Source organism: Saccopteryx bilineata, chromosome 4 (assembly GCF_036850765.1).
Source record: "Saccopteryx bilineata isolate mSacBil1 chromosome 4, mSacBil1_pri_phased_curated, whole genome shotgun sequence".
NCBI classification, from domain to species: domain Eukaryota; kingdom Metazoa; phylum Chordata; class Mammalia; order Chiroptera; family Emballonuridae; genus Saccopteryx; species Saccopteryx bilineata.
Window position 1 is genome coordinate 180,021,006 of NC_089493.1, and position 576,716 is coordinate 180,597,721.

At 43.8% G+C, this 576,716-nt stretch overlaps 3 protein-coding genes across 7 annotated transcripts; 1 reads left to right on the plus strand and 2 right to left on the minus strand.

The window, feature by feature from the left end:
• Window positions 1-27,930: 27,930 nt before the first annotated feature.
• SGCD (sarcoglycan delta) lies at window positions 27,931-409,352 on the plus strand. 4 transcript variants are annotated; one of them, XR_010731067.1, is made up of 9 exons: window positions 27,931-28,454; window positions 48,697-48,885; window positions 199,028-199,129; window positions 255,490-255,577; window positions 261,460-261,579; window positions 314,603-314,675; window positions 404,609-404,732; window positions 406,425-406,732; window positions 406,771-406,780. XR_010731067.1 is itself a non-coding variant. In XM_066273104.1 (8 exons), exons 1-8 carry the CDS (start codon window positions 28,149-28,151, stop codon window positions 406,596-406,598), a joined length of 1,176 nt encoding a protein of 391 aa, XP_066129201.1. In that variant the 5' UTR covers window positions 27,931-28,148; the 3' UTR covers window positions 406,599-409,352. The 4 variants fall into 4 exon arrangements, 3 of the variants coding, with proteins under 3 accessions (XP_066129201.1, XP_066129202.1, XP_066129203.1); XM_066273104.1 differs by having other exon boundaries at window positions 406,425-409,352; XM_066273106.1 differs by lacking the exon at window positions 27,931-28,454 and adding an exon at window positions 29,700-29,720 and having other exon boundaries at window positions 406,425-409,352.
• Window positions 409,353-488,407: 79,055 nt separating this feature from the next.
• On the minus strand, window positions 488,408-489,256 carry LOC136335609 (coiled-coil domain-containing protein 121-like). Its single transcript, XM_066276792.1, has one exon. It carries the CDS (start codon window positions 489,254-489,256, stop codon window positions 488,408-488,410), a length of 849 nt encoding a protein of 282 aa, XP_066132889.1.
• Window positions 489,257-507,510: 18,254 nt separating this feature from the next.
• On the minus strand, window positions 507,511-556,709 carry LOC136333649 (T-cell immunoglobulin and mucin domain-containing protein 4-like). Of its 2 annotated transcripts, XM_066273110.1 has the most exons (10): window positions 556,614-556,709; window positions 552,950-553,291; window positions 546,639-546,854; window positions 544,545-544,607; window positions 542,669-542,722; window positions 521,302-521,345; window positions 519,763-519,856; window positions 518,442-518,481; window positions 516,997-517,120; window positions 507,511-507,700 (listed from the first exon to the last, which is right to left on the minus strand). In XM_066273110.1, the coding sequence occupies exons 1-9, from the start codon at window positions 556,669-556,671 to the stop codon at window positions 517,036-517,038; spliced, it is 996 nt and encodes a 331-aa protein (XP_066129207.1). In that variant the 5' UTR covers window positions 556,672-556,709; the 3' UTR covers window positions 507,511-507,700; window positions 516,997-517,035. The 2 variants fall into 2 exon arrangements, with proteins under 2 accessions (XP_066129207.1, XP_066129206.1); XM_066273109.1 differs by lacking the exon at window positions 507,511-507,700 and having other exon boundaries at window positions 515,018-517,120.
• Between the last annotated feature and the right edge of the window lie 20,007 nt (window positions 556,710-576,716).

The window sequence follows — 576,716 nt, forward strand, 5'->3', positions numbered from 1 at the left end:
CTCAAGCTGGTGAGCCTTGCTCAAACCACATGAGCCCCTGTCAGGCTGGTGACCTCAGGGTTTCGAACCTGGATCCTCTGCACCCCAGTTTGATGCTCTATCCACTGTGCCACTGCCTGGTTAGGCTATTTTATTATTACTATTATTTTTACTCATGGTTTTTCATGGCAGTAAAACCACAGAGCAGTGTAATATGGTTAACTTTTTGAAAGTTAACAGTGAAATAGACGCAACATTCTACTCCAGTGTTCCCTTCTAGCGTCCAGTTACTTGCTTTTGATGTTTCCCTTGCATTTGGACAAATGACTTGATATGGTAGAGACTGAGTTGCCATTTGAAAGACTACAGAAACTTTCTGTCCTTTGTATAAATGAGACCAGTGGTTTTCAAACCCCAAACAGTGGTGATTTTTCCTTCGAGGGAGCATTTGGTAGTGGGTGGAGGCCAGGGATGCTGCTCACTCTATGACACCCAGGGCAGCCCCCAAAACAAAGTTCCAAATGGCCCTAGTGCCAAGGCTGAGAAAACCAGAACTGGAAGGGTGTTTCCTGACTTGGGGTTCTGCATGTAGCTAGAGTGGATGTATCCTGTATCAGCGATTCTAGTCTGTTATCAGTAGTTAGGAAACATAAAGGGTCCTAAATTCTTTTAAATATTCAGAAACCTGCAACATTGTCCAGAGTTTTCAATTCTGCAGCCTTTACTATATAGGGTGGGGCAAAAGTAGGTTTATAGTGGTTCCTATGGAAAATAGTACTATAATTAATTAATAAATAATAATATAAGAAAAAACTGTGGGCCCTGGCCGGTTGGCTCAGCGGTAGAGCGTCGGCCTGGCGTGCGGGGGACCCAGGTTCGTTTCCGGGCCGGGGCACATAGGGGAGGTGCCCATTTGCTTCTCCGCACCCCCCCCTCCTTCCTCTCTGTCTTTCTCTTCCCCTCCCGAAGCCGCAGCCGAGGCTCCATTGGAGCAAAGATGGCCCCAGGCGCTGGGGATGGCTCCTTGGCCTCTGTCCCAGGCGCTGGAGTGGCTCTGGTTGCGGAGCAAGGCCCCGGAGGGGCGGAGCGTCGCCCCCTGGTGGGCAGAGCGTCACCCCTGGTGGGCGTGCCGGATGGATCCTGGTCGGGCACATGCGGGAGTCTGTCTGGCTGTCTCTCCCTGTTTCCAGCTTCAGAAAAATTAAAAAAAAAAAAAAAAAAAAAAAAAGAATAAACTGTGTTTCACATAGTCACACCTGTAAACCTTTTTTTTGCCCAACTCTATATAAATATAAACTACATGTGGGAAATCAAGTATAGAGCTGTAGACTCTATTAATGAAAATGTAAATACTTAACTAATAGCTTCTATTTCAAATTTAGATTATATTGTTAGCAAATCCAATGCTTAGAGCATATATGCAACAGATGTTTCTTCCAAGTTCCTCCCAAATTAGATCTCTATACTCTTTTCATACTTGTTAACATGACATCATAAGAAATACTTCCCCAGAATAACTCAATGATTAAATGCACAAAATATATAAATAGACAGTTTATAAAAGAAGAAATGCATAAAACTAACAAACATGAAAAATTTATTCAGGAGCTTCAATAATAGATGCAGAAATCACTCAGTTTTTGCATATCAAATTTACCTATATTTTTAAAGGATGTGTCTTTTTTTATTATTATTCATTTTAGAGAAGAGAGACAGAAATAGAGAGAGGGAAGTGGGGGAGGAGCAGGAAGCATCAACTCCCATATGTGCCTTGACCGGGCAAGCCCGGGATTTGAGCCGGTGACCTCAGCGTTCCAGGTCAGTGCTTGAACTACTGTGCCACCACAGGTCAGGCTTACCTACATTTCTATAAAACAAAAAAAAATATCAGGAGCAGGGAAGGATGCTGTGGGCGGTGCTTGCTTCTCAGAACCACCAGAATTCTTCCCTCTATTGTTCTGAGAACAGTAGTTGTGAAAAGTGTTGGAAAAGTACAGGTACCCTCAGGTTTTCTTCATGAAGAAAGGCTCTCTCATGCTAGTTCAAAATCATCTTATTATTTGGAAAACGGAGACAAAAGTGATGAGAGCAAAGAGGGGACACTTGTATTACTTCCCCTGCAGATGGGAATCTCCAAGAAGCAACAAAGAGGAGGATATGGCTATGCATTCAGGCAAAAATGGTGGCCCCAGATATGACTAAGTCATGATGGGCATCGCGGGAATAATTCGCACAGGAACCCACTCCTCTGTGACGTGGTTGCAGCCTAAGTTATGCACGAACGAGCACTATTGTATAGCGTACACAGTAAGGATTTATTTCTCTTAAAAAATTCTTCTAGTGCTGGAGCATTCTCAATTGCATCATCTAGTCTTTTCTTCTTCCCAGATATTATGAAACGCCACACTGACCAGTGTATACCAACTTCAGTAGCATGCGTTGTTGTTTCTATTTTAATGAGGATGAGAAAAATCCACATTGGCCAACAACTGGCAACAGCATTGTGCCCTCAGTTTGTGATTCTGAGAACTGCTCATCCAACAGATTGCTTTTCCCACAGCACTGTATTAATAGGCATCCAATGCCATTATCACTGGAAACCCGGAGAGCGTGTTTGATTTGGGAATAAGAACGCATGCATAACAATGCACAATTAGCATTGGAAACTTTGAACGCATTCATTTGGAGGTTCAAGCTGGAAAGGTTCAAGCCAGGCAGTTTCAGAAATTCTTCCTGTGCTGCTGAGATTTCTGAATATTTTATATTTCAGAAAACCTCATAATGGCATTTTTGTTTCCCGGGTTTCCAGTTGACATTTATTCAATCTAATGGGAAGCCAGATTTGGGGAAACGTTCCTTATCTCTGGGTCCTCAATTACGTAGGGCAGAGAAGAAACAGTTTTAATGCTCCATTGGATATTTACAGTTGGATGATATTTTTCTTGTTCGGGGGCTGAATATGCCCTGGTGTGCTGTTTTAAAAATCAATCACAGATATATTTACATAGTTAGTACAAGCATAGGCAATCCACAGAGGGGGCACATTTTGCTGTTGGGAAAAACCAATTAAGAATACAATTCCAACCAGTAGCATTATGGACCCAATCTGCTCCACCTCCCCCCTTTTTATTCTTTTTGCAGAGAAATTTTACAGTGACTGTTTCCCTGCTGCACTATTAATTGGAATCAAGCGTCATGATTGCAGCAAACCCATAGAGCGAGGTTGTTTAATTAGTAGGCAGTTCCCACAATTAAAGACATAGGTCTTAGTGAAAACTCAATACAGTGTTACAAAGTGAAATTTTAGCCAGTTCACATCGAACATTCAGCAGAATTTTTTTGAGTACATACAGAAGCGAGTACATCTGGAAACGAGGTGTTGCTTATAGAAATACAAATGCAGGGAAGAAGGAGGAGCTGACATATTGGTTATTTTGGAGAGTACTACATTTAGAAATATAAGTGGTCCTGGCTGGATAGCTCGGTTGGTTAGAGCATTGTTCTAAAGCACAGGGTTTGCCAGTTTGATCCCCTGTCAGGACACATCCAGGAACAGCTCAACGTCCCCCCCCCCCACTCTCTCTCACTGAAATCAATAAATTTAAATAAAAAACCTTTCAAAAGAAATATAAATGTTGAGTCCTAAGTCCAGCACACTGATTTAGGGGATGGGCTTATTTTTTAATTTAGTATTCAATTACAATTGACGTTCAATGGTATATTAATTTCGGGTATACCACATAGTGGTCAGACAGTTCTACAATTTACAAAGTGATCTTCTGATGATTCTAGTACCCGCCTAGCACCACACTTAATTATTACCATTATTGACGACATTCCTTACGCTGTGCTTTACATCCTGTGACTATTTTGTGACTGGCAATTTGTACTTCACCCCTTACCCTTTTCACCCAGCCCCCCATCCCCTCTCATCTGGCAACTTCAGTTTGTTATCTATGAGTCTGTTTCTGTTTTGTTTGTTTATTTTCTTTACATTTCATAGATAGGTAAAGTCACATGTTATTGGTCTTTCTCTGTCTGATTCATTTCAGATAGCATAATACCCTCTAGGTCCATCTGTGTTGTTGCAAATGGTAAGATGTCATTCTTTTTTATGGCTGAGCAGAAGTCCACTGAATATACATACCACTTCTCCTTTATCTGTGTATTCATGACACTTGGACTGCTTCTATATCTTAGCTATTGTAAATATTGCTTCAGTGGACATGGGGTGCATGTATGTTTTTTTTTGAATTAGTGTTTTGGATTTTTTTGGATACCGTATTTGCCCATATATAAGACATACCTTTTTCCAAAAAATTTGGGGTCTAAAAACTGGGTGTGTCTTATACAGTGGTTGTAGATTTTTCTACTTGGATTTCCCACTTTTTCATGCTTGTTTTTGCGCTTATTGTTGAAGACAGTGATTCATCATCAGACATAGGTGAGGACAAGCTAATGGATGGGAGTTGTTTTTTTTTTTAAGTTTCTGGTATGGTTAATTAACTTTGAAGGGCAAAGATATATTTTTTATTTTTTTAAATGTTACTCAGTTTTTTTAGAGAGGGAAAGGAGACAGAGAAAAGGGGGAGGAGCAGAAAGTATCAACTGTCATATGTGCCTTGATTAGTCAAGCCCAGGGTTTCAAACCGGTGACCTCAGCATTCCCAGATCAATGCTCTATCCACTGAGCTACCACAGGTCAGGCCTGGATGGGAGTGTTGACAGTGATGAGGAGTTGTATGAATTTTATGATGAATAAAACTTGAGTTCAATAACTTTCTGTAATTCTTTTTTCAATATTCTGGCCCTGAAATTAAAGTGCGTCTTATATATGGGAGTGTCTTATATATGGGAAAGTACGGTATATACCTAGAAATGGAATTGCTGGGTCATAAGGTAGTTCTACTTTTAATTTTTTGAAGGACCTTCAGACTGTTTTCCATAGTGGCTGCACCAATTTGCAATCCCACCAACAACCCCATATCCTCACTCACATTTGTTCTTTGTTAATTTATGGATAATAGCCATTCTGACAGGTGTGAGGTGATATCTCATTGTGGTTTTAATTTGCATTTCTCTGATGATTACTGACGTTGAGCATCTTTATATTTATTGGGTGTCTGCTCAGGTCCTCTGCCCATTTATTAATTAGATTATTTTTTGGTATTGAGTTATATGAGTTCTTTATTAATTTTGGGTATTAACCCTTTATCGGATGTATCAGTGGGTGAATATCTTCTTCAATATCTCCTAGAATGATATGTGTGTCTTCTAATTTAAATCTTGAGGTTAGTTCTAGCTTTAGGCACGGCTAGATCCAAAATAAAAGATCAAATGATGTGATCCACACTTTTGATTTCCCCATCCCCTGCTTCATTGCTTCCTTCCACCAGAGATTCTCTCGCTATGGTAACGCTCAGAGATCCTAGCTTGCATCATCAAAAAACTAGCAATTTCAGCAGATAAAGCTTCTGTTTTCCTGGATTTCTCATGTCAACCCCACATGAGTCTTGTTAGTACAGTTGGTGTCATATCCCCAATATGAGCCAATCTTTAAGGAAGGGAATACGCTGGGTGACGGGGCCTGGGTCATGTGACCATTTCTGGCACCAAGGGGAAGAGTCAGCCCCAGTCAAACCAATTAAATTGGAAACATGGTAGTGCTGGGTCCACAAGAAAAAAGAAGGACTCTCCTATAAGAGGATCACAGAATGAGTGTTTGGAAGGCAAAAGCATCCCATACGCTTTGACTTTCCTGTCATGATTTTGCTTTCTGAATAACACAAAATAGAACTGTTACAGTGTTTGTGCTGTCTGTATAGGGGAAGGGCTGTTTATGTACTTATAAAACATCATATTCCCCATAGTCCCTGGGGTATGGTAGGGACTCAGGCTTTTACTGAATGAGCAAATGAAAGAATGCAGGGCTTAGATACATGATTGTGGCTGCCCTGGTTCAATAATATTTCCTACATTGTATGAGGAGAATTTCCTATATTATACAAGGATTGCTAGTACAAGGAGAATTGTAAACCAGCTGTGTGTATTTAAGTGCCTCAATAGAATGAGCGAAGAAAAGTGACTCAATTAATTGTAATATGGTTGAGTACTATTAGCTACTTAATTGAATAATTACTGGTTTGGGCCAAGGCATGTTTTTATCCTTTACTGTGATTCTCTGTATCTCCTTTATATGCATTCTTTAAACATTTCCTTCTTTTCAAGAGGGAGATAAGTATATTTTGTATCTGTCCACTCTGAGACACTCATTGTATCATTGTTTATTAATGATTAGAAATACTTTTAACAAAAGTATATTATTCTACTGGTTATTATCTTAAGTAAGAAAAACATGCTATTTTGGAGGATTTCTATACATGGTATTATTGTCTAAAAATCTTAGCCCATGTACTGTATTTTAGAGATTATTCTGGGTGGTTAAATTAATGTTGCTAGAAAGATTAAAAGGAGCACTTTCCATTATGCCCAGTATGCACAGACTCTGCATTCTTATATTCTTTAAATTATTCCCTGGAGAAATCTGTATATAGCAGGGACATTTTACTAATTAGAAGCAAATTCACGCATGTTGGTCATAGGGAAGGAAGTTAGTGATTGGCCATGAGTTTGTAGCCCATTAAAGAGAAGGTGATGAGTACTGCTCCTGAGGAAAGAGCCACACAAGCATATTCTTCATAAGTGGTATTTGGAAACTGAAAAACTAAGTCTTATTTATTGGCCCAAAATTGAGCTGTACTCAGGTTCAGCATTATGAACAGATCAGTCCCAGCCAGAAGCTTATCTGTACTTCTGCTGCCCTTTTCTTTAATATTTGTTGATACCTTCCTGTTCTGTCATCCATTCTTCCTAGTGGGTTTTTTTCCCTCTTCAGCATTTACTGTGAGACAGAAATTGTATCAAGCCTTTTAGTACATTATGTTCCATTGCTGTGATATCAGCTAATCTTATGAAGTTCTTTCCCAGTGTTGATTATTAGTGACAATTGCTCAGTGCATTTTTTCTTAGAAATAACTTATCCATTTTAACACTGGTTTATTGTCCTAACGCAGTGATTCTCAAACTCTAGAGTGCACCAGAATCATGTGGAAGGCTTGTTAAAACATTGTTGGGTCCTTTCCCAGGGTTTCTGATCTAGTAGGTTCTGGTTCTGGGTAAGTATCATATTTGGATCTCTAACACACTCTCAAGTGATACTGTTGATAAGAGAACAACCCTTTGAGAAATACAGCTCAACCTCAAAGAAGCACCGAAACTCTGTTTGGTATTGTGAGGAAAGAGACTTAGGGCACTGATTGCTAATTTAACTATTGTGAGCTTTGGTTCCTGAATTGCTAGTCTGTGTGTAAGCTTGCGTAACTTTTTAAGACATCTTGCAAGGATGACAGTCAAAAAAGGATGTGAAATACTTTTGAGCTGATAGTATTTCAGCCCTAATAATTAAGCAGTTACAGTGCTGACCGGACCCTTCTGTGGGTATCTGCTGAGGAGGGAGAGTTAAACAGATTGGTCCTCTCCCTTTCATTTACTTATTCAACAAATGTGTGTTGATCACTCAATAGGTGCTAGTTGAGAGAGACAGCAGTGGAGAAAACAATAGAAATCCATGCTTTTGTGGAATTTACATTCTAGATAAAAACTACAAGAAAGAGAGTAAACACAGCACATGCTAAGATAAAAAGTGAAATGAAAAATAACAGAGGAGGTGTGGCCATAGGTATCTGAGAAAAGAAATTTTAATCTAGATTTAGTACTTGGGCTTTAAAAACAATTGTAACAGCAGTTTTTAAAACTTTGCTGTGCAAAATAATCTTTTGAAGAGTTTGATCAAAATACAAATTTCAGCCTTGGCTGGTTCACTCAGCAGTAGAGCGTCACGATGCACACAGGGGAAGCATCCATCTGCTTCTACGCCCTTCCCCCTCTCCTTCCTCTTTGTCTCTCTCTTTCCCTCCCATAACCAAAGTTCCATTAGAGCAAAGTTGGCCCGGGCACTGAGGATGGCTCCATGGCCTCTGCCTCAGGCACTAGAATGGCTCCGATTGCAATGGAGCAACGCCCCAGATGGGCAGAGCATCACCCCCTGGTGGGCTTGCTGGGTGGACCCTGGTCAAGTGCATGCAGGAGTCTGTCTGTCTGCCTCCCCACTTCTCACTTCAGAAAAATACAAAATAAAATACAAATTCCCACAGGGTCTGGGCTAGAGACTGGGAGTTCCCTATGGTACTGTAAGGTGGTTCTAATGCGAAGGGACTTTGGAATCTCAATAAGAGACAGTGAATTAGAGGGTCATAAGGTTTAGATGCATTGATTGCTAGACAGAGTTAACAAGAAGTGTGGGAAGGGGCTGAAAAACATAAACAAGGAGACAAGTGAAGATTAAACCTTTACGGGGAAAAAAGTTAAGAAAAGCTGAGGCTAACCAGCAGGGTGGTACGATCCAAGGGACCCATGTGTGTATTTGGGTTCTGTCTCTTTCTTACCATCTAGGTGGCCTTGGACATTTTACTTAACTTCTTGGACCAACAAAGAGTGACTGTGAGTGTGTGTGTGTATGTGTGTGCGCATGCATGCATGTGCGCGCATTTATTCTCTTTGTTGGAATTGTTTTAAAGGTTAAAGATTATATATGCCAAGCTCCAAACACTGTATCTGGACCATATGTGATGGTGGCGGGGGTGGTCTTGATTTGCAGTCATAAGGAGTTCAGTTAGAATAAATTCTCAAAACACTACATGAGGATTCAGAGAACTTACAAGCATAGAAGCTATACAAGGTAGATCTTGACACTCAGTTGCGTGCCTTAGAACATCTTTTGAATGTAGGCATAGGGCAGGAAGTTGTCATGACAGGGCACAGTTTGGAAACAGTTCCTGGGGAAGAACTTCCGGGAGCTTTGGAGCCACTGAATTCTCTTTCCCGATGTTTTATGAGGAGTTGTCAAAGACCTAAGGAAACCAATAGTTCTGAGTCCATTACTTCGCACATAAGATATCTCACACAGTGGAACTAAAAGTTTTTACGTGGTTCCATTTGTACCATTAGGTTTACTTTCTGTTCCTAACTGGGTCGCAGGATGGTAAGGAAACATGTCTTTGCCCGCCTTAAATTAACTTTATTTGGCAGCCTCCCTGGTTCCCTTGTTGCCTATCCTAAGTGTTCGTTTTTTATGGTAAGTGTTATGTGGTACCCTGCAGAGCATTGTCAAGTTCAGTGTTTGTTCAAAGGAGTACCAGTGAGGCTTCTTATTCCTGAGACTCACTGCAATCTCCAACACAGTATAAACCAGGATGGTCATCTTGATGAGTCAGTGATTTCATGGGGCTGAAAATCAAAAGAAGTGCTCTCAGCTCTTTCACACAGATGAATAAAAGTTGCATTTGGATTAGAAAATAAACACGTCTTTAGCCTTCTTTTTTTTTTCTCTGACATTTTTCAGATATCTAGTATTTGCTCTGGGATGTTTGTTTCATAATTTGATTCTGACTATAAGAATGTCACTCCCTGATGAAATGTTAGATATAGAAACTGACTCTTGAATCCCTCTTTCTGATCTTAGACCATATTTCCTTTGTGTAATGTGTCCTTTTTTTTTTCCTGTAGAGAAAGTCTTGCAGATAATTTTGTGTATGTGTGTCTCCATGGCCACCTCACACAGGATTGGACACATTATTGATGTTGGGTAATTGCCCGATTAGACTGCATGAATTAAAGAGTTACAGCTCTTGTTAGCTCACCTTATTTCCTTTGCAGTGGAACTTCCAGAGTATGTTCTATAGAACATTAGTCCTTTAGAATGATCATAGAATGATCTTTAGAATGAAAGAGTCTGTGATCATACAAGCAAAGGCAATGCTGTGTGTGCTGGTCCACTCTTGGGGATTTACATACATCTCCTGAAGTCCATGTTGGCATCACCTGGGGGAGGGGGCATTGTCCTCTTCCTTCCAGCAAGTTTATCATCCTGTGGCTACAAATGGATTTAAAGTGTCAGTACCAGGTTACCGGTGACTAAGGGCATGGTTGACAAAAGAGCCTAGATCTTCCAACTCTGATTCAAGGCTGGTTTTTGTTTTGTTTTCCCCAGCTTTATTGATGTATCATTGAGAATGAGTATTGTTTCTCTTTAGGGTGTACAGCATGATGGTGTGATATGCATTTACCCAGGCTTTTGTCTGGGATGCCCAGTATTTTAGACAGGTGAAGGAAGTTAGCATTTGTTGCATGCCAGTACATACTAAAGGCACTCATGTAAGTTAGTTTTATGGTAGGAAAGACTCTAAGATGTTAAAATTCTATACACATTTTTCAGGTGTCAGACACTGGAGTGAAAAAGAGTTTGCTTGTCCAAAAGCAGTCATTTAGTACATGCAGGGCCAGAGTTTCCAGATATAAACAGAGCCAGCTCTTTCCCTTCGACCTCATCAACATTTTTCAGCACTGTGACCTTGAACAAGCCACTCCTCACTGATACACTGTACTTAGACGATAATCCTAAACTACCACACAGAGATAATGCAAAACTCGAGTGAAACGTGTACGTGAATGCATTTTATAAATTACAAAGTGCTATTAAATTACATTACTCCATTATTCATATGAAATATTAAATTGTGACACTACGCCACTTGAATTTCATATTAATAGGAATGAGGAGCAGCTTAGCATAGCAATTAAGGACACAGTCTTTGTCATTAGGAGGCCCGAGTTCATCCTATCTTTATCACTTATCCACTTTGTGATTTTTTGGCAGTTACTAAACTTCTCTGTGCCTCAGTTTCCTCATTTATAAAATAGACATAATTCCAGCACCTAACTCATAGAGTTGTCCTAAAGATTACATTATACATGATAAAAAAAAAACAAAACACTTAATACACAGCCAGGTGAAGAATTAAATCCTAAAAAATTATTTGGAATTATCAATATTTTATTCATCTACATCTAGATTAGTGGTTTTCAACCATTTCACACTTAGGGAGCAGTGACATAGGAGAATTACTTCCGGGACTGCCAAGGCAGAGATCATCCTGAGCATAAGCAAATTCAAATAAAATTCGTGGTCTATACGACCTACAAGAGAAGTTTCTAAGCTCCCATTTCCCATAGACACTGATTAGGGGACACTCTTTTATTGTCCCTTTATTGCCTAACTCACTCTAAGCTAAGCTTGATTTCTTTTTTGTTAAATTGAGGTATAATTGACATATAATGCTATATTCGTTTCAACATAATGACTTGATATTCGTGTACTGTATATTCTGATAGTCTCACCACGGTGAGTTTAGTTAACATTGGTCATCATACATAGTTACAGAATTTTCTTTACAAAGCTTGACAAGCTTAATTTCTTTTCCAAGCCCCTGATGGCTCCTCTCTGCCAACCCAGAGCTGTTTTTCATATTTCTGACTTCCTTTTTCCTCTTGTCTCTTCAAAGCTATGTGTCTCAGATCAACATGTAGCTAAATTTGCCCTTGGTGGCCGGGGCATAATTTTCCTCTTCTCCTCCTTTCCCTTCTTCAATTTCCCTCTTTTTCTCTTTCCTGAAAATTAATTGACGGAGTTCAAAACCATTTAGCGAATAATGGTTAATTATTGATGTGCAATTCTTGAAGCATCTGATGGGAAAAATCCATTGCTTTTATCATGGAAGCTGTAAAGGCATTGCTCTTAAATTTTAAAAGACCCAAATTTAAAAGAGAATTTTAAAATGGAACATAGTTTATACTTGACTTCTCATACTTTTTCTTCCTCATTTCTTTATCCCTCCCTTTTCTCTCAAAGTAGGCTTCAACATTTTCCAGAGTTTTTACCAACAATAACAAAAATTGTTTACTAATTCTAGAATACATAAATCTATAGTAATAAGAAAACTAACTTGTTTTCATTATAAGGACTGATGAGGAAGTACAAGGATGGCATATTAGTTGTTGTTTTTTGTTTGTTTGTTTTATTTTTTATTATTCAGTGAGAGGAGGGGAGGCAGAGAGACAGACTGCTGCATGTGCCCAACCAGGATCCATCCCACAAGCCCACTAGAGGGCAGTGCTCTGCCCATCTGGGGCATTGCTCCATTACTCAGCAACAGAGCTCTTCTTAGCACCTGAGGTGGAAGCCATGGAGCTATCCTCAGCACCCAGGGCCAACTCACTCTAATTGAGCCATGGCTGCAGGAATGAAGGGAAGAGAGGGAAGGGGAGGGAGGGAAGGAGGAGGGAGGGAGGGAAGGAGGAAGAGAGGGAGAGAGGGAGAGAGGGAGAGAGGGAAAGAGGAAGGAAGGGAGGGAGGGAGAGAGAGAGAGAGAGAGAGAGAGAGAGAGAGGGAAGTGAGGGGGGAAGGGTGGAGAAGCAGATGGGTGCTTCTCCTATGAGCCCTGACTGGGAATTGAACCTGGGACATCCACACACCAGGTCAATGCCTACTACTGAGCTAACCAGCCAGGGCCATATTTGTTTTGATTTGCTAAATCTGCTTCCCTTCCAAATTAGATTTTTAAAAAAAGCTCCAGTCAAGATAGTAGTCTTTGGTTGAATTCATCACTACTGGAAGAAGAGGCATATCAACTTAGTCACAGTCCACTCATTTGTCAGTCATCCTAAGATCTTGGCTAGAGGAAGATTTTAGCCTTTGCGTTGAATATCAGCCGCAACAAACAAAGCCCATGAATGAGAAGGAGAAGGGGACTTCTGGTAAGGATTGTTCCCGTGCATTCCTAGTATCTCTGTCTCTCTGAGCATCAGTTCCAAGCCCCGAAATGTTCAGGTAGTGCAGAGCGTGGCAGCCTATTCCCCCTTAGGTCAACTCTAGCCCAGTACCTAATTTTATAAGGCTCATGACCTAAGAATGTTTTTTTTATGTTTTTAAATAAGCAAAAGGAAAATCACATTTTGTGACATACAAAAGAAAATATATGAAATGGAAACGGCGTCTGTAAAAAGACTTGCTGGGACACGCCCATTCGCTTATGTAGTATCTGAGGCTTTCATGCTGTAAGCACAGAGCTGGGATGGTACAACACCAACTGTGTAGCCCACAAAGCCTAATATTTACAGTCTGGCCCTTTATGGAAGAAGAGTGCCAACCCCCGAGATTGTACTAATCACACAGGGTTTCTGTGAGATGGAGAGAGAGCTGTAATTAAATCACCTGGCACACAGTGGGCTCTCAGGAAATGTTGGCTGCTAGGATTATATGTAAATACTATGGTGATAAAAAGAATACATGCTTCTTCTCCAATCCTAGTTACAAAACATAATGTCCTATCAGGTCAAGATTCCTAAAATAAATCTGAGTAACTAAGAATGGCCATAAGAAATCAGATTTGACAGAGAGAAGCTATTTATCTTAAGGTCCGAAGGATGTTGTTATTTAAATGGCTTGTACAGTTGGTTCATAACACGTCAGGGTACTGGGAGCATAGTCTGGTCTGTTAGGGTAGTAACCACCTCCATTTAGTAAATCCCAGGGACAGATTTTCCTTTGCGAAATGTGAATTCCACATGCAAATTTATCTTTTCTTTGCTATTGCAACTCATTATAAAGTTTGCTCATGCTGTTTGATTTGACTTCTTCAAAAATGTCCAGTAGAAATGTTGCATAGGCCATAACATCCTGATATTTTTTCCCCTTAAGCATTTAGACATCAGTTCTAACATCGTCTTTTCATATGTCCTCGACATCTTAGTTAACAGTGCCTGAAACTCTTCAGATACGTATTACAATCATGTAATCATTGAATTGGTGATGGGCTGTCTCAAGATCCCCATAACTAAGTGCAACCAAGGGTTAGTTCTTAGGGGGTGGGAAAATCAGGTTAGTTCAAAACAGAAAATTAAACATAAACAAAGGCTAAGTCTAGAGGAAGGTCACTGATGGTGAGGAATTTATTCCAGGTAAACTTCAAGGATGTGGTATTCAAGGTGTTAACTAATGTAGCAGTTAAAAGGGGTTCTGTCTTCTAAAACTTAGTTGATGAAGACCATGCCACAGAATCAACTTTACATGGAAGTTTTACTTGTCAGTAAGAACTTGAGGTAGAACACAGTGTAAATTAACATTTTAAGATTAAACTTGAATAAAAACCATTAACTATGTGTATAGCCAGTATCCACGGCTGCCGTCAAAGTCACGTGGCCAATGCAGGTTCAGGTTTGATTCAGACAGACGGTGAGTTATCAACAGAGGCAAAAACTGGTGATCCATTTTTCTTTAATCCTAGCTCACACTGGCAGGTGAGAGTGTACACACGGCGGGAAACACTTGCCTTTCCATTCAGGGCTCCCAAAACCACTGACTCATTCGAATTTTCCTAGAATCAAAGGCTAACACTTCACCAGTCTTATTCACTTCTGATCCCCATCTCCTTCTCCTCCACAAACTGGCTTCTCCTTCCCCTAATCTACCATTTTGGCTGTCTCCTCCATGTGGCTTCCCTTCCCTGCCTCCATGGGTTCTTCTTAGAACGTAATCACTCTCCTCTCGAAACAATGTGATCTCTCCCCAAATGGTCTCCTAGCTCCTCCTTTTAAAACCTTTTGGTGCGAAAGTCCTCCTCCAAACATATTAGCATAACCATGCCCCTTCCAAGCAAGAAGGCCAATTAATGTTATCACCTAGGCCCATGATGGTGAACCTTTTTATAAAAACTGCCCACTTTTGCAGTGCTGGTCAACCTGGTCCCTCCCACCCACTAGTGGGCGTTCCAGCTTTCATGGTGGGCCAATTGCGGTGCCATTTGGTTGCTCCACTACCACCTACCATGAAAGCTGGAACGCCCACTAGTGGGTGGGAGGGACCAAGTTGACCAGCACTACAAAAGTGGGCGGGTTTTTATAAAAAGGTTCACCATCACGGACATAGGCGATGGCCATCGATGTGGGCAGTGCCATCTTTAACAGTAATGGTGAGAAAAAATAACTTTTTCTGCCCAAAACTATGTTATCAATATTGTTTTGTATGAAACTCTCCAACCCACCAGTACTCTTCTCTACCATTTCACCTTTCTGAGAACAGGTTCGAGTCCTCCCTCTTTTCCTTCCCTTCACAATGATCAAAGTGTGCACTCCAATCTGACAGTGTGGTGACCCTGGTGACAACTGATGAAAAGGACAGACATAGGGCATGTCCTCAAGAGCTGACAATCTAGTTGAACCTTTGGACAACTAAGTGAATAATAACAATAAAGAATGGCAAATATTGTGATAGGGGAAATTGAAGAAATTTTGTGGACCACGTAAGTGAGGACTTAGGAGACAGCTAAGTACAGAGAGAGGAGAAGAAAGTGAAGGCTCCCACAAGAAGAGACCTGTAAGCAGTTTCCTGGATGTCGTGCAGGAGGTACAAGGTCCCTGTGATCCATGATAGGATGTTCACACTGTGTCCTAAGAGAAAGAAGACTCTCTGAACTGTTGATTTTAAGAGTGAGACTAACAAAGTCTAAATATTAAAGAATGCATGTCAAAGGGCTGAATGGACACTGAGACAAAAACCAATGGCCAGACTCAGATGAGTGACAGTGGAGGTCTGGCTCCAACTGGTACTAAGGGAGGCTCTACTGACGAATGGGTATCATTCAGTAAGTAAACTAGGATGACATAGTTCTGCCTTATATAGTAATAAAAATGAACTTAAGCCTGCTAAATCATGATGAAGTGAAAGTGTAATAATACAGTCACTGGGAAATTAGCAAAAATTATGGTAGACAGGTTCGCTTTAAAAGTAGTCTTTTGCTACCAAAGCATATATATGTTCTAAATAAATTTATTTTTTTTTAATTTTTCCATTAATTAGAGAGGGAGGAAAGAATGGAGAGAGATAGAGGCTGGGAGAAGCATCAACTCGTTGTTTCATTTAGTTCCATTTAGTTGTGCAGTCATTGGTTGCTTCTTGTATGTGCCCTGAATGAGGATCAAACCCATGACTTTGGTGTGTCAGGATGATGCTCTGTCCACTGAGCAACCAGCTAGGGCAGGGGTCCCCAAACTTTTTACACAGGGGGCCAGTTCACTGTCCCTCAGACCATTGGAGGGCCGGACTATAAAAAAACTATGAACAAATCCCTATGCACACTGCACATATCTTATTTTAAAGTAAAAAAACAAAACGGAAACAAATACAATATTTAAAATAAAGAACAAGTAAATTTAAATCAACCAACTGACCAGTATTTCAATGGTAACTATGCTCCTCTCACTGACCATCAATGAAAGAGGTGCCCCTTCTGGAAGTGCAGCGGGGGGCCGGATAAATGGCCTCAGGGGGCCGCATGCAGCCCGCAGGCCATAGTTTGGGGACCCCTGATCTAGGGCTTGTTCTAAATGTACTTAAATACCAAGTAATGGGGTGGCTCAAAGAATTCTCCTGTATAATTTATTAATATCTGCTAATATTTGAGTACTTACTGTGTAAGCGCACAGTAAGCACTCAATTGATGTTAGTTATTGCTGTGTATGTTAGAGCCACTTGTACTAAGATTGTTTTGTTAAATCCTTGTACAGTCATGTGAAATGGCTGCTCTTATTCCCACTTCATACACGAGAACTCAGGGATTAGAGAGTTTAAGTGGTGTAGCATCATTTCCTGGCTAAAAGGTAACAGCATCAGGATAAGAATCCAGGTCTACCAAATTCCATCCCGGGGCAAAGAAGGTCTAACTCCTGCAAATCCCAAACACGGTGGCAAGTAGAAAAGCTTTCCCTCATTAACTTTTACATATCTGGATATAAAGAATACTTTCAAGTTCATTGCATTAAAAAGTAAAAGGCTATAATTTCATAATCAAGTAAAGTACTTACACGAGTTCTTGAAATTCTAATAAAAAATCTGTCCAGAACCCCAAATACATTTATTCAACACGTGGAAATGTTTCTATTTTGACTTAAATTCCTAAAAGGTGGAGGAGATTTTATTATACTAATCATGTCACTACAAACTGAAATTTTACTTCACCCTTTACACTGAACTATTGCTGTAGCTCATCTAAAAATAGAACCTTGAAGAGTTTCTTTAAAATAAAACATTGATGTATGATAATATCTTAGTAGGAGAGAATTAAATGAAATGGCTCAGTGCCCATGATCTCTTATAAATTTGTTAAATGAAGTGGTTAAAGAATTGACCCATTTCTCTAGCTATAAACCCTTGCCAATTCATTATTCTACATCCTAGGTCTGGAAAATAATAAATATTACAGTGATTATTCATGAGCAAGTCTCTTTCTGTGGAGTCATCACAATATGTCTTTCAAAAGTTCAGTCTTAGAAAGCTGATTCTATCTGTTCAGCAAGAGCAATCTCCTCTTGCAATGGTAGACTCACCCCAACCAACCCCACGAGATTGATGTCTATATTAGCAACATCAATTTTTAAACTTGCAGTTAAAAATAAGTGTTGCATGGATAGAGATAGATACATCTTCTCTCCCTCTAGGAAACTCTGCATAAGAAGAGGGAACATAGTAAGAAAGATAATTAACATACTTGAAATTAAAAAAAAAAGTCTTATCCAGAAATGACTCCTGAATTGCCATTAAGATATTACCCTAAGTCAGCCCAACAGAGGTAGTCTTGTCAATGGTCCAAAAGGACATTCCAAATCCTCCCAACAAAGACCATAAATGCCTCAAGGTTAAGGACCCCATCAGTCTTAGCTCTAACATCTCTCCAGTGCCTGACATGGAACAACCGCTGATTAAATAGAAGTGTAGATTTCTTTGGATAAGACTCTATCCACATCACTGCAAAAGTGAACTCTACTTTTTCCATTTGGTGGCTCTCCATTCTTCTATGCATCCATGGATGACCTTTGGAAAGCCACATTCTTTCATTAAAAATGCCAACATAGTGAATATGCTGGTTAGGTAGTGAATCTATCTTTTGATATGGATTTTGCGATTTCTGTCCTCATCCATTTGGTGTTTATGCTTTTTCCTGCTTCCTGCTCTTAGAAGTGAAGAAGGCATGTCACTGCAGCCACTAAGTGCATTTTATATGAAGTTTATTTCTGTGACGAACCTATTACATCAGGACTACACGCTTTTTGCTAAGGTAGGCTAGTAATGCAGTTCAGCCACGTTGGTTCAATCTGTTGCTTCTAATAGTTTCAGCTAATGACGAAACATGAGGCTCAGGATACTAAAAGACTATTGAAATTGATCAAGTTGGGGGGGGCTTGAGGAAAAGATGCCCTTCACCTAGCCCTTCAGCCCCCCACCCCAGTCTGGCCACTCTCAGTCTGTTCTCTGTATCTGTAAGTCTGTTTCTATCTCGTTAGCTTATTTTGTTCATTGGATTCCACATATATGTGAAATCTCATATTTGTCTTTCTCTGACTGGCTTATTTAACTTAGCATAATATTCTCCAGGTTGGAAAAGATAAGATTTCCTGTAGGAAAATATAAGGTTTTCTTTCTTTCTTTCTTTCTTTCTTTCTTTCTTTCTTTCTTTCTTTCTTTCTTTCTTTCTTTCTTTCTTTCTTTTTTTTTATGACTGAGTAGCATCCCATTGTGTAAATGTGCCACAGCTTTTTTATCCGCTCATCTACTGATAGGCACCTGGGCTGCTTCCAGAACTTGGCTATTGTAAATAATGCTGAAATAAACACTGATTCCCAATCAGTGTTTCAGGTTTCTTCGGCTATATTCCCAGAAGTGGAATCACTGGATCAAAAGGCATTTTCATTTTTAATATTTTAAGGAAACTCCATACTGTTTTCCAAAGTGGTTGCACCAATCTGCATTCCCACCAACAATGCAGGAGGGTTCCTTTTTCTCCATGTCCTCGCAGGCACTTGTTTGTTGATTTATTTATGATAGCCATTCTGACAGGTATGAAGTGACATCTCATTGTGGTTTTAACTTGCATTTCTCTGATGATTAGTGAATTTGAATGGCTTTTCATATGTCTGTTGGCATTTTTGGAGAAGTGTCTATTCAAGTCCTTTGCCCATTTTTTTATTGAGTTATTTGTCTTTTCAGTGTTGAGTAATATAAGTTCTGTATATATTTTTTGAAATTAACCCCTTATCAGATGTACCATTTTCTTAATTGTTTTCTGTTTTGTAATTGTTATGTTCTTTTCTGTCTTTTCTGATCTGTTGATATTTCAGGTAATGGTATCCTATGGTTTCTTTTTCTTTATCTTTTGTGTACTAGCAGAGGTTTTTTTTTTTTTCTGTTGTTATCACAAACCTTATATAAAATATAACAGTCTATTTTAAGCTGATACCTACTTAACTTTTATTGTATTCAAAATCACTTTCCACTTTTACTAAACTCCCCCATTTTATGCTTTTAATGTCACTTTATACTTTTGATGCTACTTTATACTTTGCATTATCCGTTATTTGTTGACAAATCCTGTAGCTGTAGTTATTTTTGACATTTGTCCTTTCGTTTTGAAACTAGAGTGAACAGGGATTTACATGCCACGATTACAATATTAGAATGTTCTGAATTTGAGTCTCTATTTCTCTTTACCCATGATTTTCTTTTTATACTTTTGTATTTTACATTGTTACTTAGCATCCTTTGTTGAAACTTGAAGCATTCTATCACTCCTTGTACGGCTGGTCTAGTGATGATAAACTCCTTCAGCTTCTGTTCATATGGCAGTGTTAGAATATTTCTTATTACTAGCAGTTTTTATTAGTAAACACTTAACATTTATTAAGCAACTATTATGCTTTAGACAGTATGCTAGTTGAGGATTTGCTCGACTATGTTTCTATCATATATATATATATGAATTACTTCTAAAGGTCAAATCATTTGAAATGTATATAGTACTACATTTTCTCTTTTTGGTAGCTTTTGGTATCCTTGGTGTATGATTGCTGGGTGTGGGTCCTGAATTTGGAGGTTTGGCTGTTGGTCTCAAGCAGCACTCCTCACTCAGGAAGCTTAAGTTATGTAAGAATCCCTGCATCCAACAGCTGTATTTCGGACCAGTGAGCACTAAGTGGTGCTTTTGCTTTCAAATACAGGTTTCATTTATTGCTGCCTAACATGGAGTCCCTATCATGGAATCCAATCCATTTTTATTATTCAATAAATTTTATTTCCAAACAAAAATGTATTGTTTCAAGAGTTACTTTCAGCAAGCTGCAAGACAATAAGAAAATATGGCTCAGAAAGAATTTTAAAAGAAGTGATCAATGTTTTCTGCTGAAAAGAAAAGAAGGCATGTAACGATCTGTGTAACTATACCAGCATTTTTTACACCATTTGCTTGACTTTTAAAGATAAATGTGCAATGTGTTTTATTACTACTCACATTATCCAGTGTGTTAATAATTCCTTCTCAAAGTAATGACAACTTGAGAATCCTTCATTGTGCACCATGCATATATTTGAATTTCCAAAACAGAAAATGACTTCAGTTTAGACATTTTGTCTGGCCAGTGGAGAAATTCTCAAAACTGTGGGGCATTGATCTGTCACTGAGCCAGACTTCCTGGTCCAGATTTCCTCCACAAATGCAGGCTCTTCAAAGTCAACTAGATTATTTTGCCCTTGGCCATTGAAAGTAGGATTAGATTTGCTCTGTCTGTTTTGAAGAGCCAAAGCAGGGTGAGTGTCACTTCCCACCAGGTATTACTTGTGAAGTGAATCCTTCAATGAAAGGCTGGCATAATGTTACTGTTCTAATTATTTGTCATTAGTTTAACTCTAATTCAACTGACTTTGGCATAGATATAGTACATATTTTTTCTGTTATTTGATTAAAGACAGGGTGGAGCAGAAGTAGATTTATAGCTCTGCATATGTGAAACACAGTTTAATCTTGTATTATTATTAATTATTATATTATTTTCTATATGAGCAATGTAAACTTACTTTGGCCCCGTCCTGTATTGCCTCATACTATTTCTCAGGGAACCTTTCCTGGGAAAAATTACAAGTATTGTATGTCTTGGTTGTCCTGGCATCCATAGTTCACATGGGAGTTGTGTCTCCTACAGCTTTTTCTCAGGTCCCTTAATCAGCCTCGCCAGCCCATCTGCTACACATGGAGCTGATTCGGTGTCTTTAGTCTCCGAGATTGTCATATGAGCCAAATATGGCCAACATGAGGACCTTATCCCTCTGATCATAAAGATCTACTAAGAAATAAGCATGTAGCTTAAAGTGGGCTACCCAAAGTCCTTCCTGGAAAAGATCTTTTATTTTCCCTGTGAAAGGGAGCTTGGGACCGCCTGTAGTTGTTTTGCTACCTATGGAGAGGGATTAATTGAGAATGAATCCAAGAGAAAGCAAGAGAAAAAGAGGGAGATCGAGCCTTGGTTGTATTTTAACTGCTACTGACCATCCCACCTTAAAATCTACCACTTGCAGATTGAGTTAGATGACTTAGAACCCCAGGATCCTGCCCTTCCCTTTCCTTAGGCTAATTTGAGTTCTGATTGCTGTAAGCAATAGGGTCCTGACAAATGCCTCTTTTGAAGTTTGTGCCATAAATATGTTTACCTCTGTAGGACCCACAGTGTTATCTCAACTTGGTCTGCCCTGCCGAGTCAGTGGCCCAGCAAACATTCTTCACAAGAACCAGAGCTATCCTACACTGGACCTCAGGTCTTTGGGACTTTGCCAAGCCCCTGTCTTGGATATTTCACAAAGTCTTTTAGATAAACACGTGGGTGGCATATTAGTTTTTGAGAATATTTATATCTTATAAGAGAACTCATTATCCTAAGTACAATCCACTATTTTGACATGGAAGAAAGATTGCATGAACTCAAAATAAAGAAAGTGAGGTTCTCTGCATGTTCTTGTTCTTGGTTTAAAAAAATACTGCATTCCCTTACTTTAAAATATCTATTGTTGCTTCCTATGGAGTGGTCATGGCGCCAGGTTACGATACTACAGCAGGCATGCCTTGTTTCTGCTCTCAAAGAAAATATTCATTTTCTTTTCCTTTTTTGTATTTTTATGAAGGGAGAATCAGGGAGGTAGAGAGACAGACTCCTGCATGCGCCCAGCTGGGGTCTACCTGGCATGCTCACGAGGGGGCGATCCATCTAGGGCGTTGCTCCATTGCAACCAGAGCCATTCTAGCACCTGAGGCAGAGGCCATGGAGCCATCCTCAGTGCCCAGGCCAACTTTGCTCCAATGGAGCCTTGGCTGTGGGAGAAGAAGAGAGAGAGGGGGAGGAAAGAAGAGGGGGAAGGGTAAAGAAGCAGATGGGCACTTCTCGTGTGTGCCCTGGCTGGGAATTGAACCCAGGACTTCCACACGCTGGGCCAATGCTCTTCCGCTGAGCTAGCTGGCCAGGGCACAGAAAATACTCATTTTCTATCAGGCAAGATGGATATGAATTAAATAAAACTACAATTATATAATCAGAGTTATGATAAGTACTAGTTTAGTGTGACCAGGCAGTGGTGCAGTGGATAGAGTGTTGGACTGGGACCCAAAGGACCCAGGTTTGAAACCCCGAGGTTACCGGCTTGAGCATCGGTTCATCCAGCTTGAGTGTAGGGTTGCTGACTTGAGTGTGGGATCATAGACATGACCCTGTGGTTGCTGACTTGAGTCCAAAGGTTGCTAGCTTGAAGCCCAAGGTTTCTAGCTTGAACAAGGGGTCAGTGACTGGGCTATAGCCCCCGCAGTCAAGGCACATATCAGAAAGCAGTCAATGACCAACTAAGATGCTGCAACAAAGGTGTTCCTCTCTCTATCTCTATCTCTGTCTCTCATTAAAAAAAAAATTAGCACTAGACTTTGGGCTTGTATAACAGGACTGTTGGTTCTGGAGGTTCGGGGATAACTGAGTGTCATGTGAAGTGATAATGGGTTATATAAATCTACAGGTTGACTAGGAGTTACCTGGGTGAAAGCATGAGAGTGGGTGTAACCTCCAGAAAAGAGAAAAATCTTTCCCAAAGATGAGGATGGCCTTTCTGAAATTCTCAAGGGGAAAGACACATGCTTTCTTTGAAGAACTGGACAACAGGGTTGTGGCAGCAGATGAGACTGAAGCGATAGATAGCCAAGGGGCCAGATCCAACCAGGGCTCTCAAGTCACAGTGAGGGTGGCGTCCTTCCTGCTCAGGCGATAGGAAGCCATGGAAGTGTTTTAGTTCATGGAGTGACATAATTAGGTTTATGTTTTAAAAGTTTAGTTATCATGGTGACTTAGCGATTCTTAAGCCTGGCACCTATTAGAATCACTGGGCCGCCTGACCTGTGGTGGCGCAGTGGATACAGCGTCGACCTGGAAATGCTGAGGTCGCCGGTTCGAAACCCTGAGCTTGCCCGGTCAAGGCACATATGGGAGTTGATGCTTCCAGCTCCTCCCCCGTCTCTCTCTCCTCTCTCTGTCTCTCTCTCTCCTCTCTAAAATGAATAAATAAAAAAAAAAAAAAAAAAAGAATCACTGGGCCAGTGGGGGCTCAAGACAAAATCTTGTTATCTGGTTACTATTTCAGTCTAATCCAGTCCTAATCTCTGGCGTGGGCCCTCGGCTCTGATCAGCTTTAACCCTCCTTCCAGATTCTAACCTAAAGCTGGGCTTGAGAGTCAGAGATGTAAACCATGTAGGCCGTGTAGCTTAATAAGATCACTTGTGACACAGGAGCTCCCAACTGGCTTCTCAGTGGGACTCCAGGGGACTGCTCCCAAACTAATATTATCACGGATTGCATTAGTAGAAGTATGTTTCCTAAATGAGAGAGCGAGTTGGTCTTCTGCCTCCCTGGATTAGACCCAGCACATCTGAAAAGTTGGCTCCTGTTATTACCAAATTTTATAAGGAAATTAGCTAACCTGCAACATTTCTGGAAGAAAGCTAACCAGGTGATAAAATAAGCTAAAACATAGTAAGGAGAAATGACCCAATAGTACCATATATATTTAAACTGTAAGTCAAAATAATTCTTCAAAGGGATGATTTAGGACCCCTGGTTTTAAGTGAGTCAACAGCTGTTATTTATTCAAATGGTAACTTTGAGGGTCAACTACATACCAGTCCTAGACGCTGGAAGTTTGGCAGGGGAGGGTGCCGACAGAAAGCCTTATCCTCATGGAGCTTGTGTACTGGTTTAGAAGGCTGTTTTCTCATTCATGTGACACTAAGATCAGCATTTTCAACCCAACTTTATGATTAGCCGCCAATCAATCTGTATGTGTTGTAGGGAGATATATTTCAGTGATTAATATTAGAACATTAAAAATAGAAATCTCTAGCCCTGGCCGGTTGGCTCAGCGGCAGAGCGTCGGCCTGGCGTGCAGAAGTCTCAGGTTCGATTCTCGGCCAGGGCACACAGGAGAAGTGCCCATTTGCTTCTCCACCCCTTCCCCTCTCCTTCCTCTCTGTCTCTCTCTTCCCCTCCCGCAGCCAAGACTCCATTGAAGCAGAGATGGCCCGGGTGTTGGGGATGGCTCCTTGGCCTCTGCCCCAGGCGCTAGAGTGGCTCTGGTCTCAACAGAGCAATGCCCCGGAGGGGCAGAGCATCACCCCCTGGTGGACAGAGCGTCGCCCCCTGGTGGGCGTGCCGGGTGGATCCCGTTCGGGCGCATGCGGGAGTCTGACTGTCTCTCCCCGTTTCCAGCTTCAGAAAAATACAAAAATAAATAAATAAATAAATAAATAAATAAATAAATAAATAGAAATCTCTAAAAAGCAAAGAAGTTACTATGGGAGAATTTCAGTAGGTGTGGCCATCACAGAGGATGTTCAGAATCCAGTGGCAAGGATGAAAACTGTAATGGGAAGGAGATTAATGAGCGAGCTAGCCCAGTGATCCCTAGAGTCCTTTACAAAACTGAACACAAAGTATTACAGTATTAAATAGTAGCAGTGTTTATGTGGTTTGAGTATTTGCTGTACACTATGTATGTTGTTAAGTGCTTTATTATGCAATATCTCACATAAGGCTTATAACACTCATTACAGTGATAAGGAAAATGAAACAGTATCAAGCCATAATTTTTTCTTTTTTTTCTTTTTTTTGTAGATGAGAAGAGGGCAGATAGTAACGCAGACTCTCACATGCAACCCAAGTGAGATCCACCCAGCAACCCTATCTGGGACTGATGCTTGAGTACCGAGCTATTTTTAGCACCTGAGGCTGATGCACTTGGACCATCCAAGCTACCCTCAGCGCCCAAGGCCACACTTGAACCAATCAAGGCACTGACTGTGGAAGGGAAAGAGGGAGAGAGGGGGAGAGGAATGGGAAGAGAAGGAGATGGTAACTTATCATGTGTGCCCTGACCAGTAATTGAACCTGGAACATCCATACATCAGGCAACACTCTATCCACTGAACCACTGGTCAGGGCCAAGCCATAACTTTTTTGAAGTTAAAATTATTACTCCTACAAATATAAAGTGAAAATATGTGAAAAATTTGATTTGACACATCAATTGATGAGGCAATCAGTATGATGGTAAGACTGGCTCCAAAGCTCCTTGTTTGAGATGCACTAATAAAGGAATATTAGCACAGGATTGCTGGATTAGATACCATGCTGGTTAATATTTTATAGTGGGATACACCAGCACATGTAGGATTATTTTGTTTCTACTGGAGAGAAATAATTTCTGTCTTTGACAGAAGTCTCCAAGGTAACATGTAACTTTACTCAATTTTGGATCTTTAGTAAACATTGACTTGAACAAAGCACATTTCCCTTAAGTAATTCTTAAAATGGCATGTCAAACAATTACCACATTTGCCTTAGAAAGAACATGATACAACCTTGCAGAGTTATTTTCAAGTTTCGGATAACTTTTCTTAACATTAGAAGAGTGAAGTGACTTTTCAGGATTTCCCAGCTAGTAGAGCTGAAGCCAGGTCTCAGGCTGGGCCTCTAACACTCACAGGAAGTGAGCCACAAGTACTGGGGAGATACTGGGCTGCATCATGTCACCATTGGCCTGCTTTGTATACATCTGAGCTTGGTTTTTTTTTTTTGTTTTTTTTTTTTAGTTTTATGTTTATTTCTTTAATTGATCACTAGGACATTTGTAAACTATTCAAAATTAACTATTCCTCCTCTTTTGTTTCCCCAAAAGTAGCTGGACACACCAAACATGCTTAATAACTAGTGAGAGGTTCTTTAACCAGCTGCTTTCATCAACTCCAAGGCAAAGGCTCTGGGACCCCATATAGCATTACGATATGTTGGAATTTGTAGCAGTTATTTTCTCAACTTATCGGATTTTATAACGTTGTTAATTTAGGAGGTTGCAGTTACCAAACATGAGAATTGCCATTGTTAATGGTCTCCTACTTTTAGAATGGTAACCTTGAGCTCTTAAGGTTTGGGAGAGAATCCAGTTCTCCGTAAATGGCACTATGTTTCACCTCTTGGACCTGACATCAGGCTTGGTGTCACTCTTTTCCTTCCCTGTGAGTTAATCCTGAGGAACGACTTCAGTTTTATGTTTAGGAAATAAATGAAAAGCATAGCTGTATGGTTGGCTTAATGTTCCACTAAGGCATTAGGACTCTTGCCTGTATTTAAGGTGAAAGGCTTCTGTTATGTTGAGGTGGCAGAAAACTAGCCCATCAAATAATTTATTCAAGGAGCTCAAACTAGATGTAAGAGTACAGTTCAGCTTTTAGGTAAGAGAAAGGGTCTGCTGCATTAACAGGACTCTAAACTGAAATTTACTAACAGGCACTGTAATAAACACTTTACATAGATTATCTCACCACATCCTCAACAGTTCCCTGAGTCAGATCCTATTTTACAGATGAGGATACTGACATCCAGAAGGTTTAGCAAGCTGACTGGGATTCACAGGCAGAGCTAAAATTAGACCCAGGCCAACTAATCCCATGCCTGCTCTTGGGAAGGTTACATGATTTGGGAGATTACCTGTCCCAAATGCTGCTGGGATAAAGGAAGCATGTAGAAAATCTCATTTTCTAGCCTCCAGTCTGGCATTAGGTGTCTTTGCAACTCTGGATGAGTCGTCTAATCTGTCTGGGCCTCCGTTTCCCTCTGTAACAAGAAGGGTAGAAACAATTTAGATTGCTTGGTCTCTGGGGTTCCTTCCAGCCCTCAAGTTCTCTGATTCTATAATTGCATCCTGACCTTAGAGGTACACATGGTCCCTTCCCACACATACATACACACACTGCTCCACAAGGCAAAAGTCTAATCCTGCTGCAAGTGCCCATTGCAATTGGATTCAAAACTCAAGACCCCAGCAAATCTTATTATCCGCAACAGCCCCTGGGGAGCAGATACCACGTTTACAATCCGGCAAGCCAGTTCCTTAAAACAAGTTGTTAATGGGGTGTGATTTTAAGAAGTAAAATATTAATACTGGAAGGGGGGAAAAAAAACTCAAAATAGATGAGGCTCTCTCTTTAAATCATCTTTTTTTCTACAGTGTTACCTTGACAACTTAGCTTTGGCTCTTCAGACACCGGGTTTTCAGTTATGGGAGAAGAAAGAAGAGGGGTGTCCTCTTCGTATCTTTCGAGATGTCCTCTTGTTTTGAGGGAAAAGGAAACGTCACATGTACACCACAGAACTCAGCAGTGTGCACATAGGACATCTTGATGGCTGTCACCCAGAAAGCCTCACAGGTGCACAGAATTAGGACACATTCTGATTAAAGGGACATTCTTTTCTCCATTCTGTTTTCCTAATCCCATAACACACATCGCAACAGCCTGTAAAACGTTACGTTTGGGGACCAGCACAGTTACAGAGCAGAGAGCAACCAAAGTGCCCCCCCCCACACCCAATCTCATTATTTTTAGTTGCAGCAGCTGTGGGTGCACACATCAGGACGAAGGCACAGTTCAGTCTGGAGATGCTAAAAATATTGTTCCCCCTCCAGCCATTGAAATTTCGAGTGCAGACGGAGGCAGAGCAGGTAGGGAGACCAAATTAGAATTCACCTCTCTCAGCTGTTAATAGGCTTGTTATCAGGACTGGTAAGAGCTGGGGGGCCAGCAGGGGTCAGCCGGGGATGTGACCAGCAGGAGCAAGTTATAAAGGGGCCAGTTTGTTGAGCAGAAGAAAGAGACGACTTATCTCCGGCATCTAGCACCACGGAGCAGAGCCCGTGCGGAGAATGGCCGAGAAATCCAAATTGGTTCTAGAAGCGGTTTCCTTTGTGGCTGCGAATGGGAGCCCAGCAGACGCCATGGGCGCTGTTGTAGGGGAGCGAGTCGGTGCTTAGCACATGTGTTTCCCATTGATAGCTGGAGACAGCCCAGTAGCTCCGGGTTGGCCTGACAAAGCCGTATTGAAGTACAGACAGAGTACGGTTTCAAAGCAGTCAGAAAAAGAACGGGAATGCTGTTCAGGAAATTCTTCAGGCATGGGCAGGGACTTGGCTGCCGTCGCACAGTTGGAAAATCTGACTGGGGCAGCTTCTGAACACGGGCTGGGCCTGCTCGCCCTCGGGGCCGCCTCCCTCCCAGCCTCTCGGCACACTCCGGGACTGACGGCGACTTTCGTCAGCTGCTTTGTGAAACAGACAAGAGAGGTAGGGGACCGCGGCGTCCTTGCGTTTGCACGCTTATCTTCATTCTCTGAGCCTGCTGTTTGTTTGCACGCACTCGGAGTTTGCAGGGCGTGTGTGCGTGCGTGCATGTGTGCGTGTGTGCGTGTGTGTATGTAAGCAAGCTAGAACTCCATCACTTAAACATTTGGTGTGGACCTGGAATCTCTTCTTTCCCCCACCGCCTTGGCGAGCTGACTTTTCAGCAGGACAGAGCCACTTCTGAGAGCTAGGACGGAGCCGGCAGCACGATGTGAAAAAAGAAAACTGTGAATTTGTGCATTGTCACCTCTCCCGGCCCCAACCTTCTGGAACGTTTTTTATGTGGGGAAAGACAGTTCATTGGCAGGAAAGATAGTTGTAAATGAAACTGTCTGTGTTACTTACTCTGCTTCGTGAGAGTTTTGAGAGGAACGTTTTTTGTTTTTTTTTAAAGCAGAAAATGGCTCTCACTTCAGGAGGGAATTAAGAGTTTGAAGTTTCTGTTTTGGAGTTCACTTTCAGAGTGTAGGAGCAGATGTGTGTGTGTGTGTGTGTGTGTGTGTGTGTGTGTGTCTGAGTGTGTGAGTTTCTGGCATCTTTAATGATTGTATGAGGTTGTGATGGTCCTAAAGGAGCCTAGTGATAAATATAGTTGCCCAGAAATATGTTGGATCAATGTTTGTAATTCTGTTTCTATAAAAATCTTTAATTTTACAGAGTTGAAAATGTAACTGGCAGTTTTATGCTCAATAACTACTTCTCTATTTTATGAACTAACTATAAATGACTAAAGAGTAACAGAAAACAGTCACTCAATATCATTGTTAAAAGTTAGAGACATAATGGTGTGTGAATTTTATTTTATTGATCAACTGGTTTTATTTTATACCTTACTGAAGAATGGCATGTTTTTTAAAAAAATCAAATTTTAGATAATCTTTCTCACACAAATCAGCTATAATGTAATACAGATTTATACTCCCCCTAAGACAGCTATACCTTATTCTATGCTTAGCAGTTATAAAATATACACAAAATAATGCAGTGGCATTTAAGAAACTGGTTCAGCTCAGAAAGAGGTGCATTAGATCTCGCTACAACTTTGTGATTCCTGGCAGAGCAAGCAGTGGTAACTGCAATGCTGTTTTCCGAAGGGGATTTGGCTAAGAGTCTGGCTGGGAAAACAGATGAATGAATGGGTTTTTGGATACTTCTTGAACAGCAGAAGAGTAGTAACTGGACCTCTTAGGGCGGACCTCTGAAAAACAGGTGTGTGTTTACTTCAGTTCTAAACTCTCTCAACAAGTAGCTAATAGAAAGTCAGATGAGTGGATAAGTGGAAAATGGAGGGCTGGAGTTTGATATATCTATATATATCTTTCTCTGTGCACCTAGGATGAGTGGAAAGACCCTGTGTCCTGGGGATGAATTTGGTTTTCTGCCAGCCATTTTATTTTCTCTATAGTTTTGCACTTGGGGGAGGGAATGGGGCAGCAGGGTTTCTAAAGCTAAGGATGGCACATACCATTGTTTTCCTCATCAATCTCATCTCTGCGTTGGGTTGGGATGGGGGGGATGCGGAGGGCTTGCCAACTCCAGGACGCGGGATAAGAAAGGAAGGCAGATGGAAGTCAGGACAGACAGTTGACTACACTGTGTTTTTCCCAAGTGCCTCCTGAGTGAGCAAAATGCCAAGACAGATTAAAAAGCGACGTGGGCCGTCGCCAAGCCCACTGCCAGTGGAAAGGGGGCCTCCAGTGAGCTTTAGTATCATACTCGCCTAAATGTAGTGCGTGTCAAGCATGGAGCAGAACAGGCGTGAAATACTAGCAACCCCAGGTTGCAGGGTGACGAGCAGCAATGCCTAAAACTTGGAAGCAACTCCAGACTTTCCCCATTAAGAAGTATAGGAGGGGGGTAAAAAAGCAGGCTCCCTTGACATGTGACAGGAAAGAAGTGGAGCAGAGGCTAGAGAAGCAATCCAGGGCAGAGGTGCAGGGCGCGGGGTGCGGCCACCCTGTGGGCTGGGCAGCGAGGGCGCAGGGCGGAGGTCTGTGCGCAGGCACGCACACGTTCCAGAAGCAGCCAGAAGCAGCCCGCACTGATTTGTTTGACTTGAAGTGTGTGGGTAAACCCTGGCCTCGCTCAAGAAAACTGTTTTACCCTCTTCGCTGTAGGAGACACCGTGGTCAGTCTACCCCGCTGTGCCGTCTGCTGGTAATCAGAAAGCACATTTTGTAAGATTGGCATCGTCCCAGGGTTCAGATTTCCTAAGCAAGGAGGAGACCGGCTCAGGACTTATTTTTAACCCGTGTTTGTTCCATGCAGTGCTATTCCTGCCGGCGTGTTGAGTGAAGGGAGCAGCTGGAGCTGGGTGAAGGGTGGCAGTGAGCAAAGCTTGCTCCAGGCCCTGCCCACAGACGCTCGAGTATTAAGACAAACTTCTGAAAGGAAATGTAAGAGGTCGTATGTGCCTTATTTTAATGAGTTTCTTTCATTTCAAATTTTATTTTAAAAAACACCTCCAAGGGCATGCACCACAATCGTTGGTGAAAGCATTTAGTATTTGTTTCATAATATAAAGCAGTCCCTGGAATCATGAATTTTACCCTCTGGAAGGGATTTGGCTATCCCTTAGTTCAGAATTTCTTGAGTTTGAATAATATAGTCACCCCTTTTTAACAGGAGAGGCAAAAAAGATCTATTCCTCCACTGTTGATTGAATTATTGTATTATAGTATTACTCACTTTTTACTTTTTCTTATTGAATTTATTGGAGTGACGTTGGCTGATATATAATTATACATGTTCCAGGTGTACAACTCTGCAATTCATCATCTGTGTATTGTACTGTGCGCTCTCCATCCAAGTCAAGTCTGTTCCTCACACTTACCCCTGCTTCATCCTCTTCTACCCCCCCCCACCCCCTTCTCCTCTGGTGTTCACCATGCTATTGTCTGTATCTATGTGGGGTTTTACTTTTATTTTTCGCTTAATCCTTTCACCTTTTTCAGTTAGCCCCCTAACCCCTTTCCCTTCTGACAGCTGTTAGTCTGTTCTCTGTATCCATGAGTCTGTTTCTATTTTGTTAGTTTATTTTATTCATCAGATTACACATGTAGGTGAAATCAGATGCTTTTTGTCTTTCTCTACCTGGCTTATCTCACTTAACATAATGCTCTCTAGGTCCATCCATGCTGTCACAAAGGTTAAGATTTCCCTTTTTCAAGGCCAAGTAGTATTCCATTGTTTAAATGTATCAGGTTTTTTATCTGCTCATCTACTCATAGGCACTTGGTCTGCTTCCAGATCTTGGCTATTGTAAATAATGCTGTGATGAACACAGAGGCACGTATATTCTTTTGATTCAGTGTTTTGGGTTTCTTTAGATATATTTCCAGAAGTGAAACCCCTGGATCATAAAGCAGTTCCATTTTTAATTTTTTGAGGAATCTCTATACTATTTTCTGCAGTGGCTGCACCAGTCTGCATTCTCACCAACAGTGCAGGAGAGTTCCCTTTTCTCCACAACTTCTCCGACACTTGTTGTTTGTTGACTTATTGGTGAGCGCCATTCTGACGGGTGTGAGGTGATATGTCATTGTGGCTTTCTTTTTTTTTTTCTCTCTCTCTTTTTTTTCTTTTTTCTAAAGCTGGAAACAGGGAGAGACAGTCAGACAGACTCCCGCATGCGCCCGACCGGGATCCACCCGGCACGCCCACCAGGGGCGAGGCTCTGCCCACCAGGGGGCGATGCTCTGCCCATCCTGGGTGTCGCCATGTTGCGACCAGAGCCACTCTAGCGCCTGAGGCAGAGGCCAAGGAGCCATCCCCAGCGCCCGGGCCATCTTTGCTCCAATGGAGCCTTGGCTGCGGGAGGGGAAGAGAGAGACAGAGAGGAAAGCACGGCGGAGGGGTGGAGAAGCAAATGGGCGCTTCTCCTGTGTGCCCTGGCCGGGAATTGAACCCCGGTCCTCCGCACACTAGGCCAACGCTCTACCGCTGAGCCAACCGGCCAGGGCCATTGTGGCTTTCACTTGCATTTCTCTGATGATTGGTGAAGTTGAGCATCTTCTCATATGTGTGTGTCCCCTTTGGAGAAATGTCTGTTCAGGTCATTTTACCACTTTTAATTGGATTTTTTAAACTTTTTTCGGGTTGGGGGGAGGTGTTGAGTTATATGAGTTCTTTATACATTTTGGATATTAACCCCTGAGCATGTGTAATGGTGAATACGTTCTCCCATTCAGTGGGGTTGTCCTTCCAGTTCCTTGATGGTTTCTTTTACTGTGAAAAAACTCTTTCGTTTGAGGTTGTCCTATTTGTTAATTTTTTTCTTTTGTTTTTCTTGCCCAAGTAGGTATGTCAGAAAAGATACTACAATGAGGAATGTCTGAGACTTTACTGTCTATGTTTTGTTCTAGCATTTTTATACAATTGTGCAATACCTAGTCTTAGAACATTTCCGTCATCTCAAACACCTTCCCCGTGCCCATTGAGTCAGTTCTTGTTCATACTCTCAGCCCCGGTCACTGACCTATTTTGTCTCCATAGCTGTACCTATTCTGGAAATTTTATGAATGAGACATTATACGGCCCCGGAATGTGGTTTATCTTTGTGAGGATTCTAAGTGCTCATAAAAACAATATGTTTCTGTCATTTTCAAGAAGGTGAAATTGAGACCAGAAAAGATACGTTACCCGTCCAAGACACACAGGTGTCTGAAACACAGTGCTCCTTGCTCCTTGACTCTGAGTCTGCTGTGGACTGCCTGTCACCTGTGTTCACTCAGTCATAGCTGAAGCCATGTTAGAGAAAGTTACATGGTCATGGATTCCTACTGTCAGAAGGACCCTCAGGAATTTCCCGGTCCCATGGTTTCTCAAAACCTCCTGAATCGAGATTTCTGAGATTAGAGTTGAAGCTAGCCAGACACTGGTCCGCAGAACTGATTTTGTTGAACACTGTCACGGTGAAATCATCATTCGCTGCAGGGATGTCATTTATAGCATTGCTAACAGATGCCAGCCAGATGTGATGACGGAGACCCTCCCTGCACAATGAGGCAACGTGGGCCATTGTTTTCTCAAATCAAACCTCCTCAGATTGGGCCATATTTGCGTCTCTACTTTCTTTATAACCTATAGCCATTGTCATAGTCTCTTAAGCCACCTGTGAGGGTGGCAGTGGTGCCTGGTGCAGAAGTGAGATGAAGAGAAGGGAGTAAAAGTCGAGGTGGTCAGAAATACTGGGTTTGGTCCTGACTCCATTGAAAGCCAGGTCTTAATTTTCCCATCCGTGAAATGGGATCAGATGCCTCGAATGTATTTTCTGTTTCTCACTGTGCATGATTTTTGTATTCCTACAGCTCTTCCATTTCTTTATGTATATCTTGGTCTTCCTCCCCCAAGGCTGGGCATCTTGACATATTTGATCTGCCCTCCTCTTTCCTGCACCATTCTCCTTTCCTCTTCCCTGAACACATTCCAGTGAACCTTCTCCTGAGAAAAATGTAGTTCTCTGAACTCAATTCCAGTCATCTGACAAGTACATGGCTCGTGAGTAAGACACCAGACATCTATTAACCTAAAGGGAAGAGGGCGATTGTAAGGGAGAAAACAGAGCAAGGGAGAAGAATGGGATAATCTTGCGGCAGCAGGAGAATGATTATTCTGTGAATGGAGCCCGGGCTCTGAGACAGATAGGCTGGATCCATGATCCTGGCTGGGTGACCCTGGACAAGTTACCTCACCTCCACATGCCACAGTTGTTTAGTCTTGAAAATGGACATGATAATATGCAACCCACAGCGTGTTGTGAGATGGTGCATATGATGCACTTAAGCACGGTGTCTTGGGCACAGGAAAAACTTAAGTATTTTAGGTTTCTATGCTTAAATATTAACTGAGAAGGCACGGGGCACACTGGCAAAGAATGAAATAGGCAGAGGAGCTGGAATGAAGGTTGAGACAGCTGGGTTGAGACAGTCCGCAGAGGAGAGTGTTTTCCGTGGAGTCATCCAGGTGGCCTTGTCTTTCTGGCTGGCCCGGATCATTCTGCAGCCTCCGGTGTCCTCTGTCTCTCACCTTTGCTGCTGCCCAGAAAGGTGAACCTCTTCATGATTGCTTCAAATTCCTGCTGGCGAGTGTGACCCACCTTCAATAAAGGAAGGCATGGAAGCGGCAGCCCCTGGCCTGCCCATCACACAGGTCTGCAGGGACTGGGGGAGGAACGTGTTGCCACGGTTCACCAAGTGTATCAATCCTGGGGGATTGGTCCGCTTGGAAATCTCTGCTGCTGGTTGTCCTAATGGAGCTGTGGGTGTGTGGGTGGACATGGCTGCGATGGCTTTATCCTTCTTTTTAACTGATAATGCAATCCATGGCGTCTATTAAGGCAGGCACCATTTCCTGATAAAGACTCTATTGCCAAGGATTAGAAACGCGTTCCTTGTTCAAACTGCTATTCCTGGCCGGGGTGATAGGATCAGACTGTCCTGTGAGCACCCTGACTTGCTAATAATTCTTCACTGAATTCCTGGAAACCCTGCAATTTCTTGCTGGGGAGGAAGCCAGCAGCCACTGACACTGTTCTCAGTGAGCTCAGGTACATGAATGTCAGGGTTAGCGCCTCTCTCCAAGCGAAGCCCTCAGCACCACCCTGCTTTCCTGACTCTGACTGGGCTTGCAGCCCTCGGCATGGCACATTCCAGGGGAGCAGACTGGTCAAAGCCTGGAGACAGCCAGGAAGCAACCCCTCAGTGTATCCCTGTCCTTCCTCGTCTTACCTTCCGTCATCTCTCTTGTCCTATACTCTCTTCTAGCTCTTTCCTTCTTATGTTTTTATTCTGTTCTACCTTCCTGTTGCCAGTTTTCCTCACTGTTGTTCGTTTAGTTGTGTTTACTCAAGTCACGGCTTGTCTCGGTGGTCAGGAGGGTTGGTCATTGGCCAGAGTCCGGGCTGCATAACTTTTGCCGTGCAATGCCAAACATTAACGCCTAAGATTGGCCATCATCATCAAAGGTGTGTGGCCTCACTCCTGTCCTTCAGGAAACTTCCCCGGTGTTTCACAGGCCAAGGATGCCAACAGCCGGTCACACACTGGCAATCCATGGACTGGCCTACAGACGCATACGTTGGTCCATAACGTATTTTTCTTCAATTGACTTAATTACAAAGTATTTCAACTTACTGAGGCATTATGTACAAATCTAGAAGATCTAGAAGACACGGAAGCTGGGCATCCTTGGTCTGACTGCTCACGGCACAGCAGTTGGGGGCACATGGCAGCTCCTGCTCCTCTGAAAGGGTGTGTGTCCATGTCCCTGACCCCCACCTTCCTTACGTGTAGGTGTTGACATTAGTGACTCTCATTTGGGTTTCTCGTCTGAACCGCAGAATGGAGGAAATGATCTGAGTGCCCACGTTCTCAGTTCTTTCAGGGGTGGTGCATGTGGTACCATGTAGATGCAGAAGAGGGAAGATAGGGTGTTCTGATCTGATTCGCTCAGGAGACACTGTTGAGATAAGCTAAGTGTCTATCTGGAGAAAACGCAGCAGGACTGCGTGGAGGCCAAGAGCACAGGTGTCCAACTTAGACACTTCTAGAAATCCTCGCATCATACAGTTGTACGTAGGATTCAACATGCAAATGGGGTAGAATCCAGAATAGTCACCGCCTCTGGGGGTGGGGGTTGTTTAGGTTAGGACATGAGGGGGTTTTCTAGGGTCATGGAAATGTCCCTCGTCTTGATTGAGCATCGTTTACACCGAGGTACAGATTTGTAGTTCTGGAGCTGGATAGTTAATATCTGCGTGTTTCCTGGACATAAGTTATACCTCCATAGACCTACACACGTGCGTACACACATACCTACTTACATATGTGAAGGCATACAAGGTGCTTAGCGAACTGCATAACTTTTAGGTGTTATTATCATTCTTGTTTCCAGACACTTTAAAAAAGATTTTTTAAAAATGTCTAAAAATACGATGAGCATTTCCTTTCAGATGGCAGATGTCTTTGCAAGTATTTGAGAGCTTAGAGAAGAGCAAAAAATCCTTACCTAACACCGTGGTCAAGGGAGAAGATACTGGATCAATGCTAATTTTATACAACGATTGAATCACTATACAAGGATGTCTCTAATTTGTTGTAGCTGTTTTTCATGATGTTGTAAAAGCTGCTACAGTTTAGAGACATATTGAAGAGGGTTTATTTCCTGGAGAAGAAAGTCACTCTATACTTGGAGTGACTTGCACCCTGGCTGGAATTCTGTAGTTGCTCAATGAGCATTTGATGAATCAACTGAAAATGAATATCCATGTTGAGAAATTCTCGCTAAAAAAAATTACAGATTTTGGCCCTGGCCGGTTGGCTCAGTGGTAGAGCGTTGGCCTGGTGTGCAGAAGTCCCGGGTTCGATTCACGGCCAGGGCACACAGGAGAAGCGCCCATCTGCTTCTCCACCCCTCCCTCTCTCCTTCCTCTCTGTCCTCTCTCTTCCCCTCCCTCAGCCGAGGCTCCATTGGAGCAAAGATGGCCCGGGCGCTGGGGATGGCTCCTTGGCCTCTGCCCCAGGCGCTGGAGTGGCTCTGGTCACGACAGAGCGACGCCCCAGAGGGGCAGAGCATCGCCCGCCCCCTGGTGGGCAGAGCGTCGCCCCCTGGTGGGCGTGCCGGGTGGATCCCAGTCGGGCACAAGCGGGAGTCTGTCTGACTGTCTCTCCCCATTTCCAGCTTCAGAAATATACAAAAAAAAAAAAAAAATACAGATTTTTAAATTAGTAATCATACTGTTCTGGCCAAGTATACATGTATATCTATATCTGGAAGGGTTTAACACAAGAATTGAGAGAACAGATATTTCAGCCAGGCACTCTGGATTCCGATTCTTTTTTTTTTTTTTTTTAATTTTTTCCGAAGTAAGAAGTTGCAGGGGAGGGGGGCAGACAGAGTCTCGCATACGCCGACAGGGATCAACCCGGCATGTCCACCAGGGGGCGATGCTCAGCCCCTCTGGGGCATTGCTTCGCTGCAACTAGAGCCATTCTAGCACCTGAGGCGGAAGCCATGGAGCCATCTCCAGCACCAGGGGCAACTTTGCTCCAGTGGAGCCCTGGCTGAGGGAAGGCAAGAGAGAGAAAGAAGAGGGGGAAGGGTGGAGAAGCAGATGGGTGCTTCTCATGTGTGCCCTGGCCAAGAATCGAACCTGGAACTTCTACATGCCAGGCCAAGGCTCTGGGTTCCAATTCTTGAACAAACTGTGTGAGTTTGGGTAGGTTACTTAACCTCTCTGTTTCTCAGTTGCCTCCCCTGTAAAATGAGGGTAATGATAATAGCCTACCACATAGTTACATGTGTGCGAAGAGTAAAAAGTTTCAATAAAACATTTAGAACAGTGTCTGGCCCAGGTAACCACTGCCCAAGCGTTTGTCACCAGTTTTGTGTACTTTCTTTGTGTTAGGAAACAGGGTTTTGCTGTGATTTGCCATTGGGTATTGTTCAAAAGGCACAGGTATGGTGATTGATGAAAATGATGTCTAATAGGCCTTTCAGTTGAAAAGACTACAGCCTGGAATTTGTGAAAAACATACTGGTTTTTAGTTTAGCTGACTCTGGTCTTGTCACTGCTTTACTCTGTGACCTTGATGGAGTCTTTTCACCTTCCTGAACCTGGTTGTCTCAACTGTTCAACAGTGATGTGAACTTTGTATGGTCCGTTCTTCCTTCAAGCTTTGGGTCTTGTTCTCTGATTCTAAGTGGTTGAGTCATGCTTATTATTATTTTATTACCTAGCTTGGTCATGAGCTGCGGTGGCTTGACCTGTGATTGTCATTATCTTGTTCTGCACAGAATCATCCATGGGGATTTAAGAAGCCCAGACCTTACACAACACAGGGTAGCTGGTTAGTTGAAAAGGATCTGTCGCTTCTGGTTTAAAAGCTGGCCGTACATGAGGCCATGGTGGGTAGATGCAGTGTCCTTTGCATGTGAAAATGACACTAATAAATTTGCGGTCAGGTGTTTGAAGTTACATTTCCTGTTCAAGGGTGTTCAGCACACATATTCTTTTCTAGTCCTCAACTTGCAACATCAAGGGCTATGTTTAGAATGATCTCTGAGTTTTACACACAGCCGAGTCTTCAACAACTCTCAGTTCCTTCAAGTCTTTGCTCAGACATTACCATTCCATAAGGTCAGTCTTATTCATGCTTTTAAAGTGTGCACCTGCTCTGCTCCCAATCCACAGAACTACGTATCCCCCTTTTCTGTCTCTTTCTCTACCTCCCTTTTCGTTTCTGGTCTTTGCCCCATAGCACTCATTCTCTGTGATGTAAGTTTCAAATACAGATTTCATTTCCTTGACCTCTCTCACCACTGCCTCCTACAGGTACTGTGAGATTGGGGGTCACTGTGTTTTTGTTCATTGATATATCCCAAATGTCCAGAATAGAGCCATAGGAGAACTGGAAGGACACATGGATTTGTTAGGTGGTGGCAGGGTTTATGCATTCCACACTACACACCTGCATGATAATTCTAAACACCCCATGTCTTATTCAGGGAAAGCCAAGCTTTGCCTCATTCTGTGTGTAATGAAAAGAAAATTGAGCCTGTTGTTTGGGTCCAAACCCTAAACAACTTATTGGTTTGGAGTCCTTCAGAATATTCTTTAATTCCTTAGGACCTCAGTATCTTAATTTACGAGATAATTTTAATAATATTGATCTCCTAAGATGTTTTCAGAAATGTGTGAGCTCGTATGTCTGATGATGCCCAGTACAAATATGTAGGTGTGTTTTGAAACTCTATTTCTATCTAAAACTACTTCAATGGGAACTTCACACATCTAAATCTCTAGAACAGTAAGAATTACTGTTCATAATTGTACTGAAATATCTTCTAGTTCATCACAGAGAAATACTTTACATTCAGACGTAGAGGACATTGCACTTTGGAAGAGAACTTGAATAATAACAGTCATAAAAACAATATATAATATATATTCAGTCACATGCACAAACACACATACTTTGATCTAGCAATTCGGTCTCTCGGGGCTTCTCTGAGAGGTATATTTGGACACATGTGAAAGATGCAAGTTCCATTCATGTGGCTTTAAATAATACTCGTGCTGGAGACGTGACATTTCATCTCTGAGTCCAGTCGTCCCCCTGAATTCCACACGCATTTGGAAGAGGCCATGTGACTCCACCCCCACGGATTCCTCCCTGTGTTTCAACATCAACAGGACGGGACTGAGCTCTCTCTCTCCCCTCCGCACACCCCATTTGCCTCCTGCCCCGCAAGCCTGCTGTTCTCCTAATGGACCCCGTCCTGATGAATGGCACCATCGTTCACCTGGCTGCTCACGCCAGAACCTTGGCATTCCCCTTGACTCCTGTCCTTTTCCTGCACGCACTCTGTGTTTCAGACAGCAGTAAATCCTGTTAGCTCGACCATTCAAATACTCCAAACACAGCCACTGGGCACCTTCCCCCGATGTCTAGCCTGGTCTTGGCTGTGTGCTCCGGCCGGCAGTAGTGCTCACAGGCCCCTGGTCCCCTGCTTGCATTCTTGTCCCCTGAAGTCTGTTCCTGAGAGAGAAGCTGGAGTGATCCTGAAGGAAAATCCGATTATTTCACTCCTATGCCTTGTTCCCTGAAAGTTACTCTTACAATCGGTATCTTGCCTAAGCTTTTTACTGTGGCTTATAAGACTGACTATACAACCTCTCTGCCTGTGCTTCCAAACTTACTTGCACACACTCTGCCCTTGCTCACTCTGATCTAGCCACACTGTCCTGTAAACGTGCAAAGTGAGCCCCCACCTCAGGGCCTTTGCACTTGCTGGAACTGTTTCTTCTGACTGGAGTGCTCTCCTCGGGGGTCCTCATGGTTTACTCTCTTGTTTGTTCATGCCCCCCCTCACATCTCTCTGCTACCGAGGCCCTTCCCTGATGGTGCTGTAGGTAGGAGCCTCCCAGTCATTGTCCCTTTTTCTGCCTTTACTTTTGTCTTCATAAAACTTACTCCTAAGAATAAGTATGAAAAGTTACATATCTGCTTGTTTATCTGTTTATCATAGTCTCCAGTTAAATATAAGGTCCAAGAGTTGAGGCTCAGTATTTTCACTGCTGAATACCTCGTGTCAGCACATGGTAATATCTGATAAATACTGGATTTATTTGTTTGAATAAACATTGGTAACAGAAAATTACTGGAAATAACATCAGTAGTCATCACTGAGGAATTGGTTAGGTTAAATATCGTGTATCTCTACAATTTCAAACTAATTTAAAAATGTTTTTATGTAACTGTCACTAAACTACGGTATTAAGTAGACCAAGTTAGAGTTGGACAATAAAAGAACATAAAATATGTCCTTGTTTGTGTAAAAAAAAAAGAGAAAGTTAAAACGTGTGTATACATTGAATGTATATATTGAATAAAGCCTGTGCATGTAGTTCACATCTCTGTAAGGAAGAGAAAGAAGCTGGGAATAGTTGCCTATAAGCAGGAAGGCTGAAAGTGTGAATGCAAAAGAAATGTTCTTAACTGTATGTTCTTTGGTCCTTTTAAATACTTGTCTAATTTTTTTCAGCAAAAATTGTTTGACACTTACGTATCATAATTGGTAGAAAGCTAAAATACGGATTACCCAATGTTTAAATCCAAGTACTTGTTTAGATAGAATATGTCATTTCTGGATTATTTCACATAAATAGGCAGTTCTACTTCTGTCTGAATTTTATGAGGAAAAAAAATTGGTTATTATATCAAAAACTAAAAGTGATGACTTTGTTACAGTCGTACAAATGGTGCCAAGCACCAGCAATCCAAGACTAATGCCTCACGCGGATGGCTGAGCAAAAACAACCCTTGAAAGCAAATAGTTTTCATTCAAAGCCCTCAAAATTAACACGGCTAGCAGAAGGCTTATGGACGTGCCAAGATAATCCCAAATGACTCAGATTCAACAACAAACTCTAGAAACCCAACGAGCCTGGGAGGGCACTTGTGCCTCCTATTTATGTGAACTGGTTACAATCATAGAAGGTGATGTAATTCATGTTCACTTTTAAATGCACTGGAAATTTTAACCTACAGCGTCGTCATCGTCAACACACCCTAGCTCACTTGATGGCTCTCACATGCCCATACTAAATAAGGTCATGTAGTTGTTCGCCTGGCTGTGTTGATTCTTTACTCCTTACTTTAACCTATAAGGTTCAGTATCATTGTTTCTCAGCCTTTCTCTACAAGCTCGTCCCCTGCCCTTCCCTGTGTGCTCATACAGAACCAACCCCTGCCGGCCTTCCTGCCCGACCTGAGCATGTGTGGAAGACCAAGTGCTTGCTGTGTCTGTCCTCTGCCGGAACACCTGTTCCACCTCTAGGCCTCACCTTAATTGTCACTTGGTCAGAATGGCCTTCTGTGTCCAGAGCTGGTCATGGAACCATCTTTCTTTCCTTCCTGATGCCTAACTTCAGTTCTCATGGTTTCCTCCATTTACGTATTTCTTGTTCATCTCTCCCATCGAACCCTGGCTTGATGACGGCAGAACTATTGGCGTTCATCCACATGAAGGCCTATACATGTCCAGTTCTGCTGGGAACCTGGCACGTGGGAGATGTCAAAAGTATTTTGAAAAAAAATACTGTTGAAAAAATAGATTGGAAATTTCCTGGAAGGCCAGGTCTGTGCTTTGCCGTGTTTCTTTCCCCACGATATGTAAGTGTGCCTAGAATGACACTCATTGGCGCTCCCATGAACTTCCTTATGGAGCAAGACTGTGAAGGCTGGTGGGCAGAGGAACCCGACAAGCATTAGCAAGACGTCTGTCAGTGCTTCTGTGTCCTCAGCTCTACCCCATTAGAAGAGCAGACCGTGGCCCCAAAGAAAAAGCATCTGGAAACGTGAGGGCATCGATGTGTCTTTAGAAGTTTACTGATTGTTTTTTAATCATCCCTCAAAACATAATGCGCTCTTGCACAGCAGGTTGGTAACACAGGTACTGTAGCTGTTTTCCAGGTAGCTCTTATTTGGGAGGAATTAAAGAAAAACATTTCTTCTCCTGAAGACAATCACTCTCTCATTTCAAACCCTGTCATAGGTTTTGACCATCTTTCCGAAAACTTCTGAACTTTGTGCTGTGGTCTCAAAAGTCTGGTGTCATCTGACCCCAGGCAGCTTTCTTGACTCATCTCATGTCTACCCCTTCTTTATCCGTGACAGCCAACCAGGCAGACCTTGTCCGCATTGGGGACTTTGCTTTCTTTCCTCTGCATGGGACACGTTTTGACCTCAGCCTTTCCCTCGCTGCTTTTGTTTTCTTAGCCTCCTAGTGTCAGCTGACATGTTCCATCCTCAGCGAGTTCTCTCTTGATGAGTCTAGAAAACACCTCCCATCCTGTGATGCTCTCTCTGATGTTACAGACATATGTCCTGGAGGCCCTGCACGGAGTGTTCATTCTTTGTCTGTTTACTCTTTATTCTCCACTGCCCAGGCTGTGTGCATCCTAAAGGCAAGGCAATCCTTCTTACCTGTGGCATCTTGAGACCCTTTGCATAGTCTTGCATAGTGGAATTTTCCCAGTAATCAATAATGAATTGATGAGGGAGTAGAGAAACGAAGGGCGTTTCTAGACAGGTCCAATTAGAGATGGAAACTAGAGTTAAAGTGGGTAAGTTGAGTTTCACTCTCGTAGAAGCATCAAATGTAAGCATAGCCCTGCCCATCGCCTCTGAGATGAAAGAGGGGCGCCGCTCATTCTCAATGCAAACTCGGAAGAAAGAAGCCGAGGAGAGAGTTTGGAAAGACAGACGGTAATCACAGACCTTGAAAGGAAACTCCGGCCTGCCATGTCATTAATGCCACGGGGCAGAATTTCCAGGTGGAAGGGGGAAGTTGGCAAGGTCCAGAGCTTCAGAAAGCCCCAGGGAAATTAAGAAAAGCACATGGAATTTTGATCGGAGACATCACCCAGTGATTTCTGAAAGGGCCATTTCAGTGGACGGCTGAGACTCTGAAATTCCCAGAGTTTGCTGAGAATCTTGGGAACCCTGGGCATCCGGGAGAGTAAAATTAGGCAAGAGGCAGGGAGAGAACAGAGGTGTAAGCTAAGACTTTTGCTAATGGCAGAGAAGAGCTATTCACGTTGAAAAACCAACACACCAAAAGCTGCAAAAAGCATAATGTTCAATACATTACTGATGGTGGAGATGGAAACGAAAGCTCCAGGTTAGGAAGGCGGCAAAAATGTGAAAGCCAGCAAAGCTATGTTAAGGGATACAGGTCAGAGATGGGGAGGCAGTGAGAGACAGCACAGGAGAGGCAGAAAGGGGCCGGCATCCTTCTCTGTGTTGGATCTCAGTTCATGTTCTTGAAACATGGTGTCTGGGCCATTACTATCTCAGTCAGTGTTGCTGCTTGTTAAATGTACAGCTTTCTGGGATGCCCCCAGGCTTATTACATTATTATATTTTGATGTGGTGCCTGGGAATCTGCATTTAATCAATAGCCTGCAGTGCTGCTTATGCCTTCAGAGGTCTGTAAACCACTTGCTGTGAGCATAGATAACTGTGCCTCCCACCAATCTCAGCCAAGAGGTGATGGATGGTGTTCCACTGAGGTTCAGGTGTCCGCTTGGGGTCCTTCTGGGAGGGACTAGCGGAGGGTCCATGTTCTATGAGACCTGAAGCTTAAACAATATGTGGGACTCTTTTAAAGGGAAAAAATAAATAACTGAATAGTTAGAAGTATGAACTTCAGTTAAACACATGAATATGCATTTAGAATGAGAAAGATTAAATTATTAATTTTAGAAGATGGCATATCATAAAATCCAGAAAAATGATATTAATAATTAACTGTCTGACATACTTTTCCTACAGTTTTGGGTGCTTAGTCTCATCATCTGACAGCTACTTGGCACTGTCACTTCCTGTATAGACAATAAAAGAATAATTGTCTCCTATGGTACTTTCAATAAAACTTAGTTTTTTTTGTTTGTTGGTCTTTACTACAGATGTTTGTGATGTGTGAAGCATGCAATTCTATGTACAAAATACAGACTCATGGTGCATATAATCTGCAAAGACAGTTCTATTTTCTGATTCCCGTAAAAAAGGAAAACCCAGTAGTGCATTTATAATTATATACGCAGAATTGAGTATATCCTTGACTAGAGAGGAATTCTGTTTTGAGTGGGCGTCCATGAGAATGGAATCTGACATTTGAAAGTTTTTATATCTGATGATAGATGGAAATGTCCAGCTAGCTTCTGTCTTCTCTACCAGCCACCTCTTCCTGGTGCTGGCTGTTATAGATGTTTATATTGCAGTGTGTCCTTTGGTCCAGAACCTTTAGGACACTTCACTTGGTGAGTTGGCACCACGAGTGGAACAGTTCCTGAAAGCCATTTTTGCACCAGACAGCTAGCAATAAAGTACCTCTGCAGGGATGTGTCTGCAAACCATATAAATATATTAATATATATATCTCTGTACCCAAACTGTGGCAACCCCCAATTTAACTTGCTGTTAGCTGGACCTCTAAAATGCATGTCATTCCTCCAAAACCACTCAACCTAAAGGGAAGCTGAAAAAGACAGGGTCTTAGCTAGTTGCAATAAAAACATCTTTCTTAAGTCAATTTTATTATAACAATGTATGATGCTGGACATGCATGACTGTGGCCCCTTCCAGGGCCAGCGAAGGGGCCTGGGCAAGGGAGGACCTGAAACTTCCACTTCATTCCCTGGACAGCAAACTGCTTTTGGGAAGAATCAAAGAGAAACACAGATTGCAGATTGTCTTTCCTCTTAAATTTTTATCATTTCAACATGTTTCGATTCTTTTTTAACTAGAAAAATTAATGTACTCAGCAAATCTAAATTTTTCCTTTCCAGGCAGGGTTACTGAAAACAGATGTCTCCATTGCATTGTTTGGCTGACAAGGCTTCCTTCTGCAGTCATTCATAGAAAATTGCTCATTCCCCTGTCTGTTAATCTATTGATGGACCATTGATCTATTATTTTAAAATATATACTTTTTATTTATTTTTTAAGTGAGAGGAAGGAAGATAGTGAGACAGACTCCCACATGCACCCCAACTGGGATCCACCCAGCCATCCCTCTCTGGGACTGATGGTCAAATCAACCAAGCTGTTTTTAGTGCCTGAGGCTGACACTCCAAGAAGCCATCCTCAGCACCTGGAGCCATGCTCAAACCAATTGAGCCACTGGCTGCAGAAGAAAAAGAGGAAGAGAAAGGAGAGAGGGAGGGGGAGAGAAACAGATGGTTGCTTATCCTGTGGGCCCTGACCAGAATTGAACCTGGCGTGTCCATATGCCAGGCCAACACTCTATCTACTGAGCCAACCAACCAGGGCCATTGATTGATCTACTGATCTATCTTTTTTCTTTAATTAGAGAGTTGCAGCTTGGGGTATGTTGTTTCATTTAGCTACTGAAAGTAGACGGGGTATGGTGGAGATGGAGGAGCCCTCACGACATACTGAGAAGGGTACTAGCCAGGCATCAGAGGATCTGAGTTCTGGTCTCTGCTCAGATTCTGATTTGCTGTATGACTAGAAAGGGAGCTCCTTTCCCTTCTGGACTTCAAGCAAGTTAGCTCGTCAGTAAACGTGTTGGGCAAAATCTGTGGTTTCTGGGGGCCCAGGTGTCCTTCAAAGGCTCCTCAATGCTGGCCCATCCCTTGTTCTGGCTTTAAGCAGAGGGCCTCTGCTTTCTTGCTCTTTTATATACTAGATTAGAATTGGTTTCAAGATTTTTGTCCTGACATGATGTACTGTGATTTAAAAAAAAAAAATAATGAAGGCCATTAAAAAAATAAATAAATAAAATCCCTAATGCTTGAAATGACCTGAGCAGCTTTTCAACAGTTCTAATTTCATTCCAGAGCTCAGAGTTTGAATTTGTACTTGTTCAAAGTTTCTTTCGAATTCCGCTGCATTGAGAGAGATATTAGTCTACACCAGTGATTGCAACCTTGTTCACACTTTCGGGTCATCTGGGGAGCATTTAAAAATGCTGACGCCTGGGTCCTGCCCTTGTGACTTAATTACCCGAGGATAGATGTTTTGAATAGCTCCACAGGTGCCTATGATGGGCATCAGGATTGAGAACCTCTAGTGGATAATCACTGATTTCTGGCAAGTTCTAACAATCTGTATGAAAAAAATTGCAAGTGTGATATTCAACTTCCCAGTCTCTTATAGATATTTACTAACACGGCATTTCTGTTCTGTAGGTAAATTGTGGAACTCTTCCATTGGAGAATTATAAATGTCAGAGGGAAGGCAGTTGGTGTAACAGCCTATCTCTAGCTTCTGTACACTAATGTGTTAAGAATTCCTTGCCGTTCATCATACCTACAAGAATCAAGGACTACTATTCCTGTCCTTACCCTGCCACATACTCTGTAGCCACATGGGTCAACTTCTATAGCCTTAAATCTGGTCATCCATGCAATTACTGTAGTTGATTGGAATTAAAGAGCATTTTAGACATGATTTTAAGATCCTGTGATTATTTGCTTAATTTACAGAATATGATTGGATAGAAAATCAAGACCTAATTTCCTTCAGATTTATAAGGCATGTTCCCCCCATCTATTTGGTCTTTGTAAAAAGGCCAGGGAGCGATGGCTTAGTTTTTAGCAAAGCATCTTTGTTTGTAGTTGTCAGTCATTTCCTATTTTGAATAATACATGTTGGTATCTCTGTGTTTAATTGTAAAATTTGGTTTGGTTTTATAATTTTATGGAAGTGATAAGATTACTTAGATTTGTGTTGGCACCTCATTAGTAGTGCTGATATAAAGATAATTTGTGTCAACAGTGGGGATTTAGGAAAGCGTACTTATTTTAAAAGGAATTGACATATTATTTACTGTGGACAAATATTTTCTGACTTCCCTCACTCCACTATAATCACTGTTTAACTAGCTCATTCTTCCCATTAGCCTGCAAGCCCCTGGAAGGCATGTTTGTACCTTACTTGACTTAGAGCCTTTTTAATCATTATTAAATAAATGAGTTGATTGATGTCACTTAGAATAGTCTGACCCATAAGGACTAACTTTTTAAGGGTAGTGAGTTCTCTGTCAAGGGGAGCATGTAAGCACAGGTTGTCATTTGTTGAAGATTCCTGGGTCAAGTGAAACTTCATCTATGTGCCCATCAGTACCCGCTTTGAACTTTGGGGTGGAAGGAAGATCAAAATCGTTACTTTTGCCACTCACTTTCTGGCAATGAAGAATAATTGCATTTGAGGTCATTCCTCCCCCCCAAAAAAATTCCCTGCATAGTGTAATCATACCCCCACAGTGAACTGCTGGGGTTATTTTATTTTCTCAGAAGAATTCCAAATTCTACCCTCAGGACTTTGATAGCTCTTGAATGTCTCCTCACAAAAAACTTGGATTCTCAGAGACATTTGGAAAACAGCTTCCTGGGGGTCCCTCCCCTCCTGATATGTGTGTACGTGGATGTCTACACACACATCATGAGAGATGGCTACATAAACTGGGAGGGCTAAAGCAGGCATCCAGAGGGGCCGCTTCTATCCAGAGGGAGCAGATTTTCAGAGTGGCCAGGAAGGTGGAAAACATTCAGACAGCAGCCAGCCATATCTCTTCCGCTGGTTCTTTTCCTTTCTTCTTCCTCCTCCTCCTCCTCCTCCTCCTCCTCCTCCTCCTCCTCCTCCTCCTCCTCCTCTTCTTCTTCTTTCTTTTTTCTTCTTTCTTCTTTCTTCTTCTTTCTCCTTCCTCCTTTTTCTTTCTCCTTCTTCCTCCTTCCTCCTCCTCCTCCTTCTCCTCCTCTTCTTCCTTTCTTCTTTCTTTCTTTCTTCCTCCTCCTCCTCCTCCTCCTCTTCTTCTTCTTTTTTCTTCTTTCTTCTTTCTTCTTCTTTCTCTTCCTCCTTTTTCTTTCTCCTTCCTCCTTCTTCCTCCTCCTCCTTCTCCTCCTCTTCTTCCTTTCTTCTTTCTTTCTTTCTTTCTTTCTTTCTTTCTTTCTTTCTTTCTTTCTTTCTTTCTTCTTCCTCCTCCTCCTCCTCTTCTTCTTCTTCTTCTTCCTCTTCCTCTTCCTCTTCTTCTCTTCTTCCTCCTCCTCTTCCTCTTCTTCTCTTCTTCCTCTTTTTCTTCCTCTTCATCCTCTTCTTTCCCCCTCACTCAGCAGTTTCACGTGAGTGCTTCTCTCTCGCCCGGTCTGTTTCAGATGCCTCAGGAACAGTACACGCACCAGCGGAACACCATGCCCAGCTCCGAGGGGCCCCAGGTGTACAAAGTGGGGATTTATGGCTGGCGGAAACGATGCCTGTATTTCTTCGTCCTGCTCCTGATGATTTTAATACTGGTGAACTTGGCCATGACCATCTGGATTCTCAAAGTCATGAACTTCACGATTGTAAGTAAAATCACACAAGTTCCTTTAGCTCTCTTCAGGGGCAAGGGGAAGAGTGAGGGAAGGAGGGATGTAGAAAAGCGGTGGTTGTAGGATTCAGAATACCGTGCAACCTGGTGTTTTGGTTAAGAAATTTTTTTTTTCTGTTCAAATTACATGTGAGGATGGGCTTCCATGTAACCTCAATTCCACAGAGGCTGGCTACCCAATTGAGACGGATTTCCTCCTTTATGACCTCGCATGTGCCTTCCGTCCATTCCAGTAACTGAGTCCTGTGTCCTGTCGTTCATAAGAACGTTGACTAAATAATGCAATTTTATTCTGAGGTGTTCTCTCCCCCACCCCCACCCCCACCGGAGATTTCCTAGCAACTCTAGCAAGATAAGCAATTTAAGTTATTAGTGAAGGCACAGAGGGCATGAATCTGAGGCTCTTAGCATAATTTCCTTTCGTGTGATTCAAAAGTAATTCATTAGATTGGCAAAAAAATAAAATTAAAAAAAATCTCGTTTGATAAAGAAAAGTGACCATAACACAATTGACTGTATGGTTTTCATGTGACAATTCCAAATAGGATCGTGGATACTTGCCCCTTCTGAATTATAAAGTTCATTTTTATCCTTAACATTGTGGGTGGTGACAGTTCCAGGCCTGGGCCGTGTCGTCTGCTGAAGCTGCCCTTTCTTTTCCCTGTCTGACAGCCCTCTCCTGCTGCTCCTGTAACTCCTCTTACATACCTGTGATCATACTTTTCGCTCCAGGGAATAATGTTCACATGTGTTTCCGGGCGGACTGAACTTCAGCAAGAGCAAGGGCTGCATCTTTTCTCCGTGTGCCTTCATTCATCACGAATGGGAGGGGCTGTTGGTGCTTAATTGGGACTTCCTGAGGACTCTGTCAGCCAGGGGTCCCCAAACTTTTTACACAGGGGGCCAGTTCACTGTTCCTCATACCATTGGAGGGCCAGACTATAAAAAAACTATGGGCAAATCCCTATGCACACTGCACATATCTTATTTTAAAGTAAAAAAACAAAACAGGAACAAATACAATATTTAAAATAAAGAACAAGTAAATTTAAATCAACAAACTGACCAGTATTTCAATGGGAACTATGGGCCTGCTTTTGGCTAATGAGATGGTCAATGTGCTCCTCTCACTGACCACCAATGAAAGAGGTACCCCTTCTGGAAGTGTGGCGGGGGGCCAGATAAATGGCCTCAGGGGGCCGCATGTGGCCCATGGGTCCGTAGTTTGGGGACCCCTGCTGTAAGCCAAGGTTAGAGACCTTGCTTCAGGCATCAGAGTGGCTCACTTCTTAATGCTTGTCATTAAAGCTAGGAAACTCATTTTTAGAATTACCTTAATTTTACAGATTTTTTTTTTTTTCTTGAGGAGAAAAATATAGTTCAATTCTTTGGCGAATATAGTCTTTGGTATTGCAGTTTTAAGTTTGGAAGAGGCTATACAGGCCAGTCTCCGTGGGCTTGGACGGATTCAAGGTGATATGCTCTAGACTATTGGAGCACATCAACTTCTGTTTCTGAATTAGACTCAGTGCACACTTAACTGAACTCAGAATTTCTTTACGGAAAAAGAGAATTCAGAGAATGTGGAAAGCAGGTGAGAGAGATGTGGACAGATGCTTGCTCAAATGGTGGTCTAGGTGCTTGCTAGGACATTTTCTCAGACTTCAGGGATCTAAAGGGTGTCCTGGGTACATTTGGTCTTAAGTCCAAGTTTCCACAGTTGCCGCGTGTTGATTACGTGTTCTCTGCTGGCTTTATTCAGTGTGTTATAAATTTGTAAATGAAAAAGCTTATTTATTGCAGTATTAAATAAAGGAAGACTGAGGGCGGGGTGGTAGAATAGAGAAACAAGATTTAAAAGACATTTAAAAGATGGAACTGACACATCCAACCACCTACTGGTTGGAGGTGGGAGTTGAGGCATTGGAAGCCATTCTGGGATACACCCAGGTTCTAGCTAGTGAGACAGTTGGACCATGGAGCCCAAAAAGCAACATAGAATTCCTTACCTTTCCACTGGAACCAAGTGGAACCTCCCATGTCCTCTAAACCCCCTATTTGAGGCTATTTTTATTATTTTTACCTAGCTTGGCATGACATTAATTTATAGAATCCGAAATATTTAGGAGTGAGTGTGATGAATATGAACTCAAACATTGATACCTGTGGTGTTATGTGAATGGGGCTTCTAGAGTGTATTTAGTCTGGCAAGCCTAATAATGAGAGGTATATGTAAATGCGTATTGAGTGACAATTCATTTTGAGTACGTGTAAGCTTAGGGAGCAATATGACATTAAAGTAATAATCTACATGAAATAGGCTATTTCCCATCATTAACTAAATCGATTGCCAAAGTTGAGAGTTCTTACGGCTTTACCAAACCAAGTACTTACTGGGGTGAGAATAATGCTGTTATTAACCATAATTGGTGCTTTATTACAGTTACGCCTTTGAGCAAATAGAGCTGAAGTGTCAGAAAATTGGTCTTTCTCTGCAAGTTCCTAGCATATTTTCCCATCAATCACAGTGTAAAACATGATCTTTTAGAATTCTAATTCTATCCCACAAATAATAATTTACCAAGAGTGAGATTTTGAAAATGAATGAGAGATTAACCAGCGTCATCTTGGAGACTGCGGGGTTGAAAAAGCACAGGAAAGCCCCGGGATGACAGTGAGGCATCTTCCGTAGGGATTTGAAATCATTGCCAATAGGAAAGAGGGATTACTTTGTATACCTGGAATATGCAATAGTTGGGATTGGGGAAAGCTCACACTATCATCAAACCCTCTGAGTAATAACGGGCCAAGTGGCTGATGTCATCCGAAAGTGCTTTTGAGGACTTGGCAGTTTATCCAAGATTGGACATCTGGAATTTACTGTTGTCATGCTTTTCTTCTGTGCCGTCCCCAAGGAATATGTTGGAGGCGTCCTTCCAACCTAACAGTCTGGACAAGCATCCAACCAAGCCTGCTTTGTTCCAAATGTAAATCAAAAGAAAAATGAGTTTGTTCTCCTTTGCTCTTGCAGGATATTCTGGCCCTCATCACTAGGTAGGACAAGGTCACACTTTCCTCCTCACTTTTCCCCTAAGTGGAAGACTGTGTGGTTTACTTACACTGTAAACACCTGTATGTTGACCTATTCTAGTTTATTACACACTGTACTGCACAAAGGGACTAATGTTTACTCCGTGTCTGTTCTGTCCTGATCCCTGTGCTTGGCGTTCAGAATATCTCATTTAATTTTCAAAACAACCCTGCAAATTCAGGGTTACGATCTCCATTTTAGTAAAAGAAAACCCAACGCTCAGAGAAGTGGCGTGACTTCCTGAAAGACACACAGCTGGTATAGAAATGCATGCGTTGGCCTCGGTGTTATTGAAGACTGTAAGCTATCTTCCTGTTGAACGCTGTGGGTTTTGTCTTTGGGGCTTTGCTTTGACCAGGTGAGATCTCACTCTGTAAAGGGCTTCCGCTTCTGCCAATGTATTCTAGCAGCCCAGTTAAAGAACTTGACTTCAATACTTGAGTATTGATCATCTATGTCATCATTTAGCGCAAGTGGTTAAGTGGCAAAACTTAAAAGGCATGGGAATGATCATTTAGCCCAGTGTGTGTGAAATCGTTCATTGTTACCTGAAATAGGAGCCGGAGGAGTCGCCTTATCAGACAGCCTCGTTTTGACGATGATTGAACCAAAGTAGATGGCAAAGTTGCCTGACTGGGCTTCTGCACCCCAACCACGCCAGGATCTTCCCAGGAGACAGGGATTGTGTTCTCTTCACTTTGTAGCCCCAACCTAGTGCCTGATATACAGTTGGCTTTCATTGGTGTTTGTTAATTGCCAGTTGTCTCTGTGCAGACCCCATACACGAGACAACAGATGTGAAGTATCTGGTCAATGCCCGGCACTGGTAGCTCCTCCATGAAGTAGAGCTATCTATATCTGTGTTTAATAGATTGCCTAACTTCTAGTTCTCTTTCCTTCAACAACACAAAATCCAAACCATTGCATTTATGATTACATAGGAAATGAATGTCCACTTATTTAATAAAAACTTCTACAGAACTTGATAATTTCCCCACATTTCTCATTAAAAACCCTATGAGGCAGGCACTACTGTTACCCACATTTTACAGATGGGGGAACGGCGGGTCCAAGAAATGCAGTCACTTACACGAGGTCACGCCGCCTGTGAGGGGTAAGGCTGGAATCTGGTCACAGGGACAGTATTTTGCCCATTTCCCAAGTGCTATTTTCATGAAGACAAATTGGATCTGTTCAGTTCCATGTCTAAAACATGATTTATTGACCCTACAGTTACATAACGATCCACTGAAGATCCGAAGAAGGCATTCTAATACTTGTAAATTGGACACATTGTAAGATAGTTAAAGCCAGAGAGAGTGCCCAGGGTGCTCCATAACTCAGGACACCTGCTGCATCACCTGTTTGGGGAAGGCTCAGGAATTGTGACCAAGTCCCACTAACTCGAGTAGAGGGGCGAGGGCACACATGCTATGGAAGGGACTGGGGTCTCAGGGGAGCAGGAGGGCACGGAAGCGTGGGTGGCCTCATTGCAATGGGCCCTAGAGCATGTCAGGAACCAAGGCCCCTCTGTGATGTCCACCCTCTGGCTTTCCTGGGCCACCTGGCATGCCTCTTGCCTTAGAACTTGCTCTTCTGTTCTCAGGCCAGGTCCCCTATACGTTTGCTGTGCTACTGATTAGTTCCCTGTGTTTATTCGAGTTTTCTTCTTCCTTTCAACCTCGGCATGCCTCTGTCTGCCTTTGACCATTCCTGTGTAGCAGCCTTCCCGTTGCAGCTCTCGCCTCTGCCAGTCCCAGCCTCCTGTGGCCCAGGGGAAAGCCCAGAGGGCGAGCTGCAGAGGCCCAGCGGGCTTCCCGCATCATACCGAAGCTTGCTTGGCTGCCCACAGACCAGGGAGATGCCCCATCCACGGTGTCCCGGGAGGACGGAGCCCTGCAGTTCTCAGAGCCCTGCTCTGCGTGTGGCCCGGCCAGGCCTCCCCCCCCACCCCATGAGAGAGGTCAGAGCTCACGTGCGAAGGCTATCCACACGTGGTTTCCTGTGAACACTCTCCTTTTTAAACTCTTCTCACATATTCTCCAAAACCCCACCCCCACCCGAATTTAGCTGAGATTTTGTGTCTTGCTATACCTGGTGCCATGCTGGGGGCGGAGGGGTGGCATGCAGTATTGCAGTGACTACTTTCTAGCTGTTTCTCCTCATGGGCCGTGAGCTCCAGAAGACAGGAGCCTTATACTAGTCATCTTTGAATCCACAGCTTTATTGGATGGCTTATTAGCCATAGTAGACACTTGGAATGTTTATTGAATAAGCGAATGACAAAAAAAAAAAAATGAATAGGCAGTCATTTTAAATTAAAATGTATAAAGATAGGTTAATAGAGCTTCATATTGCTCTTAAAATGGAGTCCTAGTGGATTTATTAAGAATAACAGGTCGTAAATGAGATGAGTGCTTGAATTTGATTATGAAAAGGTATTTCTAATACAGACACTCCCTCCTGTGTGTCAACTACCTGCTCCATTTTAATTACACACAAAGAGAAAGGTGATGGTGGAGGGTGACAGAGAATAGAAGCAGGGGACATCATCCTCGTTAATATAGATCTGCTGAGCAAACGGGAGGAAATGATGTCCTTGGCTTTGGTTACCCTTTTCGCTTAACGCAGGTAATGGGCACACCGCCTGTGCGAGTCGCACCCACGTCCGCACAGAGGTCGGCTTCCCTGGGGAACTTGAAAAGGTTCCCCATGTTGAGACCATCATTCATCCAGCCCCCAGTGCTGTGACTCCTGTGGCCACTTCTCATCCATGAGTTCATATTCATCAACCTGAAAAATTACCATGGTGTTATTTTTTTTTTTTTTAAGGTGGCATGAAGATTGCAGAAAAACCAAAGGTAGAAAATTGATTCTGTTCCGTGAGCGGTCCTGGGATACTGTTCTGCAGGGTCCTGTTTGGTTGGAAGTTGGTTGTGTTTTTCTATGCCTTCGCATTAATGCAAATCATTAAGGATGACTTTGGGCATTGTAATTGCTGCAAAATGCTATCGGCCAAGCGAGCTGCAGATTTATGCCATTTCTTGGGCAACAGCTACCTGGGCTTGGTAGCTTCCATTCAGCCAGTCTTTCTTAAGCACTATTTGTGCAGTTCACAGTGTTTTTTGTGTGGACTCTAAAGATTATAATAAAGAAAATCGTATATTTTAATAGATCATAATTACTAGGAAGAAAAAAAAAACCACTATGCAATTGTAATGCATTCAAAAAATGACAAGTGTTTTCAGGTAGTATGAAGAAGAAATCAGCTCAAGTTAGAAGACCCTGGAGGATTTCTTATGTCGAGTCTGAAAGGAGGGATAAGGCCTCTCAAGTGGTGTTTAAAGCGGAGAAGGCAGCCGATTGCAGCCTGAGACGGGTGCCTAACACTCGGTGCGGGGCCTCAGGCACTGTGGTTCCAGTGCTGGGAGCCCAGGCTCTGGAGAGAGAGGGAGGGGTAGGGAGGAGGGGAAGGGAGAGGGCACTGGTGAAGTCAAACAGGATGCAAATTAGACTCTGGTGAGGTCACCCTGGGAAGCTTGAGATCCAATTATAAACAAATTACTGTGCAACTCCAGCCTGGTATTCGGATCATATTTGTGACCTTTGCCACTATTATCATTTTCATACACTCAAAATTCATTTTTTTATGCATCTAGAATTGAGGAGAAAAAAATGTCGGTACATCTCCCCAGAAATACTGCTGTCTTCATGCCTCACACATAGCCGCTCACACATGGAGCTTTGAGGTCGCATCAGCCGTGCGGCTGTGAACTCTGACCAGCTCTCAGCAGCTGGGAGCCATGACTCTGTCTCCAGGATCTGTTCCCTTTTACCGAGGCGTTAAGCAATCCTAGGAGAGCTATTCCAAGTCCCAAAGGCCATGTCACAATGAGGGCCAGTCCTTCCACAGCACGCATGGGGGGTGGCTCAGGGTGTAGAAAGAAACTGATAAATAGAAGGAGGGAGGTTTTAGGTCAGTTGGGTGGTTTGAGAGACAGTAGTTAGGATTTCTAAGTCAAGGTTGCCTGGTAAATACTTTGCCTAGAACTGTGCTGTCTGATATGGAATTAAAATTAAATAACAAAGGCCCTGGCCGGTTGGCTCAGCGGTAGAGCGTTGGCCTGGAGTGCAGGGGACCCGGGTTCGATTCCCGGCCAGGGCACATAGGAGAAGCGCCCATTTGCTTCTCCACCCCCACCCCCTCTTTCCTCTCTGTCTCTCTCTTCCCCTCCCGCAGCCAAGGCTCCATTGGAGCAAAGATGGCCTGGGTGCTGGGGATGGCTCCTTGGCCTCTGCCCCAGGCGCTAGGGTGGCTCTGGTCGCGGCAGAGCAACGCCCCGGAGGGGCAGAGCATCGCCCCCTGGTGGGCAGAGCGTCGCCCCCGGTGGGCGTGCCGGGTGGATCCCAGTCGGGCGCATGCGGGAGTCTGTCTGACTGTCTCTCCCATTTCCAGCTTCAGAAAAATACAAAATAAATAAATAAATAAATAAATAAATAAATAAATAAAATAAAATAACAAAAATGCAGTGGCTCAGTCACTCCAGCCCCTTCAAACATTCAACAGCTACCTGGGCTTGGTAGCTGCCATCATCAGTGGAGCAGGTGTGAGCCACTGCCGGCTCAGAGTCTACCAGCCGATCTCTGCAACAGGGCCCAGGAGGCATACTTCGACCTTGAACAGAAAAGTTCTTCCTTCTTCACCATCTAACAATTTTTTGCCCTTTCTTTCTGCACCCTAAACAGGTTTTTTTGTTTTTTTGTTTGTTTTTTGTTGTTGTTGTTTTTTCTTAAAGATGTGGAGCCATGGGATTAAGGTAGGGAAGCCAACCAACAAAATAACTCAATTTAACAGGAAGAGGAGAAGAGAAGTTTCTTGCAACCTGATGAGCAGATGGCCCAGAATTCCCGTGTCAGATTGGGAAAGATGTTTCGTCTTCCCTGCGAGGAGCAAGGTGGAGGCTTGTTGGGTGGAGGGCTGCATTGACGGGAAGAGCAGGGGCCATTTCGGAACCTTATTCCCCCAGTATGTAAAAGGTGCAGTTTGGAACCAGTGGTATATAAGGTCTTCCGCGGCTCAGATGGTTTCTGTGTCTAATTGCTGTATCCTTCCACACTCTTTGACTCAGAATGAAAGTGACCGAATGGCTTTTTCCTCAGCAGGTATGTTTGTTTGCTCACATCATACTTAGTTACACAAAGATTCAGGACGCTAAATGCCAGGACGTACATCGCATGTGCCTTTTTTAATTTTTAATTTTAATCTATTCAATTATTTAGTGAATACTTGGTCTCATTATCTATTGCTACACAACAAACCACCCCAAAATCTTAGTGGCTTATTAGAACAGCAGTAAGTTATCTTGCTCAGAAATCCCCGGTTTGGACAGAGCTCGGTGGGCATGGCTCCTCTGAGCTCCCTGACGTCTGTCTGTATGGCCCTTGAGCTGAGAAGGTTGGAGCTGCTCCAACAGCTGGGGCTGGAATCCCCTGGGGGCGTGTTCTACGTGCATATGTAGGAGGTTGATGCTGGCTGTGAGCTGAAACCCCCGCAAGCCAGACACCTCCACATGTCTCCTCGGGGGCTCATTCGGGCTTCCTGTCCACATCATAGCTGGGTCCCTGAACGGGTTCCACTTCAACGGGACCAGCGCATCACACACTTCCGGCCCAGACGCCCAAGTCAGGTGGCCTCACTTCCGCTTCACTCTGTTGGTCAAGGCAGACACAAACTCCTGTCTGGATTCACAGGGATGGCACGAAGACCCCACCTGTACAAGGGAACATTGCCAGGTTCTAGAAAAGGATGTAGGAGGAAGCCTTATAGTGGGTTGAATGGTACTCCCCCCCCCCCCCAAAAAAAAAGAGAAGGCCTTGGCTTCATCCCTGGAACCGGTGACTGTCGCCATATATGGCCTGGCCTAAATTAAGGATCTTGAGGTGGGGAGATCATCCTGGAATCCAGCCGGGCCCTCACTCCAGTGACAACTGTCTTTATGAGTCAGGCAGAGGAGGATCTGACACAGAACAGAGCACAGTATGACCCGAGAGGCAGAGGCCGGAGAAGTGCGGCCACAGGAATGCCGCAGCTGCTGGAACGCGGAAAAACCCGGGAACGGATTCTCCTCTAGGGCCTCCAGAGGAAGTGTGACCCTGCGGACACCTTAATTCAGACCTCTGGCTTCCAGAACCATGGAAGAATACATTTCTGTTGATTTAAGCCACCAGTTTTGTGGTAATTTGTTATGGAAGCCACAGGGAACTAATGCAGGGATAGTGTTGCAGGAATCTTTGGAGACTACAGTCTACCACAGCAGTGCCAGCAGCTGCTGTTAACCGTACGAATGCCACCGCGCTGGGTCCCTTACCTGGGTTCCCTCACCTACTCCTCACAGTGACACTGTAAGCTGGGTACTCGTCTCTCCCCTTTATCCATGAGGAGGCTAAACACAGAGAACCGCTTAACTTACCCACTTCTCCAACTAGTTAGTAAAAGATCAGTATATAGATCCAGACATGTCTAACTTGAAAGTTGATGCTTTCAGCTTGCTACAGAAATGCTTGCTGTCTAAAAATAAAACATCCGTCACAACCAGTAATGTATTTATCGCATAACATTCAATGGCAGTGATCGTCAGGGTGTAGCTGGAAATCATAAGGAATGGGCGTTTTAACACTACTTTAGTATTGGTGAACCCTCATAAGAGGTTTAACCAAATGAATATTTTAAGGAGACATACTAATAATATAACTGGCCCCTGTGTTATAGGAAGTCATGATTTGGTTGCCTTTTGAATTACTCTTTTGCCTTCACCAAGCCATGGTGAGAGGTCTCCTTGTTGCTTTGATAGATGAGTTAATGAATAGTAAGAAGTTCCTAGGTAGGAGCATAGCCCTTCCAGTCATGGAGATACTACAGTGCTTGTGCAGATGAAATTAGGAGTTTGGGTCAGCTTTGAATTATCAGCCACCTGTATTAAGTGGAGACCTTACCATCTCTTAAAACTTGGTTTTCTAATCGATACTTTGTAAGTAAGTAAGTATTTGAAGACAAAGAATGAGTCAAGAAAGAACTTAAGGTCAGTGTAAGCCTTTTGCAGTAGGAACAATACCGTGGAATACTGAGTCATTGAATTCCCACTTATCACGCACCCAGCGTGACCAGACACTGTGATGGAGCCCTGGGGTGTGACTCCCTCCTCAAAATGTAACAGTAAAAATTTCCTTGAAAATGTTGTCCCCGTGTTGACATAATCATCATGTTATTGCAACAGCTATTTTTAGATGCCTACTATATTCCAAGAAACATAATAAAATAAAACAGAACTCTATTGCATCCTCATGACCTCCTTATACTTGTAAAGCTCTTTGCACCTTAGAAAGTTTGTTCATTATCTGTTGTGTTAAGTGATTGTTTACAAACATCCCAATGGGAGAGATGAGACATGGCAAGGATCATTCAATTTCACCCCTCCGATTGAAGGAGCAGCTGAGGCTTGGTGATCTGTGTAAGGTCTCATGCCTAATAACTACTCCAGTCAACCCCCAAACCTTAGAATAAAGAATAAACAATGAGCAGTAGACCTGGGCAACCATTGCACTTCACAGACTCAAGCCAGTCAGGATGCCAGTGTTTATCAAATATACGATAGAAGACTCAGCACATTCTTGTCCCTTACCTGGTCATCAAATTTGGGTAGGTCGATATCAGGGAATTTTGAGCCTTAACACACAAGACTGTAATTGGCCATGTTAAGCAAGCATGTTTTCTCTCTCTCTGACACATCTCATATTTCCAAGATAAAAAAAGGAATCACTTGCCCTGAAACCCAGAGATAGAGAAAAATGATCATTTGGGTCACTCAGTCCGTCACTGGGTTAAACCATTGTCATGCCATACATAGGTGGATGCTCTTTTAGAGGTGAATGCTTTATAATCCACCTAAGAAACTTCTGATGTTCTCAACTGAAACCTGCATTTCATTTCTTGGTAAGAACAGTTTCATGAGAGCGGGATACTTTGTGCCTGTTTATTCACTGGTGGAAAGCCTTCTGCTTCTTGCTGACTTTTGTGGTTTCCTTTGAAAGATAATGTCCTGGTCCCAATTAGGAAAAATGGTTCCTATATAAAATTCTCAACTCTTCAACTCTTTTGCTACTGTGTTTACTATCTGGTGACAGTCTAGTAAGTGAAGTGCAGTCATTTTCTCAACAAATGTTTGTTGAGCTCTTCCTGGGAGCCCAGCACTGTCTGTAGCGGGTGGTGGAGGTATGATAGGGAAAAGAAATAAGTTCCGTCCCTTCCTCAGGGAGCTTGCTGTGGAGTAGGGGAGACAGAGTAATCATACGATGGAGCAGATAAACGTAAGAATGCCGCTATGACGCGCGGGTGCTATTAAGAAAGTATGAAGGGGTGATCTGGAACAATCAAAGAGGGGGCTTTCAAGACGAGGTGATTGCATAATACCGGAAGTGAAACCAAACAAAGGAAGACAGAGGGAAAAGAGATGATGGCGATCTAGTAACATTGTATGTGGATTCCTAGGAAGTCTGACAGTCCTTTTCCTGGGGGTGCAGTTAGATGTTCTGGAGGGTGAGGGTGGGAAAGGCCAGTAGACGCTGATACTCCCTTGTTGTCACATTCTACTGATCATTTTGCTAGGAGAACATACTTATGTAATACTTCTGGGACTCGAAAAAATTAAAAATAAAAGAGGTAAAAGAGAGAGGAAGGGTGAGTAGAAAAGAAGTAAGGATGTGTCATGATAGTTGCTTTCTTTAAGGACCACTTGGTGACATGGTGTTGAATGAGGGACTCCACATCTAAGGATAAATGCAAATCACAATTCCTCACACTTAATACAAATACTTTCTGCATTAGAAAAAGGAAGTTCGTTTATAATGTCTTTTTCATTCTTCGTTGGTATAAAATAGTATTTGGCCACTTTCAGGTACATTAACTGCAGGATTTGCAAATAGATTATTGCCATTAGTAGGAAAGCGTGCGTTGAGAGCTATTCTGTGCTAGGCATGGTACTGAGCACTTAATTTTGAGTCTTTTATTCAGTGCCTCTAACAGCCCAAAAAGGTGGGTCCTGTAACTACCCCCTTTCCCCAGTGAGGAAATGGAGGCTCAGAAGAGAGGTCAGGTCACTTTCCCAGGGTTGCAGTAGGTGACAGAGCTGGGGTGAGAAGCCTGTATGAACTCAGAACTCCTAACAACTCTGCCGTCATGTTCCCATGATACTCTGCAGGCTGAAATGTCACTGTCTTCACCCGTCAGAGTCGCTGATCCTCGTGCTTGTGATGTTACTGAGGGTGGTTCCAGCAGTTCACAGCAGGGCACGGGAGGAATGCTGAGGGTCTGTAGTATCCCTAAGATGCACCGATTTCCAGAACTTTCTAAACACTGCATGTTAGGATGACTACTTTTCCATCCCAGCTGGTGGTAGGCCTCCCACAGAATTTATCGAGAAATTGTCTCTGTGTTTTATAATGGACCTTACTGGTTCTCTTTCAGATGAGACGAATCACTTATTGAACTGAGAGAGGTTAAGAGGCCTCGCAGCCAGCAGCCTTAATTATCTTGGAGCAGGTCCCCTCAGTCAGACTGCCCAGCTTCCTGTCTCACTTTCTGCCTCGCCCCCATTGTCCAGAGTGGTTCTGCAGCCCTGGTTCAGCTGATGCTTTGGAAGGATCCTGATGTGTGATAAAATGTGGTGTTAGAGAGGGTAAGGTTGTTTAATGGGCTCTGTAGATAATAGACCTGGGTTCAAACCTCAGCTCTGCCACTGATGAGCCAGGTGACATTGGCAAAGTAGCTTAACCTCTTTGAACCTTGTTTACTCATTTGTGGTAAAGGGTTTCGTAATACCCGCTGTGCTGAGTCGTGATGAGGATTGGAGATAGCCAGAAAGTAGGGCAGGGTAGACCCCTAGTCAATGCTTCTGATTGTTACTGTCAACTTGAACACTTGGGAGAGTTACCTGAAATAGAAGAGAAGATGCATCAGTTGCTGAAATTCAGCGCAGAGTCATAAGCTCACTGTTAAAGGAATGACTCACGGAGTCTTAAAAGCACATGTCATGTGGGTGTGGCTGAAGAATCATCATTGCTCTTAGAATTACAGTTACTCTGGTATTTTATATGTACACATTGTTGCTGATTCAACTTAGAGCAGTGTGAAACAGAGGGAGCTACCTACAACCATTCCAGCGAGTGAGACAGCCAATAAAGAGGCAAACTACTAAATAAACAAAATAATTGTTTATTGTGTCCGGCCCCCTGAAGGACCTCGATGTGACAATGCCTTGCGTTAGACACTGATCAGCATGTGGGTCTCCGGAGAGGTGAGTTTTTGTAGAAGTCAGAAGAATGAGGTAGAGACAACTCGGCAAAGAGCTGAGGGAGAGCCCAGGCAGAAGGGGAGTCAAGTTCGAAGGACCTGATGGGGGAAAAGCGTGGAGTGGACGGTCTTGGTGGAGCTGGGAGAAGACGGACTTGTCCTTCAGTCTTCACCGTAGGAAGGCACACCGTCCCTAAGAGGAAACGCAGGAATGACACACCGGCACTCGGGGCCCTGCTGTGCATCATGTCACATATGAGAGCCTACTGGACCTTGAATGGCTCGTTTCTGATCTGTGTGACGTGACACATACATAGGTTGTGAGGAAGTCTTGACCTCTTGGAAGCCCTGTGCCTGGTCTGTGCAAGGTCAGTATTTCTATTTGAATCACAAGGAATAGTGATTGTCCAAATGTCCTAGAGATAGTGGCGATGACAGTGGCTATGGCGTGATGGCTGCTAACCTCAGGGCTGACCTCTGCGATAGCACCGTTGTAGAGGGCTCTCAGTAATGAAGACATCGGAGGGCAGTTTACACTCCATGTGGTTTTTCATGAGTCCACAGCAACCTTCAAGTATTGTGAATGGGCTTCGCAATCTAATTATATCGATCTATTAATTGCAATTTCTGACTTAATTAAGGGCTATTTTTGAGAAAAGAAAGGACAGTATAACCTCAAAATGTGGCTTTACATCTTGGATATTTGACTATAATTTCTGTCTTTGCAGCCTTCCGAAATTGTTTATTTCTTCAGATGTTTCCTAAAAGCTACGATTTTACCTCTTTCCTTTTAGTGAGTGAGCAGAGGTTTCTCCTAAAAGCTTATACTGCTTAGTTTTCTAGACTAAATTAAGCTTAGTCAAAAATCTGAGTCTTTGCTGTGTTTATAAAATTTATGCAAACATGATTAATTTTGGTTAATTATGTAACTTTTTTATGTAAGCGTAACCTCTTCTCTGATGACCTCTAAACGTCAGGTTTCAGGTTACCAACATTTCTAGCCTTCCCTGGTAATGTGAAATCAAGCTGCGTAATTCCAAAAGTATTACTCTTTCCTTTGATTTATGACTTTTATTATGGAAGCCAGTGATTACCTTGGCAACCCTTGTTTCATGTTTTGAAAATGTGATGAAAAAGTAGACAAGAATAGCATTGCTTTTGTTTTGATGGAAGCCAACAAAGAGAAACAGAAATATGATTTTGATATGTTCTCCTAAGCCCACTACGTCTCATAAAGTTACCGAGACTTTTTTAGTCTATTTGAATGACAGTTCAAATTACATTGATCAGCTAAGTGTCAAAAAAGAATAGCTATTATTTTTTTTTAATCTCCTGGTATTTCCAGGATTTCTCTTCCTGAGAAGAATGATGACTACCATACACTGAGCCTGCTTGTCTTGCTGCAGAAGCTGTGCCCTCTGCAGCGGTCTTTAGAACGCCATATTTAATCCTAAGGAATTCTTCTCCAACAACAAACCCTCTCACTTGATTGGCAATTAAACTTCATTATTAGTTCCTTCATCACGTCCCTAATAAGTCTTGCATATAAAATGAGGATGGTGAAATCCTCCCTTTGTTTCTCTTCCTCGTTCGTTTTCTGGAAGAGGGCGGGTGTCGTGGTCGGTCCCCTTTCTGGGGACCCAGAAGCTTCTTTGCCAGGAACACCTGGCAAAATTTACGACATGTCCCACTGATCTGAATGGTGTTGCGTACCCATCCACATGACCAGGGAGTGAGATTATGAACTCTGACTTGGGCCTCAGTCACAAGTGCTACCCTGGTGCCCAGAACCTAAGGGCGATATGGGGGCAATGGGAGCAGAATAGAAATGAGGGTCATTCTGAGTGAAGGGATGGGGACGGTGGGAAGGCAGTCACAGGTGCATCTCACACAGCTGGAGGGACCACATTTACTGGGATTGTGACAGCCAAAGCCTGGGAAACTTCTTGACTTCACCAGTGACTTCTGCTTCAAGCTGGTCAGTGTTTGTGCAATTTGAATCTGCACCGTGCTCCTCCTGGCTGCGTTGCTCCAGGGTTCATTAACAACCAGCATCACAGAACCAATTCAAAAGGAACAGGATGCCAGTGCCTATCTTATTAGCTTCAGGGCTACACTTTTTTAAATGCATAATGAAATCCGTGGAATGTTTACAAAGAATCTAGCACTTTGCAAAACTGGCTTCAGGGGGCTGGGAGCTGTGCATGACTTATATTTGGAAAGAAAAATGTCTAGCTGTTTGCTTGAATTGAAAAACCATTGGTCCGTCTCTACACTGCAGTTTAGCCATAAGCAGTTGCAAAAGAGAGAGAGAGAGCGAAATCCAGTCGGTGTGTGACTTTCAAAGAATCTGTAGAGGTTCAGTGCCTTTTTAGTGTTGTGCACAGGCTGTAGGAAGGTTGTTCCCCCCTGTGTGTGTGCAGCCTTGCCACCTTTGTGGGTTCTGCTCATCTCAGAGGATAAGAAATGGGGACTGGGTGTTGCTAGTGACAGGACAGTGCTTCAAGAGTACTGAGAGCCGCTCCTCCTTTTTCCTGAGCGTTGCCAGAGCAAAAGTACACGCAGACTAGGTAGTTTTTCTGAAGAGCTATCATTACCATTTTCTCTCCAGGACCAAGTAGGGCCTTATCATTATTAAAGGCAGGGCACTGGAGTAATGGGGTGGGCTCTGTCCCAAACTCTGGGGCCTGGGGCACAACACTCATCCCTTCTGGGCATCGTGGTTTCCTTGATAAAATGGAGCCTTTCAAAGGCATGAATAACCAAGTTCTATCTCAGATAGCTTTTGTCTTGAAGGTTGGAAACATCTGGAATGGAAAGATACAGAACAGGGACTTTTGGTTTTCAAATGACATCTTAGCTTCTCTTAACTGTCTTCTGAACTAAGATAAAACAAAGAATGAGGAATTATTTTGTTATCAAAAACTAGAAATAGCAATCAGTCTTGAACCAAACTCTTAAGAACTTTCATAGACCTTCAAGGTTTATGAAACTGCATGAAAAGACACCATTAAAGCCAGGATGCCGTGGGAAATAGGGAATTCCCCCCTCACCAGAAGTTCCTTAGGAGGTATGTTATCTTTGGACCCGTATCTGTGCCCTTGATACAAAATCCGGTGTCACGGTGTCAGTAGTAACCAGGAAGAGAAACATCTCTACTTGTTTCTTTGTGGGTACTGTTTTTGAGTCAATTGGCTTTTTAATTCACACATGAATATGTAAACAGACATATGCATAATATATATACATACACACTTACACATATGCACACATATATGCACAAATACACATTTATATACTACATATACACAAGTACATGTATGCACACACATATATATACAGAAATACACACATGTACACATGCAAACATGCACTCATTTACATGCATATGTTTACACACTAGTGAGAGGTTCCCCTCCCCAAAATACAACAGCCAAATAGAGAATAGAACCAATTTTGTGTCTTGGGAGATGCAGACCCTGTGAATGCAAGAGAAGGCACAAGCAGACATGCGTAGTCATGCCAACTGAAAGACGTTGTCCTTCATAAATTTCTCCTGTTCAGAGTGTGAGGGATGAAAGCCTGCCTGACACTCACTCCTGAAGACCCGTGTGGCTGCGGGTATGGGAGGGACATTCAGGCAGTGCCCACGGGGCAGAGTGTGCCCCCAAGAGCAGCAGGGGCTTGCCGAGGCAGAAACATTTTAAGGAACTAAAAAGGCAGTAATAGAATTAGAACCAACTTTGCTATCAGCAAAGAAGTCATAGTGAGAAAAAGTAAATCAACTAAGTGAAGAATTAAGATGCAGTGCTCTTCCAAAATGAATAAGGAAGAAGGGATGATGCAGAGCACTGTGGTGGGTAGAGAATGAGTTATAGAAATTTCCAGGAACTAGAGAAATTCCTCAGGAAGAGACAAGAATGGAGACTAGCACTTCAAAGACTGAATCGAACATTTTTCTGAGCTGAACATGTGTATTAAAAGGTTTCATGGAGAGCCAGATAAAGTCAGTGAGAGCCACACCCAGATACTTCCAGATAAAATATATGGTTCCACATAAAAACAGAAACATCATACAAGAGAACAAAAGTCATGCTGATCAAAAGAGTCCTTTTAGGAGGAAAGCAGTAAACAATGAAATATCGAGACAATTCTGGAGGGGAAAATGCATCCCAAGAATGTTGTAGTCAGAGAAATTGTTTACCTTATCAGACAGAAACTAAGATGCTTGCTTATGTATTCCAAGCCTCACAAGACATACTGTCTGACTCCCGTTTGCTTCAGCCAAATGAAGACTAAATACAAATTCAGAACCCCAAAACGAGAAGGTTGTGATGGAAAATGACTTGTGGGTAAGCTTTGGAACCAATGACAGATGAAAGATTTCTTAGTGTTTTCTGAAAATTATGAAGTGCAATTATAAACATGTAAGAAAGAAGATGTAATCTGTAAAACATTCAAAAACCTGGTACCCAAGATGCCAGACTGCATCCATAAAGACCAAAAAGGGGTTGACAGGGGATTCAGAGTGCAGGGAGGGAAGCGTGAAGGTATAAATTTGTGCAAAAGCCTGTGTATTCTGTAGAAGCAACTTAACAACTACGATTCTGTCTTCACTTTGATAGTAAGTGAAATGTGAACTAAGGAATTAAGAAACAAACAAACAAAAAAAACCCTATAAGAGTGTATTTCCTTTCATCCTGGGGGCGGGGAGGAGGAAATTGTAATTATAGCAACAAACAGAAAGCATTAAACAGACAAGCAAGAAGGATATTCAGATTAATTTAAAAGACTCAATCTAATTATTTGCTTATTCTAACAGGGAAGCAGCCCTGTAGCCTCATCGCATAGCTGAAGATGCAGAACATCCTTTAGTCATAGATCTTCAAGGAAGAAGAGATATTAAGACATTCCTCACTGCTCCCCCATAAATATGCAGGTCCCCTGGTGTGTGTGTGTGGGGGGGGGCGGTTGCTATGCTGTAGCCCTGGTGACAGGTCCTAACCACAGCCAGGCAGGGAGTCCGGCTGTGGTGGAGCCACCCCTGCGATGGTGTCCGGTGTTTTCCTCTCTGCTATGGTCACTGTTGTAAACGAAATAGTTTCTGGCGGTGCCGTCTGGGCTTGGTGACGCAGCCGGAGCCTTGTGCCAGGGATAAATAGCCTGACTTCTGTGAGCCGAGTTTGACCCTCAGAAATGATGGGAATCTGTGCCCTTATGTGGAAACCATTGTTCATAATTCTTTGGCACTTTAAACACTTTTTTTTTTCTTAAGTGAGGAGCTACTCAACTGAAGCAGTCAGACACATTCTGCCTGTGGCAGACCAGAATCGGGCGTTTCTCTTCCATCTCTTCAGCACAGGGGTCGGGAACCTATGGCTCGTGAGCCAGATGTGGCTCTTGTGATGGCTGCATCTGGCTCACAGACAAATTTTTAATTAAAAAAATAATAACGTTAAAAATATAAAACATTCTCATGTATTACAATCCATTCATTTCCTACCACTCATGTTCATGGTTGCGGGTGGCTGGAGCCAATCACAGCTGTCCTCTGGGACAACACCAAATTTTTATTGGATAATGTGTAATGTTCATGGGTTGTTGTATGGCTCTCACGGAATTACATTTTAAAATATGTGGCGTTCATGGCTCTCTCAGCCAAAAAGATTCCTGACCCCTGCTTTAGCATGTATAGTCTGTCCTGTTTGCTTTAGTACATGATTATATTATTTTATCTTACGATATAAAAATCTTTTCTAAAGGAAATCTCTATCCCAGAAAGCAAGAAGACAGGTTTCTTTGTTACAGTCAATTTCTCATTCTTAGAGCCTCTGGAGCTTTGTTTTTTAAATGGCAGTAATGCTTTGCCTGCCTGCAGGCAGAGGGGTAGACCAGATGACTACCTGTGATTGCTGCCAGCTTTAAAATTTTTAAGTGTTTGTGGATAATTGTGTGTATAAGAGAAGGTCTAGGTTTAACAAAATAGGTAACAGAGTATGAGGATCAGGAGAAATGCTATAAATGGATGATTTATTTACCCAGCCTAAGGCTCAAAACTGAGTTGTGAACATAGTTGATACTCCCTGGAGATTTGGGTTTATGGTGGTGTTATTTCCTCATGTCACCTAAGGATATAGGAGTAAGTTAAAGAAGAAGTTGGGAGCTTTGGATTAGGAGTCAAGATCCCATTGGCCTAAGACAATCCACTTAGAGTTCTCTGGGTTAAATTTTTATTTCTGAAATGAAAGGTTTGGATTTGATAGAGGACTATAAACTGGTAGTTGGCCAAAACTGGCTAGCAGAGTATGTTATTGGGCCTTCAGGCTGTTGACAATTTTTGTTGCAGTTGTCAATATGGCAAGCCTTTAGAGGAGGTACATGTGTCCCTCATTTTACCACAGTCTTCATCACTCCTTATTGCCTAACCCCCATCTGTGCCACTAACTTATGTTTACCTTTTTAGCCTTCAGAAGCACTTAATAGTAATCTAAAATAAGGGAGAGAGGATTCTATTTTCAGTTTCTAACATTAGCTTTTCTACTTTGCCATCTCTGGACTGTTGGTATACAAACGTATTTTTAAAAAGACTTCAGAGGTTAACAACTATTTAACTAATTAGAATGAATTGATGTAGAAAAAAAAAAAAAAGAAGTCAACCTAGGAAGACACACCAGAGAAATTTCAAACAGGTCTTAAAGTGGAAACGGAAAAGCAGAATCAGTCATTAGCTGGGTCTGAACACCAAAATGGTCCTAATGGCCCCGTCATACGAGCTATTACAGGTTGTCTAAGTTGGTTAAATTCTTCTCTGCTTTAAATTGTTAATGATTCAGCATTTCACGGCTTGAGTCGGGTGCTTAGAGAGGACGCCTTGTCCGAAGGTCACTCTCCAGAAGTCAGCATCCAAGGATTCGATGGCAGATTCTGTTCAATGATCTTGGAAGAATAATTACTTATTGGAACCAGGACTTTGGAGGCACAGCTCTATAAGAAGAGAGCCCTGGTTAGCAATGCCAAAAAAAAAAAAGGCAAAGAAGCTGGTGGAACCAGGAGTTTAGGGGTGGGAGGGGGGCTATGGGGTTGAGTATAACTCTTTGTCAGAGGAATGCGTGTGGCTAATGAAGAAGGTGGAACATTCCTTGGATGCCAAAGACAGTGAGAGCTTCCTGCTTCTTACCTCATTCCAACCTCACAAGAGGCCCAGGAGAAAACATTAGTATCACCAGGTAACAGATGAGGAAACTGAGGCTTGGAGAGCTGAGGTAACCTGCCTAAGTAAGAGGGATTTCCGAGTGAGCACAGCATGTAACCATTCTGTACACATCAGTGCTTGATGAATAATGTGTGCATTTCATTCATTCATTATGATGTTATGTGGCTGAAAGTCAGTTTCCAAGGAAATAAATGTTGACATGAGAACTCTTCTGTCACCTGATAGGATTGTCAGTATGAAATCTGTAAAGCTGAAGCATATGTATTTTCAAGACAGAGTGCAGTGAATGCATGACACTTTTTTTTTTTGTATTTTTTTTCTAAAGCTGGAAACGGGGATAGACAGTCAGACTCCCACATGCGTCCGACCGGGATCCACCCGGCACGCCCACCAGGGGGCGATGCTCTGCCCCTCCAGGGCATCGCTCTGTCGTGACCAGAGCCACTCTAGCGCCTGGGGCAGAGGCCAAGGAGCCATCCCCAGCGCCCGGGCCATCCTCACTCCAATGGAGCCTCGCTGCGGGAGGGGAAGAGAGAGACAGAGAGGAAGGAGAGGGGGAGGGATGGAGAAGCAGATGGGCGCCTCTCCTGTGTGCCCTGGCCGGGAATTGAACCCGGGACTTCTGCACGCCAGGCCGACGCTCTACCACTGAGCCAACCGGCCAGGGCCGCATGACACTTTTAAAAAAATGTTTTTAAGAGAGATCACTTTATTTTTTTTATTTTTTATTTTTTTAAATTTTTTATTTATTCATTTTAGAGAGGAAAGGGAAAGACAGAGAGAGAGAGAGAGGAGAGAGACAGAGAGAGAGAGAAGGGGGGAGGAGCTGGAAGCATCAACTCCCATATGTGCCTTGACCAGGCAAGCCCAGGGTTTCGAACCGGCAACCTCAGCATTTCCAGGTCGACGCTTTATCCACTGCGCCACCACAGGTCAGGCAAGAGAGATCACTTTATAACAGTATTAGAAACCAAAAAAATTTTAAAAAAAGGAGGAAGGGGTGATTTTGTGAAGCAACAGAACAGGAGTGATGAGAAAGTGGAACATTAATGTAGTCAGCAAAGCAGTATGCATTTAAAAATAATGGAACTCTAATTCCTAAGATTCTGTGGGAGGCCAGTGGAGGATTTATTGTATCTTTTTCCCCATGTGCTAACCAGCAAGAGGATGATTCCTATACTGAAGGGGGGGGGGGGGGGAAACCAATGATTTTTTAAAGATATGCAGTTGCCAGCTTAGGTTTCTATTTTTACCCTACTCTAGTCCCCGAGCATGTTTTTCCCTTATTTAGGAAACCTACAACTACAAATATGTTCAATTCATTTTCTTACCTTTCTGCTAAATACGGAGAACAATGCCGAGACTGCCATGCCTGGAGATTATTTTAAGCAGGATTGAGAGCAAGTCAAACAGGCCATCCTCTGCTGTCAGCTTCATACCAGCCCAGGGTGGTGGTGGTGGTTGTTTACGTGCCCTGGAAGATGTTTATTTTTAGGAATAATTGTTGTAAATTGAATGATAAAATCATCTTAGAGATTATTTCTACTGAGACCAATAGTCTTAGGACAGATGTAGGGAATACTGCTAATTCTTTCATGATTACTTGTCAGGAGTGAAACACAAGGAGAAAGCTGTAAATTAAGAACATGGGACACTTGAAAGCGTGTCGACACAATAAATTAAAAATTAAAATAAAAAATTATAAAGAACATGAATGCCATGAGCTAAGGTTTCTTCTCTGAGGCCAGGTATGAACGGAGTGAGAGCCGCAGACGGGAGAGAAGATGACAAAGACCTGAGTGGCAGGTGTGTGACCTCCCTGATGTGGGAATTGCTCCTTTAGAAAAGTAGGGAAATGAGTCCGGGTTCACAGTTAATTTTCATTTGCAGACTACTGTGTGTGAGTGTGTGTTTTGTTTGTGTGTGTATAGGCAACAATGTATACATTATCAACCCACAAATGATTCCTTGAAGGCAATCATTTTACTCAGTTTACTCAGAAGAAAATGCATGTTTTGAGGGAACCAGCTCTTTTAGCTAGTTACTTAAAATAATGGTCGGCAAACTCATTAGTCAACAGAGCCAAATATCAACAGTACAACGATTGAAATTTCTTTTGAGAGCCACATTTTTTAAACTTAAACTATATAGGTAGGTACATCGTTATTAACTTAATTAGGGTGCTCCTAAGCAGGCCTTTGCTAAACACTCAAGGGGCCAAAAAGCCTCACGTGGCTCGCGAGCCATGGTCTGTTGACCAAGGCCTTAGAACTATGGGACTTAACTTTGCCTCCTATGGATTAAATGTTTTGAGGCTTTTAAACCCATGTTCAGCATTTCGTCAGGGTAACAGATACCTTCAGTTTACTACCCCTTGGACATTCTGGTTTACTTTGTTCATTCTAAATGCATCTCTTCTGAATTAAAAGAGGTTTAAATGGGAGCATTTCCATATTCTATTGTCTTTCTAGATTTAAATTATATGTCACTCTTTTGCTATTGTGTTTTGGCCTCAGATGTCCTAATAAAGGTGGTATTTTATAAAAGGTAGAGAAATGTAGTGATTTGCATTTTCTTTTGTACCCTCCCAAAGGGATGGAATAGAAATTCTTGATCATTAGAGGTCTTTTGTGTCTAAATGCACAATAAACAGTCAGTCATAATTTAGCTGTCCAGATATTAGAATAGGTTTCATTTATGTTGATGTTAGCAATCCTGTCCTTTGGATAATTTTCTGAAGAAGAGTATTATTTCTTCTAACAAATATCTGTAAGGGAAGACACTTGCCAATTCAATTATATTTACAGCTTTTTATTTATTCTTTAACTTTCAATAATTTTGCAGGACTTTTAAAGAAAATATGATCTTATTATTTTTATATCTGTCCTCAGTCAATGCTAATTTTAGTATCTCTTCTGCTATTGATTTAGTAGGAATTACCTTTAATCACTTAAAAGTAAGTAATGCATTAAGACCGCCTAAGGCAAGCCTATATTTGGAAAATTCACTTCATTTAGGAATTAATTTAACAAGAGCCTATTACACATTTTACTTTGGAAATTCACCAGGTTTCTCTCCACCTCTGTGAAAGCATTTGTTATCCAGAAGAAATTAGGCCTAACTTTAGAGAATGCCACAGCGAGCAAAACTTAAATTTCCAGAAATTGCCATGACTCTGACTATAAACAATAATGTTTAATTTCCACAAAATTCCAGCACCGGATGAAATTGAATGGATAGCAGTTGTAATAGGAATACTACCTGCTTTGGATATATTAAAGCCATTTACATAGTAAAATGAGGCACAAAAGGGTAGGGTAGGGGGTAAGGGGTGGCTATTGTTAACTCAGCCCAAAAGGTGTTGTCATCCTTCCATGGATAGTTCCTTTGGGTTTATGTTAGTTTTTGTTATATGTGCAGCTGTCAAAAGTAGCATGTGGCCCTGGCCGGTTGGCTCAGTGGTAGAGCATCAGCCTGGCTTGCAGGAGTCCTGGGTTTGATTCCCGGCCAGGGCACACAGGAGAAGTGCCCATCTGCTTCTCCACCCCTCCCCCTCTCCTTCCTCTCTGTCTCTCTCTTCCCCTCCCACAGCCAAGGCTCCATTGGAGCAAAGTTGGCTCGAGCACTGAGGATGGCTCTATGGCCTCTGCCCCAGGCGCTAGAGTGGCTCTGGTTGCAACAGAGCAACGCCCCAGATGGACAGAGCATCACCCCCTGGTGGGCATGCCGGGTGGATCCCAGTCAGGCGCATGCGGGAGTCTGTCTGACTGCCTCCCCGTTTCCAACTTCAGAAAAAAAAAAAAAAAGTAGCATGTGCCCCTGTGTTCATCATGGACAGGTACATTTGGCCAAACGAGTCTGCCTGTGTTGCATTGGTGACATGAGTTAAGGTTTCTTCTCTGAGGCCAGGTATAAACGGAATGAGAGACAGAGCCGGGAGAGAAGATGATAAAGACCTGATGTCAGGTGTGTGACCTCCCTGATGTCTCTTTCAGGATATTTTGCTGAGAAGGCAACTAGAGAAACTGAATAGAAGCTGCAGGAGGAGGTGTGGGATCTGGGGGTATTTTGTTTTCATTTGAGATAGGCAGTAACTATGACCACATGGAGAGAGAGAGATGATGCAAGAGAAAGTGGTAACAAATACCAGAGGAGGGAAGTGTTCAAAATGCAAAAGCACAGTCATCATCCTCAGTGTTCAGATCGTGCATTTGACAACCTAGCCTGCAGTGCAGTTTTGAGTCAAAGGGGCTTCCTCACCCGAGACTGCATCACAGATGTCTGTGGAACATGTCCACCCATGGCCAGCTGGGGAGCAGTCCCTGGTATTGGGGCAGGGGGTCTTCAGAGCTGTGAAGAAAGTAACAAGTGACCAACTGCAGCACAAAACAGAAATATTCGGTAGGGTGATTGCTGCCGGTCAGCTCGGCTTGGTGGCAGAATAGCAATAGTTTTCCTGATAAGCAGCTATTGAAGTTTTCATCCTTCTCCTCCACAAAGCACAGAAACCTAGCCTGTTGATTATGACCCTTACTTTTCAGTAAATGGCTGATTTATTGATGGGGGGAAGAGACTTTTTTGAATGTTGCCAAAAACAAAGCCAAAAAAAAAAAAAAAAAAGGTCTGACTTGTTTCTTAAAACAGACATCTCCTTTATGAATAAATAAAAATTAAAATAAAGAATTATAAAGGGAGAACATGACACTCTCTTTGCCCACCGGGCAGGGATAGCGCACCACCGCTGCCGAGGCCAAGAGCCGCTGGAAGTCAAGGCTCACAGGCTCTCTTGCTCCTGCCATTCGGCCCGAGAAGGGCAACTTGAAATGCTTGGGGCATGTTTGAAATGAAACATAACCAATATGCATGTTGGACTCCCTGCAGGGCATCCCTCTTCACACTCATTTTTTTGGAAATGTGTGAGCGTGAATGTATGCATAAAAAAACCAAATTTGTGGAAAATTTGCAAGAGCAGGGAGGAACTTCAAAAGGTGTTTAATCAAAATTAAATAATTATTTACATTTCACCTTATTTGAATATCATCACCCCTTCCTCCCCCTCTCTTCTTTCTCTTCCTCTTAATTTCTCCCCCTTCTCTTTTTTTCTTCTCCCTCTCATTCTCTTCACCTTCCCTATATATGCTTTATTTAAAAAATAATTTGAGAGTAAGTTAGAGATATCATGCCTTTTGGCTTTTTAATGCTTTGGTATACATTTCCTAAGAAAAAGGCTATTCTCTTTAAGTATAGTAAAGTAAACATTTAAACACTTAAATTTGCTATAATTTTATTATCTAATCCACAGACCATACTCAGACTTCATCCATTGTCTCAGTAATATTCTTCATATGTTTAAGCACTTCTTAAAGATTTAGTAATGCCCCCTAGTCTGGGATGGTATTAAAGCCACTGAGAAACTTTGAGAGATAGCAGATGGTCAGTCTGTATAATATTAATTTCAAGACTTGTGGCATGCTCCTGACCAGGTGGTGGCGCAATGGATAGAGCGTCGAACACGGAGGATCCAGGTTCAAGACCTCAAGGTCGCCAGCTTGAGCGCAGGCTCATCTGGTTTGAGCAAGGCTCACCAGCTTGAGCCCAAGGTCGCTGGCTCAAGCAAGGGGTCACTTGGTCTGCTGTAGCTCCCAGGTCAAGGCATATGTGAGAAAGCAATCAATGAACAACTAAGGTGCTGCAACAAAGAATTGATGCTTCTCATCTCTCTCACTACCTGTCTGTCCCTCTCTTTGACTCTCTCTCTCTCACTGTCACACACACACACACACAAAAAGAGACTCGTGGCATGCTATGTCAGTGATCTCCAAAGTGCATTTCATAAAAATATTCGTTACAGGAAATGCTATGGATATTAAAGATTTTTTTCATTCAGAATAGGGAAAAACTTAAACAATATTCATTCCACACCCATTTCATTCACTCCTTGGGGATTTATAGCATGCATTGGCTTACAAAAGGCTCTGAGTACTTACATATTTATACTATGAGGAGACCTCATGATTTGTTTAACGCAGAATTGTTCTAACTTAGAGACCACAGACCATCCAACTACCTACAAAGTTCAGTTTGGAAAATGCTTTTTCTGTATTCTCACAGTATCAATTTCACTTTAAAAATACCTTCCTCTTTTCATTTCTTTTTTAAATTGTGAGCTAGTCAAACTTCTTTTTGAATACCAAAAGTGATTATAATGTTTAATAAAAAGAATAAGTTCTATGTTTAAAAATCCTTGATGTCCCCTGTTTATGCAGTGATCATTATTCAATCCATGACTTCATGGAAGGGCCTTAGACATGAGACAAAACTGAGAACCTGTGCGGATATATCAGTGGTTTAGAAAAACAGTTTGTTTCTAACTCACCCAGAATCCAGGGGTGGGCTTTTTCCATTTCAGTCATTCAAGAACTTGGGCTCTCAGAGGTTTTGTCATGTTTGCTGCAGTTTCTCCCCAAATCAATTTGGGTGTCATTACCCACCTATCGAAAGAGGAGCAAGAAAGTACAAAGACGTGTAGGGACATCTGTAGGGGACCAGCCTCATCATGTACACCCACTCCCATTGACAAGGAATCAGCCACAGGACCACAGGTGGGGAAGAGGGCTGAATAGTGTTGTTTATGTCTGGGCAGCTACGTTTAAGTGGTCAATTCAAAATATGAAAGGTGAACATAAATCTTTGATGAATGACCAGCTGTCTCTAGCAATCTGTAGTTGTGCATATATAATTTACAGGTTTGATTCTGTCATTTTGTGTTCCAGTTATCTTATTCGATTGTTGCATGGCCACCGGTGAGGTCCTTGTGGTACTTGTGCCTTTTTTTTATAGATGAAGTAACTGGGTCCCAACTTAAGTGGCTGTAGTCGCATTAAATAGCTTCTGTCAAACTTGTGTGTGTTTTTTTTTGAGGGGGAGGGGAGGGTTCCAATCAGATTTTTTTTCTTTTTGTATTTTTATCCCAAATTAAACTTTTTAAGAAAAGCTAATACTTTTAGGAAAGGGGTTTATTTGTTATTTCTATATTCTCTGATTTACTAAGGAATTGCCGTGAAAGGTGCCCCAAGGTCCTCTTGGTTGAAATAGTTTAATAAAAATATAAGTTTACTTTTTAAATATGTAAATAATTTTCATTTTTTGATGGACAATGGTGAAAGTAGGAAATGTGTGGCCTTTGAATCTCCAGTTACAATTTGGTCACATATTGGCTGGGTAACAGATGAGAACTAAAACTGACCAGCATTGAAAAATAATGGCAAAAAGATAAAAAGGTAGATTTCCCCTCTCCAACAGCTTCTTAGAACGTACGCATGCCTTTAAAGCACTGGAATAGAAAATAAAACATTATAGAAGGAAATAATTATATGTAAAATCCCAGCTTACCACATTAAAAAATGAATCAGTGTTGGAAGAATAATGAACTTAATACTTACTGTTTAATTAAATTTTAAACTAATTAGTCTAATTAATTAACCTGATGAGCATCTGGATATTGCCAGCATTACTCTGAATCTTCGGCATATGGTTTTGAAATTTAGAGAGAGTAATCCAATGAGGCTTAACTGCAAAATAAATTTGATACATCGTGAAATGGTGCTTGATTCCTTGTTACATCATGAAACATCGCGATTCTTGCAGAGAGCCCCTCTGTCCTGCCCTGGAGGCTGACCTGTTCAGTGTTTGCACAACGCACTGGGTTTTCTCATTAGAGCGTGCATCCCCGTTATAAAGTAACGATTTATTATGATTTATGTGGCATCTGTCTGTCTACTCTAAATGGTGGTAAGCTCTATGGAAGTAAGGGTTGTTTCCATCTTGGTCACTGCTGAATTCCCAGTCTAGCACACAGAAGGCATTCAGCAGACAATGGAATACATTGATGATTTCCAACCTTTTTCATCTCATGGCACACATCAACTACAAAAACTATATTTTTTGCAGATATGACAAAAGAAAAGTTATAATTATGATTGATTGAGAGAAATACTAATAGTAATTACCTACCCTTTTTGCTCCAATGTGACTTTTTAAAAAATCAGGTGCCTATACTTTTATTTAAGGATTCCTGATACCAAGAATTAACCAATCAGATTCAAACTTATTATGTGATGTGATCAATCAGATACAACTTTATAATACAATCTGATCTATATATTTATGATTCAAGACAGGGCATTTATACCAGCTAGCTATTGTTGTGTTGGCTGTTGTCATTTTTTTTTTTTTTTTTTGCTTGACAATCTCAAGGAAAAGAAGTCAGTGCCCCTGACTAACTAGTCAAATATTGCATGTTTTAAAAAGTATAGTGGCGTACCAGTTGAGAATCACTGGGCTTCATGAATAGGTCTTCTCACCAGCCGTACACTTTGGGATGGGGATGGTGTGTATCGGTGTGTTCTTGCATTTAAGCCAAGTAACGTGTAGGCCTGAGCACCCCGTTCTTTACTGATAAGTGTCTTTTAGGTACCCCCATTGGTTATAAAAAAATTTTAATTATAATGATTCATCAATTTCACCTCTGGGTATATATCCAAAAAAGTACAAGCAGGGACTCAAACAGATATTTGTACGCCACTGTTTGTGGCAGCGTTACTCACAATAGCCAAAAGGTGGAAGCAGCCCAAGTAACCATCCACAGAGAAACAGAGTAATGAAATGTTGCGTGTGTGCTTGTGTGTGTGTGTATGTGTGTGTGTGTGTATATATATATATATATATACACACACACACACACACACACGCGTGTATATGGTGGAGTATTACCCTTAAGTAAGAAAATTCTGACATGCGCTATAACATGAATGAACCTTGAAGACATTATATGAAGGCAAACACGTATGATTCTACTTAAATGAGATACATAGAATGGTCATATTTAAGAAGGAAAATGTAATAGTGGTGGCTGGGAAAGGAATGGGGAGTTAATGTTTTGTGGGAACAAAATTCTAGTTTTGCAAGATGAGAGGAGTCCCAGAGATGGATGGTGGCCATGATTGTACAACACTTAAAAAAGGTGAAGATGGTAAATTTCTTGTTATGTATATTTTATCACATTTTAAGATTTTTTTTCCAGTTTTTTGTCCAGCATTATTTAAATTGAACCTCAGGTCCTCTCTAACCTCATTACCATCAATAAGCTTCTAGCATGTAGAAAGTCTGATATAAACCTACTTTTGTTTCAAAAAAAAAAAAAAAAAGAGACACTTCTTCCTTTCTTTCTCCATCATTTTACATAAACAAACGAATCAATCCCTTCGTATTTTTCCATCTTTGTCACCGGCTTCCTGCGAGCTCTTGGATAACCAGTTTATTTTCTCCTCACCTTAGTTCCTCACATGTAAAAAAGAAATATAATCCATTCACTGCACCACCCAGGGGATAAAATAAGATGGGGTATGTGGGAAAACTTTATAAACCAAAGTTCCGTCCAGGTGATAAAATGATTTTAACATTTATATCATAGATAAACATGATAAACTACAGATAGGTCTAAAGAATAAAATAAAATCACCTATGATCCCACCAGTCCTGATACTGCTGTTTTATGATTCATTCATTTTTTTTCATTCAGGAAGTCCCTGAGAGTGTACTTTGTGCTAAAATATTTGCATCTCCTTTCATTCCACCCACTTCACTGCCCAGAAATCCATACATTGATTATTTTATTCAGTTACTCTATTAGTAATTAATTATGAAGAGTATTTGTAATATGTCAAGTATTATTCTATTTTCTGAAGAGAGGGGAAAGACCCCAAATCTGTTCTAAACAATTAGTTTGCATTCTAATGTGGAATCTGACATTAAGCAAGATAGAAACAAAGGCATAGTAGTTTAGATATTGGTAATTGCTAAAAAAGAAAAGTAAATCATAAATAGAGGTTGGAAACTGTCACTGGAGGAAAGGGGTTAAAAGTTTAGGTAGTCCAGGAAAAACCTTATTCAGGTGACTGTGAGTAAAGACCTGTAAGAAACAGAGGACTTGTGCATGCGGATGCCTGGACAAACAACATTCCGTCAGAGGAATCAGCATGTGCAAAGGCCCTGAGGTGAAGAGTAGATCGCATACTGAATAACCAGTAAGAGTGTCCTGTGTGGCTGAAGAAGTATGATCACAGATAGAAATATAGGGATGAGATTAGAGAGTTAGCCAGGGCTAAATCTTGGAAATCAAAACAAGTGCTCAGTGTTTTTCTGGGTGACAAAGGAAGTCGCTTCTTAAGCAGAGGAGGAATGACCAGATTATTTTTATTTATAAGCATGCCTGAGGCCACTGTGATGAGAATGAACTGCAGAAGCGGAGGAAAGAAAGAGGGATGAAGTAGGAGGCTGTTAGTAGCCCAGGCGTAAGATGACAGTATGGGAGCCTGGGTGATGCAAAGCAGGGAGAGAGACTGGTTCTTCAGGTAGAGTTGGCAGGATTTTTTGCAGGGTGGTATGCTGGTTATGAGAAAAAAGAACAATCCAGAATTACACCATTATTTTTTTTTTAACTTTTAGGTTTCTTCAGAATAGTTGAAAACATTCTTTTAGCCTGAAAAAAAATATATAAGGCCAAATCTGAGTGTGAATGACAACAGAATCATTGTCAGAGCGTGTTTTAGACTTACTGTATGTGGTCAACATTAGTTTCCTGTGTTTGAACAAAAGCGAAGGGATCTAAAGTTTGGGCTCTCCTAGGTCTAGAGCCCCTTCCAGGCGCCACATTTGTGGCCATGTGGTTGCTAAAGCTATTGGTTGTTGGGTTGTGAGCTCTTCCCTTTAATTTTCCATTTTCAGTGAAAATCACCATGACAAACCTCTGCTTTAGACGAATTTTCCAGGGTCCTGTGGGCTCATCTGTGTTCCCCCGGCTCTCAGAGTTTCTACAGCAATAAAGAAGTTAATGCAAGCCATATTCTGAATGTCTGCTTCTCATGTATATAACCACTACGAAACACACATAAAAACTGAACTTCCAGCCTTATAAATCACAATGCTTCCCTAGAAATCATTTGGTAAAATGTTCCCTGGAAGGAAGGAAGGAAGGAAGGAATACCTGAAAATCACACTCCTCTACCTCTGGTCCGTTCTCCCTGGCCAGCCCCTCCTGCTGTCAGCTGGAAGAAGAAGATGGTGTTAAAATTTGTAAAATAAAAATAAATACAGAATGGTGCAAAAGTAGGTTTCCATTTAACATCAAGGTGGTTAACTCTTTCACAGACCAACAGGAAACTTCTGGAGGACTGGCCCCAGTCTGCAGACCTGCGGTTAAAAAACCACTGGCTTAGAGGTTAAGGTGGATGTGGTTTATATACCACTTCAGTTTTTTCTTAACCATGAAGTATTTAAAAATCTCTAAACTCCTCTGAACTTCAGTGTCCTCAGCTGTAAAATGGCATTGGCAACCCTAATCTCCTAAAACCTTTGTGTGAAGCGAAGGAATTGATTATCATGAAGGAAACATATCATGCCAAGCCTGGAATTGTTGATAGACAGGTTGTGGGTTTTGTTTCAGTCTTACGTTTTGAGGAAGTTCCTGAGGGCAAAACACAGAGAAGTGAAGCAGGAGGCTTCTCTGGAGTCATCGCTTGAGCACGAGCGTTGGGATCACTGGATTTTGAGGTATCGTTTTAGTAGTGTAGCTAACAGAATACATTGAGAGTAAATAATGAAACCCTCCAGTCTCTCTCCCACCTCTTTCATGACATTGGGTGAGAAATAATGGCAGTGGAGAAATCACAGACACAAAAATCTCAGGATGATGAGCTGGAGGTATTCAAAGAAGCCCGGCAGGTGGGTGGGCAGGCGGTTGGAGGCCAAGGTAATCCAGCTTGTGAATTGCCTGCCTAGAGGTTCTGAGGGTCCCGCAGAAAAGCAGTGAGGATTATCAAGTGAGAAAACGGTGCTGCACAAAGCAGAGCGGGCTTGAGCACTCATCCTCATTAAGTGGCACTGAAAAACAAACACACCCAGCAGGGGAGAAGGGAAACATGAGACACCTGATCAAGTTGGAGCATCACTTTGCACTCTTTGGAAAAGGAAAATCAAATTGGTCTTCAGCTTTTGCACAGAATGCAAATCTCTATCTCTATCCAGGCTTGGTGGTTTGGGGAGCTGGACACAGCAGGAGTGTGGCAAAAATATAATTCACTCATGAGCATTAGGTTTCAATAGGAGTGTTTTACATTGCTCAGACAGTTACATGCCTTCTTTTTTTTTACAAGGACAGAGAGAGAGTCAGAGAGAGGGATAGATAGGGACAGTCAGACAGGAACGGAGAGAGATGAGAAGCATCAATCATTAGTTTTTCGTTGTGACACCTTAGTTGTTCATTGATTGCTTTCTCATATGTGCCTTGACTATGCGGCTACAGCAGAGCGAGTGACCCCTTGTTTGAGCCAGTGACCTTGGGTTCAAGCTGGTGAGCTTTGCTCAAACCAGATGAGCCCACGCTTAAGCTGGTGACCTCGGGGCCTCGAACCTGGGCCCTCTGCATCCCAGTCCGATGCTCTATCCACTACGCCACCACCTAGTCAGGCAGTTACATGCCTTCTTAAAAACATGCATGTATATTTATGATTGCAATGTGTTTTTACCACGTGCTGCTCTTAGCCACAATGAGTGAAGTCCTCACTGTCTGTGTTAAAAGGCACACCTGAGTGTAGAAGTCATAGAATCGCAGCATTTTAGAGATGAGGGGTATCGGCGAAGGGCTTGGTGCCAAACAGCCAGGAAGTGCAGTTAGCAGTTTGATTGTGTCTCTAGAGTCAGTCTGTTCAGGAGTGGATCCCAGCTCCACCATTTAAGCCTCTTTGACCTTGGCTATGTAGCTTAAATCCTCCACACCTCAATTTTCTCTTCCATAAAGTGGGGTAATAACAATGCATTCCCTCCTCGGATTGTTAGGGAGACACTGTATCATAATCTGTGTGAAGCACACAGTAAGTGCGCAATGTATGCTTTTCATTATCATAAACATCGTTTGTACAGTGTCCGCTTGAGCTCTCACAGCTTGTTAAGGTGTGCATCGTTTTTATCCTTACTGTAGAGCTGCTAGACAGAAGGCTCAGGAGCATTAAATCCCGTAAGTAATAAGAGTGGGGGCAGGAATCAAACCCAGATGTGTCTCATGCCAAAGCCTGTTCCCTTCGGCCACACAGTGCTCTTCTCCAGGTGTTAAATCAGGGTGGCTTAGGGAGTCATCGGGCGTACATCCATGCCCTTCTCTCTCCTCCACTTCCCTCCGCCACAAGACACTGGGGAACGGGCTTTGCAGGCTTTGAAAACTTGCAGGAGCTCAAGTCTACCTATCAAGGTGTATTGTTGTAAAACAACGTACCTTAATTGCACGGGTTATGTAGAGACACCAAGGCAGGATACAGAAGAATTTTTAAGAGGAGATTTATTAATAAGCCAGCTGCATATGACTTACACGGGGTATAGCTTAACCAAATCATGTAGCCTTGAATATAGCTCTGAGGCTAGTTACATACACTTAATCACATACAGGTTGGGGGGAAAAGAGGGGGCTTACATGATGTCAGAGGATAAGCGTTTGTAAATTGCCCATTAGCGAGAAAGAAAGGGGAGAGGAAAGGGCTACTTAAATCTTTCTTCCCTCTCCTGGCATTCTTGGCAAGCTGTTTACCTTCTTCCTCATAGGTGTGGGGGAGAGAGGGGTCCAAGTCTTTTTCCTCCTTCCATTCAAAACCTAGTACAAAAACCTCTCTATTTACAATATAATAGCCCTTCCTAAGTATAAATGCGATCAGCCATCTTGAGCTGGTGTAAATCACACACAAGTATAAAAATCATATTTATGAAATCTCTCTGAATGCTTGGCCTAAATCATAAAATGCCTTTTAAGCCTCTTAGTAAAAGGGGGTTGCTTATCTCAGTACATAGTATGTCCTTGTAAGCCAGGAAGCTCCCACATTCTTCTCCCTTCATTTTCCACAGAAAGGAAGGGGCAAGAAGCCTGACTCTTCCTTCTAAAATATTAATATTAACTTTTGCAATTCTTCGGTACCCTACCACATACAAACCGCAGAACCAAGAAGATGCTGAGGACCAGATTGAGTTGAGATACGGAAAGATCATTTCTGAGTCACGATGCACTTGCCCATCAAGGCAAAATTTTACGAAGTGTTTCCATCTCGATGACAGGAGATGCCAACAGGTTGTTACTCAGAACTGAAATGTAGCCTGACCAGGTGGTGGTGCAGTGGATAGAGTGTCGGACTGGGATGCGGAAGGACCCAGGTTCGAGACCCCGAGGTCGCCAGCTTGAGCGCAGGCTCATCTGGTTTGAGCAAAAGGCTCACCGGCTTGGACCCAGGGTCGCTGGCTCGAGCAAGGGGTTACTCGGTCTGCTGAAGGCCCACGGTCAGGGCACATATGAGAGGGCAATCGATGAGCAACTAAGGTGTTGCAACGAAAAACTGATGATTGATGCTTCTCATCTCTTTCTGTTCCTGTCTGTCTGTCCCTGTCTATCCCTCTCTCTGACTCTCACTCTGTCTCTGAAATAAATAAAAATTAAAAAAAAAAATAACTGAAACCTAAATGTTGTGGTTGTCAAGAGCCGCAATGGGAGTTTAAAACAAAAAAAGGTAATGAAAACGAAGAGCACTCAGGGTGACTTACAGTAATAGGAGGAGGGACTGGGGGGAGTGGAGTAGATACTTCCAGTACCCAAAGGGACCATGCTCTTCCTTACCTCCAAGCCTTTGACTGTGTGATCTGTTTTCTGGTAACACTCTTCTGCTTGACTCTTTACTTCCTTTGCTCCTGTTCTTACACTAGCTGTTAACATAGAAGTCCCTTCTTCCAGGAAGCCTTCCTTGACTTCTTCAAGCTAAGTTTGCTGTCCCTCATGAATGCTTCTGTATCATCGTAGAGGTTTCCCGTCACAGCCTTTCTCACGCTAGAGTGTAATTGCTCAGTGACTTGGTTCTTTGCCCCAGGATAGGAATTCTATGAGAATAAAAACCTTGTCTATCTTGTTTATGAAGCTTCTCTTGTGTGCTGTGAACTGTTCTAGGCAATGAACGTAGAAGAGTAAATGTTTGTTTCATAACTGCACAAATAGATTTTTTTTTTAAAGTTACATGCCAAAAAACAATAAAGTCTACAGAGTTTTATTTATAGAGAAGAACACCAGCAAGGATCCTTAATAAAAGCAATTTTTAAAAAGTCACATCCTCACATTTGTCTAAGTTTTCTGTTTACTATTATGGTCAGTGACATTAGATGCACTTTGGGGAAGATTCTAAGAGTGGTAGATTGTAGGATAAAGTTCTCTAATGTAAAACTACAAAGACAAGCTGTGCCAGTGTATGTGCCAACTCTGTCACTTCAGCCCTTGGGTAACTAGAGAAGGGCCCTGCCTGGACAAGTCGGGCTGGAATAGACAAACGTCTAGGTATTGAAAACCAGTGACACAGAGGTGAAGCTGGGCTTGTCAGAGGTGGGAGGAAGAGCCAGGGGCTGGATGCTGGCAGAGGAGGAGCAGGTCAGGGCCTCAGGGAGAGAAAACACACTGTGAGCCAGGTCAGCAGAGTGCCCTCTGGTGCGTGGTCGGGGGATACGGGAATCCCTCCAGAAATGTTGGCTCTGCAAGTCCTGGGAGCCCACTCCGTGGTCTGGGTAACCAGGGATCTCTCCTCAGATAGCGACTTGCAGTGGAAAAAGCACTAACCCAGGAATGTGGCGACTGTTCTGATTCCAACGTGGCTCGTTTCCTGTCTCGTGACCCTTGGCAAGCCGCCTCTCCTTTCCAGATCTGTTTTCTTTACCTGTAAGATAAAGGGATTGGGCCGTTCAATAAATTTAAGGTGTTGGAATCTCTCTAGGCAACAGGCAGTGGGATTCTATGGTAGCTTCTGGGTCAGGAGGAGGCTTTGAAGCAGGAACTCCCTGCATATCTATCTCTGCCTGCTTACTGACTCAAGTCAGTCTGAAGTACGGGGAGCGCAGAGGCTAGGAGCAGGAGGAATAGAGCCAAAGAAGGGGGTGGGTGAGGTGGGACCATGAGGGCTTTATCACAAGGATGCTACATCTTGGAGTCAAAATTAAAACCAGTGAAAGCGAAAGTTACTTTAAATTGAGCCATCATAATTGCTGTTTCCTTTTGACAATATATTTGGACCAAGCTCTGGAAAGGGGTTCAGAAAAGTGTGTAGGAATATCTGAGAGAGAGAGAAAGGGCCCGCTTGGGGTCATCTGACAACAGCCTCCTCCAGGGGAGGCCAGATCTTAATTGGTCTGCAAAGACAAAAGGCCTTTGACTAATAGAATAGAGATAGAGGTGGACCGGGTCTTCCAGGTTGAGAGAACACCTGGAGCAAACAGTCAGAGCTGTATGTGCACAAAATGATGGATTTCCATGCATTGTTGAACTTAAAAATTATAGATACTTCCATTTGGTGACTACTTGACAATTGCCAGGCACCGTGTTAAGTGGTTTCGATGTGTAATCTGATACAGTTGTCCAAACTTCCCCGCCAGTGTTTCCCATCTCTGCCTTCATTGCCTGAATGAGGAAAAAAAAAAAAAGAAATTTAGGGAGTAAGTGGTTTTCCCAAGAGCCCACAGCTATTTAGTCAGAGAGTGAACTCCAAATCCTTAAATGCAGAAGACCTTCTGGTAGGTAATAGTAACTAAAATGTTTCTTATTCTATTAGACATAAAACTGGTCACCAAACTTTCTGACCTGCGTTAGAGATACTGTCGTTACTTGGCTAGCCTCAGTTGATACACTCGTGAGTATTCCTACAGCAGGACCCTGGGTGTGAGCCTACCTCCCGTTTTCCTCTTGTCCGTGCTCAGTAATAAATGGTCTTCCTGTGGAAGCGCACGAGCCTCCTGCGTTTGGGGGACGTGACAGCTCCAAATGGCGTTGTTTATAGGAGAGCGTGCCGTGGAAGTGTAATCAGGGTGTGGCGACATGTCAAGGTTGTGGAAGCTCAGGTTCCATTTCTGTGTGCCTTGTTAAACACTGGGTACAGAAAACAACTGCTGTCTCTATTGGATGACACCCTGCCAGATGATTAATGTGCTTCCAGCTAAAGTAATTGGGAGGGGTGGCACTTCAGGGAATGCTAAACATATTTTTAATTGCTATATAAATATGTCATTTCCTTGCTAATTCAAGTTATGCATGGGAGGTTATATAATACCAGAGGGCCTCCAGGTATGATGTATTGTACCTATAAGCTGAGTTGAAGGACTAACAGGGCCCAACTGAAGATAAAATATTCCTTGCTAGCTCTGTCTTAACAGATGAAGAATTAATGTTGAAGCATGACATTGCTTTATGAAAAAGCAGAATTACTGTTCGGCATCGAGAATGATCTCTAAATAAGTTTCCGAGGTGTTGAAATGAAAATGCACTTTCAATAAGAAATGAGTGCCCCCAAACAATCCCCCCCAAATGTTTCTTATTTTGGAGACTGTCCATGCTGAAGTAGAAATGAATATTGTCTTTGGCATGACTACACAAGGCAGTGGAGGACAGCTTCCCATCACCCATTCACTCTGCAGCCTGACACTGACCTCATCAATTCCTGGGTCACTCTGAAAGCACCAATCCCTTTAACTCCAATTCTTGAGCTCAGCCCTTTCCATTCTAACTCTTCCTCTTAAGAGAGAGAAGAAGAAGGGAGAGAGATTCTACAACTTAATAGGTATGAACTTGTGCCAAGTCATCTTTTCGGGATCAGTGCATATCGATGGGTTGTCTAGCCAGGAGAGCTATGCAAGCTGGATTTCATATTTGGAGTCTACAAAGAAGTCCCTATTGAAATTTGGGAGTGAATTTACTTTTTTTTTTTTTTTTTTTGCTTGCTTGACAGCATCGCCAATCTGTGACTCTGAATGACTATCAGAAACAATTGTGTGATAGAAGGGCGAGGTGGCTCTTGAGAAATTCAAGATGTGAATACAAGAACTGTTCGCTCTTTAGAAAAGCCCCCTCTCATTTCCTCGCACACCTCTGTTTTTGCTACTGACCCTGGTTCATTAACAAAAAGACAGTTGGTGGATTAAATATGGAAGGCAGATCGGTTCAATGACCAGGCAAGGAAATGGCAGCCTTTGGCAAACGCAGGAGCCTGATATGGACAGCAATCAAATTGCTATCCAATATGCCCAATCACTGATCATTGTTTTATTTGCAAGGTCCTGGGGGTAGCCTTTAATCTAAAGCTGAATGAAATCAGAAATCAATTAATGACTGATTGCTGTTTCTCTTACAAATTGATTTTGGATTTGGCAGCCTGAAGACCCTGTTGTGCCAGAATCCACACATGGACTACATTAGAATACAGCTAGGAGTTTGGCTCGGTTCATTAGGTTGGTTCCTCCAAGTTCTTCAGAAAAGCTCTGCTTTTTCTTAACAAAATAAGTATAACTTCTAAATTTTCTTTACTCTTATGATTTTAGTAATCTATAATTTTTAGCAACTGGGAAGAAATGGTGAGAATTCATGTGTACTTTAAATAACATCTTACACTTCTGGAAGTGAAAAACCTCATACAGATGTGATGTTGAAACAGAAAATCTCGAAACCAGAAGGTCCCCATGCTAGCCTTGCAAAAATCAATCATTCGTACAATATACAAAAATCTCAGCACACATGCATACCTGCTGTTGATGTGACTTTGTCATGGGCATGGGAGAAGGGGAGGGGGGAGAGGTAAGTGCCTCTTCTAGACCACACCTGTTTACAACACCTGTGTGTTTCTTCCCACTGCTCTCCCATGAATGCACACACGCAAATGCTCAAATGTTTGAAGAGGCACCGGTTTCTCAATTTCCCTCCCCAGGTCTCTGAAGATAAGCTTCCCTGTGTCTTTTTCCCTTTTGCCATCTGTCAGCTACCTCCTCTAGGCAGGCAAGGAGAGGCTTAGCCATTCTTCCATCTGCAAGACACATCTCCATTTGAAATGATGCCCTGAAGGGCTTGCCCAAAGGTGAGTAGCTGGCAGGAATTCCTGATCCTTCTTCGTTGAGTAGGAGGGATGTTCATATGTCCGCAAACTAGGCTGATTTTCATCTTACCTGGAGACTGGATGCCTACCTCAGAGATCTCCTAGGAAGAGTCAAACTCTTGTTATGACAACTGGGAATAACTCCAGAAGAATAAAGTCCCAGGGACATTTCTGGACATTATTTTTGTCACCTGAGTACAGCCTAATGATTAAGACCAGAGACTGTGGAGCCAGACTACCATTACTTTCTAACTGTGACCTTGAGCTAGTTATTTAATTTCCTCGTGCCTCAGTTTCCTTATGGTAATAGCAGTCCATACATTAGAGCAGAGGTCCCCAAACTTTTTACACAGGGGGCCAGTTCACTGTCTCTCAGACTGTTGGAGGGCCGCCACATACAGTGCTCCTCTCACTGACCACCAATGAAAGAGGTGCCCCTTCTGGAAGTGAGGCAGGGGACGGATAAATAGCCTCAGGGGGCCACATGCAGCCCATGGGCCATAGTTTGGGGACGCCTGCATTACAGGGTTACTGTATGACTAAATTAACTAAACAATGTCTGGCAGATAATAGTACTATATATATGCTTGATACTAGTACCATTTTTTTGAAATTTCACAAGGCAAAAAAAAAAATCCAAGTTTAATGTGTTCTTCTTTGTTAATATCTTAAGTTGTAGATGAGAATAAGGTAGTGTTTTATGCAGTGCTTCTGTAGTTGGCTAAGTTATATACTGTGTTGGCTTCAATTCATGGTTAACATCCAGTGCTTTGTGTAAACTGTCAGAAAACGTGTGGCAGTTGGCCCCCATGGGCCACCTTGGTGTTTCAGCACACACATGCTAAGCGTATTGTCAGGATTTCTCACAAGCCAGCGACATTAGGTCACCTGAATAAAGACTTGCGTTTTCACGGTTTCTGTTTCAAACCCTTTGTCACTTGATGTCTCTGTCTTACAGCCTGACCCTTATGATGTCACTATAAAAGTGACAGAGTGGCAACAAGACACTCACATATTTACTCCGTCTGCGCCCTCAACAAACATTTATTTGAAGTCCTGTCACCAGATCTCTAGTGGCGAGGAAGATGGGCTCTTCCACCTTGCAGAGCCTGTGCTCTGGCAGGACAGGTAGGCACGGAGCACAGGTGATAAAAGGGGCGCATGTCATAGAGAAGCGCACGACAGGGGCGGAGGAGACCTGCCTGAATAAATGACATATAATCTAAGCCGTGTCTTGGCTATGTTATTGATGTAAACCCTTGTGTGTTACGAGAGTTGATTTTCACAACATTCCTTAAGCTATGTGCAAACAAGCTGTGGTTCACTGAGATAGCGCCTACTGGCTCGTGAGAGCCAATGGCTAAGTTTTCGGGAAGTCTGCCAGTTGAGTCAGTTGCTCAACATAGTTAATTGTGAAAATTGTGGTTTTTTTTTCTTTTATCAAGGTACAGTTAAATCAATTAAGATAAAGGTAACAACTACTCAAAGGTCATAACTTGTTAATTTTTATTATAGTTTATGGTTATTTATGATCTTGAGGTTATTTAGACTGTGGCATCTGGATGGTAGAAATAATGAGACATAATGGTGTGGCCTATGTGTTGTTTTCCAACTCTGTGGTCCATAAGTCACGCTGATAGTTGATAATTTGAAATTGGTGGGGGTATTTACACCACAGCAATGTACAGATGCTATAAGTCAGCAGGGTTGTTTTTGTTTTGTGTGTTTCCTGGAAATCCTGTTTTTAATTATCCATTAGCCCAGCACTGTTTACTCTAATGCTTGACATCTAGAGCATTCCTCTGCCTCCCTCGTCCGGCTGGCTGTTATAAAGATGGTGTGCATTGACTTAAAAGGAGGAAAAACTAAGAGCCTAGTGAGTTCAATTCTTATACCAACTTTGCTGCTGGTGAGTTTTTCATCCTGGGCATGTCACTTAATAAATGTCAGTTCTTGGCACTCCAAAAAAGAGATGGATAAGATCTGATTCCTGCCCTCAAAGAGGCTACATACCAAGCTGTGCAAGACAGACATATCTAATTAATTACTGTCCATTTTGATCTAGTGGTGCTTTAGGGGTAGGACGTGGGGATAGCAGGTATTGGACACTTGGGAGGAGTTCATTGGGAAGGCGGTAGGTGAAGCAGGGCCCGAGCAGAACGCCCTGGCTCCCAGGAGGCGAGGTATGATGTCGTCTGCCTGGGTTGAGGATGGGGAACTTCTGGGGGTGGCAGTAGAGAGCGAAACAAGATTACAAATTAGGATCAGATTGTGATCCTAATAGTAGTGGGTGCCAACCAAGTTTTTAAATGGAAGGCAAAACTACAAGTTGGGTAACAGTGTCTTCTGCATTTTGAACATATTATCTCCAATAGCTGCAGAAGGGTTGACTTGAATGGATCAGTGCACTAGAAAACAACTGGAAGACCAATCTGAGAATTACCAGGATGTAGAAGAGAGGTTATGGGTAGACCAGAAGTAGATAAGTTATAGTTGGCCATGGCTTTATTCATCCACAAAATGGACAAATACGATTTCCTCTGACGAGGGCCACACTAGGACTTAGAGCAGGGGTCCCCAAACCTTTTACACAGGGGGCCAGTTCACTGTCCCTCAGACCGTTGGAGGGCCACCACATACAGTGCTCCTCTCACTGACCACCAATGAAAGAGGTGCCCCTTTCGGAAGTGCGGCAGGGGGCCAGATAAATGGCCTCAGGGGGCCGCATGTGGCCCGCGGGCCGTAGTTTGGGGACGCCTGACTTAGAGATTCTGCATCTTTGCTTTTGTGGTCTCCTTCCTTCACAAAAATGCATTAACATTAAATGTTACAACTGTGTGGGTATAAAAACCAAAATGCTAATAGTACATATAAATTATTTTCTTCAGTGTAAAAGTTTGTTTCTTTTCCTTCTGATTAAAAAAAAAAGTTAAACATTTCTGTGGGCTCCTAAAAAGTATTGTGGGCCCCTGGCTTTGTACTTACCATATTGAATGGAAAAGCCAGCTCTGCCTCTGCCCCATTCATAAAGTTGATGAACAAATGATGGAACAGTTAGGATAAGCTCTTAGAAGATCCAACACTATGTAAACTTAGTCTTTAGAATTCTTCTTGAATAGAACAGTTGTGAGGAATTACACTGTGGTGATTACTTCCCTTGTTAATGGGCTCGTATTAGTGGGTTGAAAAATCACAACACTGGCTTTTAAGAGGTATGTCTATTCTTTATTCGTGATGACACCATATGTGTGAGTGTGCAGGTGATGTCAAGGGTAGGTGTGTGTGCACTGGTTTGGAAAGACAACCAAATGGGAGTGAGCAAAGGGCATTTAGTCAGAGCTTGTTTGAGCAGTAGCCACCCATCACTACCATCACTGGTGTTTGGGCTGAGACACAAAGTCAGGCAGAAGAGTGGGAAAGCTTTATAGTAGAACAGGGGAGCGCTCCAGGTAAACCCTGAACAGAGACTATTGGCTCAGGGAAGTTGTAGGCAGGCCAACAAGTGAAGCATGTGTGTGATTGGCTAAGGAGATTATTTGGTTTGCTCTGGTTTGTTCTAAGTTAGAATCAGGATATCATTAGAGAGGCTGTCAGTTAATAATCAAGTCCTGGCCATTTAAGACTGATCATTACAGAGGCTATTGTTCAGCCTCCGGGATTGTCACTGGAGATAGCAATTCTGACTTGCCACAAATCAGACAAAGCCAGCTGGCTTTCTGATTTGGGGGGGGGGGTGTTTTAAATAAGGGTCAGGTTTCCTGAGCAGGATTATGGGTCAGAGTTGCATTTTCATATGGTCTGGCATTGTCTTCCCGTTTATATATTCACCATTTCATTATGTACCAAGCCCTGGGCCCCAGCGCCTCCCTGACCCTCTTACTCACCCTGTAAGGAAGGCACTCAGAGAGGAGCGGGATTATGGAGAGGTCAGGTGAGCTGTTAACAGGAGGCAGAGATTCACGTGCACGTGTATTTGTCTCCAAAGCCAGTGTGTTTACAATTTGTCTCCAAAGTCAGTGTGTTTACAGATAGGTCCCTCACGTGCAGAATTGGGAGATTAAGATAATGTCTACAGTCTCTTCTAGGTCAAATTTCTCAATTCAAATGTTGGTGACAGGAGCCTCTCTCCTCCATCATAACCTTAGTCCATCCACCAGAGCAATCATTTCCTGCCAGCCAATGACAGCATGAGTTTCCTTTAGATGTATCCAGAGGGCTCGAGCATGTTCGGATTTTCTTACCTAGAATTTGGGCAACTCAGGAGAACTCAGGCCAACCTGCCTAGCCAGCTGAGCCCTTGCCAGGAAGCAGGAGCCCTAGAGGAGCTCAGCTTCCACACTTTCCCTCCCACAGCAAGCAAGCCATTGTCCCCAGACTGATTTAATTTTATGCACAGAGAAAGCTTCAGCGTGGGGTGGACGAAGAGAATGCTCTGTCATGTCATTCAGTCATGGCTGCGATTTCTCAGCTTCTCCCCAGTGCTGTAGAAATGATTTAATTCCTTGGGAAAGAAGCCAAGAAAATCATGAAAATAGCAAAAAATGAAATAATTTTTTTTTTTTTGACTATGATCATAGAGCTCGTAAACTTGTTATGGGCATGATCGGGGAGCTGCCAGGTTGCCTCTCCTTAGCAGCAAAATATTCTGTTTATGTGTGTAATTTTGTGTGCACTTTTATTATTACAGCGCAGAGGATGTCTGGCTCCGGGCTTTGGTCGGAAGGGCGTTGGAGAGAAACTCAGGGGAAACATTTCATGTCCTTTTTCGGCTTCTCCGCTGAGGCATGCTGAGACTTCGCCAACAGTATTGATGGGTGGCTGCGTGTTGAGTGTTCCTGGGTGTGGAGCGTGGTGGAGTCCTTGCCGGCGTGGCACTTGTTGACCTCTGGATGGTATTGTGGAAGCTTTTCCAAGAGGCAGGCATGTGTGAGAGATGCAAAAAGAGTGTGTTCCCACAATAATAATGATGGCTTCCATTGACAGATATCTTAGTGTGTTGCCAGGCCCTCTGCTACATGCCGGGTGTGCATGATTTCGTTTAACCTCTGCGGCAACCCTAGCGCTAGGTTACTATTGTGATTTCTACTTTTAGGTAATTGAGGTTTAGAAAGGTTAAGCAACCTGTCAGTGGCTGCAGGTAATAAGAGATAAGGCTAGGACTCAGCCCAAATGCTGTTGATTCTTAAGCTTAAGCACTAACCATGAAGCTCTACTGCCTCTCCAAAACAAAAAATGTTAGGTTCATATAAAGGAAAAAAAGGCTTTAGTGATCGTTTTGTCTGAGGCTTTCAAACTGGACTGTAGGAGCCTGGGGTGGGGGTGGGGTGCCCTACAGGTAAAAGTGTTGATCAGATTCCCACACTTCCATCAACCAGAGCAGCTTGGTGTGTGGATTGTAGATACACTATTTGGACTCCCTGTGCTTTACAGAGATGATTCCATTAGAGGGTGAGGAAAGACTGAAGTTTCAAAGAAGAGAAAGTTTGCTAGTTTATTGTCTTGGTTTTAGAGCAGGAGTCGGCAAACTTGTTCTGTGAAGGGCCAGATAAAACATTCAGGCAAGGGAGATGTTGAGGGGAATACGGGGGAGGGGAGATGCTTTCGGGGCAACACTAGAATCTATGTAAACACAATAAATTAAAATCAATTTAAAAACAAACAAACAAAAAAAACAACATTCAGGCTCAGAAGCCCACACACACGGTCTTAGCTGCACATTCTTTTCTGTTCTGTTTTGTTTTATGAACTTTTAAAAAATATAAAAAGCATTCTTAACTCACCAGCTGTGTAAAAACAGGCCACAAACTTGATCTGGCCTGCAGGCTATAGTTTGCTGAACTCGATTTTGGAAGATAAAGCCAAGGTTTAGAGAGGGAAAGTGATTTGCCTGAGGTCACACAGCCAGGTTGGGAACTCAGGTTGTCTGGAATAACTTTGTGTGTCCTGTTAACCAGACCGAGAAGGTACATGTCCACTATGTGTGTGGCTCACCAGACACAGTGTTTGGGAGAGTCACACATGTAGAATGAGGCCCCTGCTTCTCCTAGAAGCTTGGAGTCTGTAGAGAGGCAAGACTCAAACAAGAGCCTGACCAGGCAGTGGCGCAGTGGATAGAGCATTGGACTGGGATGCGGAAGACCCAGGTTCGAGACCCCGAGGTCGCCAGCTTGAGCGTGAGCTTATCTGGCTTGAGCAAATAAAGCTCACCAGCTTGGACCCAAGGTCGCTGGCTTGAGCAAAGGGTCACTCTGTCTGCTGAGGGCCCGCGGTCAAGGCACATATGAGAAAGCAATCAATGAACAACTAAGGTGTCGCAACGAGAAACTGATGATTGATGCTTCTTCTCATCTCTCTCCATTCCTGTCTGTATGTCCCTATCTACCCCTCTCTCTGACTCTCTCTGTGCCCCTATAAAAAAACAAACAAACAAACAACAGACTCAAACAAGAGATAGGTGAACCAGCCATCCAGAACCCTCCCCAAAGCAGTACCCAAGTCATTGCCGGGAAAGTGGCCGACATTTCGCATGCTGGGTTCCAGCGAATCAGGGCAACGTAGTTTCTGACAGCTCCTAACCGAAGACAGGAACACCACTGATGCGGTTCTGGGCAAAGAAGTCTGTTATTCTCCTCCTCTCCTGCTCCTGCCTTTTGAGAAATGCGTTTGGGTTTTCTCCAGGCCATTTTAACCGTTTTTTTTTAAATCAGGAAAATTTGAGAGCTGGCCCTACTGGTTAGGTAATTATCTCCCCAAAGCCAATGGGCATTCTTTCTAGTACTTAGGCATGGGAGTCCTTAGTTCAGTGTGCGGCCCTGTCGTCTGGACACTTGACAGTATTAAGTGACAGGGTTGTGGGCCCTCTTATTCACATGCAAGGGCTAATCGGATTAATGTCACCGTCCAGGCTGATTCTGAGAGAAAGTGCAGCTAAGTGTGACTCGCAGGGCAGAGACGCGGAGCAGCTGGAATGGAGATGTGACGTGGGGAGCCAGCCTCCCTGAGGGCTCCTTGCGGAGCCGATTGAGAACCCAGAAGGCCCATCACAGGCAGTGTTCCAACACGAACTGCTTGGACATCTGATGGACAACTGAGTGAAATGGTCTGTTTGCTTGCATCTTACTCTGCTCTTGTACAGCTAGGGTTGACAGCAGGGGGGCGGGTCAGAGGGGATCCTAGGTGACCATCTTCTTCCTTCAGAGTCAGTGTGGTGGGGCCCGCTGGCTGCTGACTAACATGATAGGTGGTGGGGTGTTGCCGGTGGGGGGCTGCACACTCAGGAACTACAGTGCCCAGACTCCCTTGCATCTGCTTGTGATCATGTGACTAGTTCTCACTCGTGGTGTGTAGAGACACTACCTACTATCTTCGTGCCTGGCCCATAACATCACCCTACCCGTATATCCCCCATGGTCTTTTCTTCTTCTGTAGGACTGGAAAGAGAACCCCCAGGGTGACTCGGAACAGCGTATACTGACAGTGTTAGGGAACAGCGTATACTGACAGTGTTAGGGAACAGCGTATACTGACAGTGTTTGGGAACAGCCTATACTGACAGTGTTAGGGAACAGCGTATACTGACAGTGTTTGGGAACAGCGTAGACTGACAGTGTTGGGGAACAGCGTGTACTGACAGTGTTGGGGAACAGCGTGTACTGACAGTGTTGGGGAACAGCGTGTACTGACAGTGTTGGGGAACAGCGTGTACTGACAGTGTTGGGGAACAGCGTATACTGACAGTGTTAGGCCCCTGCTGTCTGGCTCTTATTGTTAAACCTCTTTGGGTGCGCTATCGAATCTAGGCGCCGGCAACCACATCTGCTATTTAGATTAAGAGTAAAACTCCAACTCCTCAGTTGCCCTGGCCACATTTCAAGTGCTCGGTAGCTACACGCGGCAACAGTGGCTGTCAGATCAGACAACATAGATGAAGAACTTTCCGATTATTGCAGAAAGTTCTGTTGGATAGTTCTCTTCCATTGTATTTGAGCTTTTCTGTATTTTGACATTTACTGTTTTGACCATCAGCCTGCTCTTACTACTACTACCTAGGTGGAAACAAGATTGACCACTGATTCCAGGGAGGTCAGTGGAGGCCACATGAAAAGGGGGTGTGGAGGCAGACTGCTGCTTTATATAGACAGGTTTCATTACTACAGGCCTCCTTCTACCAGAAATAGGGCGGTACAGAGGTCCTCAGACTTTGGTAAACCTCACGCTCACCTTAAGGGCTGTTAACACACAGGTCACTGGACTCCAGCCCCAGAATTTCTGATTGAGGAAGCCCCCCACCGGCAACTTGAATTTTTTGAACAGATTCCTAAGTCATGCTGACAGGACAGGTCCAGTGACCACACCCACTTGGCAAACCAGCACAGAGATGCATTTCGGACTCTCAGAGAGAAGATACCGTTTTCATCATTTCCTGAAAGTGTTCACTGAAGGTCTTTCTAAAGCCAGAGTTCTGCCTGACTTTCGGATAGGCTGACCTAGTTCACACTCAAGTGCTGAATTATAAATTAGTGCCTCCACACTGTGGAAGGGACATCTGGGCAGAGAACCATTTGAAGCACAAATAATGCGTTGCTGCTGGTAGAATTTAGAACCTCTTTCCAAAATAATGACAGAATTCTGCAGTAGAGTATCAAAAAAACAACCAACCAACCAACCTACTCTGCCTGATTATAAACCAGGGTTGATCACAACCTGTATCGCCTAGGAGAGAACTATTTATAACTCGAATCACTGACATTATTATTGTTTAAAATAACTCCGATGCTTTATAGCTACAGCTGTTCTAGTTTAAACACACATCACTTGGCCCTGAGGACACGCAGCTTTTTTGCCTCTCGGACTCTCCTGTGGTTTGAAATGTGTTATTCATAAGTCTGCTACATTCCAAGTATCTGAGAGAACAGATGTGGACCTAAAGGAATAATCAACTCTCGTTGATACGGCTTCCAAAGGAAATATATTTATACGTATTTATGTTTCGATATTTTGGTGCATTGGAATGAGAGACTGCATTTTGGGTCTTTGGGTTTAAGATATGGGAGGAGCAACAGAGGCCCTCGGAGAACCTAGTGTTGTCTTGCACTTATTGTGTTTTTAATCCTGAAACTCAGCGCTTCCTAATCTCCTAGACACTCGAAGTGATATACAAAAGATCAAAGACGTGTTTCTTGTCCTCATGGAGCTGATAATTTGGGAAACAAGACACACTCATGGAGTAATTAGAGCAGAAGTTTCCAAACTTATTTGAACAGCAATTTAAGCCAGTAGGCAAACAACAGTTCAGGTTTCCAGAGTCTGTCCTAGACCCGTTAATGAGGTATCAAGAGAATGATATCTTAGAATATGTATTTTTTTTAACAAGTTTCCTTAGTCGAAGCCGATGACCAGGTGAAACTGGACTCCCCTGGATATGTTTAAAATTCTTGAATTATAAAAGATGCTCTATTGTGATACCCTCTTGAAACTATGTACTTTTAATAAGTTCCTTAGTTGAAGCTGATGACCAGGCAAGACTGGAATCCATTGGAAATCTTTAAAATTATTGACGATTAAAAGATGCTCTACTATACACTGTTGTGGTAAGTTCTTCTTAGCCCAGATGACTTATTCTATGTTTGTTCAAGAATGTAGAGTCTGTACTGCCCAGTCTTATTCTTTTATTGGTTGATAGGGCTAAAAAGTTGGAAAGTTAAGCAGAGTTCTTATTAGCCCAGATACTGAGAGCTGCCTTAGTCTAAAGAGGGCCGTCTACTAACAGAGCTGAGACATAGACTTTGTTGTCAAAAAGCAAGGCCCTGTGACAAAGAAAGACCCAGTCACGGACACTGTACAAGAGTGGGCCAGGGTTGATTCCACTTATTTAACAAACCGTTATCTAGAACTTCCTCTGTGCCAGGCATTGTGCAAGGCACTGGGGACATTGGTTATAAGCAAATCATGTGGCCACTGCCTTCATAGGCCTACAGTCTAGTGGAGAGTCACAGAAAGAGTATGGAGTCATTTTTTTTAAGTGAGAGGAGGGGAGATTGTGAGACCGACTCCCACATGCACCCTGGCTGGGATCCACCTGGCAACCCCATCCAGGGCCGATGCTTGAGTACTGAGCAGTTTTTAGCACCTGAGGCTGATGCTCAGACCAGCTAAGCTATCCTCAGCGCCTGGGGCCACACTTAAACCAATTGAGCCACTGGCTGTGAGAGGGGAAGAAGGAGAGAAGGGGGAGAGAGTGGGGGAGAGAAGCAGATGGTCACTTCTCTTGTGTGTCCTGACCGGGGATCGAACCTGGGACGTCCATACAACAGGCCAACGCTCTATCCACTGAGCCACCAGCCAGGACTCTTCTTCTCTCCTTTAAATAATGTGTTACAATATACGTAACATAAAATTTTACTATTTTGACCATTTCCAAGTATACCATTCACATTGTTGTGCAACCATTGTTACCACCCACTTCCAAAACTTTATCAGCATCTGAAACTGAAGCTCTGTACCTATTAAATAACAACTCCCTATTCCCCCTCCTCTGGCCCCTGATAACCTCCATTCTGCTCTCTGTCTCTATAAATCTGACTACTCCAGGAGCTTTTTGTGTGTGGCTTATCTCACTTAGCATAATGTCTTCAAGGTTCATCCAGGTGGTAGTATGTCGGAATTTCTTTTGTTATGTTATAGGCTGGCGAATACTCCACTGTGTGTATAGTCCACATATTGCTCATCCAGCCACCTCCCAGTGGGCACTTGGCTCATCTCCACCTTTTTGGCTCTTGCACGAGGTTGCTGTGAACATGTGTGTACAGATACCTGTCTGAGCCCTGTTTTCCATTCTTCTGGGCATGACCCTCGACATGGAATTGCTGGATCACAGGGTAGTTCTATATTTAATTGTTTGAGGAAATTTGCCCCTCTTTTCCCTAATTCATTGCCAGTGTCCCTAGGGAAGAACTGTCACAGCGCTATATTTCAGCTTTCAGAATAAGAAATTGAGACAAGAGTTTTTAAGCCCGGGGTCAAGTGGCCTCTAATGTGTCCCTGCAAATCACAGTTCATCCCTGGTACAGTTTCTGGTGTGGCCCAGAGGAGAAGCTGCTGGTTTTAGAGAACTTGAACTCGGTTCAGGTTGAGCAGAAAGCCTGGGGCGTAGGCTCGGGGGAGGTCTCAGCTCAGCTCTGCTCCGTCCTGTGCAGCAGCCGCAGGCAGGACACTTAACCTCCACAATCCCCCCGTATTTCCTGACTCACCCGAGATGATTGTGATGACCTCCCTTCGGAGCTAAAGTGGGAAGTAACACACGACGATAGACTCCGGGATATTTGCAAAGCCCTTTGTTGGGTGTTCCCTCAGCTGCAAAAGACACGGGTTTTCTTGCTCCTGCGTGGTTGCGTTCAGATCTAGAACTGTGGTCCCCAAGTGCATCGTTCTCAGATGAATTCCTTACTGCTTCCCAGACATTGATTTAGTCCTCAGTGTTCATCTACAGTCCTTGCACATAAACTGCTCGTCTCCGGATGACTTTTTCTCCACATCTTCAGAGAGCAGGTAGAAACGCACTTCGAGGAGAAAGGCTTAAGGTTTTTTGCCATCTCTTACTTCCCCAGAATATTCAGAATGAAAGCACAAATAGTACTGAGAACGCTTTCTCTATTCCTTCCAGCTTGTGTGTGTGTGTGTGTGTGTGTGTGTGTTCATGTGCAGAGTTGCTGCCTTTGACTGTGTCTCTCTTCTCCCCAGGCCATCTTTGATGCAGAACTTGGCATCCCCCCCACAGAGCATTAGAAGGGCATGTGGATTCCACCGAGAATTTCAGAGGGGAGCCAGGGCAAGGAGCATCTCCTGTAGCAGAGACCTTGACATTTTCATCAGCTGAGTCTTCCCTGCTAAGTCAGTTCATTTCCTCCAAATCGCACTGGGGTTTCCCTCCTCCTCTGCCTTTCTCCCCTGGTGCTGCCAGGATCTCTTTTCTCATTTCCTCCCTCCAGCATTCCATCTCTTTAATCTCAAAGCCCCCCTCGGCCTGACTCCCCACAGCATACAGAGCAAATCAATTGTCCCAGCTTCTCCATCTGCAGCCTCCCTAACAGGCAGCCCTCAGCTCTTCTACTTATGGAAAAAGTGGGGGGGGGGGGCTTTTACAACAGCTAAGATGATTAGAGCCTCACCCTCTGATACGCCTGCCTTATATAATTTTCACCATCTCGGTGGAGGAAGAACTTGTAAATGTATCGTCCCTGCGATTGTGTCCTCTTCTGTTATAGGACTTAAGGGAAATTGCTGATGTAATTCAGGTTGCTAACCAGCTGGGGTTGAGTTCCTCAAAAGGGAGATTATCTGGATGGGCCTGTCCTAATCACACGGGCCCTTTAAGTCAGGTGTCAAGGTCAGAGACTCGGGAAGGCAGAGATTGGAAGCAGGAAAGGCATACGGAGGGGATGACAGGGCAAGGGCAGAGGTAGCTTTGGGGCCTAAGAGGAGAACCTAGTCCCCCAGTTGCAAAGGGCTGAATTCTGCCCGCAACAACTCGAGCTTAAAAAGAAATGGATCCGAGTGCCAGGAAGGGACGCAGCCCAGGTGAGACTTTGATTTCCCCCTGGGCGGTGAACCCAGTAGCTGTACCTGGATGTCGGACCTGCCGAAACTGTGAGCTAGCAGATGGGTATTGATCGAAGCCCCTAAACTCATGGTCTGACAGCCCGTCACGTGGCAGCAGTGAGGAGTACGTGCACTTTATTCTGGGCTTGCTTTCCTGTCATGGTGCAGGTCACCATCGTCCTGCTCTTTGGAAAGGATGGTGCTAGTGGAGGCTCAGTTTTTCTATTTTTAATAAAAACGGACTCACTTTGAAAACACAGAGTATTTACAAATCCGGGCCAGCTCTCTCCTGCCATGTATGTTCTGCTTGGGAAGTTTAGTGCACAATGACGTCACCAAGGCTGGGAACCACGGGCTGAAAATGGCCTGGCCTCCCTTCAGTCCTCCAAAGTCGACCTCTCTAGGAAGCTCCCAGGATCTGTGTCTTCACATGGGTTTCTATGTATTTCCTGCCCCGAGAAATCCCCTCCGAGCAGTGAGTTCTTCAGACCTGTAGCTGAGTAGTGCTCTCATCCTGTTGTCCAGGCGGTTTTGAATCCTGCAGCCTTGCGCGTGTTCCTCGCTCTCTGTCTTGTCGCCCCGCGGGAGGCCGGGCGGCAGGGCCGGTTTGTCTGGCTTTGCTGTCCCCCACCGACAGTCCAGTGTCTGGTGCACAGCGGGGGCTCCCATAGACTTACGAATTTATTGATTTTACAAGTCAAGGACCAACACTCCTCACTAAAGTCCATCGAAGCACCTTTTGATTCTTTACTCATTCTTGTGTTTAGATATCCGACTTCATCTTTGCTTTAAAAAATGAAAGGAAGGAGGGAGGGAGGGAGGAAGGAAGGAAGGAAGGAAGGAAGGAAGGAAGGAAGGAAGGAAGGAAGGCAAGGAAGGAAACCTCTGGGTATACATTCCTCTTTGAGAGAGAGAAATAATTTGAGCAGCAACTGGTTTGTGGCATTAAAGATCGAAGGACTGTGATAGTTCAGACCAAGGTCGGCTTGTTAGGAGTTCTTTGTAAGGTCAGAAAATCACCTGGGCATCAGACTCCTTGGAGACAGTAGAGAGAGTGGCTGTGCCCTTCCTTGCGGCATCCTGTTAGAATTCCTGGCCGGTAGCACAGACGCCCTTCAGTGGCTTCTCACTAAGCGCACATGGAAACAACCAACATCCGGTGGCACCCGGGGCCCCTTCAGTCTAGGCCAGCAGTTCTCAACCTGTGGGTTGTGACCCCGGCGGGGTGAAACGACCAAAACACAAGGGTTGCCTAAAGCCATCAGAAAATGCATATTTGTGGGTCGCGACCCACAGGTTGAGAACCGCTGGTCTAGGCCCTGCTGCTCCCCCTGTGCCCGCTTCTGACCTAGCTGTGTACCTGCTCGCAGGCCCTTCGTATACTTGTCTCCCACAGTGCTCGTCCCCCTGTGCCCGCTTCTGACCTAGCCGTGTACCTGCTCGCAGGCCCTTTGCATACCTGTCTCCCACAGTGCTCGTCCCCCTGTGCCCGCTTCTGACCTAGCCGTGTACCTGCTCGCAGGCCCTTCGTATACTTGTCTCCCACAGTGCTCGTCCCCCTGTGCCCGCTTCTGACCTAGCCGTGTACCTGCTCACAGGCCCTTCGTATACTTGTCTCCCACAGTGCTCGTCCCCCTGTGCCCGCTTCTGACCTAGCCATGTACCTGCTTGCAGGCCCCTTGTATACTTGTCTCGCACAGTGCTCGTCCCCCTGTGCCCGCTTCTGACCTAGCCGTGTACCTGCTCGCAGGCCCTTTGCATACTTGTCTCCCACAGTGCTCGTCCCCCTGTGCCCGCTTCTGACCTAGCCGTGTACCTGCACGCAGGCCCTTGTATACTTGTCTCCCACAGTGCTCGTCCCCCTGTGCCCGCTTCTGACCTAGCCGTGTACCTGCTCGCAGGCCCTTGTATACTTGTCTCCCACAGTGCTCCCAGAAGCCCGGTGAGGTGGATGTTATCCCTGTTTTCGCAGAGGATGAAGCCAGGGCTTGAGAAGGAATGTGATCTGCCCGAGTTTTTCTAGCTGCGAAGCCAGGACTCGAGCTTGGGACTGTTTTAATCCGAAGTCCGGGCTCATGATGCCCGTGCTGTGCTGCTGCCCGGCCCACTCCTGCTGCGTGGGCTCTGGGGGCTCCCATTCCTCCCTGTCACCCCTCGTTCATGCTGCCTCCCTCGCTGGCCTGTGCCCCTCCGTGAGGCAAGGGCCGTGTCCCTTCATCCTCACGCGTCTCCCCAACACGTCATAAAATGCTCGACATGCCTGAGCTTTAATAAATGAGCAATAAAATAAAACCAGCAAAAGGAAACAAGGATCAAAGGAAAGAAACGTCGATGGGGAATTCTGCTCTACTCAGAGTTAAATTTCCTCGGGAAAGGCCAGTGGTGGCTCCTTTCCAAGGGCCCCGACCTCAGCGTTTGTTACACTGAAGGGAAAAGGAGAATGTCAAGGGGAAGAAAGGGGATGGGGGAAAGTCAGGAGAAAGGAGAGCAAGTTTGTTTCTTCCTCGTCATATGGTTTGATTGTATCAGCGACGTTTCACTCCACTTGTTTAAGGAAGGATGGATGAAGACGGCTGTGTGCCATGTTCAGAGGGATGGTGTTCACAGGCTCCATGCCCAAAGCTCATTTCTCCACCGTCCCACCTTCCAGCATCCTAGCTCACACACGGGGAGGAGGAGGAGTTTGCCTCGAAGCCGGGGATGATGGCATTAAATACTGGGTTTGGGAACTATAAATGTCCACCGCAGGAACGATAGTGCAGGGAAGGTGAGCTGTGCAAGGTAATAGGTGCACACTCACTTTATATGTCCATTGAATAGGTCGTGTGAGATTATAAAATCATACCACAGCCTAATAAAAGTTCATCACTGGCCCCTTAATCCTTCTATCCAGTCATCTTTAAGTATGATGCTGCTCAATGACTAAAGCATTTTTACAAGAGGTAAGAGGCACCCACTGGAAAGAAAAGCATGTAGCCACCCCTACCCTCTCTGCACTTATACGCACGGGACTTACAATGGCAGCAGCCACCCCTACCCTCTCTGCACTTGTACGCACGGGACTTACAATGGCAGCAGCCACCCCTACCCTCTCTGCACTTGTACGCACGGGACTTACAATGGCAGCAGCCACCCCTACCCTCTCTGCACTTGTACGCACGGGACTTACAATGGCAGCAGCCACCCCTACCCTCTCTGCACTTGTACACACGGGACTTACAATGGCAGCAGCCTTGGGAGCTTCGGTTGACGTCACCTGCTTCCCGGGCAGGAATCCTCGCTGGTTTTCCTTTGCTCGGTGCCTGTGCTCTGTGCCAGCTTCCTCCTGGTTCCCCTTCTTCATCTGTTGTCACCTTCTCTTGACATCCTCAGAGCACTGCTCGGTCTTTATTTAGTCTTTCTCTCCTTCGTTTTCATTCCAAGGGAAGCTGTACCCTTCGTCTCCAAAACCAAGACTTCTCTGTCTAGGGAAGAAGTCCGGCGTGAAAATCCAGAGCTCCGAGGTCAGGTTCGCGACTTGCAGAGTAAACAGAGAATCAGTATGCCCTGTCTCCACTGCCTCATTACCATATTGATTTACACCTTTAACCCATTGCAAACTCCATTCTTCCTCTTGCTGTCTTCCAAAATCACTCTACTGGGGGCAACCAGTGGCCTAATATCCATATCCAAGAGCCTTTGTTTCTTCTTCTCTTGATGCCTCTGTAGTATTTTATACTGCAGTGGTCAAATTCTTATCTTTTGAAACAACTTGAAGCATTGTTCTTCCTGTTCTAAGGGCCTCCTTTCTATTTTTGTTAAAGCTGACACACTTCTGGTCCCCCAAGACTCAGACCAGAGCAGAGATTTTAAGTCACCCTCACTTTTATTTGCTCACTCCCAACCAGTCACCAGGCCCTGTCGAGTCCTCATTTGTGGTGTTTTCTTGGCCTCTCCCACCTCTTTCCCTCCCATTCTGCAGACAGATTAGTTGTGCTGACTTTATACCCAGCCTCTTAATAGTTCTGTGGCTTTTGATAAACTATTGCACTTGTCTAAGTTTTGGTTTCCTCATCTGTAATTGGAACAATAATAAGAATAGTTTCTACCTCCAAGAGTTATTGTGAAGATTAAATAAAATGATAGTCCTGTCCATGTACTAAATAGTCAATACATATTAGCCCTGAAACCTCAGGTTAGGTGGTTGTTTGCTTGTTTTTTGCCTTTTTAACTAGAATAAGAAGTAGTCCTTGTAAGGTATTTTTCCCCGCCGAGAAAGAAGGAAGGGGCTGGAGCCATGAAGTGTGGAATAATAAAAGGCTTTATTGAGTACAGAGCGCACATCCCGCCCGACAAGGTTCCCTGGCCCCGAGGAAAGATGGAGGCCAGGGAAGTCGCAAGGAGTGACCCATGTGGGAGATATTTAAAGGGTCCCTAGGGTAGTTGAGCTAATATGACGTGGTGAAATCTCACTGGCTGACAGAGGTATTGCTTTTTTCCAAAGGACTCCTGGGAAGTTTCTTTTGGCGCGCTTGGTTGTGGGCGGTTCTAGCTAAATTCCTGGGTTTGGGATACCCACGTGACCTTCCCCCATTAGCCACCGACCTTACAGTCGTCTTTTTTTTTTCTTCTTCTTGACATTGTTAAACCTTCCTCCAGCTAATACTCTTGGCCCCATTCACAAATATTAGATCAGGTTTCCTATTGTGCAGTTGTGAAGGTTTAGAAAGCAACCTGTTATGACACATGAATAGGCTTTAGAGTTGGCAGACCTTAGCTGGACTCTTTATTCGGCTGCTTATTAGGTGGGTAACTTTGGTCTGCCTGCTAAGCCTCTCCAAGTTTCAGTTGCCTCCATTTAAAGATCACACTAGGGCTGGAATAGGAATTAAAAATACCAAGCTCCTAGCATAGTGCCCAGTACAGAATTCACACTCAGTAAAGGGCTACCATTGCCAGGCCGCCCCCTGCTCTACTTAACCCAGCAAATGAACTTCCTGAAGACTTCGATGGGCAGTCAGCCTCACCCCCAGGGTGGCTTCACCTCCTTCCCGCTGCCTCTACTGCCTTACTCCTGTGGAGGGGCCTCGTTCTTCTCAGCCTCTGTTCTGCTTTTTCCCAACTCCTCCTCTCTGGAGCCCATTTTCTCTTTCTCCCTTTTTACCAAACCCTCCTGTTCTCCTAGGACCAGATCGAATCTCACTACAAAATGAAAACAGAGGGATGTGAAGATTTTTGCTGATCGAAGATCTTACTATGTCAGTTAGTAACTGGAGCCCTGTCACATTTAGTGTATGAACACATCAAATCAGCAGATGATTTTACAGCCTTTGACATTATTTTTGAATGGTATTGTGTATGTGTGCATAGTTTTTTTGTTGTTGTTGTTTTGTTTTGTTTTTATGATAGAGAGAGAAACAGATAGGGACAGATAGGAAGGGAGAGAGATGAGAAACATCAATTCTTTGTTGCAGCTCCTTAGTTGTTCATTGATTGCTTTCCCATATGTGCCTTGCCTGGGGGGCTACAGCAGAGAAAGTAACCCCTTGCTCAAGGCAGCAACCATGGGCTCAAGCCAGTGACCTTGGGCTTCAAGCCAGCAACCTTTGGGTTCAAAGCAGCAACCGTGGGGTCATGTTTATGATCCCATGCTCAAGCCAGCAACCCCGTGCTCAAGCTGGTGAGCCCGTGCTCAAGCCAATGACCTTGGAGTTTTGAGCTTGGGTCCTTGTGTCCCAGTCTGATGCTCCATTCACTGCTTTACCACCTGGTCAGGCATTTTTTTTTTCTTAATGGCATTTTCTTTGCTGCCTGTGTTGTTTCTTCTTTTTCTTTTTCAATTGCTTTTACAAAGAGGGGAGGGAGCAGGGAATGAGAAGCAGTTGCTTCACTGCAGTTGCTCTAGCTGTTCATTGGTTGCTTGTCCTATATGCCTTGACCGGGCAAACCCAGGGTTTCAAACCATCGACCTCAGCGTTCCAGGTGTGCACTCTATCCACTCCGCCAGCACAGGCCATGCAGCTGCCTGGGTTTGTTTGTTTTTATAATGTTGAGACAGAATGGGCGTTGAGTAGTTATACAGTAAGAATGCAAACTCTTCTTGGTGACTTTATAGGCTGAGTTTATAGAATTCTGATCCTTAGGTCACATTCTTTATTTCTTGGCCCCTGCCCAGAACCTTTTTCTCCAAGTGGTTCCATCTGCTTTTAAGAAACTTGCTCATGAGTCATTTCCTTCCCCACCCACCTTATAAACTGCAGAGGCAGAAGGGTAGCCCCTCTGGGGTAAGTAGAAGTAAGGGTCATGTGGTACACCAGAGAGCTGAAGTAGACAGAGTTGTCAAAGCCTAGTTCAGATTATTCTCCTCTGGGGCATGTTGAGAAATTAAGCAAGTACACCTCTGTTCAGTGGAAAGAACAAGGTGCTTTGGGGCCAGACATGACTGGGCTCCGATCCTGGCTTCGCTTGGGTTGTGCTCGGAGACCTGTGGCAAGTCAGTTAACCTTCCTGAACCTTCTTTTCTCAACCCACAGAGTGGGAGTTATGGTGTTTGCCTGCCAGGGCTATTGCAGTATTAAAGAGAACGGTCTATATGACCAGACTGTGAGCCCCTGGCACAGTGCCTGGCACAGAGCAGAACTTGATTGCTGTTATTCTTTTGTCACAGAAGGGTTTGGATACATTTCAAAGAGGACACTGCAGCCATTATTGATGCATATGCCAAAAAAACATGCGAATAGCTTCTCATCCACACTCGGGTCTGTTGTAAAAATCCTTTTTTAAAGTTGATTATTTGTTCTTCTTGCTTAACAGGAGGAAAGTTTGATAAAATACACCTGTGAGTTAGGGCTGGTTTGTTTTTTTTTCTTTCTTTCTTTTTTTTTTTTTTATGGTGTTGTTATTTCCTACCTGACAGCCAGGAAGAAAAGTCTGAAAATTACCTTTCTCCCTTTCCTTTGAATTTTCAAGATGTGATCAATTTTTATGTTCCTTAAAGAGAGGAATTCAATAAGGTAGTCTGAAATTTAGCTAATATTTCTTAGCCGTGTGTGCAAGGGTAGACCTAGATGGAATGTTTATTTCACCTTTGTGTTTTATGTGACTTAGGAAGATGGAATGCTGAAAAGTTGGACTGGGTGATGGTCAGTAGCTTGCAACTTGGGAACATCTCACCTAGGTGAAACACGACCCCTGTGGAAGCCTTGAGTGCCCTCCTCATTGTCACTCAAAACTGGAATGACCCTTAGTTGACCAAACTTACAAGAATTTCTTAAGCATGAAATTAGTCTGGTTGTATAAAAGTACTTTAAAAACCTGTGGCTCTCCATGAATACATACAATATAATAGCCATTTTTTTTTCTACCCATGTTTAGAAACACGTGGAAAGTAACAATACTGAAATAGCAACACAGGACAGAAATAAAAAAAAAAAAACACTGCAAGTTGTTTCACGAGCCAGTGTGACTCATAATTGTGCAGGTCTCGAGTGGGAATGGTGGAGCATTAGAAAATAAACACAGAAAGAAAAAGGATGGGATCAGGGGGTCTCATTGCCAAGCTGATGGTTTGCAAGAGCCAGCCTGCACCCCCAAACCACTTTATTTATAGTGCAGAGAGAAAGCCATTTGTAAAACAAAGAAATCTCTTATACAAAGTCACATTTCTGAGGCAAACCAGGAATTCTCCCAAGTACAGAACACCCCCCCACACCCACCACCACCATGCATAGCATCTTAACTTCACAAAACAAAGAGTAAAAAGAAAACTGCCTTCAGTCTCTGCAAGGGACATGGGAGATGGGACCAGTAGAAACACTCAACTTCACAGCCGACATGGAGGTGTTGTAGGGAAGAGCACATAAATTGACTTTACCAACTTAAACAATCAGAGGCTGTGGGGAAGAGCTTAGCCTTTGGCTTAACCCTTAAACTGCAAGGACTCTGTCAGTTTACAGCCTGTTTCCCACAAGTTGTGATAAACCCTGTTAACTAAAACCAGTAGGTGCTGAGTTGGAAAACAAAGGGTCGAGGGAAGCCTCTCTTTGAATGAGATGGTCAAGGAAGACTGCTTGAAAGGAATGAGGAATGGCATTTAAGTAGAGACCCAAGAGATGCAAAGGAGGTAGAGGGACCCATGTGTAACACAGGGACACAGTCCAGGGCGGACCAAACCTAACGTATTACTTTAGACCCAACAAGGCAGAGAGAGCATCTGAGAGAGGGGTGGAGGTAGAGGGTGCTTTCTTGTAGTTGGAACCTTGAACTTCTGACAGCAGCTGCTCAGTCACATTACTAACATTTACCTCATTCTTTTTTTTTTGTATTTTTCTGAAGCTGGAAACTGGGAGAGACAGTCAGACAGACTCTCGCATGCGCCCAACCGGGATCCACCCGGCACGCCCACCAGGGGGCGATGCTCTGCCCCTCCGGGGCGTCGCTCTGTTGCGACCAGAGCCACTCTAGCACCTGGGGCAGAGGCCAAGGAGCCATCCCCAGCGCCTGAGCCATCTTTGCTCCAATGGAGCCTCGCTGCGGGAGGGGAAGAGAGAGACAGAGAGGAAGGAGGGGGTGTGTGGAGAAGCAGATGGGCGCTTCTCCTGTGTGCCCTGGCCAGGAATCGAACCCGGGACTTCCGCACACCAGGCCGACGCTCTACCACTGAGCCAACTGGCCAGGGCCATTTACCTCATTCTTTAGACCTTCTCAGCATGTAGACAAACTGTCTGAGCTGGCTGGGACATTTAGATGGATTTCTTATAGGTTAGACTCCTAGCTCTGAAGCCAGAAAACCAAACCGGGGAGAGGAAGCCTTTGTAAGAGAAGCGAGTACCTTAGCAAAGGACTTAGGACAGAAATAGAGGACACAGGGCTTAGGCTTCAGAGACGGGCGTCACGTGGGCTGTTCTCTTTCCAATGGTCCTGAGTGGGAGGTAAAATCAATGCATTCAAATTAAGGTGATGCAGAATTTCTGAGCTTTCCTAAAGGCTGAGTTTCAAACTCTACTTTGCGACCCATTTCCTTAGTAAGATTATAAAGCTATGTCCCGACAGTCCCTTTATCTACTCCTAGGATTTTCTGGGAGAATATCTAAAATATTTAGAATAATATTCAGTATTAATCTTTTCCCAAACACTCAAGGAAATAGTTCCACAGATAATTTACCACCGTCTCCTAAAGCAAGATTCTTAAGGAGTCCTACCAGGTGCCACTTTGAAATGCTGTGTAGATTCCCTGTTTCTTGAACTTTATAAACTCCGCCTATAAAAATAACTAAAAATGTCCACCATAAGGTATAGTTAAATTATAAAAAGTCTAGAAATTTCAATGATAAATATGCTTTTAAAGAATGAGGTAGAGCAGATAAAATGAACATATAGGATATTCATGTAATATGGAGAGGAAATAAAGGTTATTCAGGAGTTGCCATACTTTTTCAGCTAATAAATATATATACTTTAGGGTTTGCTAGGCACACGGTTTCTGTCACAACTCCTATATCTCTCCTGTTTTAGTGTGAAGGCAGCCATAGACAATACATAAATAAATGAATATGGCTGTAGTTTAATACAATGTTTGTTTACAAAAACAGGCAGTGGCCCCACAGGCTGTAGTTTGGAGACCCTGTTATAAACTGTGTAGAGTTAAAATAATTTCTTAATATGCAACACTTAAATATTTGGAAAGATGTATACCAAATTGTTTAATGTTGATTAGATTGTAGGGATGGAATAATGGGGGTTTTTTACTCACATTTGATATGCTAAAATAAACGGTGATTGTCTTATAATCAGCAATAACAGTGAAGATACTTCCATTTGGAAGAAAAAAAATCAGACTTTGAACTAATTCTGGGAGTCTCAGTGCAAATAAAAATGTTTAACAGTTTTTACTAGTGGGTGGTATTTTATTCTTTAGACCAGTGGTAGTCAACCTGGTCCCTACCGCCCACTAGTGGGCGTTCTAGCTTTCATGGTGGGCAGTAGCAGAGCAACCAAAGTATAAATAAAAAGATAGATTTAACTATAGTAAGTTGTTTTATAAAGATTTATTCTGCCAAACTTAGCGAAAATCCGATATAAAGTACTTGGTAAGTAATTATTATTATATGCTTTAACTTGCTGTAACTTTGCTTTATAAATTTTATAAAGTAAAGTTACTTCCCTACTTTCTAAATCACCATTACTGTGGAACCAGTGGGTGTTTAGAAAATTTTACTACTAACAGAGATACAAAAGTGGGTGGTAGGTATAAAAAGATTGACTCCCCCTGCTTTAGAGGAAGCATTCAGAAGTATTGAATCAAACTAATTAAATCTACATAAGGACGGAGTGTAATTACCCTCCATCAGGAGCAAGTTTTGAGGTAGGAGGAATAAAGGAAACACTATATATTAAACAAAGCAGCAGAAAATAGGACTATCAACACCCACAACAGAGATCTTCGAGGATCATTTACAACATAATGGTGGGATCTTGATAACATTATACAGAGTGAAATAAGTAAATCAGAAAAAAACAAGAACTGCAGGATTCCATACATTGGTGGGACATAAAAACGAGACTAAGAGACATGGACAAGAGTGTGGTGGTTATGGTGGGGGGGAGGGAAGGAGAGAGAGGAGGAGGGAGAGGGGGAGGGACACAAAGAAAACTAGATAGTAGGTGACGGAGGACAATCTGACTTTGGGTGATGGGTATGCAACATAATTGAATGACAAGATAACCTGGACATGTATTCTTTGAATATATGTACCCTGATTTATTGATGTCACCCCATTAAAATTAATAAAAATTTATATATATAAAAAAAGCTTCTACACAGCAAAAGAAACAGTCAACAAAATTAAAGGATACCCTACAGAATGGGAAAAAAAAAGAGCAAGTTTTCAGTCCTGAAGAATATCTAGATATAATGTGAATGTCAGCGTTAGTTATACTCTGATCTTGTTGTAAAGTACTATACCCCAGATTCTTCAAAGTACCGTACCCCACTTCCTTGGGTTTACGTAGAGACACCAAGTCCAGATGAGTTTTGAAGGGTTTTATTAAAGGAGGAGATTTATTAAATATGCCGGCCACATACAGCTGACACGGGCATTTGTAGACCCAAATCGAGTGTGCCAAATACATTTCAGGGAGGCTGGTTATATACCTTTGATCACACACAGGTTAGGGGAAGCATGACATCATGACTCAATTATTAGCAAGCTTACAACATTTGTTTTGGGGATACACAAAAACATTACAACTTTCATGGTAATACAATCAAAGGCATTTACAAATCTTTTAGTGTCTTTCTCCCCTCCTTTGCTTAGAGGTATTTTACTCTCAGGATTCCAGGAAGGGAGGTATTTAAATTCTGTCTCTTATTGAAAGGTGAAAGAAGTTTCTCAGTTAACCTTTATTCTATAGTTAGAACTAAATGACCCATTGTCCTTGCAAGCCAGAAACTTCTACGTTCTTCTCCCTCCCCTCCTCAAAGGAAAGACAGGACAGAAAGCCTGACCTTTTCTTCTAAAAAATATCAATATTAATTTTGCAACTTTTTGGTACCTTACTACAATCTCACCTACTAGAACAGGGGTCTCAAACTCAACTCAGCATGTGGGCCGCAAAGCAAGATCACAGCCGTTCGGTGGGCCGCACTAGGTCTACAAAAGGCAACTGTTACGCAACACTTTTCTCACTGCAGTTGAAAACAAAAAAAAATCAGTACAACAAGCACAATCGTACATGCAGTTTACTCAGTGTCACAAAACGACCAGAAACTGTAGTTCGCATCACAACTGCTGTTAACTAAGCTAATATCTAGCTAGGATGCTAGAGAAATGAAAAATACAAGTAGGCCCCTAGGCTTACTTAATTTTATCCAAAATATTTTGAACTTCGTGGATTAGTCTGCAGGCCGCACAAAATTGTTCGGCGGGCCGCGAGTTTGAGACCCCCGTACTAGAAGGAGGCAAACCCTGATGTAGATGCTTAGGGAAGGCCAATTTTAATATATACTGATCTCTCAGGACCGTAACTTGTCTGGTATTTCTCTGCGACATGAATTATGCGTTATCAGAGCGTGGCCTTCTTCTGCATGGTATTGTCCTGGGTTAGAAGGTGTCCTTTGTTTTTTGTTTCTCTTATAGGACATTCATAAATACAACCGCAAGGAGAAAGCAGATTGTCTAAAAGTGGATTGGCATGGTCATCTCTGTTGCCTGATGACTGTGTTGAATACGGGATTTGAGTACTAGATCTGTGGTTGGAAAGGACCAACTCTGTACATCTCGGTGATCCTGAGGTTCTCTGATTTCACGAGTCAGTTGCTGATCAGACTGAGTACTTTATTTCCATCCTTGACTGGTCTTGAGCTGAAAAGCATAGACATAATTAGCATTTGACATTGCTTGTCTAGGTTCAGTTGATGGATCAAGAAAATTAATGTGTAGGCCAGGCTGAGCTTGTTTTACTGAAAATGAAAGCAGAAACTCAACTTTTAGGTATTGAATGGTCTGCCCTCTGCTTGACTCCATAATTCAAGCCAAACCTTTTCCCCCACCTAGTAATGTTCTGTAACAGTGAAACAAAACTATAGTTTCTAATTTACTACTAACAATTAGGGAAAAGTCTCCTGGAAACTTCCAACTAAAGTAGGCTTTGTATGTTCAAATATAGAGTCATGAGTTGGCAAATATATATTTAGAGACTATATGTCTAATGGTTCATCAAGTTGCTAGAAAAAAATCATTGTATCTTCACAACTATAATGAACTCTCCTATATACATCACTGGGCCTGTAACTTTTTTCCTCCTCTTAACTACTCTGGAGAAATATTAGGTGGGAAAGAATGTACCTTAGCATCTAAATTTGTTCACTCACTTATCCCTACACTTAATAAGGGTCCCACAATATGACAAGTCCTGCACTGTGTGCTGGGAATACAGGTGTCTCTGACTTGTGTGATCCTGGGCACATTCCTTCATGTCTCTGGTCTCCCTTGCCCTGTTCATCTTACAAGGACGTCATTTAAAGGAAGTGCTTAGCCTCAGGCAGATGCTGGGAATCCATATTGTGAAGTTGCTTTCCAAAAGCGTTAAGCCAATCTGCAATGCTCTCTGCAGTCTTAGACAGAGCTCACTCATGACGTTACCATCACACCAACCACGGCTGTGGGGCTCTATTAACATTTTAATCACTGAAGTGAGTAAAAAATAGCACCCGCTTGTTTTATTTTTTAGTATTTGTGAATTTGAAGAATGCACAGTTTGGGCTCTAAGTCAAATGCAATTTCAATTCCGTCTCATGTTCTTAGACTTTGTTTGCTAAGAAAATTACTTTGTAGTGACAGGAAGTAGAAGAAAGGGCAGGAGAGAACAAGGGTTAAAAAAAAAACATCTCATGTTAGGGAAGAACACTATTGGAGAAAACAGTCTCTATGTCACATTGTAGCAATACTTGATATGTCTCCATTGAATTCCTGCATCTCATTCCCTAAGGAAAACCCATTTCTCCATCCTATAGAACGGGTATCCTTACAGAAATCCTAGCCGAGCCGGATTAAGTTTCTTCTGAGGACTTTCTTCCCGCCCTGTGGAGGGCAGCCTTCTCACTTTGTCCTCACCTAAAGGGGAAGGGCCAGAGAGCTCTGGTGTTTCTTTTACTCTCCTGTAAGCATACCCGGTTTATAGGATCAGCCTCCATTTCCAAATGCCCTATGTTTACTTCCATCCCTGTTTCACTTTTGGATATTATCCCAAGCCAGAGGGCTGTAGCATACCTCTCTACTCATTAGTAAATGATCGTGAGCACTTCAGAATGCAAAACCCTCTATTATAAATACATTGGGTTGATGATAACAAGCAAACCTCACAGGGAACTGGGGAAAGCCAATGAACTGTTTGAAGTGTGTTTAATATTTGCAAGCAGTTTTCAGACAATGCCTTGGGTGTTGTTTTTGTGTGCTTGGGCTGCCAAAGCAAAATTACCCACTCATTGGGTAACTTAACCAACAGAGATTTACTTGCTCATAATTCTGGAGGCTGGAAATCCAAGATCAAGGCCGAGCGGGATTTAGTTTCTTGTGAGGACTCTCTTCCCACCCTGTCGATGGCAGCCTTTTCTCACTTTGTCCTCACATGAAGGGGGAGGGAGGGTCAGAGAGCGCTGGTATTTCTTTTACTTTCTGTAAGGATACCCATTTTATAGGATCAGAGATCCATGATGTGCCTTCTTTTAATCTTTCGACTCCTTAAACGCCTATCTCTAGTACAGACACACAGGGTGCGGGGGGTGTGTGTGGGGGGGATAGAAGTTCAGCATATGGATTTGGGAGAGATCTAATTCACTTCATAGCAATGCATCCTCTGATGTTGAACTCTTGCTGGTCTAGAGCTCCGCTGTCAATTTCACAATGTGCTTTCTTGCCCTAACCTTTTGTCATAGTTGTCCCACAAGCATTAGAAGCGCTGCTAATTTTCTCCCCCCCCCCCCCGAAGAGCATGGAATGGAAGGAAAAATTCAAGACAGAGATTGAGTGACTTCTCCCTATTGAGTGACTTCTCCCTATTTGACTTGTCAATGTAAAAGGCAGGTATGTGGGCCAAACAAGATTGTAGACACGCAGATTTTGGAAATCACCCAGATCAAACCTACACCCATGTTTTCGGATGGAGGAACTGAGATTCAAAAAAGATGAAAAGTGTTGCCATAAGTCATTCTGATAATCCGTCATCACTGTGATTTGCGCTCCATGTGGTAATGAATGTGATTGTATTTGCAAATGAAACATCGCATGGAAATGAGTTCCGACTTCATGGGATAAGTCAGTACCAGTTAGGATACTTGTCGTGGCAAAAATAAAACAAAACCAGCAATTTGACTCCGGTCCTTATCAGAAGAGTATTGGGTGTTCACAGAATCAGTGAGAGTGGTAGGGTAGGTTTGGTGACTGGACAGGGGTTTATGTGACCTCAGCAGCCACAGAGTGGGAAGTTCCCCCCAAGGTCATGTACTACAGGACACCACCGCTGCTGGAGACCTAGCCTCTGCCACCATCAGCTGGACTGAATGAAAAGAGTCCTTTGTCTTTCCAGGAAATCACAGCATCTCAGAGTGCCAGGAAGGAGGTTTCCAGCCATGCTGTTGTAGACTGTGCACGGCCACCTTTCCTGCTAGGACTGACACTACAGGATCTGGCCCCGACGTCTTTTATGAGGGAATGTGGGCCCTATCTCCACATATATATATATACATAATAAACAGGGGACCCTCCAAAATAGAAAGTGTTTTAAGTGCAGATTATGAGAGAAAAAGAAAGAAAGCGCCCTGGCCGGTTGGCTCAGCGGTAGAGCGTTGGCCTGGCATGCGGGGGACCCGGGTTCGATTTCCGGACAGGGCACATAGGAGAAGCGCCCATTTGCTTCTCCACACCCCCACCCCCTCCTTCCTCTCTGTCTCTCTCTTCCCCTCCCGCAGCCAAGGCTCCATTGGAGCAAAGATGGCCCGGGCGCTGGGGATGGCTCCTTGGCCTCTGCCCCAGGCGCTAGAGTGGCTCTGGTCGCGGCAGAGCGATGCCCCGGAGGGGCAGAGCATCGCCCCCTGGTGGGCAGAGCGTAGCCCCTGGTGGGCATGCCGGGTGGATCCCGGTCGGGCGCATGCGGGAGTCTGTCTGACTGTCTCTCTCCGTTTCCAGCTTCAGAAAGAAAAAAGAAAAAAAAAAAAAGAAAGAAAGCAAAAACGATTACCTGCTACGTACAGTCTCCAACCCAAGAGCTTCTGCCGTTGAAAATGGTTTGTGCTGAGGTGGAGTCCAGTTTCCGCTCTCCCTGGGCCCCTTGGGTCTGCTGCGGTCATAGAGCGCATTTGGCATTGCCATCTATTTTCCCATTCTGCCTCCATGCAGAATGAAACCTAGTGCTGAATTCTCTCCTTTCATATATGCTGATTTCAGCTCTCTGTGCTCATTGTGGTTCCAGAGATGCATAGCACCTTGGGCGTTTCCGTAAACTTTGTCATCCTACTTCGTTAGTTGACTACAATCAGGAGGCATATCTCAGTGCAGTCTCGGGAGTGTTTTTCCAGCCACCTACAGAATTCAAGCATATTCACCATCCAGGACCTACCTTCCTAGAAATGATATACCCATCTGAGTATCTGACCACGTGCGTTCACTTCTTCTCTTGTGGATTTGACTATAAGAGAAGTAAGAGTCTCAATTACTTGCCCTTTAAACAGCAAGAGATATGTTTTTTTAATTAAAAGAATGAGAGCATATCGCCAGCAATATTATAATTTCAGATTGTGGGTCTGCAGAGAATGCGCAGTTTCGTTCCTTTTGCTGGGTCGCCCATGGCCATCATCTGTCCCCCAGAGCGTAGCCACACACACAGGAGGTTCAGGAACTGGTGAGAAAACATGTGGATCTTTATTTAGTCCCTGACACCAGCACCTCCATCTCTTTATTACTTTAGGGTCAGATATATGAGCTTTGTGAAACAGGAATACTGCTACTCAGAATGGCATCTGGCTACTATTTACGCAGAAGTCTAAGAATGTGGTAACAATTGTCCTTCTAAGTAGCTGGCAAGCACTAAGGGCTGGATGGGGCAGGGTCAGCCACCAGCCAGTCCTGGAGAAGCAAGGAGAGATCAGGACTGGTGGCCATCATTTGCAACATACATTCATTTCATAAGAGGACAGGACAAAACAGAGGACGGTCATGATCCATGCTGTTGACCTTTTACTGAAGCAGTTTTTAAACATCCTTCTGGAGGAATACCTAAATCCATTTCTGTGAGTACGCAAGAGTAATCTTCCCACTTCTGTAAATGATAGTTGCCAAGGCGAGTGTGCATCACTAAGCAATGAGAATAAACTTCTATATTAACACAGTGGGCCATCTCTCTCTATCCTTGCCCAGGGTAACTCCATACCAGTAGAGAGCAGAACTCGGAGTACTATTTAGATGGCAGCACTCCTGTGGCATGGCTTCACCCATGTCTCCCATCTCAGTCTGTCCCCTCCCGAACATTTAAATACAGCCCCTTGACCCTGAAGTATCCTGCTTTAGCTTTCTCTCCCTCTCCCCATGGTAACATTGCAAAAGTATTAACTTTGACTTTGCTCTCAACTTTACCATCCCTTTTATGTTGTTTTCTTAACTTCCTTCTCCTATTTCAGTTTGAGTCGAGAGTACAAATGGACCTATCATTATGGTTTGAATACAGTCTGATTAAAAGTGTCCACTGCATCCCTACCATGTGATTTTGCATAAGGAAATGTTTAGTATGTCGTAAATGCAAGGGAAGCTATTTTCAGAGGAGAGCACGTAACAGAGAAGCGACGCATGAGGGAATTGTCAGATGAATTTTGTTCTTCAGCATTTTCACTAAACTCCCACCGTTAAGAACTCAGAGAATATTGGAGAATGCTCTGTAATATACCAAATAACTCAACATTACTAATTTTGTGCGCATTTCACAGGGCTGTGGCTTTCTTGGCCTGATATTTTTCTGTAGTTTACCTAAAAATCCATCTCAGCTGAAACCAGATTCTAATTTTGGTTTCTACCTTGCCAAGAAATGTGCTCTGCCTCTTCTCACCACATTCAGGCTTTTGTGGAGGAGGTAAGAGATCAGCGCGCTGTTTCCATCATGGCTTTTTTGAAAAAAAAAAAAAGACATTTCTTTGCTGTGTAATTGCCAAGACAATTAGCTGCAAGCTACAGTAACTGTCTCTTTAGAAGCAAAACCTCCTTCCCAAGCTTAAGAATTATGTTGCTCCTCAGTAGTGTTGACAAGATGAAGAGCCGTTTCGGCTGTTACGGTTCTGAAATGGCCATCTTTTGGTGATCCATGCTTCAAAGTGGTTATGACTCAGTTCTAGTCAACCGACATTTATGGCTTTTTAGAATTTAGACTGAGGCTTTCAATTCAGCTCCATCAGGTGCCTGTAAACAAGCATCTGTTATGTTGAAGTTTCCAGACGTCTTTCTTTCAAACCTGTTATTTCCCCTAAATCACATGCTTAGTTCAGTAGAGCCTGAAAAAAAAGAAGAAAAAAAAGACACACACGCACAAAAAAAAAAAAAAAAAAAAAGGCTCTTGAGGACTCCAAATGGTCCCAATGGGATGCATTACAAAAAACTGTTGTAAAAAGACACAAAGAAAGTACAGGGAGGTATTTCGAATGGAAGTGGCCTAATGTCTCACTTGCCTTCTACACTGTTACTAATGAAGAGGGTAATGACGCAGGCTAGGTTACCTGGTGTGCTCAGGGAATCGCTCCTTTCGGCCCATGAAAGCATCATCGTAAACAGGTTGTAGGACTTCTGGAGGTTGGGCAGAAAGGGCCGCACTTGACCGCATGGGTTTGTATCCTGACCTTGGATCTGTCAACTCTGTGCCCTTGGTTGACTTGCTGATTTCATATTAGCATTGCTTTTGTTGTTGTTGTGTTTCCCTCTGTAAATTGGGGATAATGCTGCTGCTCAATTAAGACAGTTTTCCATCTGTAGTTACTGACTCTCTACTATGTGCCGACACTGCAGGAATCGTTGGGGATTCGGGTGAAAACACAAAACAAAACAAAAGTCAGGCCATATCTTGGCCCTTGTGAAGCGTATACTCTAACCAGTTGATATTATTGTATCCCTGGGGTCTCCTGAGGCCAATGGCCAGTTGAGATGGAAGTTGAATAAACGTAAACCTCTTTTTCCATGCTTATGGAGGAGTTCAGAATCTCTTAGTAGCTTCAGGAATTTTGGAGGGAAGAGACTTTGTTTTTTCCAATCCTGGCTCCGAATTCTTGCTTTTGCTCTATTTGTTTCATTCATAGATCTTCTCACAAATAAACCCACCCCGTCCCTGTTCTGTATATGGACACATTTCAAACCATCAGTCCCAAGATTTTACCAACTCAAGGCTATGGGTGGAGTAAACTGTTATGTGTCATTTAGGAGAACAGAAGTAGCTTGCATCACAAATTTTTGAAAAGTTAAATATCCATCTCTTCTTATGAGAGACTTTTTGGCGGTAGCCCCACCAGAAATTTCTGTCTGGCTTTGTTTCTCTGCAGTCTGCCTTAGTCTGTGCTGCTAAGCCCGTTTCTCCCTCAGTGCTAGGACTTGAGGCCTTACTTGCCAACCCACAGCCGTCTCCTTAGCATTTACTACAGCTATGCATCTCACTTAGGAATTCTGGTCCTTGTCATTAAAGTAATGTTTCATTGTTTGTTTGTTTGTTTGTTTTTTTGAGAGTGAGGCATGGGGGGGGCGACATTGAACTGTTTCTGTATGTGCTCTGACCAGGGAATTGAACCAGCAACCTCCGTGCTCCAGGACGACGCTCCAACCAACCGAGCTCTTCTTCCAGCCAGGGCTTAATTTTTATTGATTTTCAGAGAGACAGATAGAGGAAGGGAGGGAGGGGGGAGGGGAAGGGAAGCATCCATTTGTTGCTCCACTCAGTCGTACATTCCTTGGCATCTTCCCGTGTGTGCCCCGACTGGGCAGTGAACCTGCGATCTTGTCATTGGGGACGATGTCTTAACAGACTGAGCTAACTGACCAGAGCCCCCTTCCCCATATTTTTGCTCCTGGGGTCTGGTACGCCACACTGTTGAGTTACCTGTTTTATACCACAAGAGATGATAGCTTTCTTCACAACAGCCAATGACCGTCACAAACACAGGTCAGTGGGACTGTCCCTGCAACAGGAGTGACTCAGCCGCACATGTCATTTTATAGTCCCATAGCGCCGTCCTCTTACTTGTACCATAATAACCTCTTCAGTTTACAGGTAGTAGAAAGGGCATCTTTTGAGAGGGAGAGAGTGGGTGACCACACGGGCAGGCTGGTCACATCTCAATGGCCATAGGGTGTGAATTGCTAAAGTGGCCCTTAAGTAAATGAGAGCCTTTTGTGGTCCTTGAGTTTCTCGGCCGTGGCCTGAAGAGACCCCTTGCAGAATCGCAGGTGCTATTCCTACAGCCTGGGAAATTGCTTCACTCACTCTTCTTAGTTGCCTTTGGAAAGTTTTCTGGTTCAGCTCTGATTTCAGGATAAATCCTAATACCTCATAAGTGAGCCTTTACCAGGCCCAGCAGTTGGGATAAATGTGAACTGACAGCGTGTGCCCTCCGGAAATTACAGAGATAACCACAGCCTCATATTACGCTGGGCCAGGGAGTCTGCAAAGTGCTTTTGGAAGCATATACCTGCATATACCTTCCACCCTCCAGCTCAGAGTGTTTTATCGGCACGTCAGCAATGTGATTTCTGATGAAGGTCAGAGAGTTAAACTCATCACCCAGGAGCTGAGGTTGATAGTTCGTATCTTGATCTTATCGCTCGGCCTCTATTTTCCCCTTCCAATTGCTTTCCTAGGACTTTGAACTGCTCACTTGGGGGAATGATTTGCTGTGAGCAGGAGCCTAGGAATAAAATAAAAACCAAGCTGTGTAAGGCAGACACAAAAGGTCTGAAACAATATCACAGTTCGATCCCCAGACGTGGAATCCGACTCATCCGTTTTGGGCAGAACGATGGGACCCAAAAACAAAGCCACTGCTTTCTGCTTCTGTCATGGGTTCTCCTTTCTTAGGCATCAAAGCAAAGCCTGGTTTTGAGTAAGTGTCTGTCAAGCAGATTCTTGTTTGCTTTTCCCGCCTTCCATTCAAATATAACCGATGACAGCAGCCTCACAGCAGCCTTTTTAAAGAAATCAACACTTGCAACAGAGAGGGAGTCGTTGAAAATGAACGGTTCAGCTAGATCTGTGATATGCAATAGCAAGATAACCAGTAACGTTCTCATATCTCCACATTCAGCCCTGGCCGCTGGCTCAGTGGATAGAGTGTCAGCTCAACCCGCTGTATGAACCTCCCAGATTCATCCCAGGTCAGGACACACAGGAGAAGTGACTATCTGCTTATTTTCCTGTCCCTTTCCTCCTCCTGTCCCTTTTACCCTCCCACAGCCAGTGGTTTGATTCGTCCGAGTGTGGCCCCGGATGCTGAGGATAGCTTGGTTCGTCTGAGCATTGACTCTAGGTGCTAAAAGTAGCTCAGCTGATTCAAGCAATGGCCCAAGACAGGGGTTGCCAGGTGAATCCTGGTTGGGACACATGCGGGAGCCTGTCTCATTATCTCCCACTTAAAAAAAAAATCTCCAAATTTATGCATATCATAGTATATAATTTCATCAGTTTTCTTGTTTATGAAACAGTATGTCAACAGCAGATTACTGACACTTTGGGCCGGGGAATTCTTTGTCATAGGGACTGTCCTGTGTCTTGCAGGATGTCAGTCGCCTCCTGAATTGAGGCCAGGAGCACACCCCCAGCCCAACTATGATAACCAAAACTATCTTCAGACATTGCCAGATGTCCCCAGGTGACAAATCCCGCCATCATCCCCATTAGAATGTTTGAGGTCAAGTGAGGTGAATAGGTCCTTCTGGAGGCTGCTGGGAAGGTGAACGGAGATGTGTGTAAGGTGCGAGCTAGACACCTGCACGCTGTGGCTGCCAGGAGGCTGGCAGCGCCGAGTTACCCTTTGATCTATTCAGACACCAGGCTCACATTGCAGGATTAGTCTTAACAGCAGCACATGAGTCCATTTCACAAGGGTCCTTAGAAGCACTTGAACCAGGAAGTATTAAATTGGCACAGAGTACAAGTCTATTAAGAGCCTCGGGCACCTTGGATGTAAAGCTGTACCTAGACTGTTAGATCGGTTTTTGGGGTTTGTGTTTTTTTTAATGTCACAGTTTAAACATGAGAATTTTATCTCTGTCTTTCTGGAATGGTGCCTGGCACTTAGTCTATGCTAAGAACTGTTAAGGGGAGGAAAAGACAGCTTTTCAAAATTAGCCTCAAGACCCCAGTGGTCGCACGGGCCCAGGCTACATCTCCGCATCCTTATATTAACTTCTTAGGTCTGCTCCCAGCTTGGGTCACGGCTTGATTGTGACGCCTAGAAGCTGGCACATTGCTTTACTGCTCTGTGTCTCAGTGTCCTTGTCTATAGGATGGGGGCATCACCAGCACACGCCTCCTAGAAATGTGGCAAGGAGGAAAGAGAGTAATATATGTATGAAATGTAGGTATATGGCGCCTGATGCTCAATTAATGTGGTCGTCATTATTGTTGTCTTTGTGGTTAAAGGTGAAATAGATGTAGGTTGGATCCCAAGTGCAGAAAGTCGAGTTCGTTGACTTCTGGTCCCGGCACATTTCTTATTACGACTTTGCACTCGGTTCCCCTCTCCCGTTTGTAGGTATTTGCTGCCTTTCATTCTCCTCCCCACATCCACCACTATGCCCCCCATCATAAAAACAAACAAACAAACAAAAAACAACATGTCTAATATAGCCTAGTGTAGTTAGGATCTTTGCTTTCATAGGTATTCTTGCAAAATTTACTTTGTTCTGTGCGCACTTACTTTAATTTGCATAAGCGATATTGTGCCGTATGTGACTTTTTCTTCTTCTTTATCACTCGGCCTGTCACTGCTTGCTCCTGTGCTGCTCTGCAGGTGCCTGGTGGTGGATGATACAATCAACACAGTTTACCTCTGGATGCGCCCAGTGATAACACCCCAATGGCCTCCACATTTCCATGATAACTCAGTCAATAAATATCCTCGTACATAAACCCTTAGGATGTGTGAGGATCCCTTTGAGACATGTACTGTTCACACATGTCTGTCCCACAGAAGCTGAAATAGGAAAGCATTCGAGATTGTTCAGTCTTGCTCCATGGATATCACTGTTGCCTGCAGTTTCATTCAGAGCAGTAACATTGACATAGGAAGGGGACATGGTGATAAAAATATGTCTATTTATTGCATGTTTTTCATATACTACACACTATACTAGATAAGTGGTAGGGTCCCCAAGATAGCCCTTGGGTTCGGTAATCCTCTAGGAGAATCACAGGTCTCAGCGCATTGTCACACGCCCAGCTCTGTTCTATTTCAGCAAAAGAATGCTGAGCACAGTGTGCAAAGGGGAAGGGGTGACATTCACAGGAAACGGGAGTGGGCGTCCAGGCTTCTCTCAGTGCAGTCAAACCAAACGCACTTCATTCTTCCAGCAATGCGCTGGGACCCCTGTCTAGTGTTGCCAAATGGGGACACTCATTAGAGGTTCAGTATCTAGGGCCTTTCCTGGGGGGCTGGTCAGCCAGGCAGCCTGTGCCTGGGCGGTACCAGAATTCCAGAAGGAGAGCAGATGTTCAGCTTAAACCATGTTTATACAAACAGGTAAGGAATAGTGCGCCATTCTTATGAGTCCCTCCTGGTACTGCTCGGGATCCTCCCCGAATCCAGGTCCCTGGATGCCAGCCAGGGGCCGACCTTATAAGCAGTCCTCTCAAAGGACAGCAGTCAGGACTGCCTGTTAACTCTTTCCTGCATGATAATATTTTTATTGTCTAGGTACACACAGCGTCAGGGAAGCAAATGATGATGTCCCCTCTCTACAATTAGGAGACTGAAGCTTAGGGAAGTTAGGTAATTTGCTCCAGGTCTCAGAGCTCAAAAGAGGATGAGCCAGGAGAGACCCTAAGCATCCTAGAAGGTAGTCTCTTCTTTAAAGAGCCTTGAAAAATTGACATTCTCTCTGCCATTAATTTAGGCTTACCCCCCAGTAAGTAGACACACCATATTTGATCATTGTCTTTTCTTTGCTGAAAATAAGCTGTTATTTCCGTATTTTGCAAGCAGTTTCTGGAAATATCTTGAGTAATTAAATTCACAGAAGTAGAAGGTGTCGCCTTGGCTGCTTTGCTGAACAAGTGACATATTTTCTTAAACTGCTTAGATGATGGGTGAGTTGAAGCACAGAAAGCGAAAGCTAAGGTTTTTATGACACCTAATATCAAGTTGGGTTAATTCCTACATTGCCGTCAGTTTAGAAAATACATGGCGTCTCTTTTGTGACGTTTCCTATGGTTGAGAAAGCAGACCTGTTGGCAGCGTGCTAAATTATTCTGCATGCGCTGTTCACACTGTTACAGATGTGGAAGTTGCCAGATGCCACCTAACTAGTAAGTGGTAGACCAGGGGTTTGAACCAAGCAGGTGCCAGGGCCATGGCTTATCCATGTACTTGACCACCATCCCCAGAAAACACTCTGCTAAAGGGTGACCCAAGGTGAACCAGGCTGTGGAAACAGATCACCGGGAACCGAACAGGAGAACAGAGGGTCAAGTTGGTGGGCCGAGTTGAGCACTGGCTGGGCGAGCTGGCAAGCTCTCTTCTCTTTGAGCCTCACTCAGTGCACTTGTTTCAGAAATGAGGCGGACGATTCCTGCCCTATTCACTGTTCAGTATTGTTGTGGAGGTCATATAGGTTAGGAAATGGAAAAGTATGTTTGGTAATTAAATGGGGCTTATATGAGATATTACTCCTTTAGTTGCATGTGTCTTTCAACCAAAAAAAAAAAAAAAAAGTCTTTTATCAGGGCATAGGACTGGCAACACCAGAAGTAGCTCTGTCAACGTGGGCAACTGGACGGAAAGACCAAGACAATCCCATGCAGGTTGGTTCCCCAAACAGCTCTCCGGCTGTTTTCCTGCTTGTAAGCCCCCTTCTCACCACGGTCTCCCCTGGTGGTTATGAACTGGCTGCACTGACCTTGCTACCTCCAAGTGTCACACACTTCAGGACAATGTACAGGGGTGACTTTCTCCATAGCTCCAACTGAGAGTCCCAGAATTCAGTCTCGTTGCCGGTGATGGGACTCCATTGGGTAACACGCTGGGCTGTAAACCAATCACTGCTACCGGGAGGTGCCCAGTGCTTACTGGCTAACCCCAGGTCACATGCCACCCTTGTAGCTGAGAGTGGAACCAATAACAACACAACCACTTAGAAAGGCAACGTGGGCCTCCAAGTGGCTGACGCCAGCCAGACGAAGGATGATCACATTGCTAATGGAAACCCAGGGGCATCTTCTCAATGCTGTATGAGCACAAGTAATCTTATTAAAGCATCGTCAATTTAAGGAAGCAAGGTGTTCTGCCGCCTGGCTGGTGTGTAATGGTCAAAGCTGAGGTGTACTTTACTGAACCTCGCCTTTGTCTGGAGGGACGGCTCCCCACGGCCTCGCCCATTTATTGATCATATAGACAGGAGTGTAACTCAGGAATGCAGGGGGGACACCCTCCTTCTCCAGTCCCATTGAGAGCTTTATCTTTCAGCCCTTGTCACACTGTCCCACTTAGGGAAGGGTAACCATATAAGGTTATTAATTACGAAGATAGCGTTTAATTAGTTTTGGTTTCAAATCAAGATATCTGCTGCAAACCTGGCCAGCAATGCTGACGGATGCTAATAAATGAAACCCTGTGATTAGAACATCTGTCACTGTCAAGCAGGGTTGATTCAGGGTGGGGATCGGCTCGTCACTGGGAGCGTGATGATGGTCACAGAAAGCCGAATTAGCCAAACTTAATGTTCCCCTAATCATTAGGTGCTGGCGCTGACAGTGATCGGTTGCAAACATGCACCGATGAACAGTAATGAAGTTGCTACCAGATCAGTTCAGCATAGGCTTTTTTTTTTTTCAGGCTAATTAACTAAACAAAAATGTTAATTTAATCAAAGAAGCATGTATTCATTAAAGGTGTGTAAGTGAGCCGGAGGAGAAAATTGGCTCAGTCGTGGAGGAGGTAAAATTGTAACCTCCAAGCAAGCCATTGCGACTTCACGACATCCTCCCCCAATTTACTGTCTCTTAGAAAACGATCTGGTTACACTTAAGCAGGTCACGTGGTCTTTTCTGCTTCAGATCTGATTATTTGTAAAGGAGAGATCATCTGCAGAGCAATGTTGAATAAAAGCGAAAACTTACCTCATTTTTCTCCCCAGAGGATTAATTAATTCCTCTGGAAATGTTTCTTTTACTTTGTTGCATGGCCTGCCAGAGCAGAAACAGCTCTCAGGAATTATCTAACGCAGGCTATTCTATTTACAAGAAGAAAAATGAGGCACAGAGAGGCTGTATCACTTGCTCAAGGCCACACAGCTTAGTTCATTTTAATTTGTGCCTTAGACACACAACTCCCTGAGTAGTCAATGGAGTATATACCCTGTGAAGTAAGTATAGGAACAGTCATTTCCCACGTGGGTCACTAAGCTAATGACATCCTCAGTCTTACTTTTTTTTTTTTTTTTTTTTTTGGTGAGAAATTTATCTGAAAAGATTATGATCTAGCCGTAATTGTAGTTGTGAAGAAAATGGAAGGTCTGTACGATGGACGAATGCAGTTTCTTTCTTCCATGAGATGACAGGTGTGAAACTGCTGGGGGGCGGGGGGACTAGTAGAGACCAGCTCTTGCTACGTCAAGTACTGACATTACTTTCTGTGGAGGGGCAGGTATTCCTCTGCGAGTTTTGTATCCTGTTACCAGCATGTGTCACCAGAGTTTGGTGCTGACATCCATGGGCTACTAAACACATAACAAATTAATGTATTCCTTCATCCACCCATTTATTAATCCCACAGATACTCCTGAAGAGGACTTTGAAGTGGGAAACATTGTTTAATTTTGGCTTTTGCAGAATCCTGTCAGGGTTGGGAGGGGGACTTGACTCCCAAAGTCAACCTAAGCTGTTTTCTGTCCAAAATGCCTTTCACCCACTTCTTGAGCTGCTCAAGTTCTTCTCACCTTTCACTGTCTGCCTGAGTATTCTTTCCTCTGAGTAGCCATCCCTGGCTCCCACACTACAGAGGGATGCCACCTGTGTGCCCACCCAGCACCATCATCCTACAGTTTATCATGGCGCCGGTCACTGGGTTTTACTTAGCCTTCTTGATAACCTGCCTCTCTCACTTTTTCTCAAAATGTGGTCCAGATGCCATCAACATCAAAATCACACGGTTGGTAAAATTTTAAATTTGTTAGCTGTTTCCAGACTTCAATAGAGGGGAAGACATACACAGTGGATTGTCTAAGTTTCTTAGGTGATTTTTATATGCTAGGTCTGGAAACATTCTCTTCTCAGCTCCTTGAAGAATGGACAAGCACATGAAGTCCTCACTCTGCATTCATGGAATCAATGCATACGTGACTAAATGAATTCTGATCATCAGAAATAAGTATTGAAGTCACGTAGCAAGAACATTCCTAAAGATGTTGACTTCTAGCTCTGCTGTTGTTGGATCCTGTTTCTCATCTCTGAGGCAGGAATTTAGTTTAAAAAAGAATATTGGAAGTTAAAAGGGCTCTTGAAGATCCTTCAATCCACTGTTGGGGCTGAGATGACACGGTGGCAGGAGACTTGCCAAAGATCTGTTGGGGACCAAAATATAAACGGGGTGTTTTTACAATCTGGATATCCAGGGGACAGAGGTGCTGGGCCTAGCCCCTCACCTCACCTACCCAGTTCACAAAGAGCTATACCTGATTCTCGCTTGTCCCACCCCTGTTCTCCGGAAGAGGCTGGAAGCTAGTTTCTTATTGGTGTAAAGTTAGATCTAAATGGTATGGTGGAGGTTGTCTTTGAATTGTCTTGGAAACAGTTGAATTGCTAATGGACCACGTTTTTTTTCCTTGAATAAAGACAGATGTGCTTCTGGGGGCCGCCATCGCATCAGCTTAGAAAGAGTAGTGACTGTTCGCCGTGCGGTCCTCCCGAACCCATCTGTATGTATATATCTTTAATTCTCTGTCTATCACTTATTTAATTCCATACCTTTTCCCGTTCGAGGACCCTGTAATAGACTCGTCGTGCTGAACCACGACAAAGGTCACAGAACTCATTCATGGCAGAGACGGAATCAAAACCCTGCTTTCACACGAGCACGTCGCCTTTCTGTGTGACTGCTCCCACCGCCGCCGTTCACCCAGAGAGGAGAAAAGCTCCTCTCGCTGTAGGACCTCTTTAAGAAAAAGTCCAAACTCTCTCCCATTTTATAAAGAATTAGAAAAGAATCCAATTTTTGATAGTACACAGATGCCTGCAGTCCACCCTTCCTAGAGACCCCTCCCTTCTATCTAAGCAACTCGGCCAAGCCTCACTCACGGAGAGGTTCTTATCAAAATGCCAGTGTGTGGATGATTTCAGGTTGTCGCACACAGTCACGAAGTCCGGCCTCATGAATTCAGGACACCTCGTGGCATGAAGGACCCTCGCTGCCATTTAGTAGACTGTCTTTCATCTCTTAGTCACCCACATTCAGTCCTCACAGTTTTTTTAAAAAAGGAATTTATTGGCCTGACCTGTGGTGGCGCAGTAGATAAAGCTTTGACCTGGAAATGCTGAGGTCGCCAGTTCGAAACCCTGGGCTTGCCTGGTCAAGGCACATATGGGAGTTGATGCTTCCTGCTCCTCCCCCCTTCTCTCTCTCTGTCTCTCTCTCCTTTCCCTCTCTCTCTCCTTTCTAAAATGAATAAATTTTTAAAAATAAATAAATAAAAAAATAAAAAAGGAATTTATCCTGAATAGTGATGTACATGGACTCTTGGGTTTGACATGCCACTTACTGTCTAATGCGTATTTGAAAATATCATTTTAAATGCCATTCTTGTACCATGCAAGTTGTCTTATATGTAATCAGTGGTATCTACATCATGGTGTGGGTTACAACTTCCTCCTCCTCATTTTAGCTGGATTCTGTAATCTTCCCATTATACGTGGAACAGGGTGTTTATGGTCCAACTGGAATGAAAATGACAATCCTATCCTAGTGTTCTCTTAAGTCCTCTATAATATTGTCTCTGGTAAGGCACAGTGGGGAGTCCTCTATATTAATAGCATGTCTAAAGCTGTTTAGATATTTTTAAGGAATGAAGAGGGCACAAAGGTTAAGGGAGAAATGAAAATTTCTCTGTATGTCTGGAAAAATGTTATAGCGTATAGAGACTTTCATTGCTGTGATTAAAACAATGAAAACCTTGTTGCATTAGCAACTGAATCTGACATCATTTTCCAAGAAAACAGTCCTGGTAACAGATGGCAATGGTTGATATTTATCTAGCAACAAAGGAGAATCCCAGTTGGATTCCTTTTGTTTAAATCTGGACCAGAGAGGGAGATGCCATTTCTGGGAAAATGAAGAGGAGATAGATAGTGAATGTCACTCTTTGGAAATATACATGTCTTTTTTTTTTTTTTTAACTTTTGGAATGATAAGCAAGTTAAGTTTTGGAATCACTACTGTGGAGCTGATACAGGGGGTGTTTGAGTGAGCACAGAAATGGTTCCCAGCTGTGCATTTCTGGGTTTGAAGCAGAGAAGCTAGGAGAATCCTGGCAGCCCAGAGGAATGACTTCAGAGGGATCAAAGGCTGGATTGGCAACCTCGAAATGGCACCACAGTCGGCTGGGAGTTTAAGGACCTTCATAGGAGGGGGCTTTAAATTAGGGAGAGCGTATCTGTCAGATTTTGGGACAGCGGGAAATCGTGCGTTTTTGGAAACCCATAAGTGAGTTAATGTAGTGTTCAGGACAAGCTGTGAATTGGCCTCTCCAAGGAGCTTCGCTGCGATAACCTGCTGTAGGAATTACCGCGGCCTTCCCGGCCGTTCCCACCATATGCTCCTGCTCCGCGGGCTGGCAGGCCGGGCAGGCCCGGCGCTCACTGTGGCCTAAGGACTGAGCACTCTGCGCTGTGGACTCTGGCTCCGTTTCCTGCGTGCTTTCAGGTGGGCGGTTTGCAGCAAGGGAGTGAAGGCTGCGGGGAGTTGAGCAAAGACGGATCATTTTCAAAAGATTGTGTCCATGTGCTGCAGCACAAAGACCAGAGCTAAAGAGAGCTGCTGCTGTTTCCAGATGGTAGAGCAGAATGTTCACCTCTCCCGGGAAGCTTTCTCTGGCGCCTCCAGCTCACACTGTACCCTCCCCGCTTTGTGTAATACTGAGATACCTGTCATCTGCACTCCAGCGTCAGGCCATTAGTCATTTTGGCCATCTCTCTTCCTTTCTCTATCCCATTCCTTACAAGGAACCCTAACCGAGGGGTGTCCCGTCTTCTACATTGTTAAAAGTCTTCTCGACCCGTTTTAGCTCCTAGTCTAATGACGACAGCCAGAGAGGCGAATGATAACGATAGTAGCTGCAGTAGTGATTATGGTTATAACACGGCTCATACCTACAGTTATTGAATGCATTGGAAGTAGTGCATGTTAAGTTCTCCAGGAACTGATGCCCTGTTTCATCTTCAACAACCCTAACGGTACTTTTATTCCCTTCATTTGAAAGGCATTGGAGACAAGAAGTGTTAAGTTGCTCGAAGTCAGAGACAAGACTCAAGTCCAGGCCATCTGTGTCCAGTGCCCCCGCTTCTAACCGTCTAACCGTTGAGGTGTCTGTCCTCAGGCAGTGGAAATAAGCATTGGCAGCTAACCTTGACAGAGAAGTTACACTGCCCCAGGCAATGTTCCAAGTACCTTAGGGCAGTGGTCCCCAACCTTTTTTGGGCCACGGACCAGTTTAATGTCAAAAAATATTTTCACGGACCGGCCTTTAGGGTGGGACGGATGAATGCACAAAATAAAATTATGCTACCAGCATAAAAACTGTGGTATTTTTAAATATAATTGTCAAATTTACGAGACAAGCATCAAGAGTGAGTCTTAGATGGGTGTAACAGAGGGAATCTGGTCAGTTTTTAAACATAAAACATCGTTCAGACTTAAATATAAATAAAACGGAAATAATGTAAGTTATTTATTCTTTCTCTGCGGACCGGTACCAAATGGCCCACGGACTGGTATCGATCCACAGCCTGGGGGTTGGGGACCACTGCCTTAGGGTATAATCTCACTTAAGGCAGTGACCCAATGAGGGGGAGGGGTGCTCTTTCCCACGCCCTTGTCCATTTGAGGAAACCTGGGATCAGAGAGATTACTGACCACTTAATGTCATGCAGCGGGGGAGCCTGTTCTCTCAGCCCCTGTCACCACCTTGTCTTCAGGACATACTTGATATATACCTGGGTGGTAAACACATATTAGTTACTTGATGATTTCTCCTTGAGGGAACTTACCGATTTCTCAAGACAACTTAATGTTCCTGGTTTCCTTTATTTCTCCAGGGTAGTGTTTCTCAACCCTTGGCGGATGATTTTTTCATAGTCATCCCTACCATACACACACATACCAGGAAATTAATACCACAACAAGGATACGATGTTTATGTTTATGTATTATATGGACACCTTTGCTTTATGCATGAAAAGAAGAAATTTCACCTACCAAGAAGTGATTTTCATTCTGTTGGCAGTGATATTGCCCTAATGGGAATCATGGGTGGGTCTTTCTAGGCACCCATTTGTAAGTTGTTTGGCATGAGCTCTGAGAAAGCAATGCAGAATAAAATTCTGATTAAACCAAGAGCTCCTGTGTGGGATGCTACTCTCAGCGAGCTAGCAATCCTCCCTGTTTGCACCTATTGGCACCTTGCTTGATTCTATCAGATGGCTCTGAAAACAACAGGAATGAATGAGATTTGCCTGCTGGGCCTCCCACTCAATCTTCTGAGGCCCAGAACACATAGGAGGTCCGTATTACAGGTGGTCAGCTGCTCTTCTTATTAAGGTAAAATTCACATAATTAAAAATTAGCCCGTTTAAAATGAACAGTTCATTGGCATTTGAAACAATCAAAATGTTGTGCAACTTCCGTCTCTGTCTGGTTTCAAACTGCCTTCATCACCCCAAAAGGAAAGCTGTACCCAATGAGCGGTCACCCGCATTCCCCCAACCCTTGGAAACACTGATCTGCATCTGTCTCTGTGGACTTACCTCTTCTAAATACGTGCTATAAATGGACTCATGCCGTAGGTAGCCTTTTGTGTCTGGCTTTTACCCAGCCATGCTGTTTTATCCATGTTGTAGCACGGATCAGTACTTCCTTTATGTGGCTGGATAGTATTATTTCTTGTGGCTAATGCCACATTTCATCTATTAATCAGTTGATGGACATATGTGTTGTTTCCACTTTTTGGCTTTTAGAAATAATGCTGTTATGAATGGTTTGTTTACAAATTTTTGTGTGGCCATATGTTTTCAGTTCTCTTGAGTAAAGAGTGGAATTGCTAAATCATATGGCCATTCCAGGTTTAACATTTTGTGGAACTGCCAAATTCTTCTCTGCAGGGACTGGACCACTTTGAATTCCCACCAGCCATATAAGCAGTCAGAATTTTTCCACATCTTCACATACACTTAGCATTTATTATTATTATCACCATCATCATCATCCTACTAGGTATGAAGTGATTTCTCACTGTGGTTTTAATTTCCATTTACCTGACCACTAATGATGTTGAACAACATTTCATGTGCCTGTTGGCCATTGGATAGTCTTCTTTGGAAAAATGTCTATACAAATCCTCACCACCATCACTCTCCTTTTTAAAAAATTAGTTTGTCTTTTTATTATGATGAGTTCTTTATATTTTCTGGGTTATATATTAGACCCTTTTCAGATATATAATTTGCATAAAGTATCTCCCATTCTGTGAGTTGCCTTGTTGTACTTTCTTGATCGTGCACGCTGATGCACAGTGACTTTGAATTTGGGTGAAATCCAAATCATTGCTTCCTCTGTGGTGGTGGCTTGTACTTTTGGTATTATGTCTAAGATGCATTGGCATTTAAAGCAGCTTCTTTCAGTTACTAAACCCTTCGCCTAAAGCATTACAACTGTTACCTTGTGATTTCAGGCCCTGTAGTAGGATGGGTTGAGACTGGTTTGGACGAGAAGCCACTCTGAGGATGTGGAAGGTGGACCCTTGACAAGTAGAGCACACTGGTCTAGGGTATGGCTCTGAATGCAAATAGGCCTGTATTTAAATCCACTACTTATTTGCTAGCTGTCAGTCTTTGAACAAGTTACTGAATCTTTCTTAGTTTTCTTATCCTGTAAAGGGAGGAGGCTAATTCTCCTTCACGAGGACATTTTATGACTGGCTTAATCCAGTGTGTGCTAAATAGTGCATGCTTGATAAATGTTATTATTAGCTGTATTAGTAATAATTATTGCTTGATTCTTCACTAGTCACTGCATATGGTACAAATGATCATTTTACCATTCGGTGGTTCTGTATTATCTATGCAACAGTTCCTCCCTTAGTGTGAGTAACTGAGAGATGATTGCACAGATAAACCTCCTGCATTTGCAGTCAGAATTTGCCATTGCCACGCAGCTCACAGCTCAGTTGTGTCTTTCCCCATGGGTTTAAAAATGAAAGGCCTGCTGCTCACCTGTGTAAGTGCAAGGGAAGTTCACTGTAGGAGCGTGAATGGAATTCAGCCAAGGTGATTTCGTGATCTCAGCTCCCTGCAGGGTTAGTATTAGGATGTCATCATCGGGCCTTGGGGTTAATTCCATGCACTCCCTGAGAGCAGCAAATGGGTCAATTGCTGATAGTCCCTCAAGTTTGAAATGGCTGATTTGGATGGAAAGAAGGATTTGTGACTCTGCTCTGTCATGACAGCTGACCATGAAATTAATTCTTTTTTCTCCAAGGAGGGAGGGTGGCAGGTTGTGTTTGAGAGCAGGAAGCTTCTAAATCTGGCACTCCCCATTGGCCCGAATAAGGGTGCACTTCCTTGGGTGGCAGGAGCAGTTTCACAGGATTCGGTAGAAGGAAGCATTAGGTTTAGCTCTGAATGTGGCAGCAGGGCGGTTTGGGGGTGGGGCAGGGAAGGACTGAGTGTAATTCTACTATGAAATTGTGAGTGTTTGTGCCTATTGTCTGAGCTAAGGAAAGGCATACAGACCGGTTGAGTGTGCTCTGTGGGTGAAGAAGCTCAGTTAAGAAGTCGGGACTCTACCAATACCCGTAACCCCAGGAGTCAGGCTAGTACCGAAGAAAGCATTGAATGGAATCAGGATCTCCCGTTCCAACATCAGTGGTACCATTTGCCACCTCGGGACATTTCAGTCGCCTCCTTGTCTCTGGAAGTCAGTTGTATTGACTGTTGTGGGAAGATTGAAGTGAAAACGTATGTTGGTGGTTGTTAAATTATTTTATTTTTTCAGTAGCAGTGAATGTATACCACAGGATAAAATTCAAATGTACAAGAGTATATTTCAACCCTGGCTGGGTAGCTCAGTTAGAGTGTCATCCCATATGCCAAGGTTGTGGGTTCGATCCCCGGTCAGAGCAAATACAGAAATCAACCAATAAAACATAAATAAGTTGAATGACAAATTGAGCTGGCATTCACGTGCTATGTGTCATCAGAAGAGTCAGAAAACTTTTCTGGGAGTCAGTTCCTCAGCTATGAAAGTGAGGAGACGACTTGAGGCGCAGTGGCACCAAGATATCACCCCTGTGTCAGCAGTGGTGTGGTACACTGGACCGGGGCCCAGTGACAAAGGATGCCATCGTAGATCATCTCCTCCATGGGCAAGGGAGGGGGGACGCGGTGTCACCCTTCACTTGCATTTGCTGACCCCGAGTGACATGATGTTTCTAGTTCTTCTAGCTTCAGAATTCTTCTGCCTTTATATAAGGTCTACTGGAAAGTTCTGTCCGTTTCTATCACAACAAGTTTCGACACATAAGCAACATGTTTATTTGGCGCATGTGTGCCTCTCTATTTTTATCACTTAATGTATAAATACTGACGTAGCAAATTAACTAAAACAAAGTTGATTCACATTAGTCTTATGTGTGAAGCGATAGTGTACCCATGGCTACTGATAAAGTTCATTTACGCCACTGTAACTTTTACGAATTTCAACAAGGAAGAAATGCTACAGAAGCATGTCTGTCGCATCCACCATATTCCCCAGACTTAGCACCCTCCGACTATCACTTGTTTTTGTCCTTACAAAATTTTTTGAAGGGCAAAAAATTCAAAAATGAAGAAGATATCAAACAAGCACTGGTTCAGTTTTTCGCATCAAAAGATAAAACATTTTTCAAAAATGGGATATACAAATTGCCCTCACACTGGCAAGAAATCATTAATAATAATGGCAATTATATTATTTAATAAAGTTTATTGACAGTAAGAAAAATTTGTATTTTGTTTTATTCCAAAAACGGACAGAACTTTCCGGTAGACCTTAATATAAGAATCTCGGTGAATTGAGATTTTCTGCATTCTAAAGATTAGCCCGAGCAAAACAGATACTCGCTCATTTTGGATTTCGCACCAGGTTTTCAAAACAGTGTGTGTGTGTGTGTGTGTGTGTGTGTGTGTGTGTGTGTGTGTATCCTTCCAACTGTCAACTAATCATCATTAAAGGTAGGACTGTCATTGTCAGACCGTGGACAGCCCCTCCAGAGCCTGGGAACCCTGCTCAGAATAACATTTCTATCCATCGGGGTAGACAGGCCTCCTCTGCTGAAATGCTTAGCTTAGGAGCTGGCGAGGCTTCCCAGCGTGTCCTGTCTCAGGTGACAGCCTGCACGGTGAAAGCTGGGCCCCCGGCAAGGCCAGGTGAAGACGCACAACTAGTTCTACGGGCTGCCAGGCTTCCTTCCTTCCAACAGATTGCGAGGAAAAGGTTAACTGTCCTGAGACTCTCTGCGCCTCCCCCTCCTCCGCTCCCACGCCAGAGCCCCCTGCCACCCAAACAAATGCTTCTGTTAGAGGAGGAAACGGGTGCTCCCCTTCGGCCTCATAAATCGCTTTTTGTTTCTGCAGAGCTTGGGGCTAATGTCATTACGGTATATAATGAACGAAGAACATTCGCGCAAAAATGCATCTATCCCCTGTAATTACATCAGCGTTTTTAAGCTTAAAAAAGGGTTACAGAAAGACCTCATTTCGCATCTATAACTAAGGGTGCTCCATGTGTTTATGTAAGAGGATAATAAAGACATAAATGGGATAGATGGGGCTAAGTAGTTTTACAGATGGTGGTTGCATATTAAAGATGAAATTGCTGTCTATAAATAAAACCACTTTTACAGTAACTAGGTTCCTGCTTTATCTTAATTTAGGTGTAATTGAGAGCATTAGCGTTCTTCGTAATAGCCCAATGGATGCTCCTGCAGACTGTAAACAGGGCTCCATGGAATGCTGGCTGATGTATTTCCTTTGCCCCCAGAGAGGTCCAGGCTTACAAGGTTACCCTAGAATGTCTGCTGGCTTCTAGGCCTTCTCGTTGGCTTCTTGGGTCCAGAGCATTTTAGAAAGATCTTGTGGGGCTCCACGCAGAGGTGGCCGACACCTCAGTTTTCACTGTGATGTGTGTATGCATGTGTGGGGATGAGACACTGATGTGTTCTGATCTCCAGGAGTGGTGGTTTCTTTTCTGTTTTTTATCAGTAACACTGTCTTTGGCCCAAACGGCAGATGAATAATTGATCTTGACTTTCCATCTTTCTGCTAAAGGGAAAACCATAAAGTCAGAAATTTATTTTGAAGTGTATTTAGTTGAGTTGAGGATGAGAAAGAAAAAAACTGTAAAATACAAACTGTCACCTGTCAGGTGGGAAGGGAGAAGAAGAAATATAACTTCCCACCTTCACTGTGCTGGCACTTCCTTTGGGCTGGTGTCCCCGGCTGACAATGAGACAACATAGCAGCATGATGGGAAGTGTGGTCTAAGGAGCTAGACTGCTGGGTCTAAATTCTCTCTCTGTTGTCTGCTGCTTCTATGATCTTGGATGAGTCCCTTCATCGCTCTGTGCTTCGGTTTCCTTCTCTGCAAACTGGCATCGTCACTGTATGGATCACATGGGATTGCCGTAAGTATTAAATGGGTTTATCCACATAAAACTGTGGGTACGGCCCTCCCATTGATTGGTAGCTTGGTAATGCCATATATTTGTGCACGTGTTCACACACTTTTTGCCATCATGTGCTCTTGAGATAGTTTTATTCACTAATTCCTTAAGGGGGAGTGGCCTATGTACTGTGTACCATCTAGTATGCTAGTTGCTACGGAAGGAAAAATGTAAAAATATAGTCTTCAATCTCTAGTCCTTATGCAAATATAAGTCATTCTAGTTCAGTATTCTCAGTGCCTGGCATATGGTGGGCGCTCAAAAAGAGACTTACTAAATGGAAGAATTGAGTCCATCAGGACCCTGAGCTCCACCTCCAATGACCCAGAAAACATGGGCATAGAAGATGTTGTCCCAAAGCAAAAATGGTCTAATGGTCTCACTTTTGTCAAAAGAAGGTAGAATAGGTGTAAGGAAGCAAAAATCAGTTTCCTGTGCAGATGCAGGAAATATTAGAGATGTTTGGGGAATGGAGCAATAAGAAAAGTCACAAAGGCAGTTGCAGTGGGGTGGGGGCAGGGAAACTCATAGAAGTGAAAGTTTGGACGGACCATAAATTGTGGGGAGCAGTTTCATGGCGGAAGATGACTAGGGCACTGCAGTTATTATAATAAAGTGAAAAAGGAGGAAAGCCCAGACCTTTTGCCTGCATCAGGATTGTAGAGGAAAACAAATCTTATTCAGAAGCCCCTTTTGTTTCCTGGTGTTGCAATGTCTTTTGTGATTTCCCCCAACAGGCTTCCTTTCCTAATTAAATTTATCCTAGGCAACCATTCAGAAACACAGTCTGTGGTGGAAAGGGGCAGATGGCCAGGGTTTTGCCTCCCTTCCCTGGTCCAAGGAGCTGGCTCCAGGACAAAGCTGGCTGCGTAGGAATCATTGTTGTGCAGATTAGCCCCTGGTAAAAATCCCGGGAACAGGTTGCCTGTGTGAGGGTGAGGGGGTGCGGGAAGGAATATGAATGTCAGGCCCCTCCCACCAGAGCCCAGCTATGGAATCATGGGAGTTTTGAGCTGGAAAAGATATAGGAGACATCCAGAAGACTGTCACTCGAACTCCTTTATTTTATAGATGGGGAAACTGAGGCCCAGGTAACAGTGAACACATATCTGAAGGCCATGCATCCAATCATGGCAGATGTAGGAGTCTAGCCCTGGTTTCCACAGCAAGTCAGAGACCATATGTGCTGTGCCCGGAACACAAGAGGGGTACTGAAAAGATAGAGAGGGAACTCAAGCTGGAATAAAGTTAACTTTTTAAAAAGTCAAAGAATTTTGCAACGTTTTATTGGGAATCCCATAGAATTATATATAGAAAAATATGTTAGTGAAGTGAATTTATATTACTTCAACCCACCATCAAATCTTTTCCTTACCATGTAAGATGGGGAAACAGGCTTTGGGGTGTATTGTCCCCACTGTAGATAGAATCCTATAAAATCTCCAGTATCTGACCATTGTGGACCTACTGACACGGACATTTCTGTAACATTCAATCTGCTGCAACGTAACAAAGAAACGAGTACTTATTTGATCTTCTAAGACAGGAATCAGGAACCTATGGCTCACGAGCCAGATGTGGCTCTTTTGATGGCTGCGTCTGGCTCGCAGACAAATCTTTACTAAAAAATAATAATAACGTTAAAGATATAAAACATTCTCATGTATTACAATCCATTCATTTCCTACCGCTCATGTTCATGGTTGTGGGTGGCTGGAGCCAATCACAGCTGTCCTCTGGGACAATATCAAATTTTTATTGGATAATGAGTAACATACACGGGTCGTTGTATGGCTCTCACGGAATTACATTTTAAAATATGTGGCGTTCATGGCTCTCTCAGCCAAAAAGGTTCCCGACCCCTGTTCTAAGAACTCAGCAGCGTGGCTGGGAATAAGTCATGTTTCCTGAACTCCCGATCCAAATTCTCTAGGCCTGCTGTGGTCACGTTGCCTTAATCACAGTTTATCTTTCTTGTAATCTTGGCATGCCCCTTAGAATACACACACCCGAGCGGGAAACCTAGGTGTTAAAAAAAAAAAAAGTAATCAGGCCTGACCTGTGGTGGCGCAGTGGATAAAGCGTCGACCTGGAAATGCTGAGGTCGCCGGTTCGAAACCCTGGGCTTGCCTGGTCAAGGCACATATGGGAGTTGATGCTTCCAGCTCCTCCCCTCCTTCTCTCTCTCTGTCTCTCCTCTCTCTCTCTCTCTCTGTCTCCCCCTCTCCTCTCTAAAATGAATAAATAAAAAAAATTAAAAAAAAGAAAAAAAAAAAGTAATCATATTTTAAAACTTTTGAAGAATAATCACTACTTGTTACTGAATACTTATCATGTGTCAGTTGCCATGCTAAATGCTTTCACATTAGTGCCCTTGTTAGATGTAGATATTATTATTTTTAAAGACTATTTGTTCAGAGTCATTTAAGGCTTTCACAGCAAAAATTCAGGAGGAAGTGCAGATTTTTCCATTAACTCCCTGCACCCCCCCCCCACGCATAGCCTCCCCGACTATTAGCATCCTCCACCATGATGATATGTTGGTTAGAGCTGATGAACCTGCATGGATACATCATAGTCACCCAAAGTCAATAGTGTACATGAGGGTCCACTCTTGTGCATTCTGTGGGTTTGGACAAATGCATCCACTGACCTGTAGCCATCATTGCGGTGTCCTACAAAGTATTTCCACTGCCCTAAAAATCCCCTGGGTCCTCTTTTTCACCCCTCCCCTCTTCCCACCCCCAGTCCCTGGCAACCACTGACATCTTTAGTGTCTTCATAGTTTTGCCTTTTCCAAAGTGTCAGAGAGATTGGAATCAGACAGTCTCTAGCATTTGCAGCACGGCTTCTCTCCCTTAGTAATATGCGGGCAAGGTTCCTCCATGCCTGTGTATGGTTGGATAGTTCGTTTCTTTTTAGCACTGAATAATAATATTCCGCTGTCTGAATGGACCACAGTATATTTATCCATTCACCTACTAAAGGACATCTTGGTTGCTTCCAACTTTTGACAATTAAGAATAAAGCTATTGTAGACGTCCATGAGCAGGTTTGTTGGTGTGGACCTCAGGTTGCAACTTACTTGGGTAAATACTATGAAGCACCATTGCTGGGTCATACCGTAAGGGTGTGTTTAGTTTTGTAAGAAACCACCAAGCTCTTTCGTAAGTGGGTGTACTGTTCTGCATTCCCTCCATCAGCGAATGGGAGCTCCTGTTTCTCCAGGCCCCTCCGGCGCTCGGTGGTGTCCGTGTTCTCTGGCTTCGGGCCACTCCAGTAGGTGTGCATCGGCATCTCACTGTTGTTTTAATTGCATTCCACTGATGTCGTTTGATGTCTAGCATCTTTTCCTATGCTAATTCGCCATCTGTATATCTTCTTTGGTGAAGTGTCTGTTAAAGTCTTGGGCCCATTTTTTAATCAGGTTGTTTGTTTTCTTAGACTCTGTTTTTAATCTCTGTTTTACAAGAGAGGAAAAAGGGAAAGGCAGTGAGATTTAGAAATTTTGTTCAAGTTCAAACCAGTTTTCAAAGCCAGGAGATAGAAGCCAAACCCAGGTCTGTTCAAATCAAAGTCTGTACTGTGGACATCCACTCTGTCTTCCCTTTGTAAAAGCCCACCTGACTGCATCTTCATCACGGGTCCTCTTTCTCTGAAGTCCCCCAGGGACTGGACCGCAGAACTTCCTGCAGTACAACTGTCGTTGAGTGGCTCCAACTGTTCCAACGCGCGTCCTCATTTCGCACCCACGAGGGCCTCCCTGCACGTTTCCAGCCCCATGTGTCCACTCGGCTCTGTGCTGTGCTTGCACGAGACATCAATTTCCGTGTGACCACCTGCCTGAGTTTGCACAAAGTAAAATGAGATCACACTAATTAGAGCGCTCTATTGGAGATGAATTATATTGATTACTCACCCAGAGCCTGACGATGGAAAGCGGTTATTTAATTTCTTTCTTAGTGTGGTCTACGGTGCGGCACCGAACAGCAGCAAGCTCTCCGTGGGACGCCGTTGGCAATCCCATCTTTCCGCACGGTACAGCAGCGTGAGCTGGAAAGACATGCTTAAAATAGCCTCGCGCTGCCTGGAAATGAGTTTTCAGGACATTTCTGCATTGACACAAACTCAGTCTTAGCTGTTGCCCCTTCTGCGGACAGGCGCCGGCCCATGGTGATGTCCACGGGTCAGGGCAGCCTCCTCCACAGCCGTGCTCGAGGCGTGCAGGAAGGTCTCAAGTCCCCACCTTGTTTTTCTGCGAGGACCTCATGAGAGCCGTCAGACCAGCGGTTGTCCCCTTCTCGATGACCACCCGTGCTTCCTGATAGTGTGTCCGACGGATGAGTGCAGTGGTGGTGAGCAGACTGGACTCGAACAAGGGCTCTGGGGTCGGAAGAGTTTATTCATCTAAATGGAGCTGCTTTCTTTGTTCTCAATTTCTGATTCAAATTTTCAGGTTATTTGGGTCATGTTTATTTCACCCTACACCATAAGCTTCATAAGGGAAGGACTGAGTCTGAACCTCCTCACCATTGAGTCTCCAGTGACTAGTATAACACCGGCACATTCAGTATATAGTTGCAAATGGAAGTGAGGGAGGAAGGGAGGAAAGAAGGAAGGAGAGTTAGGCAAGGGAAGTAGAAGGAGGTAGCCTGAGAATCCGCTAGGAAGAGGAAAATAAGATCAAGAGAAAAATAAACATGACTAACGTCAGACTTTCTGTAAAGACGGCCCTGCTCTAAACTCTGTGTACAAGGTGGGGTTGCTTACATTTGGTGAGATGGGTGGTTAGATATATTTTTCGGTTCGGAAAGCCTGACAGGTTGTGTTGTGCCAATAGGAGGGGAGGGGGGAGGGGGAGAAGGGGGCGAGAGCCCCTGGAGCGGGCCCTGCGGGCACCTCCTTTCACGCCCTGCACATGTGGTAGCCGCTCGGAGGAGCCCCAGTTACAGTGCCGCTACTCGTCACTGTCTGTCCTTCTGTCTTCCTCCTCCCCAAACCCTGCCGTGGGCGGCAGTTCAGATTGCCATTCTTCCTGGAGCTCAGGTTGGCCCCTTTCCCGGCAGCTTGGCTGCTGTGATTGCCCTAAACAACCCATTTTTCACACCCACACTGTCAGTGGGATCCCAGGTGCAGCACCAGGAAATGCGGGCAGGTGTTTAGACTGCCGGGCTCTTACACACTGTACGTTGCACACTAGGAAGGGACGCTGAATAAGAACAGGACCGGTTATTCAGAGAGTTCTTAAACCTGCATTAAAACGTCATCCAGCACTCACGCCACTTTTCCTGAAAATGCAAATAAGTCAGGTAATCAGGGTAATATACAGAAGCCAGACATGCACTCAAAGATGACGTGGATGAACTGTGAATCCTCTTTAGTAGAATCCGTGTGTTCCAGATTAAGAGATTAGAAAAGCCAGTATTCTGGGCCCTTGCCGGTTGGCTCAGCGGTAGAGCACTGGCCCAGCGTTTGGAGGTCACGGGTTCAATTCCCGACCAGGGCACACAGGAGAAGCGCCCATCTGCTTCTCCACCCCTCCCCCTCTCCTTCCTCTCTGTCTGTCTCTTCCCCTCCCGTAGCCAAGGGTCCATTGGAGCAAAGTTGGCCCAGGCACTGAGGATGGCTCCATGGCCTCCGCCTCAGGCGCTAGAGTGGCTCCGCTTGCAGCAGAGCAACACCCCAGAGGGGCAGAGCATCGCCCCTTGGTGGGCATGCAGGTGGATCCTGGTCAGGCACGTGTGGGAGTCTTTCTGTCTACCTGCCCTCCCCTTCTCACTTCGGGGGGGGGGGGAGCCAGTATTCTGGTTGTTTTCTATTACTATTTGAGGGGATAAGGGAATCTCATTGCTCACAAAGGCATTTGTTTTCAAATCGTATTATTTTAATGTTGTAGAGAGGTTCAATTACCCTTTAAAGTTAATTAAGAGAAGTATAGCTGGAACTGAAATGAATGGTAGAAACAAATTAATGTTATCTATTTAGGAGTTAGAGGGAAACTTCTTTTCATATTACTAAGGTAATACAGACGTAGAAAAGTTTGAAAGACAGATGAGCAAAAACTGTATAGATAAAAAATTACTCAGAATTTTATTATTCCTGAAATTAACCTTTTATTTACCATCTTCCCAGAGACAGACAGACAAATTGATATAAACTATTTTCTTTTCCTTCCTTCCATTTTTTTCATTATTTATTTTTATTTTTTTGAGTGTGACCATCCTATTTCCCTATAGCTTTTTTTTTTTTTTTTTTTAGCTAAAAATTGATGGGTTTGGTGAGTCGTAGATCAGTTTCATGCCATAGATGGTTTGGGTCTAGACTCAGTGAGGCATTTGACAAAGCTTCTTATTACACACTTGTGGACAAGATAGAGAAATATGGTCTGGATGTCAGGACAATTAGGTGAGTTCACAGCTTGCTGAACAGTTGTACCCAGAGGGCTTTGATTAATGCATCGATGTCAGCCAGCAGGGAGGTCCCAGTAGTGTTCATACAAGTATGTTTAGCAGATATTATGTTCAGAGACTACCTGGGAATACACCTTATTAAGGAATTTTTTTTTTTTAAGAACTGCTGATCTGTTCACTCTGAATACCAAAACCTTGACAGCAGTTTTCAATCAAAGTTCATTAACCAATGACAGAGTAGTCTTTCCAAGAATAGAATCGTGAGATTGGAGTTGGTGGGATTGAAACCACTGTGGACATAATCACAGACACAAGTGCTGTGATTTGATACAAAATTTAAAGGGCTTTTATATATCTATAACTAAGGATGCTACCAGAAAGATGAAGGAACTGAAAAATGAGCTGAATCCTTATTGAGGTGAACTACCAAGTTAACTAAATAGTTAACCTGACAGTGAACTAGAAGAAAGTCAAGCTATAACAGGGGGCACGAGGTTGATTTACATCCCATTTTATCTGCACAGAGAAACCGTTGACACTTTCAGCTAGGTGTGGCTAATGGGAATGTCCCTACCTGGTTCCATGGTGGGTAATGAAACAGTTGACCTTTACTGAGCTTTTAATCTGTACCAGGCACCGCTACAGGCTTTCTATGATTTAGCTCATTTATTCCTCCTGCAACCCCATGGTATAGTTCCTCTGGACTTAGAGATAGGAGAAGTAAGGCAGAGAGAGGTTGCTTATCTTGTCAGAGGTCACACAGCTGGTCCAAGATACGCCAGGGATTTGAGTCCAGGCAGTGTGACTTCAGAGCCTGTGCTGGTCACTATGTATAGTTACGGCGCTCCCTGTACTCCCGACTCTGTCTGACCCACTATTCTTCCTGTGGGTTTCCATCGCCGGAGTCCAGTCTCGTGATCATCCGAGTTCCAGTCTTTGCTTCTTTGTATCATAGTTTGTCATCCTTTAGGCAGAAAGTTTACAGTCCCTGAATTTCTTCAGAAGTCCTGCTCTCGGCTCAGCCTCTCATCAAGTTTTTCTAAAGTTTTCTTCTTACCCAGTGCTGGCTCTTTGCATAATACAGGTTGCAGCTCTGAGCACTTCTCTCTCTCTGACCGCGTTCTCTACTCGCCTCTGTCAGTTTCTCAGATCCTGCTGCCACAGGTCACGTGCTTTTCAGACCACTAGCTTTTTCGCAGGAAGTTCCTTCTTTGGGTTATATATGGTCAAAAATTCCCTAATCTGAAGCAACTAAATATTCCACGATACTTCCTAGGTGACCCTGCTTACTAGCTTTTCCAATAGACCCACGTTTTTAAGAAAACATTCCAAATCAACAAAAGCCAACAGGGCCGTTGGCTTTTCATGTTTAACATTCATTTCTAAAACTAGCAGAAGACATAGAAATTATTCCAAATAAATTTCTGGGTGCTGCCAAGTTAAGACATGACACTGAATGACAATCAGGATTCAAATGAGCTCCGACTTGCTGAACTGCCGGTTCATAACAGCAGGGTAAAAGTAACGCAAAGAAATGTGAAATTTTGTGTTTGTGCTGACTCTGAAATAGTTGTAAAAGAATGGGATGGAGGAGACACTAATTAACAGCAATTTATGTGAAAAAGATTAAAGATATACTGGTTTAACCATAAGTTAGTCAGAACCAGATCAGTCCTAAGCTACGTTAAGTAGAATTGTTTTTACTTAATGACTGTGAACATTCATCTTTTTATTGCTACTAAGTACTAGTTGGAGCTTTTGACTCAGTTTTGAATGTTGCTTTCTAAAAGTCTCATTGCCCAATTAAAAGTATGACCTGGAGAAATCCAACGGGATTGCATGATTTTAGAGACCCTGGCACATGAAGGAAGGCTGAAGGAACTACGTCTCGATCATGAAGGGAAAAACAACATCAGAGGAGAAATAAGATCGTCTAACACTTGAAGCCCCGTCACCCAGAAGAGGAAATCGGTAGACTCCCGCTTCGTGGAGAGAACATATGGGAACCACATTACAGCGTCCAGTTATAGAACTCGCTGTTTTTGCAAAGTAGTGAGCACCCCATCAGATAAATTGTTCAGAGACTGGAAAATTGGATATTATGGGTGCTATAAAAGAAAATGGTGTTCTTGAACATAAATGTTGACAGTAACTCTGTTCACGGTAGCTGAAAATCGGAAACAATCTAAATGTCCATCAGTAGTTGGGTAGATTAACAAGTGGTTCTCAACCAGAGGTGGTTTTCCTCTCCAGGGGGTCTTTGGCGGTGTCTGGAGAAGTTCTTTTGTCTGTCACAACAGGGAAACGAAGTGCTTTTGGCATCCGCTGGTTTGAGAGTAGGGGTACTGCTAACCATCTGACAGTGCAGAGACCCCAATGGCAGTAGTGCCGAAGAGGGAAAGCCTTGGACAGACAAACCGGTACATCCATTCAGGGGCGCTCCTCAGCAATACAAAGTGATGACCTACTGATTCGTGCCACAGCGTGGAGGAATCTCGGAACCATCACACTGTGTGAAAGGAGACAGGGACAAAAGAATACATGCTGCCCTATTCCATCTGCACAACATTCTAGAAAATGGAAACTAATCTGTAGTGACCGGAAGCATATCAGTGGTTGCCTGAGACCCAGGGTGATGGGAGGGAATGGTTTGCAAAGGGTCACAAACAATGTGTTGGGGATGGAGGGTCCTGTGTGTTGATTGTGGTGGTGCTTTCACAGGTATGTTAGCTGTCAAAATTCATTGCATTGCATATTTTTAAAATGCACTGGACTGTGTATAAATCATACCACAATAAATTTGGTTTTTAAAATAGGAGATATTACATTGGAAGGAACTGCGTTCAAGATCTTCTACTTTGCTTCCCAGCTCCAAGATGCTGTTATTTTGTTCCTTAGGCCCATTGTGTTGCCAATCTAGTGGATGGTATTAAAGCTTGTTGTATTACTCTAGGTCCAATCAAGTTATAGAGACCACCCGGGGAGTTTGAGGTAGAATTATTAAATTCTGATGAAAGAGTAACTCGAAGACATATGGACATGCTATGTGGTACACTAGGGCTGAGGGAGACCACCCAAGGAGGCCAGACTAGGAAGGGGACCCTCTCCCCAAGGTTGTGGTTCTGACCTTCTTAGAGGGGTACAGTTCAGGCCACTAACTAGCAGAGAGGGTTACTTGGTGGTCCAGATCAGCACTGGTCTGCAGTCCCTGGCCCAGAAGCAGGCAGCCTTCTGGGACGCAAACAGGGTGCAGTCGATGAGCAGATAGTGGGGTGAGTGTGTAGAGGGAGCATGTTGGGCGCAGGGTCCAAGGAAGCCATGCAGGGACCTGCAGAGGGAGTGAGGGCTGTGACAACACCGGGGACCTTTCTGGTGACCAGAAAGCTGGGTGTGGGCCACAGAGAGGGTCAGGCTCTGGGAGGGCAGGAAACCTGGGGCATATGGTGGCCCTGTCAAGAGAGCTGCTGATAGGCTATTGTCAGGCTGGGCAGGGGCTGCCAGGCACTGGGGGCTCTGGGCCATTGGCTGGGTCAGAACTCCACCGGAAGTCCTCCCAGCCACAGTGCCAGGCCCCCGTGCAGGTGGCAGAAAGAGCTAGAGATCCTCCTCCGGCCGTACCCCTCCAGGAGAAAGCTCAGTGTCCACTCACCGTAAGGAAGGGTGCCTAAAGGAAGTCCGCTGTTATTAAGAAGCCTGTATCAAAGGCTGAATAAGGAGCCGAGAGACAATTCATTGATACTTGATACACTTATTGTTATGGGTTCCATTGGCCCTCCCCCCCCAAAAAAAAGCTATGTTGAAGTTCTGACTCCCAGTACCTGTGCTGGAGCCTTGTTTGGGAAAGGGCCGTTGTGGGACATAATGGAATTCAGATGAGGTCATTAGGGTGAGCCCTACTCCACTGTGACTGGTGTTCCCATAAGAAGCATACATGCCGTATGAAGGCAGACATACAGGAGGGACACCATGGGACAACAGTAGCAGAGACTGGACTGATTAACATGCAGACCAAGAAGTGCCGAGGGTTGGGGTCCCCCGCCAGAGGCACGGAGGGCTTCTACCAGCATCTCAGAGGGGCTGGCCCTGCTGACACTTTGGATTTCTGGGCTCTAGAACTGTGAAAATAATCTTCTGTTGTTCGGAACCCCCGGGTCTGTGCTAGTTGGTTATGGCAGCCCAGGACACCAGGAGGTGCTGCTGTCACGTTGTCGCAGATGGCAGGAGTGGCTTTGGAACTGGGTAATGGGTCGAGGTGGGAAGAGTCCTGAGACACTTGATAGGACAAGCATAGGTTACTTTGAAGAAATTTCTGTTGGAAACATAGCTGTTAGAGGTGATTTGGGGTAGGGCTCAGGAAGAAGAGAGGGCCATAGAGAACTTCGTGTTGTCTTATACGAATAGGACCTGCGTCGTCATGAGCAGAATTCTACCAGCCATAGGAACGTTCATGGGCTTCTGGTGGGGCACAGAAAGAAGGGACAGGATACTGGACATCGGAGGAGAGATGCCCCTTGTTAAAAAGCGGGAAGGAACATGGTTGAACTATAGGTTCTGTTGGGAGGAAAGTAGAGCTTAAAAGCGACGAACTTGAATATTTCGGTGAAAAGCCATCTCCAGACAGCACGGGAGGAGCAGCCAGGTTCCTCTGTGCTGCGTGTGATAAGGTGCAGAAGGAACGAAACTGAGGAAAGAGTCGTTCAGAAGAAGATCACTGCTGGGATGACTGGAAGCCGGAGAGGTGAGAGCGGGTTCCTCCCTGGAGGTTTCGGAGGGAACTCGGTCCTGCTCACACTGTGATGTTGGCCTTGAAGCCGCCACCACTGGGAGACTGGACCCATCTGTCATTCTCAAAGCTCCCAGTTTGCAGTTGCTTTCACAGGGCAGCCCGAGGAAACAAATATACTTGGCAAGCTTTATTCATTAACTCGGAATTTGAATCGAAACACATTTAGTAATGACATTTGCTTTGTTGGTTCGGATATAGTCAAAATTTTGGTTTATGTCTCATAACAAAAAAATTACATGAATGCCAAAGTAATTTGGTCTCAGCGCAGATGTCCTTATTGGAGGCGCTGCCCGAGGATGTGTTTGCTGTGCCTGGGTTTTCACGTTGCTCGGTTATCTGCATTTTACGGGAACACAGACCGAAATCACATTTGTTCTGCTTCCTTATTTGCTTTCCCATGTGTGTGAAAAATCTGTGTTTAACTATTATACCCCAGTCAGAAGCTGAATTTATTCAAAATAGTGCGGATTATAGTGTGAGCGCCTTCTATTTCCATAAGAATACAAGTGGATTTGAAAATAGCCTTTTTTTTTTTTTAACCTGCTTTGTTTCTTCAAGTTGGATCCTGTGGTTATCTGTACCTTTGGTCCCCAAAATATATTCTGACTAATATACAAGGAGGCTGCAGATATTCTGAGATGTTCACTAAGGTACCAAATTTATACCAAATATGTGTAAAAAAATGTTTATATAAATATGTATAAACAAATATAGACAGGGCGGGGCAAAAGAAGGTTTACAGTTGTACTTGACACACAGAGTGTATTCTTGTGTTAGTATTTATTAATTATTGTATAATTTTCCATACAAACACTTGTGAACTGGCTTTGCCCCACCCTGTATTGTGTATATTATTCCTTAATATCAAGGGCAATGCTGATTTAACCTCCGGGACATGAGTGTCCCATGGTCGAGCCTTTGTAAAGTGGTTTATCCTGTGACTGGCACAGAGTATGCTCTTCATAAATCTTAATTTCTTCCTTTTCTGCAAAACTGGAAACCATTTAGGGAGATGTCCATTTTAGCAGGAGATTACTAGAGGCTGAAGATAGTGGGATGTTTTTAAAGACAGTGAACCTGAATAATGAAGAAAAAAGTAATTTTTTTAACATATTGAGATTATCTTATTTTTCCTTCAAATGAAAGCATATAATGGTGAGAAAACTCTTGACTGGATGCCATACTCAAGAAAAAAACTCAACCGTATCCAAACCCCTGGATGAAATACTTTCTTTTTCCCTTTCTTTCTCTCTTTCTTTCTCTCTCCTGTCTTCCTGTGCTCCCAGCGGCCCCTTATAAGCATGTAATTGTGTGCACATTACGTGACTCACACTGTTCTGAATGCTTTGACATGTAGACATAGGTTCTCTGCACCCAAGTGTTTATTTTTTTTAGAAGAAAGCTTACAGACCAGGGGGTGGGGGGCATTTCTATTCTGTTTGACCATTCCAATCATTCTAATTCCAGAAAATCATGCTTCTCAAACTTGAGTGTACATGAGAATCCCTTAGGGGACTTGTTTTAAAATACAATCTCTTAATTAAGAAACACTGGACTGAGAGTCAAAAGATGTGGCAGCGATTTCTTCTTTTGTCTGTGTGTCCTTGGAGGAACTGCTTTGCTTCTCTGACCCTTTGCTTCTCTGACCCAGGAGTGCTCTAGCTGTGCTCTAGCTCAGTGGCCCATTTTATGTAGAAAGAAGCTAAGAGCCCTTTGTATATCTATAAAGATCATCGATTTTCCACTTCTTCTTTCAGCAGTGTCTATTCTAACACACTGTTGGTAAATATTAATTAGCCCTTTGGTAAGTACTTGGTAATTTAAAGTAGATACAGTGCATTCAATCAATACTCGATCATTGTGTTGAAAAATTTAAAAGGCCAGTGAACACCTTGACAATCTTTTTAAAGGGAGGCAGTCTTTAAGGATTAACCATACAGATTTGGAAAGGCCTAGCTTCAATTAGACATCGTCCATTTCCCTACTTCTGCCTCCCTGTGCCAGTTACCAAGGATTTTCTGTATTCCCTGGAGGTTTGAAGTCAAGCAAGAGAGAAGTACTGGCTTGCAAAGTTCTCAGCTCCTTTATAGGGAAACCTCAGATATCCCCGTACCCCAGACTACTGAAATGTGTTCCTTTATTGCATATGGCAGCATTACAATGAGACCAAAGGCACCACTAATGGATTGATATCATCAGTAAAGCCTCTTGTTTGACTGAGGTCTTTCCTTACAAACCCAAGGTGAAGGTCATTTAGAACAGTGATGGAAGGCAGTTAATTTCCTGTTGATAAATACAGACTATGAACTGCAGTATCGATTGCTGCATTCCAAGGAGGGGGACAACTGCTCTCAACCGGGGGCGACTCAGGACGGTGTAATTTGTAAGGACAGAGAGTCCAGTGTTGCTGCGTATGTCAAGTGAACAATGATTTATTTGACCAAAACCACATTAGGTCTAGGAGTCTGAAACAGATGAAGCGTAATCCTTGCCTTTAAAAAATTTTAGGTATCAAATCAAGACCTACAAATATGAAAAGATTTAGAAAGTAGTATCATGACTGTGGATATGCTAAACACTTCCGGAGTTCAAAGAAGGGAACGAGCCAGTTGATCAGTCATTGCAATAGAATTCATGAATAAGTGAGATTTGATGGGAACTCTGAGGAGCAGGAAAGGTAAGGGGAGTCTGAACAGGGTGTGTGGGGACAGTGTTGTTGGGATGATAGCTGTTCTGAGCATCACATCTGGGTATAAGCCCCTGCATTCCAGAACCTGAGATGACCGACCTCAGGGATTGCTCAATCTGAGACAGTATAACCCCAGATTTCTAAATTATGAAGTCTGTCATAATAGCATTTCCTGTGGCACACTAGGATAATAAAAGATAGTTTATTAAAAGGATATACAAGCTAGTTGTAAAATACTAGGATGAATAAACAGTCACACTCTTAGAGCAGGCTTCTTGGAACCTTGGACAGACTACTACATGTTGTCACTTTCTAAAAGGTTAATAGAGCCCTGGCCGGTTGGCTCAACGGTAGAGCGTCAGCCTGGCGTGTGGGGGACCCTGGTTCGATTCCCGGCCAGGGCACATAGGAGAAGCACCCATTTGCTTCTCCACCCCCCTCCTTCCTCTCTGTCTCTCTCTTCCCCTCCCGCAGCCAAGGCTCCATTGGAGCAAAGATGGCCCGGGTGCTGGGGATGGCTCCTTGGCCTCTGCCCCAGGCACTAGAGTAGCTCTGGTCACGGCAGAGTGACGCCCCCTGGTGGACAGAGCCTCGCCCCTGGTGGGCGTGCCGGGTGGATCCCGGTCGGGCGCATGCAGGAGTCTGTCTGACTCTCTCTCCCCGTTTCCAGCTTCAGAAAAAATAAATAAATAAATAAATAAATAAATAAATAAAATAAAAGGTTAATAGAGTATATAGCATTTCCCAAGGTAATCTGGGCCAATAATTTTAGTTAGACACATATACTGATAGCGCAGATAGATAGGTAGATAGATATTTTATTTCTCCAGTGTATCATATAGAGAAAGTGTTTCCAGGGTTTACTTTGGGATGTGCTCAATAAAAGGTTTTATTTTTCTAGGCTTTTACCCAATCCACAAATATCTTCCAATGTGAGATTTCAACTATGTCCAGATTATTCATTCTAATGATAACTCTTCCCCTTCATAATGTCAATTTTAAGATGCCTGTGAAAACATCAGAATATGTGGCTTAAGATATGCATTGCTCAAAACATTGTTTTCTAAAGGTAAATATATATATATATATATATATATATATATATATATATATATGTATAATCTTTAGACAATTTGATGCCTCTGGTTTTTCTCCCAACAAATGTCAAAATAAATACCCTATTCTCATGGTTTATAACAAGGTAGGGTCACCAGAAATTGTGGAAGAAAAAATAAATGAGGAGAAATGTCTATTACTATTAAATGAGAGTAAACTTTAATTTGACAGCAATTGGCTAAAATAAGACAATTGTAATTCTTGACTTAAGACAACTATGGTAAAATTCAATTTTCTTAAGAAGAAAAGCCTCTATCCTACAAATTACTTTTCATATGTAAGATATTGCTAGGAGATTCATATTTGCCATGAATTTTTGCTCCTTTTTCTTGTTTTTTTCAACTGTCTGTTTCAAGGAAAGATAGGGACTCTACTCAGCAGTTATTTTTCACGTCCTCATTTCAAATAATTAAATCTCAAGTCACCTTTATTATAATATGCTCAAAGAGCGATAAAGCTTTGGGTTCCACTTAAGAGGAATGGAGCTTGGAGTAAGACTCCCACGTTACCTCATTTGAATTTCTTCTTTTAAAAATATCCTTATGATTGACCAGGTAAGTGCACTCCTTATTTCTTTCCTTCTAGACAAATCAATTTGCATTGTCCTTAGAGCTCCATATTAAATCAAGAAAGTTTGAGTCCTAATTGTACCTGGAGACCTGGAGCTTCCCACTTATTTAGTTCTTACAAATATTACATATTCAGGCCACGGTTAGAACTTTGGGTGAAGTCAGAAATATGTGAACAGTTGCATGGAGTAAAATAGCATCATGCATGAATTTTTTATAGTCCAGTTCAGCTATCTAATGCCAACACAGAGGATAGGTCAGGGGGTGATCAGATATTCTGGGTTCTTCCTGCTGTTCAAATGAGACCCAGGCCTTTGTAGTCTCATGGGTCAGGACACCACCGCCAAAATGCAAGCAGAAATTTATAAAAAGCTAATTCTGAACTTTTATATTTTGAAGAGTCCAGCACCTGGCTTTAAAGGGCAGTTTAAGAAAATTTCAGCATCAACTTAGACGGTATATGCATATATATTTTATTTTCACCTTTTCCACTCACTTCTGCTGCCTATTTCTTAAAATGTCACTCTTCTCAAATTTCTAGGATTACATAACTATAACTAAAGGCAATCAAAGAGATTATTTGTTTAACCATCTTTATTTACTGCTGAGAAAATCAGGACCCAAAGAAAGGAGATGATTTAGCACATAAAAGCGAGGAAATTAATTTGGGGAGGATAGAATTTTTGTCTTCGTAATTCTAATGTAGTGTCTTTTTCTTTGTGTTTAGAAATAGGATACCAAGCTTGTAAGAATTTCGTATAAAGGCAGATTCAGTGGACTTTGAGTGGGAAGAGACATGACAACAGGGCCAGTTATGAGGAATGTATTCTCTTACAAATAAAATACAAGCCTTTAGAATATAGACGAGTTTTGTTTTGTTTTGTTTTTCACAGTAAAGTTCCCAAAGGAAAGAAGGCTCTCATATAATTTTTTGGCTTATGAGCGTATTCAGAATTGTGAAGAATAGACCATTATGATTAAAAAAGAATTTATGTTAGTTCTATTTTTAATCACTGAATTTGTTGTTTTTGAGAAAAGTTAGCCCTGAAGCAAGCCCATCTGTCCCTTTTTTCAAATGTTTTCTTATAATTGGAAAGATTCTAATGACAATTTGGAAGAAAGTGACCAACCCTGGGAAACATCAGAGTAAAATGTATATTCATAGCAGCAAAGAAAAGATGTAGACTTTTTCCAAAAAGTATTCTTCAGCGAGCAGAATTACAATTCTTGGTTCTCAAGCGAATGAGAACTTTGTAATTAGGTTCTATGGCAATTAGTCTTCAAGGCACTTTTTTTTCTTTTACCTGAACTCTATATTTGGATGAATTTGCATAGAGATGGTATGGTTTGTGTTGCTGTCAGTGTGGTGTTTATTAGAAAGAACAATGAGGAAGAAATGAGATTTTTGTTTTCTTTATCCCAAAAGCATATGACCTTGAATGAGTCACTAAATTTTCTGTGTTTCTCTTACATCACTCAAAAAGAGGATAATAAAATGGCCTAGATGATGATGATGATGATGATGATGGTGATTCATGGAGGAGTGGACAGATGAATGAGTGTGTGGGTGGGTGAATAGATGAGTGGATGGATGGATGGATGGATGGATGGATGGATGGATGGATGGATGGGTGGATGGGTGGGTGGGTGGGTGGATGGGTGGATGGGTGGACAGGTGGATAGGTGAATGGATGGATGATGCATGGATGGATGGATATATATTTTAGCTCCATTTACTATGTGTCAGGTACTGTACTAGACATTTTATATGCACCGTCTTACTTAAAACCCCAACAATATATGAAATAACTACAACTATGATATTCGTTTTACAGATGAGGAAACAGACTCAGAAAAGTTCTATGGTTTGCCCCCAGATCGTACCACTAGTAAGTGAAGGAGCCAGATTTGAGTATGTGCTCCTAACTGCCGTGTTATGTATGAAAAAGCATTTTGAGAACAGACATGCGGAAATGCAGGAAGTTTTTTATTTGTAGCATTTTTAAATACTCTTCTCGAAATCAGAGCAGTGGCAAGAAAAGGTACTTGATTTACCAGATACATATTTTTTAGAAACTAACTGGAAATCATGCTTCAACTTTCTCCTTTATCTCTCTTTCCCCTTGAGCAGATATGGCTTGTACAATATACCCATGAGTGTCCCATATAATGTTTGTCAAGTAACGTAATGACATTTAGGAGTGGGCAGAGGGTAGCAGAAGTATTTTGGCCCCCAAATCATTGAAAGGCTTTTGTATAGCTATTGATTTTTGAAAGTCAAAATTCCATCAATTCTCTGGCTCTACCGTGAATTACAGCATTTTTCTGCCGTTGAACTGAAATGCAATGTAGGATAAGGTCATTCTGCACTTTGTATGTTTGTTGAGCTGTGTTTGAAGTCGCCAGTGTCTTAGCTGCACCTGAAGGCTAAACCAAAAGTTCCTGGATGCTCACCCACAGTGCTGTGCCCGCGAAGGGGTGTGTTTACCAGAGGGTGTCAGGGTTACTCTCTCTAGGATCCCCTCCAGGAAATGACCCACCTACCTCTTAGTAGGTCAGTGCTTCAGGTGTGTCCTTAGTGCTTCTCATACTGTCATGTGTGTATCAGTCTCTTGAGAGCCAATGACAATGCAGATTCAGATTCAGCAGGTCTGGAGTGGAGCCAAGTAATGCTGCTACTGCTGGTCTACCCATTGAATTGAGGAAAGAATTAATGTAGCATGTCAACATAGGGAAAAGAAAACATTTGGGGAGCTTGCTACAATTCTTCGTCATAAGGTTCATAGGAACACTGTGAAATTAGAAAAATGTATATTTAGGCATCCCCTTAAATGCAAACATACAACACATTGTCCTCTTTCTCTTCATAACTGATATACCATCTAAATCATGAAGTGTTCAATCTGTTCTCCCCCAGAGGACTCTGTGAGCCTCTGTCTCTTCACCTTTCCCACCTGACCCCTTATCTCTAAGACTTCTCCCTTTGTTTTCCCTCTCTAACCCTCATCAAAAGCCAACTGGCCTGCTTCGCACTCTCACAACCATACCCAAAAGCTGATGCCAATCTAATCAGTTGAAAAACCTGATGCCAAACCAAATGATTCAGGGAAGCTGGATGCAGGGAGATGCTGGAGCAGAGGAGACCCCTAGAAGCCTCGAGATGAAGCCACAGAGATGTTAGTTACAAGTTGCAGCAGCGATCGGACTCTATGAACAGTTGCTATCTCTACTGGGTAGATGGTCCCTTGTGCCTGCTACTCTAGACTATCAGGCTTCTGTGCCACCCAAGATTGGCTTTTAGTCTCAGAAGTCCTCAGCTGGAATGTGGTTGTTAGACAAAGGAAGTAATATGCTTGTTCCTTCCCCTCTGGGACAGTATCTTCCAAATCTCTCATTTCTGTGCAGCCTCCCAGCTCTGTCTCCAGCCATTATTGTCCTAGGTGCATTGTAGATAACCCCAGAAGGCAGCTTAAATTGTTTTCCAATACAGTATATGCTGAGAGTGAAAAATGCCAAGTCATATATACTGCTCACAAAAAATAGAGGATATTTCAAAATGAATATGAAGCAATTAAAAGAAGAGGTATTTGATTTTTTTTTTTTTTTCAGGGACAGAGAGAGAGTCAGAGAGAGGGATAGATAGGGACAGATAGACAGGAACGGAGAGAGATGAGAAGCATCAATCATCAGTTTTTTGTTGCGACACTTTTAGGTGTTCATTGATTGCTTTCTCATATGTGCCTTGACCACGGGCCTTCAGCAGACCGAGTAACCCCTTGCTTGAGCCAGCGACCTTGGGTTCAAGCTGGTGAGCTTTGCTCAAACCAGATGAGCCCGCACTCAAGCTGGCGACCTCGGGGTCTCAAACCTGGGTCCTCCGCATCCCAGTCTGATGCTCTATCCACTGCGCCACTGTCTGGTCAGGCTGATTTTTCTTTTCTTCATTGTGCGTTGTAACACCTTAATTGTTCATTGATTGCTTTCTCTTATGTGCCTTGACTGCGGGCCTTCACCAGACCGAGTAACCCCTTGCTGGAGCCAGTGACCTTGGGTTCAAGCTGGTGAGCTTTTTGCTCAAACCAGATGAGCCCACGCTCTAGCTGGTGACCTCGGGGTCTCGAACCTGGGTCCTCGGAATCCCAGTCCGATGCTCTATCCACTGCGCCACCGCCTGGTCAGGCAGGCTGATTTTTTTTTAATTAAACAAGAACATCAGGAAAGGAAACAAGTCAAAGAAAGTTGTTCTATTATGCAAATGAGATGCAAAACCAACTTTTCATTGGTGAAAATGCACTATACATAAAAGGCTGAAAGTACTAAAGTCTCTGCATGTCCTCTGATCTCCTAATTTTTGTGAGTGGTATATTTTACTGATTGATGGCACTATAAAAATTCAGTGTTTCCTTAATTGGGGAACTGTAGGGGAGGACTCGGTGACGAGAAGTAATGTCCTCTGGACTCTTGGTAAAGACTCTAGGGAGGAAAAGCATTCTAAGAAATGAGTGTGTTTAACCCTTGTCCACAACTATTTATTTTCAAAACACTTCACAAACACTAATTAAACTGACTACTAGCTTTAAGAATAATGAGGAGCAAGAGGCACTCAATTAGCCTGAGTGCTTTAATGGAAAAGGTTTTCTCTCCTATTTCTGGTGGCTCTTGAGTCATCTGCCTAACTCTCCCCAGAGTCAGTTCAGGACAGTGCAAAGTGGAGAGAGTTTGTGCTTGGGGCAGGCCAGAGGCAACTCTGAGCTCCTGCTCGCTGTGCGCACCAGCTTGCAGGCAGGACTCCAGGTGTCCCCACACTCGGTCTCCCCTCCCTGTAACGGGGCTTTGGAGAAGCACCAGAAATTCCATGATGATACAGGCAGGGCTGGCTTCTTTAGGCACAGTGGACACAGTGCCCACAATGCATTTGGAGCACCCCAAAAAATCCATTTAATTTCTTTTAAAATGAGATGGAAAAAGAGCTTTAACGTCAAAGAGAATGTTTTACATATATGTTGATATATTTATCTTTATACCAATGTAGTCATAAAATAGAATTTTGAATGATCTGTTGTGGAGAAAGAGGCCACAAAAGCAAAATACCTGGGGCCATTCAAAAGGCACAGTGGGCCCCAGAGTATGTAAATCACTCAGGACAGTGACTGGTGCATCTGACAAGCTTTTCCGGAAAGCCTGTTGGGGGTTGCAGGTGTTTTGTGGACAGGGCCAGATTGTAAGCATTTCAGCCTTTGCTGGCCGGACCGTCTCTGTCATGCTGTAACTACTCAATTCTGCTGTCGGTAGCTTCAAACAGAATAGATAAAATGTAGACCAGTGGGCATGGCTGTGTTCCAATAAAACTTTATTGACAACAAGAGGCAGCAGACTGGAGTTGGCCACAGACCTTGGTTTGCTGACACCTGACTTTAAACTAATACTTTTATTATTGATACTATTGAGAAGAATTGTCCTTTTATTTTTTTTTCAGTTATCTAGGAAACATCCCCGGGCACATACAAGCGTGGGGGGAAAGATACGTGATATACTTTGGGGGATTCAGAATAGCCGAATGAGAGGACCCCACTCAGGTCTCAGTTATTCAGGTGCATCTAACTAGAACAAGCCACTGCAGGCGTTCTTCACTGTACTGAGGAAGGAAGTCAAGCACGAGATAACAAAGTGGTGTGGTCACACCCCGATGTTCCCAGAGACCGCCTGGTGTGGAAAAATAAGACGCGCGGATGCAGACAGTCTCTGTTAAGGAGCAGCGCGGTATTCTACAAAGGCAGAAACGAAACTGTACCTGACCGTTTACCTCCTTACGCTTGGTGGCCCTCCTGTGAGAAGGTTTCGCTCTGTGATTCCTTTGGCCTACGAGGCAGTTGCTAAAAGAGAGAGATTTCATAATTACGTAGGAGGGAGAGGAAGTTCTTCCCAAAGATTAAGCTTATTAATAATGAACAAGCCTGAGCTGATTACAGAGAACTCCGAGCCCCTGCGGAGGTGAGCATGAGTCTGTGCATGGAACGACGGACTTGGCCGGGGGCCGGGGAGCCCCTGTTCATCTGAAGCCGGAACTACGGTTCTCATCAGTTCTGGCCTAGGAACAAACAGCTAAATTTATTGACGGTGTACATAACATAGCGGTAGCTGCAAGAAATAGCAGGAAAGGAAAAGTCCAGAGCCTTTAGGAGTAAAGTCAGACTTACAGCCAGGTCTGTTACTTGCATCCTTTACCATGTGACACAGGCTAAGTCTCTGTTTTGTGGCTATACATAGGGTTAAGAAAACCTTTTTATGCATCATGTGTGGCAAGGCAAGGGTTATATGAGAGGCCTTTACATATAAAGGCTTTATATCATTGATTAGCGTGAAGCAAGAGCTCAATGAGTGGTTGCATTTTAATTCCTTTTAGAGACGGCAATGATTACTGCCGGGAAAATAACGAAGAAGGAGAACCTAGAAAGCCTTGGTGTGGGCTGTGTGTAACTGCACCTTTTTCTGATCTTGAGTTACCACATCTGAAAACTCGGTAAAAGTAGGTGTGAATAGAATATACCTCACGAAGCTGTTGGGAATGTTCAGTATAGTCGTGCACATAAAGCCTGGCATAGTCCCTGGAATAGTGAAAAATGTAGTGTTTTCAAGGCTTCTGACCTTTCTTGTCCTCCTTCTCATCATTGCTTAGTGTGAAGCTTGGGTTTTTGGGATCCCCTAAGAGACATAGGTGGACTAAAGGGCTCATGAATTCTCTTAAAACTGTATATACCAGAGCTTTAGATTTTTTTTTGTCCATATGTGCACTTTTCCTGGAGTAAAGGTGCATAACTTTCATCTGACTTGTGGTGGCGCAGTGGATTAAGCATCGACCTGGAACCCTGAGGTTGCCAATTTGAAACCCTGGGCTTGCCTGGTCAAGGCACATATAGGAGTTGATGCTTCCTGCTCCTTCCCCCCTTCTCTCTCTCTCTCTCTCTCTCTTTCTATATCTTCTTTCTCCTCTCTATATCTTCTTTCTCCTCTCTAAAATGAATCAAGTCTTTAAAAATATATTTTTTAAAAAGGTGCATAACTTTCATCCAATTCTCAGAAGGATCCACAACCCAAAAGGCTTTACAAAGTATGTCATTAGACAAACAGTCCACATGCTTTGAGAGCATCTGTCGTAGCCTGTATTGTAACTGCTTCTGATGATACTCCAAGCTATCGAGAACTCGGTCCCTTAAACTAGTAACCATATTTAAGGAGATACCCAAGGATGTATAGTAACATAGTTGCATGAGATTTCCAGATATTAACAACCAATTTTCATGTAAAAGGATTAAATTAATCTAAAGGTATGACTTTCAGTACTTTGGAAAATAGATACAAGTGAAACAACTCACTCCTTGATGCGTCTGGGAAATGATTACCATTCTAATAACTAAAATGAAATAGCTAATATATAGTTACCATTTTCTAGGTGCTTTTCTAAAGGCTAATTTGTATGTGCTATGCCTCTTAGTTCTCACCACAACCCCAGGATGCTTCACAATTATTCCTGGTTTCTGGATTGAGTTCATTATTTCATGGGTTGGCATCGAGTGACATCCATTTGATGGGGACTGGAAGCTGCAAAAAACAGAAATGATTTCAAGGAGAGATAATGTGAGGGCCAGAGCTGTCAAAATACACACTCTGAGAACTGCAGACATGGCAGGTCAAGCAGAAGACTGTGATGCTGCTAGTTCTGGAGTGTCCCAAGTGTATGCTGGCCTAATTCATTCATATAGCATGGTGGTCCTAGAGAGAAGCACATTTTCTGAAGTAATCAGCTTCTACCTGGGAATTACCTATAAATTACATACAATACATCAAAGTCAGTCCAGGGAGCTGAGAGTCAGGGAAAGAAGTTGGCTTATATGGGAATTAAACTCTGGAGATGAACACACTCTCTCCAAAGTTAAGTTCACTTATTTCTTGAGCACCTTGTTAGAAAGAGAGAATATGAAAATGTATGGCCCCGGTTGGTTGTCTCAGTGGTAGAGCATCGGCCTGGTGTGTGGAAGTCCCGGGTTCAATTCCTAATCAGGGCACACCGGTGAGGTGACCATCTGCTTCTCCACCCCCTCCCCCTTCTCTCTCTCTCTCTCTCTCTCTCTCTCTCTCTCTCTCGCTTTCTCTCTCCTTTCTCTCTCTCCCTCTTTTCTCCTCCTGCAGCCATGGCTTGATTGGTTCAAGTGCATTGGCCCTAGGCACCTAGGTTGGCTCCATGTTGTAGCCTCTGCCCCAGGTCCTAAAAATAGCTTGGTTAAGAGTGTGAGCCACAGATGGGGGAGCGGGAGTGCCAGCTGTATGTTCACCATTAGTTTCTCAGCTCACTTCTGGGATATTATCTGAGAAGAATATTAAAAGAATTAGTCCATAGACTGTGCTTCTAATTAACTATGAATGAGTACTCTACAATTCTTGGAGCAGCTGATGTTTTGAAATGTTTCTCTATTATTTCTTTCACTCTGAACTTTCTCAAAAAGACATGTTTGCCAAGTGACACATTTGTACCCTATCAAAATATTTCAACATGGAACGACACAGAGTATCTCAAAAGCAATCATAATAAGAATTAATTTGATTTAAATTGTTCATCTGTAATAATGTTAAATGTTGCATTAAAGTTTCTTGGTTGTAAGCAACAGTTTACCTTAATAAAACGTTCAGAAGAATATTAGGTAACACACTAAATTAAAGAAAAAGCTTAACAACTACAGTCTACAGAAATACAGGAGCTATATTATCACTGGGGAGCTCAATCAAAAACAATGTATTATCAGATACTGAAACTGAAGAATTTAGATCCTCAAATTTAAATTCCTAAAATAGGGAATTAATTGGGTGAAATTAACTGGGTGACTTTAAACCCATTACTAAGGGATGAGTGTCAGTATTCTAGACAAACACAACAAGACCTGCATAGAATAGGGGAGAAAGTATTCTTTAGAAGAAAAGTTTTTAAATGCATAATTAAATTGAGAGGTATACCATAGTATAGACTGGGAAATTCAATATTATCATAATGCCATTTCTTTATGTTTCCTCAAATTGATCTATAGTTTTAATGGAGCCCCAAATATGTAAGCAAATAAGAATAGCCGAAGTAATCTTGAAAAAGAAAAAGGTTGAAGAGCTTATACTACCAAATTTAGTATGATGCTAAGAATCAAGACAGTATGAGATTGACAGATGAACTGACAAATTGAATGACAGAACAGAAAAGAATGTCCAGAAATTGACTCAGCATATGTAGTCAACACATATATAGTCGATCAACTTTTGACAAGCACTCCAAGGCAATTTGAGGAAAAGTTTCTTTTATAAATGGTGCTGAAAAAAATTTTTTTTTCAAAAGGACTTCAGCCTACTAGCTCACACTACTCAACAAAATTCATTTGAAATGATCACACACTAAAACTTTAAAACTAAAACTATTACACTGCTAGGAGAAAATATATAAGATGATCATTGTGAGTTTGGGAAAGACAAAGATGTCTTAGGACATAGAAGCGCTGAACATAAAAGAATAAATGATTAATTGGAGTTCATCAAAATAAAAAATTTTACCTAAAAGATACTATTATTAAAATGAAAGGGTCAAGCAAGAAACTTAAAGGAAATATTTATAATATCTATATCTGACAAAGGACTTATAGTAATCACATATAAAAAATTGCTACAATGAACAATGAAATAAAGTGGGCAGAACTTAAACACGGCACTAAAGAAGATTCATGAGTGGCCAATAAGCACATGAAAAGGCCCTCACAGACATTAAGGATTTCCAAATTAAAACACCAGTGAGATAGTGTTCCATACATACTGGATAAAGTTAGAAGATTGACCATAGCAAATGATAAGTGCAACACACTGGTTAATCACTGGGCTACATGAGTGTAAATTCCTCAGACACCAGTTTTCGATGGTGGCAGGATGTTTCTGGTATGATGCTGTTAATAAACTTCAAACACATTCTAGGAAGGGACCCTAAAGCCTGTTCGTTTTGCAGACTTGGAAACAGGCCCAGAGAACAACAGGGACTTTCCCGGAGCCGGGCAGCTAGCGGGAGCTGCGTGGCACTTGGAACTCGCATCTCCTGACTCCTGAGCTAGTCTAGTTCTCCCTGTCGAACCCCGGCTTTATCAGGATGGGAACATGCAGTGGTTCTCAGAGGAGGCTGATGTTGTCCTTTCAGGGACATTTGGCAATGTCGGAAGATATTTTTGGTCATCACAAGTGGGGAGGCAGGTGGCAACCATTGACAGGTACAGACCAGCATTGCTGTTAGATACCCTGCAGTGCACAGGACAGCCCCCCCCCAATAAGGGACAGTCAAGCCCAAATGTCAGCAGTGCCAGGTGGACAAACCGTGGGACAGTCATCGTGGAATTCAGCCAGGCCCAGATACTCTTCCAAACTTACAGCCTTGTGTGAGCACCATGTGTCTGGAGCTCCCTCAGACACGCTGCAGGCTACACTGAAGGCTTTTGCACACTCGCCCCGGCTCCGAACCTCAGGCCCGGCTGCGGGCGCCCCATTCCTGGAGGCAGCTTGGGCGGACCCCTTAGCACATCCAGGGCAGCTGGTGTTGATTCTCTGCCAGCGGCAGGCCAGGGAGCCCTGCGCATGGGCCGCCCCAGCCCTGCCGACAGCTCTCCTTGGTGACGCTCCAGCTGGTCACAGAAAGAGCAGCCAGCTGGGTGGGAAACGCAGCAGATTTGATCTGAGTCCTGACTGAAGCACAAACCACTTTAGAGACGCGCCCTCTCTCATGTGGCCTGTCTTCACTGCGCTGTTAGGGTGATATTACCATGATGCTCATATGCATTGTGTCTCAGCGGCCCCACAATTTAGCTGTGTGATCTCAGGGACTTAATCAATGGCTATCGACCGTAGTTTCCCTGACTCCAAAATGGTGATGGTCACGCCAGTACGATAGGGTTGGTATAAAGAAAAGAGCTAACGTAGGTAAAGAGAGATGGCAATGTAGTGATTGGCATGCAGCGAGTGCTCAGTGGTAGCGCTTAGCTATTATTTTCCTGCACCATTAACTTATGAAAGATGCCAGGCTCTACCAGCCTCTGACGATACAGTAAGCACCACCCCTTTCTTTTTATGCCATTCTGCTCTAATTGCTGCAAGTTAGCCTCTCTTCAGAGGATCCCCATCCGTTATTTTAACCATCCCCAAAGGGGTCCCTCCTTTCTCCCAACAAATCTGTCTTCCAGCTGCAGGCGCATGACCCCCGACTCTGGTCCCTGTCGCCTGAGCTGGCCTTCCGGGCCCTGCTGTGTCACGGAGAGCCTCCAGAATGGTGAAGCTCACGGAAGGGTTCAGGCCGTGGGTTCTCCGAGACTGGGGGTATTAGAGGAGGTCAGAGCACATCGCCCACACAGAAAAAAGTATTTCTTGCCACTCTGTGCCTTCCGTCTCACGGGCCATGCAGCAGCCCATCTCTGATTTAGAAACCTGTGCTGACGAGTTCTGTCGGCTTATTCCTTTTGCCTGGCTCCCCAGAGAGACTACCATCCATCCATTCATCCATCTATCCATCCAAAACAGGGGAGGTGACAAGGGACTCCATGCTTCCCATTGTCTTCCAGCCCCTCCCTCCAGCCGGCCCTTGCAGCAGGTCTCACTGTGCCGCGGCGCACACTCCCGAACATTGCGCAGCTGCGCACACTCCTGGGGGGCCCAGCACAAGTGTGTGTTTCTTCGGCAGGTCCAGGTGCCCGACTAAGCATGTTCTGATGATGAGGGGGCCTGTTAGGATCCTAGAGGGTTGGGGCGGGCCCCAGGTAGAGAAGCAGTGGAGCTGGGGGAGGCAGCGGCCAAACCTGAGAAAGGCAGAAAGAAGGAGGGAAAGACGTGCAGGAGAGGCAGCACAGATTTTTATTCCTTTTGAATAGACTGCATGAGGGCTTGAAGACTAAGTTCCCATGGCTGCAGAGTGGGAAGTCAGAGAGAGGGCAGTCCATCTGCCTTGGTGCGATTCGCCCCGGCCGAAGGTGACAGTCAGCTGTTGCCTCTTTCTCATCACCGAAGCCCCCAGCAGGCTTGGCTAGCCCGGTTCTGCATGTCACTTACCAGCCAGCCAAGCCAGGAACTCGGCACCTTCAGCGTGGTCCCTTCTACGCTGCTAATTGAATGTGGGGGGTGAGAGGGCGACATGGGGGTCTGCCGGGGCCTCAGCCCTGTCTCTGGGCCCCTTTCAGTTCCAGTTCGGGGGCTTGCATTCCAGCCCACCACAGAAAGTGAGTTGTGAGTTAATCTTTGAAGCATTAGTAAAATCCCCAATGTTGGTGACAAAGAAATTGTTCTGGATACAAATTGGGTGTGCAGAGGTGGGAGCAGCCACAGTAGGGACAGAATTAATTTGACAGGAAAGCTGAGGAAGGGAGTGGATTAGAGGAGATTTAAAGAGGAAGAAAAAAAACCAAACAAACAAAAACCCCTCAGTCATCATTTTTCACCCCTAACACCCAGAAAGACTAAATTCTGGTGTAATCTTTACATTCAGACATGGCCATAAGCAGACTTAAAGTTTAAAACTTTTGAAGGGAGGCATTTGAAATTAATTTTGAGATCCGGGCATAGAAGCGACCATATCTGAAACTGGAGAAAAGAAATTGCCCCTGAGAAAATAGGACGCAGGGTGATGCTTCTGTGGCTAAGAGCTGCATCCGGAAGGACCGGGGCGTGGTGGATGCTAATCCCAGACTTCTCTGCGGGACCAGCACAGGGGGAAACGGTCACCCAGGGAGGCACCCGTCCAGGCTGCTGTCCTTGTAAAGATGACTCTTGGAATCTCTAAATCCTTTCCTCTTAAAAATACGCCTCTAGACCAGCTGATGTCGCCAATCTAAGTAACACATTTGTCCCAAAATAGATCTTAGCACTGTGATCTCATCAGGTGGTTTTTTGTTTGTTTGTTTTTGTTTTTTGAGAAAGATATTTTATGGGCCTGCAAGAAGCTTTGTTGGAATTCAGTTTCCTAGAATTGCGAGCTACAGCAGTTTTTCACGAGTGTTAATGCAGTGAACTTAAATAGTAGAAGAAAAAGAAAGAAAAAAAAAAGAAAAAGAAAAGAAACCCATACAATTGTCAGTGCTAAATGAACTGAGAAGTAGTTTGAAAGTACATTTCAGACTCAATTCCTTCTGTACTCTGTTTTTACTTTTAAGGAAGCCTTTGGTATTACTGAGCCCCATTGAGTAGAATGGAACCCACATGATACGGCATTTGTGTAATATGTATATGTTTTCATATAATACTGTGGTGGAACCGGTACATTTAGCAAGTGAGACTCGTAAGGCGCATGCATTCAGACAACAAGGTTATTCTCCCTGACACAATATATAACCCATCAGCACCCACTCAGTACACCCCATGTTGCTCCTGCGCTTGGATGAATGGACCGCAAGCATGGCTTTTCTGGTCACGCTCAGACAATGGAGTGTCTTCGAGTCTTCGGTACACTTAGCGTCACAGAAACAATCTCATTTCAGTAATTCCAGGGAGAAGAGGAAAAGGCAGAGAAGTCTTCCCTGGCTGGATCACTCGTGCCAGTGTTCTCTGCACTTGATCTCTGTTAAGGGGACTTTCTCTCCTGGGGATTTCATTGGGCTCTCCCACTAACTGTTGCCATGGGACTGATAGGACCTCTTCCTGGCTGATTGCCATGATTTTTAAGAGTATATTTGTATACTTTTTGTCTATATGACATCTATTTATCGCAGGCCCAATATAAGTATATTTTCTTTATTCCTTTTATTTTCAGTTACTATTTACGTTCAGTATTATTCTGTATTAGTGTCAGATGTATATCATAATGGTTAGAAAATCATGCCATCTACAAGGTGCTTTCCCCTCACCCCCGATATTTCCAGTACCCACCAAGCCCCACATACAGTTATTATGATATTAGTGACTATATTCTCTGGACTACAGTTGACATCTCTGTGACTATTCTGTAACTACCAATTTGACTTCTCAATTCCATCCCTAGCTCTCCAATCCCCTTCCCTCTGTGAACTCTGAGCCTGTTTTCTGTATCTAGGAGTCTGTTTCTATTTTGCTTGTTTGACTAGTTTGTTCTTTAGATTCTACATATAAGTGAAGTCATATGGCATTTGTCTTTCTCTGACTTGTTTCACTTAGCATAATACCCTCTAGGTCAGGGGTTGGGAACATATGGCTCCTGAGGCAGATGTGGCTCTTTTGATGGCTGCATCTGGCTCATAGACAAATCTTTAATAAAAAAAATATTAAAAATATAAAACATTCTCATATATTACAATCCATTCATTTCCTACCACTCATGTTCATGGTTGCGGGTGGCTGGAGCCAATCACAGCTGTCCTCCAGGACAACACCAAATTTTTATTAGATAATGCGTAATGTACATGGGTCATTGTGAGGTCAGGAAGTAAACTTCCCTCCTTTTAATCAAGTAGTCAGCTAGCTAATTGCAGAAACCCTTTTGACTAAGAAGATGGCTAAAAGAAAAAAAAAGATGAGGAGTATCGTACTTTTCAGCAGGAATGGACAGAGGAATTCACCTTTGTGGAGAGAGCAGGTTCTGCAGTGTGTCTAATATGCAATGATACAATTGCATCAATGAAACAGTCAAATATATAGTGACACTTTGACACACGCCATACTACATTTGCATTGAAATATCCAGCGGGGGCAGCAGGAAGAAAGCATGTCAAGAGCTACTGTGCAGAGTGCAAGCTAGTCAGCAGCAACTCCGTGTTTGGACCCAACAAGGTGACTGGAATTCAGCTAGCTTTGCTGGTGCTTTAGCAATTGTGAGAAATGGAAAGCCATTCACAGATGGGGAGTATGCCAAAACATTCATGCTTAATGTTCCCAATGAATTTTTTGACGACTTTTCGGATAAAGACAAGATCATCAAATGAATAAGACAAGACATGCTTCTGTCAGCAAGAACTGTTCACAATCGTACCATCATGATGGCAAATCAAATTAAGACAACACAAGTGAAGGACATAAATGCAGCACCATTCTTTTTTCTCACTTTGGATGAGTCAACAGACGTAAGCCATTTATCCCAGTTCAGCGTGATTGCAAGGTATGCTGTCGGTGACACACTATGTGAGGAAAGTCTTGCTGTTTTTCCTATGAAAGAGACAATAAGAGGGGAGGATTTATTTAAGTCTTTCACTGAGTTCACTAAAGAAAAAAATTTACTGATGGATAAACTTATTTCAGTGTGTACTGATGGTGCTCTGTGCATGGTGGGGAAAAACAGGATTCGTAGTGCTTCTTTATGAACATGAAAAGAGACCCATCCTAAGTTTTCACTGCATCCTACATCAGGAGGCGCTTTGTGCTCAGATGTGTGGCTAGCCTCTTGGTGAGGTGATGTCACTGGTCATTTGGGTGGTCAGCTTTATTGTTGCTCAAGCTTTAAATGATTGCCAGTTTAAAACACTGCTGGATGAAGTTGGGAATAGTTATCCTGGTCTGATTCTACACAACAATGTGCATTCGTTGTCAAGAAGGAAGGTGCTCAGCCGTTTTGCGGCTTGTTTGAGCAAAATCGAGACTTTTCTTGAAATGAAAAACATTGAGCATCCTGAGTTAGCTAACACTGAGTGGCTCCTGAAGTTCTACTATCTTGTGGACATGACTGAACATCTGAACCAGCTCAATGTGAAAATGCAAGGCGTTGGAAATACAGTCTTATCCCTTCAACAAGCAGTGTTTGCATTTGAAAACAAGCTGGAACTCTTCATCGCCGACATTGAAACAGGTCGTATACTACACTTTGAAAAACTGGGAAAGTTTAAAGATGCATGCACAGCAAGTGACCCTGCTCAACATCTTGATCTCCAGCAGCTAGCGGGCTTCACATCTAATCTCCTGCAGTCATTCAAAGCGCGCTTTGGAGAATTTCGTGAGTGCACTCATCTTTTTAAGTTCATCACCCATCCACACAAGTGTGCCCTGGACAGCGCTGACCTGAGTTACATCCTCGGTGTCTCCATTAAGAGATTTTGAGCTACAAGCTGCTGACCTGAAGGCCTCAGACATGTGGGTGAGTAAGTTCAAGTCCCTGAATGAAGATTTGGAAAGACTTGCATGACAGCAAGCAGAGTTGGCGAGCAAACACAAGTGGGGAGAAATGAAAAAACTTCAACCCGAGGACCAGCTGATTGTCAAAACTTGGAACGCGCTTCCCGTGACATACCACACACTGCAGCATGTGAATATTGCTGTACTGACAATATTTGGCTCTACGTATGCATGTGAGCAGTCTTTCTCACATCTAAAGAATGTTAAGACCAACCTACGATTACGTTTAATGGATGGAAGTCTCAACACCTGCATGAAGCTTAACCTCACCACATATCAACCAGACTACAAAGCCATCAGCAAAACCATGCAGCACCAGAAGTCACATTAATGGTAAGAAGTACTTTATTCATCATTGGTTAGCAACAGCATAACAACATTATTAAAAAGAATTCAGACTTATTGTACTTTAAAAGTGTTGGTCTTACATAAAATGCACACATTTACTTGTATTTAGTGTTAAACATATTGAATGGCTTTCACGGAATTACATTTTAAAATATGTGGTGTTCATGGCTCACTCAGCTAAAAAGATTCCCGACCCCTGCTCTAGGTTTATCCAGGCTGTTGCAAAAGGTAAGATTTCGTTTTTTAAGGCCACATAGTGTTCTACTGAGCAAACGTACCATGATTTTGTTACCCACTCATCCTCTGATGGGCTTGAGTTGCTTCCATATCTTGGCTATCATAAATAATGCTCAGTGAACATAAGGTGCATATATTCTTTTGAATTAGTCGTTTGGGTTTCTTTTTTTTTTTCCTCTTTTTTTTTAATAGTGAGAGAAACACACAGATAGGAACAGCCATACAGGAAGAGAGATGAGAAGCATCAGTTCTTTGTTGCAATTCCTTAGTTGTTCATTGATTGCTTTCTCATATGTGCCTTGACTTGGGGGCTACAGCAGAGCAAGTGACCGCTTGCTCAAGCCAGCAACCTTGGTCTTCAAACCAGTGACTATGGGGTCAGGTCTGTGATCCCATAGTCAAGCCAGTGACCCCATGCTCAAGCTGGTGAGCCCATTCTCAAGCCAGTGACCTTAGGGTTTTGAACCTGGGTCCTCTGCATCTCAGTCTGACACTATCCACTGTGCCACCATCTGGCCAGGCAGTATTTTGGGTTTTTTTGGATACATTCTAAAAGTGGAATTACTGGGTCATAAGGCAGTTCCATTTTTAAATTTTTAAGGAACCTCTACAGTGTTTTCCTCAGTGGCTGTACCAATCTGCAGTCCCCTCACTAATGCTTGAAGGTTACTTTTCTTCACATTCTCATTGACGCTGATTATTTTTTGTATTCTTTATGCTCTGGAATTTGGGAGCATTACAGACCCAGAGAAAGCCTGACCCTTTTAGGACTAGCTAATTTTTAAAGATAATAACAACTTGCCTGCTACATCTTTCATATGCAAATCAATCTATCCCAGGTCTGTGGTCCCAACTGTCTCCTTCTCTTAACTTTCACATACCAAACCAACTTTCCCTCCCACCCCACCCCTCACCCCCAGCCATAATCATCACAGTGCCACTTGACCAGACAACTAAAGACCGCCCTACAGCCTAAAGTCCACCAGAATTATTCAAACTAGCCAGTCCTAAACTGTTTATTCTGCCTTACCTTGCCTTTCCTTGGGAAAATTCAATAAAGCCTGTGATCTAGGCTGCCCCCTTCTGCCTACTTCTGCCTGGCCAAACCCAGTACTTCTCCATGTGGCTCTGCATGGAGCGGTGTGCCCCTTCTTCTCTCAGAAAAAGTAAGTGATCATTTCTTCTTACAATGGCATTGCCCTCTCCACATCGCTCAGTCATCTCCATAAATTAAAAACCCCTTGGTGCAAATTTTAGAACCCGTGTTTCACAGTTTGAAAAGCTTTTCTTGGAAAGTGTCTCTGATTACATGGTAACCGGCCTCAGACTCTCCCAGCCAACAATGTAAAAACACTTAAGAGCAACCAAAAAAATATGAAATATCCCAGGCATGGACGCTTCATCTAAATTTTGTTTTAATGAACTGAACTAATAGTAATGGAGTTAAAATGGGCAGTAAAAATTTACCTTTAAATCACTTATCTTCTATGTCATTAGGTGCATAATGCAGCATTTCTCAAAGTATGTTCTCCAGAGTACTCCTCCCATAGACAGTGAACAGGAAATAGGGGAAAATAATATTTTGTTCAAATACTCTTGGAATGTCTGGATCAAAATGCCACCACCATGTACAGGATAATAAAGGATAGGAACAAAGCGGGGAATGCAAGGAGAACACTTGAAGAGGCAGCGTGGATTCATGGGGACTTAAGACGGGAGACCAGAGTTCAAGTGCAAATGTTGCCCTGTACTAGCTCTGCAGACTTTTTTTTTTTTTTTTGTATTTTTCTGAAGCTGGAAACGGGGAGGCAGTCAGACAGACTCCCACATGCGCCTGACCGGGATCCACCCAGCACGCCCACCAGGGGGCGATGCTCTGCCCATCCAGGGTGTCGCTCTGTCACAACCAGAGCCACTCTAGCGCTTGAGGCAGAGGCCAAGGAGCCATCCCCAGCGCCCGGGCCATCTTTTGCTCCAATGGAGCCTCGGCTGCGGGAGGGGAAGAGAGAGACAGAGAGGAAGGAGAAGGGGAGGGGTGGAGAAGCAGATGGGCGCCTCTCCTGTGTGCCCTGGCCGGGAATCGAACCCGGGACTTCCGCACACCAGGCCGGCGCTCTACCACCAAGCCAACCGGCCAGGGCCTAGCTCTGCAGACTTTGAGTGTTGTGCTGTACTTCTCATTATTACCTCATTTGTCACATGGAGAAAACAGTTCCAACTTCACAGTTGTGCCTACTCTACAACCTGTCAACTTTCTTTATTTTCCTTATTTATCAGTCTTTCATCACTGAATGTATCCTCAGTGAGGTAGATGAGAAGCCTCAATCAGGAATTTGAGTGGGCTCCCTTCCCCCAGCGGGTTGACAGCCTTGTCCTGAGACAATGATGGTGCTCACAGGTGATGTCAGCCCCCTCCCGGCGAGGTCCTTTGGGGTTAGGTAGAACTCTGATCCCAGCCAACCTTGCTCAGCCTCAGGAATCTTTGTGGACACTCCCAAGACCACTGAGTTAACGTTCAGTCTCAACAGGAATCTGTGTAGCCATTGTCATTGGGAACTCTGTCCCCTGAGGTGCCTTGTTCGGGCCACAAAGGGGAGCCATGGTCCTGCTCATCTCCCTGGTCACTCTTCACTTCTAAGGTTGAGGCCATAGAGCCACCATCCAGTATCCTGTCTGGTAATCCAGTCAGATCTTTCTGTTGTCTGAGCCTAATCCACCCACTCAAGTGTTTCATTTGATCTTCTCAATGTGGAGAGAAAATAATAAAGTTTTAAAATTAAAGAACTTTGCCTGACCTGTGGTGGCGCAGTGGATAAAGCATCAACCTGGAAATGCTGAGGTCACCGGTTTGAAACCCTGGGCTTGCCTGGTCAAGGCACATATGGGAGTTGAGGCTTCCAGCTCCTCCCCCTTCTCTCTCTCTCTCTTTCTCCTCTCTAAAAATAAATAAATAAAAATAAAAATTTTTAAATTAAAGAACTTTTCCCTGGCCAGTTGGCTCAGTGATAGAGCGTCGGCCCAGTGTGTGGATGTCCCAGGGTCGATTCCCGGCCAGAACACACAAAAGAAGCACCATTCTTCCCCTCTCCTTTCTCTCTATCTCTCCCTTCCCCTCCCACAGCCAAGGCTCCATTGGAGCAAAGTTGCTTGGGTGCTGAGGACGGTTCCATGGCCTCTGCTTCAGGTGCTAGAATGGCTCCGGTTGCAATGGAGCAATGGCCCAGATAGGCACAGTATCACCCCCTAGTGGGCATGCCAGGTGGATCCCGGTCGGGTACATGCGGGAGTCTGTCTCTCTGCCTCCCTGCTTCTCACTTCAGAAAAATAATAAATAAATAAATAAATAAATAAATAAATAAATAAATAAAATTAAGAAACTTTTACATTAAAAAAAAACTGATTTCAATGTTTTTGTCAAAATGTATGACTGGCGCTGAGCACTCATGCCCCTGTCAGGGTCTGCCCTCTCCCAGTCTCTACTTGATGTCCACTTCATTCATTCACGTCACCGACTCGCCCTCAGTGGGCTTTACAGCACTGAGATCTGAGGAGGGTCCACTCCTTTTGCTCCACCCACTGTGGTGTCTCACCCCTACTCACCACTACAAGAGCGCCCCTGGCTCCCTTTCCACCCCAATACGACAGCACAGGCACAGAGAAGGACAATCGAGGCCGTCAGGAAACGGTTGTCCCTGGCTTCTCTGACTTCATTCCTCTCTTTGTACAGTTGTGCTCTTTTAGAGAAAGTGGAGGTGCAGTTGATACAGGCCACCTGCTCGTAGGTCACTAACTAACATGGCAAGTTCCAGAATCTGGCCCTGGCCGGTTGGCTCAGCGGTAGAGCGTCGGCCTAGTGTGCGGAGGACCCGGGTTCGATTCCCGGCCAGGGCACACAGGAGAAGCGCCCATTTGCTTCTCCACCCCTCTGCCGCGCTTTCCTCTCTGTCTGTCTCTTCCCCTCCCGCAGCCAAGGCTCCATTGGAGCAAAGATGGCCCGGGCGCTGGGGATGGCTCTGTGGCCTCTGCCTCAGGCGCTGGAGTGGCTCTGGTCGCAACATGGCGACGCCCAGGATGGGCAGAGCATCGCCCCCTGGTGGGCAGAGCATCCCCCCATGGTGGGTGTGCCGGGTGGATCCCGGTTGGGCGCATGCGGGAGTCTGTCTGACTGTCTCTCCCTGTTTCCAGCTTCAGAAAAATGAAGAAAAAAAAAATTAAAAAAAAAAAAAAGGTTCCAGAATCTGGTCTCCTGTCAGTCTCACCACCTTCCATGATAGAAGTAACCTGCTTTGACCCAAACTTATGAAGTTGCTATAACTTAGAACCAAAGCATATACCACTAGAGGGGTGTCTTGACAAGTATGGGGTCCCAGGAGGAACCCCTACAGGTAGAAGGGCCAACCCTCCAGTGGCCTTGCCTCACACTTCTCTTCCTTCAATGGGATGGCTGAAGCCACAGCCAAACAAGGTGCTGTCACAAATACTTTAGGCCATGTGCAGGCAGGTACATCGATGAGTGTGCTTCCTTGGGCCTGAGGGATGTCTGATGGTCATTATTTTGGACTTAACTATAGAGTGCTTTCAACTGTCCCTTCCAGTCTTGCCTGGATTAGAGGGAATGTATTTATTTGGCTTTTCTATGGTGATTTTACTCGTGATAACAAAATGGCAGTCACTGCTCCAGCCATCATATTTGCACAACAGAGCATATCCAGAGCATAACAGAGCTTCTCTTCTTCTCTCTACCTTGACTATAATCCTTGGGCTTCACTCTGATTGGAGCAACTGATTTCTCTTGCTCAGTCTGAGTCAGTCGCTGTGCAAGGGGAATCAGATTACCCCAAAGACTGAGTTAATCACAGTCTTCCCTTGGAGTGGGAAGAGGAATCACGTCTACCCCAATTTCATGGCTGCTGCTACCCACACAGGGTAGATGGGCATTTACAGTAACCATTCTAACAGCTTATTTAGTTAACCAGGTTTGGGGGGCAGTGGGGCTGAAGGGGTCAATATTTCCTGACATTGTTCTCTCCCAGGAATAGTGTTGCATACTTTATAATGTTGGTTACGTTACCCACCTTGCAAGTTCCACTACTGAAAACCAGTGGTGCTTTTTAGAAAATTCTGAAAGCTAAATCTCAGGAGGTTAAAGAACTTGCTCAGGTTTTAAGAGGCCCAGGAGTTTTTAGCACTTAGATTTTATTGCCTTCAAAAGCCATACCTACAGAACACTGTATATAGAAAAGGTCACAGCATTCCCTGAGAATTGGATGAGAGGGACAGCACAAAGTAACAGAAAGAGAACTCGGGGAGCTATTCCAACCCACCCACTGACAGTTTCCCGTGAGCATGGTTTGAACGCGTCTCTGACTCTCTCAGGCATTGGTTTTGTCACGTGACAAACCAAGAATGTAATAATAGGGTGGATTCTGAAATGTCGGGGAGAAGATCAGGGTAAAGAATATGGTCTCAAAGCATAGGGGTGTTCCATAGCAAAAGTAAGGGTTTTCCTCTTCCCTAGAGTATTTGTGTTTGAAGTTCCACCGTGGACGTTAGATTAGATCCCTCCTTTCCCATTTCTGCGCCTGGCCGCCTCCGTCTGACTGTTGAGGTTTCATGAGATATTGAATCGGGGACATTGGGGTAGCTGCTGGGACTGAAATAGAAATCTTCGAGCCGCCACCAAACCCAAGGGTTCAAGTGTGCCGTGAGTGGAGGAGATTGTGCGGGTCACCGTGACCTGAATGATGAGAGTGATTCAGGGTCTTGCTGAAAGTTTTCAAAAGTAAAATTCTGTGGAAAAAACGTGACAAATGGTAGACAAAGCTTAAATCTCGCACTGTTCATCTGATAGTCAGAGGCCACATGGAAAGCTGTGGAGATCTCAAAATGCAGCTCGTCCAAGTCAAGCTGTGCTATAAATGCAGAATACATTTCCTTTCCTTTTAATAGCTACCATGGGCCTTTTGTTTTCTCTGTTTATCTACTTACCCATCAATGCAGCCGACAAAAGTGTATTAAGTTGTCCACTCTAGGTCAGGCCACGAGCAGTTCATCCAGTGCCTTGATCCCCGTATGAAACTGTAGCTTGGGGAATTAATTACATATGATGTAGGTGTGTTTCGTATGTTGGGTAAAAAATCGAATATATTTTAGCTGTTATAGAGCAAATGACATCACCTCTAGCGTGTTTTTTCCTAGATGGTAGGTGCCCTTGGTTTCCATTGTACCATTTTTCTTTTTTGCTAGAAGGTCCATTTGGTTTGATTAGAATGAAAAGGAAAATTTTAAAGCATCTCTGTGACCCATATACCCAGACAGTTGGATTCGCTGTTTATAATAGCGTAAAAATAATTTCATTAGATCAACGGGTCTTCATTTTAACCAGCTCTGTGGTTCTGGAAAAGTAACCTCTCTAATATGCGTTTAATTGCCAATAAAATTAGAGAATTGTGGTTAATGATCACTAAGGGTTTTTCTGGCTCTAAAATAAGTTCAGGATGATTGACGGAATGTTGCTATTTTTGTATATCTGGGCATTCTTCTTGATGACTGAAATTTCTTGAATTCTACAAACAACCCTGGAGTAAGGTAAGGGCCCTGTTTGAATTCATTGCTGGACATTTTGTATTGTCCTATTCCATGGTCACTTTCAAAAAGGTCTGACTGATGTGGACATCATTCAGTACTAACAGAAAGGTCAGTGGGAAGAACACTGGGCGGGAAGTCAGGAGACATAATTCATGGCTTCAGTCCGGCCACTAGCTATGTGTGTGACTGTCGGCAAGTCACCCCAGAGCCTTGAGTCCCAATTTTTTTTCTGTTAAACGGCAAGGTTGGATTACCTGGTCTCCAAGGTTTCTTCTTGCTCTAAAATTCTTTAGTTTTATATCTAGATATGCAGTCAGTTAATTCTGGTCTCTTCTGTCTTCATGGACCAGAACCATGGACAATAAGTTGTCAGCATCAGTAGACCTATTACATTTCCTACAATCACTATGGATTTCACAGAATGTAAGAAGTAAGGGTGACTAGAGAGAATGCCTTTTTATTAACTGAGGTCTCCAGTGCCCAGACTTACCTAGGAATGAATTCACGGTCATTTTTGACCTGACCACACAATGGTAAACCAGTTACATAAGCTTGTTTCTTTCCACTCAGACAAGATGTCCCCTGCCGTTCCCATGTGGCCTTGGGCCGGCCATACCCTTAGGTACAGGCATTCCCATCTCTCCGGAGGGCCTTGTATCTGTTGCCATGTAACACTGGCTTCATGGCTCACGTACGAACTCCAGTTTATGGTAACTTGATTAATCCTAACAGTTTTATTGATTTTTTTTGACTAGTGATTCAGCTTGGATTTATGTACTAGGGCTCATTCTAGATAGTTTTCAGGATGCCTGGTTTGGGAGCCTTCGGGTGCTGGTCTGTTACCATATCTGGCGTTTTGTCTTAATTCCCAGCTCTCTGAGTCAGAGCTGTACATCTCTACTAAGTCATCCTATTTACGCCATCCATTTCATCCATCCACTTTTCTACCATTCAGCGAGAATTTATTATGTCTTCTTTAAGTCAGGCATAAAGAAAAATGAAATAAAATATGATTACTACTCCAGGAGTTCACCCACTCTTGGACAAGTTTATAGATCAAGGCAGAGCCTCGTCTAAATCTATCACCAATTGACACTCTGATAGAAGAGCTAATTAACAATAAACATGATAAAAGCAATAACTAATTGTGAATTTTGAGGTTTATCAAGTTGTTTTTCAAAGTATTTTACTTTCTTTGGAAACCTTAATAGTGTTAGATGTGACTATTTCAATTTATTGATAAGAAAAAAAATGACCTGGCTTTAGAGATTTGTCAAAAATAACACATTTATTTTTAAAAACGTATTATGGACCTCCTACTATCTGTCAGGTGTTATTCCAGCAATCAGCAAAGCAATGTTCCTCTCTCCATGGAGTCAGGTTCTTGTGAGGGTACCAACCATCCTCCAGTAAGTAAGAATGGGATGTGTGATATTAGCAATGCACCAGCAGAGAGGAGAAAGGAGCGCTGTCTTAGTAGTGGTGTGGTCAGAGAAGGTTTCACGGAGGAGATAATATTCAAGCTGAATTAAGTGTTGAGGCCAGCTGTGCAGAGAGCTTGGGGAAGAGCATCCCAGCGAGAGGAAACAGCAAGTACAAAGGCCCGGAGGCTGGACCTGTTCCATGTGTCCGGGGGACCAGTGTGGCTGGGGTTCCGTTCTTCCTTTGAGCCCCCAAGATCATGGACTTGGCTGAGTCAGAAATTTCCCTTTTCTTATTATGCACATGCTTGATATTTAACGGGAGTCGGCCTGTGACATTTTTAGCAGACAACAAATCTTCGGACGTCTGACTGTGAGGAAAGGCGTTCACCCTGAGATGGAAGAGACAGAACTGATACAAACTGCAGCGAACACAGTATGTCATCCTGACTGCTTAATGACTCCTGCTACACACATGGTTTTACACGTGTCACCTCTTTTTTTTTTGTCTTTGTTCACGGACAACCAGAAAGAGCAGGAAGTGCAGGAGTTCCACGACTTCCTTTGTGGGCGGAGTCAACCTCAGGGGAAGTTATGGTTCCTTCTTTCTTTCTGTGTCCCCTAACCCCTCTCCTGAGAGCAGAGTTCAGTTACTAGCCTGGTACCTTATACCTGCTGGGCGGGGGGGGGGGGGGGGGGGGGGGGGGGACGACAGTAGTTGTCATGACCTTTAAAATGAAAGTTTCCTTCCTGTTGATCCATTTAATCTGAGATGCACTCTTCTCTACTTTCCAGGCCTGCCAGTTTGTTTAAAATATCTGGTTTTAATGTGACTTCCATTTTTTAAAAAATAATTGATACAGCAAGCCCATGTCTAGATATTGAATTTCAATAAAACCCTGCTACTCATTATAGTTGCTCTTATTCAAGTTTTCAAAGTTGGCATCATCCAGGAGACTAGAGATGCCTTTGAGGCATCTCTACTAATATTCTCAACATGGGGACCAAGCTTAGAATCAGTCTCATCGCCCTGGAATGGGGGTCGGGAACCTATGGCTTGCGAGCCAGATGTGGCTCTTTTGATGGCTCAATCTAGATAGTTTTGGCTTGCAGATAAATCTTTAATAAAAATAATAATAATGTTAAAAATATAAAACATTCTCAGGTATTATAATCCATTCATTTCCTACTGCTCATGTTCATGATTGCGGGTGGCTGGAGCCAATCACAGCTGTCCTCCGGGACAACACCAAATTTTTATTGGATAATGCATAATGTACACAGGTCGTTGTATGGCTCTCATGGAATTACATTTTAAAATGTGTGGCGTTCATGGCTCTCTGAGCCAGAAAGGTTCCCGACCCCTGCCCTGGAACCTCGATTTCAGAGCTAAATCCAGGTAAAGTAGGGAGTAACGCGAGGCCGGTTAGCGTGCCTTTCTCGGCCAGGATGTGATGGGTCCCAGGATTTGAAGTTTAAATCTACAGTAACAGGAAGAAACTCTGTGAGTGCTCCCACTAGTCTGAAATTAGTACCCCAGAAACCAGGTCTTTCCAATATACAGAAACTAACTGAAGTGCATCCCACACATCAGGCCTGGGCCTCAGGGAAGTAACTGTGGGCCTCAGCCTGGGTCCACTAAAGAACTCGTTCTGTAGTACCTGACGTTATTATATAGAAAAGGAAACCCTGAAATAATCCTAGCCTCAAGAATCTCTACCTTTAAAAGAAGCCCCCCTCCAAAAAAAGACAAGAGTATGTGAAGGCCAAATCTCTTCCTACTTATAACTGAGAGAAAGGAAATAACATGGATAAAGCGCCCACAGCTTGCCACTGTCTTTGCTTGGTGACAGACATGTTAAATACGCCCATCCACCTAGGTTGGTTGGTTGTATTTTACAGAAGAGGAGACTGAAGTGCAAAATATTAAATGAGCTGCCCGAAGTCACACAGGGAATAAAGAACAGGCCTGGCCCATGAGAATGGGACTTTTTGATACTAAAGCTGCTATTTCACTGCTCTGTTTAAAAAAAAAAAAAAAAAAAAAGTTTTAAACCAAAAAGTATTGCGTTATTCCCTAAGCTAATATCCTCAGTGTATAATTACTTGTTAAACCGTGCATTTATTCAAGCTACTCCTGCCTCCCCACCCCTTACTCAGCCACTCTGAGATGGTCTTTTTTGCGTTTCCCAGACCTGGTCTCAGTGTCACACGTGTATTGGCTGCAGTGACGCGCAGCTCCTTCATATGGTTGCCCGTTCCAAGGCGCTGTGTGAAGAGAAAGGGGGCTTAGATGATGAAGGATGATTGGCGACCGTTGCCAACACGCTGTGGGCGGAATAAATAGCACACGGCCGTTTATGCTTTTACCAGGGCCTGGTCACTTCCAGGGGTCATCGCGGTTAAATTAGATTTTAATTCTGAAATACTGTTGCTGGAAGTGTGCCCATGGCCCAATTCATATCTCCCGAATAATAGGATTTGAGCCCAAATTGAAAGTGCTCGTCCAGTAAATGAGGACGATGTGCCTTATAACCTTTGGGGACAAGGTTGTGTGTGTGTGTATGTGTGTGTGTATGTGTGTGTGTGTGTGTGTTTTGTTTTAAATGTGAAGAGTTTTACAAGTATTAAAGGTTGTTGCCATGATGCGTATGTCCGACATTCCTGAAAAGCAGAGGTGCTGCTCAGTGAACGTTTTCTCGTTAACTTGAGGTCTCGTTGGCCACACCTTGTAAGCGAAACCCGAGGGATTCATTCTTTCTTGTCCTTTGATGCATCTCTTTGAGTCCAAGAGATGGAGCTTCTTGTTTGTTAACCTCTCTGACACACGTGTGTTGTAGAGAATGTAGGAAAAAGTGAATTACAGCGAGAGCCATTAATCAAATCAAAGCAAATCTCTCAAGCCCCTTCCGTGAGCGTGTGGTATACACACCTCGCAAGAAGCAGCACCCTACTGCCAACTTCTAGTCGCCCTCTTACCAAATTGCCCAACATGTCCACAGGTATCAAGCAGTTAATTTCTCAGTAGCTATGGGAGCCCTGTTTCCAGCAAGGTCACGATTATCCGCATAGCTCATTCTTACATGACTGACCTCACTGTAAACGTAAAGCTGGCATCCTATTCTGGCAAAGATCCAAGGAAAAGTTCTAACTTAATGCCTGAGAGCCCCTGATACTGTCACATAATGGGGTTTCCCTCTCATGGGAAGCAGGAGCATCAGTGGTGCCCACTGTTCCCAAACAAAGGCAAAGAAAGTCTCATGTTCTTTCCAAGAGAATCATTGGTTCACACCTTGAAGGAGCTAGTAGTGGATTTGGAGATTATGTAACATGGGTGAATCCTTTATAAAGGTTTCTTATAACTCAAAGCCATGCTCACTTGCTTTTTGATATACTTTCCTTTCTGTAAACCGGATGTGGGATAAACTTCTCTACCATTGCAGTAGTCAGTCTCCCCCAGAGAAACAAGACCAAGAATGTGTGCGCACGTGTGCATGTATATCAAGAGATTTATTATAAGGAATTGGCTCACAATTATGGAGGCTGACGAGTCTCAAGGTCTGGAGTCAGGAACTCAGGATAGCTGATGATATAGTTCTCACATGAGTTCTAAGGCTTGAGAACCAAGAGCATTGATGTTTAAGTTCTAGTCCAAAGGCCAGGAGGCCGGAGTACCAGAAAGAGCCAATGTTTACATTCAAATTAGGAAAAATTCTCCCGTACTCAAGAGAGTGTCAGCCTTTTTGTACTAGTCAGACCTTCAACTGATTGGATAAGGCCCACCCACTTTGGAGAGGGCAGTCTGCTTTACTGGGTCTCCCAGTTCAAATGCTAATGTCATCCAGACATGCTCTCACCAACACACCCAGACTCATGTTTGTCCAAATGTCTGGTCCCTGCATGGCCCAGTCACATTGACACATAAAACTACCATCACAATTACTATCCCCGCAAAAGTTTAAAAATGGTTGTGATTCAATTTGGTTCACTATGCATTCTTTTTCTCCTATACTGTCTATTCTTCTTGCCCAGAGAATTACCCCGGTTCTGGGTCTCTTAAACTGTCGATACTGATAAAGAGTCCCTTCTTACAGGATGGCTAAAGAGGTATAGGAAATACCTGGCATAATCATTAAATGTGAATAAAAAGTAAATGGAATCCCCTTAATTAGTTTCATTCTCTTAATATTTGGTGATTTGATTCTATGCAGCTAAAATCACTAAAGTACAATCTTGTCCCGAGAGGAAGGCGGCCTCAATTTTGGCAAACCCTGAAACTGCCCTTCCCCTTTCCTTCCCTGCTGAGCTGTTAGCTTTAAGGTCCTGGGTAAGTTCTAATCCCTTCACGTTCTCTTAGAAACTGTCCGGGACAAATGGAGTGGCAGACTTCTTCGGTTTCTTTATACCTGTCCCTTATCTTCCTCCTTCTCCATCCTCTTGACATTGGCAGCTCCGTTATTGACCCTCTTTCTCCTTCATCTGCCACAGCCTCTCCAAGCCCATCAAATCAAATAAGTGCCAAATAGCGTGTAGCAGAGTGTGACGGCCACAGAGGAGAGAAGGTAATCGGAAAAGGAAGGAAGGAGGTGATGGATGTGGGGGATGGGGCGATGGATGGTCCCGTATAGGGTGCTGTTGTGCGAGGCGCCCTGCTAAGCACATCAAATGGGCACGTGCACACACATACACTCTTCCTCCTCCTCAGAGAAGGACACCATGATCCCCATTTATAAATATAAAATGTTCAAGGAAGGTCCGATGACTAGTACGTGATGAGATCTGGACCCCAAAATGGGTCTTTTTGATTTCACAGCTCATGGTCTTGACCACTGTGCTCTGCATATTTGGCGAGGCCGAGGAAGGGGGGGAACACATTCCAAGAAATTATTTAAGTTGAACAAAGTTGTAGATTCTAGTATCACCAAGATCTTCGCCTAGAAAATTAACCTGGGAATCAATTCTAAAGTTGTCAATTCATCCAAGTCAAGTATTATTCAGTATGTTCATGGAAGTCTTGCTAGAATCTATCTAAAGTAAAATGTAAACCAGTTCCCATCATTCCCGTCCTGAGCATAGTCCTGGCATTGATCACATGCAGAGTAAAAACCAGACTCTGCCGCCGCGTCTTCTGCACGGGCTCTATTGATCTGGCCCCTTCTGTCATCCACTGCTGCTCTCTGCCTAATGTGTGGATATGGTGACTTCGCCGTAGTCACAGTGGTCTTCTCAGTGTCCCTCAGATGTGCTAGATCCATTCCCCTCTCCCCCCAGATCTTCCCATGGCTGACACACCTTTCGGAGGGTTCCGCTCAGAGACATCTTGGACCTCCTGTCCAAAGTATGCCCGACCCTGCCCCTCCCTCTCTCCCCCTCTCTCCCTTCCTTCCCTGGCACTGTCTCATTCTCCTTCACGGTGCTGCAGAGCTCTGGCTGTGTAATGCTTCGTAAAAAAGAAAAAAAGACTATGCCGACCTTTGCTCACTGAGCAGATGGGATTCTCCGAGGGTTTCCTGGTCCCCTGTGTTTTGAGAATGCATGCACGTGAACACACGGGAAGAATATTAAGCCTCAGAGGTCCAAGCCAGGAAAGCAGCAATAGAACCTCACCTGTGGGCAACTACTACTTCTCGTTAGTTTAAGGTTAAAGGCAATTGTGGAAACTGGCAGCACACCTGTAGGGCTGAGCTACCTCTGATGCCAGGCTTTGGCAAGCCAGCAAGGACATCAGAACTTGAACAGAGTGGCCAACTTAATAGGTAAGACGGCTCCAGTGCAGGGAGTCCACGTCCTAGCCTTCCTGTTTCCGAATTTATCCCTCGAAACGCTTTTCAAAGGCATCAGAAAGGCACTGGGCCCTTTGAAGCCATAGCTTGAAGACTCATAAAAGACACTGTCGCACACCACTGACTTTTCCTAATAAAAACAGAAGACAGGTAGCTGCCTCGGGGTATAATCCCTGGAGAAAGAATCCGTTTCAGGTGAGATTTTCACAGCGTGCATGTTTAATCTCACTCAGGCCAGAGTGCTTGGTCACCAGGCTTTACCCTGGGGGGAAGCGCCCGCCCAGCAGCAGGACAACCACTGTAGGGATTTAATCTGAGCATTCACCACAGGCCTTATCGTCCTGCCCTTATTTTCTTTTGTGTCGGCTTCAGATGAATGAGTCCCCAGCTTTACCAACAATAGCTCGGGATTCCTGGGCTGGCATTTTTCACCTGGGACAGGGGAAATGCAACTGGCTGCCGTGCTTTGTAACGCAGCTCCTGTTTCCTTCCCTTCCAGCAATCGATCAAGTCCCCGCTGACATCTCTTTTTAAAGGTGGCTTACAGGTTCCTATTGCAGGGCAATGTGCTACCATTGGTTTTGATGCCCAAACCTTCCCCAAATTCAGGTGTGCATTTGGAGTGGCTTTTAAAGGTTATTTTTGTTTGTTGTTTTGTTTTGGGCAGAACTGCCTCATAGCAGCACTCCTGAGTTGTGGGCACCGGGTCCCACAGACAGCTGTCATTTGTTGTTGCCCAGGGAATGTGTCATTCCTGCGCATCATAGAATAGGACTTTTTTTAAGTAGAAAAAACCTTAATGTTGATACCACTCAACCGTCATTATGAGGTGAGAGAGGAAACAGATGCAGAGCAGCAAGACTGGTCCAGGTTTGCCCAGGAGCCAGCCGGAGGGTCGAGGCTGGCACACGAGAGCCATCCTTTTCCCATGATGCCATGGGGCGTGCTTACATTGCCTCGCATGTACTCTTTAAGGATAATCTTTCATTGAAGCCTAGAGGTGTATACAGCCTTCCCCATGTTGATTGGGCTGTTTCTCCAAACGGCCAGCAAGCACAGCTCTGCTCTGGCTAAGTGGTGCCCAGGGAGCGCTGACGTTTCATGCAGACCTGACTCCCTTCGCAAGCTGCACACATGGTTCTCTGTGGCTGACAGCCGACTTTTCATCCAGTCAATCAAAATTTACTGTCTGTCTACTCTGTGTCAGGGATGATGATAGGTGATTGGGATAAAAAAGACATGGGAGATACTGCCCTTGCCTGTGAGGGGCTTTCAATCTAGATAGAGGGGGAGAAAAAAAAATGGGAGAGCATAGTCAAGCATGCCCTGGCTATTACAGTGTCTGCTCCAGATTGATGAATGCTCACATTTCACAGGCCACAGCGTATCTCATGGCCAAAATCTTCATAAGCAAGTGGGAAATACAATCCTCCTTGTCCCCAAAGAGAGAGAGAGAAGCGAAGTGATGGAAATGTTGGCTGCTCTGTCATCCTGCAGGCTGGCTTCACTGTTAAACCTCCAGGCACAGGGAGCGCCGATAAGAGCTAAATCTTTCTTGTCTGAAGTCATTGAGAATTCTGTTGTTGTTACTAGGGGATGTAACCTATCCTCTTTTCACTGATACACATGGATTATCTGATAACTTGCTCATTTTAGAAGATATAATTATTTTTGATTATTTAAGGAAAAATGAGATGTGGAAAGGGCACCAACAAGTTAACTGGTGGAGCCAACATTTAACCCAGGCAGTCTGATTTCAGAACTCATGTTCTTGGCCAGTATACCAAAACACTGTGTGTGCTTGCGCACATGCTTATGTGTGTGTGTGTGTGTGTGTGTGTGTGTGTGTGTGTCTGTTTTCATGTTTCAGTACCTAAGGAAAGGTAGTTAGTTTCAAAGGCCTGAGAAGAATCAAGGAAGGCTTCCCAAAGAAACTGATAGGTGAGCCCTACAGGACAAGGAGGAATAAAGCAGTTGGATAGAGCATTAGGCTTATTGCCTGTGTGTGGGGGGGGGGGGGGGAGGAATCCCACCTCTTTGGCTGATTGGCTCACCCCTCAGGGAAGGTATAAGGCAAGGAATGCTCATCTATATATTACTGCTGGCAACCAGGAAATGCAGCATGCTTCCAATACCATGGTCTTGGATCTATAAATCATTAAAAGCAACTTTATGAGCTGTTATAAAATGTAAGTGGGAAATCACAATGCTGACCCACTGAGACATCAAGCAATTGGACAATTATATAGGTCTTATACCACCTCTCTCCCTCCCTCTCTCCTCTCTCTCTCTTTCTCTCTCTCTCTCTCACACACACACAGTTCTAACCAATCTATGAGCTTTAGCATTATGGTAACTGGGAAGTAACAAGGAAAAGAAAGAAATGTGTTAAATTGGCATCAGTGGTAAATAAAGAAACGATAAATGAAGTTGAGATTCTGTAGTGAGTGACACAAAGGATCAGAAGCTATGACCCAGACAGTGAGGACTGTCACCTCTCTTGCTGTTGTGATAATCATCTAGGCACAGTGGCCCCATATTTAATGCTTCCTGGAAAAGCAGATCACTAGGTACCTTCATAGAATGTCCCACAATTTAAATTATCTTGGTTATAAAACACTTCCTGCATTTCATTGAGCTTCTTCTTCCTTCACCCTACTCCTCCTTCCTGGGGCTTGGTCCAAATAGGAACAGAACACTTGCTAGCGTGTTCCTTTAGTAACGCCACATCGAGTTTAGACAGGCAATAGAGTTGTCTGTTGCTGATACCAGTGGAAATGTGGTTCTTGTACAGTGTCGCATAAAAAGCATTTTATAGGACCCGCATTTGGAGAAGCTTAGGCTGTTGAAGTAAAGATTTATTCAGGGTTGAAGTAGAGGATTGCTCACAGGCTTTCAGTGTCTCATATCCATCTGTCCCACCAAGAAAAAAGTCCAGTCTTGTCTTCATCAGGCCCAGTGTAAAGACCAAAATCCACATATTCTGAACCATGGTTTAGTCCACATCAAAGCTCAGTTCAGTCCAGGCGCTGCTCAAAGCCTGTGCTGGGGAGACCGACCAGGTGCTAGGCCACGCCACATGGGCACAAACAGAGCTAGCATGTGTCTCAACAGGAAGGCAGAGAGCAGGGAAGAAAGGGCCAGATCTCTGTTTATATTTCTGGGCCAGGAAGGACTAACTTTACTTTAAGACAACCAGTCAGTTTCTTTAAAATTTTGTGAGCTTATGATGATTCCTCCCACTAACCAATCAGATCCTTTTTCTAGGCTAGACTGACAAATTGTATCTTGGTTATTTTAAATAATGCTGTGTGAACACGGGGGCGCATATATCTTTTTGATTTAGGGTTTTCTTTTTCTTTGGATAGATACCCAGAAATGGAATTGCTGAATCGTGATGGTTTTGTTTTTAATGTTTTGGACACCCTCCAAACTGTTTCCCAGTTACTTTTCCATCAACAGTATACAGCTCCTTTCCTAGGCATTCTTGACAACACTCATTGTTTCTTGTCTTTTTTGATAATAGTCATTCTGACAGGTGTGAGGTGATGTCTCACTGTGGTTTTGATTTGTTTTTCTTAGTGATCTTAGCATCTTTTCATGTGCCTGTTGGCCATGTGTATGTCTTCTTTGGGGAAAAAAGTCTATTCTGATTCTGTGCCCATTATTCAGTTAAATTGTTTTTGTTATTGAATTGTATGAGTTCTTTATATATATTTTGGATATTAACTCTTTATCAGAGATACGATTTACAAATATCTTCTCCCATTCAATAGGTTGTATTTTCATTTTGTTGATGGTTTCCTTCACTGGGAAGAAGCCTTTTAGTTGGATGTAGTCCCATTTGTTCATTCTTGCTTTTGTTGCCCTTGCCTTTGGAGTTGCATCCACGAAAACTGTGCTGATACCAATATCACGGAACCTGCCGCCTACGTTTTATTCTAGGAATTTTGTGGTTTCAGGTCTTACATTCATGTCTTCCGTCCATTTGTGTATTGTGTATGATGTGCTCCAGGTTCCATTCTTTGACATGTAGCTTTCCAGGGTTTCCAGTACCAGTTACTGACAAGACTGTCCTGTCCCCATTGTACATTCTTTGATCTTTTGCTATAAATTAACTGACCATATATCTTTGTGGCTCAATTCACTATAGCAGAAGTGACCATTTATATTGAAAGAAGGCAAGTCAGTACAATCTCAAGATCTTTAACACTCTGATATAGTAGGTCTCAACTTTTTTTAAATTATGCTCCTGAGAGCATTTTTAGATTTTTTAAAAATCATAATTGTTCCACCCAATGAAATTTTAATACTGTAGTCCTACTGTGTACATACTTTATGCATAAGCCTATTTGTGCTTTATACATAAAAAGAGCACAGTTTTCTTTTCCCACATTCCCCCAGTCACCATTGTGTGCCCGCGGGGGGCTGTATCACACTAGTTGAGAATGCATGCTCTAATATATTGGCATCTACCCGGGGAACAGGCCTAGGTTTTATTATTTTTGTAATCCCACAATACCTGTCAAAGTGCAGCCACTGACATTGAAGCAATTCTGTCACCAAGCATTTGCTGAGTGCATAGTAGGAGCTGAGCAGTTCTCTAGGAACTGAAACTATAACAAACAAAAACCCTATCCCTCATGAAGCTTACCTTCTAAAACAATCTGTGTATCAATAAAATCGTTTCACTCTTTAATCAAAGGTATGTAATGCCTGCCATTAAAACTGCTCCAGCCAGAGAGTGTCTGGAGACTGCTCGGTAAAATAGGACTTGGCTTTATGTCAAGCTTGAAAACGTGCTGACGGAATTAAAAACCTGTTTCATGCTGATGTGGCAGGAAAATAGGACAAAGGAAGAAACAATACTTCCTTTAAATCAGCGTAATACTATCCCCAACCCCAGCCCATGGGGCCCAGCCGGACATCCACAGCACTCTGGGTTATCAGGATGGCCCTATGTTTTGCTAGCACCAGAGGGAAGGCTCCTGGGGACACCGTCACTGTCTTTCATTGGCAGTGGCTAAGAGACCTATGGCCCCACCCACCTGGTCCCTGTAGGTCTGGAAAAGAGACCTCTCTGCCACTGCTGGGGAAGGGACACTTTGGAGAGTCTGGAGTCCGTTTCCTTCCAGGTCCTCACGCCTCCTCAGGGACACTGCTGAGACAGTGGTCTCTAGAACACCTGGGAGTCACAGATCTCTTTTCCACCCCCACCACCTCAGTTGGCAAATGTCTCCTCTTCCTCTTCTTGCCTCCCTTCCCAGCTCACCTGACATGAGCCGTTCAATGAGAGTTACCTTTTATGGCAGGTAAAGAACCTCCACCACTTTCGGGCTGCTTCCGCTCCTCTGCTCCCAGAGTATCTGAGCCATGTGATTACACAGCCTGGGAACCTGTTTGAAATGGTGATGCAAAGGGCCGGGGGTTGTCAGCAGGGGCGATATGAACAAGGAAACAAATTAATGTTTCAGTCTATGGTCCTGCCACTCGGAAGTCCCTTTATTTATTCCACGTGCACCTTATAAAGAACTGTCCATTAGCTACACTCAGCTTGCCAGTCTGGACCAGATGAAGAGCAAATGCCATAACTCTTGGACTAGACTGGAGAGAAATTCCCTACCTTCTACTCCTCTGCCCTTGCCCCTCGGTCCTACTGCCCCCGAAAAACCTTACAGAGGGCTGCCCTAAAGTAGACTGGGTAAAGAGTGAGGCTTGCGTGAAAACTCCTACCTGCCAGGCATGGGGGCAGGCACTGGAGATAGCACAGAGTGTGGAACAGCGCAGTCTGTCCCCTCACTGTGATGACAATGGGATCCTGGCCTCCCACTAGTGCTGTCCCTGTGCACTTTATAGACTCTGGGACCATTCACTGGACAGTGCTGGCTCCGTCCAAGCCCAGCGATCTTGCTGCTAGAATTTTCATGCTTTCCTTTAAGCATATTGACGTTTTGCCTTTAGTGGAGGGGCAAAAATGGTCCGTTGCTTTCTAATTACTTTGGAAATAACTCCTAGATGCCTCTTACCAGGAGGGAAGTTTTGCTTCAAAACTGACCTAAAGCCTTACTAATATCCACAGCGTCTTATGCAGTTCAAGGTGAAATGGTTTAAATGAGGCTATTCTCAAGCTGTTCTGATGTGTATCAAATCCAGTGTGATTGTTACAAGGGGATAAAGGAGACTCTCTAATGAGGGAACACACCAGTTGGCTCCTCTAATCTGCTTTTGTATTATGTTTTGGAAATAGAAGCCATTAATGAAAATTTACATGGATAGGCCTTTCCCACCATATACCTTCCAGCAGAACTGAGGACTGACGAGGGGACTGGAAAAAGAAAGGGATGAGGCACAAGACTAGGGAGAAGGAATAGATGAAAGGAATGATGGAGATTTGCCTTGTCCAGTTTGTAGTGAGCTCTCTAACAAATCAGGGATTTCAGCGAAGGTTCAGTTGCTATTGCAAAGGAGTTAAATGACTCTCAGGTTTTTCAGTGGTGGAGCGTCGGCCTGACGTGCAGGAGTCCCGGGTTCGATTCCCGGCCAGGGCACATAGGAGAGGCGCCCATTTGCTTCTCCACCCCTCCCCCTCTCCTTTCTCTCTTTCTCTCTCTTCCCCTCCCGCAGCGAGGCTCCATTGGAGCAAAGAGGGCCCGGGCGCTGGGGATGGCTCTGTGGCCTCTGCCTCAGGCGCTAGAATGGCTCTGGACACAACAGAGCGACGCCCCAGAGGGGCAAAGCATTGCCCCCTGGTGGGCATGCCAGGTGGATCCCAGTCGGTCACATGCAGGAGTCTGTCTGACTGCCCCCGTTTCCAGCTTCGGAAAAATGAAAAAAAAAAAAAAATGACTGTCAGATTAAAGAATTGTTTCTCAAACTTGAATCATTCTGGTACCTCTTTTACTATTCTTCTCTGGCTCTGTGCCACCTGCGGGGTAAACTGTCTCAGAGGACAGAACTGAGAGGGACTTTTTGGTTTCATGACTCTCCATGGCTCACCTCACACATTCCAGCTGACCTTCCCCATCTGGGGTTCTGCATCAGCAGATTCAACAATCCATGGATTGAAAATATGTGGGAAAAAATATTACCTGTTTCTGACACATGTATGTAATCAGGCCTACCATGATTGTGTCTGGCTGAACACGTACAGACTCTTTCTTGTCATTAGTCCATTTTATACAAGGGACTTGAGCATGGATTTCGGCATCCCTGGGGCACATGGCGCTGTGAGCAGACCCCCATGGGTACCAAGGGACTCCTGTATGCACCGAGTAGTCTTTCCAGAAATAGCAGGGGATTCATTCTGCTCATGTTCCTGAGCATGGGAGGCATTTAGGTTGTAATAAGAAGCCTCTAGACCCAGGAAGATCAAATAAAGAATGGGTGATGTTTGCCTTGAGGTTGAAGAAGTCACACTCTACTGTTGCTGAGTACGCTCACCAAATAAGTGAAAATCAAAGAGGCATTAGGAAATCTAGCAGAGAGCTTAAAGACATGGCTTTTGCATATACTCAATCTGGTTGGAATAATGACTAAGAGTACATCGTCTGGGAGGAAATTGGAAGGACTTAGGTTCAAATCCCTGATTCTGTCATTGATTAGCTATGTGATATCATGAAAGTTACTTACCAATAAGTTTTCTCTCATGTATAATATAAAAATTAATGTCTATCTCATAGGGTGATTGAGAAGATGACATGAGGTTATGTGAACAGCCCTTCATATAAAATGCTGTAGATTCTTTATAAATGCTGATTTTTAAAAGAAATCAGTGATGAGAACTTTATTTATAAACTTTAGAGTTCTTTAAAATTACAATTGGTATTTATAGAAAATCAGAAATTACAGATAAAAGATAATAGAAATTACTTATATACCGTTCATACAAAGATATTTATTATTAACTTTTAAGTAGATTTTCTTCTATAACTTTTCCTGTTATGTGCACTTATATGTATGTATATATGTCTATGAATGTATATATAGTGATAGAATATCACTATATATAGAATATATAGAATATATGTATATAAAGTATACATGTTTATATATTTGCTTAATTGTTTTCCTTAATAATGGGTAATAAACATTTATCTATGTTCTTAAATATATATTTCTTCATAAGAGCTACCTAGTATTCTATTATAGCATATGTAATTGCCCTTTTAACATGAAATGTTTAGTGTCTGTTATTATTGTTTTTTATAACTTGACAACTCTGTTTCACATGTCTATAGCCATATGCTTTCACATTTATGTAATTATCCCCCTGCGACATGATAGTTTTCAGTAATATTAAAGAAAGTGAGATAAAGTACAGGAAGCAGAGGGCGCATTGATCAGGACATACTGAGTTGTCCGTAAATGTCAAGGATAGAAGACCTACGTATGTACTGTAGGGGGGGAGGGAGAAGTGTTTGGGTGGGTTTTGCTTTTCATTTTTTCTTTTTATTGTGGATTATCCAGGCGTGGCCAACAGTTTTTGCCCCCGGGCCAGATTAGAATGAAAACTTTTTTCACCGGCCGGACAAAATATTAAAGTTAATAAATGTTAAATACAAAAACGATTCATGTAAGCAAACAGAATTTTATTAAGTAATTTGTTTATGAATAAATATAAGTAATTTAGGAAAAATGAAGAATAAACATCATTAAAATGTCTATATTACCCAAAGAAATTTATAAATTCAATGCAATACTATTTAAAATACCAATGAGATACTTTAAAGATATAGATCACATATTCCAAAAATTTATATGAAACCAAAAAAGAACACGAATAGCCTCAGCAATCTTTAAAAAAATAAATAAAGTGGGAGGTATCACACTTCCTGATATCAAGTTATACTACAAGGCCATTGAACTCAAAACAGCCTGGTACTGGCATAAGAACAGGCATGTAGATCAATGGAGCAGAACAGAGAACCCAGAAATAAACCCACAGCTCTATGTACAACTGATATTTGACAAAGGAGGTAAGAGCTTACAATGGAGTAAAGACAGCCTCTTTAATAAATGGTGTTGGTAAAATTGGACAGCTACCTGCAAAAAAAAATGAAACTACACCACCAACTTACACCATTCACAAAAATAAACTCAAAATGGATAAAAGACTTAAATGTAAGTCGTGAAACCATAAGCATCTTAGAAGAAAACATAGGCAGTAAGCTCTCCGACATCTCTCGGAGCAATATATTTACCGATTTATCTCCACGGGCAAGTGAAATAAAAGACAGTATAAACAAATAGGACTATATCAAACTAAAAAGCTTTTGCACAGCTAAAGACAATAAGAACAGAATAAAAAGACAAACTACACAATGGGAGAACATATTTAACAATACGTCTGATAAGGGGTTAATAACCAAAATTTATAAAGAACTTGTAAATCTGAACACCAGGAAGACAAACAATCCAATCAAAAATGGGCGAAAGAAATGAATAGACACTTCTCCAAAGAGGACATACAGATGGCCAATAGGCATATGAAAAAATGCTCAACATCACTAATCATTAGAGAAATGCAAATTAAAACCACAATGAGATATCACCTCACACCAGTCAGAATGGCGCTCATCAACAAAACAACACAGAATAAGTGCTGGCAAGGATGTGGAGAAAAGGGAACCCTCCTGCACTGCTGGTGGGAATGCAGACTGGTGCAGCCACTGGGGCAAACAGTATGGAGATTCATCAAAAAACTGAAAATCGAACTGCCTTTTGACCCAGCTATCCCACTGTTAGGAATATACCCTAAGAACACCATAGAACTGTTCCACAAGGAGAAATGCACCCCCATGTTTATGGCAGCATTGTTCACAATAGCGAAGATCTGGAAACAGCCCAAGTGTCTGTCAGTGGACAAGTGGATTAAAAAGCTTTGGTACATATATACTATGGAATACTACTCAGCCATAAGAAATGATGATATCGGATCATTTAAAATATGTATTTCCTATGGCTTTAGGCAATTCCTGTGTTTTGGTTGTTCGACCCCCGCTGGGGTCACAACCCACAGGTTGGGAACAGCTGATTTACAATAACATGGATGGACCTTGATAACATTATATGGAGTGAAATAAGTAAATCAGAAAAAACTAAGAACTATATGAATCCGTACATAGATGAGACGTAACAATGAGGCTCAGAGACATGGACAAGAATGTGATGGTAACAGGGGTGGGGAGGAGGGGAGGAAGGAGAGGGAGGGGTGGGGGGAGGGGAGGGTCACAAGAAAACCAGATAGAAGGTGACAGAAGACAATCTGACTTTGGGTGAGGGGTATGCAACATAATCAAATGTCAAAATAATCTGAAGATGTTTTCTCTGAACATATGTACCCTAATTTATCAATATTACCTCATTAAAATTAATAAAAAAAAGAATAAAGTATTTAAGAACGAAAAAAGAATTCGTGTAAGCAAACAATTTTATTATGTAATTTGTTTATGAATAAATGTAAGTAATTTAGTATAACAAATTAACAAAAAAACTAATGTGACGTGTTGAGGTGCTTTGCATCGCCTATTTTTTTTTAATATCTGGCTCTATACTTGTAGTAGCTATTCTTAACATATCATCCAAATATAAATCATTCAATCTTGATCTTGTACTTTTATTTAGATTCATTAAAGATAAAATTTGTTCACAAATATAAACTGAGCTGGATTACTAAATATTCCTTGGCAAGTTTTTTAAAATTTCCGTATTTCCCATTACTCATTTGCTTATAATAATTGCACAGAGTCAAAAGTTGTAAATCTTTATAATGAAATTTTTTTAAAAAATAAAGAAGTATTGCGAATCCATTCAACCAATTATTGGAAGTTAACCCTAGATTAGTCACACGCGCAATTCTTTTGTGCGTATCACTATCTTCTTAAATATCTCGATTTCTAATAATCAAAGACACTTCCGCTTCTGAGTTGCTGAGATTTTAACTTTCATTGTTGTATGATGGTTAGATCTCGTAGTTTATGTATAATTATTTAAAAGTACCACTTATTTCATTTCCACAGTGCATCGTGTGGAGAATATTAAAAATTTAATCGCGGGCCACATTAACTCATTACACCAGCCGGATTCGGCCCACGGGTCGTATGTTGGCCGTGCCTGGGATTGTCCCTCCTGCTGGTGTGATGTGAGCATGCCCTCCAGCCTGTTGCCGCTCACACCGGGTTTGAATGCCCAGTCTGGAGCGCTCTTGGCAGAGCAGTCTCCACAAGCAGCAAAAATAGAAACGTACAGATGGCATGCTACCCATGAAAGAACAATATTGCCCTGAAAGATGAGTTCTCGTCCACAGCCCGCAGTGCTGCTCTGACGGAGGGGTGGGGAGAGTGCCCGTTCTGTACTCAGTTATTCACCACCCCCACCCCTGCCATGTGGCGTCTGTACTGAACGTGTGGAGGTGCCAGCTGGACTCGAGGGAGACGGTGCCGCGGTCTGAGCCGAGGGTGGAATGGGCTGGGTGGAGACTGTGGTGAACTCAAGAGCACAGTTCAGGCAGCCCGGGACGGCTGCTCACCTGCCGCTGAGGGCACACGGTAGCTCAGACTTGTCAGGAACTTTGTTCTTCACAAGAAGCCATAAACCTGGATTGCTTTTATCCAAATCATTCTATTTCCTCATGTTATTGGAAAATAGGAAAATTTTAAAAGCATTTACATTTGATTGTGTGTGTGTGTATGTATGATTTATTTTCTTAAGATGAGTTTCTAGCTGGCTGCCTGCGGATCTTGGGACTTGTCAGCCAGCCTTCATAATTGCATAAACCAATTCCTTAAATTAAATGAATGAGAGTATGTGTGTGTGTGTGTGTGTGTGTTTGTGTGTGTGGACATATGTGCACATGCGCACACACACAATCTCACACACACACACAAACACACACACACACACACACACACTGTTTCTGTTGGTTCTATTTCTCTGGAGAACCTGCACTGAGAGGGGAGACCATGGCAGGACCAGAAAAGATCCTAAACTTTTTTGACTATCTCTTGTTCTGTAGATTTGACTTTGGTACTATATAAATAGTTTACAAATCCATACAAATGTTAGATTTTTTTAAAAAAAGCGGTCATGAAAAACTCAAAGGAGAAATAAAAAAGAAACAATTACGCCTCATTAACACCAAGTTCGTGGCATAACTGCACAGAATGGAGCTATTTCAAGTGACTTTGAAACCCAGGAATGTCGCTGTAATTTTCTAGTAGGATATAGTTTTTAAATACTTTTAAAAGACAAATTTTGAATTTTTTTTTAATCATAGTGTTACTATGGCAGTGGTATTCGTGTTCTGAAACTGTCCTGTGTATACTGTAGGTTAAATCAAATGATCATGGCCCTGGCTGGTGGCTCAGTGGCTCGAGTATTGTCCTGGCATATGGAACCTTAAGGGTTTGATTCCAGGTTAGGGTACACAGTTGAGAAGCAACCATCTGCTTCTCTCTCCCTCCATCTCCCCTTTCTCTGTCTCTTCTCTTCCCACAACCAGTGGCACAATTGGTTTGAGTGTGGCTCTGGGCACTGAGAATAGCTTGATTGATCCCTGAGTGAGCCTCAGGTGCTAAAAATAGCTCAGAACTCAAGCATCGGTCCCAGACAGGGTTGCTAGTGGATTTAGATGGGGGAACATACAGAAGGAAGTCTGCCTCACAATTTCCCCTCCACTCACCCCCCCCAAAAGTGAGTATCATGGCTGTGGTATTGAGAACATGCATTGTTAGTATGGAATAAAGGTAATAACATTGTAAGATCTATTAACTTAGATGAAAACCTTCAAATCCTGATTTGAACTGAAGTTTCATGTGAACTCATGGTGTTTTTTATTTAAAAACACCACTTATTTCTAGCTCTGTCCTTGGGAACCAGGGCCAATTCAGTAGCAGTGAGCATTGTCATCTTTAAATACCAGTTCCCGTCAGAATGAACCAGGGCTTTCTACTAACAATGGCCGCCTCTAGGCCTGGGGCTGTGCACGTGTAAGGCAACCCTGGAACAGCTTGTCATACCAGAAGCTATGGGCCATTAAAGACTACCAGGTGACATTAAAAGGACTCAGGAGTCAACTGGAAGAAACCTCCACTGAGCAAGGATAAGACAGTGAGAATATCAGTCCAGGTAAAAACTATCCTGAAGTGAAACAAATGAAAATATTCATTGTGGTATTTGTTTGTTTATTAATACAAGCGAAAGTTTATTTAGAAAGTCACACAGGTAGAAGGGACAAGTTACAGAGGCAAAATAAGGGCTCTTGGAGCTCAAGAGCGAGAAAGACAGAGAAAAACATAGGAATGTGTAAGAACTAAAAATGTCATTCATCATCTTTGGAGGATCTTAAGTAAGCAAATTAATATTTTGAAGATCAATAAATAAAGTAGGAAAAACTCAACATCTGTCAAGCTCCAACATAAACTATAATTTAGGGTAAATGTATAGTTGTTGACATGCAATGTCTCTTGAAAGAACATGGTAGCTAACAAACTCAGAAGAAATTATGGAAATATTTTATCACCCATTTTAAATTGCTAGTGAAATTATGGATCCTCCTGGCAAAGATCACCAATGGCTGATGACACTACAGCAAAAAACATCACATGCCTCTTGATAGAGTGACACCACATGTGATAGGCAGAAAAATGCCCTCAACTTCAAACATGTCAGTGTCCTAATCTCAGAACCCGTGAATATGGTACATTACATGGCAAGGGGAGATTAAGGCTACAGATGAAATTATGGTTGCTAATAGGTGATCTTAAAACTGGAAGATTATTCTGGATTATCCAGGTGTGGATGAGGGAGACAGGAGACTGTCCAGAGTGGCTAGATGTAAGAAAAATGCAACCAGCCATTGCTGACTTTGAAGGTGGAGGGGGCCACAAGGCCAGGGATGTGGGCAGCCTCGAGAAGCTAGAAAAAATCAAGGAATTCTCCCCTAAAGCCTCCAGAAAGAAATGCAGCAGCCTGCTGACACCTTGATTTTAGTCTTTCAAGTGCTGGGGCAGACTTCTAACATACAGAACTGTAAGAGGTGACGTCTGTGTTGTCTTAAGCCCTTGAGTTTGTGGTTATTTGTGATGGTAGCAATAGAAAACTACGATACTCCGTTTCCTGGGATGCATTCTTTCTAGAACACTGAGTCTGAATCTGATTAAGCCTCTTGATTTAACTACCAATTTACAGGAAATGTGAGGCACAGGGGAGCACATGATATGAAATTATGGTAATCAGCAAGATCTAAACTTTGGGCAATGCTGTTAGAAAAATGATACATTTAATTTATCAAATCTGTGTGTGTGTGTGTGTGTGTGTGTGTGTGTGTGTGTGTGTGTGTTTATGTGAATGAAACTGACTTAGGAGATTTTAGGAGATGACCTAGCATTTCATGTATCAACCAATGGTATTATATAGAACTTGATTCAAATAAACAAAGAGGTAAAATAAATATCCATGAAGCCCAAACACTGACACTTGATATTTGACGATGTGGGTTTTTTTTTCAGTGTGGTAATGATATTATGGTTAATTTTAAATAAAGGAGGGGTGGTGTGGTGACTGTTATAGATAACAATAAACATAAATTGATAATTGTTGATTGCATAAATATTTGCTTTTTATTCTTTCTACTCTTGTATATGTTTTAATATTTCTATAATAAACTATTAGTAAAAGGGTTAGTTTCTAATTTGACTGCTTAAATGCGTAGTGAGCCACACAGACCATGTCCAAAGGCTGGATTTGACCAACAGACTGCCAGTTTGTGGTTTCTGCATTGAGTTTCAGGATCTTCCCCTTTAACCTGGGGGATCGCCCTCTTCTCTCTTCTGACTCATCTCATGCCTGCGTTCTTTCTGCAGTGCCTAGAGGAAAGGGCATCCTTCAACTGGGCATGTGAATGACGGGACATTGCAGATTGCTTGGAATAGAATTTCCTTACAATAAGTGAGCAAAGAGGGCAGTATACATAATTGCACTGAACTGTGCCTCCTAGTACTTTATGTCTTTGTTTGGACCCAACCTTCCTCATTATACTCTCTTATAAAAAAGGGGGGGGCAAACCTTTGTTTCAATATTTGAAAGCCTCAGGTATTTTGAAATGTTGACTAATTGCATTTTCCTGTTATCTCTGTGCCTCTCTTTCAGGATGGAATGGGAAATTTGAGAATCACAGAAAAAGGTCTAAAGCTAGAAGGAGACTCAGAATTCTTGCAGCCTCTCTACGCCAAAGAAATCCAGTCCCGGCCAGTAAGTTTCTGCTGAGAGAAGGAATTATTGTTCCTTTGGTGTCTATGTGGGGACAGCTACCCTGCCATCAGCTGAGTATGAAGGGTGGCGTGGGAGGTGATCATATTGGTAATGAGATGCGTTCGAATCTGAAGTCTTGAGTGTAATCCCAGCTCAGTTAAAGAACTGACCCTTGGAAAAGTAGTACATGCGAAGCCGCATAGTTATGAAGCGGCAGGGAGAGGATTTCCACTCGGAATGGTAATGCTGATGCTTTCTTGTTAACCAGTCCCGTCAGTCAGTTTTTTCTCTCCTTCTTTCTCGTTTGCCATGACAGAAGTGATTCCTAGATGCCTGGTTTTTATCAGCCAATCTTATCAAAATTAATTTTTGTTCGTGAGTGATTTTTTTGGTTGGTTTCTGTTTCTTTGTTTTTTGTGGTTTGTTTTTTTTTTTTGTCTTTTGTTGGGTGGTGGAACGCGCTGGTTAGAAGGGATTATTACTACATTGGCTTTGCCTGGATTGATCCCTGTCCACCTGCAAGCGAAGAGGAACGAAAAAGTTCCCCGAAGTGTCTTTTGCATCGTGTGCGTTGATTTGCATAATTAATAAAATTCAGCACCTGGATGCAGTGGGCAATTTTACCTGAATACAGTCTAAACTATTGGGCTGTATGAAGCTCAGAGCAACTACTGAATTGCCAAGACATGTCTTTCCTTGTGTGCCTAGTAAAAGAGAGGAAACATGATATTAAAATTATCAGAAGGAGCAAATCAGTGTATCCACCCAGTGATTATAAAATTTAACTGAAACGCACGGCATACTGGCTTGGGCACTTAAAGTAGCAAGAGTACTGTAAAACGGACCCATTGTCTCTGGGGAAGCTGGATCCTAGAAGGAGGAATAAGATGAAACCATGAGGAGGTGACGGTGGCAATTCTGTTTGGACTGAATGGAGACAGTTGATTTCGAGCATTTCAGAAATACCTGGTTTATGAGTTGCTCTTGATCTCTGCATCTCTCATCTTGCCAAGTTGGTTAGTTTAAACATCGATTTGCATTACTAGTTGCATGTTAGATTAATAATTTTATCTAGATTAAACTAGTTAACACACTAGTTTGGATGGGCCATTTTTTCACTAACGGTATTGGCCAGATAGTAAAAATTTTAGATTTTATTTTCTTTTTTACAACCTTTCAAATATGAAAACTCGAGGGACACCAAAAATAGGCTAAAGACTGTAGTTTGCCAGTTTCTCTAACCTATATTAGTGATATTTTTTATAAATATATAAATGGTCTGGCTAGATTGAGTGTGGTCCAGGAGAGCAGATTTTAAGGTCATAGAATAGTTCATATGTGTTGAGTAAAATATCTTGAAATGTGGATAATGTGGTGTGGAACTAGATCCCTATGAGTGAGTTGGAAAACGTGTTTTAGACTTAGAAAAGGGCATCTGGTGTAGCTCAGACTCACGGCAAGGATTGGACTTTCAGCAAATGTTTCAGCCAGCCTTCCAGAAAAGAGTCTTCAGACCACAACTCAAAGATATACTTAATTGGAAGATTAAAAAATAATGATGATGTCAAAAAATTATTTTAATACAAAAAAAAAACAACCCAGTGAGTTACATTGAATGCTTTCAAATAACCATTTAAAGAAAATAAAGTGTTAAAATTCAGTTTTTTCATGTCCTTAAGAAAGCATTTTTCCTTTCAAAAACACAGTAAATAAAGCTTTTTAGCCTTATGTTTCTTTTAAAAAAATAAATATCTTCCAACTGAAGAAAATAGTATATATGCATACACATATGTATATATAATAAATGCAATCATTAAGTCCTGTGAGCTCTACCCAAAACACGTGCCCAGTCCGTCTGTTCACCATTACATGCCACCGCCAGTTCAAGCCACCATCCTCTCTTACTGTATCGCTGAAGTAGTCTCCCCTCTCTCTGCTGCCATTTACTCTTAGCCAAGATGATCCAAATTGCAGCTGAAGTAGTCTTTTCAAAATGTCAAGACACTCCACCCCTTTGCAAAAGACTCTCCATTGGCTTCCCTTGCACCTGAAATAAAATGGAAACTTCTCACTAGAGTCTATAAAATTCTGTACAAGATGTTTTCTCATGCAAGGCTCTTTCTGGTCGGCCTGGTCTCAGTTCAAATATCACCATGTTAGAAAGACCCCTGTCATTCAATCCATTTAGCATAACAGCTATGTATAGACAGCACCCTGCTTCTCCCCTCTCCCACCCCATAACTGTCATTATTTGCCATTCTTATTTGCTTAAGAATATAAATTTGGAAGAGCAAGAGATGGTCTGGATTTTCTCTACTACATTCCTCAGCCCTGTTGCTAAATCTATGGCACGTCATATGTGCTCAGTAGATATTTGTGTAATCAAGTAATGAATCATTAAAAATGAAAGCATCCCTTAAATTTATCTTGCAGGAGCAAGCACTGCTAACAATTTACTGTATTTTTTTCTGCCATCTACCATGAGTATATATCAGATGTCCCCAAATTATGGCCCACAGGCTGCATGCAGCCCCCTGAGGCCATTTATCTGGCCCCCCGCCGCACTTCCTGAAGGGACACCTCTTTCACTGGTGGTCAGTGAGAGGAGCACTGTATGTGGCAGCCCTCCAATGGTCTGAGGGACAGTGAACTAGCCCCCTGTGTAAAAAGTTTGGGGACCCCTGGTATGTGTGTGTGTGTGTGTGTGTGTGTGTGTGTATATATATATATATATTTTAACAAAACCATGCTTTGCATGCTATGCTGTACTTTTTTCCTTTAGATAATATAGTAACAGTAAATATATCTAGATAATATTTAAAAATTCAAGAGCTTTTTGAGCTATGACTGATATGGAATAAATGACACATATTTCAAGTATGCAATCTGCTAAGTATTCACATATGTATGTACTTGTGACATCATCACCACGGTTGAGATCATGAGCATGTGTCACCCCAAAGCATTTCTCCAGGCCTTCATCCTGCAGTACCCGCCCTACTTCCCTCACCCTACCCCAAGCAACCGCTGGTCCGCTTTCTGTCCTAGACATTTTCTCGCATTTCTTAGAACTTCCTATCAACAGAATCAGACAGTTTGCCTATCTGAGTAATTTTAAGAATAAATGGTGTATGTCATTCTATCAACAACCTTTGTTAACCATCTCTTGTTTTTGCCTGCAGTCGGACTTGTCCTGGTTGGGCTGGGGAGAGAGATTAGAAGGGGCTCAGGGCATAGACCTTGACTAGTTTCCTTTTAGATGGCATCAGACCACAGAGAAGGGACTGCAGAATAACATAACATACGGGCATGACAACAAAGGTGGGTTAGTCTCATTTCGAATTGTCACAAAAAGTGAAAACATACATGTTGTATCAGAAAGATAAAAGAGTTAACACTAGAAGTTGGTGACTTAGTTTATAGGGCTCTGCTTCCCTCAAGCACAGAGATAATTGCCAAAACTGGGCTTCTGGTAGCAAAGGAGGTCTTGGGAATGACTGTTGGGCAGACAGTCGAATTCACTGTACTTGCTGAATCATAACCCCACGGATGCTCCTGTGCATCTCACGTGTAGCAGCTTTCCATTCCCCACCGGGCATCTTCAGCTTCTTGGGTTTTCTGATGTACCTAACCATTGCTGCTAGACCCCTGGAAGGCTCTTCCCTGCAGAATCACCTGCAATATCATTTCTCCGTAGTTTCATGGCTGCTTCTATTGTTTAGGATGCCTCCTGGTTTCTCAGGGTCTAGTTGACCAAGATGACTCAGCCCCCCTGGGTGAGGATAACTAATAAAGCAGCACTTGACTTCATTTTGATTTTTTGTTTCATTGATACGAGAGGAACTGGGATTGGTTAAGCAGTCCACACAATGTGTCATGCTATATCCGATTTCATTACTGAAGGTTGCAACCCTGGTAAAGTCACGACAAATTGATTGGCGTGATAGTAATCACTTCGGAAGATAAATTGATCAGAACGTTCACTTCTATAAAAACTTCCCCCTGGCCCTGGCCGGTTGGCTCAGCGGTAGAGCGTCGGCCTAGCGTGCGGAGGACCCGGGTTCGATTCCTGGCCAGGGCACACAGGAGAAGCGCCCATTTGCTTCTCCACCCCTCCGTCGCGCTTTCCTCTCTGTCTCTCTCTTCCCCTCCCGCAGCCAAGGCTCCATTGGAGCAAAAGATGGCCTGGGCGCTGGGGATGGCTCTGTGGCCTCTGCCTCAGGCGCTAGAGTGGCTCTGGTCGCAATATGGCGACGCCCAGGATGGGCAGAGCATCGCCCCCTGGTGGGCAGAGCGTCGCCCCCTGGTGGGCGTGCCGGGTGGATCCCGGTCGGGCGCATGCGGGAGTCTGTCTGACTGTCTCTCCCTGTTTCCAGCTTCAGAAAAATGCCAAAAAAAAAAAAAAAAAAAAAAAAACAACTTCCCCCTGGGAATACAAAGAAAACCCGGGACCTTCTTGTGTTAGCTATGGGATGCATAGCGTTTAAGGGATAAAGTATCGTGCCACACAGAAAATAGATTGGAAAAGGACACACACTGAATTAACTGTTCTTCCGTCACATCCGAAAACCAGCCTGTCCCTACAATTACCACTTGAATGCATTATGACAGAAATCTGTAAATTTAAGGGTTATAATGCCCAAAAAATCTATTTAAATCCCCATTTTAGTGTGATGGGCATCTTGTTAATTGCTAAATACAACTATACTTTTTTTTTTTTTTGGAAGGAGCTACTGGTAGATAGATTGAATGAAGGAATACTGAGGAGACATTTTATCTCAAAGTATCATTCTGGACAAAAGTGGCAGCCTCATACTCATCCAGAGGGGCTTACTACCTTGCTTCCCACCATGCTGGAACTAGATGGCACTTTCGCGTACTGGACATAAAGTGATAAGGGAAAGGGAATGAGAGGTTATTGTACCTTACTTGCCAGGCCTGCAGCCATGGGGAAGTTGCACAGTGGGTTTTGGTCCTTACTCACTTCAAATGACACTTGAGGGCGGGTATCGGATCCTACCATTGTTACTGTACTGAATGTACAACTTCAGGAGGGGAGAGGGTAGAAGACGAAGTTGGAGGACAGATTAAGAAATTAAGAAAATCAAGTAGAAAATTATTATAAAAGGTTTAAGGGCACTTATATTGTCATGCAAAAAATTTTATCTTATAAAAAACTCATACATAGTAAGATAGCCTACCTATCAAAACCTGTTTATAGGATTATTAAATCACAGCTAAATGGAGTTCTTAGAAGTTACCTATACCCAGGGCACTCTTAACTCCATGGTGAAGTTCATGTGCTCTGCTGCTGGTCCTGGTTGGCAACCAGTGCTTCTGCTGGAGAGATGAGTGTTCTCGGAGCAGTTCCTTAACTTGGAAATCTTCTTTCACCTGGGCACTTGAGATGATACGAACACCTACATCCTGGCTGGGTGTAACTGAGTAAGATAGTATTTGTGAAGTGCTTTGTACAGAAGCTGAGATGAAGGGAGCATCCCAGAATTGGTAACTCCTGCTCTCACCTGCCTTCTTCTGAGGAGGATGACGATGATGACTATGGTCGTTTTCACTGTCAACATCATCAGCATCACGTATGTCAGACCTCATCTGCCGTTCGAACTTCCTCGGAACCGAAAGGCCTTGCACCCTCTTCTCCAGTATCTTCTTCATCACAAACTCAGTGCCTATGAAGGAAATCCATTTCATATTTGATAGCTTTTAGTTTCAAATTTTTCTTTCACTGAGTTACCCTCTTCCAATGTGTGATAGTAATCACCTTGGAAGACAAATTTCACTTTTTTCTCATGCGTCTGCTTAAAAAGTTTTGCTAGCTCTGGCACTTGTAGAGATACTGGCAGAGTTTTCTTGAAGAAAAAAAAAATCTACATTTTCTGAGTCTCATGAGGAACCAGGAAATCTGGCACCATGGTTCACTATCCCTAAGGACTGGCACTGAGGAGCAACTGCCTCCTTTGGACAGATGTTTGTTCTTCAGTTTGCCACAGTCTCCACCAGTCACTATTGTCCCTCACCAACCTCTTCATTTGTGTCTGTCATGAGCTCCTGAATGTCCTGGAGGGTGCAGATCTGGGTTTATGGAAATGAGAATGTGGCCTGACCTGTGGTGGCGCAGTGGATAAAGCGTCAACCTGGAAACACTGAGGTTGCCGGTTCAAAACCCTGGCTTGCCTGGTCAAGGCACATATGGGAGTTGATGCTTCCTGCTCCTCCCCCTTCTCTCTCTCTCTCTCTCTCTCTCCCCCCCTCCCCCCTCCTCTCTAAAAAAAAAAAAAGAATAAATAAAAAAAAAATTTTTAAAAAAAAAAAAATGAGAATGTGTATATCTCATCATGCACCAGTCCAGAAATTAGGTTGATGTGTTAGGGTTGTAGTCAGTCATGACTCCTGTTCCTCCCTTCTTGTCTCTCTCTCTGTCTATCTTGCCTCAGTTTCTCCTTGCGGTCTGGGTTTTGAAATAGTGTGCAAGCTTGGTAACAAGGGATGGCAGCCTCAAGGCTTCCGAAGGCTGAGGTCAGGCTTACCACAGCCATACCCCACCCCAAGTTTCTTGGAATGTGCCTCCATTTTATCTATATTTTTCTCACCTCAATGGTCGACGAATGGGGAGGAGGCAGACATAGAGAAGAAAGGTGGAAGTGTGGATTTGGCATCCTCTGCCTGTGAGACACACACGTAAATGTAGCATTGGATGGCAGGCAAGCACAAGCTTTGTCCGAGGAGGCTTCACCGACGATTTCGTTGTGCCGGGCAGAGCCGTCCGTTTCTCTAGTTCGTTTAGAAAGCAGACGGAGCTGCAGTGGCCTCTTCTCAGTAAGCAGAGCAGCTTCAACTCCTAGCTGAACACCCCGCACACGGAACAGTCTTTTCCATGCCACTTGAACAGAACGTGAACATCTTGCTGCCTTTAATTAAGAAGTTAACTGGACCATGAAGTATTGCCCGAGTAAATAAAAGTGATGAGTACTAAGTCAGAGGGGGGCATGAGGCATCTTTGCCTTGTTTTGCTCACACATAAATTAGGGAGATTATTCAAAGTTGGAAGGGCCATCTACAAGCCCATCTGCACGGCAGCACTGACTGCCATTTCTGAAATGTATCTCCCTTCTTACATGTCGTAAGTTCTCGTGGACAGTAGTGTGAACCAGCTGCTCACCCTTCTTTTTCAAACCAACCCTCCAAGTTTGAATAGAGAGACACTACGGTTGGTTGACTTATCCTGGAAAACAGCGACAGTTATTCAGGGACTTTTGGTTGCTATAGAATTAAATTTGGCTGATGGGGATTTTTCTTCCTTAAAATTGGAAGAAACTGACTAGGTGTGCCCTTCTTAAATGAAGGTCGTGTGGGAAATGGAAGTTACTGAAGGCTTTGGTCAGCTCTCAGAGCTACAGCAGCTAGAGTTTCTGTAGGGGAAGAAAGTCCGAACCTCAGATGAGGCTTCAAATGTTTAATGGTATGATTTGAAGGCCAGGTAGGCTGCTCCAAGCTCACTGTTGTTGCCTGTCATGTCATAGTTCCCAAAGGTCCATCATCAGTGTGTCATTTATTGGAAGACTCAGAAATGTGTTTTCATGATGAACCCACACGTGGCAGAGAAAGACAGTTACTAACTGATGTCTCAGAGTAGGCTCCAAAACATCAATTTTCTGCTCAAATCCTGGCTCCACCATTTACTAGCTGTGCTATCTTGAGCACGTTACTTTACCTTTTCTGTACCTCACTTTCGGGCATAATAATAGCACTACCTCAAAAACTTATTATAGGACCATAAGAGTTCATTTTATATAACTATATAAAATTTATTATGTAAATTTTCCCTTTTAGCTATCAGTGCCTTGAGTATAAAGCACTATATAAAATTCCAATATAATAATTTTATTACTCTTAACATTAGTTACTTAATATTATTTGCTTTGTTTACCACTTTTTCCCTGTTTCCTAGACTAGTGCCTGTCATGGAAGGAAAGCATTCTTTTTTTTTTTTTTTTTTGTATTTTTCTGAAGCTGGAAACGGGGAGAGACAGTCAGACAGACTGCCGCATGCGCCCGTCCGGGATCCACCCGGCACGCCCACCAGGGGGCGATGCTCTGCCCCTCCGGGGCGTCACTCTGTTGCCACCAGAGCCACTCCAGCGCCTGGGGCAGAGGCCAAGGAGCCATCCCCAGCGCCCGGGCCATCCTTGCTCCAATGGAGCCTCGGCTGCGGGAGGGGAAGAGAGAGACAGAGAGGAAGGAGAGGGAGAGGGGTGGAGAAGCAGATGGGCGCTTCTCCTATGTGCCCTGGCCAGGAATCGAACCCGGGACTTCTGCACACCAGGCCGACGCTCTACCACTGAGCCAACTGGCCAGGGCAGAAAGCATTCATTTTAATGAATGTTCTATTTGGATCCTTCTAACTCAAACATTCTCTGAGAGGCTCTCGGTCAGGGAAGCAAAGACAGATTTCTCTTTTATTGATGCTGATAGATTGTCTGTGCCAGCTGCATATTAAGTATTCTGTTACGCAGAAGACGGCCTGAACAGCTGTGTGATGGGGGAGCAGGACAGACCAGTTGGAAGAGAAAAAAGTGGTGCTGAAGGTAGGAAGTGCCCAGTCTGCCCGCCTTCACAGTCTGGCCCTGCCGCCCACGGGCTCCGTGGAGGCTCCCAGGTGTGGAGCCACGTGTTACAGACAGGAAAGTGTTGGAGGACAGAATTGGCACTTTAGCCCTTCCAACCTTTGGGAATCTCTTTCTCATCAGTGCAGCCCTCTGTGTCCTCTATAACTCCCTCCATCTTGGCAACATCCCAGCCATCTGTTATGGCTACCTGGTGCAAGGCTGCTTCTCCCCTCTTTCATAAATAACAAGTAAAAGGGAAAGAATGGACCAGAGTCTATTGTGATTTGGTTTTCAGCCTATTCATGGGAGGAAGGATCTTACGTCTGTTTATGTAGCAGTAATGCCTGCCGCGTATTTGGGGAGAAGAATGGAGAGAGATGTTAGCGTTACGGAAAAAGCACATTTTAATCCATCCTTACAAATCTTGTTCTTCACTTCTAAAAGGTTGGCAAAAAGAAAAAATCTCTTTAAAAAGATATTTTCTTAATTCTACAATCAAAACATACTCTTTCCTAGGCAACTTCTTGTCATGCTGAGCACTTGATAATTGCTATGGGTGTGTTTCTCTGTTAGTCTTAATTTTTAATAACTTGTTTATAGTCAAAATCACTGATAATCTTTCAGGGGTGCCCTTTCAGGGACTGAGAAGACAGTATGGTGCCATCTGACACTGTAAGCGAATTCTTGCGCTGACTCTGAGTTTGCAGTCTCCATAGCCGCTGAGTGCACCCCTTCGACGCAGTGCTCTGTAAATCGTTACTAGTGAGGTTCCGATGGCAGTTACCTGAATTACGAGTGGGGGATTTTCCCTTTCCGTGAATGATTCTGCAAAGCATCTGTCAGCCATGATTCTTCCTCTGGGGTAAATACCAAAAGGCCCACAAAGTAAACGAGACATTTAAGACTGCTGAATATTTCGTAGATGTATTTGTTGCGTTTTGGAGGAAATGAGAGGTAGACTGTGGTGAAACTCGCCCCGCTGGGAGAATAAGACGAGCTGACTTCCTTGCTTGCTGCAATAAGGTGGATTTCTCTACCTAGGAAACCACAGCTTCTATTCTTGTAACGTCAGAGTCAGGGAAATAAAAAGTGTTGTCTCTACAGTAAAAGACAAGGACAGATGGTGTGATAAATGCAATTTCCCACCGTCGAGCTGTATATTGGTCTTAAGCCTCAGTTAAGGCTTAGGCTGTTATAGTTTAAAAAATTAGAGGAATGTTACAGAAGATGAATTATCCTAGGTCATAGCTCATTGATAGATGAGAAATGGAGCTGGCTTTATTCTTAAATTATTGATGCATGAATATTCATATCACTGGATGGACGTGTCATTCTCATGTTTGTTTCTGACTTCCGTTAACAAACCGAGGCTTTTCATTTATTTCTTAGCATTCTCGAAAAAATTTTTTATTAGGGTAACATTGGTTAATAAAATTATATAGGTTGCAGGTGCACAATTCTATAACACATCATCTGTACATTGTATTGTGTGTTCAGCACCCCAAGTCAAGTCTCCTTCCATCACCATCTATCCCCCTTCACCTTCCCCTGTCTTCCCCCGTCTATGTCTGTGAGGGTTTGTCTATGTCTGCGAGGGTTTGTCTGTGTCTGTGAGGGTTTGTTTGTTTGTTTTCCTGTTGAATCCCTTCGCCTTTGATTTGTCCTGTCAGGCTAGTTTTCTGAGATGTGGAGTTCACCTCCCTGCTTTCTGTTGATGCCACAAAGCATTCACTAAGTCGTGTTTTTTTCATCTTATCTTAGCATCTCTCTGGTTAGGAAGGTCCAGGAAGAGGTTTAATGAAAGCAAAACAGGGTTTGACAACATTACAACGGCGTCCATATGAACAGATGGCCAGTGCCCACACAGCCGAGCACTGTGCGAGACAATTGCCCGCCCTCGGTGGGTGAAGGTAGCGGGAGCTGTTATCTGCCAGGTTCCTACCACCAAAACTCGTCACAGGGCTCGTGAACCTGTAGGGTGCAACAGTGCGGATTATAGGATACAGGTACTTGATTTTTATTTTTAAAGTTGGCCCCTATGGCAAAAAGTGCTACTGTTTTAAAAACGATCCTTGAATAGTCTGACATCTCCACAAAACATAGTATCTGTGGCTTTTGCGTGCACAACCTCGTGTAGCCCATCTACTGGCCAGGAGGACCACTGAGGCTGTGCTCAGCAGAGGAATCAGTCTCTGCAGATGCCTGGACCATCCTCTTCTTGAGATAACTAACAGCTTGCTACCAGGAAATGGGGAATGATTAGAAACTTTTAAGTGTTACTAAATGCCTGCAGGGTTTTTGCTGCCCTTGTCTTAATAATGAATACCTATAACTTTAATACATATTAAACGATTTGCTGTTCTGGAGATTAAGTGAACTAATAATATGGGCGGAAACCACTAGCAAAGAGCCTGGCCCATCGTAATTGCTTGTAAATGTTTGCCAGATTTGAATGTAAATTATGTGTGATTAGACTCTCAATGTTGTCATAGCTAACACCCACAGTATTCAAGTAAAGTTCTATCACTTACTTCTTATAGTAACCCTAGGAAGGCCCTATCTATCGTTCTGATGTTCTCTTGAGAGGTAAGTAGTCAAAGGCTTAGAAAAGTTTCGGGAGAACACACATCTCACATCCCAACCCACGCTGAGTCTAATAACACCATGGTCTTAACTGAGGTGGGGTATTATCTCGGGATACTGAACAGTAGCTAGATGTTGGCCTGTGCTGTTGGCCTAACTTGCTTTCCCTGCAACCCAAGGAAACATGCAGGTACTTGTCACTTTCACGAGTAAGGAAGTATCTTACTTCCTTTCTCTGCCAATTGCTGTCTCTCTGGCCATTTCCTTCCGAGGGCCTCTGTTCCCTAGTTTTCCTGTCTGCATTCGCCACTTGCTACCCATGCAAACCACAGATCTCCTAAATTGTACCATTTCCTACTGCTTCTCTCTGGTCACGCCTTCTTGTTAGAATTGTATTATAGCATCTGTTTGGAAATAAATAATCAAGGATCCATGTGCTAATTAAATCTGACTCAGGAAAAATTCCATGGTATTCTAGAGATTTGGTATCTAGAGTCCATAGATATGCTTTTGCTTAGGACCTCAGACTACAAGTCATTGGCTTTCCTCATTCTGATATCACCAAAATGAAACATACATGAACTTATAAAAACCTACAGAAATTCTAAATCTGTAACGGCCTGGGCTTTCTTAGCTCTGGATCCTAATTGGAAACTATGGAACACAAAAAACGTGAATGACTCTTTCCTCAAGTCTCCAGTTCTTCAGAGATCTGGTACCATCCTAGATTCAAAGGAAGGAAGCTAATTGATGATATACAATGGATGCCTTAGGGCTGTGTTTTTCAGCCGCTGGTCCAGGAAGGAGTTGGGGGGGGGGGGGTGTCTATAATCTTTATACAACATCAGGATGGTTAACTCTTTCATGGACCAGGGGCTGAAAAAGACTGCCCTAAGGCATTAGGGTTTAATTACTTCAGAGAGCCCCTCTGGAGAAAGGATTCTGTCTTCTTCATTCTAAATTCAACTTGTCTTACAACTTCTTCAAATACAGTAAGTACAACATCCCACTGCCATCCTTACTCTTTGAACTGCCACTTCATTTTTTATCAACCCCAAGTGACATATTTGTAATATGGTTAAATTTACAGTACCTCCACAGTGGAGCAGTGTGCTTAGATGAATTTTTCTTATTGTTAAGATGAACTCTTTTCTTCTGTTGCTTTTAGATATTATGTGTGTCAGTGTAGCATCATTAATTTGTACATTTTCTTGGTCTAGTTAGTCATTAATGGCTGCCTAGGGAATAATCAAATGTTCTCCTGAGCATTTGTGTAATTTGTAATTGGATGCAGACACTGTATTTGGACCCTGTCTGTGTGCCCGTTAGTCTGGTGTTGAAGATTTGCGTCCTGCCCACCCCCACTGAGCCATCAGACGTGCCCCATGCTGTACAGCCGGCAGTGCAGAGTAGAACTCGAGCCGTCCCACGTGTTCACACCGTCTTAGTCTCACGCTGCTTTCCCTAGTCCATCCTCTGTGCCATTTTCCAACCTCTTCTCGGCCTTCCTCACTTCTCAATCCTCCTTCTGTGGCCTTCCCCTAAGCTGGTTTGTTACACTGAGTTCTGCTTCTCCGGCTTTGAATTGTACTTTCTGCCTCGACTGTGGGATGAGTTCTCCCTGTTGGACTCTGTAGTCTTCAGCTATCTTAGATTATCACCTTACCTGTGGAAATGTCCCAGTGTGGAAAATGCCCTCCCAGGATGTCTCCATTACCGTGGGAGGACTGCAACAGGGTGATTGTGAAGGCAATATGGTATAGTAGACGGACTGAACCTGGGTTTGAAGATCAGCTTTGTAACTTGGGACATATTACTTGACATCTCAAACTTTAGTTTCTCTGTCCATAATGGGAGGTAACCGATATTGTCATAAAGTTTGTTTTAGAAGTTAAATGAGGAAACATATGCAGGGCGCCTAGAAAAGTACCTGGCACTTAGTCTATATAAATGGTAGAAGAAAGCCTGGGACCACGCTTCAGGGATTGGTAGTTTGAACACCTCTGTGTCACTGCAACTATAAATAAGGTTCCTTATATTCATCTCCATATATTAATTCCAGTTACATTGGTCAGATGACTGATTTTGAATGCTACCAAAATTGCACCTTCTGAGCTGAGGCAAAGGGCAAGAAATCTCTTTTTCCCAGAAACCAAAGCCATTTCCCAAGAGTTGTTTGCCAAACCCCCACATACAAATGTTGCCATGATGGCTTCATCAGAGGTTGTTCAGAATATCATACACCAGTTTTAGCCTTAAAGAATGATACCGAGGGCCCTGGCTGGGTAGGTCACTTGGTTTGAGCGTCATCTCAATATGCCAAGGTTGTGGGTTCAAACCCCAGTCAGGACACATACAAGAATCAACCAATGAATGCATAAATCAGTGGAACAACAAACTGATGTCCTTCTCTCTCTATCTCAAATCAATCAATAATTTTAAAAAAAGGAATGATACTGGGACAGTTGCTTCTTGGTTCACAGGATGTACCCTCAAGGAAAATAGAAACAGAAGCAAAGGTAGGTAACCCCACTTGGCATAGTTGATTGACTTTAATAGGTCCTGATTATGCTGCTCATATTGCATGAAATTAAAAAGCTTACAAATGTTATGAGCCATTACCCTTCCATTTAAGGGAGCTTATGACATGTTAGCAACATTTAATGAAATTCTTTTCAAAATGCCATCGGCAGACTCAGTGAGATTCCATCTTGAAATTCCAGCTTGAAGGATGCTTTGAGAAACTTTGTTTTCTACCTGCCTGTCCTTGTAATGTGTGGAACCCACTTCCAGGCCAAAAGAAGTGTCTTAGTACTTAGCAGTGATTTGCAGGTGTGAAGAGGTATTTCTATTTTGACAATGAGGTGTTCTCCAGTTTAGAGAGAGGTTACAAAGACTACCATGTTTGTGCTTGTGGTTACAGTGAGAGCTCCGAACAGCCTGCATTTATATGCATTGGCGGCCTGTATTAGTCTTAAGTCCCTTCTATTGAGTTCTGTCCGCATTTGTTGGAGATCTAAAACATGCTAGCAAATACTCCACAATGTGAATGCCCGCCCTGTCTGCAGTGATCTCTGATAATTGGGGAGATAAGACTTCCTGCAAGAGAACAAAGCGTCATAAGAAATGAGGTGACTAACTTTTAGATTTTTTTTTGTTGCTGATTATTTATACAATAAAAGCTCGGGAAATAAAAATATTAAAGTCAGGAGTGACGTCACGAAGATGGCGCCGTGAGCAGCGCATCTGACAGATCTCCCCAAAAATATTAAAGTCAGTTGATTAGGAATTTTTAAGAGATTTTAGTTATTTCGGAAGAACTCTTTCTATTAAATCTTTCATTTTGACTTTTCTGATGGAGCTGTTGAATGGCAATATCCATTTATTTTGTCTCTGATTCTGAAGGATCAGTGGCCATATCCCCATTTTGTTGGTGACGTCCCCTACTGAGATCTTATTGGTCAATAAGTATACTATGTGCTTTCTCTGTATTTTCTTTAAATCCTCTTGGCAGTCTTAAAAGGTAGGTCATATGATCTCCATTTTGTAAGTGAGGAGAACTAAAGTGCAAACTAGGGAATTATCTCCAGCTGGTGTGTCAAGCAGTTGAAATTCAAATCTGGGTGTGAATATTACCCCAAAGCGAATGGTTCCCATCTCACAATCAGTCTGCTGTGGAGAACAGAGATGCCAGGGCAGCACCCCCTTCCTGTCCCTTCTGCCCTGTGAGCTCTCTGCAGGCACGAGTTCTGTTGTAGGACATAGTCACCATGGCATTCAGTTGTCTCTCACAGCGCTCGGCACTCAACAAATATGTGTCGAATACATGTGTAGTTGGTAAGTTAACTAAGCACAACTCTACTCTAACTAAAATGCAGCTTTATCTTTGTCTCTGCTGTTTTTCTTTGAAATCTGAGTTGGGGGTAGTCTTTCCTCAGCCACCCTCATGAAAATTCAGTTTCTTGGTGGGATTTCTGCCACTTCAAAGTTGCACACAGCCTGGTGATATTTTGAGGAACAAAATATAAGGTCAGTTTAGAAATGTTAAATGTCTCATCTAAGATATTTATTGATTCAAACCTCATTCAGAATTGTGTGTGTATTTTCCCTGGATACAGCCTTTAGTTGGTGATTCACTGAAGCCTTTTTTATTAGGCTTAAGGTTAGAAAGTTGCATCCCCCTCCAAGAGATTCACTAACCCCTTTCCCCCTACATCCTTTGACCCTTGCAACCTCTTGAAACCAGTGAGAATTTCCTTGGGTATTTCCTTTATCACTTCTGCATATTTTGACGTGATATTTTACTTTGGACTTGTACATCAATTACATCTCGGTATCCGATTGCAACCTTATTTTTAATTGTCTTCTAATTATTTTATGTGGTAGGCTGACTTTCGGCCTCAAAGGGCTCAGGAGCTTCACCGTAAACAGTGCTACCTATCCTGTGCATATGGTTCTTGACACAGTGGTGGAAGGAAGAAAATGTTTGCACCCACTCAGGGTGCCCAAGTGAGTTGGAAAGAAACCAGACACCTGTGGCTAGAAGAGAGCTGTTTCTGCTTTCATAATTTTGCTTACCCTCTCCCCACTCTGGGCCTGGCAAAGCACACTGACGTTTCTTCCAAAGGAAAGATGGTGTGTTTTTCTTTGCTTCTAAGCTTCTATGGGCCTATTCAGGTGTGCTTTCAGAAGGCAACTTGGTTAATAAACTTTTCTTGGCTTCCTCAGTGCCTATAGGTCGTTAGAGCAGTGATTTTCAACCTTTTTTTTTTCCATGGCACAAACACACACTAATTACTAAGGTCAGTGCCCCTGACTAAATACAACCATTTTCATCTCATGGCACAAATAAATTAGTTACTAAGGGAGAAGAGGTCAGGGCCCCTTTTTCTTTAGTAATTAGTTTATGAGTGCGTGAGAAACAAAGGTTGAAAATCACTGCTTTAGAGTGATGCATTTGACAGAAACTGCTATTGAGTAAGGTAAGCTAAGTGGCTGGCTGAAGTTGATTCCATTGGATGCTGTGGGGATGCCATCTGGAGCTAATTCTTTTTTAAAAGGAAGAAAGGAAGTATTTATTTGAAAAGCAGATGAGAAAGATGGCAGTGAAAAGGTGTTATTTCCAATGGAGCTGAACCAGAATTTGGAGGTTGAATATGTTCTGCTTTTGTATTTGTTGCTTTCTATTGATGCCTCCCTTTGCTGACTCTGTAATCATGGAGTTTCTGAGGATGAGAGGTCAGGATGACTTTTCCTTCCTATCCTGGGAGACAGCCTTCTCATAATTGACTGGAGATACTATCTGCGAGTTCGCTGCCATTTCCATCCTCAGGCCTCTCTGTCCCCGGAGCTCTGTGGCCACTCTGCTCCCAGCATCTTATACAGAGGGGGCACTTAGTGAGCGTGTGCAGGCCCAATGTGCACTAAGCCACCTTCTCTTCTGCTCGCCCTGCTTTGCCTGTTATGCAGGACTTTAAGAACACATCTCTGAGCCACATCTGCTGGTTTAGCACTGTGTTAAGTGTTTGGATGTATACACGGCACAAAGAAGGTGCTCAATGAATTATTGTGGAATCGGTGGAGAGAGGTAAGGAGAGAGGGATACAAGGAATGGAGTATAGGGAGGGAAGGAAGAAATTCAGGGAGAGAGGTATGCCCTATAGTGGGATGTCTTGCCCAGTTTCAAGGTTCACACTATCCCTTCATCTTTTCAAATTCCTCTGTTCCATTCTTCATTCTTTTCTAAGTAATTCCTAATTGGAATTTAATTCTAATCAAGCTGTCGAGAACAGCTCACAGTTTCATATATTAAACTTAATGGATGTGTACATTATGGCAAAGGACTACAGGGCACACAGAAATCAAAATAGTCTTTTTGGCCCTTTGGCAGACCCTTCAGGCTTTCCCTGATAGAGGGTCCCGTGCAGTCCTTCTACAGCCATGGTGGAGAGGACAGTAGTGACTCAGCCTGTGTCCATGTCTGACCTTGGCATGTTGGGCTGCTCTGAAGGTGGCAGGGGGAAGGGGCGCGTGCCCGCCAGGCTTGGCACACCGGGATCTCACTCTTTATAGGACTTGCTGTTCTGACACATTTCAAAAGATAGATTTCATCTGAAGCGCAACAAGGTATGTGGGAAAAAAACCACAATCTTTGGGACCAATATAGGTCATGGGCAAATTGCTGACCTTTATTTTCTTCAATTGCTTCAGAAGGTGAATATGAACTCATAGAGTCAAGAAACTAATACACACCAGGCAGAATGTGAAGAGAATAATACATTTTCTCTTTTACACAAACAGCACCCTTTCAAAGTATGAATGATTGCCAGTTCTGCCTTTAGAGAAGGAAACAGATTCTGAGAGGTTTTTTATTGTCCAACACTTTACGGGCAGGCAGTTAGGTCTTTAACCCAAGACTTCCTGACTCCAAAGTCCATATTCTTGACCATGATGTCACGTTGTCTAATTATCCCAAAGTTGGTATGGCTGGAAACAAGGTAGAAATGATGGAGGTAAAGGGCTTAGCTAGCAAAATTCTTAGTGCGTGCTAGGAACTCAAATGGTAGGAAGCTACTGTTTTTCATTCTTTATTTTATTTGTGACTTCTCTCTTAATTAATAGTGCGTTGTTTAAGGGAAAGGTAAGAATTAGCACTGTCTATCTGGGGGAAGTAACTCAGTAACTGATATACCACATTGTTTTGATTTGTTCATTCATATTTATATCTGTGGCAGCACCTGGATGTCTTTCGGGAGATGTCTTCCATTTTGTGTGTATAACTTTAGCTAAACCACATTATTTAAATAAACATTTAACTCTTGTTCCTCCCTGAATATTTATATGACAATCCTAGACCTTAAATTCTTCCATGCCTTGCTGGGCCATAAACTCTTGATTAATTTAACAAGAATTATTGATTCTTACTTTGCATCCTAGTTTGTAGTGTTGTCTCATCACCTACCAAAGTGCTGATCAGATCCCGATGGGCCATCTTTTCCATGGTAGGAGCAGTGTGGTATTCACCCAGTCACCTTGCTATCCACTTATTGGTCATGCTCATTTTTTTTTAATTGATAGCAAAAGAGAGAAAAAGAGAGGGGGGGGAACATCAGTCTGTTCCTGTATGTGCTCTGACTGGAGATCGAACTGGCAACCTCTGTGCTTTGGGACGATGCTCTAACCAACCGAGCCATCCGGCCAGGGCATGTGCAATTCTGATAGCAGTCAAGTGTTCCCTTTTCCATAAAGGTGTGTTGCATAGCCCCTGAGTGCTGGGCAGGAGACTCTGAACTGGGAATGCAGTTTCTCAATAGATAAACACTTACCAGCTTCCTTGGAGTTAATAATCTAGTGAGAGAGGTCCTCAACAATAAACAAGTATCAATTGTTTTAAGAGCTACAAAGAATAAAAAATGTGATGAGCCCTGGCTAGTTTGCTCAGTGGTAGAGTGTCAACCTGGCATGTGGAAGTACCAGGTTCAATGCCAGAGCACACAGAAGAAGCGCCCATCTGCTTCTCCACCCCTCCCCCTCTCCTTTCTCCCTGTCTCTCTCTTCCCCTCCTGCAGCCAAAGCTCCATTGGAGCAAAGTTGGCCCGAGCGCTGAGGATGGCTCCATGGCTTCCACCTCAGGCGCTAGAATGGCTCTGATTACAGTGGAGCAACGCCCCAGAGGGACCGAACATCGTCCCCTGGTGGGCATGTGGGTGGATCTCAGTCAAGTGCATGCGGGACTCTGTCTATCTGCTACCCCTCCCCCCACTTCTCACTTCAGAGGGGAAAAAACTGTAATGAGATGATGACAGAATACAGAGGAGGGTCTGATTTAGATGTTGTTGTTATGGAGGATATTTCTGAAATTCGAAGGATCTGGCTCTGGCAGGCGAAGAGAGGGAGGATGCTTCAGACTTAAGGACTGGGAAGGCAAAGTCTCTAAGGCACAAAGCCCAATATGCTCAAGTTGCAGAAGGAAGGCTTATTCAGTTGTAAGAGTAAGGAAAGGAGAAAGCTGGACAGGCTGAGGGTACCCAGTGTTGTACTCGTGCACAGTTTACGGAGTGCGATAATGACAGGCCAGGCTGTGTAGGTGAGGTTGGTGGCCTGGGCTTCTATCCTAAATGAGCTAAGAAGTCAGGGAGGGCTTTCAGGCTGAGAAAGGATGTATGTGGCTTTCCTGTGACTGATGTGTAAAAAATGCACCATAGTAAAGGAGCAACAGTGGGAACAGAGAGATCAGGAGAGACCTGCTCAGTGGTTCCAGAGAGAAATGAAGGAACAGGAGCAGGGAGGGGAGAGCGTTGAGATTTGACTGCCATGTTGGAGATACAGTTGACTGGAGCTGCTGAGACAACCACCAGGCGCAGGCAGAGGAAGAGAAAGAGAGTAAGTGATTATGATCTTGCATCTCTGATTGAATGCTCTTCTGGGAAAAAGGGGGTGTTAGTCTGACCAAGATCATAAATTAGGTCTTCATCATAGATGGAGGGCGGTGGAGGAAGGCACCGTGCAAGGGGGCGGGGGAATGAGACCTAACATTTATGGAGCCTGAAGTGTGGCAGGCGCCATGCTAACCTTGCATATGCTATTTAATCTACCTTATGGCACTCCTAGAAAGTAAAAACTATGACCTGCACATCCTGCATACCAAGAAATGAAGCCTGAGAGACATTAACTCGCCGAAGATCCTAGAGTTTGGCAAGTAAGGGAACCAGAAATCGACACCAAGGCTCTCTGTATCTAAAGTCTCATTTCTCTCTACAATATTGTGCCATTTCCGAGGACTGAGATAATGCCATCTAGCTTGATATTTTATTCCTCGAGAAGTGACTAGCATTCTGCTAGGCATCTGTTGACTATTCATTATATACTGGCTAAGTAATAGATTTTAATCATCAGTGCAAACATTTGTATATTGAAATGTCAACAGTTTCATTGGCTAGTGAGCCTAAAAAATACAGTGTATTTCAAGATGGATTGGTCAAAATAGTACACAGAATATTAATGGCAAAAAGAAAAAAAAATCAAGTTTATCTATATGTCTGCTGTGCACTTGCACTCCAGTCCCCAATAAACTTGCAACTGAATTGGTAATATCAAACATACATTCTCCCCACCCCCTAAATATTGAAAATTTTAAATAGAAGGCATACTAAAGGATACTAATAGAAGTTGCTCAGCAGTGGGTGTTGGAAGAGTTGTCAGGAAGGGAGAGAATTCGCTGTACACTTACCTGGCCAGAGGCTTACGTCCTGTGTTTGGAAAGATGGCTTCTGTTAAATCTGCCTTTGTAAGTGTTTGTGTATAACACACTATAGGTCAGAATGCTCTGGGTCTAATCCAAGTAGAGTTAAAGCATCTTTATCTTGGGCAAATGATTTCATGTAGCATGTATGGAACAGGACACCTTTATAGACTAAAAGTTATTAAAGCTCAGGAAGAGTTTGCAAACTATAAGACAACAAGTCCATTTGGAAGGGTTGTGTGTTTATGTGTATGCACGCATGTGTTTTGGGAAGAAGCAGAGTCCGTTCATGTTTTTTAATGCCTTTGGGCAAGGTACCCTGTTCCCCAGGTTGGCACAACTCCCACTATGCCTTTTGTGTTCATCCAGCACTGCACCTATTGGCAAGAACTGCCTTGCCTTTCCAGGTGGTTTGGTTTGTGGTGGATATATTATACATCGTCGTCTTTGAATTCTACATCTAAATGCAGTAATTTATCAGAATGATTTATCTGCATTATGTGAGTGCAGCCTGCCTTCTGGAACCAGCTGGAATCAGTGCAAACAGCTTCCTGGAAAAAAATTAAGATAAGTACTCTTTCATATACTGTCAGGGAATATGCATTACACACATTCATTCATGTAATGCTCCTAGCAACCCAGTGAAGTAGGTACTATTATTATCCTGATATTACAGGTAAGAAAACAGAAAAGTGAGCCTAGAGAGATGGAGTAACTTGTCTTCAGCTAGTAAGCTCCACAGCCAGCATTCCCACGTAGGCACTTCGAATTTAGAGCAAGACTTAACCTCTCGTCTCTGCTGCCTCCCCTTAATCATAATCGACCTCATGACTTCTGCTCAGCCGCCTCGTAGCACACTGGCTCCAATAAATAACTGTCTGGAGTATCACTGGCCTTTGCTGAGTAGATGCAAGTAGCAGTCCCTATATACACCAGTCATGACAATCAGAAGACATCGCCAAATGCCTCCCTTGACAAACACCAATCAAACTGAAGAAAGAAGGCAAGAGAGGAGCCATTTAGTCATTTAACGGGGCTTGCTAAGTGCTACTCAATTTTAGTGTCATATGACTTAAGATCCTTTTCATTAAAAAGTTCAGTAAAGCAGCACTCAGGAATGACAACATTGGCCTGGAGACTTCAGCAATGAGGCGTTGTTGTGGAGGGCATGTGCTTTGGGTCACCTCCACTTAGAGTTTGCTCATCTTTGCCTGGAGTTTGTAACTTTCCCAGATTCGAGAGTGGCTTCCAGGCCCGGCCCTCCAGTGCCTGGCCCGGTACTTGCCCGATGTCAGCACACAGGAAGCACCGTGTCTGGACTGCAATGCACTTCTGGGTAGTAACATGTGTGTATCACAGAGGGACCAACTGCAGAAGCATCAGGTCATAAGAACTAGTTTTGGTCAAGATTAGAAATTCCCCGGCCCTGGCTGGTTGGCTCAGTGGTAGAGCGTCGGCCTGGCGTGCAGAAGTCCCGGGTTCGATTCCCGGCCAGGGCACACAGGAGAAGCGCCCATCTGCTTCTCCACCCCTCCCCCTCTCCTTCCTCTCTGTCTCTCTCTTCCCCTCCCGCAGCTAAGGCTCCATTGGAGCAAAGATGGCCTGGGCACTGGGGAAGGCTCTGTGGCCTCTGCCTCAGGCGCTAGAGTGGCTCTGGTCGCAACATAGCGACGCCCAGGATGGGCAGAGCATCGCCCCCTGGTGGGCAGAGCGTCGCCTCTGGTGGGCGTGCCGGGTGGATCCCGGTCGGGCGCATGCGGGAGTCTGTCTGACTGTCTCTCCCCATTTCCAGCTTCAGAAAAATACAAAAAAAAAAAAAGAAAAGAAATTCCCAAGGACTTAAGTTTTCCAAGATACATACCTCCAGGTTCAGTTTCTGGGTCAGTCTCCTTGTTTCTTTCCCTGTAAGTCTGGACTCTCTGGGCATAGGTGACAGTCCCCCTCCAACCCACACTTCTCCATCTGAGCCTCCAAATAATATAAAGTGAGGGACAGGGTTCCAGAGCAAGGGGCGGGCGGTGGATGACCAAGGGAGACATTTTTGTCATTTTATAAAAGTGGAACTTTCTGAATTATAACTGCCCCCTACAGACAAGGAACACAACAGTAGTGTAGTAACAATTGTCTAGGGCCATGATGGCGAACCTATGGCATGCGTGTAAGCACTGACATGCGTAGCCATTTTCGATGACACGCGGCCGCATGCGGCTGCATACCAGAGAAGTATGGGGCCACATGCCGAGAAGGACATTTCATCCTCAGCTCCTGCACGGCCAGGTGCAGTAGCCAAGGATAAAACATTTGCTGTAGTGCAAACACCATGTGCCAAAGGTCTGTAGGCCAAAACAACAGAACTCCAGCACAGAGCGTCTAGTTCTGGGACTTCCGGTTAGACCATTAGGGGATCTTTGACCTCACTTCCAGTGGGCGGAGCAGGGAGCAGCAGAATGCCTTGGGGGACGCATCTCTAGGGGAGGGGCCCTGTGATCACCACTACCAGCAACCACATAACCACAGCAACCATCATCCAATCCACTGTTCTGGGGTGTTGTGGATTTCTAATTGACCATCATTACTGAGAAAAGTGAGGGGGAGGCTGGGAGAGGCGAGGGCCTTTGCTTTGGGTGCCCTTTCCCGCCATTAGAAATAGCAGCAGCCATCTTAATTTACATAAGATGTAACTTGCAGAATTTCAAGAGAGCATCTGGGCTCAGGTGTTTGTCGACTTGCGGTTAAAGCTTGAGAATCTGGAAAGGTGCCCCTTGGAGAGTCAAGAGGAGTGCCACTACTAACAGGAAATTTGGAGTGTCTGGAACCGATTACCAGACACTTTTAGCACCCTGAAAAATATAGCAATGGCTTTACTCACAATTTTTCCCTCTACGTACTTTTGTGAGACCTTATTCTCAGCATTAAATAATATCAAAACCAACAAAAGAAACAGATTGACAGATAAAGTTAGTAGCGCTTGCTTGGGCTTGAAATGTACAAAATACCAACCTTCAATTGAAGATTTAGCCAATAAAATTCAGCAACAAAAAAGTCACTAATAGGCAGGTTAGTTAAAGAATTCCCCCTCCCCCTCACTTACCTTAGTTCACGGCACCCCACACAAGTTAAATAATATCAAGACCAACAAAAGAAACTGACTGACAGATGAACAAAGAAGTCACTAAGCAGGTAAGTTAAATAATTACAATTATACATTTTTGTTATTTAAACTATAAATATTGCGAAATTATGGGTTTTTTCTCGAAGTGACACACCACCTGAATTATGCTTGGTTTTTTGGCGACCTTTGACACACCAAACTCAAAAGATTGCCCATCACTGGTCTAGAGACTGGAGCCAGAATATAGCAAAGCTTCAGGAGAAAAGGAAAAGACATTTGTCAAGGGTGAAAGAAAAGTTGACTTGTTCTGCATTATTTTATTTTTAAGATTTTATTTATTGATTTTAGAGAGAGGAGAAAGAGAGAAGGGGTTAAAGAGCAGAAGCATCAATTCATAGTAGTTGCTTCTTGTATGTCCCTAGGTAGGGCAAGCCTGGGGTTTTGAACCAGCAACCTCAGCATTCCAGGTCAATGCTCTATCCACTGTGTCACCACAGGACAGGCTTGTTCTGCATTCCTGAGCATTTCAGGTTCAAGTCCCTACATGAGGCCCTCACAGGTAGTGTTCACCACTCCATTGCCTTCAGAACATTGAAGTTGAAGGTTTGGGGGTAAACAGGTATACTCGCATCAACCTGAGACACCACCGGTCACTAGTGTTTGGCCCACAAAGACATTGGGATTTTATTTCCACCAAGTCTGAAATAAACAGTGTGTTGGTAGGTCAGTGGCAGCAAATAGACTAGCAAGACAAAAATAAAGGTGAGGATGGTTTAATTCTTGACCAAGGAGATAAAACATACATTGTTTTTTTAAGACCAAAGAAAAAGTAGCTATGCTAGACAAGGATGGCCTTTTCCACATAAATTTGGGCATTGGATGTTTTATCAGGAGGTGATGAAGATAATAATTGCTGATAGTATTCTGAATTATGAGCTTCATGTGCACATATAAAGGTCATCATAGTAGCAATAACACTGATAACTACTTTTGTCATGGGCCACGGTAACTTGCCTTTATTGTGTTTCCCTGAGTCTTCACACTCAGAGCTAGATGGGAATAGCCTCACTTTTCAGGACAAGAAACAACATTTTAGCAAGGTGAATTCATTTGCCTAAGGCAATAATTTTTAAACTTTCTCAACTCAGGGCACATATAAACTAATTACTAAACTTCTGCGAAACTCTAAAAAATGTTATATTTTTTGGTGACCTGACAATAAAAAGAGGTATAATTTTGATGCCTATTGTTGTGTTGACTATTGTCAGGTTTTTTTTATTTGACAGTCTAAGGGAAAAGAGGTCAATGCCCCTGACTAAACAGTTAGGTATTGCATGTTTTAAAAATTCCTGTAGCACACGCATTGAAAATCTCTGGCCTAGGATCACAGAGCTGGGATGGGAAGGTGTCTAAGCTGGCTTCGAACTGGGTGACCTATTCCAATGCTTAACTCTGGAAGTTTTCTCTCCTTTTTTTCTTTCTTTTTTTTTTTTTCCTGAAGTTGGAAATGGGGAGGCAGTCAGACAGACTCCTGCATGCGCCTGACCAGGATCCACCCGGCATGCCCACAAGGGGGAGATGCTCTGCCCATCTGGGGTGTCGCTCTGTTGCAACCAGAGCCATTCTAGCACCTGAGGCAGAGGCCATAGAGCCATCCTTAGCATCCGGGCCAACTTTGCTCCATCTGCTTCTCCTGTGTGCCCTGGCCGGGAATCAAACCCGGGACTCCTGCACGCCAGGCCGACGCTCTACCACTGAGCCAACCGGCCAGGCCCTAGTTTTCTCTCCTTTTATCATGTCAGCTATTTGACTGTGAAATAAAGAGGTTAGACCAGGTAGTTCTCCAAATCTCTTCCCATTTTAATACCCCATTATTCCAGGTAGTAAATTTTTTATTTAGGTCAGAATTGCATTAAGTGAAATAATACTATAATGAGATCTCCGTGTGTTTTAACTTAATGCTGAGGGGCAATAGGTTATGACTCCCTATACCCAAACTTTATCAAAAAGTCATTTCTGTCTCTGTAGTGAAAAGGAAGAGACATGAACCAGGAGTAGCGGATGAACATGGGGTCAGGAGCCTCTGGGTTCTAGTCCCAGCTTGGCCGCTGCCGCCATGACAGTGACCCCGGTGGGGAGGCTGGCCGCGCCCTCATTTTGTTATCTCGCACTGGGGGAATCACACATGCCCAGCTTGTCACAGAGCTGAACATCGGGGGATGCTGAAAGAATGTTGAGGTTGTAAAATAAGGGGAATGAGGAAGGGGTTCCCAGCAGGAAACCTGGCCGCAGAGCTGCTTCTGTGGCTGATTAGTGATGCGTCATGTGGGTGTCAGTCTCTTCCCCTGCAAAATGGGGGGTTTAGTCTAGATCAGCATTTCTAACACTGTCTGTTAAGGATGCATCTCCTTCAAAAATGTCTGAGAAAGACATGTTTAGAAAACACAGCATACTCTTTATTCCCTCTTAGATGTTATTATTAGCATATTTTGAAATGTTCTGCAGTAAAAATAAATTTTTTTGAATTTTTTAAAAACTCATTTGCCAAGTTAAGTTGACCACAGAACTCTCTTCTCCGGGTTACTTGTTAACATCCCGTGAAACACAATTGGGAAGTTCAGGATTAGATGGTGTGGTATATTTAATATTCCACAAGTAGTTAAATATGATCTCACCTTGCCTGAGGTACAGTATCATCTTTGATTACAGATTGGTACTAAAGGAAAACATCTGTTCCATAGGTTATTCTATTTTTCTCCCCAGTAAAACAATGTAGAATACATCCATCATCAAAGCGGTAGACACTCAGATTGTCAGCCTAGATATAAATACGGTGGTATTTTATAGGCCTGGAGTTTATAAACCTATTAAAAATACTGTATTGTTTAATAGACTTGGCTACAAGTATTCATCTGTTCCATCAAACATAGTTTGTCAAGGACATGGACTTGGCTCGGTGCATGGATTCCCAGATGAGGGAGAGGATAGAGACCTAGAAGGACTTCGCATTTACTAAGCATGCGCTCCACTCTAGTCAGTGAGCTAGGATTCGCTAGATAGAAACAGGTGTGTTATTTTGTCTAATCCACTTAGCCTCCCTGTTGCACTGTGCCATGTTCACTGGGTGTGCTATTAACGGGGCCTTCAGTTTTCCTTTGGTTACATGATCTTTCAATACCTTGTTCAACTGCTGAATGTTCATTAATAGCCTCTCAAATTCTTGGCTTTCGATGCTATTGCCTAAACTTAGAGCTAATAGGTATGGTGCCCAAAACCTGTCTGCTGAAGAACTCGACTTCAGAGATAGACAAGAGGTAATTGCTGTCACCGAGAAATTTACTGTCTTATTGGCAGGTGAAAACTGAGCACAAATAATCACCACCACTATCACCATCACCATCACCACCACCACCATCACCACCATCACCACCATCACCACCATCACCAACACCTCCACCATCACCATCATCATCATCACCACCATCACCACCATCACCACCACCTCCACCATCACAACCACCACCACCATCACTACCACCATCACCACCACCACCACCATCACCACCACCTCCACCATTACCATCACCACCACCATCACCACCACCACCATCACCACCACCACCATCACCACCATCATCCCCATCCTCCACTTCCTCCTTATCATCATCAAAGCAATAACTAAACGTATTGAGCCCTTACTATAAGGCAAGCACTTACAACAGGCCCCATGAGGTTTAGACCATTACTAAACCAATTCCACAGGTAGGGGAAACTAAGGTACAGAAAACCTAAGTGAAAGCTGACACGGAGTTAGAAAGAGGCGAATCCAGGATTTAAAAACAGCAAGTCTCTTAGAGCTCGTAACCACTGTGCTTAATCTCACAACTATACTCCATGGTTACAAGGATCCTAAGAGAAGTGCAGATAACTTGTATTTCTTATCAGAGCAGATGGGGAAGTTCTGGGGGGAGGAAGTAGGATTTGATCCGGTCTTTAAGGGACAGGAATTTGATTTTGCAGAGCTGGGAACCTGGCATTCCAGGACAAGGGCTTTCCAGCTGCAGGCAGAGAGGGAAGGGCGCTGTGCCTCTGTGAGGCCACTGGCTCACACTCCCGTTGGTGTGGAGATAAGCTGTAGTGTGGCTTTCTCCGCCCCCCCACCCACGACCTCCCTGCCACCCTTCACGCCTGTGCAGTGGGAGCCTGGAACACAGTGGCAGCCCCATGAGCACCGAGTATATGTCCATTGATCTGTCCTCCGATTCCTCAGTCCACAGATCCACCACCAAGCCCTTCTGTTCCCGGAGTCAGTGAAGGGAGGTTTATGACTCAATTTCACCCGTTCCCTTGTGCAGACAAGTGGCTTCCGTTGTGGAAGAGCTGTTTGAAATAAAACATCATTATTGGATTTCCTCTTCCTGCGCTCCCTCTCTTGGCCCATAGTGGCTGAGTTAGAGCCGAAACCAGGACCTGCTGGGGAACTTCTCCCCTCTGGACTAAAGAAGGCCCTTTCTTAGCCAGCAGAAGCTGAAGAGTAGGCCACAATGCACGCTAAGTGTGGCCTTGAAGACCTCGGGAGTTAGCATGCTATGTGAAGATGGCCCGTGACCTTTCACTGTTGTTCTGCCTCTGTGGGTCATCTTTTTCTAAAGTAAAAGTTAGGAGAGCAAGAGAGGCATTTTGCAAGAGAGCTGTCTCACTTTGTCCATGCGTTCCTTCATCAGTAGTCCGTCTTGCCTTTTCAGCATTCCTACTTGGACTCAACTATGTATTATGTGAGTTCCTCATACCCAAGCATGATCCTGCCCCTGGGTCTTCCCTGGCTTTGTCCCCACACTCATCTCATTGGTCCTCGACCCCAGTCTCTCCAATAACACAAACATCTTAGCTGTCTCACCCCCTCCTTTCATCCAGCTCTCTGCCCCACAATTTTAGAGTGTCCTTCCCAGGAATACTTCACCATTCCCAGCACATAACTTTGTATTTTTCTTTTTAGCACTTAACACAACTAGACATATCAATTATTCATTTTCCTTCTGTCTCAGCACATCCCTTTCCTCTACACTTACACACACACACGTGCGCGCACACACACACACACACACCCTACTCTGACCGGCCAGCCCGTTGCTCTCACAATGTTGCAGTGAGGGCTCTCCTTTCTTGCTCCTCTCCTCAGGTGTGTCCATCCAGGGTGAGGAGGGCAGGCACCCGCGCCCCCCCCCCCGTTTTGTATCTGTGCCTTAAGTGTCTACAACAGCGCCAGACACTTACATGGGGAAAAGTTGGTAGTCGTAGAATGAATGGAAGTGCGAAATGGAAAGGATGAAGGAGAAAAGGAGAGGCAGAGGAAAGAAAGAGGAAGGAAGGAAGAGAAAGGGAGAAACAAGACGTGATTTTTCTGTTTCCATGCTTGCTAGCTTATTTGTGTCGCAGTGACTTTCATTTCCAAGAGATACCTCTCCTGGCCTAGCGATCTGTCCGTCAATGCTTGCTGAAATACTCCCTGCCCCACCTTGGTACAGAAATCACCATGCCCTCCCTTTTCCATTCCGTACTTTCTCACATTCTGCATTTCTAGGAAGTCACCATCAAATTTTCCCCATGCTTCAAAGTCTTGACACAAATGTCTGTCTCACCATCAAGCCTTTCCTGACTAATAGGAGTGAATGGAGTCCTTTATTTTTCTCTTCGCTTGAACTGGCGTCTGATTTGGCCTGTTGGACTCAGAGGGGTCCCATCGATGGTGCTGCACTGCCCAGGCTTTGCTCCTCGGCATGCACGTCTGTGAGCAGGTCCTGCCCTCTATGGGTTTGCCATGGAGACAGTGAGAGTAAACTGGAACCCGTGCCACAGACACACAATCTTCCCTTCTCATTCTGTGATTTGTCATCTTTCTTGACAGTGACCCTTGGTGCAAAATATTTTTTAATGAACTCCAATTTAACTATTTTTTCCTGTTTGTTTTGTGTGTGTGTGTGTGTGTGTGTGTGTGTTACATCCAAGAAGCTACCACCATGCCATGCATACATGCGTACATACACCTGTGCTTTTCTCTTACACTTTATAGTTTCAGCTCTTACATTTAGATCTTTAATCCATTTTGAGTTCATTTTTGTGTATGGTGTGAGGCAGGGGGTGGCACATTCTTTCTTTTGCATGTGGAGAGCCAGTTGTCCTGGCACCAGTTGTTTGGGGCATCCATGTCGAAAACCAACCATGATTGTACCAGTTTATTTCTGGATTCCGTTCTATTCCATTGGTCTGTGTGTCTGTTCTTATGATTCTTTGCTTTTCCATATGAATTTTAAGATCAGCATGTCTATTCCTGATTTTTTTTAAAAAGGTAAAATTTCAAATTTAGTAGAGATTACATTTAATCTGTAAATCAATATGAGAAATATTGCCAAGTTTTCTAATCCACAAACATGAGGTGTTTTTTCATTTATTTAGATCTTTAATTTCATTCAATAGCCTTTGTAACTTTCAGTGATGTGTCTTGCATTTCTTTAGTTAAATTATTAGGGTGGGTTTTTATATTCTGTTTATCAATGTAATTATTTTCCATAATCTCCTAAATGTTAGCTATTTGTCCTTTTGATGATTCCTCTTTTTAGCCTGAAAATGACTATTTCTTAAGTCATCACATCTCGCATGTTTGCTTTTGTCTGGACAGTGACTTGAACACCTGCTGTCTAAAAACACTTTCTAATACAAATATTGAGAAAAAAATAATGCCAGGAATGAACCCAAAGTCAGGCTCCTTAAGCTCATTCACCTCCTCCCCAATAAACTAATCCTTGCCAATCTTACTGTGTTCCCTCCTAGAGCAGAGAACGCCTTAAGAAGATTAAATTACTCATGGTAATTTGTCACCTAAAAGCTTCCATATCATTTCTGTCACCATCTCTCTTTGGAAAGATCCTTCTCCAGAATTGATCCTTTTCTGTGATCTTCCAGATGCCCCCTATCCCAACATGTGACACAGGGCTGCCCTTTCTTGCTACTCGTTGATTGCCGTGGTCCATAGCTTTTCTTCCCTCACTGATTCCCTCTGGGCAGTGGAGATACCCAATGCTAATCTATACACCGGGAGACTTAGCCATGCTTAGCAGTGGCTTCAGATGGCTCCTCACTAATGCTGAGGTCCTCATGGGTTGTAACTTTATTTCATTAATTTTTCACATCCCTACATCTCCTCTATTTTATTGGGTTGTGTGCTGAATCCATAAATGTTTGTGAAATAAACAAGATAAGAATCATCGCTATGGGCCCTCGCTAGCTTAAAGTAGGATCAGAACCATTGTGAAATCAAGCTATGTATCGTTTATTTTTGGCTTGCCTGAGAAATGTGTTAGACGGTCCTTACATGTTTTCTTTTTTGATGGACAACTATACAAATCAGGATACCACGTGAGAATTTTTGCAGACTTAGTGGAAATACCTGCTTTTCTGTAGCTGTGACTGTAGCTACTACACGGGAGGGTCATATTTACAAATACAGAGTCATATGGTTTACGACATAGCAGTTGCTACTGCTTAGATACCTGATGTCACAGGGTGTAGAATTAAGAGGACGTTGGGGGTGACATTGTGGTCTTGGTGCATCTGCTCTCAGTCGTTAGTGCTTTCCCGGTTTTAATGACTTTTTGGCTGTGGACAATGAGTGTCTTTGATTTTTTTTCTTTTTTCACTAGTGGGTACTCTTTAGTTGAGAAAATCAACCACAACTCTTACTTTCCCATTTGCAGAATATTTCTATCTTTTAAATATTTTTCTAGGAAGCCATCAGTTGGTTGATCATTTTCAGCCTGCAACTGCCTAGTTACATCTGCAGCTGAGGAGGATATTGACACCATAGCAACACCATCTGTTGTTCACGGAACATTTTCTCCCAGAGAAAAATGGGAGGTATTAGTCAGAATTAAGGAAGTTGCATACCGGGATCTGAAGCTGATTGATTTATTGAGATGTCTGCACCAATAAGAACTGCTGGCCGTGTGGGTATTCATGAATTCGGGGACATTAAAACTAACACAGCTATTGTGGGTTCGGGTTTTTCATATCAGGAATTGGCAAACTGCAGACCACAGGCCAAATCCAGCCTGTGGCCTGTTTTATAAATCAAGTTGTATTGGCACACAGCATGCCCATTCATTTATGCATTATCTGTGACTGCTTCCGGGATATAAAAGGATTAGATACTTGAGACAGACTGTATGGCTAGCAGAGCCTAAGATATTTACTATATGACTGTTTACAAACAAAGTTTTCCTACCCTTTTCCTAGAAGATTATCAGAAGATTCTGTATTGGCAGTTGATATATATAACCTTCAGGTGAGGCCCGAGTTTATTTTAGATTTGAAACTGAAAGCTAACAACAGAATATCACCACCTCCAGGAAGCCTTTCATAACATTTCCCATGTGCTTTCCATCAGACTAGACATAATGCTCTTTTTCTGTCCTTCTCTAATATTGTTTCTATGTGTATCTTATCTTTAATGACTTCATATCTAAAATAAATCATTTCTGTGGCTACTATTTCCACTAAACCTTGGAAAACTCTCATATTCTGTCCTGGTTTACATAGTTGCTCATCCGAAAAAGGAAACATTATTATTCTCGGGGAAGAACTTTGCCTTAACTATTTTCCTAGTACCTAATATTAGTACGTAGGGCAAAGAATGCAACTCAAAAGATTTTAAATGAGTGAATCTATGGGCTGCCTGAGTTATGAATACAGAAAAAGGAAAATATTATTTGGCTCTCTTTAAAGGCAGTTTGAGGGCCCTGGACGGTTGGCGCAGTGGTAGAGCGTCGGCCTGGCGTGCAGGAGTCCCGGGTTTGATTCCCAGTCAGGGCACACAGGAGAAGCGCCCATCTGCTTCTCCACCCCTCCCCCTCTCCTTCCTCTCTGTCTCTCTCTTCCCCTCCCGCAGCCAAGGCCCCATTGGAGCAAAGTTGGCCCGGGCGCTGAGGATGGTTGTGGCCTCTGCCTCAGGTGCTAGAATGGCTCTGGTCACAACAGAGCAATGCCCCAGATGGGCAGAGTATCGCCCCCTGGTGGGCGCATGCGGGAGTCTGACTGCCTCCCCGTTTCCAACTTCAGAAAAATACTAAATAAATAAATAAATAAATAAATAAATAAATAAATAAAGGCAGTTTGAGATAGTGGGTAAATATGTGGTTTCTGGACTCTAATTTCTTGGCATGAAACTCCATTTCCATCGCTTCTGAGCCCAAGACTTTGGTTAAGTTACTTAACCTCTCCCCCTCAGCTTCCTCACCTGTACAGTGGAGATAGCAATATCCTCTCCCTCCCCCATCCTTGTGGAGGACAAAATTGTGTCATTCGTGTGATAGACCTGACATGTGCTAAGTATTTCTCATGTGATCAGTACCAGTAACTCCCATTATTACTTTAATCCGAAGACAACTTCCTATTTTGTCACTGTGAGTGTCATCACACTTCTGAGTCACTGCCTATGAGTGTGCATGAAGATATCCTTCAAACAAACAACCAATTGTTTTGACTCTTACTCTGCGTCAGATGCCATGCCGGTCAGTGGGGATAGAGAGAGGGACCAGATGTCATCATGATCCTCAAGTCCTTATTTCATTGTCTAGTACGCTGAGCCTAAGTGTGCCCCCAAGGAAAGGATGTGTATGGTTCGGTCACAGAAGGGGGTAGGGTGTCAGAGATCGGTCATCACTGAGGATTATTGCCCTTCCTGGTCCATGTTCATGATGGAAGAACAGGACCCTATGTGAATGAAATGATGCTGTTCAGATGTGAGCCAAGGAGTCACGGGTTTGGGCAGAGAAACCTCTGGATCCTCAGTCTACCTGGAGATATTGTTTCTTTCTGCATTTGCAGGTGGTTCTAAAAAAACAAACAACGAAAGACAGGTTTCTGACCTGAGAAAAATTTCCGTAGCCATTGGTCTTCAATTGGGGTTAAGATGGATGTTTCTCTGGAAGACAGAGTAGGCGTTTGATGGATGAACTGCCAGTGTCCTTTTTTACACAAAGAAAAGGGCTTGACATGGTTTAAATCCAGCTCTACTACTCACCTGCTAGATGACCTCAGGCAACCCCTTCCCCCTCTCAGTTTCATTATCTGTAAAATGTAAATAGACATAGTATCAACTTCATCAGACAGTTGTAGAATTAAATGAGATAACATAAAGTGTTTATTAGTGCCTGGTGTATAGTAATAACTCAATACAGACCCTGGCTGTATTGTATCCCAGTGTTCAGTGGATAGAACATTGGCTCAGGCTTTGGATGTCCCAGGTTTGATTCCTGGTCAGGGCACACAGGATAAGTAACCATCTGCTTCTCCCCCCTCCCCTTTCTCTCCCACTTTCCCTCCCACAGCCAATGAGTTGATTGGTTCAAGCATCAGCCTGGGCACTGAGGATAGCTCAGTTGGTCCAAGTGTGTCAGCCTCAGGTGCTAAAAATAGCTTGGTACTTGAGCATCAGCCCCAGATGGAAATGGTGATTGGATCCCAGTCATGGCACATATAGGAGTCTGCCTCACTATCTCCCTTCCTTTCACTTGAAAAATATAACAATACAAAGAAAACACTCAATACACATTAGCTTTGAAATGGGGGTAAGAGTCATACACGGAGGAGAGCAGAGGCCATCTAGATGTGTTCAGCTGTCCAGAGGAGGAATATGGTTAGGTGGGCCTTTTTCTGGTGGAAAGAAGATGTAGGTTGGTCTTGGTTTTAGCCTCCAGCCTTAGGAACACTACTGTATTGTCAAAAATGTCCTGAATCTCTCAAACCAGGAGATTTTCCATCATGATGTCAGAGCTAGAACCCCCCCCCCCCAGGGTCATTCTCTGCATGGCTGTTTTAGGCCTGCAGTGTGAGCAGGGTATGGGTGGGTTAGGCAGCAATGTCTCGTTAGTACTATTAAGCTTGCAAAGTGGAACTTTGGCTTAGCGCATGTTGGATCATTAAAAATAAAAATATATGTGCTTTCTAGATAGATATTGAAGCTATTTTAACACACACACACACACACACACACACACACACACACACACACACACGATAGCTCAGAAATTTCCACTAAAGGCAGACTAGACCAATAAATTAAAACTACAGACTTGAGAATGAGAAGTTTCGAATGTGTCACTTTCTAGCTGTGACACCTGGAGCAAGTTGCCTAACTTCTCAATTTCCTCATCTGTAAAGTGGGAGTAATGATGGCTGTCTCCCTGGGTACTGTGGGAATTAAAGGGATTTGCATAGTCCTCAGTAAAGGCAGTCTTTGGGCAAGACACTGAGTTCCTCAGCTTCCATACGAGACACACATGTGTACTCCGATCGATCGAGAGTCTGTTAGAGTCTGGTACCTGTCTGAGTACCGGAACTTACCTTCCCAAATATGTCTCAAGAAGATGTCAGCTCTAGATTCTGAAGGTAAGGAGAACTCTGCATCATTATAAAGTAATGTTAGTTTCTGTCTGATGATATTTATCGGCTCTAGAGAGTAAAACCTACGGATTTCTTTATATTTTCCCCTCTGATGGGAGAGTGAAAAGTCAGTATCAGAAGTATTCATAAAAGGCCTTCAGTGGTTATGGGGGTCAGAGGTTAGAAATAGCAAGATGCATTGCCATGGTGATGGAGTTAGGATTCTGTCTTGAGCTTATTTTATTTACGGTTAATTGTTTCTATCAGTTTTCTTTCATCACCTTTGTTTTTTGGGTTTTTTTTTTTCTCAAATGACAAAACAATTAGAGAATTTGGCCAGGAAACAGAGCCAGATGTAACAGTTTCCTTTTACATCTTTTCATAGCAGCGAACATAATAGAATGTGGTTTTTCCTCCTCCATTAGAACGGGACCCTCCCCCAGTTTCTGGGCTTCAGAGCGGTGGTTGCAAAGGCCCTGTGGAAGGGAAAAACCCTTATTCTCAATGGAATGCAAATAAATGGGAATAATGTTGTATCTGCCAGTTCAAGAGGAAAATCCCAAAAGAAGTGCTCCAGTTTCTCAACGTTGTGTGGATTACACCCAGGCGTCCTGCTGAGTGCGGACACGAGTTTCCATAGGGCAGAGGCGTTCATTTACAGTGATGTCAGGATGAGGGAGGCTCCTGGAATCATAACACTGAAAGACATTATAATAGAAGACAAAGTTTAGAACTCAGAGAGGGGCACGATTTACCACCCATTAGTGAGTTAATACTGGAAAATTGTCAGTTTTGGCTAATACTTTGTATTTTTCCCCTAATCCTCTAAATGTCAGACAAGTGAAAAGAACTGAAGATAATTTTAATTACAAACAACGTAGTGTAATGAAGTGATTGTGAACGTTGTTCTTTGGGATTAGACGGACTCCTGACCAATTCAAACCTGTCTTCTGCCTGTGGTTTCTGGATGAACTTCAATGAGTCAGTCCCATCCTTGATGTTTCGTGTTCTCACCTGCAGAAAAGATGAGGGATAATAATGTGTAGAGTTAATGAGACTGTGATTGGGTTGAAGTGGCCCAGTGCATGTCAAGCTCTTCCTCTGGCACGTAGGACATACTCAGTAATAATAGCTGCTGTTGCAGTTATTGATTAGCCATTGAGTTTCAGTCACAGTCTCATTAATTAGAAGTTACTCCAGAGGGGAGAGAAACACACAGGGAAAGCCCGTCTTAATGAAGGATGAGGTTGAATGGAAGAGAATGCAGAGAGACGTTCTGTCTGCCACTCACCCTGCATACGCACCATGAAGTCCTTCTGCTGACGAGGTTGGCTTCTTCCACGGTATGGTTCTCAGTGGAAGTCATTTGCCAACTCTGGCCCTTGGTTTTCTCCTCTGCAAATTATACAATCGCAGTGGAGAGCTGTGGAGGACTCCTCCGGGTCTGGCTGCTGGGGATTTTTTTTTTTTTTTTTTTTTTGCAGCCATGGATAGAAACCTTGATCCCTGCCTTAATACATATGACAAATAAAGAATGGTTCTTCATTTGAAAGGAATTAACCAACACAGTAGCAAGGGACTGGCTGAAATGTATCCAACCTCATGTTAGTCCAATAGACAAAGCAGTGAAACTCTTAGACAGTTTTTTCTCACTCTTCAGGCTTGGATGACTTCGTTTTGATGAGTTAGAAACATAGATCAGAGCTGTTCCTGTTAGGCAGGGGGTCAGTGCCATCAGCTTCCCTGAAGGTAGAAATAATCAACCTAATGGGATTGAATGGACTTAAGTGGTTTGCCGGAGTCTGAGCAGGTTCCGTAGGTCACTCCTTCCAGCAGGAGTGCATCTGCAAATGGACCAATTTTTGTTACATATAGCATACTTTTTTTTTTCCATTGGCACGTTAAGATACGGTTTTATGGAAAGACTGCAAAATTTAGAGTCAAGAACGTAGGTCTAAATCCCAGCTTCCATGTCCATGATCTTGGATAAGCTACTTCAATTCTCTCATTGAATTTCAACTGCTTTCTCTTTAAAATAAGGGTGGTATTATTCATATTGAAGGATCACCACGAGAATTAAATAAAGTAACTTAAGCAGAGCTCCAAGCATATGCATTGTACATGGCAGGCACTGGAGAGAGTTACTTACGCATTGCTTCTTTCATTCCACAAATATCTAGGCCCTGGTCAGGTAGATGAGTTGGTTGGAGTATCATCCCAACACTCCTAAGTTTGTGGGTTTGATCCACAGTCAGCTGTCTCCCTGCCCCCTCCTTCCCCTCTTCCCTCTCCCTCCTCTTCTTTCTCTCTAAAATCAATAAATTTAAGGATTTTTAAAACAAATATTTACTGAGTATTTACTATATGCTAGGTACTGTTTTAACGACTTGGGATACATTAAAGAACAAAACATACCAAGGTCCTATACCTATGGAGCTTAATTTCTAGTGGGCGGGTGAGGGTGGGGAAGAAACAAGAAGCAATACGCACAGTAAAGTAAGTAAATTATGTTCTACATGAAAAGGGAATAATTATCATGGGGAAGAAAGAAGAACGTGGCATAGCACACAGGGTATGAAGGCCCAGAGTGAGTGGGTGAGGTTGTAGAATTAGCAGGCTAGTCAGAGTGGGCCTCTCAACAAGTGGCCATGTGAGCAGTGACATGAGAGAGATAAAGGAAGTAGCCATGAGAATATTTACTAGAAGAGGGTTCCTGGCTGAGGTGCAAAGGCCCTGAGGCAAGACCATGCTTGTCATGTTGAGGAACACCACGAAGGCCAGTGTGGCTGAGGCAGAGTCACTAAAGGACAGCAGGAGTAGATGAGTCCAGAAAGCTGATAGGGGCCAAACCCATGCAGCGCCTTGCAAGCCATTGTAAAGGCCTTAGCTTTGACTCTGATGGAAAGGGTGGAGACATTGAAAGATTTTTGCGCAAAGGAAGCACATTATCTGACTCAATATTTTCAAAAGAACCATTTGATTTGCCACTTTAAGATGACAATGGTGCAGGGGATGGGGGGAGGGAGGGAGGCAAAAATAAAAGCAAGAAGACCAGAGACAGGCTGTTTGGAAATCTGGGTAATAGGTGGTCGTGGTCTGAGCCATGGGGTGTTAGAGGGATCTGATCTTCAATATAATGTCCCTCTTTCCCCTTACCTGTAATTTCTTGAATTGTCATAACAATATTCAACTAATTAACTTAAGAGGCTTATTAACAAGAGGGAGATGGTGATTATAGACCATTATTAGCACTTACTCTGAAACAGGCACTGTGCAAAGTAACCACCAAGCCTCTGAGGTAGGCTTAATTATGAACGCTTTTTTGGTAGATAATGAATCTGAGGCATAGGGAGATTGTAGGAGCTGTGTCCCCACAGGCTCCCATTTCCTGCGTGTTGAGCTGGGAGATGACCCCGCAGTTTTGTGGGAGCCTCCCCCTGAGCATGGTCTAGGCAGGTGACGAGTTCTCTGAAGACCGTTCTCGCCTCGCTCCCTCGAGGGTTTCAGACTAAATCACAGAGAGAGTCGCCACCTCCAGGATCTTTTCTGTCTGGAATCATTATCAAAGGACGAGGGAGTGAAATGTGATGCTTACAGGTAGAAGTTTGTCCTTTAAGATGTTGGTTGGCTGGGAAGTTGATTTATTGAAAAGAAAAGGTAAGGAGTGATGAATTAGAGGAAAACACCTTTTTGTACTCTCTTAAGGTCACAGTGCACTTTTAGACATTTTAAATGGTGGTGTACTGCACACAAACCATGTTAAGTGTCCGGTTCAATGGTATTCAGTGTACTCCCACTGTTGTGCAAACAGCGTCCAACTATAGGCTCTTCATTTCGCAAAACTGAAACTCTGTACTCATTAAACACTAACTCCCCACCCCCACTTCCCCAGCCCAACTACTGCTGTTCTATTCTCCATCTCTGTGAATTTGACTACTCTTAGTTACCTCATCTAAATGGAGTCGCAAAGGATGTCCTTTTGTGACTCACTTATTTCATTAACATGGTATCCTCAAGGTTCATCCATTTCATAGCAGAATCAATGTCCTTCTTAAAGTGGAATAATGTTTCATTGTAGGTATACCTACCACATTTAGTTTATCCATTCATTCTGTTGATGAATCAAAACAAACTTTAGGAATCTTAAAGCACGTTGACTCAACTGCTTGCCTGTTGGAAATGGCATCATTTTATAACCCAGTAGAGGCTTAGAAGTGGAAAGTCTCCTTCGGGCTCCTAGACTGTCCAGTGAGAGATCTGAAAGTTGAGAGGCCCGGTGGCTGGTTTGTCTGAATTAACAGGACAGTCAGTTGATTCACAGAACAGAACTTTCTGTTGACTTTTTTTCCATAGACTCACAAATGTGGTGTTTCCCACTGTACATTTTTGTCTTCTTGATTATGTTTCACTTGTTCTAAATTAGGCTCATCGTTTTGTTTGCACAACAATTCACTTTTAAGGTTGCATTTAGGTTTTTTAAAAATTTTATTCTCCACAGTAAGGAATAGATTTGTTCAAATATTAATCTAGGGCAGTGGTCGGCAAACTCATTAGTCAACAGAGCCAAATATCAACAGTACAACGATTGACATTTCTTTTGAGAGCCAAATTGTTTAAACTTAAACTATATAGGTAGGTACATTCCTTATCGAGGTAGCGCCTGCATGTGGTATTTTGTGGAAGAGCCACACTCAAGAGACCAAAGAGCCGCATGTGGCTTGCGAGCCGCGGTTTGCCAACCACTGATCTAGGGAAATGCAATTTGACAGTTCTTTAAAGAATGTATCTAATTATAAGTGAAAGTCATTTCAATTTCAATAATTAAAGGAAAAAACCTGCCGGCCTCGGATTATTCTCTTTCAACTCTTAGCATAGACCTGTCGTCCATCATTATGGTCCTACACGTGCCCGCTGACCAAATTACATAGATCAAAGAATCATTTCCTGGCTGTTTTATGCAGACTTTATTTTAAAATAAAATCTGCATAAAATCAGTTTTAAAAAACTAATCAATGTCTATCAGAATAAAGATATTCCAATGTTTACTTCTGAAAGTTACTTACATGGCTTGTTTTACCTGTTCTAGATGACATTATATTTTATTCTCATAAAATCACATCACCTTTAAGGGAGTTGCATCTTATAGGATCATTAAATCTCACAGTGGAAAACAAACATTTTTAAAACATATCTAGTCCCCACACTCAACCTGGGCTGAATCCACTGGTGGTCTGTGGTCTTCTAACCTTTCCCAGAATACTCTCTGCCCTGTGTTACTTGTCTGTGTGCCCATGACATGATTGAGGGTATACCCATGTGTCCGCCTTCCTAGTTTTTACTTAATATTTCTCTTTTATAGAACTCATACTTTGCTGTGATAGAAAAGAGAAATTCAACATGACTCTTAATTGAAAACCAGCATGACTTCCCATGAATAGAATGCAGGTGTGAAACATAACTATAAATAGCAAGTGAGTAAGCTTGGGGCCAACTCCCCCGTCTTTGATAAAAATGGAAAGGCAGAAGTGGTGCAGAGGCAGTACTGTCATTGCAGGTCCCCAAGGAGACATTATCCTTAACATCATGAAAGACAGAAGAGTTGAAAGGCAGTGACTCTCATCTATGTCATATAAGGCTTTGTGACACCTGAAATCATCTTGCCTACCACCAAGTCCCTAACTCAGAGAAACAAGGCCTCTTTTCCTCATCTCATTCTTTGGAACAGCTTGGCTGTTAGAAAGTTCTCTTTTCATTAAGTTGACATCTGTCTGTATCAGTGGTTCACCCACAGAGCCACCCAGCCGAACTCAGTCTCTGTTCCCCATGACAGCCCTTTGGATATTTGAAGATAGCTCTTACATCTAAACTAGTCTTCTCTTTTCTTCTCCTGGCTGGAATCCCTCAGTTCTTCCCATCTTTCTTCATATGAAATAATTCTGCAGTAGTATTAACCCACTGTCTGCTGTTTTTACTGCCTGTATTTGAATTCTCTAAAAAAAATAGAACCAATCAAAGGTATGTGCATATGTGAATAAAGATAGATGGTAGGTAGGTAGGAAGGTAGATAGACCAATCAATAGATAAATTGGTTATTTTAAGGAATTGGTTTAGGAAGTTGGCAAACCCAAGATATGGAGAGTGGAGTGGCAAGCTGGAGTCCCCAGAAAGAGCCACTGTACAGTTCAAGTCCAAAGGTCATTTGCCACAGAATTTACTCGTGCTCAGGGGAGGTCAGCTTTTTGTTCTATTCAGGACTTCAACTGGTTGAATGAGGCCCACCCACACTATAAATAGCAATATGCTTTACTCCAAGTCTTCCAGCTTAAATATAAATCTCATTGAAAAACACCCTTCAAGTTGACACGTAAAACTAGCTATCACACTGCCATTGGTATAACACCATGCAGTCGATATCATGATGAACACAATAAGCTCAGAATAGTGAAGCAAGGTATCCGAAGTATGTTATTACAGCTTATTGGAATTTATAGACTCCTGAACATGACAAATTCAATACTGTCGCAAAAGTTTGAACTAATTAGCAAGAGATGGTGGCCAGTCGTTGATAGATGTTGGATAATTATAATGATATGATGATGATGATTATTAGCTTTGTCAAAACAATAGCTAATATGGATATAAAGTAAGCTGTCTGCTAGACACAGTTCTCTTTGCTTTTCTGACACTATCCTCATAATAACCTATAGAAACAGGGTTAGTTTTATTCCTATTATGTGGATGCAGAAGCTGAGCAGTAGAGGAGTTCAGTAACGTGTCCAGGTTCACATGGATCATCTAAAAGGTTCAATCTCAGGTAGTCTGATTCCAGAGTCTATATTATAACCATCAAGTGGCCCAAATGCCTGCTCTTCCCTAAAGAACCATTGAAAACCATTGTAAAAGATACAGGGTAACCATAAAGTCTGGAAGCCTAGGTGATTAATTGACATATTTGGATGTGTAAGTGACCAGTGGGAATCCCCATACTGGACTGCAGAGCGGGTCACTCAGAGTGGTTCCAGGAGGATGGCCACCACTCCAGAGCAGAGTGGGGAGGGACTGCCTGGTTGAGCATCTGTAAACCTGGATTAGATGGGTGCACATTGCAGGGGGCTCCCTATGGGCCACATCTGAATCCTTGTGACATGCTGCAAATGCATGTTTATTCAGTAAAAACCAGAGGCACAGATCATCTGAGGCATTGCAACATGGACAAAAGTGCAGAGCTAAAGAAAAGTATGTTAACTCACCACGTTTATTGCAAATTTTCAGTTCATTGAACTCTGTGTTGCAAATGAGGAAGAAGAAGTTGAACATATATAATGTCATTGGGCACGTCATGTATTATAATAGACCACGAAGCAATTTTATGTGTGTTCTTCCGTGTTTACACACTTTATGGCCATCTTGTTTTCCTTTTTCTGTCTCTTTCTTTAAAGTATAGGGTCCGGAGCTGAACACAGTATTTTAGATGTGTTCTGATTCTACCTGGTTAAGTGGCACTGTTTTTCTATTCTTCATGATTGTAGGTACTACAATCTCTTTAAAGAGCATTGACCTTTCTGACAATCAGTTAACTCAGTGAACATGTGTTGACTTTGATACTCATCTGACTAATATTTTTTTTTTGCCTACCTGTATGAGCATAATTTTAGACATTAGGGACACAGTAGTGAATAAAACAAAGGAGAGAGAGAAAGCTTCTCTCCTTTTTCTCCAAAGGATAAAGAATGAAGAGGCTACTGTGTTAGCTAGGCAGATATCTGGAGGGAGGTCATTCCAGCACCAGGAACAGGAAGTACAAATACCCCAAGGAAGGGTAGCCACCTGCTTTGCTTGAAGAACAGAAAGACGTCAATGTCCCTGGAATTGAAATAACATGAGGATGGGGTGAGGAGGACCTTATAGGGAATAAAGATCAGAGAGTTTGCAGCAGATCAGATCATGTAGTCTTCTAGTAAGGAGTTTGGATTTAAGCCTTGCTGTGATAAAAAGCCGATGGAGAATTTTTGTTTTCCATGGGAATGACATCTGTTTTGAATTTGAAAAGGATTACTCTGCCTGTTTCAAGGATAATAGACTTTAGGAGGGCACGAGCGGGAGCAGGAAAATCAATATGGACTACAACAGCTATTTTTATATGTCCAAGATACGCTAGTTTTTAATTATCTGTTCTATTTGATTTATCATTTAATTGCACTGTGTTCACAAAATGTGTTCGGTTTGACCCTGGTTGTTTGAAATTACTTTGTAAACTATCACAGCATCAATTTTTGCAAATGCTTTTGTATATTGGAAAATAGTGTAGATCCTCAATTTGTTCGGTGCAAAGTTCTACAGGTCCATTAGTTCAAACTAGTTAAATATTGTTATTCAGATCATTCACATGTTTGCTATTATTTAGCTGAAAGAGTCTATAATTTTCTAGTGGATTTTTGTTGAAATCTCACACTAGGATTTGCCAAATTTGCCTCCTGCTCTTGACAACTTTTAATTAATGTTTTAAGCTACACTGACAGTTAAGTTAGATCTAGTCATGATTTGCATAGCTTCTCATTAGATTTTTAATTTTATATGTAATTACTCTCACATATTAGTGCTTTTTACCTTAAATACTATTTTTTCCTGATATTAATACTGATACACCAGCTTTCTCTTAGTGTTTGTGTGAAATATTTTTATGCCCATATCCTTAGTTGCAACCTTCTAATGTAGTTTAGTCTTATCTATTTTTTATAAACAACACTTGCTTTGATTTTTTTATATATAGCATGAATATTTTTTACTTCTGCCATCTTAGTCTGTGTTTCTTTTCTGCTATTCTCTTTCTTTGCTTCTTTTGATTTTATTCCCACATAATTTTCATCTTTCCTTATGACGGATTAATTTATTTTTTTCTATCCCTTTTCTCTTCTATTTTCAGGACTACAGATTGTATTTTAATTAGTTTAATAACTTTCATTTTTAATATGTATACTTATTAACTACATTCCCCCTTAAGTGGGATAGAAGCATCAGTTCCCTTTGTCCAATGCCCTCCCTAGTACCTACTCTGCCCCGCCCCAAACATGCAGGCCTCCCAGTGGAGGGTATGGTTCTGTTCTCTCACCTCACAGAGAAATCCCGAGGTTCCCTGGACTTTGCCTGAGCTCACTACCCAGTCACCATGGTCTGCGTCTAGACCTTTGTGCCAACAGGCAGCCTGTGGCACTGGCCACACTCCACTTAGTGTTTGTGTTTCTGGTTTGTGAAGATGGTTAGACAATCTTTTATTTCTTATTTTATTTTTATTTTTAGTGAGCAAGGGGGGTGGTACAGACAGGGACAGACAGACAGGAAGGGAGAGAGATGAGAAGCATCAACTCATAGATGTGGCATGTCTATGACCCCACATTCAAGCCGGCAACCTCAGGATTTCAATGCTCTATCCTTTGCACTACAGCCTGGTCAGACCATATATATAAATTTTATTGTGGTAAAATACTCATACCATAACATTTACCATACTAATCTATTTAAAGTATACAATTCCATGACAATACAATTTACTTACAATGTTGTGTAACCATCTTCTTCTACAACGTTTTTACCACCCTTAACAGAAACCCTATATCCTTTAAGTAGTCACTGCCCTGTCCCCTCTCCTCCGAGCCCCTGGCATCCACCAGCCTGCCTATGTCTCTATGGATGTGCCAACTCTAGACATTTTAAATAAGTGGAATCATATGACATTGGGCCTTTTGTGACTGACGTTTTTGTGTAGCATAATGTTTTCAGAGTTCATCTGTTTTGTAGCATCTGTCAGAATGTTATTCCTTTTTATAGCTGAGTAATATTCTACTGTAAGGATACACCACATTTTATTGCTACATTCCTCTGTTGATAGGCATTTGGGTTATTTTCACATATGGTTATCCTGAAGAGTGCCGCCATGAACATTTATGTACAAGTTTTTGTTTGAAATGCTGTTTTCAGTTATTTGGGTATATGCTTTGGAGAGGAATTGCTGGGTCAGATGGTCATTCTAGGTTTGACTTACTGAGGAAGTGACAAGTTGTTTTCTGTAGTGGCTGTAGCATTTTACACTCCCGCCAGCAGTGCTTGAGGATTCCAGTTTCTCCACATCCTGCCCAGCACTTGTTATTTTCTGAGGGCGAGGGTGATTGTTATTGTCATTCTAATCGGGTTACCTGATTTTGAGTCCAACTATGACTCATTGGTTTTCCATTGTTGTTGCTGCTGTTGTTAATGACTTCTTGATGTTGTGATTTATAATAAGAAATATATATATAAATTTGATTTTCATCACAGTTTCTGGCACAGAGCTCCTAAAACCCTTGGAATTTTGTAAGTAACGAGAGCCAAAAATGTTTCCCTTGTTACGTGAATGAGCTGACTTTTGAACCTCACCTAAGAATGACAGCTGGTTGCCAGGAGAACTAACCATTGATTGGAAAGTTGGAGCTTTTAGTCCCACCCCCAGGCCTTCTTTGTGTAGAAGAGAGGGACTGGAGCCTGAATCAGTCTTCAAGGGCCAATGATTTAATCAATCATGACTATGCAATGAAGCCTGCAGTAAAGCCCCAAAGGACAGGGTTTGGAGACTGTCTGGGTTGGTGAACACATGGAGGTGCTGGGAGAATGGGGCCCCTGGGGAGGGCTTGGAACCTCGCCCTACGCGTCTCTTCCCTCTAGCTGTTCCTGAGCTACAGGCCTTGACAATAAATGGGTGGTCTAGTCAGTGAAAAGGTTTCCTGAGCTCTGAGAGCTGCTCTAGCAAATGAATTGACCCAAGGAGAAGGTCATGTGAAGCTCTGGTTTACTGCCTGGAGGCCAGAAGTACAGTAACAACCTGGAATTGCAACTCATGTCAGGAGTTCAGCGATGGCGTTATGAGAACCTCTAATCTGTAGCTGCTGGTAAGAAGCACAGGTGACAAACCGAGCTTGTAACTGGCATCTGAAGTGTGTGTGTGCAGCAGGGAGAGGGAGTGGGTGGCAGCCTTGTAGAACTGAACCCTTAACCCATGGTATCCGATGTCATAGCCAGTGTCAGAACTGAGAACAATTCTCAGACCCCTCTGCAGTTGTGGGAGCTCTGCTCGGCACAGAACGCCACAAGACTAAATTTGCAGTAGGCTTAGAGCCCGGAGGTCCCTCAAACCATGACTGGATCCTTCCATTTCTGCTAGAACCTCACATCAATTTTGGCCATATATTTATGTAAGTGCACAACTGAAGTAAGCCCCCAAAGTGCCCGACCACACAATACTATTACTATTCTGCAGAATGAGGAAGGAGATATCTTTGTGAGGCAAAATAGACTTACACCAATTTAATTAACGCCTACTTCAGCCAGTTTCCTCCTGTGGCAGCTCCCTGTTGCAATCAGACTAACACAGTGCACACATTACTTAGTGAAATGAGGGGCGTGGGGACCGCCCATACTTGTCCTGCCAGAAGCGAGCTTTCTCACCCGGGGATTAGTGACAACGGCAGAATCATCCCCTGCTCTCCCTTTGGGCCTGCCCAAGAAATTATAAATTCTTGTCCTGTCAGAAAGTAAATGAAGAACACACAAAAATAATTAAGAAATGTACACATTGCCTATTCCCCAACACTTTTTTATATAATATGTCATGTTCTTGTATGAATATATTGTTATATTTTAGATTCATTGTTATTCATGGTTCTGAACATTTATTTATGATTTTTAGAGTCATGAAAATAATTGATGTTCACTTGGAGAGTCAAGAAAATTAAAAGCGCATATTATCTACCACTTCTTAAGAGCTATCAGGACTCAGGGGTCATGACATGAGGGTCCTAGTGGTGTATTTGTATGATGAGCCTGCGTTCTAGGTCAGATTCTGTGCGACTTGGGGATTATTAATGCTTACTTTTTCTGTACATCTGATCATCGCACGGATAGAAAGTGCACATACTGTGCCTCAAGTATGAAGTATTTTGTTTGATTGCTTCCCTTTTTTTCTGCCTACTGTTTTGTGAATTCACTGGCTGGGTAGATGTGGCCTTAGGACCCAACATGGGGTTGGAGTTTCATGTCTTCACTTTGAATCAACAATGAGCTGCCCCGTCTCCTTTCTCTGCAAGCCTAGTTCTTCATGGCAGCTGGTAAGGAGAGCTTTCATGTAAGGAGCAGCCTTGACCATGAGACCTTCACAGACATCTTTTGTAATCAAGGTGCCTTTCCCCACTTCCTTAATCCCAGCAGAGGGCCACACTGTGCCTCGGCACAAATGCCATGCAGGACACTGTTCTTGTACTTTGATGTCAGTCCCTGTTGCCCCGTACTGAGTTCTTATCCCTCACTAGGCACTATGCTGTACGTCTTCCATACAGTGTCTCACTGCCCACAGCAGCCTGTGGGGTGGGTGCTGTTCTCCCCCCACTTTACAGGTGAAGAAACTGAGACCTGGAGAGGTTAAGGTGCCCACCTGCATTCACACGGACAGCATATGGGAAGAGCCAGGTTCCATGCCCAGTTCAGTCTGCCTAAATCCAGGCTCCTGATCACCGTGCACAAAGCAGAAATGTTTCACATCTCTCGCTGCCAGTTTGTTGGGGTGGAGGGAGCTTGTCAACCATCAACATCAGTGATCTAATACTCTTTTAAAGTACAGATGTTTAAAGGTGCACAGTGATGCTAAATTCCTTACATTTGCTATTTAAGTTCATCCTTTTATCTCTGTAAGGGGGGTGCTGTTATTATCCCCATTTTGCACATCAGTATCCCCATTTCCCAGTTGAGGAAAATGAGGCTGAGTGATCTATAGAGTTCATCTCTGACATGGCAAAGCTGCAGTCTCACCCTCTAAATCCCAACGTAACTGCGACAGCACCCTGCAAAATAAAGGCTCAAGTCACCCCATGGTTAGCCGTTTGGGGCTGTGTTACTTGGAGTAATTTCTAAGGGTGAGGCTGTCCATCAGGACAGTCGGCATTGGACACATATCTTCAGCAACAAATCACACGGCACTTCCCCCACGCCGCAAGGCGGTCCATGCAGCGTTGTCTCTGTCTCCACAGTGGCAATTCCGCCTCCACTTGCACGTGTTTCTCTCTGGAAGGCCCACTTCATCTTTACACAGCCAGTTCTGAGAGGTGCTTTTGACTCCCTAGCACTCCACGCACCATTCTGTCAAAGGGCAGGGTCCAAACCAAAGGCCCTCACTGACGGGCAGAGGAGAACACGTGCAAACAGAGCTGAGGAATGTGTGGGGGCACCACAAAGGCCTGACTTGTGCTCCTGGATCTGGGGGTGCCCTTGGGCCACCCTAAAGACAATGTACATCCAAGAGCTCTGTTTGCAAAGGTGGCCGAAAGCCAGACAAGTTTGTCCTACAGAGCTCCTGTAGCAGTAAATGTTTCTGTCTAGATCACTCTCTGTATTAGAGCGGAAAAGACTTCCATGAGAAGATCCTGTTGTCTGTTGCTGCCCCCTGCCCGCCAAAGTCTGTTTATGGGCTTTCTCAGAAGCCCCACCCATGCTCTCCCTGCCCGCGCCCCCCCCCAAAGATGTCCCTAACTGTGCCAGCCTGTGCCAGAGTTCTTAGACTTCATCACAGCTCTGAGGCTTACAACTCCATACTAGGTTGTCAGCTCCAGAGGAGCAGAAGCTAACTGCTCAGGACTTAGCACACCTGCTCTCTGCCTAGAAGACACCTTTTAGATGTTAATGGAATGAACTGATATGGGGAATTGAAACAGGGCACACAGGGTGGGGCAAAAGTAGGTGTACCGGTGTTTATATGGGGAATAATACAATAATTAATAGTTAATTATGCAAGAATGAACTCTGTGTTTCGTGTGCTCACAACGGTACACCTGCTTTTGCCACACCCTGCGTTCCATACCTCACACCAGATGGGAGCTGCGAACCCGGGGAAGGGGCCAGGCATCCCTTAATCTTCATGTCAGGAAGGATTTAGAGTAGTGATTGGTGCCCCTGCTTCTCCCTGTCATCTACAGACTCAACCTCTCAACTCTCATCAGCGTCACCTGCAGTCCCTCGCACTCCATTTGCGGTCAGCGAGCGTCCATGGGTTGCAAACGGAGGGACGCAGCCTCCTCTCACCACGCTGGGCTTTCTATATTTAGATGATCACATCAGCTGTCCCCAGGGGTTTGCCTTTGAAAGCTTTCTTTGACAGTTGGTGTCACCCTTCATTTAATCACTTCTTTTCTCGACAACTCTCTCTGTTGACTCTTAATTTGATCTGAGCATTCAGCTCTTCGGCAAATATTTATTGACAGGCTAGGGGGTGCCAGGAAGGTGCCAGGCCCCGGAGGAACTGGCAGTCCCTCCCAGTGTTGACGTGCTAACATGGCAACTCTAAAGAATCATTCAACATAGCGGCTCAACCCAGTTAAATACTGAGAAAGGACTAAGAGTACCCAAATTTGGGCACGGCGCAGAGAGAGCTGAGCAAGAATGCTATGAAGGAAAGCCGGGCCCTGTTCCCAGCTTATTTTGAGCAAGTGCCTGAGTGTCGGTCGCTTCATGATTCACGACCAGGAAACTTTAAAAAAAAAAAAAAATAGAGATCCACCCCAGCATCATTACATAAAGGTATTCCAAAGTAAAATAGAAATCAGGGTCCTGTGGTATTGTTTTTAAATACCTGTCATGCTTTTGAAAGGGTCAGTTCAAAGACAACCAAAGCGTCCTATTTTCAAGGATAATGATAATAATAGGCACATTTGATGCTTGCTGAGGATAAACTTACAAACGACCCTTCCGGTTGATTTTAATGACAAATCTCAGTTTGTGTCAGTTTTTTTGTTGTCATTGTTGGTGTTGTTTTTATATTAAGAGTGAACAGGGATCACTGTGGCCAATACATTATGATACCTACCACAAAGAAGCGGGTAACTTCTTTTTCTTTAAATTGGATTGTTTTGGGTGACATTGGTTAATAGAATTATATAGGTTTCTGGTATGCATTTCTATAATACCTCATCTGTATATTGTGTTGTGTGCTCACCCCCCCAAGTCAGGTGTCTTTCTGTTACCATTTATCCCCTTTCCCCTTTTCTACCTCTCCCCACCCCCTTTCCCTGCTAATCACCACACTGGTCTGTGCCTGTGAGTTGGTGTTTTCGTTTTTTTTCCTTTGCTTAATCCTGTCACCTTTTTCACCCTGGTAACTTCTGATTACTCTGTTTTCTGTAAACTGATTAGGGAAGAATGACAGTGTATAGGGAGCCCTGGGTGGAGAGGCCCAGACTCTGTTGTTTAATTTAGTATTCCCGGGGGCAAAATCTCATGGAAATAAATTTGTTTAAAGGAAAATTTTATAATAACACGATAAACCCCAAAGTGAAATCACATGTCGATGATACATTTCTTAAGCTTCCAGGCTACTCAGAGATGGGTGTCTTTCTGAAGGCCTTCCTGCAGTTCTAGATCTTATTGATAGAATTTGGCAGCCTAGTATACCTCTCCAAAAACCTTTTTTAAATTTTATTATAGATAGATAGATAATAAACGGATAGATTGATTGATAGATAGAAAGACAGATAGAAAAGTTGTAATGACAGTCCAGAGTGTGGTACTTCTGATATCATACCCAATTTCCCCTATTATTAATATCTAACGTCGATATGATACCATACTTCCTTGTCATAATTAGCTAACCAATTGATATATTATTGCTAACGAGAGTCCGTCCCTTATTCAGATTTCCTTAGCTTTTACCCAATGTCCTTTCACGTCCGAGGCTCCCATCCAGGGCGCTGCATGATACTAAATTGTCTTCTTTCTTCAGGTTCTTTGTGGTTGTGACAGTTTCTCCGGTTTTCCTTGGTTTCGAGGACCTTACCCACTCCAAGGAATCCTTGGTCAGGTCTTCTGCAAACTGACCCACCGTTGAAACTTGTTTGATTTTTTTTCTCATTATTAGATGGGGGATTATGGGTTTTGAAGAGGAAGACCACAGAGGTAACGTGTCATTTTCTGCACACCTGTCAAGGGTGTGTACTATTAATGTGACTGGTCACTGCTGACGTTGACCTTCGTCACCTGTCTGAGCCAGTGTTTGTCAGAGCTCCCCCCTGTGAAGTGACTGCCCCCTCCCCATGCTGTCCTCTTTGAAAGGAACTCACTAAGTGCTTCCCACCTTTCAGGAGTAGAGCGTTAACTATGAAAACTGTTTGGAGTTCTTCTACATGGGAGATGTATTTATTTATGTCAGTGTGGGCTCGTGGATATTTATTTTATGATTGGGGTCATAATTCAAGTACTACATTATTTATCTTGTTGTTCATATTGTTCCGGTGCTGGAAGCTCTTTCAGTTGCCTCCCGTGTCCCTTTGATGTCCTCTCATAATTGTGGGGTATTTCTCTGTTTGAATTTCTTATTTGTTTTCTAAGCACTTTCTTCCTTTCTGGCATGTAAAGATCCTCCAGGCTCATGTGTTATATTTCTAGCCTCAGTTCTAGAATCAGCTGTTTCCTAAGCACCCCTCCCAATGTATGTTTTATTTCTTCCTTTGTTATAGTTTATAAAGTATTCCGGTAGTCAGAGGCAGATTTAACGGCGGACGCCCTGGGCCCCGACTTCCAAAGGACCCCATAAAACCCCAACTTTATACTTTTTTTTCTAATGACACCAAATTTGGTTTCATATGTGCGATTTTAACCTTAATAATACGTAATAGTTTTTATTTATTTGAAAATATGGTTAACACATATTTTTATTTTCCCTGTCTCTTTTTTATAACGGGCCTGATATTTTCTTCTGCGCCGGGGCCTCCACCGACCTTAATCGCCTCTGTCTGTAGTCCCTGTGCCTGCTGCTGACACATGTTGTCTGTCTTGTCCCCCTGTTAACACCAGTGGGTAACCTTTAACCTCATTTCATGAGTACAGAAACTGAGGCTCAAAGAATGTAAGAGATTTACCCAAAGCCACACAGTGAGATAAAAATAGTGGTGATTGAGGCCCAAATTTGTCTGACTCCACAGCTTATGCTCTGAACCCTCCCTCCACAAGGCCAGCTTCCCTTGTTATCCACGTCAACCTTAGATGGAAACTCCGCTCTTGTGAACCATCCTGAAAAGACGAGAGCCAGCCAGACCCTCCTCCGGGGAAGAGCCCTCGGGCTCTCTTTATGCTGATTCCCTTCCTCCTCTAAACTTCATCTGCACTGGGAGTGAGAGCCTTCCCTGAGTGCAGAAGTTGTGCGCTGTCAGGTGGTTTTCCCCATGTATCTCAGTTCCCAGATCAGAGGCAGCTCCTCAGAGGGCAAGGCAAATATGCAACCAAATGCAGGGTTATCAAAGGCAAAAGTGAAACAGTGTGTCTTTCATGCCAGGAAAGCAAAGATCTCAATGGAAGTGATATCTATCACATTGTTGTAATGATCACTTTGCATTGACTCAGCCTCCCTCTGGGCAATGAGTTTCTTCTCAAAGATAGGGATCTATCTTTTCCATTCAACAGGGCCTCAAACAATGTACAGCATGTTCTAGGTACTCTGTCAGTGTGTATAAAATGATTGACAGAAGCTATTGGGTTCTAGGCCGGAGACAACGTATTCTTGACTTACCATCTTAACCTGCTTTCCTCATAAGAAGGCAGTAGTATAACGTAGTTCTAAAGGTAGACAGGCTGATCACATTAAGAAATGATACCTGCTTCATTTTCAAACCCCACAGAAAAAAAGACAGTAAGTGGAGAATAAAATCGAAAAGGAATAGATCTACATGGTCACAGAGAAAGGGAGAGAGCATGATGAAGGGAAAACGATGGAAAGTGGGTGGGTGAGAACCACATTCCCCAGTGGATTGACAGCCCCTGCATACAGTGTAGACCAGGGTCACTTATCCATGAGACAGTTTAGGCACAGTGCCCAGGGCTCACAAATGCCATAACGCTACCTGGAATGGGGCTGAAAATGAAGGCTTTGAAAAATGTGCACAAAGACCATTTAGACTTTCCATCTATCCCCAGATCCCATCCCTAGTGGACCCAACTAAGCAAGTAACTCTTCTCAGCCTAGCAGAAAATAGGAGAATTGTTTTCTAGAAAGTTGGACCGGAGGACCTCTGGGCTGGAGACATTAGACACAGATGAAGTTAGAAGTGAGTCACAGGCTTCGCTGAAAGTCTGTCCCTGAACAGCAAAAGGCCCAGCCCCCTTCTCCTCTGACACTCCGAACTCTTGCGTCTACAGTTGCAGCCACCACCTTCCTGTCAGGAGTTAAGAGAATTCCTCGTTGAGAAAACTAGCCCACAGGTACTGACTGCCCACCATTTTGGAGGTTCTCCATTTCATTAGCCAAATCCCTGCTCCTGTACCCTCCGGTTTTACCCTTCTAGGAACACAGAGCTTCCAGCCAACTGTTTTTATTTCCGTCTAAGAGGGGATAGGGCATGGATCAAACAAGGAAGAGAGAGTATAAAAAGGAAGGTTCAAAGGATAAGAAAAAGCTCTTAAACATTAAAAGTAGGCCTGACCTATGGAGGCACAGTGGATAGAGCATCAGCCTGGAATGCTGATGTCGCTGGTTTGAGACTCTGGGCTTGCCCGGTCAGGGCACATAGAGGAGCAACTACTTCTATGAGTCGATGCTTTCCCACTCCTCCCTCTGCCTTTCTCTCTCTCTAAAATCAATAAATAGTCTTTTAAAAAATTAAAAGTATATGCCCTGGCTGGATAGCTTGGTTGGTTGGAGCATTCATTGTCTTGATGTACAAAGGTTGTCAGTTCGATTCCTGGTCAGGGCACCTACAGAAACAGATTGATGTTTCTGCCTCTTTCTTTCTCCCTTTCTTTCTCTCTAAAATCAATAAATCAGCCCTGGCTGGTTGGCTCAGTGGTAGAGTATCGGCCTGGCGTGCAGAAGTCCCGGGTTCGATTCCCGGCCAGGGCACACAGGAGAAGCGCCCGTCTGCTTCTCCACCCCTCCCCCTCTCCTTCCTCTCTGTCTCTCTCTTCCCCTCCCGCAGCCGAGGCTCCATTGGAGCAGAGATGGCCCGGGTGCTGGGGATGGCTCTTTGGCCTCTGCCACAGGTGCTAGAGTGGCTCTGGTTGCAACGGAGCGACACCCCGGAGGGGCAGAGCATCACCCCCTGGTGGGCAGAGCATCGCCCCTGGTGGGCGTGCTGGGTGGATCCCGGTCGGGCGCATGCGGGAGTCTGTCTGACTGTCTCTCCCCATTTCCAGCTTCAGAAAAATACAAAAAAATAAAAAATAAAATAAAATCAATAAATAAGTTTTTTTAAAAATTAAAAGTATGATAGTGGAAGTTAAAAAATATTAACAGAAAGATTGGAACTTAAATATGAGGTATTTCCCAGAAGGCAGAACCTAAAGAAAAAGAATTGAACATTAGGAGAACAAAAAAACCTAGGAAATAAACACATTGATTTTGAATGAAAGAGTTATTGACTTCAGGAAAAGAAAATAATGTTCCAGAAAGTAAAAGGATATGTAGTTAAAGAGCACTGCTTGACTTAGCTCTGGACAATACAACATAATCATAATAATATAGACTCTGAATATTGATTTCACCAAAGTTGTAAGGAAGAGACCATACCATTGCAGGAATTCAGTGGATAACGTTTCAAGGTGGTAAATCAAGAGATCACATAACATAGGAGAGTATTTGGGGCCACAGGGAAGGAAATATCTGAGGGAGTTTCTTGGTATCAATGTAAGAAATGTCCAGACCTGTAGTAATTTGATAAGAGTTTCTTGGAGCCAAAACTGACAGCACTCTGGGAAACAAGATCTCAGATGCTGCAGAGAATAACCGTTTTGCAATTTCTTTTATACCTTCAGAGTTGAGGAGTGAACGGAAGAGTACACGAAGGTCGGACAAAGCAAGGTTCAGGATAGTTAGCGAGGCTGTGTGCCTCCTTGAAGGTGGTTATGCCTTCAAGGAGTGTGGGAAAGAGGATGACTTCCGGCATTTCAAGGTGTGTTAGCCTGGATGTACAAGATCAATGGACAGGGCATGCTTACACCTTTTACTGAAAGAAGTTATTGACCTGGGGCACGACTACCCACCACAACCTTCCCCATTAGGAACTTTGGATCAGATCTCCCTGTGAGGTTACTTCCGGTTAGATTTATTACAGGGCCCGTTTTTGGTCTATGCTAGCAAACTGAAAGATCTTGCAGTGGTGAGTGGTGTAAGCCACCGCCCTCTGACAACAGTTTTGTGGTATTGGACATCTACATGTAGTGTTTCTATATAAGAATAAATAATGCATTTTTTAAGATTTTAATTTTTATTTATTTTGGAGAGAGGATGGAGAGGGAGAAAGGCAGGGCACAGGAGCGGGAAGCATCAACTCACAGTTGTTACTTCTCATATGTGCCTTGATGGGACAAGCCCAGGGTTTCGAACCGGCAACCTCCGCATTCCAGGTTGACACTTTATCCACTGCACTACCACAGGTCAAATAATACATTTTTAAAACTCAGATACAATAATTTCAAAATGAGAGCAGGATGGAGCCATTCGGTATTCAAATAGCCACATGCATGCGGTAGCCCTTGGAGGGCACCGTAGAATAAACAATATTCACTTCAGTGAACTCAATCAAGAAGAAATTTGGTTCTTTTCTGCTTTAGAGAAACAAATGTGACCGGATTCTTCTCCATCACAACGCTGTCTGCTGTGGTGATTTGGGGAGAGTACTGATGTGGCCTGTTCTTCTGGTCCATTGTGGGAGCAGTGGGGCAATGTCTCGGTCCTGACTCTCCTAGGGAGGAGTGAAACTCCCCAGACCAGAGGCTGCCCTGCGAGTGGGCGGGGCACAGGGCAGAGAGGAGAATCTTCCAGGGCAGATAGGGCCTCGCCTCAGACAAGAGAGGACTGTTTCCTCAACTTGTCCTAAGACCTAAGACCCCAGGAGTGCTTGGCTTGGCTTGTGCTTTTGTGGTTTTGTCTCAGTAAGTAGAACCAGAGAGCCAAATAAAATCACACTGCCCAGCTGCCTTGCCAGGCTCATTACATTCATGACCTGGTTCATGTTTTTTTTTTTTTTTCCTGGTCATCTTTCTTTTACAGGTGTTGGAAGAATTATAGCAGTGTGTCCCAGGCGAGCATGACTGTGTGTATGTCAGGGAAATCTACGTTGGGCGTGCATCTATCTGTGTAGTTCTTTGGAGGAAATTCATTTTGGATGAATGACAATTAATAATCGCATATGTGGGGATCATTAAACATTTGAAGATTTTAAATAAAGTCTCATCAATGAGAACTTGGCTAAAATCAGTTCAGCCTCTTCAAGAGTTGGGAATTTCAGTTGTTGGGTTGTTTTTTTTTTTGTTCTGAAATCTACTGTCATTTTCATGTGGTTTCTTTTCTCTTATTTTCTTCTTACAGGGTAATGCCCTGTACTTCAAATCAGCCAGAAATGTGACTGTGAACATTCTCAACGACCAGACTAAAGTGCTAACTCAGCTGATCACAGGTAAGAGAAGGAAGAGCTTAGCAGCGCCTGGCCCGTGCTACACACTCAGAAAAATGCATCACCAAAAATTGAATGTAATAATACCATGGGAACTAAAGACAGGAACGTGTGCTAACACATTTCACAGCGTGGAGAAAGAGAAGGTAGCATGTCCTCCCTGATTCTACCAAAGGGTAGAGTGTCTTCACATGCACACACTTAACGAATACAACTCCAGTGATATTTGTTTAGGGGGGAATAAACTGCTTTTCATGTAGCGCTGCCCCTGCACACAGGCCGGCTGCATCATCTGGCGCTCGAGCACAGAGAGCTCTCTGCTCCATCACTGGAGGAGAAGCTGACTGTGCTGGCTTAGCTGGGAGAGAGCACAGCACCCATAGAACCACGCACACTGCACTCGATGGGCTGTAAGAGGGACTTGTAATGGGAGTTTGAATCCAGCCATATTTGCCGTACGTGCTGACTTTGAACGTAACTCAACTGTGCGAGGCAGGTGCACCCCCATGGACTGTGTGTGGGGTTCCTTTCAGCTACCAGCTCTGCTCCTAACAGCTGTGGAAAGCACCCACTGGGTTTGAAGCTGCCTATTCCTGAAATTTAAACAAGGGTTGGTTATTCACAATAACACTTACAATGATGAGCTTGGGCCTCGTGGCCGTGCTGATGTGTTCAGGGGGAGGACCGGTGCCCCCTCTGATGCTATGAGCAGCAGTGAACAAGAACCAGCAGGCACCCCACTGTAGAAGGGAAGAGGGGTTTGTGCATGAGTGGCATTGCGATACGTCCAGACAGAAAATGCCATTTGTTTGGCTTCGGGGCTGAGAGAAAAGTAGGCAGATGGACATTCTGAGAAGCCAGTTGCCCAAGTGCCCTGGAGCATCACTGTGACTCAAACATCAGGAGCCTCGCTAGTACGCAGGCCATGGGGAAACAGGTGCCTCCGTGCCCAGGCTGGCTGTCCGGGCGAGAACCGCACTGGCCACCCCCCAGGACCCCCGCATCTAGGTGTCTGGGGATCCAGAGCCCATGGGCGACGTGGACCATCTACCAGCGGAGAGCTGGGGTGGGAGGGGCGGTGCGTCAGCGTTGCTCCAGCCCGCGTGTGGACTGTCGGCGGTGCTTACAGAACATCTGGCCCGCAGTCGCAGTGCTAAATAATTAAATAAACAGCTTCGGTAAGCAATGATTTAAGTGGCATGTGTGAAAATTGCCTCCAGGAGGGGAATAAATCCAACCTCCCACTCCCAGAGTTCCACATTCACAGGGAACTTACTTAGCCTGTTGATCATTTGCCGTTTGTTTGTGATGGGAGATTCCGCTAACTTGAAAGATTTTGTTTTGATAAAGCTGGAGCTGCCCCACTGACTATTCTTCAGCAGGGAGTCCTGCTCCCGTCCGGTCCTTCTCCCTCCCGTCTCCCCCTCTCCCTGCCGCCTCTATCCCTTTCTCTGTCCCCTTCTTCCCCATCTGTCTCTCCCCCTTCCCCTCTCGCTCCTCTTTCCCCCTGCCCCTTCTTTCTTCCTCCTTGTCTCTCTGGTCTCTCTCCCTTTTCCCTCTTCTAGTCCCTCCTCTCTCTTGCCTTCCTCCTACCCTGTCTTCTGTTTTGCTGTCTCCCTGACCGAGTCAGGCCCTCGGGAACTGACCCACCTGTCCTTAACTCTTCAGGCCAGGCGCGGGATAGCCATTCTAACGCTGCCAACCCACAGTGATTTCTAAGGAGCGTGGCAGATGTGTTCAAACGATCATTCTAAGTACTCCTACACATACACACACACCCCCTAAAGCATTCACTCAGGTTCTCTGTTCATATTTATGCCCACAGGGGGCAGCGCAGAGCAGTTTCAGGAGACAGTTTCCTGTTATGCCTGGTGGTGTACTTTCCCAACAGCAATTGACTCCTGCCATCCAAGAGGCCAGGTTTACTAAGGCAATCCAAAGGAGTCAAGAACCCCCTGTTTACCTAAAGAATGTCTCAAACACCCCAAAGAAATTCCAATATTAGCAATTCAGGGAACCCTGTCACATGAAACAACCTTTTTGAATGACGGTTAAGTTCCCAGCCTAGAGCACAAATGCGCCTTTGACCCAGCTGCTGATTTAGTATCAGCTCCTTAGTGGGTCCAGCCAGGGAGCCCTCTGACCTGCGGGAAGTAAAATTGTAGGGGGAATCTTCCACAGCATCTTGCCAGAGTGGGGAAGGGGCCCAGGATCAAGGGAGTTTGGTCCCTTGGTGGCAGTGGCTTGACTGGGACATGGCTGGTGCACCCAGTTGGACCCCAGGTCTCCCTGTTTAGAGATTAATGAATGAGGTACTTCACACACACACACTGCCGTGCACAGATGGGGATTGACAGGAGATTACTTTCAGGTTGCAAATAGTGATTTCTTTTTTCCTATCCCAGAAAGGAACAACGGGTTCACCAAGGGACCTCCGGAGCAGTCAGTCTCCCGTTCCTTTCGTGTTCTCTCTAGAATCAGCTTTCAGGATCTCACCATGCCAGAGGAGGTTTGGCAGCCCCAGGTGAAATGGGAAAAGCACAAGCCATCTGCGCTGCTGAGCCAGCAGTCTCTCTCTCTGCGGGTGGTTTTGGCTAAAACTACCAATTAATGAGCATTATGCACCCAAGTGGTTCTGGCCATTGGTAAATTCCATTTTGTGTTTTGAGAAGCCCTGGAAAGCAAGATCACTTAATTGTGTTTTGTGTCCTCTGATTCCCTCCTGTCTTCAGTACACTCCCCTGTGTGTGTCGTTACCGTTCATAGGTAACCACCGTGTACACAGAGGCAGGTGTTCTTGACTCCACAGCGGCCGTGTCTCATGTGACTGCCTGGGTCCGTGGAGGCAGAGTCCGAGTACTGAGTTCCCTAGTCACACCGCCACTTTGCTGTCTGACTGGATCCAGAGTGGGCCCACTGTGCTCGCCCGTGCCCAACCCGAGGTCATTCATCATTCATTCATTCGCACTGCTGATCCAGAATCACACCCCCCCCCCACACACACACCTTAAAAAAGGTAATAATCCCAAAGCATTGAGAAGTAATACAGATTTTTCTGAAGGTTTGGGTGTGACCAGGAAATCAGCGCGTCTTATTCCTCCCAGGGCAACTAACCCAAAGCCCTCGTGAACAAAGCTCTTCTTTTAGGATCTCTCACAGGTCCTTGTCTCCAGCTTTCTCCTTACCCTCATCCCTCTGAAAGCTCCCTCTCGGCCTGCCCCTCCTGTTGACTCCAGCCCCCTTCTCCTTCCGGGACAAACACACCTCCCTTTTCTCCTGTGAAACAATTACAGAAGCTCAGCTCCAGGCCCCGATCTGCCATTAGTTCACCGGAGGACCCTGAACAAGCTCTCGGCCTTTCTGCCACATGCTCTTCTCACCCACAGCATGGAGGTGGTCAGCGAAGATAACGCCCGTGTCCTCTGCCATTGGGGAATCTTGTGCTGTGTCTGCTGGTGCAGTTCCCCACTCATTAAGAAGCCTTGTTCATGTCCTTATTTTTATCAATTTTAGGGCTAATGTGGATGGTCTAGCAAGAGCTCAGGTCTGCCGAGTTGACAAGATTCTCTGAATGAGGCAAGTGCCCTAGGAGGCTCCCATCGTTAATTCTTTCGGTGCGTTGTGAGCACTGCGTTAGAAAAGTGCTGATGGCCGTGAGCACGATGATGATGATAATCGCAAGAGCAATTTTCACAGTACTCTTTCTTCTTCTTTTTTTTTTTTTGCCTACAAAGTTATTTTTATAAACAGTATAATTTGATCATTTTAACCTTTCTCTGGAGTAGATAGAATAGGGTGATAGTATAATTTTATGGATGCAGATAATGAAGTTCAGGAAGATCAAATGATTCGCTCAAAGTCACATTACCAGACAATGAATTGGGACAAAATTCTTACCTTCTGACTAAAAGGAGAGCATCCCCAGATGTCCAGGGGCTGACTGGGACAGACCAGCCAAGCCATGGTGTTCTGTTGGACCATAAATAATCTCACAGAACATCAACACCAGACAAGGCCACTTGGTTGGCCATGAAGGATAAAGACAAACCAGAAACAAAAGACAGCTCAGACAGAATGAAAACATCCATCCACACCACGAGAAAGACCAAACGTTCCTCTATCTGGGCTAATAATACAGTTCTTTCATTATTCATTACAGTATTAGCATTGCTCTGGGCTTCCCTACTTCTAGAAAAGATTTCTTAAGATACCAGTCGTAAAATTACTCCCACTTCCTGACAGCATCTAATCCAGGGGTCTCAAACTCAACTCAGCATGTGGGCCACAGAGCAAGATCACAGCCGTTCGGGGGGCCGCACTAGGTCTACAAAAGGCAACTGTTACGCAACACTTTTCTCACTGCAGTTGAAAACAAAAAAAATCAGTACAACAAGCACAATCGTACATGCAGTTTACTCAGTGTCACAAAACGACCAGAAACTGTAGTTCGCATCACAACTGCTGTTAACTAAGCTAATATCTAGCTAGGATGCTAGAGAAATGAAAAATACAAGTAGGCCCCTAGGCTTACTTAATTTTATCCAAAATATTTTGAACTTCGTGGATTAGTCTGCGGGCCGCACAAAATTGTTCGGCGGGCCGCATGCGGCCCGCGGGCCATGAGTTTGAGACCCCTGATCTAATCCAAAGCAAAGTCTTGCTTCCTTCAACCCTGCCCAAAGTAGCCTGATATAAGGCCAAACACTGTAATAAGTTCTTCCTCATTACCCACCTGCCCTCTGTGGTTCCCCATGAAGTGTGTTCTCCCTCCCGACCATGAGTACTAACCCCAACTTACTCGACTACAGGAACGTTCCTGGTTAATTCTGGCTGGAAGGCATGTGGTCTCTCCTGTTACTACTTTTATTAAAAACCGGGAGGAAACAAAAATTGTCTATCAGAATTTCCTGGAAAAGTCTGGTTAAATACAAGATGTTTGGACCCTACCCACAAAATCTGTTCGGTATGGATTTCCAGACCAAAGGATCAATTTCTTTTGCTCTGAACTGGGTTCAGTGAGACTCTTTGCACTCCTGGGTGGTTCTGATGAACTGGACGTATTCAGGAAGCTCCGGCTCAGGCAGACTGAATCATCTCCTTTCTTTTCTCAGGAAATCTAACATAGGAACCTGTTTTATTTTTCCATCATACCCCAAAACTCTCTGCAGTTATTTATTTATTTTTACATGTTCAAACTTGTATCTGTCTGTCTCCATCAAAAGATCAGTGCTGTGGGCTTGGGGGGCAGCGTCTTGCTTATGCCGCTGTAACCCCGCCTTCAAGAATATCAGTGGTCATATGACAAACCCTCTACAATTTATTTTTCATGAAATAAAGTTCTAGCATAAAAGATTCAGCAACTTCCCAGGCAAGTAATTGGCAAGACATTATTGTAACCTTTCCTGCCAGGAATGATCTATGTACTGAGGAAGTTGACTTGTCTGGTGTCAGATGCAGCCATTGGGTCAGGGGTACTGAGTGGGACAGATTTCAGCTGAATTTAAAGGCACCCTTTACACCAGGTCAGGCTGGCCAAAGATATGCTGGCGGCTGCCAAGAGGTGGTGAGCCTTCCGTGCCTTGATATAATCAGTGCAAAACTTACCAGTATTTGATAGTAATTTAGTGCTTAGCTCAGGGAAATCTCAGTCAGGCATTAGTCTGGAGGAAGAACATGGTGATCTTTGAAACCATAGCCTAAGAGCATATGATAGAAGGTAACTGACAAGGCATGGCTGCAGTCGTGTGAGACTGATGTTCATGGTTGGCTTCTGAAAACCAATCCATGCATGTTAAAGCCCAATACAGTCTTGTCAGATGTGTACGCTGTATGAAAAGCTCTAGTAACTGAAAGAGACTAATGTCTTCTCCCTCTCTCGCTTCTAGGTCCAAAAGCCATTGAAGCTTATGGCCAAAAATTCGAAGTGAAGACAGTCTCTGGCAAGTTGCTCTTCTCTGCGGATAACAACGAAGTGGTAGTCGGAGCGGAGAGGTTACGAGTTCTGGGTAAGGACACTTTTTAATTGGTCTGATGCTACTGTGTACATCTGACAGAAAGAGTGACATGGGACCTACGGAAGTGATTTAGGCCAGTTTCCTGGATTCTCTTACATGAAGGCAGTTGAACCCCCACACCCGAGAGCCTGGTCCACGGTGACAATTTCTCAAGTCATGAAGTCTCTGTGGCACGTCTGCCAACACGGAACTCTGGCTGGGGTGTGTGGTCACACCAGGAAGTGTAACAGAGCACATCCTGTCCTCACAGCCGGCAGTCTAGCGAGAAGCTGGCTGGACCTGTATGCATGTTATAGCTATTACTAGACCTGGCTGTAACTTAAGAATCCCCGTTGCCTGTGTTACGTAACTGGTGACGTCATTGTAAACCTGCACAATTCCATTTTGGCTTTGGATTATTTCAGTTGACCTTTGTGATGGTTTTATACAGTGCTTGTTTGACTTGTTTTAATCTATGAAGGTTTGGTTATTTTCTCCACTATATTGAAGTGAAATTCTATTAAGAGGAAAGACGTGCGTTAGTGCAGAGTGGGTTGGCTTCAGTTTGGCGTCACATAGTCAGGCTTCCTGAGCAGTGAGATGTCAGGTGATAAATCCCAAACATGGAGTCCTTCAGTACTAAAATATTTATGAAAAAATTTTAAAAAGCCTCTCACTTGAACCCAAACCAAAGTACTCTCTTGCCTCTTTTCTAAAAATTTAGGAAAAACACATGACAGGGTCAGACTTTCCATATCCAAGGAGGATCGTTTGCCTACCTTATACTGACATGACTCAGTGCTTATTTTTAAAACTGGATTTTTAAACATTAGATTGTATAAGTAATGATCAGGAACGAGCCACTTTTTCTGGACACCCGGCAGTGGTGTAGTTCTTAATCTAAACTTGAAATTTTACATTTCTCCTTTGTGGAAAAGTCTACAAGCCACGAGATGCAGACACGTCCGTGAGTGGGGTCAGCTCTCGTACAGTCTTTCAGGTGTGTGACAAGAGTCCGGCTGCTATCATCTTCCCCCAGAACTGTTTGGCAATGGTTCCTTTCTTCTGTACGTTTTGGCTGCAGGATTGGTGATAGAACATACTGTCAGCTGGATGATCTACTCTGCACTGATTTATGTATCACTAGACTGTAATCACAGTCTTCCTTTTCCCCTCCCACCTCTTTGCCTGTAAGTTTACTGTATGTCATGATCATATTACTATATTAGATATCTACAAATCAGTTTAGCACTTTTTATACTGTCGGATACTTACAATGAAAACTTTCACCAGGTTATTGAATAAATTTAATATTATTAGAATTTTTTTTTTTAAATCATCACCTAGGGAACTTCTGAGAAGTTTGAGCTCATCAACCCAACCATGGGCATACTGAATTAGAAGCCCTGGGAGAAGGCCCCAAGAATTTGTTTGTAAAAACATTTGCAGAAATTCCCGTGGTCCCACTGTTGGGGTCATTGAACCTGAGAACACAAGAAGTGAGTGCTTTGTGGCTGTCTGTTAACACGATCCAGAAGGGTGGTTTAGGAGCTCTGGTGCTGGAGCTGACCTGGATCTTAATCCCTGATCTGTCACCCATCAGCTGTGACTTTGGCCAAGTTACCAATGTCAGAGCCAGTTTTCTTTGTAGTTTGATCGAAGAACAGCTACCATGTCAGGTTGCCCCTGCGATTAACATGAGATCATGTTATATGAACTCATCACAGTGCCTTCCACAAAATAGTACTCAGTAGTAGCTGCTGCTGCTGCTAATACTCATGTTACTGATTCCATTAATAACACTATTACTACCTTTCTTTCTGTTGATCCCTAAGCATCACTGAAATGTAGTGGTTGAAAGCTCACAAATGAACCCTCTCTGATTTTAGCCCATCTCTATCCTTTGCTAGCTGTGTGCCCTTAAGCAAGTTATCTAACCTCTCTGTGCCTGTGTTTGTTCATCTATAAAATGGGGGAGTGGTGGATTGTAGAAGTATCTACCTTCTTAAATTCTTGGAAGGATTGAATGAAATTATGTAAAGTAGGTAGTAAGTTGACTAACAATTAAATGTTCACTGAATGCTAGTTGGAAATGACTATTGTTCTCTGTAGTATTAGTTCCACTAAGCATCTTTTTTCTTCTCCATACCGCTGTCCTGCCCTCAGTCAATCAGCTTGTCTGGTCTGTCTGCTGCTCTCCATCCTCCTCTCCCCCTCCCCCTCCCCCTCCCCTTCCCATCAATCATGCCGTCTTCTCCTCTCCCACCTGCATTTGACTCTTACTTCCCTATCACTGCTACTGGCCCCATTATGCTCCCTTATCAGTCTAAACTGTGGCATCATCCTGACCAACACGAGGCGGCTCAGCAGAGTTGTAAGATAGAAGTGACCGTCCTGAGGGCTTCATGGAAGTGAGAATTCAGGGTGCGGAGGCAGGGCTAGGGACAGCTAATCCCTGGCTGGGTGCCCCCCTGTGGCACAAACTGGAACAACAACCTTTGTCATCACTTTTTTCCTATCTGTAACATGTGAGATGTCTAGAACAGAAGTTTTCAAATAAAATTTTTTGAATTCAGCAACAAAAAACTTGTAAAAATAAAATTTTATACCAAACCCCGGTAAATAAAAGATATAAAGTACTAGGACTGCTGTGGGTTGTGGGTTGGGCTTTGGAGGGGCAGAGGTCAGCAATTAGAGTCCTAGCTTTATCGTGTCATTCTTACTCCCTATGTGCCCCCATGTACTACCTCTCCGTGCTTATTTTTAAAACCCCCTAAGTGGAAAGTCTTTAAAAAAAGTAAAGTCTACTGACCACTTGTTGAGCACCAGGTACCATGCTCTACACGCATTATTACATGTCCAGCTCACCAACCCCGTGTGAGGTGGGCATCATTTTTATTACCCTCCTTGTACAGGTGACAGAACTGAGCCACACACAGTCAAGGGTGAGAGCCAGCATTCCCTGCCGGGAGTTTGAATGTAGACTGCTTTCCTGTAAAGCGTTCTACTCTGCTGCCTCCTCAAATTTACCCCATTTTCAGATGAGTAAACTAAGGCTTGAAAAAGTGGAGAAATTTGCCCGAGATCAAGTTCAAATCCTTGCCTGTGGACTCCCGCCCCAATGCACTTAATTGCAAGTAAATACATTCGTTCTAAGACCCTTTTCAACTCTCATAATTAATGGTTGCCTTATTATTTGTAGAAGTGGCACTTTCAATGTTAGTTCTAGGTTCTGGGGGTTTAATAAAACGCACACGTGTGCACACGCACACACTTCAGGCCGTTCTCTTGTTCAAGACCACGTTGCCATAGCAGCTCTAAAATACTTGCCCAGGGAGAAAATCAACGATATGTCACTCCAAAACCTTTCCTACAAATGCTGTTTGGCACTTCCCATTAGCCCAGGGACAGAGAGTCAGAGAGAGGGATAGACAGGGACAGACAGACAGGAACGGAGAGAGATGAGAAGCATCAATCATCAGTTTTTCGTTGCTACACCTTAGTTGTTCGTTGATTGCTTTCTCATATGTGCCTTGACCGCGGGCCTTCAGCAGACTGAGTAACCCCTTTGCTTGAGCCAGCGACCTTGGGTCCAAGCTGGTGAGCTTTTTGCTCAAACCAGATGAGCCCGTGCTCAAGCTGGCAACCTCGGGGTCTCAAACCTGGGTCCTCCGCATCCCAGTCCAACACTCTATCCACTGCACCACCGCCTGGTCAGGCCCCATTAGTTCTTTAGTGCTTCATGAATCAACTTGCTGCTTGAAAGTCTGCCTTTGCAAAGATACAGGGTAATTTTAGATGTCTGAACATTTTGGTTGACTCTTAGTGTACAAAATTCTATCACAGTCTCCTTGAAGAACTTTGCTCCACCCCACCCCACCGCAGTGTAGACTCTGGGCCGAAAGGTTATTGTAGCTTTTGGTCACTTCAAGGCAGGGGGAGGTTTTTGTTGTTGTTGCTTACGCTTGTGACGTGTGTCTTAAAGATGATTTAGCATAAAATCTGTCTCTTGCCCTCATTAGGAACATTTGTCCTTTTATGTAAAACTGTAGAAAGAAAGCATCCTGATAAAGACCACGGCTGCTACCAGGGCTGAGAAACCTAGGAAATGACCACCCCGCAGATCTCTCATCAGCTTACTCAGTGCAATGCACTTCCTGTCAGCTGGGATGCAGCCATAGGGTGTGGAATGAGAAATTTAGCTGGTTTCACTTTCAGCTTAATGTAAGGCTTGTCTTTCGGAGTGGTTGGACTGCGCAAGCTCTTGGGAGTTCTGAATTGGGATGCCTAGTCCGTGGTGGAGTCTATCAGACCGGGGTTTGAATCCTTGCTCTGCGATCTAGCATCTTAGCGACCCCAACCCAAGTGTGTTTAGTTTCCACAGGTGTGAAACGAAGAGAGGTGAACCAAACAAAGACTGGAAGTAAGGGTGAATGAATGTAGTAAGAAACCTATTTAAATAAATGTTGTTTTTGTTGAGTAGGAATACACAGTATTGTGAAACGCTGAACTAGGATGGTCGCAACTTGGCCACAGCTTTGCTGGTGACTTTCGGTTGAGTTTTGTACTCAGCTTTTACAACTTTGTTCCAGAAAAGCAACAATACAAATATAGTTGATGCGTGTTGAGGGCTTTCTCTGTGTAACATGCCGAACTGAGCTTACAGAGAGGGCACCGGCTTACCACCTGGATTTGCACAGGGGCAAACTGAGGCCCAGCTTGTCCTGAGTTACTAGAAACTGGAGGAGTCGGGATCTGCAGCCAGGCAGCCTTGCCCACCACTCAGTGAATGGCCTCGTTCCCAGTAACCTCCAGCTTCTCCACATCCATGGCACGTTGGCATCCCAGGGAGAGGGAGAGACCTGGGCAACCGGTCCTCCCCTCCTCCCCTTCTCAGTACTCTGCTCCCGCCCCCCAGTTCTCCCGCCCCCCCCAGTACTCCCACCTCTGACTGTTTCTCTGCTTCCTGCACGGACCCTCCTTTCCCCGAGAAAGTGACGGGGATCACACTAGGCATCGCACGTGGGCTCCCCTGGGGTTCGGTCCCTGTTTCTCTCTTCTCACGTTTCTGTGGGAGATCCCACAGTTGCATACAGTCTCAACATTTGCTCTTTTCGAGTGACCCCCAAGTCTGCATTTGCCTTGAATTGTCTTCTCAGTTCTCACTCCTAATCCCCAAACAGCCTAGGCTCTTCTGCGTGGCTCTCTTCCCGTCGCTTCCAGCCCATCACCTGCTTGGTATGTTTCCCTCCATATGTTTCCCTCCCTGACTCCCTGCCCCTCCAGAACCCTCATCCCTGCTTCTCTGTATGGGGCCACTATTGCCCTTTGGTCTCCAAAGCCTTGCTTTTATTCGGGTACCAGACCCTGTCTTTCTTCACAGGAGTGTGGATGTCCGCACCGATGTTGGACTTTCCATATGACAAAGATATCTATTTAGGTCTGACACAAGAACATTTAGTTCTGTCCATTTAATTACCAAAAAAAAAAAAAAAAAAGTTCTGAAATGAGTGTCTAAGATGACATGCGGTAGAGTTTAGCTTTAATTCCGGAACAAAATCATTAAATCTTATACGGGAACAGTCTTTAAAAAGCAGTCAGAAAACAGGAACCATATAGGCCAGTGCCTCTAAAAGGCATCTTCCTGGAGACAGCAGGGAAAACATAATTTTGATTTTCATTAATGGCCAATTTCACTGCACAATGAATTGAACATTATAGCATTTATAAACAAGGCATAATTATAAGGTGTTATTCTAATTGTTAATTAGGTCTGTTTATACTCTAGATTAGTGTTTTTTTTAATATGTCCCCTAGATGCCACTTGATGCTAATTATCCAAGTTATGTTATTATCAACTGAAAAGCATTTTTTAATTAAGTCTAAAGCCGTTTAAATTAGCATAAGATTTATAGAAATTTAAATGTGATCTGATGCTTTTATTTATTTATTTTTGCAAGGAAGACCTCAGATGATACAGTTAGCCTTCTGAATTAGCTTTTGATGAAACATTCTACTGCAACCTAGCGATGGATAATCGTGATGAAAGGAGTGAGGTGTTCTCAGTAGTGTCCATTCATTAAACCTGTATCATATATACATGTGTGTGTGTGTGCATATATACGATATCTCCAGGTCACTACTGCTGGCGTTATGGAGCTACAGAGATGAAAGTCAGGGAGCTATCTGATCGGGAGGGAGACACACGACTGGTATCTAAGGGCCCCGGCAGAAGACAAGCTGTTTACTAGGACAGAACAAAGTGACTGTGGAAGTACGGAATCCAGCTGTGGTGGGGTGGTGTCCAAGACAGGGTCTAGAAAGCATCTTAAATGAGGGGAGCCTTTGAACTAGGTGTGAGCATGGATTAGGAGGAAAACAGAGCACCTGCTTGGTGAACGACATCACACGTTTGTCAGTCAGGGCTCGCTGGATTTAAATGATATAAGTCCCATTAGAGAGCCACGGGAGAAAAGATTTATTGCCTCGCATGATGGGAAAACTCAGCAGTCGGCAGCTTCAAGCTAGATGCAGTAGCTCGAATAACGTGACCACAGTTCCATCTCTCTCTTTCTCGGACCATCTCCCAGCTCTGTTTCCCAATTTTGTATTCTGTCTTCAGCTCTGCCGGTGAGCAGAAAGGGTGCTTTTCTTCGTGATATCAATCCAGGGAAGTCCTGGGTTTTCTTTCCTCTGACTGGACTGACTTGGGCCATATGCTCATTCCTGATCGAGGTGTGACCAGGATGATGAAATGTGCTCGTTACCATGGGGACCTGGGCTGTGTCCCTCTGCTAGAGCCTGAAACATTGCTGGAGGCAGAAATGACAAAACTGAAGCTGTCCTACCTTGGGCACGTCATGAGCAGGCAGGGTTTTCTGGAAAAGACAATAGCGCTGGGAAATGTAGCAGGCCTCAGGACAAGAGGAAGTCCGGAGGTGGGATGGATGACTGCGTAAAAGAAGCCGCGGGCATGAGTCTGTAGAACAGGGGTCCCCAAACTACGGCCGTGGGCCACATGCAGCCCCCTGAGGCCATTTATCTGGCCCCTGCCGCACACCCGGAAGGTGCACCTCTTTCATTGGTGGTCAGTGAGAGGAGCATAGTTCCCATTGAAATACTGGTCAGTTTGTTGATTTAAATTTACTTGTTCTCTATTTTAAATATTGTATTCGTTCCCATTTTGTTTTTTTACTTTAAAATAAGATATGTGTAGTGTGCATAGGGATTTGTTCATAGTTTTTTTATAGTCCGGCCCTCCAACGGTCTGAGGGACAGTGAACTGGCCCCCTGTGTAAAAAGTTTGGGGACCCCTGCTGTAGAAGCTGCCCAGAGCTTCTGAGGACAAGGCATGGGGACACCACTCATTTGTGGGGTTGCCAAAAGTCCGAGCTTGACTCACCGGCATGGAACACGCACACAGGGAGTGAGATAGCGGTGGGGGGAGGGGTTGTGCAAAGGAAAGTTGGGGTGTTCCCAGGAGAGGGACTAGAGCCTGGGCAAAGATCAATAGAAGATATTCATTGTACTCATCGAAGGTCTGACCATGGAAAAGCATGACCACATACATGTGACAGTGGACCCCGGGATTGTGAATGACGTTAGTGGAGGATCCTTTGTAAGTTTCCTCTCCTTGCTTGCTCAGCTCCTGAGACACTAGCTAGCTCCCCTCCTTCATTACCAAGCGGGTTCCCACCCCCCCCCCCCCAGTGTTTCTACGGACTCTCCCCTCTGCATTGAACCCTCTCTTGTAGTCTGCGCGTACAAGGTCTCTTTCTTTATGGCTCACATATCACTTCATCGAAGAGGTCCTTCTTGACCACCTTGTGGAAATAGCATGTTCCCACCATCGGCGTCTATGCCAGGAACTGGCAGTGCCTGGTTCTGTCACTCACACGGCCGTTCTCGTCCACAGCGCCTGCGGTTGCCTTCACACGACAGCAGCAGAGCTGAGTGGTTGAGACAAGTCACGTGGCACACAGATTCTAAAGTATTTGTTATCTGATCTGACACTTCACAGAAAAAAATTAGCACGGAAGCTTCATGACGACAGGAAGTTACATTTTGCAGAGTCTAGAATCGTGCCTGGTGCATAGCAAGCACTCAGAAATCTTTGTTGCGGGAGGGGATTGAAAGAATTTAGACACTGGAACGTTTCATAACCAGTCTGATGGTGCAGAGGAAAGGGGGGAGGAGAATGTGCCCCCGCCTTTGCCGACCACGGCACCACATTTGCTGAGGACTCATCAGGATCGAGAACTGGGCCATGGCCGCCCTCCCAGAGGCATCTTCAGGGTGTCCCATGTCCCCCGGTCCCGGGTTCTTCCTAATCCACTCTGCCTTTGCCCATGAGGAGAAACCTGGAGGCTTTAGAATATGACAAAACGGCCTTGCTCGCCTACCAGCACGTGAGAGGCTGAAGGACGGCCCTAAAAAGCAGGGCACAGTGCCTCTTACGTGAGGGCCAACTCAGATGTTGGTCCTTGGGAGCGAGAGCCTGGCAGTCAGATAGGAACATTTGGTGACAAGTCAGAGGGGCCTGAGCCTTGCAGGGACCTCCTCCTGCTCTGTTGTCCTCAGCAGAGACTCTCTGCTTGGGAAAAGGAGTGGCTGGTTGTCAAATTCTTCTCTGGCACCTCATCCGAAAACTGGTTTATTTTTTACAGGACTCATGCATGTGATCAGAAAGACACGGTTCCCACAAATCACGTCGTGAGTCTCCAGGCTAACAACCCCAACCTTAATAAACCAGAGAAAAGTGATTAGGAAAAGCACAGTTCTACAATAGAGAAATAATAATTGGGTTTCATCTGACATGCTACTGGGAGTCCAGCTCCTAATAATGGTCAAAAAAAAAAAAGAGAGTCAGTCCAGAAGCCTGGGCAATTCCCCTGCCCAGTGTCCCACGCTCCTCCACCCACCGGCGCTGAAGCCACCGCGGCTGCGCTCTGTCCCTCACCTTCCCGGTTAGTTCCTGGCGTGGAGGAAAGGGCGTCTGCGGGCCTCACACACCTTTTCCCTTTGGCCAGAGGGGATGTGATTCTAGATCGGCATGATGGATGGATTCATCATTCTGGGTGAACATCCCCAGCTGCCCCTGCAGCCTCACCTCGCGTCCCTCTGTGCTGTGCCCTTGTCTCCCTCGGTCACACGTGGGGTTTTGGGGGACAGGGACGAAAGTCAGCCAGGGGTGGTCCTCATCTTTCTAGACTGATTAAAGAGTTGATGAGTTTCACGATTTGGCTGCTTTGAAGAGAACCAGGTCCAGCACTTATGGGGGGGAAGGGCCGTGTTGCTGTGGTTTTTGGTTTGTTTGTTTGTTTGTGAAACAGACAAGACTTGAATTTCCCTCTCAAGCTGCAGCTAATGTGCTTTCAGGCATCTGTTGGTTTTTATCATCAAAGTTTTCTTCTTGCCAGGGAATAGCAAGAACGGAGTATTTTCAGAAAAGGAGATAGACTTTTGCAGGGCCATCTTCCATGCCAAGAGGCTGTCTTTGCAGCCTAGCGATATTGTTTGCTTTCTCCAAATATTCTTCGGCAACCAAAAAGTTACCTGAGTTGAGCTTGCTTGCTTTCTTTCTTTCTTTCTTTCTTTCTTTCTTTTCTTTCTTTCTTTCTTTTCTTTCCTTTCTTCCCAGCAGAGGCCAAGGGGAATGTTGGTATTCCACAGTGGCACCGGGGATTTAATGAGATGACAACATGAATAATAAACTCTCGGTGTGCAGACTAAGGAAGGAAATTAACTTTGTGCTCCTTTATTGGAGGGACTAGAATTTAACTCTGCTTAGTTGAGTGGGAGAAAAGAGACTAAAAATTCTTTGTTTAGCTCCTGGTGTGTGCCCTCCCGCCTTGCTCTGGGCTGTGCCAGGTACCGCTCTCCTCATCTTAACTCCTGGTGCACCCTGGCTTCCCCGGACATAGTGAGCAAGGTGGGCAGGGTGAATCAAACAAAAGAAATAGGGAGAAAGAGAGGAGAAAATACCCAGAACCCTTCAGGGCACAGAATAGTAGCAAATGCCTACATTTCTCTCCTCTGGGACAGTCATAGGGACAGCAGAATGGTTCATGGTCTTGTGTTTGGAGACAGACTGCCTGGAGTCGACTCCTGGCTCTTTGGCACAACCTTGAGCAAGTTTGTAAATCACGGAAAGCCTCCGGCTGCACATCTGTAAATGCAGGCGGTGAGAGTGCCTGCATAATAGGAGCCCAGTCCTTGGCACAGTGCTGAGCAGGTAGCAAGGGCCCAATGTATCCATGCCCATTAATACTACCCCGTGCTCCTGCTGAGCACCGTTTGTGCAGCTCTCACCAATCGAAGTCCAGTGCCCGGATATTAGGGCACAGCATAGAAGCTCCTCAATCTCCAACAGGTCATTGGGTGTCAAGTAGATAAAAGAGTGTCAAAGGTAAAAAGGTCTCAAAGCGCATGCCCAGTGAAATGTGAAGTAGCAGTGGAAATATTTCTTGTAAAGATAAACAAAAAATTCAAGATGTCATGTGACTGCAGTTTGTGCTCGGACGGTAAGTGCTGGAGACAGGAATAGGAGATGGGACGTATAGAGAGGTGGCCCTGGGGACACTTCCTGGGGACCGGCATTGACTTAGCAGGTGGAGGCGGGGGGCAAGCAACAGCCTCCCGGATAACACAGCCAGCAGAACCAGGAGCAGGGCTCAGTGTGACAGAGGATGTGGGATCAGCAGCCATTGGTTTTCCAACCAATAAGCCTATTTGCACTTGTCTTTTGGGAAGAGATGGTCATTATGGGCAAAGAGCCAACAGTAATTGCTAACTTCCCCAAAAGCCGGAGGTAAGGAGATGCCTGAGGTTTCTGCTCAGCCCTCCCAGATGCTCTTCCTGCTGGCAGAGCGCTGTGCAGGGTGTGGCTGGCATGTTGGTGGGAGAGTTGGTTTGATTTTGATGCTGCAAGCTGGATAGGCACTTAGAAATCATTTACTCCAGTGAGTTCAATTTTTTTTTTTAGTTTATGAATGCAGGAACTTTTGCAGGTCAGAAAAGAAAGGAAGTGAGTGAGAGCAACAGGAAGGGTCTTAGCGTTCTTTAAGCCAGGGGTCCCCAAACTATGGCCCGCAGGCCGCATGCGACCCCCTGAGGCCATTTATCCGGCCCCCACCGCACTTCCAGAAGGGGCACCTCTTTCATTGGTGGTCAGCGAGAGGAGCATAGTTCCCATTGAAATACTGGTCAGTTTGTTGATTTAAATTTACTTGTTCTTTATTTTAAATATTGTATTTGTTCCCGTTTTGTTTTTTTACTTTCAAATAAGATATGTGCAGTGTGCATAGGGATTTGTTCATAGTTTTTTTTTATAGTCTGGCCCTCCAACGGTCTGAGGGACAGTGAACTGGCCTCCTGTGAAAAAAGTTTGGGGACCCCTGCTTTAAGCCATGGTGTAGGTGGTTCTCACTCAAGAAGAAATTCAATACATTCAACAAATATTAATTGAGCACTTACTCGGGCCCACTGCAGTGCTGACCAAAGGGACACCCAGGGTGTCGGCCTTTCTGGAAGCCACAGCCAAGTAAGAAAGATAGATATTTGAAACATTTACAAGATAAGAATGTGTCTTATCACAGAGGAAGTACAAGATATTATGGAAACATAAAAGTAGAAGATTTTAACCTAATTTATAATTAAGAGAAGTCCTCCCCCAGGAAATGATGATTAAGTTGAGGCCAGAAGGATTAGTAGGAGTCAGTCAGGCAGAGGGAGTTGGAGGAGCTGAGTGCGGAGCGGGTGTGCAAGGTCCCCGGGAGCATGACCTTTCAGAAAAAGCTTCAGAAGTCCCACACAGCCAGGGGTGGAGGTCAGCGAGCTGAGTGCCCAGAGAAGAGATGGGCCATAATTGTAATGGTTAACATTTATTAAATGTGTATTCTATCCTGGGTACTGTTCACATCTCTGTACATGTGTTAATTCAGTTCTCATGACAGCCCTCTGAGAGACATTTTATTATTATGCTCATTTTACATATGAGCACACTGACAAGCAGAGAGCTCAGTTCCCCAAGGTTGGGTAGCAAGTTAAACAGCAGAAGTCAGATATCCAGGCCGACCCTGGCGCCTGTATTTTGTTTGTTTTTTCAATAACACCTTTGTTGAGATATAGATCACATATCAAACGATTAACCTGTTTAAAGTTTGAAATTCAGTATTTTAGTATAAAGAGCCTATGCTTTGAACACATAACACATGGCGACAAACATACATCTATACTTAGCTACAAATGTCCATATGCATTTCTATATTATATGTTTTAACTGTACATGTGGCCTATGTATTTGTTCTCTGTCATATATGTGTGTATGTTATATACATATGTGATATAAATATATAGATGTTATATATATATACATATATATATATAATCATTATCGAGATGTGTTTATAAGATTCTATTATAAAACCATACCGTAGTGGGCACCATGTACCATATTAAGGTGTTGAGCCTTAAGGGTAATGTGTAGACATTGAAGGGCTTCAAACTGGGGAGTGAAAAGATCTGATTTGTGAGGAGGATCATTAGTGGGCTGGACAAATCCACTAATCATGGGACCCAACACTCCCATGAGATCTGTGCATGGTGGTTTACTTTAAAAAGATATTCCAAAACAAGATGGGCAGCCTGCTTTACCAGACATGCTGTGCTCACAGCGGAAACAGGCTAAGCCTATGAGGAATGGCAGGCTTATCCCAGTTGGCCAGTGAGTTCTGAACATAGGACATTCGTTGTTCTTCTCACCCGTGGGAACTGATCAAAGGTCTAAGCACATTTAGAGCACCTGTATCATAGGCTTGGGAAAGAGATTGCACTTAACCAAACAAAGGAGAGAGCGGATATTGATTTATATGCGGGTGCCAATGAGCTATGGGAGAGGTAATGTGCTTTTCTTCTTTGGCTGTTACGTGCATCTCAGCTGCCAAGGAAAATGATTTTCTTCTCGCCTTCCTGTCCGGCTGACTGGTTATTGAGGAGTGCTCAGGCTTCCGTGCTCGGCTGCATGTTTAATGAGGGCATCCTTGCACCCTAGCCTCTGTGAGTTTCTCTAGCCTAATTCTCCCTCCCGGGATTCTGAAAACGTGGCTCTCCTTAGCGGATTGTCATCAGAGATGTCTGGTGGAGCCAGGAAAGGTGCCAGGGCCTTGGATGTAAAAGGCATGCTCTTCCCCTGCCTTTGGGGATTTGAGTCAGAGTTAGTGAAGTGGGCAGTGTGCCAGAGAAACTCATGTTCAAGGCTGTGCACCCTAGAAGAGGCCCAGGGCTGTGGGGCCACAGGGGTTCCCAGGGGAAGCCGTTGGCAAGAGGTGGGGATTGCAGGAGCCCTGCGGGATTTCACTCAGAGGGACAGGGAGGCTGTGCCCTTTGGGGGAGGCAGCCTCAAGTCCGTTCCTGCTCTTGTGCTACAGCCTGGTAACCGGACTTCAGTGTAAAACCTTTGTCCTGTCACCTGAACAGGTGAGGGGTGAAAAAAATGAATTCTGGGATTCGAGTTGAACTATAACTGGTTTCCAGAATGCTCACTTTCCTCTTTTTCTCCCCGTCTTCTTCCTGCCTTCCTCTCCTTCTCCTCTTCCACGGTTCTGAGACTAAACAATTATCATTATAAAGTGTGAGGAGCCAGTCTGGGGGGACGTCTGTACCACCGCAAATCACCAGTGGGCTGACACATGGGAGCTAATGAAATCCTAGGGAACTACATGCATGGTCACTCTCTGTGTAGGAGCCTTTAGTTATTGGAATACCGCACGTATTGTTGCTGTTCTCTTATTCAATTCTCAGAACCATCCTGAATGGTATTCGGGATGGGGGAGGGGGAGAAAAGGAAGTAACCAATCTCCATCTGAGAGATGAGACGGAAACTTGCGGAGGTGAAAGGGCGCGCAGTGGCACAGCTGCTGTGTGTTCTAGGCCCCCCATCCTGCCCACCCCCACCTCTCACAGCAGTGGGTGGACCCCTACTGTGAACATGGTCCTCCCTCAAGCACCACTGGGAGTGGTGCAGAAAGTTCTAAGACAGTGGTTCTCAAAGTGTGCGCCAGGGTGCACTGGTGTGCCCCAGAAGATTTCCAGGTGCGCCCGATGTTATTCCAGAGAAATATGTGCCTGTTGGGGACCAAAAAACAAATAGGGTTTTTGGAGTTTAGATTTTTGGGGGACAGAGATGTGGGAAATTATCTGTAAGCTGACAGTCTGCCCAACCCCCACCTCACTTGCCTGATTAGGCTTGTTAAGCTGTGGTGCTGGATTGTTTACACTACCCCTCATATTCCCTGGAAAGACTGGAGGCAAGTTTCTTCTATCCTTTGTTTGGTGTAAATTTAAGATGATATGTATGGTGGGGGTTTTCTGTACTCAAAACAATTAAGAGTAAAAAAGAGAGGAGTTCTTCAATGTATCGATGAGGAAATGAGAGTTTGCCTTTCAAATATATACCCAAACATTGAAGAAATCGCTAGGACACATCAGGTTCATGTTTCTCATAAACACAAGAATGAAAAAACTTAACACATTCACGCTGGGACCTAACAAATTTACTAAATCTTACTAAGAATGTATCTATATATATAAAAAGATAACTGAGAGGTGACGTCACGGAAATGGCGCCGTGAGAAGCGCGTCCGACAGCTCTCCCCTAAATCACAACAAATTTATCAACTAGAAACAGAAAAATTTATCCTCGGAGCATTCCGGAGTTCCACACAAACTGAAAGCAAAAGGACTGTTATCACTTGAATCTGAGAGACGAGGGTGTGGAGGAAGCTACCGCAGCGACGCTCATTCAAGCCGCGAGGGAGTGCGCCTGCGGTGAGTCAGCCCATATACTTGGGAACCGCGAGCCGCCGCGAGCGGCCAATGTGAGCCGCCACCACGAGCCGCCGCAAGCCCCCGCGAGACTCCACGAGCCGCCACGCGCGCGCCCAGTCCGGTTGAGCACCGCTGACGTTCCCAGCGGCCCGCACACTGCGAGTGGGGGTCGCCGGCCACCGGTGCCCGGAGCGCCCCATTCGCGCGTGTGCCTTGGGCATTCCACGCGCCCAGGGCGCCCTGCTGGCCTGCACACCCAGGGGGCTCCATTATCCTGCGCCTGGTGCGGTCAAGCCGCCAGCGGCGGGGCGAGCGGGAGAGGCTTGGGAGATTCTCTCCGTGGGCGGGGCACCTCACCCAGCCATTCAAGCTAACAATCAAGCGTTGGGGGAGGGGCGCGCGCAGGCAGCCTAAAATACCTTCGGAAGCACAGCTGCGACCCAATCACTGAAATTAGCTTAACCCATAAAATCTGCGCACCCGCGGTTCTAATTGATAAGATCTCTCTCAGTTCAGCGATCCAAGACAAGAGGCGTGATATTTTTTAGTGCCTCTCGCTAAAGGGGCGGGGGCAACTTCTGATTGATAGAGCCTCCATATTCAGGGATAAACGCTAACAAGAAGGACTTGGCAGATAATAAGGTCTATACTACACTAGTCGTAAGCAGAGACTAGTGCCTCTTCTTCCCTGCAAAAACAGGCTACAAAGTGTGGAAAGCCTGGGTTGAGAGGTCCAACTAAATGATAGGCGCTGAACAGTCACCTTGACAACAATTGACTCCCACCCCCGCCTGATTACACTGGAGGCCCTGACTGTCAGAGCCTTTCCCAAAGCCTTGCACTGAGTGGGGATAGAGTGGGGATTTCCCAGCTCTTTGAGCCTCTTACTCCCCAGGCAGAAGCAGTTGCAGCCTTATAGCTGGATCACCAGGCTGCTAATTCAGAAAGGGGGGACTAGGAGAGAGAATCCAGGAAAGCAAACTCTCTCATCGTTGGACCCTGCAAACGCCAACAAGCCTTTACTTCCAGCAAGACTAAAGCCAATTATATGACATTGCCATAGCATCCCATCAACTGCAAATCCCTACCTAAGAGTGACACAGGGGCAGAGCCTGGGGTACAGAGTCACCGACTAGGAAGAGGGAGAGAAAAGAAAAAGGAAGAAGGTAACCTCTCAAAATCAAGAAAAACCCACAGACTTTACAACTTGATCCACTAATTTTTTGTTGTTGTTGTTGTTGTTGTTTGTTTCTTCTATCTTTTTGCCTTTATTTCCTCCACCTCAGTCCTTCTATTCTCTGCCCATCTTATGCTTCCCCTTTCTTGAACTACACTACCCATGAGTGTTGCATTTTATTTTTCTTCTTCATCCTCACCCTCCTTTAAGGTTATACTCCAAAACACTTAACTCTCACTCTCTCCTCTTTTGTTTTGTTTTTTTTGTTTTTTTTTTGTCTTGCTTTATTTTGTTTTTTTCTCCTCCTATTTTATTTCTTCCTTCGTTTTTCTCTTTATCTTATTTTTTCCTTTCTATTCGTTTTTTCTTTTCTCATTTTACTTTCCTCCCATATAATCCTCAATCACGAACAAATTAGTTAATTTGGGACTCAAGGCTTTTTTTGGGCTTTATTTCTAATTTTGCTTTTGTTTTTATTTTTTTTTTCTCTTGTTTGTTTATTTTTGTGGCATTTTGGGTCCTCCCAACCCAAGGTCTCCATTGTATTTAGTCTTCGCTCCACTTAATACAACAGATTTTTACTTATTATTTTTATTTTTTCTTCTTTATTATTCTTTTTTGGTCCTTTTTTCTGATTCCCTCTTATCCCTCTCATTATATCTCTTAGTTGACCATCACTTACAAGCAAATCATCTTATGCTTGTCTAAGATTTTCTTCCTTTTTTTTTTTTTGCATTTAGTAGGTCCCTACTCCCTTTTTTTTGCCCCTTGAACTCTTCACCCCAAATCAGGCCCTCCATTATAGGCACGATATTTCCCTGAGGAGGGGAGAGGAGGGAAAGAGAAGAGAGAAAAAAAGGGGGAAATAATAAATTATTACTGTTTTTTTTTGTGGGGTGTTTTACCCTTTTTTTTTTTTTCTTTTTACTCTTTATTAATTCTAATTAGTGCTATCAATAAGACCACCCTCAGATGCCGATAAGAAAGAGGAAATCGAATATTATGGATACAAAAGAAAGAGAGGTAACACAAATAGATGTGGAAAAATCTATGGAGAAAAGACTTAACATATTGGAAGCCTTGGAGCTAAATGACAGAGAATTTAAAATAGAAATCTTAAAAATACTCAGAGATATACAAGAAAACACAGAAAGGCAATATAGGGAGATCAGAAAACAACTCAATGAACACAAAGAATATATTACCAAGGAAATTGAAACTATAAAAACAAATCAAACAGAAATGAAAAACTCAATTCACGAGCTGAAAAACGAGGTAACAAGCTTAGCTAACAGAACAGCCCAGATTGAAGATAGGATTAGTGAAATAGAAGACAAACAACTTGAGGCACAACAGAGAGAAGAAGAAAGAGACTCAAAAATAATAAAAAATGAGAAAGCCCTACAGGAATTGTCTGACTCCATCAGAAAGAATAACATAAGAATAATAGGTATATCAGAGGGAGAAGAGAAAGAAAATGGAATGGAGAATATACTCAAACAAATAATAGACAAGAACTTCTCAAGCCTGTGGAAGGAACTAAAGCCTCAAATTCAAGAAGCAAACAGAACACCAAGTTTTCTTAACCCCAACAAACCCACTCCAAGGCACATCATAATAAAGATGACACAAACCAATGACAAAGAAAAAATTCTCAAGGCAGCCAGGGAAAAGAAGAGTACAACATATAAAGGAAGGCCTATTAGATTATCATCAGATTTCTCAGCAGAAACTCTACAAGCTAGAAGAGAGTGGACCCCAATATTTAAAGCCCTGAAAGAGAGGAACTTTCAGCCAAGAATACTATACCCATCAAAGCTATCCTTCAAGTATGAAGGAGATATAAAAACATTCACAAATACAGAAACGATGAGAGAATTTATCAACAGAAAGCCCCCACTCCAGGAAATACTAAGGGGGGTTTTCCAACCAGATTCAAAGAACAAAAGAAAACAACACCACAAGTAACAGCTCCACCAAGAACACAATAAAACCAAACTTAAACTGTGACAACAAATTTAAAAAAGGGGGGAGAGGATGGAGATTAACAGTAGCAAAGGATGATGAAGTGCAGAAATACTTATAAGATAGGGTACTACAATGAATATGGTAGGTACCCTTTTCATTATTTAATGGTAACCACCTTAAAAAAACCACCACAAAAACACTTGACTTAAAAAAGGTAGCAACAGAGGAAAGAAGTATGGAACACAAACAAACAAAAACAAATGATAGAAAAACAAAAGAGAAGAATTAAACTAGATACAAAACTAACAGAAAGCAATTTATAAAATGGCAATAGGGAACCCACAAGTGTCAATAATTACACTAAATGTAAATGGATTAAACTCACCAATAAAAAGACACAGAGTAGCAGAATGGATTAAAAAAGAAAATCCAACTGTATGCTGCCTACAAGAAACACATCTAAGCAACAAGGATAAAAACAAATTCAAAGTGAAAGGCTGGAAAACAATACTCCAACCAAATAACATCCAAAAAAAGCAGGTGTAGCAATACTCATATCTAATAATGCTGACTACAAGACAGAAAAAGTACTCAGAGACAAAAACGTTCATTTCATAATGATTAAGGGAACACTGAATCAAGAAGACATAACAATCCTTAATGTATACGCACCAAACCAAGGAGCACAAAAATAAATAAGACAGCTACTTATTGACCTAAAAACAAAAACTGACAAAAATACAATCATACTTGGAGATCTCAATACACCACTGACGGCTCTAGATTGGTCATCCAAACAGAGAATCAATAAAGATATATTGGCCTTAAATGAAACACTAGAGCACCTGGATATGAAAAACATCTATAGGACACTTCATCCCAAAGAGACAGAGTATACATTTTTCTCTGGTGTACATGGAACATTCTCAAGAATTGACCATATATGTTGGGCCACAAAAATAACATCAGCAAATTCAGAAAAAATGAAATTGTACCAAGCATATTTTCTGATCATAAAGCCTTGAAACTAGAATTCAACTGCAAAAAAGAGGGAAAAAACATCACAAAAATGTGGAAACTAAACAACATACTTTTAAAAAATGAATGGGTCAAAGAAGAAATAAGAGCAGAGATCAAAAGATATATACAGACAAATAAAAATGACAATACAACATATCAGAATCTCTGGGATGTAGCTTCAGGCCTATATAAACAAAGAGAGAGCCCAAGTGAACCACTTAACTTCACACCTTAAGGAACTAGAAAAAGAAGAACAAACACAACTGAAAACCAGCCAAGAAAGGAGATAATAAAAATCAGAGCAGAAATAAATGAAATAGAGAACAGAAAAACTATAGAAAAAATCAATAAAACAAGGAGCTGGTTCTTTGAAAAGATCAACAAAATTGACAAACCCTTGGCAAGACTTACCAAGGAAAAAAGACACAGGACTCAAATAAATAAAATCCAAAATGAAAGAGGAGAGATCACCACAGACATCATAGAAATACAAAGAATTATTGTAGAATACTATGAAAAATTATATGCCACCAAATACAACAATCTAGAAGAAATGGATAAATTCCTAGAACAATACAACCTTCCTAGACTGAGTCATGAAGAAGCAGAAAGCCTAAACAGACCAATCAGCAGGGAGGAAATAGAAAAAACTATTAAAAATCTCCCCAAAAATAAAAGTCCAGGCCCAGACGGTTATACTAGTGAATTCTATCAAACATTCAAAGAAGACTTGGTTCCTATTCTACTCAAAGTCTTCCAAAAAATTGAAGAAGAAGCAATACTTCCAAACACATTTTATGAGGCCAACATAACCCTCATACCAAAACCTGGCAAGGATGGCACAAAGAAAGAAAACTACAGACCAATATCTCTAATGAATACAGATGCTAAAATACTAAACAAAATACTGGCAAACCGAATACAACAACATATTAAAAAAATAATACATCATGATCAAGTGGGATTCATCCCAGAATCTCAAGGATGGTTCAACATACGCAAAACGGTTAACGTAATACACCATATCAACAAAACAAAGAACAAAAACCACATGATCTTATCAATAGATGCAGAAAAGGCTTTTGATAAAATACAACACAATTTTATGTTTAAGACTCTCAACAAAATGGGTATACAAGGAAAATATCTCAACATGATAAAGGCCATATATGATAAACCATCAGCCAACATCCTATTAAACAGCATAAAACTGAGGACTTTCTACCTTAAATCAGGAACAAGACAGGGTTGTCCACTCTCTCCACTCTTATTCAACGTGGTGCTAGAAGTTCTGGCCAGAGCAATCAGACAAGACAAAGAAATAAAAGGCATCCATATCGGAAAAGAAGAAGTAAAGCTATCACTTTTTGCTGATGATGTGATCCTATACATCGAAAACCCGAAGGACTCCACAAAAAGATTATTAGAAACAATAAACCAATACAGTAAGGTCGCAGGATACAAAATTAACATACAAAAGTCCATAGCCTTTCTATATGCCAACAATGAAATATTAGAAAACGAACTCAAAAAAATAATCCCCTTCACAATTGCAACAAAAAAAATAAAATACCTAGGAATAAACATAACAAAGAACGTAAAGGACCTATATAATGAAAATTACAAAGCATTGTTAAGGGAAATCGAAAAAGATACAATGAGATGGAAAAATATTCCTTGTTCTTGGATAGAAAGAATAAATATAATCAAAATGGCCATATTACCCAAAGCAATATACAAATTTAATGCAATTCCCATCAAAATCCCTATGAGATTTTTTAAAGAAATGGAACAAAAAATCATCAGATTTATATGGAACTATAAAAAACCCCGAATAGCCAAAACAATCCTAAGGAAAAAAGAATGAAGCTGGGGGCATTACAATACCTGACTTTAAACTATATTATAGGGCCACGATAATCAAAACAGCATGGTATTGGCAAAAAAATAGACACTCAGATCAATGGAACAGAATAGAAAGCCCAGAAATAAAACCACATATATATGGTCAAATAATCTTTGATAAAGGGGCCAACAACACACAATGGAGAAAAGAAAGCCTCTTCAACAAATGGTGTTGGGAAAACTGGAAAGCCACATGCAAAAGAATGAAACTCGACTACAGCCTGTTCCCGTGTACTAAAATTAATTCAAAATGGATCAAAGACCTAAATATAAGACCTGAAACAATAAAGTACATAGAAGAAGACATAGGTACTAAAATCATGGACCTGGGTTTTAAAGAACATTTTATGAACTTGACTCCAATGGCAAGAGAAGTGAAGGCAAAGAAAAATGAATGGGACTACATCAGAATTAAAAGTTTTTGCTCAGCAAGAGAAACTGATATCAAAATAAACAGACAGCCAACTATATGGGAACTGATATTTTCAAACGACAGCTCAGATAAGGGCCTAATATCCAAAATTTACAAAGAACTCATAAAACTCAACAACAAACAAACAAACAATCCAATAAAAAAATGGGAAGAGGACATGAACAGACACTTCTCCCAGGAAGAGATACAAATGGCCAACAGATATATGAAAAGATGCTCAGCTTCATTAGTTATTAGAGAAATGCAAATCAAAACTACAATGAGATACCACCTCACTCCTGTTAGATTAGCTATTATCAACAAGATGGGTAATAGCAAATGTTGGAGAGGCTGTGGAGAAAAAGGAACCCTCATTCACTGTTGGTGGGACTGTAAAGTAGTACAACCATTATGGAGGAAAGTATGGTGGTTCCTCAAAAAACTGAAAATAGAACTACCTTATGACTCAGCAATCCCTCTACTGGGTATATACCCCAAAACCTCAGAAACATTGATACGTGAAGACACATGTAGCCCCATGTTCATTGCAGCACTGTTCACAGTGGCCAAGACATGGAAACAACCAAAAAGCCCTTCAATAGAAGACTGGATAAAGAAGATGTGGTACATATACACTATGGAATACTACTCAGCCATAAGAAATGATGACATCAGATCATTTACAGCAAAATGGTGGGATCTTGATAACATTATAAGGAGTGAAATAAGCAAATCAGAAAAAAACAAGAACTATATGATTCCATACATTGGTGGAACATAAAAATGAGACTAAGAGACATGGACAAGAGTGTGGTGGTTACCAAGGGTGGGGGGGAGGGAGGACATGGGAGGGAGGGAGGGAGAGAGTTAGGGGGAGGGGGAGGGGCACAGAGAACTAGATAGAGGGTGACGGAGGACAATCTGACTTTGGGCGAGGGGTTTGCAACATAATTTGATGACAAAATAACCTAGACATGTTTTCTTTGAATATATGTACCCTGATTTATTAATGTCATCCCATTACCATTAATAAAAATTTATTTAAAAAAAAAAAAAAAGATAACTTTTTTTGTCATTTTTTTATTTTAACGCCTCTTTTTTTACAAATTCTAAAAAGCATAACTTAAAAAAATGTAACAAAAATGTTTTTTAATGTCAGAATAAATAATTTTGTCATATTTATTTCACTTAATTACCATAAAAGCATGCTTGAACTTTATATTTTTTTCTTTAATATTTGACTTAATTATTATAACATATTTCTCAGAAATTTGTATATAGTGCACCTACAATTATTGGTAGGATTTTAAACACACCCTGACTTCAAAAAGTTTGAGAACCGCTGTTCTAAGAGATCGGCTGTGATACCTGGACGCTTGCCTGCTGTTTATCTTAGGCCAGGGGTCGGGAACCTTTTTGACTGAGAGAGCCATCAACACCACATATTTTAAAATGTAATTCCATGAGAGCCATACAATGACCCGTGTACGTTACGCATTATCCATTAAAAATTTGGTGTTGTCCTGGAGGACAGCTGTGATTGGCTCCAGCCACCCACAATCATGAATATGAGCGGTAGGAAATGAATGGATTGTAATACATGAGAATGTTTTATATTTTTAACGTTATTATTTTTTTTATTAAAGATTTGTTTTTTTTTTTGTTTTTTTGTTTTTTTTTCTTACATCAACCTATTTTTATTTTTAAAATATTTTTTTATTATATATAAATAAATTTTTATTTTAATGGGGTGACATCAATAAATCAGGGCACATACATTCAAAGAAAACATTTCCAGGTTATCTTGTCATTTAGTTATGTTGCATACCCATCACCCAAAGAGAGATCGTCCTCTGCCACCCTCCATCCAGTTCTCTCTGTACCCCTCCCCCTCCCCTCTCCCTCTCCCTCCTTCCCTCCCCCCACCCCCCATAGCCACCACACTCCTGTTCATGCCTCTCAGTCTCGCTTTTATGTCCCACTAATGTATGGAATCCTGCAGTTCCTGTTTTTTTTTCTGATTCGCTTATTTCACTCCGCACAATGCTACCAAGACTCCACCATTCCGCTGTAAGTGATCCAATGTCACCATTTCTCCTAGCTGAATAATATACCATGGTGTATATGTGCCCCATCTTCTTCATCTAGTCCTCTATTTTTTTACAGTGATTAAAAGCCTTTAAGCAAACTCTTGGCCAATACAGCAAGAATCCATAAATGAATAGTGTCCTTAACATGTTCCCCAAGTCCAAGTTGGCCCCCTCACCATGCCAAATCCCTGAAAAATGCAACCCAACCACAGTTCAGTCTGTTAGGAGCTGTCACAGGGAGCAGGAGTCCAGGAAAGTTCCCCACAGGAAAAGTCCGTATGGCACCGGAATTGTTGTCACCATTCTATACTTTGCAGCTCATGTCCAAGTCCCAATGACCGCTGCTTCTAGCTGGTAATGATTCAGGTAGACTGGAAAAAGCCATTTGCAGCATGCGTGGATATGGAGCTTCTGTTCTCCTCTTCCTGGAGAGTTGAGACCAGGTTGCTTTTCCCTGGAGCTCTGTGACTGTGGCCTGATAAAGAAAACCTTGGGATACACTAAGCTGGGTGGCAAAGGTAAATTCATAATACAAGTTGGCAAAAGGAGGAAAGAGAGCTCTAAATTAAGAGTAGGTCCCAGCCTGAAATATGAGTGGGGCATTGAGGTAGAGGAATAAAGGAAACACTATATATTAAGCAAAGCAGCAGAAAATAGGACTATCAACACCCACAACAGAGATCTTTGAGGGAAGAATAAAGAACCTGACTATTCAGGCAAAACATAGTTAAGTGGCCCTTGTGCAAATGAGATCAGTTTACCTGCTTCTTGGAAGAAATACCCTAGGCTCGTCCACAGTGTCGTAGATGGGGTCGACGGCCCTGGGCACCTTCAGCCTTCAGTGGCAAACCCCAGCATTCTGGGCAAGGTTAGGTCATAGGTGGCTGGAGCAGGCCTGGAAGAGACTGAACCCTCCCTTAGAGGAGCGAAGGGGAAGCCCACCTTCCAGTGTCCCTGTTTCCTCACAGCAGAGGTGTGTAAGCCTGGCAGGCTTTAGCTCAATGACCTTCCTTTCCACTATTGAAGCAGGACCCAGATGGCATCCTATGAGACCCCTTTGGGGTGCTGGAGCCTTTAAGGGTGTATCCTAAAAGCTGGTAGTTCCCCCTGATCTCTATTGGGCTTTTTCTGCCTCTAGGTATCTTAAAAGCTATTCTCAGAAGATCTCGCTGAGGGGTTTGAGGATCCCCATCCACCTATATAAATCTTTTCCATATATCTGGAGCTATTTGGAAAAAAGACAGAACAGTGTTATTAGCTAGATCTAATAAAGAAGGTAGATTTGGTGTCTCCTGTTCATCAGCTTTCAAAAGAAATGTAAATTTTTTTTTTTTAAGTAAAAAGCATGATATGGTAGACCCGTCGGAGTCATTGGCCTGGTGTGCAGGATTCCTGGGTTTGATTCCCGGCCCGAGCACACAGGAGAAGCGCCCATCTACCTCTCCACCCTACCCCCTCTCCCCCCTCCCGGTCCCTCTCCTCCCGCCCACAGCCAAGGCTCCACCGGAGCAAATCCACCCTGGGCACTAAGGATGGCCCCATGGCCTCCGCCCCAGTCGCTAGAATGACTCCGGTTGTAACAGAGCAACATCCCAGATGGGCAGAGCATTCCCCCCGGTAGGCATGCCAGGTGGATCCCAGTCAGGCGCATGCAGGAGTCTGCTTGCCTCCCCATCCCCATCCTCAGAAATATACAAAAAATAAATAAATAAAAGAAAAAATACAAAAAAAAAATACAAAAAAAAAAAAAAAAGGGGGGGGGGGCATTCCCTTGTGCTAAAGCACCAGGAAGCATGGAGTGAGCTTGAGTATGTCCTATGAAACATGGAGCTCTATGTTTACATATAAGTCTTTGAAGAAGGAGGAACTGCTGAAATAGTTTGTCAGCATTTGTCCCTAAGACAGCAGTCTTTATAGTAGGAACACCATACGTAAATATTTGCTGTCTGTCTATAGATTAAGGGGGGAATATGGCCAATGCTGAAAAGCCATGATCTTTGTGCCCCTCCCCCAACCCCCTCCCTCTCCTCCCCCCACCCTGTAACCCCAACACTGTTGTTCATGTCTCTGAGTCTCATCTTTATGTCCCACCTATGTGTGGAAACATATAGTTCTTAGTTTTTTCTGATTTACTTCTTTTACTCAGTATAATGTTATCAAGGCCCATCCATGTTGTTGTAAAAGATCCTATGTCATCATTTCTTATGGCTGAGTAGTATTCCATAGTATATATATACCAAAGCTTTTTAATCCACTCATCCTCTGATGGACACTTGGGCTGTTTCCAAATCTTTGCTATTGTGAACAATGCTGCCATAAACATGGGGTGCATTTCTTCTTTTCAAACAGTGCTATGGTGTTCTTGGGGTATATTCCTAACAGTGGGATAGCTGGGTCAAAAGGCAGTTCGATTTTTAATTTCTTGAGGTATCTCCATACTGTTTTCCACAGTGGCTGCACCAGTCTGCATTCCCACCAGCAGTGCAGGAGGGTTCCCTTTTCTCCACATCCTCGCCAGCACTTATTCTGTGTTGTTTTATTGATGAGCGCCATTCTGACTGGTGTGAGGTGATATCTCATTGTGGTTTTAATTTGCATTTCTCTACTCATTAATGATGTTGAACATTTTTTCATATGCCTATTGGCCATCTGTGTGTCCTCTTTGGACAAATGTCTATTCATTTCTTTTGCCCATTTTTGGATTGGATTGTTTGTCTTCCTGGTATTAAGTTTTACAAGTTCTTTATAAATTTTGGTTATTAACCCCTTATCAGACGCTATGTCAAATATATTCTCCCATTGTGTAGTTTGTCTTTTTATTCTGTTCTTATTGTCTTTAGCTGTGCAGAAGCTTTTTAGTTTGATAAAGTCCCATTTGTTTATCCTGTCTTTTATTTCACTTGCCTGTGGAGACAAATCAGCAAATATATTGCTGCAAGAGATGTCAGAGAGCTTACTGCCTATGTTTTCTTCTAAAATGCTTATGGTTTCATGGCTTACATTCAAGTCTTTTATCCATTTTGAGTTTATTTTTGTGAGTGGTGTAAGTTGGTGGTCTAGTTTCATTTTTTTGCAGGTAGCTGTCCAGTTTTCCCAACACCATTTGTTGAAGAGGCTGTCTTTACTCCATTGTATTGTCTTACCTCCTTTGTCAAATATCAGTTGTCCATAGAGCTGTGGGTTTATTTCTGAGTTCTCTGTTCTGTTCCATTGATCTATGTGCCTGTTCTTATGCCAGTACCATGCTGTTTTGAGTACAATGGCCTTATAATATAACTTGATATCTGGAAGTGTGATACCTCCCGCTTTTTTCTTCCTTTTCAGGATTGCTGAGGCTATTCGTGTTCTTTTTTGGTTCCATATAAATTTTTGGAATATGTGTTCTATGTCTTTGAAGTAAGTCATTGGTATTTTCATTGGTATTGCATTGAATTTATAAATTGCTTTGGGTAATATAGACATTTTAATGATGTTTATTCTTCCTAACCATGAGCACGGTATATGCCTCCACTTATTCGTATCTTCCCTGATTTCTTTTATCAATGTTTTATAATTTTCTGAGTACAAGTCTTTAATCTCCTTGGTTAGATTTATTCCTAGGTACTTTATTTTTTTGGTTGCAATGGTAAAGGGGATTGATTCCCTGATTTCTCTTTCTGACAGTTCATTATTAGTGTATAAAAATGCCTCTGATTTCTGAGTATTGATTTTATATCCTGCCGCCTTGCCAAATTCTTTTATCAGGTCTAGTAGTTTTTTGACTGAAACTTTAGGGTTTTCTATATACAATATCATGTCATCTGCAAATAATGATAGTTTTACTTCTTCTTTTCCAATTTGGATGCCTTTTATTTCTTTTTCTTGTCTGATTGCTGTGGCGAGGACTTCCAGAACTATGTTGAATAAGAGTGGTGAAAGGGGGCAACCCTGCCTTGTTCCTGATCTTAAGGGGATAGCTTTTAATTTTTGCCCATTGAGTATTATGTTGGCTGTGGGTTTGTCATAGATGGCCTTTATCATGTTGAGGTATGTTCCCTGTATTCCCACTTTGCTGAGAGTTTTGATCATGAATGGGTGCTGGACTTTATCAAATGCTTTTTCTGCATCTATTGAAATTATCATGTGGTTTTTCTCCTTTCTTTTGTTTATGTGATGAATCACATTGATTGATTTGCGAATATTGTACCAGCCTTGCCTCCCAAGAATAAATCCTACTTGATCATGCTGTATGATTTTTTCCATATATTGCTGGATCCAGTTTGCTAATATTTTATTGAGGATTTTTGCATCTAAGTTCATCAGGGATATTGGCCTATAATTTTCTTTTTTTGTGTTGTCTTTGCCTGGTTTTGGAATCAGAATTATGCTCGCCTCATAAAAGGAGCTTGGAAGTCTTCCTTCCTCTTGAATTTTTTGAAATAGCTTGATAAGGATAGGAGTTAGTTCTTCTTTGAATATTTGGTAGAATTCACTTGTGAAGCCATCAGGCCCAGGACTTTTCTTTTTTGGGAGTTTTTTGATAGCTGTTTCAATCTCATTTGTTGTAATTGGTCTGTTTAGGTTTTCTGATTCTTCCAGATTGATTTTTGGAAGATTATGTGATTCAAGGAATTTGTCCATTTCATCTAGGTTGTCTAGTTTTTTGGCGTACAGTTCTTCATAGTATTTTCTTACAATATTTTGTATTTCTGTTGTGTCAGTTGTTATTTCTCCACTCTCGTTTCTAATTTTATTTATTTGAGTCCTCTCTCTTTTTTTCTTGGTGAGTCTTGTTAAAGGTTCATCGATCTTGTTTACCTTTTCAAAGAACCAGCTCCTGGTTTCATTGATCCTCTGTATTGTTTCTTTAGCCTCTATGTCACTTATTTCTTCTCTGATCTTTATTATTTCCTTCCTTCTACTAGCTCTGGGCTTTACTTGCTGTTCTTTTTCTAGTTCTTTTAGATGCAGGGTTAAGTTGTTAATTTGAGCTTTTTCTAGCTTCTTGAGGTATGCCTGTAATGCTATAAACTTCCCTCTCAGGACTGCTTTTGCTGTGTCCCATAAATTTTGAGTTGATGTATGCTCATTATCGTTTGTTTCTAGGAATTTTTTAATTTTTTCTTTGATCTCAATGTTAACCCATTCATTGTTTAATAACGTGCTATTTAGTTTCCAAGTGTTTGAATGTTTTTCAATTTTTCTATTGTGGTTGATTTCTAGTTTAATGCCATTGTGATCAGAGAAAGTGTTCGATATGATTTCAATCTTCTTAAACTTGTTGAGCCCGCTTTTGTGCCCTAACATGTGGTCTATTCTAGAGAATGTCCCATGAGCACTTGAAAAGAATGTATATTCTGCTGTTTTAGGGTGAAAGGTTCTTAAGATATCTATTAAATCAAGTTCATCTAATATGTCCTTTAAGTCTGCTGTTTCTTTGTTAATTTTCTTTCTTGAGGACCTATCTAATGATGTTAATGGGGTATTGAAATCTCCTACTATTATAGTATTGCTGTTGATCTCGCCCTTTAAGTCTATCAAAGTCTGCTTTATATATTTAGGTGCTCCTATATTAGGTGCGTAGATATTTATAATGGTTATATTTTCCTTTTGTATTGCTCCCTTTATCATTATGTAGTGACCTTCTTTATCTCTAACTATGGTCTTTGTTCTAAAGTCCATTTTGTCTGATATAAGTATTGCTACCCCAGCTTTTTTTTCATTTCCATTTGCGTGAAATATTTTTTTCCATCCTTTTATCTTCAGTCTGTGTGCATCTTTTGATTTAAGGTGTGTCTCTTGTAGACAGCATATGTATGAGTCCTGTTTTCTTATCCACGCAGCTACCCTATGTCTCTTGATCGGATCATTTAATCCATTAACATTTAAGGTTATTACTGATATGTAATTGTTTATTGCCATTTTTTTTTCTTTAAAACTGTTTTTCTCTTTTGCTATATTCTTTTTTTCCTTTGATCTGTTTACAACAGGTCCCTTAGCATTTCTTGCAGCCTTGGTTTGGTTGTAGTGAAATCCCTTAGTTTTTTTTTGTCTGTAAAGCTTTTTATTTCTCCTTCAATTTTAAATGATAGCCTTGCTGGATAAAGTAGTCTTGGTTGTAGGTTCTTGTTCTGCATTACTTTGAATATTTCTTGCCATTCCCTTCTGGCCTCAAGTGTTTCTGTTGAGAAGTCAGAAGTCATCCTTATGGGGGCTCCTTTGTAGGTGATTGTCTTTTTTTCTCTAGCAGCTTTTAATATTTTCTCTTTATCATTTAGCTTTGGTAATTTAATTATGATGTGTCTTGGTGTTGGTTTCTTTGGATTTCTCCTTAATGGAGTTCTCTGTGCTTCCTGAACATGTGAAATATTTTCCTGCCTTAATTGGGGGAAGTTTTCCGCTATAATATGTTTGAACAAAGTCTCTATCCCTTGTTCTTTCTCTTCTTCTTCAGGAACCCCTATGATGCGGATGTTATTTCTCTTCATGTTGTCACAGAGCTCTCTTAGAGTTTCCTCAGACTTTTTGAGTCTCTTTTCTTTTTTCTGCTTTGCTTCCATGCCTTTATTTATTGTGTCCTCTAACTCACTGATTCGATTCTCTGCTTCATCCATCCTGCTTTTAATTCCTTCCATTGTATTCTTTATTTCAGATATTGTATTTGTCATTTCTGTCTGATTCTTTTTTATTATTTCAATGTCCTTTTTTATATTTGTTATCTCTTTATTTAGGTTTTCGTAATGGCCATCTATGGTGGTTCTAATATCTTTGAGCATCCTAACAATCATTATTTTAAACTCTGCATCTGGTAATTTGGTTATATCTGATTCACTTAGGTCCTTTTCTGGGGATTTCTCTTGGTTTATTTGTGTTGTATTTCTCTGCCTCCGCATTTTCTCTTCACGAGAGTGGCTGTGCTCGGGTGCACAAGGGTTGGTGGCCTTGGCCTTTGCCCCGACCCCGTGTGTGATGTTATGCTCGGTCCTGAAGGCACTGGCGAGCACCTTTGCTCAGCTGCGGGTCTCCGCCTGTTTCCGAGCTTTCACCCTGCCTTTGCAGGATGATCCCACTCAAGGAACAGCTGCTAGCCTTGGCTCTACCACCAGGAAAGGCTGCGTGCCCAAGCTCATCTTCGTAGCGGAACTCCGCCTCTTCTGGGCTTTTGGCTCCACCCCCGCGGGAGGAGCCTGCTACCAAGTCAGACCGCAAGCCTGGGTTGCACAGGCGGGGCAGGGATGTGCTCCTCTGCCCTTGCTCCGGGGCTGGTTTCTACCCTTTCTGGGTTTCCCGCCCTTCTCCCGGAGGCTGGATTACAGGCTGCCGGCAGCTGAGCTTAGCCGCTTTTGCACGCCCCCTTCTCCCTAGCCGGGCAAGATTGAGCTCACACCTGAGCCCACTGGTGGCCAGCCGGCTTCCGCCCCTGCCAGCAGAACCGCGCTTTTGTCTCCCGCTGCCGCCCGCTCTCCGGTGGCCCTCAGCTGCGTGGGTGGGGGCGTTGCAGCTCGGACCCTAAGACTCACTACCGTAGACCCGAAAGCTCCCTCCTTCTATGCGACTCTGCTCTGAATGCCGCGGGGGAGCTTGTTTGGCTGCTCTCCTGCTTCCCTTTGCTGGTATTGCTGTTTCCAGGGGAAATATTCACTTCAGCTTTGGGGAGTGACTCATCCCAGGGGTTAGAGTGGCTATCTCCCAAAAATGTTTCTCCCTATGCCTCCTAGATTGCACTCTCTTCCTGTTACTGTGGTTCTCTCCCCTCTCCCTCCGTCTCCAGGAGCCCCAGGTGAGTGTTTGTGAGAGAGATGTTCTGCATGGTCCCTTTAAGAAGGATCCTGGGTCTGAGAAATCAGACTCTCTCACAAACAGTATCCTGACTCGTTTCCAGCTAAATACTGTCCTTATGCTTCTTCTGGGCTCTGGGGCTGCAGGCTGGGGCTTTGTTCCTGGGGCTCAGGGCCCTTTCCCCTCTGCTAAACTCACTTCCCGCCACGCGAGTCTCTCCCTGCTGCCGTTCGCTCCGAGAAGCTGGGCAGCCCTCTCCGCGTTTCCGCTTTTCCTACCAGTCTCTGTGTGGCTTCTTCAGCATTCCTGGGTTGAAGAGTCCTTTTAGTTTAGTCCAAAGTTGGTTTTTCCAGTTGATAGTTCATAAAATTAGTTTGTAATCCACATTGGTTCTGGGAGGTAGATGCTGGTACGTTCGCCTACTCCAGCGCCATCTTGTCTCTCGCCTTTAAAATATTTTTTCTATTAAAGATTTGTCTGCGAGCCAGATGCAGCCATCAAAAGAGCCACATCTGGCTCTCGAGCCATAGGTTCCCGACCCCTGGGTTAGGCAGTCACTCTAAAGCAGAGGTTCTCCTTTTTCTCAACCATGGGCCCCTTTGTCAGGCTGAGGATGACTGTGGACCCCGTCTCAGAATTCTATTTTATCCCATAATACAAAATGCCCAATATTACAAACAAAAACAAAGAAACAGTCACATACAGTTAACAACATATAAAAAACCAATTTTGTGATGTCTTCCTTTGTTATAAACATCTAAAAATATCTAGTAATAATTGAATGTGAACAATATTTTGAAATGTATGCAACAACTCAACTCTGATATGAAATAATTGATGACTTCCCTTGGTGACAGAGTCCCAGAGTGATCATTGCTGCAGATCATGTACTGCATCCTAATCAAAGAACATGCTAGCTCTCAGTTGAAGATGAGGGAAAACAGAGATGTAAAGTCTGCCCCTGCACAGACCCCCTGAGTTCACAGACCCCCTGAGTTCTATCCATGAGTCCCTGGTGCCTGGTCATGCCCACATGTGAGGTCCCCCATCCTAATGTCAGTGCTTATTGAGCACTTACTATGTGCAGTCTCCATGATAACTTGAAAATTCGGGTAGACTGTAACAGGAATAGAAAACGATTCCCACCCCTGCTATATGTCTATATCATTTCATGTTTAATATCATGGGCCAGATGAAAGGGCCTCTGATTTTGTAGGGAGCTCTGTTATTAAATTCTGAGGATGGGGTTAGTCTGGAGCTGGTAGGGGGAGGATATTTCAGCACAGTAGGACCAGACAGTGGTTCTCAACAGGGGCAAATTTCCACACCCCCACCAGGGGATACTTGGTAATGTCTAGGGCTATTGTGGTTGTCAGAACATGGGGGCGAGGAGGGGGTTGCTACTGACATCTAATGGGATAAGGCCAAGGATGCTGCTCAACATCCTACCATACTCAAGACAGCCCCCGCCACAAAGAAGTATTTGGCCCCAAATGTTAATGATAGCAAGCATGGGAAACCCTGGGCCAGAAGGAAGGTGTACAGAACACTGGGTGAAATCCCACTGCAAATGCATTCGTGTGTCTCTGGGTCTGTGCCCTCCACCCACTCGGAAGGTTGTGTATCCTTCTCTCTGATTTCTTTAGATTGAGGATTACAATTCTCAGTCCCTTCATGGTGCCCAATGTCAGGCTGTATACACAGCAGGCACATAATTAATTGTAGCCACTTGTGAGGGGTGATTCTGTTGTTTCTCTAGCTTTGGGGCTTGACCTCAAAGTAGTGGCAGAAACAAAAAGGTCAACTGGAGTTTTGCAGAAAAGCAATATTTGGAATGAGGCAAACAGACATGACACAGGTAGCTTGATGGCCTGCTTTTGTCTGTGATCTAAAAATGTGACATCCTGGGCAAGACGCTCCTAATGGGAAGTTCCCTTCCTTGACCCAGCAAAAATCATGCCTATCTTATGGGAGAGATCCATTCCCTTATTTATATAATCCTGCAGTTGAAATAGACCTTAAATGGCATTCATGACATGACCGACATTCGTTCAACATCGAATATGTCTTCGGCACTGCTTTGTACACTTCACGTTCGTTATATCATTTGTTTTTGATGTTCCCCCCAACACACACACACACACACACACACACACACACACCCCTTTCCACTGGGAATCTACCTTGTCTCCTCAGTTACAAAAACCTCCTCTTACTGGGGCAAAGGATAGGCTGCAGCTGTCGTCCCAGGCATTAAAAATGTCGAGTGCTAAGGCGAGTCTTAGGTGTTAGAAGCACTTCTTGTAGACTACTGCAGTAACACAGAGGGAGCTCGTGGTTGGACCTATTTCTTTACAATTCTAAGTTGTGCCAAAATCAGTGGCATCTCCTTTGCCTCCTTTAAGGCTGATTTGGCCCAGTCCTGAAATGATTCAGGTTCGGATCACTTGCCGAGGGAGAGCATGATTTCTGTGCAGTCCCTGGGGCCCCGAAAGTCTTTTGCTCTAATGGATTGGGGGGGGGAGATATCAGCTTCATCGGTTTACTGAGCCTTCCTCTTGAGCTGTTTCTGTCATAAAAATCTGGAGGGAATTTTTGCATTATTTTGCATAAAAAGACTCAGAAAAAAAATAAAACTGAGTTCATTGATTGATTTGTAGCCAGTGTCCCTAAAATTGGACCCAAACAGTTGGGTGCCGTGAAAACACATATCTAGTTTAGCAGACTTAGATGGGAATCTTGCCTTTAATCTTAAATCAATTGTATTTAGTTTACTAATGTCTTTAAGGGGACTTGCTTATAAAAAGAGCAGTTTCTAAGTTTAAAAGGGAGTCTTTATTCGGTCCAGGGGGATTTGCCTGTACAAGTGCTTTGCTGTGCGGGTTGAAAAGCTCATTCACCTCTAATCTGGTCCTCATGATGGTGAGCCTGAGCCATATATTGGGCAGTGCATTGTGCCCAGTTTATAGACAGAGAAACTAAGCCCAGAACAGTTAAAAGGCTTAGAATCACACAGTAAATTTGTTGGGAAATCCAAGATGAGAGTCCCAATTTTTGACCATATGAACAATATTAACACATTCTACCACATGCAATAGAGAAAACTACACAGTGAATTAAAAGGCCCAGGTTCTGATATACACACTACTACAAATTAAAGCTGTGGCACTGTTGGTAAAGTGTAGAACCAAATTTTGCGGTATGTATTCCATCACCGACACAGATTAGGTGACAAGAGTCGAAAGTGGCTTGTAGTTTGCCGATCTCTGGTCTAGGCTCTGGTGCTGTCCTTTTTTCATTCAGTCTGTGAAATCTGATACCAAATACAAATTCCCAAGACTGAAAATCTTTCCCTAGAGACTGTGGGAAGTGAGAAAGCCTGGGCTTGTTCAACACAGTCTTCAGCAACTTTTGTAGTGCGCAACAAACAATAAGGGATGGATGGATGGATGGATGGATGGATGGATGGATGGATGGATGGATGGGGAATTCATGGGCCAATGGATGGACCAACACGTGGATGGACAGGAGGATTGATGGTGGGTTTATGTCAGTTTCTAAACAAAACTGTCATCATCACTGTTACCATTTATTGCACTCCTACTGTGTGCAAGGCACTGTTCTGGGTGCTCTACCTGTGTTTTCTCACTGAAGCTTTGCAACAACTTTATGGCAGGTACTATCATAGCCCATCAGGTACAGTAGTAGGATATAAGTCCTAGACTTGGTGGATGCTCAACCTTAAATGAGTCACATATGCTCATCTCCCCTGTGCCCTTTATATAAGTATGTATCAGAATTAAATATACGTATGGAAATGCCCATAAATTGGAAAGTGATCTTCCAAAATTGTCATTGTTGCTTCAACCCAGCTTTTCTGTGTGTGTGAGCAGGCTGAGATGGTTTAGGATAGGCAGGCTTGATTCTAGGTCTATATTGGTCTACTTGACTGTGGTCAAATTGGAAAACATTAGAGCAAATTGTAGGGTCTGTTGATATTATACCATTGTTCACCATTATATCTCTGGTACCGAGGACATAGCTTGCTGAATCTATAGCAGGCACTAAAGAAATATTGATGAAGAGAGAAATAAAGGTATAAACAAACTAACATAACATATATATATATATATATATATACATACATACATATATATATATATTCATACATATGAAAAATCCACCTGCCCAGCCCAGGAAGGACAATATATTCTGAGCATTAACTTCATTGGTGCCCCCAGAGACTTGGGATATAGATCAAATTTTTAAAAATGGGAAATGCCTTGGAAGCTGAGACTTTTTCATAATGGATTATATAGCGTCTTTCAGGACAGCTTGGTAATTCATCTTTATTTCCTTGTATACACAGTATATTTCATTTAAAAAGAGATGCTAATGCATTTATATTAAAGCATATGGATTTACAGCCTTGGATAAAATATATTCATAGATAGTAAACCTTAATCCTGTTTAGCGAAAGAGAGGAATCAACTGGCATCAAATTAGTATCGATTAACTGTCACTCGGATTGACAAAGCAGCACATGATACACTTAGCAAATACCCAAATCGAGCTATAAAGCTTGGCAGATTTTGGTTTTGACACTTGGATTTTTTTTACTATTATTTAAAATATAATCAGTTTATGCCTGACTGGTGGTAGTGCAGTGGATAGAGCATCAACCTGGGATGCTGAGAACCCAGGTTCAAAATCCCGAGGTCACCAACTTGAGTGCAGACTCACCAGCTTGAGCACGGGGTCGTGCGCTTGAGCGTAGGATCATAGATGTGATACATGGTCACTGGCTTGAGACCAAGGTTGCTAGCTTGAGTAAGGGGTCACTCACTCTGCTGGAGCCTCCCAGTCAAGGCATGTATGAGAAACAATCAGTGAACAACTGAGGTGCTGCAACTTGAAGTTGATACTTCTCATCTTTCTCCCTTCTTGTCTATCTGCTGTCTGTCTCTCTTTCTTATAGAAAATAATAATAAGCTTGACCAGGCAGTGGCGCAGTAGACAGAGAATCGGACTGAGATGCAAAGGACACAGCTTCAAAACCCTGAGGTTGCTGGCTTGAGTGTGAGCTAATCCAGCTTGAGCATGGGCTCACCAGCTTGAGTGCAGAATCACTGGTTTGAGCGTAGCATCCTAGACATGACCCCATGGCTGCAGGCTTGAACCCAAAGGTTGCTGGCTTGAAGACCAAGGTCGCTGACTTGAACCCAAGGTTGATGGCTTGAGCAATAAGTCACTCACTCTGCTGTAGCCCTCCCAGTCAAGGCACATTTGAGAAAGCAATCATTGAACAACTAAGGAGCCACAAGAAAGAATTGATGCTTCTCATCTCTCTCCCTTTCTGTCTGTCACTATCTGCTCTCTCTCTGTCTCTGTCACAAAAAAATAATGAATAAATATAAAAATAAATAAAAGATCATCAGTTTAATATCTAAGAAAATACTTTTGGTGCTGAATCATTCAGACCTCATAGACACTGTGACATTGGCACTGAGTATAGGAAAGAGCTATAAAAAGCTCACAAAATGTGCTTGGCCCTGGGTTGTTGAGCAGAGAGAGAGAGATGCTAAATACCCTCAAAGCTGTCTTGCAGACATTCAGACCAGGAGGACACTCTTGAGCATACTCACATTTAGCACTCTCGTCTGGCAGTGAAAATTGACTGGCGTCTGCTGCCCTGAGGATTTCCCTTTTGTATTAAGCAGGTGTTTTAAGTGTGGTTGTATAGGAATAATAGTCTCTTTCAAAAGACAGACTTGTCTGTGGGCTCCAGGGATCAGTTCTCCCTACTTTACAGGGTGTTGGGAACCAACAGTCATGACATAGACTTCTCTGACCCGCAAGGAACATAATGCAGTATTCAGAGTGAATCCAGCTGTAAGCGACAGGAAGTACAATTAATTGGGCTTAAAGAAAATAGATGTTTTAAAGAAGAGAGTGGGCCCTGGCCAGTTTGCTTAGTGTTAGAGCATTGGTCTGGCATGATGATGTCCCAGGTTTGATTCCCAGTCAGGGCAACAGAAGTGCCCATCAGCTTCTCCACCCCTCTCCCTCTTGCTTCTCTCTCTCTCTCTCTCTCTCTCTCTCTCTCTCTCTCTCTCTCAATCTCTCCTGCAGCCATGGCTTGATTGGAGCGAGTTGGCTCTGGGAGCTGAGGATGGCTCCATGGCCTCCACCTCAGGTGCTAAGAAGAGCTCGATTGCTGAGCAACGGAGCAATGCCCCATGTGGGCAGAGCATCACCCCCAATTGGGCTTGCTGGGTGGATCCCAGTTGGGTTGCATGTGGGAGTTTGTCTCTCTGCCTCCCCTCCTCTTACTGAATTGAAAAAAAAAAAAAAGAAGAAGAGAGACAAGGACTCCCTTGTCCAGAGAACCATAGCAATCCTGAGAAAGACCTGGGTGGCCACGCGCAGGTCACATATTCTTGGAGCAAATGCAGCTTCTGGGGAATTGGATATTCTGATTGGCCGGTCCAAGTGACAGTCCTGCTGTTTATTTCTGGAGGGTGGAGTATGGTCCTGTGGATATCAGCCCCAGTTGGTTTTCTCAAAGCAAATAATTGCTCTAGAATGAAAAGGAGAGTGAGCAAATATTCAACAAGCAAGGAAGACACTGCCACTGCCCAACCTTCTTCCCTTTGTCACGCGTGTGGATGTGATACCTCATTTTTGAAGTTCTTTCTTCAGACTTTGTCTCTTGCTTAGTCTCAAAGCTTTGCCGAGATGAAGAACACAATTGAAAATAAAACTATTTTGTCTTGTTTTTTCTCCAGAACTCTCATCCCTAATCCTAGTTGAGTACTGAGCCGGGGTTTGGATGCCTGTTGTGAGACTTTGGAGGTGAGGGGGAATGGGAGGTGGAGACAATCACAGTGTCCATAGCTCGGGCAGAATTTTGCAAAGCGGGGGAACTAGAATCTGCCCCCCTCCATTCACTGAAGAGCTGCCTATGCAGTGGTGCTCTCTCTTCAAAGAGGCTGAGCCCACATCAGGCTGCTAACCTACATTCAGGGCAGTATGACGAGAGCGCAGAGCCCCGCTCCTGGAGTACAGGTGTTCTCTCCGCTGCTCGGGAGGCCGCGTGACCTCTTTTTTCTCTGCTCTGCCCTCATTTTCTCATTGAGACGCTACATCTGCATGGCAGCCAGCCCCACATTCATGTGTGAAGGCTAAAAATGGGAGCTGGGAGCTAGTGTGTCTGTGTTCTTACCCCGGCACTTTTGCCAACTAGCACTGTGACAGTAGTTAAGTCATTCCTTACCCTGCCAAAGCCTCGTATTTCTCTACTCTCTGGGTTTTCATGAAGGTGAAGGGACTCTATCTGTAAAAGCACCGGGCTGGATTCTCAATGAGTTTGTTATTGTCATCTGGTGCCTGTCACTCCTTGCCACTGTCCTGTGCATTCCATAGGTCCAGTTCTCAAGGTAGAATCTGACCAGTCTGGTGTAGACAGGTCGCAAGGCAAACAGACCGCATAGATGGCCTGCAGAAGGGAAGCAGCTCTGGGCAGAACATGCACAAATCAGATGTCAGTGATCTAGGGCGCCTCTTCCTGCAGGAGGGAATTTGGATGGAAGAGAGAACACAGTCGGCTGGCTAGCTGCTTGAAATGAAGGGGAGACAAAAATATAGAGGGAGCAAACAAATCAATACTTGAAAAACTTACCAAGCCCCAGATAAAGCTGTAGAGGTGGGTGAAGCCTGATCATATCGTGTTAAAACATTGGGCTTTTCTGTTGTAGGAAACAGAACTCATCGAAGGTTGTAAACAAGACAAGACACCTGTGCCATGTGGGCTCTGGGGTGTTGCATTGACTGCAGTAAATCGGAGAGGTTACGAGAGCGCTTGCTGTTAGGAGGCGATCCCACCGCTGCCGTGTAGCTATAGCCTTAACCATTTCCTTCCCTGGACAACAAACGCATTCTAAGGCTAGGACTGTAGGGTATAGCCGATGCTGACCTGCTCAAACCTCTCACCTCCAGAAGCTACTGTTTAATGCTGAAGCTTTTCCTGCTTATGTGAAATCAAATTCAAAATATCTATTTTTGTGGCTAGTTCCTGGTCTAGGAAAGCACAAAAACGCCTACAACAGGGTCCTTGACTTTACGTAGCTTATATTGTGGTGAAGCGAGGACATGCTTAGTGGACCATCTCCAAGAATGAAATGTGTGCTCGTCCGGCAGATCAGCTGTGTGTTACGGAAGCACCGAGGGGAGCATTTAGGGGTGACCGAGGAGAGGGAGGGAAAGCTTCACTGTGGAGGTGGCGTTTGAACTGAGCCTCTGGGGATCTGACACACTGCAAAGGAAAGTATGTGCTTTCTGAGAACATTGTGAATAAACCCAGGTGCGTAAGGGGGAAAACGCAATCCTACTCAGCAATCAGTGGAAAGATATTCTTCACTGTAGTGTAAAGTTACAGTAAGAGTGATTTTCAACCTTTAGCCATTTGACAGGTGACAAGAAAGTTCTGAGTGATGAGTATGGTCCTCCTAACAGTTCCATTTGCTCCTTTCTCCTTGGTCTTGGGAAGAATGGTCGAGAACCTTAAACAGGGCTGAGTCACAAAATTCCCATAATGCGATTTAAAGCAATAATATATAGGGACTTGTTCCCCCTTAAGTAGTGGCAGGGTATGCAGTTGCTGGTAGCTTAGTGAGGTGGGGATTGGAAATTTTCCTGGCCTTTGTCTCATGGTCAGAAGATACAACTCCAGATGTTATGTTGATCTTCAGGTAGGAAGAAATAAGAGTGGAACCAGCCACACCTTACCTTCCTGTTAGGATGTAAAAGCTCTCCCTGTGCCCCTCCCCAGTAGCCTTCTGTCTACATGTCATTAGACAGAATCATGTCATATGGTCACCCCTCACTTCCAGGGAGTCTGGGAAAGGGACTATTTACTTGGGCACTTTGCTCTTATGAACAATATGGTATTTTGTTGGCAGGGGGAAATGCATGTTCATCAGTCACGTGCTGGCCATCCTAGGGACTAAGTCCGTGGAGGAGGTAAAAATCATATCATCAAAATTACCCTTTAAGTTACCTGTGAAGTATATTCATTGTGAGGCTTGTTTTCCTAATAAGATTGTATTCTGGGATTAAATCATTTAAGTGTTTTAATGCTGTGAGGCCTTCAGCACTTTCATTAAGATTTCAACTTGCTGGTTCTCACTTTTCAGGTCGTCGTCATCATCATCATCTTCATCTCCTGTGAATGACTTTATAAGTTTCTCCAATTATTTTTTAGACAATGCTTCTCCATGGTCCTCAATTAATGTTTTAATTTCCTTCTGTATAGAAAGATATCATGACCCCCCCCCCCACCTGCTTAACCACAGAAGCAAAGCATTCTACTTCTTGTTCAATAACGAAGAAACCCTTAAAACCATGCACATGTTTTCTGAGGTGTCACTCCATCCAGGACTCTCTGAGTCTTGATTGCTTTCACACTGGGAGACACTTATGAACCGAGATCTCGCTGAAGGAAGCAGTGTATTCAGGGGTCCCATCTAACCCTCGCTCCCACGCCGAGGCCAGGCAGAACTGATGTTCTCCTTAACTTGTTCTCACTGCCCCTACTCACTCCCTCCCTCTCTCTGACTCTCCCTAGCTGTCCCACAGAGACCTGGAAGGGAGTACACCTGCAGAGGGCCACATTCATGTCACTCTTGGGACACACTGTGTGTTCCCCACCTTTGAGAACCAAGACGGCTCTCGTCTGTGGCTCTGCTGTTCGTTCAAGCAGTCTTCTCAGCTGGTTGCTGATGCTCTCGTGTTCACAGACCATCCTAACTCAGCGGCTGCCTTGTTCTGTCAGTGTTATACACAACCAGTGAATTGAGATTATTTGTTTTACTGGGTGGCTTTATTTACTATCCAAAATAATGTAGTCATAAGATGCTGAAATGAGGTTGCTTGCTGCTTGGTTGATTCCTTTTATTTTTTCCGTCTGGGCTTAACTATACACCAAGCATGAGTTCTGGTCTGTTGGTTTCTAGAGTAGAGTTTGTTTAATTAAACTACTTGTCTCTCTAGGTCTTGCCAGAATATTGTTATATGTGGATCTTAAATCTCTCTGTGGTTTCACATGCTACACAGGTATTTAAAATGTGCACATTGATGATATGGCTGGTTCAGTTAAATGGGAAGGAAACACGTCTTCTTTTACTCTTCTTCCATTGTCAACATTCAGATTATTTAATGATATTCTTTTGCCTTTTGGCCTTATCTGCTTATCATTATAGTCAACATCATCTATTCCATTATAAGAAATAATATCTATCACTTACTGAGCATTTGGATGCACCGAGCATGCACAGCACTACATATACGTACATGTAATATAAATTCCCTCCTTCTCACGATAGCTTTGTGAGAGAAGTGTTACTATCTCCGGTCCACAAAGCTGGAAACAGAGGCTAGAAGACTCTGAATAACTTGTCCAGTAACCATATTCCTCTTCACAGTCTTCCTGTACAACCTGAACTCATTGCCCTCTTCTTTTCAGTGACCGTGTCTATCAAAATCCCCAGCCTAATGAATCCAAATGTCCGCATTGTGCGTGCTGCATCCAGGCATCTGAGCACATGGACGTCCACCCAGCCTGTGCTGTAGAGAAAGTGGTACCTCATGAAAGTTTGGTTCCTAACCGTAGCAGCATCTTCAGTATCTACTAGTCAATATCCAATACTCAGCTGTCTTCCTATATTTCTCTTGTCAAAAAAGTGGTAACTCTTGCCATAACCATTTCTTCACTACCCATGTATTACATAGCAAGTCTGCCCCCAGCTCTTTGTGGAATGGCTCCTATGGTGTAAGTGACTTCCATGTTGCTATATTCCATGAACATTTTAAATCCTATTCTTACCCCTAAGCACCAGTGAACATAGGTAAACCCTCCCACCCTGATGAAATATTTGTTACTTTTGGCTTCCGGCATTACCCCATCCCTGGCCTTTTTTCTGCCTCTTTAGCCACTTCTTTCCAGTTTCTTCTGATGGCGTGTTTTCCCATACCTGCTTTTTAAATCTTGCAATCCCTTAACATTCTGACCCTGGCTCTGTTTACATCACTGTGACCATTTGTCAGGTCATATCACCCATTCCTCTGATTTCCATGAGTAGCTGTGTTCCATTTACTCTCAAATCTGCATACTCGTGGTTTAGAACGCCATATACCTGTTGCCTATGTAAACATTTCAATCTGGGAACTCCACAGATACCTTAAGTTGACATAGCCAGAGTTGAACTTGTACCCCACACCACCAAAATCTGGACATCTCTTACTTCCTCATCCATTATTTTATATTTATCACTTAGTTCTTTTAACTTTATCTCCTCAAAAGCTCTCACACTCACCCTTCCTATAAATTCTGTGTGTGTGTGTGTGTGTGTGTGTGTGTGTGTGTGTGTGTGTGTGTAGGGGAGATAGTGAGGCACACTCCTGCATGTGCCCCAACCAGGATCCACTCAGCAACCACATCTGAAGTCAATGCTCAGGTACTGAGCTATTTTTAGTGCCTGAGGCCAACATACTTGGACCATCTGAGCTATCCTCAGTGCCAGGGGCCACGCTCAAACCAATTGAGCCACTTGTTGTGGGAGGAGAAAAGGGAGAGAAGGGGGTGAGGGAGGGGAAGAGAAGCAGATGGTCACTTCTCCTGTGCTCCTGTGTGCCCTGACTGGGGAATTAAACCCAGGACATCTATACACCAGGCTGACACTATCCACTGAGACACCGGCCAGGGCCTCAGTAAAAGTTCTTTAGAAGAACATCTTTTCTAACTTGGTTGACTGACACAATCTAATTGATTTCCATGCATTTGATCTTGACCCCCTATAATGCACTTTATAAGATGTAGTCATGGCCTGTACCTTTTGGAATTAAATTGCATTGGAAATAATAGACAATCCAACAGTGACTTCAACAAGTTAGGGGTTTATTTTTATTATGTAATAAAATGATTGGATATAGGTTGTCCAGAACTATTTCAGCACATTAGCAACATCATAAAGGGACCAGATTCTTTTTTTTTTTTTTTTTTTTTGTATTTTCCTGAAGTTGGAAACAGGGAGGCAGTCAGACTCCCACATACATCCGACCGGGATCCACCCGGCAAGCCAACGAGGGGGCGAAGCTCTTGCCATCCAGGGCATTGCTCTGTTGCAACCAGAGCCATTCTAGCACCTGCGGCAGAGGCCATAGAGCCATCCTAACCCCCCCCCCCCGGGCCAACTTTGCTCCAATGGAGCCTCGGCTGCGGGAGGGGAAGAGAGAGACAGAGAGGAAGGAGAGGGGGAGGGGCGGAGAAGCAGATGGGTGCTTCTCCTGTGTGCCCTGGCCGGGAATCGAACCTGGGACTCCTGCATGCCAGGCCGACGCTCTACCACTGAGCCAACCGGCCAGGGCTTGGGACCAGATTCCTTTATCTAGCATTATCTATCAAAAAGTTCTGTTGAACTTGAACATGGCCTACGTGTTTCCACACGATCTTCCCTCTGACTGCCTCTCCAGTCTGAACTTAAGCCGATCTTGCTCTTCCCACCTCAGCTACACTGACCTCCTTCCTAGTCCTCTAAGGCAGTGTGCTGCCTCTTGTCTCAGGGCGCCTTCTGATGTGTCCTCTCTAACCCTCTCCATCTAAACTCTTTGCCTGATTTATGCTTCCTTCTGATCTCAACTTAATATCATTTCCCCAGAGAAGCCTTCACAGACCCTCCCATGCTAGGGCAAGCCCACTCCTCTGTGCTCCTCAGCTCCTGTTTAAATGTTATAGTATTTACAGCAGTGTATCTCAACATTTTATTTTCCTTTTTTAAAAACTTTTCCATTGATTTGAGAGACAGAGAGAAAGAAAGAGAAAGTGAGAGAGGGGGGCATCAACTCAGTATTCTACTTAGTTGCTCTGTCTAATTGTGCATTCATTGATTGCCTCTAGTACTTGTCTTGACCAGGGATTGAACCCACAATGTTGGCATGCTGGGACAACGCTTCATTCACTGAGCTACCCAGCCAGGGCCCTCGACCATTTTTCTAATATGACTCTTCTAAGAAATTATTTCACACTTTCTTTTAAAATTGCTCCCCTCCCATGAAATTTTAGTGTCACGGAAATACTGTACTCTCTGTATATCTGTGCTTTATATATAAATAGAGCAAGATTTCTTTTGCTGCCCCCCCAAGAACCAGTTTTGTACCCTTAGCCAATATGCCCCCATTGAGAATGCATGATTTATAATAATTGTTACTAAAAGTCAGTTGAAATGTTTTCTCTAAGTCTGTCTATTTAGAACTCTGTGAGGGCACAGATCAGCTCTTCAGACTGAACACTGCCTTAGTCTGTGCCATGCAAATAGTAGGTCATTGTTAAATACAGGGGTGGCAAAAGTAAGTTTATAGTTGTTCATATGGAAAAACATATGATACAAGAATATGTAATAACACAAGAATAAACTATGTTTTGAGTACTCACTACTATAAACTTGCTTTTACCCCACCTTGTATCAATAGACAAAGAATATTACAATACTTGAAATGGCTGTAGACATTGTATACTTTTTTAATTTTTCAATTACTTTGTGATCCTATAAAGAGGAAAGTCTGAACCCATCTTCACCACAGACCCATTTAAGTAGTAGGCCCTCCCTAAATATTTGCTGAATGAATTAATTATCTACTTTTAGGTTAGGAGAATCTGTCCTAATTCCTAAAATGAAAATATTTGGTACGTATCCTGGAAACGACTTGTAATGACAACAAATGTTTTGCATTCGCAAAGTATTAAATACACATACTACCAGCAGCCAGGGAGACAGAATGAGATTAAATTACTTCAAGGGACTTGTTCCATTCAAAGGCACTGGCTCCCATCTGGCTATTGCTCAAGTTTGGGAAGGTTTCTCAAGGCTGACAGCCACCTTCAAAGTGCTTGATTTCGAAATTTGTGGAAACTCGGCAACTTCACTGATTACTCATTTCATTTTAAATCCTTGGCTAAAACATAATCTAGTTCACTTCCTTAAAAATAATTTTTCACTGCTTATTACTATTAGGAGCAAGTCAAAAGTTCATGGTAGGAACTAAATGTAAAGCCACTATTTCTGAAGAATTTCCTGTGATCAGTTCACCCACAATTCACTCTTTTATACCTACCCTGGATAGCATGCTCTTGAGGAAATTGCCTTTCTAGCAAATGTATCTTAGACATTCAGTAATATTTAAAGATCAAAATGCAACCACATCCTCTAGCCTGAACTCACAGAGGCAAAAATAGTATTTCAGAAAGATTTTTAAGCAATGGGTGATATATGAATGTGTGTTTAGCTTAAAATTTAGAGTAACCATAAAATCATCTTGCACAGAAAACGATGTTTATTATTCAAGGAATTGTTACATTAGTCATAGTTGTTGTTTTTTTAAGTCTGTGTTGCTTGTATATAGTACAGGAGACTGAATTTAAATTTTGTCATGTTGCCTGTACCTTCATGAGAAAAATATAGTTGGATTCAGAGCAGCTTCTTTTATTTAGTAAGGCAATTTCAATTGTAACTAAAATATTAAATATCTGAAAAATAAAAAGCAAGGTTTTATTGGAGCAGTATAAGGTTGCCATGGGCACAGCTGGCTTTGAGCATTAATCGTTTGGCTTTGACATCAATGTCAGCTCTCCCTGGGGGCCCTGTGGTCACCCTGTAGTCTCCCTCTTACCCAGACCATCACTAGATCCCACTGGTGGTCCTCTTCAGTGTTTTCTAAGCCATCCATCTTCCCCGAACCCACTGCCAGTTCTCCAGTCCGACCCGCTGCCGGCTCCCTCAGCCAACCCCCCATTTACCCTCGCTCTCCTGCATTACCTTTCTATGTATGGCGTGCTGTCCCAGCTGCAGTAACCACACGGCATACTTTAGGGTGCTTTAGGCAGCAGCAGTGTGCTCCTCATGTTCTGGGGGCTGGAGGCAGGGAGCCAGCATGACCGGGTTCTGTTGGAGGTCAGAGTTTCAACGGATGAATGTTGGGGGGGGGGACACATGCAGACCATAACATGCAACCCCGTTAATCTTTGGAAAATGTCAGTTGGCTTAAGTCAGATCCCTGCTTAAAACCTTTGCCATGGCCAACAAGGCCCTGCGTTACCTGGGCCGCCTTGCCTCTCTAACCTCACTGGTGCTGCTCGCCCTTGCTAATAAACCTGGTCCGGCCACGCTGATCTTCATGAACTTCGACTTCCCAGCCCTGTCACCTTCACACTGTTTTCTACTGTCACTTCCCACTCTTAACTAGTTTGTCCCTAATTACTTTACATATATCAGCAAAACTTCACTTTATCCAGGAAGCTTCTCTGCCAGACCGGGTTATAACCCCTTGTTTTATTCTTTCAAAGACATCTTTGATTTTCCTTTCAAGTTGTAATCACCCGTGTTACTACTTTAGATTTTTATTTGTGAGGTTGTCAGTCGTTACTTAAACTAGTTATGGAGACTCCCAGAGTGCACTACATTGTATCAGGAGCTCCATATCCCTCTGGCTCGCCTCTGGAGCCCCCTGCTGGATATATATTTCTTAAGTAAATGGAATGCTTCCTATCCTCATTCTATGCATTCATCCCCAACCAGGTCATTTGGAGTGTTGTAAAAGGACAGGGCTGGAGTCCTCACAGACTACCCAGGGCCCACCTCCACGTTGTATAATAAGTGGGAAAATAAGGCTAGAAGGCAAACTACCCAAAGTCACATAATGAGCTTACACAGAATTAGCACTAAAAATCAGGTCTTTGGTTTCTCCACTCTCTGATATTTCAGGAAATCAAATCATTCCTTCTCCTGTTTTATTACTACTATTTTTTAGATTGTCATCTTTTCTCTATTTATAATTTAATGTTGCTATAGAAATATATTCTTATGAAGTATTTGTTATTAAGGGTTGTCATTCAGGTTGTATCTACCCAAGCAACATGAGTTAGAAATTTGAACACATCTTAGACTTCAGATACTGGTCGTCAGATATTTTAACTCTGCCTTTTAAACCTGTTGAACATTTTGGCCCCATCATCTAAACCCAAGGATGATTTTTAGCCTTCATTTATTAATATAAAAGCATTAATCATAATTATGCCAGTATTAATAAATATGGCTCAAGAAAGAAGTTACCAGAGCAGATTTCATTAAGCTAGCTTAATTTCTTAATCAGTTTTCTAAGCAGTCCACTTAAAACCACTTCCTAACTTTTTAGTTTTTTTTTTAATTATTGTCTATAAAATCAGTTCTGGATGTACAACAAAGGTTTCTGTCTCCACTTCTACTGATTATAACTCCGATCATTGTAATTTTTTCTTTGGTGTCCAATTTCTCTCAAGTTCAATTTTCCTGTACCACATTCTGCAGATGTAACTGTTTCTCTCAGTATTTAGTTCATGGCTTTTTTTTATTAAGTGAAAGGAGGGTCGATAGTGAGACAGACTCCCGCATGCGCCCCAACTGGGATCACCAGGCAACCTCCATCTGGGGCCGGTGCTCGAATCAACCAAGCTATTTTTAGCAAGTTCATGGCTATTTTTAACATATACAAGTTCAGGTACTTCAGTGTTCACTATTTTTTATAAAATTGAATTTCCCCGAGTCAGTTTTTAGAGTGTTAAAGAGTTGCGAGCAAGTGTTTTTATTGTTGTTTCTGTAGTCAGTTTCATGTACAAAAGATTTTGCCTTCTACCATTTTATCTCTTACGAGTCTTATTTTCTGGTGATTATATCTACCAATTAAATGCAGTTGGAAGTGCGCAAAACCCATCTGCTTTCACTTGTTTCTTCCTTAAACACTGGGGAAGTTTTTAGTGATTTCCTTTGCTTTTCCAGGGTTGCTCTGTTTTCCTGGTAGGGAATGGAGGTAGCTAAAGACAGTCGTCTGTATTGAGTAGACTGTTACCTTATGACATTATAGATTTGGGGAGAAAACAATTTAACTCAGATACTTCTCCTCCCAACCCTCATTTTATAGAAAATGAGGAAAATCAAGGGCCAGAGAGGTTACCTGACTTGCCTAGCATCATAGGGAGAAACAGATTTTAGGTCTCCTGACATCCAGGACATGTAGAGGAGAAAGCATGTCCAAACTGAGCGTCAAACTTGAGGACGTTTTCCAGAGAGGAGAAGCTGGCGTTTTTGTTACTATGGCAACAAAGTATATTTCAGTTTTGTTTTTTTTAAGAGTTTACCCCCTACCTGTGCTCCTAGGGAAAACAAAGCCATTGAGCGGATGATCTTTATGGTGATTCAAAAACACTTTTGATAGATCCTGTCACAGGCTTTATAAGTTCCTGAATGATTGCATGGAATTAAGTTATTGGGCAGAGAACTAGCTAATGGAAACACATTGATGAAATCGTTTTTGAGGGACATTAAATGGAACTTAAAATAAAGCTGAAATGGCTTTATGGATTTTTCACTCAAACTGTTTATGAACATTATTGCTAGCAAATTATATTGTGTCAAAAGAAAGGATCACTAGGTATGACTTTAATAGAAACCTTTTGGAAATATTAAAATTGAGAATAATTTATTTCCCCTGAATGGACAAGGATTAGATGGGGGCATTCGTCCTGATGGATGGCCGTTCACTCGGCAACTTCTGGGAAAGTGAAAAATGGGGTGAAAATCATAAACCAGATAGCATATGGGAAGAAATGGTCTTTTTGAAAAGTATTAATAACCCATCTCATTGTACATGAGAATTGTTTTTACAAGAGGAGTGGTGGGGGTTTAACAAGTATTATTACCTGGGGCCTAAACATTGGTATTTGTCTATAGCTCACAAGAAAAGATGAGCAAGTAGAGAGTGACTTAATCTGCTGAAAAAGACAGTGTTGTCTAGTGGCCAAGGGCATTTGTTCCAGAGCTGAAATGTTAAGAGTCCAAGTCCCAGCTCCCCCTCTTTGCTGTGTGACCATAGGAAAATGTCCTGACTGCTCTGAGACTCAGATTCCATATCTACAGCAACGTATATTAATAGTCCCTATCTCATGGGGTTATTCTAGTGATCACATGAGAACAGTTTCAGCAGTTTCTATTGATAATAAGTTCTTGCTTTAAAAACGTTATTTTTTTTTTTAAGAACCACAGAGGACCTGGAAAGAGAAGGGATGGTTCCAATACTATTATGTTATAAACTTTCATCTGCCGTTGCTTTGTGCCTGAGATCTTACCTAGTGATCAGCAGATAAAGAAACAGGCTCAGCGGGAAGTCTGGAGGGAAAAAGAAAGTGCCTCAGGCTTTTGAGATTCATGTTACCTAAGACAGTGGCATCCCTCATTTTTGGATAATTGGTCAGAATAAATGTAATGCATGTTCTACAACGTGCACAGATTTGGCATAGTCAAAAGTTGCAAAATAACTATTCTTAGGCTTCAAAGACCTGATGAAATGATAGGAGCAGGCAGGAGAAAGAGGTGTGACATTAAACTTGACGGCATACTAGTAACACTTCAAATGACAAAGGTTGTCCATTGGCAGTACTGATTGCCACATGGGGAAATCAGACATACATGGTTGATTTGAAAAAAGGTAATGCTCTCTTACAGTGATGTTTATGTAGAATTCTTGGTAGAGGAAGGGGAGATTGGAGTTGGGGCCATAGAGTATGGACTATGTAAATAAACAGAAATGACTGTCCTTGCCTTAGGGCAGTGTTCGGCAAACCGGCTAGCGAGCCACATGCGGCTCCTTGGCCCCTTGAGTGTGGCTCTTCCACAAGATATCACATGCGGGTGCTACCTCAATAAGAAATGTACCTACCTATATAGTTTAAGTTTAAAATTTTTGGTTCTCAAAAGAAATTTCAATCATTGTACTGTTGATATTTGGCTCTGTTGACTAATGAGTTTGCCGACCACTGCCTTAGGGAGATATACAGTGTGTCCGTAAAGTCATGGTGCACTTTTGACCAGTCACAGGAAAGCAACAAAAGACGATAGAAATGTGAAATCTGCACCAAATTAAAGGAAAACCCTCCCAGTTTCTGTAGATGATGTGGCAGCATGTGCGCATGTGCAGATGATAACATAACACCGTGTATACAGCGGACATGGCAGCCCACGGCCATGCCAGTCGAGATGTGGATGGTACAGAGGAAAGTTCAGTGTGTTCTGTGGCTCGCTAAATTTGAATTCGTGACCAAAGTGCAGCGTGAATATTGGCGCGTCTATAATGAAGCGCCACCACATAGGAATAACATTACTCGGTGGGATAAGCAGTTGGAGGAAACCGGCAGTTTGGTGGAGAAACCCCGTTCTGGTAGGCCATCAGTCAGTGACGAGTCTGTAGAGGCTATACAGGATAGCTACCTAAGGAGCCCTAAAAAATCTGTGTGTGAGCCCACATCGAACTGCACTGAATAAATATGAAACTGGGAGAGTTTTCCTTTTATTTGGTACAGATTTCATATTTCCATTGTCTTTTGTTGCTTTCCTGTGACCGGTCAAAAGTGCACATGACTTTACGGACACACTGTAGAAGTTCCTTTTAATTATATATTTTTGAAGTAGGGTTCTAATGGCTAAGAATGAAGCATCTCTAAGAATGTTCAAGGGAAGTCCCTGTGACTGTAGTATTGACAGATGGAGCTGTTCACGAGCAGATTGGAGTTGGTAGTCGATATAGCTGAGGGCATGCTGTTGAGCGTCAGACAGCCCAGAGCCACATTTCAATGTGTCTGTCACTCACTGTCCTGTGCCTTCTGCAGGCCTGTGTCATCTACTAGGGATCCTCCACATTGCCTTCGGCCTAGGTGTGGTTCAAAGGATCACAACAATGTAGGCTCTGGGGAATATATACTCTGCAAACCCAAATTAAATCCACATGTAACAGAAGCTACATTATAATCTATAATCCACTCATTCTTACTCAGTAATTGTATTGGGGTTCTCTGGAGAAACAGACCAGTAAGATCTATCTGTATACAGGAAGAGGTTTGTTATGAAAGATTGGCTTGCATGGTTATCAAGACTGAGAAGTCCCACAATGTCCCATCTGCATGATGGAGATCTGGAAAGACCGGTGGTGTAGTGAAGTCTCAGTCCAAATACCTGAGAACCAGGGGACCTGTGATGCAAACCCCAGTCCAGGCGTGCTGCCTGAGAGCCCGGAGCAGGGAGAGCAGAAGACTGGTGTCTTCAGCCCTTCAGGCTGGAAGGGCTGAATTCTCCCTCCCTCCATGTTTTTGTTCCATTCAGTTCTGCAACAGATAGGATGGTGCCACTCACATCGGCAGGGCCAACTGCTTTCCTGGGTCCACCAATTCCAACGCTCCTCTCATCTGGAAACCAGAAAGAATGGTTAGCCAAACATCTGGGTACCCTGTGATCTAGCCAAGTAGACACAGAAGATTATCACGGTTACAAAGGATGCAATAAAATTTAAATCGCAAGAGCAAAATGAACAATATGTACATAATAAAATAATGAACATTCTTACGAATGTTACATCAAAAAAAAGGGTGTATTTTAATGGGACTATGGGTACATCCTGATATATTTGAAATGATGTGGTTTGGGGTCTTGAAAAGTACAGGTGTCAATAGGCAGAGAAAGATGTCACATGTCCTCATACTAAATGTCTCTATGCCTACGGCAGCTGTCAATTTTACAGGTTTATTGCAGAGAATACATGTGTTGCTATATGTGAAATATATATTATGTCTAGCATGTAGTAGTCACATAAAACGCTCACTTACAGTAACAGTTATTGTTCGCCAAAATACTCCTTTAATGACTATGATGTTAAGTCAAGGTATTACTTTCTGATTTTACTTGCAGTCGTCTTTTATTTATGTCAGAAAGGTGTAATATTCCTACAGTTGCGACAAAAGTAAAAAAAAACAATTCTTTCTCCTAGACACATCAGTATGGCAGGATAAATCTAGATGTGGAATAACGATGGGTGCTGGAGGACTTTTAGTCATTGCAACAGTGCAAGATGATGCTAGAAATTCACACACAGACGCGAGATATTGTTCTGCCCTTTCTTACAGCATCAGAGAACTATACACCCAATGTATAAAAACAAACACCTTTACTTCAAAGTACAAGATATTGCCTAGCTAAGTTTAATTAAAAAACTAATATCCAGTGCAATGGTCTGTGATAAACTGAGGCTTAAATGATTGGAAAATACTTTGGGAGCAGACAGATCAGATCATCACAATCTTTATGGCCAGAAAGGTTCAGCTGGTGTTGACAAGTTGCGAAGATAAAAGCTCACAGCAAAGTCAACAGCTAGATGCCTAGGCTGGGTTGGGGGTCTGTGTTAACATTCAATGCGTAAAAGTGCTGAATCTCAAATGATCTTTCTTTGTGTTGTGTTTGACTTTCCAAGATTATAGCATAGAACTTTATTTACTGAAAAACATCTGCTTTGTTGTCATTAGGAAAATACCTTACTGTGTTTTCTAGCACCTACTGTTTGTAGCACCGCTTAGATGTTGTGTGTTACGTGAGCTGTGTGCCCTGACCACGGTACAGGGCTTCAGCTGCTGTTTTTCCACACATTTCCAGTTGGGTGACTATTAATAGTTCATGAGAGACCAGGCTCAGACCGTGCCATTTCTAGGCATCTTTTTTTTTAAAGCCAACATGGAATTTGCCTCCTGGCCTCTCTCTGATCTTGGCAGAAACACTTTCAAAAGAAGTCCCGTGTTATTTCAAAGGCTGTTTGCATGAGTTGATTCAATGCTCTCCTATTATGGGGCCCTAAAGCCAGTGGCAGAATTCGGGTGTTTTGAGGTGTGTGAAGGATTTGCTACATTTAGCTGATTGTGCCCCCAAGTGATGCATCCCACAGTCTCCAACCTCTGCTTTTTTTCTTTTCTTTTGTTCACAGGAGCGGAAGGCACAGTGTTCCCTAAATCCATAGAGACACCTAACGTCAGGGCAGACCCCTTCAAGGAATTAAGGTAAGCTTTTGACTTTGCCTTCATCAGTGGCTGTTCCCTTTCTCTGTGAGGCGGTCGATGACCCATTTTGAATCCATACAATGTAACTGTGTCACAACCGTGAATATATACACTGGAGGGGCTGGGAAGGACGGGGAGCTATGCTCTTCAAATGGAGTGTTTGGAGTAAGAGGTTGCTTGCCTTATAATTGTGAGATTTACAATTTATGTTGTTGCGGTATCTGTTTCTGGCTGTTATTTTGTGGTACCAAAAATGTAACCAGTTAAAGAACTACTCAGTCATTGGTGCTGATCAGCCCAAAGGTAAGTGTTGTCTAAAAGAAGCTGAACTCTAACTGTAATGCAGATTTTTTTTTCCCTATGGAACAAGCTCTCTGTTCCCTGGAGGACTTGAGAAATTTAAGAGTAATGGATTTAGGCTAACTTGGCTTTACACAGGAAAGTAAACTTTCTGTAGGTAAAACAAACCAAATTCACACCAAACAAAGACGACTCTCCAAGCATCAGCCCACTTTAGAGCCCCGAACCCTGAAGGACACAGAACAGAGCATCTGCTCACATAGTGCTTGCTGTAGAGACGCTTTAGGACCTCTGTATCAAATGACGGGAAACCCTGGAACTTACCTCGGATGAAACCTCCAGTCCCAGGTAAGTTTTCTGAGTCAGCACAACAAAATAAGGACTTCGGGTAGTTGCTGCACTTTCATCACCTATTCTAAAATTAGAGGCATATGCCACAGGAACTAGAAATAAACTTTTCTGATGGGAAGCATGACAAGATGTTACTAGGTGGTTTTAAAACTGGTCTTTTGTTTGCATCTGTTCACACTGGGGCATGCTTAATAACCTGAACTGAGTCAGAAGCCCAGAACGTGTTCATTTAGCCCCTGCACCCTTCTGGAAGGTTTTCTTAATGGCATGTTATGGGAGACTCTCTGCCCAGTGGAAGGATAATGAAATGTGGTTGAATGGTTAGTCTAGATCAGTGCGCCTGTAGAGTATTTCACACCAGTCAGTGCAGTGGTGCCACATGGTACTCTGGGCTAGTGATTGAAATTGACCTTGGCTGCTGAGTAAATAGGTAATGAACTTGGTGACTGAGTCTTGTGGGCTCTGGCCTTGCAGTTGGGTCAGTTCTACTGACCCAGCATGGTTGTGCTGGTGTGTCTTCTGGACTTAGGGAAGTAGTGTCATCTAAGGGAGGTCCCTAGACTTGGACTGGCAGGTAGCGCCGAGGGAACTGTCCAGGTGAAGCGGAAATGGTTATTCCACGGGCGCAGCAGGAGGGGGGGAGGACGGCAGCGAGTGAGTCAGGGACCTACTGCAAACCCACCGGGCAACCTTGAGCTAACCCAAGAGCCTTGCTATCTGTAAACAGCCAGGTCACTCCTAGCTCCAAACAGCTGGTCCCTGTATATTGTTTTACTTTTTCTATTTTAAAAATAAATTTAGATTTAAGGAAGAATCCATACAGATTATTCCCATGCGTCTTGCAACTGGTATTCTCCAATGTTAACATCTTACACGTCTATGATAAATTGATCAAGCTAAGAAGTTCGCATTGAAACCCTTTAAGATCTTATTTTCCGGAAGAGTTGTTTAAAAGGATGCAATCACCTGAATGTCTTATAGATGAAAAAATATATACAAAAAGGAGATGAACAGAAAAGTCATTTGTTGAGATATAGATTAATGGCTCTTTAAAGCCCCCAATGCAGTCAAGTTGGAATGTTTCTAATACGTGTTTTTACAACTCTTCTGTACCCAGATTTTCTTTGTCTTAATTATTAATGGGAAACAAATTGAGTTAAAAGACCACAGCTTATTTATACATACACCGCCTTCTAAAATAAACAAGCAAAATGTAAATATCCAACACATCCCACACGAACCCCCATCAATCAAACCTGAGAAAATAGCATCTATTTCAGAGACTTTCTCTGTTGGAATAGCTTTTGTTTCCTCAAACCCTTATCTTGGCTGCTGGGTGAGGGGCGGGGGGTTCTTTTTTTGTTGCTGTTTGCTTGTTTGTTAGTGAGAAGCAGCTTTTAGGCCTCCTGCATTTCTGCCTAAAAGATCTCAACTCTCAGAGAACTTGAGGGTAGCTTCCTTTGAGCTAGAGTTCTGGTTTACTGCTTTTCTTTTCAGAGTTACTATAGTTACCATATCTGCCGGTGTTTGTAAATAATCCAGGGTTGCTGCTCTTCAGACAAATAATGACTGTTGGAGGGTCTGTGCCCAATGCTCGCCTGGGATGGAGTTTGTTGACCATTCTGCAGAGCTATTCTGAAGTAATGACATGTCATTCTAGAGCAGGAGTAGTCAACCTTTTTATACCTACCGCCCACTTTTGTATCTCTGTTAGTAGTAAAATTTTCTAACCGCCCACTGGTTCCACAGTAATGGTGATTTATAAAGTAGGGAAGTAACTTTACTTTATAAAATTTATAAAGCAGAGTTACAGCAAGTTAAAGCATATACTAATAATTACTTCCCAAGTACTTTATGTCGGATTTTCGCTGTTTGGCAGAATAAGTCTTTATAAAACAATTTACTCTAGTTAAATCTATCTTTTTATTTATACTTTGGTTGCTCCGCTACCGCCCACCATGAAAGCTAGAATGCCCCCTAGTGGGTGGTAGGGACCAGGTTGACTACCACTACTCTAGAGTCAAGACTATACTTAAACATATACCAGGCGCTATACCTATCCTTTGGGGGTGGGATGGGGAAGAAAACCTCACTTTGAATAGAAACTGGATTTGAATAAATTCATGACTTTGAAGTATGAATATTTTAAATGTTCTCTTGTTCACTATTTTTCTTCCTGGAGTCTATATAAAGACATATGGAAAACTCCCTAATCTCAGGCTGTGCGTGATCTGAGACAGGAAATAGGCCATGTGGTTCTGCATATGTATGCTCTGTAAGAACAGAGGCAGCTTTTGAATGCCTATTTTGTTCTAAGGACTCTTTTCAACCGTGAAGTTTCCTTGTAAAATTCTGCTCCTACAGGAACAGGAAAAAGATTGTGAAACCCTAATTTCCCAGCTATATGTTAGGGCTTAAAAGTACTGAAAGAGAAAAGGTAATATGGACCACTCTGCATATCCAGCCGACGGTGTTCCTCTGAATATAACTAAGAGCTGGGAAGGGACCACAGCAGGGCAAGAAGCCAAAAGGTCTTTGTAAAAGAGTTCTTCATCATCTGCTGGGCTGACACACTCTCACGTGACATACAAATTACACAGGAGTGGTGACTCGATTTTCCATTTAATGTCAAGGAAGCCATTGTTTGCCAAGTATTTTGGGATGTGTAGTAGGAGTCGGGGCATGTGCTAAATACTTGGGATGCAGAGCTGCATGAGTACTCAAATAGTTAAGGAGAATAAGACAGAAGTGAACCTCAAAATGTAAGGTAATGAGGTAAGGGCTGGGACAGATGTATGAACCGAGTCAGAGGAAACACAGAGAATGACAAAATCTACCTGAGAGATTTGATTAAGGCCGCCCACAGGAAGTGACATTTTAGTCATGAGAAGAAAGAAAAGATAAAACCCAAGAAGTAGGCTTCAGAATTCATAAAACATGGCTCTCTGGAGCCATGTTATAGAGGGGCTAATGACCTAAAATACTTCTGTGGCTGTTAGAAATGTTGCTGCGTTGGTTACAAACATGAGGTTTGTAATTTCCTTATGACAATTGTGTTCTTTAATAAATTGTATGAAGGCAATTTCAGATATGGCCACAAAGGACTGTAAAGATTGTTACAGGTTTCAGAAATGAATACAGAACATAATTCAAGGCTGAAAGATTCATTGATAATAAGCCCATGTTACAGCCCTGAATAAATGAGGCATTTCTTTGTTACTGTTTATTATTCTCCATGTTGTTACCAAGAGTTTAATGATAAAGCTGAAGAATTCCTAGATGTATCCTGTACTCTCAAGTATGCACTTGAATATTCTGTAAGATTTTTTTTTGAAAGGATAGAAACTAAATCTGAACTCCTTAGAGACCGTCTGAGATTTTGAAGTCTGTGTATATCATAGGGAAATAAAGATTAGACAGGACTCCCACATGCTGACAAAAAAAGAATTTCTGTCATTAATTTTACTTTAAAATGTCTGTAGCCAACTAAATATATGTTGACGCTCTATGATTCATAAGTGTAAGTGACCAGGACAGTCTGTCAGACCTTCAGGGTTCAGTTAACTAGAGACTTGCTGATACAGCTCCCCTTGCTTGAACTCCCTGAAAGTCACATCCCAAAAAATACTGGATCAACTGTCGGATCAAAAATAAAAATGACACACACGCACATATACACACATATACATATATGTAAGGAGAGAGAAAGACATAGAAACAGAGAGAGAGAGAGAGACAGAAATGGGGGAGAGAAGCTATGTGAGTACAAGGTAAATGGGACAGCACGATTGTGGAAGAAACCTTTACATTTTCTCCCTTTTACCCATTTTGCAGACATGTTCTATAATTTCCTGTATCTCCTCTTTCCTCACTTCCATCTCCTCAATATACTCAGACTGTTTTAGTTTTGTTTTGCTCGTGTAAGATTCAAAATTCTTAGATCATATGGTGTGAATATTGAAGTTATTTAAAGGAGAAATGAAAAGAGACAGTGGGCCAAGTAATAGCATAGTTACTTAAGGGAATCATCAAATAGAAGAATTGTGAATTGATGTCCCTGTTGGTAAAGACACTGTGCTTCGAGGGTGTACTGCGATGGGTATGAATTTCACACACACACACCCCAGCGCCTATCTGCTTTATGAACTTGGACAAGTCTCTGGAGCTCTCCTAGCCTTGGTGTCTAGAATAGGGAAAAAGCCCAGTGAATAGTAATTCAATAGATGTTAGCTGTCGGGAGGAGAGGCAGGCAGCTGGTCACCGGACTCAAAAACTCAGACAGACGTTTCCAGACTTGTTTCATTTCTTCAACCCATAAAAAGTTCCCATCACGTAATGGAAATCAACAATTGTTTTTCAATTAAGGACAAAAACAAAAAACAAGTATTGTGAATTTTTACCTACTATTAACAGCAATGTGTATAAAAGAAAATATATTTCAACTAACGGAGTAGAGAAGACATAACCTTAAAATAAGCACAGCCCCATAAATTGAATACTATATTAACATGTCATTATCTTGCCTCCATTTTGCCAAAGATGCTAGTGACTGCAACACTTCTCACATAGTACGGTGCCTGCCCGCCTCCGATGGGGATCTGAAAGCCACAGGCCAGCGCTCAATGAGGTCCACTTGATTTTAAGCTTCTCCTATTTGAAAACTCATCTTTCAAGACCAGTTGGTTCATTTTTATGTTCCTTTTCTTCCTGTCTCTCTCCCTTCCTCCTGTATTCCAAAATGCTATCATTCTTCCCTTTCTTTTCTATTAGTATCGGTCCTATAGTTTGAATTTATCTACATATTTTCTTTTTCTTCCTTATCTCCAACCTTTCCCTGAAGTGTCCTTTTCACTCTGGTTCTTAGCAGTAGATAGATCAAGACACTAAAGGGGTGAAGGAATATTTACCCTTCAAATATTTGAGGAATTTCCATTTTTCCCTTTATTTATAAAAAGCTCATTTTTTTTTTTTACAAATGCAATAGAGATTATATTTTAAAGATATTAAACGTAGGTGTTCTGTAATCATCTCCTCTCTGCATTATAATTCTGCCATTAGAGGTCCAGGAAGGAGAGATAGCAGATAACAGGATGGAGAGAGAGGAGGCTAGGGTGTGGGGGAAGTCCCATTCACACAGGAAGAGGGAATGGAAAACCCAACTCTTGTGCTCTCTAGTGAATTGTGGGAAGAAGACAGAAAATGTAGGAAAAGCAGGTTGTGAAACATGTGCCCTCATGACCTTTCTTCGAATCACAGAGGGAAGAACAAATCAGACAGGTTATAAGGGAAGTCAGAAGCAAAGGGTCATCGTGCATGTTCACTGGGACTCTACGAAGCCAACTTGTAGGGTGGTCTCTCACCCCCTAGACCAGTGGTCAGCAAACCGCGACTCGCGAGCCACATGCAGCTCTTTGGCCCCTGGAGTGTGGCTCTTCCACAAAATACCAGGTGCGGGCACTACCTCGATAAGGAATGTACCTACCTATATAGTTTAAGTTTAAAAAATATGGCTCTCAAAAGAAATTTCAATCTTTTCACTGTTGATATTTGGCTCTGTTGACTAACGAGTTTGCCGACCACTGCCCTAGACTGTCATGTGGCTGGAAAGAACAGAGGACCTGGGTCAGCACTCTCAAATCTCTTGAACTCCTGAGGAAGGGGGAAAAGTAGAGAAGTGGGGAAGGAGGGTTGGTAGAAGCATCTATGTAGTACTGTGCAGACAGGCGGGTGGGCTCCTGGCCAGTTCCCTGCGTGGGATGCAGGGTTAAAGAGCAGATGGTCTGGTTTGGGGATGGAGTCATACATGCCCAGACCTCAGCGTTCACCAGCACCTGGAGACCTGACCCAGTGGGTGCTGAGTGAGCCCAGCGAGAACTACCAGCACTCACTCACTGAGGACTCGAGTGTGGATTGCTAGCCTGACGCCAAGCAGAACAATACCTGTGGAATCTGAACTTCCTTGGTTCCTGTCACCGTAGAGTCACAGAAGTCCCCTCCCCCCATGTCCATAATGATATCCTAAAGAGGGAGAGGAAAATGGAGACAATGTATCCTGAGAGAAAGTTGAAACTTTTCAATTTACAGAGAACATACCAGAGGAGAATAAATTTAATTTCCCCTAACAATCCATAAGGGTGAGTTTGAGGAGGAAAATGAAGTCGGGTAAGAGCAATACAGAAATGCCAGTTGCCTTCATGGGTGAGCATGGTCTGTAAATTGACCAGCCGGCAAGACAGAGTATCATGCCCATCCGAAAGTATCTTGTGACCTTGCCAAGCGTGAAAGGCTGTGAGCCTTCTCTCTGTGTCTCGTAAGGACCACTGAGAAGGATCAAGAGGAAAAGGCTCATTCAGATCCATCATCAGGCATCTGCTCTTAGTGATGTTCATTTCTCTCCAATTCTTGAGCCAGCATTGGTTGGAACTGTGTTCCAGACCAGATGCTCTGAACATAGTCCAGAGTTTTAGTCTCTTAAACCAACAAGATCCTGGGGGAAATGCCGTAATAATCAATACAGTCCACAAGCCTCCCTCAAAATCATTAATACATGACCTATGAAAGCTATACCCATCAGCCATGTGCCATAAGGCACCTAACTGTCCCTCAATGGCCAACCTGTTTTCATTCGAATTTGAGAGAGGCAATGTGACACATTATTTTTGTGATCTAAGACGAGTGGCTTTTACTTAAAAATTAAAATGAATATCCTTTAGATTAAATTTTTAACATAAGGGTTTAAAGTGTAAAAGAAAAAAAAAAAGTCAATCAAAAGATAAAACAGTGCCGAGGGGTGGTAATAACATTGCATTTTTATTCATGTTCTCAGGGCAGATGGGACATCAGAAATAGGCCTGCCTGATCAGGCAGAGGCACAGTGGATAGAGCGTCAGATTGGGACGTGGAGGACCCAGGTTCGAGACCCCAAGGTCACCAGCTTGAGCGCGGGCTCATCTGGTTTGAGCAAAGCTCACCAGCTTGGACCCAAGGTCGCTGGCTTGAGCAAGGGATTACTCGGTCTGCTGTAGCCCCGCGGTCAAGGCACATATGAGAAAGCAATCAATGAACAGCTAAAGTGTCGCAATGAAAAACTGATCATTGATGCTTCTCATCTCTCCATTCCTGTCTCTCTGTCCCTATCTATCCCTCTCTCTGACTCTCTCTCTGTCTCTGAAAAGAAAGAAAGAAAGAAAGAAAGAAAGAAAGAAAGAAAGAAAGAGAGAGAGAGAGAGAGAGAGGGAGGGAGGGAGGGAGGGAGGGAGGGAGGGAGGGAGGAAGGAAGGAAGGAAGGAAGGAAGGAAGGAAGGAAGGAAGGAAGGAAGGAAGGAAGGAAGGAAGGAAGGAAAGAGGTCTCCCTCCCCTCCATTTACAGTAGAGTGGGCAAGTGTCTCTATTTGTTGAAATTCCTGAGTTGGAGCCACCTCTGTCTCAAAACAGAGCGTTCTACCTTTATTATTGTTTGCATCTTTATTAAAATGTCAGGGCATCCATTTATTATGTAAAATGTGTGAGGTAGACTGTTGTATTATTCTTGAAAAAATATACAATGGCTTTTAAATCCCCCCCCCTTATTTTTCCAAACCCCCTCAGTGAGATGGCCCTGCTGGGTTTTAGAGACAGAAAATCTTCCTTAATTACACCCTTTATGATCCTGGCTCCAAGCCAGCCTTGTTTTATTCCAATTATAACCTTTTCAAAACAGAGAGGAATGGGAGTTTAGAGGAATGAGCTGACAGCCGCTTTTACCTGAAATACGTTGAGAACTTGGAAGTGATCCTTTTTTAAAAATCAGCCAGTGGATATAGTTGTTTGTTTGTTTTTTTCCTTGATCCAGAATTTTCCATGGTTTGTTAGAATATAATATAAATGAGAGTGAGACTGTCAGCTCTCAGAACTAGATGACCTTGCCTGATTTCCTGCCGGAGCCGGGCTAACTATCATCACTCCTTTGTTTGCTCTTCTTCAATGGCCCCCACTGACTTGAAGATAAAATTTCAAAATGGAAGCACTCCCCTGAAATTTACAAGCCCTGTTCTGGTTCTGGGCTAGGCTCCGCCTCTCATTTCCTAGTCATTACTCTTCCCACTCCTTCCAGCCTTTTCTTCTTCTTTTCTTTTATTTCTTATTTTTGATTCTCCCTGTGCTCTTCTCTCTGTTGTCCACTCCTTCCATTAACCTCTTCATTCCAACTCTCCGCTTTCTGTTTCCAGATGTTCTGTGTTGTGTGGCGGTTCCCTCCTATGGCACCCTGTGTTAATTTCATAGATGAGCTATCCTTTCTTTACTTCTTGATACTTTCAAGCTTCTTCTGTTCTCTACCTTTTCTGTTGTTATTTTTTATTCAGATCTCTGGCTTTTTGACTGGGACTTTTTCAAATGGTTGGTGATCCATGGATGTCTATTCATTTTTAAGAGCTGAGCACTGATGGAAAGTTCTGTTCACATGAATGGGGTTTGTTGGCGGGGGTGAGCTTTCCGAGAAGGTTATCAGGCTAGGATTTTGGGGTGGCTGGCCCCAGATGTCTTAGGCTGTAAGTCTGTTCTCGGGCTGGTCAGTTTCCCCGGAGAGGAGTCCTCATCCCTTGTTTGGGATGAGCTCTGTAGCCAATATGTTCAGGTGGGCCCTGGAGCTCTCACTCTTCAGTATGTAGGTTTTTGCTTAATTCCCTGTGTTCAGTATCATACTGCTGCCCTCAGCTATTCTATCGCAGAGCCTAGAGTTCAGGTCTTCCATAGTGCATTTTAGTCCTTTTGGGTGGCTTGTAAACAACAGAAACTTATATCTCCCAGTTCTGAAGGCTGGGGACTCCAAGGCACTGGCAAATTCAGTGTCTGGTGAGAGCACACTTCCTGGTTCATAGACTGCCATCTTCTCATTGTGTCCTGATGTGGTAGAAGAGGCACAGGAGTTCTCTGGGGTCTCTTTCATAAAGTCACTAATCCCATCCGTAGGTCACCTCCTAAATACCAACACATTGGTGATTAGGACATCAAGACATGCATTGGAATGGGGCACAACATTTAGTTCATGACTGTGAGGATGGTCTGATCACCTGAGTATTTACATTGGAGAAACCATCTAGGGGTCTGACAGTCTCCTGTAGAAACCTCAGCCAGTCTTCCTGATTGCAGCTCCACAAGATACCTCCAACCACATGGATGCCTGGTGGTCCCCATTCCTGCACCTGGCCAGAATTCTACAGTTTGCGTTAGCTCTGGCTTGATCTTCACCAAACCCAGAGGCTCTTAGCATTCAGTTTTCTGTCATCTGCTAATAGTTACTTTTTTGTTGTTTTCTTCTTAATTTCTAAAGCTTTGTCAGCATCTTTCTTCTATTCTTTTTTTTTTTAATTCAGTGAGAGGAGGTGAGGCAGAAACATACTCCCACATGCCCACATGCACCCCAACTGGGATCTACCTGGCAAGCTCACTAGGGGGCAATGCTCTGCCCATCTGGAACGCTGCTCAGTTGCTCAACAACTGAGGTCATCTTAGCACCTGAGGCAGAGGCCATGGAGCCATCCTCAGTACCCGGGGCCAACTAGTTCCAATGGAGTCACGGCTGTAGGAAGGGCAGACAGAGAGAGAAGCAAGAGGGGAAGGAGTGGAGAAGTAGATGGGTGCTTCTCCTGTGTGCCCTACCATGGAATCGGATTTGAGACATCCACATGCTAGGCCAACACATTACCACTAAGCCAACCAGACAGGGCCTCTTTCTTCTATTCTTGCTGCTTCTCTTTTTCTTTATCCTTGTGGGTTTGTGTCCTTTTTATGGTTCATTTACAATCATTGCATTAGAGCATCAGGAAGCAGCCAGGGTGGACGTATGTGTGCAGTTCTCTACTTAATCACTCTCTCCTCAATTTGTAGGCTTCAATCATTCTGTCTTTCCTTGGTTTCCTCTAGAATGCCTTAGGACCTTATCTGGAGCCTTGCTGTTCCCTTTTCTTGAAACATTCTTCCCTTCTCTCATTCTGGATAATCCTATTTATTGTTTACCTCTCAGCTTGAACTTGACTTCCTAAGAAAAACTCCTTCTTAGCATATCCTTAGGCTCATTACGGTCTGCCTGCTATAGACATGCATAACCCCTACACTTCACTTTTGAGTTTACTGGCCAGATGTCTTCTACATTTGCCATTCCCCACAAAGGGGTTTAGGTTAGATGGATCATTACAAACAAAGTCTGTTTACCCCAAAAGTGTGGGGAAGGCCCTGGCCAGGTAGCTCAGTTGGTTAGAGTGTTATCCTGACATGCCGAGGTTATAGGTTCCATCCCCAGTCAGGGCACATACACACAACAAATCAGTGTTTGTCTCTCTATCCCTTTCTTTCTCTCTAAAAATCAATAAATTAAAAATAATATATTTTGAGGGGAGCAGGGCAGACAAGTAACTGCCTTCCTCACATCTGTAAGGAAGACCTATCAAAGTCTCCTGGAGTCCCTGATTTTGCCTGAGCACTTATTAATCTCATGTCTTTTACTCCTATCCATGTTAAGTCACTTTCAAAAGAGAATCATTCATTCTTCTGTCTTTTACAAGCAGTCTGAAAATGTGAGGCTCCTTTTCCCTCCATGGGTGTGTCCTGGTCACACCTCAACAGAACTGGGCTGATTTGGAGCCTCCAGCCTACAGTTCCCATTCATTTCCTTCCCCATGGTAATTCATAGAGGAATGCCAAGTCCCCTTTCACCCAATTATACATTTTATCATCGCATCCTGTTCACAAAGGAAGACAAGTTCTGAGTTCTTTGGATTTTTTTCAAAAATACCCCCTGACTCTAATTAGAGACCATTTTTCTTGCCAAGCATCTGAGCTCAGGCACACTCACTCTGGAATTACAAAGCTCAGAGGAATCTGAATCCTTGAACAACCAAGCGCCATACCCCTAACCTTGAATAGCAAATAGATGCTAATACATTCAAGGTCTTGAAAATATGAATTATCATCACTTCACATTTAGTGGCAGCTTCATGCTGAAGAAAGAGCTTAAAACTTAATTACAATGCTTGTCCCTTCATTAAGTACAGATGACATTCCTCCGATAGATTTTTGCAATGACATCTGAGGAGAGGAGTAGAGAGACTCATTAGTTTTTCATGATGGAGATATCGACTGTGTACTGATTAAAAGAAAGCATGGACACTCCTTTTAACATGATGCATCTGTCTGTTCGTTTATGGTTCTTGTGGTCCTCATGGGGAGCTCTTTGGGAAATGAAGAAAATGTCTTTGGATGCAGATAGTGTAGAAAATGTGAATGGTGAGTGGGGTTAAATGGAAAGCGGGAGGCTTGCAGTTCTGATTACCAGCCCCTGCAAGTGGCAGGGCTGTACTTGGAGGACCATTTGTGAGACGTGCAACTCTAACAGATCAGACACGTGTTGGTGCTTGCAGAGCCATCCGGATACAGTGTTCAGCACTTCAATGGCTCATTCTTAAGCTAGGAGTCAGTTCTTAGAGAATGACAAATGGAAGGTTTTGCTTCCTGTCACATAACAATCCCATAGCTTGAGCCATGTGGTGACTCAGTTAAGTGAACCTGTAAACATATCATCTACTCTCTTTGTGCCACTTGGGATATTCTTACAAAAAGAGGATTTTTCTCTTTATTCTCCTGACCTAGAATGGCAAAGGAGTGAAAATGAGAACCAAAGGGGAGATTGTGTAGCACAGAAGTCGTCAACCTTTTCATACCTACTGCCCACTTTTGTATCTCTGTTAGTAGTAAAATTTTCTAACTGCCCACCAGTTCCACAGTAATGGTGATTTATAAAGTAGGGAAGTAACTTTACTTTATAAAATTTATAAAGCAGAGTAACAGCAAGTTAAAGCATATAATAATAATTACTTACCAAGTACTTTATGTCAGATTTTCGCTAAGTTTGGCAGAATAAATCTATAAAACAACTTACTATAGTTAAATCTATCTTTTTATTTATACTTTGGTTGTTCCACCACCGCCCACCATGAAAGCTGGAACACCCACTAGTGGGCGGTAGGGACCAGGTTGACTAACTACCACTGGTGTAGCGTAAGAAAACAATGTCTAATTGTCGGAGGTGGTGAATTATCTCCCTTGGTAGTCATGAGCTTCCCATCACTGAGATTCAGGGTAAAGGGGACTGTCATTTCAAGACTAGTATAGAAGTGTGACTTGCATCAAAAGAGGGGAGATTTTGACAGAATGGCCTTTCAGATCTGCTCTAATATGAAGTGTCTAAGACTCAGGCTTCAAAGTGCTGCTTGGAGATACAATTTTACCAGGAACCCCTTACTAGGTTTCAAGTCTTTGAAAAAACTCTATTTATTGAGTAGTTGAGGGACAGAATCTGTGACCAGCATTTATTGATTCCTTTTTATTTTTCTTTGTACTCTGGGTGTTTGGGAAACAATTCAAATTCTTATGGTGCTTTGTAAACTTCAAAGCATTTTTAAAAATACTCCCTTAGAAACTTCCTCAAGTGGGGCAAGAGGGTTTGACTTCATTCCCATTGTGCAGATGAGGAAACTGAGGGGTTAATACGTGACACCTCTCTATTTGGCCGAAAGAAAAACCCCTGTCCTTGCTGAGAGCTCAGTAAAAGTTGAGGTATTAGTCTGTGGGTCAAGGTCTCTGACATGGGCTATATCTGGAGTGAAGGTTAGAAGCGGAGCCCTTGGCTGGACTGCCAGACGCAGGGTCCTGGTTTTGCCGCCTGCCCTGCTCGAGTTTGATTCTGGCAAGGTTTTAAAACCTCTTTCTGTCTCCATTCCTCATTTGTGAACAGGATGGTAAGAACACCACCACCAAGCTCAGAAGAACGTGTGAGAACTAAACAGCGTGTGATATATGGGAACTATACTTGAAACATTACCTAGAACCTAGGGCTTAGATATTAGTTTAGGGGCTTTGTTGTTGAAGCAGCAGATTATTACTCATTCATGATCATGGCCAAGGCATCTGTCCTAGGCATTGGCCAGTTCTGCTATGTCATATTTCTCATGGGTAATGTCAGCAACAGGTTAATAGGCTTTTTTTTGTACACATCAGTATACTCAGGACAACAATAAACGGAGTGTGAGCCAATGAGTTGGCCCGATATTAAAAAGTGAACTTTAGCCCGGCGTTTGAAATTTTTTTTATAGCAAAGCCATCTGTTGTCTATAATACAGAAACACAAGAGAGGGAAACCTTGTCCTAAGGAGAGAAAAACTGAGAGACTTGCACAAGACACAGAAAAGGGAAGACGTGATCATTGTGATTATGAATGAAAAGATTTGTATTTTAAGCACTCCTGCCACAAAGAGCTTTAGAACTTTTTCTGAATTGCAGTACAGTGAGGGATGGAGGTGGATAGTTAAAAAAAAAAAAAAAAAAAGTATAGTGTTTAAATATCCAAGATTTCAAAATTCACTAACTCTGACATGATAGAGGCCACAATAGTCCCCCACCTGGCTCCATCAGCCGTTCATAGGAGGGCCACAGAGGTGGGGTGAGCTTCGCCGGACTCAGCAGAGAACCCCAGAAACTGGAAGCCTGCTCTGGGTACCTTTAATCCCAGTCGCTGATGACTGTGGGAATCAACAGCTCCCCCACAACCCTAGCAGGAAAATGAAATCACACATTGATCTCAGAGAGGTTTCTTGAATATTTTTATTTTTTACGTTGACACATATAAATATTTTGTATCTTCCTAGAAATTGCCCATTTATTTTCGCATGTATCCATAGAATTTTAGATCCTCCGTTAAAGCGCCCCCTTATGAGTTCTGGTGTTTTTGCCTCCCCCTGAAGGCCAAAATGGGCACCTGTTTGTTTCATGTGGCTTGGATGGATTTTTATCTCATAGCCACAGGTTGCTGCCATTGAACCGTGCTTCCTACCTGAGGCCTATTGCCAGGCCAAATTAACCTGCAGCTATAGTGGCCACCATGGTTTTTCTAGTAGCATTGATCGTGTTTGGTGATAACATTTGGTTAGATACCCCGAGGGCCTTGAGAAAGCAGACCCCAGCAGTGATTTTTAAAAGGCTGGTGTCACTTAACCCAACACCGCTCAGGAGTACTAATGCACGACTACCACACAGATCAAAACACTGTTGCCTTTGGCTCTCAGGGTAAGCAGTTAAACCGGGCTTTAGGGTCTCAGCCTGGGACCTCCGGCAAGTTCAGCCATGCTGAGCCACTGGTTTACTAATAACTCCCACATTCCACCTGAAAAACTTGGTAAGCCCCGTAAAGTAGGACAGTGCACAGCGGCCTCGGAGCGGGTTTCACCAGGTGAGCCCATCCAAGGTCTGAGAGGACATGTGCGGGCAGAGTCGGGACATTTCAGCTGCTAGGGCTCTCGGGGGACCTACCAGACCAGACCCATAACTATAACCCAAACGACCCCATTCTTTCATAAATACTTGCATGCCGGCTGTGTCTGACACGTGTGCTGGGGACACGGTTCTTTGAGCAGGGAGACTTTGGCTGCTCAGGAGATGTGGTCAGCACTGATGGCCACACTCCCGTGCCGAGCCCCGCCCGCCTCCTGTGTGTGTCTGATCTCATGCAGTCCGCACATCACAAGAAGTTCCCCTTGGAGAAAGCCCTGGAATCGTTCCCATCTGACAGATGCAGAATCAGAGAGACTCATGGAAGGTCAGGGACTTGCACCAAGATGGCAAAGGAGCCGGAGGGGAAAAAAATTTCACGCGGCCTGACTTTAGTTGATATTCTCCCAGCAAAATCATCCTGCCACGCACAAGGAATCAGCTCTCAGCCCGAGGAGGAGAGCCATTTCAGTGTTCATATTGCATTTCTTACTCCTCCCGTTGCATTGAGTTAGAAAGGCTTTCCGAGTCTCTGCTCTGGGGGAGTAACTCGAGGACAAAGCAAGAAAAGCCCAGAATTCTGATTGCTGGCCCTCGCCTCACTGAAAATCTGCCACAGGGGGAATTGTTACGGCAAACGCAGCCACACCGTGGGGAAAAGACGGGAAAACACAGATCAACAAAACTCACTTTCCAGTGTTAGAGCTGCCCAGACAGCATGAAACACAGCCTTCGCAGCCTTTTGTGTCGTGTAATTACTATTCCTCTGTTCGCTTGGTTATCGTTTGTCTTCCTCACCGGGTTGGAAACTCTAAGCTGATGAGTCTCAACCTTTGCTTCTTGCTAGAACCAGCCAAGGAGATTATAACTCATCTGACCCCTAGTCCTCATCCCAGAACAATTAAGTCAGCATCTCTGGGGTGCTACCTAGGCGTCGGTGTTGTTTGGAGCACGCCTGGTGATTCCAGGGGGCAGCCAAGGTTGAAAACTGGGTCCTAAGAAGACAGGGACTGTGTCCCACACCCTCCTCACAATACACACACCGTGTATTCCAAACTTGAAAGTGTCTAGCATAGTAGTGGACACTCAGCAAATGCTTGCTGAATCAATGAGGGGGTGGAGAGACGGAAGGATAAGTGAATGAATGAGTGAAGAAACCAACAATTATAACCATTTGCTCAAGCTGACTTAGTTCTTAGAATAACTATTATTAGATCACTGTTGACAGTTGACCACATAGTAGCGCCGATTCTATAAACTACTGTGCCAACCCCAAAAAAAGAATCATCGGAGGTTTTGGATCGGTATATGAAAAAGCCAACAGCAGATGGCACAGTGCTCATCCCAGGTAGAAGTGGGGTTGACTGTGCCTTCCTCAATGCCCCATGAAGTCTCAGGTCTTGGCACAGTCCTGTGTCGACAGTGCGGGCAGCTGGTACCTGAGAGGTAATAGTTTATTATTTCTTCAGTGAATCATGTTCATCTGAAGGAAGCAAAGATAACAAAGAGGAAATTGCAGTTTGTGTGGAGTGATATGATTGTTGTAAACCGAGCAGTGAAAGGGAAGTGTATGCAAGCGATGGAGAATTCTGTCTCCCTCCTCCAGAGGCAGAAAGCACTTGGCACGGGCAGTTTATGCCCCGTCCACATTGTGAGGGGTGGGGGGGAAGAGGTTCAATACCTTCCACACCTGGGCAGCCCACCGTTTCCTTGTTATAGCATCCACGACTCCCCTGATGATGCAGTGGGGCACTCATGCCACGTTGGGCACAGGGGTTCTGATTCTAGCTCTAACTCATGTACAAGCTCAAGCAGGACTGTGCACGTATGAGGGAGCAGTGGAAAGACCAGTGGAGAAGTAGCTTTGGAGGAATCTCAGTTGCCATACCTAGTACTGCTTTGTTAAGGTGATTCTTGGATGTCAGCTGAGATCATCCTGTCCCCTAATGTCTCCCTAAGTGTGATGGGTGCAGAACTCTTTTTGACAGATTGGGCAAAATGTAATATCCTTAGGTCTTCCTTCAAGTTTCATGATCACCTCTAATTGTGGACATCTATTCTGTGAATATATTAAGACCAAGCACTGGTCCTGGCTGCTTGGCTCAATGATAGAATGTCAGCCCAGCATATGGATGTCCCAAGTTCAATTCCTAGTCAGGGCACACAGGAGAAGCAACCATCTGCTTCTCCACCCCTCCCCCTCTCCTTCCTTTCTATCTCTCTCCTCCCCTCCCGTAGCCATGGCTCAATTGATTTGAGCATATTAGCCTTGGGCGCTGAGGATGGCTCTATGGAGCCTACACCTCAGGCACTCAAAATGGCTCTGTTGCACGCAGGGCCCCACATGGGCACAGCATCGGCCCCAGACAGGGGTCGCCAAGTGGATCCCGGTTGGGGTGCATGCTGGAGTCTGTCTCTCTATCTCCTCCCTTCTCATTTGTAAAAAGAAAAAAAGAAAAAAAAAAAAAAAAAGACAAGCACCACCACCAGACTTTGGATCACTTTTGTGCAAATTAGAAAAAAAAGAAGGCCCTGGCTGGTTGGCTCAGCGGTAGAGCGTCAGCCTAGTGTGCGGAGTACCCGGGTTCGATTCCCGGCCAGGGCACACAGGAGAAGTGCCCATTTGCTTCTCCACCCCTCCGCCGCGCTTTCCTCTCTGTCTCTCTCTTCCCCTCCCGCAGCCAAGGCTCCATTGGAGCAAAGATGGCCCGGGCGCTGGGGATGGCTCTGTGGCCTCTGCCTCAGGCGCTAGAGTGGCTCTGGTCGCAGCATGGCGATGCCCAGGATGGGCAGAGCATCGCCCCATGGTGGGCAGAGCATCGCCCCTGGTGGGCGTGCCGGGTGGATCCCGGTCGGGCGCATGCGGGAGTCTGTCTGACTGTCTCTCCCTGTTTCCAGCTTCAGAAAAATGCAAAAATAATAATAATAATAAAAAAAAAAAAAAAAGAAAAAAAAGAAGACTTCCTTTCCTCAGATCACTTAACTTCCATCCATCAGTAAGTTGTCATAATATGGTGAATTTTCAGAACAAGAGAGTGATTATTATGTACCGGAGGGTTACACACACTATGTACCGGAGCGGTGCACAAACCCGTGACACCTAGGGTCTGAATTGCCCCTCCACCCACACACCTAAGGTGCCGTCCTTGGGGAGCGCAGGACCTGACCTGCGCCACCATACGACCCACTAGCTCTCCTGACAGAGCACCTCCCCTTCCTGCCTCCGTAATCACACATGGATTACCGTTTGCATCTCAGCGTTTTTTAATTTTATTTCCACCAAAAAAGACGACTCACATAGCCTCTGCTGCATGCCAAAGATTTTACTAAAGTTGCAAGAAAGAAAAGTATGCTAAAATTCAATAGTAAATATTCTTGTTTCAGTACGTCTCCAGGCCGCGTTCCCCAGTCCTTCTGTCTTCTCCAGCATTCTCTCCATCTGTCCTCGCTCTTCACTCTCTACTCCTGACCCCGGGGTAGCTGCAGTGTCCTTATCTTCCCAGTAACTGAGCTTCCTGCGGAGCCGTGCCCTTGGGGTTTCATTGTTGCCTCAAGCTATGTATCAAAGTATTTTCCTGAACCAAAAGAACTCCTTTCCTAAGATAAATCCTGGGGCAAGCGTGAAGAATTTTTCTTTGAATCTTGCTACCAGTATTTAAACTGGCATTGGGTGTTACTCAGTCTGGCAGCTGGTTGATACTAGTGAACTTTCTCTGGGCTGCACGGAGGAAGGGGCCATTCTGAGGGGAGAATTCATCAGAGAGGAAGGTGCACCACGTCCCTGGTTACAATCTGTCCAATCCTGTCATGTTGCAATGGGGGAATATGACCCAGAAAGAGGCAGTGACCTGCCTCGAGGCACACAGCTAAGTAAGGTGGTAGGCACTTCGACTCCTGATTCCCAGGCTTGTGTTCTTTTTCATACAGACGACCTCTGACAACATTTAATTGATCATTTCTGTCCCACTCACCTGCCAGCCTAGTCTCACGACCATTAGAATGTTGACTTCAGAGCCAGGCAGTCCCAATTCTGCCACTTCATACCAGGGACAGAACCCCTCTGAGTTCTCGCTTTTCCGTTTTGTACAACAGGGGACGCTCATACCGTCGAGTAAGAAAGTCCGGGTGGAAATGCAGTCTTGGGTTTCAGAAGGCTTTGAGTGTTTCCAAGCCCTGTACTTTAACCACTCGGCCGGGAAGCGTACCTTGGCAAGGCTTAGACATTAGGAATGTGCACGTCAGCAAGTCACAGTCCCCCGCCTCAGTGAATGCGTCGCTGGTGAAACACGGAACGGGCCTGTGTGAGAGGCACAGAGGCAACACCGATGAAAAGACGTGGGCTGGGTCTCAGAGGTGAGTAGGAACTCGCTGGGGAAAGGAGGAGGAGCAACCCAGCAGGAAGAACTGGCAGTCCGTGGCAGAGCGTGGAAGTGCATGTGGTGTGGTTAGAAGGGTGATGGTGGCGTCAGCCGAGCACGCGGGACAGAGAGCATTGGAGACCGTGCTGGGGGTGCGGAGGGGGGACGACAGACGTGTTAGGAACGGATGACAAAAAGATTTACACACCCTGCCAACAGACTGGGATTATATCCCACAGCTCAAGGAGAGAGCAAACAATCGCAAGATCAAAGAAGCACCAGTACGTCAATCATTACAGTGATTTTTTTAAAAGTGTATTACCGTTACCTGTGTTCTTGTTTTATTCTTGGTTTGGCATTACTGATGAAACGTGTTCTGGTTCTGAGCTGTCCATCTGAGAATGGATTACCCCGGAGGAAGTAGCCAAACCAAGCGCTGTCTGTCATGAAGGGGGAAGTATAATCTCAGCAGCCTTGCATTTAATCGAGTGCTTGCATAATGAAGGCATGCGTGGCAGCCAAAATAACATGTTCCCTGCCACTGTATTTCACAAAAACCTGCTGAAAGTTTACATGAAAACAGCAAAAAGTGAGGTGCATTTTCTATCAGGTGCATTTCTCGGGACTTCAGTTCCTGGGGATTAAATAGGACACATGTTGCTGATTTACATAAGGATATATCATTTTAAAAAGAGAAAAGATAATGGAGAATGTCAATTTAATCTAAAAAAAAAAAAGTGGATGAGGTGCCACAGTCATATTGGCATAAAAACAAAAGCAGTAAGTTTGTAGACTCCTTCTCATGAGAAATGACAGGCGCCTGAAAGTTCCTAAAATGAAATTTTAGAAGGCATCCGAAGTGTGCATGTCGAATAGATTCTAATGTGGGCTAGTGGCGAGAATGGGATTCTTTAGAACAGTGGTCCCCAACCTTTTTTGGGCCACGGACCGGTTTAATGTCAGAAAATATTTTCACAGACTGGCCTCTATGGTGGGACGAATTAATGTATCACATGACCGAGACAAGCATCAAGAGTGAGTCTTAGACGGATGTAACAGAGGGAATCTGGTCATTTCTAAAAAATAAAACATCATTCAGACTTAAATATAAATAAAATGGAAATAATGTAAGTTATTTATTCTTTCTCTGCGGACCGATACCAAATGACCCATGGACTGGTACCGGTCCACGGCCTGGGGGTTAGGGACCACTGCTTTAGAAGAAGACATTCACGCTAGAATAGTAAAGAATGAACAACCTCGATCGTTGACTTGCATTCCTCCTCTTCTCCCAGACCAAACTGCACAAATGCAAAAATCTTTTCAGCTTCTGCCACAAAAGCTTTACCTTCAGGCGGTACAATAGCCGATTTAGGGTTTAATACGGTGGCCAGAATAAAGAAGAAAGAATGCAGTATGGACAGCACATATTAAAGGACTAGGCAGAAAACTAATTGGAAATGTAGGAATAAACCAGCATGTCCAACTGCGAAGGAAGACAGGGGACATCATTTCATCAGCAGGGGTTGGGTTCCCTGTGGCTCATGGTGTTTAGGGGTCAAGGACTGGGGGAAGCTCTGTTTTACACTTGAGAGCCCTTAGTAATGACTTTGGGTGCAGTCTCAGCACAGGGGGGCTCCAGAGCTTCGACAGATGTACACAGGTCTGCAGTAGATGAATGGGTGTTGAGCAAAGCTGATGCCAGCACTTCCCTTCCCCATAGGTCCTCCTCCCATCACCATTTACATGGGAAGCTTAGCTTAGAATCTCCGAAGAGGTGAAAGATATTTAAAACATTTAACACGATTGTTTCAGTGTGGAGATACATGCCCAAGCCCATGTTAAAATCCAGAAGGGAAAGCCCCGTTTCTCTGACAGCAGGGAGTTGAGGGTATCTGAGTGACAACCAATCACAACTCTTAAAGGGACCGATGTTCAGTGTTGACAAGGGCATCCCACTAGACCGTGGACGTCTCCGAATGTGAGGCCGTTCGTTCTGTAAGGTTGCAGAGTGGACAAGCTGTGTGAGCTTGTGAAGCAGACACAGAGCTTCCCATCAAAGGCTGCATGTATTCCCTCCCTTCGGCCTAATCCAGCTCTATCCTGAGCTGAAGCATCGCTTCCGCAGGCACCACCCCTGCCCTAAGCTCTCACAGCCCCACGTCCCTCCTCCGTAGCATTTACTCTGCCCTTTCTGTTGTACGGGGTCACTTTCAGACAGGCCTTCCTCACGTTTCCATCCCCAATTAGCCCAAAGCATCACAAAGGCAGTGCAAGTTTCTTCTGTTTTATCCCCGGTGACTGACGGTGCGTAACCCGTAGTGGTAATTCAGTCAGTGCTTGTTGAGAGAGGTAAACTGATGAGAAGAATCAGGGTGACTCCTCCGTGAATCACAAAGAACGGCAGCTGCTGCGTACAGAGCACTGTGCAAAAGACACACATTTGATCTTCAAAACAATTCTACGAGGTAGGTACTATGTATTTTTATCTCCACCTCATTGATAAGGACACGGAGACCTGGAAAGGTTAAGGATTGTGATAATCCAAGGCCAGGCTACGAGTTAGTGGCTCAGCTGCTGTTTGAACTTAGATTTGTCTAAACCCAAAGACCTCTAGGCTAGACAGTTCTTCATGGGGTCCGCTCTTCTCTCAGCACCCCCAGAAGGCACGCACCCAAGCACGTCAGGACTGAGGTCATCTGCGAGGCACCGTTCTCCTACCCTTTTCCCCATTTGCCCTCCAGCCCTGACAGAAGCCAAGGCTGCTGGTATAATTAGCACAGGCATGGCCTCGTTTAGCCGCCAAACCCTGCTGGATCCTCTCTCTAGGCAGGTTAATATCTTATATACATCATGGGCCCCACCTGACTTCATCCTAGCACAGGATCTCTGCCAAGCACGGAACAGCCACAATACTGGGTACGGTGCTTACCTAGCTGGTAACAGGTTCCCAGGTGTCCAAGGGACACATCAGTGGCTGGTCATTAAATCAGCTTCAGAGTCATCAAGTGATTTGATCTCGGTGCTCTGAGGTAACCAGTGTGAGTAACTCCTTTGAGTGATTGGGGACGGGTGTGGCTCGAACCTCTGATCAGCAGTGCTATAGGGAATTCTATGGGCAAAGCCAGAGCCACACGGGAATTTGATCTTGACTTCCCAGGGCCAGTGTTTAAAGCTGACAGCGTCTTCTTCTCACTGCGAGCCTCTGTCAGGGTTTCACCGTCGTGGCTGTGATTTATTAGCGTGTCCGATCCCCTCCGGGGAAGCTCATTTTTCAAAGCTATCCGTTCTCCAGATAGCTCTTTGCAGGGCGACTGGCCATCAGAGGCACCTGTTCAGTGGGCAGCAGCTGTGCAGACAGGTTCGGGCCTCAGCACCCCGTGCGGCAGCCTCCTGGGGCCTGGCGCACAGAGGAGTCGTGGGCTTAGAGGAACTCGCGACTGCGGCCAAGTGAGAAAGATGAACAGAAAAGGCCGGGCAGGCCAGAGGCGGGGGATCGCAGAGACCACATTCCTGGAGGTTAAGCCAGGCAATAATAATAGCACTCCCATGACTGTGGCACCACAAGGCGCCCCTCCCACCCCGCAGGAGCTGGTGTCTGAGCAAGTGGACGGTCTGGAGGGCTGGGCGGTGGTCTCAGACCTGCCGGAAACAATCTGGACATCAGAATTAAGAAGACACACTTTCAAGTGGAACCAATTCTCTTCCTTATCTTTTCCTTCCATGTTGTTTCTTTTTCCCTCTTGAGAAACCATTTAGCGAGAATCATGAAATGGAACCGAGAGAAAGGGGGAGGTGAGCTGTTTGCTGGAGGTAGAAACTTCAGCTGGTGCTGGCACGATGTCACCGCACAAAACAGCTATCAGAGACTCTTTCTCTCTCAACTTTGAATGGACCCCAAATGTCACTGTTATCAAAGCTGCACGTTGAGGCAGACAGCAGATAATGCGCCCGGGAAAATAGGCGCCTCTGCTGGGAAAAGATACAACACTTCCATTCGCCGACCCTCCTTCCCTCGGCATCAGCTTGTGTCATAAATTGCTATTTGCTGACAAGTTGTGCTGATAGGATCTCCCGGCTGGTTGCAGCACAAGAGAAATGTGCCATCTCCTTCATGCCAGTGACGGTTGGCCCTGCTCATCCCAAGCTGATCACCGTGTGGCTGCGCGGTGGAGGGAGGAAGGATGATAACCACCATCATTACCGAACGGATTCCCACCTATGCACCTCAGCACGTTAGTGACCGGAAGAGAGATTCAGCCACTACAGGGAGCGCGAGACATTCTGCTGACAGCTATCCCCAGCCCTGCCCGATGCCCCCCCAAAACAGCCCTTCCCAATGCCCCCAACACGCACACAGCCCTTCCTGATGTCCCCAACACACACACAGCCCTTCCCAGCGCCCCCAACACACACACAGCTCCTCCCAGTGCCCCCAGCACACACACAGCCCCTCCCAGTGCCCCCAGCACACACACAGCTCCTCCCAGTGCCCCCAGCACACACACAGCCCCTCCCAGTGCCCTCAACACACATACAGCCCCTCCCAGTGTCCCCAACACACACATAGCCCCTCCCAGTGTCCCCAACACACACATAGCCCCTCCCAGTGCCCCCAACACACATACAGCCCTTCCCAGCACCCCCAACACACACACACCCCTTCCCAGCACCCCCAACACACACACAGCCCCTCCCAGTGATGTCTCCAACACATACACAGCCCTTCCCAGCACCCCCAACACATACACAGCCCTTCCCAGCACCCCCAACACACACACAGCCCCTCCCAGTGCCCCCAACACACATACAGCAGCCCCTCCCAGCGCCCCCAACACACACACAGCCCCTCCCAGTGTCCCCAACACACACAGCCCTTCCTAGTGCCCCCAACACACACAGCCCCTCCCAGTGCCCCCAACACACACAGCCCCTCCCAGTGTCCCCAACACACACAGCCCTTCCTAGTGCCCCCAACACACACACAGCCCCTCCCAGTGCCCCCAACACACACAGCCCCTCCCAGTGTCCCCAACACACACAGCCCTTCCCAGCACCTCCAACACACACACAGCCCCTCCCAGTGTCCCCAACACACACAGCCCTTCCCAGCACCCCCAACACACACACAGCCCCTCCCAGCGCCCCCAACACACACACAGCCCCTCCCAGCACCCCCAACACACACACAGCCCCTCCCAGCGCCCCCAACACACACAGCCCCTCCCAGCGCCCCCAACACACACACAGCCCCTCCCAGTGCCCCCAACACACACAGCCCCTCCCAGCGCCCCCAACACACACACCACCCCTCCCAGTGCCCCCAACACACACACAGCCCCCTCCCAGTGCCCCCAACACACATACAGCCCCTCCCAGTGCCCCAACACACACACAGCCCCTCCCAGCACCCCCAACACACACACCGACCCTCCCAGCGCCCCCAACACACACACACACAGCCCTCCCTGCTGCCTTCAACACACACACACGCACACAGATACCACCATCTCTCTGCAGGACAGGAAGAATTGCAGAAAATTTCAGTCTCGAATTGCCTTGATAATTATTTTGAAATATTTGCTATGTTTAGCATAGTGGCTCACACATATAAATATTTGGAATTTGAATCATTGGTGAATGTCAGGGTTGCCTAATGGATTTACTCTAAGTTGGTTTATCAACTAGGATATTCATGGTAGTGACTGTTTATAATGGATTTTCATAGCTATTAGTTTATTTGATCTTTACATCAAAAGCAGCAGCTACTCCGACTGTCCTCTTACTTAAGGTTCTTTGACAGTGAACAACAGAAACGCATCCTGACTTAATTACCCAAAAGCTTTTGTTTAGAAGGATGTCAAGAAGCTTCCAGAAACAACAGGAGGCTGGAAAATGAAGCCTGGAGACAAGAAAGACTAAGATAGCCTCAGACCAGCAGGAAATAGAGAAGTCAGGGACCGGAAGAGTATGACCAGGGAGCCACCGCTGGGACGGACTCCCGGTTCCCATCTCCCTGTCCTTGCAGCCGGAAGCTTTTCTGGAAAGAAGAAAGGAGATCGCTCACGGGAGTAGGAAGGTGTGGGTAAGGATGGGCTTGAGTTTCCCTGCTGGCGAGCTGGTTAAACCGACGCGGAGGGGCCAGTGAGACGCGGGGAACACGGCTCAGAACTGGAGCCATCTGCGCGGTCATGACAGCGGGTGCACAAGGGTAAAAATTATTGTCAGGGAAACAATTATTTTTAAATTTTTTTTATATTATTTTTATTTATTCATTTTAGAGAAGAGAGAGAGAGAGAGAAAGTGATAGAGAGATAGAAGGGGGAAGGAGCAGGAAGCATCAACTCCCATATGTGCCTTGACCAGGCAAGTCCAGGGTTTTGAACCGGTGACCTCAGTGTTCCAGGTCAACGCTTTATCCATTGCGCCACCACAGGTCAGGCAAAACAATTCTAAATCGAAAGCATGGGCACATGATTAGTAAATGCCTGCTTTTGAGAGAAAGAAGAGCTTGCAATAAATAGAGATGGGAAGAGATTTCAGAAGCACAGATGGGAGGACTGACTGATTGAATGTGGAATAAACACCGAGGAAAGTGAATAACCAGACTGGCACGCTGCGCTTGGTAATGGGAAGGCCAGCTGTATGGGGGCAGACAGGATGAGGGAGAGGGCGGGGTACTGTCATTGGAACCCAAATTGCCATTATAGACAAAAATTACACTGTCCACTAGGCACATGTGGCCACTTAAATTTAAATTAAATTAAATTAAATTAAAATTTCAGTTCTTCAGCCTGACCTGTGGTGGAACAGTGGATAAAGCGTCGACCTGGAAATGCTGAGGTCGCCGGTTCGAAACCCTGGGCTTGCTTGGTCAAGGCACATATGGGAGTTGATGCTTCCAGCTCCTCCCCCCTTCTCTCTCTCTCTCTCTCTCCTCTCTCTCTCTCTCTCTCTCTCCCTCCCTCCCTCTCCTCTCTAAAATGAATAAATAAAAAATTTTTTTAAAAGTTTAAAAAAATAAAAAATAAAAAATAAATAAAATTTCAGTTCCTCAGTCACACAAGGCACATCTCAAATGCTCTGTGGCTATCTGGGGCTGGCCACTCTACCAGACCACACAAAGATGGGGCATTTCTGTCATCGGAGACAGTTCAACTAAAATAAGGCTCAGGAAACTTTTTTTGTAAAAGGTCAGATAGTAAATATTTTAGACCCTAAGCCACATGCTTTCTGTCACAGTTACACAACTCTGCCGTAGAAAATATGTGAAAAAATGGGAGTGCCTGTGTTTCAGTACAACTTTAGTTTTTGAAAGTGGTATCTAAGCTTCATGTATTTTTTTTCCCAAGAGAGAGAGACAGAGAGAGAGAGAGAAAGAGAGAGAGAGAAGGGAGAGAGGATGAGAAGCATCAACTCGTAGTTGCTTTCACTTTAGTTTTGCACTGATTGCTTCTTGTAAGGGCCTTCCTTGACAGGGGCTTGCCAGTGTCCCCTCTGTTCCAGCCAGCAACCTTTGGACTCAAGCTGGCGAGCTTTGGGCTTGTGTGGACGATCCCCCCACTCAAACCAGCGACCTCACGCTGAGAAGATCGAGCTCAGAGCCAGCAACCTCAGGGCTCCAAGTTAATGCTTTCTCCACCGCACCACCACCAGTCAGGCTCATGCAGTTTTTACATCACAGAATATTGTTCTTTTGATTTTCATTTTCACCCTTTAAAAACGTAAAAGTCATTCTTAGTTTGTGTGCCATATCCACGCAGGTGTCAGGTCACACTTGACCAGTGGGCCACAGTTCACCAAACCCTAGACTAGAGGGTTGTGGATCTCAGCAACAGAAGCAGCCCAGGCCTGAGCACCTATGTGCTAAACTGTCTGAATAAGAAAAAAATGTGTGAAATGATTATATAGCAGCCCTGGGTTCCATCTGTTCTTCCTCATCCAAATAGGTAATGCAAGTCAGATAAAAATACACATCAAAATTACATGAGCTGTCTTATAATGTAAAAAGGGAAGCCGTTAATCTATAATGATGAAAAGGAAATTTTGATGTGTGGATTTGCTATGACTAGGTAACGAGGTGTGTTGCCATATAGAAATCAAATTAGATCTTCGCTGTAAAAAAAAAAAAAAAAAATTCTCCTATTCAGCCCAATTTTCTGCAATACCACTATTTGCCATCTTAAACACTAATCATTCCAAGACTCTGTAAGGTCCTCAGAGATAACACAGTTGAGTACCATAATGACTTTCCCTGTTTATAAAACGCTGAGGGTAAAGGGTTTTCTTCCCCTGCGCCACCCTTAGTTGAGAATAGCTGCCTCAAGCCCAGGGATGAGGAATGTCATAATTAACCATTAATGTCTGTCATGGCAGGAGGCAGAGTGGGGGGTGGGGACAGACGTGAGATTCTGAACCAGTTGAAGAGCTATTATACATAAGTGCTTTTTTTCTGCTTTATTATAAAAAAATTTTAAGCATACACAGAAAACAGAATGGTATATAATGAGCCTGTGTACCTATCAGCCAGGTTCAACAACAATCAACTCATAGCCAACCTTCACTTCACCTTTCCACCACCCCCCCTATTATTTAGAAGCAAATTGCAGGTGTCATAGCATTCACGAGCTATTTATATGACCAGTTTCTAACCCTGCCTGGCACGCCTCCATTGTTACATGATAACACTCTTTTAAACTGGTGTTTTTTTAGTGTGCGATACTGAAGCAAAGTCAGACTTGAGCTTGTTTTCCAAGGGTCTAAAAATGGTTGATTAGGGAAAAAAATGTCCAGTCAGGTAATTGCACTGTAAAATGTACAGTCAGGTAATTGCACTGTAATCTGCTAAGTCTATGGTATTTGTACGTATGAGTTTGAAGGCGTAATTTATAATGTATGCACCTCTAAGGATGATGCTGTACTCTCTGTTTCAGCTAGCAATGCCCATGTGCTGACCATGTGTTGGAAACCATGCCCAGCATGGTCACCTCCGTTTGTCCAGAGCCCTGGAAGACGTTGGCATCCCAGGCAAGCTGAGGTACAGGGTGAAAAAGATGAGTCTGAGGCCAGCCAGACAGAAGGGAAGGCAATTAAGGACATAATTGACTGTTTTCATGAAACATGGCTTCCGTTACACCTAAACTCCCTCTACCTCACTCAACACAACTCTGATGTTCTCTTCGGTAGATTTATTTTTTCTACTCAAGTTGTCTTTGGAACCCGAGTCCAATAGCTAAATGTATAGGTTGGTCGCGTCTGACAAAACCATGAAGAGGGACCTGGAGGGGAACAAGTGAGTCTAGAGCTAAGATTTATGACCATGGAAATAAGCTAGGCAAGAAATCTTATTCCATGCCCTGACAACCTAGAGAAAGAGGCCAGCGTATCCCACATCCCCAGCCTTGAAAAAAAAAAAAAACCAGAACTACGTGATCGACCTCTAAACTGTCATTAGGATCATCCACAGTCATCTAATTTCTACCTTGAGAAACGGGTGTGAAGATGGAAGTGAGAAGGAGAATATCTTCTTAACTTTAGGAATGCCCACAGGCAGTTACACCTTATGTGAAATAATCAAAAACTAAAGGCAGCAATATTTCCGCCAGCATAGTGTAATCATGAAAAAGAAATCACCTAGAGCAGTGGTTCTCAACCTTTCTAATGCCGTGACCCCGCAATACAGTTCCTCATGTTGCGGTGACCCCAAACCAAAAAATAATTTTGGTGGCTACTTCATAACTGTAATTTTGCTACAGTTATGATTTGAAATGTAAATACCTGATATGCATTAAGTATTTTCCGATGGCTTTAGGTGACCCCGCTGGGGTCGCGACCCACAGGTTGAGAACCACTGACCTAGAGGCAGGGGGACCTGACCTCTAACTGGCTGTTGGCCCCTCCCTAGTAGTCCCTTCTCTCTGGTCTTGCTTCCTGATGAGTAAAATCAGAAAGGTCCACTGTCACAAATGTTCACAGTCAGCCTGTTGATGTTTAGATTAGCATATGGGTTGTGGTTTGTGTTTTTAAATTTAAATTGGTTCCCAATACTCAGACACTGGGAGGTTTCTCATCTTTCTACGACCCTTGTCCTTACATGGCAAGAATTAGGAATGTCCGAACAGAGCTGTTGCCTTTAGGAAGGGTGGGTGGTCTCTTATCCTCCCGGTCCCCAGCACTTCTTTCTGTCTCCCTGACAAGGAGGCTGAGGACCAGTTGTCATTTGTCACTATATTTGCAGTGACTTCCGACGTATTTTATGGTTACATTGCCTGCCTGACCCCTGGAGACATTTGCAATTACAGCTTGGACTTTATGAACCCTGAGGTCTCAGAGGTCCTCTGGTTGTCTGGTAAAATAGGACATCGCAAATGGCTAGGGTTGAAACGCGTTGTCTAATTAAAGCTTCCCAGGCGTGGGAGCGTCAAAGTCCAAACTACAGGACTAACCTTTTTACCCAGGTCACTCTAATTTCCCAAGGAATTGCTGACTCCTGGATCTGGGAGTCGAGGTGACTACCTTGACTCCTGGCATGCTGTCTAATCACATCTTCCCTGCCTTTGCCGGGCCTGGGGATTCAGCCATTCACGGGGATGCTTTTTTATTTACTTTTTAACTGCTTATGTAATGATATTCCAATCTGAACTATAGCCAGCTAGATGATTCTGGCCACTTGCTTTATCCTCTTCTATTTGCAGAATCTTTTATAATTTTCAAAACCATTTGCTCTTCCCACTAACCTTGTGTGAGAGTTTGGGCATGTATTGCTATGCCCGTTTAATAAAGGTAAGCAGGAAATAGGATGTTATTAACACAGGTTTTTACCTTTCAGCCTTTTCGCTTAAAATCAAGCCCTGTTACTTTGTTTTTAAAGCTAATTTCCTAAAAAACAGAAATGAGAATGTGTTTATTTAATGAAAACATCATTCTCCAAAGCCTTAAGACTTCCCGACTGCATTCTTCTCCCTCCCCACTGAGACATAATTGAAGATTGATATGATACATTTTATTAATTAGGCCCGTCTGGTTTTCCCACAGAGAAAAAAGGAATGTGTCATCTTTCATGCCAGCTGATTTAAATAAAAATCCACTTGAATTTAGCCCTTTCATGCTGGTGCTACACTAAAATGAGCACCATGTGAAATGTGAAATATTTACCTTTATTTCATTCTCTGGGAGAAAATGGGAATTTTTGTAGCAAAATATCTTCTTTCTTGGAATGCTAAAGAACTGATCATTATGCAGGATTTGTGTATTCTGACTGACTGATGTGACTACAAACCAATCAAAATGAGTGGAGTGAACTCTTTAGAAGGAACACAGAGAAGAGAGGGGCCTCTCCTTAGTTTCAGAGGGCATTGGGTATGTGTGTGTGAGTGTGTTTGTGTGTGTGTGTGTGTGTGTGTGAGAGAGAGAGAGAGAGAGAGATCCTAAAACAATCAAGTCTCTAAACCAGGAGATAGCAAACATTGTCTATCTAGAGCAAGAGGGCAAATATCCTCAGTTTTAAGCACCATATTTTCTCTGTTGCAGCTACTCAGCTCTGTTGTTGTAGCTGAAAGGCAGCCATAGACAATGTGGAAACAAGTGAATGTGACTGTGTTCCAATAAAACTTTATTTATAAAAACAGGTGGTGAGTGAGATTTGACCCATAGGCTGTCATTTGCAGATCTCTGCTTTTACACTCCAAAGGCATTGTGTAACATAGTCATTGTAACAGTTATTGGTCAACAGGTCAAATATTGAGCATTTACCTTATGTTCATGCACTTTATGACAGGTAATGTGTATACACTTCAACCACAATTCAAATGTATGAGATATAGAATCCTTAGTCTTCTGTAGCAACTTAATACCTAATTTTAGCTTGTATTCCACCAGAGTAACAAACATGAACTACCATTTGGGAGACGCAGAATAATAATTTCCTGGGGCTTATGTTGTGCAAAGGGAACATGCCCATATGAGACTTAATATCTTCTGTCCCTCCTGATATCCAGTGTGATGTTCATGGTCTCATCTGGTCCCTGGTCAACACGCATGACCACTGAGATATGCCCGTTCTTGTCTGTACAGCTTCTTGATGTCCGACAATGTTGTGTGCATTCTTCATGGCCACTCTGTTCTTGCTTCACATGGGGGTAGAGAAAATTCCGTACAACAGTTTATGGCCTCACCACCTGAACACAAAAATTAGTCAGTCTTACCCAGGCTCTTGCCTGTCCTGTGCTCTTTCCAACAAAGGGATACAGGTGATGCCATAAACTCTTTTCTCTATTTTCCCCCTCCTCTAAGCTCAGCCAGTGGCGCAGGCCAATGCCTAAGTTGTCACCCCAACCTCTATCTCTCATCCCTCCTAAATGTAGTCAGCTTTCTCTTGTCCAAGACTGCGGAAACCTTACTCTTGCTCATCATGTCATGGGTTATTTCCAATCCCTAAAGTTGCTAAGCTTTTCAGACCCGAATGGCCCCAAAGACTCCTACTTCCTCGGCTTTCTTTCATGGTTTCTCTTCTCTGAGGCAGTGAGCAAAGCATGCCTGGCTCTTGGATGGGAGGAATGGCCAAAGTAAAAAAAGAAAATACTACTGGTAAATATTTAATATTTCTGTACCTGCTTTATAGAACTACAAACTAGAGTTTAGAAGAACTGAACCACTGGCCCAAATAGGAAACTCAAGAATTAGTTCATCCCAATCCAAAGCCAGGAGTTTGAACCACTAGTGGGTGATGATACTAACCCAGAATTTATACAAGGTGTTCTGCTGTTGGAGTAGACTATAATTCTTGAAGTCAGAAAACTAATTTGGGAGTGAAGATCAAGGAAAGATGAGCAGTGCAAAGTGGTCTCTTGATGGAAAATTGTGGTATGGACAAGAGCTACAAGGTTAAAGAGAGCTGAAATTACTGTGTGTTAGGATAAGACTTTCAGACAGAGGTGACAGGTAATGTCGGTCTCCAAGGACTAATAGGATTCAGATGCTGGGGACGTGTATGGGGAGGCATTCCATAGCATCCTGTCTTGGAGAAAGCTGTCTGGTTCATGGCCATCAGTACGTGTCTGGTCTCAAGATGAGCTGCTGGTATCAGTACCATCTCAACAACACGGAACATGTCTGTTTCCTTCACCCGCAACCATGAGAACTCTTGCATCATCAGTGATGCCGGTCCATTCTTAACCATTCATCCCTGCTTTGGGGTACCTGGAACATTTTAAGATGCCCCTCGCCTTGCGATGGGGCCGGGATAGGAGGTCTTATCTCCCTCCTTACACCCCTCAGTCGTCACCATTCAGATACCAAGGAAGATCTGGAATTTGTCATTGACGCCTCTAGTGTCCTCTGGTGAGATTTTTGATGCTAAGAAATGGACAGTTTTGTTGTGGGAACCATCCCGAAACTTATCTGGAGTTCCAGTTAGCTGACCCTGTCCTTCTTGGGCCAGCATCTCAGAGCCATGGGCCGTGGGCAAGATCAAAATTTTAAGTATGCTCCCCCTTCAGTTCTTATTCTGACAGCTACTTGCTGAACTATTTTGAGTAGAAAAACTGTTCTCGTACACAGTTGGAGTTTCCAACCTCTTACCTCCTAGTGTTACAAGTTTTTGGTTTAACAAATAGACCAACACACAGAAAACCTAACCTGCTCTCAGAAGTTCAGCTTTTGTAATTACCGTATTTCCCCATGTATAAGACGCTCCCGTGTATAAGATGCACCTTAATTTTGGGACCCGAAATCTGGGAAAAAAAAGGCAACAAGCGAGAAAAAGCAGGAAATGCAAGTAAAAAATCTACAACAATGAGTGCAGAAACAAGCATAAAAAAGCGGGAAATGTAAGTCAAAATATCTACAACCACTATATAAGATACACCCAGTTTTTAGACCCCAAATTTTTCCAAAAAAAGGTGTGTCTTATACATGGGAAAATACAGTAAGTACCCCTGCTTTCAAGAGCCCATTCTAGAGCTAAAAGTAAAGAATCAGACTCATTATTCTAGGGTCTCTGAGACCCCTCGTCTCTACCCCTGCTCTCACCCGCCACCACAAACACACACACAGAGGTGGCCACCACAGCAGACCTGGCAAGCCACCCCTGAGTCCCGCTCTGGACGTGTTAAATGGCCATTGACTGACCATTATGGCTTTTTTACTTCTGAAGGTCACTTGCATGTTTAAAAACCAAAGGCCTGGCCCTGGCCGGTTGGCTCAGAGGTGGAGCGTCGGCCTGGCGTGCGGGGGGACCCGGGTTCGATTTCCGGCCGGGGCACATAGGAGAAGCGCCCATTGCTTCTCCACTCCCACCCCCTCCTTCCTCTCTGTCTCTCTCTTCCCCTCCCGCAGCCAAGGCTCCATTGGAGCAGGGATGGCCCGGGCGCTGGGGATGGCTCCTTGGCCTCTGCCCCAGGTGCTGGAGTGGCTCTGGTCGCAGCGGAGCGACGCCCCGGAGGGGCAGAGCATCACCCCCTGGTGGGCAGAGCGTCACCCCCTGGTGGGCATGCTGGGTGGATCCCGGTCGGGCGCATGCAGGAGTCTGTCTGACTGTCTTTCCCCGTTTCCAGCTTCAGAATTAATAATAAATAAATAAATAAATAAATACCAAAGGCCTTCCGGTTGACGGCTAAGGAGTGTGGGTTTCTTTTTGAGGTGAAATGTGGTTAGAGTGATGGTTGTATGCATCGGTAAATGTAATTAAAGTCATTAAACTGTACACCTCAAATCAGTATATGATACGATATGTGAATTATATCTTAACAAAGCAATCTAAAAAATGATATTTCGATTTTAAAAAAAGAAAAATAAATGGCCTGGCTCTCCGGGCCCCTCATCTGTGTGTCTGAGGGGGTGGGTGCAGCCCTGGGCAGGTGTTCTGGCCCCAAACCCGTGCTTTGATGTCATCCTCGCCTATTTCCTGTCTGTGCCGCGCAGCTTGTCTACTCCTCTCCCCGAATCTAATTCATGTGTACTTGGTTTAGAATTCCAGCTCACCCCTTGGGAAACAATTTAGACATTACCTATTTTCACGAAGGTTTTCCTTGGCCAACCACATGTGAGTTAACAGCCCCTGTTAGGGGCTCAGATTGTTTCATGAAATGTCCCTATCACAGCCTGTTCCATACTCTGTCATAATTACTTCCTCACCAGACTGTGAGCTTTGTGAGAGCAGGAATTCCTTTCATAGTCTGTCACTATTACCCCCCCCCCCAGTGCCCAGAACAGTGCCTGGAAGTTAGTACAGAGTGAGTGGGTGGGTGGGTGGGTGCATGGATGGATGAATGATGGATGGATAGATGGATGGATGATGGATGGATGGCTGGATGATGGATGGATGGATGAATAGATGGATGGATGGATGGGTGGATGGATAATGGATGGATGGATGGATGGATGATGGATGGATGGAAGATGAAGGAAACATGACTAATATAGTTTAGGATTTTACTTTTATGGTATAAAAACTAATGGAAGCTACATAGAAAGAATATTTCCATTTAAGTCAGAAGAAGAGAGGTGACGATGTTACCACTCAAACCGAACATTTGTTTTTCAGAATCTTAATTTTTTTTGATTGGTGTGTAATGAACACGCTCTCCAGGGATGATGGCTCATCTTACATTTGCTGTTATAATTGACCTAGCTGTGCTGCCCTGCTGTTCGCCCCGCTTGTTTATAAATTAGAGAACATCTTTCAGCTTGGTGGGGGAGCTGTGTTCTCACGCAGCAACAGTAAGATGGAAGTATGTGTCGGATGACTTAGAGACATCCTTGTGGCTCAAATGAGATGCCCTGCACTTTCTTTCAAGGCATGACATCATTCACCAGGATGAGACCAAATACAATGAGAGTTTATTTGCAGGACTATTTTTAAGTAGGCTAGGAATAGGGATAGCATGTCAAAAAGATGAGGAATTCTCTGTGTGACCACTTCTTATCATCTGTGTACTCCCTAATGGCTCCCACAGTGCTCTAATGTGGCCACCAACTCAGTCTCTCAAGCTCAGTTTTTAAAATATGCCAACTCTTTACCAAACGGTAACAATCAGTTGGAAGATGCCTCTGATGCCACCTGGTCCAACCTGCTACTAATGCAGGAGTCCCTTCCACAGTGTTCAGAACAGATGGCGTTGGCTACTTTGTGCATGTCTAGTGACAATTACTCATTACTGCGGGAGACAAACGACTTTCCTGTTGAATGGTAGCATGGAGAGTATGTTTCAAAGGAGCAGAGTCTTAAAGTGTCCAAGTCTGGAGACATATCAGTCCTGGACATGTGGCTCTGCTCCTGACCAGCTGTGTGCCCTTGGGCAAGTTACATAGCCTCTAAGCTTTATTTCTCTATATATACAAAAGGGAGGGCAGTGATATCAGATGCATTATATTAAGAGAATTAAATGAGCAAATATATGCAAAGCATTCAGGGTGTTGCCTGGTATATAGGAAATATGCACTAAGTCAATAGTAACTCAAAAACAATCAAACCAAAAAAGTTCTTAAAAGGTTCTAAGACTGTTATTTGCAGATAAAGGTAAGGAAAAGAATGATCTCTAGCTATCATGATGATCAAAGTCATGCCAGTATCTTGCTGTAGTATATATGGCACCTGTGACTCTTACTGGAATTTGAAATGAAGGGCTCTGAACTTATTCTGCAGAATGGCTTGATACTTGTCTAGATATAGAGATTGGTGGAGTGCTGTGTGTGTGTGTCTGCGTGTGTGTGTATGAATCATGACATAGACTGGGCTACTCTATTTTCTCAAGAGAGAAAAGTGGCACCAAAGGAGAAGAGTCCTTGAGGGTCTTATCTCTGCCCCTTGGTCATCTTGCGTTGTGCCAAGTTCACTGTTCCTACTACACCAGCTAGCGAACACTACTAGACCACAGGAAATCAAACAAATCAATTACTTGCGAAGGAAAGGCTGTTTCCCTCCTCTCAGTACCTGCATGCGGAGTTTGATGACTCCCATTGTGATTTCAGTTAATTTTTTTACCCTATTTCTCAAGCTTGAAATTACCTAGCTCATCAAGATGATAATTGGAATCTCTGATCTCCAAAAGTAATTGGCTTCTTCTTCTCAAAACAAAAGACCATTGTTCTTGATTTTTCTGAATGACCTTGTGTTATAATCAGAAGATATCCTTACAAATAAGATGGCCCTGTCTGAGAACCTAGCTTCTCAGCTCAGCAAACGAAGAAAAGAGTGAGGTTTTAACGGCTGCTCCCCAAGTTTCATCATCACCTACTTTTACTCCTTGAAAGATGAGTCAGCACCAGAACCCATTTCTTCCAATGGCCATGAGAGACAGGGGACAGAGCTCCTGACAAATACTCTAGAGCAGGGGTCAGGAACCTATGGCTTGTGAGCCAGATGTGGCTCTTTTGATGGCTGCATCTGGCTCACAGACAAATCTTTAATAAAAATAATAATAACATTAAAAATATAAAACATTCTCATGTATTACAATCCATTCATTTCCTAACGCTCATGTCCATGGTTGCGGGTGGCTGGAGCCAATCACCAGCTGTCCTCCGGGACAACACCAAATTTTTATTGGATAATGCGTATTGTACACGGGTCGTTGTATGGCTCTCATGGAATTACATTTTAAAATATGTGGCGTTCATAGCTCTCTCAGCCAAAAAGGTTCCTGACCCCTGCTCTAGAGGACTTTTCAGGTGGTCCCGGACTTCTCAGCATCCCCCACAATGGCACTGATGCAGATCTCAATCAGAGTCACCTACCTAATGTAAAGCACATCTTGTACGTGTGGGCTAAACGTAAGGTTGACGTGAAAGGGGCTTCCCAACAACCAAGAGGGCGGGCCCCGAAGTTTCCTTCAGGACCATGAGCTGATTACTTTCTGGTCCTGAACCACCATGTTACTCTGCTGCACCTGAATGCAAAATGCTGTGAGGTCTGACCCTCCTCAGTGAGGGCTTCTTTGAGCTCAGGAAGAAGACGAAGGGATTTGAATTTTCCGATTCCTAGAGCAGTTGTAATGACTGATTTTATTTCTCATTAATAGATTCCAGGGCTTTGGAATCTATTCTTCTTTCACAGGATATACCCACCACAGTCATGCCCTGGGAGTCTCTTTATCAGGATAGCTTCTACTTCCCTTGAGCATTCCCCTTCCTGGACTTCCCCCAGCATCTCAGTGTCTGTCCCTTTGTATGTGCCCTGCACTGTCATCTTATAGTTTACCTGCTCGCCCACCTGTACCCAGGAGGCTGTGCCCTCCACCTTTGTGTCCTCAAGTCCATGGCCTGTACCAACTTCCCAGTAATGGTTTTGTTGAATAGCTCTGACAGAAAGCAACTGAGGTATTTATTTTTTCATTCAATACATATTTATTGAGTTATTATATGCAACAAATAGCCAATTATAAGAGAATGAGATTCCAAAGTCAGCAGGATTAAGAGAACAAATTATAGTTTTAAAAAAATTACCCTTTGAAATCTCTTAAATTGTACCTGATTTTTAAGGTTCAACCCTGTATAAAACCTCTAATGCACTTCAAGGTTTGATAGCAACTGAGTTAAAAGAAGGAACAGAGGCCCATTATGTGCCCACATATCTGGGCAACCAAATTATTCTGCTGCTAAATAACTATTAACTTCCTACACGTGACTCAGGGGGTGGGCGTGCTGCTCCTACTCACCTGAGGGTTTCCTTTGCTATTAAGTCCCTATAGCTTTAGCACATAGAAAGATACTTGTATTAAGAATTACAGGAGATAATAATTATAAAAACACAAAGCATAGGTCCTCACACCTCCTGAGTGCTCAATAAATGTTTGCTTAATTTAAATTTAAATTTTACTTGATTGGAACTATATATACATTTGTCTTTGAAAGTTCTAGCAAAGAAGTTCGCCACTTCTTCCTTGGTGGTTCTAACTGGCTTCTCTGACCGGCTGCCCCTGTCAGGCCTGGGTCTTGGCATCCCGGGGCCCAGGGAGCAGAATTTGATTCTAATGGTCCGTATTTGCATTGGATGCATGAGTCATGTAACTGACCCCTGTGTGAGCGTGCCCTGCCGGCTACACAGGCAAGGCGGTCAGTGAGGCAGATGTGTATCTGGCTTTGGGGAACTCCAGGTCCCATAGGAAAGACAAGGGTTGAAGAAATAATTCCTAGGGCTGCCTGCTATGGAAGAGGGCAGTCAGAGTAGCCAAGGAACCTATTAGACAGTCTAATCTGAGAGTCAGTGAAGACTTCCTTGGGGAAATGTTAAGATAAGCGGGAATCTTGTTAGCCCCTCCCACCTGAAGGTCAGAGAGATGAGGCACCTGGGCTAGTTGTGAAGAACTCAGTATTCTGAATATTGGCAATGAGCTGTGTGTGACTAGCGGCCATGGATTCTGCCTAGACGTGGCGCACCTCTCAAAAAACATGAATTTCTTTGTCATGACTCTGTGGTCACGGGTATTGAAGAGTCCTTTATTCCTTTAGTTTAAAGAACTCTAATATTTGATTTTGTGTCTTGGCCGGTCCTTTAGCAGGGATGTGACTTACCTCGTGCCCTCCACCACTATTTTGAAGTACCTTGTTTTTATTCACAGGGAGTTCAAATATGTTTACTAAAATACTCCAATCAGCCTGGTGAAATAATATTCCATTTTGTCAGAAATTCTAAAGTAGAAATCACTTGAAGGATTTATTTAAACCCTTATTTTTCTCCCATTTCTATGAAGGATACAGTAATACAGTGTGTTACCTATCTTCTGGGAATATAATCTCAATTTATATGTATAGTGGGTACAATTTCCAAACCAGAATTTAAAAAATGGGCTTTTTCCCCATTTATTTAAAACACCTATTTTTCTGGAAAGCATACATCTGTTATTTAATTCAGGATATCACCGTCCTCCACCATTCTCCAGTTGAGTCTCGGTTCTGGTGGGAGTACTGGTAGCGTGACAAGACTTGTAAGCAGTGGCAGTTGAGTCCTTGTCCTCCTCCACCTATAATGACATCTGCCTGTCAAGATGACTTGATCTCTCCTGGTCTTTCAGTCATTGGTTGTAGGAGAATATTACTGCGTCCCCCTAATCTGGACAATAAGCCCATTCCTGCTGCACTTCGGCGGTGGAAAACCTTCTGCTCCTTCTGGTGCCGTGCTCAGGGGCACACAGAAATGCCCTCAGTCTGTCTGTTGGGTCCTTCAGGAAACTGCTCTTGGATTCTTGGCACTTTGCTGGCCTTTGCTGGGGAAAGGTATGAGGGTACATGTTCTGTCTGCTCTTGGGTTCCCCAGGTTTACTGGAGGCTGCAAAGGTCAGCCCCTCCCTGCACCAGGACTACGTTAGGCCTAGAATAGGCACATGGGCCTATTTTCAGGAATTTCTCGTTGTCTAAACTTCCTTCTCTGGTGACTTACCCCTTCTTTCCTTCATCCAGGTGCTTGTTGGTTCAGTCTGGTGATATATAACTTAGACTCTTCAAGTGGGTTTTAAGAATTCGTTGTTTATACCCTGTTCTAGTCCTTTTGAGATGCAAAAGCCAATAACCCAGCTATGGCCTGCACACTGCTGTGTCATTCCTTACGTGAGGTGATGTAGTTTATAAAGAATACAATACCTGTTACCCAAACAGGGAGAAGAGTCACAGAATAACAGGAAGTAACATGTGTTCCAGTAAAACATACAGACCAATCATTATTATATCAAGATTTTATTCTATCTCATATACATATATCAAAGCAGGTAGGCAGTCATAGATTAAGCAAAACACGCACGTTGAGCTCTGAGTACAGCATCTTTTGATCAAAGGCCAGGCATTTTTAAATGAAAATTTATATTTGTTTTCATTAGTCTTCCCATCTATTCCTGTCTGCAGATGAGGGCAGTAGTTAAGAGGGTATTAGACATCCATGCCAGCCATCATGTCATGGTGTCATGCCTGTTCGAGTCAATAAAATTCCTTCTTTAGATTCAGTCCTCTGCAGTCCTCTGCAGTTATTATACTTATTTCTCTCAGTAAAAAAAGTGCTTGAATGTGCTCAAATTTTACACATTTTTGTGCATTATTAGCTCTTGCAACAGGACCCCATCTTTTTTCTTTAAACAAACAAACAAAAAGCTTCATGGTTATTCTAGAGAACAGGCTCTCACGCTAACACAAAAGAACACAACTCTAGTGAACACAACCAAATGAAGGATCCAGAAGGACACACAACCAAGTGACTGTGGAGTTCTTTGCACTATATTTATCTTTTATAACCAACAATTCCTCATACCTTTCCTTTTAGAGATCATCTTAGCGTGAGAATTCTGTGCTGGATTGTCGCACAAGCCATCCATGATGTACATTGAATCAATAACGGTAAACAGTCATGACAGGGAGACTAAAAAATAACCTTTAAATGTCATTTTCTTTTTCAAATTAGAATTGTTATGTGCTTGAAAAAGCCCTTAATTCGGGTCTGAAAAGTATCCTCTGTTTGTGTCATTAAAAAGCAATCCACTCTATTTCTCTATGCTGTATTCTTATTTATTTATTTATTTATTTACTTACTTATTTTTGAGAAAGAGAAAGAGAGAGGGGCAGACAGGGACAGACAGGAAGGGAGAGAGATGAGAAGCATCAACTCATAGTTGCAGCACCTTAGTTGTTCATTGACTGCTTCTCGTTTGTGCCTTGACTGGGGGGCTGAGCAAGTGACCCCTTGCTTAAGCCAGTGACCTTGGGCTTGAAGCCAGAGAACATGGGGTCATGTCTATGATCCCACGCTCAAGCCAGCGACCTTGCGCTGGTGAGCCCACAAGCCAGATGAGCCCACGCTCAAGCCCGCAACCTCTGGGTTTTGAACCTGGGTCTTCAGCGTCCCGAGGTAACACTCAATCCATTGTGCCACCGCCTGGTCAGGCTGCGCTGTATTTATTTCAATAATAAGAGGAGGGATATCGGTCTCTGTCAATTACCAAAGTAAAGAAATAAGGCCTCTACTGTCACTGGAGACAATTCCAGGTGGAATATTGAGTTATAGAGCAATGCAGCCCTTCCCTTTCAACTCTGCTATCCTGATTAAGGAGAAGATAAAGTCTTGTTGATGTTAATTTTAGTGTTACTTGGTGTTACTTCAGCATTACTTCTACTTTTTAAACAAATATAGACCTTGAATTTAGAGCTTTTCAATATGCAATAGTTTCTAGGTAAAAATTGTTGTGTTGTTCTTATATTGATTCTTTGGTTATCTTCTCTGAGATAGAAATGCTGATTTTCCATTATGGTAGTAGAACAGAGTTGCCTTTTAAACTGTAAGAAAAAGTGCTCATTATAAAAAATAGTAAGTGAATGTTAGGGCAGGTAGAAAGTTCCTGTCTGAGTTTTAGACTCCACTGGATGGGTGATCTAAAAGGAGTTCTCAGAGAGTCCAGTTTTATGTGTTTCATCCTGGTTTCAGTCAAGATAAAAGACAGTATAGTGTAAACTGGGTTCTCACTTTCCGGCCCGTGAAGCAGAAGGCAAAGTGGTAAAACACACTTCAAAACACAAACAGGCCGCGTCTCTGGACATCAGCCTTCCTGGATGACTTCAGCAAGTGGATGCACACGCACATCAAATATAAAAATAGATGTACTCGGGTATAGATGCCAGAGTTGCATGAATTTGCAGGATAAAGCACTGGTATTCAAACACATGTATTGCATTTTTTCATTGAATTGAGTAGGGTAACATTTGTTAATATGTAGGTTTCAGGTGTACAATTCTATAACACATCACCTGTAGATTGTACTGTGTGTTCACGACCTCATTGATCCCCCTTTACCTGCTTCTACCTCCCTCCTCCCCCCTCTCCCTCTGGTAATCACCGTGCTGTTGTCTATATTGTATAGCTTGTTTTTCAGTGGGCAGGGTGGAGCACACTGGCAAGTCAGCAGAGCAGGTTGGTAGGTACAGAATCTGGGATGACCCTAAACTCAGGACAGTATGCACAGATCACCAAAACCATGATGACTGAAACAAGAGAAAAAGTTTGAAATGGCAGAGCATTTCCACTGAGAGCCCAGAGGTGAGCTAACCACAAACATACTTTGGGATTTGGTCAAAAGGAAGAGAGGGCGCCAGTGAGGTTGAGTTGCTCGTACCTCCCGCTCCCTTGCTCGCCTGGTAACGGACCTGCCCTCCATGCAGACAGTGCTGTGGTATATGAAGCATGCAGCAGGGAGAGTCGGAGATCCTGAAGCCGCCTCAGCTCTGCTGTGGGAGGCTATCTGGGAAGAGCAGGAGGAAGGGATTTACACCACAGACAAACACTGAGAAGACGGGTCTTGGGGGAAGAACTCAGGCGAATACAGGAAGGATTAAAATGGTCCTGGACACTTGAGAGCTGCTGGGTTTTTTGCTTTCCTTGAGCCACAGATTATACAAATAATGAATTAGAGTCTTACAAACCTATAGTTTCCTCCCTGTTTTTCCCCATTAGCAACACTGCCAGGCAAGAAACTTTGGGTTTAGAAAGAGCAAACATCAATTCTCTTGGTGATCTGTGTTAGGGGTGTACGATGGAGCGATTAAACTTCTTGCTGCTTGTATTATTTCTCCCTACTGTGGGGAGTTGCGAAGGAAGTGAGCGGGAAAAGCAAACTACATTTCTAAAGGCCAACTTCATGGTCCTCCACTCATCAGGGACTTTTGCTAGAAGAGTTTGAAAAGCAAGGAGAAAGGATCCAGGCAGCACTGGGAGGGGTGGACCCCCAGGCCCGCTGGCTGCGAGGACCAGCTACCACTGGCACGGAGATTCCTGTGCAGGAATCGACCCTACGGAGCAGGACTTGCATTTGTGGGGCTTTGGTTCTCCCAAGTCCCACCCCTGAGTGACTTGTGGAGGAGGTAGGATTGTCCTCTGACGTGGCCTGAAGCTGTCCACCAGGTGCACTGGCTCTGGGGGGCCTCCGGGCAGGTGCAAGGCGCCCTACCTGGGGCCCCTCAGCAGGAGCTACAGAGCAATGTGCTGATGGCTGCTACTTGGGCTGGGCTTAGAGGTGCCCAAGAGAGCCAAGCTGTGAACCAGGCCTGGGGCCACTTAGCAAGTGGTACAGGACATGCAGAGGCCAGATGCTGCTTGTTTGAGAGATTTTAGGAAAGTGCAATGCATGAGCCAAGACCAGCCATTGGTATGGAAAAGCCTCTGGAAATGGCTTGGGTGGGGCTGCAAGCAGGGTGTGGTGGGGCGGGGTCAGGGAATCACCTGGATGGGGGAGCAGTGTGAGCCAGGTTGATGCTGCCTGCCTGCTGGGTGTGTGTGTGTGTGTATGTATGTATTGGGGGTGGGGGCAGTGCGTGTCTCAGAAAAGGAACATGGCTTCTGCCACTACTTTTGTCTGATAGAAAGGTGCACCCTAGCTTTTGCCCTGATTCCCCACAACCCAGTTTCTCCCCATATATCCCTGGTTTCTTTCAAGAGGCTGCCCCAGGGCTGGGGCGCAAAGGGAGTGAGTCCAAGTAAGTCTATGCATGGGCCCTTTAAGAGATGCTGCCTTGGTCTCCTGTAGCTCTCTGTCTTACTCAGCCACAATCCACACTGGTTTTTACAGCCAGAAGTTATGGGGACTTCTCTTCCCAGCATTGGGACCTTGGGCTGGGTGGCCTGGTGTGCGCCTGGGACCCCGCACTCCTTGGGGAGATTCTCCACAGCTGAGATACCCCTCCCAAATTTAAACTGCCACAGGTAGGTGTGGGACCAGCCCATTCTACACCTTCACCCTTCCTACCAGTCTCTCTGTTGCTTCTTGAATTCCCTAGGTGTAGGACTTCCATCCAGCCAGATTTCAGGTGGTACTGAATGATGGTTGTTCTATAGTGTGGTTGTCATTTTGATGTGGTTGTGGGAGCATTCCAGTACTGGGTTTATTTTCACTACCATCTTGACCGGAAGTCGGGGATCCCATTTTCTTACCGATCTTGTCCATCCGGGATTGCAGGCGGTGATCTTGGCCTGGTGGACGGGAACTGTGTGGAATATGAAGACTCCTCTTCAGCCCCCTTTCACTGGCTTCAAGAGAGTAGTGACAGAGCCAGGAGAATTAAAATTGTTTTCCAAAAAAAATGCACATATTCCTTTATAAACCAAGTCTTGAAAGAGAATACATGCTCTGTACAAACTCATTACATGACTGGCCACCATGGCCAATCCTCACACCTTAGCAGAACAAGCCCAGTGTGCCTCCCTGAGAAAACAATTTCTTCTTGGCCTGAGGGCAGTACCTCCTGGTGACACCAGGTACTTCCAAAAACACCTTCCAGGACCCAGAGCCGTATTCCCGGAGGCTTTGCAGAGTATGTCCAGCAGGGAGTCTCACTGGGGAATGTCCTACTGTATTAAACGCGGCTAAGGCAGTATAGATGGCTTCCTGCCAGGCTGACATTAAGTTCCTACAAATGTATCTTTTAATATCTCCATCACAGAGCAGGCAGAGGTAAGAGGGACAGTGTAGTTGGAGGGGAGTAACTTTCTGATGCAAGCCGCTCTTACAGCCATGAGCATCAACATAAGTACTTTTTAATCCATCGTACCTGGCCAGAGGATGACCCTCTCTGCCGGGACTGCTGTACTCTGCCGGGTAATTGCTGTACTCTGCTTCTTGCTGTGATTTCAGGGAAAGGTTGTCCCTGGGCCCTGACCTGGCTTTGCTCAGAGAGCGATCCCTGGGAGCTACTATTCTAGCTTTAATCCAGTACATGCATTTTTTTAAAATCAGGTTTTATGTTTTAATGACTTCCTGAAACTCTCCAGAGTGAAATCCATCATCAGTGTGAATCTCTGCCAAGGTGGTGATAGCCTAACCGTCTGGTCGGTTGTTGCTGGAGAGAGGGACACTACAGGTTCCGCGGATCTTTAAGACATGTTTAAAATGAGCTGCTGGTGTGCGGGAGGGTTATGGGAGTCAGGAAAGGTGATCTTTATTTTATAAGCTCACATTTGGTAAAATTAGGTGGTTTTGGCCCTGGCCGGTTGGCTCAGTGGTAGAGCGTCGGCCTGGCGTGCAGGAGTCCCGGGTTCGATTCCCGGCCAGGGCACACAGGAGAAGCGCCCATCTGCTTCTCCACCCCTCCCCCTCTCCTTCCTCTCTGTCTCTCTCTTCCCCTCCCGCAGCCGAGGCTCCATTGGAGAGAAGATGGCCCGGGCGCTGGGGATGGCTCCTTGGCCTCTGCCCCAGGTGCTAGAGTGGCTCTGGTCGCAACAGAGCATCGCCCCCTGGTGGGCAGAGTGTCGCCCCCTGGTGGGCGTGCCGGGTGGATCCCGGTCGGGCGCATGCGGGAGTCTGTCTCTCCCCGTTTACAGCTTCAGAAAAGAAAAAAAAAATAGGTGTTTTTTTTTTTTTCTCCAGACAAAGTAATGTCCCCATGTACCTACTCCAGTCTACTTTCCAATTAGGTGGAAAGCATTGGATGCCATTATTTGGAATGAGACAGACTCAAGTTAAGGAAGAAAAAATTTTAATTAAAAAATTACACACATTTAAAATATATAATAAACTGAGTGGGCATCTCACAAAATCCAAGGGGCAGCACGGAGTTTCTTAGGAAACCCTGGAGCCATGGGCTGGGCTCCGCTCCATCCACTCTCCCTGCCCCGCACTCCGCAGGGCACAGTGAACCCGTGTGTTCCTGGTACCCACCGCGCCCTGCACTCTCCTCCCGGCTTCAGCACACACTTTTCCCTGGAGCCTGCACGCCCTTTCACAGATAGGCATTCCCGTCCCTGTTTCCAAAATAGCCTGGCTTTCCACCCAGTTGCTCTCAGTCCCCTTCCTATTTCCTTTATAGCACTTAAGCTAATGGAAACTATCTTACCTGAGGATCGTCTTCCCCCAAACCTGAATGTAAGCTGCAAGGATCTTGTTCACCTCTCACTTCCAGTCATCGAGACATTGCGCCGTACACTCAGTTAGTGTTGACTGAATGAATATATCCGTGCAGGCTCAGCTGCAGTTAAGGGTGACCAGGCAGGGACAGGGGACCTCTCTGAGCTAGGACATCCTCCCCAGAAGTTCTAGTATTTTCTCAAATAAGCAGGAGGAGGTGCACCCTCACACCCTGACCCTGCCTTGAGGATGCTTGATCCTGATCCCTCCGCCAATCCAACAGCCGCTCTAGGCACTAAGTGATCGTGCGGAGCGCAGGGGTCAGGCTGCGGGTCCAGGACCATGTCCAGTAAGCGCTCCAGTTACCTACGCACTCCGGCGGAGAGCTCAGTATTAATATTTACAGTCGATTGTCGTTATTCACAGATCCTGCATTTACGAATTCGTCTACTCACTCAAATGAATTTGTAACCCAGAAATCAATGCGGGCTGCTGTTTCCGCGGTCGTTTGTGGACAGCGGCAGAGTGGCAAAAACTTCGAGTCATTTCATGGCCGTGTTCCCGGCTGAGGCTGAACGAGGTTGACTCTGCCTCTTTGTTTCAGCTGTCGTTGCTCTCAACTCATGTCCTTTTTGCAGTCTGTTTACCGCCCGTTTACTTGTTTGTTTGTTTTTAGTGATTTTGTTGTTTAAAGCAGCCCTCAAGCCTAGTGCCAAGTGCTTGGAAGCCTTGGAAGTCTATGATGTGCCTTAGGGAGCAAATGTGTGACAGGTGGGCTTTGTCAGGCACGAGTTAGTGCTGTCAGTGCGTCCCCTGTGAAGAAATCAACAATGCATATTAAATGAGGTGTCTTTAAACATAAAACAAGGTTATGTACTGATCAGTTGACAAAAGTACTAAGACCAGGGGTTGGCAGGAACCTAGCCTGCACCTCCCCTTGGAGCAGCGCTTCAGTGTTGGCCATTTCAGTGATCATGGTGACTTCATAGAATGGAACTACCATGAATAACGAGAATCACCTGCATGTATAAATCGAGTGGGCCTCACTATGAGGGACTCCCATCCCTGTTTCTATTGATGATATCAAGTACACCTTCCAGGTGTTTTTTGTTTTTTTCTTTTCCTGAAGCTGGAAATGGGGAGAGACAGTCAGACAGACTCCCGCATGCGCCCGATCGGGATCCACCCGGCATGCCCACCAGGGACGATGCTCTGCCCACCAGGGGGCGATGCTCTGCCCCTCCGGGGCATTGCTCGGTCGCAACCAGAGCCACTCTAGCACCTGGGGCAGAGGCCAAGGAGCCATCCCCAGCGCCCAGGCCATCTTCTCTCCAATGGAGCCTCGGCTGCGGGAGGGGAAGAGAGAGACAGAGAGGAAGGAGAGGGGGAGAGGTGGAGAAGCAGATGGGCACTTCTCCTGTGTGCCCTGGCTGGGAATCGAACCCGGGACTCCTGCACGCCAGGCCGACGCTCTACCACTGAGCCAACCGGCCAGGGCCTACCTTCCAGGTGTTTGCTGAAGGCATGTTTGTTTTCCAAAACAAGCCATTCAGAACTCAGATCTCTGATGAAGAATATGCCTTCTTCCAATAAGTCCTTTTGTTAACAAAAGGACTTATTGGAAGAAGGCATATTCCAATGCCTTCCCTGTTTGTTTAAACTCATCGAGGGTCATGGGTGTCGGGCTTGTGAGAACCAGGCATACCCCCATGAATGTTTGGGGCCGTCTGTGCTGTTCTACTGCAGACTGGAGAAGGAGACGGGGCTTCTCATAGTTCACTGCTGACAGGCACGGGGAAGGGCTCACTGAGCTGTGACAGTTGATATTTGGAACACAGCGCCTCAACCTTCATGGTCGTGAAGCGCCATGATAGCTCGTTACATTCTCTGTAATGTGTCTGGCCACTCGCCGTATTGCCTGTCACTGGTCTTGGACCTGAAATTAATGAAGAACTAGTAATGGGTAGGGAAGGGATAAGATGAATAAGGAAGATTAAATTCAATGTGATTACTGTAAATTGACTCGAGGGTTAATGGGAAGGACAGGAAATTATCGTCTCTGAGGCTGGTCAAGGCTCATCAGCAAAGGGCGATGTGGTTGGTGGAGATGAACTTCAAACTCAATGAGGATTATGCTAGGGACAACAGGAGAGGGAGGTAAACTCATCACGCGTGCACATTTAGGATGTCCATGTCTCTTTTGTGGACCAGACTCGGCTTGCTCATCTTGCAGGCTTTTCATGAACCCGGGGGACTAACCCATGTCGCTGCGTCCTCATCAGTCTGGCCTCATTCAACTAAGCGTCGCTTGCCATGGCCGTGAGAGCCAGGTGAGGTCAAACGCTGGGGATGCTGCAGGATAGAAAGCTGCAGTGTTTGGACGGCAGTGCGGGAGCATGTGGTTGGAATCACAGCTCCGCAGCTTAGTAACCCTGTTGTCTTGGGCCGGTTAGTTACCTTGCCAGGGCCTCCATTCCCACACCTGTAAAGCAGAGATAAGAGGAGTTCCCATCTCATCAGGCTGTTGTGAGGATTGAATGAGGCGGTTGCATAGCAGTGTTCAGCACAGTGCCTGGTGTAGACTGAGGACTTGCGTGAGAGACAGAAGGCCGGCCACTGTGCCAAGAACTCCTCAGCAAAGAGAGAGTGGTACAGGATGAGGTGGACAGGCCAGTTCCTACAGGGTCTCCTAAGTGGCCAAGGTCAGGATTTTAAAACAGATTCTGAAGTGTATTCAAGGAGCCTTTGCAAGGTTTTAAGCAGGGCACCAACACCATGTAGAAGAAAACAGTGTTTGTCATAAACGTACTTTCTACAATATGCTGTCCTTTTTCACTAGAAAAGTTTGCAATGTAGCCTCAATACTTCAACTTCCTCTTGTCTGATTGGCCTCTGATGGGTCCCCACAGTGCTCCTCCATAGCCTGACAAAGGTCTGCGGACCGCTCACCTTCTCTGGTATTGATGTTAGTGCTGGTGATGGAAGCGTTTGCAACAAGGCCTGTCATTGGTGTGCTCACCGATGTCAGACTCACATGCCTCATTTTATTCAAACCTCACAACTGCCTTCCAGGGGCATCTGACCCCCCTGTTCATGGATGAGAAACAGGCTTGATGTCTCATGGCTGGGATCTGAATGCAGGCTCTCTGCTCCAGGGCACACTGGCTTCTCGCCGAGTCCCAGAGGGACCTGGAATGTGATGGAGAGACAAGCTGTCTCAGCCCTGCCTGGCACCTCTGTGCCGTGGTGTCCCCGTTGGAAGAATGGGAATGCTGGGTAACGTGGATCACAGTGGTTCTGCGGCATGGCTATGGTCTTAATGCGGAGTGCTGGCTGCAGTAAGCACTCCACACACGTTCCCCTGGTGTATTTCCTGGGGCAGCTGTCCACCGCTCTGCACTGGTAACACTGGGGTAGTCGAGTGGTGGTTGTTTCTGGAAAAGGCGTGTCATGAAAGAGGAAGACTCCCGCCCCCGGCATGGGGCTGACCCTGTAGTTTGTGCATCTGCTTCTTCCAGCCCTGCAGGAGGAGGGACGGGGAGCTCTGTGCACCCCCTTTCCGGAAACCGAGCCCGAGCTCCCCCTACACTAGAGTTCTCCAAATTACACTTTGTAATTAAACCTGGCAGAGTTGAATAAGGAAACAACCTGATCATCTTCATTTCTAAAGAGATATTTGTGGTCTGGCTAATTAGGTAGTGAGATTTGATTTTTTTTTCCTCTGATGTGTAAAATTAATGCATGAAATATTTCTAAAAAGAGAAAACATATAAAGCATTTTATGGGGGCATCAGGCTGAGAGTAAACAGTCCGCAGGGGGCCCACCTAACACAGTGCCCAGGCAGCCTGAGCTGGTCTGCAGGGTCAGTAGGACGCCTCCTTACAGAGACACCTCACCGACACGAATGCCATCCAGTCACCAGGACATTGGATCCCACGGCCTGTCATGCCTGTTCACTTGGAGATAGTCTAGTTCCTCATCCAGGCATTGGACTCTGGTTCCAGTGTCTGTTCTGTCTTGTGTGTACTGTTCTCTGGCTACATCACACTGTGTCCTTCCCCAAACTGCCAGGCTCCATGATGGCTCTGTGGCTCTGTAAAGGATGTGGCCCTCCCTCCTGTGACTTGTCCTCTTTCTCCTGAATAGGTCCCTCTGCATCCATATTAACCTGTGTTCTGATGTTTCAGCGCTGGGGGGCCTTGCTGGGAGGGGGACTGTCTCAGGCAGGGTTGGCTAACTCCTAGGGTTAGCACACCACTGACCTTCCTTATGCACACCAACCCCCACACACTTCTTTGTCAGGCTCCCGCAGTCTGGGTCACTATTCTCCTGCTCTAATCCCCCAGTGCCAGGGCCAGTGAGCAGAGACAGCCCGTGTCTCACTGCTTACTCATACTAGCTCATGTGTTGCTCATTGTTTTCTGTAGAGTAGTAGTTAGCCAACAGGTCTTTTCACAGACTGTGTCCTCAGCCTGTGACACCCCTTTCTGCCCCTCCTTCCTTGGCATCACAACTCCCGGGCCATTGCTTTAGGAAAACCCTGTGTGACCGCTCTGATTTTTCATGGACAGTTTTGAGTAATGTGTATCTTTCCCATTAGACCGTGTGTGAGCTGGGGTTTTTCTGGAGAATCAAGATTGGTTCATGCAGCTGTGGAGGTTTGGCAAGTTCATAATCTGCAGGGTAGGCTGGCAGGTTCCCCAGGGAAGTGGTGTGGTCGGACTTTAAAGGCTGTCTGTCGACAGTCTTCTGTTCCTCTAGGGCAGGGGTCTCAAACTCAACTCGGCATGTGGGCCACAGAGCAAGATCACAGCCGTTTGGCGGGCCGCACTAGGTCTACAAAAGGCAACTGTTACGCAACACTTTTCAGTGTTACAAAACGACCAGAAACTGTAGTTCGTGGATTAGTCTGCGTGCCGCACAAAATTGTTCAGCGGGCTGCGAGTTTGAGACCTCTGCTCTAGGGGATACATCTTTTTTTATGATGGCCTTTGACTGACTTCCATGCTGTAGGGACCACCTACTTGATATGTTAACCTCATCAAAATAATACCTTCAGAGAAACATCAAGAGTGATGATTGACCAAATATCTGTGTATCACAGGGTGACATATAATTAACCATCTGAAACTGTAATCTATGCGAAGGCATGATTCAATCTAACGTTTGCAGAGTCTAGTCCATCATCTGTCCTTACTGATTATGAATAAGTGAACAGAGCTCTGCAGAGTGTGGTCTCTACACGCACAACCAGTGGTAGAGGATGTTATTCTTTACAGGAAAACTTTTGGTAGTGTGAAGATACAAACAATAAAACCCTTTTAGCATTGGCATTAGGGACCGAGGACAAAAAACAGTCAAGGAAACGTTTCCATTGGCTGTCAATTAGGCTTTAATAAGGAGAAGCAGATCACAGTTGGGTCACCCAGGTCCATTATTGACTTGAAAGGTTTCATGATTCATTTTTTCCAGAGTCCTTCCCAGAGAAAAATGTTCCTGGTACGGTAGGAGTATGGGGAGGATGCGGTAGTGCTGCAGCCAAAGTCATTTAAATGTATATATAGGTTCCTATGCTGCTGGGAGACAGACACAGAGAAGAAGGAAACAGAGTGAAAGCAAGGTAAGAGGGAAAAGACAGATACAGAAAGTGGGGACAAAAAGAGGGGAGAAGGGATGGAATGAGGTAAAAAGGATGGAAAGGTAAAGAGTAGAAATAGGGAGGGGCAGAGAAAACTGGAAGGTGAAAGACAGAGTACATGTAGAAAAAGTAAGTGGGAGAAGATATGAAGAGAAAGGAAGAAGAAAACAGTAATAGGAAGGACTGAGAGGCACAGAAAGGAAAGGGGGGGAATGAGGAAGGAGCCAGAGAGAAGAGACAGAAAGCAAAAGAGAGACTTACCTTGTTCTCTCCAGCCAGGCTGTGCAGTACCTAGGGTTCTGATCTTTTTCTACTACCTAAGTTTACACAGGTATCCTTGTTCCCTGTCCTTTCTCTCTGGGTAGGCAAGACAGGGTCATCAAATGTCTTAAACACCAAAAATGGACATTAAGGAGGAAGGTGAGTAGGAGAGAGAAAAGATTTAAAGGTAGAAGGAGGGGAGAGACACAGAGTAGAGATAGCAAGGAAGAATACATAGAGAGAGAGAAGGGAGAATAGAGAAACAGACACAGAAAAAGAAGAGGAAGGAGAAAAGATGGAAAGGGAGAGAGAATAGAGGTAAAAAGAGGAAGAATACAGACAGGAGAGTAAGAGGCAGAAAAGATATAGTACAGGAAGAAGATAGCAAGAAAGAAGAGTTAGGGGGAAAGGATGGAAATGTAGAGACAGAATAAAAAGTAATAGGGAGAAAAGTGAAAAGATGAAGGAGTGAGAGAGGCAGAAATGGAGAGAGAGTAGAGGTAGTTAGGAAGGTGAGAGGGATAAAGGCTGGAAAGATAGAAAAGAGATAGGAAGGGGAAAGACACATTCAGGGAGAATAGATATAGTAAGAGTGAAGGAGGAGGAAGAGAAGGAAAGAGTAGTAAGAGGGAAAGGATAGACAGAGATAGGAAAGATAGATACAAAGGGGAGTGCTGAAAGAAAAAGGGAAGGAGGGCGAGAGTAGAGACAGTAAAAGGACAATAGAAGGAGAAACAGGAAGGGGGTAGAGAAAATTGAGACAGAGAGTAAGAGTATGAAAGGATGGAAAGGGAGAGAGAAGAGAAAGGAGGGTAAGAGAGAAAAAGGATGGAAAGCTGGAAGTAGAGAAAGAGGAAGGGAAGTGAGGAGAAAAAAGAGTAGAGCCAGAAAAAGTGGAAGCAGAATGAGGGAGGGAAAGAAAGAAAGAAAGAAGCAGAGAGTATGGAAAGGTAGAGGGAGTCGAGAGAGAAAAGGGGAAGGAGAAATTAGAGAGGGGATAAAGATAGAAAGGGTAATGAGAAGTGGGGGAAAAGACGAGATTAAGTAGAGGCACAGAAATTAAAGAGAGAGGACAGTGAGGAAGGAAAGAGAGAAAAGGGAGAAAGGATGGAAGGTAGAGAAAGAGAGGAGAGTAAGAAGAGCGAGAAAGAAAGGATAGACAGGTAAAGAGAACAGAAATAAGAAGATAGAGTAAGAGTGATAGGAAGGAATGAGAGGCAGAGAGAGAATACAGACAGGGAAAGGAGACACAGACACAGGAAAGGGGAAGGAGTGTGGAGATAAAAAGGTGAAAAGACAATAGAAGTAGTCAGAGGCTTGGAAGAAAGGGTGAAAAGACAATGGAAGTAGTCAGAGGCTTGGAAGAAAGGGTGCAGAAAGAGAGTAGAAGTCAATAGGATGGTAAGAGGGAGCAGACACAAAAAGGAAGTGAGTTTAAGTATCACAAGAAATGAGTAAGAAGCAAAAAGGATGGAAAAGTAGAAAGAGAAAGAAGGAAAGAAAATGGTAAAGAGTAGAAATAGGAAGGAGGGAGAGAGTACAGGTAAAAAGAGTAAGAAGGAAAGAAGATTAAAAAAAGGGGAGAGAAAGGACGAAGAGAGAGAAGAGCAAGCAAGGACGTAGAAATGAGTGAGCAACAAAGAAAGGGAACAGATGGGAGGAGTGATGGGAGAAAGGATGGAAAGCTGGAGATAGAAAAGTGAAAGGGGAAAAGGAAGGAGAGAAAGTTGAGACAGAGTAAGAGTATGAAAGGATGGAATGAGGAAGAGAAGAAAAAATAGAGGGATCAAAAGAAAGGGGACGAGAGTAAGGAGAGACACAGAAAGGAGAGTAAGAGGCAGAAAGAGGGGAAAAGAGAGGGAGCCAGGAAGGAGAAGAGGCAGGGTGAAAAGGATGGAAAAGTAGAAGAGACGGGAAGGAAACAGACACAAAGGAGGGGGAGTAAGGCAGAAAGGATTGAAGAGATAGAAAGAAGAGGGGGAAGGAAGGAGAGAGATAGAGATACAAAAGGGAAAGAGTCAGAGGGAGTACAGGTAATTAGGAAAGTGAGAGAAGGAACAGACAGAGAGAAAGGTAGAATGGAGAGTAAATATAGTAAGAAAGGATGGAGAAGCAGAAAAGAAGAATAGTAAGAGGCAGAAAGGATGGAAAGGTGCAGAGAGTAGAAATACATGGAAAATGGGAAGTTGGGAAAGAGGAGAGAAGCAGGGAGGATATAGCAAGGAGGAAGAGAGAGAGGATAGACAGATATATAAAGGAGAGTGATGAGGAAAAAGGGGGGGAAGGAGAAAGTTAAGAGCAGGAGTGTGAAAGGAGAGAAAACTGGGGGTTTTCCCATAGGAAGTGAAGAGAGGGGGGAGAGAACAGAAAGAAGTGATGGAGAGGAGTAAGAGAAATCAGAGACAGAGGAGAGAGAGAAGAGGTATTAGAGCATAGATAGAAAGGAGTGATTACAGACAGAAAGGATGGAAAGATAGGGAGAAATGAAGAAGGGGAGAGAAGGACAAGGGTTGGGAGAGGGGAGAGAGGCAATGAAGGAGAGTAAGAGGGAGACAGGAAGGAAAGAGAGGTAGGAAGGATGCAGAGCTAGAGACAGTAAGGACAGAGAGGAAAGGGGAAGGAGAGAGTTAAAACAAAGTAGAGTAAGAGTGTAAAAGGATGGAATGAGGGAGAAGAGAGAAAACCAAGAAAGATAGATAGGAAGTGGAGAGAAAGAATGGAAGCGAGAGGAAAGGTAAGAGAGAAAAGTAATTGGGGTACAGACAGAAAGGAGTAAGAGGCAGAAAGAAGCGGGAAGAGATGAGGCAGGGCAAAGAGAGAAATGGGGAAACAGGAGAGGAAGGGAGTGAAAGAATAAAAGAGAGAAAGGATGGAAAGGTACAGAGAGTAAAAATGGGAAGGAGAAAAAGAATAAAGTAAGAGGGAAACAATAGGAGGGAGGAGAGAGAGAAAGGATGGAAAGGTAGAGAAAGAAACACAAGACAGAAAACAAGAGCAAGAGAGAGAATGGTGAAAAGACAAAAGAGGAAAACAGGAAGAAGTCAGAGGTGGAGAGGGAGAAAGGATGGAAAGAGAGGAGAGGTAAAAGATAGATAAGGAGGATGGAAAGCTGGAGATAGACAGTAAGGAGAGAGGGAAATGGGGAAGAAGAGAGTTGAGACTAAGTAGAGTGTAAAAAGATGGAATGAGGGAGAGAAAACAGGGAGATAGAAAGCAGAGAGAAGGGAAATTGAGGGGGAGAGAGAGTAGAGATAGCCATGAAGGAGAGGAAGAGAAAGGATGGAAAAGTTGAAAAGAGAAATCAGAGAGAGGCAGAGGAGACAGTAGGCAGAGTAAGCAGGAGGAAAAAAAAAAGACACATGAAGAAAGAAAGTGGGAAGGAGAGAGAGAAAAAAAAGAGACTAAGAGAGAGGATGGAGAGCTAGAGACAGAAAAAAGACAAGGAAAGAAAGAAGAGAATATAGACAGAGAGGAAGGAAAGAAGAGAATATAGACAGAGAGGAAGGAAAGAAGAGAATATAGACAAAGAGGAAGGAAAGAAGAGAATATAGACAGAGAGGAAGGAGAGTAATAGAAAAGTGAAAAGACGAAGGAAACATATACAAAGGTGTCAGATGGAGAGAAGGAAGGCAGGGAGAGGAATAAACAATGGAATGAGAGTAGAGGTAGATAGGAAGGTGAGAGGGAGCAGACACAGAAAGGAGAGAAAAAGGGAGAAAGGTAGAAGAGAGAAATCAGACAGATAGACATAGTAAGAAAAGATGAGAGGAGAAAGCAAGGAAACAGATGGAAAGGTACAGATGTAAAAGGGAGAGAAAGAGAAAATGGGAAGGAGTATAGATAAAAAGAAAGTAGAGAAGAGGGAGAAAGGATAGCAAGGTAGAAAAGTGGAAGGAGAGAGGAGAGAGAGAAAGGTACAAAGGGGAGTGATGGGAGAAAGAGAATAAGGAAGGAAGTAAAGGAGAGAGGAGAGACATAAGAGTACGGAAGAATGACAAAAGTAAAGAGTTGAGAGAGAAAGAAAGAATAAGACTATGGAAGGACGCCTGACCAGGCGGTGGCGCAGTGGATAGAGCGTCGGACTGGGATGCGGAAGTACCCAGGTTCGAGACTCCGAGGTCGCGCGCGGGCTCATCTGGCTTGAGCAAAGAGCTCGCCAGCTTGGACCCAAGGTCGCTGGCTCCAGCAAGGGGTTACTCCGTCTGCTGAAGGCCCACGGTCAAGGCACATGTGAGAAAGCAATCAATGAACAACTAAGAAGTCGCAACGCGCAACGAGAAACTGATGATTGATGCTTCTCATCTCTCTCTGTTCCTGTCTGTCTGTCCCTGTCTATCTCTGCCTCTGTAAAAAAAAAAAAAAAAAAAAAAAAGACTATGGAAGGATGAAAACAAAAAGAAAAGAGAAATCGCAAGGGTAGAGAGGAAGAATGAAGAAAGGGAGAAAAGTATGTAAGAAGAAAAACGGAGAGAAAGGACAGAGACAGAATAAAAGCAGGGAGAGATGACAACGAAGAGAGAGAAGGGAAAGGACAGAGAGACAGAAAACGAAATACACTTACCTGTTCTGCTTCTCCAAGCCACGCTGTGCAGCACCTAGGGATCCAACTTTTATTTTAAATTTTATTTAGAAAATTAAATTTAACAGGCTGACATTGATCAATAAGAGCACATACATTTCAGATAAATATTTCTGTAGCATTTGAACTGTTGATTGTGTTGTGTACCCATCACCCAAAGTCAAATATTTTTAGTCACTATATATTTGTCCCGTTTTAACCCCTTCCCCCAAACTCCTGGTAACCACGGCACTTTTATCTATGTCCGTGAGTCTCAAACTGTTTGGCTTCACATGCCACTTTCTGCCACCTCAATTTATAAAGGTGTCCATGTTCTGTGTTCTTCCTCTCTGGGTAGGCACAACAGCGACAGTCATCGAATGTCTTAGACACCAAGAAAGGAGAGGAGAGTAAGAGCAAGAAAGGATATAAAGATAGGAGAGGGAGAGACAGACACAGAAAAGGGGAGGAGAGAGTGGAGATAGCAAGAAAGGAAAGTAAGTGGGAGAGTGGATGGAAAGCTGGAAATAGAGAGGAAGTGAGGACAGAGAATAGAGGCAGAAAGAAAGAATACGGAGAAAGGCTAGAGACAGACAGTAAAGAGAGAGGGAATGAGGAAGGAAGCAGAATGAGAAAGAGTAGAGAGAGGGAAAGTGGAAGGAGAGAGCTGAGACTAAGTAAGTGTGAAAAGATGGAATGAGGGAGAGGTGGGGAAGGAGAGAGTAGGGGAGAAATGATAGAAACAATGAGCGACAGGAGGAAAGGGGGAAAAGAGAGTAAGAGGCAGAAAGGATAGAAAAGTTGTAGAGAGACAGGAAGGGAAGAAAGAAAAATACACAGAAAATTGGATGGAGAAAGAGGAGAAACTAAGAGGGATGAGGAAGGAGAGCTAGAGACAGTAAGGGGAGAGAGAATGAAGAAAGAGGAGAGGAAGGAAGTAAACTGAAATACAGGAAGGGGAAGGGAGAGAGAAAGGAGATGAGGCAGGGCAAAGAGAGAGAAAAGGGAAGCAGAGACAAAAAGAGTAAGAGAGAGAAAGGATGGAAAAGTAGAAGAGAAAGCAGAAAGTAAAGGGAAGAAAACATGCACAGACAGAAAGGAGAATAAGGCAGAGAAAGACTGAGGATGAAAAAAAGAGATACGAAGGGGACTAAGGAGAGAAAAGGAATGAAGAAGAAAGTAAAAAAGGGGAAAGGATGGAAAGTAGAAAAGAGGGGAAGGGGAGACAAGCAGGGAGAATAGATATAATGGGAGAGGGATAAAATAGATACGAAGGGGAGTGATGACAGAATAGAGAAAAAGGGTGGTGAGTAAGAGTAGAGACAAGAAAGAGAAGGAAGAAGTAAAAAGCAGAGATAAATGATGGTAAGAGGAAGAACTGATGGAAGGAGAGAAAGGAAGGGAAGGGGGGAGAGCTGAGACAGGAGAGTAAGTGTGAAAGGATGGAAAGGGAGAGAGAAATCCGAGGGGAGGGAGGAGGAGAAAGACTAAAGAAACAGAAGGGAAAATAAGAGAGAGAAAGGATGGAAGGGGAGATGGAGAGCTGGAAACAGTAAGGAGAGAGAAAATGAGAGGAAGCAGAATGAGAAAAGGGAAAGGAAAAAGGAAACACAGTAAGAGAGGGGGGAGAATAGGAACAAAAGGAAATAAAAGAGAGGCAGAGAGAAAGGAGAAAGAGAAAAGGTATTAGAGTACAGGTTACAAAGTAGTAAGAGCAGAGAAAGAAAAGGGGAAGGAGAGGTGAGAGAGATAGAGAGTAAAGAGGAGATGGGCAGGATGAAAAAAGAGAGCAAGCAGAGAGGAAATGAGAAGGAGAGAGCAAGTACAGTTAGAGAGAAAGCATAGCAACCAAGATAAAAGAGGAGAGAGGCAGAGACAGAAAAGGGGAAGAAGAAAGACTGGAGATAGTAGAGGTAGGAAGGATGGGGAATTAGAGAGAGAAAAAAGAAAGTTGAGACAAAGTAGAATAAGAGTGTGAAAGGATGGAATGAGGCAAAGGAGAGAAAACAGAGGGTGATAGAGAGGTGGGGAAGGAGAAAGCAAGCAAGAAAGAAGAGAATGGAGAAAGATAAAAGGAGAATCAGTAAGGAGAGAGAGAGGAGAAATAGAGTAGAGAGAGAAAAGGTATTAGAGTTCCAACAGAGAGAAAGGAGATTAAGAGGCAGAAAGGATGGAAAAGAAAGCAGATAAGAAGAAAAGAGTAGGAGGGAGAAAGAAAGAGACACATACTGTGAGAAGGAGAGAGAGAGAAAGGAGACAAAGAGGGAGGAAGGATGGAGAGCTAGAGGCAGAAAGAGGAAATGGAGAATGAACAAAGACATGGAAAGAGAGAGGAGGGAAAGAAGAGACACAGATAGGAAGGAGATGAGGTAGGCTGAAGGGAGAAAGGGTGGAAAAATAGAAGACTAAACAGCAAGAAGGGAAGGAAAGAGTATGGACAGAAAGAGGCAGAAAAGATGGAAAGAGACATACATAGAAACAGAAATGAAAATAAGAGGTGGAACGGAAGGAGGGAGATGAAGAGACAGACACAGAAAAAGGGAAGGAGAGAGAATAGAGATAGCAAGAAAGGATGGAAAGCTGGAAATAGAAAAATGGAGGTAGAGAGAGAAAGGGGAGTGAGGAGAAGCAGAAAGAAAAGAGAGAGGATGGAGAGCTGGAGAAAGACAGAAGAGAGGGAATGAAGAAGGAAGCAGAAGGTGAGAGAGGGAAAGGGGGAAGGGAGAGAGTTGAGACTAAGTAGAGTAAGAGTGTGAAAGGATGGGATGAGGGAAAGGTGGGGAAGGAGAGAGCAGGGGAGAAAAGATAGAAACAATAAGTGACAGAAAGGAGAGAAAGGAAAGAATGGGGGAGAGAGGACGGTAAGAGGGAAGAGAGTAAGGAGAGACAGTAAGAGAAATCAGAGACAACAGGAGGAGAATGGGAGAGAGAGGAAGGAAAAGAGAAAATACAGGAAGAAGGAATGGGTGAGAGAGATAGGAACGGGTGTGAGGAGAAAGGAATGAGTCAAGAGAGAAAATGGGAAGGAGAATACAGATAGAAAGAATAAGAGGGAGAAGTGAAGAAATGAAAGAAGATAGAAGGTAGAAAGAGAAAGCAGAAATAAGAAGGAAACAAAGTATGAAAAAGAGAGAGTACAGACAGGAGACTAAAGGAGGAAGGATGGAAAGAGAATAGAGATGGGCAGAAAGGTGTGAGGGAGGTGACACAAAAAGAAAGGAGAGAGTAAGAAAAGGAGAGAGAGAGTAAGAAAAGGTAAGAGAAAAAACAAGGAAACAGGAAGGAGAGATTAGGTATCACAAAAAAAGGAGTAAGAGGCAAAAGAATGAAAAAGTACAGAGAGTAGATAGATGGGAGAGAGAAACAATTGGAAATAGAAAGGGAAAGTGGGAGAGTGGGGAGATGGAAAGTTAGAGAGCAGCGATGTGGAAGGAGAGGGAAAGGATGGAAAGAGATAACTAGGAAAGAGCAGAGAAAACAAGGACACAGAAGTAGATAGGAAGGCAATAGTGATAGAGAAAGGACACAGGTAGAAAGAGAGATAGGAGGGAGAAAGGATGGAAAGCTAGATATATAAAAGTGGAAGTGGAAAGAAAGATTGGGAGGAGAGAGAGAGAGAATGGGGAAGGAAGCAGAATGAGAGAGGCAAATGGGGAAGGAGAGAGTTGAGACTAAGTAAGTAGAGTAAGAATGTGAAAGGATGAGATGACAGAGAAAGTGGAGAGAGGTGGGGAAGGAGAGAGTAGAGAGAGAAAGAAAAATGCACAAGAGAAAATAGGAAAGAGATACTAAGGAATGAAGAAGGAGAGCTAGATACAGTAAGGGGTGAGAGAATGAAGAAAGAAGCAGAAAGAGAGGAAGTAAACTGAGAGATAAGAAGGGGATGGAGAACCTGACCAGGCGGTAGCACAGTGGATAGAGCGTCGGACTGGGATGCCAAGGACCCAGGTTCAAGACCCCGAGGTCACCAGCTTGAGCGCAGGCTCATCTGGTTTGAGCAAAAAGCTCACCAGCTTGGACCCAAGGTCACTGGCTCGAGCAAAGGGTTACTCGGTCTGCTGAAGGCCCACAGTCAAGGCACATATGAGAAAGCAATCAATGAACAACTAAGGTGTCGCAATGCGCAACGAAAAACTAGTGATTGATGCTTCTCATCTCTCCGTTCCTGTCTGTCCCTGTCTCTGTAAAAAAAAGGGGGGGGGAGGAGATGAGGCAGGGTGAAGAGAGAAAAAAAGGGAAGTAGAGACAGAGTGAGGGAGAAAGGACAGAAAAGTAGAAGAGAAAGAGGAAGGAAACAGACACAGAAAAAGAAGAGAGAGGGAAAGAAAGGATTGAAAGGTGGAGAGAGGAAGAATGGATAAATACAAAGGTGACTGAGGAGAGTAAGGCACAGGAGGAATTCAAAGTTAGAGATAGAGAAAAGTGGAAAGAGAGAAGTACAAAGGGGAGAGGGGAAGGAGAGAAAGAGAAGCAGGGAGAATAGATATAACAAGAAAGATTCAAAACTGAGGAAGGAGGAAGAGATAGAGAGAGAGAAAAAAGAGGAGAGACAGAAAAGAGGGAAAGGATGGATATGGAGACTGGAGAGAGAGATAAGAAGGGGAGTGATGAGAGAGAAAAAGGAAGGAGAGTGAGAGTAGAGACAAGAAGAAGTAAAACGAGAGCAGAGACAAGAGAAATGATGGAAGGAGAGAGTTGAGACAGAAGAGTAAGCATATAAAGGATAGAAAGGGAGAGAGGGGAAATCAGAGGGAAAGAGAAAGAATAGAGAAACTGAAAGGAGAAAGGATGGAAAGAGTGAGGAGAGGCGGAAAGAAAAGAAATTAAGAGAGAGAGTGTAAGGGGAGATGGAGAGCTTGAAACAGTAAGAAGAGAGAAAATGGGGGAGGAAGCAGAATGAGAGAAGAGAAAGAAAGAAAAGAGGCAGGGGAGAGAGGAAAAAGGGGAAGGAGAGAGTTGAGACTAAGTAGAGTAAGAGTATGATGGAGGGGAAGGAGAGAGGATAGAAACCATGAGAGAGAGGAGGTAGAGAGAAAGGAGACACAGAAAGAGATGGGAAGAAAGAAGAGAGTGTAAGAGAGAGGGAATAGGAACCAGAGAAAATGGAGGAGAGGCAGAGAGAAAAGAGAAGTAGAAAATGTATTAGGGTACAGATTAAAAAAGAGTGAGAGTCAGAGAAAGAAAAGTGGAAGGAAAGAGTACAGACAGAAAGAAATGAGAGTAAGAGGCAAAAAGGGTGGAAAGTGTAGAGATAGGTAGGAGAGTAAAGGGCAGGATGAAAAAAGAGCAAGCAGAGTGAAAGGAAGGAGTCGAGAGAGAAAATACAGGTAGAGCAGTGGTTCTCAACCTGTGGGTTGCGACCCCGGCGGGGGTCGAATGACCAAAACACAGGGGTCACCTAAAGCCATCGGAAATTTTGGTCGTTCGACCCCCGCCGGGGTCATGATCCACAGGTTGAGAACCGCTAAGGGATAGAGAAAGGATAGTGAGAGAAATAAGGATAAATGAAGAAAAGAAAGAGGAGAGAGGCAGAGACAGACAGAAAAGGGGAAGGAGAGAGACGAGATATTAGAGGTAGGGAGGATGGATAGCTAGAGAGAAAAAGTAAGAAAGTTGAGACAAACTAAATAGAGTAAGAGTGTGAAAGGATGGATTGAGGGAAAGGGGAGCGCAAGGAAGAAAGGATAGAGTGGGGAAAGAGAATAAGAGGGAAAGAGTAGAGAAAAGGGATGGAGAGGGAGAGAAAGACAGAGGATAGAGTGGAGAAAGAGGGAGAGAAAGGAAAGACACAAAGGATAGAGTAAGAAAGGTGGAGAATGAGGACAAGAGGAAAGGAAAGAGAGACAAGGAAAGAGACAAAAAAAAGGTATTAGAGTACAGACAGAATGGAGTGAGAGACAGAGAAAGAAAGGGGGAAGGAGAAAGTGGAGATAGCAATGAAGGAGAGTAAGACAGAGAAAGTATGGAAGTGTAGAGACAGTAGAGATAAGGAGGAAGGAGAAAGAAATAGAGACAGAAGGGAGAGTAAGAGGGAGAAAGAAAGGAAACAGAAAAAGAAAGGAAGACTAGGAGGGAAGAAGGACAGGTTGGAGAGGTAGAGACAGAAGGAAAGGGTAAGGAGAAATAAGAGTAAGAGGGAGAATGGATGGAGAGAGGAGACTTGATGGAAACAGACAGAAAGGAGATGAGGTAGGACAAAGAGAAATGGGAAAGTAGAGACAGGGAGAAAGGATGAAGAGAAAGGAACACACAGAAAAGGAGAAGGAGAAAGAATCAAGGGAGTAAAGATGGAAAGGTAAAGAGTAGAAACAGAAAGGAAGGCAGGAGAGAAAAAAGTGGAAGGTGAGAGGCAGAGAGAGTACAAGTAGACGGTAAGAGGGAGAGAAAGGAAGAAAATAGAGTGAAAGTAGTGAGTACAGACAAAAAGAAAAGAGTAAGGCAGAAAATATAGAAAAGTAGAGAACAGAGATAAAGAACAGCGAGTAAGAGGAAAAGGATGGAAAGAGTGGAGTAGAGCTAGAAAGAAAGAATAAAAGGGACAAAGGATGAAAAGATGGAGGAAAGCAAGCAAAGTTAGTAAGGGGAGGAGAGAGGGTAGAGATGGAGAGAGAGAGAGAAAGGCAAGAGACACAGCAAATGAGCAATAGGGAGAAAGGTGAAAAGACAAAAGAAGGAAACAGGAAGGAAGCAGAGGTGAGAGAATAGAAGGTGGAGGAGAGGTAAAGAGGATGAAGAGAGAGATAGGAAAGTGAGAGGGAGAGAGCCAGAGTAGAGACACAGAAAGAAGGAGAAAGGATGGAAAGCTAGAAATAGAAAAGTGGAAGTAAACAGATAAGGGAGTGAGGAGAGAGAGTAGAGGCAGAAAGGAAAATAAGGAGAGAGGATAGAAGGGGAGAGTGGAGAGCTGGAGACAGACAGCAAGGAGGGAGGGAATGAGGAAGCAGAAAGAGTGAGAGAGGAGAAAAGGAAGGAGAGAGAAAAAGGAAGGGAGACAGTTGAGACTAAGTAAGTAGAGTAAGAGAGTGAAAGGATGGGATGAGGGAGAGGGAGGGGAGAAAGAAAAAGGAGATTCAGTAAGAAGAGAGAGGAGAGAGAGAAGGGAAGTAGAGACAGAAAGGAGAGTAAGAGTGAAAAAGAGAATAGAAAGGATAGAGGCGGGAGGAGAAAGAAGAGGGTAAGGAGTGAAACAGAAAGGAGAGAAAACGTATTCGAGTACCAACAGAAAGTAAAGAGAGTAAGAGGCAGAAATAATGGAAAATTTGAAAAGAGAGAAAGTAGAGAGAGAAGAAGAAAGGAGAGTAAGAGGGAGAACGAAAGAAACACACACCAAGAGAGAAAGTGGGAAGGAGAGAGAGACAGAAAGAAGGAAGACTAAGAGGGAAGAAAGGTGGAGAGCTAGAGACAGAAAGGAAAGGAGGAAGGAGAGAATGAACAAAAACACGGAAAGAGAAAAAAAGTAAGGAAACTGAGCAATAGGAAAGGGAAGAGAGAAAAGAGGAAAAAGAATATAGACAGAGAAGGAAGGAAACAGAATAAAAGGAGATGATGCAGGGTGAAGAGAGAGAAAGAGTGGGAGGGAGAAAGAATGAAAATGTAAAGGGAATAGAAATAGGAAGGAGGGAGAGAGAAAAGTAGAAGGTGAGAGACAGAGAGTACAGGTAGAAAGAAACAGAGAAAAGGGGAAGGAGAAAGTATGGACAGAAAGAAAAGATAGTAAGGTGGAAAAGATGGAAAGAGACATAGAAAGGGGAGTGACAGAAAACAGGAAGGAGAGAGAAACAGAAAGGAGAATAAGAGGTGGAGCAGGGAGAGACAGACACAGAAAAGGAGAAGGAGAGAGAGTGGAGATCGCAAGAAAGGAGAGCAAGAGGGAGACATGAAGATGTAAGATGTAAAGCTAGACATGAAGAGAGCAAGATGTAAAGCTAGAAATAGAAAAGTGAAGTAGAGAGAAAGGGGAGTGAGGAGAGAGAGTATAGGTAGAAAGAAACGAGAATAAGGAGAGGATGGAAAGGGAGAGTAGAGATAGGGAGGCTGGAGAAAGACAGTGGAGAGAGAAAATGAAGAAGGAAGCAGCAGGAGCAAGAGGAGACGAAGGAGAGAGTGGAGACTAAGTAGAGTAAGTGTGAAAGGATGGGATTAGGGAAAGGTGGGGAAGGAGAGTGCAGGGGAGAAAGGATAGAAACAATGAGTGACAGGAAGGAAAGAAAGGAAATAATAGAGGAAAGAGAAGTGTAAGAGGGAAGAAAGTAAGGAGAGACAATAAAAGAAATCAGAGACAATGGGAGGAGAAGGGAAGGAGAGAATACAGGAAGAAGGGATGGGTGAGAGGAGAGAGAAAGGAGTGAGTCAGTAGAGAAAAAATAGAGAAAATGGGAAGGAGAGAGAGAGTCCAGATAGAAAGAGTAAGAGGGAGAAATGAAAGAGGAGAGAAGGTAGAAAAAGGAAAGCGGCAGAGACAGACCCAGAAAAGGGAAAGGGGAGAAAGGAAGGAAACAGAGTACAGAAAGGAAGAAAGGAGACTAAGAGGGATGAAGGTGGAAAGAGTAGAGGTAGACAGGAAGGTGAGAGGGACAGAGAGAGGGAACAGACAGAGAGAAAAAAGGAGAAAAGGTAGAGAGGAGAAAGAGTAGATATTGCAAAAAAAAAAAAAAAAAGGCAGTGCGAGGTTAAAAGGAAAGGTACAGAGAGGAGAGAGGAGAGAGAAAGGAAAGGAGGGAGAGTAGGGAAATGGATAAATAAAAGAGAGGCAGCAGTATTGAAGGTAGAGATAAAAAGGTGGAGACAAAAAAAGGAGAGTAACAGGGAGAAAAGTGAAAAGACAAAGAAAGGAAACAGGCATCAGAGATAGAAGGAAGGTGTGAGAGAGGAACCAACCATGGAAAGGGAATAGACACAAAAAGGAAGGAAAGAGGGAGACAGCATGGAAAGGTAGTGGAGGGACAGGAAGGTGAGATGGAGAAAGTAGACATAGTGAGAAAGGATGAAAAGAGGAGAGAAGGCAAGGAAACAGAAAGGGAGAGTAAGAGACAAAAAGGATGGAAAGGTACACAGCGAGTAGAGCTAGTGGGAAAGGGAGAGAGGAGAGGGAGGGCGAGGGTGGGAAGGTAGAAGAGAGAGAGAGGAGAGACAGAAAGAATAAGAGGGAAAGAATGGACAGAGATAGATAAAAAGAGAAGTGATGAGAGAAAAAAGGGGAAGGAGAGTGAGAGTAGAGACAGTAAGGGGAAAGAAAAGGAGGAAGAAAGTAAAAAGGAGAGACAAGAGAAATGAGAGTAAGAGGGAGAATTGATGGGAGAGAAAGAAAGGAAAGAGAGATGGGAAGGAGAAAGAGAGTTGAGACAAAGGAGAGTAAGAGTGTGAAAGATTGGAAAGGGAGAGAGAAGAGAAAGGATGAAGAGAGAGAAAAAAGAGTGTCTCCATCTGTCTTTTTCCTCGTTTTTCTTCTTACAGAGTCAAAGCAGGGAGAGATGGGAAGAAAGGACAGAGAAAGAGAAGAACGGAGAGAGAAGGGAAAAGATAGACAGAAAACGAAAGTGAACCAGACTTACCTTGTTCTGCTTCTCCAAGCCAGGCTGTGCAGCACCTAGGGATCCAACTTTTATTTTAAATTTTATTTAGAAAATTAAATTTAACAGGCTGACATTGACTAATAAGAGCACATACATTTCAGATAAACAATTTCTGTAGCATTTGAACTGTTGATTGTGTTGTGTACCCATCACCCAAAGTCAAATCATTTTCAGTCACTGTGTATTTGTCCCACTTGACTCCCTTCCCCCCAACCCCTGGTAACAACTTCACTTTTATCTATGTCCGTGAGTCTCAAACCAGACTGTTTGGGTTCACATCCTATTTTTCCGCCACCTCAGTTTATAAAGGTGTCCGTGTTCTGTGTTCTTCCTCTCTGGGTAGGCACAACAGGGACAGTCATCGAATGTCTTAGACACCAAGAAAGGAGAGTAAGAGCAAGAAAGGATATAAAGATAGGAAGGAGAGGGAGAGACAGACACAGAAAAGGGGAAGGAGTAAGTGGAGATAGCAAGAGAGAGAAAGGATGAAAAGCTAGAAATAGAAAAGTGGAAGTAGAGAGAGAAGGAAGTGAGGAGAGAGGATGGAAGGGGAGAGTAGAGATAGGGAGGCAGGAGCCAGTAAGGAGAGAGGGAATGAATAAGGAAGCAGAATGAAAAAAGAGGAGAGGCAGGGATAGAGGAAAAGTGGGGAGGAGAGAAAACAGAGGGAGTAGGAGAGAGCAAGGGAGAAATGATAATGATGCGAGAAAGAGAAGAAATGAGGGAGAGAAAGAGAACAAAGACAGTAAGGAGAGAGATGGGAGAGACAGGAGAGAAATAGAATAGAGACAGAAAGAGAAAGGATGGAGGGGGAGAAAGAAGAGAGTTTGGAGGGACACAGAAAGGAGAGAATAAGAGAAATCAGAGACAATGAGGAGAGTGAGAAAAGGGGGAGAATGAAGGCAAGAGGAAAGAAAGAAGAGAGAAGAATAAGAGAAAAAGAGAATGGTATTAGAACATGGATTGAAAGGGAGAGAGTGAAGATAGGGGAGAGATAAGAAAGTAAAGTGTGAGGAGAGATAGAAGGGAGAGTAAAAGGGAGAGAGGAAGGGGTCAAGAGAAAATGAGAAAGAGAAAGCAGAGATAGGAAGGAGAGAGGTAAAAAAGATGGAAAAGTTGAAAGGAGAAAGCAGAGAGATAGGAAGGGAAGAGAGGCAGAGAGGGAGAGTAGATATAGAAGGAAGGAGAGTAAGAGTGAGAAAGAGGAGAGAGAAAAGTGGAAGGAGAAAGAAATAGGAAAAGGAGATAGCAATACATGAGAGTAAGAGGGAGAGGGAAGGAAACAAAGAAGAGAGAGGGGAGACAGAGGAAAAGGACAAGGGGAGAGAGAATACAGAAAGGGACAGAAGAGAAATGAGAGTAAGAGGGAGAATTGATGGAGAGAGTAGAAAGGAAGGAAACAGATCGGAAGGGGGAGAGAGGCAGTGCGGAGGGGGAGACAGAAAGAAAATAGAAAGTGAGGAGTGAGACAGTAAGAGATGGGGAAAGGGAGAGAAAAGAAAGAATAGAGGGGGGAAGGAAAGAAAGGATAAGAGGAAGACAGAAGAGAGAAAAAAGAGGAATGAGACAGACATTGTGGAGAGAGAGTAGAGAGGATGGAGAGAGTAACAGGAGAGAGAGGAGGAGGAAGAATGGGAGAGGAAGAAGAAAGAGACAGAAACAGGAGGGAGGAAAGGAGGAAGAAACAGAGAAAGACTAACAGGGAGAGAGAGAAAGAAGAGACAGAGAGGTTAGCTAGGAAGAAGGGGGGAGGGGAGAGAGGAAGGAGAGCCAGAAGAGAGTGGGGGAGACTTGCCTGGTTCTGCTCTCCAAGCCAGGCTGTGCAGCACCAATGGTTCCAATGTTAAAACCAGACTGCACTGGCCCTGGCCGGTTGGCTCAGCGGTAGAGCTTCAGCCTGGCGTGCAGGAGTCCCAGGTTTGATTCCCGGCTAGGGCACAGAGGAGAAGTGCCCATCTGCTTCTCCACCCCTCCCTCTCTGTCTCTCTCCTCCCCTCCTGCAGCCAAGGCTCCATTGGAGCAAAGTTGGCCCGGGCACTGAGGATGCCTCCATGGCCTCTGCCTCAGGCGCTAAAATGGCTCTGGTTGCAACGAGCATCGCCCCCTGGTGGGCATGCTGGGTGGATCCTGGTTGGGCACATGCGGGAGTCTGTCTGACTGCCTCCCCATTTCCAACTTTAGAAAAATACAAAAAAAAAAAAAAAAAACCAGACTGCACTGAGTTCAAATCCAACTTTTTCTACTACCTAAGTTTATACAGGTGTCTTGAGTTCTGTGTCCTTTCTCTCTAAGTAGGCACAACAGGGACAGTCATCGAATGTCTTAGACACTGCTCATTACATTCTCAGCACTAACTGCAATGTCTTGTACAAGCTACCCTTCCATGAATCTCTACATAAGACACCATTCATAGTCAACACTTTATTTATCCAGGTAAGAGCAGACAGGGTAATGTCCACAAATCAGACCATTTTCTCAGCAGTTCTTTAAGACACACAACGTCAATAACACCCAAGTTCTTTCTGTGATTCAAAAGGTGACTAAATTCTTGACAGAAGTTGACTAGACAAGGTTCGAATATCAGTGTTTCTAGGTATATGCTAGAAAAATCAATTCTTAAACACACTGGAAAGAATACAAACTATTAAGTTATATGTAGGTGGGAATTCTATGTCTGTGGCTTACCTGTGTGCTGCATAAGATAAGCTTTCTTTTTCTCCCACTTTCTTCAAGTATAAAATGAGAATACTATTATGAATATTGTATATTATTTTGTATAATTTACCCACCACACTGGCAAACAGGGAGCCTAATTAGTGTTTTTCCCTTGATAAATTACCTTCCATTTTTTATAGAAGTTTCCTTCCAGTGTGAACTATAAAAAGTAGTTTGAGGAGGTAACACACAAAAGGTTATCTCTTTATCTCATGAACATTACGTTTATTGACTCCATCAATAATGATAATGTAGCCAACATCTTCGAATTTTCAAAATGTGCCCAGGCACTAACATGGTCTTACATCCCCTGTCTCATTTAATCTTCCCCAAACCCCATGCGGCAGCACTCCTGTCATCCTCATAGAGCACATGGCTACGGCTACGTCCAAGCTTGGTGGTGGGGAGGGGGGGATCAGGACCAAAACAAAAACAAGGAGAAAGGCTTCACCGCTTCACCGCCATCCCCAGTCCGCTCTGAAACCCACGGTGAGGGAAGCAGTCTTAGCACCAAGGTCCATAGATTCTCCTGTGCTCAGAAACCACAGTAGTTAATGCTCTCTCTGCCCCCCCCCCAATTCCTTACTAACATAATAGCCCACTCAGTCAATAATAAAATTAATTAATTAACTAAAAAAGAAAAGACTGCCTAATTAATTAAGTGTATTTTTCTACCTAGGGCGATGTAGCATCTCTTTTTCAATTAAAAAATAAAAAGCCAACTCAGGACAGGCTTTTTCCAAGACATGGTACCACTTTACAGGCTTGGCACTGGGGGTGGTCCACCAGTATGTCATGAGCAGACCCCAGCTAAGGCTCTGTGAAGTAGTGAGGGACACTTTGCTCTGGCTAGTCGTTGGCGAGCCAACAGCAAGCCCATCAGTTGCCACAAAGCATTAGGTTTTAACGACACAGTGCACAGCAACGACATGACTTCGTCCCCGGCAACCCCAGGATTCAACCACCTTAACAAATGAGCTCCAATGTCAGCGGGCTTTCAGAGAGACCCCTTTGACAACAGATTTGTACCATAAGTGTTAGCAATTACCTGATGATTAATGTCATCTAACCCAGGGAACTCCACTGCAGTGAGGTTCGGGATTTATCAGTAAACGTGATAATGATCATCTTTTATCTGTTACATCAGTAATTAATGTAGTTGAGGAAGGGAACCCTTGAAACCTTGTATAAACAAGACTTATCCCCACTGGCATAGATTACAGCCATATGTCACCATTCAGAAGGTAACTGGTACATTTCATTAGAGAGTAATTGAAAAGCTGATTTATTTTAATGCCTTGTAATAAATAATCTTGATAAACACTATTGTTAGCACAGATCATGTAGACAATTTGCTTTACATCAAAATACAATATGTACTCTATATCATCCCTGGATTTTTCTGTGCTGTTGTCACTTACCTTGTTGTGACTGTAAGTAAAGAATAATATTATTGCACACTCTGATTGTCCGAGACCTTTGTCCTTATGGCTTTACCGTCCCAGCAATTTGCATTGCCACAAGACCCCAGTTTATTCTCTGTCCCTCTCATGCACATCTCCCACCTGTATGAACAGAAGTGTTTCTAACAGCGGCTTAAAGCAGAAGTGCTACCAAGCTCCATGCGCTGTCACTCTGGCTGAGTGGGAGGGTACCCAGAGGCTCTGGAGACAGGAAGCGCTCACTGAGGATGACAAGTAGCGCTGTTACCACCACCACCATCATCATTACCATCTCTAGCTTCCTAATCTGACTTCTGAGGGAGACACCCTGAGTCCCAGGGTGAGCTTTTCTTTAAATCCCATGGGGAACGCAGGGGAAGAATGCACAAGGAATTTTTACCTCCATTTCCACGTCTTATGGGGTAAATTCAACAAGCTCGTGAAAAAAACAGAGACGTGAGCAATGTCCTCAGCACCAGTCACAGACTCGGCTCCTCTGCTCTGCACACAGAGATGAGGAGCCAGACACCCCAAAGGCCATCTACGGACTGCAATGAAATCTTGCCTTTAACAGGGAACCATTCATCAAAACAGAGCAGCAGAGAAGTGAGTTCTGTGATTCTTTTTTTCCACATCTCTTCAATCAAGCCAAGTTTGAGAGCTTTTCCCCTCCTACCTTCACGACTGTATCATGGTAGACTAGTCCAGACCTGTACTAAGCACTGTACAAACATCACTTTATATGGCAACTATTAGAATCGTCACCTTCGCTTTCTAGACAAGGCTCAGGGAAGGTGAGCATCTGAGATCACACAGGTACCGAGTGGGAGGTCCGACCCTGGATTCTGTGTTTACCTCTTGAACTAGGACACATGACACCATAGGACAACCCTGATGCGTTTTCCTGGGGAAGTTTCTGCCTAAAGATTTTAAGGGAGACAGCAAGTAATTTAACCAATGATACATTCAATTACTGTTTTCCCATTAAATCCCATGGGGAAACCATACAGGGGTCTTGCCTGCTGCCAAACACAGAATCTTGGAGCTGAGTACAAGAAACTGCACAGAGGCACTGGCCGTTTAGAGGTCCTGTGCCCCAGAGGAATAGTCATCTCCTGTGACAGGTGATGCTTCAGTGGGAAGTTCTGAGAAGGCAACCTAGAAGCCAGACAGCCCTGGACACCTGTGTCTCACCTCTGTGACTCAGTGAGCGGTGGCCGTGGGCAGATCATGCCACCTTACTGCACCTCACCCGTTCTGCTCAATAGGGACTCTGCCCAAGACCGTGGAGCGCGCCCTAGAGATTCCCTGCACCGGGGCCATGTCCAGAAACATATAGGATGCTCAGTACAAAGTGATCGTTACTGTTCAACGTTCACAAATCTCTCTCAAAACATGCCCTCCGCTTCATTCAGCCGCCAGCTTACCGTCCCGAGCCCGAGATGGAACCGGGGGCCTCTGTCCTGTGGCTTTCAGACACTACTTCAGACTTCCTGTGTCCCTCCTTTAACTAAGAGAGGATCCTGAAATGGGTTGGGAACACTTGCAAAATGTGTACTAACCGAATTAATTGCAGAATACATATTAACCAATTGTTTATTTCACAGCTAGACCAAAACTACACATTTTCAATTAAGATCAAACAGAAACCAATTACTTTTAAGTGAATCTATTTACATTATCTAAAATGTCTTTTAACACAAGGTGCTCCCTCAGTTTTTTTTTAAATATTACTTTTTCCCCGAGAGCCCTAAAACCTAGTCCTGTTCCTCGACCATTTGCTCATGACCGTAAACAGAGGCGGTTTTAGGGTCCCATTATAAAATGTGGGTTCTGCAGCAAGAGCTGCGGTGGGCACAGGCATGCTGACATACCCCCCTTGCTGCGGGGCTTGGCCTTGACACCCCAAGCCTCACTCTCCCTGTTTGTAAGTGGGCATCATTAGCAGTAAGAGTGCTCATAACAGAACGACTGGAATTGTTTTACCATCACAGTGCCTAGAACATATATGTTGGTGAGGTTGCAATGATTTTTTTATTAAAGAGCTTTTATAAAACTCAACTTGAATGAAGTATAATTATTCATATATGAGATATTAATTTCCACCTTTCAGCCTTCTGAAAGCAATGTGGCTTACCTGTTTTGGTCCTCACTGGTAGGAACTCCTGGGCAACACATAAACACGTGCCGGGGATGTTGTAGGGTGTCCACCGAGGGTCACATGGAGGATGGAGAGAGAAGAGCATGACCTCTTGCATTGCAATTGTCAGCAGGCAATGCTGTTCGTTCTAGTCATCTTCCAAAACCTGTAAGGACGCTGATGCTAGGCTGGGAGAGGCGCCTTCTCAACTGCTGACCCTCCCGCTGTATAAAGGCGAGTGGGTCCCCATGGCCACACAACAACCTAGTGGCAAGCCTGGTAGTAAGAATCCACTCTGCGTCCATGCTCCTTCTGCTTTAATACACTGTGGGCTGAACTGACTTCCAGTTTAGATCAAAGCCAGTGATTTCATTTAAAGGGAGCTATCGAACATTTGTGAATTTCTTAATTTTCATTCTTTATTAAAATCGACAGCCTAGCTCTCTGTCACACGTGGAGGTTAGTTGCATGGGTCATTAGACGTCTGAGGCCTTTAGATCTTATTGGGAAGGCAGGAGAGTTACTGCTGTCATTACCGAGTGCTGGGAATGTGGAAATGTACATCCTTTCTTTGATATTCAAATCAATTATTTAGTTGCTTTCTCAGTTGAGAAAGACTCTCGGTGTGAGGAATGTAATGGTTTGGAGATGCCAGGACCCAGGGTGGACCAGAGAGAGAGCTCCTCTGGAAGGTGCCGCCATCACATCTGCAGTTTCATAGGCAGGCAGTCACCTCGGAAGCCCCCCGTTCTGAGAAACACGATCTGCTACAGAACCCAAGCTTCTGGCACTGTTTGGGAGCCCACATTAGACTACAAAGGCCCAATATTTGTGATCAGTGTTTAACTCTGGCAAAAGGAACTGACAGATGCAGAGAGAATATGTCAAGGTTTTTCCCTTTCAAAGTCATTGGCATTTTAGCAAATCTCATAATAGTCCAAACACATTTTTTTGGAGGAAGACTGAACTTCTTCAATCACTAGCCTCTGAACATTTTGTAATAAAATTACCCTTGGCAGTCCAGCTCTTTGCAGTCTGTCACGTGGCCCATGGACTCACCAGGATGCTTCTGGATGGTGAAATGTTAAGGAAGGCAGAAGAAACTGGGATGGGGGGGGGGGGGAGGGAGAATTCTTGTTCTCCCCACAGATTAAGAGGGTCTGAATAGGTGGGACAGAATTTTTATCTGGGTGAATACAGTAATAAAAACTCACCCACACATTGTAGGTACTCAACGACGGCTTCACCGACATTTCCATGCTCTGGCTTCCTAACAGTCTTGTAAGGAAGGTAGTGTTATCCCTGTGGAACATGAGAAACAGCTGAGCCTCAGTGGGGCTTGTCCACTTTGCCAGGGTCAGACGTCCAGCAGGCCAAAGGGCCTGACCTCAAAGTCCTGACTCTGAAGCTCCATCTGTAAACCACTGTCCTACACGCCCTCCTAAGAAATGCAGACTAAAGTTTTAAGAGGGGGAAACTGCAGCCCTAGATGCACAAATAGAGAATGAGGTAGTTACTAGCAAAATGAGCCACACACTGAGGGACATATTTTTTTCTTTTTGGTATAAACTCAGTATGAGGTAACGCTAATGTGACTGCCAATTCTAATGCAGTTAGACTACAGTAATAAATTGTCTAGCGTCGTAGCAGGAAGGTAAGGGGAAGAAAGGGAAGAGTGTGTTACGGCCCTGGACCTTACTCAGACATAACAAGAACACTGGATTCCATGCTAGGCGGCAGAGTGTGAGAGGCACGTCAATTCAACCAATATTCATTGATTACCCAGGCAACATCCTTGATGCTGGACATAAATCCAGTGAAATTCCTGCCCTTACCAACCTTATTCTAGAGGAAGAAAAAGGTTATAACAAGTAAACCTACAAAAAATTACCCTCTGTGTTCAGTGGCATGAAAGAACGTCACTGAGTGACAGAAGGGGTGGCCAGGGAAGGGCTCCCTGAAGAGGCGGCTAGTGAACGTTGAAGAAGGTGAAGGGAACAGACACACAGAGAGGAAGGTTAGGGGCTGGGGCAGGGGGACCTGCCATCTGCTGCAGCAAGATGACCAGGAGGGTCGCTCGAGACGTCTCACTGAAGGGTCTGTTGAAGACCCTCTTCCGCCTGGACAAAGGACACTTTCGGGATAACCAAGTTGCGTGTTCAAAAAAGAAATGCTTGTCTTTATAAATGAGAAGTGCTAACCTGTGGAAATTCGAGGTGACAGAGCAGGTTACAGGATGGGATCTCCACCCATTATGTAGAACTACTTTTCCACAGTCAGAACTAGGGAATGCGTGCTAACTAGGGATCAGCAGGCCACGGTTTGGTCTACAACTTGGTAGGCACATGGTCTACACTCGACTCCACAACATTTAACCTCTCGAAACTTCCACTGCCTCTTTTTTCCAATGGTGCTGGTAGTGGCTCTCAAATGGGACAATATACAGGAGAAGCACCACCGTGTAGGGCGTATCATGTGAATTCACTGAGGGGATGTGAATCTCAATCTGTATCCAGCACTGGACACTGGGCCTCCGTTTGAGGCTCCTGAGGTTCCTCTGAATTAGACCACGTGATAGCCTAACTCAGAAATACAGGCTAAGCCGCAAAGGTGGCAGGAAAACGTGGTCAGAGGGAGCACTGTGAATTTCCAAGCTGAAAACTAAATGGGCCCCCGTGGTTGACGTGACGGCAGCCAGTACTGTGCTCTGAAAAGTGTCACCATCAAAATCTCACCATGTTGCCTGACCAGGTGGTGGCGCAGTGGATAGAGCATCGGACTAGGATGCGGAAGGACCCAGGTTCGAGACCCCGAGGTCGCCAGGTTGAGCACGGGCTCATCTGGCTTGAGCAAAAAGCTCACCAGCTTGGACCCAAGGTCGCTGGCTCCAGCAAGGGGTTACTCGGTCTTCTGAAGGCCTGTGGTCAAGGCACATATGAGAAAGCAATCAATGAACAACTGAGAAGTTGCAACGCGCTACGAAAAACTAATGATAGATGCTTCTCATCTCTCTTCGTTACTGTCTGTCTGTCCCTGTCTATCTCTGCCTCTGTAAAAAAAAAAAAATCTCACCATGCCTTCACAGTAGCCCAGCACATTGAAACGAATCAGGATCTTCAAAATGGCTGTTGGCTGATTAGTGTTTATCAAAAAGCACAACCAAAATAGGGTGCTTTTCTGGAAAGAGGAATTCAACTTGGAGCTCTTGAAGATTCTACAAGAGCTAATGAACTTCCAATCAGTGAAAAGTTGTTTGAGAAATATACACACTCTTTTGAATAGAGTCCCACAGATAGACTAGGGGTTTATATACACGGTATTATAAGATCAGCAACCCAAAAATGCAAGTGACCCAGGTGGTACAATGAACCTACAGAGTAGAAACTGCGGGTCTTTTTATCAAGTGCATTAACTTAGCTCCTGGGGTCACAGCTTGGGTTACTTTTCCCCCAGAAGCCATATCACAACCATTCCATTCCCATCACTGACATAGAAGGGCTCCATATTAAAAATGGTGTACCTGCTATTCACAACGATCTGCTAAGTCAGTCTAAGTCAGTGGTTTTCAACCGTCACCATATAAACACATGTTAAACAGTTTTGAAGCCCTGGAATTCTGGTTTGATTTGCATGCGATGTGACCCACGCTTTGAAAGCTCCCCATGTGATTCTGACTGAACGGAAATTCCCCAGCCCTGGGCCTCAGCCAATCCAAGAACTCCCTAAAAGCAACTACTTCTGTTGACTAAAGCGCCACCAACTTTACAGACCCTCCCGCCAGTATCTCTCTCAATTGAAATCCTTTCTATCACAACTTGATCTAATTCCTATTTTTCCTCAGACATAGAACACACACAGCCACGCTCAGTGTCGGTGCTGGTGTGAACTGGCCCTTTCCTAGGGAGGGCTGTGCTAGCCCTCTGTTTCAGTTACCACGTCTATTACCTGGCTTTTATGATGTGTTGAAGGTCACTCCCCAAGGTAATAAAAGCCATTGTCTCCCTTCTCTGAGGATGGGCACAAAATATGATCTAAAAGCTTGTCTGGGTTTGGAAGTGATTAATGTAGATTCTTACGATGAAGGAAATGAACCTGGGCAATCTGGATAAGTAATCACTGTTTCAACAAAAACAATTTCAAAAAAAAAAAAAAATGAGCTTGAAACAAAGAGAACAAACTGATAATGCCAACAGCAAATAAATTATCCTCTGAGTTTCAGAAACAGACCTGGAAATAGCATTTTAAGTTTCCTGGGTTTTGGGGGGGGGGGGTTTATTCTTGACACTTCGAGTAGAACTGAGGAGGAAGGGGACATCACTGCCATCCTGTGTTTCCCAGGGACTTGAAGTGGCATCTGCGCAGAGGAGGAGAGGTTTCAAGTGAGTGCAGCAATGTGCCAGGGAACCATGGTCATCACCCCGAGCTGCCAATCAACCTAGTCTCTCCCTGTCCACAGTTCTCCCTGCCCTGGTCCCTGGGCCACACGGGAGCTGTTAGATCACCTCAGAGGGCAGCCAAGTCTGGGCACTGTGGAATCCTGGTCAGGATTTTGCTTTGTCTCTGGTTATAGTGAACCAGCGTTCACCCTGGTAGGATGCCACCTCCATTGGGACTGGGCTGAGACCACCATTTCTCAGCACGCCTTCCTACTCGCAGCAGCCCAGACACTCCAGAGGCAGCTGACACTCCAGACTGATTAGGTTTGCGAAGGCTTTTTTTTGAGGCTGTCTCTACAGACTGTCACTAACTCAGCCACAGAGGAAGATGCTGCCAACCGCAATCAGATGTACCGCCCACCTCTCTAGCTCTAGCCCTGCACACCCGCATTGCTACTGGACTTTCCAGACAACTCCCGTTCACTGTATTCAAAACCCCACTCACAACTGTCTGCTGTGCTCTGTATGTTCCACATACACTCTTCCTGCCTCAGTGGCTGGCCCACTCAGTACACCAGTCACAAAACTCAGAGTGCTGGAGATCATTTCTGACTAATTCCATCACCAAGTGCAAGTCCCCACCTTCTCCCACCTGGATAACCACAGGCTCCGAGTCCTCTCCTTGCAGTCCTCATGCCCCTTCTTGTCCACTGTCCACTCTGGGGCCAGATATGTACATTTATAGAAGGTTACTATTTTTTTTTTCTGAAGCTGGAAACGGGGAGGCAGTCAGACAGACTCTCACATGTGCCCGACCGGGATCCACCCAGCACGCCCACCAGGGGGCGACGCTCTGCCGCAATCAGAGCCACTCTAGCACCTGAGGCAGAGGCCACAGAGCCATCCTCAGTGCCGGGGCCATCTTTGCTCCAGTGGAGCCTCAGCTGCGGGAGGGGAAGAGAGAGACAGAGAGGAAGGAGAGAGGGAGGGGTGGAGAAGCAGATGGGTGCTTCTCCTGTGTGCCCTGGCTGGGAATCGAACCCGGGACTCCTGAACGCCAGACCAACGCTCTATCACTGAGCCAACCGGCTAGGGCTAAAAGGTTACTATTATATATACACATATCCTGTTGGTTGTGTATATCTAGAGAACTCTAACTGTGTGTGTGTGTGTGTGTGTGTGTGTGTGTGTAGATTTATAATAAAGAATTGGTTCACCTGATAATGGAGGCAGAGAAGTCCCAACATCTGCAGTGAGCAAGCTGGAGATCCAGAGAGCTGGTGGTATAAGTTCTCATCTGAGAGCAGAAGACCAGTGTCCCAGCTCAGATGCCCAGGCAAGCTGAGTCCCCACTCACTCAGCTTTTTGTTGTGTTCAGGTTTAAAACTGATTGGAAGAGGCCAACCCCCATGAGGGAGAGCGATTTGCTTTACTGAGCCCACTGATTTTAGTATTGCTGTCACCCAGGAACACCCTCAAAGAGACACCCAGAGTCATGCTGGACCAAATGCCTGGGCTCCCTGTGTCCCATTCAAGTTGACACATAAAATTAACCATCACAATAATCTTTCCAACATGGACATCAGCTCATGTTGTCATCCTTTTATGCCCCTATACCCCCACTCCACTTAAAATCTTTTATTGTCTCACCATATTCTGCAAGGCCATGCCTGACCGATCTCTTACCTCTTCCCATTAACACCACAGTCTCTATGGACTTTTCTTGCAATTATTTTTAAGCCACAAAACTACTTTTCTCCTAAAAGTCTTCGAGTGTGCTGCTCCCTCTAGTTAGGACACTCGTCTTTCGCCAGGCTCACACCTCCCTATCCTTAAGATGTCATCGTAAGCCTTCTCAGACCCCAACTCTTCTCACCCCCCCCCCCACACACACACACTTCATCAAGGATTCCTCGTCACCGTAAACCAAACACTGCTCAACGTGGCTCGTTCATAGCAGTACATCAACTCACTAGGGCAAGAATTAGGTCTATACTGTTTACAACTATAACCCCAGCATTTTGCATATAATAGGAATTCAACAAATGTTGTCCAAATAAATGAGCCACTTCCTAATGACTCCACCAGACTGGGATAGAGGCCACTTTTCTATCCCCTGAGGTCTAGTATAATAAATGTATATTAAATAAACCAGCAAGCTTTCCACTGGGAAAGAAGGGTTGAATCAAAAGAGTGTTTTGTCATGATCTGGTTTGCCTTTTGTGAAAGCGAACTTCAAAATGGCTTTGCTCTTGAGGACAGACTATCACGGCATTTCTGAAAGAAGTGGCTTTCAAATGACAATACCCAGCCCATTCCTTAAATCTTCAGAGCAGAACCCTAAGAGGACTCCGCTTAGATTTGCCAACTCATTATTTAAAAACAGATAGATCTCTAAAAATTCAGCAGCTCCATTCATAAAAATTAAACAGCGACCACATATGTGGGGAGCACAAATTCCAAAGTAACCCTTGTTTGACTTAAAAGCAGATCCACCACAATTAAAAAAAAAAAAAAGCCCACGTTTCTCCTTACTTCTTGTAGGTGCTTATTTCAGTCAGTTCCTATATTGGAAGTTGAAACTGATTCCACGGAGTGCTGTGTTTAAGCCAAAGCTGCCATTTATAGCAGGATGACACAGTAGCGTGGATTTGGATGGAATCAACCTAGCTAAGCCGGCACTGCATTCCCAGGAAGTTCCTTCTCGGTGTTAGCCTGTGGTCGGAAGGTGCACGTGAAGCCACAGGTATATTCCTGGTACACTGGAAGGTGGGGTCAGGGCACCAGGCACCACACAGATCACCTGTCTGCTCACCTGGTTAGTGTGGGGCAGCCCCGGCCGCTCACTCCTCGGGCTACCTACCATCAGGGCCTCCTTCAGCTTCTCCAGCTCCTGGGCCGGGCACCTTCTTAGTTCCATGAGGAAGGGCACGACTTTCCCTCCACCGAACCAGAGACTTAGAAGTGGTAAGAAACTGTCACGGTGCCAGTTCATCATGAGAGGGTTCCAGCATCTCCTCACCTTCCTCCCCTCACCTCCCGTCCATCTTCCCTTCTGAATGCCTGTCGGCTGACACCGCACTCCAGCCTCAGACACAAGGACAACAGCCTTCTGGAGACCCTGTACCTGGCTCCCGCTGTGGACAAGGTCGAATTCCTATCACGTATCTATCGCTATGTTACTCCTACAGGGTCTCTGCTTCTAATTGCACCTTGACAAACTTTTAGAGGCATTTTTAGCTTATTGGCAGCCCTTCAGCCAGATCTGGATCTCAGGAAGTTGGCATATCCGTGGTTTAAAATAATAAAAAACGATCACGTTGCCACCCTTGAAAGTTGCAGCGATTACACTATACAATTTCAAAATCGATTTTTTTTTGAAAAAGCAAAAATGTGGGTCTCTAGTACAGCAACATGGTATACTCTATCTACCCTGACCAGTTGTTTTGGTTGAAAACTAAAACAGGAAAAGAAGCAAGGCAGCCAGTTTAGACACATGGGACTCAGCAGAGAAAAAATATAACAAGTTCATTTACTGTGAGTACAGGAACCAAAGGAGGAATTTAAAGAACAAAAAATAAAAAAAGATGACTAACATGTTAGAAAATAAGCCAGTTTCTAGAAATGAGAATATCATCTCAAAAATTACAAACCCAATGTATGTGATAAGAAATAGATAAAAACAAGAATATGTGAACATGAAAGTCTATCTGAAGAATCATGGGGACAGCAGGGAGGCAGAGTGACAGGAATACTGGAGTGAGAATGTCCAACCCAAGTTTCATTCTGAGTGAGGGGAGAGAGAAGGAAGCAGAAACAATTTTCAAAGACGCAGCAGCTGAGTATCACCCAGAAGTGATGAAAGACACAAAACTACAAATTTAGAGTCAAAAAAAAAAATTCAGCTAAATAAAATGAAATCCACATCTCGGCATATCAAAATGACACTGCAAACCATCAAAGATAAAAAGCAGCAGGAGAGAAAAGAACCAAATAGAAATTCTAGAATTGGAAGTTAAACTGACAGCTGACTTCTTAACCACAAACAGTGAGAACCAGAATACAGAGAAGTAGTATCTTCAATTCCTCAGAGATAGTGACAGCACCATTGTTTATCAGCCAACATTCTTTAAACAATGAACAGCACATTAAAGATTTATTTCCAGAAAAACAAAACTGGGAATTTGCCCCAGCAAACCTCACTAAAAGAAAATATCAGGAGTTTTCTTGATGTTATAAAGAAAGGGGGAAAGTTTAAGATTAACAGAAGGAATAAGTGAAGAAAAGTGGGAAATACATGAATATATGTAAATTGACTTTGACTGTAGATGGTAATCTTGCTGGATCAAAGAACACAGTACCGAAGTACACAACAGTAGCACATAAATCAAGAATAGTCCATTTGGACTGTTAGATTTGAAAAGAAAATCCATTAAAGACTCAATATTGTTAAGATATCAACTCTTCCTAAAATTGATCTGTGAGTTCAACACAATCCCCAAAACCCCAACAGGCTTTTAAGATAGATGTGGAAAAGGAAAGGGTCTAGGGAATTACTGGGTTGTAGAAAAGATGTGTCTTTAAAAAGAGTGTTTTTAGGCAGCGTGTAAGATGGTCCCCAACGATCCTTGCCCTCTCTCTCCTTGATGTGGGCTGGATGTGGTAACTTGACTCTACATAAATAATACATGAAATAAGTGATGGGATGTCACTTATGAAACTGGATTATATAAAGACTATGGCTTCTAGAAGGAGATATAGGAGACCATTTTTGTGACCATGGGGTAGGCAATGGTTTGTTACAGAACGCATGAAAGTGCTACACATAAAATGCAATGATAGCCCTGGCAGGTTGGCTCAGTGGTAGAGCGTCGGCCTGGTGTGCAGAGGTCCCGGGTTCGATTCCCGGCCAGGGCACACAGGAGAAGCGCCCATCTGCTTCTCCACCCCTCCCCCTCTCCTTCCTCTCTGTCTCTCTCTTCCCCTCCCGCAGCTGAGGCTCCATTGGAGCAAAGATGGCCCGGGCGCTGGGGATGGCTCCTTGGCCTCTGCCCCAGGCGCTAGAGTGGCTCTGGTCGCGACAGAGCAATGCCCCGGAGGGGCAGAGCATCACCCCCTGGTGGGCAGAGCGTCGCCCCTGGTGGGCGTGCCGGGTGGATCCCGGTCAGGCACATGCAGGAGTCTGTCTGACTGTCTCTCCCCGTTTCCAGCTTCAGAAAAATACAAAAAAAAAAAAAAAATGCAATGATAAATTAAAAATTACCATAGGGGAGAAAAGGGTAAACAGATGACTTGTGGTGGATAGGTTTATTAGCTTGATTGGGATATTAAGGTATTTGACAGTGTATACATATATCAAAACATCACATTATATACCTTAAATATATACATATATATATATAATATGTACTTGTCAGTGGAATAAAAATATCTGTGCATTTCACTGTATATAAATTAGACCTCAATAAAAAGTCATCTGAACTAAAAATCTAGTTATATGACAGACACACCTAACATGTAATACATAGAATGGCTGATATTTAAATGTATGTCTCCAAGGAGAATACTGACAAAAACAGAGGAAGAACAACTATAGTTAGAGGCAAAATGGATTTTAAGACAAAAAAAAATTAAATAAGAAGGATCACTATCCCTAGATAAGAAAGATGAAGTAGGCCCTGGCCAGTTGGCTCAGTGGTGGAGCATCGGCCTGGTGTGCGGGAGTCCCGGGTTCGATTCCCGGCCAGGGAACACAGGAGAAGCACCCATCTGCTTCTCCACCCCTCCCCCTCTCCTTCCTCTCTGTCTCTCTTCCCCTCCCACGGCCGGAGCTCCACTGGAGCACAGTTTGCCCGGGCGCTGAGGATGGCTCTGTGGCCTCTGCCTCAGGTGTTAGAGTGGCTCTGATTGCGGCAGAGCGATGCCCCAGATGGGCAGAGCATCGCCCCCCGGTGGGCATGCTAGGTGGATCTCAGTCGGGCGCATGCGGGAGTCTGTCTGGCTGCCTCCCTGTTTCCAACTTCAGAAAAATACAAAAAAAAAAAAAAAAAAAAAAAAGAAAGATGAAATAACTCTAAACTGGGATGTATTTAATAATATACCTCTTTTAGTAACTGATAGATCAAACCAAATATATATATATGTGTGTATATATACACACACACACACATACATATACTTGAAGAGAACAATTAAATATTTTGAATTAATAGATATATATGATATATAGCACCTACAGAAGAACACACATTCTTTTCAAATGCCATGCATATTTATAAAAATTGACACATACTGGGCCAAAAAGCTAATGTCAATTTTTAAAGAATTGATTTTATACATAACATATTATAAAAAGCCTTGCCAATAAATTTAAACCTTTAAATAAAATGGAAAGATACCAACAAAAAGATAACTTACAGAAACCAATCTGAGAAGAAACACAAAATCTATAACTGTTTTTAAAAGTGGGAATAAGATGTTTTTCCATGCACAGAGGGTTTATCGATGAGTTTAAATTTACAGGGAAAAACGATTATAATCTGTCATATAAAATTCCAGAATATAGATGAGCAATAACCCTGACAAAGATCTTATAAGGAAATTACAGGATGAAGCCAATTATGAACACAGGTGCAAAATCCTTAAAAAATTAACAAATATTTTCAGAAATATATAGAAAAGATTATACTTAATGACAATGGGTTAGTGTCAAATAAATCACAGGAGTGGATTATCGTTGGTAAATTATTTTAATTCACCACATTAAGGTGAAACATATTACCTAAATATATGCATGAATAACAAAAATAGTACTTGATTAAATCCACATTAATGAATGATGAAAATGAATGATGAAATCTCTTAGCAAAATAAGAATCAGAGATAACTCATCTTAATAAAAAGTATTTGAGAAAAATAACTAGAATAAAAAATCATATTTGATTGTAAATTGTTCAATGTTTTCCCTTTAAAGTCATGAAACAGAAAGATTGTCATTTCCTTACTTCTAGTCAGCACAGCATTGGACAGTTCAAGGCAATACAGTATAAAAAGAAAAAGTATAATAAAAAGATATAAAACTGGCCCTGGCTGGTTGGCTTAGCGGTAGAGCGTCGGCCCGGCATGTGGAGGTCCTGGGTTTGATTCCCAGCAAGGGCACACAGGAGAGGTGCCCATCTGCTTCTCCACCCCTCCCCCTCTCCTTCCTCTCTGTCTCTCTCTTCCCCTCCCGCAGCCAAGACTCCATTGGAGCAAAGTTGGCCTAGGCGCTGAGGACGGCTCCATGGCCTCAACCTCAGGTGCTAGAATGGTTCGGGATGCAATGGAGCAATACCCCAGAGGGGCTGAGCATCGCCCCCTGGTGGGCATGCCGGGTGGATCCTGATCGGGCACATTTGGGAGTCTGACTGCCTCCCTGCTTCTAACTTTGGAAAAAATACAAAAAAAAAAAAAAAGATATAAAATTGTCATAAATTCATTAGTACCTACAAAGAAAACCTAAAACAACCTGTGAACATCTTAGGAAAAAATAAGATAATGTAACTAAGCGTCACCTAAAAGATCAACGTACGAAATAATTGGACATCAATACAAAAGGAAAAATAGGGGTGAAAGAAATGCATATTTTTTTTACTAAAATACCATTTTCAATAGCCACAAAAGATAGGCTGCATACCCGTATCGAGAAAATTATTCAACTTCACAATAAAGGAAACACAACTAAATAGAGACAGATGCGATGTTCACGGAATGAACAAAAATGCAATCAGAATTCCAAAAGGGCTCTTTTGTAAACCTTAGATTCATTCTAAAATGTATGTGAGAGACCAAGAATAGCTAGGGCATTGTTGAAGAACAAGGTAAGACGCCTTGCCTGATGAAATACCATAGAAAGAATGTTAAAACTGTAATAAGCAAGCTAAAATAATGAACTGTTGTCACAGGGACAGACCAATAAAATAATGAAACAGACCAGAACTCCCTGAAAGAGACTCACAGGTGTGCGACAGTATAATTTGTGACAGAACTAAATATGGGCTTTTCACAAAGGATGTCAAGATCATTGACCCGCATCAGTTCTGACTCTAGTTCTCCAGACCGTACACAAAACTCAAAACCCAGTAAATTAGAAACTTAATGCAAAAGCAAAAAAAAAAAATAATTTTTTAAAATAGAATAAATTTATGATCTCCTTGTAGGGAATGATTGTTCAGATTAGATACAAAAAGCATAAATCCAAGAAGAAATGATCATGGGTTTTTGGACATTACAGTGTGAAACTTCATTTGCTCAAAGATGCTAAGCAAAGGGTGAAAAGACAAATCACAGACTCAAAAAAGAAACCATCAATCCAGAGAACTACTAAATAATCATTTTTCAGAATAAAGTGTTACTAAATATAATTTGCACACACAGACAACAAAAGTAATTCCAATAGGCAAAAGGCATTTCAACGAAGAAGAATCCGGAATGGCTTACAAACAGATGAAAAGATGCTTAACTTCACAAATCTAGAAGTGCCAACTTGACAGACAGTAGTGTCCCATGTCATATTAAATAGTATCAGAGCTAGCAAGGAAGTATTGATATAATAGAATGACCAGAATCTACACACCACCAGTGGGAAAGTATCTAATAAAGCTGCAGCTATGCATATCCTAGAAGCTAGCAATCCCACTCCTCACATATGTGTCCTAAAGAGAATTTACAAATGGACACCAGCATCCATGGATGAGGATTTGTGTGGATGGAGTTTGTAGAACAAACACCTGTGACCCACCCAAATGTCCAACAGAAAGATGGACAAACAAACCATGATGTAAGCAAATACCCAGGAAATTGTATATGTTGATGCACCTCAGGAACGGAATGTTGGGAGGAAATTTAAGTCACTAAGGAATACCTAAGTGGAATTATTCTGTGTGTAAAGTCAAAAACATGTGATAGCAAACAATATCTTGTTTAAGGAGGCAAACATGTATATAGTAATCTTATAAAGAAAAACAAACAAAAAACAACCAGGAAACCTAACATCCGTAATAGTAGTTATGCTCGAGAGAAGGAAAATGGGTGGGGTTAGGAAGAGGACCTCGGGACATTAAAAAGACAAAAAACTTTTCTTTCTTCAAAAGGATGCTGAGTATACAAGAGTCATTGCATTACCATTCTTTATGCCATATTTATATTTTTAGAGATGTTAATATGCATCAATCCCCAAAATTGAATGATTCAGAATAAAATTGAGTTTTTTCATCAGGAAAGAGATCAAGAGGTTCTGACAGCAGTCAGCTAGATTAGGGCAGCAGCTGCCCCCGGAGAGGGAGCATCTCCATCACTGGCCACACATCACTGTACAAAGACTGTTGTCCTTACAGCTTCTTAGGGGGTCGTTCATCTACATCACCTGTCTAGCCTTTGTGTGCACCTGAGACCGTGGGCAATGGTCCCTATAGTGCGGCCCCCGCACCAGCTCCAGCATCACCTGGTGACACGTCACAGTGCAAGTGTTCAGGCGCCACCCTGGACCCATGATGTCCAACTCTGGGGCTGGAGCAGCAATCTGCTCTAACAAGCGATCCATGGCATTCTGATACATTTGGGAACCATTGCTCCCGAGGACACAGCCCCGCCCGCGGACCTCCCTGCCGGGCCATTCTCCCATTCTGGGTCTTTCTCCTGATGGAAGCCCTGTTTGTTTCCAAGAGCCAGCGGGACTCCCCATCGCCAGCCGTGGGAAGGAAGCCGCCTTTCCCTTTTTCCTCGCTCAGCGCCCAGTAAGCCATTGTGTGGTGTGACTGGTCATCTGTGGCCAGAAATTGACTGGCATAGCATCAGGAGTGCCTTGTCGGCTCTCTGCCCACCCCACGGGGCTCCTGCAGGAGCCTTCGTCACAGTGGCAATATCAGCATGTGAGCAAACTTAAAAATGCCCAACAGCACAGGACACTAAGACAGGCTGTGAAACAGAGAGTCAGTTACTTTTTTGTCACTGCTGCCTGGAAACTGCCCTGTCCACCTTACTGGAGCCTTTTCACAGTGGGAGACAGTTGAGGCCCAGATCCCTCGCTCAGCATGCTGGTTCTTCCGAGACAGAGAGGGAATGGGAGCGGCCCTTTCTGACCCCACTCTGGCCTTGGGGCTCTCCTGCTGATCTCAGAAACCACAGGAGGTGAGCGAGAGTAAAGCGAATTCTAACGCCAGCCTGACATGCCGGGCCGGCGCTCCGCCTGGTACACCTCTTTCTCCGGGCTCTGTATTTGTTTTCTATAAAGTTCTTTCTTCCCTACAACTGTCTCTTTGTGTGAGTCGTCCACTTGGAATGTTGTTTAACACATGTGGACACATTCACCATTGGCTGAATTTGATATCACCGACATCCACTGTTTAAATAGGTTAGGAGAATACTGTATACTGGGCAGTACGTAAACTGAGCCATATGTAGTACCATCATCTGACCCTGATATACAAGGGCAAATTCCATGAAGGAAGAGGTGTCATTTAATTATAAAGACCAGCATGAAGACATGATAGGAGAGAAGTTCAGTTCTTTAGTGTAGTAGTGGCCGGCACACTCACTTTCGTGTCCACTAAACGTAAATTTGAATCTGGCCTTTGCCCTTTTACTAGATGTGTAACCCAGAGCAAGTCACTGACCCTGGGGTCCTCGTTTGTACAGTCTGGGTCACCGGAACAGCGTGAGTATTATTTGACTTATATAGAGCAGTTTGCACAGGGTCCGTCGCCTCATAAGTGCTCACTAAAACACAGCTGATGTTTGTGGCAAGACATAGAACTAACAAAGTAGATCAGACCAAGTTCTCAATGGCCGAATAAACTCAGAAGTTCAGAATAAACTCAGAAGTTCAGATCTTGTCTAGGGACCTTGTGAAGGTCTTGGTAAGCAGAGTGACGTATTCAAAACTTCCTTTAGGGAGACATCCCTGTGTGTGAAGTGCAGTGGAGAAGAGGAAAGCTTAGAGACAGACCTTGGGAGGCAGTTGAGACGATTCAGGTTGGAGATGAATTAGTAGACTGACTATGGAGAAGTCGGGAGTGGGGACAGAGACGGGGACAAAGGTGGCATGGGGACTGGCACCTGGGGAAGGTGGGTGACGGTCGTGCCATTGAGAAGAGTCTGAACAAAGTTGGCGGTGAGCAGGCGATATTATCAGAAGGGAAAATTATGCCAGAAGGGGAAAGGTATCAATGTTGGTGAAAACAGAAGACATTAGAAAATGTAGGATAAACTGTGCTAAGCCAGTCAGGCCAGATAGGAAAGAAACCAAGAAAATGGTGCAAAACCATCTTCATATTTCACCAGTGCAAGGGGGCCAAGAACAGAGGCTCAAGGGAGTTGGATTTAGTGACAGAGCAGGGCTGCTCTGCACTGATGTCCCTCCCTGTGGCTCTAGTAACAAGACCCCCACTGGTGCTGACATTAGAGTAAGAAACACCACACGCCGATGAAGTCAACTGTCGTTAGAAGCAGAACCACACCTTGACCAGCACCAACTTGGTGACATCTTGTGAGGAGGAGAAGGCGGGACTCTGGGGATGTCTGCCACACACAGAGAGGGCAGGTCAGAACAGAAAGAATGAGGTACAGAAAAGTTCAAGCCTGTCCTTTTATGAGCACTGGACCTGTGGTCCCTCTTTATGATTCTGGCCGAGTCGCCGTAGGGGAATACAGAAATCAGTGGAGGAGGCTGCTTGCCTGGACGTGACCCTCTGAACCCAGACTGACCGTGGGGGAGCCCTCTCTGTTGGCACCTGAGGAAGGAGGCTTGAGACCTCAGTGGTGACATCAAACCGGTCAGCTTCATCTTCCTGCCACCTGCTGAAGCCCAGGAGGGGTTGCCCTAAGCGTCGGGAGGGGTGGAGGCGGAAAAGGGAGTCAGCAGTGGGCAGAGAGGGTGAGGTGTCTGAAAGTTAGGAGAACAGAAATAAAGTACAGGAAAATTGGTCTGAATCAGAGCCGTTTGAGAGCCACGCTGAGGCCCCGGCTTCCTAAGTTGGGACACTTCCTCTGTGACAGAGAGGAAGACCTTCATTCGTTTGTATCTGGTAATAATATAAAAAATGTGGACTGTTCAGTGGATGGGTAATATTTTTCTCTTTGAATGAATTAGGGAAAAATCTTTCTAAGTTAGATGAGCCTCTATTTTGTCAGAATGATTAACCTAGAGTATGGCTAATTCTCCTTCTCTCAACTTATTTTTTAATTTACACATATAAAATTAACTCTTTCGGGGGTGTGGTTATGTGAGTGTCCACAGACTCAGAGAGAGATGTAACCACCGTTGCAAACAAGACGCAGGACAGTTCTGTCACCAGAAAGGAAAAGCGTCTCCTCATGTGTCTCTTTGCCGTCAAACCACTTCTCTTCTCTGAGCCCCAGCAGCTACTGACTATTCTGAATTTTCTCGCTTGACAACTGCCTATTTGAGGAAGGCCTGAGATTTCTTTATGATTTGCTGCTATTATAACAATAGTAACAGCAGTAAGCATAAGAGGCAGTATCTATTACTCATTGCCAATGTGCCAAGCACCATCTGAAGCATGTTATAGATAAGGAAACAGATGCTTTGAGAAATGTGGGGAAGGGGAGGGAAGGGCAGACAGACAGACTTGCCCAAGGTCCCAGAGGGGCAGCCCTGTGGCTGTGGCTTGAATCCAGGTGTTTCTAACCCCGCCTACCTGAAAGACAAAGAGAACAGGACAAAGGAGAAGGAATTCTGAGCAGCCTGAGGAAGCTCAGCTTAGACCCGGGGTTGCCTTACGGTAAAAATGAACAAGACCTATGTAAGAACTGGAAAAATTTTAGAAAGGAAGCCGTCACTGACTGGGTGTAAGAGCAGAAGAAGCCAGCCCCTCGAACTCCTTCCTTACGGCACTTGTGATACACGGTGAGGGGAAAGCCCAGATATGTTCTCCTTTATCGACTTGACCAGCTCTGTGACACAAAAGCTGGGAAAATGTCCTGCTCAAATACCAAAGTGTCATTTCAGTGCTCTGAGAAGCAAACTTCTTCTTAAATTTTCCACCAAAAATAAATAAATAAATAAACAAATAAATAAATACTGAAATGGGATCTTTAATCTTAGTCTTGTATATATTTCAGGTTGGAGTCCCCAACCCGGTCTCTGGTGATGGAGGCCCCAAAAGGAGTAGAAATAAATGCAGAAGCCGGCAATATGGAAGCCACGTGCAGAACAGAGCTGAGACTGGAGTCCAAAGATGGAGAGGTAGGGGGTGAGAAGGACAGGCGTCCGGACAGACACATCTGCAACAAGCTAAGCTTTCCCTAAACCGGTTTTTTCCTCCCTTTGCCACTGAAGTTGATCCTACACTGTAACAACAGAAGGAGCTGAACAGATGTGTCCAACAGGACAAGAACAAGCCAAACCCACAACACGTAAAAGTTATGACTTCTTATTTGTAAGGTGCTGAGATCATAGCATGGATTGCAAGTACAGAATAATACACATGGCCATTCAAAGATGAACACTATTTCCAAATTCTGTCACTTGTCACCTGAAAATAAGATTTAGGTAGCTGGCAAATTAAGCTATATATCACACACATCCGGCTAAAGATGAACTTAAGTGACTTGTAGTAAATTTTTAAACTTTTATGTTGCATGTTTCTACTTTGAGCACAGAGAGGCAATTCTAACAGCTGTCCCAAATCAAAACCAGCCAAAACTTCAATGAACTAGATAGCAAGATGGTGACAGACTGTGAATAGTATTCATTCCCTTGCCCCAACACAATCCCACTTTCGTGTGCAGAGATACTGCTTGTGTTTTTTGCAAGTAACATAAGCCAAGTCCCCAAAGAAAACGTGATTCAGCCACAGACTTTTATAATGCCTTCACTCTGGTCATAATCAAAGTTTTCTACTAAAGAATTTTAACAAGAGGCCCTGGCCAGGTGGCTTTAGTGGATAAAGCATTGTCCCAGCCCACCAAGGTCATGGGTTTGATCCCCAGTCAGGGCACATACAAGAAGCAACCAGTGAATGCATAAGTCAATGGAACAACTAAGTGAAACGTAGGGTTGATGCTTTTCTCTCTCTCTCTCGCCCCCTCTCCCTTCACCCCTTTTCTCTCTCTCAAACCAATGGGGAAAAAATTTTTTTTAATTTAAACAGAGGAAACAATTGTGCTTTTCTTTTTAAAAGCCAAACTCAATTCTACCCTTCGTAGCTACTTAGAGGTGATCAGTCTGCAGCTGCCTCTACCCGCCAAGCCTGCCTTTTGATGGGTTTAGAAGCATTTGTTATATTTGTTTTAAAAGAGGTAGGCAGAAAGAGCACTCAGTCATCAAAACTGTCTCTTCCAACAGTCACAAATTCCAAACCACACACATTTAAAATAGCGACCTGACTGCATCACACACACAGTTTATCTCTATCAGAATCCAGACCCTGCAGGAATCGGTGATATCGTAACAGCCGCTTACACCCCAGAAGGGGCTAGATATTCTTGAAGACCTGCCATGCTCACAGACATATTTACGGGCTGGGAAGTCCCCTAGTGAAGATAATTGTTAAGCTAGCATTTCCTAATTTATTTCACTCTAGGACTCTTATTGGCATTCTGCATGATATACTTTCGCAAAGTGCTAATATATATACCATTGCCAAGGCAACGTTGTCTTGCTAGAACATAAGCTTGCTAGAACGTTGTCTTGCTAGAACAAAGTGCTAATATATATATACCATTGCCAAGGCAACGTTGTCTTGCTAGAACATAAGCTTCTGTGAGGAACCTAGACTTTGTCTTACTCAACTCAGCATTCCCAGTGCCTACGATACTCAACACACAGTGTGTGCTCATTTGGTTTGAGTTGAACTGAACATTCACCTGTGATTTCTGAGTGTCAGGAGAATGAAGGACAGCCTCTAACTCTTCCCTTACTATGTACTCTCTTTAGATTAAGTTAGATGCTGCGAAAATCAAACTACCTAGACTGCCTCACGGATCCTACACGCCCACGGGAACGAGGCAGAAGGTCTTCGAGATCTGCGTCTGCGCCAACGGGAGATTATTCCTGTCCCAGGCAGGAACCGGTTCCACTTGTCAGATAAACACAAGTGTCTGCCTTTGAGAGACTCTCCACAGAGGACACTGTCGGCAGCAGATGGCCATTTTTTTTTGGCTTTAGACACTGGCTGCCAGCTATTTTTACTAGAACACAGAAAGCCTATCAAAGACCGTGTGTGTGTGTGTGTGTGTGTGTGTGTGTGTGTACATGCGTGCGTGCGTGTGTGCGCGCCGAGTGTGTCAGCGTGTGTGGGTGGATATAAATATATATAAATATATATAAATAAATATATATATCCTCTGTATAAAATGAGGTTTCAGTACAAAAGGAACCATGGGTGACCCTGTGACCTCCCATCATTTCCATCCCCACCCCACCACCTCCATGATAAAATCAAAACCCTACCTTCAGGCTCAGCGCTCCCAGTCTCTTCAGAACCACTCGGTGTACTGCACACTTACCAAATACTCCTCCGCACCCTTGAGCAACACCGTCTCTCCTTCATTGTCACGACAGGGCAGTGATGGCGGGAATCTCCGAGTCACACGCATGCCCCGAGACGATGGAATTCGAAACAGAACTTTGGTTTCCTATTGTGGCTCCAGTAAGGCTGGGCTACTTCTCCCTCTTCGGGTTAGGGATGGGGCAGTGCCACAGAAACGCAGGTCGGCCCTCCTAGCTTTGCAGTCCAATGTTTGGGGGCTTGTGGAGTTGGATGAGTGAGGACTGTGAATTTTAGCAAAGTGTGAACTGCTCACCCAACTCCCGCCGTCTTACCTCCTCCATACTCATAGACTCTCCCCCAGTCAAAACCGGGATCATAAATCAGCACAAATAGGGTGCCGGCTGCTCCTCAGTCGGCTGGAAGCTACTCAGTGGCCTTCCAGGCAAAGAGCAAATGGGTGATATGTCTCTGTTTAAAGAGGGAAGAAATGGGTCAAAATTTGTTCCATCCTGACTTCTGTCTTATTCAATAAACTCCAACCAAAATGATTGGTTAATTCAATCAGAAATAACAAGAGCAGAACCCCTGCCCCAAGAGGAGCCATTCAGAGATGGCCGTCTCAAAGCAGCATCGGAAACCTAATTATTTTTATTATGTTTCTTGGCATTGGTAGGTAATTTAGAGATGTGCCTTTTATTTTTAAAGGCATACACACTCTCACTGGATTTGATCTTCTTATAAATTGTTTTCAGTGTAGGGATAGTCATATTCTTAAATCCACCATTATATTTTCTCTGAGAATAACAGAGCTAAAGTACTGCATGCCCCCACCCCCATGAAATGCTCACTGAACTGTGACCAACTGATCAAGTGTCTTGATCAGAACCACTGTGTCCCCTGGGGCCCGCCAGCACCCACTCCCCGCCTGAGGAAGCACCCCCCTAATTCCCACCATCAGCTACCGCCCATCACCCCGCCTTCATCGTCATGCTCCAGGGTCACCCTGGCCAGCTCTTGTGCTGGGACAGGGGATTACACCATCTCTGTTCAAAGAGGGGGAAATGTGCCTATGCCTTAAGTCAATGCACTCAGCAAGGAGAAGCACATCTATTTATCTTGTCGTTTCCTGTGGTTTGTTTTTGTGATTGGTGGGGAATGGTTCAGTAATGACCGGGCATCTTTAAAGCAGGTCAACAAGCCAAGTGGCCGACAGACGTGGACTCTGAGGAGCCCAGAACGGAGACGCACCTGGCTTAGACAGTCCTGGATGCCACTTGTCAGAGTGGCCCCACAGTCCTGAGTGAAGTAGTATGTGTAGGCCTGAATGGCATTTTTTTTTTCTCAACAAGGTTCTAATTTTTTCTTACTTCACAAGCAGGGTAAGACTGGTTATAGGAGATTTAAAAAAGAGGAGGGGATTAGGTACCTCTGAGCTGTCACTCAAAAGTGGGCTACGGTTTGCACACAATATGGGGTGTGAAAGAAGCTGAGTGTTGCTTAGCCACGTAGAAGTGAGGGTGGGGGGGAGAGTGGTTCTAGCTTCACATGGACCCTGCCGGCTTTTAGACCCCCCCCCTGGCTCCCTTGAGTCCCTCTTGCTCATTGTCCCATAAAAAGAATGAGGATGTTCAAGGGCAAGATCATAAGGTTTCTTAGTTTACAGCACTAGGTCCTAAAGAAGAAAATTACAAGCAATCAAGTTTGCTGTGGATCAGTGTTATTTACCTCCTGTATGACCATGCAGCCAAATGCAGGTAACCACACACAGGGCTCAGCCAGGCTGGGAAAGGCCCCCGGCCACCGGGAGCACTGACCCACACCATTCAGAGAAACAGCAGGGGCTCTGACCTCCTTTGCAGCTGAAGACCATAAGACAAAGCGTTTTTAAGCCCAGACAGACCACCTTTGCACTTAAGTACATCTTAAGTACACGATCTGTGGATGACAAAAATGAAAGGTTCCCCGAACCTCTGTTCTCCAGTTGTGTTCTGACCATTACAGGGAAGTCTGAGATCAGCACCTTGGGGGTTTTCTATTGATAAAAAAAAAAGAGTGGAGCGATCCCACTTACAGAATTTTATCCGGAAGGGAATCCGATCACAAGTGAAATAGAAATAGTACGAGCAGCCAAGGCCAGAAATGAAGCAGACACGCTATAACATCCTCATCTGCATTTGTGCTCAAGTGACCGTGCTATACTTGGTAACAGCAGGAAATTCGGCACGAATTCAATTGCGTGTCTCGGTTCAGATGTTAGAATTTGGTAAAGTGCATTCTGAGTTCTTCACTGTACATTTCTTTTTCTCCCTACTTCCTTCAACCAGAATATTTGGTCATGGTCATGAGAGAAAATCTTATCTGAATTCTGGGGGGGGAAATATATATATATCTTTTACATTAAAATCTGATAACCTTTCATTTTCAAAAGTGAGATTTTTTTCCCCCTAATCTTTATATATACTATCTTCCAGACAATCTCACCTTTCAGTATATTAAGCAGCGGGTGACATAACAAACACATCCAATGAACCTTCAATAGTCTAGAAGTTCTAGTATGTTAATACTCTTCAGAAGAGTTTTAAGAATTAAAAATTGCTCACCAAATAGGTTTTGCACTGAGGTCTGTTTGGTATCTTCTGACTAAGTCATAAAGGATCTGTCTCGGGGAACTTCCAGGGTGCAACAGAGTTTTTCAAAGCCCTCCTGGTGGCATCTGTGTGGATGGAAACTTGATCTGAGGCTTTTTCGTTATGTTATCCAAGGAATAGCTCTTATAAACTTGAATTGCTTTTTATTTATTTTGCATCCATTTTCTTTTGGCTCATTTTTTCTTGTCTACCCAGCAACCATAGACCAAAGATTGCGTAAGGTTTGATTCTAAAGCAGGGGTCAGCAAACCGGGGTCCCTACCCCGAATCTGGCTCATCACCGGTTTTTGTAAATAAAGCTGTAACACGGCCACATCCACGTATTCACATGCTGTCGATGGCTGGTACCCTATGGCAACAGCCTGGTTGAGGAGCTGTGCCAGAGAGCTCATGGCCCCCAACTCGTTAAATGGTTAAATGGTTACTCGTTAAATGGCCTTTACAGAAAAAGTTTGCTGACCCCTGATGTAGAGGTCATTTTTGGTATGTGTTGGACGCAGCAGCAAAGAAAGCAGACTTCAGGATAGCACGGCATGAGCCTGCATGTCCACACATGCTTGGGAAGAGAAATACTTGGCTATAGAGAAAAGGTTAGTCTAACGCTGTGTTTAAAAAAAAAAAAAAAAGTGACCCACTTGTCTGAGAAATGCAGGCTTCCAGGATCTTGGCAACAGGGAGGATGGAATTGGGGGAAGATGGGAAGGAAAGGAAAGCTGTGATCCTCCAAGAGTTTTTTCCTTGGACCCTAAACAAATTGGTGGTTGCTCCAATCCACCTCTTATGCAGCAGGAAGTGAGGCGGGGGTCCGAGGACTTCAGTTTAGAATCTCTTTCCTGAAGAGACTAGTTCTACAACCTCAATTCAAGAGGTTCCCCCCCACCACCTTCCCATACTCCTAAAAGATGCCCATTCCATGAGCCTCCAGAGAACATCTTCGACTCTACTTGGCCTTTTGGCATTGGCACCTCGGTTACTGGCACCTCCGGTGTCCTTACGCCAGGCCCGGAGGCTTGGTGAGATGGATAAATAGTGACAGGTATTGAAAGGGGCATCTTAAAATATGGAGGAAGAAAAAAACACAGTACAATTCTTTCCTGAAGCTGTTGATGGGAGGAGCCAGATTAATGCCAGTGCATTTTGTTTCCAGCGACCTGGGTCTCTGTTCTTTGGGGTCGCAGGAGTGCCAGACATCCCACCATTTTGAATTCTGTGTCTGCGTCTGTGGGGTAAGGCAGGTTCCTGCCGGGGAGCTGTCCCTTCCGTTGCTTCCCTGCTGCTAACCCAGGGCTTTCTCCTCATGATCGGAATTGTTAAATTAGCATCGGTATGAGTGAGCCTTTGTAATATGAGCATTCGTGTCAGGGAGGAAAGATTTCTGTTCTTCATGAAAATCACCGCCATTTACCAGACCCTAATCCGTGTCACTTAAGTTCAGCAGCATTTTATCTGGACCCCACCGAAAGAGGGTTTGGTTGGCGACCCTGCCCTCCGCAGGAGCAGCTGGATGAGAATATCTTGCCTTTGTTTACTTTAGGTGACAGGTAGCCTGATGCCTGCACAGAAGAGATAAACAGATTCACGCAGGCACCTCATCCTTATTCTTTAAGGCCCTGTGAAAGGTGAAAATCCCCTTTTAGCACGTTGTAAACCAGACCCGCTCTCTGGCTTTCCCCTGCACCTGGACACCTTAGGCACAAAGAACGGTCACAGAGCAGTTCCTGGAATGGTCCCAGTAGCAGGTGGAGGAGGAAAGCTTAGAATAAAAGAAACCGCCTTAGGAAACAGGCCTTTTCTCTCAAATACAAAATGTCTTTCTCAGTCTTTCTTTCAGCACTTCCTCTTTGGTGGAAGGTTCCCCCATAGTCAACATATTTCTCTTAAAATAGTCAAAGCTACTGCATCACCCTGTCTGATGCATTTCTGCCTTTGTGGTAATTGGAAATTGAAATGATCCAGTTGCCTCTGAATTTCCCATCACGAAGCTGAACCACTGATAAGAGATAAAGCAGCCTGAAGCTTGCCACTTCAGCCCACAGAGCACGCCACCGGCATTAGCACTTTCAAAAGCAATGCGATTTCTATGGTTCTTGTGAGCTTTGTTCATAATGGAGTCCTTGAAAGTGCTCAAGGCAGATCTGAATGGCAAAGGGGAAATAATCATTGGAGGGCGGTCCTGTCTTGTGGATTGTTAGAGCACCAGGGTAGAAGAGAATAGCCCATTTGGGGTGGCCCCCGGTTCACATAGGCCATTGTCTTTAGTTTTTACCCCCCTTCCTTTTATAGATGCTGACAGAGTAGGAAATTAGCAACTTCCTCTGAGAAAAGAGAGCAATTCAAGAATCCTGTGAGCCCCTGATGCCATAGGAAGTGTGAGGTCTTAAAAGGATCCATCTCAAACACACCACCAACAACGTGAACTCCACTTCAGCCCAGAAAGTTGCAATCCCAGCCCCACACATCCATGATGTTTGCAGTTGGAATCGAACCACAGTTGTACAGGCAAGAGGTTTAGAATCCAAATGCACCTGTTTTGGTAGAAAGCCAGAGTAGTGTCCCAAAACTCCTTGTGAGGCATGTCGACAGACATCCTCACTAGCAAGTGAGGTGACTTCACGTCTTTGCTGAACATTAGTGAAGGTCAGAGAAGTAAGACAGAAGAGGGCAAGCCTGCCCTCTTTGGGAGAAGAGAGAAGGAAACATCTCCTAGACTTGTCTGTTTCTGTCACTGTCTTCACAGCCTACTTCTGCATGTAGGTCATTCTGGTGGAATGAGAACTCCGATTTCATAAAGTAAGAAATGCCAAGCTCATCACTTGGGTTACCTAGGAGCAGTAAGCAAAGAATTATCTGTGCTTCTGTGCTAGGAAGATGGTATTTGTTGACAAGGAAGATGTGGGTGTTTCTTTAGTCTTCCTATTTGTCTAATTCATGGGGTTCTAACATTATGAGGGTCATACATTTTTTGAGAATCTGAGCCAAATTCTGGACCTTCCCAAAGACAACCACTCTCAAGAAATTCTGCAAAAAATCTAATAGGTCTTCTTAGACCCAAAGCCTAATCCAAGATACAGCAAGGTTGGATTCTGTTCTCCAATTACAATAATAATTTTTATTACTATTCATTGAGCACTTATTATGTGGTAGGCACTGTGTTTCATGTGCATTCACTCAAAATAATCCTTTGAGTTGGGTTATCATTCCAATATACAGATGGGGAAAGTGAGGCTTAGAGAGGGTATGAAACTTGCCCAAAGCCATTAACTAGAAAATAACAGAGCTGAGGTGTGACTCTAACTCCAGACCACTAGGCTATGAAGTCACCAACATGTCCAGCTAGTTTTCAGATTGTTGAGAAATGTCTACCAGCTTTTAAACTAGACCCTTTTGGGTTGTTGAAACTATAAAACTTTTATCTCCCATCTCTGTTCTCTCTCATCCATGACAGCATCCAGCACTGAACTGTTTTCACCTGGGGTGAAAATATAGGATGTCTGTCTGAATAATAGAATCTAGAACCAAAAAAAAATTAGTTTCCTCTCTGTGTGGTTCTTGATAAGTCAGTCTTCTTGTCCTTTCCAACTGGAAGACCCTGGGTTGTCAGTCTTACATTTAAGAGGAGATACTTATACTTCGTGATCTATGTGTGCGGCTAAACAAGTCGGCATTTGTGCACACATACATCTTTCCCTATTCTGCAGTACAAAAGACAAGTGTCTAGTTTTAGGTGAGGTCTTTGACACTACTTGGTTACTGTACTTCCCTACATTTATTTGTAATATAACTCAAGGAAAGAATCAAATAGAAGGGAGCTCAATCTCTATCACTGTCCCCGTTTCCCTACAAGAATATAGGACTAGCAAGGACTCGATCAGCAGTAGGCATCCCATACCCAACCTGGCCACTTTTGCTCTGCTAATGGCTTGAGCCCCACACCCCATACCTTGTCAGTCATCACTAATGGGTCATAACCCTCCCCACATGCAGAATTCTTCTCACCAAAGCACTCAGGCTGTCACTTCCAATTGATCTGAGTTGGTAAAGGGACCCATTTGTCAATCCTTGTTTAAACAGTGGCACCCTTTAACCTTGAGTCTGTACATTTTACCCTGGGTGTCCCGGATTCAGCAATGAGGTTGGTGGCATTCCGACTACGAAAGGAGATGAGTGCATCTGAAGTTCTTTACAACTTGGTGGCTTTGGGGCACTTTCATCTTCGAAGCAAAGGGATCAAGGTTTGAGCTGTAAGAATTAAAAGTCCTAAAATCATTTTTGAAGAATTTACTCAGGCAGGGACCATGCAAACAGGTTATCAACTAGTGAGTCCATGTCAAGGCCCAGCTGTGAACCTGCCCTCACCCACCGCTGAGAGACCAAACAGCAAAGAGATTGGGGCACATCCTGCTTTTCTGAGCTTTCTCAACAGCACACATCTGATCCACTGGGGGTCATGGACAGAGCTGCTGACTGCTCCCAACAGACTCAGTCCGATTGCCAGGCAGGGTTCTGTAGTGCTCACCTGGCTCAACCACCTCATAACGCCTTAGTCAATGAAAGGGATGAGCTCAAAACCATCAGAGACCCCGTTTTAGGGTAAGTCATTCAGGGGTTTTTATTTCATGGTATATGTGTCCCAGTGGCAAATCAGGAATGGGTACCTCTCTACAGGGTCTCTGGGAACTAGCATCACAGAGCCAGAAAGCAGGACCCCTGGTAGAGAAGAGAGATCCTAGCCATGTAAAGGGAAGAGTCTGCAAACCTGAATTAGCCTAGTATGTTGCTGAGGGGGGAATGGAGTTGTCCATGTTAACTACCTTTCCAGTCAACTTTGTTTTTCTGAGGCCATGAAGCAGCAGAAACCGACCCCTTCTGGTGGTCATATTTTAGAAGGGGAGGTAGAGGACAGCCACCATTGTGCTGGCTCCATGTATGGCCGGAGAAGCCACATTCAGGCACTTTTAACAGAGATGAAGTCAGAGAAGTCCTAGGTGCTCAGAACTTTTGAAAAAGGAACCCCATTCCCATGAAGCGATGAAGTTCAGCCATTGGGTTACTCGGGGTTGGGTTTTGTTTTGTTTTTCTCTGGTTTCGGGTGTGATGTAAGAAAGAGCTTAGTTTCGTTTTGTTTTGAGTAACATCAATCCTTGCACACTCTATGCAAAAATTTTGTAAGCATTGCAATAATGCTATGAATTACAAGTAACTATTTTAACTTTATTACACTTTCTGTATAAAAAAATTTGTATTTAATATTATTTCGACTGCAGTCTTGTAAAATATATTAATAAAAATAATGATTGGTAAGAAGGAAAGCACCCTTGTCTACTTCTTTAGGGAATTCCTCTTTGACAGTCGATGAACTAGTCACTCCTGTTTGACTCTAGATATATCATATTTGCAGATTAACCTCTCTTCTGCATTTCTCTGACCTGTAGCCTACCATGTTGGTTAAGCCATTGTGACTCTCAGGAAGAGACTGACACGGGCTTCCTTATAAAAGAGAGCTTACTACAAGGTAATACGTAGTCTAGAACGGGGAGTGCCCAGGATTGGAGCAGGCCAAGGGAATTGCCATGTTCTGCTGCTCTCCTAGTGACCTGCCCAGGCTCCTTTTGCTACAGTTTGCCAACCCTCCTGAATCAATACAGAAGCCGGTATAATCCCTAGTGGGTTAAACCATTTTAGTTGGTCTACCTTAGCATTCTTGGTCAACCTATGGACAAGTCACTTTTGAGCTAGGTGCCCTTCTCAGGTTCAATTAGTTTTCATCATCCTCCAAAGAACACCCTAGCACTGCTCCCCTAGGTGGGGGTCAAGGGTGAAATAATTTTGATGAAAGCCATCATGGCAGATCCACTCTGATCAACCCACCACGATCAGCCCTCCATTTTGAGAATCTTCCCTCTCCTGGTCTTTAACAAAACGCTGAGATTTTGCACATATGACTCCATCTGCCTAGAATGCAGTCCTGTCTAGCACCACCCCACCCCGGGGGATCTTCCTTCAGGATGCCATTCCCATGTCACTCTGTGGCCTTCGCCACTCTTCCTGGATCACCCTATTAATGTTTTCTAGTTTATTTTATCATTCTACATTGCACCATGACTTACCTATTTACCTATCAACCTAGAACCATATAATGCAAATATTCTTTTTTAAAAGGGTAATGACATATCTAAATTGGTCCTCATAATATATCACAGGAGAGATAAGTCATTTCCTCATCTAGAAATTCTAAGACATATTCAACACATGACAGAACTAGTGTCCATTCCCAACCATATTTTCATGGTGGGTTACATCTCATCAGAGTTAGCTTCTGACTACAAATGACCGTGGAGCAATATTACAGAATCATCAAGGTCAAAGGCTGTAATAAAAATTTTATTCCAAATCAGGGTGTTCTTTATCTCTAAAACCCGGTTTCTTGGGGGCAGGGGGAGATTTACAAAAAAAAAAAAAAAAAAAAAAAAAAAAAAAAAAATTAAATCAAAGGACATGAAATCAGAGAAATCACCCTTTAGGAGAAATGATTCACTGATGAAAAAAGGTTGAAGTGTAGCTAAAATAAGAAATACTAATAGGGCAGGGGGCAGTGGGGGAGGCTGTTACTGATGAGTTGAACTAATTGAGATCATTGTTAATACAAAATTAGAAAGTGGATGAAATACCAGGAGGCTAAAAAGAGCTCTATTCCCTTTCATCAATGGAAGAAAAAAAAAAGTTAATGGAAAATAGGTATAAATCAGCACCTTTTATATTTCCTCCAATATTAACTCTTTTAAAAAAAATGTAAAATTCTGTATGTAGCCCACTTGATAACCCAGTTTCAGAAAACATATAAGCAACATGGATGAATTAGCTTCTCAGATTCAGTCCAATGACGAGTTAATTTTAGTTTGCGAAAGCTAAATTGTAAGTACCCTCAAGAACACCAAACCCCTGCAGTTGAGGGTCAACTGACAGCTTTCAGAGATGCTCATGACAACAGACAGACAGCAGATCAGCCTTTGAGACGTCCTGGCACAAAGAGCTAAACATGATGGAACCCTTGTGAGATAGCTCAAGATACCTCTTATTAGAATTTAAAATGGGTCTATAAAATGTGAGAACAGGATCTTTCAAATTACAGTATATTTTAATAGGAAATAAGCATTTTGAAATGGCAAAGTTTAGGATAATAGGTATTAGATCAAAGGTAGAAACAATAACACTAAAACATCTATTTTAATCTATTAAGAGACCAAGTCAAGAGTTTCATTTAAAAACATATTGAGGCTCAGCGGTAGAGCGTCGGCCTGGCGTGCGGGGGACCCGGGTTCGATTCCTGGCCAGGGCACACAGGAGAAGCGTCCATTTGCTTCTCCACCACCCCTTCCTCTCTGTCTCTCTCTTCCCCTCCTGCAGCCAAGGCTCCATTGGAGCAAAGATGGCCCAGGCGCTGGGGATGGCTCCTTGGCCTCTGCCCCAGGCGCTGGAGTGGCTCTGGTCGTGGCAGAGCGACACCCGGAGGGGCAGAGCATCGCCCCCTGGTGGGCAGAGCGTAGCCCCTGGTGGGCGTGCCGGGTGGATCCCGGTCGGGCGCATGCGGGAGTCTGTCTGACTGTCTCTCCCCATTTCCAGCTTCAGAAAAATACAAAAAAATAAAAAATAAAAAATAAAAAATAAAAATAAAAACATATTGAGCAAAAGTTAACCTATAAAATCTGAATAAAAGCAAAATCAATATCTTAAAGTGAACTCTATGGTACAAAGTATTAGGAGCAATTAAGATTAACAATATATAATGATGAAAACCCCTATCTTATTGGTTATACATAATTAAACCATTATACTGAACATTCAAGTAAGAAACACCAAAAATCCAAAACTTGAAATTTTCAGAGAGATAAACACAAAAGAAGAGACCAATACATCTGTACAGACTAAAATAAATGAAGATTTTCTTCTTTTCCCTCAAATCAATTTGTTTATTATACAAAATTCCAATCAGAGTACCAACAGAAATTTTGGGGGAAGTAAACAAGGTAATTATAAATTTTATCAGGCAAAATAAAATAGAAAAAGGGAAGGTCTATTCTCTACAAAAAGACGCTGACACGACATAAACCTCAGAAATTGTGTAGAAGCACAAAATAGCAATCATGAGGAGGATGATGTTTCAAAACAGGAACACAGCTCTGTTGCATTTGATATTATTTCCCCACCAGGCAAACAACCTTCTCCTGTCTTTATGTGGTTTACCCCTGTTCACCCCTAAGATTTGCCTCAGACAGCTCCCCTCCTGGGGAGAGTCTCTGACTTGCCCTGTGGATGGATCAAGTGCCCTGTACTCTCAGGGAACCATGGCCACACCCCTATCGTGGCTTATGTCACACTAAAGCAACCTATTCATTCCTCTGCTTGTCCCCTGAGAACAGGGGCACCATTCTTGCTTGTACCACCTGAGCCTTGCTGACTGCCAGGTACCTAAACAGAACAGACCCAAAAACCCAGAAAGAGACTCAAATGAATTTAAGAATTTGCCTGATATCAATTTATCAATTCAATCCACCGGTTATTCTTGAGCACTCCAAAACAGAGAACAAGAACAAGATCAAGATGGGAGCCCTGGCCGGTTGGCTCAGCGGTAGAGCATTGGCCTGGCGTGCGGGGGACCCAGGTTCGATTCCCGGACAGGGCACATAGGAGAAGCGCCCATTTGCTTCTCCACCCCTCCCCCTTCCTCTCTGTCTCTCTCTTCCCCTCCGGCAGCCAAGGCTCCATTGGAGCAAAGATGGCCTGGGCGCTGGGGATGGCTCCTTGGCCTCTGCCCCAGGCGCTAGAGTGGCTCTGGTCGTGGCAGAGCAACGCCCCAGAGGGGCAGAGCATCATCCCCTGGTGGGCAGAGCATCGCCCCCTGGTGGGCGTGCCTGGTGGATCCCGGTCAGGCGCATGCGGGAGTCTGTCTGACTGTCTCTCCGCGTTTCTAGCTTCAGAAAAATACAAACAAAAAAAAAAGAACAAGATGGGGATCTCTGCCCTCACGCCGTTCACCAGTTGGCGATCTTGCCAATGAAACAAACAGCCAGAGACATGGCAATGAGCAACGATGGGGCAAAAATGCTGCCGAGGAAGCAGAGAGCTGGAATGCCATTGCCAGCCAGTGGGAAAGGTCCTGATTATCTGCTCATTCTTAGGAAGATTAACAGCCATTTTGGGGGGTGAGGGTAGGGAATGGGGACTTCAGAGTCCCACCTTAAATTACCTACAGTGGACAGAGTTAACTATTATATATTTGCTCATCTGGTGTCTGCTGAATGCTTATTCCCTCGGAATTAAATAACACACGATCCTTGCCCTTGGATCTCTTGAGTCCAGTGGGGTGGTCAGAGACCCAGGAAGGTCAATTCCAGCATTGTTGGAATCGGAAGAGCTGTGAAAATGATAAGAAAAAATACCAGGGAACCGAGTACCAACCTACCTGTGATCAGAGGAGGAATGGGAAGGGAAGCACAAGGAGAGGAAACTGGCGTGTGTAAGCATTCCGGAGCTCTGTAAGCTTTTGCTTCCCTCATCCCACCCGACACACAGACCTCCTTTTTTAAGAATAAAATAATAGCAGTACACAGGAGAAATGGTTAAAACTAATGTTCTTTTAGGAGCTCATGCAAATTAATAAGGAAATTATCAAGACATCATCAAATAAACCAGAGATAATAAGCATATAAGGCACGCAAGCAAAAATACAAATTCTTTTTCCCATCCCAAGACATGGAAAGATGTAACAGAATTCATAATCACTTAACCAGAAAAACAAAGGAATGCTATCACATTAAATATTTGCCTAAACCTTAAGATTTCAGAATGTTAACAAATACAACTTATCTACTAAATCAGCAGTTCTCAACCTGTGGGTCGTGACCCCGGCAGGGGTCAAACAACCAAAATACAGGGGTCACCTAAAGCCATCGGAAATACATATTTTATTTAAAAATGTATTGTATAATAAATATGTAGGTGACCCCTGTGTTTTGGTCGTTTGACCCCCGCCAGGGTCACAACCCACAGGTTGAGAACCGCTGTACTAAATAAAACGCAGTTCATGTATCAAATAGATGTGGTTAAACATGTTCGCACCCTTGCAAAGAAACCTGAATGGTATCATTGAGGTTTGTTTTCAACCCACAAGATTGGTTAAATAAATAGTGATGGTTTTGAGGGCCATGAAATAGGGCTATACAGTGATACCTTGAGATACTAACAGACCAACGTATGCATTTTTTAAGATATGAGCTGCGACTCGGTCCGTACTTTTGTTCGAGATCTGAGCGAAATTCCAAGATACAAGTCGTGATTTGGGAAGCTGCCGTTAGTTGGCACGTTGGTGCACGGGTCCAGTATCGGCAGTTTGATGTACGAGTTGACTGACTTACAAGCTCGGTTACAGAACGAATTAAATTCATATCTCAAGGTACCACTGTATTCTATACTCGGTTTAATCCTAAAAAGAAGCCCGTAAGGTAGGTATGATTATCTCCATTTTACAGAAATAATGTTCAAAATAGTTAAGGAATTGCTTGGGGCAATTCTACTAGCAAATGGCAGAGCCGAGTGTTAACTTCAATTAATTTTTCCAATGTATGAAGCTGCGTACCCTTCCTTGCCCTTGAATCTCTGACTACTGTGGGGTTCCAGGGCAAGGAGGAAGGATAAGACAACTACCCATTTGTGCGCTAGTGTATATCTTTAAAGAGTCATAAAAAAGTTCCATACCCTTTGGCCTAAGTAATCCCATTTTCAGAATTCATCCAAACAACTATATTTAAATAGGAAATGTTGCCACCAACAGTGACAGGCAGTGCAGTAGAATTTAAGGATGGGAAAAATTAGCAACGTTACCTAACCACATGAAAGGGAAGGTTATTTAGATCATAATTATTTTAACTTTATGGAATATCATACCGTCTTTTAAAAAGGTTGTGAGGATTTTGTTTCAGTATGGCAAAATATAATGTTAAGCATGAAGAAATGATGTATACACATAAATCAAGACTTCTAGGGAAGCTACAGATGAAGCAAGCTGGTTTATTTGGACGTATAGGGATATTTTTCTTATCACTGTTGTGTTTATAGTATTTGTATAATAAACTTTTTAGAAAAAAAAACTATTATCTGCTCTTTTTCTTTAAAACAGGAGTACACATACTTTGATCTCACAAATAACCTGCATGAAGGAAATTTTGTAGACCTAAAGTCGTTTACTGCAGTGTTAGGTACAAAGAAAAAATATCTGGAATTTGCTTTTTCCCCAACAAAAGGGTCAATCAGTAGTTATGGCACATCCAAATCAATGGACTATCATAAATATTAAAAATTTTGGAAACCACAGAATGATGTCACATGTTTAAAGTAATTTAGAAAGACCGAGAACTACAATGAAAGCTAACTGCAGCTCTATGGGGGGTGAAAAGGGACCCCTGATACTGTTAAGTTACTGATGTCAAGGTAATATGCATATGGCCATTTGTTTTTCTAAACTTTCTGAAGTGTAGTTACTTTATAGACATTAAGTTTGTAAAATGGCTGAACCAAAATCACTTTCAAGCTCAGTCAAAAAAATTATTTAATTTTCAATTTTTGGTCCATTTATCAAGCATACCAAAGGGTCAAATTTGAAAAAGACCTGTTCCTGAACACAGACTACCTGGGGATTTAAGGTGGCCTCTCCTTCCATTGCACAGAAGAATGAACTCTTTGAAAATGTTCTCTTGATCCCTGTGATGGTTACAAAGCTCTACCACAGATCTGACATCAAAGAGCAGGCAGCCCATCTAAGGCCTATTTGGGCACCAAGGTTGTCGGAACTTGGAGTACACAGGCAGACCAGGTGGGGAGGGCCCAACCCTTCCCCCTTAAAAGATACTTGAAGGGGAAACCAAAGAAAACTTTCACCACAACATGAAATGGACAGCTAGCTTTCATGTGACAGCAACAATTCACGCAGTCCGCTCTTAGAGAGTCTTTCTGATCGTGGCTGTCTTCGTTTGCTCTATTCCTCAGACTCCACAGCTCCCTCCTGTCTCAAGATTCTAGCTCTAGTTTGTCAGGTAGACCTAAATTGAGTGGCTTTAAGCCTGAAAACTGTTGCATGAAGCCGCTCCCCCATGCCTTGTCCTCTACCTGATGTCTGGAGGGATCCAGTCTGAAGAGAATAAATTGTGGCTCGCTCAGATAGAGAAATAAGAGCAAGAGTGACAGGCACTGGTGGATATGATGTAAACTTTGAAGACAGCCCTACGCCCAGACTTCTTGGTGATGTGAGCCAAGAAAAAAATAAATTCCTTTTGCTGAAGCCACTGTCAGAGCACGAGTTATTTCAAACTCAGCAAGTCCTGATTAGGGTTTATTAACCTGGCATCTGACGATCAGTCTTAAATTCTGGAAGCGCACATCATGTTGTGGTTGGTCTGGGACACTCGTCGCCCCTGCAGCCCCTGCCCATGCGCTGGAGACAAGGTTTGTAAACACGGATTTTACACCAATCAGCTCTGTCTTTGGTACTCTAGGGAGCTTAGATTAAAATTCACAGAAATTCACAAGAAGCCAAATACCATATCTTCCCCATGTATAAGTCGCTTCCATATATATAAGATGCACCTTAATTTGGGGGCCCGAAATTTGGAAAGAAATGTATTACATAAAGTTATTGAACTCGAGTTTTATTCATCATAAAATTCATACAACTCATGACTGTCAAAACTCCTATCCATTAGTTTGTCCTCATCTGTGTCTGATGACGAATCACCGTCTTCAGCAATGAGTGCAAAAACAAACACAAAAAGCGGGAAATGCAAGTAAAAAAAAAAAAATTCAACCACTATATAAGATACAGCCAAGTTTTTAGACCTCAAATTTTTCCAAAAAAAGGTGAGTCTTATACATGGGGACATACGGTATGCCCTTTACTAATGCTTGAATGTAGGTGGATGGATAAAAGAGAAATCAACTCTAAGCCATTTGAAAGATAAGAAAATACTCATATGATCCCTAGGGAGCCCTTTCAGACTCTGGAAAGGTTCTGGGGCTATGTTATAATGAAAATGATAAAATTCAAAAACTATCAAGTGTCTGAAAAAAATAGTTAATTTTGCAAAATGAAGAACAGCAGGAAAAGCACGCTTCTCTCAATGATGGCATTACTTTATTTGGCCTCTAGAGGTCAGGTCCACCTAATACAAACCTCCTCTAATAACACACTCCTTTCTTAGGAGGAGTGTTTTACAAACTCGGCTCCCTGGAACCCATGGGAGTCCGGTGAGATGCATTCTGCATTAACTAGACTATCTCTTCTTAAACATCATCTTTTATGCATTGGGCTCCCGAGGAAAACTAAATTGAAAAAGAAAAGGTTTTGAAAAAATTAAAAATTGTTTTACCCCTATAACTGCTTTTTTTTTTTTAAATTAGAAACTAATCACTTGAACTCAATAAACAGCATTAATCCAGGTGTTGAGTTTTTAGAGACCCTCTGACACTGAGGTTCTAAGATATGAGAAAAAGGTTCCAATGATGACACATACATCGAGGTAGCCTCTGGTACGGAAAACTGTGTACAATGTATTGATCTAGAAGGATCACCCTCTTCTGCCAAGCTTTTATGATAAAATAAGGTTCTGCTCATCTTATTATCCAGAGCACACCCCAATGAATGAGCCTTTGTCAGGAAGTGGGACAAGGGTTGGGGCCAAGGCACCAGTGCTTGCTCTGGGATTTAATTGTGTGGCCTTATCACAATCTTCATATGACATTCTACCATTTATAATCAGAAGCTCAGCATGCAAATAAACCTCCATTGTTCCAACACACAGAAATCCCCATCCAGAAGTAACATTTCTTTAAGCATTCCCTTTACCTATGATCAATCATGCAAAAAAGCACTGTGCTAGCATTCTTTGGTGCAAAGGAGAGAAAGAGGCTATTAGGAGGCACTGGTATAGCAAGCCTATAGATGCATTATGGTTTCTAAGAACTATCCCCCAACACAATAGAAACTAAAGTTATTGTGACCTTGTTCATTTTACAACTGTCCTTTTCCATACCAGAAAAAAAAAAAACTTAAAAGAGAGAGATGAACATCTAATTCCTTATCCTATTCTCCATCTTCAAAGTAGGCTTTCTTTCCTCCCTAACATTTAGGTTTCCTTGCTCTGCTTGAGGTAGTTAAGTTCAGGAAATGTTCAAAGAGACAAAAGCTATGCAAAAGAATATAAATGTCAAACACATGTAAATTTCTCCTGCTCCATTTTACCCGGAGTCAGGGATGTCCTTTGTTTTCTCCTGGTCTGTTTCAGCTGGCTGACATCTCTGGTTGAGGAGCAATCACCCAGGCAGTGTTCTCACAATGTAATGACAATCAGTTACCGAAAATGTGCCGGCACTGATAATGGGATTCAGAAGAGTCTGGAATAAGAGGAACAAAATAGCCCTTTCAAACAACTGCACAGCAGCTGCTGCTGCTGACCTTGGCTGAAGATTGCACCCAAAAACACTTATTAAATTTTCTGTAGTAAAATAGAGGAAAGTCAAATGAAATACTGATAAAGGATCATTCTGGAAAGGGGTGGGGGGCACACTTTACTGTTTAAATAGTAACCCTTCCTACAGTTAAGTTCTTTTCAGAAACATCTTTCTTCCCACCTGGATCAGTTCAGCCCACATAAAGGAGGTGCTAAGGAAGATGCAAAACACAGCTTCAGATTTATACCTTCTTTGAGAAGGACCCCCTAGCTTTTCTGGACTTGGAAAACTAACCCAGGTACATGTAAAGATCAGATGCACAAAAGACTTCAGAAAACCTGTAACAACATGAAGAATGTACCCTCTCAAGAATAGAGCAAGTATACAACACAAAACTAACGGTCATAGCTCCCTCTTATTGAACGACTATTATGATCCAGGTGCTCTTTTCATTCAAAAAGACTCTGTAGACTGGGTCACATCCCCTGCCTCGTGGATGAGAAGTCAAAGGCTCAAATATATTGACTTGCTCATGGTCAAGCAAATAAAATGAAACAGATCTAGGATTTAAAAGAAAGCTTTTTTTTTTTTTACTCTAACACCAGGAGTCATAATCTTTGAGTTCTTCATTTAAAAATAAATAAATAAATAAATAAATAAATAAATAAATAAATAAATAAATGAAATAAAGGATAAATTGGGGAACCAGAATGGTGAAGTGGGTCAGGAGATTATGTCACATGAGCTGACAAATTTTAGCCATTTAATCTAGGGAAAAGCAATGCAACAGGCTTCATAGGAGCTGTGGGGAAATACCAGAAAGGTCGCCATGTGGATGATTGACATGTAAATCCATATATTTTAATCAAAAACAAATAGGGGCCCTGGCCAGTTGGCTCAGTGGTAGAGCATCGGCCTGGCATGCAGGAGTCCCGGGTTCGATTCCAGGCCAGGGCACACAGGAGAAGTGCCCATCTGCTTCTCCACCCCTCTTCCCCTCCCGCATCCGGGCTCCATTGGAGCAAAGTTGGCCCCGGGCACTGGGGATGGCTCTATGGCCTCTGCCTCAGGCACTAGAATGGCTCTGATTGTGGCAGAGTGATGCCCCAAGATAGGCAGAGCATTGCCCCCTGGTGGGGATGCTGGGTGGATCATGGTCGGGCGCATGCAGAAGTCTTCTGCCTCCCCGTTTCCAACTTCGGAAAAATCAAAAAAAAAAAAAAATAGGAATTTGGGGGTTCTACCTCTAGCTATGACAGAAGCTTGATTCAGACTAACCTTCCCATCAACAACAACTACATAAGTTAGGTACCACAAAAGGGGGGGATGACTTTTTATTTTCATCAGAGAGCAATTAAGATAGCTAGGATTCAACAGATCAAGATCCCCAAGACAAGAAGAATGTATTGAGAAATATGTATTGGTCTTTTTTTTTTCCTCCAGGGTACCCCTGCCAATCTTTAGAGAAAAGGAGAGGGACAGGAATTCAAAGGTCCTGTCGATCTCACTAGGATTGGAAAATAAAGTCCCTTAGGGCTAGCAAGGAAGCCAGAGCTTAAGAAAGGACAAAGATGTTTCTGGAAATCCCCTCTCGCAGTGAGATAACTTGCTCCTAGCAGGGTGGCAGTAGAGAAGTGCTGAAGGAAGTGCTTCAGGCAGAAGGAAGAGGACCCCCGCAGGGAGAACACTGGTGCAGAAACAGATCGAGAGCCCCAGAAAGCTTAGCATGTGGAAAAAAGCTAAATAAATATTGACAGTTTAATAAAACACAGATTGTGGGGATAAATTTTATATATATACATACCCAGATATGACTAAATATATTTTATACATTATTTAAACATGTGACAATAACACAAAAGGTGGGAGAATGGTGAATGGAGTAAAAATTTTTAAGGTCTGATGTACTCTCCAAGTGGTCAAAGTAAAATTCAAGTTATGATAAGTCTTTAAAAATGTATTTTGTAACGTTTTTAGGATAAAAATCTAAAAGCGCGTGCAGTTAATAAGACAATGGAGGGAAAAGAAAATATGAAAATACGTTTTCAATTCAAAAGAAGACAAAAATTGCAGAAGAATGACAGGTGTGAAAAATAAAAAAAAACAATAAAATAATATATTCAAACCCAAATATATCACAATTACATTAAATGTAAATGGACTAAATATCCTATATAAAAAACAAGCATGGCCAAATTAGGAAATAAAGAACAAAACCCTATTATATATAGCTTCCAGGAGACACACCTAAAACATAAGAACCAGAATGAGTAAAAATCAAAGGATATGTAGCCTGTAAATACTAGTCAAAATAAAGCTGGTATAGGTATACTAATATAAAACTAAGAAGAGTTCAAGACAAGTATTATTAGTGAAAAAGAAGCATATGTTCTCTGCCCACAATAGACTTAAACCAGAAATCAATGATAAAGACAACTAGAAAATTTCCACTTCTGAAAATTAAATAATGTATTTCTAAAGAACCTACGACTTAAAGTAGTAATATTTAAAATTTGAACATATTTTGAGGAAAAAACAATGAAAATTCAGCATATCAAAATGTTTGGAATAGAATTAAAACAGAGAGTAGAGGAAATTTTATAGGTTTAAATGCATATATTAGAAACATATTTAATATCAATTCTTTAAGCTTTCCCCTCATGATGCTTCAAAAAAAGAAAGGAAGGTAAAAGCAGTTATCAATGAAATAGGAAAGAGAAATCAACAAAGCAAAAATTGGTTCTTTGGAAAGATTATTAAAATCGATTACTTCCTTGCAAGACTAATCAAGAAAGTAAGAGAAAATACAAACTGCAACTATCAGAACTGAAAGAGGAACAGCACTGCAAATGTTAAAATACAGATGTTCATATTAAAATTATGAATAATTATATGCCAATAAATTTGTCCAGGTATATAAAATTATTTGAAACACATCTCAAAACTGACTCAAGAAAATAAGGAAAAACTAAATATTTCTCCATTGGTTAAAGAATCAGAATCTATCTTTTATAACCTTCCCACAAAATAAATTCCTGGCCTGACCTGTGGTGGCACAGTGGATAAAGCGTCGACCTGGAAATGCTGAGGTCGCCGGTTCAAAACCCTGGGCTTGCCTGGTCAAGGCACATATGGGAGTTGATGCTTCCTGCTCCTCCCCACCTTCTCTATCTCCTCTCTCTCTCTCCCCCCTCTCCTTTCTAAAATAAATAAATAAATAAATAAAAATTTAAAAAATAAATTTCTCATCAGACAGGCTTTGGTAGTGAATTCAACCAAATACTCATATTTACAAGTACCAATTTTACACAAAGCCACTGAGAAACAAGAAATAAAAACATTTCCCAGCTCATTTTTTTTATGGCCAGTAGTATCTGGATACCAGCATTCAACCAAGTTTTTATAGAAAAGAAATGAATAGAGATATAAAATGTCTAAAACAATATACCAGCAAATAGAATGTAGCACTATACATAATGACCAGGGGGCTTCATCACAGAAATACAGGTTAATTTAATCTTTAAAAATCCTTTGAACATAGATTCTCTATTCATGAAGTGGAAGACTCATTTAAGGTATCAATCATCCTGACCCCAAAAATTAATCTATAAATTCAATGAAATTCTTACCAGAATTCCAACAGGGGTTTTGTTTTGTTTTGTTTAGAAATTAATAAATTGGTACTAAAATTTGTATAAAATATAAAAAGATCTACCTACCTATGAAAAATCTTGAATAAAAATAGCTTACACTACTAAATGTCAAGACCTTTTATAACACTACAGTGATTAAAACTGTATTGAGAACAAGAACAGACACCTAGGTCAATGGAACTGCCCAGAAAGTCCGGAAGTAGATCTACACATAAGGAAACAAACTCCTAGAAGTTAAATAACTTTCCTAAGTCTACCTGTGATGAAGAAAATAATGACACCCCTCCCTCCAAAAAAGATGTCCATGTCCTAATCTCCAGAACCTTCAATCATGTTACCTTACATGACTAAAGGGATTTTGCAGATGTGTTAAGACTCTTGAGATAGGAAGATTATCCTGGATTATCTAGATGGGCCAGATGCAATCCAATGGTCCTTTTATGAATGGGATTCAGAAGGGTCAGAATCAAAGGGACAATGTGACCATGAAAGAAGGGAAGGAGGGGAAAGAAGGGAGAGGGGAGGAAGGGAAGGGAGAGGGGAAGAAGGGAGGGGGGAGGAAGGGAAGAGAGAGGGGGAGAAAGGGAGGGGGGAGGAAGGGAGGAGAAGGAGGGGGGAGGAGGGGGATGGGGAATGGGGAAGATGGAGAGGATGGGAGGAGGGGGAGGAGGAGGACAGGGATGGAAGAAAGGGGAATGTGAGGAGGGGGACATGGGAGGAGGGGTATAGGGGGATAGGGGAGGAAGGGGAGGGGGAGGGGGAGGGGAGAGGAGGGGGACGAGGGGAGGAGGTAGGAGAGGGGGAGAACAGGAAGAGAGGAGAGGAGGGGAGGGAGAGAGGGGAGGGGAGGAGGGGGAGGAGTAGGGAAGGGGAGGAGGGGGAAGAGGGAAGTGGGGGGAAAGGGGAAGAGAGGGAAGAAGGGAGGAGGGTGGTAGAAGGGGGTTGGGGAAAGAGGGGGAAGATGGGGAGGGGGAAGACGGGGAGAGGGAGAGAAGGGGGAAGGGGAGGGGGAGAGAAGGGGGAAGGGGAGGGGGAGAGAAGGGGAAGGGGAGGGGAAGAGAAGGGGAAGGGGAGGGAGAGAGAAGGGAGAGGGGGAAGGGAAGTGTTGGGGGAAGAGGGGGGAGGGGGAGGGGAACAGGAGAGCGAGAAAGAGAGAGATTTGAAGATGCTACATTGCTGTCCCTGAAGAAGGAAGAAGGGGCCCCTAGCCAAGAAACAAGATTGACTTCTGGAAGCTGGAAAAGACAAGGAAATGTATTTTTCCCTTGAGCCTCTGGAGGTAACACAGCCCTGTTAAGACCCTGACTTCAGCTCACTGAAAGCCATTTCGACTCCTAATCTCCAGAATCGTGATACAATAAAACTGTGTTGATTTAAGTCACTAAATCTGTGGGAATTTGTTACAGCAACAACAGAAAACTAATATACATATCTAACTAGGTTGCTTCCAAGTTTTTCTGTCTTCACCATTGCTTGTTTGCTTGTTCTTGTGCCTTCGCATTTAATCAGTCACAAGGAAGGCACAGTTTCCAGAATTGGGAAGCAAAGACAAATCATTTATCAGAATACTTTGCCCTGCAGAGATCTTTGGTTGGTATTGCTTCATTGATCGTGGTGTCTCTAAAATTGAAATAGACAAGCAAATTACTAAAGCCTTATTTGATTTGTATAAGCAATACTGAATCCTCATAAAGAGCTCCCTGAATAATGTTGAGCTTTTCTTGCATATGTATATACATACATATGTGTGTATATATGTATACATACACTGTATCTATGTGTTTATGAATGTCTATATAGATATGCAATCAGATAGATGTGTGTATGAACATATTTGCATGCATATTCATGACATATTCTTGAAAGAATACATAAACTGTTCAGAAAAATTGCTTCCAAGAAGAAGAACTGGCCTAAGCAGGCAGTGGCGCAGTGGATAGAGCATCAGACTGGGATGTGGAGGACCCAGGTTCGAGAACCCAAGGTCGCCAGTTTGAGCACGGGCTCATCTGGTTTGAGCAAAGCTCACCAGCTTGGACCCAAGATTGCTGGCTTGAGCAAGGGGTTACTTGGTCTGCTGTAGCCCCGGGTCAGGGCACATATGAGAAAGCAATCAATGAACAGTAACTAAGGTGTCGCAACAAAAAACTAATGATTGATGCTTCTCATCTCTCTCCGTTTCTGTCTGTTTGTCGCTATCTATCCCTCTCTCTGACTCTGTCTCTATAAAAAAAAAAAAGAAAAGAAAAAAAAAGAAGAGGAACTGAGTTTCTAGGAAATAAGGCTAGGATTTCAATTTTACAATTAGATATTCCTTTGTACCTGTTAGATGTTGACCCATGTAAGTGTCATGAGGAAAACGCTTTGTAAAGTTTGATTGTCTAACCACGAAGCTGTACACCTGAAGCCAGTACAAGAGAATACTGAAAGCCAACTATAATTGAAAAATAAAAAATAATTAATTTAATTTTTAAAAAGAAGAACAGGCACCATGTGGAGAGGGTTTGGGCGAGAAGCTGCCCCAGCAGAGAGAGCAGGCAATGAAGGGCCCGAGGCTGGGGAGACGGTGGTGCTCAGGGACCCGGGGCGCCGGGGGAAGCACGAGAGTGGAAGGGAGAAGGGTTGCCACCAGCTGCACTAAAGCAGGTGACAGAGGAGCGTCCCATGGGCAGGTCCAGGTGACAGAGGAGCGTCTCATGGGCAGGTCCAGGTGACAGAGGAACGTCCCGTGGGCAGGTCCAGGTGACAGAGGAGCATCTCATGGGCAGGTCCAGGTGACAGAGGAGAGTACCATGGGCAGGTCCAGGGGACAGAGGAATGTCCCATGGGCGGGTCCAGGCGACAGAGGAACGTCCCATGGGCGGGTCCAGGGGACAGAGGAGCGTCCCATAGGCGGGTCCAGGCGACAGAGGAGCGTCCCATGGGCGGGTCCAGGTGACAGAGGAACGTCTCATGGGCGGGTCCAGGTGACAGAGGAACGTCCCATTGGCAGGTCCAGGGGAACAGCGTCAGCAGAAGTCGGAGATGCAGGTGGAGGAGTCGTGACCTCCCTGCTAAGTCTGGCCTGAAGCTAGCCACAAACAGTTGGAAATACGCACATGTTCCTCCAGCTTCTGAGGAATGTCATGAAATTAAACCTGTCCTCCTGTCTGACCTGTCCCCAAAATGACTACACGCAGGATGCATGAGCAGGTGACTCCACCAGGAACGCTGGGTCCTGATATGGAAGTGTCTGGCCCAGCGCGTGGCCCAGATGAAGCACTCAGTAACATCTCTGCCCTTAGTCAGTGTCCACGGAGAAGCCAAGAGAATTCAGATCGTCACTAACTGCCTTCCTGGCTTTCGCTCCTGGACTGAGACTGATGGTCCTTCATTTAACAAACAGGTATGAACGTCCCCCGTTGGCAGGCACCATGCTGGTCACTGGGGGTTTCCAAAATGGGCAAATAAGTTTCCAGGGGGAAGAGGCCTCGGGGACTGGAATCCCATGTAAGTGTGATAAGTGCACTATTGCCAAGAGCTCGTGGGAATACTGAAGGGAGTATCTAACCTTTTCATGAGAGCTTGGAAAAGCTTTGGAGAAGAGGCAAAAAAATAATAAAACCAGCATCTGAGGCAGACTCAAAGGACAAGCAGAAGTTTATCAGCCACGGTGAAAAGGGAAGGTTCAACTGGGCTCCAGCAGGCCCACAGGAAGTGACAGGACAGTCGGAGGGGGCACTTCCCAAGTGTGTTTCATCCAGGGGCCTGTAGAGCTTTCTCAGCGTCAGGATTTCTCGAAGCCTTGCATGTGTGCCTTGTGAGTGCTTCTCCACGAGAAAGGTACAATATTTAGCATTTCCTCACCTTATATTCAATCACAGATAGCGCTTTTAAACGTTTTCCATTTTTTTAATTAGATTACCTTCAGATAAGAAAAATGATCTTAGATCATATTATGAAGTGACTTACATGTCAAACCCAGAAAGTGACAATTAAAAAGGTGCAGCAAGTTTTTAAGAAAGGACTGTCATATCATGCTGCTGAGCTTTAGAAAGCTAATTCAAACAGTAGGACTTTAATAGATCCCACAGTCTCTGGCAAGAACACAGTCCAATCTTCAGAAAGCCCTCCTGCCAACCAGTTCTTCAGTGCATTTAACTGAAATCCTCCTTGCTGCAGATTAAATCCATTTATCAACCCTGCATCCTTCTTTATAATTAATGTTATTTTCCAGCGGATTACTGGGACAGCATTTTCCTCCTTTGCTAACTCCACCAGGATGCTCACTAAATAAACAGCAATACACCAGAGAAATGTAAGTGGTAAACCCTAAGCGTCAGTCGATTTCCAAACTCAAACATTTTTTTTCTTTTATATAAATGAGCAATTCGGCTTCCTGTGCATTTGTTCCAGAGTCCATTCCTTTCTAGGAGTTCTAGACCTTCTATCTAGATATAAATAGATTCTTTCTTCCAGAGCCTATTTCTCCCTTCACACAACTATTCTAGTTGGCCTCCTGAACACTATCATCCATGCATACCTGCACACAGTGGACTGGGCTGTCCAATGGCCTGGCAGCACACTCTTCCTCACCAACTGCCAATGAGAATCCCAGACCAGGACTCAGGAGAGCTGGTACCAGGAGCCCTCTGACCTCAGCCATGTGACCTGGAATAGGGCATTGCCCCATCTTCCTGACATGTGAAATGAAGCTGTTTAGAACAGCAATCTTCAACTGGTGTGCCACAAGGATTTTTAAAACATGCAATGCCTATTTAGTCGGGGGCACTGACCTCTTTTCCTTTACATTGTCAAATGAAAAAATGTCAACAGCCAACACAACATTAGCTGTCTGGTGTGAGTATCCTATCTTGAACCACAACTATGTAGGTCATATAATAAAGTCGCACCTAACTGGTCATGTCACATAATAAAGTTGGGTCTGGTTGGTGAATTCTTGGTACTGGAAATCCTTACATATAAGTATAGTTACCTGATTTTTCAAAAATTCACTTTGGCCTGACCAGGCAGTGGCACAGTGAATAGAGCGTCAGCCTGGGATGCTGAGGACCCACGTTTGAAACCCTGAAGTTGCCAGATTGAGCACAGGCTCACAGACATGACCCCATGGTTGTTGACTAAAGTCTAAGGTCACTGGCTTAAGCAAGGGGTCACTGGCTCAGCTGGAGCCCCCTGGTCAAGGCATATATGAGAAAGCAATCAATGAACAACTAAAGTGCCCCAGTGAAGAATTGATGCTACTCATTTCTCCTTTCCTCTTTGTCCTGTCTGTCTCTCTTGCTTAAAAAAAAAATCACTTTTGAGCAAAATAGGTAAAGAATTATTATTATTGATTATTTTTTGGTAACTCAATCAAAAGTATACTATTTTTTTCTGTCAGATTGGCAAGAAATATATTTTTGGTGTGCCGCAGAATTTTGGTAATTAGTTTATGTGCGCATTGAGATAGAAAAGGTTGAATATCGCTGCTCTGGAGTAAGCCGTCTCTAAGCCTGTACATGGTCTGAAAAATGCTCAGGACTGGGACTGCTTTCCATCTCATGGCTCCGAATCTAGCGCGTTGAGAACAGGAAACCAGCCAGCACTGAAAATTCGGTGAGCTTAGACCTCTCCTGGATCAAGGGAAGTGAAGTGTGGGTACTGAACGTTCCTATCCAATACCATCCCCTCAAACAGCTGCACAAAACATTTCCTTTTCCTTGGAATGAAAAAGTGAGACAGTGGCTCTGGCCGGTTGGCTCAGTGGTAGAGCATCGGCCTGGCGTGCAGAAGTCCCGGGTTCGATTCCCGGCCAGGGCACACAGGAGAAGCGCCCATCTGCTTCTCCACCCCTCCCCCTCTCCTTCCTCTCTGTCTCTCTCTTCTCCTCCCGCAGCCGAGGCTCCACTGGAGCAAAGATGGCCCCGGCGCTGGGGATGGCTCCTCAGCCTCTGCCCCAGGCGCTAGAGTGGCTCTGGTTGCAACAGAGCGACGCCCCGGAGGGGCAGAGCATCGCCCCCTGGTGGGCGAGCCGGGTGGATCCTGGTCGGGCGCATGCGGGAGTCTGTCTGACTGTCTCTCCCCATTTCCAGCTTCAGAAAAATACAGAAAAAAAAAAAAGTGAGACAGTGCTAGAAGACAAGTAAACCCTGTTCATCTCCCCAGGGACCGCCCCTCATCACGCTGGAGCCAATCAGGTAGCCCAGACTGGGAGAGACAGGCAAAAATCTGAGTCAGAAGAGGAAACATTCAAGGTTTAGTGCAGAGATTATAGCGCATTATCCTGGAAGTTCCGTATCTAGTCCACAGATTTTTCTTTAACAGATGGTTTTGTGGGTTTTTTTAAGTTTGATCCAGCTTATGTAATTGAGAAGAATTCACATAAAAATTTGGGTTTTCCGTTTTTCTTGAAGACACTGCGGACGTGCCTGTGCTGAGACCCCATCACCTTGCTGGCATGTACACGGCTCGTCCCTCATGTTCCCCATCGCTTCCCAAGGGGTGGCCATCACCATGTTCCTCTAGCCTTCTTGTTGTTGTTTAGAAACGGAACATTTTCTCTGTATCAATATTGGGGGAACGAGAGATACACCAAGTGGACTGATCAAGAAAAATGGAAAACAGCATATTTCTGTGGAGAAGAAAACATCATTTCGGATTTAGGCAAATGTGCGCCCATCTGACTGGCGCTTTGGCATTTATACATATTTGAGAGAGTTTTGGAAACCTGAGGTGGGGGGAGACCATCCTGAGGTGGGGAGAATCCATCCTGAGTGGGAATCAGCCGTCCCTTAATGTCTCAGGTTCTCGGGGTAACGTAAGCTGCTTGAACTAGATGGTCCTTCCCGATGTGTACAGAAAATCTAAGAACCTGAATTCCAACACAGCCAAGAAGCCTCTGACAAGGACCAAACAATCCATTTAGGGTCCAGCTCAGTTAAGAAAAGACAATACTGACACCCAGTGGTCCAATAAGCAGCACCCAATTGGTGCCCTGAAATTCCTGAGCTTAGAACAGGGGTCCCCAAACTACGGCCTGCGGGCCGCATGCGGCCCCCTGAGGCCATTTATCCGGCCCCCACCACACTTCCGGAAGGGGCACCTCTTTCATTGGTGGTCGGTGAGAGGAGCATAGTTCCCATTGAAATACTGGTCAGATTGTTGATTTAAATTTACTTGTTCTTTATTTTCAATATTGTCTTTGTTCCCATTTTGTTTTTTTACTTTAAAATAAGATATGTGCAGTGTGCATAGGGATTTGTTCATAGTTTTTTTTTATAGTCCGGCCCTCCAACGGTCTGAGGGACAGTGAACTGGCCCCCTATGTAAAAGTTTGGGGACCCCTGGCTTAGAACTTTCTTCATGTCTGGAACTTAAAGAAACAACAGACCAACAAAAGCTAATGATAGTAAAAAAAAAAAAAAAAAAGATTAATAATAATAATAATAATAAAGCACATACTGGTTTGTTTTCTAAACCTTCTGATCTGGCTAAATCTGGGTTTGTCATAAATGGACCCATTGTTACTCAAAAGTGTTTACATCAACAATGTTATTGCCATTACATAATGGAAACAAATACGCTTTTGAAAACGCAAGACTTACATCCCAGGAGCTAAAAGCCCAAACATCCCAAAGTGTTCTGTAATGATTTTTTTATTTATTAGTTAGTCTTCAAAGCCCTCAAAAGTAACTAATAAATATCTGCGATTACGAGGACAGGGACTCTAACTGGTCTGTGACCCTCACAGCTCAGCCCCAGAGCCTTCAGTTCGGGACAGTGAGGAGGTTCCTGCAGCAGTGAGGCTGGGGCAGACTTGGTGGGAGACACACACCTGGAGGAGAGCTTCTTCCACTCCCAAGGGGCTACAAGTTACCAAAGTCTTAAAATCAGCCAGATCTGAAGTGTGACCTTTTGATGACATTTAGTCTGACAGCTGAATGAAATAAAATTAAGTGAAAACTGTATTTTAGTAATTAGCATTTCACATTGAGAGCCTCTGGTTTTGCCTGGGCTGGGTAGCTCAGTTGGTAGAGCACCATCCCAATACACCAAGATTGCGGGTTTGATCCCCAGGCAGGGCACATACAAGAATCAACCAACGAATGCATAAACAAGTAGAACAACAAATCGATGTTTCTCTCCCCCTCTCTGAAATCAATAAACAAAAAAATAAATCAAAAATAAAAGATAAAAACAAGGCCTCTGGTTTGATAAAAAGGACCAGCAACCTGACCTTCCGATCATAACCTAAGCTGACATCTAAATGTAATGCTCTCAAATCAGACTTCAGAATAATAACGCTGGTGAGAAGTGTGGGGAGACCTGATGCTGGTGACAAAACTAGCTGAGGCTCTTGTCTTTTTATTAGGTGAAAAATCACCAGCTGGCATCAAGAGTCACTGAAAGGACGCAGACACACGTTTCCATACAGAGACAGTCAGCTGATGCATCGGCGCTGCCTCTTCTCATAAACAACCAAGAAAAAAATATACCAAAAAAAAAAAAAATCAGCAACAGTGAAAGAAGGAAACCAAATGCCAAAAATCTCCAAAAGAGAGAAAGAAGGAGACCAGCTCCTATTTCAGAAGGTACTAAAAATCCAGAGATTGTCACTCAACACTCCCAAGCTGGACAAGACGTGTAAGGACAGTATTCTTTATGTCTCTCTCTTTTTTCGTAGGTTGCTTCGTTTAGTTAATTTAACAACACAATATTTTTTAAGTAAACTGGGAAGTTTCGTTTCCATTTTATGTGAAAAGAAATCTCTACCTTTCAGTATCTGGGACTTCCCTTGTCCTTACTTTGTTAGATCCACAACACATCAATTCTCCAGTCACCCTCAACCAACAATCTGCTTTCGCACTCTAGAATTCAACAGTTATAGCCGGTTCCTGTAATAGAAGTATACAGTCAGTTAGTTTTGATGACTAAACTCCTTTCCCTTAGCAAGATGTTTTCAAGACTCGTGGTAAGTCTTTATGTCTCTTTCGACCTCAAGGAAGGACTGAGAAATGGCCAGGGTTGGGGAGAGCTGCAAAGGGCAGCAACCAGGCACTTTGGTCCGCTTGTGCCGAAGCGGAAGCTGAATGGAGGGGACCATCTGTACGACATTGCCCTCTGTTTCAGGAGCAATTCCAGGCACAGGGCAGCACACACGATTTAAGATAAGGATACACAAACCAGTTCCTCCAGGAAAGATTACACACAACCCCAGGTGAAGTCTCCCGGCCCCAGCACGCTCACAGGCTGAAGAGAGGGGGGTGGGAGCCAGCACCTGAGCCTGCTGGCTACAGCCGGAGGTAAGATCAGTCTCAGGTGACGTTGAGAGAGGACCAGGAGGACTTATCTCACACTGCTAGGGAGGCACCGAGTCTACAGAGCCGCTCTCGAAGCGGAAGTAAAGCAGGAAGGAGCAAGGTGTTAACCTGGAAACACAGCATGAAAATGAGGTCTAAAAGATGAATACTCCTTTTTATAGAAAATATACCCCGACAAAAAAAGTAGAGGAAGGGTGACTTTGCTGTCAGCTAGAGCTGAGACATAATTCTGCTCAGACGTCTGTGCTCCTGGTGTCAGGCTGGCGGACTCAGGTGGGGACTTACACCATCGGGCCCCTAGTTCTCAGGTGTTTGGACTTGGACTGAATTATATTTTTGGGTTTTTGGGCTTTTAGCTAGCAGAGTAAAATCATGGGACATCCCAGGTTCCAGACCACATGAGCCAATTCCTACCATAAATCAATCTCAATTTCTCTCTCTCTCCCTCTCACCCCCATACTACTTTACTCTTTAGCCTCAGGTTAAAAAAAAACACATTATATATATATAGATATATAGATATAGATATAGATATAGATATATAGATATATAGACAGATATATAGATAGATGATAGATAGATAGATATATAGATAGATAGATAGGTCAGAGGTCAGGAATCTATGGCTCACGAGCCAGATGTGGCTCTTTTGATGGCTGCATCTGGCTTGCAGACAAATCTTTAATAAAACAAATAATGTTAAAAATATGAAACATTCTCATGTATTACAATCCATTCATTTCCTACCACTCATGTTCATGGTTGCGGATGGCTGGAGCCAATCACAGCTGTCCTCCAGGACAACACCAAATTTTTATTGGATAATGCGTAATGTACATGGGTCGTTGTATGGCTCTCATGGAATTACATTTTAAAGTATGTAACGTTCATGGCTCTCTCAGCCAAAAAGTTTCCCCAACCCCTGCGTGTGTGTGTGTGTGTGTGTGTGTGTGTGTGTGTGTGTGTGTAAAATGCTTCTCTGGAGGTCCCTAACACACTGTGTGACCTTAGACACAGGACCCTTCTGCACCTCAGACCAGAGGACTGGTACCAGTTGTCCCCTTGTATGCCCCTTCCTTCCTTCCACATTGGCACAGCAGGCAACTAGACACGGGGTGACAGGCACAGGACCAAAGCCGCCACACTGCTAGAGCAGGACAGGCAGTCCCGGGCCCCTGCTGATCCGAGCAGCCTCACAGTCCTACACCAACAACCCCCAGGTTTCTTGTTATATAAGAACATCGAAGTCCTCTTCGTTTGAAGTACTTAGCAAGTTTTCCGTTACTTGCCACTAAATACAGTCCAAACACATCTCCCCATCGCCTGGTCGAGGAAATCAAATATCTGACCACGGCATATGCTACCCTCCCCAGTCTGGCCTCCAGCTCCCTCTGTGAGCTCTTCTATCTCACCTTTTTTTCTCATAAACACCCCAGACTTTAACGCTGCCTTTCCCTAAACACCATGCTCACCTTCCTGCCTCTGTGCCTTCACTCATGATGGTTCCCTGCTTACACGTCCTCCCTACCGGTTCCTCCGCCACCTCCAACCCCACCTCCCAGAAGGACTGCCCTGTACCCTGGCAACACTCACCTTCTTCTGAAATCCCAACCCCGTTTGTGTCCCACTTATCACAGTATCCAGTCCCCCTGCAAGTCTTGTAAGATCTACCTCCATCTCCTAGAGGACCTCCTCCCACCATGATGCTGGTCCCACGCCACCCCCCTGCAGGCCACGCTCAACTCTCATCCGGATGGTTGGCAAAGACCCTGGCTGGCCACCTTATTCTCTTCCTGCCTACAACCCACCGGTCAGTTTCCAGCACAGATGCCAGAATAATCTTCCTAAAAATGTATGTCGGCTTATGTCATCCCACTGCTCAAACCTTCCAGGTGGCTTCCTAACAGATTAGAATAAAATCCAACTTCCTTTCCTTGCTTGGTCTGCCCATCTATCCGTGCTCTAGACCCTGTCGGCCCCTTCAAACTCAATTTTCACCCCTTTCTGCTTGTTTACTCCAGCCGGCCTGGTCCCCTTCTGGCCCTGGACTATGCCAACCCAATTCTAGCCTTCACACATTTGCACTTGACCATCACCTCTACCTGGAATGATCTTCCCCATCTACACATAGCTGGTTCCCTGATCACTAAGACCTCTCTGCTCAAGTGCACAAACCCAAAGAAACCTTTATCTAAAGCAGGGGTAGTCAACCTTTTTATACCTACCGCCCACTTTTGTATCTCTGTTAGTAGTAAAATTTTCTAACCGCCCACCGGTTCCACAGTAATGGTGATTTATAAAGTAGGGAAGTAACTTTATTTTATAAAATTTATAAAGCAGAGTTACAGCAAGTTAAAGCATATAATAATAATTACTTACCAAGTACTTTATGTCAGATTTTCCCTAAGTTTGGCAGAATAAAGCTTTATAAAACAACTTACTATAGTCAAATCTATCTTTTTATTTATACTTTGGTTACTCCGCTACCACCCACCATGAAAGCTGGAACGCCCCCTAGTGGGCAGTAGAAACCAGGTTGACTACCACTGATGTAAAGTAACCTCCACATAACACTGCTCCCCAGACTTTATGCTTTTTCTTCATAGCACTTCTCCTTCCTGAGTTTAAAGCTATTTTCTTTTTCCGCCTTATTATAGGACTCCCGCTAGAATGTCAGCTCATCAGGGCAGGGGCTGTGTTCTATTCATCCTATAGTGACAACATCCACCACAGCGCTGGGCACAGTGGGTGCCGCTACTTTACCTCGTTCAGGTGTGGACAAGCTGTGAACCTGCCCCCTTGTGGCCACTAGGTGGATATCCACAATCCCCAATCACAGCGTTTTCTCTAACTCTTCCCCCTCCCAATCTGCCACCCAGGCCCTGTAGCTATTACAAGTTCAGAATACCCAAATACTGCTACAATGAATGAAAGTTTCAGTTTCTGGTTTTATTTGAAGTCTGTCAGGCATCTCTTGCTTACTCTGTGATCTTACCTAAATTGCAAAAATTGCCCTTTCCCAAATCGGTTAACTACTACAAAATAATTCTGATACTAATAATTAAATCATTTTAGGGTTTTTTTATAGATATTTCATGGGGGGGGGGAAGCTACTTCAAACCCTTCTTGCAAAGAGGTGTAAATGCATTTTCAAATACAAAAGATGTAATAAAGTTTAAAACCTAAGTAAGTAGAAACAATAATGCTATTTAAAGGAATAGACTCACTAGCAACCATTTGCCTGTGCATATAAATAGTTAGCTATCCCTTCTCTATTCTTGTGTTTATTCAGCTCAGTGACCACTGAAGTCTCAGTTTCCAAGTTCCCTTAGAATGACTTCCCGTGCCAGCCTCATTCCGGACGGCTGGTCTCATGGGACTGTGTCCACGACTAAAGTTCCGATGGTGCAACACCACTTCAGATAAAGCTTCCCTCCCGCGCCTGTTGGTTAGTGAGAGAAGCTAATCTGAAAAGGCTACAAGGTCCTGTAGGACTCCAACGACATGATGTTCTGCAAGAGGCAAAAGTATAGAGACAGTAAAGAGTGAATGGAGCTAAGACAACGACACTGTCCACTTAATGATAATAACATGTTAAGTTTTATGTTATGCCTAGTTTCCCATAATGTTTCAAAAGGGAAAACCATCAGTGGTTGCCAGAGGTCCGGAAGGAGAGGTGGAGAAGAACGGATGGGTGACGCTCAGGACATTCCTAGTGTCATGAATCTATTCTGTCTGATGCTGTAACAGTAAACACAAAGCCCACAGAACATCCACCACCAAGAGTGAGCCCTGGCCCTGGCCAGTTGGCTCAGTGGTAGAGCATCAGCCTGGCGTGCAGGAGTCCCAGGTTTAATTCCCAGCCGGTGCACACAGGAGAAGCTCCCATCTGCTTCTCTACCGCTCCCCCCTCTCCTTCCTCTCTGTCTCTCTCTTCCCCTCCTGCAGCCAAGGCTCCATTGGAGCAAAGTTGGCTTGGGCGCTGAGGATGGCTCCATGGCCTCTGCCCCAGGCACTAGAATGGCTCTGGTTGCAACAGAGCAACGCCCCAGATAGGCAGAGCATCGCCCCCTCGTGGGCATGCCGGGTGGATCCCGGTCGGGCGCATGCAGGAGTCTGTCTGACTGCCTCCCCGTTTCTAGCTTCGGAAAAATACAAAAAAAAAAAAAAAAAAGAGTGAGCCCCAATATAAACTATGGACTTCAGTTAATAATAATCGATCAATGTTAGATCATCAGTGGCAAAAAATGTACCCCACTAATACAAGATGTTAACAACAGGGGAGACTGAGGGAAGGTGGGAAAGGGGTTTACAAGAGCTCTCTGTACTTTCTGCTCAATTTTCTGTACACCTAAAACCGCTCTGAAAAAAGTATATTATTTTTTTAAAGTTATTTTTCTGGTCATTGGTGTCTACTCCAGTAGAAGTTAAAAACACACACACACACACACACACACACACACACACAAAAAAAAAAAAACTCCCTAGTGGCGAATTGTAGATTTAGGTTCACCTAATTGCATGTCCGTATTTCTTCTCGATTACCGAGTGAGTTTTCTGTTTAATATGAATTCTTAAACATTAAACCACTCATCTGCACAGGTATTTCTTAAGTGACTATTACTACTTGCAAGGCTCTGCAATAGGCATGCGTATACTTGTAAATAAATAAACCCAACTGTTTATTCAAGGTCACCGGGGAAGAAGGACAAGAAAAGTTTCTGTGGGATTTCCTCGGAAGTTTTTGTCTGAGCGCACAGGTGGTCACCTTGCTCCTTAGTCATGCTGCCCAGCAAGTCAGCGGGATGGGGACAGTCTCTGTCCTCTGCCCATTTGTATGGATTCCTCGGCTCCTCTCAACAGAAAGAAGATAATTTTTCAGAGCAAACGGTTGCATTGATATTCATAGAATAAACGGCTTGTAACTGAGCACAACAACACCCTGCTAATGTAAATTTCATACACAGCTTCCAAAAGGTTAAACAATGCTGCTTAGCACGACTGTGCCCGGAAAGCAAATGACAGCCAGAGAGGCTCCACCTCGGCGCCTGGCAGAGTTCTCAGGCAGAAAGTTTGCCCAGTGACAAAGTTTTCTTGCTTTCTGCTTGAGAGAGGTGTCCAACACCCTTTACCAGAGTCCCCGGGACATGAATGGCTCAGTACACATACAAACAAGCACCTCAACTTTCTTAACCCCCAAAAAGCAAGCAGGAGGCATAACAATAAGCAATTCAGACATGGTCTTTGCCCCCAAGGAGATTATATTCTGAAAGAAGCAGACGGTAAACAAGCTAATTTGATTATGTTCAATGCTATGGAGAAACAGGAAACGGGTTGATGGCACAAGGAGCATGACGGTGGAAGGGGCATTTGGTGTGTAAACTTTCTGGGTCATCCAGGACCTCCAGAAAGAAGGGGCATTTAAACTGAGAATGGGACGATGAAAAGAGCCAACCATCTAAAGATGTGTGAAGCCCCCAGGCAGAAGTAACCTTGCGGGTTCAAGACAAGGAAGGAGTTCAGTGTGTCCAGAGTAGACTGACACTCGTGGAGAGCCCTGTAAGCATCTGGGTTTCACCCTACATATCCTAGGAAGCAGGTGAGGATTTAAATAAGGACAACAAATGATCAGATCTATGCTGTGAAAAGATCACTTTCCCCATGGGGTCTAGAAAGGGTTGTAGAGGAACAAGACCAGAGACAGGGAGATGCATGGGGCGAGGCTGAAATAGACCAGATGAGAGTGGGCGGTGGCCTGGACCACAGACTCTGCTACCAATGTGCCCAGAGGGTCAATGGGGTCAAAGTCTAGCCTTCACCCATCTTGCCAAGCCCTGTGACCCAGTTGGGCATGGGCTGATTCCTCTGCAAAAAGGAGCCATTTGGCAATGTATCCACGCTAAGGGAACATCTCTCTCCCTAATCATGGAGTCGACTTGACTGCTTGGGGCGTGCCTGGAATCAATCAGAACAGCCTCAGGGAAGGGAAGGTCCCCTGCATAGGATTTGCGATGAATTCCACTGAGGGTGGGTAGAAGAATTATGGGTCACTCCTAGATTTTTTTGGCTTGAATATCATGGTGGGTGGGCTCATTTCTTGAGCTGGAGGAGACTGGAGAGGAAGAACTTTGTAGTGCTGAAAAACCAAAGTTTTGTTTCCATTGTTAATGGAACTGTCCATCGGGCATCATTGGGCAATCAGGTAGGGAGGGCGTTGGGAAAGAGCAGAGGAGAAGAAAGACTCACCCCCCTGATGCAGGGGAGCTGCAGTCAGAGGTCAGACCGAGGAAAAGCAGACAGCCAGTCCCATGCTTGACTCGCTCACAGCTAACATGCGTCCATGCAGTGAAACAGGACATGAAGACCGTTCATCCCAGAAACAGCTCCGAGGCGAGCGGAGGCTGAGTGGCACCTGCTCAACATGTGTTTCACAGCTGGGTGGCACCGGCTCAACATGTGTTTCACAGCTCGTTTCCAACCAAGGGCTCCCATGTAAATCCGGACAGTAGATCATCTACAAATTTAATCACTCTATTTGTGCAGAATCTCAATTTGATCATAAAAATTTAATGCTTCATATAGTATAAGGTTCAATGGCCTTTCTTTGTAAGAGGAGACAGATGAAATGGTCACAAATTAATTTTTCCGGTCATCCCCAATATATCAGATTTATGAAGACAACTGAGAAGAGTGGCTATGGTAAGTCTGAATATGGGATAAAAGAGGGGAATTAAATAACTTCTCCCACTCTGCTTAAACAAGAATTCTTTTCTCTCATTAACTGACTGTCTGCTCATAGTAACATCGAACCAGTGCCTCCCGATGTAGACTCTGAGCCACGCACCTCACTCCCAGGCAGAGCCGCCTCATCACCTTCTAGTGCCCCCTGTCTTCGGTGCAGACGGGGACTGGGTGCCTTTGCAAAAAAGAAGGAACACAAAACAGAAACACTCTGCAATAATGTAGGCCAGACCCATACATATTTATAAGGCCTAGAGAGGACTCATTCCCATTTCCAGGTCTGCTCATCGGAGGAGGGTTCTCATCAAGAGCACTAGACCCATGCCTGACCAGGCCATGGCGCAGTGGATAGAGCGTCGGACTGGGATGCGGACGACCCAGGCTCGAGACCCTGAGGTCACCAGCTTGAGCGCGGGTTCATCTGGTTTGAGCAAAGCTCAGCAGCTTGGACCCAAGGTTGCTGGCTTGAGCAAGGGGTCAAGGCACATATGAGAAAGCAATCAATGAACAACTAAGGTGTCGCAATGTGCAAGGAAAAACTAATGATTGATGCTTCTCATCTCTCTCCATTCCTGTCTGTCCCTATTTGTCCCTCTCTCTGACTCTCTCTCTGTCTCTGTAAAATAAATAAATAAATAAATAAATAAATAAATAAATAAATAAATAAATAAAATTTAAAAAAAGCAAGCACTAGACCCGGACTTCAGTCCCAGCTGTGCTGTTTGGCAGTTGTGTGACGGTGGGCAAAGCAGTTCCCACAGGCTTCGTTTCCAGTGAGAGGAATGCCTATTCTGTGTACCACATGGGGGAGCCAAGCAAACCCAATGAAATGAGGGCACGTGAAGTTACCTGCTGTTTGGCTCGCTAGGAAAAGTGAATTCAGGTACACTACAAACTGGGCTGACCAGAAGAATCTGCGCTTGTACTGCTGGAGTAGCAGGAACGACACGTCTGGCGGATCTGATACCAATGCAATACTGTCTGTGTTCTTCCACACCAGCGCATAGCAGGTCACTGATAAGTATTACGATTCTTCTGTCCTCACTTTGCCCTTCACTGCTCACTGGACTTGAGAGATTAATTAGTTCAGCCTTGTTTTAAACAAGGAAAAACCAACGTCCAGAAAAGTGAAATGACATGTTTTGGGGTTCGCAGTAAATATCTCTCAGTCTAAGTTAAATAAGGGGCGTAGACGAGATAAATTATGTTCAGGTTGTATCTTGCAGCAGAGCCCACCCACGGTGGTTCAGAGGAGACGGAGAGAGCATGGCCTCATTCGCCTGGAGCACATCTGCTTTGAGGAGACTATGTATTCCAGTTCCGCATAAGTTAGAGAAAGAGGGTTTCATACTGCTAACAGCAACAACAAGATGTGTTAATGCAACTCTCAGTTCATGAGGCTTCATGACAGATTAGCTCGTGCGAACCCTGATAGGCTCTGGGGGCTGCAGTGTGGCCCACGCGTTTCCAGGCGGGTCACAGCTCTGGAATTCACCAGGCCCTCACAGCTGCCTTTTTCTTAGACCAGCTCACGTCACTGAATGGAGCTAGCTGCCGAGCCCCCGAGATGCCCGCACCCTGCCTCTGCCATCTCTTATGTTTGGGGGCAAGCCTACGATTCATTTGCTTCATTTCTTCTTTCCATGCTTAGGGCACCAACGTGGCTGCTATAAAGTGTAACAGCAGCTTGAACAAGATAGTTCACGCCTCTCTCACACAGCAGTGTGAGTATAAGCAGGCCGGGCCTGATGGAGGAGTCCCAGTGCCTCGTTCTTTCTGTCTTATTGTCCCGCCTTCCTCAACCTGCCATTAGGCATTCATGAGCCCAGATAAAGCTCAGGATTCCTAAGGGGAGAAGGGCTACTGATGGACAGCTATTGGTTTACGCCATGTCTTCTCTATTACATTTTAAATTCTGAGGGTCAAGGCCATGAGATAAGCATCCACACACTCTACAGAATGCCAGATGAATGCAAGATCTGTTCAAGTAGCTGCTTACCGCTCACTGACTGTAAGGAGGAAACCATCAGGGAAAGGAAGGTTCCAAGTAGGAAGAGCAGGCTGGGTTGGAGGGAGGAATGCACACTTGTTAGGCATCAGGTCAAGCTGACAATCGTTAAGACCAGTCTGAAGAACAGGAACAAAGACTGGACTGAGAACATAAATTTGTTTTTGTTTTGTTGTTGTTGTTTTTAGAGAGAGAGGTGGGGGAAGGGAGAAAGAGAGGAACATCAATTTGGTGTTCCACTTATTTATGCATTCACTGGTTGACTCTTGTGTGTGCCCTGAGCTACGATCAGACCCATAACCTTGTATCAAGACAATACTCTACCCAACTGAGCTACCTGGGCATGGCCTGGGAGCGTAAATTTAGAGTAATCCACATGTGGATGGCATGTAGAGCTTTGGAGGGGAACCTGGGGGTGAATAGAGACAGGAAAAGAATGGTCTAAGAACTGGGCCTGGGGGTGCATCAGCATTTGGAAGTTGAAGAAATAGGGAGAAACTAGCAAATGAGAATTAGAAACAGCCCTTGAGGAAGGCAGAGAGAAATCCTATTTCAGATACCAAAGGAAGGACTTCAAAAAGGTGGGGTTGTCAGTTGTGCCAATGGCTGCTAATAGGTGGAAAATAAGAAATCAGAAGTGAACATTCGATTTAGCAAGGGAAGGTCATCGGTCACCAGTCACTGTTTCGGCAGACAGTGTAGAAGATTCTTCCAGGGAGTTTGCTATAAGGAGTGGGGGTGGGGGGAGCAAAAATGGAGTGTAGCTAATAGGGAAGTGGAGGTGGGGGTGCATCAGAAAAAAAATACGTGGGAAATAGACTGTTCCATTGCAAATAGGAATGATGTATTAGAGAGGTAAAACTTCAGTGAGGGAGGTGAGAGGGAATACTTATAGCAATATCCTCTAGTTAGGCGGGAGGCAATTGCATCTAACACAGGAATGGAACAACTGAGGGTCCCAGAAGCCTGTACAGCTCACCCTTGGTCATAGTAGAGAAGACAGACCATATGGATGTCAATGCTGGCAAACGCATAGACATGATGGAGGAACGAGTGGAACATCTTCTCTTCAGTTCTTTCAGTGCAATAGGAACAAGACCATCATTGAGAATAAGGATGAAGGAAGAGATATTAGAGATCTTAGAGAAGAAAATGAGAGATAAAATGGTTATTGGATGGTGGTGGATGGACTAAGATTGTGTAGCAGTCTTGCCTGAAAGAATCAAGAATCCCCTGGAGATTTCTGGTCATGAAGTTCAAGTGAGAGCAAATCAGACCAATTAAATCTTTTATTCCTACCATGGGCAGCTGCACAGATGCAGGCACGGAGTGATGAAAGTGAGTCAAGGATGTTTGAAGGTAATGATGATAATGACTGATCTTGGAATTTAGGAAGAAAAGTGAGGTCATTATGGGGATAAGTTATAGTGAAAAGGCAGTGGAATTTATGGTAAATTGAATGTCCAAGTGGCTTTGAAGGACTTCTGGAGTTGAAAGAGGGAGTGATCAGAAAGATGGAGGTGGTGATCAGAGACTGGGTTGTAGAAAATTCAGATTAAGAAAGAGGAACCGGTGGTGATCAGAGACTGGGTTGTAGAAAATTCAGAGTAAGAAAGAGGAACCGGAAGACTATGTCAGTGACTGTTAAACAGAGAAAAAGGGAGCCTAGTTACTAGGACCAAGATCACGCCTCTCCTGTGTCTTCTATTCCCATTATCGAGGCTGAGGGTAGACATCTGTTCTTAGAATGACAGCTAGAAATCCCTCTACTGGGTATATACCCCCAAAACTAAGAAACATTGATACGTAAAGACACATGCAGCCCCATGTTCACTGCAGCATTGTTCACAGTGGCCAGGACATGGAAACAACCAAAAAGCTCATCAATAGATGACTGGATAAAGAAGATGTGGCACATATACACTATGGAATACTACTCAGCCATAAGAAATGATGACATCGGATCATTTACAGCAAAATGGTGGGATCTTGATAACATTATACGAAGTGAAATAAGTAGATCACAAAAAAAACAGGAACTGCACTATTCCATACGTAAGTGGGACATAAAAGTGAAACTAAGAGACATTGATAAGAGTGTGGTGGTTACGGGGGGAAGGGGGAGAGGGAGAGGGAAAGAGAGGGGGAGGGGCACAAAGAAAACTAGATAGAAGGTGACAGAGGACAATCTGACTTTGGGTGATGGGTATGCAACATAAGTGAACGACAAGATAACCTGGACTTGTTATCTTTGAATATATATATCCTGATTTATTGATGTTGCCCCATTAAAAAAATAAAATTATTAAAAAAAGAATGACAGCTAGATTCTCCATGATCATCAAGGTCAAGATGTGTGTGCACACTCCAAGTTTACCCTTTCCCTAGCAAGGGTTAAGAAGGGACCAGTGCATGAGGATTAAGCCCCCTTATAGCATCTACCCCTATTATAAGGGCTAAGAGAAAGCTCCAAACCCTCCATGAACACACACAGACTTGTCATATGCTTTGAATCCATCAAATTGGACTTCACTATTCTGTTTATTGAACCATCACTTCACAGAGCCCCAGCTTATTAACCTTGATCTTTTATACTCTAACCTTCACATGACTCTCCCCATTCCCTTCTTTGCCCTCAATGTCCTATTCACCTCATTACTCTATCATGACATCTGTCTAAGGACACAGATTCCCTGGCAGCCCTCTCAAATGATGACCCTTTTTCCTCCCATATCTCTTGACCACTGGGTATGGAGGTGTGATAGGTCTTCTCTTTTCATCTCATTGTGGCTTCCAGATAATTTCCTTCCCTTATTAGCTTAAGGAAACAAAAGAACAAATGAGTTTTAAACCTCATGTCCTGATACATAATCTCTCCTTGATGCTGTCACCAACCAAACCCTCGGTCACTCCCTGAACTCTCTAACACTTTCAGTCCCTGGCTCACTGTCACTGTCTTCATTACTATTCCTACTGTGGATCTTGCAATTTTAATATAAATGCGAATAAATTATACAGCACACTGCCTCCTTAGTTTTATGGTCTACTCCTCTCCATCTCTTATATCCATCTCCCCACTTCAGACACTCACTCCCATGAGTACACCTATATCTGGTCATTACCTCTGTTAGATGAGAGAGCTGAAGTCTATAAAGGTTCTTAATCAGTATGCTCTACTGCCTTCCCCTTGACATTCGTGAAGGAGATGTGGACCTAGGTGAACTGGACTCAAGTTCTCATTTAGACTCCACTACTTACTAGCCATCTGACCTTAAGCAAGCTCCTTAAGCTTTGCTCCCATTTCTTCACTGGAAAGGGGAAAATACTACTACCACCTCACAGGGTGGGGGTAAGGATTAAATGAGACTATCTATAGTAAAGTGCAGTATCATACCAGATACTTAAAATAGGGCAGTTATAAAACTGACTTTTTTTCCCCTACCTTCTCTACTGAAGATGCAGTAGGATATACTGGTTAAGAATATATTTTTGCAGGTTGACTTCCAGGGTTCAAATCCCCGTGCTACTACTTTAGTCACATGACCTTGAGCAAATGTCTTAGCTGGTCTGTGCCCCAGTATTTATAACTGTAAAATGGGGATAATGGTGGTACCTGTCTTGTTAAGTTGTGAGAATTAAATAAAACTATATATATGCCAAGGGCTGGCAAACCACAGCCCACAGGTCAAATTGACCACTGCCTGCTTTTGTAAATAAAGTTTTATTGAAACACATTCACATCTACTTGTTTAAGTATTGTCTACTACAGTGGTTCTCAACCTTTCTAATGCCATGACCCCGCAATACAGTTTCTCATGTTGCAGTGACCCCAAACCAAAAAATAATTTTGGTGGCTACTTCATAACTGTAATTTTGCTACAGTTATGATTCGGAATGTAAATACCTGATATGCATTATGTATTTTCCGATGGCTTTAGGTGACCCCGCCGGGGTCGCGACCCACAGGTTGAGAACCGCTGGTCTACTACTTTCCCATTATAATTACAGAGTTGAGTAATTGCAACAGATACTATATGTAATGCCCATCCTAAAATACTATCTGACCCTTTACAGGAATGGTAAGCAGACCACTGGCATATGCAATTATTTAAAACAGAAGTGGGTGCCGTGCAAGCTCTCAATAGCAAAAAAATTTTTTTTTCTTTGCACAAGCCTACTTTAATTTGCTCATTAAAGTAAGGGAAGAAGTTGTGTGGAGGAGAGTGGGTAGGAATGAGTCACTTGCATTGTGAAGTCCAATAGCAAAAATCTATAGCTCAGATTTCCCTGGGGACTGTGGCAGGGTTTTGACATTGGACATAGGGCTGAGCTGGACTTTTATTGGACTTCCATATCACTGCTGTTGCTGGTACCAGTATACCTCCGCACACCAACCATGAATTATGCTTCCAAGGTTAAATCTACAGAAGATGCCTAACTGAACCCAAGATCCTTGCAGCAAGGCATGAAGGACGAGCCTAACAATAAAACTATAGAGTTCTCATGGAACAGAACAATAAAAATAGAGCTTTATTTTATCATACATCCATAGTGGCTTTAGAAACTAAGAGTAATGGATTTGAAGGCTGATAAAGAATGTCTAAGAGCCATTGCTATCTTATAGTTTGTTGGGTAAAATGTACAGAAATAGACATTTGTCGCATATTCAGTTGCACAGAGAAATAAAAGTACTTAATAAAAATGTGCTTATGTACCACACATTGAAACACTATAAAAATATATCAAACTTTAATATTCCTCTAATTGCTGCAATGCTTCTCTCCCAGCACTGGGTGTAATATGTGGTAGAAACGAGCACTTACACAAAATATATTCCCATATTCTGGGTACTATTAACTCATGATGAAATGTCCTATGGGTTTTTAACCGATTCAAGTTGGAAAACGGGATTTCTGTCTGAATTGCGGATAAATGGTAGTGTTTACCAGCCGGGTTCATGTGAACGGCTCAGGCTTGAATCCTGGAGTTTGCCACCTGCTAGCCTAGAGAGATATTACGATTGCTTCAGTCTCTTCCCCCTCCCTCTGTGGAGTCGTTGTGAGGATGCAATGAGATGAAGCATTTAAGGCATGTGGCACAGTGTCTGATACGTACTAAGTTCTCAAAGTTGGCTAGGGATAGTAGTTGTCACTGCCGTTGTATTGCAAAGCTTGTAAAGACAGACTTGCTGACTCTCGGAAGCCCATGTCAATTGGAGATTCTATTAAAATCCAGAGCCAGTATTGTTTGATAAATTGGAAAATAAAAGAAGTTACACCTAGTAGGTCTTGTCATTCCTAAGAAGTGGGTTTACATCAAAGTTTAAGTGTTTCATGTTGAAGTTTAGCTTATAACAGAGATTTTATCTATTCATAGATGTTTCTCCAAAGAAGATGTATAGATTGCCAACAGATACATGGAAGCTTTTCAACATCACTAATCATCAGGGAAATGCAAATCAAAACCACTGTGAAAGGCCCTGGCCGGTTGGCTCAGTGGTAGAGCATCAGCCTGTTGTGTGGAAGTCCTAGGTTCAATGCCAAGGCACACAGGAGAAGTGCCCATCTGCTTCTCCACCCTTCCCCTCTCCTTTCTCTCTATCTCTTTCTTCTCCTCCCGCAGCCAAGGCTCCATTGGAGCAAAGTTGACCTGGGCACTGAGGACGGCTCCATGGCCTCCACCTCAGGTGCTAGAATGGCTCCAATTGCAGCGGAGCAACGCCCCAGAAGGGCAGACCATCGCCCCCTGGTGGGCATGCCAGGTGGATCCCAGTCAGGTATATGTGGGAGTCTGTCTGTCTGCCTCCCCTTGCTTCTCACTTCCGAAAAATACAAAAAAACAAACAAACAAAAAAAAAAACCTCACAGTGAGATATCACCTCACATCTGTCAGAGTGGCTATTATCAAAAAGACAACCAAGAATGGTTATTGATGAGGACGTGGAGAAAAGGGAACCCTCGTGTACTACAGGTGGGGTTGTAAACTGATGCAGACACTATGGAAAACAGTATGAAGATTCCTCAAAAAATTAAAAATAGAACTACCATATGACCCAGAAATCCCACTTCTGGGTATTTACCCAAATAAATCAAACACAGTAATTCAAAAAGATGGATGCATCCCTATGTTCATTATTTACAAGAGACAAAATATGGAAGCAACCTAAGTGCCCATTGATTCATAAATGGATAAAGACATGGTATTTATATACACAATGGAGTATTACTCAGCCATAAAAGAATGAAATCTTGCCATTTGTGAGAACATACATGGACCTAGAGGGTATTATGCTAAGTGAAATAAGACAAAGAGGGATAAATACTATAAGATTTCACTTATGTGGAATTAAAACAAAAACAAAAACCACAAACAAAACGAAACAGAAATAGACCCACTCATACAGAGAACAGCTGTTGGTTGCCAGATGGGTGAGGCTTGGGGGAGGAGATTAAGTACACACTGCCAGTTATAAAATGAGTCACAGGGGTATAATGTGCAGCATGGGAAATATAGTCACTAGGATCATAAAAGCTATGTATGGTGATAGATAGTTACTAGACTTATCATGGTGATCACTTTGTAAGATATATAAATGTCTAATTACTGTGTTGCACACCTGAAACTAACACAGGAGTGGGCGAAAGGAGATTCACAGTTGTTCATACGGAAAAATACAGGTAGATTATGATGATCACAATAGCTTTATTAGCTCTCTTTCACATATAACTGTAAACCTACTTTTCCCACCCATATATACTATTATGTATCAACTCTAATTAAAAGCAAAATTAAGAAGAAAAAAACCACCCTCTCCAAAAGCCTATTTTTCAATGAAATAGTGGCTTTCTTAAAAGTAACCATATCAATGGACCCTAGACATTCTCCAAATAAATTTATATAGAACATATCAGGGATGTAACTTTTTTCTTTTTTTTTTTTAAATTTTTTTTTTAATTTTTTTTTATTCATTTTAGAAAGGAGAGAGAGAGCGGAAGAGAGAGAGAGAGGAGAGAGAGAAGGGGGGAGGAGCAGGAAGCATCAACTCCCATATGTGCCTTGACCAGGCAAGTCCAGGGTTTCGAACCGGTGACCTCACCATTTCCAGGTCAACGCTTTATCCACTGCACCACCACAGGTGAGGCCCTTTTTTCTTTTTTTTTTTTACAGAGACAGAGAGAGGGATAGACAGGGACAGACAGACAGGAACAAAGAGAGAGGAGAAGCAATCAATCATCAGTTTTTCACTGCGACACCTTAGTTGTTCATTGATTGCTTTCTCATATGTGCCTTGACTGCGGGCCTTCAGCAGACCGAGTAACCCCTTGCTCGAGCCAGCAACCTTGGGTCCAAGCTGGTGAGCTTTTGCTCAAACCAGATGAGCCCGCACTCAAGTTGGTGACCTCGGTCGGGGTCTCGAACCTGAGTCTTCCGCATCCCAGTCTGACGCTCTATCCACTGTGCCACCGTCTGGTCAGGCTCAGGGATGTAACTTTTAAAATAATACTTGAAAGATCTAATTTACAATACCATATCTGAATATTAAGGAATTGTCATTGGATTTTGTTTTAATTAACATGTAATTCACATATGATGAAATTTACCCTTCCATTGTGCACAACTCAACAGTCGTCAGTACAGTCTCTAAGTGGTGCAACTATCACCCACGATGTTAATTCCAAACATTTTTATTGTTTCATTAAACAAACTCCATCCCCATTAGCAATCATTCTCTATAACCTGCACCAGTCCCTGGTGTTTCTTATTTTTTTAATGCATGGTAATAGTATTATAATTATTTTTAGAGTTGTTATGTTTTGTGACACATGCTAAAATAATTCAGGATGAAATCACATGTTATCTGGGAATTGTGCAAAAATAACCCAGGGGTAGAAATATAGTTAGAACAGAATTAGCCATGTACTAATAATTATATATCAAGATTAAATTATTTCTATTTTTGTATTTGTCTGAAACTTTCCCTAATAGTAAACAAATATGACATTAAATTTTAGATAAAAACAAAACTCTCAATTACTACAATATATGAAATAAAATTTTACATTCCCACATATGCAAACATGAAACATTTTATCTTTCTCCCAAATTTTTGTTCATTCTATAGATTCTTATATCTAATACATGTCTTTGCTAAGTAGTTAGGGTCCATTTCTCATCCATTCACAGAAACTTCAGCTTCCAATTGGAGTGTTAAGTTCATTTACATTTAATTACTCAGAGTTGGATTTAAAGATATACAATTTCCCTATTTGTTTTGTTATTTATTGCACCTGTTTTCATTTCAGAAATAAATGTTTCCACTATTCTCCTTTCATACCTTTTTTTAAGTCAACTATATTTTTATTATTCCACTTTTTTCTTATCTGTTAGTTTGTTAGCTTTCACTGTTTGTTTTTTAGCATTTACCCTACAGGTTACAACAGGCATCGTTAACACAGTGAGTCTAATGTGAATTCACTTCACCACTTCCCAGACAATACCTGGAATAAAGCATCACGGGTTAACCACCAGGACTGGTGTTCCAGGAACCAGTGGCCAGCTCTACTTGCAAGCCTAGCACCTGTGTTTCGGCGTCCAGCAGAACTGCTCTGTGCATACTTCCCACTTTGTCACCCCAGAATATTGAAAAGATATGTCCCCAAATATCAAAATGTAATTACTAAAATAAAACATAACTACTATGTTGTAATGCTACATCAAAAACATTAAGCCTGACCAAGCGGTGGCACAGTGGATAGAGCGTCAAACTAGGATGCGGAAGGAACCAGGATCGAGACCCCGAGGTTGCCAGCTTGAGCGCAGGCTCATCTGGCTTGAGCAAAAAGCTCACCAGCTTGGACCCAAGGTCGCTGGCTCGAGCAAGGGGTTACTCGGTCTGCTGAAGGCCCACAGTCAAGGCACATATGAGAAAGCAATCAATGAACAACTAAGGTGTAGCAACGAAAAACTGATGATTGATGCTTCTCATCTCTCTGCGTTCCTGTCTGTCCCTATCTATCTCTCTCTGACTCTCTCTCTGTCCCTGTAATTAATAAATAAAAAATAAATAAGTAAATAAAGGCAATCTCATCTGTTGCTCAGGCACTCCTCCTCCAGGAAGGCCTCCCAGGTCTGCATGTAAAAATAAAAAAATAAAAAACATTAAGTGAAATTGGCCTACATATATACAATAAGTCTTTAATATTCACCGATTCTTATCTGTGAATCTGCCTATTTCCTAAATCTTATTTGTAACTTCAAAATCCATCCTGTGGTGCTTTCGGTCATTCACAGACATGTGCAATGTGGTGAAAATTTGAGCTGACCACACTCCCAGATGTGACAGAACAAGGCAATGAAATACTGGCTTCCTCAGATGCGGCCACATGGATGCCATATGACAGCTGCTTGTCTCAGCTGTCGTAATGTAAACAAGTGTCCTTTTACAGTCTATTTAATAAGACGTTTTTCTGCTTTTTGCTGTTTAGAATGACCCTCCTGCACAGGGCTGTCAAGGGCTGTCTAGCTTTCCTAAGCACAAGAAGGCTGTGCCGTGCCCAATGAGGCAAACACGTGTTAGACAAGCTTCCTGCAGACATCAGTGAGGATGCTTTTGTCCAAGAGTTCAGCGTTAACGAATCAACAATGTATTTTACATAAGGTGTCTTGAAGCAGAAACACATAAGTAACAAGGTTATGAATTGATTGGTTGCTGAAAATGAAATTAGAGCCTTACAGAATCCTAACGCTGTTATTTCCTATAAGAGCAAAGGCTCAATGTTCCCTAGCTCTGTGCTTGTAGTAACTTTATAGAATATAACAACGGTGAGTGATGAGCATCAGCTATACATATGTATATGTGTATGTGTATGCATATTTATATAATATAGAATGAGCTATATATGCAGGGGTGGGCAAAACTAGGTTTACAGTCATTCATATGGAAAGACATGCAGCTTATAATTACTACAAAAGCTTTATTAACTGACATCCCCCAGACAGCTCTCCTTCTCCACCCTCTGCAGCACGGCCCTATAGGACATCCTCCCAAACAGCTCTCCTTCTCTACCCTCTGCAGCACGGCCCTATGGGACATCCCCCCAGACAGCTCTCCTTCTCCACCCTCTGCAGCACGGCCCTATAGGACATCCTCCCAAACAGCTCTCCTTCTCTACCCTCTGCAGCACGGCCCTATAGGACATCCCCCCAGACAGCTCTCCTTCTCTACCCTCTGCAACACGGCCCTATGGGACATCCTCCCAAACCTTTTTCCTTCTCTACCCTCTGCAGCACGGCCCTATAGGATATCTCCCAGACAGCTCACCTTTTCCATCCTCTGCAGCACGGCCCTATAGGACATCCCCCCAGACAGCTCTCCTTCTCTACTCTCTGCAGCACGGCCCTATAGGATATCCCCCCAGACAGCTCTCCTTCTCTACTCTCTGCAGCACAGCCCTATAGGACATCCCCCCAGACAGTCTCCTTCTCTACCCTCTGCAGCACGGCCCTATAGGACATCCCCCCAGAGAGCTCAGCTTCTCTACCCTCTGCAACACAGCCCTATAGGACATCCACCCAGACAGCTCACCTTCTCTACCCTCTGCAACACAGCCCTATAGGACATCCTCCCAGACCTCTCTCCTTCTCTACCCTCTGCAGCACGGCCCTATAGGACATCCACCCAGACAGCTCACCTTCTCTACCCTCTGCAACACAGCCCTATAGGACATCCTCCCAGACCTCTCTCCTTCTCTACCCTCTGCAGCACGGCCCTATAGGACATCCACCCAGACAGCTCACCTTCTCTACCCTCTGCAGCACGGCCCTATAGGACATCCTCCCAGACCTCTCTCCTTCTCTACCCTCTGCAGCACGGCCCTATAGGACATCCACCCAGACAGCTCTCCTTCTCTACCCTCTGCAGCACGGCCCTATAGGACATCCCCCCAGACAGCTCACCTTCTCTACCCTCTGCAGCACGGCCCTATAGGACATCCCCCCAGAGAGCTCAGCTTCTCTACCCTCTGCAGCACAGCGCTATAGGACATCCCCCCAAACCTCTCTACCCTCTGCAGCACGGCCCTATAGGACATCCCCCCAAACAGCTCTCCTTCTCTACCCTCTGCAGCACGGCGCTATAGGACATCCCCCCAAACCTCTCTACCCTCTGCAGCATGGCCCTATAGGACATCCCCCCAGACAGCTCTCCTTCTCTACCCTCTGCAGCACAGCCCTATAGGACATCCTCCCAGACCTCTCTCCTTCTCTACCCTCTGCAGCACAGCCCTATAGGACATCCTCCCAGACCTCTCTCCTTCTCTACCCTCTGCAGCACGGCCCTATGGGACATCCCCCCAGACAGCTTTCCTTCTCTACCCTCTGCAGCACGGCCCCTATAGAACATCCCCCCAAACAGCTCACCTTTGTCCCCACCCCCCACTGGCTTTACTAAACCAGGATCAGCGCAGCCCAGGATGACAACACCCAGCCTGGTGTGGCACGGCGCCTCTATTTCTCCAACCCTGGAACTAGTTCACACTGCTTATCAGCAAAGAAAAGCCTCCCACAGCAGAGAAGTAGAGTGATGGAGAAGCCCATTAAAAGCCAGAGAGAGAAAGCAGGCTGACATTTAAAGTAAATTCCAGCTCTAGGTCTCCACTGATCGCCACGATAAATATAAAAAATAAAAATAAACTAACAACTTTATTGGCCCTCCTCTTCTGATTATACATCATTATTACTGCACTGTTTTCTCATTTTCGCATGCCTTCTTCGGTGGGACCTGCCATTAAAATAATCAAACAGGCATTTTTAAAAGATAAAAAGACAACCATTTAGATTCTAAACTTGTAAGGTTGTGGGTGTTCATTTCAAGGACTCACTTGGACTTATGCTGTAAGCATAAATAATGAGAGCCCTAAAAAACCAAACTTTGTTTTTATAAGATACGTACTTCAATTTTGTCCGGTAGAGAAAACAGGCATCTCTAAATCAAGAAAGACAGGCTCAGTAGAATGCCCTCTCAGGAGGTAACAGTCGAGTTAAATATAAGCACACCTAATGACCTAAGGACAAAGGCTCATTCCCACAACGTGACCCTGTTTGGTTTCAACTGCATTTCTGTTCCTAGCAACAGGAAGGTTGAAGTAATGGTATAATTTTCTGAGGGGAAAAATAAACAAACACTTCTGATTATGATTTTTAATCATCAAATACTACAAAACCCACTAGCTAGACAGAGAGTTTACACTTGATCTATATAACCCCAAAAGTCTGAATTTAGGTACTATCAGAGAAAACTACAGGGAGAAATACTTTGCCTAAGGACAAGTGAGAACATTATTACTAAAATAATTATTTTAAAGTATCCAATTCTGGAAAGGGTTATAAGAGGAGTTAGTGAGCTTCTGTCACCAAAGGTATTCAAACATAAGCCATTGAGATGTTCAGCGGTCCCTCAAACACAGATTGTTAAAATAAATATTTTGAAGCTAATCTGTATGTCTTAGCATTAGCAGCTTTATTGAAAATGAAATCTTGTATGATCCTATACATCAAAAATCCCAAAGACTCCACAAAAAGACTAGTAGTAACAATAAATCAATACAGTAAGGTCACAGGATATAAAATTAATATACAAAAAGTCTATTGCCTTCCTATATGCCAACAATGAAACATCAGAAAACAAATTCAAAAAAAAAAATAATCCCCTTCACAGTTGCAACAAAAAAAATAAAATACCTAGGAATAAACAGAACAAAGAATGTAAAGGACCTATATAATGAAAACTACACAGCATTGTTAAGGGAAATCGAAAAAGATACAATGAAATGCAAAAATATTCCTTGTTCTTGGATAGGAATAAATATAGTCAAAATGACTATATTACCCAAAGTGATATACAAATTTAATGCAAATTCCCATCAAAATTTCAATGTCATTTTTTTAAAGAAATGGACAAAAAATCGTCAGGTTTATATGGAATCATAAAAACTCTGAATAAAAAAAACAAACCCAAATAGCTAAAGCAATCTTAAGGAAAAAGAACGAAGCTGGGGGCATTACAATACCTGACTTCAAATTATATTATAGAGCCACAATAATCAAAACAGCATGGTATTGGCAGAAAAATAGACACTCAGACCAATGGAACAGAATAGAAAGCCCAGAAATAAAACCACATATATATGGTCAAATAATTTTCGATAAAGGGGCCAACAACACACAATGGAGAAAAGAAAGCCTCTTCAACAAATGGTGCTGGGAAAACTGGAAAGCCACATGCAAAAGAATGAAACTCGACTACAGTTTGTCCCCTTGTACTAAAATTAATTCAAAATGGATCAAAGATCTATTGATAAATATAAGACCTGAAACAATAAATTACATAGAAGAAAACATAGGTACTAAACTCATGGACCTTGGTTATAAAGAGCACTTTATGAATTTGACTCCAAAGGCAAGGGAAGTGAAGGCAAAGATAAATGAATGGGACTACATCAGACTAAGAAGTTTTTGTACAGGAAGAGAAACTGACAACAAAACAAACAGACAGCCAACTAAATGGGAAATGATATTTTCAAACAACAGCACAGATAAGGGCTTAATATCCAAAATATACAAAGAACTCATAAAACTCAACAACAAACAAACAAACAATCCAATAAAAAAATGGGAAGAGGACATGAACAGACACTTCTCCCAGGAAGAAATACAAATGGCCAACAGATATATAAGATGCTCATCTTCATTAGCTATTAGAGAAATGCAAATCAAAACTGCAATGAAATACCACCTCACACCTGTTCAATTAGCTATTATTAACAAGACAGGTAATAGCAAATGTTGGAGAGGCTGTGGAGAAAAGGATCCCTCATCCACTGTTGGTGAGAATGAAAGTAGTACAACCATCATGGAAGAAAGAATGGTGGTTCCTCAAAAAATTCAAAATAGAACTACCATATCACCCAGCAATCCCTCTACTGAGTATATACCCCCAAAACTCAAAAACACTGGTACGTAAAGACACATGCAACCCCATGTTCATTGCAGCATTGTTCATAGTGGCCAAGACATGGAAACAACTAAAAAGCCCTTCAATAGATGATTGACAAAGAAGATGTGGTACATATACACTATGGAATACTACTCAGCCATAAGAAATGATGACATCGGATCATTTACAACAACATGGATGGACCTTGATAACATTATACTGAGTGAAATAAATAAATCAGAAAATACTAACAACTATATGATTCTATACATAGGTGGGACATAAAAAAGACTCAGGGACATGGACAAAAATGTGGTGGTTATGGGAGGGGAGGGAGAGGGAGGAAGTAGGGGGTTGGGGGGGAGGGGAGGGGCACAAAGAAAACCAGATAGAAGGTGACAGAAGACAATTTCACTTTGGGTGAGGGGTATGCAACATAATCAAATGTCAAAATAACCTGGAGATGTTTTCTCTGAACCTATGTACCCTAATTAATCAATGTCACCCCATTAAAATTAATAATAAAGGGGGGAAAAGGAAATCTTGATTGTGGGGTCTCCCACCTAAATGATAGCAAGTACAAAATTCAGAATCTTTTCAACCATCTGAGAACATTCCACTAAACAGCATAAATAAAAACCCATGAGCTTTTTCTTTTAAACTTGGAAGCAGCCAATGCTTCAAACTCCAAGTTACATGGATGTAGGGAAACACACATGCTGAAGCCAGTAGTGCACGTCAGAGCCCACGTCAGAGGGGAGTCACACAGACTGTAGCAAACGAGAAGTCAGGAAGTAGTGTGCCTTTTTCTTTTTTTTTTAAGAGCACAAGGCAAGAATATATTGTAGGGCAGAGGTCCCCAAACTACGACCCGCGGGCCGCATGCGGCCCCCTGAGGCCATTTATCCGGCCCCCACCGCATTTCTGGAAGGGGCACCTCTTTCATTGGTGGTCAGTGAGAGGAGCATAGTTCCCACTGAAATACTGCTCAGTTTGTTTATTTAAATTTACTTGTTCTTTATTTTAAATATTGTATTTGTTCCCATTTTGTTTTTCTACTTTAAAATAAGATATGTGCAGTGTGCATAGGGATTTGTTCATAGTTTTTTTTATAGTCCGGCCCTCCAACAGTCTGAGGGACAGTGAACTGGCCCCCTGTGTAAAAGTTTGGGGACGCCTGTTGTAGGGAGTTTGGTCAGGAAAGACCTCTGTGATAGGGGATGTTTGGACAGCAGAACCTGAGGGAGCAGCTAGCTCAAAAGAGAATGTCATATGTGCAAAGGCCCTGAGGCACAATGATGCCAACAAAGTAGTCTCCGAGACAAGACAATGTCACACACAGAAAGAAAACAGGCCTTGATCTGTGTAAGCACAGCACACCGTGTGTGATGAATTGCCTGGAGTCCTCAACACCTCACTCATCTTCACAAATCCCTTTGCTGTCTACGTGCCCCATCATTCTCCATCAAAGCGCTGAGGTAATTTATTAGACAATAGTTCATGGTTATTTGGAAGTTTAAAAAAAATGTTTTTTTCCTATTTTACCCAACTTTATTTCATGGGTCAGGTCAAACATTAAATCTGTCATATAAGCACATTCCTTGCTGATTTAATGCAGCACAACCAGAGGCTAGCAAAAAGTCATAAAATAAAAGCAGCCTCATTGTCTTTGATTTAGATGATCAACAAAATTTAAAGTGTAAACTTGGGATCAACATTAGCCAGCACATGTAACTTTCCAACTGCAGCTTTGGCAAGAAAAGACCCCTCAATGGAACAGAACCATCCAAGGGGTCCCCCACCCCATCTCCCACACTGAGTTTCTTACATGATAAAAAGCGGCACTGAAAAGCAGTGTGATATCTCTCTCCCGTCCTGTCTCTTGCTAAGAAATAAAAATAAATAAAAAATAAAATAAAAGCAGTGTGACAATGTAGATTATTCAATAAATGGTGGTGGGACAATTGGCCAGACTTCCGGGGTTGGGAGACGGATATAAAGGTAGCATCACCACTTACAACAAAATAGATTCCAGTAGATCAAATAGTAAAATAATAAATTTTTCAAAACTGTCAAAGAAAGCACTGCAATTAAATATATATATATATATTGGAGTTAGGAGAGCTAAAGCAAGATATATAACTCAAAAGCCTCAAAAAAAAAAAGATTATGTAGTTATAGGACTACATAAATAGTTCAAAAACAGTAAAAAGACAAATATAGTAGCAAAAAACAATGTGATACAACAGGTCAACTTCTCAAAGGATAAAAATTTCTGACAAATCAATGTCAAAACCAATTCTCAACACCCCCCCCCCAAAAGTGCAAGTAATATGAATAGGCACTTGGCAGGGAAAGAAATGCAATGGCTTTTAAATATATGTGCCAGTGCACACTCAAAATTAAAGAAATATATTTTAAAACCATGAAATAGCATTTTATCCTATTAAAAAATACCAAAAAAAATGTTTGAAAACACAGTGTTGGTGAGAACGTTAGAAACAGCCTTTCCCATGCTATCCTTGGCAGAAGCATAAACAACCTTCTTGGAGGACAATTTGGCTACATGTATCACATTTTAAAATTCACAATCCCTTTGACTTAGTAATTACAGTTGCAGCAGCATTTCTCATTAGATACGTTCTCACACACCGGGAAAGAGAAGAAGGCCACAGTAAAAATCTGGAAACAACTTCAACACTCACTGGTGAGGAATGAGGTAAGCAAAGGACATCGCAATCATACATTGTAATACTGTGTGGCCATTAAAAAGATTGAGGTTGACTTCTATGGGCTGATAAGAAAGGACTTCCAAGATATAATGGAAAGTAATAAAAGCAGGACAAAGGTATTATCGGTATTATGTGTACCTACCCGCACACACAAGAAAAATATACTAGCAAGGACCTACCCTGGGAAGCATCTATCATATCCAACATGGCCAAAGTTCCTCAGCTTGATTAGCCCGTGGTCACATTGCCAGTGAATAGCCAGGCGAGGACTCAAACCCAGATCTGTCAGACGCCCACGCTCCCGCTGTTAATCATAATGCTATATGCCATTTGATGGCGCTAAGAGGACAAAAGTAGCTAGAAAACAAATGGCCAGACATTTCCCACTTTCTATTTCCCAAACAACCAGGTGTAAAAATGAACGAACTCATAATAAAGGAAATAATGGAATTTGACAAAAGAAAGGAGTATTCATCTTTTAGTCCTTGAAAGGAAAAGGCGGATAGGGGAGAAGAATGTTTAGCTCGGTCTCCCCTTCTCCGGGATCATCCGAAAAGACAACTGGAATCTGTCAACATTAAGAACCTTTTGTCACCCATGTGAGTTTTAGGTGCAAAGCCCACCAGACTGGAATTCTTATCTGGTTGTCCATAATACTTGGTGCTTTCCTTACTGGCTTTAACTAAATTCTATCCAGTTTAAAAATTAGATAAATTCCCAGCTTGTTTGACAGCACTGTGTGCCAAATCCACCTACTTACCTATAGCTAGATATATACGCATCCTTGTAACATCCTGCCAACTCATTGGACGGGGTGAGAATTCCGAGTTCTGAAATTTGCAGCCCTAGGACCTGGCAAAACTCTATTCTAGTCCTTGCATTAAAGTTTTCTATGCCAAAACCCAGCTCCACGAATTTAGTTTCCTTTGGGAACAAATTCTAAAGCCCAGGAGTAAGTTAGAGCACAAAGGGCCATCTCTCTGCCCCATGATCCTGTCACACCTATGAGACAACCTGAGCCAGGGAAACCAGGAGCCTCAACTGGGCCATCAGATTTTCTCCCCCTGAAACCTAAAATTTAGATCCAAGGGGCCAAGAGCCCTTTTTATTACTGGGTCAGATGACTGTCAGAACCCTAGAAGAAAATGTCTGGGAACTTCTGCTGCTGAAGGTCACCCACCCAGCTCAGGCTTCTACAATGTTTCCTCAATTCTGGGAGCCATGACCTTTTCCCTCAGGCTGGCCAGAGACAGACTGTCGTCTACAGCAACAAAACAACATGAACAATATGCCTCTGTTGTTATCTACCCAATCCTGAGCTCCCATATCCCTCATTACAGAACTCTGATTGTGTTTGGCATAACAATATATTCGGTTAAATGATCTCCCGTCTTCCCTTGCAGCGAAAGCAAACCCATGACCTAGTCCTGGTCAATGAGGTAAGCCTAAGTTAGTGTGAGGCTTCCCAAGAACCTGCTTAAAAGTGAGTGGTACTGAGTGAGGCCTTTTGTCTTTTGCTGTCACTTTTTTTCTTGGCTGGAATGCAGATATGATGACCAGAGGGGGGAGCTGCCATCTTGTAACCTGAGGTGGAGGCCACACACTAGGAGAAACGGAACAGGGACAGAGAAGGAGCCTGTGTTCTTCAAGACACCCCTGAACAGCTGCACTAGCTACACCTCATGAATTCCTGTGTGAGAAAAGCAAACCCCCTGCAGTTCAGCAGTTTAGACAGGTTCCTGTAACAAACAGCCAGCCCCAGCCCCAAGGGGCACACAATCCTTCAGGAAATCTCTTGTACGAATTCCGTTCTATGCAGGCATGAAGAGAGACTCTACCAGCACAGGTGGAGGCAGGAAGGGATAGAATGCCCATTAAGGACAGGTCCACTCTCATTTGGGTAATACACACAGACACACAACTCACTCCAATACAAGGCGGAGTTAAGCGAGTGATAAACAGAAAGAAGTGCAACAGATGCTGTGCAATAAAACGTGACTGAGGAGAGAGCAAGTTCAACAGCAGAGGGGGTAACTGAGCTGGGCTTTGAGGAATAAATAAAATTCTGATAGGCAAAGGGCCCACAGGCCGGGCACAGTGCACCAACAAGGACTCGTGGGTGTGCTGGAAAATTAAAAGTTCCTCATCTGCTGGGATCACTTAAGCACTAACATGACAGCTGTCATTTACTGAGGACTTGCCCTGCACCCATTGTTTTTCATACAGTTTCTCAGTCAATCCAAAGAACCACAGAAAAGTGAGGTACTATTATTAGCACTGCCTTCTTATAGATGGAAATAGTGCAGCAATATGACGTGACGTCACTTCTCCAGGACAGCAGAGCTAGTAGTACGTTGTGGATGGGACAAGCATGAATCAGTCTGGCCCCAGACCCCAGCCTCTTAAGTCTCTGCGCACACTTGCTTACGAATGTTCTTATGAAGGACATTACTAGAAGACGGGAGGGGCTACTGCTCACGGAACTAAGTGGAATCCAATGGCAAAATGGACTAAGTTTTTGAGAGTGTCATATTGTCAAGAGCCTGAAAGAAAAGTAACTGACTGATGACAACACCACACTCGGGCCCCCAAATGTCCTTCATTGGTCAAGAAAATAGGTGAGCCCTGGCTGAGTGGCCCTGGCCGAGTGGCTCAGGCGGTCAGAGCATCGTCTTGGTCAGGGCACATACCAGGGACAACCAAGGAATGCATGAGTAGGTGGGACAACAAATCGATGTTTCTCTCTCTCCTTCTCTTCCTTCCTCTCTTTCTAAAATAAAATTAAAAAAAATATCTAAAAGAGCTGAGCCAGCTACCAAGTACGGTATATAATCCTATGCCCACAGTATTGGTGACTAAGGGGAACAATGCAGAGAATACTGTCCCACATGGCAGAGCAGGGGGTGGGAAGAGCAATTCACAGTGGAGAGAGTCTCACGGAGCAGAATGAAGTCTCTGAGAAACGAGCTAGCGGTCCCGACGGCGTGAGCCCAGGCGTGGGGACTTGCCCCACACCAGTGCCTACTGCGTGTTTTGCTGTTCCCTGTTCTGAATAAGAATGGTTATTGAGCCTGACCTGTGGTGGCGCAGTGGATAAAGCATTGACCTGGAACACTGAGGTTGCCAGTTCAAAACCTTGGGCTTGCCTGGTCAAGGCACATATGGGAGTTGATGCTTCCTGCTCGTCCCCCTTTCTCTCTCTCTCTCTCTCTCCTCTCTCTCTAAAACTCAATAAATAAAATTAAAAAAAAAAAAGAATGGTTATTGAAGTTGTCCTGACCTGCCTCTTTCATCACTGTGTACTTCAGAAGGACCTAGATATAAAGGAAACGTTTTTTCTTTTTTAAAAAGTCACCGAAACAGAATCAAGAATGATAATCTTCTGTTTCCAGCCGCGTTATGAAGAGAAAGGCCCATCCCCTCAAAACAACTAGACCCGGCATACGGCATATTTTCATTTCACTGCGAAACTCACAGGAAGCGAGGGGAATTCGCAAAGAGAAGACAGCACCCACGTGGACCCACAAACAAGAGCTGTGAGCAGCGAGCACGCAGGAGCAGCACGGTGACCCTGAGGGTGACGCGTCTCACGCCGTGTTTCAATTGTAAAACTAGACGTGAATTTGATGGCTAAATCAGAAATTGCACCAAATAAGCCAGGGACCCTGAAATTAACTGGAGCGGTCCCAATATGACAGCACTCCATTTCACGGCGTCGGGAAAACACATGCAAGTCCTTTCTGGAAAAAACCATCTTCAATTTAAAATCACCACAGAGGCTCTTCCAACCAGTGATTAGTAGACACACAAGGAAAGGAACCACCGTGAGGGAGAGGCCGCCGGAAAAGCAACCGAGTTGGACTCTTCTTTCCCCCAGGGATTACCACACTAAATCAGACTGAGGATTAAAAAATGACAGTGTTTGAAGTGATTTTTAAAATACGATACAGAATCAGAAGACTATCCAAAATGAACTGGTCGTTTTAATGATAAATAACGTAGAAACAAAAATATGTTTATCCTTATATATAATATTACATATAATAGTATGTATTTCCCAGTTTCTGAAGGATGATGTGGCAGCATGTGCGCATGTGCAGATGATGACATAACACCATGTATACAGCGGAGCAGCCCACGGCCATGCCAGTCGAGATTTGGATGGTACAGAGGAAAGTTCAGTGTGTTCTGTGGCTCGCTAAATTCGAATCCTGACCAAAGTGCAATGTGAATATCGGCGCGTTTATAACGAAGCGCCACCACATAGGAATAACATTACTCGGTGGGATAAGCAGTGGAGGAAACCGGCAGTTTGGTGGAGAAACCCCGTTCTGGTAGGCCATCAGTCAGTGACGAGTCTGTAGAGGCTCTACGGGATAGCTACTTATGGAACCCTAAAAAATCTGTGTGTGAGCCACATCGAACTGCACTGAATAGGTATGAAACTGGGAGAGATTTCCTTTTATTTGGTGCAGATTTCACATTTCTATCGTCTTTTGTTGCTTTCCTGTGACCGGTCAAAAGTGCAGCATGACTTTACGGACACACTGTATTATTATGAATGAGTGGGGCAAGTAGAGATTAAACATATCTAATGTAAACTAGAAGATAAATCTGAAGAAACTACTCAAAACACAAGACAGAAAAACAGGAATGAAATTCCTAAAATAGGGATTTTAGGATAAAATGGGCATAGAAGATGCAAAATTACTAAGTAGAATATTAGCCAGGCAATTTATCCACTAGTCAACCATGCCTACAATTATGCAAGAACTGTTTAATAGAGTAATGGAGGGGGAAAAGAAACACAGAAAAATATTTTTTAACATTTATTTATGATAAAACAATCAGCAAAATACAAATAAAAATTCCTTAATCTGATTTAAAATATATCAAAAACTTCCAACAAATAATACACTTAGTGGTGAAAGGGTAGAGATACTTGCTTTCTAGTTAGGAGTAAAGTTTATGACAGCTTCTGTTCTCTAGTGAACTGGAAAGCTGAGCTGGTAGAGAGGACAGCAGTCAAATAACAGGTCCACTCTGTCCTCCGAAGGGATCAAAACCCAAAGTTTACCATTAGCAATGCGCATGCCTACCACCCAGATACAGGTCGCTCACACCATTCTCCACTGAGAGAAACTAGGGACTCCTCAGAGAAATCACTAACCTCAAGGTTTGGGCCAGGTTGGGACAAGATGAATCTACAATATTCAAGAACATGCCAGAAGGAGAGGAGCTCAAAAATGATGAGGACCTGTCACAAAGACACCGGAGCCAGCTTTGGACATGGCAATAATTAAGGACAGTATTGAATTATAAACTATTGGGAGAAAATATAGGAGTTCATGGGTTCATTCCTATAAAAAAAAAGATAGGTCAAATAAAAATAATTACAGTAAAATGCTAAGGGCTGTCTAATGAATATGGGAGGTATAATGGAGTTAGAAAAATTTGCAAGCATCCTAATAAAGATTGGGCAGGCAGAAAGTATCAAAGAATGTTAAATCAGTAGGGAAATTGTGAGGGGGGTGAGGATGTTTGCATGGCCTTTCTTATTAGTTACAAGGTGGAAACCTTACTAATTGTATATTGGAGAAATCAGACAGCACCATAACTGGGTGATCAAAAGTATCATCACCAAGAAAGGACAAAAATGTGAAACCCTGAGAATGACATCTGCTTGTGCGGTGTTCTGGCCAAGAATGAGTAACCCAAATGCAACCACAAGAAGCCATCAGGCAAACCTAAGCCCAGAGAACATGATATGACTAAGCATACAGATGGACAGCCACGTGAGGAGATAAGCCAAGGTCCAGAAGGGTCTCAAGTGCAGCTGCTTCTGTCCACTTGGAGTTGGGGTACACCACCCTCCCAGCATGCAGGTGGTTCACCAAACCAGAAGCCCCCCGAACCCCATGCTATGGGGATTTGATAGATGCTTGCTTCATCAGTAGGCATGATCAATTACGAACTCCACCTAGCTGTCCTCCCCTCTCTGGAGAATGAGGCTGGAAGTTCCAAGCTGCTAATCATGGCTTGGTTTCTGGTGACCAGTCTCTCATCCTGAAACCTGCTAGGAGTCACAGACCCATAGATACAGTGAACAGAGTGACAGAGGCCAGAGGGGAGGGGGGTTGGGAGGGCCGGGTGAAAAAAGTGAAGGAAGTAATCAAAAACAAACAGAAAACCCACAGACACAGAAACAGCTTGGTGATTACCAGAGGACAGATGGTGACAAAGGGGACATGACTTGGGGTGATGAACACACAATATAATATACAGATGATGTGTTATAGAATTGTACACCTGACACCTACATATTAACCAATATCACCCCGATTAATCCAATTAAAATTAAAAGAGTCACCACGTTAGAAAAAAAGACACTGCACTCACCCCAGAAAACCCAAGGGTTTTAGGAGCCCTGGGTGAGGAAATGGGCTTTTAAGAGGAAATATTAGAACAAAAGATTCTTTTAGCAGCCCTGTTTACAAGGGTTTGGAGAGCTCTGTGTCAGGAACCCAGGGCAGAGACCGATACTTATTATTTTACAATCCTAAGGTGTCCGTTCATGCAAATCAGCTTTGATAAATACTGAGACACCTTGGTTTCCCCAAAGGGTAGGTGCATCAGGGATGTCAACAACCCAAGGTGACTTAAGGTCAGACAATTAAGGGAAAAACAGCAGTGTGAAGGGAAAAACTTGGAGGAAAAAAGAAGATGAACCCGGCGGGTCAGATGGACACTAAACAGCCCAGAGCTGTGGAGCGTCGCCTGGCCAGTGCAGGCGTGATGGATGGGCCCCTCGGAGGCTGCCTGAGACGGAGGCCGGATTGTCAGAAACAGACAGTAAACCAGGACAGAGAAGCAAGAAGTTAGATGGTGCTGTCAGCTCAGGGGAATATGCAGCAAAGAGTACTGGACTTGCATGAAGAGCGAGGAGGGAGAAAAGGAGGGGAGGGGTGGATGAGTTTTTGAAACAGCCTCCAGCCCTGGCCGGTTGGCTCAGCGGTAGAGCGTCGGCCTAGCGTGCGGAGGACCCGGGTTCGATTCCCGGCCAGGGCACATAGGAGAAGCGCCCATTTGCTTCTCCACCCCTCCGCCGCGCTTTCCTCTCTGTCTCTCTCTTCCCCTCCCGCAGCCAAGGCTCCATTGGAGCAAAGATGGCCCGGGCGCTGGGCATGGCTCTGTGGCCTCTGCCTCAGGCGCTAGAGTGGCTCTGGTCGCAATATGGCGACGCCCAGGATGGGCAGAGCATCGCCCCCTGGGGGGCAGAGCACCGCCCCTGGTGGGCGTGCTGGGTGGATCCCGGTCGGGCGCATGCGGGAGTCTGTCTGACTGTCTCTCCCTGTTTCCAGCTTCAGAAAAATGAAAAAAAAAAAAAAAAGAAAAGAAACAGCCTCCAAGGATGCCAGTGAGAAAATCTGGGGCAGCTGGTGTCAGGCCAATGATGAGTTTGCAAACGGGTAAACTCATCACCTTCCAGGAAATGAGGTTCTCTGCTGGCACTAGGTCTACAAACCCAGGAGAGCCAACTGAGGGTCCCCGCCTTCTAGCAAACCTGAGAAACTCAAGGAAAACAGGGAGCTCTGAGACATGCAGTGCCTGGCCCTGTCTCTCTGATGAGCCCCAGCTGTGGGGTGCCTTTCCCCATTCCTCCCTGGGGCGAAGAGATGCAGCAGGACCTTCAGGAAGGCTTGCCTCTGTTCTGGGGCCACTTCTGGTAACCCCCAAGAACTGTTGGGACAATTGCTTTATTCACGTTATCTTCAATCAGTAACCCCCTGGGGAAACACATTGTTCTCACTGTGCTCTGCAAAGTCCTAGGGGACCTGTGAAAATGTCCTGGGGACACAAGGAGTGAGCAGCAGGGAGAAACAGCCATCAGGGCTCCAAAAAGAGCAGCTTTCCTTCCATGGGTGTCAGGTGAGAGCTAACGTTTATCAAGGATTTACAATGCGACAGACACTGTGCTGAGCATTTCCCTTGTTCTCCCTTAGTTGCCATAGCAACAAATTGAGGCGATGCTATGAATAGTCAATATACAGGTGAGGAAACTAAAGCACAGAGAGGTTAAGTAACTTGCCCAGGGTCACACAGCCAGTAATTGGCAATGGTAAAATTTAAACCCAGCTCTTTGCTACTGAGTTTTACTGGGGTCCTCTCTGAGATTTCCCGTGAGCAAAGGACCTTCTCCCTGCACACTTTATCTAAGGTGCCTCTTTGGCAGCCACTCCAGATGGACAGCCAGGGCTTATCAAAGTCTCGGACGGCAGCTGCTGTGACATGAGGGTCACAACTGCTCTGCTGTTGACTCTGCCAACTGTTCAAAGGAGAATATTTCACATTGACCTCTATGGCTCCGGCAGGCTTTGTGAGTTTCACAGATTTCATGTCTGAAAGTCTCCTTGTATCGTTCCACTAGGAACTTCTCAGGGACCCGCCTGCAGACATCACCCTCCTTTTCTTTCTCAGTCCCAGGGCTAATGAAGGCGCAGGGGCCGACTGGAGGGCTGCATCCAGACCATCACCGTGAAGGTGGGCATCAAAAACAGAAAAAGGGGCACGTAGTGAACGAGGCAAGGAAGGCGGAGATGATGAGAAAACTGCATGAGTAAGGGGGGCAGGTGGACAAACGAAGGCGATCTTTTTTATTAAAGAAAAAAACAGCCTAACCAGGCGGTGGCGCAGTGGATAGAGCGTCGGACTGGGATGCGGAGGACCTAGGTTCGAGACCCTGAGGTTGCTAGCTTGAGCGCAGGCTCATTTGGCTTGAGCAAAAAGCCCACCAGCTTGAACCCAAGGTCTCTGGCTCCAGCAAGGGGTTACTCGGTCTGCTGAAGGCCCGCGGTCAAGGCACATATAAGAAAGCAATGAACAACTAAGGTGTTGCAATGTGCAACGAAAAACTAATAATTGATGCTTCTCATCTCTCTCCATTCCTGTCTGTCTGTCCCTGTCTATCCCTCTCTCTGACTCTCTCTGTCTCTGTAAAAAAGAAAGAAAGAAAGAAAGAAAGAAAGAAAGAAAGAAAGAAAGAAAGAAAGAAAGAAAAGAAAAAGAAAGAAACAGTTTATCCTTCCAAAGAGTCGCTGTTTCTTTTTGTAAGACAGCGAGAAACAACCCTGTTTTCCCTCCCCTGCTATGGGAAGTCTCCGTTAAGTGTTATGTTCAATTTTAGTCTATTTCCTTATCTTAGGTCTCTGGCAACCAACTTCTCCCCGACAGCAAAATTGACAACTATCCAAAATGAGTTAACTGTGCATTGTTATGATCTGGCTTCATATTCTTTTGGGGGAAATGGGCAGAAGATTACTAATAAATTATATATTAAGCTATAAATGGAAGAAAATTTGCACTGGCCCAGAAAATATATGCTGCTAAAAAGGCATGGTCCTTCCTCACCCAGGATTTTTTGAGAAGCAATTCCCACACTGGGAAACAAAGTTCGAGAAATAAATGAATTGCTATTAAAATTTTTTTAATGCAATTTGTAAATATTTTAAAATGTTTAATTAAATTAAGATGTTGATAATATAGAAAGAATCTGAAATAAAAATGGGGATATTAGCATGTGGGTGACCGGCACCCAGCTCTGTCTTTCTCTGTGCATTCAGAATATGTCACACTTCGGAAAATAAACTCCAGTTGCCGAGAGAGGCCAACTGGCCTGAGAATTAGAAGCCCCAGGACAGTCCGATTTCTGTGATGCAAACAGCTCATATTTTAGATCAGGTTAAGACTAAGGCAAGCAAGCAAACAAACGAGTAACTACTTAAACACTGTGGAAGTGTGCTTTAAAAAATAAAAAGAGGGGCGCGCAGGGCACCGTTCTGCACGGGAGCCCTCCTGCAGCAGGTTGAACGCGGAGTCTCGGGCATGCGCGGTGCTCGCTCCCAGCCGCCCAGTGACCATGAGCTGCGGCGCAGGGGCCGCAGAGAGCAGTGATGGTCACAGTGCCTATTCAGAAGAGAAAGGTTGCTCTAGTTCCAACCTACATACTTGAAAGGACTCTAAATCAGAAGAAGGCAGCAGTTCTGAGAGCAATTCTGAGAGTAACTCTGATAATAAGGAGCCAGAAACAGAAAAAATAAACGGGGAACTGGGAGAGCCTTCCACTGAGGGAGCTTCCGCACAGGATAAAGAATGGGAAGATAAAGAATTGCCCACAGATCATTTTAATACAGAATTTATTAAAATTGAATGTCACTGTGGATAATGCTGAAAAAAAAACACAATGAACAAGTGACCCCCAGACCTTTCCAGGGGACAGTTTTTACTGAAGCTGTACACAGAAAGGGTTTTCGAGTGCTCGGACTGGCCTGATATTTGAAGTTAACAGAAGAGTTGACATCAAGTATTGCTTTTTGTCCTGGAGTAAATATGCAGAACTGGTTGTTAAGCCTTGGGCTGTTGGAGGACTCTTGTTTGATGTTAAATGTGACCCACCCTGTCTTACCTCCATCTGGTTGCCACATTCCCTCTGCTTGGGTCGCCATGATGCGGATATGACATTCAGAGTTTTACATATCAAAGGTTCTGGGGCCTCATTAGAATGTACTGCGGATCATTCTGCAACCCATGTCAAATGGCATGTAAGCTCTCTTTCTCCTGTGGGATCTGTTATTCAGAGTGAAGAAATGTTATACCACCATGGGGGCGTGATTCTATACCAAGTCTTTAACAATAATCCATCCTTGTCATTTCGTGTGTACATAGAAACCAATAACAACTCCTTCATCAAGGATATTTCCAAGTCTGTAAAGCACTCCTTGAAGAATTTCGTGAAAATCGACAAGCTCCTGTCTGCCAGAAGTGGCTGGGAAGAAATACAGACTGGCCAGTGAACCAGAGGACATTATCACCCCGGAGGAATGTGAATTTCTGGATGGTTCGCTTTTAAAATTGAAAAGTTATATTGAAGTTTATTCGGAGAACCCAGTGGAGTTTAAGTTAGCATTGGTGGAAACGGATTCCAATGATATTGTATGGAAAGCGACACAGAGAATGTGACTGGGTTCAACATGACCAGAGTCAAAAAAGCAGAATCGGTAAGAAGTGACCACCTAAAATGAGTATTGCTCAATCTAAAGACGAGGTCGAGGTCCCTGGTAAAAGAATGAAGTAGGTTGATGTTAGAATCCATGGGAGTCCGATAGACCAGAGTAACAGGCTTCATTGAAAGGAAGAAAGGAAGAAAGGAACCCTGCCGGGCACCTCTCCCGGGGAGAAGAGCACTGAAACAGACTATGAGGCAAACATTTATTAAGGTGGGGAGAGCTTTGAGCAAGTGTGCATTGAGTCAGCAATTCTAATATGCTCCCTTCTGCAGTCCTATGATATCGGCTTCCTGGAACGCTTCTCCTTGGGACGGTCGACCAGCTTCCTAGAACTGTTCTGCTTCAGGGGTAAGTAAGCAAGAGTGGGGTCAGATAGACAAGTGGAACAGCAAAAGGGCAGTTTGGAAGATCTGGTGAATTCACGTATCTATCGGTTGACACTTCAGATGGAGCACAGACCCTGTTAACAGACGCTCAGTTGATCACCGTCGCCGGAAAGCTGGGTAAGGAGTGGATATGAATTGCCATTGCCAACCTGGAGTTGGAAGTCAGCGATATCGATGCTATCTGGGAGAAGGAAGACGACATCGTAATTTCTAAGTTTAGGATGCTGAAGAGGTGGCAAGAAAAGAATCAGAGCAATGCTATAGCCCAGAATTTGTATAACTGCTTGAAAAACGTCTCAATTGAAGTCCAGTATGGGCTGGAAGGTTTCTTATAGGCAATGTGAAATTTGGAAGATGAATTGAAAAAGGAAGCCTCAGGAACTTTTATCTGCAAAACACCATTTCAGCCAGTCACTGGATATAGACTTGATGAGACCTTGAACTTCACAGTCTCTAAAAGCGGTGGTCTGCAGGCAGCCCCTCCCTAGCTCACACTATCCAGGGGCAAAGACAATGTAACATTTTGGAAAGCTTGAGGAAGAAAACACCTCTATAATATCATGACTTTTTTTTCTTTTTTGGCACATCCTGCTTGCACCACCCCTCTGCCCGCTCCCCAACGGGTATAATTACAAAGGGTGCTTTGTAGATGAGATATATTGTAATTTTCTTTTTGGAGTCTGTGGACTATGAAATTCCTATCAAGTCTTTGAAACATTTTTTTAGCAATTACATGATACTGTACTTGAACTTGCACCAATTCAGTTTAGCTTTTATCACATTGACATTAATAATGAGAGGTTCTCATTCTTTTAGATCCCACATGGACAGACCCGTGGTCCTGGGTGCAATGTATTTTTTATGTGGGATATAATCTGTCATTACTAAGCTGTCTGGCGAGTGGTCTGTTAACCCATTAAACCCAATCAGGTTACCTGGTCCTAGAGTGGTTAGAAAGGAATGGAGTCCTCTCCCCATCAGTGTTGATCAGCACACTCAGAGGGATCTCCTCACCTTACTGGTTGTTAGAGTTGCAGCAGTTTTCATCAGCCTTCTGAAATCACTGGGCTAAACACTATATTTTATGATTTTCACACTGGTGTCATTTATTTTCTGGAGGGGGAAATCCACTGAGATAGCCTTAGCAGGACCAAGGGAAAACTGTCATCTCTTCTTGAAGAAGACTTGCCCTAAGAGTAGTAATGGGTCACATTGGCTCTCGATAATTGGTGAAGTGTCATGGGGAGGGGGGTATGTATGTATAGATAGTCACTCTCCCAGAATCATGCATGTGGTGATTAACATTTTGGATAGTTTTGTTAATTTATTTAAAGACACTATAAATTATCTTATATCTATTAGTCTTCCTGTCTACATTAGCTGGAGAGTAAAATAAATCTCAATTAATTAATCAGAGAAACACACTTTAACTACTGTTTTGCCTGTGAAGAACAAATTTACCTTATAGGGAATAACATTTTTAATTGTCAGGGATCCTGAGGAATTCAAATCTGTGTCACGTTAATGAGATTGTTTTTTTTAATTGTACTATATTTTAGGAAATACATGGAGCTTTAACATTCAGAAGTGTAAACTACTTAAAGGACTTGAATGTTTATTTTTTGTAAGTTGTTTTTCTAAGAAAAGCATAATTTCAGAGGTGCCTTTGTATATAAGCTGTTTTGCTAACAAGTTTCAAACTTTTTTCATGCTATGGATGAAGGGAAGGAAAATAAATCTGCATTTGTATAGTGAAAATAAATAAAATAAAAAGAAAAGCATGCAGTGTTGATAGAAAAGTATTGATAGAAAACAGTGTTGAGGGGGCTCTGTCCAAGTCAGACTGGGCGATTACAGAAGGCTCTACAAGGAAGTTCTGTTTAGCTGACCTGAAGGAACAGAAGCAAAAGAAGAACAATCCATGGTGAGGTCACCAGTGTGTACAAGCCCTGAGACAGGGTGGAGCTAAGTCCCAGGGGAAAAGATGCTCTATTGGCAGGAACACATTTTTGAAGGGAGTTGAGATGAAGTTCAAGAAATAGGGGCCAGAGCAGGCATGGCTTTAGACACATGGCACTAAGTTGGCCTTTTGTCCAAAACAAATGGCCACTACACATTTTAGTTGCATCGAAGGTGAACATATTCTAAAATCATCACTCTGGCGACTGTGGAAAGAGTTGGCTTGGGGGTGTCAGAGTAGAAGCGGGCAGATGAATGAGAACAGAGATGGGCTAATTGCAGTCTATGAGCCAAAACTGTTGCGCCATTTGTTTTATAAATAAAGTTTTATTGCAGCACTGTATGCTTCAAGTTTGGTTCATGTCCTACCCCCTCCATCAAGTTTTTCACAACTTGCACCTTACTCTTGTCTTTTTGAACTCCAGCCCTAAGTATCTTCTGTGTTAAATACTTTGGCCTCAGTTAGACCATGTATTTATGGTTTGGAATGACCAAAACATTTTTTCCCCACCATTATAGAAACAGCCTTCCCCACCTTGTCCCCTGAGCTCCAACGTGCCAATCAATCCTCTCGTCCAATGAGAGAACCCTGGATCCAAAGCCACTGCAGCTTTCTCAGGGTTAGAATGACAGAACCTCTCCCTCAGGGGCATCAGCTGGCGCAGTGAGAACGACTTGTCTTTGCTGCGATGGTACTAGTAGGCACCGACTCTGAGATTACCGACACCCGTCACCCGTGCTCATTCAGAGGCACAGCACCCACCTTCAGCAAGGTGAGGAGCGATGCAGACAGAAGCCGAGCCCTGCCTGTCACACCTCCTCTCTTCCCTACTAATTACAGAAGACAATAAATCCTTATGGCTTAAGCTGATTGACTTTCTGCCATTTACAACTGGAATCGTGACTCATACAACAGCCTTCATCACCTGGGCAACTATCCCTGCCAAAGGGAGACCAAGTCAGAGCCTCCTCAGGGCCTTTCACACCGCTGGTGCACGGGGTGGGGTGCTGGCTGGCTGGTGGACACAGAGGCCCCTGACGCTGGTTTTGGCTGGTAGGGCTTCCCCTACAAACAGACTTTGCGAAGAAGAAATACGGGTGGGTCTGGCACAAAGCCAACCCCCCCCCCCACCTTCCTCTGCTGGTGCGGCTGGCACGGCCAGTAGTTTGCCGAGTGATCAAGCTGAGTCCGTTCCTCTGTTCCCCTGCGTCCCCCACCTGGAAAATGAAGAAGTTGGCCTTTCTGAATGACCTTTTCCATCCCCTGCTTCCTAAACTTAGGTCTGTCCAATCCCTACAGAAAAAAAAAAGCGCATGTTAGCCCATCACTCTGGGCCAAGGTGACCGTTTTCACAGCGCATTATTGGATTTTGTTCTGACAAAGGTAATCTCTGAGCCACACACAGACAGGAACGGTTATTTGTACTGGGCTTGTCATCCACCCTGACTGGGGCGGCCCCCATGCACCAGACAAGGACAGGCTAAAGGGAAGGGGAACACTTTTCTATTGTGGTTTCTGCATCTCAGAAAATGGTTCAAGTACTTCTTGAAAAACACAATAAGGAAACATGAAAAGAAGATTTACAAATGTCATAGAGGCCAGTGTGACCTATAAGGAATTCTAAAGCTGGCTGAAAATGTTATTTTCTTGTTTTCTATATAAGAACCTTTAAAAAAAATAGATCTAAAAGTTCTCTGGCAACAATTCCTTTGGGTCTCACCTTGGCTCCATTTCTTATGAGCTCTGTTATTCATAGACTATCCATACTGGTCAAACTCTTCTCAGTGTCCTTCAGCTATGGCACTATTAGCATTTCAAATGAGATGATTTTTCTGTGGGCTTCAATGTCCCTTGCATTGAAGTACACAGAACTTTAATTTAACCACTAAATGTCAATCCACCATTCCTGTGACAAACAATTAAAAAATACACCAATGGTCCAGCAACTCCTCTACGGGGTACTTGAAAAATTTGAAAACACTCCTATGTGCTCCTATGTTCATTACAGCATTATTAACAATAGCCAAGACATGGAAACAACCTGAGTGTCTTTTAGAAGATGATTGGATAAATAAGATACAGTATATATACAATGAGATACTGTTTTCATAAAAAACGATATAATATTGCCATTTGCAACAATATGAATAAATCTTTAACATATTATAGTACATGAAATAAGTAGGAAAAGAACAAGAACTATATGATTTCACTCGTGTGTGGGATATAAAACAAAAAGTAACAACTAACAGAAAAACCAAAATCATAAACATGGGGGGGTGAGGTTGGAGGAGGAGGGTGAAGGGGGTCAAATATATGGTGACAGCAGGAGAGTGGACTTCAGGTGGCCAACCTACACTGGAGCATATGAATCTCGTAATTATGAAGTTGTATACCTGAAACTTACAAAGTGTTATTAACCACTATTATTCCCAAAAAATTATTTTTTTAATTATTTATTTATTCATTTTAGAGAGGAGAGAGAGAGAGAAAGGGGGGAGGAGCAGGAAGCATCAACTCCCATATGTGCCTTGACCAGACACGTGCAGAGTTTTGAACCAGCAACCTCAGCGTTCCAGGTCGATGCTTTATCCACTGTGCCACCACAGGTCAGGCCCCCAAAATTTAATTTTTAAAAATTTTCACCCAACTGAAAAAAGAATACCCCCATGTATTTCCAATAACCAAAGAAAAGCCAGTACTACTTTTTGTCACACTGTCATTTTATAAATAGGTCAATTGAGGCCCAGAGATGTGACATGATTTCCCAAGGTCATAGAAATAAGACAGGGATATGGATTGGATCTGCAGTAACATTATTTTGACATCCAATCCTAGTGATCTTTATACTATCTCAACCCATCTCTGATAGCTGTGGGTTTCAATCCCACAGCTGATATTGTTATAAAACTTAGAACCCAGTTATTAATACTAATACCAAAACCAACCATAAGCTCCCAACTATACTTGGATCGCACTTGATACCTTCTTCCAATGTAGTTGGCATGTTTTTTCGTATTCATTTCATCACTACCAGAAGGAGCTCATCGTATTTGCGTTTGTTAGTGGTCAAAGGGAAACCTATCAGAATCCAAAAGCCACGTTCTAATTCCTGTCCATTGGTGCTCAGGGAGCAGAAGTGAGCTGCTAGGATTATTCCCAGAAGGCAGAGGCCAAGAATTCTCAGCAACTCAGAAAGCTACTTTGTCCATAAGATCCTAGCGTTTCAGATATTTGGAGCACTGTTTAGTCAATGTTTTTGTCTTCTCGAGTCTCTCCTATGGAGTGCCTCTACACGTGGGCTGCAGTACTGAGAGGGGGATGTGTCCCAGTTTCCAGCAGCAATAAAGTATCATAGAGAAATCTGCTTGTCCCTTGCCCATTACAGCCTCCCATACCCCATCCCATTACTAACTCCCGGAGGGGGAGATAAACAGACAGGAAAAGAATGAAGCTACATTAGTCAATGGCAGTTATACTGCCCTGCCCTGCTACAATAAAGTCATGGAAAAATCTGCCTGCACAACACCTGTCTGGTACTGCTCTTCACGCTCACACACACCTGACCCATCATTATTGTACGAAGGTGGAAAAGGACCGAGCCCTCAGGACAGTGTTCTCGTGGTATTTTCAGAGCCATCCACGAGCCTCTCTGAATGCTTTTCTCCTCTGAGGTGTGCTTCAGGCAAACCCACATGATCAATCTGGGCGAGTGATGCCCAGACACTTTTTCAGAGTTTTGGTAGACCAGCAGGTACTGAGTCACATTTTAATAGCAACACTCTCTTCTAATCAGGAGAGGCTTTTGTCCTGCACAAGAATTTCAAAGACAGGAAATAGATTGAGTCGAAGTTTAATACAATGTGAAAAGAACAAAACTAAGGCCCAAAGTTTGGATATTGTTTTAGCCAGAAGCATTTAAAGCAGTAAATACAATTTCGTGGGTATGCCAATTTATAGCTAATGAGCATCAGGAGAAAGGAAACTATATGCATATATAATATATGTTACATATGCATATATATGCACATACCTCAAAGAAAAATATGGTAATGTGGAGAGTTTTTTTAATATTTTTAGCAGTGTTATTAGGAACTCATTAGGAGTCAATTACCATTTAATTTCTCCAAAATACCCAATTATGGTTTTGCTATCCAGGGATATCATTTTTCTAAGATTCCATCATATGATATAAGCTGCATAAAAATAAAAAATGTTGCCCTTTTTCCCCACCAAAAGAGGATCAATTGTGAGCTACGATGTTCAAACAGCCCCGTTTCTATTTTTTGACAATCATCTTCCAGGGGAACCAGGGAGACTAGCCTGACTCTATAAATGCTGGTGGCTAAGCCCAGGGTGCCCTCTTCATCCCCGCTCCCTTTGTAAAGCTGAGAGCTACCCAAAGCGTTTCTCCAAACCCATTATTCAACAAATATTTGTCACAAACAAGGAAAAGGCATACAGAAATATACTGTTAGCAAGGAAGGAAAGGAAGGAAGGAAGGGAGGGAGGGAGGGAGGGAGGGAGGGAGGGAGGGAGGGAGGGAGGGAGGGAGGGAGGGAGAAAGAAAAGAATCATTCATGACAGAGACAAAAAAAAAAAAAAAAAAGACACTAAAAATGCAATTATCTGGCATGCCTCAAAACTGGTCCTAACTATTTTAAGTTACTTGGCATATAAATATCAGTTATCTCTATGGCAGTGGGTCTCAACCTTTCTAATGTCGTGACCCCACAATAGAGTTCCTCGTGTTGTGGTGACCCCAAACCAAAAAATAATTTTGGTGGCTACTTCATAACTGTAATTTTGCTACAGTTATGATTCAGAATGTAAATACCTGATATGCATTATGTATTTTCCGATGGCTTTAGGCGACCCCGCCAGGGTCGCAACCCACAGGTTGAGAACCGCTGCTCTATGGGAAAATGTAAAACCCAAAGAGAAATGCCTAGAAATGACTGGGTTATGAATCTGGTATGATAGTTGCTCAAGTTACGCAGGAAAAGAAATGCCTAATTCCCTTCCCCACACCCCCAACTCGCCTTCAGATCTTTCCTATAAAGTATACTGGCAACGTACAACTTCCTGGTAGTGGGGAAACAAAACAAAAACAAAAACCCAAAACTTGGAAGTGAATCAAAATAACTACATCAGACAAAAATCAATAAAACCGATCTTCAACTCAATTATCTCCCCTCAGAGGATGCAGAGTTCTCATGACGAGGTATTTGTACCTACACAACTGGTGTGTTTGCTTTCCTTGAACAGACAGGCACCTCTCAGCCCATGCCACTGTTTCTGCCCTCTCCCAAGGCCTCGCCTCCACCCTCAGGAGGCAGTAATCAGCAGATTATCGGGAGAAGGCTAATGCCTTGCTGGACGCTGCAGATGGGTAAACTGTAGATGACTATATTTTGAAAATGCTATCCAGAATGTGGACAGGAGTTTTCCAAGCTTAAGTGAATAAACTTCAGTTAAGCATCAATAGTCTTGGCTAATACAAGAGAATTTCCAATCCTTTGCACCAAATAATTATAATCCCCAAAAGTAGAACACCCTTTGTGTATTCCTTTGAGACCGACTTGAGCTTGTTAAGTAGTCCAGATGAAGCATACCTTGTGCCCTGGATTTATACAAGTGGGATCCTTGTTTAAATAAACAACGAGAGCAGAGCAGAAGATAGGAAGAGTGGTCATCAGAAATGCTGTGGACAAAAAGGCAAAAAACTAACAAAGAGTCTCCCCTTAATCAGGCTCTTCTAAGCCCTTTCCAACTTGGCCTCATCCTGGGGTCTGGTTTTCAAGAGCAGAAAGCTTGTTAAGTCAGTATCTGATCATCTTCCACATCTAATCAAACTCTTAATCCTCCACCATTTCCCAGGTGATATCAGATCACTCTGGGCTGCCTTCAGCAAGAATTCTGTTCAGTTGATTGATCCAGAAATCACCCTTGATCCCTGATGCTTCTGATTAGTCATTTCCCATCCACACACACCCCCACCCCCTGTTCCTTGGCCTAAATCCCCACCCGTCCGTGTTGTATTTGAAATTGAGCCCAGTTCTAGCCTGAGGTCTCTATTCCCCTATTACAATAGTTACTTAATAATTTTTTTCTTTATCCTTTTCACTACTGTCCAGCTCTGGTTTGCTTTGAGAAATCACATTAAGTGTAACAAATAAGAAAAAGTGTTCACAGAAGGGTGTTTCTTGGATGGATTGCATGTATATGAACACCTCTTGTCTTTTTATGGTTTTTGTTTTAAATTGTTAGCTCAAAATTTCTTTCTCTTCTAACTTGTCCTTTCCCACAGAAGTGTGAGATGGCTGCAGGAATTCAGAGTTCCCTACGGTTCCCGTGCACCATATTTACACAGGGAGTCTCAATATAAAATAGTAAGACCATACCAGGTAACTGATTTACAAAGAAACTTTCAATGTGGTCAGTGTTCCTAGACCCTAATTGCCTCAACTCTTCCCAACAGAGTCTTCCTCCATGATCGGCGAAGTTCAGAACATTGTACTCTATTATTTTCTCTCAGTCATCTTAGCAAGGGCTGATAGAGTAGAAATAAGCACTTAGAAAGTTTAACTATATCTAGAAGAGGAAAAAATTCTAATGATATAGGAAATGCAATGAGCCCAGAAAATGCCAGTACCCATATCTTCTGGTCTACTCACGTCAGGGGCAGCCTGACCAGGCAGTGGCACAGTGGACAGAGCATTGGACTGTGATATGGAGGACCCAGGTTCGAGACCCCGAGGTTGCCAGCTTGAGTGCAGGCTCATCTGGTTTGAGCAAGGCTCACCAGCTTGGACCCAAGGTCACTGGCTCAAGCAAGGGGTCACTCAGTCTGCTGTGGCCCCCCTGGTCAGGGCACATATGAGAAATCAATCAATGAACAACTAAGGAACCGCAATGAAGAATTGATGTTTCTCATCTCTTCTCCCTTCCTGTCTGTCTGTTCCTCTCTCTGACTCTGTCTCTGCCACAAAAAAATAATAAATAAATGAAGTCGGGGGAATGTTTTTGAAATGTCTTGTAGGAGGAGAAAGCAGTGAAATAAACTAGAAAGGCAGCGAGATGGGGACCCGGATTCTAGCCTCCTTTCCGACCAGTCTGGATGAGTAGTGGCAATCGTGGGAAACAGTAAGAGCAACAGCTGAACAGGAAGGGGAGGGTGGAGGGTGGACGGACAGCCCGCAGAACATATTAGTCATCTGGGTAAGGAATAGTGGTGGCATCACCTGGCCAAGGTGAATCATTGAAGCCTGTGAAGAAAGGCAGGGCTTTGATTGCAGCTGTGCTGTAGAAAGTTCCCCAGAAGCACTTCTTGACAATTCCACGGAAAACACCGTGGGCAGAGAAACCAGCTGGGAGGCCACGGGGAGAGCACAGACAGGAGATAATGAGGGGCTGAAGCAGCCAGGCAGTAGGGATGTGAGATGACGGATACGGGGCAGCCCTGGAAGGAGAGGCAAGACGACGGGATGCGCTGTTTGGAACATGCGGCTTCCAGGAATGGCATTTGGAACTGTGCTGTTTGGAACAGTAGGATGTGAGGGCCAAGATGGGTAACAAGCTTTCCGAAATACAGAGAATCAGAAGCAGCTAAAATTCAGTCAGTCTCTGCCAGGCTCCAAGCCCCTGTAACTACAGATGAGGGATTGGAACAGCAGATCCCTGCACACGAGCAAACATATGCAACCTGCTGCAAAACACACTGCCAAGCACAAACGGCTCTTCGGGGCAACCCTGCTCAGTCAGCCAGCTCTGGAAATGGTGTTACCCAATTCTCAGCCCCCTCACTTAGCAGACTCTTTCCCCTTGTACTGGGTTGCTTAGTGACAGCGCCTGGCTAGTTGCTAGGTTAATCAGTAACCTCAGGTCTCTCCCCCTCAGTGAAGGTATCCTTAGCTCATGAATGATGCCACTGAAGGGGGGGAGGGGGGGAGAAGCTTCCCCTGAGCCAAGGGTGTTTGTTTCTGCCGTTCCTTCCCTCCCTCTCAGCCCAGCTCTGAGAAGTCTGGGGGTTCGTGCCTCTCCCTTGACAACAGCCTTCCTGGCCCCTAATTTGGAAGAAATGTCCCCCTCCCAGCCAGGATTTCTAGAAGACTCCGGTAGACTCCAAAGTTCAGGCCTAACTAGCTTTCATGCAGACTGTGATTTCACTGAGCTTCTGGGAACCGTGAGCTTTGGCCCCTTCCTCCCACTTGGCTACGGAAACTACAAGAAAGACCCCGAAAAGTCCACCAGTAGTGATTGGTTAATAAATGATGGATTCTCCAGGCAGCCAAGCAACTTTCAACAGGTGAAAACCAACAAAGCTTCACGACAAACAGAGGTGGATGAAGGTCGGTTGAGGCCCCAGGCACAGAAGAAAATACTGGGCCCCTTAAAAAGAGAGAGACAGGGAAAATAAAAATACATGTTAACCATATTTTTAAATAAATAAAAAATATTATGTACTATTCATGTTAGAATTGTACATATGAAACCAAACTTGGTGTCACTAGAAAAAAATGTAAAGTTGGGGTTTTGTGGGGCCCAGGATGCCCGCCGGGTGCGCCCGCCATGGAATCCACCTCTGAGGATGAATGATGATATGGAGCAATTTCTACACTTTCAGTTACGTGAAGAAGAAAGCTGCAGAAGAGTGTGTGCAGCCACCATCTGGACCAGGAAAGGGGGTTCTCAGTGCTGGTATTTGTCCCAAAGAGCTCCAGTTGGACACTTCCTGTGTTATACCAGGTCAGTCTCAGAGAGCAGTGCCCACAGGTTTGCCCCCTTGACATTAGCTGGGGCAAAGAAACTTAACAATGAAATTATTCTAGTCACTTCTTCTATCCTATGGAAATTGGTACGAACTAGTTTTCTGCTAACGTCTTGTTACTAGGATACCATTTTTCCAATTAGTCACAAAGAGCAGAGATTATTAACCTGCAGATTTTATTCCAGTGGGACTGTTCAAAATCGCACTTCCTGCCAGCCACAGAGGTTAAGTAATAAATTATGAATGGCACAGCGATAATAAAATTCTCAGAATGAAACTCTGTTAGCTCCAAATAGGTTTCCTTGGTGAGGGGAAAGGACCAAGAAGTGCTATTAATAGTGTGAAGGTCTGATGTACTCAATTTGATTTACAGAGCAACGAGGAAGCCCCCTAGACCCTCTGAAAAGTTTCCCTAGTTCCAGTCAACAAGCAGCGACAAGCCACAGAGTCTGGGAGATTTCAGAATTAAATCCAGTAGCAGCGGGGCCTGCTGCCAAATTCCCTTACCTGGAACTTCTTCAGAACTTCCACCCAAATGAGACCTGTTACCCAGCTCTAACCCGAGCAGCTTCCTCTGTGCAGAAAGGGACTCTGCAGCAATGGTGGCCAGCCTCATTCTCCTTATAAAGGGTTCACAAGGATCCCTGAGGCCCTGGCCCAGGTGAGTCGGCCAGGTGCAGATCATTGAGGGGCAGACGGCGGGGCAGCCAGGCCTAGGAGTCGCTGGAGGCCGCACCTGGGCTCTGGCTGCAGCACCCTGCACACCAGTAAGCTGTATACGAGCAGTAGCCACAGATGGGGAGGGGTGTCAGAAATGCAGAATCACAGGCCCCGCCCTGACCCACAGCCTCTGCATTGGAACAGGACCCCCAGGTGACTCATCTGCACTAGGGTCTGAGTAGCGCTAATGTTGTCAGCGCTAATGAGAAACACGTGCTGTGGAATGCAAAACAGCAGAGAAGACGAGCCCCTCCCTTTCCAGCCTGGCCTTGCAAACCGTTCACCATGTATTATCTTCTCAATCCGTGCCTGACGCTGATGGTTTGGGACGACCGCCCCTCCTGCAGAGCAGCGTGCTGTCCCCAGCTCACCCCGCGCCACGTGGCCCAAGGTGCAGGAAGGCTGCAATGGAGGCTCTGCTCCAGGTTGAATCACTAATCAGCCTGATGTCAGGCAAGTTCTCTGCCCTTTCTGCATCTCACTCTCCCCGTGTGTGACATGAATGCTTCAGAAGCGGACCATCATCAAAGCCCCCACCTGGGCAGTGACAGCCTACACTTCCATCAATGAGAACAGGATCCACTAAGAGGTCTCCAGATCACAGATACAAATGCCCTCCAATTTCTCCCCTTCATTGACCACTGGGTTACACACAGCCCTCTTGTCGGAGCCTCTGCTGAGCTTTGTGACTTCTGTGGTTGTACTCACCAGCCCTGCACTCGGCTGGAAGCCCTCACCTTTACCTGGTCCAGCTGGCCTGCTTTTCCTGGACTTTGCTTCAGGGAGACCTCGTAGTTAACCCTAAAGACACCGATGTTTGGAAGTCTAAGGGTCAGTCAGGATATCAGGCTCCTTCCCAGAAAGGACAACACACACACACACATACACACACACACGCGTGCGTGCGCACACACATATGCACACACATGCATGCGCACACACACGCACACACATTCAAGAAGATGAATAGTTTAGCTTCCTTGGTTTTGTCATGTAGCAATAACCACCTAACTTTGCCAAACCCACGGGGCTATACACACAGCGGATTACTCTTGACATAGACTCGAAGGGTAAACAGTCTCCTTGAAGATTAAGGACCCCTAATTATATGTAAATGTCCCCATTAAAATACCCTGAACCATTTTCTTTTAGTCTCTGCACACTCCCATTATTAAGAAAACCAATGGCAGTCTTTACCATTCCACCTGCTCTCTAGAACGTTCCCTCAGCTTATGAGACGCGAATCTGCCCTCCAGTCACACTAGCTCCCGGGATTGGTTCTTCCTTGTAAAGCCCCACAGCCCCCTCCGCTTCTTCAGGGCAGCCTTCCAAGCATCCCCAGTTCCTCCTAAGAGATGGGCGCACATCTCACTAGTGCGGCCACACCCCTTTAAAGAGCAGCCCCTGGGCTGGAAAGCCTTGCTGCATGCTCTGGACCTGGGAGAGAACAGAACTCTCATGGCTGTTCTTTGGGTCCCTTCTTTGAGAAGGACATAAAGGAGAGCACCGTGGGGCAGGATGACTTACTGAGATAGTATATGTTCTTCCTCCTGGTTGGCTTACCCACCCAGACCAGGTCCTCTGTGCCCCCATACTTCTGGGAGGTTTGTGTTGCAAACTTGAGCAGAAGTTGTCCTCGGAACATCCTTGACTTTTGAGTCCCAGGATCTTGTACTCCTTAGAAAACTTGGTGGGAGGCAATAACAGGAAGAGCTGAGACAGTGGGGTGCATTTGAAGCAGAAAGGTAGAAGAAGCAAGAATTAAAAAGAGGCGATGCCTCAAGAATAAGAAGGAAATAAAGATCATCCATGAGAATAGTGGAGACCTTTGCCTACGTGGGGCTTGAGAGGTGTGGCCAGGTCTTGGGGACCGGACTCTGGTCTTTGGGGATTACACCTAGCTAAACAAACACTCCTGGGTCCAAGCTTGTTTCTGCACAAAAGCCACTGAGATGTGTCTTCCAGAGACCCTCCCCCTGCCCCAAGCTTGGTAATGGTGACTCCAGTGGGTGCCAGGATGCACTGAAAATACAGGAACCTTTCCCTACAACTCAGGGCCTCAAACTAGGATGTGATTCTTGTGAAAGGGAGGGGAGCCTCCAAAAACGACTGACAGTTACTTTCCTAAAGCCCACCAGGTTGTAAATATAGAGTGTGACTTAGAGAAAATAAAACACTTGGATTATTTTTGCACTTGCATTTATTGCTTAAATTTCATTTCCAGTATAACCGTATGAAGTATTATGAAAGGACTCAAAAGATAGATTTCTTGCCTCAAATGAAAGTGCTATCTAATCTAGAGATAATACTTTGATTTCTCTTGGTAATGAAAGAAATTGTAGCCCAGCATAAAGTGATGTGACCCCTTGTCATGTTGTTTAATCTGTGTCTTACTGTCACTAGAATATATATTCTCCCTCACGAGCAAGAAATAGAAGCAGCTACCTGGTAACTGGCACAAACTTGGGGGAAAAAAATCTTAAAAACACTTTGCCTTTGTGTTTTGAGTTGGCCAAAAGGAATGAGGATAAACTGATGCTGTCTGATCACAGAACAGAAAGCACCGCACAAAGGCGATCTGAGATGCTATCCGTAATAGGTGCTTTTCCTATACAGAAATCTGCTTCGGCAAGATGAAATAAATCACACAGTGTTCTCCTTTCACTTCCTCAGGGTGGTTTTCCCCACCTGGTTTCATGTGTGAGTGCTTGGCAAATGGTGTCAGGTTATCTGGAGGTTTGAGGAACATCCTGTTTACTAACAAGGGCTAATTAAAGGAAGCTAGTCACACAAAGATGTAGCAGTTGGACTGGGGGGAAAAAGGCCCTAACTTCGCACTAATATGTCACGATGACTATGTAACAGGAGCTATGAGATCTAGTGCCTTCCTAACTACATCTGGGCAGCACCTAAGAATATAGTTGCCAGGCCTGCTGCAGCACCGCACTGCAGAAATTATGTACTGTGGGTGGATTCGGTGGCTATGGAAGAATTTCTTCTGGTCCTTGGAGCACCTTGTTGCTGTGGTTCTTGCCTCTCTGGCAACAGGCACTTCGTGGAGTACTGATGCTGCTGCAGATCCTGCTTCTGAAGTTTTAACCAGCTATGGAGGGTGGTCCCCTTCCGGCGCTGCCGCAGCTGCTGCACCACCACGTCATGTAGATCCTGGTCCTGTAGATCCTGGCCCTCTGCTCCGAGGCGGCGCAACTGCGAAGCACACTTCTCTGCCGCCACCTCCAAAGCCTGGACCCTCCTTCTCAGCTTTTCTTCTCTCTTTCCCAGCATGCCGCTCGCGGCTGGCTCACACAGTTGCTGCTCCAGCGATGCTTTTGCCTGGAGGTACCGGGCCTGGGCCTTCGCCGCTGTCTGGGCCCGGGCGTGCCGCAGCGCCTCCTGTACTGTCTGCAGCTCTCTGTAATCCGTCTCCTCCTCCACCACCGGGGAGCTGTCCCTCGCTGCCTCTGACTGCTGCTTCGGATCGGAGTCCAGCTTCTCCTTCGCCAGGAGCTGCGTGGCTCTCGGCTCGGAAGGTTGCCTCGCAGACTTGGAGGCTGACTCCTGTCCCCTCTGCAGGGTCTCGGCACCCGCTTGCGCGCAGCTGTCCCACTGGCGCTCGATCTCGCGTCTGGACTCCTTAGTTGTGTCCACCAGGTTGGCCAGCGTGACCTTGATCTCCGCCTGCACGGGTAGCTGTTCGTTGAGTAGCAGCTCGGCTTCCTCCCTTACCACTTTTTGCTGGATTTGAGTTTCTTTCAGCTCGTGGTCCAGCTTCATCACTTCCACGGTCTTTTTTATGAGCCCCATCACTACATTCGTTGGCTTCTCTGGCTTCAAAAAATTACTTATTAAACGAAAATACGATGTAGGGGGAATACTGGAGTCCTCCCTTGCGGCAAGGATTCCTGGTTCCTGGGATCTGAGCTCAGCACTCGTTTCCACCGTCCAGAACCCCCGCGTGTCCCAGGTCACCTGGGTACTGCCCAGGGTGGCCTTGAGCGGCATCGTGGTCTTGGATGGTGTTTCGGAACGAGGTGCCGCCAGGGTCCTGGATGGCGTTCCCAGCCTTTGTGGCACCGTGATTCCGGGGGCCTTGAGCGGCATCGTGGTCTTGGATGGTGTTTCGGAACGAGGTGCCGCCAGGGTCTTGGAGGGCGATCCCAGCCTTTGCGGCATTGCGTTTCCCGGTGGCTCTCGGAGCCTCGGGGTCATCGCCGATCTGGGCAGCTCTTTGGGCCTCAGTGGCATCGTGGTCCCAGGCAGCTCTCTGAGCGTCAGTGGCATCGCGGCCCTGGGTGGCCCTGCACTGGCCCTCTGTTCCCCGGGGCTTTGGTTTCTGTGCGGTGGGTACCACAAGTGGACTGGTCTTCTTTTCACTGCGGCGGGAGCCCTGCCCCGAGCCTCTCAAGTCACCAGGCTGTCCTGGGATTCGAGTGGGTGTCCCCAGGTCCGTTTCCTGCTTGCCCTCATCCCCGCCACCCACAGCCCTGCTCCTAGCACAGCAGGATCCCCACTACCATCTCGCGTGGCTCCCGGGCAGACTTCCGGGCAGCCCCCAGGCCAGGGCGGCACAGGAGGGTGCTCTGGGAACCTTTCCTCTCCCCCTTCACCTGGGTAAAGCCATTGGCCGTTTCTCTCTCACAGCTCGCGACGTGGAATTCGGAATGTAGACATTGCCCTAGTCGAGTCCACATGGCGACGGGGTGGGGGAGGGGGAGCCAGCTGAGCTCACAAAGGGGGCTTCAGCCCCAGTGGCCTGTTGGTTTTTCTTAAACAAAAATCTTAAATTCCTATGGTGACCAGAAAGAATAAAATTATGAGGTGGCCAGGACATTTTGTAGAAATAAGCAAAATAAAATAAACAAAAATAAATAAATAAAAATGTATGGAATCACAAAACACTCCAAATAGCCAAACAATCTTGGAGGGTGGGGGGCACAGTTATCTCACTGCCTGAATTCAAATTATATTACAGAGCTACTGTAATCAAAACAGCATGGTATTGGCAGAAAACAGACACACAGACCAATGGAACACAACTGAGAGCCCAGAAATAAACCGACACATTAATGGGCAATTAATTTTCTTTTTAAAAACTTATAGTTATTAACCAGCAACTGCAATAAATTTCATTTTAAAACAAGAAATGAGAAAAGTATAATCATGCAAGTCATGCTTCCAAAATATCATATCTACAAACTAACATTAAAAGTTAAACCACATAATTTGGTGACATTTGAATATTATTACCAACTAAAAATGGTCATTTTATATGTTTTAATATAAATACACATTTAGACAAGGGACAGATGCTAGAAGAGTTTTTGAGGAACCCAGGAGAACAGTCTAGATTTCTTTCACCAGATTGTTAGTTGAAATACAGACATGAAAGATCCTGTTGGACTATGGAATACTACTCAGCCATAAGAAATTATGACATTGGATCATTTACAGCAAAATGGTGGGATCTTGATAACATTATACGAAGTGAAATAAGTAAATCAGAAAAAACCAGGAACTGCATTATTCTATACGTAGGTGGGACATAAAAGTGAAACTAAGAGTGTGGTGGTTGGGGGGGGGCAAGGAGAAGGGGGAGGGGCACAAAGAAAACTAGATAGAAGGTGACAGAGGACAATCTGACTTTGGGTGATGGGTATGCAACATAATTGAACGACAAGATAACCTGGACTTGTTATCTTTGAATATATGTATCCTGATTTATTGATGTCGCCCCATTAAAAAAAAATAAAATTATTTAAACAAAAAGAAAGATCCTGCTGGTGAGAGTTGAGAAGTATTCCAAAAAAAAAATTTCAATTGAGTTTAAAGGTCTTATTGACTTTATTCAACAATTTATTAGGCAGGACCCACCCAGTCTAGCAGATAGAAAGTTCTACAGAGCTATATTAGGAAAGAGATTTTATAGGCAGAAGTGAACACTGGGGGTGGGGGAGTGGGGAGGAGGAAGGTTAGTTGTTGTAAAGTTACTTTTCTTACAGAAGATGACAAAGTTCTTTTAGAGAGATTGCCTAACACTGATCAGGAGATGCCTGATTGAGAAGGAGATTCCATTTGTGGAAGAGCTGAAACAGTAATTAAGTCATAGTTAGTGATATGAGGCTTAGTATGAATAACTCCATTTTGGGCCTGTGTCTTGGTTTTAATGGGAGAAAATGAGAAGCATTACAGAAAAGTCTTAAATTGCTTCAGGAAAAAACCCAATACAGAGTGAACAGACAGAAATCTGAATGGTAAGAATGTTGCTAGGTGGGTTTGGAAGAAAGTGGAGGACATGTTATTTAATTCTGGAGGAGTAGAAGCTTTGACATGCAGTCATACACTCAAGGAAACGGTGTCCCACAGCCATACGGAAACCAGAACTCGTACATGGTGAACTTGGACATTTAGGGGAAGACATTTCCAAGCAGTGTTGAAATTGCACCCTGATTTCTTCCTGCTTTTAATAAAATGTGAAAGGAAAAGACATAAAATGAATAAACCAGTGTTTAAATAAAGACAACCCACGCAGAGAGGAAAACATGCTAAAATTTGAAAATCATGCTGAAATCATGGTAGATAAGATCGATGTGTGGCTATACTAGCTTTTGTCCAAACCTTAGCAAGATTAAAAGATCAATGTTCAATCACAAGGGCTTAAGAGTATTTCTACAAGTTTTTCATTCAGACTAGAGGTCCTGTAAGACATTTATGAGCTTGTTCCTTAGCCATCTCAACAAAAGCCAAAAATAGAGAAAAATTATATCTAAAAGTTATTTTAATTTTGCTTTTGTCTAAAAAAGTGAGTGTCCATGAGATCTATGCCAGATAGACATTGTTCTTGAGAATTTTAAATTGGGAGAAAAAATGTTAGCTCAGCTTTGACTTAAAGAGACATTGAGGACATAAAAAAAATGTATAATGGACATGAAAATAACATTGGTTCAAAGCATCTAGATAAAAATACTCAGTTTCAAGAGAGAAGATGGCGCTGGAGTAGGTGAACGTACCAGCATCTACCTCCCAGAACCAATGTGGATTACAAACTAATTTTATGAACTATCAACTGGAAAAACCAACTTTGGACTAAACTAAAAGGACTCTTCAACCGAGGAATGCTGAAGAAGCCACCCAGAGACTGGTAGGAAAAGCAGAAACGCGGAGAGGGCTGCCCAGCTTCTCGGAGCGAACGGCAGCAGGGAGAGACTCGCGTGGCGGGAAGTGAGTTTAGCAGAGGGGAAAGGGCCCTGAGCCCCAGGAACAAAGCCCCAGCCTGCAGCCCCAGAGCCCAGAAGAAGCATAAGGACAGTATTTAGCTTGAAACAAGTCAGGATACTGTTTGTGAGAGAGTCTGATTTCTCAGACCCAGGATCCTTCTTAAAGGGACCACGCAGAACATCTCTCTCACAAACACTCACCCGGGGCTCCTGGAGACGGAGGGAGAGGGGAGAGAACCACAGTATCAGGAAGAGAGTGCAATCTAGGAGGCATAGGGAGAAACATTTTTGGGAGATAGCCACTCTAACCCCTGGGACGAGTCACTCCCCAAAGCTGAAGTGAATATTTCCCCCGGAAACAGCAATACCAGCAAAGGGAAGCAGGAGAGCAGCCAAACAAGCCCCCCCCCCCCCCGCGGCATTCAGAGCAGAGTCGCATAGAAGGAGGGAGCTTTCGGGTCTACGGTAGTGAGTCTTAGGGTCCGAGCTGCAACGCCCCCACCCACACGGCTGAGGGCGCACCGGAGAGCGGGCGGCAGTGGGAGACAAAAGCGCGGTTCTGCTGGCAGGGGCGGAAGCCGGCTGGCCACCAGTGGGCTCAGGTGTGAGCTCAATCTTGCCCGGCTAGGGAGAAGGGGGCGTGCAAAAGAGGCTAAGCTCAGCTGCCAGCAGCCTGTAATCCAGCCTCCGGGAGAAGGGCGGGAAACCCAGAAAGGGTAGAAACCAGCCCCGGAGCAAGGGCAGAGGAGCACATCCCTGCCCCACCCGTGCAACCCAGGCTTGCGGTCTGACTTGGTAGCAGGCTCCTCCCGCGGGGGTGGAGCCAAAAGCCCAGAAGAGGCAGAGTTCCGCTACGAAGCTGAACTTGGGCACGCAGCCTTTCCTGGTGGTAGAGCCAAGGCTAGCAGCTGTTCCTTGAGTGGGATCATCCTGCAAAGGCAGGGCGAAAGCTCGGAAACAGGCGGAGACCCGCAGCTGAGCAAAGGTGCTCGCCAGTGCCCTCAGGACCGAGCATAACATCACACACGGGGGCGGGGCAAAGGCCAAGGCCACCAACCCTTGTGCACCCGAGCACGTGATCAAAGCCACTCTCGTGAAGAGAAAATGCGGAGGCAGAGAAATACAACACAAATAAACCAAGAGAAATCCCCAGAAAAGGACCTAAGTGAATCAGATATAACCAAATTACCAGATGCAGAGTTTAAAATAACGATTGTTAGGATGCTCAAAGATATTAGAACCACCATAGATGGCCATTACGAAAACCTAAATAAAGAGATAACAAATATAAAAAAGGACATTGAAATAATAAAAAAGAATCAGACAGAAATGACAAATACAATATCTGAAATAAAGAATACAATGGAAGGAATTAAAAGCAGGATGGATGAAGCAGAGAATCGAATCAGTGAGTTAGAGGACACAATAAATAAAGGCACGGAAGCAGAGCAGAAAAAAGAAAAGAGACTCAAAAAGTCTGAGGAAACTCTAAGAGAGCTCTGTGACAACATGAAGAGAAATAACATCCGCATCATAGGGGTTCCTGAAGAAGAAGAGAAAGAACAAGGGATAGAGACTTTGTTCAAACATATTATAGCGGAAAACTTCCCCCAATTAAGGCAGGAAAATATTTCACATGTTCAGGAAGCACAGAGAACTCCATTAAGGAGAAATCCAAAGAAACCAACACCAAGACACATCATAATTAAATTACCAAAGCTTAATGATAAAGAGAAAATATTAAAAGCTGCTAGAGAAAAAAAGACAATCACCTACAAAGGAGCCCCCATAAGGATGACTTCTGACTTCTCAACAGAAACACTTGAGGCCAGAAGGGAATGGCAAGAAATATTCAAAGTAATGCAGAACAAGAACCTACAACCAAGACTACTTTATCCAGCAAGGCTATCATTTAAAATTGAAGGAGAAATAAAAAGCTTTACAGACAAAAAAAAACTAAAGGATTTCACTACAACCAAACCAAGGCTGCAAGAAATGCTAAGGGACCTGTTGTAAACAGATCAAAGGAAAAAAAGAATATAGCAAAAGAGAAAAACAGTTTTAAAGAAAAAAAATGGCAATAAACAGTTACATATCAGTAATAACCTTAAATGTTAATGGATTAAATGATCCGATCAAGAGACATAGGGTAGCTGCGTGGATAAGAAAACAGGACCCATACATATGCTGTCTACAAGAGACACACCTTAAATCAAAAGATGCACACAGACTGAAGATAAAAGGATGGAAAAAAATATTTCACGCAAACGGAAATGAAAAAAAAGCTGGGGTAGCAATACTTATATCAGACAAAATGGACTTTAGAACAAAGACCATAGTTAGAGATAAAGAAGGTCACTACATAATGATAAAGGGAGCAATACAAAAGGAAGATATAACCATTATAAATATCTACGCACCTAATATAGGAGCACCTAAATATATAAAGCAGACTTTGATAGACTTAAAGGGCGAGATCAACAGCAATACTATAATAGTAGGAGATTTCAATACCCCATTAACATCATTAGATAGGTCCTCAAGAAAGAAAATTAACAAAGAAACAGCAGACTTAAAGGACATATTAGATGAACTCGATTTAATAGATATCTTCAGAACCTTTCACCCTAAAAGAGCAGAATATACATTCTTTTCAAGCGCTCATGGGACATTCTCTAGAATAGACCACATGTTAGGGCACAAAAGCGGGCTCAACAAATTTAAGAAGATTGAAATCATATCGAACACTTTCTCTGATCACAATGGCATTAAACTAGAAATCAACCACAATAGAAAAATTGAAAAACATTCAAACACTTGGAAACTAAATAGCACGTTATTAAACAATGAATGGGTTAACATTGAGATCAAAGAAGAAATTAAAAAATTCCTAGAAACAAACAATAATGAGCATACATCAACTCAAAATTTATGGGACACAGCAAAAGCAGTCCTGAGAGGGAAGTATGTAGCATTACAGGCATACCTCAAGAAGCTAGAAAAAGCTCAAATTAACAACTTAACCCTGCATCTAAAAGAACTAGAAAAAGAACAGCAAGTAAAGCCCAGAGCTAGTAGAAGGAAGGAAATAATAAAGATCAGAGCAGAAATAAGTGACATAGAGGCTAAAGAAACAATACAGAGGATCAATGAAACCAGGAGCTGGTTCTTTGAAAAGGTAAACAAGATCGATGAACCTTTAACAAGACTCACCAAGAAAAAAAGAGAGAGGACTCAAATAAATAAAATTAGAAACGAGAGTGGAGAAATAACAACTGACACAACAGAAATACAAAATATTGTAAGAAAATACTATGAAGAACTGTACGCCAAAAAACTAGACAACCTAGATGAAATGGACAAATTCCTTGAATCATATAATCTTCCAAAAATCAATCTGGAAGAATCAGAAAACCTAAACAGACCAATTACAACAAATGAGATTGAAACAGCTATCAAAAAACTCCCAAAAAAGAAAAGTCCTGGGCCTGATGGCTTCACAAGTGAATTCTACCAAATATTCAAAGAAGAACTAACTCCTATCCTTCTCAAGCTATTTCAAAAAATTCAAGAGGAAGGAAGACTTCCAAACTCCTTTTATGAGGCGAGCATAATTCTGATTCCAAAACCAGGCAAAGACAACACAAAAAAAGAAAATTATAGGCCAATATCCCTGATGAACTTAGATGCAAAAATCCTCAATAAAATATTAGCGAACCGGATCCAGCAATATATGGAAAAAATCATACACCATGATCAAGTAGGATTTATTCTTGGGAGGCAAGGCTGGTACAATATTCGCAAATCAATCAATGTGATTCATCACATAAACAAAAGAAAGGAGAAAAACCACATGATAATTTCAATAGATGCAGAAAAAGCATTTGATAAAGTCCAGCACCCATTCATGATCAAAACTCTCAGCAAAGTGGGAATACAGGGAACATACCTCAACATGATAAAGACCATCTATGACAAACCCATAGCCAACATAATACTCAATGGGCAAAAATTAAAAGCTATCCCCTTAAGATCAGGAACAAGGCAGGGTTGCCCCCTTTCACCACTCTTATTCAACATAGTTCTGGAAGTCCTCGCCACAGCAATCAGACAAGAAAAAGAAATAAAAGGCATCCAAATTGGAAAAGAAGAAGTAAAACTATCATTATTTGCAGATGACATGATATTGTATATAGAAAACCCTAAAGTTTCAGTCAAAAAACTACTAGACCTGATAAAAGAATTTGGCAAGGTGGCAGGATATAAAATCAATACTCAGAAATCAGAGGCATTTTTATACACTAATAATGAACTGTCAGAAAGAGAAATCAGGGAATCAATCCCCTTTACCATTGCAACCAAAAAAATAAAGTACCTAGGAATAAATCTAACCAAGGAGATTAAAGACTTGTACTCAGAAAATTATAAAACATTGATAAAAGAAATCAGGGAAGATACGAATAAGTGGAGGCATATACCGTGCTCATGGTTAGGAAGAATAAACATCATTAAAATGTCTATATTACCCAAAGCAATTTATAAATTCAATGCAATACCAATGAAAATACCAATGACTTACTTCAAAGACATAGAACACATATTCCAAAAATTTATATGGAACCAAAAAAGAACACGAATAGCCTCAGCAATCCTGAAAAGGAAGAAAAAAGCGGGAGGTATCACACTTCCAGATATCAAGTTATATTATAAGGCCATTGTACTCAAAACAGCATAGTACTGGCATAAGAACAGGCACATAGATCAATGGAACAGAACAGAGAACTCAGAAATAAACCCACAGCTCTATGGACAACTGATATTTGACAAAGGAGGTAAGACAATACAATGGAGTAAAGACAGCCTCTTCAACAAATGGTGTTGGGAAAACTGGACAGCTACCTGCAAAAAAATGAAACTAGACCACCAACTTACACCACTCACAAAAATAAACTCAAAATGGATAAAAGACTTGAATGTAAGCCATGAAACCATAAGCATTTTAGAAGAAAACATAGGCAGTAAGCTCTCTGACATCTCTCGCAGCAATATATTTGCTGATTTGTCTCCACAGGCAAGTGAAATAAAAGACAGGATAAACAAATGGGACTTTATCAAACTAAAAAGCTTCTGCACAGCTAAAGACAATAAGAACAGAATAAAAAGACAAACTACACAATGGGAGAATATATTTGACATAGCGTCTGATAAGGGGTTAATAACCAAAATTTATAAAGAACTTGTAAAACTTAATACCAGGAAGACAAACAATCCAATCCAAAAATGGGCAAAAGAAATGAATAGACATTTCTCCAAAGAGGACACACAGATGGCCAATAGGCATATGAAAAAATGTTCAACATCATTAATGATTAGAGAAATGCAAATTAAAACCACAATGAGATATCACCTCACACCAGTCAGAATGGCGCTCATCAATAAAACAACACAGAATAAGTGCTGGCGAGGATGTGGAGAAAAGGGAACCCTCCTGCACTGCTGGTGGGAATGCAGACTGGTGCAGCCACTGTGGAAAACAGTATGGAGATACCTCAAGAAATTAAAAATCGAACTGCCTTTTGACCCAGCTATACCACTGTTAGGAATATACCCCAAGAACACCATAGCACTGTTTGAAAAGAAGAAATGCACCCCCATGTTTATGGCAGCATTGTTCACAATAGCAAAGATTTGGAAACAGCCCAAGTGTCCATCAGAGGAGGAGTGGATTAAAAAGCTTTGGTATATATATACTATGGAATACTACTCAGCCATAAGAAATGATGACATAGGATCTTTTACAACAACATGGATGGGCCTTGATAACATTATACTGAGTGAAAGAAGTAAATCAGAAAAAACTAAGAACTATATGTTTCCACACATAGGTGGGACATAAAGATGAGACTCAGAGACATGAACAACAGTGTTGGGGTTACAGGGTGGGGGGAGGAGAGGGAGGGGGTTGGGGGAGGGGAGGGGCACAAAGATCATGGCTTTTCAGCATTGGCCATATTCCCCCCTTAATCTATAGACAGACAGCAAATATTTACGTATGGTGTTCCCACTATAAAGACTGCTGTCTTAGGGACAAATGCTGACAAACTATTTCAGCAGTTCCTCCTTCTTCAAAGACTTATATGTAAACATAGAGCTCCATGTTTCATAGGACATACTCAAGCTCACTCCATGCTTCCTGGTGCTTTAGCACAAGGGAATGCCCCCCCCCCTTTTTTTTTTTTTTTGTATTTTTTCTTTTATTTATTTATTTTTTTTTTTGTATATTTCTGAGGATGGGGATGGGGAGGCAAGCAGACAGACTCCTGCATGCGCCTGACTGGGATCCACCTGGCATGCCTACCGGGGGGAATGCTCTGCCCATCTGGGATGTTGCTCTGTTACAACCGGAGTCATTCTAGCAACTGGGGCGGAGGCCATGGGGCCATCCTTAGTGCCCAGGGTGGATTTGCTCCGGTGGAGCCTTGGCTGTGGGCGGGAGGAGAGGGACCAGGAGGGGGGAGAGGGGGAGGGGTGGAGAGGTAGATGGGCGCTTCTCCTGTGTGCTCTGGCCGGGAATCGAACCCGGGAATCCTGCACACCAGGCCAATGACTCCGACGGGTCTACCATATCATGCTTTTTACTTAAAAAAAAAATTTACATTTCTTTTGAAAGCTGATGAACAGGAGACACCAAATCTACCTTCTTTATTAGATCTAGCTAATAACACTGTTCTGTCTTTTTTCCAAATAGCTCCAGATATATGGAAAAGATTTATATAGGCGGATGGGGATCCTCAAACCCCTCAGCGAGATCTTCTGAGAATGGCTTTTAAGATACCTAGAGGCAGAAAAAGCCCAATAGAGATCAGGGGGAACTACCAGCTTTTAGGATACACCCTTAAAGGCTCCAGCACCACAAAGGGGTCTCATAGGATGCCATCTGGGTCCTGCTTCAATAGTGGAAAGGAAGGTCATTGAGCTAAAGCCTGCCAGGCTTACACACCTCTACTGTGAGGAAACAGGGACACGGGAAGGTGGGCTTCCCCCTCGCTCCTCTAAGGGAGGGTTCAGTCTCTTCCAGGCCTGCTCCAGCCACCTATGACCTAACCTTGCCCAGAATGCTGGGGTTTGCCACTGAAGGCTGAAGGTGCCCAGGGCCGTCGACCCCATCTACGACACTGTGGACGAGCCTAGGGTATTTCTTCCAAGAAGCAGGTAAACTGATCTCATTTGCACAAGGGCCACTTAACTATGTTTTGCCTGAATAGTCAGGTTCTTTATTCTTCCCTCAAAGATCTCTGTTGTGGGTGTTGATAGTCCTATTTTCTGCTGCTTTGCTTAATATATAGTGTTTCCTTTAGTCCTCCTACCTCAATGCCCCACTCATATTTCAGGCTGGGACCTACTCTTAATTTAGAGCTCTCTTTCCTCCTTTTGCCAACTTGTATTATGAATTTACCTTTGCCACCCAGCTTAGTGTATCCCAAGGTTCTCTTTACCAGGCCACAGTCACAGAGCTCCAGGGAAAGGCAACCTGGTCTCAACTCTCCAGGCAGAGGAGAACAGAAGCTCCATATCCACGCATGCTGCAAATGGCTTTTTCCAGTCTACCTGAATCATTACCAGCTAGAAGCAGCGGTCATTGGGACTTGGACATGAGCTGCAAAGTATAGAATGGTGACAACAATTCCAGTGCCATACGGACTTTTCCTGTGGGGAACATTCCTGGACTCCTGCTCCCTGTGACAGCTCCTAACAGACTGAACTGTGGTTGGGTTGCATTTTTCAGGGATTTGGCATGGTGAGGGGGCCAACTTGGACTTGGGGAACATGTTAAGGACACTACTCATTTATGGATTCTTGCTGTATTGGCCAAGAGTTTGCTTAAAGGCTTTTAATCACTGTAAAAAAAATAGAGGACTAGATGAAGAAGATGGGGCACATATACACCATGGTATATTATTCAGCTAGGAGAAATGATGACATTGGATCACTTATAGCGGAATGGTGGAGTCTTGGTAGCATTGTGCGGAGTGAAATAAGCGAATCAGAAAAAAACAGGAACTGCAGGATTCCATACATTAGTGGGACATAAAAGCGAGACTGAGAGGCATGAACAGGAGTGTGGTGGCTATGGGGGGTGGGGGGAGGGAAGGAGGGAGAGGGGGAGGGGAGGGGGAGGGGTACAGAGAGAACTGGATGGAGGGTGGCAGAGGACGATCTCTCTTTGGGTGATGGGTATGCAACATAACTGAATGACAAGATAACCTGGAAATGTTTTCTTTGAATGTATGTACCCTGATTTATTGATGTCACCCCATTAAAATAAAAATTTATTTATATATTAAAAAAAAAAAAAAAATACTCAGTTTCAGTCGTGTGTTACTTTTCAGGGAGGAAAAGATGACTCAGAGGGCAGAACCAAGAACATAAAGGGTGAAATCCAAGATCTCAAAAGACTGATGAGCTCAGAATGGAAGATACTTTAGAGTTCTTAAAATCAAATTAAAAGTTTTCAGTTTACAAAATAAAGCCTACATCTATGATTAACATTAGTGAATGTTTTCCAGTTTACAATTAATTAAGCAATTTCAAAGCAAACATACATATAGGGAGCTTTTCCTTTTAGGCTAACAATTTATAAGGATTGATAATAACCATTACAAGAAGGGTCTAATTAAAGATACTCTCATGCCTACAACTGACTAAATTGTAACTGATATGAAATACTTGAAGGGCAGTTAAGAAACATCTTTAAAACAAAAGTGCTGGGTAATAAAATTGCCTATTTTGTTTGTTAATCAGACCTTGTTGAGAAGTTCATAGGTTCTCAAACCATTGTAAATTCACATACAAAAAAATACCATATGGGCCCTGGCCGGTTGGCTCAGCGGTAGAGCGTCGGCCTGGCATGCGGGAGTTCTGGGTTTGATTCCCAGCCAGGGCACACAGGAGAAACGCCCATCTGCTTCTCCACCCCTCCCCCTCTCCTTCCTCTCTGTCTCTCTTCCCCTCCTGCAGCAAGGCTCCATTGGAGCAAGGATGGCCCCGGCGCTGGGGATGGCTTCTTGGCCTCTGCCCCAGGCGCTAGAGTGGCTCTGGTCACGACAGAGCAACGCCCCGAAGGGGCAGAGCATTGCCCCCTGGTGGGCGTGCCGGGTGGATCCCGGTCAGGCGCATGCGGGAGTTTGTCTGACTGTCTCTCCCCGTTTCCAGCTTCAGAAAAATACAAAAAGAAAAAATAAAAATAAATAAAAATAATAATAAAAAAAACCCCGTATGTTCAGTCTCCCCAGTGATGACTTTTAAGGAAACTAGGATATTAACATTGATACATCAAGACACAGAGCATTCCAACACCACTAAGATTTTCATGTTGACCTCTTTCTATCCCCAGCCCCTGCTAAACCCTGACATACATCAAAAGAGGATTAAATGGAGATAAAGTATAATATTTTAAGGCAGTGTTTTTCAACCACTGCCAGATATTCCGAGTCAGTTCATGAAACAGTTGAGCACCCTGATATTGTATGAAGATTATAGACCCAATGATCGAAGTTGAATTTGTTTATCCTCAGGGTGATTTCTGCCTTAGTGATCCCCAAAACAATTCTATTGTCACCGATTCCCAAGTGTGAAAGGTCAAAAACCACTGTTTTAAGGTCTCAGATAGTTTAGAAGGTAAGAAATAATACTGACAGATTTTGAAAGGATAAAGATGCATGTTGTCATTTTTATAGGAAACACAAAAGGAATTTTCAACCTAATAGAGAAATAAAAAAGGTTGAAAGAAATCAAGAGGCAAAAAAGAAACAGAGCATGCAGAACAAATAGGAAGCTCAAAATAAGACTAATTTAAACCAAAATCATATCAGTAATTCACATAAATATAAATAAATTGCTCTAGTTAAAAGTTAAAGATTGTCGGGCTGGAAAACAAATCTAATTAAATGTTATTTACAAGGAGAACAGGCATTTTCATAACAAAATTAATGGAAATATAAATTAGGAGAACACTTTGGAGGGGCCTTTGGCAATAACTAATCTACTAAAATTTTAATTAAACATTTTGAACCAGCAATCCTACTTAGAGGAATTAGCCATCCAGTTGTGTTTCCCTCCATGCACAAAGAGATGCATGTAAGACTGTTGCATGCTGTCTGTAATAGCAGAGAGCTGGTTGCATTGTAACAACTCACCAATAGGAGCCTGGTTAAATAAATATGACACATTCATAATAATCTTTAGTATATTATTCAACAATTAAAAATAAATTAAATAGATTTTTCTGTGCTGATAGGAAAAGGTATCCACAACATGTCCTGAAGTAGAAAAGAAGGTACCAAACAATTGTACACTATGATCCCTTTTGTGTGATAGAATATATATGAATACATACATTATGCTTGTTCATGAATAAAACATTTGGGGGAAAAACATACACATACACAAAGAGGCAGTGGTGATTTTCCCCAGGGAAGGGGACTGGGGATGGTAGGAAGAAGGGAAAGGGATGAAATATTTAAATTGTATGTACATTTTTATATAATAGAAAAATTTAATGCAAAAATAATTGAAAATTTTTCTTTGGGCAGAGTAAGAAGTTTTGCAATTGAAAGCTCTACATTTGACTACAGCATTACCTTTGCCCTTTCATTCTCCCCTTCTGCCTACAACACACACACACACTCACACACACATTCACACATAAATCATCCACAGACATCTTCCTTCTCCAGGCAACATCAGAATCCTCTCATGTTGTATTTACACTTGTAACAATATGCCAGCCAGCAATACAGGCCAGGGAAGCTTGAATTACCACAAGCTCAGTAAGAAGTAAGGCGGCAAGAGACTACTGTTTATAAAATAAATGTGGTCTTAGGATTGCATTGTAGGAAAATGTGATGGCCTTTCTATTCTGTAGTGGTCAGACCCCTGCATTCATTTCAGACAACTGTATTTTTAACAGCTTTACTGAGATGTAAATTGCATGCCATAAATTCACCTATTTTAAGTGTGCAGTTCAATGGTTTTTCATATATTTGCAGAGTTATACAACCATAACCACCATCTATTTTTAGAATATTTTCATCACCCCCAAAAGAAATCTTGTGCCCATTAGTAGCTGCACCTCAACCTTAGGAACCTGAACCCTCAATTTTCAGTAACCGTTAATCCTTTCTTTTCTCCACAGATGAACCTGTTCTAGACATTTCATATAAGTGAAATCATACAATATGTGGTCTTCTGTGTCTAACTTCTATCATGTAGCATGTTTTTGAGGTTCATATGCTATACCTTAAATCTGTACTTCTTATTTTTTCTTTGTCAGATAGATGTCCATTGTTTGGACATATCACATTTTGTTTATCCATTTATGAGCTAATGGGCATTTGGGGGTTTCCATCTGGGGCCCATTATAAATAGTGCTACTATGAGCATTTGGTACAAGTTTTCATGTGATCATGTGCTATTTTGAAAGGCATTATATATCCATGAAAAGAATTGCTGAGCCATGTGGTAACACCATTTAACATTTTGTAAAACTACCAGACTGTTTCCAAAGCGGCTGCGCCATTTTGCATTCTCACCAAAAATGTATGAGAGGCATCCACTTTCTCCAGCAGCTTGTCAACTTGTCATTGTCTGGCTTTTATTACAGCAGTCCTAGTGGGTGTGGACTGGCAGCTCCTTAGGGTTTTTTTTTTTTATTGTTTTGTTTTGTTTTTTTGTATTTTTCTGAAGCTGGAAACGGGGAGAGACAGTCAGACAGACTCCCGCATGCGCCTGACCAGGATCCACCTGGCACGCCCACCAGGGGCAACGCTCTGCCCACCAGGGGGTGATGCTCTGCCCCTCCAGGGCGTCGCTCTGCCGCGACCAGAGCCACTCTAGCGCCTGGGGCAGAGGCCAAGGAGCCATCCCCAGCACCCGGGCCATCTTTGCTCCAATGGAGTCTTGGCTGCGGGAGGGGAAGAGAGAGACAGAGAGGAAGGAGGGGGCGTGGAGAAGCAAATGGGCGCTTCTCCTATGTGCCCTGGCCGGGAATCGAACCCGAGTCCTCCGCACGCCAGGCCAACGCTCTACCGCTGAGCCAACCGGCCAGGGCCTTCTTAGGGTTTTGATGTGCATTTCCCTAAGGACTAGTGATGTTAAGCATATCACGTCCATATTGGCCATTCATGTAGCTTCATGAAGAAATTTCTATTTAAAGTCTTTGGCCCTTTTTAATTGGGTTATTTATCATCTTAGTAACCAATTTTAAGAAGGAGCAGTGATGAAGCAGAGCACGTTCAGACACAGACGAGGAAGAAAGCATTTTGGAAACAAGCAGGGAGAAGAGTAGGAGGCAGACAGAAACATGACCATTACCTTCAAACATCTGAAGGCTTCCATCCAGAAGAGAGAGCAGACTGTCTTATTGTATTCCACATGGGGAAGGGGGGAACAGGAACTGGAGCCACAGAGAAGCAGGGTTTTTCTGAGTTAGCAAAGATACACTTTCTACCAGTTAGAACTACAAGAAAATTAAACAAGAGATAGTGCATGTTGGGCAGATAAGTTATTTTTTTCACTCTTATTGTTAAAGATGGCCGCTGCCCTCAGGTGATACAGCTAATTGTCCTTCTTGTTTGGGAAGGGGCTTGGTTTGCTAATGTGTGCTGGAGGAAGGGCTGTCCGCCAAAAAGTTTTAAAAGGAGAAGCTAGGAGGCCATTTTGGGGAGAGTGATCACGTTCTTGTAGAGAGGAAGAGCCCATGGTTTAGCAGGGCCGGGAGGCCATGTGGAGGAGGCAGTCAAAATGGCAGAATGATGAGGTGGAAACCTTTGATTCTAGGAAAACTTGGATGAGTCAATGACTTTGGGAGCCCTGAGTGGAAAGGGAAGTGTTTCCCGCTGTGTGCTTTTATTCGCTTACTGAGTGCGAGTCTAGAATAAAGGAAAATGGCCCATCAGTTTTTGGCTCCGCAGTTTCTTTACTGTCTGTCCGAATTAAATGCAAACCTACACAGGCCAAGCGGCTTTGATGGTGGCCGCAGCCACTGACTTTACAGTGCACCTTCCATTGCTGGAGGAATTCAGGAAGATCAGGTGCCTCTTTGTGAAGGCTGTTGTAAAATGAACTAAAACATGAGAAGAGAAATAGACTTACTTCATTCATTAAAAAAAATGTTTGAAAGTATAGTGTGAGCCAGACACTGATGGGTGATGGACACAGAGACAGAACATGACAGATATGTTCCAGCCAGACCTAGGTGTAACTTTTGGTTCAGGTCTGCATAAAGATGTGTTTAAATAATTGCATGATGTCCCATTCGAGTTTCAACAAAACCTTAAATAACCAGAATCCAGACAGACACCAGAGCATTTTTCTTATGTTCTTCATCACTGAGCAGGGATGGGACAACAATGAACCAAGATATAATAAATTAGATTTTAAATTGAAATAAAAAATAACTCAGCCTATGTCTTAGGGGCAATGACCATTCAGTGCATTGTCTACACGCCACACACTCCTGGTGTTTTTCAATCATGATTCAAGTTCTAAATGGAGCCCTTGCCATTTTTCAAGATCTTCCATCATACTGGGAGTCCAAAGGGTGGCAGTAACCAACAGCATGCATGAGAGGCAGGAAAGAATGGCAAATGACAGCTGTAGCAGGTGTACGGAGACCACAGGAGTGCCAGTGTCACCTCGGAAGAATTTAGGATGGAATGCAGACTGAAGTCAAAGCCAAATCTCAGACAGGTAGGAGTGTTGAAGAACACCAGGAGTGAGTGACAGCTATGAGAACTAGAGATGAATCGGGCAGTGCCCTGGGGTTGACCATGGAGGGCCAAGAAAGAGCGAACCCAGAGCTGAGCACAGGGTCCAAAGACACACAAAAGTGAAGCAGGCAGAGGCCAGAAAGGTTGGCTTGTCAGAGTGGTCAGGAATCAGGAAAGCGAATGAGAGCTCTGTTTGAACGTGAGCCTGTGAGCCACACTCTCGGACTGCAGAATTCCACTGGGTGAGGATTTGAAAAGTGCAAGTAGTAGACTCAATTCCAAACTGCCTGAGTCAGCAACTCTGGGTTTGGACTCAGCTCTATGCATTTTAACATATTCCAATATGATTCCTTTTTTTAAAATATGTTTTTATGGGATTTCGTTGGTTTGTTTGTTTGTTTTAAAGAGAGAGAGTGGCTTTGGCCAGTTGGCTCAGTGGTAGAGCGTTGGTGCAGTGTGCAGATGTCCCAGGTTAAATTCCCAGTCAGGGCACACAGGAGAAGTGACCATCTGCTTCTCCACCCTTCCCCCTCTCCTTTCTTTCTCTATATATCTCTCTTCCCCTCCTGCAGCCATGGATCAGTTGGACCAAGCTGAACCTGAGCCTCTGAGGATGGCTGCATGGCCTCACCTCAGTGCTAAAATAGCTCAGTTGCTGAGCAACAAAGCAACGGCCCCACAGGGGGCTTGCTGGGTGGATCCCAGTTGGGGTGCATGCAGGAGTCTCTTTCTCTGACTCCCCACTTCCCACTTAAGAAAAAAAAGAGAGAGAGAGAGAAAGCAAGAGAAACATCAATTTGCTGTTCTATTTATTTCTGCATTCATTGGTTGACTGTTATATGTACCCTGATTAGAAATTGAACCCACAGCCTTGGCATATTGGGATGATGCTCTAACCAACTGAGCTACCCGGCCAAAGCCCAAGATTTTCAAGCTCTCCAAAACGAGAACCACAGATCAAGGGTGTAAGAGTGAGACAGCACTCGATCACCAGATGTGCAGGCTTTATTAGAGGAGAAAGACCTGCCAGGGCACTCCTCCAGGAGAAGTGCACCAGGTTACAGACTAGGGGCGAGTTATATAGTGTTTGGGAGAGCCTGAGGGGATACTGAGGCAAAAGTCCTGGTATGTCCGGAATGCTCCTCCTTGGGGGGCTTCGAGCATGTGGGTGTTGAATCAAAAGTCCTGGTGTGTCCAGAGCCCCTCCTTGGGGCGGCTTGTCAGCTTTTTGGAATTCCTCTGTCTTAGTCCAGTAAGGATGAGGTCTGACAGATAAGCAGAACATCAAGAGGGCAGTTTGGAATACACATATCTATCAAAAGGATGAATGCACAGCTTCTGAGATAGACTGGAAGCTTGCAGATTCAAGGTTCCAGTTCTCCAAGTGCACTGGAGGTGTCCTCATTGAAGGATACACTGGCCCTGGCCGGTTGGCTCAGTGGTAAAGTGTCGGCCTGGCGTGCAGGAGCCCCGGGTTCGATTCCCGGCCAGGGCACATAGGAAAAGCGCCCATCTGCTTCTCCACCCCCACCCCCTCTCCTTCCTCTCTGTCTCTCTCTTCCCCTCCCACAGCCGAGGCTCCATTGGAGCAAAAGATGGCACGGGCGCTGGGGATGGCTCCTTGGCCTCTGCCCCAGGCGCTAGAGTGGCTCTGGTTGTGACAGAGCGACGCCCCAGAGGGGCAGAGCATTGCCCCCTGGTGGGCGTGCCGGGTGGATCCCGGTCGGGCGCATGCGGGAGTCTGTCTGACTGCCTCCCCGTTTCCAGCTTCAGAAAATACAAAAAAAAAAAAAAAAAAAGAAGGATACACTGGTCCTGCCAATAAATTTCAGTAAACATACACTTGCAACACTAAGCTTGCTGGGGCTGGGGAGTGAATTAACAACAGCGCCTACCAGGTACGGAGCACGTACCTGTGCAAGCACTGTGCCAACTGCTTTATTGATTGGCATTGCTATATTTAATGCTTCCTTACGAGAATAGTCCAATTATTACTTCCAATTTCTAGATGATGAAGCAGATACTGAAGAAGCCACCCAGCCCAGCAAGACCAGCCTCAGGGTCTGGGCCAGTTTGACTCCAACACCTGTGCTCTTTACACACACAGTGTTGCAAAATTTTCCAACAATAGTTTTTTGTTTCTTTGTTTTTTAAAGAAAAGAACAAAAGGAAGCCGTGGTGGGAGGCTGCAGCATTAGTTGATGGGAGTCTTTGATTAATGATAAAACATTTCTCACCACTGCGTGCAGGGGTCTGAAGGTGAAACAAGACTCTTAATCATCTTGACCCCCGAACCAGAAGAATCGGCAGGTTGTATCATCTCGTTCAGGCCTTTTTTTTTTTTTTTTTTTTTTTCATCTCAGTGAAGAAGAGCCTGAGATTGAGTTTGGGAAGAGATTGAAATCCAAACCTCAGGGGTACAGATTACAGTGACGTGGAGGCATTCCAACTCAGGAGAAAAATAGCTAGAACTCAGCGAATGGAGCTGCTGAAGGGAGATAAGGGCTTCGCAGAGGGAGCAGCAGCGAGGGGAGGGGAAGAAACAATGGAGGGAAGAGGGAGAAACCGGGCGGGGAACGCAGATAAGAGACAGCATGAGGGCAAAGCCGGGCAGAGGACGGTGGGACCAGGGTTCTCTGCAGGAGAGCTGGGCCCAGACCACTTCTTTCCTCTTTGGCATTTTTTAAGTCTTTTAAGGTATATTTTATTTTTATTTTTTAAAAATGTTTGATTGATTTTAGAGAGAGTTTACAGTACACTGGTCCTGCCAACAAGTTTTAGTAAAGGTACACTTACAACACTGAGCTTACGGGGGCTGGGGAGCGAATTAACAACAGCGCCTCCATGGCTGCACGGAGCACGATTTGCTGTTCCACTCATTCATGTGTTCATTGGCTGACTCAAGTACGTGCCCTGACCGTGGGTCTAACCGCAACTCTGGTGCATCAGGACAACACTCCAACCAGCTGAGTTACCCAGCCAGGGCTCTCAAGATATATTTTTAAAAAGAGGGGAAGAAACCAAATTTGTGGTGTACTTTAAATATTCGATGCTAGTCATTCAGTCTCTGTACTTGAATATATGGCCTCATGTGGAGGTCAGCCTCAACCTGAGGCTCTTTAAGAATGTGACACCCAGGCCCAAAGACTCTTCTGGCTCCATGTCCTTCACAGTCGCAGACAAGAGTCAGAGAACGCCTAATCTTACTAAGGTGATGGGGGGGGGGGGACCTAAAGCTCCCAGTGGTATAGTCTTTTCTATACACAGGAGTAGGATCGTTAAGAAGTCACCACGGTACTGTATACTCCAGGAGAGGCCAGAGCACAGGGGTTAGGGCCCGGGGTTTGGGAGCTGCCCCAGAGTTTGAATCCCAGCTCCACTGCAGACTAGCCTGCTACTTTATCAACGCCTGCCTTCCCTCGTCTGTCAAAGAGGGATCGAACAGGCAACTACCTCATAGAGAGATTGTTATGATTCAATAAAAGAATGCAGGTAAAGTGCTTAGGGTAGTGCTTGACACACAGTAAGTGCTCAGATTGTGTAAGCGATAACTACTCGCCCTGTTATTAGGTCCAAGTGCAAAGCTAGGTGTGCATAGTAGGCACCCCATTGGGATGACTTGAAGCCGTTGGCCTGAGGAGGAGGCAGGACACTTAATTCCAGTCTGCATCACTTACTATGGTGGAAACCCAGTTGCTTCACCTCTCTCTGTTTCCATTGTTCTCCTCTATAAAATCAAGATAGTTTGGGTGATGGGCACACAACGCAATGAACAGTTCAAATGCTAGACAGATGTTTACCTGAAACCTATGTGCTCTTATTGATCAATGTCTTCCCGTTAAGTTTAATCTCTAGATAAAAAAAATAAGTAAAATAAAATGGAGATAGGCCCTTCCTCCTACACTAAGTACTATCTGTTTAAAAATGCTTAGAAAAGTATGAAACAGCATAGAAATGTGGAAGTGGGTATTTCCATTACTCTAATTTCTTTTTTATTTATTTATTTATTCATTTTAGAGAGGAGAGAGAGAGACAGAGAGGGAGAGAGAGGAGAGAGAGACAGGGAGAGAGAAGGGGGGAGAAGCTGGAAGCATCAACTCCCATATGTGCCTTGACCAGGCAAGCCTAGAGTTTCGAACCAGCGACCTCAGCATTTCCAGGTCGACACTTTATCCACTGCGCCACCACAGGTCAGGCCATTACTCTAGTTTCTATCTTTGCTGAACCAACCCTGAAACAGTCTAAATCCAGGTTTCTAATGGTGAGAAGTAATTCTTTAATTAAGTCACTACTTTTTAGCATTCTTTTACTTGCAGCTAAATACCATCTTACTGAGACAATGACTAATTGTGCCCTGAGGAGGCTCTCCCATTATATCAATATTTAGGTCCAAGAGGGAAGATGGTTGACCTTTCTACCAAGTTCCTTGTTCTGCCACAAAGCTTGCCACTTTATCCTTTTCACAGTTGCACCTTAAATGTCACTTATTTCTGCCTTAACATGGAAATCATGATTCTCTTAAAATCTTGGTGTCATCTCATTATCCCTCTGACATCTCTGAACAGATTAGGAGCGCCACCTTGACCCCCAGCCCTTCCTTCTTTGTTTATCTTTTCTGCTTTCTCAGTATTACTTTCTACAGACCAAATACAGGTGGGTAGACCTGGGAGATACTGCGGGTTGGATCCCAGACCATGGCAATGCAGCGAGTCTCTCAATAAACCAAGTCATAATCCTTTTGCTGGTGCTGGGTCTTGCCTTCAACTTATAAAAAAAAAAAAAAAATGCAACATGTGTGAAGTGCAGTAAAGCAAAGGGCAATAAAACAAGGTGTGCCTGCCTTATATCTTGGTCTTAATTACTTTAACGGGCCTCATCCATAGTACTGGAGGCATTTAGGTCATTCTCTAGTGTCCTCAGATCTTCTTGAGCAATGTTACCCATCATTTTGTTGAGCAAGCTCATGTGGGGGTACTAGACCCACATAAACTTGTAACTTAGGCCAAGAGTTTTTCCTGATTCATGAGCAACATGGCTTTCTGGTGCAAAGCTACAGTCCCTGAAGAGGTGGTTTACAAACACTGCTGCCTATTAGAATCTCCCCAGAGGCTTTAAAGATGCCTGAAGGCCCGGTCTTCCCCTGACAGTTAAATCAAGACCTCAGAGGGGAGTCGAGCACGAGTATTTTTTAAGCTGCCTGCATGACTCCAGTGTGCAGCCAAGTTTGAAAATCAGTGCTTTGGATCAGTACTTCTCACTCTTGAACGTACTCGCGAATCACAGAGAGACCTTGTGTAAATGCCGGTTCTGAGGGTCTCGGGTGGGGACTGACCTTCTGCATTCCCAACATGCCCCCCTCTTGATGACAGTCCTGCTGGTCTGAGCCCCTTATTTTATAGCCAGAGTCTAGCACAGTGATTTTCAACCATTTTCATCTCATGGCACACAGAAAGTAATTACTAAAATGCTGCGACACACCAAAAAAATATATTTTTTGCTGATCTGACAAAAAAATAGGTATAATTTTGATTCATTCACAACACGTGGCTATTGTTGTGTTGGCTGTTGTCATTTTTTTATCTGACAATCTAAGGGAAAAGGGGTCAGTGCCTCTGACTAAATAGTCAGGTATTGCACATTTTAAAAATTCTTGCAGCACACCGGTTGAAAATTGCTAATCTAGAACCTAGATTTAGTGGTCTTTTCTAACGCTGGATCCCAACAAATTAATTTCCACTTTGGTCTAATTGCAAAGTCACACACACCCATACAAACGCACACACACATAATCACTGTAATCATGTCCAGAGCAGGGGCTATGAATGGAAGAACTCAGAGGGTTATTGCTTTTGATCCAGTTTAGTTATAAACTTACATTGACCAGCCATCCCAGTGGGCCTAGGACTAAGGGAGTTCCCAGCATCTGGGAGGGACTCTTTTGAGTTTTAAACCTGGGACAAGAGGTCACCTTAGTTATGGTGGTACTTAAAAAAAAAAAAGGCAACCAAGCACGCAAGCTTTGCACTTCCTCATTCTAATTCCTCTTTCTGGGAGTGACAGCCATCACGGGGTCAAGGATGTGCTGGAAAAGGTAGTTCAGGGAAAAGAACTGCTGAGTGGCAGGTTCCAACAAGAGCCTACTGGGTGTGAGGAAGGGCGAGTACTAGGCATCGCCAGATGGACTTAGACACATCCAAGGACAAGTTCATCACCTGGCCGCAGAGTCAGGTGTAGGGTACATGGATTAGCTCTCTGCTCCTGCGTAGCCTGGGGTAACTCATCCCCCCCCCCACACACACACACACACAGACACATGCAGAAACACTACTCCTTCATCACGGATAAAGCATGCAACTCAGACCACCACCTTTCCAGCTCAGTCAGACGGTGAACGCATCTTGTTTTGTGGGCAGCCCCCCCTGGTGCTGGCCAGGCTCCCTCCTGCCGGCATCAGCATTCATCTTATCCGGGAGCAGGTTCCCCCTGGTCCTTTGATTCTCAGAGCTGAGGACTCACAGCGCTTTTATTTCTTTTAAGACGGTGACTTGTTTACAAATCTAAATGGAGCTCGGCTCCAGACCCAGCCTTTTGGTTACAAGTGGCTTCCTCCTTCTGCTCTTGCCTCCAGCCCGGGAGCCCACTGCTCAACTTTCTGTTTTCTTTGGAGAGACAAAGAGCCTCCCCAGCTGCCCATCGCCGCGCTCCTGTTAACCTTTCATTAAGCTGGCTGACAGCTGGCTTCAGCTCTTCGTGAGTTAGTTCAACACATTCCCGTTTCAATGTGTCCCACCTGGCTTCATTACATTTCCTGCCAGGTTCTCCACTTGCCGCTTCCCCTACAGATGCAAATAAGACTCTGAGTAAATAATCTGTGGACAAGGGAAGACTGAACTATAAAGGGGTGGGGGTTGGAGAAGCATCAAAACACTCAGGCCGCCAGGGATCTGGGTAAACAAAAATCCATCTGGGCCCTTCAGGGTGCGGGGTCCTTCTGGCCCGGTTCAAGGCTTGGCTCTGTCACAGGGGCCTGGGCTCAGGTGACCTTGGGCAAATTCCTTTATCTATCTCTACTTCTGTTTTCTCAGCTCCGAAAGCAAGAATTACATGCCTGGTCCATAGGGTGTGCTGTGAGGATTCAATGAGAAATCACCTTGAAATGCTTAGAGTGCCCAGGGCATGTCAAATGCTCCACGAGGGCTGGGTGTTACCTTGGATTCAGCCTAGAAAGGTGAAGGTCAAGGTTGTGGAACCAGGTTGCTGCCCATCCTCCAGGTTTGCGGGCCCTCCACGTAACCGTCAGCTGTTCCAGTCACGTCTCCATCAGTTGTATTTCCCACGTGCGTTTTGTCTCATTTACTTTTAAACTCCTTAAGGGAAGCGAGTCTCTCTCCTGACACCCCCACCCCAACACCACACACACACACACACACACACACACACACTCACACTCACACACATGGTAGATGTTGCTAGGAAGCTGCTGGTAGATGGTTGCCAATTCATCCTGTTAGCACAGAGAGGAAAAGAGGGACAGTCGCATCAACAACCACCTCTGACCAAGGAGATTCAAGGAGACTCTTGGGTATAAGAATTAGATATTGATTAACTCATCATCTGGTAAAACCCAGCCCCTGGACCTTGCGTCTCAGACTGGTCGCCTTGTTCTACACCATGGCCACGTGTTGCTTGCCCAGGACATTATTTTAATTTTGCATGTTAATGCCTTTAAAGTGGACACACCCATTCCACTTGGTTACAGGCCGCATAGCTCCCCACCACCTCACTGGTCTGTCTCAGCTGTCTGGCCTCTGTAGTCATCGGCCTTTGTCACCTGGCCTTCTTCTGGGGTGGGTGGAAGTCAGAGGTCATGGCAGCGTGGAGAACAAGCTGGAGAGGGACCGGAGGGAGGCCGTGGGCAGAGCCCAGCAGCTGGCTGCAGTCCAGGCGGAAAGGAACGCCTGCTTCAGGCGGCCTCTATCTCAACACTCCCCCCCCTTTTGCCGCAGCGCCTGGTGTGGCCACACCCACCACCAGAGCCCTCGTGGGAGGGAGAATCTTCTGGAAATTTCCATCCTCCTGTTAGGGATGATAGCACCACAATCTCTCTCTGAGGTGAACATGCATCCTAGTCACCAGGAGGGCCTGTCGCAACTCAGATCGCTGGCTCCCCCTGTCCCTCCCCCAAACGTTTCTGATTCAGTAGATCTGGGGTGGGAACCAGAATCTGTATATGTAACAAGTTCCAGGTGAGGCCAAGGCTGCCGCTCTGCAGGGCATCGTGGAGAACCAGGGAGCCAGAGCCCTGGTTCCAAGCCCTGGCTGAAATTTGAAACCAGTTGGGGCATTTTTCACAAAATTCAGATGCAAACAAATCTCTTCAAGAGTGGGGCTTTGAGGAGTGAAATAAGCGAATCAGAAAAAAATAAGAACTGCAGGATTTCATACATTGGTGGGACATAAAAGCGAGACTAAGAGACATGGACAGGAGTGTGGTGGTTACGGGGGGTGGGGGGAGGGAAGGAGGGAGAGGGGGAAGGGGAGGGGGAGGGGTACAAAAAAAACTGGATAGAGGGTGAGGGAGGACGATCTCTCTTTTGGTGATGGGTATGCAGCAGAACTGAATGACAAGATAACCTGGAAATGTTTTCTTTGAATATATGTACCCTGATTTATTGATGTCACCCCATTAAAATAAAAAGTTATTTATAAAAAAAATAAAAAAAAGAGTAGGGCTTTGAAATTGGCATTTTTTAAAACTCTCCAGGTAATTGCAACATTCAGCTAAGGTTGGAAATGACCAGGCAGGCGAGAGGTGCCTGGAGGCCGGTACCAGTTCTAACGGACTACCATGGCCCCCTGAAATGCTCCTTACTCTGACCAAGGACTCTCAGAAATATACGCAGGAGGAGACTGAAGGTAGCCTAACCTGCGGGACAGAAAGCTCTCTTCTCTATGGGGCGTAAACCTTCCTTCTGGACGCATCTGCGGTGCTCTGCTCCTGGGTCAGACTCACGCGGGGTGTTTCGCAAGGTGGCGAGGGAGCATGCGCTGAGTTAGGCGGGGCTGTATTGCTGACTCACACGTGGTCAGACCCCGACTGGACGAGGCCGGCTAGACCCACTCCTTTCTCCCGACGAGGAAACTGAGGCCCTGATCCTGACTCTAGGTCCGTTTCCCCCTCACTTCCTAAATGTAAGTCATTTCCAGCATCGCAGGCTAACACAGAGGGGAGCAAGTCAAGCCAAAAAAAAAGGAGCCCCGCACATGCTGCTGCTTGCTCCCATCACCGAAGCCGAGCCTGACACTCTGCTCTAAGCACCAGAGAGGGAGCCAGCAGGCACGCTGCTCTGGGCAGGCCGTTCTCCGGGAGCGCAGCGGAGACGGGGAGTTTTTAGCTGACTGCTGGGTCTGTGTGAGGAATCTATAGGCCATGCCGGTGAAGTAATGAGACTGATTTTTTTTCCCCCTCTCTTAAAAGTAATATCAAGAGAGTAGAAATAGAAAAGGCGGATTCTTTGAAAGACTGATGCTTATCACATTGTTGCTGCATTGCCCTGGACATGCCAGGAGGTAGAACAGGAAATTCCTTTAAGATCTGGTGACTTACCACACTTCTGGCCAACCAGAGGCCTCTCTCACTCTGATGCACATTCTTTCCATTCATTCATTCATTCATTCATTCAAAACTGCTCGCTTTCCTCTCTCCCTGGGTTCTTCATGCTGCTAGCTATGCAAGTTTTTAACCAAGTCTGTTCCCACTGAGGAGCAACCGTCCGTGCATCATACTCAGAGAAACACCTGGACCGCCTTCCTGCCACTTCCATGCGCTGGCCCTGGTTGAATGTCCACTCCGTTCTCCACATTGTGCTCTGATGGACTCGTGGTTGTTTCCAAAATTAAATCCCCCAAGCAAGCATTAAGATGGGACACCGTGGTTCCCTCTAAAGACATTCAAATGTGAACAGAAAGTCATAGAAAACCAAGGAGTTTCACGAGTGAGCCCCGATTACGGTGTGAGTGCACGTCACTTCCTGCATCCCTGATGAAGCGTAGCCCCAGTGCTGCTCACGCCATGCCTGGGCGGGGCCACCCACCTCTGACAGCTGGGCATAAAAGCGGAGATACAAATGCATACAAGGCAAAGGCAGCCAGGGTGGGGGAGGGACCAGACTTGTGTCCCAGAGGCAAGGTGATTTATAGACACATGGGGGTCTCCTTCCAGTAGCTGTAGCCCTACCAGGTAGAAGAGAGATCAGACATGTGTGAGCACCATGAGTTCTACTAGGACTGGTAGGCAGATGCTATCTGGAGACAGACTTTGTTTTACATATTTCTAAGTCTCAGAAGTGCCCTGAGATTGAATAGACTCCCCTGGGTGTGGTAGTGAGCGCGTCAACACCGAAAGTGTTCGAGTCTAACATGGAAGATGGCTTAGCAGTGATGTTACAAGATTAAAGTACTCATAAAACTAAGGCAAGACTGGCCCAATGACCCCAGTGGAATAGATGGGGCTTTGAGGAACAACAACAAACATTCTAAGACTTATTTTGACAATGCTCACATCCCGCCCCTGTCCTCCATTCTAAAACACAGTGGCACTTCATAGTGTGAAAAGACCATCTTCATCTTCGCATCCGTGTTGCATGCCGTCGAGGACATTTTTACTGTCACCAGTGTTGTTCAGCCTACGAAGAGAAAAGAGGCTGATGACAGCAACCACCACGACCAGGAATAAAGGGATGCTGCTAAGTTACAACACGGCTGACCGAGGCTGTAAGAGTTAAAAGGGTTTGGAGTCCATCCAGTCCAAGTTCACAGACAGGAAAACAAGGGATAGAGGGCTTCTGTCAGTCTATTCTAATAAGGGATTTAGAGGTTTCTACGTTAAAAACAAACAAACAAACAAAAAACCCAAAAAAACAAACAAACAAAAAAACCAGAATCACAACCTAAAGGTGTTTATTTACCAAAAACAATCTCCAACCATGACCTTGGAAAGTCACGTCACTAAGCCTTAGTTTCCCTACTTGTTAATATTTGTTAACAGATACAGTGATATCAATACAATTATTAAGTTAAAGGCAAGGTCTTTGTCACAGTTTACACCACATTTTCCCATAAAGGTAGAGAATAGGATAGATATCCAAAACCACTTTCCAGAGACTCTTCAAACTACTATATTTTTTTAAAACCAAAAAACCCTTGTTCTTATGGTCTAATTGGGTAGAGGAAGCAATTTCCCAGGAATGATATTCTATGTGTTTTTTCATTTCTCTTTTCTTTTTTTTGGTAGGGGGGAGTAACAGAAACAGAGAGAGAGACAGAGAGAGGGACTGATAGGGACAGACAGACAGGAAGGGAGAGAGATGAGAAGCATCAATTCTTTGTCACAGCTCCTTAGTTGTTCATTGACTGCTTTCTCATATGTGCCTTGACGAGGGGGGGGGGGCGCTACAGCAGACCGAGTAACCCCTTACTCAAGCCAGTGACCTTGGGCTCAAGAGAGTGACCCTGTGCTCAAGCTGGTGAGCTTGCACGTAAGCCAACGACCTTGGGGTTTTGAATCTGGGTCCTCTGCATCCCAGTCTGATGCTCTATCCACTGTGCTACTGCCTGGTCAGGCTGTTTTTTTCATTTTTCATACTGCTAACTCTCCTCTCCATGAACTCCAGTTTAAGAATATCCTTTTAAAATAAGTTGCCCAGAGTTGAACCAAGAACTTCTAGCACAGAATAGAATGGCATATCACCTTCTTTCTTTTGCATGTCATACTTCTATTAATGCAACCTGCCTGTGCATTTGTGTTTTGGACAACCATCAGTGTTAATTAAGGCAGGGGTTAATGTGAGCTAAATCCCCACATCTTTTTCACCTCTACTGTCACATCTCTCCAACCCTGCATTTAATCAGAACACAAGCACAAGTCATTAAACCACTGAGTAGTATCTAATCATTTGTAACACCTTGTACTATCATTACAAAGATCAGTCATGCAAGATGAATTACCTTGTGTGTTTTCGGAAGCAGTTGGTTTTCATGACTTTCCCTGAAAAGACAAGGCCATAGTATAAGCAGAGTCCTGCGCAAGGACGTTTGAAATGTTGGGTGAAGCCCAGTACTACCTTAGGAAAAGCAGAGGTAGTCTAAAAGTGAGAATATAGGGACAGGCTTTGGCAGGGAACAGCAACTACAAAGTTGCTCCAACACCGCGGGCAATGGGATTAAGCTGCTTCGCATCTGAATCTCCCACGATTCAAGTACTCATTTGGGTTTTAAAACACTTCCTTATGAGACCCAGAATACCCAAAACTTAACATGCCTTTGGAAATTTCCCTTTGCAGTGTTCACTAAGGGCAGGTTTCAAAATCTACAAGTTTCACTATTGTTGCTCAAACAGGCTGAGATGATTACTAGTCATCTCCTCATTTGCTACCTTGAAACAGTTTCTATTAATGGCTACAGTACAAGCCCCCCATTTTATACCTAGACCAGGTGCCACATGCCTATACTTTGCATGAAAACTATAAACTCTTCTTCATGACTCCTTTTTGTAGTGTTCCTCATGGACCAGCTGGAGAATTTAATGACAGCTCTGGACCCTGCCCCTGAAGAATGCAGATAAGAACATACAAGTACTTTTGTACATGGTTTCCAGGGATCCAGTCATCCCCGTTCTGCGTGTGGGCCCCAGGTTAAGAAATCTTTCTGTAAGGCAGCGGTTCTCAACCTGTGGGTTGCGACCCCAGCGGGGTCGCCTAAAGCCATCGGAAAATACATAATGCATATCAGGTATTTACATTCCGAATCATAACTGTAGCAAAATTACAGTTATGAAGTAGCCACCAAAATTATTTTTTGGCTTGGGGTCACTGCAACATGAGGAACTGTATTGCGGGGTCACGGCATTAGAAAGGTTGAGAACCACTGCTGTAAGGGGACAAAGAAGAAAAGCAGGGATCCTTCATGACTCTCTTCCTGGGGCAATCCCAGCCAGAGGAGGAGGCTGAGCGGGGGTTTCCTCCACCCCAAGACACTGATAGCAATAGCTCTTTCCACTGAAGGCAGTAACAAGGATGGAACGAGTTAGGAACATCAAGCAAGAGTCTAGCATCAGGACTGACATAGAATTAGTGTCCAGTAAATGAAGATGTTCTTATTTTTATTTTCTTAAAGAAAATGAGTTTCCCTGTCCCCTCCTTGACCAGGATGGAGACAATGATAGAAATGGGACTCTGGGGGATGGAGAAAAGGGGCAGGAAGCAGAATCACCCTCCTTCCGGGTCCTCCTGGAGTCCCGATAGCTCTAAAGGGCTCCCTGACTCCTTACCTCGAAGGAGAAACGCTACAATCAGTGCACACAGCACCAATCCCAGGGAGGATGCAATGATCTTCAGCAGGAAGAAGCTGTCCACCCCTCTTATCTGATGAGACACAGAGAAGACGATTGGACACTTGTTCCTGAGTGTCGTCTTCACGTGAGTTTCCCGTCCCAACCACACCCTCCAACGACCAGCGGCTTCATGCACCTCGTCCCCTTTTGCCTAATGTGTCTCAAAATCAAAATAAGACAACCTTACAAACCCAAAAAATGTTCTTTCACTTCTGAAAACCAGAAACATTTACCCAGACCCCCCAAATTTTGCTAAGTCTTAGACATCAGGCATGCGGGCTGTGGTCCCAGGGGTCTGAAGGTGGGAGAGAACCGTGCTGTGAGCTGTGCACACTGTCAGATCACGCTGCTGGCCTCCTGCGTCCCCTGAGCTCTCCCCAGCCCTTGCAGTCCTCCCCACGGCTGACTCAGACTTCCAGAGGCAACAGGACGAAAGAGAAAATGGAACTCAATTTCACATTTTCCACCACAGCGGTTCTCAAAGTATAGCCAGGGGACCCGTGACATTAAAATGATTTTCATGAGACATCATTCGCCATTGTGACTGTCATTCTGTCCTGAGATACACAGCAGAGTCTCCCAGAGGTTACACGAATGTGATGCGATGGTCCCTCTCTCTGATGATGGGGTGTGTCCACAGGGAGGAGACCTCTCTGTCTCCTGCGGAGCCAGACACTGAGCTCCGTGCATGTGAAACACTGCCACTTTCCTCACTGATATGTTTTCATTTGGAAAAATAGTTATTTCTCATAAAATGTATGCTGTTTGTGTTAATGCATAACTGGTTTGTTATTCTTATTGTTAAATGAGTAAATATAGTTTTTAATTTCTCGATATTAATTGTTGTAAGTCTGAAAGGGTCCTGACACCACATGTTTGAGCAGCGCCACCTGGCGGGTGGCATCTCGCTCTTGTGGGGGCAAAGCCATATCCCAGCGCCTGGTCCCCAGTCCCGTTCTCCAGCTCAGCAGTAGGGACAGGGCGGCACTCTCTCTCCCAGGAGAGAGGAGAGAGGAAAAGCAGGGAGGGACAGGGGTCCTTCACTCTTCCTTTCTCTGTGTCTATACCGCCTAAAGTTTCTACTTCACGCAGCTCGAATCACTTTTGTAATAATAATCATTAATGACGGGTACTCTGGGAAAAGAAATGGGACAGGGTGGCAGTTGATGAGTCTGCAAGATGTCACTCATCCTGGGCCACAGAGAAAGAACACACAATGGTTTTCCATGTTTTTGTAATTTCGTTCTTTTTGCTTTTCAAAGCACCTGCATGTATAGGAGTAATGAGGAGTAACGACACTAGTGTTCTTCCCACCAAGAGCACGAGGGCGCCGACGCCTTTGCTGGGTCAGAACAGACGCGATGCATTTTGCACCTTAGATGTTATTTGTTCTCCCGGGTTCGTTTCTACAGACCTCTACTGTAGACTTTAAAAATCCCAGTCATACACTTCAACTACTTCCCAAAAAGTGTTTACCTGTTCTGGTTCAACTTCATTGTGCACGAGAATTGTCTCAGAGGCTGGGAAGGGAAAAAAGAAGAAATGTTTGTATTTCCTGCGGGGGAACAAAATATCACATTTTGAAATCGACATTCCAAAGCTTATTTGGAATTTCAGTGGATATGTTTAATCTTTTCATACCATTGTTTCTGGGGTACAATTTAAATATGAATGCTTGTTGTTTTTGTTTGTTTGTTTGTTTGTTTTTTAATCTAAAGCTCATCTGCTAGGTAACATTTTCTCACAGGAACATCTCCATTTTACAGATAGGTAGAGTGAGGTATTAGGCCAGCGAGCAATTGGGTCTAAGTTCTCTGTAGGCCCCAGCAAGGCATTCAAGATTTTTAGGCAGCAGGGACATTTGTCGCTCTACCAGCTAACAAATATTCGCTGACTATTCACGACAAGCTTAGCACTTACGGTGGCTGTTCCATTGACCTTGTCAGAGGGATTGACAGCTTAGTACAGAAGACCACATTTAAACAAATACTGTGAATATTTGAAAAATAGTTGTAATTATGCAAAATTCTGGGAAGAAATAGTATAAGGTATCATAGGACCGTATCATCACGATGATGTGCTGGAGGGTTCAAGGAGCATGTCCTTGAGACCGTGAAGTTGAAGCTGAGGCGTGGAGTCATTATACGTACCTGATAGTTGAGTTCAACAAGGAAATGTACTGAGACACTACCAAGCACTGTTCCAGACACCAATAATGCTGAGGTGAATGTGGCCCGGTCCCACCCTTGCAAAACTTGCAGTACGTTAGAGAAGGGAAACCGGAGGGTTATTTAAGCCTGACAGTCCGGGTGTGATGATGGGGTATACACAGGCAGCTGGAGGGGGTGGGCGGAGGGAGGCACACAGGCCAACATCGTCATTCAGTGGTAACTATTAGAATCAAGCCGCATGAGGACAGGGACCTTCTCTGCCTGCTCAGCAAGGGAACCCCAACACTTCCTGACACATTATTTGTGCTCAGTGAGTGAATTTGAATCTGAATCAAGTTTGCACTGGAGATACTGATGTGTGAGTCATCGGTATCCAGGAAGCCCTCAAAATCCTCTGAGTGTATAAGAAACCCAAGACCTGTGTGTCCAGACAGAGAAGAACCCGCATCCGGGGAGCCCAGCACTTATCAGGTGGGCAGAGGGCGCGAAGAAGGAAGCAGGACAGACAGGCAGGAAAGAAGAGCAGTGTCACAGAAAAGCAGGCAGGAGAAAATGTTCAGGAAAGATGCAAAACTCATATGTGCAATACTCCTGATAGAAACAGAAGGTAAGACCACACGTAGACAAGGCCCGAACGGCGTAAGCAGTTAAGCTAATAATTACTGAAACTGAGCGCTATGTCCCCCAAACTTCCCCGCATGCCAGACGAAAGGAGAACTGCGACGGGGTGTGTAAGGCTCATAATTTGGTACGAGAGAGCTCTCGGACAGCGAGAGCGGCTTGCTGGACGCCTAGGAGCATAAAACTCCGAGGGGGAGGTTGGCATGTTTTTTATATCCTACAACTCAGTTATTATTATTGTTTTTCTCTCTGTTATTATCCCCTAGAGCTGGAAATTGCAGGTAAAAATTCAAAACTCCTACCCCTTTTCAGTCAAAGTCCTGATGAACTATAATCATTTCTGATGGCTGAGCCTGAAATTGAAGCCATCAGAGAGAAGAGCCAGCCTGGGTCGGTTGTTTTGGAGCTAATCTGTATGTTAAATTGGAATCGTCTAACGGGGGAAGACATCTTGCAAACACAAACACTGCTGCATGATACCAAACAGCACTTTTTCTTCTTCTTTTTTATTTTCCTTCGGAAAATGCCAAAAAGCCTCAGTGGGGTGTTGTGCACCAGACAGCAACAAGAAACACAAATCGATGATTCTCTTCCTTGTGAAAAGTAGCGACACTAAGGCAAGGGGGTGTGGATTAGACAAGTCTAGTGGTGTTAGTGCCTGTGGTCTGTGCGCTCCTGGCCCTCACATCCTCAAGGCCCCGAGTTCTGACACAAACACCTTCAGGTAAACGCAGGCACCACCCAAAACTTGCAAGAAAAACAATCCTGAGAGAAGGCAGTTATAGTGGATGGGATGTTGCCCTCTCTGCCCCCATCTCATGTCCACCTAGGACCTCCGATTGTGACCTTATTTAGACCAGAGGGTCTTTGCAGATGTATTAGTTAAGGATCTTGAGATGCAATCACCCTAGATTTATGATAGTCCCTGAATCCAATGGCTGGCGTCCTTATAAGAAGAAAAGAGGACACAGAGAGACATAGAGAAGGCCCTGGGAAGGTGGAGGCAGAGACCGGAGCGATGATGCCAGAAACCAAAGGGTCCCTGGGCCACCAGAAGCTGGGACTACCCCAAGTGCTGATGTGTTGGTTTCAGACTTCTAGTCTCCAGAACTGGGACAGAGTCAGTTCCTGTTGTTTTCAGCCACCTGGCTTATGGTTCGGTTACTGCAGCCCTGGGAAATGAAGATAGGGATTAAAGGGACTTGACCTACAAAGGATGAGACCTGGGGGTAACTGGACTAAGAAAGAATCAGGAAGTAGGGGCTGAGCGAGTACAGGTAAGGAGATCAAACCCAACAAAAGGTTTTCGTCTAACATCTTATTATTACTAACATTCCAATGAACATTGAGTCCTCTGGAGTAACCCTCTGGGGCGGACACTATCCCACCCTGCCAGTGGAAACACTGAGGCTCGGAGGCTTGAGCAACTTGGTCAAGGTCAGAAGGGCTGTAGGTGGTTGAGCTGGAATTTGCACCTGTATGATTGACATCAATACCATGTTCTTGAGGACCTCATTATTCTGGAGCTGAAGCACAGTTGTGCCATGGACAAAGCATGGTTGCAATAAGGATGCAAGAAGAAATGTTCAGGACAATGGTTTGCATTGAATTTAGAGAAAGAGTGGGCTCCAGAACAGTGGTCTCCAAAGAGGGCTTGTGCTGACCGTGACGGTGTAAGGCTGTCTGTCCACTTGTAGGGGGGAAATGAAAGTGTCTGTTTACATTTATTTAAATTTCATCCTTTAAACATTTATTTGGGAGGAATACATTTCAAAATGTATATATTAATATTGAAGGTGTGTATACACAGATTATCAATAAATGTTTTTACTAATAAGAATACATTATTAATCTGGTCTAGAGAAGAAGAATGAATCATTTGTCTCTCAAACAGTTGGGAGACTATGGTAGGCAGAATAATAAGACACACAGGTGTCCATGACCTATTCACCGGAATTTCTGAATACATTACTTTACATGGCAAAAGAGACTTTGCAACATAAGTCAAAGATCTTGAAATAGAAAGATTTATGCGGGATTAGCTACTGTGCCCAGTGTAATCACAAAGATCCTTCTAAGAAGTAGACAAAAATGTGAAAGATAGGGTATGTGATGAAGGAAGAAATCAGAGGGAAAGAGACTTGAAAATGCTACATTGCTGGCTTTAGCGATGGGAGAAGGGGCCTCAAGCCGAGAAATGCGTGTGACTACCAGGAGCTGGAAGAGATAAGGAAACAGATTCTCTCCCAGAGAATCAAGAAAGAATTCAGCCCTGCCCATACCTTGATTTTAGGATGCCTGACTTGTAGCACCACGAGATAACAAACCTGTGTTCTTTTAAGCCACTGTGTTTCTGGTAATTCGTTACAGACACAAAAGGAAACTAACACAAAGATGCTGGTCACTAAGAGCTTCCAAGAGAACAGTGGCTCTGGGAATGGACACAGGGATGAAAGGAAGATTGACTTTTCATTTAAAAATGTTTGTATAGGCCCTGGCCGGTTGGCTCAGCGGTAGAGCGTCGGCCTGGCGTGCGGGGGACCCCGGTTCGATTCCCGGCCAGGGCACACAGGAGAAGCGCCCATTTGCTTCTCCACCCCCCCTCCTTCTTCCTCTCTGTCTCTCTCTTCCCCTCCCGCAGCCAAGGCTCCACTGGAGCAAAGATGGCCCGGGCGCTGGGGATGGCTCCATGGCCTCTGCCCCAGGCGCTAGAGTGGCTCTGGTCGCAACATGGCGACGCCCAGGATGGGCAGAGCATCGCCCCCTGGTGGGCAGAGCGTCGCCCCTGGTGGGCGTGCCAGGTGGATCCCGGTCGGGCGCATGCGGGAGTCTGTCTAACTGTCTCTCCCCGTTTCCAGCTTCAGAAAAATACAAAAAAATAAATAAAAATGTTTGTATGGTTTGTGCCTTTTCCATATATGTATGTTATCTATCTTAAATAAACAACAACAGGAGGATCTTAAAATTAGCCACACTTTCCCAGGTCATGGACTCACCAATACTTCTGATTAACATCAGATTTTCCTACAGAGTGAGAATGAATTTATATATTTTTTTAAAAATCCAAAATATGGACCCCTTGGCATATGGAGTTATCACTGTAAATTAAAAAACTAGTTTGCTGGTTTAATTTTAGGCTTCTTGGGTTATTGGCATTATCAACCAACGGTCAATTCCATACCAACAGGAATCCCCAGTTTGGGGGCTGGTGAAGAAGGAAACTTTATTCAGTGCAAACAGCTCCACAGTGACACAACATGACTGTGGAAACAGCACTGCTGTGGTGCTAGAGTGCAGCTGTGGAAACAGCACGACTGGGTCCTGAAGCTGCCCCGATGGCCGAGGGCCCTGGGGCCAGAACCCGCTTCAGTTAGTCAGCACTGCTCTGCTCTGGTCTGCTCTGGGCTGGGCTGCTCTAGCAACACATCGTCTGTATTTCAGCTCTAGCTGGGGAAACAGTCTTCAGTGGAAAGTGTGCTCTCTGAGCCAGAGGGGAACTTGCTTATATGGACAGAAATCCCTGCTTTGGTTCCCTAATTGGTCTTTCCTCCTGCAGATGAGGACTCCAAATCCTCACAGTTTGATTGATCCAAAGGCATTGTTCTGATTGGTCTGAATAGAGCTGATCTGATTGATCAGAGATGTATAGCTCTGATTGAATGGGAAAAGTTTCAGTCCTATTGGTTGAAATAGGACCCCAGGAACTCCTTTATAAAGGGCTGGCTTGGATGGTAGGAACACGGTACTGGCAGGTAGTTCAACACGGAGACAGGCAGTTTAGGGCAGAGGCCTCTCTGTGAAGTGCAATTTGTGTGAGAGGCCCCTGTGCAGAAATAGCTGCTGGGCTCTGCTTTTTAATTTGAGCCCAGTTAGCCACCAGGAGCCCTTCTTAGTAGATGTCTTTCCCGGCCCCAGGGTTCACAGTATGCATGCATACTTAGGTAAATTGAAATTTCTATAAAACTTGACCGCAGACCTGGGAACACTATGAGGCTCCCACTCCGCCTCTCTTACACTTCACCGTTACTAAGTATTTCTCTTTATTAAAGTCCCCTGGCTGTGCAACCTCGGGCAAAGGACTTGTCTTTATTCATCTGAAAATGTTCATATTTCACCAGTTGATCATTCTATGTCCTTTTTAACCTTTGTATTTTTAAATGACTACAAAGAATTTGACTGACCTGAGAAAATTATCATTACATAGTAATTTTTTTAAATGGCGACAAAGCTATACTTAGAATACAAAATAAGTAGATAAATACTTTACACACACACACACACACACACACACACACACACACACAAATACATGCATACATCTTACTCCCCAAAGAAAACTAAAGAGAAATACTAAAAGGCTAAACCTGGCTGACTTTGAGTGAAAATATTATCAACAATTACATTTTTTCCTATCAGTACTTTTATATAATTTCTCAATTTTTTTCAGATGTAAAAAATTTTCACTGTAAAATATTTTATGTATCATGTATCATCACTGGGAACTCTCTTAGATGCCTGAGTCACAAACTAACTCTTAGGCTATGTGTCATTTCTTTGAAGCAGTACCACAGTGACCTTCTAAGTGAAACTTTGAAGATAGGTGTTAGCAACCCATTATTAACCCACGGCTAAAGACGGTTTGGGCGGTGCTAAAATGTGTACTATTTGGCCTTTTTACAGGAAAAGTTCACCAACTCCTGGAATAGTTAGTCTACTCTTGCAAAAACAACACCCAAGGAGTTACGGAATTAAATGTGTTATATATGAGCATAATTTTACTCTTAAAACTTCCAGACATTCAGATCCTAAGGCGACGAGAGACTTGCCTTTCAAGATGGTTATGCCTAAGGTTGTAGACTAAGAATCCACTTTCTCACTCAAATAACACTGTGCGCTACGTACATCTCTGGAAAGGCACTGCATTTTTAGAAATTCTCTCAAGAATCCGTTTTGAACATCACCTCTGTTCCATCCTATTAGCAGAAACTTGCTTCTAAATTACTAGAAACTCCCTCTCATAATACATTTGAGCACTAAAGCTTCTGTGGCATAGTGATAACCACTTTATATAGATTATCTCATTTGAATCTTATAAAACCCATTTATAGATGTGTAAACCAAGGCTAAAAAGTTTAAATCATTTGCCCAAGGTAACACAAACCATAAAAAGACCCCAGCTCTGAAGGACTAAAAAAAATCAGAATTATAACTATTCCTATGTGAAAATACAAACTCTATAACCATTGGGCTTCAATTGGAAATAGAAGCTATTTATTCAGTGGATACATTTTAAAACTTGTATTACCTATGTTGACTCATCACTGAATTCATAGACACTGGAACTCATCTGTCTCTACTTTTAAAACAAATTTAGTTCTAAAATAAGTCCATTCAATGATACAATCTTAACACAATCCTGGAATTTGAAAAGTGACAACTTCAAGCCTTCAGAGAATGGTTTAGTTTCTTCTGTAGGTAGTGTTGGCTTATGCTGCCCCCTTCTGGATCACTAGTGGTATGATCTTAACAATCCAAAGGAAAGAGAAAAGATCCAAAAATCACCATCTGAATACAGTGTGTCTGTAAGGTCATGGTGCACTTTTGACCGGTCACAGGAAAGCAACTAAAGACAATAGAAATGTGAAATCTGCACTAAATAAAAGTAAAATCCTTCCAGTTTCTGTAGGATGATGTGGCAGCATGTGCGCATGCGCAGATGATGACGTAACACCGTGTATACAGCGGAGCAGCCCACGGCCATGCCAGTCGAGATGTGGACGGTACAGAGGAAAGTTCAGTGTGTTTTGTGGCTCATTAAATTCGAATCCATGACCAAAGTGCAATGTGAATATCGGCGCGTTTATAACGAAGCGCCACACCATAGGAATAACATTCCTCGGTGGATAAGCAGTTGAAGGAAACCAGCAGTTTGGTGGAGAAACCCCGTTCTGGTAGGCCATCAGTCAGTGACAAGTCTGTAGAGGCTATACGGGATAGCTACCTAAGGAGCCCTAAAAAATCTGTGTGTGAGCCACATCGAACTGCACTGAATAGATATGAAACTGGGAGGGTTTTCCTTTTATTTGGTGCAGATTTCACATTTCTATCGTCTTTTGTTGCTTTCCTGTGACCGGTCAAAAGTGCACCATGACTTTACGGACACACTGTATTTTAGAGTGGAGAAGAATTTGAAAATATTTTCTCTAATTCCTTTTTCTAATCAGTAGAAATCCTATCTGTAGAGAGTTCACCAGTCCCACAGTAATAGATTATTACAAAGGGAGTGACTAGAACCCGTATTTTCTGACCTTGCCTAGCAGCGTTAAGGTAGATCTAGAATTTCAAAATGCCTTTTGAAAATAGAGACACACATCTATTGAATTCACATACTTCCTTTAAATTTGGGGGACTTCATATGTAAAATAATCAATAAGGGCACTCTACACTTAATGAATCAATAGGGCATTATATACGTGAGTCAGATGTTCCTCAATTCCAAGGGCAAAACTGGGTGGGGTTCATTTCTAAATTTTGAAAGGGAACAGGAAGCAAATTGGGTTGGCACCCACTGATTCATAAAGAGGAAGGGATGATGAGATGACATCACAGTTCATGCAGATGTGGTAACAGCCGGAAACCAGAGCCTCAAGAACACCATTATTTGAGTCACCGCGATTCTGAACTATGCCTCCACCCTCCACTGCCCCTGAGGTGCCCAAGCAACAGAAATGTCATCGTCCTTTTGAGAGCCCAGAGTCACCACCCCAGGCTACTGCTTTTACGCAGGGCCAACTGAGCGTCTCGGTGAAGCAGATAAGACCCCACCCCTAACCCTTCCTTACCGGACTCCTTTCTGAAGGTCAGTGTCCAGCACTACGCTGCCCATACCTGCTGATCAATGCATGCTGATGGAGGGAGGTGGCAAGGTGCACATTTTACCAAGAACCTTCAGAATTATTGACAACAATAATAAATGAATGCCCTATACCGAGCACTGACTCCATGGCCAGCATGGTGCAAAGTACTTCCCACATTTGCTCCAAGAAAATGCTCTACAGTCAGCACTAGTTTCGCCCTAATCTCACAGCGGGGACCCTGTGGTGGGGAGATGGCGGGTAACTCGCTAGAGTCATGCAACTAGAAGGGGATTGAGCAAACGTCAGGGCCCGGATTACCTACCTGGGAGCCCAAGCTCTCCTCTGGGCTCCGTGGCAAGAACTCACATACACCTGCTCTGGGCGGACCAGCACTGGAGCATGAATGCCCATGCTGTCTCCCAGCGCAGTGGGAAGACAGCCATTTGCAATGGACCCCCAGCCCTGCACTGCCCGGGGGGGGGGGCGTTTCTGGAAGAGAGAGCCTAACGGTTATTGTTGTTGATGAAGACAATGGTGTGTGCAATGTAGGCAGCGGAAAGCGCACAGAGCTCTGGCATCTATCATCACGCTTGAACTTCCGATGAATCTACGAGGCAAGTAAGCTTATGCTGAACTAAGTCGGCTTGGGCAGAATGATGGGAAGAGGACGAAACGGAAGCTCAGAGAGCTCCCATATCTTGTCCAATGCTGCCTCGCTAGTGATGATCATAAATGGTAGAGCGATGACACCCGAGTCCCAGTTCCACGTCTGTCCCCGCCTCTGAGCCGCACAGCTTCCCACAGACCGTAAGTGTTCTCGCCAAAGGTCACTGGTACTTACACTCACTGACTTGTTCACAGTGGCAGGACAGACACCTCATTACAGAACTCACTGAGGTTTCGCCTTTCTCCCACCCTCCTGTGAAAGCAGAGGTCTCTGCAGTGCCGCGGGCGTCGGAAGGACGCTTTGGTCTGTGGAGTGAGTGATGCAGCTCACTCGGTTAACCTTTGGTGGGACCCCTGGCAGGGCGGGCTCTGTGTTCTGGCTCAGCCACTGCACCTTCCTTCCCACACTCTGCTTGCCTCACCGTGGGCATGCCTCTCTCAGAGCTTGGCAACTCTCTTTGATCTCAGTTGACCTTTCTGAAGGTGAGCTGTTAGATGCGAGAATTACACGGATTCTGTTCCAACTTTTTTAATGAAAAACACAAACCATTGGGATGGTTGATAGAATATACTGCGTTTGTGAGATGAATGGAGAGAAGCCACTTTTTGTCCTTTTCTTTTATCTCAGACCGCCAGCCTATCAGCCGGTGCGACCCTGTGAAAAGCACTGGGTGTGAGAGAGAAAATAAGCCAGCTAATGTGGCACACGAAAGGTGCTGACTTTGAAATCAACTGCATCCAATTTCTTTCCGCCTAACAACGGTGTTCGTGAGTGAGAATGAGCTTTGCTCTATTCCCCTGCCTTCCTCTGTTCCTTCTGCTGAACTTCTCCCGAGAAGGGCAGTTCCTCCTACAACTTCCTTCTGTCCTGGTCGGCTGAGGACCCGGAGAAGTGTCAGGGCCTGACAGTGCTCAGTTCGTCTTTAATACAATAGTATGGAATGGGGACAGAGCTGTGATTTAGGAGCCAGAAGATGGCCCAGTTCCCACTTTTCTTCGAACTCTTTTAATGCCTCTGTGCCTCAGTTTCCTTCTAGCTAGCATAAAGGGAGTGGACTACACCGGCAATTTCTAAGTGCCTTCTTGGGGCCAGGGATGGGCTGGCTTCCGAAGAATCTCCTGAGGAAGTTGGTTAAACATACGCTTTCTAGGGTCCACCCCCAGAGGCTCTAACTCCGCAAGCAGTGAGTGACCTAAGGCAATCTCCACTCTTACTAAGCTCCCTGTGATTCCGGCCTACGAACAGGTCTGGGGGCTGCAGACTGGAGGATCTCTAAGTCCAAGGTCTTGGTGTCCTGCTTCCCTGGGAGAGCCAGATGAGAGCCGGTTACTTTCACACCTTCTCTTCCTCTATCCTCACTCCTTCTCTCTTACCTCCATCTCCAGACCCAATCCCACCTCCCTGCTCTCGACCACATCCTCTTCCCCTACACAGACAGACCTTGCTCCCCTCACCAGCCCCTTCTCTCTCTACCTGGCCTCCCCTCTTAGTCTCCCTTGAACTTTTTGAAAGAACACCTAATGTTCATTCTCTTACAAATGCTCATCACTGGACCTCAGGGCACCCACCGCAGTTAACGGCCACCTTTCCAAATGCTCCTCCTACTTGGCCAGCATGCAGAATTCACGCGTGTGTAATACCCCCTGCGCCCGCCGAACCTTTGACAGCCCAGCCCCTGTGCCCCTGCGCTCTCCTGGACCCTGTCCTGCTTCTGCTGTCTCCCTCTCTGCCCCTCCCCCCAGCCGGCTTTTCTGTTTCCCATGCACCCTCCCCCAATGCAATTGTTCCTTGGGGAGGGGGGAGGGGTGGGTCTGTCTCCCTCTGCACCCCTTATCCCTCCCTTCATCGCATACAATACTTTTAGGTGATCCCACAGGAATTTCAGTTAGGCTTAGCTTGCTTAGGAGACAATATTAAAAAGGGTTTAAGAGCTCAGTTTTAAGAGCCAAGAGACGGAGGACTCAAACTCTAGCAAATTTCTTAACCTCTCCAAAACCTCAGTCTCTTCTCCTTTGTAATGGGCGTAATAAAAGAGTCTTCCTCACAGCCCTGGACAACGCCCTACAATGAGACAATGCACTAGAAACACCGGTTCCAGCCCTGGCATATAAGAAGCACTCAGTTAGTGTCGTGTAGTATCACTGCTTCTCAAAATGACATCTGTAGGCCGGACCTGTCCCTCGTGAGATATGTGTGAGAGCAGTGGCACAGCGGCTGGTCTCTGCTTAGCACTTATCCTGTGAGTCATCATAGTAATTACGATTTGATCTGAGGTCGGTGCCAACATCAAAGACACTCATCCCGGCCCTGGCCGGTTGGCTCAGAGGTGGAGCATCGGCCTGGCGTGCGGGGGACCCAGGTTTGATTCCCGGCCAGGGCACATAGGAGATGCACCCATTTGCTTCTCCACCCCGACCCCCTCCTTCCTCTCTGTCTCTCTCTTCCCCTCCCGCAGCCAAGGCTCCATTGGAGCAGGGATGGCCTGGGCACTGGGGATGGCTCCTTGGCCTCTGCCCCGGGCGCTGGAGTGGCTCTGGTCACAGCGGAGCGACACCCCAGAGGGGCAGAGCATCACCCCCTGGTGGGCAGAGCGTCGCCCCTGGTGGGCGTGCCGGGTGGATCCCAGTCGGGCGCATGCGGGAGTCTGTCTGACTGTCTCTCCCCGTTTCCAGCTTCAGAAAAGTACAAAAAAAAAAAAAAAAAAAGACACCCATCCCACCCAGGCCCAGCCCCCACATTTCCAATTTCCTATTAGACATCCCAGAGACCCCTCAAATTCAAGATCTCCCAAACACATGTCATTCTTCCTCCTGGGGGTTCCTTTACCAGTAAACCTGTCACATTGATCTAGTCCCCCAAGTACAAAGAATTAGTCATCCTTCACTCTTATTTCGGTCAACAAGTCATCTCAATGCTAACTCCTAAGTGGCTTTGACCCTGTCCCCTCTCTGTTGTTACTGAGGCCCTCATTCTAGTCTAGACACTCCTCTCCAGCCTGGATTACTGCAGGGGGCTCCTGGGTAGCCTGTCTCCTGGCTTGCTGCCCTCTGATACATCTTACACACTCTTGCCACAGCAATTTTTTCTGCAACAGAACTGAAAATGTCATTCCCTACTCAAAAATAATATGAATGGTTTTTTATGACCCTGGAAGGAAATCTAAATTCTTTAGCCCATCAATCGAGTCCTTTAAGAACCTAGACCATTCCAGTCCTGGCCAGGTAGCTCAGTGGGTAAGAGCCTCATCCTGATATACCAAGATCACAGGTTGGATTTCTGGTCAGGGCACATACAAGAATCAATAAGTGAATGCATAAATAAGTGGAACAACAAATTGATTTCTCACTCACTCTCTCGCTCTCCCTCTTTCTCTCTCTCCCTTCCTTTCTCTCTAAAATCAAAATTTTTAAACATTTACAATAAAGACCCTGGCCAGGTGGCTTGGTTGGTTAGAACATTGTCCTGACATGCAAAAAGGTTGCTGGTTCAATCCCCAGTCAGGCACATATAGGAACAGATTTTTATTTCTCTCTCTCTCTAAAATCAATAAATACAAATTTTAAAATTTTTACAAAAAAGAACCTAGAACATTCCAAGCTTCCTGCCTCCATGAGATTCAACTTGACTATTAAATAGTCTCCAAAGAATTCATGTTCCATCACATCCCCATCTTTGCTCGTGTGTTCTTCCTCCCTATTCACCCTTCCTTTTCCAATGCAATGGTCTTGTCCTTGAAGAACCAGTTCAAATGTTGTTGAGTGGAATTGTCCTCCCCTCCTTTCTAAGACAGACTCTGTCTCTTCCTCGCTGGGGCCCCAGGGCAGCTTTTCATACTTCTGTCCAAACAAAGCACACTGGATGAGCAGGTGTTATGTACAAGCCTGTTTATACCATTTAAGGCATTAAGAACAGAGGTCACGACTTACTTATGTTTATATGTCCTGTGCCATGTACTGAGAAATGCCTAGGTGAGCCACAATTAACAAATGACAGATTTGAGCCCTGGCCGGTTGGCTCAGTGGTAGAGCATCGGCCTGGTGTGCAGGAGTCCCGGGTTCGATTCCCGGCCAGGGCACACAGGAGAAGCGCCCATCTGCTTCTCCACCCCTTCCCCTCTTCCTCTCTGTCTCTCTCTTCCCCTCCCGCAGCCGAGGCTCCATTGGAGCAAAGTTGGCCCGGGTGCTGAGGATGGCTCCATGGCCTCTGCCTCAGGCACTAGAATGGCTCTGGTTGCAACAGAGCAGCGCCCCAGATGGGCAGAGCATTGCCCCCTGGTTGGCATGCCAGGTGGATCCCGGTCGGGCACATGCGGAAGTCTGTCTGACTGCCTCCCCGTTTCCAACTTCAGAAAAATACAAAAACAACACACACACACACACACACACACACACACACACACAAACCAAAAAACAAATGACAGATTTGAAAGGCCTTTACCAAATATTCACATCTGCAAACCAAATGCCAAGGTAAAGATAGAAACATCCCATTTCCAACCACATCTTCCTCTGAGAATCCTTTGAGTCCGTGGACAGGCTGGCTTGCTCTGGGCCAGCATACAGAGGCTGGCTTTGTAAACCAGAACAACAGAGGAATAGAACAAATGTTCCTACAAGCACCCCCTCCCCACACCCTCACCGTCCTAACCCTGGGACCAAGCAGAAGCTACTGTAAACATCTCAAGGGAAGAAAAATGTTATTGTTACTAGAGCAATGTTCATTTTTCCCAGTTTTACTGGATTGACAGCAAAGTCCTTGTGTGTGTTTGGGTACATTAAATTTGAAATTGTCCTACAGCTTCGTCTTCATGCTGGTGATGGGTATAATGACCCATCTGGGGGCTGAGGAGAAGTGAGCGCTAATGGTTTAGGATCAGATATGAAAGTCTGCCCTCGGGGAAGCTGTGTTGAAAGACAGCTGCTGCCAGGAGAACTGGCCTCTGGTCCCAGCTCTCTTCCTAACTCACTGCAAGACCTCTCTCAACCTGCTGGCCTTCTCTGGGCCTCAGTTTCCCAGTTTTCTATAGACAACAACCCTTCAATCCGTGGAAGCTGGGTGTGAGTCCCGCTCTCCAGCTGTCTAGCTCTGTGACCTTAGGAAAGCCACTCCGCATCTCTGAGCTCCATTCTAGGCAGCTAGAGAGAGGCGAAGATCTGTCCCCCGGGCGGGCTCCTTTGGATGATGTCTGCAGACCAAACCCTTTCAAAGTGGAGTCGGGCACCAAAGGAGAAGATAATACTTGGAAGTGTCTTATCAAATAAAAAACACAAATTTGAAAGCCCCGGCAAGGAACCTCAAACATAGCTCTTCTTCAGCCATAACTTGATTTCAAAGCCTAAATTCTAGGCCGATGCCCCACGGATGGAGCAACAGGAGAAGGACAAAACTAGTCAGAGGCGGCGGAAGATGTCCGTCCACCCATAGGAGGAAAACCAACAGTGGAGAGTGCTGGAGAGCCGTGCGAAAAGCTTTCAGAATCTGAGATTTATTCTACTAGCAAGGAGAGGATTATTACCATACCATTTTAAAGTTTTGCAACTTCCCCAAGTTTGTAATTTTGTCACTCGTCAGCTGTTTCCCTGGGGTGATCAGCAGTTTAAAAAAACAAAACAAAAAGAAAACATAGAACTAAAAAGTGTCCATGTAATACTTAAAAGGAACAGCGAGTCAGCCAGGGGCTGCCGGAAGTGGCCTCCTGTGACCTCACGGACTGGCCACAAACAGGGGAATAGCCACAAACAGGGGAATAGCCGCAGAGGAGCGCGGCCGAGAGGAAACGGGACTGAGCCGCGGTGACTCGTTCACTAGCCAGCAACGAGCCAGCAACGATGGACGAGGCATTCTTCTCATGCATGTCCTCACTCAATAGCCCTGTGCGGTAAGCATTACTATTACTGCAATTTTGTATTTTGAGGAAACTGAACTTTGGAAAAGGACAGAACAAGTCACTCACCTGAAAGTCTAAAAGCGGGAGAATGGACCAGCAGGAAATGGCAGAACAGGGCTGTCAGCCTGAGCTGTTCTGACTCCCCAGAAGGGTTCTTTGAACCCCCACCCAATGCAACCCAGGAGCCTGTGAGAAGAAAGGACTAGAAATTAAAAATTTTTTTTAAAAGTGTGGATGTTACTAAAGTAGTAAAAGTGAGCCTGAGGTGTAATCAACAGGGGACTTAATCCCAGGCCACCTGAAGTTATTTAGAAAATGACATAGTCATGTGGCTCTACTCACATCACCCTGGCTTCAGAGTCCCTGCCACACAGAGACTGAGTCTTTAGGGAGCAATTTGGAATCATTTCTCCTATTCCTGTTGCCGAGCAAAAATGAATTACTCCTCAGGCTAAAGGAATGCTTCAAACCCCTGGATACCTGGACGAGTAAGAGTCCGTATTCCCCTAACAGACTTCCTTTAGCTGCAGGAGGAACCTGTAAGGGGTTTTTGTTGCTGTTAGTATTGTTGTGCATATTCCTAGCTGTGTGATCTTGGGCAAATGACCAAACATCTCTAAATTCCATTCTAGGCCACCACACTGCAGAGGTGAGAAATTGTCTTTCTGGAGAAATTAAGGAAACCATCCAATTTACTGTTGCAACAGCAACAAAAACAACAACAACAAAATAAGGTACCCAGGAATAAATTTAACCAAGGAGGTCAAAGACCTGTACTCAGAAAATTATAGGACATTGAAAAAAAGAAACTGAAGAATATACAAAAAAGCAGAATCATATACCTTGTTCATGGAGTGGAAGAATTAACATCATTAAAATGGCCATATTACCCCCATTACAATACCAATGGTATATGTCACAGATCTAGAACAAAAGTTTCAAAAATTTATAATGGAACCAAAAAATACCTTAAACAGCTTCAGCAATCTTGAAAGAGAAGGAAAAAGTTGGAGGTATCACAATACCTGATGCCAAATTACACTATAAGACCACTGTAACCCAAACAGCCTAGCACTGGCATAAGGACAGGCATATAGATGAATGCAACAGAACAGAAAGCCCAGAAATAAACCCACACCTTTATGATCAGTTAATATTTGACAAAGGACGCAAACAACTTAATACAACTCAACACCAGGAAGACAAGCAATCCAATTAAGAAATGGGCAAAGGACCTAAATAGACACTTCTCCAAAGAGGACATACAGATGGCCAATGAACATATGATACTCAACATTACATATCATTAGAGAGATGCAAATTATAACCACAGTGAGATATCATCTCACATGAGTCAGAATGGCTATTATCAATAAATCAACAAACAACGAGTGCTGGTGAGGATGTGGAGAAAAGGGAACCCTCCTGCACTGCTGGTGGGAATGCAGACTGGTGCAGCCACTGTGGAAAACAGTATGGAGATTCCACAAAAAATTTAAAATTGACCTGCTTTTTGACCCAGTCATCCCATTTCTGGGAATATATCCTAAGAGGCCTGAAGCACTAATTGAAAGAATATGTGCACCCTATGTTCACTGCAGCGTTATTTACAATAGCCAGGATCCGGAAACAGCCCAAGTGCCCATCAGTAGATGAGCGGATAAAAAAGCTGTGGTACATTTACACAATGGAATACTACTCAGCCATTAAAAAGAGAAAAATTTTGCCACAGCATGGATGGACCTGGAGATTATTATGCTAAGTGAAATAAGTCAGTCAGAGAAAGACAAGTACCATATGATCTCACTGATAATGTGGGGACTCTACTGAACAAATTAAAATGGATGAAAAAGTTAGAAACAGGCATGGACACATGGAACAGACTGATAGTTGTTAGAGGGGGAAGGAGTTGGGGGACTGGACAGAAGGTGAAGGGATTAGCCAAAGAACATATATACACATAACACATGGTCACACACAACGGTGAGGTGACAGCCAGAGGGAAAGGGGGTGGAGCTAGGAGGAGGGGGGCAAAAGGAACTACATGAGGACGAAAGGGACTTTGCTTGGGGCGATGGGCACATGATGCCGTGTGCAGATGATGTTCTATTGAATTGTACGCTTGAAATCTGTATGGTTTTGCAAACCAATGTCATCTCAATAAACTCAATTTTTTAAAAAAAGTGAAGAAAATCTTCCAGGGGCAGGTGATTCTAGGGCTGAGCTTCCAAGTGTGAATAGGAATTGGGTGGGTAAAGACGTCAGTCCCAGTCGAGTCAGCAGTGTGGATGCCGGAGCTGAAGCGATAACCTCACAGTGGGGAGAAGAGTGACAGGCGATGCACTAGAACACAGAGAAGAAAGACCCAGCTGCTCAGAACGAATCGTGTCCCCTGAAATTCACACGGTGAAGCCCTAACCCTCAGTGTGATGGGTGTTGGAGATGGAGCCTCTGGAAGGTCGTTTCTGTTGTTTCAGCCACCCACTCGTGGTATTTTGCTCTACCAGCCTGAGCGAAATGAAAGCTCACGGACTGTGAGGAAGGGAACCCAGAGCGGTGAGCGGGGCGCAGGAGTGCAGAGCTTCATTGCCCTGGAAAGAAACAGACTTGATGTCTAGTCAAAGAAGGCTGCTGGTGCATTTTGCTTCCCTTTACAGAAGCTGAGTTTTTCCTGGGTATTTCCTCAACTCTCCGTGCCATTCCTGGTTCCCCAGTCCTTCAGCCAAATGTACTTTCAGCCTAACTGGAAATAACAAGGGTTCTTAGGGTCAAACAGGTATCTTCCTCCCACCAATGAAATCTGGGAAAAGCGAGCTGAGGCGATCACTGAATGTACTAGAAACATCACTTTCGAAACCAAAAGTAAAGTAAAAAGCAACGCCTAACCAGTTCACAACGGCATGTTAAAGTGACACAACCCCACTGTTACTGTTCTATTAATGAACACGTTTCTCTGATTTGTAGGCAGTGGAAGTGGACACATAGCTTCAGGTGCTCACTGAGAGAGTGTGACTTATTATTTCCTTAAAAATCTTCAGTCTGCTGCTGATTACTTATAATGTTTGGAAATGCTGATTTTTGATGTAAAGTTTTTTCTTCCAGCGGTCACACAAATGGGAAGAATAAAAATAATAAAACAAGCAAATGCCATTCTTAAAAATAAGGTTTGATTAAGTGACGTTTGCTTAGGCATTCTTATTCCTTAAAGAAAGCCTCTCTGTTGAATGTATGTATTACTAGCATAAGCAATTCCCAAAGTAATCCTGAAGCCCCACGTGCCTTTATGTACAAATATTGGTAAAATCATCAGTATCTACAAAGATTACCTGTTTCACTTAATTGTTATATACAAATTAAAATCAACACTTCAGTTCATTGTACTGACAAAAAATAAGAAAGAAAAGGAGGAAGGGAGGGAGGGAAGGAGGGAGGGAGGGAGGGAGGGAGGGAGGGAGGGAGGGAGGGAGGGAGAGAGATTGCCTTTCTGGGTAATGTTAATTTGGGGGAATAATAATTTTGACAAGATCTTCTTTAAGGCTTTAAACCAGCCCTTAATCATGAAAGAAGCCTTAGTATCCAGAAAATTACATGAAGAAATGAGGAAGGAATTGAGGATATTTAGCCAGGAAAAGAAAGCCTCACAGAGATGGGCAGACCAGTGGAGAGCACTTTGCTGTAAATGAAGAAGTAACCTTATTCTATAAAAGGCTCCGAGGGGAAGTCAGGGAGAAGCAGCTTAGCACAGTGTTAGAGTGGCGTCAGAGGGGGCAGACATGGCTAAATCCAGGTCGGTCATTTCTCAGACAAGTCATCATATATAACCTTTATGAACTCTTAAATGAAGGGGATAATGGTATCTATCTAATAGGCTTTGTGAAAAATCAACCGAAGTGATGCATGTAAATGAACAGTGTTAAAACAAAGAAAGGCCTGAGTAGGCATAAGCATCTCTAATAAACTTTCTGACCTGTTCTCTTCTCTCTTTTTTAATGTGTAATATGGGGGTCATAGCTCTACCTGACCGGAAGGCCATTGTGAGATTAAGTAAGAAAATGCATGTTACAAACCCCTGATACGGCACCTAACACAAATCTAAGTCCTTAGTAGAAGGCGATTATTACTATAAATGTTTTGTTACCAAAACCAGTGGGAAGAGAAAGTGGTCCATGAAAGAACATCACCTTCTATTTCAGAGTGGAAAACAAGGTAAAATAAAATAGTGTTGAAGAGCACGGAGCCTGGGCTCTGGTGGCGCAGTGGATAAAGTGTTGACCTGGAACGCTGAGGTTGCCAGTTCAAAACCCTGGGCTTACCTGGTCAAGGCACATATGGGAGCTGACGGTTCCTGCTCCTCCCCCCTCTTTCTTTCTCTCTCTCTCCCCTCTCTAAAATGAATAAAAATAAAATTAAAAAAAATAAATCTTGGCCCTGGCCGGTTGGCTCAGCGGTAGAGTGTCGGCCTGGTGTGCGGGGGACCCGGGTTCTATTCCCGGCCAGGGCACATAGGAGAAGCGCCCATTTGCTTCTCCACCCCCCCCCTTCCTCTCTGTCTCTCCCTTCCCCTCCCGCAGCCAAGGCTCCATTGGAGCAAAGATGACCCGGGCGCTGGGGATGGCTCCTTGGCCTCTGCCCCAGGCGCTAGAGTGGCTCAGGTTGTGGCAGAACGACGCCCGGGAGGGGCAGAGCATCGCCCTCTGGTGGGCAGAGCGTCACCCCTGGTGGGTGTGCCGGGTGGATCCCGGTTGGGCGCATGCGGGAGTCTGTCTGACTGTCTCTCCCCGTTTCCAGCTTCAGGGAAAAAAAAAAATCTTAAAAAAAAGAAGAAGAAGGGCATAGAGTCAGAGCTAGACTTGCTGGATCTGGTGTCTGAGAGCGGCGTGGCCTGGTGACAGTTACGTGGAGTGGGGAGTGAGGCTGTAGAGAGGGACTGGCTGCAGTGGCCTAGGAGCAGGGCCCAGCCAGCACACGGTGCACGCCCCATCACCCTGGTGCGCCCCATAACGAGTAGATGGTAACAGAGACTGACAGACCCTCTTGGAACACGCCCCTCCTCAGCCCTGCAGCCTCTGGACAGGGGAGAGTGCTCTCTCTCTCCCAGAATTTAACAAGGAGCCGTGAAAGGAAAATTATCCGGAATCTTACAGAAGAGGCGAAGACATCAGATGACCTCTGGTTCCCAGTTCAATGTAAATTAGTCCAAGATTTAAATGGAATAAGTGATACCATTTTGACACCTCCTCGCCCACCCTTCACTGCTTCTCTGGTTGCTTCCTTCTCTTCTGATAGAAAACAGCCCCCCGCCCTGCCCTTGTCCCACAATCAAAGAAAGTCTGAACCTCTGGGACCCGGTTTCCCTTAAGTTATCGACCTCCAGGCCAGACTTCCTGTCCCCCCACTGCATGAGTCACTGTGTGCCAGGGTCACCTCACCATTTCACCTCCATTTACAGTCTTCCTTCAGAGCCTGTGCCCCTTCCACTGGCTCCTGTCTGTCCCCTCCAGTCCTACCCTCTGAGCCTTTGTGAGTGACGCTACATTGCCTCCTTCACAGCCTGAAAGGACGACTCTCTTCTGGCTAATAAACACGTACAAAGACACTCAAACTCTCTGCTCATCAGAGCAACCAAAGAAGGAGATGACATTGTTGTTTTTTTTCTTCTCAGGAGATTGAAAAAAAAAATAGATAAACAAATGGGCACATCCAGTGTAGGGAGGATACGGAAAGCGGATACCGTGTGGGCAGGAAGACAACCCGGCCCAGCCTTTCCAGAGAACAGTGTTGCCATAGCTGTTACATTGAAAGTGCTTCCGCTTAGCATGTCTCTTCTTGATCACCGCCCTGGCTGGAGAAATGACTGCAGACACGTTTAAGGGGATACACACATGCAAGGTTGCTCACTGAAGACCGTTCACCATGACGAAACATTGGAACAACCAAAGTGCCTGCCTCCCAGGGCAGGGGACACTCTGGGTATCCATAGTGTGAGGTGCTATTCAGCACTTGAACCTCACGGTGCAGGCCCACATGCGCGGAGGAAGAAAGCGCTCTCATATATGTAGTGATGGGTCAACAGTATAAAACGCAGAAGGCTGCACACAGTAGGATAGCCGTTTTCAAAACTCCACGCACAAAACAAACCGTACATTTCTATATCTATTCACACACAGGAGGGAACAGAAAAAGATCTAGAATGATCATCTTTGAGTAATAGCTGTGTCGACCTCAGAGGAGGAGCTGGAGTTAAAGAGAGGAAGTCAAAGAGAACTTTATTTCTACCTTTTTTTTTTTTAATGTATCCCTCACAAACCTGCATTAGCGTAATATGTGTGCAATTGAAAATAAGTCAGGAGCATTTTGGAAAAAGGATGGTGCTTCTCTGAGTCGCATTCCTAGCTGCAGGTCAGAAGCGGCTGAGGAAGGGGCTCAGAAATGAGGCGAGGAGGGAGGAGAAGCCACCGATGCTGTTGGCCTGTTTCACTTCCATTCCAGCTCGCAGGAGGATGTGGAATGTGACCACTGTGGAACCCAAAGAGCTCAATCCTGAGACAAGCAGCAGACGACAGACTGTTCCCACGGCCCAAGACAAAACCACTCAAGATGGCACAGCACCCCTCCCCCCAAGCAAAAATCACTGACTCACTCATTTCCCACGTCGATGGCTGGGGTGTTGACTGGAGAACCCAAGGTTTAGACTCTGGAAAAAAGAAAAGAAAGAAAAACAAGAGTAAACTAACTTAGGTAAATTCTTGCCTTCCTATTTTGGGGGTCCCTCTGACCCTTAAACTGACTTCTATCATTAAAAAGAAAGAGCCGCTAACGTTCACTGAGCAGTTAGCACATGCCGGACACTGTTCTATGTGATGTACATGCATTTCTCATTTAATCCTCAGAAAAAGACATGTATATATATGAAGGCTCTTGTTATCATTTCCATTTTACCAGTGAGGAATCCAAGGCCCAGAGAGATTAAGTAATTTTCCCAAACTCACACAGCAGCTAAGTGGCAGTTTTGAACCCAGGTGGGGTGAAAGCAGAGTGTGAACAGGGGCACACAGGAGCCTCTCCACCACCCTGCCTCCCTATGATGCACGGTCACAAGTGCTGGTTTATTTACTCCACGGGTCTCTAGTTTCCTCTGCGTGATTTTAAGTCCCACGAGGGTAACAGCTACTATCCAAATCGTTACTAATGTGCCAGGCACTCATCTAAGTCCTTTAAATGCACGAAGTTACATAACTCCACAGCAAACCTGGGGGGAGATGGAGGCCAGAGACCCCCAGCACAAAGAAGTAGAACTGGAGGTCAAACCCAGGGAGTTCTCTCTACTGTTTGCAGGGTATTCTCTGCCCCGGGGCCCTGACGATGAAAGGACGAATGAATGAAAGAATTCACCCTCTGCTATGAAAAAGGCAAGCAGTCAAGTGAGTGCACTCCTTGGGGGTTTCAACAAAGAGGACTGGTGTGCTTGGAACCAGGATGAGACAGCTGAGCACCACCAACCCGCACGTGGAAAGGCTATTTTCTAGAGATGTGCGACCATGGAGAACTGTGCAAATGAATCAAAATGAGTCAATCAATTGATCAATCAATCATCTCCCTCCCTCTCTTTCTCTCCCCCTCTCTTTTTTTTTATAAATAAATTTTTATTAATTTTAATGGGGTGACATCAATAAATCAGGGTACATATATTCAAAGAAAACATGTCCAGGTTATCTTGTCATTCAGTTATGTTGCATACCCATCACCCAAAGTCAGATTGTCCTCTGTCACCTTCTATTTAGTTTTCTTTGTGCCCCTCCCCCTCCCTCCCCCTCTCCCTCTTTCCCTCCCCCCCCCCTGTAACCACCACACTCTTGTCCATGTCTCTTAGTCTCGTTTTTATGTCCCACCAATGTATGGAATCATGTAGTTCTTGGTTTTTTCTGATTTACTTATTTCACTCCGTATAATGTTACCAAGATCCCACCATTTTGGCCCTGGCCGGTTGGCTCAGTGGCAGAGTGTTGGCCTGGTGTGCAGGAGTCCCGGGTTCGATTCCCGGCCAGGGCACACAGGAGAAGCGCCCATCTGCTTCTCCACCCCTCCCCCTCTCCTTCCTCTCTGTCTCTCTCTTCCCCTCCCGCAGCTGAGGCTCCATTGGAGCAAAGATGGCCTAGGCGCTGAGGATGGCTCTGTGGCCTCTGCCTCAGGCGCTAGGATGGCTCTGGATGCAACAGAGCGACGCCCTAGAGGGGCAGAGCATCGCCCCTTGGTGGGCATGCCGGGTGGATCCCGGTCAGGCGCATGCGGGAGAGTCTGTCTGGCTGCCTCCCCATTTCCAATTTTGGGAAAATGCAAAAAAAAAAAAAAAAGATAAAAGATCCCACCATTTTGTTGTAAATGATCCAATGTCATCATTTCTTATGGCTGAGTAGTATACCATCTCCACTCATCTGACTCAAGGATGCTTGATTCACTGTTTCCTTCCCCTCAGCCTAAGAGGTAAGGAAAGAAAAAGCAAACACGCGTCCACATACCTTTGGATGTGAGTAAGGCTGTGTCTCTAGTGGTCACTTCAGAGACAAGGGAGGTTTCTGGCTCTAGAAGAAGAAAGAAACACTTGATAAAAGGCAGCTAAACGATGTGTTTGTGCTGAGTGGTAACGTTTGTGGCTATTTTTTATAGTTGTCTTTGTGCTCTTCCATATATTTCAGGTTTTCTTCAAGGATGGCATGGGGGAAAACTTCAAATGTATTTTAAGATGAATATTTTAAAAGCCAATGGGATAAAAACTACATACAAAAATGGGTTGGTTCAGTGTTCATGGACTTTAGGTGAATATTCAGACTATAATGGAATTAGCCAATCAAATATTATAAAGTTGTTTTTTTCTGAGAAAGCGAGGAAGGTGGGGGGAAAGGAGAGAAAAAGAGAGGAGCATCAACTCATTGTTCTACTTACTTGTGCTCATATCTATTGCTTCTCATACGTGCCCTGACCAGGGCTTGAACCTGTGACCCCAGGATGGAGCTGGCACCATCATCACTCCCTCTATCTACCACACCACTGGCCAGGGCCACGTTATTTAAGTGATCTTTTAAAACATATTTTTCCATTGATTTTAGAGAGAGAGAAAGAGAAGCATCAACTCATTGTTTCACATAGTTGTTCCACTACTTGTGCACTCACTGATTGCTCCTCTATGTGCCCTGACCAGGGGTTAAACCCATGACCTCTGGCACACCAGATCAATGCTTTATCCACTGAGCCACCAGCCTGGGTGATCCATGCCTTATTGAGACAGATGAAAAGCCTAAGAAAGCCTTCAAGCTATCTCATAATTGTTTTCTTTTTTCTTTTTGGATGAGAGAGAGAGATAAACAAGGACAGACAGGAAGGGAGAGAGATGAGAAGCATCAATTCTTTGTTGCGGCACCTTAGTTGTTCATTGATTGCTTTCTCATACATGCCTTGACCAGGGGGCTTCAGCTGAGCCAGTGAACCCTTACTCAAGCCAGTGACCTTGGACTCAAGCCAGCAACCTTTGGGCTCAAGCCAGCAACCATGGGGTCATCTCTATGATCCTGCACTCAAGCCAGTGACCCCACACTCAAGCTGGTAAGCCTATGTTCAAGCTGGCAACCTCGGGGTTTCAAATCTGGGTCTTCTGCGTCCCAGGCTGGTGTTTTATCTGCTGCATCACCACCTGGTCAGGCTCATAATTGTTTTCTAATAACCTTATCATCAGAATCAGAGTTTGAAACATAGTGGGAGCTTTGATAAGCTCCTGTTGGTAACTCAGTGACAGATCCAAGATGAAGAAGTAAGAGGAGTTCAGGAGAAACAATACAAGGAAAAAAAGGGATAGAACCCATTCACCATCAAAACATATTTTAAGGCATCTAGAAGCCTTTTCTCAAATAATCTCCTAAACCAAGCAGATACTTGAACCCTGGCAAGATGGAACTGGAGTCTGACCAAAGGTGACATTTTCTGGTTCTTCAACAAACATCTCCAAGATTCCGGGAGGTCAATTGGAGAACCAAAAAAGCTGACTTTTCAAAATCAAATAAAAAAATGGTAAAAAAAAAAAAAAATGAAACCATAAAACAAAGAAAAGACATAGTTTAGTAAATACACACACACACACACACACACACACACACACACATATACTGTTATGGGCTGAACTCTTTCCCACTCAGCCACAAGTTTATATATTGAAGCTCTAATCCCTCAAGTAGTTCAGAATGTGACTATATTTGGAGACAGATCCTTTAAAGAGATAATTAAGGTAAAATGAAGTCAGTAGGCTGGGCCATAATCCAATATGACTGGTGTCTTTACAAAAAGAAGAGATTAGGACAGACACGCACATGAGAGAAAGGCCATGTGAAGGCATAGTGAGAAGATGGCCATCCATAAGCCAAAGAGAAAGCTCTCAGAAGAAATCAACCTTGATGATGCCTTGATCTCAGACTTCTAGCCTCCAGAACAGTAAGAAAATAAAGTACTGTTTTTTAAGCCACAGAACAAGTCTCTGGGCTGCTCATTCAGTAGAGAGCCCTGTTCCAAGGGACCATATACATCTGACCAGCAGGAAGGAAAGAAGGGCCAATTGTACCATGTACCTGCAGTGAGGGTGGGTCCTTCTGTGGAAGGCTCGCCGGTCTGAAGAGTTGTCAGGGGGCATGTGGTCATCATCGTTGTGAGCGCAGTGGTGGTTCTTGTCTGAAGTGGTGTTCCGGTTGTGAGGTCCGGTGTAGTCACGACTGTTGTTGGAAGCATAGTTGTGGTAGTTGTCACAGCAGTGGTGGTGGTGGTTGGGCGATGGGTGGTAGGTGGGGCTGTAACCAACAGAAGACATATGCGGTACTAAGTAGAGATGAAGGAAAAGGGAAACAAAACAAAAATATCTGGGATCCTTCCATGTCTTTCCATATCTACTACCTTCACCTGGTCCACTGTCCTGGACCATTGTAATTAATGCCCAAAAAAATTGGGGTTCTTGCCTCTATTTTTGGCCTTTCCCATCTGTTCTTCACACATTGGTTAGAATAACCTTTTTTTTTTTTTCTTTGTATTTTTCTGAACTTGGAAATGGGAAGGCAGTCACAGACACCCACATGCGCCTGACTGGGATCCACCCGGCACGCCCACCAGAGGGTGATGCCCATCTGGGGCATTGCTCTGTTGCAACCAGAGCCATTCTAGTGCCTGAGGCAGAGGCCACAGAGCCATTCTCAGTGCCCGGGCCAACTTTGCTCCAGTGGAGCCTCGGCTGCGGGAGGGGAAGAGAGAGACAGAGAGGAAGGAGAGGGGGAGGGGTGGAGAAGCAGATGGGTACTTCTCCTGTGTGCCCTGGCCAGGAATCGAACCCAGGACTCCTGCACGCCAGGCTGATACTCTACCACTGAGCTAACCAGCCAGGGCCTAGAGTAACCTTTTAAAATAATAAATCTAATTATGTCAGTCCTCTGTTTAAAACCTTTTACTGGGTCCTTCTTGCCCTTAAGATAAATAGCTAAGACCCGTAGTAGCACAATTGAAGAAGCATCAACATGGAATGCTGAGGTTGCTGGTTCAAAACCCTGGGCTTGCCTGGTCAAAGCACATACAAGAATCAACTACTATGAGTTGATGCTTCCTGCTCCTCCCATTCCTTTCTCTCTTTCTCTCCTTTCTCTAAAGTCTTGAGAGAGAGAGAGAGAGAGATAAAGAGCCAAGTCCCCAACCGCAGCTATAAGGCTTCACCTGACCTGGCCTTGTGTTTCTTTCTAATCTCATGTCTCCACTCTACTCTTCAGTTCTTTGAACATATCAGTGACCTTCCAGCTGGAAGCATTTTGCCCCTGATGCTTCCTAGTCTCTCTCTTCAATAGGCCGACTCCTTCTTAACCCTCATGTCTCAGCTAACAGGAGGCTTCTGCAAGCAGGTGATCCATATTCTGCAATAAAAAAATTTTTTGCGCTCATACTTGACCTTCACAGCAATCGTTGCATTTCGTCACCATACACTTACCTAATGATTATTGTTTAATGTCTGCTTCTCCCCCTAGACAGTGAGCTCCATGAGGGAAAACCTGGTATTTATTTTGTCCTCTGGTACCAATCTAAGACCTACCAGGGTGTTGAGTACATAGTAGGTGTCTCAAAAAAACATCAATAAAGGAAATGAATGACTGCATCAAATGTGAGCCCAACTATAAATTTTCAGTCAAGCAAGGTGAAGGAAGTCTGGAGACCTCCTGCTCAGCACTGTGCTTATAGTCAGCAATGATACGTTGTACACTTGAATGCCTGTTAAGAGGGTAGAACTCACATTAGGTGCTCTTTCCACAATAAAATAAAATTAAAATCTAAAAAACTTGAGCCCAAAGTATGCAACATGGGGTGAGGATGTAGCCTCTTTCAGACATTAAAGATTGTGCAGGCACAACACCCCCCTAAACATTTGAATATGGCTTCATGAGCTGCAGTTATTCTACAGATCCCACCCTGTCGAATATGCCAAACGTCCATGAACTCTAATGGACCGGAAAGACGCCATTGGTTTCAAGTGAACTTAGAAATGACCCCACACACACAGTGTGGAGGTCAACAGATATTTTATAAAATAATAGCTGATTATACCAGGCTTGAAAAGAGCAGACTTGGATGGGCATCTATAATCCTATAAATCAGAAGAAGTAGTAACTTCCATCTCACAAAGTTGTTTTGAGAGAAAGATAGGCTGATGTGTGTGAAAGTTTTCTAATTAGAAACCCATGTCAGTTGTTCTCCAATTTTAAAGTGTATTAGGATAACCAAACAAAATAGGAACAGACTGACAGCTGCCAGAGGGGAGGGGGGTTGTAGGACTGAGTGGAAAAGGTGAAGGGTTTAAGCCAGAAAACCCTAAAACCTCAGGGACACAGACAACAAACAATATGGGGATTTGCAGAGGGAAGAGGGTAAAGAGGAGAGAGATGGTGGTGGAGGAGACTTGACTTGGGGTGGTGAGCACACACAGTGCAGTGGATAGATGGTGGGTTATAGAATGGTACTGAGCACACACAGTGCAGTGGACAGATGGTGGGTTATAGAATGGCACTGAGCACACACAGTGCAGTGGACAGATGGTGGGTTATAGAATGGCACTGAGCACACACAGTGCAGTGGACAGATGGTGGGTTATAGAATGGCACTGAGCACACACAGTGCAGTGGATAGATGGTGGGTTATAGAATGGCACTGAGCACACACAGTGCAGTGGATAGATGGTGGGTTATAGAATGGCACTGAGCACACACAGTGCAGTGGATAGATGGTGGGTTATAGAATGGCACTGAGCACACACAGTGCAGTGGAGAGATGGTGGGTTATAGAATGGCACTGAGAACACACAGTGCAGTGGAGAGATGGTGGGTTATATAATGGCACTGAGCACACACAGTGCAGTGGATAGATGGTGGGTTATAGAATGGCTCTGAGCACACACAGTGCAGTGGATAGATGGTGGGTTATAGAATGGCTCTGAGCACACACAGTGCAGTGGACAGATGGTGGGTTATAGAATGGTACTGAGCACACACAGTGCAGTGGACAGATGGTGGGTTATAGAATGGCACTGAGCACACACAGTGCAGTGGATAGATGGTGGGTTATAGAATGGCTCTGAGCACACACAGTGCAGTGGATAGATGGTGGGTTATAGAATGGCACTGAGCACACACAGTGCAGTGGATAGATGGTGGGTTATAGAATGGCTCTGAGCACACACAGTGCAGTGGATAGATGGTGGGTTATAGAATGGCACTGAGCACACACAGTGCAGTGGATAGATGGTGGGTTATAGAATGGCACTGAGAACACACAGTGCAGTGGAGAGATGGTGGGTTATAGAATGGCACTGAGAACACACAGTGCAGTGGAGAGATGGTGGGTTATATAATGGCACTGAGCACACACAGTGCAGTGGATAGATGGTGGGTTATAGAATGGCTCTGAGCACACACAGTGCAGTGGATAGATGGTGGGTTATAGAATGGCTCTGAGCACACACAGTGCAGTGGATAGATGGTGGGTTATAGAATGGCTCTGAGCACACACAGTGCAGTGGATAGATGGTGGGTTATAGAATGGCTCTGAGCACACACAGTGCAGTGGATAGATGGTGGGTTATAGAATGGCTCTGAGCACACACAGTGCAGTGGATAGATGGTGGGTTATAGAATGGCTCTGAGCACACACAGTGCAGTGGAGAGATGGTGGGTTATAGAATGGCACTGAGCACACACAGTGCAGTGGATAGATGGTGGGTTATAGAATGGCACTGAGCACACACAGTGCAGTGGATAGATGGTGGGTTATAGAATGGCACTGAGCACACACAGTGCAGTGGATAGATGGTGGGTTATAGAATGGCACTGAGCACACACAGTGCAGTGGACAGATGGTGGGTTATAGAATGGCACTGAGCACACACAGTGCAGTGGATAGATGGTGGGTTATAGAATGGCACTGAGCACACACAGTGCAGTGGATAGATGGTGGGTTATAGAATGGCTCTGAGCACACACAGTGCAGTGGATAGATGGTGGGTTATAGAATGGCTCTGAGCACACACAGTGCAGTGGAGAGATGGTGGGTTATAGAATGGCACTGAGCACACACAGTGCAGTGGATAGATGGTGGGTTATAGAATGGCACTGAGCACACACAGTGCAGTGGATAGATGGTGGGTTATAGAATGGCTCTGAGCACACACAGTGCAGTGGACAGATGGTGGGTTATAGAATGGCACTGAGCACACACAGTGCAGTGGATAGATGGTGGGTTATAGAATGGCACTGAGCACACACAGTGCAGTGGATAGATGGTGGGTTATAGAATGGCACTGAGCACACACAGTGCAGTGGAGAGATGGTGGGTTATAGAATGGCACTGAGCACACACAGTGCAGTGGATAGATGGTGGGTTATAGAATGGCACTGAGCACACACAGTGCAGTGGACAGATGGTGGGTTATAGAATGGCACTGAGCACACACAGTGCAGTGGACAGATGGTGGGTTATAGAATGGCACTGAGCACACACAGTGCAGTGGATAGATGGTGGGTTATAGAATGGCACTGAGCACACACAGTGCAGTGGATAGATGGTGGGTTATAGAATGGCACTGAGCACACACAGTGCAGTGGATAGATGGTGGGTTATAGAATGGCTCTGAGCACACACAGTGCAGTGGATAGATGGTGGGTTATAGAATGGCTCTGAGCACACACAGTGCAGTGGATAGATGGTGGGTTATAGAATGGTACTGAGCACACACAGTGCAGTGGATAGATCAGGGGTCTCAAACTCAACTCAGCATGTGGGCTGCAGAGCAAGATCACAGCCGTTTGGCGGGCTGCACTAGGTCTACAAAAGGCAACTGTTACGCAACACTTTTCTCACTGCAGTTGAAAACAAAAAAAAAATCAGTACAACAAGCACAATCGTACATGCAGTTTACTCAGTGTCACAAAACGACCAGAAACTGTAGTTCGCATCACAACTGCTGTTAACTAAGCTAATATCTAGCTAGGATGCTAGAGAAATGAAAAATACAAGTAGGCCCCTAGGCTTACTTAATTTTATCCAAAATATTTTGAACTTCGTGGATTAGTCTGCGGGCCGCACAAAATAGTTCGGCGGGCCGCGAGTTTGAGACCCCTGGGATAGATGGTGGGTTATAGAATGGTACACCTGAAACGCATATAATTTTTTTTTCTTTTTTTTTTTCCGAAGCTGGAAACGGGGAGAGAGACAGTCAGACAGACTCCCGCATGCGCCCGACCGGGATCCAACCGGCACGCCCACCAGGGGCGACGCTCTGCCCACCAGGGGGCGATGCTCTGCCCCTTCAGGGTGTTGCCCTGCCGCTACCATAGCCACTCCAGCGCCCAGGCAGAGGCCAAGGAGCCATCCCCAGCGCCCGGGCCATCTTTGCTCCAATGGAGCCTTGGCTGCGGGAGGGGAAGAGAAAGACAGAGAGGAAGGAGGGGTGGGGGTGGAGAAGCAAATGGGCGCCTCTCCTATGTGCCCTGGCCGGGAATCGAACCCGGGTCCCCCGCACGCCAGGCCAACACTCCACCGCTGAGCCAACCAGCCAGGGCTTGAAATGCATATAATTTTATTAACCAATGTCACCCTGATATAACCAATAAATTTTTTAAAAATAATAAAGTACATTAGGGTCATCTGAAAATCTTGTCAAGCATTTAAGCATTTGGCTATCCAGACTTTGCCTTCCAGATGTGAAGCCCAACATTCCTCCCTTATTGATGAAAGTTGAACACAGAGCTTTTTTGTTTGAGAGAGAGAGAGAGAGAGATAGCAGCATTCAGCCAGAGGCTGCCCTCCATGCCACTCAATCTTTAGGAGTTCTACCATATTCCAAATTTCACCACAGGCAGTGATGGAAACAGAAGAAAAAACACCTGAAAATGGCTGTGAGTGTCCCCCATCCCACGCCTTTTCTCCTCTGCCAGAAGTTACAAACCACTGGCCTATGGCTGAAGCTGACCCATGGACACACTTTCTTTAGTTTATGCAGTTTATGATTTTCTGAATTTTGAACACATTGCCAACATGCAAACATCAGTATAGCTCACATGAAAACTGAGAGATCTGAAAACACTGGGCCCAAACTTTCACAAGGTGGCAGCTGCCTTCTTCGCATTGACCCTGTGATCTCCTTCCCCACCCACCCCTGTACTCACTCATTTCTGCGGCCCTCCTGGCCCCGTGGGCATTTGCTTCCTGCCACGGCTCCTCTAGTCGTAGCAACACCTCTCAGGTGTAATCTGTCCACCCACTGCTTCCAGAGCCAAAGCCTCTCCACCACCACCCACCGAGTCACGTACCCATTAACCACTGACTCCCTCCTCCCCCGGGCACAAGCCCCGTGTGTGCTCACCTTTACTGAGTTTCAGGCGGATGTTCTTCTTGACGTCATTAAACCAGCCAGGGACCTCTATGCGACAGCAGTACACAATGCTGTCACGTTCGTTGGTGTTGAAGATGGTCAAGGAGACATCACCTCTTCGGATATCCCCCTGAAGTTCATACTTTGCAGACTTCCGCGTGAGCACTCTCGCCCCATCGGTGTGGAGAATCTCCTCGTTGCATTTGGATTTGGGACACCAGCCTCTGCCCCAGCACATGCTGTTGCTGTTCTGAGACCATGATGCGTGCACACAGGGCAAAGTCACCGACTGACCCAAAAAGGCGGTCACGACGGTCTCTGCAGCAGCTGGAGCTATGAAAAAGGACGAGAACACCAAGTCGTGCAGTACGGAAACACCTCAGACATGCTATGCAGTGATTGTGCAAATAGATGCTTCCAGGAAGAGCCTTCCTGTGAAGAGCGTTGTCGTTCGTGTGTTTTAGTCTAAATTCTGATGTGCCCTTTGCTGCAGCTGCGCATCTAGCTCTTCACCCTCCCATGCCCCACATGGAGACAGCTGACCCACGTGAGTGTCTACACTCACTTGCACAGCAAAACCTTTATGCTGACTTAAAAACACTGACCTTGAGTACTCTGCAATAAACTCTCCAATGAAAAATCCTGACCATATCACTCAATTTCACTAACTCATATAAACAGGTCCAAAAACAGCACCCTATTCACAGTATCCCAATAAGCAGGAATTATGTACTTCTGGCCTGAATGCCTCGAATGGGTCTCCCTCTGTCCTCCAACCCAGCGAGGGCTATGGCAGGAAGGTGGTCGGTCAAACTATTATCACTTTGTCTTCTCCTTTCAGCATGGGAAATAGAAATTAATTGCTCTGGACCATTTCCATGTTAGACCATATGAAGTTAGGTAGGTATAGCCACATTGTGGACCAATTGGGCAGTATCTTTTAATACTCAACGTGCATGTGGGCTAGCTAAGCCTTGGCAATTTCACAGCCTCCTTCCCCTGGAAAAACACGTGCACAAGCAAACCTAACTGCAAATGTTTACTGCAGCCCTCACATCCACGTGAATGGGATGAACAACCTGCATAGGGGCGTGGCAAACAGCGGCGCATTCGTTCCACAGAGTCATGTGTTCAAGATTATTAGAACTAAACAGACCTAAGTAAACGGGCATGAGATGAAAACTCAAGAGTTTTACGAAAGTGTGAAAATGGCAAATGTTAATGCAACCCATAAAATAGAAAACCATTTGATAAAATAAATAAATAAAACAGTGTGCGTCGTTTGTGCGCAGGAGTGGAGTACAGAGGTATGGGGCTAATTACATAGGAAAGGGGTAGGCTAGATACCCAACTCGTGGTGTCAGTCACCTCCATGGGACGGGGCCTGGGGGTGCTCATCCAAAGGGATTTTTGGCTTTATAACATTTTAATTTTTTTCACCAAGGGTATTTCTGTATTACTCATCTGAAAAAAATTAATGTTAAAAAGAAAAAAAGGAAGCAGGAAATTTGGTGTGGCAGAAAACTACCTGCTAGGCGTATCCTGTAAACCTCATCTGCCATGCCAGTTACTGCTTCTGTGTTCTCGGAGGAAAGCCATGACCATCTAGCCCTACCATCATCAGAAAATAAAGGGGATGGAGAACAACGCCCCTCGGGAAGAGTCTCTAAGGTTCCCATGAGACGAAGTATCAAATGCCCCGTGGAATTAGTGAAGTAAGCAAGCACGTTAGAATTTAGAAATAGGACAAAAGCCTGTTCTCTCCTGTTACAACAGTGTCCTGGGGCAAAGGAATTGCTGGTATCAAACCAATTCCGCTTTCCAGGAATGACCTAGGACGGTGGGCAGCACCTAGGATCTGATGCCAGCTCGGCTTCTTCAGCTGGGGACTTGAAGAAAGGCCTTCCCCCGACTCTGGTCTCAGCTTCACTGTCTACAGAGTGAAGCCTCTGATTCGGCATCTTTTATTTTTTTAATTTATTGATTGATTCCAAAGAGAGAGAGAGGAGCCTTCATTTGTTGTTTTACTTAGCTGTGCATTCATCGGTTGCTTTCCATATGTGCCCTGACCAGGGATTGAACCCACAACATTGGTGTATTTGGACAACGCTCTAACCAACTGAGCTACCCGGCTGGGGCTTAAATCAGTTATTTCAGAAAAGACACAAATGAAAAAAAAAACAAGCAGTAACAGTTCACCAGGTGCTGTCTTCTTTAAATAGGGTTGGAGAAGCCACCCTAGCTCCACCAACAATTCAATCAGCGTCCGGCCAGTAGCTGGAAACATGGACTTGAACTCCAGCAACTTTCAGCAGAACAAAACCCTCCACACCTCAAGCTCCCAGAACAAGATAAGGACCGTTGAAGACATTGATAAAGAAAGCGGACAGGGCCTTCTTTTACTCCATTAACTGCTAGAGCATCTGGGGGAGAAGCAGTGCAGGGAGCAGTTACTACAGAGTGACAAGTTCTCTGCTGGGGGGACTCCAGGGGGGACAGGAACTCAGCAGAAACACCTATGTCAGACCTGAGTGCTCAGGAAGAGCCTGACTCAGGTGGGGACCGGAGGCCCCGTGGAATCAGAGGAAAGAGGCAGCAAGAACAGCATTGCAAAGGCTTAAGAGGTGAAGGAAACACCTTTGTTTTCCTTGGACTTGAAGGTAGCTTCTCATGGAGCACGTTGGAGAGATCCATGCAAATAACTACCAGACTCTGAGAACCAGAAGGGACACTGGACATTGTCTAGTCCTAGAATCATAGATTGCTGCCTGCCCTGTGGTGGCAGAGTGGATAGAATCACCTGTGGTGGCAGAGTGGATAGAATCACAGATTGTTAAAACTGACCTTATCCAGGTCCTTCATTTTATACATGGAAGAGCCAGTGCAATTTAGACATGTTTCCAATGTCAACAGTTAGTGACCAGACACATTACAGCTGAGCACAGAGAATTTTGCCCTATGCCACCAGGATGCAAAGGTCTAGACTGGCCCAAACCCACCCTGGTTGGGCAGCTCGGTTGGTTAGAGCGCTGGTCTGATACACCAACGTTGTGGGTTCAATCCCTGGTCAGGGCATATACAAGAATCAACCACTGAAAGAATACAGAAGTAAAACAACAAATTGATGTTTCTCTCTCTACCTTCCTCTCTGTCTAAAAATCAATCAACCAAACAAAAATAAAAAATAAACTAGCCCAAACCCAGTGTGTACATTTGCGTTGTCCAAAACCTGGAAGCAATGTGCAGAATGAAACTTCACCCAAAAGCCTCATCCCCAGTGAAATAAAGCAAAAAGCAGACAAAAAAAAAAACTCCTGAAAATAGAGAAAAATAAGCATGACATAATAGGAGCTCTTGGCAGATCAAATTCCCCTGGCTCTGACTGTGCTGGTATCATCTCCAAAGGACCCTGCTTTTCCCCATTTCATCTGACACCTTATTTCTGTGTTTCTTCTTAGATTGCCATTTCTGATATGAACACAAATTACCCTACCCTAAAGCCCCCAAACTGGTCTCAGTAAAATCTCAAAGGGGAGAGACCCTCCAAAGAAGAAGACCTGGGGGAGGTGGAGGCAGGAATGAAGGGGGGACATCCATCACAGGGTGCCGAGCCCCCCCCCCCCGGGAGTCTGCAGGGCAGGGTTCAGTCACTTACTCAGATGAAGCACCCACAGCCAGGTCAGCAGCCAGAGAACAAGAGGCCCCTGGGACATTGTGACTGCTGGCAGACCCCAGGAGTCGGTCTGTCTGCCCGAAGTTCATTTCTTATACTCCACTTAATGCTGACAGGGCGGGACCTTTTTGTTTTCATTTCTCTTTTTTGTCTAAAATCTTCCCTTTCCCCCATCCTAATCGCCTCTCTGAATCAGGGATACATGAGGAAATGTACTGAGCACTTTGCTCCTAGACACTAGTGAGTGTGTGTGTGTGTGTGTGTGCAAACCGGGGAGACATTTTATTTTAACCAGCCAGATGAGCCTCAAACATTTAACATTGCTCACACTGAAGGGAATGGTAAATATACAAATATGGGGTGAGGTTCTGAACTCGGAGAAGCCAGAAAACACAGGGAAGAAATATTAATACAGGAATTCAGAGAAAACTTTCCCACTGAATGCCCACCAAACTGTGGGATCTTCTTCCCAGGAAACTGGGGGATTTAACCTCTGGATAAAGTAAGTGGCCCTAGTAAAACACTTACATCTATTGATATGTGGGTGTCCCCAGAAATACCACTCAACCCCACTCAGTAAAGTCAGCAGTGCGTAATCCTTGGTCATGCATGCAGCACTCCTAACTAGGTTTTACTGTGTCACTTTAAATATAGATAACCAAGGATCACCAGACATTTAGGGAAAGGCATCAACATGAAATAGATACAAAGACAACATCCAAGGTGACTTTTTACTCACATATTTAGCAAACTGATAGGATAAAGAGCTAGGGGCTGGACAGACAACTCTCTCTCTCTCTCCACATGGCTTTTCCGCACAGCATCTTGAGCTTCCTTATAGTATGGCAGTCTCAAAGTAGATGGATTCCTACACACTATCTGGCTTTCTCAAAAATCAGCATTTCAACAAGCTCAGGAAAAATCTTTGAAGGGGGAGGAGCTTAAGAAACTAGTTATCGTAACAACCAAACCAAGATGGAGCAGGACAGAGGTATAAGTTTCAAGTGTGGTAATGAATATAACTAATAAATTATCTCACACATATAGAGTTGATAGGTCTTTGACAGATAAGTAATAAAACGCCCTGTGGCGGGACTGATGCCAGGCTTCCAACAAATTACAAGTTTTGGTTGAATGAATGAATGAATAATTGAATAAAAGTGAACAAATATTTTGCCTCATTAAAGGGAGAAACCAATACAAAGTAGAAAGAAGACGGAAGTGGCTGGAGGACACTCAAGCATCTCAGAAATCTCTGCGAGACCTTGTTTCACCTCTCTGAACCTCATTTGCTTTATCTGTGAAATAAAGACTGAATAATCCCTTCACCGTAAAGTTGATTTGGAGATTGAATGAAACCACTCATGGGTAAGATCTCTGCAATCATAGAGAACTGGGGAAATATTGTTCTGATTTGTAAGAAATGGAAATGAAAATAGGAGGAAACTGGCATGAGTCAACCGGCCTTTGAAATCATCCTTACACAGAGACCTCCACAAATAGAAAAGGAGAACTGAAGCCTGGGAGGATGCGTGTTCTGATTAGTTCAAGAAGTCATTGTTAAATTGAGTTTGTCCTATGAAGATGCGTTTCTATCTAAAGCGTAGAAAGTGCTGAAATCTTGGAAACCCAACTCTTATTCTTCAAGGAAGGTCAGGACTTGGGTTAAGAAATTGAAAGTGAATCAGATGTAAGAATGAAAAAGTACAGCATTCAGCAACCCTAGGGACATGGCCCAAATATCGTGAAATTACTACTTCCAGGTCACATTACTTTGTGGAAACTTAGATAAATATAACTGGCTGCCTTTGGCCACAAGTGCAATTCGGTTTCATTCAACCTAGTGACAGTTATTTTTACAAATATTTCAGTTATTTTCCAAGCACGTGGTGGGGTGGTATATCTCGCTCCCCTGATGTTCGATTTGGCCACATGATTTGATTTGGCCAGTACATGAGGGCAGAAGTGCCCTGGGCCATTAGTGGATGGAAGGCAGCAAGAACTGGTAGAGAGTGCACCATTTTCCCTTCCCCTGCCAGAGCAACTGGCTCCAAATAGTGAAACGTCCACAAGTCCAGGTCCCTGAGTGAGAATGACAGCAAGCTGGCCCCCTCCTCCAATGACCTTCAATGGAAGCAAACACAAACAAAAACAAAATGTGATTGCTTTAAACCACTAGGTGGTTGAACTGCAGCATTATGTAATATATCCTCAAACCACCTTGGTTACATGGAAACAGCAACGAGAAGTGGTGAAGAACATTCTCTGAAGTGGGGATGGGAAGCTCTGACACTTGCTAGCCACATGGCCTACCATTCTACATCCCTATAGCCCTGCTCTTCTTTCTCTATCAGTCTCGATCTGTGCTTCTAAGATCTCTTTGTACCTTAAAGCCATAAGAGGAACTTCCTAAAAAACATGCCCGGCCTGACCAGGCGGTGGCGCAGTGGATAGAGCATTGGACTGGGATGTTGAGGACCCAGGTTTGAGACCCCAAGGTCACCAGTTTGAGCACAGGCTCATCTGGTTTGAGCAAAAGCTCACCAGCTTGGACCCAGGGTTGCTGGCTCGAGCAAGGGGTTTTTTGGTCTGCTGAAGGCCCACGGTCAAGGCACATATGAGAAAGCAATTAATGAACAACTAAGATGTTGCAATGCGCAACAAAAAAACTAATGATTGATGCTTCTCATCTCTCCATTCCTGTCTGTCTGTCCCTGTCTATCCCTCTCTCTGACTCTCTCTCTCTGTCTCTGTAAAAACAAACAAACAAACAAAAAAATGAAAACAAACAAAAAAAAAACATGCCCAGGTTCTACCCCAGACATGGTGATTTTTTGGTCTTGGGTGGCATGGAGGCATTAGTATTTTAAGCTCAAATGGACAGCTGGGTTTGAGAACCACTTGTCTAGAACTCCTTAACTTTATTTAACTGGTTCCCCCTTCAATGCTCAGAATGAGTCTTTTCCAAAAGTCCTCCTGAATCCAAAGTTTCCACTTGAGCTTCAGTAGCAACCTGGGCACACATGATCTCTGTACTCAGAATACCATATTAAGATTATCCACTTCATATCAACTTTCTAACCAGAGTATCTCCTGGAATACAGGGATTATATTAAAATCTTGTAGCCCCAGCACCTAGAACAGATCCTGATATATATATGATATATATCCAATAAATGCTGATTTACTACAACAGAGAAAAGACCACTTGATTAAAAGCAAGAAACCGGTGACGTCACGGAAATGGCGCAGTGAGCAGCGCGTCCGACAGATCTCCCCAAAATCTCAACAAATTTATCAACTAGAAACAGAAAAATTTATCCTCGGAGCATTCCGGAGTTCCACACACACACTGAAAGCGAAAGGACTGTTGCCAAGGAGGGAGTACGCCTGTGGTGAGTCAACCCACGCGTGCAACTGCCCGCCCACACTCGGGGAGCGGCAGCCTGGGCGCTGGCGGCCGCCGGCGTGCCCTGAGAAACCGCCCGCGCGCCCCGTGCCACGGTCCGGAGGGTCCCCAGCCACCGGAGTGCCCTGAGAAACCACGCGCAAGCCCCGTGCTGCGGTCCGGAGAGTCCCCAGCCACCGGCGTGCCCTGAGAAACCACGCACGCGCCCCATGCCATGGTCCCGGTCGCAGAGCGAGCTTCCTTACACCACCAGCGTCCCCAGCGGCCTGTGCACTGCGAGTGAGAGTCCCCAGCCACCGGTGTGCCCTGAGAGACCGCACGCACACGCGCAGGCCCTGTGCCACGGTCTGGGAGGGGCGTCAAGGCTGTCTTCCCTAGTCGGGAGATTCTTTCTGTGGGCGGGGCACCTCACCCAGCCATTCAAGCTAACAATCAAGCATTGGGGGAGGGGCGCGCAGGCAGCCTGAAATACTTTCTGGAGCACAGCTGTGGATCCAATCACTGAAATTAGCTTAACCCATGAAATCTGCGCACCCACGGGGCTCTAATTGATAAGATCTCTCCCAGTTCAGTGATCCAAGACAAGAGGCGTGATATTTTTCAGTGCCTTTTGCTAAAGGGGCGGGGGCAACTTCTGATTGACAGAGCCTCCATATTCAGGGATATACCTAATAAGAGGGACTTGGCAGATACAGCAAGCAGCGACTAGTGCCTCTTCTTCCCAGCCAAAACAGGCTACAAAGTGTAGAAAGCTTGGGTTGAGTGGTCCAACTGAATGGTAGGCGCTGAACAGTCACCTTGACAACAATTGACTCCCAGCCCCACCTGATTACGCTGGAGGCTCTGACTGCCAGAGCCTTACCCAGAGCCTTGCGCTGAGTTAGGGTAGAGTGGGGATTTCCCAGCTCTTTGAGCCTCTTACTCCCCAGATAGAAGCAGTGGCAGCCTCATAGCTGCATCACCAGGCTGCTAATTCAGGAAGGGGAGACTAGGAGAGAGACTCCAGGAAAGCAAACTCTCTCATTGTTGGACTCTGCAAACGCCAACAAGCCTTGACTACCAATGAGACTAAAGCCAATTATATGACATTGCCATAGAATCCTATCAACTGCAAATCCCTTCCTAAGCGTGACACAGGGGCAGAACCTGGGGTACAGAGTCACCGACCAGGAAGAGGGAGAGAAAAGAAAAAGGAAGAAGTTAACCTCTCAAAATCAAGAAAAATCCACAGACTTTATAACTTATTCCACTAATTCTTTGTTGTTGTTCTTTCTTTCTTCTATCTTATTGCCTTTATTATTATTTCTATTTCCTCCACCTTGGTCCTTTTATTCTCTGCCCATCTTATGCTACCCTTTTCTTGAACTACACTACCCATGAGTGTTACATTTTATTTCTTTTCTTCATCCTTACTCTCCTTTAGGGTTACACTCCAAAACCCTTAACTCTCACTCTCTCCCCTTTTGTTTTTTTTGTTTGTTTGTTTTTCTTTTTTTTTCCTTTCCTTTTTTTCTTCCTTCATTTCTCTCTTTTTCTTATTTTTTCCTTTCTATTCATTTCTTCTTTTCTCCTTTTACTTTTCCTCCCATTCAATCCTCAATCACAAACAAATTATTTAATTTGGGACTCAAGTTTTTTTTTTGTTGTTCTTTTTTTTCTTCTTTTGTTCTTGGTTTTCCTTTATTTGTTTGTTTTTGTGGCATTTTGGGTACTTTTTACATTGCTTTTTAACTCACTAGCATTCCTCCCAACCCAAAGTCTCCATTGTATTTAGTCTTCGCTCCACTTAATACAACAGATTTTTACTTATTATTTTTATTTTTATTTTTTTCTTCTTTAATTATTATTATTTTTTCTCTCCTTTTTTCTGTTTCCCTCTTTTTTTTTCTTTTTTTTTTCTTTTCATTTTTCTGAAGCTGGAAACAGGGAGAGACAGTCAGACAGACTCCCGCATGCGCCCGACCGGGATCCACCCGGCATGCCCACCAGGGGCGACGCTCTGCCCACCAGGGGGTGATGCTCTGCCCATCCTGGACGTCGCCATGTTGCGACCAGAGCCACTCTAGCACCTGGGGCAGAGGCCAAGGAGCCATCCCCAGCGCCCGGGCCATCCTTGCTCCAATGGAGCCTTGGCTGCGGGAGGGGAAGAGAGAGACAGAGAGGAAAGCATGGCGGAGGGGTGGAGAAGCAAATAGGCACTTCTTCTGTGTGCCCTGGCCAGGAATCGAACCCGGGTCCTCCGCACGCTAGGCCAACGCTCTACCGCTGAGCCAACTGGCCAGGGCTCTGTTTCTTCTTATCCCTCTCATTATATCTCTTAGTCGACCATCACTTACAAGCAAATCATTTTATGCTTGTCTAAGATTTTCTCCTTTTTTTTTTTTTTTTGCATTTAGTAGGTCCCTACTCCCTTTTTTGCCCCTTGAACTCTTCACCCCAAATCAGGCCCTCCATTATAGGCAGTTTTTGTTCCATTTAGCATAATATAATTCACAGGTCATCACGATATTTCCCTAAGGAGGTGAGAGGAGGGGAAGAGAAGAAAGAAAAAAGGGGGAAATAATAAATTATTACTTTTTTTTGTGGAGTGTTTTCCCTTTTTTTTCCTTTTTATTCTTTATTAATTCTAATTAACACTATCAACAAGACCACCTTCAGATGCCAATAAGAAAAAGGAAATCAAATATTATGGATACAAAAAATAGAGAGGTAACACAATTAGATGTGGAAAAATCTATGAAGAAAAGATTTAACATATTGGAAGCCTTGGAGCCAAATGACAGAGAATTTAAAATAGAAATCTTAAAAATACTCAGAGATATACAAGAAAACACAGAAAGGCAATTTAGGGAAATCAGAAAACAACTCAATGATCATAAAGAATATATTACCAAGGAAATTGAAACTATAAAAACAAATCAAACAGAAATGAAAAACTCAATTCACGAGCTGAAAAACGAGGTAACAAGCTTAGCTAATAGAACAGCCCAGATAGAAGATAGGATTAGTGAAATAGAAGACAAACAACTTGAGGCACAACAGAGAGAAGAAGAAAGAGACTCAAAAATAATAAAAAACGAGAAAGCCCTACAGGAATTGTCTGACTCCATCAGAAAGAATAACATAAGAATAATAGGTATATCAGAGGGAGAAGAGAAAGAAAATGGAATGGAGAGTATACTCAAACAAATAATAGATGAGAACTTCCCAAGACTGTGGAAAGAACTAAAGCCTCAAATTCAAGAAGCAAACAGAACACTGAGTTTTCTTAACCCCAACAAACCCACTCCAAGGCACATCATAATGAAGATGACACAAACCAATGACAAAGAAAAAATTCTCAAGGCAGCCAGGGAACAGAAGAATACAACATATAAAGGAAGGCCTATTAGATTATCATCAGATTTCTCAGCAGAAACTCTACAAGCTAGAAGAGAGTGGACCCCAATATTTAAAGCCCTGAAAGAGAGGAACTTTCAGCCAAGAATATTATACCCATCAAAGCTATCCTTCAAGTACGAAGGAGATATAAAAACATTCACAAATACAGAAACGATGAGAGAATTTATCATCAGAAAGCCCCCACTCCAGGAAATACTAAAGGGGGTTTTCCAACCAGATTCAAAGAACAAAAGAAAACAAAACCACAAGTAACAGCTCCACCAAGAAAACAATAAAACCAAACTTAAATTGTGACAACAAAAGAAAAAAAAGGGGAGAAAGGATGAAGATTAACAGTAGCAAAGGACGATAAAGCACAGAAATACTCATAAGATAGGGTACTACAATGAATATGGTAGGTACCCTTTTCATTACTTAATGGTAACCACCCTTGAAAAAACCACCACAAAAACACTTGACTTAAAAAAGGTAGCAACAGAGGAAAGAAGTATGGACTACAAACAAACAAAAACAAACGATAGAAAAACAAAAGAGAAGAATCAAACAAAATACAAAACTAACAGAAAGCAATTTATAAAATGGCAATAGGGAACCCACAAGTGTCAATAATTACACTAAATATAAATGGATTAAACTTACCAATAAAAAGACACAGAGTAGCAGAATGGATTAAAAAAGAAAATCCAACTGTATGCTGCCTACAAGAAACTCATCTGAGCAACAAGGATAAAAACAAATTCAAAGTGAAAGGCTGGAAAACAATACTCCAAGCAAACAACACCCAAAAAAAAGCAGGGGTAGCAATACTCATATCTAATAATGCTGACTACAAGACAGAAAAAGTACTCAGAGACAAAAATGGTCATTTCATAATGATTAAGGGGACACTGAATCAAGAAGACATAACAATCCTTAATATATATGCACCAAACCAAGGAGCACCAAAATATATAAGACAGCTACTTATTGACCTTAAAACAAAAACTGACAAAAATACAATCATACTTGGAGACCTCAATACACCGCTGACGGCTCTAGATTGGTCATCCAAACAGAGAATCAATAAAGATATAGTGGCCTTAAACGAAATACTAGAACACCTGGATAAGATAGACATCTACAGGACACTTCATCCCAAAGCGACAGAGTATACATTTTTCTCTAGTGTACATGGAACATTCTCAAGAATTGACCATATGTTGGGCCACAAAGACAATATCAGCAAATTTAGAAAAATTGAAATTGTACCAAGCATATTCTCTGATCATAAAGCCTTGAAACTAGAATTCAACTGCAAAAAAGAGGGGGGAAACCCCACAAAATTGTGGAAACTAAACAACATACTTCTAAAAAATGAATGGGTCAAAGAAGAAATAAGCACAGAGATCAAAAGATATATACAGACAAATGAAAATGAAAATACGACATAGCAGAATCTCTGGGATGCAGCAAAAGCAGTAATAAGAGGAAAGTTCATATCACTTCAGGCCTATATGAACAAACAAGAGAGAGCCAAAGTAAACCACTTAACTTCACACCTTAAGGAACTAGAAAAAGAAGAACAAAGACAACCCAAAACCAGCCGAAGAAAGGAGATAATAAAAATCAGAGCAGAAATAAACGAAATAGAGAACAGAAAAACTATAGAAAAAATCAATAAAACAAGGAGCTGGTTCTTTGAAAAGATCAACAAAATCGACAAACCCTTGGCAAGACTCACCAAGGAAAAAAGACACAGGACTCAAATAAATAAAATCCAAAATGAAAGAGGAGAGATCACCACAGACATCATAGATATACAAAGAATTATTGTAGAATACTATGAAAAACTATATGCCACCAAATACAACAATCTAGAAGAAATGGATAAATTCCTAGAACAATACAACCTTCCTAGACTGAGTCATGAAGAAGCAGAAAGCCTAAACAGACCAATCAGCAGGGAGGAAATAGAAAAAACTATTAAAAACCTCCCCAAAAATAAAAGTCCAGGCCCAGACGGTTATACTAGTGAATTCTATCAAACATTCAAAGAAGACTTGGTTCCTATTCTACTCAAAGTCTTCCAAAAAATTGAAGAAGAAGCAATACTTCCAAACACATTTTATGAGGCCAACATAACCCTCATACCAAAACCTGGCAAGGATGACACAAAAAAAGAAAACTACAGACCAATATCTCTAATGAATACAGATGCTAAAATACTAAACAAAATACTGGCAAATCAAATACAACAACATATTAAAAAAATAATACATCATGATCAAGTGGGATTCATCCCAGAATCTCAAGGATGGTTCAACATACGTAAAACGGTTAACGTAATACACCATATCAACAAAACAAAGAACAAAAACCACATGATCTTATCAATAGACGCAGAAAAGGCTTTCGATAAAATACAACACAATTTTATGCTTAAGACTCTCAACAAAATGGGTATAGAAGGAAAATATCTCAACATGATAAAGGCCATATATGATAAACCATCAGCCAACATCCTATTAAACGGCATAAAACTGAGGACTTTCTACCTTAAATCAGGAACAAGACAGGGTTGTCCACTCTCTCCACTCTTATTCAATGTGGTGCTAGAAGTTCTGGCCAGAGCAATCAGACAAGACAAAGAAATAAAAGGCATCCATATCGGAAAAGAAGAAGTAAAGGTATCACTTTTTGCTGATGATATGATCCTATACATCGAAAACCCGAAGGACTCCACAAAAAGATTACTAGAAACAATAAGCCAATACAGTAAGGTCGCAGGATACAAAATTAACATACAAAAGTCCATAGCCTTTCTATATGCCAACAATGAAATATTAGAAAACGAACTCAAATAAATAATCCCCTTCACGATTGCAACAAAAAAAATAAAATACCTAGGAATAAACATAACAAAGAATGTAAAGGACCTATATAAAGAAAACTACAAGGCATTGCTAAGAGAAATAGAAAAAGACACAATGAGATGGAAAAATATTCCTTGTTCTTGGATAGGAAGAATAAATATAATTAAAATGGCCATATTACCCAAAGTAATATATAAATTTAATGCAATTCCCATTAAAATTCCTATGACATTTTTTAAAGAAATGAAACAAAAAATCATCAGATTTATATGGAACTATAAAAAACCCCGAATAGCCAAAGCAATCCTCAGGAAAAAGAATGAAGCTGGGGGCATTACAATACCTGACTTTAAACTATATTATAGGGCCACAATAATCAAAACTGCATGGTATTGGCAGAAAAATAGACACTCAGACCAATGGAACAGAATAGAAAGCCCAGAAATAAAACCACATATATATGGTCAAATAATCTTTGATAAAGGGGCCAACAACATACAATGGAGAAAAGAAAGCCTCTTCAACAAATGGTGTTGAGAAAACTGGAAAGCCACATGCAAAAGAATGAAACTCGACTACAGCCTGTCCCTGTGTACTAAAATTAATTCAAAATGGATCAAAGACCTAAATATAAGATCTGAAACAATAAAGTACATAGAAGAAGACATAGGTACTAAACTCATGGACCTGGGTTTTAAAGAACATTTTTACGAACTTGACTCCAATGGCAAGAGAAGTGAAGGCAAAGATAAATGAATGGGACTACATCAGAATAAAAAGTTTTTGCTCAGCAAGAGAAACTGATATCAAAATAAACAGCCAACTAAATGGGAACTGATATTTTCAAACAACAGCTCAGATAAGGGCCTAATATCCAAAATTTACAAAGAACTCATAAAACTCAACAACAAACAAATAATCCAATAAAAAAATGGGAAGAGGACATGAACAGACACTTCTCCCAGAAAGAAATACAAATGGCCAACAGATATATGAAAAGATGCTCAACTTCATTAGTTATTAGAGAAATGCAAATCAAAACTACAATGAGATACCACCTCACCCCTGTTAGATTAGCTATTATCAACAAGACGGGTAATAGCAAATGTTGGAGAGGCTGCGGAGAAAAGGGAACTCTCATCCACTGTTGGTGGGACTGTAAAGTAGTACAACCATTATGGAGGAAAGTATGGTGGTTCCTCAAAAAACTGCAAATAGAACTACCTTATGACCCAGCAATCCCTCTACTGGGTACATACCCCAAAACCTCAGAATCATTGATACGTAAAGACACATGTAGCCCCATGTTCATTGCAGCACTGTTCACAGTGGCCAAGACATGGAAACAACCAAAAAGCCCTTCAATAGAAGACTGGATAAAGAAGATGTGGCACATATACACTATGGAATACTACTCAGCCATAAGAAATGATGACATTGGATCATTTACAGCAAAATGGTGGGATCTTGATAACATTATACGGAGTGAAATAAGTAAATCAGAAAAAAACAAGAACTACATGATTCCATACATTGGTGGAACATAAAAACGAGACTAAGAGACATGGACAAGAGTGTGGTGGTTACCAGGGGTGGGGGGAGGGAGGACGCAGGAGGGAGGGAGGGAGAGAGTTAGGGGGAGGGGGAGGGGCACAGAGAAAACTAGATAGAGGGTGACGGAGGACAATCTGACTCTGGGCGAGGGGTATGCAACATAATTTAATGACAAGATAACCTAGACATGTTTTCTTGGAATATATGTACCCTGAATTATTAATGTCATCCCATTAACATTAATAAAAATTTATAAAAAAAAAAAAAGCAAGAAACCATTGGTGACCTTTGAGAAAACAGCTTTAAGAGAAGAATGAAAGAAATGACATTCGTTTTTAGATTGAGACGTAAGTGTAAAAGTTCATTTGCTTAATGATTTGACCACGTTTTGACACAAGAAATAGAAAGGCAGATGATGATGGTCAAGGAAATAAGTTATTTTTAGGATGGAAAAAGGGCAGGTTTGGTATCATAGGGAAAGATTTCATTCCAAAGGGAGATGTGTTTCAGAAGAATGATTTTTGTTAGTCAAGGATTCAGAAATAGGAGAAGGAGGTGGAGAGAAGAGCACAGGTATACAAAATGTCAAAAGTTGTCACTCCTCTGTAGTGAGATTTGCTGGTATATTTTTTTCACTCCTAGTGGATACTCAGTAAGTATTTGTTGAATGAATAATTTGTGTGTGCGAGAGTGAATGCTTTTTCACAGGTGCAGAATTGAATTTATCACACAGTTTAAGGCACAATATCATCACCAGCCTGATAAGACTCTTCATATTTTTCCTGGTATCTCCATACCTATTTCAGTTTTTCTCTAATGTCTTGAGTAAATGTCATTAGACATGGAGGTATCTTTGAAAGAGGCATAGTTCTAAACTTATAAAATATTTTGCTATAGATCTTACTCTGCTTGCTTTTGTACTCAGTCCTATGTTCTCAAGATCTACCTGTGTTACCATCTGTACATTTATCTTACAGCTTCTAATTACTGCACAATATACCATTATAGTGTACCATTTTATACTCATCCATTCTCTTAATAATGAATACCTAGTTTACAATCCCCCACTAACACACACACAAAAGATTTTAATAAGCAACCTCTTATATGTCCCTACGTGGAGCTGAGAAAGAGTTTCTTAAGGGTAAGTATCCAGGAAAGGGATTATTAACTCACAGGCTGGTCACACACTTAATTTCAATAAGCGCTGCCAAACCTCTTTCCAGAACAACTGCCCACTTTCACTCCCCCCAGCTGTGCACGAGAATTCGTTTCCCTACATCCGCGCCAGCAACATTATCTGTCTTTACAGTTGTTTCAAGCTGATAGATGTAATGTGCTATTTTGTTCTCTTTGGATTTCTTTGATTACTGATGAGTCTAATCACCTCTTAACATACTGGTGAACTGTTATGTTTTTCTTTCAGTGAGTTGACTTCTCTTATCTTTGCCCATTTTTCTCTTGGTTGTGTGGGTGTAATGTCATCTCTGAACAATCATTTTTTTCGCTCCATCATCCCTCTGTCAACTTTGCCCATTTGAATACCTTACTTATTGAACTGAAATCCATAATAATGATATATTGAAATGCATCCAGCTTTATTTATCCTTGTGGCTTCTGCCTTGGGGGTGCTGTTTAAGAGTTTCCTTTCCACCCAAGATTACTATATTTGCCTACATTTTTTCCTATTAATTTTTAGTTTTACTTTAGGACTTGGATCCCTCTGGAGGTTGCTATTATATATGGCATGAAGTAGAGTTCCCACTTAATTTTTTTCCTATGTAATAAGCTAGTTTTCTTACTACTGTCTGCTAAAAAAAAAAAAAACCATCCTTCTTCATTGGTTGGTAATGCCATCTCTGTCATATGCTATGTGGAGTACTGGGCAGGTGGGGAAAGGTACACGAATGTCTGTGTTCTGTGCCGTCTATTCTGTTGCATCAGGATTTTGTTGTTTTTGCAACAGTAGCACATTACTTATTGTGATGGCCTTGTAACAGTTTTTACCATTACGATGGGTGAATCTAAACCCTTCCACTGCCTTCAGTCTGTTTTTGAAGCTATCTTATACTTTATACTTTCATAATACTTCCAGAATCAGATGTTGAATACTGAAAAAGATCCTGTCAGGAAGATGGGGAATGGGCAAAATGGGAGAAGGTGCTCAAAAGGTACAAACTTCAGTTAGAGGATGAATAAGTTTTGGGGATGTAATGGACAGCATATGATTAAAGTTAACAATACTGTATCATATATTTGTAAATTGCTAAGAGAGTAGATCTTAAAAGTTCTCATCACAAGAAAAAAAATTGTTACTGTATGAGGTGATGGATACTAACAAAACATGGTGTGATCATTTCACAATATATACTCATGTCAAGTCCTCATGGTGTAGACCCCAAACTATATTCAATTACATTGCAATAAAACTGGGGGAGAATGCTGTTAGATTCTTATTGGAATTGGCTTGAATAACCTTGTCGATTAAAGAAGAGATATCTTCATGTATATTAAGTCATTCCATCCATAAACTTGGTGCATCAGATTTTCTTGTGTTCTTTTTTTTTTTTTTTTTTTTTGTATTTTTCTGAAGCTGGAAACGGGGAGAGACAGTCAGACTCCGGCATGCGCCCGACCGGGATCCACCCAGCACGCCCACCAGGGGGCGACGCTCTGCCTCTCCGGGGCGTCGCTCTGCCGCGACCAGAGCCACTCTAGCGCCTGGGGCAGAGGACAAGGAGCCATCCAATGGAACCTCGGCTGCGGGAGGGGAAGAGAGAGACAGAGAGGAAGGAAGGGGGGGGTTGGAGAAGCAAATGGGCGTCTCTCCTATGTGCCCTAGCTGGGAATTGAACCCGGGTCCCCCGCTCGCCAGGCCGATGCTCTACCGCTGAGCCAACCAGCCAGGGCCTTTCTTGTGTTCTTTAACAAAGTTTAACATTTTTTCAGGAAGGTTTGGTGCATCCCTGATTATATTAATTCCTAAGTACTCCACTTTATTGTTAATTTGCTTTATACTTTATTTTATATGTTCTAGAAAATTATTGCTGAGAGATTGCTATTGACATCTTAGCTACTTTCCATTTTGTATTCAATTAATATAACTTACTTTTTGAAATTTTTTTTTACAAAACAGAAGGAAAAGAGAACACATGGGAAGTTTGCCTTTGTCTCTATTATAGGAAGAAGAGAAACAAGGAAAGTTAAACATAAAAGGGAAAATGTAGCCTGACTGGGCGGTGGCGCAGTGGATAAAGCGTCAGACTGTGGATGCGGAGGACCCAGGTTTGAGACCCCGAGGTCTCCAGCTTGAGCAAGGGCTCATCTGGTTTGAGCAAAGCTCACCAGCTTGAGGCCAAGGTCGCTGGCTCAAGCGGGGGGTTGTTCCGTCTGCTGAAGGCCCGCGGTCAAGGCACATATGAGAGAGCAATCGATGAACAATTAAGGTGTTGCAGCATGCAATGAAGGACTGGTGATTGATGCGTCTCATCTCTCCATTCCTGTCTGTCTGTCCCTGTCTATCCCTCTCTCTGTAAAAAAAAAAAAAAAAAAGAAAAAAAAAGGGAAAATGTATTAGAGTATGAGGAAAGTTAAACAGTTTGTTCATGATACTGAAACAGTCCTGAGGTGTTTAAACCTCATTTCCTGAAGAAAGAAAATACTTTTCTGTTAGCAAATCCAGTTTAGTCATGTGAATGAAGGAGTTACTAGAGACATAACCCTTTTCAAAAAGTCATGTAAGCCAAGAATTGCAAAACTAAATCCTAAGAGCAAAAAGAAAACAAAGCTCAGAATGAAACCTAAACATATTCCTCACCTACTTTCTCATTTTTAAAATGAGGAAACTGTACAAAATGATATCTTAACTTCCTTCTGTCTCAAGTCTCTGGACATACTCTTCTTAGAAAATGAAGAGTAGGAGTGGGAAAAAGACTTTTAAGTGTGAATGAGTCTCCTCGAGTGACTTTCCTATTTATTGTTTTCTCAGGCAGAAAGACTTTGAGAACAGTCACTTTTATGGGAACTCAAGGGGAATAAGTTTAGCCCATATAAATGCAGAAAGACCGTTTGAGTATGGACACATTTGGAGAAGAACGGGATTATTTTTATCATTGTCATTTTGGCTGTTTACTGACCTGGCTCTTCCTTTGCCCTCAGCTCCAGCCCCACTGCACTGTGGGAGCTCTTTTGAACTGGGTCCATGGGCTTAGCATTTTCTAGTTTGGGAAGAGAAGAGGAAGAGAGAGAAGTGAAACTTCTGGAGTTGCACTGCTAAAGGAAACTTGTTCTTTCAGACCTTTTGCTGCCAGATTTTTACTCAAAGTTCCTCTTTTGTGAGGTAGGAGGGTTTTTTCCCATATCCAAATAAAAAAAAATTGTGACAAAGTACAAAACCTATTACCTGAGTGTCTGAGATAACAGACATATTTCTTCACTTTAGATGAGTTCCATCCCCACATCTGTACAGCAGGTCCGATCCCCTCATCAACATCTCTAGGGTAACTTGGAAAGAAACCCAAGTTAGGTTTTTGAAAAATGACGAATCTTAAAATCGAATAATCACCTCCAAATGCAAAACTATGGCTTAGAACAGGGGTCCCCAAACTTTTTACACAGGGGGCCAGTTCACTGTCTTTCAAGACTGTTGGAGGGCCAGACTATAAAAAAAAAACTATGAACAAATCCCTATGCACACTGCATATACCTTATTTTAAAGTAAAAAAACAAAATGGGACAAATACAATATTTAAAATAAAGAACAAGTAAATTTAAATCAACAAACTGACCAGTATTTCAATGGAAACTATGGGCCTGCTTTTGGCTAATGAGATGGTCAATGTCCGGTTCCATATTTGTCACTGCTAGCCATAACAAGTGATATGACGCGCTTCCAGAGCCAGGACACGTGCATCCCGCGTCACCGGAAGTAGTACTGTACGTGAGCGACACTGCTACATACAGTACTCCAGGAGCACAGGATATGGATGCTGACACCAATGAAAGAGGTGCCCCTTCCAGAAGTGTGGTGAGGGCCGGATAAATGACCTCAGGGGCCCGCATGTGGCCCGCGGGCCGTATAGTTTGGGGACCCTTGGCTTAGAACTAGGTGGAAAAACAAATAAATTCTTTTAAATGGATATAAGATGATCGATAATAATAGCACAAAATTGAAAATAACCCATGTCATGTGCTACCAATATGAAGATTCATACTGAGACATAAATGTAAACAATTCAGTGACTATTTAAAAGAATGTTGTGGATGTATATTTATTGATGTGGAAAGATATTCAGGACAGAAATGAGGAAAATAATCTTCATGATTGAGTGTGACAATCAAGATGCAAAAGTTTATGTACCATCTGACTGGTGGTGACGTAGTGGATAGAGTGTCGACCTAGGATGCTGAGATCCCAGATTTGAAACCCTGAGGTCGTTGGCTTGAGCAAGGGGTCACTGGATCAACTGGAGCCCTCCCCATATCAAGGCATGTATGAGAAGCAATCAATGAACAACTAAGGTGACGCAACTATGAGTTGAAGCTTCTCATCCCTCTCCCTTCTTATCTATCTGTCTCTCTCACAAAAAAAAAAAAAAAAGTTTATGTACAATCTCAACCCATTTTATAAAAAGAAACACAGACATACACAGACAAGCCCACAATATTTAAAATGTTAACAGTGGTCTCCTCTGAGCAGTGGAAACTAGAGATTTTAGGTTTCGTTTTCCTTTATAGATCTATACTTTTTTTTTTTTTTCTGAAGTTAGAAGCGGGGAAGCAGTCAGACAGACTCCCTCATGCACCCGACCGGGATCCACCGAGCATGCCCACCAGGGGGCGATGCTCTGCCCATCCGGGGCATCGCTCTGTTGCAACCAGAGCCATTCTAGCTCCTAAGGCAGAGGCCACAGAGCCATCCTCAGCGCCCGGGCCAACTTTGCTCCAATGGAGCCTCGGCTGTGGGAGGGGAAGAGAGAGACAGAGAAGAAGGAGAGGGGGAGGGGTGGAGAAGCGCTCATCTGGGCGCTTCTCCTATGTGCCCTGGCCGGGAATCGAACCCGGGACTCCTGCACGCCAGGCCGACGCTCTACCACTGAGCCAACCGGCCAGGGCCTAGATCTATACTTTTTAATTTTATATACTAATTAACTAACATTCTTGTGTTAAAGCAAAAGGTTAAAAAGAAAGAAAACACTCCAAAAAGCAAGAGAACACCAGAGATGTATGTCCTAATCTTAGCATGTTCAAACCTAATAGAAAAGTCTGAGTAAATCACCAAACTTTCCTCCTGCCTTTGTTTCTTTATCTGCAAAGCAGAAAGAGCTGCCTTCCTCTGGCGTGGAGATCTTATGATGAGATCCCCCCACAGACAATTAGCAATTTAGCTAAACTTATGCTTGCCACAAAGCCCAGCAATTCCACTCTTAGGTGTTTACCCAAGATAAATGAAGGCATGTCCACACACAGACTTGTACATAAATGTCCACAGCATTATGGGCAGCAGCCAAGCACTGCAACATTCACACAACAAAATGCTAGTGAGCAATAAAAAGGAACAAACCTCCGACACGTGTGGCAACGTTGATGAAATTTCAAGAACATCACACCAGGTGAAAAATCCGGACACGAAAGATGCCATACTATACTATTCCATTTACACGAAATTCTGAAAGATGCAAAACCATAGTGGTAGAAAGCAGATCAAAAAGAAAAAGAAGAAAGCAGATCAATCATTGGTCAGTTGAGGCTGTAAGTGAGCGCAGAGGATTACCAGCAGAGAGGAGCTTGGGAAGGTGCTGGAGAGATGGAAGTGTCCGTCTGTGACAGAACGTGGTGGTGGTTACATAATTATATGCATCTGACAATATGATGTTCACTTAGAATGGGTGGATTTTATTTTGTGTAAATTATATCTCAATAAAGCTGTTTTTAAAAGCACACTGCAGAATTAAAAACACACACACATCCAACAAACAATGTGAAATATATGGTAAAATGTAAATCCCTAAGAAAGGTAAGGAATTTTCCTCAAGTGCATTCTTTGAACACTAAACAAAACACAGAGAAGCAACCTGGGCATATATATTCATTCAGTTAATGGCAATTTCCCTGGGCCAAGTGGGGGAGTGGGTTGTTATCGATTCCTTTGGTTTCTTTTAGTTGTGATAAATTTTACAGTTCAGGAGAAAATATAATCCTCTATTATTTTAATCCAGTTCTCTGCTAACCACTTGGTTGGAAAGTAGAGAGGAGAAAGTAAAGGAGACAAAATTTCATCTTTAGACCCAAATCTTGCCACTGGAAACCTAGGAAAACGGACATTGGATATTAAATATTTAGAAAACTTTCCAGTTCACATGCTGACACTCTGGAGAAACAGAGTCTGAGAGTTGTTAATTACTTGCTTGAGGATGCATACTATTAAGCGGAAGAGCCAGACTCTTGCATCTGATTAGAGCCAGGAGCCCCGGTCGCCAGCCCACCCTGCCTCAAAGAGAAGTTCTCCGCAGAACACACACACAGTAAAAACCAATGGGGGGTGGTGCAAAGCCTGGGAGGAGAAGCCCTTTGGAAATAAGAAGTGGGAAAGGTGGGGCGGCCACACAAGAAGGAACCCGAAGGCGAGAAGGCAAGGTGCCACGAGTCAGCTTCTCCTTTCATAGCTGTGGCCTGGCTGGCCTCTGGTGCCCCTTACCACGGGCACGGGGGAAGGGTATCCTCATGAAAGTCTGGACTGCGCCGAGGGGGACTGCCCACTGTGTCTCAGTCATGGGGTAGAGACCATTTGTGTGCTAAGGGCTCCCTGAATCACTGGGTTGAAAAGGAGCAGCCAAATTGCCTGACCAGGCGGTGGCGCAGTGGGTAAAGCGTCGGACTGGGATGTGGAGCAGCCAACAACCCTACTTGTTAGACTATCGGGGATTTACATTTTGTTTCTAATTTGTCTTGTTTTCCTCCTTTTCCAGTTTCTGGGCTCCCAGCGTAAGAGAGCCCTGGAACAGGGCACATGTCACTTTGCGTCCCCCTGCCCTGCCTCTTTAAGAAGATGGTCTGGAGAGACTGAGAACCCTAGGGAAGCCACAGAGACTCACATCCTCTTTACAGCATCTTATTTCTGGGGATGCTTTTGTAAGACAACTTTCGTTGGTTTTATATCACTATGATTACAAAGCAATGCGTGATCATTATGCATCTCTCTTTCTTTATTTCATCAAAGGAGAAACAGGAGAATTAGGTTATGCTCCAACACTCATCAATAGTTGTGATACAGATCCTGCCAGTCAAAATCACACATGATGAATCTATATTTGTGACCAGTTTTTAAAATGTACTGCACCGTGAATATAGTTTATGTTCTCAAACTTTACTTAAAATCCTTATCAATTCCCCAGAATTGGTTGCACACTGCATGGGTATGTCATAATTTATTTAAATAAGTCCTCTTAACTGTATAGTCCAGTCCTCCCCCAATTTTTTACTGTTAAAAAGGACACTTTAATAATATCACTTATGGCCTGACCTGTGGTGGCACAGCGGATAAAGCGTCGACCTGGAACGCTGAGGTCGCTGGTTCAAAACCCTGGGTTTGCCCAGTCAAGGCACATATGGGAGTTGATGCTTCCTGCTCCTCCCCCTCCTCTCTCTCCCCCCTTCTCTAAAATGAATAAATAAAATCTTTAAAAATAATAATAATAATATCACTTATGAGGTATTTTTTTACAAAAATATTGAAATTGAATCTAATTAAACCATTTAGCTCTTTTAACTTACAGGAAATAAAACGATCTGAAAAGTCCACAATAGGAAACATTTTAAGAACAACTCATCTAGTTTTTCAACAGGGCAATGTCATGGAAAGAAAGGAAT

Excerpts from the sequence above, each read along its gene's own strand:
- SGCD (XM_066273104.1), top strand. The coding sequence starts at position 28,149 with ATGTGTTTCCCATTGATAGCTGGAGACAGCCCAGTAGCTCCGGGTTGG. Across the intron at positions 261,580-314,602 it reads GGAGAGGTTACGAGTTCTGG|GAGCGGAAGGCACAGTGTTC; the intron begins GTAAGGACACTT and ends TTTTGTTCACAG. Across the intron at positions 404,733-406,424 it reads TGGAGTCCAAAGATGGAGAG|ATTAAGTTAGATGCTGCGAA; the intron begins GTAGGGGGTGAG and ends TACTCTCTTTAG.
- LOC136335609 (XM_066276792.1), bottom strand. The coding sequence starts at position 489,256 with ATGGGGCTCATAAAAAAGACCGTGGAAGTGATGAAGCTGGACCACGAG.
- LOC136333649 (XM_066273110.1), bottom strand. The coding sequence starts at position 556,671 with ATGTCCCAGGGGCCTCTTGTTCTCTGGCTGCTGACCTGGCTGTGGGTG. Across the intron at positions 544,608-546,638 it reads AGGACCCACCCTCACTGCAG|AGCCAGAAACCTCCCTTGTC; the intron begins GTACATGGTACA and ends TTCTTCTTCTAG. Across the intron at positions 519,857-521,301 it reads ATGAAGTTGAACCAGAACAG|ATAAGAGGGGTGGACAGCTT; the intron begins GTAAACACTTTT and ends GTGTCTCATCAG.